The sequence below is a fragment of the Pan paniscus genome, chromosome 12 (genome assembly GCF_029289425.2).
Source record: "Pan paniscus chromosome 12, NHGRI_mPanPan1-v2.0_pri, whole genome shotgun sequence".
NCBI lineage: Eukaryota > Metazoa > Chordata > Mammalia > Primates > Hominidae > Pan > Pan paniscus.
This window is the reverse complement of record NC_073261.2, coordinates 108,592,702-109,169,417: the sequence shown is the minus strand read 5'-3', so window position 1 is coordinate 109,169,417 and position 576,716 is coordinate 108,592,702. Positions and strand designations below refer to the sequence as shown.

The 576,716-nt window shown below is 39.0% G+C and overlaps 6 protein-coding genes and 1 pseudogene across 22 annotated transcripts; 5 read left to right on the top strand and 2 right to left on the bottom strand.

Annotated features, from left to right (window-relative positions):
• Window positions 1–28,270: 28,270 nt before the first annotated feature.
• LOC100977081 (26S proteasome regulatory subunit 4-like) lies at window positions 28,271–29,612 on the top strand (annotated as a pseudogene).
• Window positions 29,613–153,368: 123,756 nt separating this feature from the next.
• RAD51AP2 (RAD51 associated protein 2) lies at window positions 153,369–181,154 on the bottom strand. Of its 3 annotated transcripts, XM_034952649.3 has the most exons (7): window positions 180,825–181,154; window positions 163,698–163,779; window positions 162,044–162,124; window positions 161,851–161,944; window positions 158,372–161,603; window positions 157,222–157,302; window positions 153,553–154,161 (listed from the first exon to the last, which is right to left on the bottom strand). In XM_034952649.3, the coding sequence occupies exons 5-7, from the start codon at window positions 161,589–161,591 to the stop codon at window positions 154,010–154,012; spliced, it is 3,453 nt and encodes a 1,150-aa protein (XP_034808540.2). In that variant the 5' UTR covers window positions 161,592–161,603; window positions 161,851–161,944; window positions 162,044–162,124; window positions 163,698–163,779; window positions 180,825–181,154; the 3' UTR covers window positions 153,553–154,009. The 3 variants fall into 3 exon arrangements, 2 of the variants coding, with proteins under 2 accessions (XP_003827035.3, XP_034808540.2); XR_010109221.1 differs by lacking the exons at window positions 158,372–161,603; window positions 180,825–181,154 and having other exon boundaries at window positions 154,105–154,161; window positions 163,698–163,804; XM_003826987.6 differs by lacking the exons at window positions 161,851–161,944; window positions 162,044–162,124; window positions 163,698–163,779; window positions 180,825–181,154 and having other exon boundaries at window positions 153,369–154,161; window positions 158,372–161,804.
• A 2,680-nt stretch (window positions 181,155–183,834) lies between these two features.
• On the top strand, window positions 183,835–299,373 carry VSNL1 (visinin like 1). Of its 2 annotated transcripts, XM_008952336.4 has the most exons (5): window positions 183,835–184,127; window positions 189,208–189,228; window positions 235,408–235,574; window positions 292,625–292,840; window positions 298,402–299,373. In XM_008952336.4, exons 3-5 carry the CDS (start codon window positions 235,413–235,415, stop codon window positions 298,597–298,599), a joined length of 576 nt encoding a protein of 191 aa, XP_008950584.1. In that variant the 5' UTR covers window positions 183,835–184,127; window positions 189,208–189,228; window positions 235,408–235,412; the 3' UTR covers window positions 298,600–299,373. The 2 variants fall into 2 exon arrangements, with proteins under 2 accessions (XP_008950584.1, XP_003827036.1); XM_003826988.5 differs by lacking the exon at window positions 189,208–189,228 and having other exon boundaries at window positions 183,838–184,127.
• Window positions 299,374–308,261: 8,888 nt separating this feature from the next.
• SMC6 (structural maintenance of chromosomes 6) lies at window positions 308,262–440,471 on the bottom strand. 7 transcript variants are annotated; one of them, XM_055108225.2, is made up of 31 exons: window positions 440,331–440,469; window positions 439,866–439,951; window positions 439,378–439,452; window positions 428,051–428,157; window positions 395,796–395,863; window positions 386,259–386,383; window positions 382,038–382,155; window positions 378,701–378,806; window positions 372,216–372,352; window positions 371,553–371,614; window positions 366,888–366,968; window positions 365,761–365,862; window positions 361,642–361,761; window positions 361,440–361,538; window positions 358,576–358,722; window positions 357,587–357,675; window positions 357,240–357,404; window positions 356,585–356,763; window positions 355,355–355,559; window positions 349,076–349,190; window positions 347,666–347,826; window positions 343,610–343,745; window positions 342,285–342,365; window positions 340,656–340,826; window positions 336,730–336,867; window positions 335,589–335,734; window positions 324,077–324,202; window positions 319,312–319,417; window positions 313,561–313,713; window positions 309,558–309,655; window positions 308,262–308,750 (listed from the first exon to the last, which is right to left on the bottom strand). In XM_055108225.2, the coding sequence occupies exons 6-31, from the start codon at window positions 386,376–386,378 to the stop codon at window positions 308,636–308,638; spliced, it is 3,276 nt and encodes a 1,091-aa protein (XP_054964200.1). In that variant the 5' UTR covers window positions 386,379–386,383; window positions 395,796–395,863; window positions 428,051–428,157; window positions 439,378–439,452; window positions 439,866–439,951; window positions 440,331–440,469; the 3' UTR covers window positions 308,262–308,635. The 7 variants fall into 7 exon arrangements, 6 of the variants coding, with proteins under 6 accessions (XP_054964200.1, XP_054964202.1, XP_054964201.1 ...); XM_055108227.2 differs by lacking the exon at window positions 428,051–428,157 and having other exon boundaries at window positions 440,331–440,471; XM_055108226.2 differs by lacking the exons at window positions 395,796–395,863; window positions 428,051–428,157.
• Window positions 394,290–425,047, top strand: GEN1 (GEN1 Holliday junction 5' flap endonuclease). 5 transcript variants are annotated; one of them, XM_003826990.5, is made up of 14 exons: window positions 394,290–394,399; window positions 400,373–400,548; window positions 401,834–402,020; window positions 405,315–405,491; window positions 407,023–407,133; window positions 409,182–409,255; window positions 411,643–411,734; window positions 413,088–413,238; window positions 413,550–413,586; window positions 413,673–413,753; window positions 414,725–414,855; window positions 418,445–418,506; window positions 420,219–420,362; window positions 420,862–425,047. In XM_003826990.5, the coding sequence occupies exons 2-14, from the start codon at window positions 400,388–400,390 to the stop codon at window positions 422,178–422,180; spliced, it is 2,727 nt and encodes a 908-aa protein (XP_003827038.2). In that variant the 5' UTR covers window positions 394,290–394,399; window positions 400,373–400,387; the 3' UTR covers window positions 422,181–425,047. The 5 variants fall into 5 exon arrangements, with proteins under 5 accessions (XP_003827038.2, XP_008950588.2, XP_063450728.1 ...); XM_008952340.5 differs by having other exon boundaries at window positions 394,312–394,399; window positions 400,376–400,548; XM_063594658.1 differs by having other exon boundaries at window positions 394,329–394,777; window positions 400,356–400,548.
• A 16,236-nt stretch (window positions 440,472–456,707) lies between the features above and the next one.
• On the top strand, window positions 456,708–459,011 carry MSGN1 (mesogenin 1). Its single transcript, XM_057301336.1, has one exon. It carries the CDS (start codon window positions 456,767–456,769, stop codon window positions 457,346–457,348), a length of 582 nt encoding a protein of 193 aa, XP_057157319.1. The 5' UTR covers window positions 456,708–456,766; the 3' UTR covers window positions 457,349–459,011.
• Window positions 459,012–517,095: 58,084 nt separating this feature from the next.
• On the top strand, window positions 517,096–576,445 carry KCNS3 (potassium voltage-gated channel modifier subfamily S member 3). Of its 4 annotated transcripts, none has more exons than XM_034952654.3 (4): window positions 517,919–518,056; window positions 540,160–540,301; window positions 556,793–556,984; window positions 570,152–576,445. In XM_034952654.3, exon 4 carries the CDS (start codon window positions 570,211–570,213, stop codon window positions 571,684–571,686), a length of 1,476 nt encoding a protein of 491 aa, XP_034808545.1. In that variant the 5' UTR covers window positions 517,919–518,056; window positions 540,160–540,301; window positions 556,793–556,984; window positions 570,152–570,210; the 3' UTR covers window positions 571,687–576,445. The 4 variants fall into 4 exon arrangements, with proteins under 4 accessions (XP_003827043.1, XP_003827042.1, XP_034808545.1 ...); XM_055108219.1 differs by lacking the exon at window positions 517,919–518,056 and adding an exon at window positions 532,656–532,819; XM_003826995.5 differs by lacking the exons at window positions 517,919–518,056; window positions 540,160–540,301 and adding an exon at window positions 517,096–517,296.
• Window positions 576,446–576,716: the final 271 nt, after the last annotated feature.

Genomic DNA, 576,716 nt, shown 5'->3' with positions numbered 1-576,716 from the left:
TGTGGCTCCTAATGCTCCTTGAGGGAGTGATCATGTTTATTTTATCTCCAAATCTACACCTTACATCATAACTGGTACTCAACAAATATGGCATTGAACTGAACTCTCCTTAACTTTTTCACCTTCATATAATCTTCTGAGAAAGGTAAGTGCGGACAGCAGACCTACTACATGTAAGGTGCTTTGTTAGATGCCTGGGGGATGCCTTCATGGAGACTTACAATCAAAATTACCACTAAATGAAGTCCAATTTAAGTGATGAAAAGCTTTATAAATGCTCTAATGGAATTATGTACAAGAATGCAGAAGAGAGAAAAGCCTTTCTAAGTAATGAGCAGAATAGGATGGGGAAGGAAGTCTCCAAGCAGAAAGTGGTACTCCACAAATGGCATTCTGACCTTCAATCTTATTATCAAGGTATGAATTGCTTGGAATTATTTTGTATTTCTCACTTAATCCCTTATGGCCAATTGAAAACTCCCAAACATTCCACTTTTGGTAATGGCCCCAAAAATCCATCATCTCTTTTGCAATTCCACTCCTACTGCCTCATTCATTACTTCTAACATGAAATGAAAAACTGTAATAACATTTTAACTAATCTCTTCCGTCTTTCTTTGCCCCATCAATATATACTATGCATTCTTTCAGAATTAATCCCAATGTGGAATGTTAATCCTATCACTTCTCTGTACAAAAGCCTTTAATGACTCTCATTAACTACTGAATTAATTTCTAGATCTTCAGATCCAAGGCACAGCACAATGTGGCCAAAACCAATAATTGTAGCCTTATCTCCAGCCATTCCCTTACTTTGGCTCTGTGCTTTGGCTGATCTTGTCCATTCAGCATTCCCGAACATTCTTCCATCTTTCTGTTGCCTATTTCATTTCTCTTCTACTTGCTGTGACTTCCCTGCTCATTTCCATTAGTCAAAATTCCAACCAGTTTCTAGAAATGGCTCAAGTGACTCAAGTGTCACTTGGTTGATAAAGCTTCTATTGTTGGCTATTCTCCCTGAAAAGCAGTGTGATCTCTGCCATACTAAACACCCGGTGTCATCCTTTATAGCGTGTATTGTTTTCATAGCCCCTGTGGGCGCAAATTCAGAGAGCTAGATAAAGTCTCTCACACTCTACAAATTAGACCTCCTTCCCCAATCCTACCTCCCCATTATGTCTGGAATTGCTATAACAGAGAATAAAATTTTTACTTGAGAATGAAGCACTTCATTTTTCTTGGAACCCCTGAAGCCCCTGGTACAGGGACTGGCCCTGAGAGGCATCAATTAGGTATCTGAAATGGATGTTAAACCAGAAACACATGCACATGCTCAGATGAAAACATGCAAAGCTAGGCCGAGCATGGTGGCTCACACCTGTAAGTCCAGCACTTTGGGAGGCCAAGACAGTAGAATCGCTTGAGCCCAGAAGTTCAAGACCAGCCTGGGCAACATGGTGAAACACCATCTCTACAAAAAGTACAAAAGTTGGCTGGGTGTGGTGGCGCATGACTGTAGTCCCACTGAGGTGGGACGATCACTTGAGCCTGGGAGGCAGAGGCTGCAGTGAGATGAGATTGTGCCACTGTACTCCAGCCTGGATGACAGAGCAAGATCCTGTGTCAAAAAAAAATTAAGCTAAGATAAACCTTTTACATTGTCATTTTAAGGTCATAATGACAACATCAGTAGGGAGATAGGATTTGGCTATATACATCTTTGATCCCCACAGCGCCCTATGCCAAATTGGCCACAAAAACCTCCTGTCGAGGGAAAGGACACGGACCAACACTTCGCCATTAAAGACAAATTAGGTTGGCAGGCAAGAATTCTCTTGACTTTTGGCAAGCTCTAAGAAATATCAAAGATACCAAAGTCTAGCCTCCTGAGAGGTAGCAGCTAGGACCAGAGTGCAGAGTGGAGGACAGAGAAACTAAGGATTCTGGGCCTCCGCATTTCCTCTGGTGAGGCTGTGAGTCAGGGTGGCTGTCACTGTCAATCACACCTTACCAGACACACGACGTCAGAAACAAACTGAAAAATATAGAAGTCTTGGACCCCTTTCAAACCAATATTTCTTTCCTATGTGTTTAATATTTTTCTAGTGGGAACAAAGCAACAACGCATTTTGTACTACTAAGAACTATATGTAGAAACAGATTTAATTATTCATCCACTTCTAATGTCTGAAGAATATTTAATTTCTGAAAAATATTATCAAAACAGTTCCTTCACTTTCTTGCAGTTCATGTCCTTGTAATTTTTTAAACCAGAAACATCTTCAGAATCTTATTAAAGGTGTGGAATTTAGATAACACAGTAAGTCATTAATTCCCAATAAACAGAAGCATAGCCTGCATTATTGGCTTTCAAAACTCCAGCTGACTCGGAATGCCAAAGATGAATGCATGTGCATGTTGCACAACAATCAATGTGCTATTACCCCTTCTCCTACTTAAAGAGCGCAAGAAAATTTCCACTGGATAGCATTTTTAATGTAAATGGGAGTGAGAAGAATTTACATTCAGCCCTTTTATTCTAGTGATGTTGAGCATTCTGTGTCTTATACACTAGTGCTCCAGAAAACTGCCCAGCTGATCTTCCCCATTAATGGGAGCACCTAAGCAGATATGAGTTGCTCTGTGTGTAGGCATTGAAGCCTCTCTCCTCTCCTCAGCTCTTTTCTAATCTCTCTATAAAGTAAAAAATTTGTTCCTTGTTACAACAATTTCACACCAATAGACTGTTAGGTATTGGGGAGGCCCTACATAACCTGTGCTCATCACTGCACTAATGCACGAGGCCAAGATAAGCCTAATGTTATGGAAACTCCTTTTTTAATATTTCTACATCTGTTCACATATATACATCATTGATTTAAAAAACCACATATGTTGGAGAAAGGATAGAAATTATTTTGAAATGCCAGGACTTCCTGTCCAAGATATTAGATGTGCTATAAAGCCATCATTGTGTATTACAGAATGTCACAAAGTTATAATCCCAATCTAGTAAAGCTTTCTCATTTTATAGATTTAAAAAATCAAGTTTCATCTCTTACTTCCTTGAGCAGTGGTTTGTAGTTCTTCTTGAAGAGGTCCTTCACATCCCTTGTAAGTTGTATTCCTAGGTATTTTATTCTCTTTGTAGCAAATGTGAATGGGAGTTCACTCAAGATTTGGCTCTCTGTCTGTTATTGGTGTATAGGAATGCTTGTGATTTTTGTACATTGATTTTGTATCCTGAGACTTTGCTTAAATTGCCTATCAGCTTAAGAAGATTTTGGGCTGAGAAGATGGGGTTTTCTAAATATACAATCATGTAATCTGAAAACAGAGACGATTTGACTTCCTTTCTTCCTATTTGAATACCATTTATTTCTTTCTCTTGCCTGATTGCCCTGGCCAGAACTTCCAATACTATGTTGAATAGGAGTGGTGAGAGAGGGCATCCTTGTCTTGTGCCAGTTTTCAGAGGGAATGCTTCCAGCTTTTGCCCATTCAGTATGATATTGGCTGTGGGTTTGTCATAAATAGCTCTTAGTATTTTGAGATAAATTCCATCAATACCTAGTTTATTGAGAGTTTTTAGCATGAAGGGGTGTTGAATTTTATCAAAGGCCTTTTCTGCGTCTATTGAGATGATCATGTGGTTTTTGTCATTGGTTCTGTTTATGTGATGGATTATGTTTATTGATTTGTGTATGTTGAACCAACCTTGCATCCCAGGGATGAAGCCAGCTTGATCGTGGTGGATAAGCTCTTCGAAGTGCTGCTGGATTCGGTTTGCCAGTATTTTATTGAGGATTTTTGCATCAATATTCATCAGGGATATTGGCCTGAAATTTCCGTTTTTTGTTGTGTCTCTGCCAGGTTTTGGTATCAGGATGATGCTGGCCTCATAAAATGAGTTAAGGAGGAGTCCCTCTTTTTCTATTGTTTGGAATGGTTTCAGGAGGAATGGTACCAGCTCTTCTCAGTACCTCTGGTAGAATTCGGCTGTGAATCTGGTCCTTGGCTTTTTTTGGTTAGTAGGCTATTAATTATTGCCTCAATTTCAGAACTTGTTATTGGTCTATTCAGGGATTTGACTTCTTCCTGGTTTAGTCATGGGAGGGTGTATGTGTTCAGGAATTTATCCATATCTTCTAGATTTTCTAGTTTGTTTGCGTATAGGTGTTTATAGTATTCTCTGATGGTAGTTTGTATTTCTGTGGGATCAGTGGTGATATCCCCTTTATCACTTTTATTGTGTCTATTTGATTCTTCTCTCTTTTCTTCTTTATTAGTCCGGCTAGCGGTCTATCTATTTTGTTAATCTTTTCAAAAAACCAGCTCCTGGATTCCTTGATTTTTTGAAGGGTTTTTCGTGCCTCTATCTCCTTCAGTTCTGCTATGATTTTAGTTATTTCTTGTCTTCTGCTAGCTTTTGAATTTGTTTGCTCTTGCTTCTCTAGTTCTTTTAATTGTGATGTTAGGGTGTTGATTTTAGATCATTCCCACTTTCTCCTGTGGGCATTTAGTGCTATAAATTTCCCTGTAAACACTGCTTTATCTGTGTCCCAGAGATTCTGGTACATTGTGTCTTTGTTCTCATTGGTTTCAAATAACTTATTTATTTCTGCCTTAATTTCGTTATTTACCCAGTAGCCATTCAGGAGTAGGTTGTTCAGTTTCCATGTAGTTGTGCGGTTTTGAGTGAGTTTCTTAATCTTGAGTTCTACTTTGATTGCAATGTGGTCTGAGAGACTGTTGGTTATGATTTCCGTTTTTTGCATTTGCTGAGGAGAGTTTTACTTCCAATCATGTGGTCAATTTTAGAATAAGTGCTATGAGGTGCTGAGAACAATGTATATTCTGTTGATTTGGGATGGAGAGTTCTGTAGATGTCTATTAGGTCTGCTTGGACATAAACAAATGTAAAAATCATTCCATGCTCATGGATAGGAAGAATCAATATCATAAAAATAACCATACTGCCCAAAGTAATTTACAGTTTCAATGCTGTTTCCATCAAGCTACCATTGACTTTCTTCACAGAATTAGAAAAAACTACTTTAAACCAAAAAAGTGGAACCAAAAAAGAGCCATATAGCCAAGAAAATCCTAAGCAAAAAGAACAAAGCTGGAGACATCATGCTACTTGACTTCAAACTACACTACAAGGCTACAGTAACAAAAACAGCATGGTACTAGTGCCAAAACAGATATATTGACCAATGGAACAAAACAGAGGCCTCAGAAATAACACCACACATCTACAACCATCTGATCTTTGACAAACCTGACAAAAGCAAGAAATGGGGAAAGGATTCCCTATTTAATAAATGGTGTTGGGAAAACTGGCTAGCCATATGCAGAAAACTGAAACCGGACCCCTTCCTTACACCTTATACAAAAATTAACTCAAAATGGATTAAAGATTTAAACATAAGACCTAAGACCATAAAAACCTTAGAAGAAAATCTAGGCGATACCATTCAGGACATAGGCATGAGCAAAGACTTCATGACTAAAACACCAAAAGCAATGGCAACAAAAGCCAAAATTGACAAATGGGATCTAATTAAACTAAAGAGCTTCTGCACAGCAAAAGAAACTATCATCAGAGTGAAGAGGCAACCTATAGAATGGGAGAAAATTTTTGCAATCTATTCATCTGACAAAGGGCTTATATCCAGAATCTACAAGGAACTTAAACAAATTTACAAGAGAAAAACAAACAACTCCATCAAAAAGTGGGTGAAGGATATGAACAGACACTTCTCAAAAGAAGACATTTATGCAGCCAACAAACATATGAAAAGAAGCTCATCATCACTGGCCATCAGAGAAATGCAAAGAAAAACCACAATGAGATAGCATCTCATGCCAGTTAGAATGGTGATCATTAAAAAGTTGGGAAACAACAGATGCTGGAGAGGATGTGGAGAAATAGGAATGCTTTTATACTGTTGGTAGGAGTATAAATTAGTTCAACCATTGTGGAAGACAGTGTGGCAATTCCTCAAGGATCTAGAACTACAAATACAATTTTACCCAGCAATCCCATTACTGGGTATATATCCAAAGGATTATAAATCACTCTACTATAAAGACACATGCATATGTATGTTTAGTGTGGCACTATTCATAATAGCAAAGACTTGGAACCAACTCAAATGCCCATCAATGATAGACTGGATAAAGAAAATGTGGCACATATACACCATGGAATACTATGCAGCCATAAAAAAGGATGAGCTCATGTCCTTTGCAGGGACATGGATGAAGCTGGAAACCATCATTCTGAGCAAACTAACACAGGAACAGAAAACCAAACACCCCATATTCTCACTCATAGGTGGGAGTTGAACAATAAGAACACACATGGACACTGGGAGGGGAACATCACACACCAGGGCCTGTCAGATGGTAGGGGGCTGTGGAGGGATAGCATTAGAAGAAATACCTAATGTAGATGACGGGTTGATGGGTGCAGCAAACCACCATGGCACATGTATACCTATGTAACAAACCTGTACATTCTGCACATGTATCCCAGAACTTAAAGTATAATAATAATAATAAAAAAATCAAGTTTCAGATGGAGAAAGACACAGTCAGCAGTTAACACAATGAGTTAACAATTAAGCTGATCTCAGGGTTTCAGAGTTTCATTTTCTCCTGGGCAGCATGTACATGATCAAGAAATCTATTGGTAGACCAGGAGACTGTCTTTCTGGCATAAATTAAGAAATTTATTCTTCTCCCATCACAGACTATTGCCTAAAACGTCCCCATAAATTTCTGAGTGATAACAGAAAAGAAAAGGTGATGGTCCTATATATTTCTGATTGCATACGTTTTAGATTCTTAGATTTTTTTTTAGATATTAAACTTTTGAAACAGGCAGAGAAGCATAAACACCTTTGGAAGCTGAGGAGCTGGGGTAAGTAGGATCGGAGACATAAGAAGCTCAGTGCTATGATCTGAATGTGTTCCCCAAAAGTCATACATTAGAACTTAAGCCCCAATATGATAGTATTAAGAGGTAGAGGCTTAGAAGGTGATTAAGTCGTGAGGGCAGAGCATTCACGAAAGAGATTAGAGACCTTATAAAAGGACTGGAGGGAACTAGCCAGGCCCTCTGCCCTCTGCCTTCTACCACATGAGGATGTAGAAACAAGGCATCATCTTGGATGCAGAGATGTGGCCCTCAGCAGACACGGAATGCGTGGATACCTTGATCTTGGGCTTCCAGACTTAAGAATTTTGAGAAACAAATTTTCTGTTTTTTTATAAAGTATTTAATCTTAAGTATTTTGTTGTACCAGCAGGAACAGAGAAAGACACTTAGAAAAAGAAAAAGATTGGCAAACACTAGAAACAGGTTTACCTACTTCACAATTGACAATGGGGAAGGTAGCTTTCTATGTGCATGTAAATCCCAGCTGGCTTCACAGTGACCCTCTGTGAAGATGGAAAACAGAGCTATTTGTCTGTACTTAGTCCAGATGGATGGAAGTCTGTGGATAAACATCCAACCATTCCTAAAGAGAGGCAGAAAAATGTGTTGGCAAGAACTTAGTGTCTGGAGACAAGGACCCACAATTTGGCTTTACTACTTAACAGTTTCTCAATTTTGGCATGTGAGTGTGTATCATTTTAGTTTAATTTTCTAATAATAAATCTTCTGCAATCTTTGATCAGTAGAAAGCCAGTGACTACTTTCTAGGTAATTGCTTTCTTTAGTAATAAACATAATAAATGCCATTGATTTTTCTGTTTACAACTGTAGCTTTATTCTATAAGATTTTATATGTAGCACTGTCATTATTAATTTCTAAACGGAATGTAATTGTGGTTTTGATGTATTCTCTTGCCAAGTGTTATTTGGAAGAGTTGGTTTTGTTTGGGTATGGTTTATCAATCTTGGACACGGGAATTTTGGGTTAAATTCTGTTACTGTTTCTCGTTTTATTTCATTGTGACCAGAGGGTTTGACTTATACAAATTATATTTTTTCCCACTTAGGAGCTCTTGATTGTTAAAATTGTTCCTTATTCAATGAAGAGGAGGAGGAGCTATATTCTTCTTCTGGATCTCTTGGAAACTGGTCCAGAATTAGTGAGTGAAAAGTAATGCTCAGAATTTACCATTACAAATGGGAATGTGCCACAAACATCTTAACCCTACCAACATTTCCTTGAGCCATTTGCTTTGGGTTGTAGACTAGAAGGCTGTTAAAATGGAAGAAGGATTTCTACAGAATAAAATAACTGGACTTATTTTTTAAAAACTTGCCTGACAGCAAAATTCCTTTAGCAATGAAAATGCTAGATGTTTTATAAATTCCGATTATTTAAAACTTTAAACATCTGTGTAGAACCATGCCAATAATGTCACATGTTGATGTGACTGCACTATATTCACATTCTTTTGTTTAAGAAACACTAAAATAATTTATGATTTTTTTCAGCATTGCTCCCTCTTTGTCGTTTCTGTTTATTTTTTTAACCTCCCATAGATTTTGGGGTTTTTTTCTATAGATTTTGGGGGAACAGGTGGTGTTTGGCTACATGGGTAATTTCTTTAGGGGCAATTTCTGGGATTTTTGTGCACCCATCTCCCAAGCAGTGTACACTGTACCCAATGTGTAGTCTTTTATCCTTCACCCCCCTTCCACACTTCCCCCCATGGTCCCAAAGTCTGTTGTCTCATTCTTATGCCTTTGCATCGTCATATCTTAGCTCTCACTTATAAGTGAGATCATATGATGTTTGATTTTCCATTCCTGGGTTGCTTCACATAGAATAATGGTCTCCAAGTCCATCCAGGTTGCTGTAAATGCTATTATTTCGTTCCTTGTTATGGCTGAGTAGTATTCCATTTTCTTTTTCCATTCATTGACTGATGGGCATTTGGGCTGGTTCCATATTTTTGCAATTGCAAATTGTGGTGCATAAACATGTGTGTACAAGTGTCTTTTTCATATAATGACTTCTTTTTCTCTGAGTAGATACCCAGGAGTGGGATTGCTGGATCAAATGGTAGATCCACTTTTAGTTTTTTAAGGAATCTCCATACTGTTTTCCATAGTAGTTGTACCAGTTTACCTTCCCACCAGCAGTGTAAAAGTGTTCCCTTTTCACTACATCCACACCAACATCTATTATTTTTTGATTTTTTGATTATGGCCATTGTTGCAGGAGTAAGATGGTATCACATTGTGGTTTTAATTTGCATTTCCCTGATCATTAGTGATGTTGAGCATTTTCTCGTATGTTTGTTGGACATTTGTATACCTCCTTTTGCAAATTGTCTACTCATGTCCTGAGCCCACTTTTTGATGGGATTATTCATTTTTTTCTTGCTCATTTGTTTGAGTTCCTTGTAGACCCTGGGTATTAGTCCTTTGTTGGATACATAGTCTGTGAAGATTTTCTCCCTCTCTGAGGTTTGTCTATTTACTCTGCTGATGATTACTTTTGCTGTGCAGAGCTTTTTAGTTTAATTAAGTCCCATCTATTTATCTTTCTTTTTGTTATATTTGTTTTTGGGTTCTTGGTCATGAAGTCTTTGCCCAAGCCAATGTCTAGAAGGGTTTTTCTGATGTTATCTTCTAGAATTTTTATGGTTTCAGGTCTAGGATTTAAGTCATTGATCCATCTTGAGTTTTTGTTTGTTTGTATAAGGTGAGAGATGAGGTTCTAGTTTCCTTCTTCTACATGCAGCTAGCCAATTATCCCAGCACCATTTGTTGAATAGGGTGTCCTTTTCCCCACTTTATGTTTTTGTTTGCTTTGTTAAAGATCAGTTGGCTGTAAGTATTTGGCTTTATTTCTGAATTCTCTGTTCTGTTCCATTGATCTATATGCCTATTTTTATACCAATACCATGCTATTTTCGTGATTATAGCCTTATAGTATATTTTGAAAATGGGTAATGTAATGCCTCCAGATTTATTCTTTTTGCTTAGACTTGCTTTGGCTATGCAGGCTCTTTTTGGGTTCCATCTCAATTTTATGATTTTTTTTTCTAGTTCTGTGAAGAATGATGATGGTAGTTTTATAACTCATTGATTGCTTTTGGCAGTATGGTCATTTTCACAATATTGATTCTACCCATCCATGAGCATGGGATGTGTTTCCATTTGTTTGTGTCTATGATTCCTTTCAGAAGTGTTTTATCATTGTCCTTGTAAAGATCTTTCACCACTTTGGTCAGTTATATTCCTAAGTTTCTTTTTTTGCAGCTATTGTAAAAGGGGTTGAGTTCTTGATTTGATTCTCAACTTGGATGTTGTTGGTGTATAGCCAACTACTGATTTGTGTACATTGATTTTGTATCCTGAAACTTTACTGAATTTGTTTGTCATATCTAGGAGCTTTTTGGATAGGTCTTTAGGGTTTTCTAGGTATACAATCATATCATTGGTAAACAGCAACAGTTTTACTTCCTCTTTACTGATTGGGATGCCCTTTATTTCCTTCTCTTGTAGGATTGCTCTGGCTAGGACTTCCAGTACTATGTTGAATAGAAGTGGTGAAAGTGGGCATCCTTTTCTTGTTCCAATTCTCAGGGGGAATGCTTTCAACTTTTCCCTGTTCAGTATAATGTTGGCTGTGGGTCTGTCATAGATGGTTTTAATTACCTTAAGGTATGTCCCTTCTATGCCAATTTTGCTTAGGGTTTTAATCATAAAGGGATGCTGCATTTTGTCAACTGCTTTTTCTGCTTCTATTGAGATGATCATGTGATTTTTTGTTTTTAATCCTGTTTATTTGATATATCACATTTGACTTGCATATGTTAAGCCATGCCTGCATCCTTGGTATGAAACCCATATGATTATGGTGGATTATCTTTTTGATATGCTGTTGGATTCAGTTAGCTAGCATTTTGTTGAGGATTTTTTACATCAGGGATATTGGTCTATAGTTTTCTTTTTTGTTGTTATGTTCTTTCCTGGTTTTGATATTAAGGTGATATGGCATCACAGAATGAGTTAGGGAGGATTCCCTCTTTCTCTGTCTCTTGGAATAGTTTCAATAGGATTGGTACCAGCTCTTCTTTGAATGTCTGATAGAATTCAGCTGTGAATCTGTCTTGTCCTGGACTTTTTTTGTTAGCAGGTTTTTATTACCATTTCAATCTTGCTGCTTGTTACTGGTCTGTTCAGAGTTTCTATTTCTTCCTGGTTTAGTAGGAAGGTTGTATATTTCCAGGAATGTATCCATCTCCTCTAGGTTTTCTAGTTTATGCATGTAAAGGTGTTCATAGTAGCCTTCAATGATCTTTTGTATTTCTGTAGTATCTGTTGTAATATCTCTTGTTTCATTTCAAATTGAGCTTATTTGGATCTTCTCTCTTCTTTTCTTGGTTAATCTTGCTAATGGTCTATCAATTATATTCATCTTTTCAAAGAACCAGCTTTTTGTTTCATTTATCTTCTGTATTCTTTTTTGGTTCAATTTCACTTAGTTCTGCTCTGATCTTTGTTACTTCTTTTCTTCTGCTGGGTTTGGGTTTGGTTTGTTCTTGTTTGGTTTGTTCTTGTTTCTCTTGTTCCTTGAAGTGTAACCTTAGATTGTCTATCTGTGCTCTTTCAGCCTTTTTGACATAGGCATTTAATGCTATAAACTTTCCTTTTAGCACTGCTTTTGCTGTATCCCAGAGATTTTGATAGGCTCTGTCACTATTATCGTCCAGTTTGAAGAACTTTTTAATTTCCATCTTGATTTCATTTTTGACCCAAAGATCATTCAGAAACAGGTTACTTATTATAATTTCCATGTATTTGTATAGTTTTAAGGTTCCTTTTGGAGTTGGTTTCAATTTTATTCCACTGTGGTCTCAGAGGGTACTTGATGTTTTTCTTAAATGTATTGAGACTTGTTTTGTGGCCCGTTATATGGTCTGTCTTGTAGAATGTTCCATGTGCTGATGAAAAAAATGTATATTCTGCAGTTGTTAGGTAGAATGTTCTGTAAATATCTGTTAAGTCTATTTGTTCTAGGTACAATTTAAGTTCATTGTTCCTGGGTTGACTTTCTGTCTTGATAACCTGTCTAGTGCTGTCAGTGGAGTATTGAAGTCCACCACTATTATTGTGTTGCTGTCTCTATCATTTCTTAGGTCTATTAGTAATTGTTTTATAAATTTGGGTGTTCCAGTGTTGGGTGCATATATATATATATATATATTTAGGATTGTGATATTTTCCTGTTGGACTAGACTTTATCATTACATAATGTCCCTTTTTGTCTTTTGAGCTGTTGTTGCTTTAAAATCTGTTTTGTCTGATAATAGCTACTCCTGCTCACTTTTGGCGTCCTTTTGCATGGAATATCTTTTTTCACTCCTTTACCTGAAGTTTATGTGAGTCCTTAAGTGTTACATGAGCTTCTTAAAGACAGAAGATACTTGGTTGGTGAAATCTTATCCATTCTGCCATTCTGTATCTTTTAAATGAAATATTTAGGCCATTTCATTGTGTTATTGTTTTGTAGGCCCTGTGAGATTTATGCTCAAAGAAGGTTCTATTTTGGTGTATTTTGAGGTTTTCTTTTAAGATTTAGAACCCCTTTTAGCAGTTCTTGTAGTGCTGGCTTGGTAGTGGCAAACTCTCTCAGCATTTATTTGTCTGGAAGAGACTGTATCTTTCCTTCATTTATGAAGCTTAGTTTCTCTGGATACAAAATTTTTGGCTGATAATTGTTTTGTTTAAAAATACTAAAGATAGGACCCTGATCCCTTCTAACTTCTAGGGTTTCCACTGAGAAGTCCACTATTTATCTAATAGGTTGTCCTTTATAGGTTACCCAACACTTTTACTTCACAGCTCTTAAGATTCTTTCCTTCACCTTGACTTTAGATAATCTGATGACTATGTGCCCAGGTGATCATCTTTTTGCAATGAATTTCCTGGGTGTTCTTTGAATTTCTTGTATTTAGATGTCTAGGTCTCTAGAAAGACCAGGGAAATTTTCCTCAATTATTCCCTCAAGTAAGTTTTCCAAACTTTTAGATTTCTCTTCTTTCTCACAAACACCAGTAGTTCTTAGATTTGATCATTTACCATAATCCCAAACTTCTTGGAGGGTTTGTTCATTTTTTTATTCTTTTTTCTTTGTCTTTGTCAGATTGGATTAATTTGAAAGCCTTGTCTTTGAGCTCTGAAGTTCTCCCTTCTACTTGTTCGATTCTATTGTTTAGACTTTTCAGTGTATTTTGCATTTCTCTAAGTGTGTCTTTCATTTCCAGAAGTTTTGGTTGTTTTTTGTTTATGCTATCTACTTCTCTGGAGATTTTTTCATCCATACCCTGTATCATTTTTTAAACTTCTTTTTTTTTTTCACATACATGTCATTATTTTTATTTTATTTTATTATTATACTTTAAGTTTTAGGGTACATGTGCATAATGTGCAGGTTAGTTACATATGTATACATGTGCCATGCTGGTGCGCTGCACCCACTAACTCGTCATCTAGCATTAGGTATATCTCCCAATGCTATCCCTCCCCCTCCCCCCACCCCAAAACAGGCCCCAGAGTGTGATGTTCCCTTTCCTGTGTCCATGTGTTGTCACTGTTCAATTCCCACCTATGAGTGAGACTATGCGGTGTTTGGTTTTTTGTTCTTGCGATAGTTTACTGAGAATGATGATTTCCAATCTCATCCATGTCCCTACAAAGGACATGAACTCATCATTTTTTATGGCTGCATAGTATTCCATGGTGTATATGTGCCACATTTTCTTAATCCAGTCTATCCTTGTTAGACATTTGGGTTGGTTCCAAGTCTTTGCTATTGTGAATAATGCCACAATAAACATACGTGTGCATGTGTCTTTATAGCAGCATGATTTATAGTCCTTTGGGTATATACCCAGTAACAGGATGGCTGGGTCAAACGGTATTTCTAGTTCTAGATCCCTGAGGAATCGCCACACTGACTTCCACAATGGTTGAACTAGTTTACAGTCCCACCAACAGTGTAAAAGTGTTCCTATTTCTCCACATCCTCTCCAGCACCTGTTGTTTCCTGACTTTTTAATGATTGCCATTCTAACTGGTGTGAGATGGTATCTCATTGTGGTTTTGATTTGCTTTTCTCTGATGGCCAGTGATGGTGAGCATTTTTTCATGTGTTTTATCATTCTTATACACCAACAACAGACAAACAGAGAGCCAAATCATGAGTGAACTCCCATTCACAATTGCTTCAAAGAGAATAAAATACCTAGGAATCCAACTTACAAGGGATGTGAAGGACCTCTTCAAGGAGAACTACAAACCACTGCTCAAGGAAATAAAAGAGGATACAAACAAATGGAAGAACATTCCATGCTTATGGGTAGGAAGAATCAATATCGTGAAAATGGCCATATTGCCCAAGGTAATTTACAGATTCAATGCCATCCCCATCAAGCTACCAATGACTTTCTTCACAGAATTGGAAAAAACTACTTTAAAGTTCATATGGAACCAAAAGAGAGCCCGCATCGCCAAGTCAATCCTAAGTCAAAAGAACAAAGTTGGAGGCATCACACTACCTGACTTCAAACTATACTATAAGGCTACAGTAACCAAAACAGCATGGTACTGGTACCAAAACAGAGATATAGATCAATGGAACAGAACAGAGCCCTCAGGAATAACGCCACATATCTACAACTATCTGATCTTTGACAAACCTGAGAAAAACAAGCAATGGGGAAAGGATTCCCTATTTAATAAATGGTGCTGGGAAAACTGGCTAGCCATATGTAGAAAGCTGAAACTGGATCCCTTCCTTACACTTCATACAAAAATCAATTCAAGATGAATTAAAGACTTAAACGTTAGACCTAAAACCATAAAAACCCTAGAAGAAAACCTAGGCTTTACCATTCAGAACATAGGCATGGGCAAGGACTTCATGTCTAAAACACCAAAAGCAATGGCAACAAAAGCCAAAATTGACAAATGGGATCTAATTAAACTAAAGAGCTTCTGCACAGCAAAAGAAACTACCATCAGAGTGAACAGGCAACCTACAAAATGGGAGAAAATTTTTGCAAACTACTCATCTGACAAAGGGCTAATATCCAGAATCTACAATGAACTCAAACAAATTTACAAGAAGAAAACAAACAACTGCATCAAAAAGTGGGTGAAGGACATGAACAGACACTTCTTAAAAGTTCTTTAAGTTGGTTTTAACCTTGCTCTGTTGCCTCCATGAGTAGCTTAATAATCAACCTTCTGGATTCTTTTTCTGGCAGTTCAGAGATTTATTCTTTGTTTGGATTCATTGCTGGTGAGCTAGTGTGATCTTCTGGGGGATGTTAAAGAACCATGCTTTGTCATATTACTAGAATTATTTTTCTGGTTCCTTCTCGTTTTTGTAGACTATGTTAGAGGAAATATCTGGGGCTCAGGGGCGGTTTTTCAGATTCTTTTGTGCCATTGGGTTATCCCTTGATGTGGTGTTCTCCCCATTTCCCTATGGGTGGGGCTTCCTGAGAACTAGACTTCAGTGATTGTTATTTCTCTTCTAGGTCTAGCCACCCAGCAAAACTACTGGACTTCAGACTGGTACTGGGGAATGTCTGCAAAGAGTCCTGTGATATGATTTGTGTTCATGTCTCTCAGCTTTGGATACCAGCACCTGCTCTGGTGGAGGCTGTAGGAGAGTGAAGTGGACTCTGTGAGGGTCCTTGGTTGTAATTGTGTTTAGTGTGCTGGTTTTCTCAAATGCTGGTTGTGCTAGCAGTTGGTTTCCCTACAGCCAGGTGGTGGCACTTTCAAGAGAGCATCAGCTGATACAAGCTTGCCCTAAGGTCACCTGGATAAACATTCAGGTTTCTCACACAATAGGCAGGGCCATAGAGCTCCCAAGAGATTATGTATTTTGTTTTCGGCTACCACAGTGGGTAGAGTAACACCATCATGTAGGGGTAGGAGTAGGTGTAGCTGAGCTCAGACTCTCCTTGGGTGGGGCTTGCTGCAGCTGAGTGTTTTTGGCTGTCTCATGGAGTTTGCAGTGGCAAGCCACTTCTTTCAAAAGGTCTGTGAATTCTTTTGGTTTTCCTGGTATGTCCCTGCAGTAGTTCTTAGAGCAAAAGTTCATGAAGTGAGCCTCCACACACTGTTCTGTCCATCCAACTAGGAGCTGCAAGTTAGTCCTACCTCCTATCTGCCATTTTTCTCTCTTTTTTATTAGATTTTCTTTTTCTCTTTCATAGTTTATTTGATGCTGAATACCCTGTCCTCCATCCTGCCTTTTTCAAATAACTTCTGAAGCAGCATCTCTTGAAACCGAGCAACTTCCTCACAGGCTTCTCTAGCTACATATTTATGTGGGCCACCTTTCATCTGAGCAGCTCAGGCTGTCTCAAAGACATAAACTCATGGCTGTTCTGGGACACATTCAGTAAGTCATAATTACACCCACTCTGAACGGAGAACTGCTCAGAATGCCAATGACTAATGGAAACTTACCCAAGAAACTGGACAAACTTGGATTGAAATTCAGAGTCTCTAACCTCAATGGCCCAGACTTCTGCATTAGACATTACAATGTTCTTTACTATGGCTTTCAGTCATCTTTTCCTTTCAGTTTACAATCATCAATTTTCAAGATGGCAGAAGTCATAATCCTTAATCTTTGTTATTTAAAAAAAGAAGGAAAGGAAGAAAGAAAGACAGAGCTCCAGAAAAGGTAAGTGGTGTAGCCAAGTAACAAGAGCTTGAAGCAGAGTAGGACTAAAATCCTAGTGTCTGACCCTGGTCCAGGGTTTCTCTGCTATTGCTGTTGGGTGTGTAATTTGCTTCATGTGCCCATGCTCTTTTTTGTGTATTTTTTTAACCATCCTCCTCTTTTTTTCTCTCATTCTTTTCTCTCGTACTCTGTCAAACTGTTCTACATAGGAATATGTTTCTTTTATTTTGCATCTACAGCATATAATGCAATGTAAATTCAAACTAATTATATGCAAAGGCCATCCTAAATTACCAAAAAGATGTGGTAGAATCGCTTTAAAGAAATTCAGTTTTGCTCTGCTTAGACCCATAGGTAATTCAAAGTAGACTTTCAAAATGCTCCCTGAGAGAGAGAGCTTTGATATAAGGTCTTAGAGATGACCACATTTTAACCACAAACCATAAGTATGGCTAAAATGCTAGGTCTGCATTTCTAATAATATTGTGACTCACATGCATAGTAATGACAACATTACTGTTTCATTTTACAGTTAACAAAATGCCTTCCATACTTTATGCCATTTGAATCTCAAGCTCCCATATCAAGAGAGGAAAAGGCATCATTAATCCTATTTTATATACATACAAACTAAATGTCCATGAGGATAAATGATTTGTTAAAAACTAGACAACCAACAGCACAAAGAAATGATAAATATTTGAGGTGATGGACATCCCAATTATCCTGATTTGACCATTACACATTGTATACATTTATCAAATTATTACATGCATCCCATAAAAATGTGCAACTATTTTGAATCAGTTTAGAAAAACAGACTACCAAGGAACGGGGCAGGACCAGGACCTGAGCCAGATCTGTTGCCTCTAAACCCTCATTTTTTTAGCAAACCACTCGTGTTCCAACTCCAGCCCCTCTCACAGTCCACTGGCATACATTTCTCTGCAAACTGGATGCTCTTTGGGTACAAAGTAAGTCTTATTTACTCCTGTGTTCTACACAGCTCCACACAGAGACTGTGCTCAATGAATGTCCCTTGTACTGAATAAAATGGCACTGAATAATTGTATTAAATGGTACTAAAATATCCCTCTGGCCATCTTTTGGGTTAACATTGCCTCATTTTTACAAAATTTCTGAATTCACGGAGCTGAGGAATTAAGTTCTTCATATAAGGCCAAGGTCCTCAAGGAAGAAGCCTCCTTGGCTCTGGGTCTGCAGGGGGCTTCTGGAGCCTGGCATGGCTACAACTTTCTTTCTACCCAAGTCTTCTTATCCTCTAAGGCTTAACCAAGATCCACCTCCTTCAGGGAGACCTCTCTAATGTACTCTTCCTCTCTTTCTCCTTCTGAATTCTTTCTCATTCGCATATCTCACTCTGAGTAGTGAACACTCACAACTTTAATTAAAACTTACTTTATTTTTCTCCTCAAATTCCATGGAAACCAATTTTTATCCTTCTGCCTCTTTTCAGCATAATCCAGAGCAACATTTCATGCTTAGTAGGTGCCCGATAAACACTGATTAATTCACATTAACTTGCCCAGGATTAGGGTTCTGAGTTCAATCTAGCCAGATGCTGAAGCGACTCTACTTCGAGCCTTACCCCAGAATCTCACACCTGCTTGGCACAACCCGGAGTATACCCTCTACTTTGCTAAATAGAGAACCAAACACAAAGGACCAACATTCCATCTCTGGGCTGCTGCTCCTTTTGATCCTTGGGCTATATGTAATAGAAGTTCCTATTTTCTGCCACCCTGTGCAGTTTCTAAACCTCAGCCAACTATAACTTAGTTCTGCTCCCAGCGTAGCAAGAGTCCCTATTTCCACTGCACCTGTGCACTGAGTTCCCTGAAACCCAGACAGCCCCCGTGCGGCACACTCATGCAAATGGTTAGGGAAATGACAGGAACTCACAGTACTCCCAGGTTCTTTAAATGGTTCTGCTGCAATGCAGCACTCAGCTTGCTCACTCTAGGAAATGATGGCTCAGCAATTGGTGGTGTGGAAGGAATGGCTGAGAGGCTGCAGAGAGCAGACAGAATACCTGTAACAGAGTCATGCGGCTCACTGCCTTGGGCTCTGAATGATGAGGCACTGACAATGCTTATCACAGAAAGAGTAGGGGGCAGTGCTTAACAAAAACAACAGGATACAGCTTGCTAAAAATTTTCTGAGCCATTTCTACAGCGGCTTTTGTCTGGTGGAACCTTATTTTGTTTACTCCCTAGGCCCTGTTCTCCCTAGAAATGAAACCACACATCCCTTCTGATATAGCTGAGCTATATCTGAAGCTCCCAAGAGAAATGGACCCCAGGAAAACAGAGCTGGCACTTAGCTACAAGAGGCCACTTAATAAACTACCTCTAAAAGCCCTCCCCTCCCCTTCCCCAATGCGCATCCCAAGTCTTTTCCTATTTCAAGGTACCTTAGGCCTTCCTCCTCCTCCAAAATATAACTTGTTTCCATGAGAGGATGTCCATAATTGTCGGTTACGGTCCCAAATGGCCCACATTTTCCTGGCCCTGCCCCACACCCTGAAGAAGATGATTATGTCAAGCCTCATCTCTCAGCACAGGATGGAGACCTGTCACCCATGGGAAAGAGATCTCAGGCCTGTGTAGGCAAGCTAGAGTGCGAGTGCATCCAGGTCACGGGTCCTCCCTGCCCACTCTTTAGGTACTGTGACTGTGATCCCATTTACTTGTGATAGGGCAATGAAGGCTCATTCCCTGAGGACAACATAACTCCTGGCTATTTAACAGGTTTTTCTAGAATGTAATTTTTTTCTCCTATAATCATTTCTTGGCCATAAAATAAATTTCTGGTTCTGCAGACATTTATTGGGCACATATAATTACAGACCCGATTTCAATACAGGGAGGTCAGAATGAGTGTTCATCATAATGCAGAACTAAAATGACAATTTGAGGTGTGCCGAGGCTTACAAGCAAGGGAGTGCCCCCAAGACCACTTGATGAAGTCACAGAGCAGAACCTGAGTGCCAAGGAGCAAAATTCTGAGACCTCTAATTTCAGGCTTAAGTGGCTTATGGCAACCACATCCCTCATTTTTAATTTATACTTAAATAACCTGATACTGCTTTTAGATGAACTGGATACAAGCCTAAGAAGATGCCTGTCTGAAAAAGAGCCAAGTGAGGTCAGAACAGAGCCAGGTTGTAGGCCTAAACTAAGGTGACATGGTTATTAGAACAATGTAAATTAACTGGGGCAAGGGACATCTTCACTGTGGGCTCAATGCGGCCACCTCATGCTAGCTAACAAGAAACTAACATTTGAGCTAGATCTGCAGGGATGATAGGAGTTCACCAAGCAGAAGAGAGAAATGTATCATGGAATGTTCTAGAAAAAGGACCAAGGATTGACAGTGCACATTGAAAGCTAGGCACAGTGAGGTTGCAACACAGAGGGCACAGGTATCTGCCTTGCCGCACCTTGGAAATGTATTGTTGGTTTGATTAGAAATTACTAAAACAGCCTGTACTTTTCTATTATAGCAAGTCTCATAGTGTGTAATTACATATTTGTAAGATTTGCTCCATTTGTCTCCCTTCACCTCCACACCATTCTAAACCTCCAGAAAGAAAGAAATCCCAACTGTTTTGCTCACCATTATACTCTCAGCACCTAACACAGGACTTAGTGCTCAGTAAAGCTCGCTAAATATTTGACAAGGAATAAATGAATGAATTAATTATAAATGAAGTGAGACCAGCTCTGTCAGATCACTCATTGCTACATATTAAGAAGGAATGGTTATTTGTTTGTGATTGAGCTAAATTGGGTATCAATTCATATTAAAAGTCCATCAATTGTACACACAGCATCAAGTACATCATATTTGAAAATAACTATTTTATGGATTGGTTTCTCCCCACTTAGCCCCATTTTCCCCTTCTTTAGGGTGAGAATCATATGGAATATATACGCATTTTTAAATTTAGATGAAAGACACCTTCTTTAAAGTGAGTAATAAATCTCACTAATGTGCACTAAAGGTAATAAAAAGTTGATTATTCAAGGGAATACAGTAAGGATATTGAAGGTCAGTCACTACACTGAATATGTTTTTTCCCAAAATTTTACTAGATGTATGAATTTAGAAATGCCAAGAGATTTAAATGGATGTTCTCAGTGCATAACCTTAGCGTGCAAGAGAAAAATCTTTTCCCAGAGATGAATCTGTATTAAAGTGGGTTGGCCTGGGGAAATATGAGTAAGTAAAACAAGGCGGACTTCCACTGGCCTCCCTGGCTCTCTACTGTGCCCTTTGAGGTATGGGTCAGGCTCTACCCTGGGTACTTCTTAACTAGACCTAGGCACTGAAAGCCGAGAAGCTTTTTAACTCAGCTTCCTCACCCTCCACACTCAGTCTGTGTAATGTGCAGTAGAGGCTAGTTCTCACCAGAGATGTCAGCAGCATTCAGGGATATAACACAGCCTCCTTCTCAGAGACCTCCTCTGACTCCTGAAAGCCTTCTATATCTCTGTATCTCCCAGGGGTATAGAGAAGAATGCCACATGTCTGTTCTGGTCTTTGCCTCTCTGGTTCTACTTGACAATCTTTTTTTAAATTTTTATAGTAGGTGTATATATTTATGGGGTACATGAGATATTTGGACAGACACACAATGTTTAATAAACACGTCAGGGTAAATAGGGTAACCATCATATCAAGCATTTATACTTTGTGTTACAAACAATTCAATTATACTGTTTTAGTTATTTTTAAATGTGCAATTAAATTATTATTGACTGTAGTCACCCTGTTATGCTATAAAATACTAGATATTATTCATTCTTTCTATGCTTTGTACCCATTAACCATCCCTACCTTTTCCCTCCCACCTGCCTGGCCCTCCCCACCACTACCCTTCCCAGCCTCTGGTAATCCTCTTTCTACTCTCCATCTCCATGGGTTCAAGTGTTTTAATTTTTAGCTTCCACAAATAAGTGAGAACATGTGAAGTCTGCCTTTCCATGACTGGTTTATTTCATTTAACATAATGACCTCCAGTTCCATCCACGTTGTTGCAGATAACAGGATCTTGTTGTTTTTGATGGCTGAATAGTACTCCATAGTGTTATATGTGACACATTTTCTTTATCTATTCATCTGTTGATGGGCACATGTTGCTTCCAAATCTTGGCTATTGTAAATAGTGCTGCAATAAAAATGGGAGTGCAGCTATCTCTTCGATATACTGATTTCCTTTCATTTGGGTATATATCTAGCAGTGGTATTGCTGGATCATATGGTAGCTCTATTTTTAGTTTTATGAGGAACCTCCAAACATTCTCCATAGTGGTTGTAGTAATTTACATTCCCACCAACAGTGTACAAGGGTTCTCTTTTCTCCACATCCTCGCTAGCATTTGTTATTGCCTGTCCTTTGGATAAAAGCCATTTTAATTGGGGTGAGATGGTATCTTTTTGTAGTTTTGATTTGAATTTCTCTGATGATGAATGATGTTGAAAACATTTTCATATGCCTGTTTGCCATTTGTGTGTCTCATTTTTGAGAAATGTCTACTCAGATCTTTTGCCCAATTTTTAAAATCAGATTATTAGATATTTTCCTATAGAATTGTTTGAGTTCCTTTTACAGTCTGGTTGTTAGTCCCTTGTCAGATGAGTAGTTTGTAAATATTTTTCCCATTCTGTGGGTTATCTCTTCACTTTGTTGATTATATCCTTTGCTGTGCAGAAGCTTTTTAACTTGATATAATCCCATTTGTCCATTTTTGCTTTGGTTGCCTGTGCTTGTGGGATATTACTCAAGAAATATTTGCCCTGTCCAATGTCCTGGAGAGCTTTCCCACGATTTTCTTGCCATACTTTCATAATTTGAGGTCTTAAATTTCAATCTTTAATCCATTTTGGTTTGATTTTTGTAGACAGTGAGAGATAGGGGTCTAGTTTTATTCTTCTGCATATGGATATCCAGTTTTCCCATCACCATTTATTAAAGAGACTGTCCTTTCCACACTGTATATTCTTGGCAACTTTGTTGAAAATGAACTCACTGTAGATGCATGGATTTGTTTCTGGGCTCTCCATTATGTTCCATTGGTCTATGTGTCTGTTTTTAGGCCAGTACCATGTTGTTTTGGTTACCATAGCTCAGTAGTGTAATTTGAAGTTAGGTAATGTGATTCCTCCAGTTTTGTACATTTTGCTCAGGATAGCTTTGACTATTCTGGGTCTTTTGTGATTCCATATAAATTTGGAATTTTTTTTCTATTTCTGGGAAGAATGCCATTGGTTCTACCTGACAAGCTTAATAGCTCCTCTTAACAGTGGCAGCCATGCTAACCAATGTCTAGAGAAATCAGCTATCCAAATTCTCCCATTTTGCAGATGAGGAAATTGAGACAGTCCTGGAGAGGTTAACTGACACACTATGGTACCAAAGGGAAAGGAGAACTGAGATCCCTCCCCTTGAATTCATACTCCTTTTTTCTCCTCCTACATATTATCTCCCCCCAGTAGTATCCCCTTCTCAACATTTGCTACTTTGACCCTTTCTTGCAGTTTCCACTGTCATCACCTGCTTTGGGGTTTACATTCTTTCTTGTGTTCTCAGTATTTTGCCCATATCATCCCTCCTACTCCCACCAGCAGGCTCTTCTTCTTGCCTATCTAAATGTTATCATCACAAAAAGCCAGCTCAAATCTTTCCCCTGGGAAAATCCTTTCAACACGCTGTGGCCCAGCTTGTCCTTCCTATCTCTAGCCCCTAAAATCTGGATCCTTCTTTGTCACTTTGCATGTTCTTTCTTCACTGCTGATACTGTTATCTTTTGTCAAGGGAAATGCCTCTTTCCCACTCTTGATAAATCCTTCTGTAACAAGGAGCTTAATTATTGATATTCCTTTATGCCTTGTTTGCTTCATCTCAGGGCCAAGTAGGAAAGAATAAACTTATGATTTTAGACTCAGCTCCTCTCTTTTCTTCTTGGAAACAAGCTCTTCCACAAACAGTGGTTCTTCTCTGTTCCATGGGGACAGAGGCACCACATGGCTAAGAATATAAGTCTAATTCTGGACTTCAGTGTCAAGCGGCTCACTGAGAACTGTGCTAAGCTGTGTGTACTTCAATTTAGCTTTTATCTACTAAAAATAAAGGTAATCTATTGCCCTATATGCATTCTATTTGGCATATTTCTCAACTGGTCCAGAACTCCGGAGGACGGGGAGTCCCTCTTGATGCCACGGCATTCTGTATGGATATTTAAGTCTTGTTCTATCATTTAATTCACTGCTTTGTGTGCTTTGTCTCTTCAGCTTTTGTGTGAACTCCTCAGGTGTGGGAATGATAGAATATAATTGTTCATATCCCCCAGAGCACTCAGTTCAAAGCTTTGCACATAGCAGGTGCTCATTCCATTTCTATTCAATGAAATATTTGTTGAAAAACTCTGACACCTCCCAGCAATCAAGTAATTTTCCTTAAAGTGTTTTCACCGTAATTCTGCCACCTATAAAGATCTGTAACCAAGGAAACATCTTTCCCATTCTAACTAAAACAGATCCTTTCAGTTTTTAAAATCTTCTTCCCTAAGTACTTATCCTCCTCCTTCATCACTTTTCAGATTCTCTTCTTGCCTACTGGAAATAAAAAATGAAATAAAATAAAAAATAAAAACATTAGTAAGGTTTTACAGAAGGAGCAGAGGAGGCATGATGGTTCTGGTCATTTCTCATCCCCCTTGTCATTCATAATCCCTAGGAAGACATACTGCCATTTAGACACAGTGTTACCTAAGGCTGGGAGGGCTGAGAATTGATATTTTTCTACCAGCAGACCCAATATCTATATTATAGGGCTGAGTGAGCTTCAGACAACCCTGTGGCTTCCCAGTTACAGCATTTCCTATGCTTTTGTCTTGTGCTTCTCTGACCAATCTCCCTGTGATCAAACCCTCTGTGCCCCATCATCCAGAGCCATGCTTCTGCAGTGCCTGGCCCTGAGTGTTATTTATTACCAGCTGAATGCAATTCTTCTTTGCACTGCTTCTTCTGAGGATATACCCCCACTTCCCTACCACAACAATTATCTTAGTGACATATTATCAAACTTCACTTAATTTTGCCAAGCCTTGAGGGTCCATGTGTAGGACCTCTACTCAGGCTCTACTAGGATCTTCCTTTATAAACAGTTTAATTTCCCTAGCTCCCAATTGATCTGAGGTGCTCCCTCCTATTCATCCTCTTTTCTAACCTTAACCAACCTTATGACTTGAGTCTGCCAAAGCTAGTGCAGAATCTACCTTGGTAAATTCAAAGAGAAATTCAGAAACAGAACGTTTAAGATGCTCCAGTCTGACCTAATTCCTCCCTCTTTATTTTAAAGATGAAGATGCCAAGGCACACGGAAGTTAAGTAAGTTACTAAAGTGAGCTAAAAGCAAACCTGGAACTAAACCTCAAGCCGCCTGACAACCAATTTTATACTCCAATATTTTTAAGCAAACAGAAAACGCAACAACTGATATTGACTTACTGTTATGGTACAAAAAAAGAACTCCCAAAAATGATACAGATTACTCACAAACCAATGCCTCAAATCCAAGTTATTTGCAAATTGGAGATTGATTCTCAGTGGTTCTTATGAGATGGATATTAAACTATAACAAGTAACAAGTCTCAATGTGCTTCTATCGTAAGAGACCAATAATTCAACCTTTTAATCATAGACAGTTCCAGTAAGAGAAACCCTAGAAGCCTCCAAGGTCTTATATTCCACTAGGAATATAAATAGCAGTTACACAACTTAAAGCAAAAGGATTTCACCATAATACTAAAAGAAAAAATATGCAACAAAATATCATCAAGTCAATTTAATAAAAGCTATTAACTCTGAAAAAAATTCAAATCTCTAAACTTCAATGAAAATGTAACAGATTCATGAAAATAGATAAATTCTGTCTCCACTATAATTAAATAATTTGAATTGATGCAAAGAAAAGTCTGTCACTCTTCAAATGCAAATTTTTTGAAGTATAAGGTTTAAACATTTACCAACATGATGTAAACAAAAATACCCCAAGTTCAAAAATGTACTTATATTAAAAATGCTCCATTTTTTTGCTGTCAGTTTCTCACCATAAACCACAAATTGTGCAAATTAGTTTTAATCAATTCAGCTGTTTTTGTCAGTAAAAGACACTTGAAAAGTCCATGTATTTATTAAAATTTATCTCATAAATTTCACACTGATAGGCAATGTTTCAATTACCAATTGTAACTACCTTCTCTATATTCAAGAGAGATAGACATAGAAAGATATATATTACCCACGAATTTTTGCTCTCAGATTCAAATACAGCCATCTAATTTGTGAAAATAATTGTAATATTCTCCATCTAAGCTCCTTGTCTTCCTGAAATGGTAGATAATGGCGGCCCTGTTGTGCAGTACCTGGGATTGGTGCTTTGTCAGCACTGGGGAAATGGCTTGGCTGAATCACTTGGAGAATACAGCAATTTGTCAGGTCAATGCTAATCATGCAAAGGGTTCTCTGCACGCCAACAGAGGCACTTAGCACACAAGTCACCTCAACTTTAAACCAATGAGATATAGTTTCCTACTTGATCCATTCATTGAAGAAGGTGAAGGTAGCCCAGGACCTGATAGAAAATACATTTTTAATGTAGAATATTTTAAATCTTCTACATTTGACTTTGGGTTGTAAGATTTTAACCTTGCCAGTTATTGCTTCTTCAGTAACTATAGATAGAATGCTAATAGTGTCCGACTCTGTTTTGAGTACTTTACTTTGCATTCATATATTTAATCTTCATTTAATCCTCAGATGAGAAAACTGAGTCACAGAGAAGCTGAGCAATTTGCCCAAGACAAGTGGCAGAATTTAAGTTCCAACTAAGGCAGTCTGACTTCAGGCCCCTTGCCCTCAGCCTGCAATGCAACATAGGCTAATCTATAAGGAAAAACACAAAAAACTGCTCAAGGAAAATGGCACTTCAGAACAAGCTCCTCAGAGTCTCAGTACCCTCATAAATGTTTTCCCAACAAAATGTACTCTCTGTTACTCAGTCTTCATATCTGTAAAATGGGGAGAAAAACTATTCTACTTTCATTTCTAGGAAGCTGTAAGATTCAAAGAACATAATGCATTTCTCTTTGGCAAGTACAAAACACTAAGAAGAATAGTGTTATTGCCTATTACAGCTGCCTGCCAGATTGATTTTCTTACAGGGGTTATGCCACCTAGTTTGCAGTTATTGATAGATAACATGCATTTTTATCCATTCCCAGAAACAAAGAACACTAAGAATCGTGTGTTTTCACTTGGTGGAGACAAAAGTATGCCTTTACTGTGGTAAGAATGCCAACTGTCGGTTGTCAACTCCCCAGTTCTGTGTCACAATTTAATTCCCAAGAACAACTCACAATCCTGTAAGACATCATGCTGATTTATTCCATTAAACACATTATATTGATAAGATATAGAGCAGCAAGATGCTTCAGAAGAAAAAAAAAAACAAAACCACAACCCTGTAATATTTGCTGGACTCTGCAAGAGAAAGGCAAGGTATTCTACTTCGGCCAATTTACCAAGTGATTCCAAAAGTCAATAGCTCTCAAAGAGGCCCAGGCCAACAGAAGATATAAAACCTAATCTTGCATTCAGTGCAGAAAGCGCTAACATGTGCCCTTATGACCCACTATATCCACTGGAGCAAAAGTCCCTTCAGTTTGAGAGCATAACCACACACCCTTTAACAAATCAGAAATATTCTTTTGAGAACTAATTCCCAATGTGCTACTAAGATTGGAGGAAGACTGAACTCATGACCATGAGAACATTAGCCCTCTTCACCCGTGAATTTTCAAACATTTCAAGAGGACATTGGATTGTCACAGAGTGTGAAATTGACACCAAGATTGAGGGGACCACCCTTGCTCACACCGGAGTTACACAGAAAATAATACCTCTATTAAGTGATTTGTTCACTAGATTCCTGTTCATTTTCTAGGCTTGTGTTTTATATTTTTGCCAATTTGTTGCTTAGATAAAACAGCATGAAACTCACTGTTCAGCATTCTGTTGGAACTACAGGGTAACCTCCACTACGTGATACTATAGCTCTCTTTCTCTAAAACTTGAGCTTCCTGTCCTGCAATTGTTCTGTTTTTCTATTTTTTTGCAGCTGCATTGTCTCTTTAAAATCAGCAATGCATGCTCACTGGAGATGAAAACAATGTTACTAAATACTCTGGTAAATTTTAAAAAGCATATGCTTTCTTCTTGGAATTAAACTATAAACCAAAACCCCGTTTCATATTATTATTATTATTCCTATGAAGCCTTGTTAAATATAATGCTTTCAAAGCAGGAGCTAATATTAATTACTACTTAATGGCTTCAAGTTCGGTTTCACTGCAAAGAACACTTTCTAGAAATTATGTCCCCAGCAAGGGAAAATGTTTGAACCCACTGCTATTTGTAGCTAAATAATAGAGTGAAACTAAAATTGTTAAATAACCAACAGGCATCTTAATAATCAGAGTTTTTTACCTCAAGTGGCCAAGGCAAGATGGGTCAAAGTCAGAGTGGTGGTCATGGTCCTGGAAGTGGCAAGAAGGATGACAAGGACAAGAAAAAGAAATATGAACCTTCTATACCAACTAGAGTGAGGAAAAAGAAGAAGAAAACAAAGGGACCAGATGCAGTCAGCAAACTGCCACTGGTGACACCTCACACTCAGTGCCGGTTAAAATTACTGACATTAGAGAGAATTAAAGACTATCTTCTCATGGAGGAAGAATTCATTAGAAATCAAGAACAAATGAAACCATTAGAAGAAAAGCAAGAGGAGGAAAGATCAAAAGTGGATGATCTGAGGGGGACCCCGATGTCAGTAGGAACCTCGGAAGAGATCATTGATGACAATCATGCCATCATGTCTACATCTGTGGGCTCAGAACACTATGTCAACATTCTTTCATTTGTAGACAAGGATCTTCTGGAAACTGGCTGCTTGGTCCTGCTCAACCACAAGGTGCATGCCGTGATGGGGTGCTGATGGATGACACGGATCCCCTGGTCACAGTGATGAAGATGGAAAAGGCCCCCCAGGAGACCTATGCCAATATTGGGGGGCTGGACAACCAAATTCAGGAAATAAAGGAAGCTGTGGAGTTTCCTCTCACCCATCCTGAATATTATGAAGAGATGGGTAAAAAGCCTCCTAAGGGGGTCATTCTCTATGGTCCACCTGGCACAGGCAAAACCTTGTTATCCAAAGCAGTAGCAAACCAAACTTCAGCCACTTTCTTGAGAGTGGTTGGCTCTGAACTTATTCAGAAGTACCTAGGTGATGGGCCCAAACTCGTATTCATATGGTAATTGTTTTGAGTTGCTAAAGAGCATGAACTATCCTTCATGTTTACTGATGAAATTGGAGCCATTGGGACAAAAAGATATGACTCAAATTCTGGTGGTGAGAGAGAAATTCAGTGAACAATGTTGGAACTGTTGAACCAGTTGAAGGGATTTGATTCTAGGGGAGACATGAAAGTTATTATGGCAACAAACAGAATAGAAACTGTGGATCTAGCACATATCAGACCAGGCCGCATTGACAGGAAGATCAAGTTCTCCCTGCCTGATGAAAGGACTAAGCAGCGTATCTTTCAGAATCACACAAGCAGGATGACACTGGCCGATGATGTAACCCTGGACGACTTGATCATGGTTAAAGATGACCTCTCTGGCGCTGACACCAAGGCAATCTGTACAGAAGCTGGTCTGATGGCCTCAAGAGAACGTAGAATGAAAGTAACGAATGAATACTTCAAAAAATATAAAGAAAATGTTCTTTATAAGAAACAGGAAGGCACCCCTGAGGGGCTCTATCTCTAGTGAACCACAGCTGCCATCAGGAAAATGGTTGGGCGATTCCTCGACCCCTAAAAAGGATGAGGTTGGGGGAGTTGCCCAGAGGAATCCCTGTTCCCATTGATTTTTATTAGCAAAATATCCCATGTCTTTTGGAGTACGATGTGTAAGTGCCCATTGGGTGGCCTTTGTCAGTCACTGTGCAGCAGTCTTTTCCCAATGGAGTGTGCTCTTTAACAAAAATAATAATAATCATCTGGGTTTCTGTCCATTTGTTTGTTTATTTGATTTTTAATATTAGGATGCTTTACTTATTCACTGCCTAACATCAAAGGGAAAATATGACCAACTTAATTCCTGGTGGTGTTATTATTGACATTGCCAATAGCATATAGAATAACTATAAAAAATTCAAGATGTGTAAGTCTAGGTGTGAATCCTGATAACATCCCCCCTGTATGATGCTGAGAAAGTTACTTAACCTCTCTGAGTTTCAGGGATGACTTACGTTTTCAGTGAGATAATGCATTTTAAATACTCGCCACAAAACCAGATACCAGCTGAGCTTTCAACAAACAACACCTGCTGTTATTGTCATCCTCTGTGGTCACTCTGATGGCAAAGCTGTCTTGAGAGATAGCCTAAAATAGTTCGTCTTAAACAAGAAAAAGAGCTTAATGTAACGGGAAAAACTAAAACATTATGATGGTGACTAGTATGCATTTGCCCCCTGCTTATTTCCCTAGGGAAATCTAAAAAGTTCTTTTGTAGTTGGTGGTCAATCCTACACAATAAAAATATGGAACTTTACTAGGGAGGCTGAGAGCCTTCCATGAGGGAGAAGGTCTGAGCCACCAAAGCCCAGCAGCCCAAATTACAAGCAAGCCAACTGGTAGGAGAAGAAGCAGGGGAAATTGTGGAATAACACACGCTGTGAAAATCTAACATTCATATAAGGCTGTAGTCTAGAGGAGAGTTACCAGCCTTTTCTATGCTCTTTCTAATCACCTGGCTTGATAGAGAAAACCTTTGCCCCAGTGGATTCTATGAAAAGGTTCAGAGAATGAATGTTCTACCATGGCTGTGTAATGACTTTTTGACTTTTTGTCTGGAGACAATGGTTGAAGAACCCAGTCTAAACTAAAATCAAGTCCATTTTCAGGGATGAAACATGGTGAGCTCCAAAAACCTCCAGGTATTTTTCTGGGGAACAAAAGACAGAGTTGGAGATATTCTTTACTGGCTTATGTATAGACAGATATGCACACTTTCTGCTATTTGTGAAAGCAATGCTATGTGCATCATCCTATGTCTGTGGTGACCCGTGGGTGCAGTATTTTTCTTCTTCTAAGCAAAATAATAAGAGTAACATTTACTAAGCACTTATGATATGCCAGGCACAAAACCCTTTAATGAAACTGGATAGAATTTGATTCTTAGTGAGCTTAGTCATAATACAATGAGCTCTCCAACAGCCTCTGCAGTAATTCTGTTTTTTCCTGTCAGATGTCAATACATGTGAATGCTATCCAAGTTCTCATAGGGCTGGAAGCAGACAGAAAGGATTCTGCAGCTTTACCATCAAACAGTCTTCAGTTTTTAAAACAAATTTCAGTTTATTCTTTTTTTAACTAAGAGTTCTCTGATACCACACCAGCAGACATCCTTCTATTCCACTGCAATCATTACCTTGATTTTCTCCCCTTTGGTGTGCTGCAGTATTTGTGTCAGCAAGTTCTATGCATTTGAAAGCTCATGAAGGGATTGTCATTTTACACAGTGGAGTTGCTCCTCCTTGCAATACTGACAGCTGACTTGAGTCCTGGCTATGACTAATAACAACTTGGTGGTGGCTTTACATTGTGCATTTCATCTCCAGATTATAAAACACTCTGCAAAAATTTTATTACAGTCTCTCCCCATAGGATGAAAATACTTTAGAAGTATGAGAGGTTAAGTTACATGCCCAATAAACAGTAATGAAAGAAACAAAATTGAAATTAGGTCCTTCTGGGCTTAAGCCATTGCTTCTATTCATGGAGTCACAATGCCTTCCCAAGAAGGAAGATGCATGAAAGCAATATGTGTGGAAGCTCATAGCACAGAACACAGGTGGGAAGAACTGTAGTATTCTACTTTTCTTTGGTCTCTCAAGGTCTGTTTGTGGCTTTGAACCAGATATGTTATTCAAGTGGGACTACTATTATTCTAATTATTGATGAAGGATCTCAACAAAGGATTAGAGAGTTGTTACTACTTCCAAGTTTTGTGGTTTACTTACAAAACAAGCAGTTTGGTCATTCTTGTTTCAAAATCAACAGTAATTAGGGAAATAAATTTATTTTGTGTGTTTGAACTGGACAGAAATTTTAAGACCTGTGTTACTATAGGCCCACTGAAACTGCAATGACTCCAAACTCTCCTTCTTTTTCAATCTCCAGCAACTTGTTCCCAAAGCTGGAGAAGACACTCCTGAGGGCTATTTAGGACAACTTATGACTCAGCTCTTTGAGCAGAAAGAGGCCAAAAAGTTCAGTAGAAAAAGCCCTGAACTCTTGGAAGAGCTGGCTTCAAGCCTGGCTTAGACCTGGCCTTCTGTGGGGCAGGTTTCTTAATCTTCCAATGGGCTGTCTCCTGGAGGTGGGATGAAAGTTCTCTTCTGACTCAGCTCCTAAGGGCTGTTATGCATATTAGATCACCAGAATTAGAATGTATCAAGCTGTTCTAATGAAAGTGATAGTTACCAGAGATAATTTAAAATATTTGGTGAAGATCAACAGACAAATTTTACTGAGCATGCAGTAGGTTCAATCCACTGGGTACCAAAAAAAAAAAAAAAAAATCAAAGTGTGAAGCATAGTTCCTGCCATTCTGTATCTCAGAGGCTTGCTTTATATAATAGACAAGCACACCCAGAAAGGTAACTGAAAACCAACTTATGTTGTGTAGCATTTGAATGCAGACCTAAATGCTGTAGGAGAAATATGTGGAAGAGAGGACTTAGAAGGTGTAAAAGAGTTTACAAAATTACAGATGAAAAAAAGTTGGGGAGGGAATCAAGAAGGATACTTAAGGCAGGCTGAAGAATTCAAAAAACAAGGCTCTTTATGGGCATTTATAGAAAATATTTCTTGAAGAACATATGGTTAGCACAAGAAAAATGTAATAAATGAAACAGAAAAGAGAGAGATGTAAGGCCCAGAATGCCATGTTATGATTCAGGCTCCATTCCATATAAACAAACAAAACTTGCTGAGAAAACACAATGAAAAGGAAAACCTCCCATTTGTGATGTAAATAAATAAATAACCTAGGCAAAGCACTTATCAATAAATATCCAAAATCTCCTGAACAAACCACATGAAACATTTCTGAAGGGCACAAAACTAGACTGTATAAATAGAAAGATAATCCATGTTTTGGAGTCGGAAAGCTCAATGCAAGAAAGTTGCCCCTTCCCACTAAGTTAAATTATAAATGCAGTGTGATTTCAGTAAAAAGTATATATATACACACATAAATACACACATATATACACATATATATACATATATACACATATACACACATATATACATATATGTATATATACACACATATATACATGTATGTATATATACACACATATATAATGTATGTATATACACACATATATACATGTATGTATATACACACACATATATACACATACATACATATATACACACATATACATACATATATACACACATATACATACATATATACACACATGTATACATACATATATGTATGCATACATATATACACATATACACATATACATACACATATATACATATATGTATACATAAATACATACATATATACATACATATATACATGTAGGTATATAGACATATATACACATCTATACATATAGGTATATATACACATATACATATACATATATACAAACATATATACATAGACATATATACATGCATATATACATACATATGTACATATGTGTGTATATACATATATACGTGTATATATACATATACCATATACCATTTTTTCTGAAGCTCAACAAGTTAATTACAAAGTTTTATATTAAAAATAATAATATAACTCTTTAGTTAGGTATATTCCTTATTTATTTATTTATTTTGCAGCTGTTGTAAAAGAGGTTGAGTTCTTGCTCTGAGTTTCAGCTTGGTCGCTAATGTGGTTTGGCTGTGTCCCCATCCAAATCTCATCTTGAATTGTAGTTCCCATAATCACATGTCCTGGGAGGGAGAGGTGGAAGGTAATTGAATCATGGGGCAGTTACCCCATGCCGTTCTCAGGATAGTGAGTGAGTTCTCATGAGATCTGATGGTTTTATAAAAGCCTTTTCCCCCTTTGCTAGGCACTTCTTCCTGTTGCCTTGTGAAGGTGTCTTTCTTCCCCTTACCCTTCCACCATGATTGTAAGTTTCCTGAGGCTTCTCCAGCCATGCTGAACTGTGAGTCGATTAAACTTCTTTCCCTTATAAATTACCCAGTCTCAGATATTTCTTCCTAGTAGTGTGAGAACAGACTAATACAGTAATCTGTTACTTCAGAGAGTGGGGTACTGCTATAAAGATACCCAAAAATGTGGATGCGACTTTGGAACTGGGTAATAGGCAGAGGTTGGAACAGTTTGAAGGGCTCAGAAGATGGCAGGAAAATGTAGGAAAGTTTGGAACTTCCTAGAGACTTGGAGAGCTCAGAAGACAGGAAGATGTGGGAAAATCTGAACTTCCTAGAGACTCGTTGAATGGCTTTAAACAAAATGCTGCTGATAGTGATATGAACAATTAAGTCCAGGCTAAAGTGGCCTCAGATGCAGATTAGAAATTTACTGGGAACTGGAATAAAGGTGACTTTTGCTATGCTTTAGCAAAGAGACTGGTGGCATTTTCCCCCTGCCCTAGAGATCTGTGGAACTTTGAACATGAGAGAGATAATTTAGGGTACCTGGAGAGAGGAATTTCTAAACAGCAAAGTGTTCCAGAGATGACAGAGCATAAAGGTTTGGAAAACTTGCAGCCCAACAATGTGGTAGAAAAGAAAAACCCATTTTCTGGGGAGAAATTCAAGTCAGCTGCAGAAACTTGCATAAGAAACAAGGAGCCACATGTTAATGACAGAGACCATGGGGAAAATGTCTCCAGGGCATGTCAATGTCTCCAGGGCATGTCAGAGACCTTCCCAGCAGCCCCTCCCATCATAAGTCCAGAGGCCTAGGAGAAATAAAAAATGGTTTCCTGGGCCAGGTCCAGGGCCCTACTACTGTGTGCATGCTTGGGGACTTGGTGCCCTGTATCCCAGCCACTCCAGCTGTGGCTAAAAGGCGCCAAGGTACAGCTTGGGCCATGGCTTCAGAAATGTGCTGCAGGGGCAGGGCTGTCATGGAGAACCTCTGCTAAGGCAGTGAGGAAGGGAAATGTCGAGTTGGAGCACCCACAACAGAGTCCCCACTGTGGCACTACCTAGAGGAGCTGTGAAAAGAAGGCCACTGTCCTCCAGACCCCAGAATCATAGTTCCACTAACAGCTGGCACCACGTGGTTGGAAAAGCCACAGATAATGCCAGCCATGAAAGCAGCCCAGAGGGGGGTTATACTCTGCCAAGCCACAGGTGCAGAGCTGTCCAAGGCCATGGGAGCCTACCTCTTGCATCAGCATGACCTGAATGTAAGACATGGAGTCAAAAGAGATTATTTTGAAACTTTAAGGTTTAGTGACTGCCATATTGGATTTTGGGCTTGCATTAGGCCTGTACCCCCTTTGATTTGGCCAATTTCTTCCATTTGGAACAGATGTATTTACCCAATGCCTATACTCCCATCATATCTAGGAAGTAACTAACTTGCTTTTGGTTTTACAGGCTCATAGGTAGAAGGGACTTGCCTTGTCTCAGATGAGACTTTGGACTTGGTCTTTGGATTAACGCTGGAATGAGTTTGAGTTAAGATTTTGAGGGACTGTTAGAAGGGCACGATTGTGTTTTTAAATGTGAGGACATGAGATTTGGGAGGGGCCAGGGAAGAGTTATATGGTTTGGTTGAATCCCCACCCAAATCTAATCTTGAATTGTAGTTCCCATAATCCCCATGTGTTATGGGAGGGACCCAGGGGAAGGTAATTGAATCATGGGGGGTGGTCACCTCCATGCTGTTCTCATGATAGTGAGTTCTCACGAGATCTGATTGTTTTATAAGGGGCTTTTTCCCCTTTGCTTGGCACTTCTGTTTCCCACCACCTTGTGAAGAAGATGCCTTGCTTCCTCTTCACCCTCCACCATGATTGTAAGTTTCCTCAGGCCTCCCCAGCCATGTGTACTGTGAGTCAATTAAAGCTCTTTCCTTTATAAATTACCCAGTCTTAGGTATTTCTTCATAGCAGCATAAGAGCAAATTAATACAGTCGTTATCGGTGTATAGCAGTGCTACTGACTTGTGCACATTGATTTTGTATCCTGAAACTTTACTGAATTCATTTATGAGATCTAGGAGCCTTTTGGATGAGTCTTTAGGGTTTTCTAGGTATATGATCATATCATCAGTGAACAGTGAGAGTTTGAGTTCCTCTTTACCTATTTGTCTGCCCTTTATTTCTTTCTCTTGTCTGATTGATCTGGGCAGGACCTCCAGTACTATGTTGAATAGAAGTGGTGAAAGATCTTTACAAGGAAAACTACAAAACACTGCTGAAAGAAATTATAAATGGCACAAACAAATAAAAATATCCCATGCTCCTGGATGGGTAGAAACAATATTGTGAAAATGATTACACTGCCAAAAGCAATCTATGAATTCAATGCATTTCCCATCAACATACCATTATCACTCTTCACAGAACTAGAAAAACAATCCTAAAATTCATATGGAACTAAAAAGAGCCTGCATAGCCAAAGCAAGACTAAGCAAAAAGAATGGTTCTGGAGGCATCACATTACCCAACTTCAAACTATACTACAAGGCTATAATTACCAAAACAGCATGATACTGGTATAAAAACAGGTACATAGACCAATGGAACAGAATATAGAACCCAGAAATAAGGCCAAATACTTACAGCCGACTGATCTTTGACAAAGCAAACAAAAACATAAAGTGGGAAAAAGTCACCCTATTCAACAAATAGTGGTGAGATAATTTTCAAGCCACATGTAGAAAAATGAAACTGGATCGTCATCTCTCACCTTAAACAAAAGTCAACTCAAAATGGATAAAAAACTTAAATCTAAGACCTGAAACCATAAAAATTCAGATGATATCATCAGGAAAACTCTTCTAGACATTGTCCTAGACAAAGAATTCACGTCCAAGAACCCAAAAGCCAATGCAACAAAAATAAAGACAAATAGATGGGACTTCATTAAACTAAAAAGCTTCTGCACAGCAAAAGTAATAATCAGCAGAGTAAACAGGCAACCCTTAGAGTGGGAGAAAATCTTCACAAACTATGCATCTGACAAAGGACTAATATCTAAAATCTACAAGGAACTCAAACAAATCAGCAAGAAAAAAAAAATCCCATCAAAAAGTGGGCTCAGGACATGAATAGACAATTCTCAAAAGGAGATATACAAATGGTCAACACACATATGAAAAAATGCTCAGCATCACTAATGATCAGGGAAATGCAAATTAAAACCACAATGCAATTCCACCTTAACCCTGCAGAATGGCCATAATCAAAAAATAAAAAAAATAGATATTGGTGTGGATGTGGTGAAAAGGGAACACTTTTGCAATGCTAACAGGAGTATAAACTAGTATAACCACTATGCAAAAGAGTATGGAAATTCCTTAAATAAATAAAATTAGAACTATCATTTGATTCAGTAATTCTACTACTGGTGCCTATCAAGTGGAAAAGAAGTCATCATATGAAAAAAACACTTGCACACGCACGTTTATAGAAGCACAATTCACAATTGCAAAAATATGGAACCAGCCTAAATGCCCATCAACTGATGAGTGGATAAAGAAAATGTGATGCATATATACCATAGAATACTACTCAGCCATAAAAAGGAATGAGATAATGCATTCTTAGCAAGCTGAATGGAGTTGGAGACCATTAATCTAAGTGAGCTAACTCAGAAATGGGCAACCAAACATTATGTGTGCTCACTTATAAGTGGGAGCTAAGATATGAGGGTGCAAAGGCATAAGGACAAGACAATGGACTTTGAGACCTCAGGAGGAAGTGTAAGAGAGGGGTAAGGGATAAAAGACTACACATTGGGTACAGTGTACACCGCTCAAGTGATGGATGTACCAAAAGCTCATAAATCACACCAAAAGAACTTATTCATGTAACCAAACACCACCTGTTCCCCAAAAACTACTGAAATAATAAGAAGAATTTTAAAAATTTTTAAATAAATAAAAGAATAATAATATAATGTGGGAACAGAAAACCAAATACCACATTTTCTCACTTATAAGAGGAAGCTAAATGATAAGAACCTATGAACATAAAGAAGAAAACAACAGACACTGAGGTTTACTTGATGGGGCAGGGTGGAAGGAGGGAAAGGAGCAGAAAAGATAACTGTTGAGTACTGGCCTTAATACCTGGGTGATGAAAAAATATGTACACATGTTTACCTACATAACAAACCTTCACTTTTACCCCCAAACCTAACATAGAGGTAAAAAATAAAATAAATAAAATAAAATAAAATAATAATAAGCACTAATAGTCAGAATATCTCAGAAAACACAAGAGCAATAGGATAGGGTAAGAGGTGGCTATCCCTACCAGGTAGTAAAACATAAATCCTCTAAAAGTAAAACCATATGGTATGGGTAAATGGGTTTACAAAGAAATCAATGAAATATAGTTGAATGTCTAGAAATAGAATCAATTGCATATGGAATTCAGTATATTAATAAGCAGCACTGCAAATCAGTGGGGGAAAGAAAAACAGTAAATGATGTTGGAATAATTTGATATTCATATTATAACAAAAGATAAAACTAGGTTATTTCTCACATCATACACCAGAAAAAAAAGTGTATTATGAGATATTTAAATGTAAAAATGGAAAACATACAAATACTAGAAGAAAGCATGAGTAAATCCTCTATAATCTGAAAGAGGAAAAACTTAAGAAGCAATAAAGGAACAGATTAATAAACACGAGATATAACAATTTAAAAAATATGGCAAAAATAAATCTTAAGTATAATGAAAAAAAAGACAAACTGGAAAAAATTTTTGCAACTTATATGACAGAAAAGAGTTGGTATCCCTAAAATAGCAAGATTGTCTAATAGAAGAAAAACTCCAATAACTCTATTGAAAAATGAACAAGAGATATAAATATAGACTTAACAGAAAAAGAAAGGCAGATGGCCCTTTAACATGAAAATATGCTCAACGTCATTCGTAATAATAGAGTTGCAGATTAAAACTACAGTTATCATTCTCACCTATCGTACTGTCAAAAATGTAAAAGTTTAATGGTATATTCTGTTGGTAAATCTTTGGGGAAATAAGTCTTTTTTTTTTTTTTTTTTTTTTTGATGGAGTCTTGCTCTGTCACCCAGGCTGGAGTGCAGTGGCATGATCTCAGCTCACTGCAGCCTCCACCTCCCAGGTTCAAGCAATTCTCCTGCCTCTGCCTCCCGAGTAGCTGGGATTACAGGCCTGCACCACCACACCTGGCTAATTTTTTTTTGTATTTTTAGTAGTGATGGGGTTTCACCGTGTTGGCCAGGCTGGTCTCAAACTCCTGACCTCCAGTGATCAACCCACCTCAGCCTCCCAAAGTGCTGGGATTACAGGTGTGAGCCACCGTGCCGAGCTGGGAAATAAGTCTTATATATTGCTGGTAGAATGTCAAGTGGTACAACCACTAGAGAACAGATTTATGCAACATCTAATAAAATTACATATGCTTTTACCATTTTAATCAGCAATCTCATGTGGAGGATTTTAACTTAATTATTCAATGATCTGCCTCCCCCAAAGAAGATATATTCATAAGGCTATTCATTGTGTTACTATTTCTAATAGCAAAAGAGTGGAAACAACTTAAATGTCTATTCAATAGAAGATTGGTTGAATAAACTATAGTATTAATACATTTATTTACACATTGGAGTACTACCAGCTGTAAGAAGGAGCAAAGATTATCCCCAATACTGTTATGCTATCTGGAATCATGTAAATGTTTTACAAAACTGTAAATAAAAGTTATTCAAAAAATAAAGTAATTTTAAGAATTGGAAACAAAACAAACTTAATTTTGTATTGAGTGATTGGCTTAATCTCACATAGAAATTATTTCAAGTGACTTGAAAATACAGCCATGTGGCTGTACATCCCTAGGGGGATGTATTCTAACAGGAAAAATAATTCCAAAGAAATTTTGATCAGTGTTTGCTATTCATAATTTTGGTGGTAATATCTGTGTTGTTATTCTGAACTGATGTATGTGTATGCAGGATAAGACAAGGGCACAATTATGTTGGTGGTGTTGGGAATAAAATGTTTCCATGGGAGAAGAGAGGTGTGTTGTGTACAATCAGAGAAATTAAGTCAAAATGCTTTAATATGAATTTTAGTTATATAGATGTCTGCATACATTTATGATGTATTTTCTTTTTTAAAATATGCATTTTTTCTACTTCTGCCCACTAAAAAGACCTAGAAATGATGACCAGCTAAATACCAGTGGCACCCTTATTCCCTATACTTTTCTCCATATGACACTTCTCACTGGAGCAAACTACGGTACCTACAAGAAATTCTAGGCCTGGGACAATAAATGTACCATACTTTTCAGTTCTGAAAATCAAAGAAGTTGTTGAAGTCTGCTGAAGTTTTATGAAAAAAACTCAAAAGCTAACTTGAAGTGGCTTTTAACTACCAAAGAGAGGACAATTTGAGCATCAAAATCAATGAATACCTTCATGAGAGTTAAAGCTGTCCCATATATGTCTAAATTATTCTAAAAATGAAAATTAAAAACCAGCTCAATGGTCACCTCTGAGGATGCCAGGAGAACCAAAGCATAATTGAGAAAACTGTGAACTAAATGCAGATAACCAAACATTTGTCCTGCCTTTCTTTATAAACTATCCTTTAGTTTGTAACCAAATAGTTGATTATAGAAAGTTAATCTTTTTAAAAGAATTACATTAATTAATAAACAATACCATTTTGTAGCCTCTAATAAAAGATGGATCAGAGTAATGATTACCAATCCTCCCGAAGCCAATAGGTGTAAAGCTTTTGGAGAATTTTATAATGGCCAGATTAATCTTAACATCACACACACACAAAAAGAGAGAAACTATCATTGGATTCTGCCTGGAGGAACAAAATATGAGACAACTGTGAAGTACTCTTGTCAAAAATTTGAAGCTAAATCTGATCTCACCTCTAGATCTAAGTATCAGGTTAAGCCATATAAAATTGCCATTTTGACCTACAAATATGAAATTTTATTTGATTCAGCCTAATACCTAAATAGAGGGACAGAAAACCATGTTAAGTTAAATTTCATGTGAAGCAATTGGCAAAATTCAGACTGAACAAATCACCCAATTTCTGCAACAAAAAATATATAAGAAAATTTAAAAGGAGTGAGAAGAGTACTCATAGGTGAAAAAAGACTCAGTGATGAAATACAGGGGGCCAGTGAAGCAGGTACCTTATTAGGATCCTTGTTCGGACAATCCAGCTGTCAAAAACAAGAGAGAGGGAATTAAGAAAAATTTAAAACTATTTAGCTATTTGATGATAATACAAATTTAGTGTTAATTTTTAGGTGTTTTAATGGCATTGTGGTTATTTTTTAAAGGAGTACTTGTCTTTTTTATGTATGTATTAGAGTATACTACTGATGAATTCAGATAGTTTGGAATTTGCTCTAACAATTTAAGGAATAGGAAATAAAGGAGATAAGAGTATAGATTAACAAGGTTGACAATTAAACTGCTCTCTATGACTTTGTATATTTGTATGACATTTTCCATCATTTAAAAAACTTGGAGGAAAGAAGATGTAGACTCTAATTATTGGTGAGTCATTGAAAGACTTTTATCAGGGAAGCACAGATTCATCAAATTATTTAAAAACAACACACATGTTCTTGTCTTGCGTTTTTCTATGAGACACATAGGAGCCCAATATAACTACAATTTCTTTGAACTTGACTGTTTGAAGCCCAAAGTAAAGGTATCTCAGAACGAATGGGTGGCAGCCACATTTGCCTTACAGCTTTTAAAAGACAGAGAGAGAGAAGTGAAAGAAAAAAGTCGACATGCAAGGTCAGATGTTTATCATTTTCTAATGCTCTAACAGATCAGCTAGAACGTTTCACCAGATGAACTGATGTTGTATAACTCAAAGACAGGAAATGTGCAAAGTCTGTGCATCTTGTTTTTGAACAAGACTTAAGTTATTAGAAGTGAACCAATTTAAACTCTGTAAGCAGAAAGTTAAAATGGTATAGTAATTTTTCTCTAAAGGAAATAGTTTCATATTTTCAAATACTCTTAGTAATCCAAGAAACATTAACATATGTTCTCTGCAAACTTATTTACGCCATTAATTTTCTTAAGAAAGCTTTTCCAAAAAGGATATAGGGATAAACTTAAAGCTTACTATGTCTTTAAATCTATTTTCTTTACATTTCATATAGGTATCCAAGTATTTTTAAGATCCAATTCCTGCCACCCTTGAAAACACCAGCTTCATGTGCTATTGTTCCCCTGCCACATGTATCTTCATTGTGGTGGATACACCTTAAGGTAGGCCTTAAAAATTTCTGCCCCGGGTGTTCAAGCTATTGTGTAATCCCCTCCTCTTAAGTGTAGGCAGGACCTGTGACTTGCTTCTAACCAATATAATGTAGCAAAGGTGATTGGATGTCACTGCTGTGAGTAGATAATACTACATGACAAAGGTCGTGCAATATCATTGCCATGGTTAGGTTATGAAATACATATGACTTTGCCTTTCTAGTGTGCTTTTGTGAACAAATGTGAACCTGAAGGAGCTAATGCTTCACGATAGATCCCAAGTGGCTAACTGGGTCTAAATTCAAGCAGAGCCAAGTGGCCATTTGCTGAGTAGAGGTCACAGATGTACTCTGAGTTCTCAGGAAACCCATACCTCTGTTTAACTTTGAGTTTTCATAACTCACGTGACTCAATCAATCAGAGCTCCCTCAAACCAACCAATCAGAACTCATCTGCTTTGACTAATTAGGGCTCAACTGTGTTAACCAATCAGAACTCAGCTGCATCAACCAATCAGAACCAAACAAGTTTGAATCCTTCATTTGCATAAATCGACCTGATTGGAAAACTGAATGGGAACTTTCACTCTAAAACGAGCCCTCTCTGTGTTTTCTGGAACAGCATCTTGATTTTACACCAAAGTCAATGTCTGCTTGGTTTACAAACTGTTCACTGAAATAAAGCCTATTTCATCCAAATTCCTTTTCAGATAACTTTTATTCACACAGAGAGACCTTCCTTCAGGACTTGAAGAAGCAAGTCAAGTTGTTACGATGTGAATGGAGAAGTCCACATGGTAAAGAACCAGAGGCAGCTCCTAGGGTTTTGAGGGCCTTCATCCTATGACCATAAGGAGTTAAATTTTTCTAACAGCCACTTGAACTTAGAAGAGGATCCCTAGCTTCAGAAAGGCACACAGTGCAGCTGACACATTACAGCCTTGTGAAATCCTAGGAGAACCCAGATAAGCCATGCCCTGAACTATGAAAACCGTGTAAGAATAAAAGTGTGCTGTTTTTGTGGTTATGTGTTAGGCAGCCGTAGAATATGCTGAGCACATTTTCATGGCCCCCATGGCATGTACGACGTAGTCTTTCATTTGGAACGTCTCTCTCTTATTTACCTGCTATATGTTTTGCAAAACACAATGTAGCAAAACATACAGCATCCTTTAAGATTTAGTGTAAACGTATTCTCTGATAAGTTTCTCCAGTTTTTCCTTCTACCCTACATTCATGCTTCAATCATCAGTCTTTATGTACATGCAATTGCCTTAACATATATCTATCATTGCAAATACCATCTTAAATTAAAGTTATTCATGGACTACATCCCTCACCAGACATTGAGGTTTGCGTGTATTTATTCATTTATTCAACAAACTTTTATTTCTTACTCACAACATACCAGATTGTGTGCAAAGTACTAGAAACATAGGCTTAAGGGGTCTTTTCTCAAAAGGCAGAGACCATATCTTACCCATCTTTATATATTTCCTGATGAATGCTGCATTTGGAACATAAAAAAATGGAGGGGGATTATGTTAATTTACTAAAACATCAATTTTTCAAAAGGCAATTTGCCAAATGATCAATTCATCAAAAACTACCAAGCACCTTAAACTGATTTTTCACAGCCATTTCGTTCTGAGAGGAAGAAACAGGGTGTGAACCTAAAAAAAAGAAAGAAAGAAAGAAAGAAAAGAAAGAAAAAGAAAAAAATGAGAAGTGTATTCAAGGAAAAGCCCACCCCTTGAATATGGAAACATATTTGTGTTCTAAAATATGAATTTCATAAAAAATTGAAACTCAGCCAAGTAGAACTAGGGAAATTTTCAACTCTAGCAAACTAAGCAAATTGGTCACTTGGTAAATTAGTTGCAGTAAATTGGTCTGATTGTAGGTTATACTCTTATTTATCAATTTGGTAGAAATAATAAGAGCAACTGTGATTTTAAGGAAGACAAAGTCCACCTGAGCTAGAGTAGTTGAAGTGGACATTCTGGAGGAGATGGAACATAAACTGAGATTTCAAAGAAAGAAAGAATCTAAGCAAATGGAGATTTAAAAATTGGGAAAAAACTAATTATGTACAAAGGGCAGTGAGACTACTTTTCTCACCAAAGCAATTCAGCTCAAATTTAATTAATTAATTATTATAAACATACAAATTCACTATATTATTAATTTATTAGTAAGATTCACAACAAAAAGGCAGGCATTCACAAAGAAACTTAAGATTCAGTCTCTTAAGAAACTTATGATTCAAAATTAAAGGTCAAAAATGCTGACCTTTAGAAGAATTGCATTCCTCTGACAGTTAATGTCAGAGGATTTAGCATAAGACATGGGGAGACTTTTTATTCTTTGGAAGCAGCATGTTTACTTTACAAACAAAACAAATGTGAAGACATTCCCCTTAGCAACAACAATAATGAAACACACACATCCCCTTACTTTCCTTTTTTGTCTTATCCATGTCTTGGATGTCTGCTGTGGAGTATTATCAGTTTCCTTTATTGCATATTGATCTCCTATCTATCATCAGATTTCCGTCACTTCATAAAACAAATTCAAACTGGGATTTTGTTTTGTCTTATGTTTCTTTTTTTTTTTTTGGAATTGTGAAATTTTGGAATTACTTTTTTCTTCAGTGATTGGTAGAATTTATTGATACAACCATTTTGGTCTTGTGATTCTCTACAGTTATATAAATATTCAGGTTTTCTATTTCTTTTAAGTTAGATTAAATTTTTCTATGAATTTTTTCATTCCATCCAAGTTTTAAATGTATTAGCATAAAATCTTTATATTATTTGTTTAATTTCTATAACATGTACAATTACATCCACTTTTTATTCCCAATGATATTTATTTATATCCTCATTCTGTTTTTATTAATGGATCTTGCCATTTTTATTGTTTATTGGTCAATTTTATTTTTGTCCAGAATAATGACTTTTGTCTTTTTTGATTCTGCATGTTGTATATTCATTATTGCTTATATTAAATTTATCTTACCATTATCAGTAACTTTATTCTATTCTTCCTGTATTTATTCTGTTTTATCAACTTTTGAAGTTGACTGCTTAATTCCATAATGTCTACTTCTTTAGTGTATGAGCTACTTTAAAATCTTTTTTTAAATTTCTGGATGCATTTTTTTCCAGTAGTCTTTGTTGTTTATTTCCAATATATTATGATTTATTTCAAATTGGAGCAGTTTGAGAATTTGTATTAATTCTACTTTAAAGTTTTGCTAGAATTCAGCAATGAAGTCATTTGGTCCTGAACTTTCTTTGTTGGGGGATGTTTTATTACTGATTCAATCTCCTTATTTGGTATTGGTCTGTTTAGATTTTCTATTTCCTCTTTCTTCAATCTTGGTAGGTTTCATGTGTGCAGGAATTTATTCACATCCTCTAGGTTTTCTTAATTTATTGGCATATACTTGTTCATACTAGTTTCAAATGATTTTTTGTATTTCTGTGGTATCTGTTGTGATGTCTCCTTTTTCATCACTGATTGTATTTATTTGGATCTTTTCTCATTTTTCTTAGTCTAGCTAATGGTTTATTGGTTTTGTTTATCTTTTCAGAAAACCATCTTTTTGCTTTATTGATCTTTTGTATTTTTTAATCTCAATTTTCTTCCCTTCTACTAATTTTGTGTTTCAGTTGTTGTTGCTTTTCTAGCTTCTTAAGATGCTTTGTTAAGTTGTTTATTTAAAATATTTCTAGTTTTTTTATGTAGACATTTATTGCTGTAAACTTGCCTCTTAGTGCTGCTTTTGCTGCCTTCCATAGGTTTTAGTATGTTGTGTTTCTATTTTTATTTGTTTCAGGATATTTTTAAAATTTTATTCATAATTTCTTTATTCACCTATTGGTCATTTAGGAACATGTTTGATTTTAATGCATTTGTATAATTTCTTTTTTATTTTTTATTTTTTTGAGACAGACTCTCTCTCTTGTTGCCCAGGCTGGAGTGCAGTGGCATGATCTCAGCTCACTGAAACCTCTGCCTGCTGGATTCAAGTGATTCTCCTGCCTTAGCCTTCTGAGTAGTTGGGATTACATGTGCCTGCTACCACACCTAGCTAATTTTTTTGTATTTTTAGTTGAGACGGGGTTTCACCATGTTTGCCAGACTAGTCTTGAACCCCTGACTTCAGGTGACCTGCCTGCCTCAGCCTCCCAAAGTGCTGGAATTATAGGCATGAGCCACCACACCTGACCTTGTATAATTTCTAATGTTCCTCTTGCTCTTGATTTCTAGTTTTATTCCATGTGTTCAGATAAGATGCTTGATATTACTTCAATATTTTTAAACTTTTTCAGGCTTGTTTTGTGTCCTAACATATAGTCAATGCTGAAGAATGTTCCACAAGCTGATGAAAAGAATGTGTATTCTGCAGCTGTTGGACAAAATGTTCTGTTAATGTCTGTTAAGTTCATTTGGGCTATGGTGCAGTTAAAATGAAATATTTCTTTGTTGATTTTCTGTACAGATGATCTGTCCAATGCTGAGACTCAGACGTTGAAGTCCCCAACTATTATTGTATTGTGGTCTACCTCTCCCTTTAGATTAAATAATATTTGCTTTATATATCTCGGTGCTCCAGTGTTGGGTTAAGCTGTGTTTACAATTGTTATGCTCTCTTGCTGAATTGATTGTTTTATTACAATTAGAATGTGCTTCTAAAAAACTGAGGTGAGGGTAACTCTCTCTAACTTATTCTATGAGGACAGCATAACCCTGATAACAAAACCAGACAAGGACACAACAGCAATAACAAAAAACACAGTTCAATATCCCTTATGAACACAGATGCAAAAATCCTTAACAAAATACTAGTAAACCAAATCCAACAATGCATTGAAAAGATAATATAGCATGATCAAGTAGAATTTATCCAAGGAATTCAAGGATGGTTTAACATATATGCAAATCAATAAAAATGATGCATCATATCAATAGAATGAGGAACAAAAAATATATTATCTTAATAGATGCATAAAAAGCATTCAATTAAATTTAACATCTCTTCATGATAAAAGCTCTCAATAAATTGATTATAGAAGGAAAGTTCCTCAACACAACGTAAGCCATATATGACAAACCAACAGCTAACATCATACTGAATGAGGAAAACCTGAAACAATATTCTCTAAGAACTGGAACAAGATTAGTATGCCTACTCTCATCACTCTTATTCAATATAGTACTAGAAATCCTAATTAAATCTTAATCCTATTAAGAAAGAGAAAGAAAGAAAGAAAAGGCTTATAAATTAGGAAGTAGGAAGTCAAATTGACCCTGTTTGCAGATGATGTGATCTCATATACAGAAAAATCGAAAGACTATACCAAAAAAAAAAAACCCTCTTAAAGCTGATAAGCAAATTCAGTAAAGTCGCAGTATACAAAATCAATCTACAAAAATCAGTAGCATTTTTATATATAAACAACAAACTACCTGAGGGAAGAAATCAACACAGAAATCCCATTTACGATAGTGACACAAAATAAAATAAAATACCTAGGAATAAATTTAACCAAAGCAGTGAAATACCACTACAAGGAAACTTCAAAATGCAAATAAAAGAATTAAAGAGGATACAAACAAATGGAAAGACATCTCACACCCATGAATCAGAAGAATTTATATTGTTAAAATAACAATACTACCCAAAGAAATCTATTGATTCAATTCAATCCTTATCAAAATATCAATGACATTCTTCATAGAAATAGAAAAAAAAAGTGTTTAATTTGTATGGAACTATGAAAGACCCTGAATAGCCAAAGCAGTCCTGATCAAAAAGAATAAAGCTAGAGGCATCACACTATTTTTCAAAATATAGATTTCAAAATATACTACAAAGCTATAGTCACCAAAACAGCATGATACTGGCATAAAAACATTCATAGATGAATGGAACAGAATGGAGAACCCATAAATTAACCCATGTATGTACAGCTAACTGATTTTTGACAAAAGCACCAAGAACACTCATTGGGGAAAGGACAGCCTCTTTAAGAAATGATGCTGGGGAAACTGAATATCCATATACAGAAGAATGAAACTGGGCCCCCACTCCTCACTTTATACAAAAATTACCTCTAAATGGATCAAAGATATATGTGTAAGAACCAAAACTATAAAACCACTAGAAGAAACATAGGGAAAATGCTTGTGACATTTGTCTGGGAAAGGACTTTATGAATAAGACCTCAAAAGCATAGGCAACAAAAGCAAAAATAAACAAAAAGGATTATATCAAACTAAAGAGCTTTTGTCTACCAAAGGAAACAATCAACAGACTGAAAAGACATCCTACATGATGGGAGTAACCTACACTATTCACTTGACAGAGGTTTATATTCAGAATATACACAGGACTCAAACATCTCAGCAACAAACAAACACTCTACTTTAAAAATAAGCAACAGATCAGAACAGACGTTTTTCAAAATAAGACATATAAATGGCTAAAAAGTGTATGAAAATACGTTCAACATCACTAATCATAAGGGAAATGCAAATCAAAATGACAGTGAGGTATCATCTCACCCCAGTGAGGATGGCTGTTATCAAAAAGACAAAAAAAAGCTGGTTAATATTAGAAGAAAAGGGAACTCTATTTTACTATTGGTGGAAATGTAAACTATTACAACCACTATGGAGAACAGTATGGAAGTTTCTCAAAAAACTACAAATAGAACCATCATATGATCTAGGAATCCCACTACTGGACATTTATCCAAAGGAAAGGAAATCAGTAAATTGAAGAGACATCTGTGTCCCCATGTTTATTTCAGAACTATTTACAATAGCCAAGCATGGGATCAACCTAGGTTTCTAACAATAAATAAATGGATAAAGAAAATGTGTTATATATACACAATGGAAAATTATTTACTTATTAAGAAGAATAAAATCCTGTCATTCACAGTAGTATGGATAGAACTGGTGGACATTATGTTGAGTGAAATAAGCTGGAAACAGAAAGTTAAACACCACATATTCTCAGTCAGATGTGGAAGCTAAAAAACAGTTGATCTCATAGAAGTGAAAACTAGAACAGAGGATATTGGAGTCTGGGAAGGGTAAGGTGAAAGGAGAGCTAGGAAGAGATTTGTTAAAGGACACAAAATTGCAGCTAATCAGGAAGAATAAGGTCTAGAGTTCTATACCACTACAGGATGACAATGGTTGACAATAAGATATTATATAAGTTTCAAGTGTTCCCTACACAAAAAATGATAAACGTTTGAGATGATTGATATGCTAGTTACCCTGATCTGATCACTACATATTGTATGTATGAAAACATCACTACATACTTCATAAATGTGTATAATTATTATGTCAGCTTACAAAATAATTCTACTTTTAAAAAGAACTTTAATGAAGCATGCTTTATGGCTTAGTTCAAGTCAATTTTCCTAAATGTTCCATATGTACATAAAAAGCTTTCAATTATTCCAACATTCCATATATGTTCATTAGGTCAAGATTCTGATTCATGCTAAAATACTGTCTATCGTTACTTATATATTTTTGCCTGAACTCATATATTGAGAGAGCATGTCATAACCTTCCTCTAACATAATGAATAAATTAATTTCTCCCTTGAAGACTATAAAGTTTTGTTTTGTTTATTTTGAATATGTGTTCTTATGTACAAAGAAGTTAAGAATTATACCTTCCTAAGAAGTTGAACCATTTATTGCTAAGGATACATTTTGCCTTGAACTCTTCTAGTTTTAATACAATTAAGTCATATCTTTTTGTTTATGTTTGTCTTATATATAGTTCCATTTGATATGATTTGACAATGTGTCCCCACCAAAACCTCATCTTGAATTGTACTCCCATAATTCTCATGTGTTGTGAGAGGGACCAGGTGGGAGATGGTTGGATCCTGGAGGCAGTTTTCCCCCATGCTGTTCTTGTGGTAAATAAGTCTCACAAGATCTGATGGTTTAATAAGGGAAACCTGTTTTGCTTGGCTTTCATTCTGTCCCTGTGCCTGCTACCATCCACATAAGATGTGACTTGCTCCTCCTTGCCTTCCACCATGATTGTGAGGCTTCCCCAGCCATATGGAACTGTAATTCCAATTAAACCTCTTTCTTTTGTAAATTGCCCAGTCTCAGGTATGTCTCTATCAGAAGCATGAAAACAAATTAACACAGTAAATTGGTACCAGTAGAGTGGGGCACTGCTGAAAAGATACCCCAAAATGTGGAAGTGACTTTGGAACTGGGTAACAGGCAGAGGTTGGAACAGTTTGAAGGGATCAGAAGAAGACAGGAAAATGTGGAAAAGTTTGGAACTCCTAGAGATTTGTGGAATGGCTTTTACCAAAGTGCAGATAATGATATGGACAATGAAATCCAGGCTGAGGTGGTCTCAGACGGAGAGGAGGAACTTCTTGGGAACTGGAGAAAAGGTGACTCTTGTTATGTTTTAGCAAAGAGACTGGTGGCATTTTGCCCCTGCCCTAGAGATTTTTGGAACTTTGAACTTAAAGAAGATGATTTAGCATATCTGCAAAAGAAATTTCTAAGCAGCAAAGCATTCAAGAAGTGACTTAGGTGCTGTTAAACGCATTCAGTTTTATAAGGAAAGCAGAGCATAAAAGTTTGGAAAATTTGCGGCCTGACAATGAGATAGAAAAGAAAAACCCATTTTCTGAGGAGAAATTCAAGCCAGCTTCAGAAATTTGCATAGGTAATGAGGAGCTGAATGTTAATCCCCAAGACAATGGAGAAAATGTTTCCAGGCCATGTCTGAGGTCTTCACATCAGACCCTCCCCTCACAGGCCTGGAGGTCTAGCAGAGAAAAATGGTTTTGTGGGCCTGGCCCAGGCTCCCCATGCTGCGTGCACCCTAGGGACTTGGTGCTCTGCATCCCAGCCTCTCTAGCCATGGATGAAAGGGGCCAATGTAGTGTTTGGGCCATGGCTTCAGAGAATACAAGCCCCAAGCCTTGGCAGCTTTTATGTGGTGTTGGGCCTACAAGTGCACAGAAGTCAAGAATTGGGGTTTGGGAACCTCTGCCTAGATTTCAGAAGATGCATGGAAATGCCTGAATGCCCAGGCAGAAATTTGCTGCAGGGGTGGGGTGTTCATGGGGAATCTCTGCTAGGGCAGTGCAGAAGGAAAATGTGGGGTCAAAACCCCCACACAGTCCCTACTGGAGTACCACCTAGTGGAGCTGTGAGAAAAGGGCCACCATCCTCCAGACCCCAGAATGTTAGATCCACCAACAGTTTGCACCATGTGCCTGAAAAAGCCACAGCCACTCAATGCCAGCCCATGAAAGCAGCCAGGATGGAGGCTATGCCCTACAAAGCCACAGGAAAGAGCTGCCCAAGACAGTGAGAACCCACCACTTGCATCAGTGTGACCTGGATATGAGACTTGGAGTCAGAGAAGATCATTTTGGAGCTTCAAGATTTTACTGCCCTGCTGGATTTTGGACTTGCACAGGGCCTGTAGCCCCTTTGTTTTGACCACTTCCTCCCATTTGGAATGGCTGTATTCACCCAATTTCTGTACCCCCCATTGTTTCTAGGAAGTAACTAACTTGCTTTTGATTTTACACGCTTATAGGTGGAAGGGACTTGCTTTGTCCCAGATGAGACTTGCAACTGTTGACTTTTGAAATGATTTAAGATTTTGGGGGACTGTTGGGAAGGCATGATTGGTTATGAAATGTGAGGACATGAGATTTGGGAGGGGTTGGGGGAGAATTATATGGGTTGGCTCTGTGTCCCCCTCCAAACCTCATCTTGATTTGTACCCCCATAATTCCATGTGTTGTGGGAGGGACCCAGAAGGAGATGGTTGGATCATGGAGGCAGTTTACCCCATGCTGTTCTTGTGGTAGTAAATAAGACTCATGAGATCTGATAGTTTGATAAGGGGAAATCCATTTCACTTGGCTTTCATTCTGTCTCTTTGCCTGCCACCATCCATGTAAGATGTGACTTGCTCCTCCTTGCCTTCCACCATAATTGTGAGGCTTCCCCAACCACGTGAAACTGTAAGTCCAATTACACCTCTTTCTTTTGTAAATTTCCCAGTCTCAGGTATGTCTTTATCAGCAGAATGAAAACAAACTAACACACCATTCTTTTCCTTTTTTTATATCTTTATGTTTTAGGTGTGATGCTCATGAAAGCATATAGTCTCAATTTGTGTTTGTTTTCCTCTCTGGCAAATTTTGCCTTTCAGTTGGAGAAATTATTCCATTTCAATTTATTTGGATTACTAATTTTTTATTTGTGTGTCCGATCTTTTATGTGCTTATTATTTGTCGTATTTACTGAGGTTTTTGTTTGTTTCTTGTTTCTTTCCTTCTTACATTCTTTTGCATTTTTAAAATTTGTCGCCTTCCTGTTTTACTAGTTATTTTAAAACATTTAAATAGGTACACTTAAAGATATATGTTACTATTTCCTCTACTTCTAAACAAGACAAGAACAATAGGAACACCTAGCTTTTTTGTTTTGTTTCCATTGGTTTTTGTTTGTTTCTTTCTTGTTCTTTTTTGGTGTTTTTTCGTTTTGGGAGAGAAGGTTTAGCTATTCCCCTAGATTCCCCCAGGCTGGAGTACAGTGGCACTATCACGGCTATCTGCAGCCTCCACCTCCCAGGCTTAAGCAATCTTCCTTGCTCAGCCTCCTGAGTAGCTGGGACCACAGGTGTGCATCATCACAGGTGGCTATTTTTTTAAATTTTTTTTGTAGAGATAGGGTCTCACTATGTTGCCTAAGCTGGTCTCAAACTCATGGGCTCAAGTAATTCTCCTTCCTCAGCCTCCCAAACTGCTAGGATCACAGGTGTGAGCTGCTGCACCTAGCCAGAAGATCAATTTTGATACCCACTATGGTATCAATTGAATTCTTTATACGTTTGACTGTGGAGAAAATAATGGACTGAAAACCCTAGCGTTCCTACTTTGAAATCCATCACTGCATGTGCAATGAGGTCATAATCAAGGGTGGTGAGGATACCGAGTCAGGTCTATTCTGGAAAATGCAGTCCTCCTCTGAAGGAGAAGGTTTGTCTCAAGAAGTCAGCATCAACCTTTTAATCTTTCTATAATTGCATGCTGTCTAAGTTTTTTCCATCCAACCTTCCCTCTCTTCTTTGCAAGTGTAAGACTGTCATCCAACTCCGATGGCTCTCCTGGCCTCCTCTAACTTCCCATTTTTCCTCACAGGTATTTCCCCTCATACATAACTTGCATGTCTAATCCTGTCTCAGAGTCTGATTCTCATAGACCTCAGCCTAACAAAAATGGCACCAGAAGTGGTCCAAGAAAACAAACAATATAATAGAGATATAGGAACGGCTCACCTACCACCAAGTGGGCAAAAAGAACAGTATCCTGACTGGTGAATGTGACACATTGTCCCGGAATCAAGATGGTAAAGAACTCTAGCTCAATATTTAGTAGATTCAGCAGTGAATTATCTAACAAGTGGTCCTATACTGGCCTTACAACCAAATTCTAACAGCTTCATGTTTGCTTTCTCAATACTATTCCACTCTTTCTTTGTAATCCATTATTTTTTCTCTGTGACTTGGCTTGATAGTCTGCCATAATTCTCATTTTTTTTTTCTAACACTGAGTACCCTATTTAGCTCTAGAAAATCTGTTCACAGACCCTGATGATATGGTTTCCATTTACTGAGAAGCCTACCTACCATATGCCTGGTGTTATGTTATCTCGCTAATTCTCACAACTCTGCCAGTAGTTATTATTATCTCATCTAGAGCTGAGGCTCAGAAATATTCAGTGAATGGAGTGAGGCTATAGTTTTACCTATGTTCCCATTTGGCTATAGTTGTTTACGTAAAAGATGAAGAGACTTCAGAGAGAAAGCTTGAATCCTGAATAATACAAACTTGTCCAAGATGTGTCCAACAGACTGAGATGCTGGTATTGACAGAAGCCAGTTGGAAGGGAAGATTATAAAGCCCCTGAAAGACAATTCATCAGAAGGAAAGACTGAATGTGTCACAGTGAACCTGACTTATAAACAATGCATAAAGGTCAGAAGGAAGAGGCAGACCAAGGCTGAGCATGGCTGCTGTTCTTATCCAACCCAATCCTTTTGAAGACACTATGGAGGTGTGTGTGCTCTCTGGAGAGTAATAGAACCATAGATATTCATTGAAAGAGCTGTCACAACAATTGCTAAAAAAAATTTAGAAACCAAGTAATCTTGCTGTGAGAATTCAACCCATTCTACTGCCCCCAGCCAAGCAGAGAATAAATAATATAGAAGAGAGAAGTAGTCATCTCATTTTTTGAAAAACATGGGGAAGGAGGATGAAGATCCACAAGGAAGATGTAGGAGCAGCAGTGCATTTCCATTAGCCCGCACCAACACATTGGCAGAGAAATGCATCTGGTGGCAGCAGCAGAACTGCATCTCTCTTGGCAACAAGGATGCACTAGAGGCAGAATTCCCACTCAACTTGCACCAGGCAGTAAAGGCTGAAGAAACATTCGTCCATGTATTCGTTTATTTATTCAACAAATATTTATTAAAGAGGTTGATATGGTTTTGCTGTGTTCCCACCCAAATCTCATCTTGAATTTCCACATGTTGTGGGAGGGACCTGGTGGAAGGTAATTGAATCATGAGGGCAGGTCTTTCCTGAGCTGTTCTTATGATAGTGAATAAGTCTCATGACATCTGATGGTTTTATAAGGCAGAGTTTCCATGAACAAGCTCTCTTTTTGCCTGCTGCCATCCATGTAAGATGTGACTTGCTCCTCTTTGCCTTCTGCCATGATTGTGAGGCTTCCCCAGCCACATGGAATTGTAAGTCCAATAAACCCTTTTTCCTGTATAAATTACCCAGTCTCGGGTATGTCTTTATTAACTGCATGAAAACAGACTAATACAGAGGTACTACATTAGATCCTTCTATTGGCTGGCAATGAGACAGCAGAGGTGTTGGGGCTACAGAAAATAGAGTGGAAAAAAAGGAGCTGTCTCACTAAACTCAGTAATACTTTGACCCTGCAAGTCCTATTATAAAATTGTACTTTACCAGGCTTTCTTCTTTCCAAAGGTTCCAGTCAAAGTCTTGATCCATTTATCTAACAAGTTGTCCTTTTCTTATTGATTTATTGAAGGATTTTTAAGGGATACTAATTTTTATTGATTATATGGATTAAAAATATCCTCTCCTCATCTGTTATTTGTCTTTTACATTTATTTATGGAACTGTGAGACATTCATTCTTCTGTGATCTGACACCACTTTATACATGCTTTTGTTATAAAGCCAACCTTGTTGCCCATAATGTCTTCCCTAAAAGTCTATGGAAGAAATGCTGGACTTGGAATAAGGATTTCTGGGTTACAGCAAAAGTTCTCTGACATCACTAGGACTGTGATTTTGGGTAAATTTCTTGAGATTAACATTAAACCCTACAACATCAGACCCTCTCCTAAGTTTCTTATATATTCTTTATAACTATCTGCCTGTTGTTTGGATAAAAAATAATGAAAAATAATAATAATAAATAGTCTCAGAAAAATAAAGTTATTAACCAATGATATGCAACTAGTTAATGACAGATTGAGAATCAAACTCAGGTATGATTCCAAAATTTATGCTGCTTTCTTCTCTTAATGTGTGCTTCAGGATTCTCATGCGAAAAATTGCAAAAAAAAAAAAATGCTGAAGAGGAGGGAGGTTAAATGGAACTACAAGCCTTACATTACTGACTGCTCTGAAATTCCATGATTCAAAGCACCTATCAAAAACCAACAACCATGAGACACTTTGGAGAGGGACTACTGCTCTTTAAAGTCAGTGGGTTTACCCACTGGCTCCCCAGAGAAAAGCAATCACCAGCAATGATAGAGCTACTAATGTCTTGATTTTTAAAACCATTCAACACTAATTTTGAACATGATTACCTCAAGAGCCAAAAATAAACTCTTTATTACAAGTTTGTAATTGCACTATGAAAAGTACTTAATATATGGCAGCTATATTTTGTTGAAAGTCTATTATGCACTAAGAATGTTACAAAGATAATCCCCTTCAATCTTGAAGAGAACATTATGAGATAGCTATTTTTACTCTCTATTTTACACATAAGTAAATCAAGGCAGAGAGAGATTACATGGTCCCACAACGAACAACACCCATGCCTATCTCCAAAACCCCAGCCAACTCAATGCAGTTGTGAACTTCCCATTGTTAGAAACCCACATCCACTGTAAAATCATTGCCAAGTGAGGTTTCCTTCTGGCAGCAATGTAGTCTTTCATGGAATTCTCATCGTTGAAGAACCTCATTGGAATTTCAGTACTTGAGGGCTCCTCTGAGCTAGCAAGTTAAAATAAAGCATATCAGAGAGAGTTATAGGTCTTTCCCCAAAATGGAAAATTATAAATAGACTGGCTAAATACTTGGGAAAAAATAGAAAATATTTGCTTATTGCCAACTTTTAAATAGAACTTATGTTGAAATTTTAGGCTGAAACTTACCTGTTAACTAACTAAAAATCTCTTTTTTTTAAAAGATGGGCTAGAAAATTTATGTCTATTTCTCTGAATCTCACGTAATATGATTTTCTATGAAAAATAAAGTGTTGCGAGTTTCATCACATGGTGTAATTTCAGACTCCCTTGTAAGGGACTTTTCTCTTCTATGGATTTGTAAGCTATTGAAATGAAGCGTGATTACAGAAAGTCTCATGGAAAACATATGTTTCAGGAAATACAAGGTGAAGGGGATAACAATGCATCAAGTTTGTTTGTAAACTTCAGAAAAGATTGTAATTAAGACTTTTAATAATGCTTTTTAAAATCAGTGTGCTTTTCAAGGCAGAAAGACCACAACTGTGATGTGACTGCAAGCATGTATTTTTTGTGCTGCCTCAAACGTATCCCTGTACTGGAAGGCTCACCTAGAGCAAGTGATCAGATAATACCATACGTAAGTAAGACTGGCTTTCAACACCCTAAAGAATGAGATTTAGAGCAAAAAGTGTCACAACTGATTGCCTGTGTTTTAGGGCTTACTACTCAGGTATACTGTATTTGGAACTGTATTTCTCTTTCGTTCTTCTATTTGGGAACTGTCAGAAAATCGTCCTGATTTTATCCCATGAGCCAGAGTCACAGAGCTTCTAAGCTTTTGATCTCCTTTGACATTTGGTTTTGTGTGACTTTTTCTGATTCTGCTTTTTTAAAGAAAGGTCTGCTGTGGTTCTCCCAAATGCCAAAAGGGAAAACACTTATAATGCTGTTGTATAACATTTACCTTCTAAATATCAAGTTTAGAGTATACACAAGGGCATAAAGTATCTTCCTACTGCATGCGCATGTGTGTGTTTCATACTCTTTTAGAAAATGTCATAAGGCAGTTTTCATTGCATATTCAAGTATATTTCCTAAGAAAAAATTCTAAACATAGAAAAGTTGAGCTCTGAGCAGAATTCATCTTCCTGAAATCAAATACCTTTCAAAATACAAAAGGACTAATCCTCAGAGTCATCATTGACTCCTCTCCCTCATGCTCAATATTCACTCAATCACAAAATCAAATCATGTCCATTTTACCTCAGAAATCGTTTCTCTCTCTCTCTTGCTTGCTATGTGCATGTGCGTGTGTGTGTATGTCTCATCTTTCACTGAGACAGCCTCCTAACTAGTCTTCTAACCACCTGTTTCTCCAACTTTACATTACTAACAGAGTAATCTTAAAACTGATGACTTTATATTACTGACTGATAACAATTGTTATTTCTCTGTTGCCTATACAATAAAAAATACAAACTTCTAGCACAGTGTCTTGCAAGGTGTGATTCCCAGAATAACTATATCAGAACTTCTTTACTGAAAAAAAAATTTATATTCTTGGCACCAGTCCAGGCCAGCAAAATCAAACTCCTTGAGTCTGAGTCCTGTAATCTACATTTTAACCTTTTATCCAGAAATAATAAGTTTCTTGAGAAGACAAAGCATAAACATTATGTGAATTTTGGAGCATTTCAGTATTTGGCAATATTATCAATGAAAAATCCTGAAAACTGTGATGAAAAAATTCGTAAAAGTACTAGTAAATGAATTGACTAATGTGTAAAAAATTAAATGAAATCCTTTAAGTCCAGAAAAAAAAGAGAGAACACGAATCCAAAGAGGCAAAATATAGTGAGAAATTTGATCACAAAAATTTCATAAAGATTTACCCAAGTCTCAGAGAAGAGGCGATCAAAAAGACAAAAGCAAACTTCAGAAATAGCAAAAAATACTTTTATATCTTAGCCTTGGTTCTGAGAAGAGGAAAATAAAATCATTTTCCATGAGTCTCCATAAGCACTATTTGGTTCCTCCTGTGAGTTTATGGCTTAAATTTATACTATTTGCGTGAGGCAAAAAAATATATATATATTTTATGGTTAACCCAATCTGCAGCATCCCAAAAGCACATCTCTTTCAGAGAAACACACTTTCAACCCAGGCAACAAAAGATTCCCACAGATATATTTGCAAGTATGATCTAACAATGAAAAGCTATAAAACACACAAGGAGACAAAGTACTACAGTAAGTCATCATTTAAAAAAAAAGTTCAGAAAGATTTTAAGTGTAGGTGTTAATAGATATATAATGCAAAGTAACTGTTTACAATTAGCAAACAGATTATGGTCTCTAGATATTATCTTCCACTAAGAGAGAAATGAGGGCTACTTGGAGAATTGGCTGAACCAGGTCTGGGAAAGAAAGCATAGATGTTGAATTTGGAACACCTTGTCATATTAGAAAACAATACGGCTATTAAAGAAAACTGTAGTCATGTCCAAAAGACTCGGGAAAGAACTGAAGAGACCCCTCATTAGCCAAAGATAACACAATTTGAGTATAAGAATAATAACTTCAATGAATTGAAATATCAAATAGTTAAAATGTGTCAGTTCAAAATGATACTGAAAGAAAAACCCATAGGTTGCCCTTGGAGGATTCTAGGAAACCAACATATTATACTGAAAATTAATAAGCAAAGGGGGAAAAGTCAACCATTTATTCTAGAAAGCAAATTGTTTCTCAAGGTAACCAAAGAGTTACAGGAAGTGTATCTTAAAGAAAATATTTCATTCAATGAGTGAAGAAGGACTAAAAAACTTTAAATATCACCATTTGGCAACCCTCTAATAAAATAATGAATCCATGCAATGATTATCAATGATCGTTAAAATCACTACACAAAAAGACCATGGAAAACTTTAAAATGGAATGATCAGGCCAAAACCACTTGAATAGACTAATCAGTCTCATGACAAAAAGAGACAGATAGGCATAATGAGCCTCTTGATGAAAGTACACAAGACTCACTATCTGTAGAGTATTCTTGCCAGATATTGAATATGAATCTGATCAAGCTTCTATATCCAACTATTAGTTTACAGGCAAAGAAACATGTAAAATGATACATTAGTGATAAAATCAGCAAATCCTAGACAGTGGAAGACTGTACAGAATAAATGACCTGATTTCCACTTTAAATTATAAGGAAAAAAACATGGGAAAATAGCATATATAATTAAAGAGAGTTAAGAGACTATATCAGACTGCTAGGGCTACAATAACAAAATACTGCAGACTGCTTGGCTTAAACAACAAAAATTTATTTTGTCAGGTTGGGTTCCTTCTCAGCTTTCTCTCCTTGGCTTGCAAATGTCTGCCTTCTCGCTGTGTCCTCACATGGTCTCTCCTTTGTGGGCATGCACCCCCTGGTGTTTCTCCATGTCCAAATTTCCTTTTCTTATAAGGACAACAGACTGGATTAGACCCCAATCCTGAAGAGGCTCATTTTAATATAATCACCTCCTTAAAGTTCCTATTTCCAAATATAGTCACATTCTGAGCTACTACTGGAGGTTAGAGCTTCAATATGTAAATTCTGGGAAGACATGACTCAACCTATAACATTTTGTTCTCTTGACCACGAAAATTCATGTTCTTCTCACATGCAAAACGCATTCACTGCCATCCCACCAGTCCCAAAGCCTTAACTCATTCCGGTATCCACTCTAAGTCCAAAATCTCATCTAAATATTATATAAATCAAGTGTGGGTGAGACTCGATGTATGATTCATCTTGAGGAAAAATTTCTCTCCATCCGTGAACCTGTGAAACCAGACAAGTTATCTGCTTCCAAAATACAATGGTGTAACAGTCATAAGATAGACATTCCCACTTCAAAAGAGAAATAAAAAAGAAGACAGTGATCACAGGTCCAAGCAAGTCCAAAACCTGGAAGGGGAACTCCATCAGATTTTAAGGCTCATGAATAATCCTCTTTGGCTCCATGCCCTGTCCTCCAGGCCTAGCAGAGTGGTGGCCCAACCCCATCCACTGTGGGTGGCAGTGTCACCTTTGAGGGCCTAACTTCCAATACAGTCATATGTGGGAGACTAGGGGTGAAGGCTTCAACCTACAAATTTGGGGAAAACATAATTCAGCCTACAATTCAGAGATATGTCAAACAAATGTAACATGTCCGTGTTTGGATCATGATTCAAAAAAACAGTTAAAAATTTATAAAACAATTTGGGATTTGAACTTTGGTTGGATATCAGATGATATTAAGGGTATTTTAAATACTTATGCTTTAAAATAAAAAGTCGACAAAGGACAGTAATAGATGTTTCTCAAAAGAAGACATACAAATGGCCAAGAAATACATGAAAAAATTCTTAACATCACTATCAGAGAAATGAAAATTAAAACCACAGTAAGATATCATCTTACTCCAGTTAAAATGGCAATTATTAAAATCACAAAAAAAAACATATGCTGGCAAGAATGTGGAGAAAATGGAAGTCTTATGCAGTGTTAGTAGGAACATAAATTAGTGTAGCCATTATGGGAAACATTATGGAGTTTCCTCAAGAAATTAAAAATAGAAATACTACATGATTTAGCAATCCAACTACTGGGGCATATATCCAAAGGAAATGAAATCAGTATGTTGAAGAGATATCTGCACTTGAATGTTTATTGCAGCACTACTCTCAAAGGCCAAGACATAGAATCAACCTAACTGTCCATCAACAGATAAATGAATAAAGAAAATGTGGTATGTATACATATATACGATGAAATAATATTCAGCCACAAAAAAGAATGAAATCCTGTAATGTGTAGGAACATGGATGAGCCTGAAGGACATTATGTTAAGTGAAATAGCCAGGCACAGTAAAACAAACACCACCTGTTCTCCTTTATATGTGGAAGCTAAAATAGTTGATCTTATAGAAGTAGAGAGTAGAACAGCCTGGGAAGGATGGGGGAGGGAGAGATAGGAAGAGGTTGGTTAATAGGTACAAAATCACAGATAGGAGGAATAAGTTCTACTGTTCTATAGCACAGCAGAGTGTCTATGATTAACAATAATTTATTATATATTCCAAAATGGCTACAAGAAAGAATTTTGAAATGTTGTAAAACAAAGAAATGATAAATGTTTAAGGTGATGGATATCCCAGTTACCTTGATTTAATCATTACACATTGTATACATGTATAAATACATCACATATACCCCATAAATTGTACAATTATTATATATCAATTAAAAATTAGAAAAATAGAATTTTAAAAATAGTTATACTTTAAAGTTCTTATCTTATGGAAATAATAATGAAGTGCTTACAAATGAAATTATAAGATATCTGGAGTTTGCCTCCAAATAACAGAGTAAGGGTGGATGATTAATAAGGCAAAATTGACTTTGATTTGAGTAATGTTTAAGCAGGATGATGGATTTAAGAGAGTTTCACATACTGTCTCTCCTTTGGTGTATATTTAAAATGTCCTATAGTTAAAAATTCAAGTGCAAATAAATGTGTTTAATGTATTTAATAAAGGAGAAAATCAAAACATGAACAAGAGGAAAGAATATCAAAAATCTTTAAAAAATAATCCAAAAGTACTTATAGAGTGAAAAATATTACTATTAGCATTTTAAATGCTCCATGATAAATAGCTCATTTTTGTAAAAATGTCAATCCTTTTAAAGTGGTCTATAGATTTAATGAATTATACACAAATTCCCAAGAGGCTATTTTATGAAACTTGACAGTTTGTTTCAATAATTTAATACTTTATATTGAAGATTTAAGGGATAAAAACTATAAAGAGACTCCTCAATTTAAAATAAAAGAAGAAGAAAAAGGAGAAGGAGATGAAGAAGGAGAAGAAGAAAAGGAGTGGGTTGGGGGAGAAGGGGACTGGCATTATCAGATATGAAGACTTATTACAAAGCAAAGGTAGTTAAGACAGTATGATATTGGTGCAAGGAAAGACAAATAGATCAATAGGCTGAAGCAGTAAGCACAAGAAGACAGCCCACACACATCAAAAACACTAAAATCATTTGTTAAACATAGATAATTCATGAAATTATATTGGGTCAATTACTTATTAATATGAAATGTAAAAGAAAATAGATAACTACCTCTTAGCATAGAAAAATAAAAAAGATGGAGCTTCTTAATGATAGAAGAAAATATTGAGGGATATGTTTTAGTGTTTATTTAGGGGTCCTTCACAAGACACAAAATGCTCCAATCACAAAAAAGGCTAAAAAATTTCACCTCATCAAAATAATTCTATTATATTCTTTATCTGCATTTATATCATTCACTGCAAGAATAATCAGATTCAGATCACCCATCTCCCTCACTCTAATCCCCATAAGTCTACGTGTGTCCCCTATTCTGACCTATTTTTCACTTTCTTTAAGTTGTAAAAGTACCTCTGTGTTCTCTGGCATTTTAGTCCATCCTCAAAAATTCCCCTGTATCTTCAAATTCATTTCTAAAACTCCTTTTACCTTCTTCTCTTGAGGAAAACTTAGCTCTCCCTCCAGGCCACTGCTACTCCTGCCATCCTTTCTTATGGTGGTTATTTTTTTACCCACATCCTTTGTATCTTGGGGACTGGAGGTAGGGTAGCTATTTCCATTGCACATTATTAATACTTTCATACTATTTGCTCTGCTTTTTTCTGAAATCCTCAACTTTGAATCCTATGCCATCAGACTGCATCATTCTTCACCATGGCCCCAACGTCACTTTCATTTCTTGATGATATAGTTCCCGACTTACTGACACTTTCTCTAACACTATCCTTGCCTTAATTCTTGATGAATGGTATATATGATTAATTAATTTATCTAATATAGGCTGTCAGTTTCTTGAACTGTTCTCCTCCAATTAGCTAGTCCTCCATCATATTGCAGCCACTCCAATCCCATCATCATGCCTTAGAAATTATCATTACTAAAAATTACAGCCCCTCCCTTATCTCAATGCTATGTGGCTCTCTAACCATCTCTTCCTGTCTTTCCTTCTTATTCCCTATCCTGGTTCTATCTATTATTCAGCCCTGCTAGGACCTTCAGCTCAGTGATTCCACCAATTTTGCACGCACCATCACCACTTAGGTCTTCTCTTCCTTTCTTATCCAGCTAAAATTCCATAGAGAATCATTATACGATCTCCTTTGCATACAAACTCAACTCCTTTTTCTCTCTCTCAAGTTAAAATACTCTTTTGGCTAACCTAGCTATTCTGCTTAAATGCATTTTTTCACTTTTGCCACACCTGCACTCATAAGTCAGAATGTGGCTGATGAAAAACAGAACCATCCTGATGGATCTCACTTTAAATTCATGATTATGAACCTCTCAAGATATTATTAATAATATGCCAGGCATTCATGCTCTATTTCCCTGGTATCAACTCTCCAAGTTTGCTAGATATCTACTTTCCAACTTTTCTCTCCTCAAACCTATAATATCTCCTCTCCCACCTTCACTTTCAGCTTATGGCTTTGGTTTCAACCTTAATAAGACTTGAAGCAGTAAAATGGCAACCAGGTTCACCAGGTTCACACCACCATAACTATGTCATCAACATCTACAGCCATGTACTATGCTTTCTTTCTTATTCCTGCAGATAACTACCTGTGCATCTATCTAAAGCCAATTTTTCCACTTATGAGCCATATCTTCCTATTTCTACTCATCTATTCAATATTATTCTAACAATTTTATTTTCTCTACTGAATCTCTTTTGTTAGTTTGTTTGTTTGGGATTATTACCACAATCATGAAAGCATGCTATTATTTTTTTCCATCTATTAAAACCTGCTTATGTTACCACTTTCCCAACCTCCTCTCCCATTTATTTGCTCCTCTTCCCAACAAAACTACGGAAGAGATTTCTGTACTCATTTCTCTGATTCCCTCCATTCTCTCTTTAGCCCTCTTGAATCAGACCTCCACATGCCACTCTCCTGATATTGCTCTTGTCAAGGTCACTGATGACTTTCACATTGATTAATATAATGCTCAATCCTCATTATTCATTTTGACTTACCAGCAGCATTTGCCACAACTGATCACTGGCCCTTTCATTGGCTCTTTTTTATGATATTCTATTGAATTGAACTTCCTTATACTTCACGGGCTGCTCTTTGACAAATCTCATGTCTACCTTGCCCCTTAACCTTGTGCCCCAGGATTCAGTCTTTTGCTTGTCTTCTTTTATTTATCTATACTCACTCCTTTAATTATCTTATCATTTTTCTATAGCTTTAAATACTACTTTTTGCCTACAACTCCCAAATTCATATCACCAGCTCTCCTAAACTCCAGATTCATATATGGAACCGCCTATCCAACATATGCATTTGACAGTCTGATACATATATCAAACTTAACATTTCCAAAATAAAATCCTAAGTCTTTTCCCAAAACCTTCCCAACCCATCTTCATCCTCATGTAAATTAATGCATCAATCCTTCAAACTGCTTAAGCCAAAGACCTTGGTCACTCTTAGAGTTACAATTGACTTTCCTCCTCTCATTCCTTACACAAACTCTTCACAAAAAGAAATTCAGAACCCAATGACCTCTCATAACTTATACTTACTGTTACAGTCAAAAGAGTTCTTATTGTCCATTACACAGATAAAACCAATACACTGAGATAGAAGTGTTATAGCAGAGAAGGAGTTAAATTATCCCAAGTCAGCCAAGCGGTAGGAAGGAAGATATTTCTCAAATTTCCCTTTTTGAGAGACAAGAGACTTAGGTTTTTTAAGGATAATTTGGCCAGCAAAGGCCTAGGGAATGGATGCTGCTGATTGGTTGGGGATGAAATCATAAAAGTATTGGAACTCTCTTTGTGCACTGAGTCAGTTCCTGGTTGAGGGTCACTGCTCTGAGTGGTGCCAATTGTTCCAGCAGAATGCAAATCCTGGAAAATATCTCAAACAGCAGCCTTAGGTTTTACAATAGCAATGTTATCTATCAGGGCAATTAGGGTAGTTACAAATCTTGTCATCACTGCTTATATGATTTCTGAGCAGTAAGCAAGTTAGGAAACATGACTAGTTATTATTTAACTAAGCATGGGTCTCAGCAGAATTCAGACCCCTCTCACAGTTCTAACCTTGTGAACTTTCATTATTTTTACAGCAATGAAGGTCCCCAAACAAAAAGGAAGGTAGTTTTGGGAAGAGGCCAATGTCGTCCTTGTTTTAAAGTTAAACTATAAACTACATTCCTCCAATAATTAGCTTGGCCTACACCTAGGAATCAGTAAGGGGCATCAGTCTGTGAGGTTAGAAGTAAGATGGAGTCAGTTATGTTAGATTTCTCTCACTCTCATAATTTTTGCAAAGGTGGTTTTACTATCACTGATTCAAGTCATCATTATTTCTTACCAAGATCATAATAAACCTGGGCCATTACAATCAATTAGCCCTATATCAATAAAAATAAAAGTCAAAGTCCTTACAGTAGCCTAAAAGCTCACATCCATTCTGGCTGCTGTTACTTTTCTGACCTGTCCTACTTTTCTTTCCCTTATTTAGTCTACTCCAGCTACACTGGCCTCCTTGCTTTTCTTGGAACACACACACCATATAACCTTTGAACTGACTGTTACCTTAGCCAGAAATGCTATTCCCCTAGTAATCTCCTAATTAACACACTCTACCTCTTTGAAGTTTTGCTCAAAAGTCACTTTCTCAATGAGGCCTATGTGCACACCATCCAGCTTCCAATATCTTTGTTCTATTTTTTTTCTCATAACACTATATCTTCAAACATACTCTTGATTGTCTATATTCCCCTGAGAAAATTAATAAGGGCAGGTATTTGTTTTATTTTCCAAAATACTCCAATATTCAATAAACATTTGTTGAATGTATCTATGAATCAGTGAATCAATGAAAATATAAATAATAACTTCTATTTATCAAAAAATACCATAAAAAATGAAAATTCTAAAGACAAAATATGAGAATATATTTATAATATATATAATTAATAAAGGCTTACTATTATGAGGGTACTTTTTAAATAAATACTATAAACAGATAAGAAAAAAGTAAATAACCTGATAGAAAAAATGGCTTGCATATACACCATTAATATACATTCACATGCATATGTATATATATTTGAATAGGTATTTCATAAGTGGAAACACGAATGGTCAATAAATAATTAAAAGTTATTTAGCTTCATTAAACTAAATAAATTTAATTTAAAAAGTTTAAGTAAAGAAATAAAAATTAAAGACATAATAAGATATTACACATCTACCAACTGGCAAAAAGAAAAGAGTTTGACAATAGCAAGTGTTGGTAGGGATGTGAAGCAATAGGAACACTATTGGTAGGGAATATAAATTTGTTCTTGCAATTACTTCGAAAAACAATTTGGCACTATCTGATAGAGCCACAGATACACATACTGTACAACCCAGTAATTCTATTTTTAGATATATCCTAGAGACAATGCTGTATTTGTGCTTCAAGAGACATACTAGAATTTTCATGGTTTCATTGTGTATAATAGCAGAAAATTTAACGGAATTTAAATTTCCACTGGATAAAGAACAGATAATAATCTGTATTCATGCCTGGGAATACTTTACAGCAGTGAAAATGAATTAACTATGGCTGTACACATCAACATATTGGATACAAAGAAGTGATATGAAAAATAAGCTAATATTTTTATGAAATTTGAAAATAAAACTAAATAATTACTTATGGATAGTTACATGATAGATTATTTTAAAACATAAGAATGATAAACAAAAATTTAGGGTAGTGACTGACTATTCAGGCAAAGAGAAAGGTGATGTGATTGGGAACAAATACACAAATAGCCTCACACTGTATCAGTAATGGCTCCTTCACCCACTGGGAGAATGGCTCTAGGTAATTGTGCTATTGTTATGCTTTATAATTTACATTGTGTATGCTTTATAATTTACATATAATATGTCTCACCATCCGCAGTCATGATTAAAAGTAAAAAATAGTCCAGAAGTTTGCTCAGAGAAGAAATATTCTCCTTGGAGCTAATAATTATTTGTTAATTCAAGTACTATGCTGAAAATTGATAAGCTGTCTGATACAGAATAAATAAAATCCAATGATGTAAACAAAAAGAAACTTTAATTGTGGCAAATGTTTGAAGTGAGATTAAATTCAAACATGTCTATCCTAAGTTATAGATATTTTCTGTTGTGTTTTACTAATGATCAGAATAAAATCTGACTCCCTTGATATCAAATTGTTTTTACACAAAACAACCTGTCTTTACCCCATCTTGCATGTAAACCTTTAACACCAAAGCTTGTGCTATAATTCAAAATTTATAAATATGTTTTAGAGCATTGTATGAGTCATAAGTCATGTTTATTGTAAGAAGTACTGCTAGTTTATGAAATATGCTGGTTATTTACTTTGTCAATTATCTCACTATTTTTTCCTCTCCTTTTCTGGGTAGAAAAAAACAATTCAGCAGACTAATAATCAAATGAAGTTGACTCTGGCTATTTCTAATTCAATCAAAATGCAAAATTTTGTTTATTCCACATTCAAGGTGACCTTTAAGTACATGTAGTATGATGAGAATTGTTTTACTATAAGAAACCAGATCCTTCTATTTCAGAGCAGGACCCTACCACTGTTCCAACCTCATCCCCACCGTATGCCCTCAACACCCTTCATTCTAGCTTATAGTTTCTATCACGAACTCTCCTGTTCCTAGGAATGGTGTTACCCATCATCCCCCAGTCATGTAACTTGGCATATGAAGCCCTTCAGCACCCACCCATCTGTCTTCATCTACCCCTCCCTGACTCACTCCACATTCCTGCCACATTTAACTTTTACTATTTCTCAAATCTAAGTCCATTCACACAACCAGAATTTGCACATGTAGCCCTTCTGACTGGAAAGCTCCAAAAGCCCTACTCATGTCTGAAAACCCTACTCAAATTGTACACCTTCCATGAAGCCTTTCTACTCCTTTGCCAGACAAAGCAAGTTGTTCCCTCCTTTGATTTGCTTAAATGGATAACTCTCCAAGTGCCCTGGTAGCAATAGTATTCTCAGATTCAGGCAAGCAGAGCCCTTTCCTTGACCCCAGACCTGTACATGTCACCCCTTCGTTGGATGGTCTTCTTATAAATTTCCTAATTCCTTGTCTTGTGTCTGGGACTGGCAGTGCTCTGGCAGCCCAATGTCCTGAGCCCTGATCTGAACATTCATAAGCTAGGTCCCATTTCGCCTGTTAGGGAGGCTTTCTGACTTCTACCCCTAGTGTGGGGTTGATCAGATGTGCCAGAAGCTGCACTTTCCAATCTTGCCTCATCATTAATTTGCTCTGTGATGACTTTAGACAAATTAACATTCAATTCAATGTCTTAGTCCTAAAATAAGAGGGTTGAACCTTAGGTAATATTTGAGATGTTTTTCAGATATAAGAATTAATGATATTTTCTAGTCATTTAGTAGTCTTATCACTCTCATGGATAAAAAATGTAGTGATTTATAAGAAATGAACACTCAATTATACTGTTTCATCAGTAAATAAAAACTGGAAAATAAAATATTTACTATAATGACAAAACAATAATAAAGAGACATGATTTATCATGTCTTTAGGAATATACTTTTAATTGTAAATCTAGGATTCTTCACCTTAATTTTTTAAATATGTTTTAATGATTTATTAACAATTTGAAGAGTTTAATTTTACTTTAAGATTAATAAATAAGAGCACAAATTTTTATAATATATGTTATTATTTTGTGAGAACTCGTATGTATAGTAGTATTCAAAATTAACGTACACAGATATTACATACTAATAAATAGAAAAATAGGACTTAATTCTAACACTCATTCTGATAGAAAGACAGTAATATTGCCAATACATAGATCAATAACTGTGCTGACAGAATTGGCAGTTAAAATGTAACATAAAAGTTCAGATTTTAAATACCAAGCATGCTATATTTTAATTTCCATAGCTATGTGATTAGTGCTTATCAAGTAATTTCTGTATATGTTTGCAATAATTTAAAATAAAAATGAATGCCAGAATGAAAACCAAGGAAAAAACAAAAATAAACTAAAAGAACACAAGGAAGAAAGTAATAAAAACAGTAAACATGAGGGGGAAAAAGTGGTATTAATAACCACCATGTAATTCCTATGTGTATTATTTTTAATGTACAAAGATGTTCATTTCTTATAACATTCAAATCAAGCTAATGAAATCAAGGCATTATAAATGTTTTCTTGTAAGGTGCTTGATAAAGTAATTGTGTTAAAAATTAAAAAGTATCATTTAAAAATAGTTTCATCTTACTATATTGTATATGTGTGTATAATTCAAATTACATTAAAGTTAATTTAAAATGTTTTGTGTAAGAAAGAAAATCAGTACCTCTCAAGGGGAAAAAAATTGTTCTCTGGCTATGAGTTAGTAAATGTTAATGAATGAGTTAATAAAAGTTCCTCTTTGCTGTCTGTGCATGTTGCCAGGTGGCAGAACCTGTTATTCTTTCCAGAGCTTGTCTCTAAACTCTCAAAGCTCTGTTAACATTCACATTGGCCCTTAGTGTGCATTGATGATACTTCATGACAATGACCAATTGTAAAAACAATGAGGACTGCTTGCTTCTAGCAGAGCTAAAATAGCATAGTTTTATGTTGCTTTCCTCTCAGGGATAAGGTCGAGAGCCTAATGCTTCAGCTTTACTAGCTTCAGAAAGGAATCCTTGCTTCTGCTTGGCTGTGAGAAAACATGGCTCCTCTGAATAGCTCCAACTATTTTTCATTCTCAGGAACTTTTACACTTATCTTTAGCAACTAACAATTCTACTTTGTCAACCCATTTAGATGTTGCCTTTCAAAATCAGGACCTATTTGGAATAGCACAGCACTATTTTGAATATACATATGGATACACATATATTCATTTATATATACACATATATTCATTTTATATATATTTATGCATATATAAAGGGAGAGAAAAAGAGGGAAATCAACATTATATATAGATGATAGATTGATTGATTTAGAGATAAAGACAATCTTTAGGATATTGATTTTTAGAAGCAATGCTTGGAATATTTTACATATAGATTATCTTTGACACTTCTCAGATAGCCACTTAGAAACACAAGAACTTTCTCCCTCATCTTTTTCCTGTAATTCATGGCACAGGCATAAAAACACAAAGGAATGCTAAGAATATTTAGCATGATTAGTATGCTCCAAATGCTTTTGGCATTGCTCAACAAAATTATAAAACCTGCTCTATTTTCAGTCTTCGATATAAAAAAGCTCTAAAAACAAAGAGGGCAGCTTATCCTTCTTGGGGCCACCAATTTTCTTTGTATTTTTAAATGCTCATATGAATGTAATTTAGCAGTTGTTGCTCATTTTCAGGATGTGAAAAATAATGACTAGCAATATACTTTTAAATGACTGTATTGCCATGATTGAAATACTTGTTATAAGGAGTTATTGGGGCATACAACTTAAAACAGATTGCAAAGCAAGTGTGTAAAGTCCTACACATTCATCAGTGACTTCATTGGCTATATCAGTGGATAGCAGAACATTAACATGAGTTCCAAAACTATAAACTGATAAAAGTCTGTGAAGAAACAGAACTGAAGTGATCAAAGCTCTTAAGAACTAGAGAACTATATAGTTAACAGAACACTGGGAACTTTCCACATACTACATTAATGGATGATCTACGATACTTCTGATTACTTTCCCAGGGACCACTCACTAGAACACTTAAACGCTAAATAATGTTGTGCTTTATTATTACAAAATACTAATAAATTGTGTGAACATATTCCACTCGCAAGTACTAGAAGCTCTACCAGTAGCGCTGAAAAAAACAGTACTGTGACATTAAGACATGATTGAGTTCACTTGGAGTTGAGTAAAGCAAGACATCACTTGAACCTCACTGGAAGGGCCTTATCACATCCTGCTGAATTTTAGTATAGTTAAGTATCAAAACCTACTGTCTTAAATTTAAGCCTTCTACAATAACATTTCTTCCTATTAATTTGCTGTTTTCTCCCTAGACACCAGGACCAATGATTTGTTTTATTCACCTGAGTCTTAGACCCAACATGACAACCAAAAAGAAGCTTCTTATAGAGACATGAGACTCTTTAGAAATCTGAAAATCCTAACTCAGTCCTAAAAATAGAAATTCAACCCTTATATCAGTTATTATAGTCCACATGCCAGACTGACAGTATCCAAGGAGATAGTATTCAACCTATGTAATTGCCAATAGGAAAGCCATGCTTCTGACTTCACTTGTTTGTTCCTGACAAGATTTTTTAACTGATCTCCCATACATACAATTCTACTTTGCCCTCATATATAGTCCTGGCATTCTCAGTATTGTCTAGAAGCTTGAAAAGAAAAAAAAATCTGTGTTTGAATCCCAACGACGTTCTGCTAACCCCTTTCTTCCATTAACTGATATGACTACTTTCTTATTGAAAAATTCATTCTCACTTGAGAGCTGTCACACGATAAGGAGACTGAACAGAACTGTTAATCCACTCTCTTCCATCAAGATAAAACATTGAGTTTACAAATGCCTTTAAACTGAGAGGACCAGTGTATTTCAGTGAGCATTGTTATAATTTCTAACTACTGCACTGTCCCATCTGAACTTAGAAGTTCAGTCATTAAGTGTCAATTGAAGTGAAAAATTACTGGGACCATGTAGACCTAAATCATACAAAAATAATAAACTTATATCTAGTTGCTCCTATTGTACTATGCTCTATGGCAAAGACAGAATAACAGCACATTCCTTAAATGTTTCTATGTTGGGTGTGCTCCCTGTGACACACAGCAAAGTTTCTGGAGGGGAAATTCTAAATGTTTTGGGCATGCTTCTGGCCAGAATCAACATGTATAAAATGAGTAGTTTCCCACTTCACCCCAGAGAAAGAGAGAAACGCCTGATCTATATTTGGCAACTGTGGTCTGTGGCTTATTTTGCCATAGGAATGATGAAATTGTTTTTGAAAACCAACATTAGTAACTATACCCAAAAGTGTACTAAAAATGAAACAACTGTAGAGTATATTACAACTTGGTTTCTCTATAAAACTTGAAGCTTTAAGAACTTTGCAAGGCTTACCCTCCAAGGCTTCACAAAGGAATGTTTCACCCTCCTTCCAAAAGGGCTCATGCAAAATGACTTTGGAGCACAACATATCCATCCTATGGAGTTACCTGCTCTACTGGAGAGATCAAGAACCCAACCAACCTTTTTAAACAAAGGAGTAATGTCAGGACTGTTTCTCTAAGCCTGGTATCCTTTGAGAGAGTGGCTTGGAGTTTCACCTTAGCCATCAAAAAAGGGCTGTGTTCACATCTTGTAAGGACCCCTCCAACTGTATCCCCATCTATTCAAAGTTTATCCATGGCTTATCAACCCCAAACTGAAGAAAGTTGGCAAATTATGCTGCACTGAATATAATAACTTATTTATATCAGCTGGTAGGCATCCTTGCAGGGAATTAAGAAATAAAAAATAAACAGGATAGTTTTCATTTAGATGTAGAAGCAATGCTTATGAAATGCTATAAGCAATGTAGCCTTAAAAGGATGCATCACAAATGTTCTCACTGGGATGCTAAGAAAGTATTGCACTGCAGTGAGATATTTAAGGGAGCCTACACAGATCCAAATTTAAAATGGAGTGTTGATTATAGTCAACAGGCAGAAGAATTGTAAATGCAAAACATTAGATGTCCCATAGTTGCCTTTTAAAAGCTCTCTGTGCTCTTTCCTTTGCCATATTTTAAGTTGTTATTTTCTTAGGTCACCTATTCCTTTCCCCTCTGGTGCTAAGTAATGATATTACAGTGCCAACATTGAAAGTGCATGTGTTCCTAAATGCTGACGATAGAAATCTCAGAAATATAAAAAGGATAAAGTATTTATCTCCCCCTGTAGCTCCAGAAAAATAATATTATTCTGCCTCATAGACCTAGTTTTGATAAAATGGTGAATGGAAAACATCTATAAAAGTATCAATCTTATACTCACAAAACGTGGAAAAGTGTAATCTGTTATGGATGTTATGGAAACTGTTCTTGGAAGTGTTATTTGTACAAAGGAGTCTTTTAGGACACCACAGAGTCTTTCAAGATTACTGAGTAACAGCTGCAATATAATCTGTTAGGCTAAGTTTGTGATTCATATCATTTGTCAATATTTGGATTATTATTTGCTCTGGTAAAAATATTCAAATTAGCATCCTTGTTTCCTAAAATATATAAATACTAGTGTGGTTTTTGTTGTTGTTTTTGTTGTTGTTGTTGTTGTTTGAGACAGAGTCTCCCTCTCTTGCCAGGCTGAAGTGCAGTGGTGGGATCTCGGCTCACTGCAACCTCTGTCTCCCAGGTTCAAGTGATTCTCCTGCCTCAGCCTCCCGAGTAGCTGAGACTATAAGTGCTCTGGCGCCTAGCTAATTTTTTTTTTTTTTTTTAGATGGAGTCTTGCTCTGTCGCGCAGGCTGAAGTGCAGTGGCGCAATCTCCGCTCACTGCAAGCTCTGCCTCCCAGGTTCACGCCATTCTCCTGCCTCAGCCTCCCGAGTATCTGGGACTACAGGCGCCTGCCAAAACGCCCCGCTATTGTTAGGAGAGACGGGGTTTCACTGTGTTAGCCATGATGGTCTCGATCTCCTGACCTCGTGATCCGTCCGCCTCGGCCTCCCAAAGTGCTGCGATTACCGGCGTGAGTCATCACGCCCAGCCGTGATATTTTTAAGTCAGAAGAGCACCTTGAGCATTCCATTTTTCCTCCCTTCATACACAAATGCAACATTAATACCATGAAGATGTTGAATTCTTTATTCAAACAAAAAGTTACAGATTTGCGTCATTTTAAATCAATCCTAGGACATTCTGAAATACAGTCAAAAAAAAGACAAAAATCCTAAGACTATGTACTTTTTAATACACAGAGGGAAGATAATCACTGTTAGGTAATAATATATTTAGGGAAGACATACTTAGCACCTTTCTTGAAGCCTGAAATTTGAAGCCTGGAAGTTCAGAAACTCAAAAAAGAACACAACTTGAATCCCTCCCTCATATTTAACTTGAATTCTCAACACTTATTTGCAAAAACCATGTGCAAATACAGCATGGCAGCCCCTCACGGGACCTCCTGATTTACAGAAAAGCAAATTAGAAAGCAATGGGGTTAAGTAAGAATCCCAAAGTCACACATCAAGGGAGGAAAGGTAAAATTTTAAGCTGCTAAGTATTAGTTTCTGGGTGTGTGATCCAGCAGCTGCTTCTGAAGGAACACAATTAATTCCATATATGATTTATCTAGTTATTAATGTCTCAGTTGTAACATTAGGAGAAAAAGTTCTAAAACATTACAGAAATAGACACAGTTAAATGAAGAGGAATTCTTTGCTGTGTTACTCAGAATGAGCCTTTTCTAGATCACTTATAATGGCTGTTATTTTATTTTGTGCTATGTATTTCCAATAGTATAAGGCACAAATATTTGAGTAGCTATGTGTGGGTTCATGCTCAAGAGAAGAGAAATCAATAGGTTTTCTTTCCTATGCATTGTTTCTTTCTATCATCTCATTTTACTTTTTATTATATACCCCAAATCAATATGAGCTCTCCTCCCATATAGAGTATCTCAATTTTAACTAAGCATAACATTTCTACAAGCACAGTGCCATAAAGTAGATTCTATCATTTATGTAGTATTCTTGATCCTTTCACAAAATGACATTTTGAAAGAGAAAATATAGGTGTTTAATAAGGCAGAGTAAGAAAAGCACTTCAGCCCTCAACCAGAATAAACTTTTAAACGACGATAAAGAAACAATTACTTGTTACTGTAATTTCTTCTTTCTAGTTAACTACAATGAGAAAAGATATGATTAGCTAAACCAAATCCACATTTCAAGTAATCATGGACAGGAATGAGAGGAATCAGCATTCTGGCCAACAAGACAAGAAATGAAATTGGGTCTTCTGATGTTAATACAACTTTATTGAACCAAACCATCCATTCAGCAGGATGGGAACACACAAAACAGAAAAGGCCCTTTTGGACTGTGCCTTAGAGTAGGCACCACAGATGCATACAGAAATAATACTGATGTTACATGCTGCAATTGCATGTGGCTAGTGCTATAATGGAAGAAAGTACCAAGGGAACAGAAAGGAGAGTGGCATTAATTCTGGATGGGAGAAATTAGATAAGGTAAGAAAAACTTTAAGCTGATCTTTTTCCCACTACCCTGTCCAAATTATCCTTTCCTGTTAACAGAAAAATTACTTTAAAAACTACATATTGCTGCAAAAGTAGTAAGCTATTCACTCATCAAGATATAACAACTTGGGATGGCTAAATTGTACATTCTTTCATAGTAACTGCCTGCTGATTCAAGTCAAAACTCATTAGCATAAAGTTTAACTCTTCCATTATCTGGCTTTAATCCATCTTACTGTTTTTATTTTTTACCAAGTCACTTTCCACTTACTACGCTTCGGGAAACTGGAATACCCTAGACACATAGCCATGTCTCACAACACAGGATGAAGTAGGCATGCTGGTTTGGGTTTCTTTTTTTTTAATTGATGTCTTATGAATCAAAAGAATTTGAGAAATAGTTATTTTCTACTTTGTCCTATTAATAGCTTAATAAGAAAGAGTACCAAGAGAAAAATTAATAAAACAAATTAAATAATAAGCATAAGAAAACAGTAAAAGCTCATTTGCAATAAAATTAATGCAAATCATAAAAGAAGATCCCACTTTTACCAAATTTGTGAAGATTTTAAAATAACAATATGAATTATAATGAAAGAAAATATTAGTGAGGTTAAAGTTCAGGAAAATGAACCCTCTCCTACAATGCTGCTTATTGTACAAATTAGCAGCATCTTTCTGGAAGACAACTTGGCAATTTTTGTAATTAAAATCCATGAAATGCAAACTCTACTTCTAGTAATGTAGCCAAAGAGAAGTGTTATGGATATATGCAAAGACTGAAGCATTGCCTATAATATAAAGCAACTGAAAACAATGCAAATGCCCAACAACAAAAAATAAATTATGTCATATTTGTATATGGAAATGTTACCCATACATTTAAAAAGACAAATATTTATTGACATGCATAAAAATGTTCATTTATATTGTTAAAATTTTAAAAAAGAACTTATTACAAAACAGCATTATCACATTTTTGTAAAAAAAACTATATACGGTATTTAAAATGGGTACGTTAAATTGAAAGTTTTATTTTTGCATATTTATACTTACTAAATTCTATACGTTTCACTCATCTATTCATTACTCAAAGTATTAAGGATATACAATGAAATGAAAATATGCTGACAGTATTTCTCCCATCATGGAGCTTACATTCTAGTGAATGGAGGTAAGCAACGAACATACAAATAAATGGGAACATATATTATTTTTGTAAAGCAGTTTCTAAAGATTTGTTTGTAAAAGTTGATAAGGAACAAAGCAAATATTATAGCATTTAAGATTTGGAAACATTTCAATAGAAGTCATGTGTAAGAGGATATGCTCATTGTCTTCATTTTTTTCTGTTCCAATATGGTAGAAGATGTTTTTGAGACCTAAAATACATGTGTAAAAAAATCAATTTGGTAGACATTTTCTTCCATAGGCATACATGGAAGTACATATGGGACAGTGTACACCTATTGGCCAAGAAAGAGAAGACTTAGCATTATCCTAATTCTTACCTGCCAAGTACCCTTGGGCAAGCCAGTTGACCTCTTTGTGCCTCAGATTCTTCATCTGATAAAGAAATAACTATGTTTCAAATATACTCTGAAGAGTTCAAATAAATTATACCCAAAGACAAAGTACTCTTAAAAGATATTCTAATGTATGCAAATGCATGTGTTCTTGACAAAAAATCCTTGCTAAAAGCAACTTAACAAAAATAACAATACTAATAGTAGCTACCATTACTTGAAAACCTATAAGCTACACACCATGCTAGACGTTTTAATTATATGATGGCTTTTAAACATCCTGACAATTGTTTGAGTCAGGTATTACTATTCTAATTTTACAGGTGAGAGAAACAAGAGTCAAAGAAGTTAAATCATGTCTTCACAATGAAACAGCTAATAAATGACAGAACCCAGATCTATAGACCTTTAAAACTCATTACGTTCCTTTTATGTGTCCTCATGCTTCAGAATTTCCTAAATTTTACAAAAATTGTGTTAAAATAAGGAAATCCTAAATGTTAATGTGAAAGTATCATTTTAGTCTTCTAACTTACCCAATCTTGGTGATGTGAGATGAAAATTAAATGATTAGCAGGTTAAAATAGAAAAAAGTAAAAGAAAAAAATTACATAAGTTAAAAAGTATAAACACTTTGTACCTTGCTGTATATTTATGATAGAAATTGTACTTTTTATTACTTCACAAAATTGGAATGCTTCAGAGAAATGGCCTTTTCCCAAATAAATTCTCCAATCCCAAACCTACACACGATGAAAGCATTCAACTAGAAGAGGCTGTCTAACACTGAGGGCTTGGTACAGTTTTGGAAAAAGTGAGGATACCTGGCTTCTAATCCCAGTAATTCTACTTTATTGGGTAATATGGCGTTGGTCAAACCATGTACTCTTCAGGTCTCAGACACCTACCTCAAATCTGAAATTGACTTCAAAAGGCTGGAAGCAGGTGCTCATAAATCCATAAATATACATGGCTTTTAAACATCTGGAGTTTTATACCAATGTCAAGGATAATTGTTACTAGTGTCCTGAGGTCATTAGGAGAAGACAGAGCTCTGCCTCCAAGAAGTGATAAAAAGTGTACTCACTCACATCAGAAAGTATAACAAGAGGAACCACACATACACACACCAGCACACACATACACACACACACACACACTCACGAAAGTCATGGTCAGTTTTGGTAACGTGAATCCAGCTATCCAGACCCTAATGAAGGTAAGCAGTATATCTGGGCTCCTGACTCAGTCCCCATCCTCTTACCCCAGCACTATTCAGAAAGATTTTACAGTACTGTACTTTGATATCATTGTGTTAACCACAGGGGACTATCCAATGGCTTTGTAAAAAGCTTTTAGACTGATGATTAAAAGTTAGGCAGAACGTAAAAGAAAGTCCCTTCTGCATCACCACTTGTTTAATGCCCACTAGATAGATTTCTCCATTGGGCCTGCTTTATCCAGAAGAAGGCACCAGAAAACTAATTTATTAAAAAGGGGCCTTCTTGTTCAAGGCTGAGGCAACGTTTCTTATGATTAATATATCATCCTCACAAAAGCATGGCCCAGGGTGTTTTTATGTCACTGATTACCAAAGAAAGTTAATGTTCTTTATTTTAGTTCTTTAAATGGACTTTAATTTAAAAAATATTTTATTGTCTTCTGCTTCATTATTTTTATGTTTTTTAAAACAATAATGGTATATATTTTAGTAATATGAGTTTTGATTCTTTTCATATTATTGGTAATATAATTAGTAAAATTTTAAATAGGAACTTCAGTCAGAAATGTGATTTCTACAAGAGCAGAATTGTGTAGTAAGTAAGTACTTTAAAACAAAATATTATTATATATAATAGAATCTTATTGTTTGTTTCAATTATAGAAATGAATAATTATAAATAAGACCAAACTTAGATGAATAAAACCAGAAAATAAAAGTATTTCAAACAGCTTAAACTCTTTTAGGGTCATATAAACATATGATCCTATTAAATGCTTTCATTAAACAATTTTATTTTATTAACAATTTTATTAAATTGAGTTCATGTTAACTTGCTTTTTAAAAATGTTCCTAGGTATGTCTCTTTTGATCAAGTTATAGTTAAAAGTCTCTTATGAATAAAATGGAAATGATAGTATTTACTTCATAGGGAAGAAAGAGTGCCTAATTGCCTGGTAGACAGCAAGGTCAATATTAGTGAGGGCTCTTTAATTAAGCTGTACTTTTTAAAATTAATTTACATTTTGCTTTCCATTCCAAATTTGCCATTGTTACAAATGCAAAACCATTTTAGCACTTCCCAAAGGAAGATTTTCAAAGTTTAAATAAATACATGAAAAAAGGTTTAAAATCATCAGTCATCAGAAAATGCAAATTAAAAATTCCAATTAAATGGAAATGTAAAATTCTCCAATTAAAAATTCACTTCAGCTGCTTTTGAGAGTGTAACTTCTACTACACTCTCAAGAATAGCTAAAGTGAAAACAAATGTTGGAGAGGATGTAGAGCAACTGGAACTCACAAATATTGCTGGAATGTAAAAATAGTACAACCTCTTTGTAAACTGTCTTGCAGTTTATTAGAAACGTTAAACATAAATCTACCCTGTGACTCTGCAAGAAATGAAAACATATGTCCACCAAAGGCCCTGTACAAAAAGGTTGATAGCAGCTTGTTAATTAGAGCCATCATCTGGTGCATAGATAAACTGTGGTATAGTCACACAATGGAAAACTACTCAACAATAGAAAGGAATTGGTGATTGATACATACAATATGGATACATTTTTAAAATAAGTATATACTGTATAATTCCATTTAGATACAATTCTAGAGTATACAAAAGTAACCTATGCTGATAGAAATCAGATCAGTGGTTTCCCCACTGTTGTGCATTATATGTGAGTCCAAGGAGGGAGAGGAGAGTGGTGGGTTCTTTCTTTTCATTTTCGGAATTGCCAGAAGTTTGTAATTTTGGGGAGTGGGAGGTGGGGTGGAGGCAAATTGATGAATCTTTTCATAGTAATGGTTTTGTTTGTTTGTTTTTGTGCATGAAGACTTTCTTACCTTTATTAGTTTTTTTCCTTTCTAGTATTTGTGGCTTATCATATTGGTCATTTTTGTTAGTTTCATTCTTTATCATTTTAACATATTATTCTAATGTACATTTTCCTTTTAGTACCATCTTTGGCAGCATTTCCTATAGTCTGTTCTTTATTATGACTTATTGCCAAACAGTTTATAATTTCAATGTGGTTTCTTCTTTTAACCAGGAGCTATTTGAAAACATTGTTGTTGCTGTATTCTTATATCAATTTAACTTTCTAATCTTCTTTGGTTGCCCTTTTAAGTTTTACTACATTGTGATCAATCAATTTGACCTAAATAATTTCCAGTTTTTGAAATATATTGAGATTTCCTTTGAGGCTTAACATATGTTCAACTTCTATACATGTTCCATAGGTGTTTGAAAGAATGTATATCATCTACACATATACTTATTTAAACAAGTTAAGTAATTATTGATCAGATGCTCTAAAACCTTATGTATATTTTACTTGTCTGGGTCTCCTTTTTATTGTATATGTAAGAGTGTTTTATATTTTAATTGTATGTTACTTGATGAATAAAAATTTGAGTCTGCTACATCTTATTAGTAGTTAGTATATTTTATTGATATAAAATATGTCTCTTTGCCTCATTTAAATCCATGTGAGAATAGAAACCACCCAAAGTCACACAGATTAATAGGATTAAAATTAAGATTGTTTTCATAATATTATTATTTGACTGCATGCATTAACATTACTCTTCCAGTGTGTCCAAAAAAAGTTGCCCAAATGTTTTAAAGTAACTTATTTCCAGTGCAACTATGCCTTTGAAAAATATATAAAATGATAATCTTACACAATTGCCTACATTCAATGTCAAGAAATAAAACTAATGGGCTGACTTTATTCCTAAAGTTATGAAGTTGAAAACTGAATTTCAAGGATAATTCTGATTTCATATTTTATAAAACAGGAAAACACCACTGTGGAGAACAAGACTTATTATTAAACTCCACTCTATTTTATTCTCTGGCCTTAATACATTATGTGCCTCCTGTCTTGATCATCATTAAAAGAAAATTACTCAGGGTTTTGACTTGGAACAAACCCCATCCACTGGTAGCTTTAAGTAAAGATGGAGCTCCTCTACAAAGAATTATTGCTCAATTACCCTGGTAATTGCCCCAAGGACCTTCTTGATTTATACCTGACCCTATACTGAGTTTGTTTGGAGTTCCTGTGGTAAAAACAGTTCTCACCGTTGCAACTGGCTTCTGCCTTTGTCTGTGTCCATTTCAAATTATAATTTCCTTTGTCAATCTGGTCCTACCTGCGTCTATAATTTAAAAATTATGCAAAATATCTGGTATACTTACAGAATCCTTTCTTGCTTTTCAGCACTGTTATAGAATACACACACGCACACACACACAATTTCAAAAGGACCATAGGAACTTAGGAAGGAGCTAGATCTTGGGAGGAACCTGAGTAGGATCAACATACTGGCTAAGTCAAGGATACACCATTCACATTATGTTGGCCTTGCTTTTCAGTGGATTGTACAAAACAGGCCTCACAGGAAGAAAACATGCATGCTCAGTCTGCCATCTTGAACCTGAAGTATCAATCGCCCACTGAGATTTTAAATAGGCCTTTCTTGCTCCTTTGTACTGGTTATAATTGCTTTAGAAATCACAAAAAAAAATTGGGATTGGTTATTTAAAATGTGTGTCCCTCTGGCATCTGTGTTCTATGTGAGATCAGCCAAAAACTTTTGTAAATTAATAATCCAAAATATCCTCCAGACACAGTGAAATTAAAAGAAGGATATTACCAGTTTCCCCAGATGGGGAAAAAAGAGATTGTGGGGTTAAAGCCAAACAATTAAAATCCTCAAAATGTTCCCAGTGTATTTGCATTTGCTTGTTGATTGCTTTTATCACACAATAAAACTAAAGACTTTCTGCAACCAAATGCAGTAGAAAACAATCTTTACTGAGGAAAAAAATTAAAATATGAATTGCTTTTTGTAGGAAAGACTTGTTGAAACATTTTGTAATTTCTAACTTGAATTGACTGAGGCCCACAGAGACATGAAGGCAACCTTTGCAAAACGTATTAAAAGTAACAACAGGACTTACTCTGTACTTTGCTAAAATATTAGTTAATTCAAAGTGCATAATAATCACTTACAAATGGATGCATATACATCTACAAAATCAAAGCAAAACATCTCTTCCAGAGATTTTTTTCTAGTGTTTTAACAGGACAGCATAGCAAAATAATATTTCCAGTACATCTTAAAATTAAAATAAACATCTACATTACCTAGAACCTCAGAGAAAAGTATTCATTATAATAAAATAAATATACCATAATTTCATAAATGTGAACCCGTATGTGTTCATAGAACCAGCAGCAAAATTTTGTCTTCATGACACCCACTAATTGTAAGATAAGTACCAAATTATTTCCATTAGTATTCAAGGTTCTTTGAATTCCAGCCTCCACCTCTTCTGCCTCTATTGTCTCTCATTACTTTCCATATAAATAAATTCTTAAATCTAGGAAACTATTTTCCATGCTCATTCATGGGTTTATTCATTTAGTAAATATTCATTAAGCCCCTACCAAGTATCAAGCACAGTTTTAGGCACTGGAGACACACCAGTGAAATGACAGACAAAAATTACCGTTCTTGTGAAACTTATGTTCTTTAGAGGACAGGAGGAGACAGATATGAAAGCATAAATTATGCATATATAGGTGTATAAGTATATATAGTGTAAATTATAGGTAAAAGTGAAGGATAATGGAAAAATTTGACCAGAGTAAGCATCCAGGGGTGATGGGGGAGTTGCAACTAATCCAGCTCAAGCCGTTGGCTCCCATTGAAACTCTTCCCGGTTTCTCCGACCTATGGTGACCTTCCCATCCTGTGAACAAGTGTAGTACTACCTGACAATCTGTAGCCTTCGACTGACTTTTCTGGCACATTATCTTATACTGTAATAGGCAGTAAATTTGAAACAGCGGAATTGGAGAGAGAAGTCCAGCAATGTAGTTTTGACTCTGTCACTTGGTAAATTATGTAACCTGTAATTTTTTAAAGGAGGGGTTTGACTATATGGTTATCTTAATATCTTTTGAACTGGAAATATCATAATTTTTATGTGTATGTTTTTCTGCCCCCATCAATTTTGCAATAAGCATATGTCTTTTATATATATTCTTTTTAGAACCATCCATATGTTTAATATGTAATAAACGTGTATTTATCTTAGTTGGTTTGCTGGTAAAATCATTTTCAGTCTCATTATCAAAACATCATTCAAGGCCAGGTGTGGTGGCTCATGCTTGTAACCCCACACTTTGGGAGGCCGAGGCAGGCAGATCACCTGAGGTCAGGAGTTCAAGACCAGCCTGGCCAACATAGTGAAACCCCATATCTAATAAAAATACAAAAATTAGCCAGGTGTGGTGGTGCATGTCTGTAATCCCAGCTACTCAGAAGGCTGAGGCAGGAGAATCGCTTGAACCTGGGAGGCAGAGGTTGCAGTGAGACAGGATTGCACCATTGCACTCCAGCCTGGGTGACAAGAATGAAACTCCGTCTCAAAAAAAATATTCAATTATGACTAAATGTTTTCAGTCATACACCAGTCTTTCCATTGGCTGCAAATATTTTGTGAAGGAATGTTCTCTCTCTAGTCTCTGAGTAAGGTATAAGTTTTAAAAGAACTTAAGTTCAAGAAATCATGGTTCTCAAGCCCTGTCACTAATGTGCCATGAATACAGATGTTTTGTTTAAAAAGCATTTGATTCTCTCTAGGAAAATCTGCCCCTGCAAAGTTTCCATGTCATTTTTAGTTTGTATTGCCACAAAATCACTCCCAGTAACTATTCAATCAAAAAAAAATTTGCAAAAGCAATTATTCCAAACTAGACAGTTTAGAGCTCCCAAGATTCTGTGCCCCTTGTCTTCAGCTACCAGGGTGGATACGGAAGACCCAGAAGGTGGAGGCAGGGTTAGGCGTGTCTGAGCTCAGACTGTCCTTGTGTGGGTCTTGCTGTGAATGCTGTGGGGGTTGGGGTGAGCTTCCCTGGTCAATGGAGTTGTGTACCTAGGAGGATTATGGCTGCCTCTGCTGAGTCATGCAGATTGTCAAGGAAATGGGGGATAATCAGCAGCCACAGATCTCCCCCCAGCTCCCATGCAAATCAAATAACTGGTCTCACTCCCATCATGACCCCCTCAACAGCCCTGAGTCTGTTTCCAGGCAGTGGGCAGGCTGGTCTTGAGAACTTGCCCCAGGCTACCTGCCTCCCAGCTGCGAAAGACAAGGGCTTGATTCCTCCCCCACCTGTGGAGGTTGCACACCGGATTCAGCTTCTTGCCCAGTTCAAATTGTTATAAAGTTCAGCTGGAGACCTTCTTCCCTGTGGTGATTTCCCCCTACTCCTCTGGCTGCCCTCCCAGAGGATCCCTGTGGTGCCAGGCAGGAATGACTTGCTTGGGAACCCAGCGAGATCCCACCTGCTGCTTCCTCCCTGTATTTTGCCTGGCCCTCTAAATTGACTCAGCTCCAGGTAAGGTCAGAAACCTCTCCCACAAACAGACCTTCAGTTTCTCCAGTGGGGGTGTGTGTTCAGGAGAGGAGGATCTCCCTTTCCCGCTTCTGCAGTTGGGTCACTCACAGTATTTGGGGTGTCTCCTGGGTATTGCAGGAACAGTCCGCTTTTTTCAGAGGGTCTGTGGGTCCTCTCAGGATTGCTGGTTTGTTCTTGAAATTTATCTGGAGCTAAAATTCACAATGCGAGCCTCTGCACACTGCTCTGAGTCAGAGCTGCAATCTAATCCTGCCTCCTGTCTGCCACGATGATCGATTCCACAAAGAAAATTCTAAGTCCATGCAGCTTAAGTTCTGTCAAACATTTAAAAAAAAAAATACTGAATAAAGGAAGAGGGAATACTTATACCTCGTGTTATGTGGTCGCCATTACTCTGATACTAAAACCAAGGATATTATTAAAAAATAAAACTACAGACCAATATGTCTCCTAATCATACATTCAAAAATCCTTAACACGGTATAAGCAAATTAAGTCCAGCAATTTATAAGAAGGGTAATGCACCATGACCAAGTGGGGTTTATATGATGAATGCAAAGTGAATTTAAAACGTAAAAAATAACCAGTATCATTCACCATATTAATAAAAATATATGATCTCATTAAAGTACAAAAAAGCATTTGAGGCTGGATGTGGTGACTCATGCCTGCAATCTCATCACTTTGGGAAGCCGAGGAGGGTGGATTGCTTGAGCCCAAGACTTTGAGGCCAGGCTTGGCAACATAAAGAGAAACCCATCTCTACAAAAAATTTTAAAAATTAGCCAGGCATGGTGGTGCATGACGGTGTCCCAGCTACTTGGGAACAGGTGAAGGCAAGAGGATTGCGTGAGGCCCAGATTTCAAGGCTGCAGTAAGCTATGATCAAATTATTGCATCACTGCACTCCAGCCTGGATGACAGAGTGAGACCTTGTCAAAAAAACAACAACAACAACAAAAAAAAAACATGTGATACAATTCAATACACATTCACCCATTCATGATAAAAATTCTTATGTAAATAGAAATATAATGGAACTTCCTGAACCTCATAAAAAAAAATTCACAAAATCCTATAAAAAACCTCATGCTAAATGGTGAAAGATAATTTCTCACTCAAGTTCAGAAAGAAGGCAAGGATGCTCATTCTCAATGTTCTTACTCAACAGTGTTCTGAATGCAATGTAATATGCAAAACAATGCAGTAAGGCAATAAATAAATATATATGATCACAGTGGAAAAATTAAAACTACATCTATTCAAACATAACATGATCATGTACACAGAAAATTCTAAGGAATTCATCCAAAAAAGTTACTAGAAATAACAAATTAATTTAACATGTTTGCAGAATATAAAATCAATATACAAGAATCAATTGTATTTTCTTACACTATTAACAAACAATTAGATCACTGTTACCTCTGATCAAAATAAATTTAAAAGACCAGAATTACCCTCTCAGATGAAATAATTAAAAAGTCAGAAAAAATATATAAAGTAACTGATAAAAACAAGCAGACAAGATACAGAAGCCTTTAAGAATACTATTAAAAATTTTGACATAAATAATAACTGAATCTGGCAACTGCATAATTCATATCTCTGTAAGTACAAACAATATTTATCTAAACTGACGGTATGCTGGGCAATAGAGTAAATTTTAACTCATTTGAAAGTACTGGAATTATAAAGCATATTATCTAAGTAGAATGGAATAAAGCTAAAATATAATTCTAAAAAAACAACTAGAGAATCTTCATGTGTTTAAAATATTAAGCAATAGACTTCTAAATAAATCATTTTTTAAACAAGACTCAAAATGAAAATTAGAAAGTGTTTTTTACTAAATAATGAAAATATTGCATATTAATGTTTGTGGGATGTGATTAAAGCCATGATCAGAAGACATTTTTTATAGAAATAGAATAATTGTATAAACAGTTATCTGAAGAAATTATAAAATTAGCAGTAAATTAAAAGGTAAGGAAAGGAGAAAATGAAGTCAAAAATTCCATGCAAAGGATTAGCAAAGCCCAAATTGGTCCTTTGGCAAAGCCTTGACAAATAAAATTTATAAACACCTATTGAGGACAATCAGAAGAAGAAAAGAGAAAGCAAATTTACCAAGAAGTCTTTAATAAAATTTAACGTCTACTCACCACTCAAAAAAAAAAATAATAATAGAACAACAAAAAAGAACCTGTTACAAAAATAAGAAAGAAAACCTTCCTTATCTGGGTAAGGATACCTAGGAAAATAAAGAAAGATCAAATAAATAAAAACCTACAGAAAACATCACATTTAATAATAAAATAATGAAAGCTTTTCCTCTGTGGTTGAAATAAGACAAGAATGTCTACTGTCAGCATTTCAATAGAACATTATATTGGAGGTTTTAGCCAGTGAATGCAATAAAATGAAAAAGAAGGAGGAAGAGGAAAAGGAGAATGAGGAAGGAGAGAGGAGGGGAAGGAGGGAAAAGAAGTGGGGAAGGAAAAGGGAAAGAAAGGAATGGGGGAAGGAAAAATGGCATAAGGATTGGAAAGGGAAAAAAACAAATTACTTTTACTCACAAAAGGTGTAACAATACCTAAAGAAGCTAAAAGTATCTATAGACAAATTAGAAAAATTTATGAGTTTAGCAGGATTGCTGGTTACATCAATGTACAATATATATAAAATTGCCTTTCTGTACAGCAGCAACAAGGTATAAAAACAAATTTTTAAATATTACTTATATTGGATAAAAATCAAATACCTATAAAACAATTATTAAGATAAAGAAGATTTCACAATGAATGACAGACCACCTTCAGAAGTTGGGAAGACACAAAATCATAAAGTTATTAGTTCTCCCCTAAATTGCTCTGTAGATTAAATGCAATCCTAATCAAAGCTTGGCAGTGTTTGTTGTGGAAATTGACAAGCTGCTTTGAAATTTATTTTATTTCAAAATGCTAAGGGCCGAGAATACCTAAGACAATTGTGAAGGGCAAAGTTGGAAGACTTATGATACTAGATATAAAGACTTATCACAAAGCTACATTAATGATGACCATGCGTTACTGGAGCAAACGAAGACAAATAGACTAATTCAATTGTGCAGAACAGAGTCTGAAACAGAACTGTATATACAGAAATTCTTGATTTGTGACAAAAGTGGAGTGCAGAGCAGTGGAGAAACAGAGGTCTTCTGTAACCAATTGCTAGGTCAACATGTTTTTCCCATAGGAAAAAGAAAAGAATCATGATCTTATCTCACAACATGCTCAAAAATCAGTTCTGGTAGGAGTGTGGATCTCAGTGTGAAAAGTAAAGCAATAAATCTTCTGGAAAATAATATGAACATATTTTTATGAGATGACAAATCTTATAACTTAGATGACTTAATTATACACAAACTTCTATCTCTCAAAAAATACCAGAAAGACCGCTAAAGTCAAGACTCAGAGCAAGAGAAGATTTTTGCAATATTTAGAACCAAAAATACAAAAAAAGTCCTTCAAAATAATAAGAAGAAAACACACACACACACACACACACACACAAACGAACAAGAGACTTAAACAAGCTCTTAACAAAAAGAGTGTACTCAATTATCCAGCAGACATAAGAAAAACTACTCAACTGCTTTCGTAATAAGTAAATGCGAAATAATACCACAAGCAAGGGTAGGCGAGGCCAAGATGGCCGACTAGAAGCAGTGGCAATAGGAGGCTCCCATTGAAAAGATTCAAAACAGCGTGCAAATCCTGCACAAGCAACCAAGGTATCCAGATTCTGTCATTAGGACTGACTAGGCAGCTGGTGTGACCCACAGAGAGGAAGCAAGAGCAGTGTGGTGCGATGGCCCACCTGAGAGCCACAAGGGGCAGGGGAGCCTCCACCCTCATCCCAGGGAGTAGGCGAGTGAGTATGCTACCCAGCCTGGGAAACCATGCTTTTTCCACAGAACTGTGCAACCCATGGATTGGAAGATCCCACTCAGAAGCCCATGAACCAGGGCCTTGGGCCTGGACCATGGAGCCACCCAGATTCTCAACACCCACTTGGCTAGAATCAGCCTAAGCCTGCAGAGTTCCCAGGGAGAGGGGTGGCCATCACCACTGCTGCGGCTGCCTGTGGCGTAAGCTGTCTGAGCTCCTTGGTGGAGGGGTGGCAGCAAACACTGCAGCTGCAGGGCTTCCCTTCAGTGACTCCAACTTCAGCCAGGGACTTAGGGACAGAACTCTGATCTCTCTGGGCCTGAGCCCCTAGTGGAAGGGGTGGCCATAGTCTCCATGGATCAGCAGAATTAATCTTTCCTCCTACTAGCTCTGAGGAATCCAGGCAGCCCAGAAGTGTGAGTTTCCCCCCAGTGCAGCACACCCCTTCCACCAAGGGACAGCCAAAGTGCCTCGTTAAATGGGTCCTGCTTCCTGTGCTACCCAACTGGGTAAGAACTCCCAACAGGAGTTATCAGACATCCTATATAGGAGCATCAGGTCAGTGCCCCTCAAGGTCAGAGATCCCAGAGGAAGGAGCAGGCACCCATCTTTGCTATTCTCCAGCCTCCTTGAGTGACATCTCCAGGTGCAGGAGTGAACCAGGTGAATAGAGTCTGAAGTGACCCCCAGCAAACCGCAGCAGGAGCCCTACAGAAGAGGAAGCTGACTACTGAAAGAAAAACAAACAGAAGACAACAACAACAGCATCAACAAAAATGTCCCCACAAAAACCTCATCCAAGGGTCAGCAGCTTCAAAGATTGAAACTAGACAAACTCATGAAAATGAGAAAGAATCAATGAAAAAATGCTGAAAACTCAAAAGGCCAGAGTGCCTCCTCTCCTCCAAATGATCACAACACCTCTCCAGCAAGGGCGCAGAACTGAACGGAGAATGAGATAGACGCATTGACAGAAGTAGGCTTCAGAAGGTGGATAATAACAAACTTCACTGAGGTAAAGGAGCATGTTCTAACCCAATGCAAAGAAGCTAAGAACCTTGATGAAAGGTTAGAGGAGCTGCTAACTAGAATAACCAGTTTAGAGAGGAACATCAATGACCTGATGGAGCTGAAAAACGCAGCACGAGAACTTTGTGAAGCATGCACAAGTATCAATATTCGAATCAATCAAGCAGAAAAAATAATATCAGAGATGGAAAACTATCTTGCTGAAACAAGGCAGGCAGAGAAGATTAGAGAAAAAAGAATGAAAAGTAACAAACAAAACCTCCTAGAAATATGGGACTATGTAAAGAGACCGAACCTATGACTAATAGGAGTACCTGAAAGAGACAGGGAGAATGGAACCAAGTTGGAAAACACACTTCAAGATATTATCCAGGAAAACTTCCCCAACCTAGCAAGACAGGCCAACACTCAAATTCAGGAAATACAGAGAACCCCACTAAGATACTCCATGAGGAGATCAATCCCAAGACACATAATCATCAGATTCTACAAGATCAAAACGAAGGAAAATATGTTAAGGGAAGCCAGACAGAAAGGCCTGGTCACAAACGGGAGCCCATCAGACTAACAGTGTCTGTGTCTCAGCAGAAACCCTACAGGCCAGAAGAGAGTGGAGGCCAATATTCAACATTCTTAAAGAAAAGGATTTTCAAACCAGAATTTCATATCTGGCCAAACTAAGCTTCATAAGCAAAGGAGAAATAAAATCCTTTTCCGACAAGCAAATGCTGATGAAATTCGTTACCACCAGGCCTGCCTTGCAAGAGCTCCTGAAGGAAGCACTAAATATGGAAAGGAAAAACTGGTACCAGCTGTTGCAAAACACAAAAGAATAAAAAGACCAATGACACTATGAAGAAACACCATCAACTAGTGTGCAAAATAACCAGCTAGCATCATCATGACAGGATCAAATTCACACATAACAATATTAACCTTAAATGTAAAAGGGCTAAATGCCCCCCAGTTAAAAGACACAGACTGGCAAATTGAATAAAGAGTCAAGATCCATCAATGTGCTATATTCAAAAGACCCATCTCACGTGCAAAGGCACACATAGGCTCAAAATAAAGGGATGGAGGAAATTTTACCAAGCACATAGCAGAAAAAAGCAGGGGTTGCCATCCTACTCTCTGACAAAACAGACTTAAAACCAACAAAGATCAAAAAAGGCAAAGAAGAGCAATACATAATGCTAAAGGGACCAAATCAACAACAAGAGCTAACTATACTAAATATATATGCACCCTACACAGGAGACCCAGATTAATAAAACAAGTTCTTAGAGACCTACAAAGAGACTTAGACTCCCACACAATAATAGTGGAGACTTTAACTCGTACTGTCAATATTAGACAGATCAATGAGACAGAAAATTAGCCCATATTACCTGAATACCTTAACAAGGATATTCAGGACTTGAACTCAGCTCTGGATAAAGTGGACCTAATAGATATGTACAGAACTCTCCAACCCAAAACAACAGAATACACATTTTTCTCAGTATCACATGGAACTTACTCTAAAATTAACCACATAATCAGAAGTAAAACACTCCTCAGCAAATGCAAAAAAACTGAAATCGTAACAAACAGTCTCTCAGATCACAGTGCAATCAATGTAGAACTCAGGATTAAGAAATTCACTCAAAACCACACAGCTGCATGGAAGTTGAACAACCTGCTCCTGAATGACTCCTGGGCAAATAATGAAATTAAGGCAGAAATCAACAAGTTCATTAAAACCAATGAGAGCAAACAGACAATGTACCAGAATCTCTGGGACGCAGCTAAAGCAGTATTAAGAGGGAAATTTATAGCACTAAATGCCCACATCAGAAAGCTAGAAATATCTCAAATTGACACTCTAAAATCACAATTAAAAGAACTAGAGAAGCAAGAGCAAACAAATCCAAAGCTAGTGTAATACAAGAAGTAAGTAAGATCAGAGCAGAACTGAAGCAAATAGGGGCACAAAAAACCCTTCAAAAGTATCAATGAATCCAGAAACTGGTTTTTTTCTTCTTAAAAAACTTAATAAAATAGACTGCTAGCTAGAATAATGAAAAAGAAAAGAGAAAAGAATAAAATAGACACAATAAAAAAATGATGAAGGGGATATCACCACTGACCCCACAGAAATAGAAACTACCATCAGAGAATATTGTAAACACTCCTATGGAAATAAACTAGAAAATCTAGAAGAAATGGATAAATACCTGTACATATACACCCTCCCAAGACTAAACCAGGAAGAAGTCGAATCCCTGAATAGACCAATAACAAGTTCTGAAACTGAGACAGTAGCCTACCAACCGAAATAGCCTACCAACCAAAAAAAGCCCAGGACCAGACGGATTCACAGCCGAATTCTACCGGAAGTACAAAGAGGAGCTGGTGCCATTCCTTCAGAAACTATACTAAACAACTGAAAATAGAGACTCATCCCTACCTCATTTTATGAGGCCAGCATCATCCTGATACCAAAACCTGGCAGAGGCACAATAACAAAAAAAAAAACTTTGGGCCAATATCCCTGATGAACATCAATACGAAAATCAATAAAATACTGGCAAACTGAATCCAATAGCATATCAAAAAGCTTATCCACCACAATCAAGTCGTCTTCATCCCTGGGAGGCAAGGCTGGTTCAACATATAAAAATCAATAAACATTATCACACAAACAGAACCAATGACAAAAACCACCTGATTATCTAAATAGATTCAGAAAAGGCCTTCTATAAAATTCAATATCCCTTCATGCTAAAAAGTCTCAATAAACTAGGCATCCATGGAAGATACCTCAAAATAGCAAGAGCTATTTATGACAGACCCACAGCCAATATCATACTGAATGGGCAAAAGCAGGAAGCATTCCCTTTGAAAACTGGCACAAGACAAGGATTCCCTCTCTTACCACTCCTATTCAACAAAGTATTGGACGTTCTGGCCAGGGCAATCAGGCAAGAGAAAGAAATAAAGGGTATTCAAATAGGAAGAGAGGAAGTCAAATTGTCTCTGTTTACAGACGACAGGATCCTATATTTAGAAAACCCCATCATCTCAGCCCAAAATCTCCATAAGCTGATAAGCAACTTCAGCGAAGTCTCAGGGTACAAAATCAATGTGCAAAAATCACAAGCATTCCTATTTACCAACAGTAGATAAGCAGAGAGCTAAATCACGAAAGAACTCCATCCACAATTGCTACAAAGAGAATAAAATACCTAGGAATACAGCTAACAAGGGACGTGAAGGACCTCTTCAAGGAGACCTACAAACCACTGCTCAAGGAAATCAGAGAGGACACAGACAAATGGAACAACATTCCATCCTCAGGGTTAGGAAAAATCAGTATGGTGAAAATGGCTATACTGGCCAAAGTAATTATAGATACAATGCTATTCCCATCAAACTACCATTGACATTCTTCACAGAATTAGAAAAAAACTACTTTAAAATTCATATGGAACCAAAAAGAGCCTGCGTAGCCAAGACAATCCTAAGCAAAAAGAACAAAACTGGAGGCATCACGCTACCTGACTTCACACTATACTACAAGGCTACACTAACCAAAACAGCATAGTGCTGGTACCAAAGAAGACATATAGACCAATGGAACAGAATAGAGACCTCAGAAATAAGACCACACATCTACAACCATCTGATCTTCAACAAACCAGACAAAAGCAAGCAATGGGGAAAGAATTCCCTGTTTAATAAACGGTGCTGGGAAAACTGACTGGCCATATGCAGACAACTGAAACTGGATCCCTTTCTTACACCTTATACAAAAATTAACTCAAGGTAGATTAAAGACTTGAATGTAAGACCCAAAACCATAAAAACCCTAGAAGAAAACCTAAGCAATACCATTCAGGACATAGGCATGGGCAAAGATTTTACGATGAAATCACCAAAAACAATTGCTAAAATTAACAAATGGGATCTAATCAAACTAAAGAGCTTCTGCACAACAAAAGAAACTATCATCAGAGTGAACACACAACCTACAGAATGGGAGAAAATTTTTGCAATCTATCCATCTGACAAAAGTCTAATATCGACAAGAAACTTAAACAAATTTACAAGAAAAAAACAGACAACCCCATCAAAAAGTGGGCAAAGGATATAAGCAGACACTTCTCAAAAGGAGACATTTATGCGGCCAACAAACATATGAAAAGAAGCTCATCATCACTGGTCATTACAGAAATGCAAATCAAAACCACAATGAGATATCATCTCACAGCAGTCAGAATGGCAATTATTAAAAAGTCAGAAAACAACAGATGCTGGAGAGGATGTGGAGAAATAGGAATGTTTTTACATTGTTAGTGGCAATGTAAATTAGTTCAACCATTGTGAGAAACTGTATGGTGATTCCTCAAGGATCTAGAACCAGAAATATCATTTGACCCAGTAATCCCAGTACTTGGTATATACCCAAAGGAACATAAATCATTCTATTATAAAGATACATGCACGCTTATATTTATTGCAGCACTATTCACAATCGCAAAGACATGGAACCAACCCAAATGCCCATCAGTGATAGACTGGATTAAGAAAATGTGGCACATATACACCATGGAATACTATGCAGCCACAAAAAGGAATGAGTTCATGTCCTTTGCAGGGACATGGATGAAGCTGGAAGCCATCATCCTCAGCAAACTAACAGAGGAACAGAAAACCAAACACTGCCTGTTCTCACTCATAAGTGGGAGTGGAACAATGAGAACACATGAACACAGGGGAGGGAACAACACACACCAAGGCCTGTCAGGGGTGGGAGGTGGCCACGAGGGGAGGGAAAGCATCAGGACAAATAGACAATGCATGCAGGGCTTAAAACCTAGTTAACAGGTTGATAGGTGCATCAAACCACCATGGCACATGTATACCTATGTAACAAACCTGCAGGTTCTGCACATGTATCCCAGAACTGAAAGTTAAAATAATAATAATAATAATACCACAAGCAAGTCTCAATGTAACATCAATAAAAAACTCACAATATCAATGTTGTAAGACAGTGGAACAAAACAGGAATTCATATGTTGTTCTTAGAGACATAAATTGTTACATCCACTTTGGGAAACTATTTGGTGTTATCCACTAAAGTTGAATATATGCATACCCTGTATATCATTCCTACACATATAGCTAACAAATTTTGCATTGGAAAATATAAGAATGTCCACAGTGGCTTTTTCTTTCAGAGCTAAAATTAGCAAGGTAATGTAGAAAATGGTAAATGGATGAATAGCACATTCATACAATGGAATATACTTTATGCAATGGAAATGAACAAATATCAACTAGGTGCTACAATATAGACGAATCTCACAAACATAATATTGAGCAGAAGACTCCAGAAGCATTCCGACAGAGGTGCAGCCGATGGTGGTGCTGCTAGCAAGAAACAGGGAGGGTGGCCACTATGCCCTGCCCCAAGATGTTGCAAGGCTTGCACCCAGGACAGGAACCCTCCCTTGTCAGGGGCAGAGAGCAAGATGGATCTCAGGCAGGCACACTCCAAGAGGCTCTGCTGCCAGGACAACAGAGGGCTGGAGAGTAGACAGTTGAGTTCTGATTCCAGAGTGGCAGCAGGGAGTGAGCCTCAGCATGAGTCCAGACTCCAAACCCCAGTGCATGCTCAATTGTCCCATCAGACTTCACTTACAAAACACAAATTCTAGGAGAGAATTATTAGGAATTTTGAGATTGCAAACACACAAGCACAGGGCCCTTTTGAACATGTGTCCCTATGTGACTGCACTAGCCACATACCCATGAGGCCTGTCCTACTTCAAATACAAAAGAATACATACTGGGTAACATATAAAAACATATATAGTTTTTTAAATTGGGTGGGGACCAGTTCTCCTTGGAGAAATGGCTGATTCTATGTCTCAGACATGGAAAGTACAAAGTGAAAACATGGGCCAGTGGGTGTCAGAAAGCAAGGAAGTACTCAAAAACTACTAGGAATCTATCAAATGGATAGAAGAGCCAGTTTAAAGGTGCTCCCACTGGCCACATTTGGGATGACTTGGGCACCAGAATTAGTAACTGTAATTTGTTGCATTGCATTGAATAAATAAAAATTCCTGAAAATATCATCATGCATATAAAGAAAATGCAAGAGGGCAAATAGGGAAGGAAAGAAAGGAGGGTGAGAGGGAAGGCGGAAAGAAGGAAAAGACACTCACTTGCTATCATTGCAGGCAATAATTATTCAACTCCTTAACTTGAAAACTGATGATTGAAGGGAAAAGAAGTAAACATTTACCTCGCTTGTTAAAATTAAACTATAACTCACTGCCAGTTGATGGTTTAAAATGTTATTACAGAAAAAAGGGATGTATTAAAAGTAGAAGAAATGATCCTTTTAAAATGAAATGTAATTTTAAAAAATTATTCAGTAAAAGATTATCAGTGGGTGCTAAAACCATCAGAAGGAAAGTTGATGGAATGGGATATTCACATTTTATGGACGTCTCACTCTTAGGATTGTCTGCTGTGAAAGGGAAAATTTACCTTTGCAATAGAGAAATCTTGTAGTTACCACCTTAACTAAGTAATCAAACCTAGTATCACTAATACTGTCACTTTACATCTCCTGATGCGATACAGGATCTTGTGAAAATCTCTTTGCCAAAAATGATTGATTGAATCTATTTGAGCCTTTAGACCTATTCTACAGTTTATAGGAAATACAGGGGCAAAGAAACCAATTAAAGGACACCACGAGAAGCAAACAAACAAACTCAAAATGCAGACATTCCACTAAATAACTGGTCTTGTCTTCTAAATAATTAAATGTGAAAAATAAAATTGTGGGACGGCTATTTTAGAGTAATGGGACATAACCCAAAATTTTTACTCACAACATTTACTGTTAGTTAATACATGAAAATTGTTGTGAAATTTCTAGGTGCAACAATTGTATTATACCTATGTGACAGAATGTCCTTATTTTTAGGAGATGTATCTGCACTGTTTTGGAGGGCAATTTTCTCAGAAATGTTTCTGCAGACAGACTAAAATGTTAATGACTGTGGAGTCTCAATGGAAGGCATGCAAATGTTAACTCTATTAATATTTCAACTTTTCTGTATGTTGGAAAAATTTTTAATGGTGTCAAAGTCTTATTGTAACTTACAAACTTTCTCTTTAACAGCTAAAACTTTCCTTTGAACAAAATCTTCCAAAGTCTTGTGGAAAATAAAGCAGACACCACCAGAACTGTTCTGATTGAAGCAGGTTAATGGTGCATCGCTATCAGCAACCCCCTCACCCCTCAAAGGCATGCCTGAAGCCTTCAGAGAAACTCAGTTTTAAACCACTGGCTTAGTAAATTATTCCCCATAGTGACAAGAAGGGCTGGAGGGCAGCAGAGCACCAAGTACCTAAAGAAAAAAGTGTGCACAGAGAAAAGGGCATAAAAAAGAAAGATGACAGAGAAATTAAGATACATTTCACATTCCCATTAAGGCCAATTTTCTCCTATGGCATTTTGGGATACTTAGGTAAATTTTCTCTGACAGCATATACAGTCAGAGACACAAAACCTAGGGAGAAAGAAGCATTGTCCTTAATAGAGTGTTCATCATGAAACATAGAGCCAAAGTGCCCATCTATTCTAAACCGCTCATAAACAGATAAAGAAATCAAAGTTTCATGTGGTCTTTTTTTTAAAATAAAAGATATGGAGTTTAAAATCCAATTTAATTGCACTTTAATTACTAAAAAGTTTTAGCCTTGGTGAAGTTTCCTGGGTAAAACAGGCCAGATAAGGCAGGTTTTTATTTACTTCCTGTTTGAAATGCATTTCACTTTTAGAAAATAGCCTACTAAATGTATGCATGTTTTAATTATGTGCTGTTTAAAGCACAATTAGGTAGTATAAATTTTAATTAGGTACTGAGCATTTATTTTTATTCTTTGTATGTTGTTTTATATGTGCAGGTGCTTATGATTTTAAAGACCTGACTCTTCCTTAATTAGTTCCCACCCATTCTGGTCTTTTTCTAAAATAATAAACCACATAATTTATTGTGTACATCTAAATATGTACAATTTCCTAAGAGACAAAGATTTTCTAGGGAAATAAATTTGTGAACTTAAGAAAATAACATTTTTTTCTAGGTTTCTTACATGTGAGTAGATGCTTGGATTAAAGTTTCATAGATCTTTGCCATTGTTATGAATGTCTAAGAATTATTTAAATTTAGAAAATAAAGAATGGATTTCTTTGAGAGCATGTTGTAAAAATAATGTCTACAGTCTTTTGATATTTAGTAAGATACGTTTTTAAAGAACTAATTTTTCTTAGTATCAGCATGCTTTCTAAATTGAATCATAGATCTTAAGGCAAATAATCAAGGTCTTCTTCTCTAGAAAGCAAAAAGTATTGTCTCTATTGGCAATCCAAATCTAGCCATTGTTACCAATCAGCCTTGGGAGATGTCAATAAAGGGAGGGAAGATAACTAACACATACTGAGTGACAACCATGTACAAGGTTGTCTCACTTAATTCTCATGACAATTCTACAAGGTAGATAGCATTTTCCCCTTTAGAAAGTGTTTGGACTAGGATTAAAATATACGTAAGACCTGCCTGACTGACTCAAAAACCCATGATTTTGACAAAATATCAATTATTATTAGAAGTTAAAATTTAAAAGGGAAAATGAAAATAAACCACATCTACAGGAAACTGCGTATTTGGGTGCATATAATGTGAAGCAAACAGTTTTTATTGCTGGTAAGAAATCATAATGAGACAACTTACAGCATCAAAACAGATGTTTTTCAGCCTGCCTTAAGAATTGAAGAGACCAGACACTGTGAAACTACAGAAACATTCATTCTCTCAAGCTATAGGAGAAACATTAAATGGTGATCTTCTTTTCATTCACTTTTTCAGAAATAGAAAGTCATTAAGTCAAAAATAAACATATTTCTATACCTAGGAGTATCTAGAATTATGTCAATAACTAAAGGAAAATTAATTATGTCACCATCTCCAACACTGCCATTGACCTTCCCCACTCACCAAAAAAAAAAAAAATGCATCAAGACTTTCCACTTTGTGCGGTAGTACCAGCACTAACCCAGAAATTCATTTTTTAGGTTGATCTTTGCCCAGTATGTCACATCACACTTCCATGAATAGCACTATTGATTTTAATAGTAGATATAATTTTGAAGACCAAAAATTGGGCCCAAGAACAATACCAACATAGTTGTCTTCTATCAAAAAGCCAGAGTTACATAGTATGTATTTTGAAATCTGTAAAATTTGGATATTGTTACCTCATAGATCTAGCATTAGGATTTGTCATAAATTTGTTCGTATGGTTGCTACCTCAGCATCCATTTTTGGACCAACGTAGTTATTTTAAAACCAATAGTACCCTGTCACCTTTGGCCTTGTTAAAATTCCCCCTTCCTGAACATCACACACCAGGGCCTGTTGTGGGGTAGGGGGAGGGGGGAGGGATAGCATTAGGAGATATACCTAATGTAAATGACCAGTTAATGGGTGCAGCAAACCAACATGGCACATGTATACATATGTAACAAACCTGCACGTTGTGCACATGTACCCTAAAACTTAAAGTATTATTTTAAAAAGTTAAAAAATTAAAAAAAAAAAACTTCCCCTTCCTGCGTGGCTGTTTGTGACACAGCCCCCTATTGGGGAACCTGCCCCAATATTCACGTAGGTTCTTTTCTATTTTGCTTAAGCATCGGCCGGCTTGAGAAATAAAGGGACAGAGTATAAAAGAGAGAAATTTTAAAGCTGGGCGTCCAGGGAAGACATCACATGTCGGTAGGTTCCATGGTGCCCCATAAACCGCAAAAAACCAGCAAGTTTTTATTAGGGATTTTCAAAAGGGGACGGAGTGTGCAAATAGGTGTGGGTCAGAGACATCAGGTACTTTACAAGGTAATAAAATATCACAAGGCAAATGGAGGCAGGGTGAGATCACAGGACCACAGGACCGGGGCAAAATTAAAATTGCTAATGAAGTTTTGGGCACCATTGTCATTGATAACATCTTATCAGGAGACAGGGTTTTGAGAGTAACTGGTCTGACCAAAAATTTATTAGACAGGAATTTCCTCCTCCTAATAAGCCTGGGAGCGCTATGGGAGACTGGGGTCTATTTCACCCCTACAGCCTCATCCGTAAGAGATGGGGACACCAAGGGGGGGGCCATTTATAGGCCTATACCCCCAGGCACGTATTCTCTTTCCCAGGGATGTTCCTTGCTGAGAAAAAGAATTCAGTGATACTTCTCCCATTTGCTTCCGAAAGAAGAGAAATACGGCTCTGTTCCACCCGGCTCACTGGCAGTCAGAGTTTAAGGTTATCTCTCTTATTCCCTGAACGATTGCTGTTATCCTGTTCTTTTTTTCAAGGTGCCCAGATTTCATATTGTTCAAACACACATGCTCTACAATTTGTGCAGTTAATGCAATTATCACATGGTCCTGAGGCCACATACATCTTCCTCAGCTGACAGGATTAAGAGATTAAAGTAAAGACAGGCATAGGAAATCACAAGGGTATTGACTGGGGAAGTGGTAAGTGTCCATGAAATCTTCACAATTTATGTTTGGAGATTGCAGTAAAGACAGGCATAAGAAATTATAAAAGTATTAATTTGGGGAACTAATAAATGTCCATGAAATCTTTACAATCCACATTCTTCTGCCATGGCTTCAGCTGGTCCCTCCGTTTGGGGTCCCTGACTTCCCACAACAGCCCCCTTGTTCCTCATCCCAGTGACCCAAAACCCAGCATGCCCACAGCTACTGACCATTAAAAAGCCTGATGGTCAACACCAGAGTCACATAAATCAGTTTCTCGCTTTGCATATGTTTTCTTTAAACTAGCCAACCCGCAACTCCAGAAGGAGAACCTAGGGGATAATGCCCACAGATCTTAATAAAAGCAGAGTCTCACAGGTTTTTTTTCTCTCTTTCCCCTCTTTCACCACCCCCCGCCCCTCCCTGCGGGCTGACCATCCTGCTGTCTCTGGACTTCGCTCATGGGCAATCCTATTCTCTCACAGATCTGTCAGTAACGTGCTGCTTCTGCCATTTCATGTGTTTTGTTGTACTGTCTCCCCTGTGACCTGACCTATACACCCCAACCTCACTCCCCTGGTCAGAGCTCTTCCTACAGAGTGGCTACTTGGACGGGAACAAACTGGACCTAGGTCAAACATGAACTACAAGGCATCTTTAAATATAAACAGGCTTCCTGGGAGACAGACACCTGATCTTGCATCTGACAGACATTAGGCCATCTTCTAGGATAAAGACAGACCCCCATGAAAAGCACACTGTAAACATCTATGACCACCTCCTCTGAACTTCCACCGGGGCAGAGCTAGAATTTATAGCCACTCTCCAGAGACAGACCTCAAGACCAAATTAGAGGAAAATCACAACAAAAGTCACAACAGAATTAAATAAGAATAAACATATGAAAGCTATTTTAGTGCCCAATATACAAGAGGTTATTCTAATGGGTAGAATAGTGGTCCCCTAAATGATAGGACCACACCCTAATTCCTGGAATCTTTTAATGTTACCTTATTTGGAAAAAAAAAAGTTATTTGCCGATTTAAGTTGAGGATCTTGAGATAAAGAGATCACCCAGGATTACCTGGTTGGGACCTAAATTCAATGAGAAGTGTCCTTATAAGGGATAGGAAAGATTAATATAAGAGGAAGAAGCATTATGAAGATGGAGACAAATATTGGTGGAGTAATGTAGCCACAAGCCAAGGACACCAAGGAACACCTGGAGCCATCAGAAGCTGGAAGAAGCAAGGAAGAAATCTACCCTGGAGTTTCCAAAAGGACTACGGTCATGCCAATGACACTTTCATTTCAGATATCTGGCCTCCAGAACTGTAAGAGAATAGATTTATATTATTTTAAGCCACCTAGTTTGTGGTAATTTGTGGTGTCAGCCCCAGGACTCTAACACAGTTCTCACATGGTAGTTATTAGTGTTCTCTGGCTACCATTAGTAATTAGATTAAAGTCACTGCTGTGCCTTCTTGTTGGTTTAATTCAATGGTTCTCAAACTTCAATGCACATTAAAATCAACTGGGAAGCTCTTAGAACATAGATGCCCAGATCACATCTCCTGAGTTTCTAGTTAAATTGTTAGGGGCTAGGGGAATGGATGTGGGTCTTAGTAGTCTTCTGAAACTCCCAGGTAAAGATGACATGGAGCAAATACTGAGACCCACTGTTAACAATGATTATTCAGAATCTGTCTCCCTCATGGGATTTTGAGCTCTATCAGGAGAGGGACCATGTCTGAATTGTTTCTACCTAACACAGTGCCTGACATTTAGTAATGTATTGGTTGAATAAATAAATAAGTGTCTAATCCTCTAATATATATTTATTCCCATGTAAAAAATGAATGAAACACAACTCTTCCCCTCAAGCAGTTCACAGCAGTGGGAAGAGGAAGAGGAAGGAACATTGGGTTAGAAAAGAGAGACTATCTAAGAATAAAAACAATTATATCAGGTAGAATTACATTCAGCTGCAAATAATAGAAACCCTAAAATAACAATGCCTTAAACAAATAGAAGTTTATCTCACATGTAAAAGAAATCCAAAGCAATCTATTAGTAGATTAAAATTGGTGAGATATTTTTAAACCTATCAGAGACCTAAGCTTCTCTCTTATTCCTCTTCCCTTCTAGCACACAGCTTCTAATTCATAGCCCAATACAGTTGCCTGAGCTCCAGAGATGACAAGCACATTGCAGCCAGCCAGCAACAAGGGATAAAGACAGACAATCACTATCTCATTAAGTACTTACTTCCCAGTGCACATGACACTTCCACGTATATCCCAGTGACCAGAACTTAGTCCTATTGCTATCTATCAGAAAGGCTGAGAATATTGTTTGTGCATAGCTAAAAGTTGGAAGTTCTATATACTATCAAAGAAAAGAGAACTTGGATATTTAGGGGGATAAATTATTATCTCTGCCATAATATTAACTCTAGTAGAACAAACTTAGATACTAGGCTATAATAAAGGTCTAAAGAGCTTTGGAAGTATAGGGAAGAGAACTAAAATACAACTGGAAGCATCAAGGAAGGCTTCATTGAAAACGTATCATGTGAGCCAGGACACGAAAGATAAATAGAACAATAACTAATACAAAAGATGCTTCAGGTAGAAGGCAAGAAGGAGAGCATTCCAGTGTGGAAAAAGAACAAGAGTTTTAAATCACAGAGACCAAGTTTGAATTACTAGCCTCACTACTTAATAAATGAGTTGTGGGAAGTCGTGAGGTTTGAATAAGAATATAAAATGCAATTTGCAAATAATAAATTTGAAAAAATATCTATAATAAAGATGAAACAGAAGCCTCAGATGAATGATGGAGAGATCTAATTGTCATACTAAGAACTTTGGATTTATTTTGTAATAGTGAGGTAATGGAGCACATTAATTGAGCTCATAATATTCCATCTTTATGGAAAGTACAGTTGATAATTTTGATAATAAACTTTGGTGCTTTTAATAATAAAAAAACTGTTTGCTACAGTCAGAAAATCTACATACCACCTTGGAATTCTTTCACAGCATTTTATTCCTCCTTACAGCTTTCAAACCATCTAGTAGACACATGCAGAAAAATCTGTTTGAAAATGACAAGTAAAAGATGTTTTATAAACTCCAGATGGAATTTGGTCTTTACTCAGATCAAATAGAAAAAGGCATCCAGACACCAGGGTAGATACAGAGCAAGCCAATTCTAACTTAGTGAAATAAAGTTTACTGTGTTTTTCTAACTGAACTTTAGTCCAGAAGCATAGCAGTTATGCTACTGTGGGGAGGGGGAAGGAAAAGTGGAGGGAACAGTGGAAAGTTACCATTATTTATTGAGAACCACAAGGAACCAGAGATAGTACTAAATATTTAAATTCCATGTCTCATTTAAACCCAGCAACCTTATGATTTGAATGTAACTGAGGTTCAGTAAGGCCCAAGTTACTGGATAACCAATGTCATCTAGTCATTGGATAACCAAGATTTAGTCATTGGTGACCAAGATTCAAAACCCAAAGCCTGTCTTATTCAAAAGTACTTGCTTCTTCCACACAGGTGATATGTACTTTCCTGCTCAGCCATTCAATGACTCATTCACTCTTAATTCTTTACTTCCAACTTATTTCCTCCAACTTTTAATCAAAACCTACCTCTATTCTTCTATTTACCCAGATGTTTCTAATTTCAATATTCACTAATTTTCTTCTCCATTTCTGAATTATCCTACTTCCTGATTTATAATATAACATATAAACATTTCAAATTTTAAGAAAAAAAATCACCAATAAAGTTAACATGTACCACCTATCCTGCCTTTGAAAGCTTCCTGGTCTTTGCTGCCTTTGCATAAACAGCTGCTAATGGATTTTAAATTTCCTTTTTTCTCTTTGCTGCAGGTGCTTATTTATGCATCAGTGGTGGACTAAAATATATGACAACTCTATTTGCTCAAGAGGGAAATTCAGATCAACTGTAGGCACTAGGCCAATTGTATACCACCTAATACAAATTTCATGTATTCAAAAAAATACTTACAAGATGACTACTGTGAGTTGGAAACATACAGTACTTATCACAAGTTGTCACTTCTGTTCCCCATGATCCCAGTCCATCTTCCCAGCATTTGCTTTCCCCACTCCTCCATCAAAGGCAATTGCAATTAACACTATTAAACACACTCCAGGTTTTTCCACTTCTGGGATTTTACTTATTCCTTTCTTCCTACCCCAAAAGCCCTCTCATACCTCACCTTATAGGAATCTTATAAAGTCGTTTCAGCTCAAGGGTCATCACCTCCAGGATACCTTTCTGATGACCATAGCTGGACATGTTTCCTCTTTCTTTCCAATTGCCATATCATTGTATTTCTTTTTCCAATAACTTTTAATAATATTCTATTGTGTAATTATAAACAGGTACAGAAAATCACATAAACCAAATGTTTGGCGTAATGAATTATTTTAAGATGGATATCATCCAAGCCATGAATTAGAAACTCCTATCATGTTCTCATTCAAATCCCAACCAACTCTCTTCTGCCATAAATTAACATTATTCTAATCGAGTCACTTTTCATATTCTATTTCATATTACTGGTTTGAATTTACATGTGTCTTCCCTGTTCAAATGTAAGAATTTTCAGAGTCTTCTTACCAATTAATCTTTGCTGTTCTTCAACTGTATAGCAGTTGCAGATTCTGCTAAATGCTATGAAAGAAATAAATATGGTGATGTATTAGACAGTAACTGTGATAGCATGGGGAGAGGGGAAGATGGGGAAAAACTTGACTACTTTAGGAAAGTGTCCAAGGAAGAATGTTCTGAAGAAGTGACATTTCAACTGAATCCTGAAAGAGGATTTGCCATTTAATAATGTGTATCTCCCTCAAGTGTTCAAAATCTTCTACGTGGCCCTTAAGACTCATCTTAGCCTTAAATCTTATCTTTTACTGCTCCTCTAACTAAATCCTCTCTTCTAGCCAGTCTGGTCTACTTACACTTTTCCTCTGCCAAAAATATACTCTTCCCATCTTTTCACTCATCAGAATTCTACATCAAAGCCCATATCAAATGCCAGTCCCTCTGTGAGGGCATAATTGATTATTCCAATCTGGGATTAGTTCCCTTCCTCTGAACTCTCTCCTGAAAGTTTTTTTAATCTGTATAAATCAATTGGCACTTAACAATTTCTACCTTGTATTATCACTATATTTCCACATTTATGTGTTTTATCTTCCCAAATAAGGGAAAAGAGAGGAATAAATCTTGACCGTATCTGCCACTGAGCATAGCAGAGTGCTAAATATGCATACATAGAGATATTCACCATATGTTTGACTTACCCTCTTGATCATTCATAGGAAACCAGAGAGAAGAAACTATTGTCTCTGGTTTCTTATAAAATGAATTATTTTTAAAAATAAGGTAAATGCATGAATCCTGCACTCTTCCAAAAATTCAGACACATACTCATTTTACTGCATTTTAAGCAATAATTTATAATTTTTTTGAGTATTAAAGAAGCTAGCTATAATGAGCTAGATGATCTTCTTCAGCCCTTTTGCACTGTCATCAAAGCTGTAATGGAGCTTGAACTGTATCAGGCTCAATGTGCCTTTGGATATGATTCAAAATCAAGCTTAAAGATCTCTGCCTATCTAAACAATCTTGTGTCCTCACTAATCCCAACTTCTGCCTTCACTGCCCATCCAAATTCACAAACCAAAAGAGTTGAATCATCTGTCCTGTGGCCATCTCAAATACCTCTATCTAACTGACTTTGCTGCACAGTTCAACAAAAGGCACTTTTCTGAAAAGATATTTTCTATGAATCCAGAACAAAGTAAATATTAAGAATCAGGTAATGACGTGCCTTTTTAGCTGGAATTAAAAGCACTCCAAAAGATGATCTACAGGCACTGAATATTTAGGAAATGAATGCTCATGTGTTATAACATCTAGATAATCCCCCTTGAATATAGTAATGCAATGTTTTCAATTTGACTCTGTAGATTATATAAAATTAAGCACTAGTCAGTCTTTTCATAAATAAACTTTGAATAACTATATCTACTTTCATTGAGCCTGCTTTAGCAAATAATGTAAGTTTAAAAGATTACATGTGTGGTTAAGATGATTCAAGAAAAAGAAAAAATTCTCAAACCATAAAGCATATTATTTAATTTTTAAGCTAAAGATATTTACAAGATAAGAAAGAATAAAGAAATATAAACCAAGATTGACAGAAAAGGGTAAAAAGATACTCCAACTTTGCCACTTGAGATGAAAGGAAGGGATCTAAAAGTCCAATTAATCCTTGATCCTGCTAAAATAAAAATACTACTAACAATTTACTACTACTATTTTTTTTACTACTACCAACAATTAATAATTATACTATCATTTATAGTTCTGTCCCTGGTATTTTACACAAATTATCTTGTTTAATTTTATCTTCACTGTTGCTGGTTGATTCATAATTGTCTAGAAAAGACATGCAGCTAGTGTTTGAACTTAAGTAGATTCTAAAAGCTATATACTTTCTCTACATTGCTGCCTCTGTTGAATAAGGAAAGAGAATGAAGGGAGGGAAGGAATAGGTAGCTTAGAGGGGCTTTGAGCAAGAATGACTCCAACCACTGGAGGTAGAAACCAGTATTGCTCTATGAAGTTTGTCGAGAGCCCTTATGTCAAGTGTCAAAGTCTGAGAAAGGAAGTGCATATTTGGTTGGGCACCCTGACTTCCCACCTCCTGGCTGGAAAAGGTCACGTGGATCAGATTATTCTATGAAGTATCATAGGGCAGGCCCAAAATGAACACCTAGGAGAAAAGGTGAGGGAAGCTCAAAGAGGTCAGTTTAGAGCCTAGACTCTAGGTTGAATCCTCAAAGACAATTTGGGTGACTTGTATAAGATTTCAAAGTGAATAAATGGAAGGCAGAAAAACTGATCCAGCACAGCAGAATGGAGGCAAGGGTAGCAGAACCCTTGAGAAGATCTTTCTATAGTTATTTAGAACCTTGTGCAAATCATATTAAAATTTTGCTCTAATTTAAATATTTTCAAAGCACATAATTCTAGAGTTTTCTCCTCTAATTTTTTCAATATCTCACAATTTTTATTATCATCTTCTTCAGCCAGGGCCTGATCCTGAACGGATCAATTTTTATTTTATTAGGAATATTTTTATTGATTTTATTTTTGTAAAAGTAATGAATGTTTGAGCAGTGGTTCATAGTTCTCCTTGAAGAGGTCCTTCACATCCCTTGTAGGTTGGATTCCTAGGTATTTTATTCTCTTTGTAGCAATTGTGAATGGGAGTTCACTTATGATTTGGTTCTCTGTTTGTCTGTTATTGGTGTATAGGAATGGTTGTGTTTTTTGCATATTGATTTTTTATCATGAGACTTTGCTGAAGTTGCTTATCAGCTTAAGGAGATTTTGGGCTGAGATGATGGGGTTTTCTAAATATACAATCATGTCATCTGAAAACAGAGGCAATTTGACTTCCTCTTTTCTTATTTGAATACCCTTTATTTCTTTCTCTTGCCTGATTGCCCTGGCCAGAACTTCCAATACTATATTGAATAGGAGTGGTGAGAGAGGGCATCCTTGTCTTGTGCCGGTTTTCAAAGGGAATGCTTCCAGCTTTTGCCCATTCAGGATGATATTGGCTGTGGGTTTGTCATAAATAGCTCTTATTATTTTGAGATACATTCCATCAATACCTAGTTTATTCCTAGTTTATTGAGAGTTTCTAGCATGAAGGGGTATTGAATTTTATCAAAGGCCTTTTCTGCATCTATTGAGATAATTACATGGTTTTTGTCATTGGTTCTGTTTATGTGATGGTTCATGTTTATTCATTTGAGTATGTTGAACCAGCCTTGCATCCCAGGGATGAAGCCAACCTGAGTGTGGTGGATAAGCCACGAACCACTGCTCAAGGAAATAAGAGAGGAAACAAACAAATGGAAAAATATTCCATGCTCATGGATAGGAAGAATCAATATCATGAAAATGGACACTGTGCCCAAAGTAATTTATAGATTCAATGCTATCCCCATCAAGCTACCATTGACTTTCTTCACAGAATTAGAAAAAACTACTTTAAATTTCATATGGAACCAAAAAAGAGCCAGTATAGCCAAGACAATCCTAAGCAAAAAGAACAAATCTGGAGGCATCACGCTACCTGACTTCAAATTATACTACAAGGCTACAGTAACAATAACAGCATGGTACTGGTACCAAAACAGATATATAGACCAATGGAACAGATCAGAGGCCTCAGAAATAACACCACACATCTACAACCATCTGATCTTTGACAGCCCGGACAAAAGCAATGGGGAAAGGATTCCCTATTTAATAAATGGTGTTGGGAAAACTGGCTAGCCATATGCAGAAAACTGAAACTGGACCCCTTCTTTACACCTTATACAAAAATTAACTCAAGATGGATTAAAGACTTAAACATAAGACCTAAAACCATTAAAACCCTAGAAGAAAACCTAGGCAACACCATTCAGGATATAGGCATGGGCAAAGACTTCATGGCTAAAACACCAAAAGCAATGGCAACAAAAACCAAAATTGACAAATGAAATCTAATTAAACTAAAGAGCTTCTGCACAGCAAAAAAGATTATCATCAGAGCGAACAGGCAACCTATGGAATGGGATAAAATTTTTGCAATCTATCCATGTGACAAAGGGCTAATATCCAGAATCTACAAGGAACTTAAACAAATTTACAAGAAACAAACAAACAACCCCAACAAAAAGTGGGCAAAGGATATGAACAGACACTTCTCAAAAGAAGACATTTATGCGGCCAACAAATATATGAAAAGAAGCTCATCATCACTGGTCATTAGAGAAATGCAAATCAAAACCACAGTGAGACACCATCTCACACCAGTTAGAATGGAAATCATTAAAAAGTCAGAAAACAACAGATGCTGGAGAAGACAGGGAGAAGTAGGAACAGTTTACACTGTTGGTGGGAGTGTAAATTAGTTCAACGATTGTCAAAGACGGTGTGGCAATTCCTCAAGGATCTAGAACCAGAAATACCATTTGTCCCAGCAATCCCATTTCTGGGTATATACCCAAAGGATTATACATCATCCTACTATAAAGACACCTGTACACGTATGCTTATGGCAGCACTGTTCACAATAGCAAAGACTTGGAACCAACCCAAATGCCCATCAATGGTAGATTGGATTAAGAAAATGTGGAACATATACACAGTGGGATACTGTGCCGCCATGAAAAAGGATGAGTTCCTGTCCTTTGCAGGGACATGGATGAAGCTGGAACCCATCATTCTTAGCAAACTAACAAAAGAACAGGAAACCAAACACTGCATGTTCTCACTCATAAGTGGGAGCTGAACAATGAGAACATATGGACACAGGGAGGAGAACATCACACACCAGGGCCTGTTGGGAGACGGGGGGCTAGGGGAGGGATAGCATTAGGAGAAATACCTAATGTAGATGACGGGTTGATGGGTCCAGCAAACCACCATGGCATGTGTATACTTATGTAACAAACCTCCACATTCTGCACATGTATCCCAGAACTTAAAGTATAATAAAATTTTTTTTTAAAAGTAATGAATGTACATAATTTTGAAAGCAGAAAATGAATAAATAATCTTCCTGCAAAAAAGCAGTTTCTGCCACTCAATGCTCCCTAGTTTCAAATGCAAACACTTCTAATTGCATCATCTGTTTCTTCTAACATTTAGCATCCATATTTCTGAATACAATGATTATACTGCTATTTCTTGATTTATCAATTTTAGAAATTACTTACTTTCAATTGCAGTAGATCATATTTTCACACTTAGAACTGCTTCCTCTACATCTGCTTCCTACCCACCATCCTTAAAATACAATCATATCGAAATTTTGGTTAATTTAGTAGCCAGTCTTTAAATTACTAGTTTTCCTTATTCACTATTGAGCCAAATACTATACTAAGATTTTATTCCCTTGTTTGTATATTACTCTTTCTATACATAGATTTAATAACTGTCAGTTATTTCTCTTGCTTAATATTCTGATTGTTACTCTTGATTATTTTCAAATGTCACATCGGATATGCCATAAACCTACTGTATTATTTTCAAATGCTCATAGTTTCAAAAGCATATAAACTTTTTTTGGATGGGCACGGTGGCTCATGCTTGTAATCACAGCGCCTTGGAAGGCCAAGGCAGGTGGATCACTTGAGGTCAGGAGTTTGAGACCATCCTGACCAACATGGTGAAACCCCATTTCTACTAAAAATACAAAAATTAGCTGGGTGTGGTGGCACGTGCCTGTAATCCCAGCTACCCAAGAGGCTGAGGCAGGAGAATCGCTTGAGCCCAGGAGGCAAAGGTTGCAGTGAGCCGAGATCACACCACTGCACTCCAGCCTGGGCCACAGAGTGAGACTCCGTCTCAAAAAAAAAAAAAAAAAAAAAAATAGCATGTCAACTCTTCTTTTTTTTTCTCTTAACCTCTCTCCAGAGACCTCCTGCTACTCCATGTGATGATTTGTTCTTTAAACCTATGGCAGAGTTGTCCTCTTGGGTCTTCCTTTCCTCTTCATCTTGTATCTTCTTGAAAATCTCATGATGGATTCACTATTTTCTCTATTTCATGATTCCTCTTTTTAAATTTAGCGTCTAACTTCCAGTAGCTTTCTAATAAAAGATGCACGGAGGGAAAATTTTCTGAGTATTTGAAACTTAAATTACTTTTATTTTTACTCTCAGCATTTTTTTAGAATACATTTTTGTTAACTACAGTCACTCTGTCAAACAATAGACCTCTTAAATTTACTCTTTCTATCTAACTGAAATTTTGTATCCTTTTACCTTTGTCTCCCCAGCTACCCACAACTCTGCCCCCAGTAACCACCATTCCTGCTTCCTTAAGTTTAACTTTTTAGATTTCACATATATGTGACATTATGCAATATTTGTCTTTCTATGTGTGGCATATCATTACAAATGACAAGATGTCCTTCTAAGACTGAATAGTAGTCCATTGCATATACATATCAAATTTTCTTTATCCATTATCCATTGATGGACACTAAGATATTGAGTCCATACCTTGGCTATTATGAATAATGCTGCAATAAACATGGGAGTACAGATACCTTGTTTTCCGTAATTGCTGTACTAATTTACATTCTTGCCAACTGTATACAAGGGTTTCCTTTTCTTCACATCCTTGCCAACACTTATCTTTTGCCTTTTGATATTAGCCATTCTAACAGGTGTAAGGTGATACCTTACTGTTGTTTCAATTTGCATTTCCCTAATTATTATTGATGTTGAGCATTTTTTCATATATCTGTTAGGCATTAGTATGTGTTCTTTTGAGACAGGTCTATTCAAATTCAGTTTTTAATCAGGCTATTTTCTGGCTACTGAGATGTTTGAGTTTCTTTTACATTTTAGATACTAACCTCTTTGGTTTACAAATATTTTCCCTCATTCTCTAGGTTGTCACTTCACTCTATTGATTATTTTCCTGGCTGTATGAGCTCTTTTGGGTTGATGTAATCCTGTTTGTGTATTTTCATTTTCATTGTTTGTGCTTTTGGGGTCATATCCAAAAAATTATTGCCAACACCAGTGTTGTGGAGCTTTTTCCCTATGTTTTCTTACAGTATTTTCACAGTTTCTGGTCTTACATTTAAGTTTTTAATCCATTTTGTGTTGATTTTTTTTATATGGCATGATATAAGGGTCCAATTTTATTCTTCTGCATGTGGATATCCAATTTGCCTACTATCATTTATTGGAGAGACAGTTCTTTCCGCCATTGTATGTTCTTGGTACCTTTTTCGAAAATCAATTGACTTTAAATTTATGAGTTTATTTATGGTCTCTTTATTCCATTCCATTGGTCTATGTGTCTGTTTTTATAGAAGTACCATGCTGTTTTGACAACTTTGTGGCTTTGTAGCGTATTTTGAAATCAGGTAGTCTGATGCCTTCAGTTTTGTTCTTTCTGCTAAAGATTGCTTTATCTAGTCAGGATCTGCCATAGTTCCATACATATTTTCTATTTCTGTAAAATAATGTCATTGGAATTTTTATATGGATTACATTGAATCTGTAGATTGCTTTGGGTAGTATGAACATTTTAACAACATCAGTTCTTCCAATCTATGGGCATGGGCTATCTTCCCATTTATTTGAGTCTTCTTCAATTTTTTTTCAATGTTTTATAGTTTTCAGTGTACAAATCTTTTACCTCCTTGGTTAAATTTATTCCTTTGTTGTTTCTGTTGTTAATGTTGTTGCTTAGCTATTATGAATGAGATTATTTTCTTGATTTCTTTTTTGGATAATTCACTGTCAGTACATAGAAATGTTACTGATTTTTGTATGTTGATTTTGTATCCTGCAACTTTTTTGAATTAGTTTTAAGCCCTAATAGTTTTTTGGTGGAGTTGTTAGGATTTTCTATATATAAGATCAAGTGGTCTGAAAACAGTAGCAATATTTCTTCCTTTACAATTTGCACATTAGTAGGGTTTTTTCAAATTAAAGACTTCTCCTTAGCATTTCTTGTAAGATGGATCTGGTGGGGGTAAATTCTCTTAGCTTTTGTTTGTCTGGGATAGATTTTATCTCTCTTTCATATTTGAAGAATAGCTTTGCTGGATACGGTATTCTTGGATGGAAGTTATTTTCTTTCAGTACTTTAAAAATGTCATCCAACTTTCTCCTAGCCTATATGGTTTCCATGGAGAAGTCTGTTTCCAAATAATTTGGAGTTCCTTTATATGTTATTTGCTTCTTTTCTCTTGCTGCTTTTAGGATCCCCTCTCTGTCCTTGATCTTTGAGAGCTTGATTATTACATGCCTTTGGGTCATCTCATTTGGGTCAAGTTTATTTGAGGTTCTTGGACCTTACTATCTGGATATTTATCTTTCTCAAGTTGAGGAAAGTTTTCTGATATTATTTATTTGAATAAGCTTTCTACTCCTTGCTCTTGCCCTTGCTCAGCTCCTTCTTGAATACCAGTAATTCTCAGATTTGGTCTTTTGAGGTAATCTTCTAAATCTTGTAGGAAATCTTTGTGTTTTTTATCCTTTTTCTCTCCTGACTGTATAATTTCAAGTAGCCTGTCTTCAAGCTCTCTGATTCCTTCCTCTGCTTGATCCATTCTGCTGTTAAGAGCCTCTAATAAATTTTTCAATCCAGCAAATGTATTTCTCAGAGCCAAGATTTCCATTTGATTTTTTAAATTATTTCAATCTCTTTGTTAGATTTCTTTGATACATTTCTGAATTCCTTTTCTGTGTTATATTGGAGATCACTGAGTTTCCTTAAAACTGGATTTTGAACTTTTGATCAGAGAGCTCACATATTGTCTTCTCATTGGTTCCCCATTTGCCTTTGTTTCTTGTGGATGTATATCTATTTCTTTGCATTGAATGATTATGTATTTATTCCCGTCTTCTCTGTCGGCTTGCTTTGGTTTTAATTGGGTATATTTGCTTAGAGATTCTTTGTAATGTAACTGTTGAATGTCTTTCTTTTTTTTTTTTTTTTCTTTCGCTAGATCATGCCCTCATTTTTGGCACTAGATGGCACTATAAGCCCAGGTTCTTCCCAGCTCTAACAATCAGAATACTGCCCATCCTGAATAGGGGAGGTCTCAAGGGGGATATCATGGCAGTGTGGGAAAGCTGGCTTGGGCTCATGCCCAGGGGACCTGTGGAACGTACCTCCTACAGCATTGTGCTGCTGAACAGACACTTTAATTTGGCTTCTCCATTGGCTGAGTTACACAGCAGAATTTTCAGGGCTGGGTATGATAGTCCTGCCTCCCTACTTTCTCACTAGCTGCCTGCAGGAGTAATTTCTCTCATTTGGCAGTCACAGTGCTTCCTGTAAGTTGAGGAAGAGATGAATCTCCTGTCAGTGAACCAATGATGGTGGAGAAGCTGGTTGTCCACCTTGACTCACTTTTTCCAGTGTTTTAAAAACTGAGAGTTACGGTAAATTTCCCCCATGCTTGCTGTTAAGCAGAGTGGGAAGAGGAGCATTGTGGATTTGGAAATCTGATTCTCCGATCATCTGCTCACAGATTTTAAGTTTTCTGTGGCCCCAGGAAATGACTCATCCTCATATTTGAGTTCTGGGATATTGCTGGTAATAACCTAAGCACTGTATATTTATTTTTTTTTTTTATGGCGGTAGTGAAGCCAGTTTGCTTCTACACAATCATAATGGAAACAAAAGTCTGAACAGGTCAGCTTCTTTAGCAATTGTTATGCATTTTCTTTCTTTTGCTTGCCTAATTGCTCTGGTTAGGACTTTTAGTACTTTGCTGAATATAAGTGACAGTGGGCACCCTTGTCTTGCTCCTGACCAACTTTTCACTATTGAGTATGTTGTTATCTGTGGATTTGTTATATATGACCTTCATTGTATTGTGGTACATTCCCTCTATACCTACTTTGTTGAAAATTTTTATTATGAAAGGATGTTAAATTTTGTCAAATTCTTTTTCTGCATCGATTGAGATGATCATATGGTTTTTGGGCTTCATTTGGTTAATGTCATATACAGCATTTATAAATTTGTATATGTTGAACCATTCTTGTATCCATGTGATAAATTCTTCTTGATCATATTGAATGATCCTTTTAATGTGCTGTTAAATTTAGTTTGCTAGTATGTTGTTGATAATTTTTGCATCTATGTTCATCAGGGATATTGGCATGTAATTTTCTTGGAGTGTCCTTGGTCTGGCTTTGGTATCAGGGTAATGCTGACCTGGCTGAAAATGAACTCTGAATTTAAAAAAGAAAAAAAATAATTAAAAAGAAAATGAAATTGTTTTTACTATAATCTCAAATTTGATTAAAAGTTTGGCTTGTTAAAAGTTTCTGAACAGTAAATGTTTTTCTCTCAAATTTTTAAGACATTGTTCCCCTAGCTTTCTCTCCCCAGATTGTAATAGGGTACTACCAGTAAGCCTAGTTTTATCTGGTATGGTGTTTTCTTTTCATTCTTTAAGTATATACTGAAGCTACTATGTACCACATATAGAATCTTATCTACCCAGAAAGGCTCTATATAGTAATTAAGCACATAGACTGAAGATAGGCTTTCTGGGTTTAAGTCTCAATTTTGCTCCTTTCTAGTATGGGAACTTGTACAAGTTGTTTTACCTCTCTGCGTCAGTTTTCTCACTTGTAAAATTGAGAAGATTAAATGAGTTATTCCTTGATGTGCTAGCATGTAGTTTGCATGAAGTAAGTGTTTTCTATTATCATTAAGGTTCTATTTTGCATGTGTTATCAAGTAAGAAATCTTTAGATAGTCAGACTTTGCTCAAGTATGCTCTAATAAACCACTTCTGCTTGTAGGATGGGTTTGTTTCAGTTAGAGTTCACTTTGTTATTGGTTTCAGTATGATACTAAACTTGCCTGAGACAAACTAATGCAAAATATTTTCAGTGAGTCCAAAAAAATCAACTCTTTAGTGGCCCTAGAATTCTAGGATACAGTGAATTACTAAGTGGGACTTCATGGTAATTTCACCTAAGTGAATACGTAACGATAAAGATTCATTATTTATGGTAATGTACAGTAAAATCAAAGGGCTAATGCCTACTTAAGGATTATTTAATATCGACAAAATACTAGGTGGCTTTCAGGCTATAATAACCTGTCCAGTGGAATTATAATCCAAACCAGATAGCAATAATGCTAAGATAAGTAGGGAGGATTGCTAGGGCCAGTGTGTATAGACAACCTGTTGTGCTAATGGGAAAAATTTCACTCTTAGCTCTTCATGATTCTATTTTGGCTTCCATTCTCCTTCTTTAACCAGGATAAATTATAATTGGTTTTGAAGAAGAAAAACTAAATGTTGACTGTCCCAACTTAATAAATACTTTGGTATTTTGTGTCACTAAGAGCAGCAAGCAAGAAGCTCAATGGGGAAGAAAATTGTTTTTTTAAAATTATTATAGGAAATGCATTCAAGAAGTGACTTTGCAGCTTTGCGATTTCACTTGAGTCATATATCTATAAATATTTGAGAAGGAAAAGCCAATTAATTTCCTGAGATTCAATTTATTTTCATAATTTTTGATGAAAGTTTACATTTTCCAAGGATTTTCATAGCCGGACACAACTGCCACAAAGAAGAAATCAAGAAACCAAAAAAGTAAAGAACATTTACAGGAGAACAGATAAAATGAAAAAGAAAATGAAAAAAGGAATTAAACATACTTAGAAAAGAAGGGTTAACATGTCAGTCTTTTGTGAATGAAGAGAAATTAGTAAAAACATTTAAAAGAAGAAATAAGCGAATAAAAATGAAAATATCTCTCTGAAATTATTAATTTATTAATTAGTTTACAGAGAATAACAATTAAAGACAACCTGCACAATTCCTGAGTTGGCAGGCACTAACTCATTATGTTTGCATTTCTTTCCTTAGCTAATCAATCAGCCAGCTATAGCACAATGGAGTGAAGCTCAGACTCAAAGTAGAGACATCCCCATAGAGTACACCTAGCCAACTTCTATGTGCCACACCCCCTTTATTCTTCTAGGAAAGTGAGAGGAACACAGTGCCTCTTTGGCAAATGCTTGATGAATATGAAATATTAAAGTCTCAGGCAAAACAAATTAAATTACATTGTGAAAGCACTGAAGGAAAAGTATTAAACTTCAAGTAATGGTTCTGTGCAAGAATGTGGAAATCACATTCAGAAAATGTGCTGACTCTGGCCATACCTTGTCTTTTTTCTGCGTGTCTCTAAAGGCAGGTCATCATCTATTGCTTATAGCATATTTCAAACAGCTTTATTGATGTACATTTTACAAATCACACAATTCACCCATTTTCATGAGTTTATAACTTAGTTATTCTTAATAATCAACCATAATCATAAATCAGTTGTAGAACATATTCATCTCCTCAGTAAGATTTCTTATGTCCATTTAGAGTTAAACTCTTATCCTACCAGTAGCCCCAGGAAACTCCTAATCTACTTTCTGTCTCTGTAAATAAAAATCATATAATACGTAGCCTCATATCTGGATGCTTTCACTTTACACATTTCTAAAGTTCATCTATAAAGTAATATTCAGTAGTTTGTTCCTTTTTATTACTGGATAATATTCCATTGTATAGATCTACCACATTTTGTCTACCCATTCACAAACTGATGGACATTTGGGGTTTTCCAGTTTCTGACTCTAGGAATAGTGATGCTGCTATAAAAATTCACTCAAAAGTCTTTGTGTGGACTTCTGTTGTCATTACCTTGAATAAATATGTAGAGTTGGGTGGCTAGATCATGATAGTTTGGTTATTAACTTTTTGAGAAACTGCCAAACTATTTTCCAAAGTGGCTTTGCCAGTTTACATTCCTATCAGCAATGTATGAGAGTTCACATTTTCCACATCTTCAATAAAATTTTTTATTGTCTTCCTTATTTATTACAGCCATTCTAGTGGAAGTGAAATGATATCTTATTATGCAGATTATCTAAGATATCTGAGGTTTGCATTTCCCTAATAACTAACGATGTTGAGCAGCTCATAGCATTTTGAAGTTGCAAACTCCTTACTTTACAAATTCGGAGATGGACAGCGAAGTGATTTATGTAAAAAAAATTCAGAAATTTAGTCGCAAAAACATAATATACATGTTTTGGCTCTTTAGTGCTTTTTTTTCTAGAAATCAAAAAATATAACCATATTACTTTATATGTTTATGGTTTAATATTTTAAAAATCATATTATTTAAAAACATAACCATATTATTTAAAAAGTCTTTCAGCAGATTATAACTTCCTCTAAGCAGGAATGAAGATCTGTGTCTGTCACTACACTCGGTACAATTTTATGTCATCTTTATCTTTCCTTCCCTTGCTGTTATAGAATCTAGCAGATGTTTGTTGCAAGATAAATATGTAAATAAGTGAATGAATGAATGAATGTCAATAAATATTAAAAGCAGAATGTGTATCTGAGGAAAAGCCAACAATGTGGGAAAGATCTTACACAACACATGTATGTGAAATTATTCAACATCTCTTTAAACAACAGGTGAAGTAAGTCACTTCCTCTTACACCTACATTGACTGTGTGCTCACCACTCCCACTTATACTTTCTAAGGAAATTTCCTGTCATCTTTAATTGTATTACATCAGTAGCATCTAAACTGACTTTTCTGTGTTCAGTTTTCTCCAACTTCTGCTCATGAATAAAATAAATACCTGAAGTTGTTCCTTTGCTTTAAAACTGCCTCTATCTAGCCAGTATTCTTAAGACAAAGCCCAAGTTACTTAGCATGATACACAAGACTCTGTCACATATTAAATGGACCCTGAAGACAAGGTAAGTAAGCTGAGAAATTGGGTGGTCCAGTATCACCAAGAAAATCTCCACTGCGAGGCAAGTTTTCAACCTAGCCAATAGCATCACTTTAACTTTCCATTGATATAATCCTGATCTTGCAAGGCCTTTTTTGTAGGCGGGGTGGGGAGTGGAGGGACAGGAAGAACATACCATTAATGGCTCTTTGTTTGAGCAGTTTGAGTGGGAAATGTTAACACTTTCTAACATTCCACAGTTCAGTTCCCATTCCCTAGAATTGATTATCCTATTATCTGCCTCCCAAACAACTCCTACTTCTCGTCTATGCTTAGAACAGAACCACCACTTTGCTGGAAAATGAATCCTGATCCAGCAGTACTGGGATAAATTCAGCACATTCTGAGGTAGGTAAGCTGAGGCTTAATGCTTTTCTGAGCTCACAAATGCAGAAACCCTGCTGATACTTTTATTCTTGAGCAAGGTAATCCAGACTTTAGGATGACTCACTGACTGTGTTCACATGCATTTTCACAAATATTAATATGGATTAATGCATCACCTCCCTCTTGGCATGAGTTTACAATTCATTAAGAGCAATTGCGAATTAGATTGTGACAGAAGATCTGTCTGTGCGAAGAACGCCATGCTGTCTCCAACTTCTGGGAAATGTAATGCTAGAGACAGACTAACGTAAATAGCACATAATGTAGCAATATCTTTCTGCCTACTCTTAATTCATCAGATTTATTATAGATGCTTTAAAATGACCTCCAAAGCCTTTTCTCAACACATTTGATCGACAATTTTGAGCACTATTATGTGTAATTTTATTTACACTAGAGTCAGTGGCTTTTTCATGTTAAGATGCCATACCCATTTTGTGAAATATCAAATAACACAGAAATTTGGTGAATTGTTAACAATACTTATTGTTTTACAAATCTTAGAGAAATACAATTATATGTATGAGCATATTTAAGTATCATGTAAACTTGGGATATAGTTTTATATTTTTGTAGACATTCCAGATGGTAAAACACCTAAAATTCTTTAAATAATTTTTTAAACCATGGCATAAACAGTTTTTGCTGGCATTCCAAAAACCCACACATTTTATTAGCATATGCCTCCCTGTCATATTTTAACAGTCCCTAATAATAACCAAAACACTTAGTACATAAATAGCATTGATAAGCTGAGCCAAACCATAATGTGGAGAGAAATTGTGGTGCAGTGGCAAGAGCGCTGAAAACGTGTCAGGATGTGTTGTTTCTAGTCTTGGCATCTGCACTGACTGCATAACCTTTGACAAATTGCCTCATCTTTCTGAGCCTCTATACCCTATTTCTCAGATAAGAAGTATCAGCACTAAGGTTTCCTGAAAGCAGAACCTAGGAAAAAGGCCTACATGCATGCAGTTTATTTCAGAAATGATCCCAGTGAGCAGAACTGAAGAACAAGAGGAATAAAACAGGGCAAAAGGAGAAGCCAATAGAAGTATATGGATGGCATTAAGCTGACGACAGCTCTGGGCTCCTGGTACTCAGAGTCTTTGGGGAGTCCCATGAAGTGTGTCTCAGAGTAGTCTGTCCAGAAGAAGAAAGGGGCAAGCATCGATTTAGTGCTTCATCAGTCAATGGCGGCCCTTAAGGGTGCTGAAGCCCCCATACTTAATGGTTTGCACTTGCGTGAGTGTGGAGCAGGATCTCACAGGGTCCACTCAGAAATGTCAGAGAAGCCCTGGATCAGGAAGTGACAGGTACGGAAAGAAGACTAAAACAAAGTGCTCTTAGGTTGCCCTGCAGAGAAGCAGGGAAAAGCCTGCACAGAAGTGATCTCCTTGGCAGTGACTAGAATGAAAGGAAAGCCCTGTAAATGTGAAATGGAGCAAAGCAGTTGCATGATTCAGAACAACATGCTCTCAAAAACCTTCCAGCTCTAATGACATACAGCGTGGCATAATGGACATTGGAGACACAGAAGTGAGGAGGATGGAAGGGGGATAAGGACTGAAAATTATCAATTTGGTACAATGTACACTATTTGGGTGACAGGTATACTAAAAGCCCAGACTTCACCACTATACAATTCATCCATGTATCTAGAAACCACTTGTGCCCCTAAAGCTATTGAAATGAAAAAGAAAGAAGAAAAAGAAAGAAGGAAAGAAAGAAAGAAAGAAAAAAGAAAAGAAAAGAAAAGAAAAGAAAGGAGGGAGGGAGGAAGGGAGGGAGGGAAGGAAAGAAAAGAAAGAGAAAGAAAGAAAGAAAGAAGAAAGAAAGAAAGAGAAAAGAAAGAAAGGAAAAGAAAAGAAAAGAAAGGAAGGGAGGAAGGGAGGGAGGGAGGGAAAGAAAGAAAGAAAGGAAAAGAAAGATTTTTAAAGTCAAAGAAAACCTCTAACTCTAATAGTATTTCGTACTATTTATATCATTAGGCAATTACGTTATCTAATTTATGTTGTGCCACAGTCCTTTGAGTATATTTTGTTATATGCATTTTGTAATGAGGAAACTAAATCTAGAAAGGTTAAGTAATTTACCTAAGGTGGGGTTTCTCAACCTTCACACATTTAATATTTGGGTCAGAGAATTATTTGCTGGGAATGAGGGGGACTGTCCTGTGCATTATGGGATGCTTAGCAGCATCCTTGTCCTCCACCCACAAGATACCAGTAGTGCTCCTCCAGTCATGAGAATCAAAGATATCTGCCGAATATCTCCTAGCAGGCAAAATCACTCCCAATTAGGAATTCCTGGCCTAAAGTCACAATTGTAATAAATGGCATAAATGCAATTTGAAACCAGAAATGATTGACTCTAAAATTCACTTGAAGCACAAAGGAAGAAGAATCCTTCTTACTGCCTCAGATTAATCCAACCATCTGTTTTAAGAGAATCAAAAATCTATAACAATCAAATAGTTTTTTAAAAATCAATTCTTAATTATTATGTTTAAATAAATGCAAAGGTATGGACAGAGAGTTGGTAATAAGAATCCTAAAACAAGATATAGGATTCCAGCACACTCCTGACAATACAGAAAATGATTGTACATTTTTCAATTTAATCTAATTTAATTATTTAATTCAAAAAGTGTAATCATTCATTCAACAAATACAAAAGAGCACCTTCTGCATGCCAGGCATCACGTTAGAAGCTGGGGTTCATTCTTGAGCACAAACGGACATAATCAGTGTCCTCATGAATATCAGACTGCCAGATGGATTGGTGGACAGCCATAAAAAGTCACACAAATATGAAGTTACAGCCTCATAAAGTAAAGACACGGGGTAATATAAGAATTAAAATAGGAAGGATTTACTTATTCTAGGAACATGTGCCCCAAGAAGTGATGAGAACTGAAGAGATGAGTAGAAATTAAATAAGAAAGAAGGGGAGAGGGGAAGACTTCCAAGCAAAAGGAAGAACATGCATAATTTCTGTTGAGAAAGAAGAAAAATGAGGTAGTGCAAAATAAAGGCCAGAGAAGTAAGTAAAAATGAGAATACACATGTTTAAGACCATGTTAAGACTTCAGTCTTTAAGAAAAAGGAGAAGCCACTGGAGTGGCTTAATTTGAAGCTGAGAAGAGAAATGGAGGTGGGAAGTGATATGACCAAATTGGCACCTCAGAAACTGTAGCATAAGATATAAAGGTCAGTGGTGTGGTCTTAGGGTTAAAGAGAAGAGCCAGTAAGTGGGAAGAAGGAGCATTTTCAGGGCCAAATGAAATTGAGCAAAGTACGATAACTATTATGGGTTTATTATGTAGCCTAAGAAATTTTGTGTAGCACTGAAGGACAGGAGATACTCGAAATAGAGAAGGCACATGAGAAAAATAACCCAACCAATTTTACCAGGAATGTTAAAAATCTTCAAAAAAGGTCTTCTTGTAATATTTTAGGATGTGAACATATGATTTCCTTTTGTTGTTGTTGTTTGTTTTTAGAATTCCTATAAAAGTAATATATGTTCATTTGTAAAGTACTGGTGTAAAGAGGTACATAAATAATAATAATAATCTTGCATAATCTCACTAGACTTTATAAAGACATTATTGCTGTCTGACTCACCACTCTGTAAGAGAAACAGCCCAGCTCAGTGGCCCAGGGTACATATTTGCTCTTGTGAAGTACAAAGTATCTACATTTGGTAATTGATGACCCTGACTAAGATTACTAGTTAACTCAAGCATAGTCATTAGAGAAGAGGCAAAAATCTAACTCCTGGAAAAAGCTTATATGAACACCAAAGGCTCATATGAATAACATCAAAAAAAAGCGCCTATGAACACCAGGTGTCAGCGATTAAGAATTAAGGTTAGTGGTCCAATGTCAAGAGATGAAAGCTGACAGTGTCAGAATTGCCTTGAACACCAGCTAGTGTTTGAAGCTTATTATTATAAGCAGACAAGTTTATGTTTGTGATATATAGGAAAATCCACATGGTGCTAACAACCTAAGTTTCAAACTATGGTCTTTCTAAGACAAGCGTCAGAACTACCTCAGATATTTCTCAAACACACACACACATACACAAATGCACAAATTCCTGGTGTTTTCCCCAAACCTAATGAATAAAAAAACCTCTGAAGTTAAGTTCAGGATTATGCATTTTCAAGAAGTACACATCATTCTTACATGCACCCAAATTCAAAAATCACTGGTCTGGGCTATGATTACCAAGACACCTGGCACTGAAGAAAGCTCATGCCTGCGAATAGTAACTATTCAAGGAACACTGACCCACTCACCTTATTCAAAGAGGTTGTTTTTCTCAATGATTAGTAAGAGGTAACTAAGGTCCAAATTTCCTGGTCCCTTTCTTCACTATAGTCTTCCCAAAGCCCCAAGTTTAATGGAATAACTTCCCCAATAGCATAAAATACTTAGTATCAGCAATATTTTACAAATGAATTCAATTATTAGCTACCAAGAGCTGAATGGAATGATACTGAGTTTCATTTAAAAAGCCATCTTTCCTTATTACTATAGTATTCCTTAAACAAAAACAAAAGAGGACTCATTGTACTTCCTTTACTTAAATTTTCACCAAAGTATATTAGGAGGTAGGTTGAAACCTCCTATATCAACGATTTACAACTTTTCGGGCTTCTAAAGTTCTTAGCTAATACTAGAGAAGCAAAAAACATCAAGTGTCACTTTTTGTTGTAGGCTAACACACAGTAGAGAAGGACAGGCTCTGTGTAGGAATAAGAGGATATGAACGATAAATCACGAAGGATAAAAGATGAATAAGAATTAACAAAATATTAGTTGCTTTTTAAAGTAGGCACAACTGAAATTCATAAACAAGGTACCAGACTTAAAAATTATAAAATAATCTCCCTAATATATTCAGTACCAGATACACAAATATTGGATCCAATTCTGTAGTTCTAAAATTCATAGAAATATGTGACAAATTTATTTTTAAAAATTCAGAGGGCTAAAACCTGAGTATAGGCTTAGAAAATACTTATTTTAAGTCACCTTAACTAGCAAAAAGAAAAAAAAGTGAACCTATCTCATGTATAACCAGGAATATATGTCTTGTAAAAGCAAAAATCTGTAAGGTATAATTTTATTTTGTTTGCCCTCTAAGCATTAGAATATTGTTTAACTAAAAATTCTATATAACAATTTAAGGGATCTTTTTTAACCTAGATCTTTACAAAAACACTAACAGAATTCAGAACAAATTCACATAAAGGAATAAGAGTTACATGTAATTTTTTCCTGCTAACTTGGACATATTTATATATACCAACCCATGATACATGATATAGAACTAGAATCTGAAATACATTTCTGATGCCTTCATTCAACAAACATTTCTTGAGCAGTTATGTATCAGGTATTATTTTAGATGCTGAGACGATAGCAGTTAATAAAACAGGCAAAAACCCCTGGCTTCACAGAACTCATATTCTAGTGAGGAAAGTCAGACATCAAACATAATAAATAAGTAAATGAAATATTTTAGATAGCAGTAAGTCCTTGAAAAAGAATAAAACCAGAAAGAAGATAAAGCAATTGGGGCATGATGTCAGTTCTAAATGGGGTGAAGAGGACAGATATCAATAGGACGGTGATAATTGAGCGGAGGCCTGAAGGAAGGGAGGGAGCAAGTCATGAGGATATCTGGGAAAATTCTTCCATCCAGCAGGATCAACAGAAGAAATGCCTATGATGGGAAAATGCTTGATTGTTTGAGGACTAGCAAGGAGGCTAGTGTGGCTGAACCAGATTGAGCAAAGCAGAACAATACTAACAGATGAGGTCAAAAAGTCTTCCAGGAGCCGGATAATATAGGATCATGATGGTCAGTAAGGCAGGTCGGAGCCATTGAAGAGGTTTTAGCAAATGAGTGGCATATTCTCATGTGCCTTACCAGGATCATTATTGCTGTTCTGTTGATAATAGGTAGGAGGAGTAACAAAAGGTTAAAAAGAGAGGTCAATAAGGAGGCTATTGCATTGATCCAGGGAGACAATGGTGGCAACGGAGGTGACAAGGCCTAGTGAGGATTGATTTTGAAGGTAGAGCCAATATGATTTGCCAAAAGATTTGGAGGTGAGAAGAAAGAACAGAAGGGGAGGTAAAAATGATTACAAGAACTTTGGCCTGAGTAGCTGAAAATATGAAGTAGAGATAAGGAAAATGCGTTAGGCAGATTCTGCTTCCTGTTTTCAGGGCATATTTTCATGTGTGGAGGGCATGGAAGTATCAATTTGCCAGCCTTGTTAAAGTGTCGTGGGCAGAACAGTGTGCATTTCTTCCTGGCTCAAAATTAATTTCTTTTTATTTTAAGTTATGCTTCTTTGGGCTAGTTTTATAAGTTGGAATTGATTTTTCTATATGCAGTACTGATTTAGCATATGTTACTCAAGAGTGCCTAACTCACTACATTTCCATTACAAGGCTGAGCGGGGTCAAACCACAAAGGGCTGATCTGATTCAAATGATGAAGAGAATGATAACTCAGAATTGTTTAAAGTTGATTTCACTATGGCTAACTGCCAAACCAGCAAACAAGTGGGCAAAAGTCAGAAAGTAAGTATACATGTAAGTAGACATAGCTCCCTTGTGCTTCTCTAATTTTTAGCAGTCCAGAGTTTGGTGGTTGATGTAACACACAAAGCTTAAAATTTGAGGGACCAGAGAAGAAACCAGAATCCATTAACTTTTTTGCTATTAGACTGGGGGAGGAGCAAAATCACAACTCAAGGGCCTACATAGTACTAAATTAGTCATTTCCTACAGAGTCACAGTTCCATAATTTTACATTGTGTTTCCCACTGTCATGAGGCAAATAGAGGCCTGAGTGAGTGGCTTCCTCCTAAATAGTGGCCATTCAGGGAAATTAAGCCCATATCGTTAATCACCTAAATTAGTATGAGACTAGGATAAAAGAGGCTATTATATGTCATAATTCATTTTAAGCTCTCCAAATTCGTGAATTTGCATGAATAACTCCCTAACATGCCATATTTTGGTATCACTAGATATCCAGGGCCTGAAAGGGTCAGCTGATTTATCTAGTATCTGTAATATCATTTTAGGAACATAACTATTTCTGAGAAATATCTGGCAAATCTAAATGCAAGGCTAAAACAAATTTTACTTTTTTAAAAGTAAGAACCTTCTATTATTAGGATTGCATTACTCCCATGTGTATCTCACATAGCAGAACTCTAGCCATGATGGAACTCTGTGTATATATTTAGGGCTAAAAATAGTTTTTATTCAAGCTTTACATTTCATCTCTAAAATCTACTGGCACCATGTTGTTTACATCATGATATCCATCTTTGTCCTGTCAGCACTATTAATGAAACTCACTGGTATCTAAGGTAGAGGGAAAAGAGAGCATGGGGAGAGCCTTCCAGGCTCCACCAGGGTGATAATCTTTCACCACTATGCATATCAACTATTTATTAAAACACTCTTACAATGTGCTAGGAACTTTGTAAGTACAATTAGTGTAATCCCTACAACAAGCTTGTCCAACCGTTGGCCCACAGGCTGCATATGGCCCAGGACAGTTTTGAGTGCAGCTCAACACAAATTCATAAACTTTCTTAAAACATTACATTATGAGGATTTTTTTTTCTAGCTCATCAGCTGTTGTCAGTGTTAGTGTATTGTATGTATGGCCCAAGACAATTTTTCTTCCAGTGTGGCCCACAGAAGTCAAAAGATTGGACACCCCTGCTATACAAAAAATTCTCTAATTATTTCTATTTTGCAGATGGAGAAACCAAGCTAAAGAAAGTTTCAGTAATATGAATAAGATCACATATATAGCAGTGGAGCCAGGATTCAAATCCAGGCCACTTAGCTCCGGAGACTGTGCTTTCAATCACTACACTGTGTGAGTCTACTCTTAGTCCCTATTAATCTCAATTTCTCGTGGAAAGTGACATGAAAAAAAATGATTAAGCAAAGGAGAAATATACTATCTTAAAGGGGACCAAGACTTTGTTATCAAGGCAAAGTCATTCATTTATTATTGCTTTATAAATGAAGTTCTTTATTTTATACCATAGAATCAGAGAATCAACTAGCTCTCACATTCACATATCAAACTATTTCTAAAAGAGTTGTATATGGTTCTTAGAGAAATTTAAAATGTTGAAGAGCCAAACATAGTCTAACACTGCCTCAATATATTAATTTATGATCATTTTCTCTATGAAGTTATTTCATATTCAAGAGTTTCCCATAGAAGATAGTGTTAACCTTGTCACAACCAAGTTATACTACATTATTTCTTTCAAAATTCCACCACTTTTCATCTTATTTTTTTCTTCCATGGGTTGCTTCTGGTATTTCAAACATATATTTTAAACAACAAAGAAAAATAGAAGAAAGGCCAAGTGCTATCTATGGCTCATGCCTATAGTCCCAACAGTTTGGGAGGCTTAGGCAGGTGGATTGCTTAAGCCTAGGAGTTTGAGACCAGCCTGGGCAACATGACAAAAACCCATCTCTACAAAAAATACAAAAATTAGCCAGGCATGGTGGCACACACCTGTAGTCCCAGCTACTAGGGAGGCAGAGGGAGGAGGATCGCTTGAGCCTAGGAGATTGAGGCTGCAGTGAACCACGAGCATGTCCACTGCACTCCAACCTAGACAGCAGAGCAAGACCCTGTCTCAAAAACAAAAAAAAAAGAAGAAAAAAAGAAGAAGAAGAAGAAAAAGATTTGCCCAGCTAAATATACTTAAAGCAAGTAAAACAAATAGAACTCTTTTTTCTTTTGTTTTTATAATTACTAAACACCTAACATCATGGAGATTCTATGTTAAATGCTATGTTACCCTGATGTAGATTCAATTCACTGATACAGTTTAAGTACTGTAGAACTAGTATATACTTACTTATAGGTGATTCTATACAGCCCAACATTTTCTGGGCTCAATTTTCTTCATAATTCAGACTGTTTGCTTTGTTTTACATAAGATATCTTATTTTGTTAATAGTCAGAAGAATATATGGATAATATCTGAGTACTATTTGAGAAAATAAAGCTAATAGCAAGCTATAATGTATTAACTTTACCTTATACTTCATATTGCTTAATGTGTCCATTCTGAGATTTGTTGCCTTAAAAGGATAAAATTTATTCAGAAAGATGTTGCACTATGTTTTTTATAGGTTTTCACTTTTTAAATAAACAAAGTCTAAGTTTTTGTCTGGCAAGCACTGTGGTTTGAATGTATGCCTATATTATCTAAATTAATACTCACACCAACCCTGTTAAATAAGTATTGTCTCAAATTTTCAGATGAGAAAAATTCTAATTCAAATATTTGAAGTCATTGCTCAGAACAACAAATCTCAATAACTAATTCCTGATTTAGACCCATATTCAAACTCCGAATCAGGAGTCCTTTCCACCAGCCATATTTGACCATTGGCTTGAACTTATAAAATGTTGTATTTCATATACAAACAATTCCAGTCAATAAATGACACATAAACTATAAAAGTTTAGGTAAATATGTTAAGAGTGTCTAGTCCACAAACATTAAGCTAGGCATATTAAATATTTGCGATTGATGAATTCTAACATACAGTTTAGAATCAAAGTGAAACAATTACTCACATAGATTATAAGTATTACAAATAGAATTAAATTTTTTTTTCCAGTCTCTACTAGATATCTAGATAATGGCCATTTTCATCACTTAAAGCTGTTCATTTTAAATGTAATTGAATGTCACAGATACAGCAACATTAGGAAGCACCATCCTTGACATAAATAATAGATTTGAATAATATATACTAATGATAATTATCACCCAATGTGGCACAGCACCTCAATAATGTATTTCTAAGCTTCCATCCTTTGTGTGTTGCTTTATTGTCCCATGGTCCCAGGTGGCTGTTGTAGTTCCAGGCTATGCCCACAGAAGGAACAACAGGGAAATTTCAAGGAATGCTAGAGATATTGTTTCTTTTATCAGGAAATCAAAAGCTTTCTTAGAAGACATCAGCAGAATTCTTACTTTATCTGGCCAGAACAATCACGTGCTCTCCTACTCCCAACTGCAAGAAAGCTAGGGGCAGGGGATGGGGAAATGAGCATTTAACTTTTTCAACTTCTGTTGTTAAGACAACAAAGGAAGATGGAATTGGAAAATACACTTGGGCTAGCCCATCAAGGGTGTCTAGTGCAATATTATTTGTCCCATTTAACAGATGAAGACAAAAATAATGATTTATCTCAAAGAATTAAAATAAAGCAGGCAAGGTAATAACGTTTTTAGAAATTCTGAATTCATCATTGAGCAAAGAAGCATATCCTCCTAATCCAAAGAAAAAACAGTGGGGTCAGGAAAGTTGAAGATAAGGACAGGGTCTAAGGGTCAGAGGTAATAGAGCAGGACTATCTGGAGCCTATGAAAACTTAAAGAGCAGGTCCATGAAGTTATATTCCTAATAGCAGCCAGTGGGCTTCTAGCTTTTGACAGGACATTTGAATTTGAAGGCAAGGTTTCACTCTATCTGACAAGGCGTGTTAGTTCATTTTTACATTTCTATAAATAACTACCTGAGACTTGGTAATTTATAAAGAAAAGAAGTTTAATTGACTCACAATTCCTTATGGCTGGGGAAGCCTCAGGAAACTTACCAATCATGAGACAGTGAAGGGAAAGCAAGGCACGTCTTACATGATGGCAGGAAAAAGAAGCCAGGGGAGGTGGAGGGGACTTCCACGCACTTTTAAACCATCAGATCTCATAAGAACTCATTCACTGTCCTGAGAAAAGCATGGGGGAAACCGCCCCCCATGATCCAATCACCTCCCACCAGGTACCTCCCTCAACACATGGGGATTACAGTTCGAGACGAAATTTGGGTGGGAACACAGACCCAAACCATATCACAAGACTATTTAAATTTAAAAGACCCCTTTTAGTTTTTGCCCGACCATCACCAACATTACTAGTAGTATCGTTTAGTGAAGATAAAAAATAACTTGAACACAATGACAGATACAAATATTCAGCATTTTGAAAAAGAAGTAGAACCTTCTGCCTGGGAAAGCTGAATTACAAATTCAATTAGTTTATTTTCAGTGTTTTATGCAGTGGAAACAAACAATAAGAAGAAAAACAACTATATACAACTTCCAATTCCATATGGTACACTGAGCCCATACTCTTTCCTTCTCCTTTCTCTGAAAATCCTATGAAGATGATAGAAAGATAAAATAGGCACATTTCCCGAAGTTTGTACATTGAACAACCTTTGGAATTACTTTCAAAGTAAATTGGAGAACTGCTGGGCTGGAAAAAAGAGTGCTCTTAAGTTGAAAATTGGGCCAAGCAGAGAAGTGGGGCAGTGTTCTCAAGAACACTTGGTGTCCTCAACAGATATTAAAGAAAATAAACAAAAGTCAGTAGGCTTGGCTCAGCATAGTAATGAAATTTCCTAAAGCACTTTACCTTCAAGTTATGGAATTGTCTATATGCTCCATCTCGGGAATTCACCAGTGTGTCAATTTGTTTCCTTCCCACACAACCTTAATGGAAGCCTGAATATTGGCAAGACTTCATTTGTAGCCACAGAGCTCTGCATTCATCAGTCAGGATTAGGATTTTCCTGCTAAGGAAAATCCAAACCAACTATCATAATGGCTAAGAAATCCCACAGTGGCTGTCAGTACTCACCAAACCAGTCTTTTACTTACAAATAGGATTATACCACCATGAATTATCAGACATTTGGGGAAAGACAACTGTCTGAAAAGGCAGAACTGTACTAACTACTCATTTAGAGAAGCAAGACAAATAACCATCATGGAAATAGAGAAAACAGAATTAAACCTTGAAAAAATAAATATTATCTGAAGAATTCTAGAGAATATTACAACCATTAAATAAAAACAGGGACCTATTAAAAATGGCATGAGAAAAGGATTTTAGGAAGATAAAACATGGTAAAACAAGAAAAAGTTTACAGCAGAACTGAATGGTAAAATGCCCCCATTATTTAAAACCTAATTAGGAATTTGGAAAGCCACAGAATGCTTCCAGAACATATTGCAAAACATCAAAGCAAAAGGAAATTTTCTGAGAAAGGTTAATATATAATGCAATTAGGAAATTCAACATCTATTTAATAGAAATTGGAAAATAGAAAAAATAAATGTATAATAGAAGAAAATTTCAGCTGAAGATAAACTCAAGTTGGTTATTTGTACCTCAAAAAATGTATTAAGTTTCTATTTTTTTAATTATACTTTCAGTTCTGGGATACATGTGCAGAACATGCAGGTTTGTTACACAGGTATACACATGCCATGGTGGTTTGCTGCACCCAAAACCTGTCATCTGTGAGTGAGAACTTGCGGCGTTTGATTTTCTGTTCTTGTGTTAGTTTGCTAAGAATGATGGTTTCCAGCTTCATCCATGAACTCATCCTTTTTTATGGCTGCATAGTATTCCATGGTGTTTATGTGCCACATTTTCTTTATCCAGTCTATCTTGATGGGCATTTGGGTTGGTTCCAAGTCTTTGCTATTGTGAATAGTGCTTCAATAAATATATGTGTGCATGTGTATTTATAGTAGAATGATTTACAATCCTTTGGGTATATACCCAGTAATGGAATTGCTGGGTCAAATGGTATTTCTGGTTCTAGATCCTTGAGGAATTGCCACACTGTCTTCCACAATGGTTGAACTAGTTTACACTCCCACCAACAGTGTAAAAGCATTCCTATTTCTCCACATCCTTTCCAGCATCTGTTGTTTCCTGACTTTTTAATGACTGCCATTCTAACTGGCATGAGATGGTGTCTCACTGTGGTTGTTATTTGCATTTCTGTAATGACCAGTGATGATGAGCTTCTTTTCATATGTTTGTTGGCCGCATAAATGTCTCATTTTGAGAAGTGTCTATTTATATCCTTCACCCACTTTTTGATAGAGTTGTTTTTTTTTCTTGTAAATTTGTTTAAGTTCCTTGTAGAATCTGGATATTAGCCCTTTCTCACATGGATAGACTGCAAACATTTTCTCCCATTCTGTAGGTGTCCTGTTCCCTCTGAGGATAGTTTCTTTTGCTCATTTGTCAATTTTGGCTTTTGTTGCCATTACTTTTGGTGTTTTAATCATGAAGTCTTTGCCCATGCCTATGTCCTGAATGGTGTTGCCTAGGTTTTCTTCTAGGGTTTTTATTGTTTTATGTCTTATGTATAAGTCTTTAATCCATCTTGAGTTAATTTTTGTAGAAGGTGTAAGGAAGGGGTCCAGTTTCAGTTTTCTGCATATGGCTAGTTTTCCCAACACCATTTATTAAATAGGGAATCCTTTCTCCATTGCTTGTTTTTGTCAGGTTTGTCAAAGATCAGATGGTTGTAGATGTGTGGTGTTATTTCTGAGGCCTCTGTTCTGTTCCAGTGGTCTGTTTTAGTACCAGTACCATGCTGTTGTTGTTACTGAAACCTTTTGGTATAGTTTGAAGTCAGGTAGTGTAATGCCTCCAGCTTTGTTCTTTTTGCTTAGGATTGTCTTGGCTATACTGGCTCTTTTTTTGGTTCCATATGAAATTTAAAGTAGTTTTTTCTAATTCTGTGAAGAAAGTCAATGGTACCTTGATGGGGTTAGCATTGAATCTATAAATTACTTTGGGCACTATGTCAATTTTCACGATATCGATTCTTCCTATCCATGAGCATGGAATGTTTTCCCATTTGTTTTTTTCCTCTCTTGTTTCCTGGAGCAGTGGTTTGTAATTCTCCCTGAAGATGTCCAAGTTGTATTCCTAAGTATTTTATTCTCTTTGTAGCAGTTTTGAATGGGAGTTCACTCATGATTTGGCTCTGTCTAATATTGGAGTACAGGAATGCTTGTGATTTTTGCAAATTGATTTTATATTGTGAGACTTTACTGAAGGTGCTTATCAGTTTAAGGAGATTTTTGGCCTGAGACAATAGGGTTTTCTAAATATACAATCATGTCATCTGCAAACAGAGAAAATGTGACTTCCTCTTTTCCTATTTGAATACCCTTTATTTCTTTCTCTTGCCTGATTGCCCTGGCCAGAACTATGGCCAATACTATGTTGAATAGGAGTGTTGAGAGAGGGCATACTTGTCTTGTGCAGGTTTTCAAAGGGAGTGCTTTCAGCTTTTGCCCATTCAGTATGATATTGGCTGTGGGTTTGTCATAAATAGCTCTTATTATTTTGAGATATGTTCCATCGATACCTAGTTTATTGAGAGCTTTTAGCATGAAGGGGTGTTCAATTTTATTGAAGGCCTTTTCTGCATCTATTGAGATATCATGTGTTTTTTGTCATTGGCTCTGTTTATGTGATGGATTATGTTTACTGATTTGCATATGTTGAACCAGCCTTACATCCCAGGGATGAAGCCGACTTGATCATGGTGGATAAGCGTCTTGACGTGCTGCTGGATTCGGTTTGCAAGTATTTTATTGAGGATTTTCATATCGATGTTCATCAGGGATATTGGCCTGAATTTTTTTTGTTATGTTTCTGCCAGGTTTTGGTATCAGGATGATGCTGGCCTCATAAAATGAGTTGGGGAGGAATCCCTCTTTTTCTGTTGTTTGGAATAGTTTCAGAAGGAATGGTATCAGCTCCTCTTTATACCTCTGGTAGAATTCGGCTGTGAATCTGTCCGGTCCTGGCCTTTTTTTGGTTGGTAGGGCATTAATTACTGCCTCAATTTCAGAACATGTTATTGGTCTATTCAGGGATTCAATTTCTTCCTAAGTTCCTATTAATAGTTGAACATGGTACTGGCATTGATCACTATTTTGATTTTGAAGAACTGTGCAAGTGCTAGAAGCTAGTATTAAAAAAAAAAAAACACACCTGGATACATCTTAGGGAAACTTTCGAACTCTAAAAAAAAAAAAACAAAAAATTATGCTTGCTTTGGAGAAGAAAAGGCAATAGAGTGGAACAAATATCAATATTTGGTGGGGAGAGAGGAATGGACAAATATCTATAGGGGACTAAAGGAAAAGGATTCTAAACATAAAATTCTTTGCCCAGAGAAATTATCTTTCAAGTATGAAGAGAAAATTAAGATGATTTCCAACATGCAAAGACAAAATATTCTACCTGCCTTGCTTTGGATTATTTTAGGTGCAAGTGAAATAAATCTAATTCAAACAAGTTTAAACAAAAGAGAGACTCTATTGGCTCATAAAACAGGGAAGGAAAAGATGGGTGGGCCTCAGGCATGATCGCACCAGGGTCTCAACGATTATCATCAACTCTCTCTCTCTTTCAGAATTTTTCTCTTTCCCAATGAGTATCTTTCATCCTCATCACAGGAGATAGGGAAAACTTGGTTCAAACTACTCTGATTTAACACATTCCACTAATAAAAACAGAAGAATTCTATCAGTACATTTAAGTCCCCTGAAAAGATTCTGATATAACTTGAATCATACATCTAATTATTGAAAAAAAAAGAAAAAAGAAAGAAATCCTTGTGATCAGAGTGATATTGTGCTATGATTGGCCAGACATAGATCAGCTACCCATATCTGTGGTCACAGGCATAGGATACTGTGACTACCAGCTCTACTGGGGTCATTTCCAAGGAATAGTGTTGAAGAAGAAATTTTCTAAAGGAAAGTGTGTTACTGAGAGAAGGTAGAAGAAATACTAGGAGCTAAGATAGTAGTAATGCATTATCACTTTTTTATTTTTTTCTGGAAAAAATTTTAGAGAATATATTTCTTCATAATGAAAAAGCAGAAGCAGAATAAATATTGAGAGAAAAAAACACAATAGTGAGAAAAGGAACAAGCAAAATGTACAGTTCCATTCAAAAAAAGTATCAACAATGCACATGAAGTATAATGAAATGTGTATATTTACTTAGTTGTTAAGAAATGAGTTCTAAATACAAAAGAGGCATTTTTTTAAACTCTGAAGAATTTCAGATGATTCACGACTGTAGTGGAGGGGGAAGAAGAATATCAAGAGCAAAAAAAAAAGATGTCCTAACAGTCTCATCTTATTTGAGTGGATAAGAGAGAGGAAGTTTTATATATACTGTTTAATTATCTATGTTAATAAAACATATGTTGAAATTTTAAATGCATCCAATTATTTAAAACCTAATTAGGGTTTTGGGTTAGCACTAAAATAGTGATTCTCAACACTGGCTGTACATCTTAATCATCTATGATGTTTTATTAAAATGCAAATGCTTGGGCCCCAACCAGAAAGATTTTAATTCAGTAAATTTGGTCTTTGAGCTCAGAAGAAGCATTTTTTTAAAAGTCTACATGTGATTCTGATGGGTTACTACAATTGAGAACCACTGTACTAATAGAAGTAACATTTAGAATTTCTAAAATACTAGAAGGGAAAGAAAATTGGAAAAATTATCATCCAGGACGAGTCAGAAAATGGGTTAAATATAGGCAAATCAAAAATCATAATATAAGGAAGAGATAAGATCACAAAAAAGAGAAAGCGTATAAGTGAATACAGTAAATACAACTGAATTTCCCCTATTCTAAAAAGATCCTCACATATGATTTTTAAAAATAAATATAGAAGTTCACTTTTTTATTTTTCTTTTTATCCTAAAAACATTTTTTAAGAAATGATAGAATGGGATTGAAAATAATAGAAATATCAAGATATTTCTGTCAAATAATATCACATTTATATCAAGAGTGGCAATGTTAATATCAAAACAGAATGAAGGGCAAAATCATCAATGTAACAAAAAAGAAAATTTTATATTGAAAAAAGATAAACACACAAAGAAATTTTAACAGCCATAAACCTTTATTCACCAAACAACACATGAGGAAAATATATAATGGAAAAAAAAAGTTTGATCCAAGGAGGTTTAACAAAGATTGGATCATGTGGAAATTTTATTATACCTCTTTTAGAAACTAAAATAAAGAGAAATGTAATTCTATAATGACCATGCTAGATTTATTATTAGACACAACTTTACACCCAATGTCTAAAATAATACATTATTTCCAAATGTCTATGACATATTTACAAAGATTAATTATGTAATAGCCCACAAAGTATATCTCAATGTATTATAAAATGTAGTCATAGTATAGGCCACATTGTCTATCCATGAAGCAATACATCTGTAAATTAACATAACAGGAATGCCATTAACCTCTTTCCAAGCTTGCAAGCTCAGCAACAACACCTAAGATTAGTGAGAAGATATGCTCCTTCAGCACCCCACCAGGCCCTGACACCCTATACTTTTTATTTATTTATTTATTATTATACTTTAAGTTTTAGGGTACATGTGCACAATGTGCCAGTTGGTTACATAGGTATACATGTGCCGTGCTGGTGTGCTGCACCCATTAACTCGTCATTTAGCATTAGGTATATCTCCTAATGCTATCCCTCCCCACTCCCCCACCCCACAACAGTCCCCAGAGTGTGATGTTCCCCTTCCTGTGTCAATGTGTTCTCACTGTTCAATTCCCATCTATGAGTGAGAACATGCGGCATTTGGTTTTTTGTCCTTGCGATAGTTTACTGAGAATGATGGTTTCCAGCTTCATCCATGTCCCTACAAAGGACATGAACTCATCATTTTTTATGGCTGCATAGCATTCCATGGTGTATATGTGCCACATTTTCTTAATCCAGTCTATCATTGTTGGACATTTGGGTTGGTTCCAAGTCTTTGCTATTGTGAATAGTGCCACAATAAACATACGTGTGCATGTGTCTTTATAGCAGCATGATTTATAGTCCTTTGGGTATATACCCAGTAATGGGATGGCTGGGTCAAATGGTATTTCTAGTTCTAGATCCCTGAGGAATTGCCACACTGACTTCCACAATGGTTGAACTAGTTTACAGTTCCACCAACAGTGTAAAAGTGTTCCTGTTTCTCCACATCCTCTCCAGCACCTGTTGTTTCCTGACTTTTTAATGATCGCCATTCTAACTGGTGTGAGACGGTATCTCATTGTGGTTTTGATTTGCATTTCTCTGATGGCCAGTGATGATGAGCATTTTTTCATGCCTGACACCCTATTCTTGATATTTATGGGGTCTTCAGAAAGAAGAAAGTGTGAATATGGGATATGAGATGGAGCAAAGAATTCTTGAACATGGAGAGTCTCACTCCTGTGAGGTGCAGATGCACTGCCCCAAAAGCTAGTGGGAAGAGTAGTCAGGGTAATTCCTAACATAAATTTCTCAAGGAAACTGGGCATTATGCAGGTCATTCTAAGAATGTCTACCATTCTACGTATGACATTATTGATGAGAAAATGACATATAACTTATTTATTAATTTACTAGGTGACTTCAAGTACAGGACGAAGTGGGAACAGGCATGAGGTAGAAGGTACAGACTGAGACAGATTCTGTGAAGCTGCTGATAGCACCAAGCCTAAATAAGCTGGTCTCAGCTTCTCCTAGGTCTGCTCTTCTCCATCTGTATACTCAGTTATGACCTGTTGTCCTCAGTCTTTGTATTTCTGCCCCATGAATCTCTTAAGTTGTCAGCCTTCTGCTGAACATTACCCTTTCCCTTACTAGACCAAAGGAAACTTAGCTGTCTCCTAAGAACACTGCTCCTCTTGCAACTTTCTCAAAAAGAGGATGGGTTTTCTCCCACAGCACCTCTGTAACTGAGCCTGCAGTGGGGTAAATGCTCTTCGTGTTTCTCTTTGCAGCATTCAAGCCTTCTCCCTCTCTCCTTCCTAAAAATGCATAGCTTTGAATCTCAGGTTATCAAGTTATATCACCCTCTACCCCATCATTGTTGCTGTCTGTACATCCCCAAGTCACCCACCTCACTTCTCAACAATTTTGCCTGGCTCTCTGTCACCCTTTAGTACTATACCTTTCTTAATGCTTGGTGATTTCAATGTATATACAAATAATTCTTATAGCATTCTAGCCTCTTAGTTACTTGATTTCTTATAATAATAATCTTCCTGCACTACCTCAGTCACTCTTCCACGTTGACATATCCTATACAGAAACTTCTCCATAATTTCAATTTCATGCATCTCACTTTCTGACCACAATCTCCTATCTTATCAGCTCATTTCCTATAGTCTTCCAAACCCAATAATCCTGGGGTCCCTCTGGAACTTCCAAGTCATTAATCCTACCGCTCTTTTATCATCCCTAATTCTCCCTTGATGTCCTTACTCTGTTCCTCACCCAATTTAGATTATATAATAAAGCTGAAAATCATGCTTTGCATATATTCTCTATTTCCTTTACTCTCTTTTTCTGTTTTAAATTTGCCTGGCAAAGTCATACTACTGGTTATAGCCAATCCTCTACCCACTCTGACCCTGAATACATGAAGTTGAACATGACTGGAGAAAAATGCAAGCCCATACATTACTACTCTCACTTTAAATTCAAGACAATCAACCTTAAATGGGAACTTAACAATGCCAGGCAAACATACCACAGAGCCTGAGTCAATTTCATCTCCTACTCTCCTTGACAACTATTTCATATTTTCTGCTCCGTTTGGAAATCCTATCAACAGTTCCTTCCTCAACATAAATCTCAGCAGAAAAAAAACAACTTCCTACATTATGAAGGATTTAAAATAATCAAAAGAGAACATGCAGAGACTTTCACAATCACATCTACACCCACTTACCTTCTCGCCTGTTACCAAAGATAATAAATTTTCAGGCTCCTACCTAAAGCCAATTATTCCTCAAGTTCTCTAGATACCATCCCTTCTGCCTACTCATTGACCAGTTTCTAAAAGGTCTTTTCTTTGTCTCCCACGTCAAGTTCCCATGACCATACAAATTTCCCATCATCATACAAACAAGCTATTATTTATTCCATGTTTAAAAAAAAATCCTCTTCCCCCCTTTCCCCATAGTTACCTCAACTCCATTTCTCTATTGTCTTTCTCATTTCTCTATTCTCTTTGCAGGGAATAGAGAAAGTTGTTGGCACTTTCCATGGCCTATTTCTCTACCATTCTTTCTTAATCTAATGCTAGTCAGGCTTTGCCTCATCACTGCACTGAAACCATTCTGCTCAAGGGCATCAATAAACCTCCACATTGCTAAATTCTGTCATTAATCAGGATTAAGAAGAGAGTGATACACTTTCTTCAGTTGGCCGTCAAACTATTACACTCCCTTGGTTTTTCTATAATCTTATTTTTCTCCTTTGATTTATCTTCTTTTCACTATCCATTTAGTATTGGAGCATCCCAATCCTTAGTCCTCTTCTCTGTGAACATTCACTCCCTTGGTGATCACAGCATTCTTGCAAATTTAAACACCTTCTATGAGCAGATGACTCCCAGCTTTGTATCTCTAACATGTATGTCTTTCTAAAGCTCCAGACTTATATATCATATTGCATCTTCAACAACCTCTCCACTTGGATATCTAATAAACATCTCAAACTTAATGTCTAAAGCCAAACTTCCTGATATCAACCCCCTAAACCTTCTCCACTGTCAGCCTACTGCTTCTAATTTAAGAGCAACAGTATCCATTAAGTTGCTGGGGCCAAACATCTTAGTTATCCCTGACTTTGTTTTTTTCTTATACCACACACCCAATGTCAGAAGATTATTTTGCTTCTATCTTCAAAATATATCCAGAATACAATCAATTCTCACCAACTCTATGGCCATCTTCTCCCAGTCTTCTGCTCTATTTCACCTTCTAACTAGTGGTGTTTCCCACCTGTTTCACAACAAACACTCAAATTGATCCTTTCAAATCATGTCAGATCTTACTGTCTCACTTCCTTCAAGTCTTTGCTTCAATCTTATTTTTTCAGTGAACTCTACCCAGACGACTCTATTTAATATTATATCTCATCCCCAACATACCACCCTAATCCTTACCCCATTCTGCATCGGCTTACCACCTGCTAACATATTGTATAATTTACTTTATTTTTTACATTTCTTGTTTATTGTGCCTGCCTCCACTAGCATGTAGGGTCCACAAGAGCAGAAAATTTTGTCTGTTTTGTTCACTGACATATCCCAAGTACCTACGACCAGTCTTATACATAGTAGTTATTCAACAAAGATTTTTGAATAATTATTAAACAGTGATTAGTTAAGTATCTAAGCACTAGATATCACAATTATTAATTATTACAATAAACATTACATTATTTAATATTATTTAAAATGATAATAATATTATGTAAAAATAATAAACATTTGAGCAACTGTTTTATGACAAGCTCAGTTAAATATTAATTGCTACCATTTATTAAATGTTTATCATGTACCAGTCACCCTATTGGACAACTTGTAAGAATTATCTGTAATTCTGATAGAAACACTGAAAGATATATTTTACTATCAGCAATTTGCAGATGAAGACACAGAAAATCTAACAGGTTGCTATGGGTGAGAGTCAGATCTCTCTATCTCCAAAAACCCATGTCCTTTCTCCTACAACACTCTGCTTCTGCTTTCAGTTTATTTCACATGCTATTTGGAAATGCTGGGTACAATGCAACCAAAAGTCATGATGATGCATTTATTTCATTTCTTGCCTGGTTCCTTTTCTACTATAAAAACCACAACTCAATCTGCTGACTATGTCTCCATATGTCAGAGAAAGAGGTACTGGTCTACGTTTTTCCATAGTGCTCAGGTCAGAAGGAAATATTGAAATAACTAAATTATTAGGTCACAAAAATGAATATCCAACATAAACTCCCATTAGTGAGGCTGAAAAGTAGCACAAGCTTTTTGGGAGAAAGATTTTTATTTCTCCATCTTGCTTCAGAATAGAAAAAGGGGACAGGCATATTTTGTCAAGTTCTATAATTTTCAAAACTGGGAAGTCTCATGGCTGAAGGCCCAGCAATGTTACAAAACTTAAAGTTTTAAATCATATTGAATCCATGTATCAAATATTTCTTTAAAAATGTTTAATCCCCATTATTAAATAAATTTTACCTCTTACAGTCTGCAGTTAGGAATGCAGTAAGATAATCATTCATTTTGAACTCAATTTTAGGGATGAACGTTGGATAAAATCCTTTTTCACATAGTGGTGAACCTTGTCATATCTTACCTCATTATTCTAATCTTGTCCAGTGACAACTTGAAAAATAACTTGAGAAGGTTGTGTTTTAATTTTTAAAATATTTTCTATGTAATTAACTTAGCAATTTTTCTACTAATTTAGCAATCTGGGCTTCAGGATAAATAAAACTAGCATTAAAATATAGGTGTGTACATATATATATATATGAACATAGGCATAAATAGATTGCTTTGTGAAACATTTTAACTATCACATAATTATATGCCTGAATTGAATATTCATATATTTAAAAATTTATTAATATCTGGTTTCTTTACAGTCTACTTTTTTTTAACTTTTAGATTAGGGGTACATGTGGAAGTTTTGCTATGTAGGTAAACTTGTGTCATGGGAGTTTGTTGTAAAGATTATTTCATCACCCAGGTACTAAGCCTTGTACCCAATCATTATTTTATCTGATCCTCTCCTTCCTCCCACTCTTCACCTTCAAGTAGGTCCCAGTGTCTGTTGTTCCCCTCTTTGTGTCCATGAGTTCTTATCATTTAGCTCCACTTATAAGTGATAAGATGTGGTATTTGGTTTTCCGTTTCTGTGTTAGTTTGCTAAGGATAATGACCTCCAGCTCCATTCATTTTCCTGCAAAAGACAATGATCTTGTTCTTCTTCATGGCTGCACAGTATTCCAGGGTATGTGTGTGTGTGTGTGTGTGTGTGTATGTGTGTGTGTGTGTACACACACACACATAGGTTGATTCCCTGTCTTTGCTATTATGAATAGTGCTGCAATAAACATTCACATGCATGCATCTTATGGTAGAATAATTTGTATGCCTTTGGGTATATACCTGGTAATGGGATTGCTGGGTTGAATACTAGTAAAAAGAAAGAAAACTTGAGTAGCATGCCTTACTTTTGGATTATACTTCAGCACAGAAGGCTAAGAGAAAGAATTTCTCTAAAGGCATATGAATCACTAGAAAATGAGGCATTCATTATTCTTTATTGAGACTGTAATGTGTGAAGTACTAAAAATTAATTTGTTCTAAATTCTAGGATTTCAGTCTACTGCTTCCTATCCTAGAAAGCCTCTTTTAATTTGATTTATTGAACACAAATCAAATTCTCAAAATTAAGGAGGATTTCAAAATATAAAATAAGGAAAAATAATTTTTCACCATAAAAAGAGAATTCAGTCTTTTAACATGTTTTATTTTTAATCTATAATCTCTCATGATTTTGTGTAAAGAGTAATAAAATAAAAAATACACCACTAACATTTATAAGTCTGTAGCTAAATTGCTTACCTTATGCTATTCTGAATAGAATCTTCTTACTCTACCTAATCTAAAATTTAAAAAAAATTTTTAAGATTTAGTTTAAATACCAGATTTCATATAAATCCCTCTTTCCAATAAGAATCATTCCCTAGAATTTCTGCACCTCCATAGCACTCTGTTGGTTCACTCTGTTCTGTATTACCTGTGAATGCGTTTTTCTCTCCAATAAGATTTAAACTCCTTATCTTGTATATCCTTCCAACTCCCACAGTACTTAGCAAAATGCCTTGTATATAACAAATCCTCAAGGATGTTTATTCAACTGAATGTGTTTCATCTATCTTAATCTAACAAGATCTCATGCTTTCTTTCAAATTTACTAATATGCAGTATTTTTCTATGTGTAAATATTACTATTTTGTCAATTTAATTTGCATTTCAAGTACAGTCTCAATAACTTTGATAATTTGATCCCAATTTAAAACTTTTCTCCCTGGTGTAATGTCTTTGCAAGAAAAAGCCATTAAGCAAAGGAACTTTGCATCCAAGTTCTAACAAATTCCCAAGCAGTTTTCAAAGACACATAGGAATGTGTTAACTATAGCTAAGAATTATACCACAAAATCAGTTTGAGTCAAAAACCAGAGATGCAAAAATGAGTTTTCCCCCTCTGTCATTATAAAGTTATGATGTCACTCTTATGGTAAAAATAGGAAAACTGAACAAAATATATTTTTTAAGTAAGGCAAAGTTCAAAATTGCCACTCCATTATATACCACACCTAAAAATGATTAAAATAATAAATTGTATGTTATGTATTTATATTTTATTATGATAAAAAACTGCTGTATTCTTTTAAATGGTTAATTTATTTATAGTAAAGGGTCTTCCATGGAACCTGGCACAATACACTATACTTGTTAAAATAAATTGACCCAACATGTATAGTGTTTGAATTGTGTCTTGAACAAGTATTCTGAAAAGTAAAAATTCAAAATACATAATAAACACTTCTCAGCATAAAGGTAAATATTCCTCAACCCATGCTTTATATGTGGAATCCATTAAGACTAGAGAACTTTTGGTAATCTTGTTATTTATAACCTATAAAGGATGAGAAAACTCTTTTCTAAAATGTTAATAATCTTAGCTACTAGTAGCCACATGCTTGCTATGTGCCAGAAGCTATGCTAGACATCTCATGTGTATTATCTCTAATGTTGGTTCCATGGAAGTCATTCAGGTAATTCCTACTCCATCCCCCAAATCTCCATAATAACGAACATTAAAGCAATTAAAACTTCATTTTATGCAGATAGGGAAAATAGGTCACATCTGCGGGACTGTCTTCACAACAGCCTTCAGAAAATCCAGCAATCATTATTGAGGTTCATTTTCTATTATTTGTATAGAACAGGAATTGATTTAAAAACAAGTTCCTTAATAGTTAGGACCAAACCATTCCTTGAATAGACTCCTGTCAAAAGCTATACATAAAAAATGATAAGTAAAGTGACCTGAGCTTCATAAATGAGAGAATTTATAGAAATTAAGTCATTTGTTCAGTTCCAGACTCCTGTTATGTCCTCAGTAAATGTTTGTTGAGGACATAAATATTAAATGAATAAATGAATGAGTTGGGAAAGAAATCAGATACTTCCTATTTGAAATAAATGAAAGATAAATAATAGCAACTACCCTAATTTTTATTTTTTTAATCTTCATTTAATAGAAAATAAAAGTTGCTAAAATACCTAAAAGTATTACACATTCTTTTTTTTTTTTACATTTACTGTATTTCCATCTTGGTATTTCTCCTTCCATTTACAATTAGTTTCTCCTTCCATTTACAATTAGTAACCCACAATGTATTTTATTTGCAGAGCAGAATATCAGAAGTTAATTCAGTGATTACAGTATGCCAAATGAGGAAACATCTGAAAGCCAAAGGAGGCTACATGACATATTCAAAGTCATGAAAGAGAGTCCAATTGAAGGCTCAAATCTCCTAACAATTCTTCTAGGTGTTTCATGGATATTGCCTCTTAGATTCTGTCAACTAAAATGTCATACTATTTAAAAGTAGGGGCCATGATATACACATGAATATCCCACATATGGCCAACTGCTAGATAGTTACTGGGTCTAAAAAAAATACTTAATGATTATTATTATTCCTGTAGTCATAGAATTGGAATTAGTAATAATATTCTGATGCTCGTGTAGCACATGTAAGGCATTCATTATGCAAGACATCACAAAAGTAACACATTAAAACATCCCTTTATATTGGTTAGCACATTGGATTTCCATTTACTAGAATTTTTCAAGCCTAGCCTAGACTTTTACAGCAACATCTTACCATGGACCATTTTACTCTATTGTACATTTGGCTCTTAAGTACTGTTTCTGCAAACAGAAAGAAGATAAAACCTCCTTTAGAGCCATTTTATCAAGGCTTAAAATTCTTTGAAATGCCAGTGAATGTTAACAGCATAGTTTCCTTGAAGCTCAGAATCCCTATGAGGAAAATCTATGAAAAAACATTTTCAGAAGTTTATGAATGGATATAGCCACAATTTGAACTATATTTGCTTTATTCCTGAAAAAAAAATGTAATAATGAAAGGCTAAGGCCTACAGCATTTAAGATGTAAGTCTTCTACTAAGAGAAGATCCACCACAAGAAAAGTTAGCATTATGGGAGCCTTATATGCATATTGCTAAGTGGAAGAAGGTGGTCTAAAAGGCTACATACTGTATGCTTCCAACTATATGACATTCTGGAAAAGACAAAACTATAGAGATATTAAAAAGGTCAGGGGTTGCAGAGGTTTAGGATAAGAATGGGAAGGAATGTGGAGCAGAGGAAATTTTTAGAGCACTGAAACTATTTGGTGTGGTGCTATAATGGTTATTGCATTAAATTATTCATTTGGCAAAATCCATAGAACTTTACAACACAAAGAGCAAATCTTAATGTAAACCATAAACTTCAGTTAATAATGATGTATCAATATTGATTTATCAGTGGTAACACCAATGCAAAATGTTAATAATAGGAGAAACTGGAGGGTAGGGAGAGTTGGGGGAAAGTATATGGGAACTCTGTATTTTCTGTTTAATAGTTTTGTAAACCTAAAAGTACTCTAATAAACAAAGCCTATTAATTTTTTAAAGATAGCATTATAAAAATGTTAATGGTTTATAAAACTGTGCTCTGCCATTTTTTAACAAGAGTTTTAATCTAAATGAGAATGTTATATCTCAAAAATATTCCTAGACCCAACTTACTTTATGGTATTCTGATCAATATACCTATATCTCAATAAACTTATTTCCTGTTAAAAATAGTTTATTGTTAAATAAAAGTTTTTAAACTATATGTAAGTTAAATCAGTTTTTAGAGAAATAAGTCCATATATATCTCAAAATTATACATTGAGCTAATTTTATACTACTCTGCCACATACAAATTAAATTTCTCTGTCAATAAGCATGTAGTTTGTCATTTGCAAGAAAAAAGGAATTTGAGATGTGTAGAGAAATTTTGTGAAAGTATACTAAGATATTTGAGCAACATGCCACTAAATTAGAAGTAAATAAAAAATTTAAAAGCAAATAAATTAATTTTAAAATGAAGTACCAGCTGGAAGACTGATCCACCCAGCGGGCTATAAAAGAATCCCTTGGTCCTGCTTTTGGTTCTTGCAAGCTGAACCCCTTTGTTCCTACAAATAAGTGGCCTCCAAATGTTGATTATTGGCACTATATCTATATATCTTGCAGCAAGTTGCCCTTTTTCATGAAGGCACTTAATAACTGATAATGGTGGCAGTAATAACGAGGATAATTATTCAAAGGGTAGCAGTTAGAGTAGCAGATTTGCAAGATATTATTTTTGTACACCAAATTTTAAAAGACAGGAAAATTGTTTTGTGAAATATTCTTTTTTGCCTATTGATGAAAATACACAAATAATTTCATAATGTTTTGTCTAAAATCAGTACTATTGATGGATAAAAAATGTGTGCAACTCAATTTGAGTAGGTGTTAGGCATATTAAAATGCATTTATACAAACTATGTGAGGAAAAAGTGGGGTTGTGCTTTGAAGCTGACCTAAGAAGTAGAGGGAGACAGGGTCAACAAGAAAAGGCCAAAGACAAAAATATGCCAAAAATGCCCTTTGTATTTAGTTACATTTTCTTCTGCAAACCAAAAAAAAAAAAGCTATAAGCTTACTAGATTTATCAATAAGAATATAAAGCCAAATATAAGATGTCCTGAAATAAATGCAATATTAATATTCAAATATAATTAACAAACATTTTTAGTATAAAGCTCTGATACACTGCTTTAGAGACTGCAAAGTTTCTAAAATGATCTCTATGCCCAAGCTTAGATAGGCAAAGATAAAATACAAAGCAGGTGTAATAAATGCTTGATGATGCATTTAAAAAGAAAGCACTATCATTATTCAGGGGACTTAGCAATCATAAAATGTTCAAGTAGTTGGGAAAAGCAGTATAAAGGTGATAGTTTAAGGACAGTTGTGATTTAAACAGGTAAAAGAAAGTGCATCTCAGTAGAGGAAAAAATTAGCAAAATGGGAAAATATTAGTTGGGAGAAAGTGGTGCATTAATAGACTAGCCAAATTGTAGGGAAGTTGAGGGGCGGCCAGTTGGAAAGTTCTATTAGGTAAGGCCATTTTATAGAGGCTCTAAAGAATGAAGAAGGATGCATTGGTTAAGGGTTCCTTAGAAGGAAGAAGTAACAGAACTTGACAGTATAAAATAAATGTCAGGTGGTAGAGTGAATGATGACTGATGAGATTTTAGACAACTGAGTTGAAGTTGTTGACCTATAGCAATGTGGAAATCAGAACAATATAACAGCAGTTAAGAGCTTTGGCCATAGGGCAGACTGCACGGGTTTGAATTCTGAAAACATAATACTTTGTGACCTTAGACAAGTTATTTAACTCACAATGTAAAATGGAGATAGTAATGGTATCTGACTGTGAGGTTATTTAAAGATTAAATTAGTATTTTATATATACAGATTTTAGAGTAGCTCCTGAACCGTGGCATGTATTTCATAAACATTAGTTTTTTTAATTATTGTTATGCTGCCAAAATTAGAATTTGAAAGGTATAATTTGTTTCCAAAGCATAGAGTTTGTTGATATAGTTGTAATTGATATATAGAGAGATATAATAGACATAATTTGTTTCCAAAACTGTAGAGTTGGTAAATGTGGAGGCAGTAAGTGATCCCATGAAAAATGAATGAGATTTCTAAGTGTAAAATACAGAAATAAAGAGCAAAAGTCCATGGACTATACTTTGAAGTTTCCTTATATCTGAGGATTAGAAATCAAAAGAGATACAATTGTTAGGAAAATAAAAGGTAGTGTATCATCATAAAGTGAAAGTTTCAAGAATCGAAAGCAGCTAACGATGCAAAGAAATAAAAGAAAATGCAAACTGAAAAAAGGCCAAAGTCCTCTGCATTTTAAGAGTATTCTTTCTGATGAGAGAAGGCAGGGCAGGCAAAGAGATAAAAACTCTGAGGAGAGAGGAGAAAGAATGTGTGCACATACAGATGAAAGCTTAATAAAGAATTGAGTAGGAATTTGAGCTAGTGGATGTATAGTAGTGAAATAAAGGAGAGAAATTGCAATCATAATTAGGCAGCAAAATCAATTACAAAGGTTTTTTTTAAAAAAAAAGAAGACATGGACTGTGTAATTAAGCGTACAGATAAAATTGAATTTGTTGGAATATGAATACTTTGTTAAGATAGTGTTAAAGATATTTGAAATAGTTAAAAATCAGAATTTCTAAAATTGCTTCAGAAATTAAGGTAATTTTAATGGAAATGTCAGATTCACTAAGCCCAGTTTACTTTTCAAGTTTCTGTTTCTTAACATTGAAAAAAAGTTTTATAACCTTAAAATTGTAACACGTTAAAAGGCATAAATTATTAAATTTGTTAAGTATACCATAAGGACCAAATTTCTTTATAGAAATATATATTTAAGGAAAAAGTAAGATACAAAGACAATCAGGCATATTTTAAAGTATAGGTATAAAACAGATAATAACTAAAAATACCCTCTATGCTTATTAATAATAAAATATTATTTTTTCATAGGAGCAAGTAGCTGTTGACAATTGTTTCCTCCATCAACAGAAACTGAAAAGTTGAGTGTGGAAAAAAAGAAAAGGACTTATATTCACTCTTTCTTTTTTTGTTCTTTATCCTCTGTATTTTGTACCATGTCTAGGTATTAACTTTTCAAAAATGAATCAGTAAATAAAATTTAAAAGACTGTTTAAAGGGGAATTATAAAAGTAAAAAGGCAAAAATTAAAATTTGGAAAACTCTAATAGATGTTTTTTACTAACACAAAAGGAAAAGGCCGTTAGAAAATTTAAATACGGATGTTGTTTACAAAGATTTTAAGTGGCATAAGAGATACGACATTGAATTTTAAATATGTACCAAATTTTACTATGGTTTGCCTTATTTTTTTCTTCATTAAAAAAGACTAATTTTAAATTCAGACAAGTTAGGCAGCTAAATGCCTGAAGAAGATCACACAGTAAATGATCTAGATCCAAGCTTTGTTTTCACTTCTCTGGTTCAAGGAGAAAATACAAAAGAGAATAGCAAAGAAGAGGGAAGAGACCTTTAAATTCCAGGAGGGCACAAAGCTATATGATTCAAGAAGTTTATTCAGCATGATACATTTAAGACATACTCGCTGTTGGTCTCATTATTCAATTTTTTGTCAGTAACATTTATTGAATACTTATGTCAAGCACTGTCCTAGGCACTGGGGATAGAGTAATAAATATAACACAAAAGACTTTTGCCCTCACAGAGTTTAAAACCTAGTGGCAAAGACAGGCAATAAACAAAATAAAAAGTAAAATATGTAGTATGTCCATAGTAAATTATTAAGGAGGAAAAACTGAAAGCAGGGAAAGGGAATATGAATGTTAGCAGGAAGGAAAGGCCACACTTTGAAGGTGACATTTGAATAAAGCTATTAGGAAGGTGGTACAAGGCAAGCTATACAGATATCCTAGGAATAAGCATTGCAGGAAAAGAAAGTAAGTGCAAAAGCCATGAGTCAGGGACACACCTAATGTGTCTAAGAAACAGGAAGGCCATTGTGGTTTCAGAGGAATAAACAAGGGGAAAATACAGAGAAGAGTTTAAGGAGGCAAGAGAAGGTCAGATCGTTATAGCCCTCATACATCCAAGTAAGAATTTTGGCTTGTATTCCGAGTGAGAAGGAAAGGCTTTGGAAGGTTTTGAGCTGAACTGGGATATGCTACAACTTATATTTTAAAGAATCATTCTGGCTACTGTGTTCAGAATAGACTGAAGGGGAGCAAGAACTGAAGCAGAGAGATCAGTTAGGACTCAACTGCAATAATCCAGACAAGAGAAGCTAAAGGCAATAGGATTGGTTGATAGGCCAGCCATGGGTTATGAGAAAAAAAATAAGTGTCAAGGATGACTCCAGCATTTCGTCTCTAAAAGAATAGAATTGCCATTCACTGAAATAAGAAACACTGTGGAAGGAAGAGTTTGGGAACAAATATCAGAAGCTCAGTTTGGGCCATGGTAGCTTTGCAATGCCTATTAGTCATCACAGTAGAGAGACTGAGTAAAAGTCATGAGTCTTGAATTCAAGGAAGAGATCCACAGACTTCTTTTTTTTTTTTAATTATGAGTTTCTCCAAATTATGAAATTATAGAAGAAATTACAGAGACCTTTAGATCTTGAGTTTATTTTTTGCCCATTGCCTGGATAGGTGGTATGGTTTAGTAACTGTTCCTTTCTGAATATGCTGTGTTTTTAAAAGAATATGTTAAATAGGCTTATCTAGCAAGGATAGTTTCAAACAATGATATGTGTTACAACAAAATAGGAAAAATATAATTTCAGATCCTCTTGATATCCTATTCTCTTTAATCTAAAAGATTATTTTTAGCAGGATAAACTCTGCCACAATCTATTATGTGTCAATGTAAATGTGTAATGCCTGCATTATTAAAAAGATTTCCCAAAATGATGACTGACTCTATAAACATTCTTTTATGTGGCAATTTAGATGGAACTAAAGATCAATTTCATTGCATATTTTGTTTTCCATTTTGCTTAACTAAATAAACTTAAACAGGTAACTCAGAGATTTGCATACTTAAGGTACAGACTATCCACATCACTTTTTCAAGATGATTTAATATAAGGCTCTGCTTCTCTTCTCATGCTCACAGTTATGCATCCAGAAGCTTGTAACTTTAAACTGAAGTAACGCAGAGATTCACTCTGAAGTTGAATAAAAGCAAGTACTTTTTAAAGTGGCTTTTTATCCTTTAAATATTTCCTCTGATCTGAAAGCATTCAACTTTTACATTTTAAGAGCAAAGATAAAAAAAGAAAAATGTGGAGAGAGGATGGGTATCAGTTTAAAATGTCTTCCACCACGGATCCCATGCAGCCTTTCCAAACCTGGCTATGAAGACGCAAAAACACAAGCAGAGCTAAAATGTTGCCTTCCTCCTATCCTCCAACTTTCTATTTCCGGAGAAAATAACTCACAGAACTAGGCAGGAAGGGGAAGGTCCTGTGTGCTTATGTTGTGTATTTGGTTGGAGGTAGTTGGGGAAGGAGTGCTTAAGGAATTACACTAGCAGGAGCAAGTTTTGCATTTGGGGAGGTGTCATCCCTAGAAGAAAAGTTCTAGCGATCAAAGCTAGTAATAGGGCAGTGGCATGGAAAACCGTTGTAAGCAGCACAATATGTGCTAGGAGTTTAAACTTATCACATGTTCAATCAGTTCAGAATATGAAAGAACCAGCATTGAGTGGTTCTAAGTGAATATACTATTTATTAGAGAAAAGACAAAAGTATCCATAAAAGCCTTCATGGTACTAGGAATAAGAATAGAAGCATATAAACCAGTCCTAGAGATACAGACCTGAGAACAAAATTAAATATTCACACAGAGTGACAGAGAACAGGGCAAAGGACTAATGTTGTGAAGACAGATCTTGATTGTGAGGAGATTTACCTTGTATGATTACAGAAAAATCCAACATGGGGCTAATAATAATAAAAAGATGGAAGAGGGAAGGGAGGACGTTTGTAGGAAAAAAAGAAACATTTTTATAAAACTCATAAGAATAGCATACTTCTGAAAATAATCTAAAGCAAAATCCAGAACAAAATTTCAAGAAAAGTCAAACATTCTAAGTAGTTATTAATTATTGAGTAGTTGCTATGTATCAGTAAGTACTCCCTATTGAGTAGTTACTATGTATCAGAGCTGTTACAATATGTGGTATGTATTAGTTTATTTAATCCTCACAATAATCCCAGAAGATAATATTATCCTCTTTTTAGAAATGAGGAGCTTGCCCAGGGCCATAAAACTATTAAGAATTCAAAAAAACATAGCTAGTATGAGATTGGAGTAGAAATTTATTTCTTCAGTCAGATAAATAATAGGAGTATTGACTAGGGGGCAGGTACTGTTCTAGACACTTGGGATATATCAGTGGGGAAAAGAAAAGAATTCTGCCTTCAAGGAGCTTATGTTCTAGCAAGGTATAAATTACCGTGTAAGAAGGTAATGAGTTCTATGACGGCAGAAGAAAAATTAGTCTAAGATATTGAAGCTGGAAAGTGTATGGTGGGGGATGGAAATTAATGAACAGAGCCAAATTTGAGGTGGTTTCAGTAAGTCTGAGAATGTTTGCTTGTAATAAGACAATTTCATCCAGTCACATCTATTTTGTGAATCAATACATTTAGTCCTCCTTATGCCATCAGATGCTGTTTTTTATGCTTTCTTGATGCTTCTTTCTTTCCTTACGTTTTGCTAACTAGCCCATTTTTTGTTATTTCTCTGGCTAAAGTATATTCTACTCTACTGATAGTTACCTTTAAATTATGTATATCCAGCTGGGCGCGGTGGCTCACACCTGTAATCCCAGCACTTTGGGAGGCCGAAGCGGGTGGATCACGAGGTCAGCAGTTCGAGACCAGCCTGACCAACACAGTGAAACCCTGTCTCTACTAAAAATACAAAAAAATTAGCTGGGAGTGGTGGTGGGCACCTGTAATCCCAGCGACTTGGGAGGCTGAGGCAGGAGAATCTCTTGAACCCGGAAGGTGGAGGTTGCAGTGAGCTGAGATTGCCCCACTGCACTCTAGCCTGGGCAAATAAGAGCAAAACTCCGTCTTAAAATAAATAAATAAATAAATAATGTATATCCTACATTTTTCTACCAGTGTCAAGCATAGAAAGTAAGCTCCATAAGGCAAAGTCTTACACATGTCTTCTTTATTCTATCACTAAGCCTAAGACAATAGTAGGAGTATTACAGTAGATTTGTTCCATGAATGAACAAATTAATAGTAAGTATTAACTACATAATCATAACTCTGCTCTGGGGTCAAAGATAGACTCTGGAAGAAAAAATTAAGATTAGAAAGTGAACGCAGAAAAAAGTAGGAAAGAATGTTACAGAGGAGAGAGCCTTTATTCCAATCTTAATACAAATGCTGTGACCTTGAAAAGCTTATTCATCCTCTCTGTGTCTCCATTTTTTCACCTGAAAAACGGGGGAAGTGAATTAGAACTGTAGTTCATTATGAGCCACAGATCCTTTTAAGAAAATAAAGGCTATCAATTTTCTCCACAAAAGGATTGTATGCATATATCATGAAAAATAATAAGTCAACATGTTTTATCCAATAATGAAACGGCTTTAATGTGTACATTTTTATATGATATAAAAATCCATAAAATATTTTATAACTTTGAAAGGTAATACAATAATTTATACACTCAAAAAAAAAACTTCTCCACTTTATAATAAAGCAAGCCCCAAACCCCCAAGCTGGAAGAACATATATCCAGAGAAAACAAAACATTTCTAGATGTTATAAAATGTTTTGAAATATGAAAGTCAAAAATTTTCTTTTAAGTTTCCGTAACACATTTGTTTCAGATAAGGATGAAGTTGTTTAATCCTTGCTTTTCTTGACAAACCAATCCTGATTGGCCTACTGCATGTCTTAAGCGGTCGTACTCTTGAAATGCCATGTGGAAAGTGACTACCTAAAAATATAAGACAATAAAAGAGTAAAAATTATCAATAGTTTCTATGCCTAAAAATCTTTACTTCTAATCATGATATTAGCAACATTTACTGAATACTTACTGAGCACTTATTATTTATGTGCCAGGCACTATACTTTAAATGCATTATTTTACTTATTTCTAGCTCCAGTTTTAAAATATGAAAAACATAAGCACAAAAAGTTAAGTAACTTGCCCCATAAAATATAGCAACTAAATAAAGTCAGCATTCCAATCAGGCAGTCTAACTTAACAACAATCACAACAAAACCATATAGGTTTTAAAGCCAACTTGATGTTGTGGCTTTAAACACCAGGTCATTTTTTCTATTGGTAGCTAAACAACTATGCTGTACGGTTAATGGCTATGTTTGGTTTCTAATGGAGGTTATTGTCAATAATAGAACACAAATGCACTCCATCTATTATGCATCAATAGAGGGCTCTGAGTTGGAAGTTGTTCTTTAACATTATACTATATCATTTTCGAAGATGTCCAAAACAGTTCATGGAGATACATACATCTGTTACTAAATCAGTTATGTAAAATCAACTACCTCTGATAATAAAATACAATATCTCTAACTTTCAGGGTTTTTTAAATAAACTGTGGGGTACATATGTAAAACCAAACCGTGGGGTACATATGTAAAACCAAAAATGTAAATCAAACTTTAGTGAATCAGTATGACCTCAATATAATAGCCTGTTATACTAAAAACAGTGTAATCAAATGTTAAATCTGACAAAAGGTTAGCAGTATGATTTTTACTAACCTGAACCAAAAAGAATCTGTATGTATCTATGTAAACTTTAATGAAGTAGAATACAGAATTAAGCTACATGTATAATAAACAGGGAGAAAAACAACACAAAATAGATAAAATCAGTTTATTATACTTGATTCAATATTAAAATTAGAAAATTAATTATTAAAGGTTAAAGAAAAATACATTATTGCTAGATCTTTTAAAAATTTTGAAACACAAAGGGATTGTTTAAATAAGACAACATTGTTGGATCACAAGATCCTCCTCCATTGGTCTAAATGATATATAAAGCGCCAGTGAACTGGCTGGTTGGCATACAACATGTGCTCAAAATAATTTCAATACTGTACTTGCCTTCACACCACAGAGAGAAGGGAGAGATGGAAAGAGAGAAGGGATCCATTGAAGACATTTAGTAGTCAATGGAAACGTTAAGAGAAGAGGCATCATGATGGCAGGTGGGTGGCTATCAAAACTTTTCAGGATAACTGGGATCTTTCTGATGCCTTTAAAATGACAGTGTATAAGCAGGCAACCACTCTAACTAGGCAGATCAGTAAAATCCATTCATATTAACCCCATTCCCCAGTATCTTCCAACTTTTCTCTTACACTGTGGATTTTAACAAGCCTCAGGAAGATCATTCAACTTTTGTACCCTTTGAAAGTGAATCTACTTCCTAACATAGTATTAAATAATTCTGGCTGAATTCATACATTATTTTTGACATTTCACAACATGTCATTTTAACTTGTGAAGGCAGAATCACATTGTTATATGGGTTTAGATATTTCAAACAAATGTAATGATTGCTTTTCCAATGTGCACACATACTTTATCTTCCTCCTACATCCATTTTATTATCACAATTATAATCACAATGACAGCATGAGGATATACTCCTAATCTTCCTTTATTCTATATCAAAATATATTGCTAAGCCAATTTCTTCCTTTCTTTCTGCCCTAGAAGAAGCAAACCCTATCCTTTTCAGGCTAATTCTTGCCATACTACTTTTTGACTCATGGAGTATTGTTCCATCAGTTATTTCCTTCATCCCGGGGAGAAGAGACTACCTGTGGGCTTTTGATCTTCCAATGTTTTGATTAATTTTTAAAACTATTTCATTGTAAGCTAAGAAAAGAGGAAAAGATACAATTCTGAGGTGACAATAAAAGTATCAGAGGTAACATTCTACTGATTATGAGAATGCAGAAAAAATGTTTTGAGACATGATGCATGACTTAAGATGTTTTAGTAAATATATTTAACCTACAATGTTACTCTTTTTAGATCTAACCTTGTTGTATAATACCAGAAATTTCTGACCGGATTATAACTTTGCCTAGTTCCATAATTTCAATCCTACCCCTACCCTACACCCTTGGTACCACAAGGTGGAATGAATGTTAGACATACTGTGTTTTATTCTGATATTGTAGATCTATTGGGCAAAAGATAAGGTTAGTTGTTTAATTTTTCTTTAGTGTGTGCTTTTTTTTTTTTTTTTTTTTTGACAGAATCTCACTCTGTCGCCCAGGCTGGAGTGCAGTGGCTCAATCTAGGCTCACTGCAAGCCCCGCCTCCCGGGTTCACTCCATTCTTCTGCCTCAGCCTCCCATGTAGCTGGGACTACAGGTGCCCACCACCATGCCTGGCTAATTTTTTTTATTTTTAGTAGAGATGGGTTTTCACCATGTTAGCCAGGATGGTCTTGATCTCCTGACCTCGTGATCCGCCCACCTCAGCCTCCCAAAGTGCTGGGGTTACAGGCGTGAGCCACCGTGCCTGGCCTAGTTGTATTTTTAATGTAATCGAAAGTATAAACATCAGTCAAAAATCATGTTGACATGACTAAATGGCAAATATTTTTTATTCACATAATAAAATGTCCATATAAAAGCTTCATAACAATGAGAAGCATAGAGTATGTTCTCTATCAGAGAGCATGGTCCCTATTACACATCTCTATTAGATGTGTAAACTAGGCATATGCAACACTTAACATATAGTCACTTTAATACATCAATACAAATATCTGAACGTAGTTTTGCAGAGTGCATTTCCCAATAATATTCTAAATAGCATTTTAACTGTCACCAAATTTTTAATTATTAGAATTTATCAGTATAATATTAATGCTCTTAAAAGGTGCTAAAACTTTGTATTTATTTTGAACAACATGAATATCTATACTTTCCTCATACTAAAAATACCATAATGCAATAATCATCTTAGAAGTTATCCTAAAAAGTAACCACAATGTTACCTCCTCTCAATAAATAATTAAATTCTTCTTTACATTCATCAGGGAGAAAAGCAGGTCTTTTAGGTAAAGGTGTTTCACAATCTGAAAATAAAGAGTGATATGTTACAGCAAAAAGTAACTTTTATATAAAATATTAACGGTATAAACAAATTATATTTTCAGAAATATTTCCTTCAGTTGGCTCCTAATATTTAGAAAAATGAAGTACGACTCTTCAAAGCTCCTTTTTAAAATTAACTTGTTTCCTTCAACTTCAGTATATTATTGAACATTTGAATACATCTTTATGAGAAAATAGTGTGCACCCAGCTAGCAGCTGCTGAGAAATTCAAAGTTCAAGGTGAAGCTGTGTCAAAGTTCAAGGTGAATGTCTCAAACATTCAAGAAAACACACAGACTCCAACTGTACAAGAGGAGAGTGAAGAGGAAGAGGTTGATGAAACAGGTGTAGAAGTTAAGGACATAAGACCTGGCGCGGTGGCTCACGCTTGTAATCCTAGCATTTTGGGAGGCCGAGGGGGGTGGATCACAAGGTCAGGAGTTCGAGACCAGCCAGGCCAACACAGTGAAGCCCCCATCTCTACTAAAAACACAAAAATTAGCTGGGTGTCGTGGCAGGCGCCTGTAATCCCAGCTACTCTGGAGGCTAAGGCAGGAGAATCACTTGAACCCAGGAGGCAGAGGTTACAGTGAGCCGAGATTGCGCCACTGCACTCCAGCCTGGGCCACAGAGCTCGACTCTGTCTCAAAAAAAAGAAGTTAAGGACATAGAATTGGTCATGCCAGAAGCAAATGTGTCGAGAGCAAAGGCAGTCTGAGCCCTGAAGTACAAGTAATGATATGGTAAATGCTATTGTGGAATTAACAATGTAACGGTATGAAAACAACTTTTTTTTTTTTTTTTTTTTGGTGTTTCCAAGGAGTAACTGCAGCTTGCTTTGAAATTTGTATTGTTTCTATCATAAATAAAGCTATGGCTTCTTGCTGGAAAAAAAAAAAAAAGAAAGAAAATAGTGTGCATCAATAAACATTGTCTTGCATTTTATCTCTACCTTCCTTCTTTGTTGTCAAAATTATACATTTGGCCTACACAGAAAAAAGCAGTAATTTTTCTAGCATGAGAAATAATGTTCTAAAATGAATTTCATACCTTTCTCAGAAGTAGAGTAAAGTAACTCTTCCTCTGATCTACTTGGATAACAACTCTCATTAGGAACTTCCTGTTCTCCAATATTGGGTACAGTTTTCCATTTAAATAAACTTTGGTGACTTTTGCGCATATTAGGACCTGCTATAGTATCATGGAACGAGGAAGATGCATGTATTTTGTTGACCACAACCATTTTCAAATCTTTTTCTATCTCCATTTTTACCTTCTCAGCATCATTTTCTCCAAAGCAATTTTCTTGCCCATTGTTTGTTTCCACAGTGCTTAGAAGTTCATTTTCCCTACTAATTTCATGAAACATACGAAGTTCTTCAAGTACTAAGTCAAATTTTCTCTTCATCTCAAAATCTTTTACTATTGTCAGAGCTTCTGTTGATAAATATTTAGCAGCTAAGTCCTGAAAACATTCATCATTCCCTTCACTCAGACCAGTTTCAAATTGATGATTAATATATAATGCAGAGTCATTCTTTCTTTGAAAATCCTTTGAATTAGCTATCTCCCTTTCTGGCAAAATACTCTCATATTCATTTGTATTTGTTACATAATTTTGATTAACATATTTATTTTCTTCCACATTTACTTCCTTACTTATTAATGAAACTGACTGTACAGAAAACATGTCATCCATTGGAAAAAAACAATCTTTCTCTTCCTTTTCTATCTTAGTATCTTTGTGAACTTGGAAACTATTTGTTAAACTTTCAGCTGTGACTTTTACTTCCTCTTTCAAAATTAAGTCATATTTTTTTTCTTCTATTTCACTTAGCAAGTTCCAAAAATTTAGTACTTGAGTTATAGAAGTGGTATGGGTCTCTTCATTATGTATTATGTTGTGGCTTGCTGGTATGGCCTGTTGCCTAACATTGCAGAAATCTTCAAATATGTGCTCACAATCAAAGCTACTGATCTTATTATGTCCCTGTTTTCTTTCCATATTTAAATCTTGGCTGTGCATATTTACTTCATAAAAATTTTCATTAATGTATCCTTGGTTGTTCTGTATAAATTGAGGACAAGAATTACCATGTGTTTTAACAGTACTAGAATTATAGTGAGCCCAATTTTCCACATTCACAACTTGTTGAGGACAACTCATATTCTGACAAGTAATTTCTCTTATTAAAGAAATTTCGTCCATGTCATCAAAGACCATTAAAAGAGGAATTTTTTCATATGTTTCAAAAATTGGAAAATCTGTATTTTGAGTTGTCATACTGAAGGAATTAATGGGTTTTTTCTTAGACTTTTCAAAAACTTGTTCAGTTCTAAATAACTTCCTTTTCTTTAACATAGGTTTCATATTATCTTCTAATAGTCTTGAAGAAGTTAAAATCTTTACTAGATATGCAGTATGATTTTCCCCTATATTTTTTGGATACTTCAAATAAAGCATGCACTTGAAAATGCATTCCTCTTCTAATTCAAAATCATTTTCAATTCTTGTTAAAGAGTCAAAGTTATTGAGCAAAAAAGCTATGTTAGTTTTCAATAGAATATCTAAAGGTTCTGAAACACTATCTTGTAAATATATGCTTAAAATTCCATTCTTTATATTTGTATTCATGTTTCTTGTTATTAGATTTTGAATACCAATTATACCAATTTGCTTTTTACACTTCAAAATGTTATAGCAGGTTAAAATACTATTATCTTTTTTATTTCCTGAAATACTTTTATGGAAATTAAAAATTTCTATAATGAAACTTTCAAAAGGGTTGTTCACATGAAAGACTTTTTGTGTAGTATTGTATCTCAACTGTAGAGTATTATCATTTTCTCCTTTACCATTTAGCCAAACAGTCATTATTAAAGCTGTCTGACTACCTAATATTTCTCTTACAAGAAGCTTTGATTGTTCTTCATATGCATTGATGACTTTTGCACAGTGGTAATCTTCCTTGCTTAAAAGGTCTATTTCTAATAATAATAGCCAATTCCATTTTTCTTCAGTTTTTTTCATATTTTCACATTTAGTCTTGCAATTATTTATAATCCAACAATTTCCTCTATTTCTTCTCAAAATATGTCTAACGTTACAGTCCCAGTTTTGAGATTTTTCCAACCTGGTAAGTATGTAACTGTCCAGACATTCTGCTTCCTCCCAATTTGCATTTTCTAGTATAGCGAAATTCTTTCTAGAGTCTCTTACATTACACTGGATACTACTGCAGTTACAGTAGTTTGAACTGATCAAGTCTTTTCTCTTACAAGTATTTTGGCTGCTGAGTGATGGGTAGTCATTTTCATAACATTTGGAAAAAATGTTTTCCGCTTCTACAGTTTTTTTATCATTCTGTAACTTTTGCTTCTTAACATCAGGTCTATTTTGGGACCAGTAAATGTTTGTGAAATCCCTAACATATGCCTCTTTTTTGTCATTCTTTTTCTTCGCTATTTCCTTTAAATAGACAGAGGACATTTTGCTATTTAAGTCCATTGGAAACTGAGGGACACTTATTGTGCCGCTATCTCTAAAATAGCTAGATTTGGCAATTTCCAACCTGGGCTGGTTTTGAGATTTTGATATTTTTAGTACAGATGATGAAATGTTATTTTCTCTTTTATTTGATGGCACAACACTGTTAGCTTTACATCTGTTTTTAATTTCATGAAATGGTGATTTAGTTTCCTTGAAAAAGGTAACATCTAAAAATGGATTTTCTTTGTGAACATTGTCTCTTCCTTGGACAAACTGTTGTTTTCGATTCTCATTTCTAATTCCATGTATATCGTGTATAGAGGTGCTGGGCAGAAGTTGACTAACCCCTGCTTTGGAGCTATTACTGCGGTGCACACTGAAAGCCTCTCTGTCATGCAGTCCTGCCTCAGACCTTCCTGAAGCCCTCAAATCAGAATCAGGACTTTGTGAGGGGGGAGACTGCAAACAGCTACTCATTTGGAATTTGAGATTTGAGCATTCCAGATTACATATCTGCTTCCCACTGACTGATTTCTCCACACACGAGTCTGCGGAGTTATCGAAAATAGCATTCGTTGAAACAAGGAGTCCCTTGAAGGGTCTAGGGGACAACTCCCAGACTTTTTCCGCCTCAGACAAGCGAGGCACCAGAGGCAGTCGCCAGCCCGCCTTAAAGACACCTCCAGGCTCCTCAAGACAGAGCCGCTTGCTACTAGGTGGTTGGGAATCCGAGTCCTCAGGAGGCGTTAAAGAGGAGGTAGGCTTTCTGAGCTCGGCCATCCGCGGCGTGGGCTGAGGGAGAGACATGACAGCGAATGGAAAGGATCTGTCCGAGTCCCGGCGGGGCTCCAATCCCTTAATAGGCGGTTCCGGGCCGCTCTGGTCACGCCCCTGACCCGCCCCTCAAGACCTGGCCTTAGCCTAATCTCAGGGTTTGCCCCACCCCGAATCCGCCCCTCCACAGCCCCAGACTCAGCCCCGCCCCCCTCCCTCAGTCCCTCCTCTCCCTGCCCCCACCCACGCGCCCCGGTTGTCTCACCACTGAAGGTCGGAGCACCCTGGGCCGTTACAGTGTCTATTTTTAGCGCCTTTTTCTAATGCCACGACTGTAGAGAGTCTAAATGCTTTTTTCCCTGTGGTAGAACGAAGGGGAAAAGTTAGAATCTCTCACTTAAAAAAAAAATTTGTGAATGGTAACAACTTTATTTTCTAAATTCTAAAATTTTGTTTACCTCAGAAACGGCATCTCCACAACGGCTCGAGTGACTCTCCAGTAAAATCGTGTAGTTCTGTCAGCACCAGACCAAATCTCTCTGTGTATGGAAAAACTTTTTAATCCTTCCAGCGTCACTTAAGATCATATTAATATTTCCACTTCACTAATAAAGTGTGTTTGGGGAAAAAAAGCCACCAGTACTTACCAGTCTATCTGAGGAAAAAATGTGTGGAAATTATTATCCGGATAATTATTATTCTTCACTTAAGACTAAAAAAAAAATAGTTTACTATGTGCTGTGGGGATTTCTTCTCAAATATTGTGGATAAAATTATTTAGAGATAAAATATTATATGTTTGAACTACCCCATTTAGTGTAAACATAATAATACAGGTCTGACTCATACCTACTAACAAATTTTTAGACGCTATTTCTTGTTTTTTTTTTTCCTGCTTTGAGAATCATTTATGATTTCCAGTCAATTCTGGTTTTTGTGAATTCTATAATCATTAAGAAGAAAATGTTTTTCAAAATGTTTATTATTATTATATACATGTTTCTTAAGAAACATGTAACTAGTGCTCAGTAATAAACACCTCGATTCCCTTGGTGGTTGTTTCAAGCTTGGTATGTTTTATATTACATTTTATGCTAAAATTTATAATAACTACAATAACATGCAACCAGAATCCTAACTTCAGAACCCTCCCATGGCATAGATGGCAATATATAACTAGCCTTCTACTTTAGGTAATAAGATGTTCACCAGTTTCATGTTTTTTAAATACTCTTAGATACATTGTGATTACTTCAGTGTAAATTCCTCTAGAGAAATGTTTACTTAAGTTTGTAGAAAGCCTTGCAGCAGAAGCACTTCATTAACACTATAAATAAGAATGTGGCAGTGGTTCAGATTCCACATCAGTGAATTCTCCAAGTTCTACTTCTGTGTATCTTATGTTCTATTGCTTTTCTATCCCAGATTTTCCACAAATCTATATTCTTTTCTAATCCATTCTGTTTTAGCCCATAAGGGGTGACTTGTATAGCTAAGGTGTATATAATTGGTGCGCTAGTGTGATATTAGGACCAAGACTTTTTAAATCTGTAAAGTAAATGCCATTGATTGTGATTTCTAGTCTAGATTGATCTGTAACTTGATATTTGATTATTTCTTCATCTTGCTAATTTGCCCAAGAGCACATTATTTTTTATATCTCCATCACATCATTATTTAACAACTCTACATTGTTTAAGGATTAAAATTCAAATAAAACCCAGAAGTATTACATGTAACTCAACAATTGTTTGACTCCAAGATACAGAAATGTATAGTTATTTTCTCCATCCTGAAGAAACTTACAGCCATAAAGACCAAAAAAAGAGTCTTTTCTTGCATTTACTTATTTAAACATTATACTAATGGCCACTGCCATTTCAAACAATTCCTATTGAAACCACTATTTATGTGGGTTTTTTCCTTTGTTTTTTTAAATGCCACCTAGAAAATGAACCAGTTATAAGTGAGAAATGCAAAAAATTATGTCTCAACTCATCATAATCAAAATATAAATAAGACTTGTCCGAATCTTACTGATGCCTCAAAGCCCATTTCAAATGTCACATTTTTCTATATCACTTTACCCAACCCTTCCTTTGAAGTTCTTACCTTCCTTAATAACAGTAAACTGAGCTTTAAAGACAGCATCTATCTGATTTCTTTTAGCATGGTGTCTTCTTATAGTTCAACTCTGAATGAATAAAAGGATTAATGAGTTAATGAGATAAACCCCATACTGAAGATATGACACAATCTCCTATTAGAGTTAAATCAGAAATTTACTCAATATCAATATCAAGTCTAATGTCCTTAAGCATAGTATGTCACATCCTCACTACTAGGTCCTACTTAACTCTTTCAGCTTCTTTTTTTTTTTTTTTTTAAACAATTTGCCCCCATGCTGCCTACACCAGAATGTTTATTTTCTTGCTCTTTTATGTATGTTCTCAAAGCCCTTCATTTCTCCTCCTGGCAAATTCTTATTAAGCCTTAAATGGCCCTACTCAAAAGTTACCTCTATGGTGAAAGCTTCTCTTCCTCCTCCCTGCTGTAGCCAATCCCTGGGCAGAATTACTTGCATCGTCATCTGTTTCCTATAGCAATTTATTTCTAACTGTAGAACACTTAAAATGTCTTTATTGTATTGAGTTGTTTATATGTCCCCTCCACTAGGCTCCATTAATCAGGACAAGGATTTATTAATTTTTGTATCCCCAGTGCCTCTAAGTACCTCAGTTAATTAGAAGAAATGAAATGACTCCATGGTTAATACTCATTTACCAACTCTAATGGATTCATGGTGTCTTGAAAGTGCCTTAAGTTTCTTGTTTTTGTGTTATTTTGCTTTAGTTTTATACATTAGAGACTTGCTTTTATAATCATGTTGAAATACATTTAACATGAAAACTATGCTGAGCTATAATACCATAGGAGTTCAAAATGGACTTCAAATATTAGTGGTTTTAGCATCATTTGTGTTTCATGGTAGAACCAGAAATATGACAAGACAGTTTTTCCCTTTTACTTCTTTTAATAAATCATGTAAGAAGTGAATAAATATGCTAAATCTAAAAGTTTGTTTCAAACTGAAAGATAATAAAATATATTTCAAACAGTTAAAAGAACCACTAACAAAAATATTTAAATACAGCAGTTAGAAAGGAAAACATCATCACTTACTAAAAATATTTAAAATAAATATGGCTATAAATAACACAAATAGCACTTTTCATCAAGTCAACGATAAGCACTAGGGGAAAATAAGAAAATCAGGATACTGTGTACATTTATTTGCATATAAGATTAAGTTTTTATCAGCTCAATAATGGTAATTTGTAACATAAATATCATCTTAAATGTGATAACATATGTGCAAATGCTTTAAACTATAAACCACCTTTTTGTCCTCAATGTTCATTAATGACATCATAATCTATCCAGTCTCCTAAACTAAAACTCTTAGTATTATCCTTAACTTTTTCTCTTTTTTTGTTTTACTACTTCCCCAAAATGCATCCCCTACATAGACATTCATCAAATCTTGTTGATTTTACATCAAATATGACCCTGAAATTAATCCCCCTTTTATCCATAATGTATCATCTTTATTTCAATCTCTCATTATCTCTTTCTGAGAATATTGTAATAAACCAGTCTTCATTTTACTAGTCTCTTCTCAACTTCTGCCCAATACCATTACAAAAGTTTTTTTCTTAATAGAATATTAATCATTTTGTTACTTTCTTAAGAACTTCTTTTAACCTTTGATGCCCTTCAGAATAAAATACAAACTTTAATTTGACATAGAAAGTTCCTCATAGTTCAGTTCTAAACTGTTTTTTTCAGCTTCCACATCTACTCCCACAACACAACTTACTTTCCTGCAGCACTTAACTTCTTGCCATCCCTTAAATGTATAAAGCCCTTCGCAGTTTCAGTCTAGGCCATATGCTGCTTCGTTTGCTTAAAGCATAGTGGCAGGTCTTACTTAGGAAAGTTTTCTGCAGTGATCCAAAGTTTACAGTCATCTTTAGACCCCTACAGTTTTATTTGCTAACCTTTTTTTTAACTTCTAAATTTCTCCGCATTATTATGTTATTATATTTTCTGCTTACTTAGCTAATTAGAAATAACCTTTTTCCTGAGCTCTAAGTATTGGAAAAACAGGTGGAATGTTCCACTATTTACAACATCCATTTGATACTCTAATAAATTTCAGTAACAATTTAAGAACCCTGTCGCTGAAATAAAGCAAGAGTTTGTTTTTTATTAGAATCTGTGCAATTGCAAATAACACCTTTTTTAAAAACAATTATGAGTTCTTTCCAATTAGACTTTTGTAAAAATCTTTTCAAGGTTTTGAGAGGACAAAATGTCTTTTTTTAATCATATAAACTTAAAATTACTTAGATTACTTCCTCCTTTTGTAGTTTTTTCCTGAATTTAGTCTCATAAATATTTAGTTGGACATGGCAAATTTATATAGCTATCTTTTACTTAAAATTTTCAAGGAATTACATATATTTACATTAAATAAAAAATACATTTAACATGAAAGCTATGCTGAACATAATTTAATTTTATATCCTGAAAGAAATATTGAATAGTAGTTGAAGGAGTAGAGTCGAATCAAACTAAGTTTTTGAATCTATAGTCCACTCATTCCTTGATGTGTAATATGAGCAAATTATTTAGTTTTTCTGAGACACAGCTTCCCATAAATGGGAATTAAAAAATAGAACCTACCTCATAGATTGCTGGGTAAAGTAAATGAAATACAGTATATAAAGCATTTAGAAGAGTCCTGGGCACCCAGTCAATGTCCATTTAAAAACATTTTTAATTACAATAGTTATTATCAAACTCATAGTGTGCTGAGCTGGCTCTTACAGATTCAGAAGAGTTGATTGTTAGCATCTCTTCCCAACTGTGTATTTCAGTAACTTCACGTGGGTAGTTTGGAAGTATTTACATCACTGTAAATGGCTCATAATGGAAGTATTTATATCACTGAAATCAGCATATGCTACAGATCAGAGCTTTTTTTTCTAGAAAACCAGTTGTTAACAGTTACCAGCATAGTACAGCATCAAACTCTGTCTTATGTTTCAATAGTAATTTATATTATTCATACTATCTAAGTCAATTCTTACTACAAGCTTATAGCTGTAGTGAGCCAGGCAGTTTGTCTAGCTAATATCAAAGTCAAGCAATTCAATAGACTCTATATTTGATGCCAGGACATATGCAAAAACCTCATTTAAAAATAAAAGAAGCTCATGGTAGTTAGTTTTCATCTCATTTGATACTTCTTTATGAGTGGAGAGTCCAAAACTTAACATATACAAAAAAGTAGCTATTTAATATTTTAAGTTTGTTTATAGTTTCATGATTTCAGAATGCACATAGGTTCTGTTCACAGGAAAACAATGGATCAAAAGAATACTCCCTCTATCATTATCTAGGACAGAGTATAGCCACTGCCTACTATCAATGAATAATCATTGAATCATAATATAATCTTCAAAGTACTTTTAAGTGGATGCTGTCATGTGATGATTTAACTCTCCTTTGATTTGCTGAACATCTATTATGTGCAAGGATCTGTGCCTGATGCTGAATGAAATATTTTGACATGTAAGATTTAATCCTTGTCTCTAAAGAATGCATTCTAACAAGAAATATGCATATAAAAGGATAACCAACAATACATTGCCGAATCAGGCTGTTCACAACTTTGTCCTAGCTATTTTTCAGCCTTATCTTCAGCCACTTCACTCTCCTCTCCTGTGCCTCACAATTTGCCACACAAAACTACTTGCAATTTCCAAACATTCATGTGTTTTGTTGTTTTGTTGTTCAGTTCAAAAGACATTTATTGAGCATCTATTATTCAGCAAGCATTGCGTTAAGTATCAGGAATCCAAAATAATACACAGTCTTTTTCCCAGAAATTTAGAGTACAGTAGGGAGACAGACTTATAGAATTTATTTCAGTATAATAGGATAAGCGCTACAGTAAAGTTATATCTAGCCACTGAAGAAAGGGGAACAAATGTAGTCTGGAGACTTAGGGGAGACTTTCAGGAAGAAATGGTGTCCAAAAGCTGAGTCTTAAAGGTTATATTCATTCATTTAATTCCTATAAGCCTATAGTTTTCTGTAAAACTTCCTTTTATTTCCATACTAATCAATTATTCATCCATGTTCCCATAACATTTCAGACATCTATTGCATACTTATAAAATTATATAGAGATTAGTTGTAACATACTATCTCTTACACTAAATTATTAGCTCTTTAAGACTTGGGATAGTTAACTTGGTTATCTTCATATTTCCAATATTTAGCATGGGACCTACCACATGATAGACATTTTTTAAACTGTCAGCTTGAAGATATTCCAAGTGAATGATATAGAAAATAAGTACTGTAAAAAATAAATGCTGTGAAAATTCAGGGAGGGATTACATAAATTCTATACAAAATAGGCAAGGAAGGCTTCACAGAGGAAAGGATTGAAAAATTCCTGTAAAACAGGATCTAGGAAGCCTCAGGAGAGTAGTTTCAACCAGAAACAAAATTTAACCTAAGGTTCAAAAAATAGAGCTCTGTTTTGTCAGAGACAAAGAAAGTGGGGAAATAGCTCTAACATTAAACTGAGAGCTAGGAATAAAGATGAATTAATCTGAAAGCCACTGACTCAAGGAATCTGGTTACAAGAAGGCTTGGCCAATCAGGGTGAAAAGCAACAAGGGCCTGGAAGACACTGAGCAATATTTTAAAAAACTAAATCTAAATAGACATTATGATATAGTAACTTGCCTATCCTGAATGTAGTATGTATCCCAGGATTTCTCTAATTATAATGAATGGGTTTGGTATATTCCACATAACTGAATTTAGCATCAGTGGACCTTTTAAGACGAGAATTAATGAAAGAAAATGTGACCAAGGCCATGATACCCTTGAGCAGATATTTGAAGGGGTTTAGCAGAAAAAGAGCCAAGAATCACAGAAAGTAGACAAGGAAATGTAACACTGGGAATTGGGGAGAGGCATTAGTGCGTACTGCAATGTGCTGTCACACAATTCTGTTAAAGGATAACCTTTTCCCTAATTTTTAATAGTTTCTCAAAGATAATTATGCCCTATGTGGGGAAAAAATAGGATCAACATGTTTAGTTTTGAAATGCAATCTGATACATACTCATTATATACGTAATATTTGTTTTACATAGTACTTATGAATAGAGAAGAAAGTTGCTTTGCAATTTTTGCCTGAGGTCATTCATGCTCATCACCCACTTAACTGTAGTTTCATATCAACTTCCAAAAGCTAATCCCACAATTTCTGGAGACCACTCAGAGGGACTCTAGAAATGACTTTCTTAAAAGTTATCTGGCCTGCACCTTGGACAATAACCTAGAAAACCATAGATATAGAATACGGGCTGCTTGGTTAAAGTTACAATGCCTTCTTCAAGAAACATTCAAACAAGGCAGCAGCTGGGCTTGGAATATAATGTGTAGCTAAGCAGGAACAGAACCACAGTAATCATGATTGGAGTAAAGAGATAACATACATATATGACCCTTCTTCTTGTATGTGGAAAACAAAAAGGTAAGAAAGAGAAGAAGCAGCAAAATGAGCATATATTTCCAAGCCATGCTAATTATGATATTATATATTATATATGTAATGTATAAGTAATATAATGAATCAAGGGATTATAAATAGAATTTTAAGTTAATATGCTCTACAAAAATCCAGGTGTTGTATTTTTTTAAAAAAGTAAAGCATAAAAAGACAGAGGATTTTCTTTTTTTTATTTTTGCATATAAAATCTCTGTCGGGTGCAAACACATATAAAAAAATTAATTCAAATGATACTTAGCACAGAATATGTGCTCATCACTATTCTGGATACAAGGCTCGTCTTTCAATAGGTATAGGCTTGTAGTCATGAACACTTAAATTTATATGTGGTTCCTTGTTGGATATCCTTCTGCTTGTTTAGCAATGTAATAGCAGCATCATATTTTCTACTTTTACACTCCAAACTGGTAGAATAATTACCAAAAAATAAAAAGATGACTATTTCAATTGCTGCATGTCATTGCAGGGAATACTCCTTCTACCGAGTTTGATTTATAGACGAAGTGCCTCAGACCATAATTATCCACTGTTGAAGTACTAATACGAGGTCAAACTTTGTCAGGAACTTCAATGTGGAACCAAAATATGCCAGTTTAAACTCCAAAAGAAGTATCCCAGATGTCTGCAGGAGACTTTGGTATTGGGGATTGAGAAATAGAAGACAAGAAACAGAAATGTAGCATCATTCACCACTAACCCTTTCTGTAACCCTAAACCCTCTACAAGAAAGGCATACAAGAAAAGGATAAGAGTTTGCATATACAACAGTCAAAACTACACTCACTGCACTGCTCAAAAAATGTGCCTCAACTGAATTTGCCGAGGTTCCGTAGAATTACAAAACTATTTTGCACTTTTTTTAATGAAAAAGGTTTTCAAACTCTGGCAAGAAAACAAGCTCAAAATTCAGGCTTTTTGTTTTATTTTGATTTTTTTCTGTTGCTTTGAGGAATGAACACTATAAACTTGTATCAATTTACACTGAAATCATAGTAAGAATTTTAAGAAGGCCAGAAATCTATTGACAGCCAATATAGAGTAGTAAAGAACATAAGAAATATGGGCTCTGCACCCCGAAAATTATCATGCTTCAGCCTTCTATTTCTTTACCTGAGTGGTGTGTTCATTTTGTGATAATTCATTATGTTGTACATTTATGAATGATATCCTTTTCTGTCTGTGTTTCCTATTTTTAGAATGAAAGAAAAAGAGAGGAAAGGAAGAAGGGAGGAACAAGGGAAGGGAGGGAATGGAGAGAAAAAAAGGATGAGAGGAGGGAAAGAGGCTGAGGCCAGGGTGTTCAGAACCTTGCATGCCAAAGCTAAGAAAAGGTGGACTTTATGCCACAGACAAGACGATATTTGTGTGTCTCAGGAAAATGATATATGTAAATAGCATTTTAGAAAAATTTCTACAGTAGCCAATTTAGCATGAACCAGAAGCAAGAGAATACTGTCTCTAGGAGAAATTGGTCTAGTTTAGAAGACATTGAAATAATATAACCAGAAATGTTAAGAACCTGTATTGTAGTATCGACCACAGGAATAATATATTTTAGAAATAATCATTAGAACTTTGTTACAGCTGCTTTGAGGGTAAGAAATCAGTGATTATTTCAAGGTTTCAAGCCCAGTTGACTAGAAAAATAAACATATTATTAATGGCAGAGGGGAGTAGAGAGGTTGAACTTGTCTGAAAGTATATCATAAGGATGAGGGTGAGGCATCTGAATTTAAACATATTGTATTGAAGAAAGTGCTATTGCTCTAGACTGCTAGTTGGAAAAGCATAAATGGAGTTCAACAGCAGATAAGGATTATAAATGCAGATGATTTCATGTTCATATGCATATTAAAATGATTTGGCATGGTTATGAAGGGCAGAAACATCAGAACTGCATTCTCCCAGCTTCTTTTTGCCACTATTAAGATTGTTCTAACTATATATCATCATGGGAAAAATGATATAATTTATACTCTGTTCTACTTATATATACTATCAGATGATACCTATAAATTCTTTGTGAGCATAGAAACCTCTTAACGCATGATGAAAAATAAACCTCTTACCTCTTTCTACTAGTGTGGTTGGCTTGGTTTTAAAAAATGATTTCAAATTTTGATCCCTGCTTTAATGTAGTCTCATTTTGACTATATTGCAAGGTGGCAAAATTTTTACTCAGGTTTGTTGTCATCTAAATACTTTTAATCAGAAACTCTTTGAAGATATTTTATTGATTGATTAATATGGTAAGTGTTTATTTTGTGAATTTTGGAACTAATTTCACAAAAATTAGTTTAAGTATGGGTAGGCGACAAATAATCATTAAATCAGTAGCATGTAGATTTTAATATTATCTGCATATAGACAATCACTCTTAAAACATAAAAATATATATGGCATTTTCCTTAAAAAGAATGAGAGGGAAAAACTATTTAAATTTTTACCAAGACCTTGGAAAGCTATGATCAGTTTCAGGGAAGCTACCTAATGAACAGTTAGAGAAAAAATACAGTCAGATAGGCACGGTGGTTCATGCCTCTAATACCAGTACTTTGGAAAGTCAAGGAAGGAGGATCACTTGAGGCCAGGAGTTCAAGACCAGCCTGAGCAACATAGGAACACCCATCTCTACAAAAAATTTTAAAAATTAGCCTGGCATGGTGGCACGCAGCTGTGGTCCTAGCTACTCAGGAGGCTGAAGGGGAGGATTGCTTGGGCCGGGAGAGGTCGGAGGATGTAGTGAGCCGTGATTGTACCACTGCTCCCCAGCCTGGGCAACAGAACAATTCCCTGTCTCAAAGAATAAAATAAAATAAAGTCTAGCACAACCTTCATTTGTCAGTAGCAAAAAAGGAGGACCAGTACCTAAGAAAGAATATAAACATATTTCTTGGCTTTCAAATGATTATACTAGTTGCCAAAAGATGGTTCCAGTGTCTGTTGCCAATTGTAAAAACTGTTCCCAGTCATACAAATCTAGAAATTCCCTGTCAAGTCTTATGTGTTTTCTTTCATCAATCTAATCATGTTATATTCATGAAAATTAACTTAAACACACAGTCACTTTTTCTTAAATACTTTCATAGTATATTCTAACATATTATAAAATATCTTATATATTAAGAAATATAATCACTTGTTGGGACGTGTCAACTTTCCTCTGTATACATTTACTATAACATCACATTCATAATTTGTCAACTAATAATAAAAAATAAATAAATAAATTACTTAAAATTTTTTTTCTCTTTAGAATTACTAAAAAAAAACTGTTTTCTACTGTTTTTGGTTCTGTAAGTGCAGAATTATGTATCATAGTATGAATTATAAATAAAATTATCAAGTTATAAAAATAATCTTCCCAATTATCAAAATTTCCAATGGAATGTTAATTCTTCTAGATAGTAAAATCATAGAAAAATAACCCACTGAGAATGAAAGCTAAAAAGAAAGAGTAATTAATCAACCAAATAATGTTGAGCTCTATTATGAATCAGGAACTTAGCATTCTGAATGATACAAAGTAAATATATAAGATGCAGCTTCTGCAATAAGTAGCTTTATGATATCATTAGATACTAAAATCTAAAAGAAGAACTATGTGTCCTGGTGATATTTCATTGAATATTCCATTCATATTAAGACTACCAAAAATTGAAATGAAGAAAATATCACCCTGGGATAGATTAGCAGGGAAGTATTCATGGGATTTAAACAAGACCTTAAAGAATAAGTAGAAAATTCACAGTTATACAAATTAAGCATCACATTGTAATCTGAATCTTCCTGTGGAATTCCATTGTACAATTCGTCCTTTGGGGGTACAAATTTGAGTGGAGCTCTAGGAACACTATAAACTACAGGTTGGGGGATCACTTTTGTCTGGACATGCTCTTAGTGAGTCAGATCTTTCAGAGGATCTTGCCCTGCTCAGATTCATCTAACTTCAGGCATAGGATCTGATCAGAAATCACTGACTGATACTGCCTGTTTCTTGCCCCATTCCCAGTTCTTCTCACAGAACAAGAGTGTCACCATAACTACCAAAGAGTAAAATTCTCTTCTCTCTGGAGAAGATTCCATCATAAATCTCAGGAGATTCATCTTTGGCACCTTTCCGCTTATTCATACTATTTGAATAAAATGTGTCACCAAGTAACAGCATAAGCCTTGCTATAGCAGGGACCAAAAAGAAATATTCAGAGAAGGAAATAAAAAGCACACTCATCTGACAGCATCAGGAACATTTTATCTTAACTCCCTTAATGTTCCTGGGTAAAGCTTTCTGTAATTAGTTTTTAAATGATCCTACAAGTTATTTTGGCAGCTTTCGAGAGGCACTGACTCCTCAGATGAATACTGGTGTCCCTAAAGACATAAACAGATTAGCCAGGTGTGGTCGCGCACGCCTGTGGTCCCAGCTATTCGGGAGGTTGAGGTGGGAAGATTACTTGAGCCCAAGAGGTTGAGGCTGCTTTGAGCCAAGATTGCGCCACTGCACTGGATCCAGCCTGGGAAATAGAGTCAGGCCCTGTCTCAAAAAAAAAAAAAAAAAAAAAAAGACATATATTGAGTTACTGTATTCTTTCCTCTAGACCAAAGTGGGAAATTATCCACATATCTTTTAAGATAAAAATAATACAAGCATAAATAATAATATTAATGGTCCATTCTCTTAGATTGATAGATCTGTTATCTTCAATAACGGGAGAAAGAACTTCAATCTATTTAGAAGTCTTAATAAAGGCCTATTTTTAAAAGTGAGTGTTGAAGGCATAAAAACCAAAGAGTAAATTTTAGTTCATTTAAAATGGTCCTTAATCCATCAGATTCAAACTGCTTTCAAAATGGTCATGCTCTCAAGTTTCAACTACTTATTTTTCAAGTTGTACAATGATGTATGAAAATTTTCATAAAGTTTTCAGGTAGCAGGATTTTCATAGAATGTAACCATTACAGATTTAATCTTTGGGCTGTATCTATTTGTAAATGACCCTGAAGGTTATCATGACAGGTAGTAATATGTCATTTTGCTAAAGGACAAATGTGAATTTTATGGAACTATAAAGCTGTTGCTTGCAGTTAATTAAATTAGTAAGTTTAGTCAGCTGATCATGTGGTATGTGCAGCTGAATGTAGCTTTGCTGTTGTTATTTATCATCTCATTTTATACTCATAGGCAATAATATGGCCATTTACCAACAAAGTAATTTTTTCCTAGAGTACTATTCACATACTGGGGAGTCGGGAAAGCCTTAGGACATGTCCCTTATGAATATTAAGATATATAACATATTAAATAATGTTATTTAGTCTTATTTTTCAACCAATCCACAATCAACATGTTTGAACTTCTAATACTGTACTACAATCTACACAACCAGAATTCAGTCAATGAATGTTTCTAAAAACATCATATGTGCTGTGAACCTAAACCTGCTCTAAAAAATAGTCTATTAAAAATGACATTATATGGATCATTGGCAAGGTGTTATATAAGTCTAATTTCAGAATATTGTTTAACATTTCAGTGCTATTAATACTGAATTTTATTCAAACATCCATAAACTAGCCTAGCAAATCTTAAGCAGAATTTGAATTACTTCCAGCAGTGGTACTGTGATCAGTATACCTAATCCGATTTCCATGAGCAACAATAATGAAAGGTCTCTAAGGAAATTATTTTAAATAAAACTAAAACTGTGAATTTAATTTAGTTTTGCATTGGAAGAAACTGGCTCAATATCATCTTAGACGCAAATTAGCACTATTAACTTATTATCCAGAATTTCTTAGATGCCCAATATCTTGAATTTGTGAACCATAGATCTCTACTTTTTATTCTTTCCCAATTTATAAATAAGGAAATCAGGGCATGAAGGGAACTTAAGTAATTTGCCCAAGACCACATCTAATAAGAAGCAGAGTTGGTTTTTGAATCCACATCTCTTAATTCAAACCTCGGCAATTTTCACAGTAAAAAATGCCGGGGTGGCGGGGGAAGCATATTTGCAGAAAAGAAAACTCTTTCTATTATCGCACTGCCAGAATATTCTTTATCATAAACCTAACACCCACATGCTGTATTTAAATGCAATTGTCCTCTACACCAGTTTCCTAGGGCTGCTGTAACAAATACCACAGTCTTGGAAACTTAAAACAACAAAAATGTATTCTCCCACAGTTCTGGGGGCCGGAAATCTAAAATCAAAGTATCATCAGGAGATTTCTTTAGGGGGTTCTGAGAGAGAATCTGTTCCATGCCACTTCTAGCTTCTTGTTGTTGCTGGAAATCTCTGGTGTTCTCTGGCTTGTGCATAATTCCAATCTTTGCCCCTGTAGTCACGCAGCATTCTCCCTGCCTGTGTCTTTCTGTGTCTCTGTGTTTTTTCTCTTATAAGGATATCAGGAATTTTGTATGAGTTTGAGACTAGCCTGGGCAACATAACGAGACCCCCACCTCAAAAAAGAAAAAAAAATCATAAGAAAAAAATCCAATTGGTCTAGCGAGGTTTTAGTGTCCAGAACAAACAGCAGTCAGGAACCTGTTTCTTTAGACCCTTTTGGAGGCAAGGGAACCATTGACTTGTGGGCTAGGCATACTCCTCCAACAATATCTACTACAGAGTCCAAATATGAAAACAAAAAACTAGATAGATAGATGGATAGATAGATAGATGATAAACACATATATGTTCATATGCATGCATGTGCATATGAAAAGTTATTAATCAAGTTAATTAAATATTAACATTTTCTAAAACAATTTAGCCAGCATGCATATATTTGAAACAAATTATTATTTTTGTTATTAACAGACCATGTTCTACTTTAGCTGGGTTAAATACACATTGTCATTTTAATCCTGCAAATACTTTCTTACAGACAATATTCTAAGTGCTGTTTGACAATACTAAAATCAGTAAAACTGTTACTACTTTCTAGGAATTTGCAAACAAATATGTAGGGAGAATAACAAGTGCAAAAGCAACTCTTCCAAATTCCTTTTTTCTAAACTTTGGTGGTTAAGTTTTACTCTTCTTGTCTCTTCTCTTTATACTCCTCCTTTGTCAATCAAACCTATTCTCTGGCTACAGCCATTACCTGTACATGAATAACCACCAATTCTATATTTCTAGCACAGACTTCCCACCCAAGGTCCATCCCTGCAATTTCTTGATGTCTGCTGGACCTCTCCACCTATATGTGCCAATAGCCTTTCAAATGCAAGAAACATGTCCAGCAGTTAAGTCAATCCTCTTGCTCTCCTCTTCTCCAAACTTGCATTTCTGTTTTTACTAAAATCAATACCATTGTCCCAATGATCCAGTTCCAAATCTTATGATTGCGTTTGACTTTACCTTCTCCAATATACATAATCAAGTATCAAATTTTGTTGATTCTACTCTAACAATATCAAATTCATACACTTTACATTTCCACTGCCACTTTTCTGGTTCAAGTGTTTATTTCTTCTAATGTGATTGTAAAAACTTTTCTTCCAATTCTCTTTACCTGTAGTTATGACTCTTCTAGTCCCTCCGTGATTTAAACATTAAAAATTAGCAGTGAAATTTTGTTTTCAAATAAAATCATATATGTGTAATCCAAGCACATTGGGAGGTGAAAGCAGGAGGATTGCTTGAGGCCAGGAGTTCAAGAATAACCTGGTCAACCTGGCCAGATTCCATCTCTACAAAAAATTTAAAAAATTAGTTAGGCATAGGGGTGTATGCCTGTAGTGCTAGCTACTTGGGAGGCTGAAGCAGGAGGATCACTTGAGGCCAGAAGTTTGAGGCTGCAGTGAGATATGATTGTACCATTGCACTCCAGCCATCTGGATGATGTTTTACTGATTTCGTTTTAATTTTCTTTCATTAAAATCAAAAATACAACAAACCAGTCTGAAATGACACAGTAAACTACATCTCTATCACCAAATATGAGTAGATAGCCTCAGAACTATTACTCCATAGGATTTTCCAATATAATTTCTTCCTTGTTATATTTCAAGCAACTTGAATAAAAATGAATTCCTTGATGCCTCTGAGTTTTGAGGCAAAATGTATAAATTTTAAAAATGCTTTAGTAAGTATATAATTTTTAATTTTAGTGCAAAATTTTCCATGGTATTTTAGACTATGAACTATTAGTGGAATACCCAATACTCTTTGACTTTTTGTTTTTATATACTCTGGTTTCCTAATCAAGAAAAACAAAGTGAGCCAAATATTTTTGGTTTTCTCTTCTAGTAGTGTATGTAATGGTAATTCATCTTCTTCCTAAATTATAATCTATTACTGCATATTCTTGTCATCCCAAGCAAGAACCTGAAACTCGGAAAGATAGAAACTAGTAGCTCATTTTTTTTCAGCATCGGAGAGTAGCAGTTGCTGAATAACTGGTATTACATTACTGGGTTGCCCCTACCTAGTTTTGTCACATTATACCACTTTACTTTTAGAAAGCATTACAATATGGCCTTTCTCGTCTTCTTTTTTTTTTTTTAATCAAGTTCATGATGTTCAGTAATATGGCCTTCCTAAGGAGTTGATCTCACCTATGAAATGGGGGTAATGCTCTCTGTTTGTGAATCAAATAACAGAAGAATAGTAAAATCATTTACAAGCTATAAAACAGAAGATGCTTTAATATAGTTCTACACTTGGAATGTATGCCTAATGTCCAGAAAAATAAACAAACAAGAATAATTGAGTAAAAGTCCTTGAAAAATCAGTTAGTTAATAAATGCTTTTAAATACTTTGTGGATTATTTGCATGATAATAATTTAATCAAGGTGGAAGACACTCATGCTTAAAAGTTATAAAGTTTCTTCATATCAAAGTTAAGAACCTTAAATTCAATCAAAATGATTCGAGAGTTTTTTCTCATATCAACGTAGCATTCATTTTGCCTTTTGAAATGAAAAGCAGACAGTAGCTTTTATTTAATAATTAATAGAGGTATTGTCATTATATAGTATCTTATGTTTAAATAGAGCTTCCTAGTTAAGTATTTTCATATATACTATCTCAGTTAATCTTCAAAACAATTCTGTAAACTGTCTGCTATGTGGTAGGAAAAGATTCTTCTGCTGGGAAATAATTTTTTGGCTGAATTTGAAGGATTAATAAGACCCTTAAAGGCAAGACAAGGGAAGGATGAGTTTCCAGGAAAAGGGAAAGAGTATATGGATAAGTGCGGAGAAGTGAAACATTATTACATATTTGGTATACTGCAGGTAACACAGAACGGTTGAGCATAGAGCACTAAAAAGACATGGCAAGAGATGGGGCTCTCAAGAGCCAGAAAATGATCTTGCATGCTGTGCTAAGGAATTTTAATTTATGTTGTTTAAAGTGAGAAACCAGTTAATGATTTTATTCAAGGAAGTGACGCGATTTTACTTGCAACAGTTAGGAGAATGAGAAAGAACACATGTTCCAAGAGTGAGATGATGAGAGGCTGAACTAATACAGTGGCAGTGAGGAATGAATTTGCAAGACATTCAGAAAATGGAATTCACGGGATTCAGTTAATGACGTGATGAGGAATTAGAGAAATGGAGAAGCTGAAGATAACATCCAAGCTTCTAATTTAGAGGACTGGGTTGATAGTGCGCATCGTCAAAGTGCTAGGCAGCACAGGGGGAAGAACAGATCCAAGGAGGCAGAGGGGCAGGGGAGAAAATCATTTGGAGATGTTGAGTTTGAGCCATCTGTAACAAATTAACATGAAGATGCTCTATAGGTAGTTTTAAAAGGAGGAAGTCGAGAGTAAGGTGAATGTTTGGATTTAAGAACACCAGGGATCATTCTTTCTCTTCTTGAACACCCCCTTAGGAATGATAAGATGAACTCTAAAGGATATATGTGGTAAGAACAACAAAAAAAAAAAAAAAAAAAAAAAAAAAAGAGGGATCCCACTGTTTCTTTCCTCCTTCAGGCAGGATAAAATTTTTAAACTGTTTGGTTAAAAAAAAAAAAGTGGGTTTTGTTTTAGTTGGTTGTCTCTGAGGGGGCATAGAAATCACTGTTCGTATTTTCTCTTCTATGCTAAGAATCTCTGTTGAGGTTGAGAGTTTAATTAAAAACTCTAGATTAAAGAAAACACAGATTAAAGGGAGAAACAAGTCAGTAAGATCTGCTTTAGGCAAGAAGGGTTTTTGAAGACCCTTCTGGACTCAATGATTTCCAACTACCGAGGTCCCCCAAAATGGATCCGTGATATTATCTGCAACGGCTATTCACACAACTGAAAAAGAGTACAGCCTAGCAATAAAGACACATACAAAGTCATGAATGAAAAGAAACAGGGCTCATGCACAGTGCAATTCTGTTATCATCATTTATGGAGTGTTGCCACTAACGATAATGGTAAAAATTTCCAGCTTCAGAGCACTGCTATGAATCTATATGTCAGGCCAAATAGTAGAAGAGAAAATGGAATAAAGTATTTTCTATTCTTGAGGCTGCACACTACCTGTATTTGCTATGACTATTTCTGAGGCTCCAAGAAACTTCCAGGAAACTCAAATCTTTCACGATGATTCATCTGGCAGGGCCTTATGAAATTTTTATTGTGGATTGTTCAAATTTTGAGGAAATTAGTGTCTACAGACAGAGTGATCTTTCAGACTGAATTTAGATCCAGTCATGGATTACAGAGTGAAATCAGAGGAGGACTGGGAGACATGATCAATCAAGTTCATTAAAACTAGAATTTTTATTCCCTTCTCTGCAGAAGGAGGCCTAAAACTCACCCATTAACTCATGGGAATCACTGCTTCACGGTCTTGCATTTTTTTCAGTATTTTAGAAAATCATGTAGAAGGGGCACAGACATATACAATGAGACATTCTATGAGTCAGAAAAACTGTTGTAGGGCTGTATTCTAAGAGATACTTCCTATTTGACTATAGGGAAGTTATTTTATTTTGTTGGTCTATCTGCATCTTTTAAAAAAAGATTTAAAAAGTCAGAATAGGACTGGAAAAGATGGCTCATGCCTATAATCTCCGCACTTTGGGAGGCCAAAGCAGGAGGATTGCTTAAGACCAGGAGTTTCAGACCAGCCTGGGTAACATGGCAAGACACCTGTTTCTACAAAAATATAATAAAATTAGCCAAGCGTGGTGGTGTGTGTCGGTAGTACCAGCCACTTGGGAAGCTGAGGCGGGAGGATCACTTGAGCCCAGGAGTTTGAGGCCACAATAAGCTATGATCCTGCCACTGCACTCCAGCCTGGGCAACAGAGCGAGACCCCTGTCTCTCTCAGAAAAACAAAAAAAAATCTTACGTAATATAATTATCTTACGTAACACATCTTTTCTGTAATGATTAATACCCTTTGCTTTTGGAATAAAGGTATGCTATGCATAGAAGTAAATTACTATCATTATTCTTTAAGAATAAACGAGTATAAATCCATTCTTCAATTCCGGTCTCTTTTCATTTTCTAATAATGACTTTCAAGTTTTCTTCCAATTTTTAAAAAATATCCCCTTGCCTTAAGTTCTACCCTTCTTGGCTCATATATTTTACACACAAATTTTCTAATAAATAATATTACCAGGAGTTCCCAGGACTACGAGCTTAGACCTGTTACACTACTGGAATTTCACACTTTTACTGTCATTCTCCGTTTTCAATTCGTCCACGTCACAAAGCGAGTGAGAATATTACATGGAGTGTTTTACACCTGAAAAGCTACTGTTGGTATTGTTTGTTTGTTTGAATCTGGGAAGAAATAAGGTGGAAGTAAGGCTAGAAATTTCTATAAAGAACATAATTTGCAACTGAAGGAAGAAAAATAGCTCTTCAGTTGTTTCTGGTTAATTGAGGATTCTACCAGATACACAGGAAGGAAGAAACAAGCCCCTACCTACAGCACCTTCCTCCTCCTCCTCTATACCCCCCCACCCCCCCCCCCCCAAAAAATCCAGGGTGTGAAAGTTGTAGAGTTGGGGACGTGGCTTTAGGTAACGGGACAACTGGTAAAGCTGATGGCATTCTTCACTCAACATGGGACAGTGTTCCAGTCCCTCTACCACAGGAGCGCCCGGCAGCGTAATCTCCGCTTTTTTGTGATCACCAGTGCCATCCGCAAATGCCTGAAGGAGGAACAGCGGGCTCCCTCACTTCTGAGGGACCCTGCCACATTCCTCCCTTCAAGTACATTCTCCCATCCTAAAGAGGGGATTTGCCTTCTGTAATTTAAACGATAATATTCCTTAGGAGTCTTAGAATTGGCTTTCTTACTGTGACTTCGTATATACAACTCGACTAAAAGGCATGCCAAAAAAATTAAACAGCAACAAAATATTAAAAGCTGAAAAAGATAAAGCTACATAATAGCTGGATATTAAACATTACAATATCGCATTTAGGACGCAAACAGCGCTGCAGTGCAAATGGAACTTTAAAAAATCTGCCCGCCCACGTAGACAAAGCTACTTTACAAAAGCGCACGCGTCGATATCAATCGTACCCTACAACAGAGCATGGTTTAAAGTATCAGTGTACATTTTTTCCTAAACACAAGTTGCAAATAAGTTATCTAAAATCGAACACCGCCACGAAAGAGACCTCCAGGGTGCAATAAATAGGTATATCTCGTTGAAGTGGAGAAATGGCATCATGACCCTTTGGGTTGATGCAGATTACAGTGCGGAGGCTGTTCTCGAGAGAGAAACTAGAACCCAGCGTAAAACGCTGTAGTAGGGGAAATCGACCAAAGACGAGATTTTGAAAGCCTTTTGAAGGTCGTTTTTCTAGCTAAAAAGAAAAAGTGACTTATTCAGGACTGACTCCTCCTGCCAGTTCCAGGAAACAGGAGCAGCCCGGCGCGCCCGGAAGCCCCGCAGCGCAGTGCGCACTGCGGCTCCAGAGCGAAGGGCTGGCGCCCGCCAGATTCTAAACGTGCTCGGCTGCCGCAGCCCGCCGGGGCCGCGCGCCCTGGTCCGCGCGACTCCGCGCTCCGGGTTTCCGCGGTCACCAGCTCTGGCGGAAGAGCCCTGCCGAGAGGGGACAGCCTCGGGCGGTGTCCCGGGAGTCCCGAGAGCGCGCTCCCCCTTTGCGCAACCTTCCCGAGGCGTCCCGCCCGGGAAGCCAGTTCCTGGGTTCTGGGCTGGCTAGGTTGGCAGCGAATGAGGCTTAGGCATCACTGCCTGAGGCCCTCACTTAGCATGTCGACAGCCACAGACTTGTCTGGCGGAGTTTCTCCTGGTGCCCACTTAAGTAGTCTCAAGTTTGTTCAAAGCTGGACTCCTCGACTTGGAACCAGGAGCAGCTGGAGATTTGTCAATTGAGAGCTCATTTGCCACGGGAGACGCTCTTGGTGTCCCCAGCACCGACGGGTAGGTCAACTCTACAGTTTTCCTGAACATGATAAGGTGTGTGAAGACACAGCTGTGCAAATTGTACAGCGCTCTGCTTAAGGAGAACCTCGATCTTCATCTCGCCCCCAGAACTTCCCTCCCTTGAAAATAAAACTCCCACCTGAATGTAAAGCCCAGGAGGGGGTTTTGTTAACCGCACTTATTCCCAAAGCATAAAGGAATGTCTAATAGTTTTGCAAATGCTTCCATGAATAATTGTTGAATTAGTTCATGTACAACATACACACTTGAGGAAAACTGGTCTGGTTGGGAACATCTGGGAATTCTCCTTGCTTTTCTGGTAGGGAAGCGACCGACCAAACATTTATTGGGCACTACTCCTTGCCAAGCCTTCTAGGCTTTGGCAGGCCAATGGGGAGCCGGGGGAGGGCTGGCAAACCTGTTAGTTGTTCAAGGACACAAAGGGGGCTTTATAAGATGTCCTAATCAGAGCCCTTAAACGTGGGTTCGCAAAATGGTTCATTCCCGCCCTTTCACCCACCCCCTCCCACCCCAGACGCAAAGCATATGTTAAAAACACTTAAGTGCATACAGAAGGCGCTTGGCTCAGGGTACACAGGGCAAGAAGCCTCGGATCCCAGCTCCCTTTAACACACATTTTTTCAACGCCGTTCTGGACCGAGACTGTCCGGGGCACTGGGTGCTGGAGGACCCGGCTCCCAGTACTCCTAGCAGGAGACCCTCGGATGAAATGGCCCATGACAAAGTGACCACCATAACCGTTCCTTCAGTAAGCCAGGTAGACGTGCTCACAGCTTGCTGGGAAGTCTTCTTTCGGAGATTTCTGCAGTTTTCTCCTTCACCTTACAGCCTAACAAAGGGTGGGCCGGGGGTCGGCTAGGACAGAAAGCAGCGGGAAAAGCAGCTCCACGTGTTCCATCTCTGGCCTCGGCCTTCAGCCCCCAGGTTCGGTAACCACTGGGCGTGGCGAGCCCGGGTAACCCGCAGTCCCTCGCGCCCGTCCAGGTGCGGGTTGCTCCGGTAGCCGGACTCCCTTTTCCTATATACTTTCCTTTTGAGCTTTTGCTAAAATCTGGAGACGTGGAATCCACCCGCGGAAACTCCGAGCCCCTCCGACTGAGCATGCGCCATCGCCAGGCGGCTTTTGGTCACAGGCTCCCGAGTTCTCCTAGCTGGGGCTGCGGAGCTGGGGGGAGGGAAGAGAGGAAAGGGGAGGGGGTGCCTGGAGAGGCGGAGGCTCGCGCGCCTGCGCATCCAGCTCCAGGGAACCTAGGTTTTCTATGGGATTCCCAATCTGCAGCAGAGATTTACCCGAGCGTGTTGCGGCAGCGGCTGGGCTTGCAAGGCGCGATCCAAGAGGGATTTAAGCAGCCCAGAGCTCCAGAGAAAAAGAGAGCGAGAGAGAACCACACACAGAGACGGCTTAAGCGTTTACCCGAATTAAATATATATTTTTAAAAAGAACTGTTGAGTTTTATCATTTTCGTTAAGTGACCGTGCGCAGCGCTGTAACTGTAAGTGGAAAATACAATCTTCGTTGCATTTCTGCATGTGTAGTGCAACCAACTGTCAGAGAGATGCTTTGGCTATTGTCACATACTTTGCTTTGCATAGATGCGTCTAAATGCATGGGGACAATTTCCTTGCTTAATGCTGGCGATCTGAATGTGCTCTTAGTCCATGGGGGATCTTTTGGAATATTGGGGGTGGGGGAAGGGGGAGTGTTTATATGCGGCGTGTTTGGGGGATTGTCTTAGACTAGATTTAAGACAGGTGAAACTGAGATGCTTTCTTAGTTTGTCTTAGACAGATTTAAGTAGCTAATTGACCGATTGTGAAGTTTTCCGGTTGCTGATAAAACTATTGAGCGGGTGCAGTCGAGTAGCAACCTGTCATCCGTGGGATTGGTGCACCATTTTTCTCACCGTGGAAGGGCAGCAAAGGTGTTTGCTAAGTAAAACTGAGTGGATGAGATTGGTATGGAAATCATGGTTGATCTCTGAGCGGGATGTTAGTGTTTAAGGTCCACGGAGTCAGGCGCAAAATGAGCACATTTCTCTCAGTATTCAGAAATGAGTAGATAATTTTTTCGTCTTTGATTTTTGTCACAATGGTGAATGGGCAGAAAAGGGAAAGATGCTCTACTGCACTGTCGATTTTGAACGGAGTCACAGGCTCGGTCGCTGAATGGGGACTGTCAGACCCAAACTAGTTACCTGCCTTTGCATTCCGTGTTCGCCATCCGGAATCTGGGGTTAAAAAATGTAAATCAAGGTGTGTTACATTTGGTAGTATTTCTTTAAAGGATAAAAGGTCGTTTTGTGTTTTGAGTTAAAATGGGTTGTTCCTTGCCCAGAAACTGGAAGAAGGGTCTTTGCAAGGTCAAACCCCGGGTGGAAATCAGAATGATGAATACCCTCAGGAGTACAAGAATGTGTACGTGGAAGGAGCGAGGAGAGGCTGATGCTCCCTGCATGGTGGAAATGATGAGTGCTCAGCATTGCCTGATCAGTGCCCTGTGAGATGCCAGAGTGGGAATCCATTTTTCTAGAGTTGCCCTCCTGTCCGTATTTTGGAAACTAAAATAAAATAGAATTGTTGGTGGTTGTGGAGAACACTAAGTACATACTATTTGTGTATCACTTTCCAGTTGAAGGCAAGAGAAGCTGGGGAGTTTTATTTCTACATATTAATATTTATTTTAATTTCTAAAGGAATTTCAGGTTGAGACAAATTTAAAATGAAACTCTTGTGAAAACACATTTTACCCCCACTACCATTTAAACTGCCTACGTGTGTTTGTGTGTGTGTGGTGGGGGGGAGTAGGGGGTGATCCTACATCATTGAACAACTTACTTTTGAATGCACTCTCATTAAGCCTTGGGTGTTTAATAACCCCAGAAAATGCTGCACTGAAGCAGGTTGGCAGAATGGGCATGAGGCAGAAAGATGAGAAAAAAGCATGGCTAGTGCGTGCTGGATTTCCACAAAATAAGCAAATCCAATTTTGGGGATGAAATGAAATAAATTTTCCCTCAAATCGGGTGTGGGGGCCATCAAATAGGGCTCTTTGGCCCTTTGATCAGTCCAACCATTTGGAACCCCTCAAAGGAATTTATAATTTATTTAAATGGATGAAATTTGTAATTGAAAATTCGAGAAGAACCTCTCATTGGAAATCCACAGTATAAATCATACTGCCTTGTCTATTCCTTCTTTCCTTACTCCAGGGCAGAAGGACTAATCATTTGTCATAATTGAGCCATACTCCCTGTCATCATTGAGCATTGGCATCAGTTCGATGAATGGTGCAGGTGTTGGCACTGCATTGATAAAGAGGGGTGGTAGAGGAAAAAGGGGGGAATTAGGTATCAAAACTGATAAATGCTTGGTCTTGGAGTCCCTGGCTCATAGGTTGACAGAGAGGATCAAGTTAGGCAGAGACCCTGTAAGGTATCTAGTCCAAACCCCTTGCTTTGTAGATGAGGAAACTGAGGCCCAGAACCATGGATGTAGAGAAAAGTCAATTAACTTCTAGTCTATGGAATAAACAATTAAAAAGTAATGTTGAGTGGAAATGTTTCCTTCTCTCTTTCATTTTCAGCAGTCTCAGTGACATTGCTGCAGACTTCAAATAAATAACTGTCTGCTCTCCAGCACATCTTTTGAAATTGTCTCTAGGGGTCCCTTTTATACCACCTCATTTCTCTTCCTTGCCTCTCTTTGTCTTGTAAGGTCTCTTTCTCTCTCTTTTTTATTGCCCCTCACCTCTAATATCCCCACCTCTTTGGATGTTTAGTCTGGTTTTTCTGGCCTCCTCTGCATCTCAGACAATTTCTTTGGAATCCTTGGCGTTTGCCGGGAGCACTAGCGTATCAGAATCTGCAGTTCCTGTTTGAGAACTGCCCAGGGCCCATTTCCATCTTTCCCTGCTGTGTTCCCCAAAATCCTTCAGGGAATCCAGCCTTCAAAGACACTGCAGTTACATTCTCACTTTTCTCCCCATCTGTCCTCCTCCAAAACCACTGCAGCTGCAGAGATTAGGACTTCGTGGAGTGAGGAAGCTGCAGGGTTTCCAGAGTGGACTTTGCCAGCTCACCTCTGGCTCCTAGGAGGCAGAACCCAAATTAGAGATGCCTGTCTCCAGCCTTCCTGGAAATCCTCCAGATAAAGCCACCTGCAGAGAAGGGAAAGGGAAGGGACAGAAAGACCGAAGAAGGCTTGACTGGTTTAACCTGAAGTTGTGCTATAGAGGAGAGTAGTGCAGCTTTTTCATCCTTTAAAGCTTTTAAAGCATTTGCATAGCTTTTCCTCAGGCACATCTTTTGTTTTATTCTTTCGCAGTTTCTGCTCTCATCTTGCTGGATGAGGGCTGCAAAGCAGACAAGGTGACCCGCCTAACTGGCCTTCCCACCTTCCTCCTGTTTTTTCTCCTTTTTTTCCTCTTTTGCTTTCTCCATTTCTTCCTCATTTTCTCCCTTTCTTCCATAAAAATTCTCTGAGTGCCTATACAATAACATTCTACGCCTCCTAAATATAGTCTGGGCCTTCCTGTTTCTTCTCCAAAAATGTAATCTCCCAGGCACTCAGAAAGATACTCACAACTACCACAAATGGGGAAATGCTAAGGATTCTTACGTGAAAAAAGCTGAGGCATTAGGAAAGGAGGAGCTTGATGATTGGAATGCAAGGCCAGAGGAAGTCCCACTTGGGATCTCTTTCTCATTTCACAGAGTAGGTAACTACTCTTGGAAGTTGTTGAAGCTTTTAAGAAGCAAAGTGGTGAGTTTCTCAACACCTTTACCAATTAACAATTTAATTTAACCCCTCCTCTGTTGGTAAATCTTTACTGAATTGGGATGAGCTCTGTCTTGGATAGAGTCCTGTTTCTAACAAATGCTCTCGGGTTAGTTAGATGTTACCTGATCTTGCTGATATACCCATTCATATACCCTTGCAGAATACCCATTCCGGGGTATTCTGAACACCAGATAGCCTTTGCAGAGATGCGGAGATTTGTAGTTGCTAAGTGCCCCGCTTTGGTTTACTACACTGTGAATCACCTCCCGATTACATGTGAGTCACATGTGATAGGATTACAGCATCAGGAATATTGTCTTGGGCAAGCTATAGATTTTCTATTTGGGTTGCATGTAGTTATGAATTCCAAACATTGTGGAGAAGCTCCCTAGGGAGTTTCACAGAATAACAATTCAGCATCAGTATCAAACATATGGTTTCCTAATTGATAACAGCAATATATTTTCACTGTTCTCAAGGTCTTTTTCTTTGTTTTGAGTGATTTCTATGCTCCTAAAATTAGTGATTATTTAGGAAAATAGGAAGGCTCTCTTCACAGAAATGATCACATTTAATTAATCTAAACTGACAATGTCCATCTTCATTATGCATAGTGAATATAAACATTAATTTTCCTAAAGTATCAAATGGTACAGAGATATATTAAAGAATGATTGATAGTTTTACTATCCCAATGGTTAATTCATATGACTAATAGAACATATGAGCTGGACAAGATCCATATAAGTCACCTAATCCATCCCTCCAATCCATTTTTAAAATAGTATCTTCAGGAAATTTTTTTATCTTAAAGACACCCCTACAATATGAATTCATTGTCTGGAAAAGCAATGATTTTAATGACCTTTTAAAATATTTCCACAATATCTGTACAATGTCTTTTATAGTGGAAACTCAATATTTGTCAATTAAATATTTGTTCTAATAAGAATCAGTTGCATGTACCTTGTTAATTATATCAAAAATTAAATTTCTACTGAAACCATGTGCACAATTAACATTTCTTTAAGTATCTTTGTTAGTAACGAAAAAAACTAGATTAAAAATTATTTTATACTTGAATGACAGAGAGAGTCCCTATCTCAAAAAAATTATTTTATGATTTATTTTTTGTAAAGATATTAAAGCATTATATTAATACCTCTAAGAGTGCTTTAAAATCTATTTACATGTTTATCCTTTTTGTCTCTTAATAAGTAAAAAGATAAAGTATTTTTACCTATTTACAAGAATAAGAATATTGATAAGTAAAAGAGGGAATATAAATCTAGACTGTGGTAGCTATGTGCTCCACTTAGATCATGCTCTCTTGAGCTATGGAATTATTTTAACATGTTCACCCTGTGAGGGGACCACAGCATTGCATTTCTCATTTACAGTTTGTTTCTAAAGGTAACTTATGCACTCTTAAGTGAATCAAAATAGTTTGCGTTGCTCCCAGCTTAAATCATTGAGAACTTTTACTAATGGAAGGGTCTTGGGGATGCTTTAGAAACTATTTAATGAATGAAACAGAAATGGAATAGTAAATTACTGAGGAATCTTCAAAGAGGTTTGACACTTTAATCATAAGGTGCCTGTGAATATGTTCAAGAGCTGTTCTATACCCCTATCAGCTAACTTAAAGTATGCAGATTGGGTAATTTTCACAATTCTTACACTTTCTCTGGATTTCTCCACCTCTTTACTTTATTTACTGCAGTCCTAACACAGACGACCTGCTGTGTAACCATCAATTGTTTATTCTTTTTTTTAATGCATGGTAATTCCAAGGACTTACTGGATTATTTCCAGGTGAGCATTCTATTTCCTTTTGTTCTAAATTACAATTAAGACTTGGAGTACTCTCATTGACCAAGTGGTCTTCAAGCTCAATGTACCTAATACAATAATTACTGAACTTTTTGTAGAAAGTAGATCTCTTTTACTTAAAAAAGATTTTATTTTTATGAGGCATTGCTTATAAAAGGCAAAGTGTTAACAAATCAGTTAAATTTATCTGCAATTATTATCGATGCATAGAATGAATCCTATTCATTGTTGCCCATATAATACTTTTCTGAAAATAGAAATCTCTCACTTTTTAAGTATACTTTTTCCTCCTTTTTTTGGATTTTGTTTATTATTTCTTAGGCTCTGAAAGACTATGAACTTTTGAGGAGCTTTATGTAAATAGTTTTTTGTTTTTTTTGGCAAATCATTAACATGTTAAATGTACTTTGAAACCTGGGTGAATTTTTTCTAATGTAAATCAACAGATCCTAATATTTCTGTTATCTTATATTTTAGAATCTTTTTGCAGTTCAAGAGTTCTTGAAATAGTAAACGCTGGTGTTACAGGAGACTAGTGTTTTATATTTTGCATTGGTTTTAGTAATTTGTGATTGGCGTGTTTATTTCTGATTTCTTGAAGTCCAATTTTAAATTTTGAGTAAAATGTCCCGTTGGAGACCCATCAAGCATTATTAATAAAGTTGAAATGCTTATTAATATAATATTTTGCTTTTAATGTATCAGGTAGTGCTGCACAAGGCTCACTTTCAATTAGCAAGTTCTGTTTGCTGAAATTCTTGGCATTTGATGTTACGAGTTAATGGAAGACTATCAATTTTGTTAATTCCAGAAGTTCAAGAGTTTCTGTAACTTTATATAAAGTGCTTGATGTTTTTTGCTTTCTTGTTCTTATGAAAAATTTTATGAAAAATGAAAGGAAATTGTGAAGTAAACTTAAATCCTATGTATAAAATTGTTATTCTTTTAAATGATTATAAAGGTATTCATTCTTCAGAGTGAGATGAAAACCACTAAACTGTTAGTCTTTCCTCATTTTTAGTTTGTGAATGGGAAACTTCTAACCATGATTTCAGTTGGCTCAGAGAAAATTATGAGAGGAAGTATAAAGTTCTTCAGCTAGGTATATTAATACTTAGACAAAAATTCCCAGGGCCATAGTTTATTAGTTCTGTGACCTTGAATAAATTGTTTAAACTCTCAGCCTCAGTTTCTAATAGTAATTCACAGGATTCTTGAACAGAAAATAGAAGATTATATATGTAAAGAATATAATGGCTTATTATTGAAAATGTACAATAAATAATAGTTATCCTTATCATTAGCATCACTTTAATCAGAAATCAATAGCTCATAAACCACTTTGGTCACTGAGTTGAAGCAATCTCCATTCATTGCAGAACTTCTAAATAAGGAATCAAATAGTGAACAGTTTACGGTGCTTACCCTACCTTATAAAACTTAGATTTATTGAGAAAGTGTGCCAAGCTCTGTGTAGTCACTGCAGAACAAAATTAAGTAAGATACAATCCCAGCCTTCAAGAATTTATGCCTAATGGAGAAGACAGATAAATGCAATTTTAAGTCAAGTGAAATGAAAAGGTGGTATGGATGCACAGAATTATTTCAGAATGAAATAAATCCCTGCACTAAGACTTCAGATTTTCTCTTATTCCTTCTTTAAATGCATCCCCTTTCCATTATGCCTTTACTTTATCATCATCACCCTACTATATAATGCCAGCATATAATTGAGTCCAGAATATGGAAGTGAAAGGAAATTTTTGAGTTTATTTCCTTATTGGATATATTTTATTATCTATGAATTACTGTTCAGTGTAGCTAAATAACACGTTTCCCTTCTCCCCCAACCTGCACTCACAGTTGATTACTGAACTTCAATAAAAAACGTTTCAGGAACTCCGCTTTTTTGGTTAAATATTACACTGTGATACTTCTATCTTTTAATACTTTCCCAAAACAGGATTTCTATCTGATACTCTCCCCACACCTCCTCTATTTTTCCAACCCATTTCGTGACTAATCATTCAATGTGTGTCTGTGGGAAGAGTCTCCTATGAGCTACTCTTTCATTCTTTTCTCCCAGGCTTTTACAATAAAGAAAAGATACCTTCCAACTGCTCTTTCCTACTGAACCAAAAACAATGTTTCTAGCCCCTCTCCACATTTCCCCCACCCCCACACACATCAAATCCAAAGTGACCTTATTGTTTTTAACTCCTCAAAGAGCATTTTCAATTTCCTTCAGGTTTTCCCCCCTTCTTCCTCTATTTCCTGCCCAATTTCCTAGGAAATTTCAGGCATATTTCTAATCTGTAGATAAAAAAGGACATCTTTTTCTCTTTTTGAAGTCTACAAAACTTGCACCTAAATTCTGAGGTTTCTTTGTATAATAGGACAACTCCTGGATGATTCATAGAATTGAGTAGGGTTATTGTTCTAATTAATCTTTCGAGTTTATTTTCTCACTGGTGAAAATAGGGATAATGTAGTTATCTTATATGAATGTTGAAGTCCTAATATAGTGATGTGTATATAGCACCTGAAAGAACTTGGAATATAAATAATTCCTTCTCCCCCTGAACACCCCAATCTTCTCTCCTGCCCACATCTTATCTTTTCTGACCACCTTCTCAGTCTACATTTCACCATTTCTCCTTGGCTAGTGTTCTAGGTGTCCTGCTGCATTTTTTCCAAGTATATCTTCCTAATTGGCTCATAGTTAAATAATAGGTAACATAACACATATCCCAGGTAGCATGGTGAGCGCAGTCCTAGAAAGCGTGTGCTAACTGAATCAATGCCCTAGCTTAGGCCTGTGTTCCTGCATCTGTTTAGAAAACCTCTTTCATTTGTTTAAGACATGTCTTCTGCTAAACTTTTCAGAGCCTCTAGTGACTAATGTTCAGTTGATGAACAGTCCTCCCCCACTCCAGTGATTCTGTGGTGCTCTTCATAAATAATGTCAGAGGACATCTGACAGTGCTTAATTATCTTCTGATTTTTATCCTCTTTTTTCCATTACCTTTTCCCCCAAGGTGCCCTGAGCACCTGTTAAACACTCCAGGAGACGCCTATGCCTCAACTCTTATGCAGGATCTGGTGATATCACTTGCATATCTTTTGTTTATCAAATAAATGGTTCTCAAATAACACCAAATAAATGGCAGAAGAGGGAGGCCATACACACAACACATGTTGCAGAACATGTTCAGATCAGGTTTAGCCTATCAGAACCTTCATTTGCTGAGTGTTTGTAGAAGTGTGCACTAATGCAGATTGACCAAGTACAGAGAATGGTACTCAAGGTAGGGCTGAGGTAGAGATGCACATACATCCAGATAGATAGATACATACACACACACATACATGATATATACACAGTATGTTCAATGTACTGTAATAGATTGTTTTGTATAGTTTTAAGCAAAATATTTAAGAGTAATAGCTTTATAACAAATCATTACTTACAAGACAGCACTAAAAAGGAAGGCCTATTGAAATTTCTTCATTCTAGATCAAGTGCATAATTGAAAGGGAGGATGGTTTAAATTTGGTGGTAAGAATACCTATCAGCGTTTTGGAAATATATCTTTACAGAAACAAAGAGTTTTTTGAAACACTTCTTTGGGGAAAAATGCTTACTAAATCCCGTTCTTCGATATTCCCAGTGCTCATTTTCATGTTAATAATAAGTCTGAGTGGTCCTGTGGTAAAGACCACTGAATCTGTTTAGCTTTGATTAATTGTATATTTCCAAACCTGTTTGTACAGGAAACTTATGTGAAAATATACTTATCAACATTTCATTGTTGTTCTGAAGAACTCAGTTAGAAAAACTGCTTTAGAAAGACAAAAGCTGAACTATGTAATAGAAAGTACACAAACTTAGTAGTCATTAAATGTGTGTTTTAGGCATCACACCTGTGCTTTAGGCATCATAGTGTGTAGCTGTGGAAGACTTACTTAACTTCTCTGAGTTTTAGTTTCCTCATGTGAGAATAACTATGATATTACCTACCCTTTGTAGTTACGAGATATTGTGAGCATACTTCACAGACTGCATAATAGCATGTGACAATAAAAAATTTATTGTTCATATCATTCAACTTTAGAATTTTAGATTTTAAAAAGGTGATTATAATCAAATTATTGATCTTCTGCAAATTATTATATTATGGTTATATCTGCTAAAATATGTCCCCTGTCTTCTCCCCACCCCTACTCTAGGTCCTGGGAAAGAATGATAGATCTATGATAACTAGGTCTTCACAGTTAAATTGAAAAAATGATTTTGAAGTAAAATAATCTGGAAGGAAAAGCCTAAATTATGGAAGGTTTGAGACACATCTGTGTCGTTTAAATTTGCCTCTGGATTTCTCATGCTCTGGTTGTAGAACTTGAGCCCACAGCCATTTCTCAGTGGTGTGAGCATGTCTTGGCTTCCAAAGAGACCCTTGTGGAAACAAAAGCAACCACAGTCAAGCTCACGTGTTTGCTCTAGCAAAGAAGCTTTGGAAATAAGATTTTCATCCTACTGGGGTTAAGAGAAGCCCATGAGAGTAACTGGGACTTCCCTTCCAGGAATCAGCATGCATATACAGACCCAAATAATGTGAGTAAGGACAGTAAGACCAACAGGAGAAACTAAAGAGACCCACATATGCATGCAAACACAGGTACTCTGTCTTGGATAAGCTCTTGAACTCATGAACAGAGATGAGTTCTCTTCAAGGACTATGGAAATCACTTTGCAAGAGCTGTTCTGATTATGAAAATCTGAACCTTACTTAGATATCCTAACCCAGTCATCCTAAGGGAATGCAACAAAAAGTTACTTCTCAGTCCTCTTAGCACATCTGAACACATAATCACTGTATACATGCCAACTCTCGCATAAAACTGGAAATTTCTTGAGGGAAGAAATCATGTCTGATACATGTCTAAGTCCCCTTTGGAGAGCTGTACCACTGAGGCCAGCAGAATAGGTGGAGCAGTAAGTCCACTGTGCATTGACCCATCAATAAATTGTGGAGTTTGGAACTTCCCAGTCAGGAGTTGTTAAAGAGTCCTCACACACCCCAGGATAATGGCAAAGCATTCGGGCATCTGACTCACAGAGTGCCAGATTACACAGGCACCAGTCAAATAAGACCTTGTCCATTTCCTATATAGTCCCCTTCTCTGCCCCCTCCCTAGAAGCAGCAGAGCAAGTAATACAAGAGGGAAGCCAGCAGGACAAAAGAACGTATTACCCCCTCTCCCCACTGCTAGATTGAAATCCTAGTTAAGGAAAGACTGAATTGGTATAGTGGAAATTTATATTTAAATTAGACTAAACTTTTTAATATCTAGAAACAACCACTTTTCTGGTACCTACAAGTGACAGAAAAAATATAAATCAGCCCAAGATATCATCTTGGGATGGGGAAGGGAGGCATGATAGAGCATGTTTGCAGCAGTGATGAGAGAATAATGTAGCCAATACTTTGATAAAGTGGCTATACAAGGAATAATAAAAAATGGCATATGATTCATTCTTAAAACAAGAGGCCTTGGCCAGAATTGCTGGTATGGGTATTAGAAGAAATCCATGAGAACTGGAAGAGGACAGGGGAAAGTGATCTAGATCCAAGTCACCAATGGCATAGGAGAAACTGGGAAAGCTGACATTCTTCCAAAGAGGTGCTCAGTAGAAGACCATGTACTTAGAAGGCTTACCTATATCATTCATCTTTGGCTGTTAGCCAAAATTGAATTAATCTGAATATTGAAAGTTATCTCTAGGCTAGGTCTCAAGAGCAAGTAAATGAAAGCAGAAATCATTTATGCCTTCTAATAATAATAGCTAGCAATTTTGTTAAAAAAAAAAAAAAAAAAAAGGCCAGGCCCGGTGGCTCACCCCTGTAATCCCAGCACTTTGGGAGGCCGAGGCGGGTGGATCACGAGGTCAGGAGATCGAGACCATCCTGGCTAACACGGTGAAACCCCGTCTCTCCTAAAAAATACAAAAAAAATTAGCAGGGCGTGGTGGCGGGTGCCTGTAGTCCCAGCTACTCGGGAGGCTGAGGCAGGAGAATGGCGTGAACCCGGGAGGCGGAGCTTGCAGTGAGTCGAGATTGTGCCACTGCACTCCAGCCTGGGCGACAGAGCGAGATTCCATCTCAAAAAAAAAAAAAAAAAAAAAAAAACTTAGCACGTACAATGCTCTGTGTTGAATACTTACACGCGTTACTTCATTACTTACAGCTTTTTGACGTAAGTGTCTGCAAGGTAAGCTTCATTTTATGACTGAGAAATTGTGTCTCTGAGATGAAAGTAATTTGCCCAAGGTCACATAGATATTAAGTGATAAATGTGTTGTTCAAACCCAAAACCCTCTTGTTCTACCAAACTACAACCAATCTACACACGTCTTTTTATTTTTTAATTTTTTTATTAGGGAAAGCGTACATATTTGGAGAGAATAATATAATAAGCCCCCATGTACCCATCACCCAATGTTAATCAGTATTAAGTCCACTTTGTTTCACTGCCGTCCCCATCCTTCCTCTCTCTAATGGGTTAATTTGAACGAATTAAGACATATCATTTTGTGTGTAATAGTTTACATATATCCACAATAGTATTAGCACAGCAAAAAAAATCACTTAATATCATCAAATATAAAGCCAGTGTTCAAATCTCCTAAGTATTTTTTTTAATCTCCTAAGTATTTTTATAGTTTATTTGAATCAGGGTGCCAATTAAGTCTATACATCCCAGTTGTTGAAAAGATAGCACCCTGTTTATATGAGACATGACTGCATCTCACTGGAGAGAAGTATATTGTGGATTAAAGAGATGTGGCTTTAAACTAAAGATAGGCCTTATCACTCTGAACAAGTTGTCTAAATTTTGGAAAATGAAAATTGTACTCCTGAGATTAATTGTAAGGATAAACATAATGTCTTTGAAAGTGCTTAGAACAGTCTCTCGCATATACAAGATCTTCAGTGAATGTTAAGTTTCCTATAAAAAGAGGGGGAGGGGGAAAGAGAGAAAGAGAGAACAAGAGGGAGGGAGGAAAGAAAAAGGAAAAATGGAATAGTAGGCCAAAAAGCGTGGCCTTCTTATTAAGAGGAAACTTCTTGAAGTGCTTTGGCAACTGATCTTTTGAGAGCACTCCCATTTTGTTCCTGGATGGATATTTGACCACAGTTGTGCCAAAGTAGCTAATGACTAATGGCTCTGAATCTTCCCCACTGACATGTTTATAGTTCTGCTGTTTCCCATATGAAAAGGCAGAAAATCTGTAACTTCGAAATTATCTCAAATTCAGAAAAATGACAGTATTATAAAATATCTTTAACTTCATACCGATTAAAACTAATAGAAAAAATTAAAATATGGCATACATTGTATTAGCAGTGATTGCCGTTATGTTACAGAGGTAACATAGTTTTAAAAAACAAATAAGGGCAATTAATTTGATTCAGATTTGAGTTTGCTTTGTTTTCATATGAACTTGAGCAAGTTACTTCACTCCTCAAAGTCTGGTTCTTAGGGTGTAAAAGGGAAGTTTTGAAAAAAAAATCTAAATATCAGACATCAGCAACATGGGAAAATGGAAAAATAATATGTCAGAACCAAATTTGAATTCTAATTCCACTACTTAATGTCTTCTTGGCCTTAGCCAAATAATTTAATCTCTTTGAGCCCCAGTCTTATTTGTTAAATGCAAATTATAACGTATCTCACGAAATTGTTGTGAGGACTAGAAATAATATCCATTAAATGCTTAGCGGAACCCTCTCTTTTATTTGAAACTCATTGGTAGTTATTATTAGTTTGTTTTTAATAAAGAAGTAGTAGTATTTGCTGTCCTCAATTCAAGAGCTCTTAATTTAAATTGAGAAGTTAAATAAATTCATAATAAAGAAGTAGGGAACTGAGCATAGTCAACAGACCATCTTTTGCACTGGGTAGATCTAAAACCATGTATGAAGTTAATGGACACTTTATGTAGAACAATGGGTAGATGAATTCAACACACAGTATTTATAAGGGCTCATAATGCAATGACAGTATACTGCTTATGACTACTTATTTAGAGAATGTAAAGTGAGCAGCTTCTACGTTATCTGAGAATCACCTCCTCAAATGCCAACTGGAGGTTGCTGGTAAGGAGTACCCAAATCTTCATAATAGGTCTATAAGTTTATACATCTGTAAATGGAAACTCACTGAGAGGTGAATAATAGAGGGAAGGCTAAAAATCTACACAGTATTCCAGCTATCTTCTCTGGATTGTGATTATTGGTTCCTATGGTAGATAATTAGGAATAAAGTCATTTCTTTGAATTTGTTTCTAGCTTGGATACCACCGATTGTTATCATGGTGACTGAGATCACCTCATTGTAACAGTGAGAATATTCATTTTGTCATTGTCTAGGATTAGATAGAAGTACAGAATTCTTTTTTTTATAATTAAATGAAGAAGACATTACTTTTTCTTTCAGAACACTTTTTTTTCTAGTTTTATAAACTCATTTAACAAAACTCTAACAACCAGAACTAAAGAGGGCTGCGATTGACATTCCAGGTAATTCATTAATCAGATACCTGGTCCTTCAAGTCACTACTCTATATAACAGCTCTTAAGTGAGCCTCAGTGAGGGTTGGGAATTTGCCTTTTTCAAGTAAAAAGAGTAATATTCGTTCATTGTGAAAATTTGGAAAACAAAACAGAAAAAAGAATAAAAATCACCTGCAATCTATTACTAAGTTATATTTTCCTCCATTTTCAATATTGTTTTCTAATAGAGACTGCTCATTTCTTTAAAATTTATATTCTACATTTTTAATAACATTATAGCAGAAACATGATCTTTTCAATTAAAATTCTTTGCAAATGTATATTTTAAATACTTGGATTACACTCCATCGTATATATGAACAAGGTTTAGCTCACTGTTCTCTTATTGTTTTACATTTTAACTTTTAAAATACCACTTAAAGGAAAATCTTTGTGCACATAACTCTGACTACAGGCTGCATAGTGTCCTCAGCATAGATTTCTGCCCATCTCTGGCAGAGTGTGAAATTTGAATGTAAGTTTGCTGCTTTTTATGGCAGAGGCTTGGGCCCTAGAAAGTAGTAGGCCTGAGAGGTCATAACACTTAGAAGATTGAGGAAAATTCACCTAAACTAGTTACTAATTCTCAGGGCCAGCATTATGAGCAGATGGCTGCATTCCTTTCCGAACTGAAAAGCCTATTCTAATCAAAACCTACCTTCAATTGCCCAAAAGTCCATTATTTTTGTCACTTTGTTTTGGAGCAGGAAACAGAAAAGAGAGCCAAGTCTAGGCTGAGATCCTGGAGCACTGATTAATACAGTTTTTATGCCATGCTTTGCCTGTATGATCATTGCTACTACTGCTACCACCATCATCATTATCACCTTCATAAATATCATCTTCATCATATCCAGTGGTAGTCTTCCTGAACAGTCTGTGAATTCCTACAACGTAGACTCAGGGCCTCATTAATCTTTGAATTTCTCAAAATTCTCTATACCTAAATAGTCCTCAGGGAACATCGTTAGGTGCTTTAAAACAGAATTCACTCATTTATGTTTTAGTTTAAATAAATTTCTAATCATTTTTTCTCCAAAGAGAGTATTGTTAAAATAAAGTAAGTAGAAGGCTCTTGGGTTCCCAGGAGGTAGTGAATGACAAATTTCATTTGCTTAGTTTGTCCTGTCTCTTACCAGCCCCAACCCTACTGTGACACTTGGAGGAAACTCTTAACCATAGGATTTTTTCTCACTCATATGAAAAACATTTCTTTTGCTTCTGCTATATGCCAGAAATTGAATTTAGCCCCAGAGACATAAAGATCCTTAAGACAAATATCTTTTTTCAAGAAGCTAATGGTCTAAAGCAGGAGCTAAATGAAATGGGCCAGGTGTTACATGAGTGTTAAAATGATGGTATTTTGACCAAGCAGAATACCTGCCTCATTTCTTTGCCTTTTAAAACATGGCATCAAACAAAATAACCAATACGAACACATCTATGGTTTTATGTGGTTCAGGATCCATGAGTTTTACACCCCAGAACTAAAAGAAGAACTCTTGGACCCTGACTTTTACTTCCATTTTAAGGGCAGTTTTTAAAAGATCTTTGTAACAAATGCAGGCAGAGTCCATATGCCAGTGAAAATGTAACGTTTATGAACCCCTGCTTTTACATCAGTTATTATAAGAACCATGTTTATTCAACTGAGCAACCATATATTGGTAGAATCTAATAAAAGGAAGTAAATTATTAAATATGCCAGTTCATCACTTCTTAAATCAATTGGATCATTAAAAGTCATTGGTAGGCAGACATCATGATAGAAGGAAAATTGTGGCTGTAGTGTCACACAGACCTTAATTCAAACCCCTACATCAGAAGCTGCATGGCTTCTGATTCCTTGCCTGTGAAACAGAAACTGTTAAGTCTATTTCACATAGTCCTTGTACAGATTAGATGGGATTGTGCATGTAACACACTTAGGACAGAGTGGGGGATAGGGTAGATGTGTAAAACCAGATAGTTATCATTGTTCACACTGGCATATGTATAACTAAGTCCCACAGTTCTTTCCAGGACTTATTCACATTTAAATAAAGCTCTTAGGCTGAACATTTCTTGTCTAGTTCACCAGTGTATTATTTTCAGAGCCCAGTTCTGTGCTTAACATTCTATAGATTTTCAATATATATGCATTGCATGAATCAAAGGACACCAAATGGTCTCTAAGAGATGGAATAGGAAGGTGAGAATTTCTGGCCAAAGGAGAAAGATATTTCAGGGGCAAAAGGAGCTTACATCTGCCTGAGTTTAGTCATTCAAGGTCTTTTCACTTTTCACAGATTATTACACCTTAGAACATTCAGGTGTTCCAAAAGTCTCCTCAGTTAATCCAGCAAAGGAGAAAGAGGAAGAGATGGCTTTTTTTATAAGGATGCCATGTTTGTAAACAATCATTAGCACATATCATCTCTTTGCCAAGGACTCTGCCAAGCACTTTACATGCATACTACCTCACTCATTTTCACAACAATCCAATGAAATAGATATTATCCCTATTTGAGGTGAAGAAATTGATACAGAAATGTAGGAACTTGCCTAAAATCAGAAAATTTGTGGTCTCTAAAATCCAAATTGGATCGATGCTCTTTTTACTCACTTCACCTTGTTTTTATATTCACTATGTAGCTTTTGTATGAGGTACTATCTCTGTTTCACCAATTCATTTGTTCTTTCAACAAATATTTATTGGACATCATTTGCCTAGCACTAAGTGAACTAAAACAACCATAATCCATGCCTTCATGGAGATTAGAGTCTAGCTGGAGGAATGGATATTAAACAAATAATCACAAAATGGCACCACTTACAATTAATTAAGTGCTATAGACGAAAATAGTAATGCTGTAAGAAAGTGTAACAGGGAGACCTATATTTGGGGCTGCTTGAAATAATAGACTCCAGGAAAATCTACTGAGGTCTGGATTTCCAGTTTTGCCTCCTGAGATTGCTACTAACACTCGTTTACCATTGCTGGGCCTGACAAAGGAGGCTTATTACTGCATTTCTTTTTGAAAAGAGGATTATGGGTCTTCCTCCCAGGATTTACCATCTCCCATTTTATTCCTCACTCACAAGGCTCCAGTAACAGAGGACAATAGAGCTTTTGATGTTGGTAAATCTCCAAGGGAAGCTTACCCTCTGATGCAAAGTTCCCTGGGACGGTTTCCAGATAAAGAAATTTACAAGCACCTGTGTGTTACATGCTCTTCCCAAACCCGTGGTTGCTTTCCTGTGGTGTAGATGTATAGGTCATTAGATACGCCCAAGTGCTCCTACAACTCTATGTGCTTCTACAAGTCCATGAAAGAAGCAGAGAGTGCTGCAGGAGCATTTCTGGGGCACACAGAACCAAACTTTCCTAGGATGAGGATTGGAGGTGAGATGAATTTTGGAGATGTCAAGACTAGGAATTAGATAGACAAAGGGCAGAGGGAGTAGGAATGCTCTTATTAAGAGGAAGCAGCAACCAAAGTATATAATGAGAGCAGGAGAATACTTTGAAATGCTTATGTCCTGACATAAGGTTTTAAAGGGTTATAAAATCTTAATCAAATGAGCATAGTATCATGGAAAGAAATATGGTTTTATAATCAAGCCAACATTCCATTCCAGCTCAGTCACAAAATATTTTGAGCCTTATAAATCATTTTATCTGTGAAATGTAGATAATGATACTTATGTGACAGTATTATTGTGGTAATTAAATTATAAATGTTGCCACATAGGTGTCATTTGATGCCTGGCCTTTAAAGTAGTAGAAATCCGGTGGGTTTTAATGATAAGATCAATAATATTGCATGGAGCTAATTTTTACTGACTTCATTACATGTGTTTATCTAATGATTACAACTTCATGCTAAGAATTTTCATTATCCCCATTATAAAGATAATTGAGACTTAGAAACAGTAAGCGACATGCCCACAGTCACATAGCCAAAAAGTGGCACATCTGGTAGTCTGACTTAAGCCCCATTTCTTAACTGCTCTCCACTGTCTCCCTGTAATAGTCAATACACAGCTATTATTATTGTTATCATTGTCATTATTATGATCATTATTTAAAATTCAAAGGTCTTGAGGTCATAACCAGAATTCTGATATCAAACATCTATGATATGCTTTTTTTTCTGGAGCAAGAGTTTGCAGATTATCTTTAAGGTATTTCCACTTTTGTTGTTATACCTCATAATTTACATGGCAGATCAGAGTTAAATTCAGCTTAAAATGATAGATGATCCCAGATAACAATGGCTTAAATAAGAGAGAAATTTATTTCTCACTCATATAAAGAAACTCAGAGGTAGGCAATCCCTGACAGGGTGGTTTCAGGGACCCAGAACCTAGACTTCTCAGGGACCCAGACTCCTTCAGCCTTTTTGCTTGGCTAGCCATCCTTAGCAGGTGGCTTGCACCTCATGATCTAGTGTGGCTGCAGCCACATATCTGCTTTCTAACCAGTAGGAAGGAGAAAAGGGAGATGAAGGTCAGGTCATACCCTTCCCTGTTAAGGACACTTCCCTAAGTCACACCTGAAAATTGGCATACATGCCATTGGCCAGAATTTAGTCACATTTAATATAATCCTTGCTAAAAATTAGGGGTTTTATTACTAAAGAAGAAGAGGAAAATAGTCTTGGAGAAAACTAGAAGCTTCTGCCATACTAGTAATAAAATTTTAAGATACAATAAATATTTAATTTAGATGTTCAATTTGTTCTTTAAAATGTGATATTTAAAAACCAGCAAAAAAAAAACCACAACAGCTTTTTAAATTCATGCCTAAGGTTCTAATCAACTATGTCTTTTACAAAAAACATTGTCAAAGAGATCATACAACCTTGGTATTCTTGGCTGGGCTTCGCTTCTAGCTTTTCATCTTATTCAAATCACTTTCTTTTGTTGGGCTTTAGTTTCATCATATGTAAAATGAGTAGGGGTAAACTAGAATTTATCTAATATCCTTCCAGTTCTACCTATTATTACTGAATGACATAGGTAAATCACATTCATTTACTTACAAGAATTTTAAAGTAATTTAAGTGTTATAGGGCAAAAATCTAGCAATGAGCCAGTTTTCTCAGGAGTAGATACAGATTTATCTTTGTATATGTATATCCTTCCTAGTCATAGAAAAGAAAAAGACTTCTATCTGTCTCTGAAAAACAGTATAATAAAAAATGAAATAAGCAGAATAAACATCAGAAAAAATAAACATCAGAAAAGAGATTAAACTGACATCTTTTGCTGATTATATATATTGAAAATCCAAAGATTCAAGTAACAACAAAAATTAGTAAAAACTGGATAAGGAGACTAGCTATCAGATAAATTACAAAAAAGTAGCCTTTTCTTTTAGCTTATCAAAAAATATTCAGAAATTAAAATTAGAAAAAAAGTTCTATGTTCAGTAGCAACCAAGGTAATATTTAGGATTCAAAAATGAAAGAAAGACAAAGTGCTTATATGTAACTGTAAATCTTATTGAAGAACAGAAAATACAGTTAAAAATTAAAAGACAATAGGAAAACATCATATATATATACATATATATATATATATAACAATTATAATGCCACGAGGGTTTTTATTTTAGGCATGCATTTTTAAGTTGTTTTACATGGTCTTCAAGTTTGTCTGGAAGGCTGCATTCTCAAGATTAGAGGTATTTAAAAAAAGAGTGAGGGTAAGCTTGCATTACCAGGTGCCAGAACACACAAGCATTATAATCAAATAATATGGAATAGGCATATGAATAGACAAGTAGACCAATGGAACAAAATAGAGTATTCACAAAGTTATTTCATTGTTATAAGATTTTATGAATTATCAACAAAGGTGGCATTTCAATTCAGCGGGAAGAATGTAGCTTATTTAACAGATGGTACTACTGGCACAACTGATTAACCATTTAGAAACAAGCGAATCTGAACCCCTATCTCACATTACATAAAATGAATTTCGGGCATATTAAAGACTTCAATTTTTTAAAGCCTCAGAAGAAAATCTAAGCGACATTTGTATAATCTAGATATAGTGAGAAATAAGCAATCAAGAAGCTATAAAATAATAGGGATATTTGATTCCATAGAATTGTAAACTTTCATTATGTCAAAAGATGTCATTAACATAGAAATTTGCCATATATTTTAGTATGCTTTAGAAGATAGATCTCTGTATCCTCTGTACCATAATGCCTGGTCCATAACTGAGATTCAGATTGCAACATATGAGGTAGAACAGGGTAAGAGCTACTACAAACAGGATAGACTATGTACTAAGACATTTTAGACATGGGAGAACAAATCTGTTTTCAATAGATTTCTTAAGTTGCTTCTTTGGTCCTCAAAACTTTTTTCAGTAAGAGTATGACAGTTAATCCAACTCAACAGTTCAAACATTAATTGAGTGCCTATTATGTGTCAAGCCCTCTACTGGAAAAAAGATAGAAACAAAAAGAGATAGACTTCTTGATAGAGCATATGGTAGGGAAGGGACAATAAACAGATGATTAAAAATTGATCAGTCTGAAAAATGGGGTGAAGAATATGCTCCTGTGGACATATATAACAAAGAGAATAACAGCCTATGGAATCTAGGACAGAGACAAAGTGGCATTTGTGTTGACATCCTAAGTAGGAATAGGAGTCAGCCAGGTGAAGAGAGGCACAGAAAGAGTGCTCCCCACAGAAGCCCTAGCATGTACAAGGGCTGGATTTGATAGTGAACCTGTTGAAAAACTGGAGCTTCTTAAAAAGGGACTTGGGTGAATGGCACTAGATACTAGGATGAGGCTGAAGAGTTAGGTAGCAAGCTGCCAGATTCCAGATTGTGATGAATCCTCCAAGCAGTATTAAGCAATTTTCCTCCATCTTAAGAGCAGTAAGAATCTATTGGAAGCTTTAGAAAGGAAGTGATTTGATCGGACTTGCATTTTCAAAAGATACTTTTGGAGAATGGATTAAGAAGATGCTAGATGGAAGCAGACCAGTTTGGAGGCTATTGCAGTTGCCCAGATGACAGATGATGTTCCTTTTGATATGGCACAAATTCAGAGACTTGTATAAATCTGAGAGAATTTAGGAGGTAGATCATCGGGGAGCGTGGCTGCGTTTGTAAGGAAAGAAAAAGAGGAGAGAGGGACTGTTTATGAATGATTGGGTAAATGGTGGTATAATTCTTCAGACAGAGAATCCACACCAAGTATCTATTCTTTTTTTTGGTGACTCTTAACAATAGCCAAGAAGTTAATCCAAAAAATGACACTGTCTTTACATTGTTCTAAAAAGTACTTATCGGAATAAAAATGTGACTCACATCAAACTCTCACCAGCCAACAGGGTCTGCAATGCCCCCAGACTACTGAATTACCATTCAATTCCACTGAGGTTTCCTCAGGGCTACAGTTTGTGTCAAGTGTTCCCAATCTTTTTCAGCAGCACTGCTTTATACTTCTAAGACTTAGTAATGCCAACAACTTTTTCAAGCTCCCAAGGTTAGTAGTTGATCGAAAGAACACATAGTGACAAATAGCTACTATAAATTTAGAAATGTTAAAATTAATTCATATTTTATTAATAGTGATAGAATTGACATGAATTTGAAAAATAATGCAATATGTGAAAGAAACCCTATTCAGTTTCCAAAGCTTAGTGTTCATTTGCATTCATAGACTCTTGGCAATAATTTGTTGGATTCCCCCACCTTCAGACTTCACCCCAGCAATCGACAGACCAAATTTTATTTTTCAAGATGAACATTTTGTTTGAAATAAGAAACAAAGCTAATATTAACATGATCTTTTTAAGAATTTCACATTCTTTAGAAACCAAAGCAAAAAGCATTTGGTCCCTAATGATGGCATTAAGACAGGGCAATGAGATTATATAAGCATGTGTTCTTTCTGCTTCCCTATAAGTATGCCCTTAGGTTTAAAAACTAGAGTCTATCCATAATGAGGGCATACATTGCACTAAGGCAGATGTACCTGCCTCTAAACGTGGTGATTAAAAGAGGAGTTATTTTAAGGATAAACATCAGAACTAGACCTCCAGAGCCATCAGGAACCAGCAGATCTCTAGGGATTTATTGTCTTGTGAGATTCAAGATGTTCCTCTAACTATAGATAGCATTTCAGCTTTTCTCTCTGCAGTTTAGCTTTGCGTTCACTATTGATGAATGATCTGGTGCCATCTGTCTTCCATTCCAAATCCATGAAGGGGCAAGGCTGATTATTTTTACCTCTATTTGCAGAGTTCTTCCAACTATCCAACCCTACTAGTCTTATCACCTGGCCTGTACTGTGCCACTCTTGGGTCGGTGACTCAACCTTGATTGCCATCTCTGCCTAAAAACAGCTTAATACTACCTCCTTGAACTTGAAGTATGAATAGAGCCATTTCTGCTAACAACAACAACAAAAAAAGGGATGGGACATATTAATAACCAATATGCTCAATATATTTGACAAGAAACCACCAGAAAGGTGAGATAAAGGGAGAAGGGAAATTACTTCATCCCAAAAATAAATCAAGCACCACTTACATGTGTTACGTAATGCATTATCCTCAGAGCAAAACCCAGCAGGGTTATAAAATTATCTCCATTTAACAGAAGAGGATAGTGAGGCTTTGAGAGCTCATTAATGTGCTTCATTATCCAGCAGATTCAGGCCTGTTGGACTCCACAGCATGGCTTGTTTGCAAATTCATTGTAGCTGGGGGTGTTTAGCTATGTGTGGCATCAGTCAGTACTGTATGGAGAGAATACAGAATATGGAAAATATTGGTCAGTCACCTTGTTCAGTTTATGTCAGTCAAGACAGCTCTTCAGATATTAAGTAAATAGGTAATTGCTGAATATTTGAGAATTGCCTGTCTGCTATCTGAATGTGTAAGTCCTTTTGAAAAAAAAAATACAGTTTTAGCTGGGCGTGGTGGCATGCACCTGTAGTCCCAGCTATTTGGGAGGCTGAGGCAGGATAATCACTTGAACCCAGGAGGCGGAGGTTGCAGTGAGCCCAGATCGCACCACTGCACTCCAGCCTGGCGACAGAGTGAGACTCTGTCTCAAAAAAAAGAAAAATACAGTTTTATTATAAAGTTAATATTTGATAATGATCATGAATCTAGAAAAAAATTAAAGTAGAAAAATAAAAATTATCATCCTAATATTCAAAGGTAGGTATTGTGATTATTTGGTATTTTTCTTTCTGGTTTCTTATCTATGTTCTTTTTTTGTTTTGTTTTACATAGTGGTGACATAGATAAAATTTACCTTCTTACTTCTAAATAGTCTTCTTAAAAATCAATTCCTTTAATTACATGAAGGTTTTTTCAGAGTCACACCCTTCTTTGTCTCTTTCCTTGTTTCAGAAAGGATTTCAGTTAGGTTTAGGAAATGTGTCGAGCATCGTAAAATAAAATAAAACAGAAAAAATGAATTAGAAAGGAGAGGTTTCAAAAAGGAAAACAAGGCTTTCTTCTATTTGTTCTGGCCTAGATTTCTTTTTTTCACCCCCATTTTTTTTCACAGGTGTTGATTGGCCCACACTTCTGATCATTAAGTAGAAGTTTTTCTATGTGGTCTGGCAACCCCTTTGTGCCTTCTTGAGTCTTTCCAATCTAAAATGCATTTTCAGAGCCTATAAGCTGAAAGGAACTATGTCTGGATAGATGGCCAAAGATTGTGTTTCATTTTTGTAATGAGATGCATATTTATCATTAAATGAACCTTTATTACATCATCTCATTAGGCTGTTCAGAGTGGTTTTTAAGAAATTATTCCAATACTTATGCTTAGGATTCTGTAAAAACAACAACAGCAGCAACTACAAATGATTATATCCTCATTGTGTGTTCTTAGTACAATGGCAGAAAACCAGATGACTCAAAGTGTTACTCCCCTTCCAACTTTGTTTTTTTTTCTATTTTAGAACCTCTAAAGATAAGAATTTCTCAAGTTGCTTTACAAATTTGTGTTAAACGGCTGTGCCTAGTATCCGAATTCACAGATGAAAATAGAAACTTTATAAAATTATTTTTTAAAACACTTGCTGAATGCCCCACATGGTATAATTATTGATGAGCAAGACAGACTCCCACCTTCAAAGCAGTCAGGGTCTAATGGAGTCGGACAAGTAAACAAATAGTTGCAATGAACAAAAAACTAGCTTGAAAGTATCGCAGATGCAATTGTAGTATCAACAAAGTAGTTGTAAGATTACGGAAATTAACCTGAATTTCAATTTAGTTGAATTTCTATACCAAATTTGTATGTCGTGAAAATGAAATCACTTGAGAATTAGCAATGGAGTATCAGAGAAATGTATTTTTTCCTAAACTTAAAATGGACATGCTTTAAATTAGCAAAATTCTTAGAGTTATGGGACAATTTTCTCTTTAGTATTCTACCATGTTTCCTTTGAGATGAACATGATTACTGTCTATGGTAAGAGCTAGAAGAAAAAAGATTATCTAAAATCATAGATGGCCGTTTGATTAATCTTCAACATTGTAAAGTACCTAGGACAATGTTAGTCTGGATTAGGGAGAAGTCTGAATTACAAAATACTTTAAAAGAAAATACTTTTTTATTGGGAGAAATTTCAAACATACAGAAAAATTCGGAGAATTACATAATAAATATCCATTGATCTACCCAGAAGTTATGAATATTAATGCCTTCTCATATTTTGAAATTATTTTCATTTCTATTCTCAATCTCACTCACCTACCTTCTTCCTCAAAAGCAATCATTCTATTTAATTTGGTATGTATTTTCTTCATGAACACTTTTATTTTTACTTAATATGTAGATCTATACAGTATCATTTTTGATATTTAAGTAGCTGACATCATACTTAATGTATCATTCACCAAATTGCTTCTCTCAAAAGTACTTTTAGATCATGTTTATTATGATAATATTATATGGTATTATCAATTTACATGTGATAGTTGGTGCCTAATACAACAGAGAAAGAAAAATATATTCAATAAAACTGTGTTAGGATAACTGAATGTCTACAGGGCAAAAATAAAATTAGAGTTCATGTAATATTATTCATTTATTATAACTACTATACAGCTGAGATGGTTTGGCTGTGTCCCCACCCAAATCTCATCTTGAATTGTAGTTCCCATAATTCCCACGTCATGGGAGGGACCAGGTGGACTTAACTGAATCAGCAGTTCCTGCATGCTGTTCTAGTGATAGTGAGTCAGTTCTCATGAGATCTGCTGGTTTTATAAGGGTCTTCCTTGCTTCAATGGGCACTGATTCTTCTCTCTCCCGCCACCATGTGTAGAAGGATGTGTTTCCTTCCCCTTCTGCTGTGATTGTAAGTTTCCTGAGGCCTCCCCAGCCATGCTGAACTGTGAGTCAAATAAACCTCTTTTTTTTTATAAATTATCCAGTCCCTAGTATGTTTTTATTAGCAGCGTGAGAACAGACATATACAGCAGTATTTCATCATGCAACTATATCTTGTTATTTATTCACTATTTGATGAACATTTAGTTATCTTTTTTTGCTATTACAAAGTTAGAGTGTACATCTTTTTCACATGGCTTCTTGTATATATATGTGAGATATATAGTGAAATGGAATTGCCAGATCATGCTCTATATGCATCTTCTGCTGTATTAAATACTGCCAAATTGTTCTCTACAGAAAATATACCAATTTGTATTCCCACCAGCAGTATATTAGAAGAATTCATATTGCTCTACATCTTTGCAGTCATTTGGTATCATAATATTAAATTTTTAAATCAAACTGATTATATAAAATGGTCCTTCATAATTTTTCATTTTCTTAATCTTTAGTGGCCATTTAGGTTTTCTTCTCTGTAAATTACTTATTCACAGGCCTTGCCTATTTTTTAATAGGATTGTTTGTCTTTTTCTTATCCATCATTTGGAATTCCTTATATATTCTGAATGCAAACTATTTGTTATATACATTGCAGATATTATCTCTTTGTCTGTCACTTATTTAACTTTGTTTATGGTTGCTTTTGTCTTAAAAAACAAAAATTTAAATTTTGAGATAGTTGGATTTATCAACCTCTTACCATGATTTAAAATACTGTGTTAAGTTTGGGTTTTAATCTAACTGAAATGTATTTTTGAGATTGGTGTGAGGTTGAAATCTAATTTTATTTTTGCCCTGTAGACATTCAGTTATCCTAACACAGTTTTATTGAATATATTTTTCTTTCTCTGTTGTTGTATTAGGCACCCACTATCACATGTAGAGTCCCAAATGTTTAGCTCTCTGTTCTATTGCCATTTTTTATTTTTCCATTATTTTATCAGTACCAAACTGTATTAAATAGTGTGGCTTTATAATAAGCTTAGATATTTAATGGGGTAGAACACTATCCGTGGTCTTCCTCAAAGTTGTCTTAAATATTACTGACCTTTTGCTTTTTCATTTGGTTAAACTTCATAAAAAATATACTTGGGATTTTTATTAGAATTGAATTGAGTGTTTATACTAATGATAACAGAACTGATGCATTATAAGATGATTTGGTTTCCAGGTATATTTAAAATTTATTCAAATTTTAAAAAATAAAGTTCTGTAGTTTTCTCCATAAAATTTTGGCACAGTTTTATGAGGTGTATTCCTAGGCATCTTACATGATTTTGGTCTTAATGTAAAGAGAGTCTCATAGAGTCTCACTTTTTTTTTTTTTTTTTTTTTTTTTTTTTTTTTTAGAAGGAGTCTGCCTCTGTCGCCCAGGCTGGAGTGCAGTGGCGCAATCTCGGCTCCCTGCAAGCTCCGCCTCCCGAGTTCACGCCATTCTGCTGCCTCAGCCTCCCGAGTAGCTGGGACTACAGGCGGCCGCCACTACGCCCGGCTAATTTTTTTGTATTTTTAGTAGAGATGGGGTTTCACTGTGTTAGCCAGGATGGTCTCGCTCTCCTGACCTCGTGATCCGCCTGCCTCGGCCTCCCAAAGTGCTGGGATTACAGGCGTGAGCCACCATGACCGGCCCAAGTCTCTTTTTTAACGTCACTTTGCTATAGGTTTTTTGGTATGAACCTTTATCAGGTTAAGGATATTCGTTCTAGTCTTAATTTATTGAGAGTTTTCTTTTTCTTTTTTAAATAATCATTAATGTGTGCTGATTTTATTGAATGCTTTTCTAATAAAAGGCTTTTTTACTTCTTTACTAATAAGGTCTACCTGTAATAGATTTTCTAATATGTATCATTTTGCATTCCAGGAATAACCCCTGCTTGATAGTGATATTTTAAATACATTGCTGGATTCTATTTGATAATTTGTAGGTATTTTACCTCTCTTTTCAAAAGTTAAATTAGTCTATTCTTTTTTTAGATGATTCCTTACAAATGGCATATAGCTGGATTTTACTGAGATGACGAATGTATTTAGAATTCCATTTATCTTCTTATATTATATTTTTAATATATGCTAGGCTTATTTTTTGGCCTCTCCCCTCCTTTTCTGTTTTCTATTGAATTAAGGTTTATTTATTTTCCTTCCTTTCTTCTGTTTACCTAGAAGTTATAATTACCACTGTTCTGATACCTATTTTGTTACCTTTTTAATATGTATACTTAACAATTCGGCTTTGATTGTTTGTTTGTTTGTTTTGATAGGGTCTTACTTTGTTGCCCAGGCTGGAGTGCAGTGGTGCAATCTTGGCTCACTGCAACCTCAACCTTCCAGCCTCTGGTGATTTTCCCACCTCAGCCTCCCCAGTAGCTAGGACTATAGGTACATGCCACTATGCCAGACAAGTATATACATATATTTTTAGTAGAGGCGGGGTTTTGCTATGTTGCCTAGGCTACTTAACAAATTTTAAGGTCAGTCAGTATCTTTAGTTGTCTTTAAACAAGTGAAGGACCTTGCATGTTTTAACTCCAAAACACAACCCCCATCATTCATGTCATTGCATCCTAGTATGTTTGTTGCACCTTAGTTTTTAATCCCAAAACATCCCTTGTTGTTGTTTACCAACTTTTTTCATCTATTTCTTTACTCATCGTTGCTTCTTACAACTACTTCATTCTGGTTTCAGTGTCCTTCGTCCTGAAGTACATCCTTTAATAATAGGGTCCATAATTAGTATTTTCTCTAATTTTTATCCAGTTGAAAATGTCTTTATCTCATTCTCATTTTGAATAAACTTTAACTGGGTATATAATTATTAGTTGATTTTTTTTTTCCTTTAGCATTTTGAAACTATTCTGTTGATTTCTGGCATTAAATGTGGCTGATGAGAAGGCTGACTTTAGACTAATGGCTCTTCCTGTAAGTTAACCAAAATTTTCTTTCTGATAGATTTTAAGATAATTTTCTTCAACTTTTATGTTCTTAAATTTCATTGTCGCCAGGTATGGTGGCTCACTCCTGTAATCACAGCACTTTGGGAGGCCGAAATGGGCAGATCACTGAGGTCAGGAGTTTGAGAACTGTCTGGCCAACATGGCAAAACCCCGTCTCTACTAAAAATACAAAAATTAGCTGGGCATGGTGGCAGGCACCTGTAATCCCAGCTACTCGGGTGGCTGAGGCAGGAGGATTGCTTGAACTCAGGAGGCGGAGGTTGCAGGGAGTGGAGATCATACAACTGTACTCCAGCCTGGGCAACAGAGTGAGACCCTGTCTCAAAATAAATAAATAAATAAATAAAAATAAATAAATTAAATAAAATAAATTAAAAATTAAAAAATATATTGTCATATGCCCACATGTGGACTTGTTTTATTTCTCCTACTCTGAAATTTGTAAAATGTTTTATTCTGAATTTTTCAAATCTGAAAAACTCCATGGTTTAATTTCTCTCCTACTCTCTGTCTTATCTTACTTTGGAGCTATTAATAGCTCTATATTGGAGCTTCTCATTCTAGCTTCATTATCTCTTAATGTCTCTTCCATATTTTTCATCCGTTACCTCACTGTGCTCCATTCCAGATAATTTCATTAGAACTAACTTCCAATTTACTCTTTCCTCTTCATCTGTGTCTCAACTATTATTTAAACTCTCTCTATTTAAAAATGTATTAACTTTATATTTTTAGAATTTCTATTCCATTATCCCTCATAATTAATTATTCTGATCTTCAAGTCTCTATTTTTAATTCTTTAACAAGAAATTACTGAAAGCAGGTAATGAAAACATCCCTTTAAGACCATTTTAGAATTTGTAATTGCCAGAGCTCCATAATAGTTCCGTGATATTTCTTGGCTTAGGGTTCTTACTTTGGGGAAATAGTACAAACTCAGACTATAACTAGGTAAGCATTCCAATTCAGGATTCCAATTTCTTGTTTTAAAGTTTTTATTTTGGAATATTCGATGAAGGATCTTTTCCGCTCAGTCTCATATACCTGGCATAATGTAAAGGAGACATTTTGAAATCTTGCAAATCTCCAAATTGAGTGTCTGACAGGTAGTTTTCTTCATGAAATACAGTGAAGAGATTGACCTCTTCTCTTTTCACTTCCATTATCAGCAGGAGGAGATGTGTTTTTTAAGGGGGACATTGTTCACAAAATAAACAAAGCTTTTTAGTTTTTGCTGTGTTTTTAAATCATTTATGAGACTCCCTACATGCGTAGGGTAGAATAAAGATTAACAAAACTGTACTTAAATGCAGATGCTTGGGAGAATCACTTATTAGGGCTACACACCAGCCCTATACCAATCATGTTTTGAACGTGTGCTCCAAGAAACTTATAAACCACTTGACTTAATGAGCTATTTAGGCCCATTATGAAATACCTGAAAATTTAAATATTAAATCTATTAACATCAAAGCTTTATAGTATTTGGCATCAGGATTTTTCTGAGTGTGAGTATCTATGGATTGGTATTATTTGAAAACTTATTTCCAAATGCAAATGGAATACACAGATTAATACAATCTGAGAAAATAAACCATAAAAGTAGATACTATTTATTAAGCATCTCCTGTATCAGCCACTGCGTTAGGTTTATTACCTACATTATTTCTAATTTTACAAATGCCCTTTCAGTCAGGTGGTAGTATCATAATTTTATAGATGAGGAAACTGAGCCTTAGAAAGGCTAATTGATTGTCAAAAATGGCAAGATTAGGCTAGGTGCAGTGGCTCACACCTGTAATCCCAGCACTTTGGGAGGCCGAGGTGGGTGGATCATGAGGTCAGGAGTTCGAGGCCAACCTGGCCATGATGGTGAAACCCCAATTCTACTAAAAATACCAGGTGCGGTGGTGGCGCCTGTAATCCTGGCTATGTGGGAGGCTGGAGTCGCTTGAACCCAGGAGGCGAAGATTGCAGTAAGCCGAGATTGCGCGACTGCACTGTAGCCTGGGGAACAGAGCAAGACTCAAAAAAAAAATAGGCAAAACTAATTTACCCAAAATAAACTGGTAATATTTCCCTTTTTCAAACTTGGTTGATTAAAAACCTCCAAAGCACTTTAAAATAGGAGGGAAAGAAATAGACTTATGATCTAAAAATATGCAAAATACCAAGAGCTTATGTTTTAGCTATGGTTTGGGTCAGGCAACCTCCCTAGGTGTTTTGTAACCCTCAACCACACTTTCCTTTAGGTGACTAGGATGCTATCTAGCCGGAACCTAACACAACTAATAATAATTTTTTAAACAACATTGTAGCCTTTAATCTGATTTAAGGTTGTTTTTTCAGTTTTCCTTGAGGTTGCTAATAATTAAGAACCCTACCTAGTGATGCATAACCCTACTGAGCTCATGAGCAGGCAAGGTAGCTATAGGAATTTAAAGTTGACCTTTCTTTCAACCAAGTTGACAGAGACAACCTCTTTGCATTAATATATGAAATGAACACATGTATATATTAATACCAAAAGTCATCACTATCAAGATAGATAGCCTATTTTTAAAAATGATCAAAAATTAAGATATTCATAGAACAAATATTTATTAAGCACCTACTCAGCACCAGGGACAATTCTAGGTACAAAGAGTGCTAACAAGACAGACCAGGTTCCTGTCCTCTTGGAGCTTACATTCTAGTGAAAGTAGACAGTCAATAAATACTCATGTAAATTAACAAATACACTAGATAAGTTCAGATCATTTTAAGAGCTACAAAGAATATAAAGCAAGGTAATTATATAGTCACTAGGAGTGTGTCATGGGAGAGACTAGTTGAAATAGGCCAGAAAGACCTGACAGGTCACATTTGAGCAGTGATCTGAATGGCAAGAAGCCAGCCATAAAGAATCTTAGGAAAAGAGAATTCTAAGGAGAGAGAGAAAAGTTCACATAAAGGCTGTAATATGAGAAGGAACTCAATATGTTAGAGAAGACCACAAAGTGAGTATGACCGAAGCACAGTAAATAACAGAGAGGGTAATAGGAGATAAAGTTGGAGAGGTAGAAAGAACGTGCACCCTGATTTTCTTAAGGTAGTCCTGAACAATGCCTGTTGTCCTGGTGTAAATAATAACACCTCCTTTCACTCTCAAAGTATGCTTTTTGGACAATAAATTATACAATCTTTCTGTGGAGAGATATGGAGGAGCCAAATTATTTGGATATAGATAGCAGATGAATAAAAACTTTAGAAACTAGGTAGCAAGCGGATTTCTTCTTCTTCCATTGGTCCTTCCTATTTTCATCTGAGTTGGAGGCACTTGTTTTTATTTTACATTTGTCTGGCGCATGCAGTAGGATAAATGAGATACAGATATGTAAATAAGACCCGGTTTTCCACAGAGAACATCCAGGGCAGAGGTTTTGGGGTTTAGATCTGTGTAAGACTAGGGGTCTCTAGTCGTACACTGTGACTGGAGCAGCCCAGGATACTTACGCCAAAACAAGTAATTAACACTAAAAAAGAAGAGGAGGAAGAAAAAGAAGAAGGAGGCAAAGGGAGACAGCCTCTTGTTTTATGCCATACAATAACCATTATTCATTTCTATTACTCCATGTTTAATCTTCATGTAAGAGAGGTTCTATAGCTTGATTGGAGTCATACAGGTAGTGAGAATTAAGGCTGGGATTTAAATCTAACTCTGTCTCACCCTTTCCCTCAGGTTATCCTGCCCACCTCAGGCTTTCCAGTGGTATTCCCTTACTACTCATACAGGTAGTGAGAATTAAGGCTGGGATTTAAATCTAACTCTGTCTCACCCTTTCCCTCAGGTTATCCTGCCCACCTCAGGCTTTCCAGTGGTATTCCCTTACTACTTAATCTCTGAACATAACATGCTCTTTCACATCTCTTTGTATCTATCATTCCTGCCTGGCAGTCCCTATTCATCCACTGCAAAGGTTGCTTCTCATGTGAAGCTTCTCTCAATTCTCACAAATGTGTTTGATTGTCTTCTCTGTCCTTCCATAATAGCCACATGAATCTCTGCTGCAATGTTTTATTCATTCATCATCCATTCATTCATCTATTCAACTGTTAAATACTGGACATATAAAAGCCTACAGGACAGACATAGTACTCATCCTCAGAGGAGCTTATGACTAGGGAGGATTAATTAGCAAAGTAACCAATATCTTTAAGAAATTTCTTTATTAAATCTCTTTTGACTCATTTGTTCATTCATTTGGCCATTCGACACGTGCGTACTATGCTGACAGAGGCCTGATAAACTATTGACACGTTTTGGAAAATGCAAATTTACTCATGTTTTAAGTCTGGGAGCATGAAGTGGGAGAAGTAAGAGATGAAACTGAAGAGAAAGGCATAAACAAGATCATGGTGACCCCTATGGGTCTTACAAAAGAACTGGGACTTTCTCTTCAGGCATCAGTAAGGCATTGAATGCCTGAAATGGTCAGATATTTATTCTAGTAAAATTACTATGGAGGCAATGTCAAGACTAAATTTGAAGGGTACAGGCTACAAACAGGAAGACTACTTAGTTTTTGCAAAAAAAAAAAAAGTTTCTGAAGTGAGGTGGAATAAATGAAATGGAGAGCAGAAGAGGAATTCATGGTTAGAAATTAGAATTTCTGATTAATTAGAACTAGGGGAAGAAATGGAGCAACATAGGCTGACTCATAAATTTCAGACTTTGGATTTCAAACTCATGACGCTTTGCTGAATTACTGAGACAGAGATGAGGTCCTGCCCATTGTATCCTCTATTGCCTTATGCTTCTCTGCAAGATGAGTAAGCTCATTTCTTCTGACACCTACTTGGTGTTTTTGTTGATTGACTTTGGGTAAAAGTGGCAACTGAAGAGAATATTGGATTTGGAATCAGGAGATGAGGCTTTGGAACAAGATCTGCCACAGATATTTTCTACACACTTAAGAGAAAGCTTGTGTCTTCCCTAGACCTGTTTCTCATCTGGAAAAGGAAAGAGTTTATCTAAGCTAGGATATTTTGGTTCCCTCTCAGTTCAGTGATTCTAGGATTCTGCTTGGCAGCAGTTGCTTAGTGGTTGAATGCAGTTCTCAAAAGCCAAACATGCGTTTTGTACAAGCAACCTAACTTTAGCAGCAGGGAAGCCATTTACTGGGATTTTACTTCACATTTTCTTTGTACTTCTCATGCATCTGGTAATTTCCATTGACTTCAAGTTTCGAAGCTTGTCCTGACACCCATTCTATTCTCCTGCAAGTCATAACTGACCCGTAGGTTCTTGGTAAATCCTATCCTATGTCTTTCTTTGATCCCCCCCACCCTGATCTTTATATTTCTATCAAAAAGTCAGCAGAGTTCAGTTAACAGATAACTTTTTCTCTACCCCTGAGAATGATTATATATGGGCCAAAATACAGCACTTTTAGCCCTATCATCACGTGAAACACTCCTTCCTGACCCACTGTGTTCTTTCACAAAAGCTAAGCTCCTTTCTGCACCATGGTTCCAGAAGTGTCTGCCCCCTAATATTTTAAACTGTGCTTTCTCAGATGAGTCACCAATTTAACTCTTGCCTTCATCTTTCTTATTCAGATTTTAGCTAATATTCCAGCTGAAAATTCTTTGAGCGTATTCAAGTTAGTCCTTTCAAAAAAGCAATCAAATACAGTCCATAGAATTTTACAAGTAGTTTAATAAAGGTGTCCATACACCCTGGGATCCTTGCCAGTCACTGGCTCCAGCTGACTACTCAGGGATTTTCCTTTGTTTGTTTCTCTTCTGCCCATTCATTTTCCATGCTGTAATCTTTGGGTTGGATGTGGAAAAGAGCCTTGCCACTTATGGAAGACTTCGCTATTTCATGAAAACTAAGCTAGCAAACTTTGTTTTTTGAGATAGGGTCTCACTCTGTCCCCCAGCCTGGAGTGTAGTGCTGTGATCACGTCTCACTGCAGCCTCCACCTCCTGGGCTCAAGCAATCCTCCTTCCTCAGCCTCCCAAGTAGCTGGAACTACAGGCACACACCACCATGCCCAGCTAATCTTTCCTTCTTGCTTTCTTACCCTTCTTTCCTTCCTTCCTCTCTTTTCTTTTCTCTTCTTTTCTTTGTATTTTTTGTAGAGACAGGGTTTCACCATGTTACCCAGGCTGGTCTCAAGCTTCTGGACTCAAGCAATCCACCTGCCCTGCCTCCCAAAGTGCTGGGATTACAGGCATGAGCCACCATGCCCAGCCTATTAAACTTTTTGTAGGAGATGGCCAAGAGCTGAACCTCTTCCTTCTGGATTGCAGGTACTGGGAAGGTAGAAATGCAGGCTGGTTGCTGGTCACCTCCCAACCCGGGAGGGAAGCAGAGGAGGAATTCAGATTCCTAAAGTCAGGAGAAAATAAGAATAAAAGGGCATCCATCATTAGCATAAAATACAAGGGACTACCTACCTCTGAATAATTTGAAGGTTAAATCATTGAAGACAGTCCATAAAATAATTGAAATAACACAATAGTGGGAGTTAGGAAACCTGGTTGTTTTTCTAAGTGTAGTTCGACCTTTGTCACTCTAGACTACTTACTCTCTTTGGACCTCAACCTTCTCAACCTTATATAGGGAAAATTAAGTAGATTTCACAAATATCTTTTTTTTTTTTTTTTTTTGAGATGGCCCAGGCTGTCGCCCAGGCTTCACAAATATCTTTTTTTTTTTTTTTTTTTTTTGAGATGGCCCAGGCTGTCGCCCAGGCTGGAGTGCAGTGGCACGATTTCTGCTCACTGCAACCTCCGCCTCCTGGGTTCAAGCGATTCTCCTGCCTCAGACTCCCGAGTAGCTGGAATTAGAGGCATGCGCCACCATGCCCGGCTAATTTTTTGTATTTTTAGTAGAGACGGGGTTTCACCATGTTGGCCAGGCTGGTCTCGAACTCCTGACCTTGTGATCTGCCTGCCTCGGCCTCCCAAAGTGCTGGGATTATAGGCATGAGCCACCGCACCCGGCCCGATTTCACAAATATCTTTACAAGTTCTCATATGTTAATATATAAGTTAATATGATAACCTATAAGAGATCTCTAACATTCACTTGTTACCATAGAAACTTGTAAATTATAGGAATATGCTTATCATTCCATATTATAACTTAAAAATAAATTTTTTTGCATATTATTTGTCCCTCTCATTGGGTCATTGGTTTGTATAGGAAATAAGCCATTTCATTTTCATCTCCATATCCTGATACTTAACATGGTTTCTGCATATAGTCCACACTATTTATTCATTTGTAAGGAGCAAGAGAGGAAAACAATTGTCTTCATTTTTTGCAGTAACTAGTTGTAATTATAGAGTGTGTTTAATTTTGCATCTCTGCTTTCTCCACTTAGCGTATCATAAGTAATTTGCCATGTTTCAACATTGCATTCACAATTTTATGTTCCACTCAGTTAATGTGCCATGATTTACTATCCATTTCCCTAGTGGGAAATGGTTATAGTGCTAGAGTTTCTACTATTATTAAAATGAAAATGCAATAAATATGTGTCTGTATGTAACTTTTTCCTCTTGGGTTATTTCTTTAAGATACCTTCCCCTGGAATCAAAAGTTTATATTTAATTATTTATTTCTAGTGTTTTCTGGTGGGTTATATTAACATGCAGTTTTGCTGTATTTGATTATTTGTAGGTGTAAACTTGGCCATTGATATTTAATATTTTGTTCATATTCTATTGATGTTCATTGCTCAGCCTGCCAGCATAATCCTCTTCCCATTTATTTTTAAGCAATGTTAATACTTAAAAGACACGTATGTTGAATATATAGTCCCATGTTGTTATTTTTACTTTTTCTGTTTTTTTAGATTCCCTAAACTGTGAATCTTTATGTAGTTATATCTATCAGTCTTATCTTTTATAGTTTCTGTCTTTGCTTTTATTTAGAGAGTCCATCTTGACCTTAATAATCAGGTTAAACATACTTCTATCAGTTTACTATTTGTGTTTACTCTGGTATGAATTTTCTATTCATACTCTTTAATCATTTCTGTCTTCTGTCTCTGATGGTTTCCTTAATAACTGGTATTTGCTTTAGATACAAATACAGTCATGCATCACTTAATGACAGAAACATGTTCTGAGAAATGTATCATTGTGCAAACATCATAGAGTGTCCTTACACATACCTAGATGGCATAGCCTACTACACACCTGCCTATAGGCTACAAGCCTGTACAGCAGGTTACTGTACTGAGTACTGTAGGCAATTGTAACACAATAGTATTTGTATATTTAAATATATCTAAACATGGAAAATGTACAGTAAAAATATACTATACTTTTATGGGACCACCATCATATATATAGTCCATTGTTGAGTGAACCGTCACTCTGAGGCACATGACATTATATACACATACATAGCTATTAACCTTTTGTCTATATTTTCAGTTTCTGATAGTTTTCTTTGATAGTTTTTGTATTGAACTTTTGATTCCAAATGTTAATGATTTTTTGAAAGATGGCATATGGTATGGTTCTTACTTTTTTTATTGAACTGCTATCAAGAGGTGATTATGTCACTTATAAATTATATTTCCTCTATTTCCCCCTTGTTCTGAAAAGCTTCCTTGATCATATATTAAGTGAGTCTGTATAGCTGGATCTATTTCTAGACTCTCCATTCTGTTATGCTGATCTATATGTCTATTTTTGTGCCCATAAATTCTGCATGTATTTGAGGAGACCTCAAATGTCCTCTCTTGAGTCTTTGTTTCTCCAGGCTGAACATTCCCTGTTCTTTCAATGGCTACCCTTCTATTTAGCATCCAAGTCCTCTCCCATCCGCCCTGGGGAGCAGGGGCAGGCAACTGTGAGATAACTGACCAAGCCTCAGGGGACCCCAGAGTTCCCTCACTTGGGGAAAAAAATGTTACATAAAGGCAGCACCCAGGTGAAAAAGGGAGACTGACGAGCTCTTATGTGGAAATAACGGTTTTTGTCACAGAAAAGTACTTTTTTGTTTCTCATCTCTAATCTGACAGAATAGTTTACAATGGCTAAGGGTCTGTCAGGGTTCAAATCCCAACTCTACCATTTTCTTGTTGTGTAACCTTCTCTGTAAGCCTCATTCACCTCAACTGTAATATGACTATATAATGGTATCTACTTCATAAAACGGTTGTAAAGAAGAAGTGAGGTAATCCATGAACACATAGTGAGCACTTGATCATATAAGCTGTTATTACTGCTAAAATATTGGTCATATAGATTTATTATTTTGTTTAACATTTTGAGGTAGTTATTAATATACACAATTTAATGTTGAATGAACAGGATAAGAAAAACTCAGTAAATTTCCCTTCCCAGCTAGTAGATGTGCTTCAGCAAGTATCTCACCTTGTTTGTCTAATGAGAAGGCCCGGGTCTTTGCTGTAGACAACACAACTCCACTGTATGATGGAAGGCACTGATAACTGGCTCTTTGGATTCTGCCATGGTTACTAGGTGAAGCTCTACATTCTTAGACAAAGGTAAATGTGAGATTCAAACATAGGATTGTTTTGAGGTTTTCTTTTGGTTTCAACATGGAGGGACATTAGGTTAAAGGGGAGACACAATATGGTTTCATTCTTATTTGCAGATTAGCTGATGTGGAAACATGTCCCTTCAAACTGAGTATCACTTCACATAACTACTCCAAGTGAAAGTGACACAGGCCCAGAAGCATTTGTCATCCCCACAGGGTGCCAGAGGAAGCGGCACTTCCTCTCCTTCAGCACATGCTACCTGTGCTCTCAGAAGGCCCATGGCTGGGAGGGAGGCAGGTGGAGGAGGCCATACAACTTGCCAAGTCAAACACACCGGAAGGTCTAATTTTAGTCCCCCTAGCCTTGGCATTGTCTCTTTCAGCAAAGATATTTTTCATGCACTACAATAAAGTGCTTTGTTCCAGCCTTGCTGGATACTTCACAAAGGCCCAGCAAGGACAGCATAAGCCTAAATCAGAGCTGGAAACACATCAAACACAGGGACCTCACAGAAGAGGGTCAGCATTCCTCTCGTAACCTTTGGTAAATACGTTCTTTCCATCCAGCTCCCAAAACCCTAAGAAGGAACACTTGGTTGTGCTTCTCCTTCTACGCAACTCCTCTTCCTCCAGCTTCTTTTTTGTGAATCTTCTGTTGGCTCCTCATCAACAAGTGTGTTTTCTCCTTCATGCCAGGGATTTGAAAACCTACTCCCTCCTTTTGTCCCTGCCTAACAAAGCCCCCTTCTTTCTTTCTTTCTTTTTTTTTATTTTTATTTTTGAGACGGAGTCTCGCTCTGTCGCCCAAGCTGGAGTGCAGTGGTGCAATCTTGGCTCACTGCAAGCTCCGCCTCCCGGGTTCATGCCATTCTCCTGCCTCAGCCTCCTGAGTAGCTGGGACTACAGGTGCCCGCCACCACGCCCGGCTAATTTTTTGTGTTTTTAGTAGGGACGGGGTTTCACTGTGTTATCCAGGATGGTGTCGATCTCCTGACCTCGTGATCCGCCCGCCTTGGCCTCCCAAAGTGCTGGGATTACAGGCGTGAGCCACCGCGCCTGGCCACAAAGCCCACTTCTTTCTATATAGTCTAGGTCTTGTTTTCTTTTCTGACATTGCCTGGAAAGTGCACTAGATTAAGAGTGAGAAACAATTTTACAATTTGCAAACTGGCTCCAGGGTTTGTTCTTACAATGACCTGGCAAATTCGTTGAGGCAGAAACTTTCACAGAACTTGTATAGATGAGAAAACTGAAGTGCAAAGAGGACACAGACTTTTGCAAAGGTCACACAGGAAAACACTGGCAAAGCTGAAACTGAAACCTAGCTCTGGTGCTTTAGGAAAGGTGTGGTCCAATGAACTTATCAAAGCACCGAAAACCCACACAGGCATTTGGGAAGGCCTTGGGATGAAAGAATCCTGGAAAAGGACCTCCTGTGGTGCTTTCAGTTAGAGCCACTCCCTTTACAAACAATGAATTAACAGCAGTCTTTTAGGATTCACAGGTAGATCAAAGACCTTTAGTTCTTAGGCTCATTCTATTTAGCTCTGGGTGATGAATATGGAGGAGAAGCTCAGGAGAACCCTGAGGTGACATCTCAGCACCTTGGAGAAGTTGTGATCGGGAGACACAGTGCTGGGAGTCAGAGTCCCTGACCATCAGAATCTGCTATGTCACCAAACCTCTCTGTTTTGTCTTCTGTAAGATTGATGCTAACAATGCCAAGGTTTATGTAAGATGTGAGATAGGAGAGAGCTTTGTAAATGCTAAAGCACTATCCACTGTTCATTACAATGACTCATATTCAAATTCAAAAAATAGAAAATTCAGAGCTTCCATAGATCACCACTTCTGGGTGCATATGGTTGGGTCTAGAGTTGTCCAGTGAAGTCCGGAAAGGAATCTACCCAAATTACAAAGTAAAGATCCGAGAAGCCTTGGGGAACATTAACATCTCTGGTCAACCTTATCTGCTGCCTTTCCAGGAAATAAGGAAATGATTTCTCTGAAGGTAAAACCCACCATTCTGGGACCTCAACCTGAAACTGTTGACCACAAAACCAGCTAATATCCTCAGGAAGTTTTCCAAGCCTCCCAAAGGCCTGTGTGAGTTTTCTGTGCTTTGACAGGTTCATGGGACCACACCTTTCCCTAAAGCATCAGAGCTAGGTTTCAGTCCAAACTCTGCCAGTGTTTTCCCGTGTGACTTTTGCAAAAGTCTGTGTCCTCTTTGAACTTCAGTTTTCTCATCTATACAAGTTCTATGAAAGTTTCTGCCTCACCTAATTCACCAGTTCATTGTAAGAACAAACCCTGGAGGCAGTTTGCAAATTGTAAAAGTGTTTCTCACTATTAATCTAGTGCATTTTCCAGGCCGTGTCAGGAAAGAAAACGAAACTCAGACTTTATAGAAAGAAGTGAGCTTTGTTAGGATTTTATTAGTTTGGTGAATGAAATACATTTTGTGCATTTATTTGTTTGCTGAAATAAAAACATTTGCACATTGTTCTGCTTATAAATGTTATATGCTCATTATAAAGAGTTCAGAAAGATATTAAGGAGAGAGTGAAATGCCACCATTATACCACCAGCAGTTATAACCACTGTTAAGATTTTGATATAAATTATGAACTGACCAAACTTCCTGTGCACACAAGCTCAAGCAAGTGTGTGTATAAAGCAAAAGTAAGTGGTGCTACACTTACTGTTTTGTGACCTGCATTTTTGACTTAACAATTTATTACAATATTATTTCTCCTTTTTTCTTTCATTTTTATTCCTAAAGTGCTGCTTATGTTAATCGTATTCCTCAGATCATGGTTCAATATCAACATTTTTTATATAAATCCCTTCTTGTGTTTTCTCATATAGTTTTAATTTCCCTTTATTTGCTATGCTCCCATTCCCTTCCTCCATTATATTGTATTTAATATATGTCCTCAGGTAAGGGTTTATCCTTGAAAATATACAGAGTTTATTTGTACATTTGTGTGTTTTCACTTAAATAAATGACATTGAGTCAAAACCCACCCATATCCATCAATGTAGATATACATTATCACTTTTAATGGCTTCATAATTTCCATTCATTGCTCTAAAGAAATTTATTTAGCCAGTTTCCTGTGATGGACCTTTAGGTAGTTTTTAAAAGAGGTTTTTAAAAATGATTTTAAACAATGCTGAAGTAAACACCCTTTGTATATATGTCTTAGCAGGCTTGTGTCATTATTTCCTTGAGATAATTTCGAGAGACCACTTTATAAAATATTCCTTACCCAATCTCTCAAAGAAGCTTTGTTGCTGGTTTCCTAGAAAGAAGCATGTTCTCTCTCTCTTCTTCATGACACTGCTTTTCTCTCCCTAACAGCACTTAGTGCAGTCATCTTTAAGCTTCGTTTCATACGTTCTCTCTTATCGCTCAACTGATAAGCTCTTGCTGTTAATGGGAGGGATTACATAGTAATTAATTAATTCAACAACATTTCCTGGATATCTGTTCAGCAGTGGGCTCTGAACTAGTGCTGAGGTGAAGTGGACAATCACCCACCCTTGAGGAACCCCCATCTGTGAGATGGGAGACATGGATTACAGATACTACTGTGGCAGGTGATGCAGCAACAGCAGTTGTGTAATGTGCAAAAGAAGTAGCCAGACAGTGAAGTCACTGAAAATGAGGTACCTCCTCTACATCTTGAAATATCAGTGGGAGTTCACTAGAGAACCAACGTGTAGCTAATGAGAACTGCCCTCAGAGCAAAAGGAGCAGCAAAAGGAAACACAGAGAGGTTTGGCATGATATTAGGAAGTTGTAGCATAGGTGAGAACATGGGGAGAGAGGAAACTAAAGAGGTGCCAGGAGGGGTGAGGGGAGGGAGGAAGGTGGGAGGCTGGAGGGAAAGTGTAGGCCCAAGTGAGCAGGTCTGGGAAGCCATGCTGACAGTTGGAATTCAGAGTGAGGATAATGAGAGACCACTGAAGGGTTTAAGCAGGGCAGTGACATGATTGGGTTTTGTGTTTTAGAAAGGTCATTCCAGCTATGATAGTATGGAAGATGGAATTCAGGAGGGCAAGACTTTAGATGGAGAAGCAAGTTAGGAAGCTATTGTACTACTCAAAGTGATAGGATAATGGCTTGAACCAAAGTAGTGGCAACAGAGAAAAGTAGATGGAATCAAGAGTTAGAAAGTAGAATCTACCAACTTCTTAACTTGTTGATAGGTTTACATACAGAAACACGAAATAGAGAAGTTCAGAATGATGCCCAGACTCTGCATGGAACCTTGTGAAGATGGCGGGCCACTTACTCAGAGAGGAACAAAGAATAAAAGGATGTTTTAGGGGAAAAAGGAGGACAAATTCATGTTTGCATAGTATGTTGAGTTTGATGTGGTGGTAGAATACAATGGTGGAAATGTCTAGCAGGCAGATGAATACATTATCTAGTATTCCCAAATTTTTCTTTAGGACCTCCCCTAAAGACCTGGAAAGACCTGTCCTAAAGAAAAATTTGGGAATCATATGATAATACTGAGTAAAAGTTTGCTGAATAAATGAATGAATTGACTCATTTTCAGCATCATGTTTCCTTCAACTAGAACATTTTACTTCTATAAAGCCACCTTCATACGAGAATTTCAAAGTTGTTTTTAAGACTAACCAACATGAATTAAAGTATCTTTTTAGAATTACTGTAGAGATAACAACTTAGGAACATGGTGAGTGCAAATGGCTCTCAGAGAGGAAAGAGCACCAGCCTAAGAGTCAGAAGATGAGTGAGTTGGAACTTGTCTACTATTGGTGGACACTGGTACATGCCACTCACCCCCTCCACCAAATATTCAAGTTCTCTGAATGCAAAGACAGGGGTTGCATTCCTGATGATCAATGCCTAACCCTGTGACAGGGAATGTGCAGGTGAAGCGGGACACTCCAGGTCTGCCCTTCTCTCTCGGCAGCTCCCTGCTGTTCTCAGATAAGGGCCACAGTCCCTCCCCACTGGGACTTGGCAGCACAACCTAGAACACAATCTGTTGGACAGAAGGCTGTGATTATTAATGAAAGCATTTCCTCTGTTACCTCACAGAACTAAGTGAGGTTCTAACACTGCCAAAGATGGCCCATTTCCTTTCATAGAAACCAATTCTCAGAAACACATAGGATGGTCAGAGACAGTACACATAGGGAAGTAAAAATAAGGCGCAGAAAAGTGGGTGGCTGCTTGAAACACTCCCAGATGAAAGGTTACCAGCTATTAATCAGCTCACACTTCTGTTCAGTGGGTGAGCAAGAAATTAGATGGAAACTTCACTCAATGGTTGATGCTTAGTTGGGGCTGTGAGGTCCTCAGATGACTTTCCTCAGTCAGGTCGGATATGATGCACTTTTATGTAAAGGAAGGAGAGTCAACAAGGCCACAGTAAAATTCCCTATGTTTCACAATTTGTGTACTTCTGTTTACATGTGCCAGGCTCGGTGCCATGTATTGAGGTTAGGATGACTCCTGCTGTCTAGGCCTGAATCTTGAACAGTCCCCCTCTCCATCATTTGGAGCAGCCCAGTTGGCTGGGTCCTGTGATGAGGATAATAATAGTTACTGTTTTTGGACACCTGCCTCATGGAAGGCACTGTTGGAAAAAAGTCAGCATTATCTCATTTATCCTCACAACAACCCTTTGAGCAAATAACATTATTTTATTTGAAAAATGGGGAGATTGGGGTTCCAGTGGGCTAAGTAACTTATCAAAATTTACACACCTTGTATTAAGCAGGAGCATCATTTGACCCTAAGACTGACTCCAGCACACACTTTTTTTCCCTACTACGCTAAGTCCAGTTGAAAATAAGAGACATCAGAACCTGACAAAAAGAAGGAAACCCACAAAAAGGGATACAAGGGAAACTGAGTCTGAGTAGAAACTTTTCCAAAGTCATAGAATAGCACCTGGGTATCAAGTATGGCTTGGGTCTAAGTCATGTTTCCCGGGCACTCAGGAAATGTTCTTTGTGCCTTGGAAAGGAGGCAGATGGCAGTTGCATCTGACCCCCAAGGGCTGATTATGCCATTTTGACCCTTTGCAGATCAGAGCCCCTGGACATCTGGCCCCCAAGTTTCTAAGTGGGTTTTAGCTTGAGACCACCTAGTGAAAGCCAAAGACCAATGTCCGCTGCCAGCACCCAGCCCAGAGTCAGGGATATACCATTTGGCCAAGGCTCCAGAGCCACTTCAGGCTCTCAGCACCTGCCCTGTAAAAAGACAGCTCAGGTGGAAACTTCACTGGGAGCAGCTGGGGCAGGCCTAAGGAGGGAGTCCACTCGTCACACCCTACTCACATGAGAAGACAATGATTCTGAAGGGCTTAGGACCTTCAGCCTGTCTCAGTACCCAAGGATCACAGGCCTGGGCACTGCAGCAGGCATGAGTCTTATCATTGAGACTTGGTAGCTAGGGCACGACTAGGCTCTGTTACTAACTCGCTATGTTTTCTGGCATAAGTCCCCTAGCCTCCTTGGGCCTCCTCTAGAAAACAAAGGGGTTGGATCAGATGATTGATCCCTGGGGCCCACTTCTGCTTTCACCTTCAGGTGTTTACTATACTTTGGCAAACAGAACTCTTGTTACTCGCCCTAACATTGCCACTGCCACTGCTGTCAAAATATTTTCCCTCACTTATTATAGATTAAAAAAATACGTTTGCTTTATCTTGAGTCCCCAGGGATGCAGTCTGTGGCCCCCTCCTGTTTCATGCTTATGGGGTGAAACCTCAACTATAATTCCAGGAGATTCAGGTTTTGAGGTAATGTCATCAGAGGATGCTGTAAGAAGGGATTTCTCTTCTTTCCAGAGGCTGCTTTTGTCCCTAGACACATCATGAAATGCCAGCTTGTGGTCCACACCCTGCCTGCCCGCTGGGAAATGCTGCTGGGGGCTTGTGAGTACTTGGCTTCTGGAGGACGAAGAAGAGGGGAACAGAAAGAGGCATAGTGTCAGATATTTGCCTTCATTATAAAAAAAAAAAACCATACAATATGCTGGGCAATTTTAAGGCATGGTTTTCAAGGCTGTTTTTAACAGTCTCTGGAAACCAGCAATCCGGTGTCAGTTGTTTATAGGATCCAAGGGGGTGGTGCTGGGGGTTGTTTCAACATCCTTGCACAGAGAGAAACATGGGTAGTTGCTTACAAGCTTTGAGTGTTAGACACAGGGACAGCATGCTGTGGGGATGGGGAGTGGGGAACACCCATCCAGGTGGGGGCATGGGCTTCTCATCCCAGCTCTGCCATCAGCTGCCCATGTGATCTGGGAAAATTCATCACCTTCCTGAGCCTCAAACTCTCCAACCTAAAACCAAAGGGCTTAAAGCAGAGGAGCCCACAGGCAAATCTTTTCAAGCTTTGGTCTTCCCTTGTGTGATCTTGGAATTCTTTTTTTTTTTTTGAGGCAGAGTTTCACTCTTGTCACCCAGGCTGGAGTACAATGGTGCGATCTTGGCTCACTGCAACCTTCTCCACCTCCCTGGTTCAAGCAATTCTCCTGTCTCAGCCTCCCGAGTAGCTGGGATTACAGGTGCCCACCACCACACCTGGCTAATTTTTATATTTTCAGTAGAGACAGGGTTTCACCATATTGGCCAGGCTGGTCTCAAACTCCTGACCTCAGGTGATCTGCCCACCTCAGCCTCCCAAAGCGCTGGGATTACAGGCATAAGCCACTGCACCTGGCCAATTTTGGAATTCTTAATGCTAGTCCCCAGTACAAGGATCTTGAAAGCACATCAGGAATGCCAGATGGGGTTAGTGAGGAATCAGGGAGACCTTGGGTTATGTCTGTGCTGTTTTGGGGTGTGCTTCTTAGATCATGTACTTCGATTTTTATTTATGCTTTCCAGCAGCGTTTCCCAAGTTGACTCATGATCATATTCCCCTGAGTTGCTTTTTAAATGTACAGATTTCCCTACAAGGGATCAACCCACTAAGCTGTATTTTTAAGGAAGAACCAAGGGTGATTCTTGTATTCAGACAAGTTTAGGAAAGACTGCTTAAGAGGTTTCACCTGGGGACCGGTGACAGGTGAAGGTGCCTGATTTGGTCAGTATTTGTCTGTTTGTCTATCCTCTGTGTTATGTAGCTCTCTGCTATGAGTATTCATTTCATCATGCTTCATATTCCAAGACTTGTAAATGTCTCCTGCATCCAGGTCTGAGCCCTTTAAGATTGGTACCATGTTTTCTGTTTATATCCCACCTTACCTAGCACAGAGCTTTTCTCCTGGAAGATTCTTACAAACATCTGCCAAACTTAGTTGTGCAGAGAGTTTTCTGCCTGATTCCATCAAGTTAATTATGCCATGGGTCATTAATGACCCCAAACCACAATATCAAATACAAGGAAAAGAGAGGAGTAGTAACAGTTGGCAGAGAAGTATCATGGAGAAAACAGGATTGGAATGGAGTCTTGCAGCAGGAGTAAGGTTTAGATAGATGGAGGAAAAAAGCACAAGGGGCATTCCAGGCAGAAGTCTAAGCATGAGAAGGCCAGTCTCTACAAAGGCAATTGTTTCAGGATATGAGTGAAGAGCCTAGGGCTCAAAGAAAAGATTTATTCAAGACTGACCTAAGTAATCTGTCACTGACCAGCCCATTGCAGCCTCTTTCCATACTTGTATTACATGCAGGTCTCCAACCTGAGCCCCTAAAGCCCTTTCTTCCTTTGCTCTCGGCCCTATTTCCAAGGTTGTTTTCCCACTGCTGTGTTTATCCTGCTATGTATTTGCACATGTGGTGGGACTGCTCCATTTCAGCCACTCAGTTTTTATTTAAATGAATCTTGCTAAGATTCAGCTAGGCTGATGGCTAGATTACCTGGGAGGAGCTGGATATGCAGTTCTGTGTGCCTCTTCATACTCAGCAGACCCTGGTACGTCCTGGAAGACTGGATTTAGATACAGTAGGTAAGAGACAGGCTGAGGGCAACACACACACACACACACACACACACACACACACACACACACACATATATTTTGTTTCAATCCTCTTTAATACCCAAAGGGCTTATGGAAAAAAGATGCTCATGTGTGCTTCTTGGCTCCCTTGTAGGCCCTTTCCACATCCACGAAGTTCTCCTGGTCCTCTTCTAGGAGCATTCTTAAATCCTCTGCCTCTTCTGCTCTGGAACCTGCTATCAAGACAGGGTAGGAAATGGATGAGAGATGAGCAAAACTCAAGACAGGAAGACCAGTTGGGAGGTAGTTGCAGTATCTTTGAGATGATCCTGCAGGTGAGAGAAGACGATGGCCTCTATTAGGAAAGCAGTGGGGTGCGAGAGAACTGCATGCATTCTTTACTAAGCCCTTACTAGCTGGTTTAGCTAGGGTAAATTACTTAATCTCTCTGGCCTTCAAAGTTCTCATCAGTAAAAAGGAAACAATCGTAATCTCTTTTTTACAGTTTTTAAAAATACTGTTTTTAATGCTGTAAAAAAGGGGTCAATAGTTTATATGGGTCAATGTTGTTGCACAAAAGCCTTTTGTAAATTAGTGTACAAAAGTGCCATCTTCTCTGGACATCATTTGCCATTAAGTGAAGCTGTGCTTTCCTCCACAAGGGCTCTATCATTTGAAGTTCTCTTGTCCATCAAAGCCCTTCCACCAGTCCTGTTTTGTGCCTAGCACTGAACTTCTCTGTATGACAACACAAGCAGTGAGAAATTCTTTTGGTTTGGGGATGGGCTGGCTTTAATATTATAGCTTGAAACCCCAGCTTAAAAGTAATACTCTCCGGTTTCTGTCCCCTCCCTTCTTCGGTAATAAACACTTAAATGCTGATGGGTTCTCAGGTCAAGAATCCACAGAGCCTGCATGTGTTGAGACAAGCCAATAGGAAGTCTGACTCATATTTTCATATTTACAAAACCTATGTGGGAAATCAGTGAATGGTAGAGTTGGAAAGGCCTTAAAGATCATCTGGTCCAACTCCTCATTTTTTAAATGGGGAAATGGAGTAACTAGGAAGGAAAGGATCTTGGCCGAGATCACAGAGTAAGTTAGAGACAGAGCCAGCCTGCTTCCCCCTCATATGGTTTAGCGGAATCTCTTTATTGGGAATGTGATAAAATGTACTGTTTGTACTCTTTCTGTTATGCTGGTCCCGTAATGAAAGATACTGCTTGGCCCATATCACTGCAGCCCAGAGCAAAAGGACTATAGGTGGAGAGTATTAATCTAACTACACTTTCATTCATTTATCACACATTACTAAACACCACCTTTATGTCAGTTACTGAAGATACTGAGATAAAAGACATGGGTCCCACCTGCAAGGTATTCAATTTTAATGATGAAGACAATCTCCAGGAGGGCTGAATATTTTCCATGCAGTTAAATGAAATATTTCTCCCATCTGCCCAGTGCATTTTATATTTATACGTGTGAATGCATTGACTCTCCTCATATATAGATTATGAGACATTTTCTCAGAAAAAAAAACATACCAAATATCTCAGACCCCTTATTTATTCATGTCCTCAAGAAATATTATTTGAGCACCTAATAGGAGTTACCAAGAGGCAAAAATAAATAAATAATAGTCCTCTCTCTCAAGAAACCATAATAACAATCCAGTAGAGAAATACATAATGATCATGGAAGCTTTTACAAGGAAAGGGAGATACCTAAGAGAATGGGTGCCTAAGTTTGCCATGGAGAGTCCACGAAGGTTTCATGGAGGAGGTGGTGTGTAAATTGAGACTATTTAAAGAAGGGGAAGAAGTCTGTTGAGCAGAAAATGGGGGGAAGTCATTCTAGGAGAAGAGAACAGCATATGCAGAGCCATGGAAGTGTGGAAGCATGCAATCCTGGAATCTATAATAGTTTATAATCACTGACACATGAGAAAAGACAGATTGGCAGAAAATGAGGATATAAGTAGGCAGGACCTAAGCCACGCTAAGGAGATGAGGTTGCATCATGGAGACTAAGGAGAAGTACAGAGGCTTTTAGAGAGTAGATCAATGAGGTTTGTATTCTGGAAATTCACTCAGGCAGCTGTGCAGAAGGAGAGTGGTTGGAGTCAGGTAGCCCAGTGGGGAGGCCAATCTTTAATCAAGGCAAGATCTGATGAGGCCTATGAGGGCAGTGGCAATGCCATTCTGAGCCAGGCCAGAACCTGACTTTCTGTGTGATTCAACCATTGCCCAACACACCTGAGTGATGGTGCAGACCCATACAAGAAGCATGAAGTTATGCACTTGAGTCTCCAAACTGTGATTCACAGTCCTGACAATATTTCCTGTGTGTGTAAGAGATCACCCTCTCCAAAGTCAACTGGAACAGTTTAAGACATCACAAGTGACCCATGGAGAAGCCAAGCTTCCTTGCCTAACAAAGAAGCTGATACGTTGTTGAACTTCTAAAGGCACTTGGGGGAGGTGGTTTTTAATACAAAGTCACTTCTGAGCTTGTGGTTTGGTAAATTTAAGTCTTTTCCAAACAAGGCAGCCAGGCTGGCAAAGTGATCCTTTTTCATCCCCTCTAGGCACTGATTCAGTTCTCTGAAGCCTCCCTGCTTTCGCTCTTCCTGTTCCTTCTCCTGAAATGTCTTTCATCCACCAGTCTATGATTGGACATTGGAGTCCTATAGATCCAGGTTCAAATTCTAGCTCTGCCATGCATTAATTGTATGCTCTTATACAAGTTACCATAAGCGTTCTGAGCCCCAGGGAGCTCCCCTAATCCTGATTGCTTGGTGATTGCTGAGCAGGAGATGAAATTTGTGAGGTGTTCCATTAAGTGCCTTCTCCATCGCCAGCACTCAATATTAAATAGCTATTTTTCTTAGGTGAGATTCTAGTTTAAGAATGAAGGTTTGTAATTCTCTACCAAAAAACCAAAGTAAAGTACTGAAAGATTTCACAATAATACATCTTTTGATTTTCAGGATAACCATGAATTAGAGTTTTCTTACTCACATTAATTAAACCTGACACCTGAGTACCCACTTGATTTCCACACCCAGCTGTGGAATTCCACAGTAACTTATAATTAATAGACAGTTGCTTATAAGAGATTTGGAACTTGAATTCAGAGCAAAAATAAGTAGAGAAGCCCCATGACAAAGGGAAGAGTTGCTGATACTGGGCCCTTTTCTCATGCTGAAGAGTTTGGAGGCTAAATGGCCATCTTAATGGTATCATCTGACTGCATTTTGTGCTGCCAAGATTGTGCTGAGTGGAAATTTCCCTGGAAGTAGCAAGAGTGGCTTAGTTTCATTACAGTGAAAGAATTGGCCAATGTTGGGGCAGGTTACTAACAATGGGTGTGGAATCTGTTTTAGGAGAAGTTAAAAAAATCATGACAATAAAGTATGTGATGAGATTACCCCTTCCAGGCTATTGCAAGTGTAGACATGCCTGCAGCCTGAAAGAGAGTTTGTCTCAAGCACAGTGAAGGACTAGGTTCACTTGGTTAATTCTTCAACCCTAACTCAGTATCTTTTAACTGAATTTGAAAGATCTTCTGGCACTTTCCAGATTCTGGAAATTTTCCAATTTTCAAGTTTAACTTGACTTTTTAAATCAATCTGGGGTTAATTTATGTGTTAATTCTTTTATTATTATTATTAGCAATAGTCTTATTATTATTTATTATAAAGCAACTTTAAAGGGAAAATTTTAAAATTATCTTTAATTTTCCTGCACAGTTATTTTAATTTTGGAATTTTTTTTGGCCTTTGTTTACCTACTTACTTGTTAATCAGCCATCACAATGAATCTGAAAGAGCTTCATTATTATGTCTGCTTTATTAATGAATAAGTTGAAGATAATGCAGTTAATTAACGTTGCCCTAAGTAACACATGTAGTAATTGGCCAAATCAGGAAGAAAAATCAGGAATTATCTCAAGCCTGCTCTGTCTCCCTACTCCCTGCTGTGATGTTGGCCACACAACCTGGTGCTTAATGGATATAGGTAACATTATCTTATGCACTATTACTTTAACTCAAAATCAGAAATAATAGCAGTCTGGAATAATATCAACAAAAACTCCCCAACCAATCCCTAGAAGAAAACCATTAAGATTTTGTCAACTCTGAAGACAATGTTGTACGAACTTTCCAATTATGAGAGGAGAAATAGAGAATTAGTGTGACTAATAGAAATAGCTGTTTTTATTGGGGAAAAAAGCTCCAACTTGAACCAGACCAACTGAGACTCCTTAATATTGCTGATTGGATATTCCAAGCCACTTACTGTTAATTTAGTTATAAAGTCTTCTCATTGTTCTTGTCAGTAATCCCACTGAGTATCCCATTAAACTAAATGTAGAGTTAAACACCTGGGAGGCAAGTGTTAATAAAGTGTAATTTGTAGAAGGAAAAGAAAAACAACTTCTATATGCTTACTATGAATAGCATAAAAAGGGATGGTTGTCTTCCATTTGGGAGTCAACACCATATGAAAGATGACACAATGAGGTAAAGAGTGAATGCTACAGCCCTTGGAACTGTCAGAAGAGTCTATTTCACTCATATATTTTTCTAGAATACCAAGTAGAAGGAGGCAGACTTGGGAAGATATGCATCAGCCACACTGGAGGGAGTTCCGACCATGGGACTGCTCAGAACTCTAGCTTGGCTCCTAACCAAGTTTGAAATGATCACAGCCACAGCGCTAATTGAATTAATTTGCTTTTCTTCAGGCAGGATGGGGAAGCAGAATAGCAAACTGGCCCCTGAAGTGATGGAGGACCTGGTGAAGAGCACAGAGTTTAATGAGCATGAACTCAAGCAGTGGTACAAAGGATTTCTCAAGGACTGTCCAAGTGGGAGGCTAAATCTGGAGGAATTTCAGCAGCTCTATGTGAAGGTAAGTTGTTTTTCAACCTTATTTTTATTCCTTAGGCCAGAAACTATGGCCTTCATGAAATGTACCCTCACATGGAATTATAACTCTAAGTAGCTAGTTTGTTTCAACTCTGGCTGTTTTCCATCCAGAAAGAAAAATTAACATTTAAAAATGCAAATGTATATATGTTGTTCCCAAAATAAGCAATTTCTGAACAAAAAGAGTAATTGTTAAAGCACTGAATAGAGCTCAAGGAATGGCAGCATCTGGTGAAAGAACCATAAAAAGCTCAGAGAAGAGTGTTTGCTGATAATTATTGACAGTTTGCTAATTACAGCATTATTTGGCCTTTTAAAGGTATATGTACTTCTCCCAGTTAAAGAAAAAGTACACAAGAGGGCTTTCTCTCTCTCTCTTTTTTTTTTTTTTTTTTTTTTTACCAGAAAAGATACTCCTGTATCCAGATAAGAACCCAGATTCCCACAACAGCACATTTAGAAAAGGGGTGGGGGAGTGTAGCGTATCTCTGGTCAGCAATGTCTACAACATGGACAATAACTCAACACTGTACACTACTCAGAAGCTAAACTTTCCCTGAACATTACACAGAACAGTCCCATAAAAGGTACAATTTCTACTGCAGTAGTATTGTTTTGGCTTGTCTGAGTCTACAAGTTGTATTGGTTCTAGATTGGGCTGATCTAAGACATTCCACTTCGTGTATACTTATGTAATGTTACACAAGTGAAAGAAATACATTTTTAAAACTTTTTCTGATTAAAATGCCAAATAGAAAAATATTGCTTTATATCATTTCATTAGCAAATGTTGATTTGAGCAATATTGAATCACCCAGATGTATATATGTGTATGTGAAATGATTGAATAAAATATTAAGCATTATCATTATGTGCTGAAGCTGAACATTTTCCATAACCTGTGATCCAGCAATTCCATTCTTGTACTGTACAAGAAGGGGCATGTGTAAGAATACTCATAGCTGCACTATTCACAATGGTAAAACTGGGAGACAACCCAAGTGCCCATCAAAGGGAAAGTGGAAAATAAACAGCGGTATATTTGAACAATATAACATTATATAGCAGTCAAAATACTTGAACTGTAGCAACACTAAGACACTAAAAAAGCAAGTCTCAAAAGATTCTAAAGGAAATACAAATTTTTAAAAATGCGTTTTATAGGATTACCAATAAATGCAATAAAATCATATAAAAAGGAAAGCAGGGAAGTGATGAACCCAAGATTCAAACGAAAAGTTACTTCAAGTGGGGAAGACCAAGGGATGAAATTGGGGGTATGGCCATGTGGTTAGATATATATTGTGTTCAAAGTCATAACTGTTGCAAGTGTTTATTGCATCATTAAAAGCTCCTAATCAACAGAATAAGTAGTGTGCATTTTATACGATCACTGTGACATTTCTAAGAAGATCTGGGTAATCAATTATTAGCATGCCAAGATCTTTTCTATAGAAGTACTGAGAATGTGCATCTATTACTCAATTGATGTCTATTGCTTTTGCAGAGAAGTGGGATAGTATGTATTTCCTAGATAACCATACTACTCTCCCTAGTTTTCAATGTCATGTCTTCTATTTTATCACCTAGGGGCTAGTCCATGCCTTGGAACTATCTCTATTCTCAACCACAAGGAAAGTACAGACAAACAAGGTTTTTCAAAGTCACTTTCATATCACTAAAGGCCATGCAAGCTGTCACCCTATGATTAAGAGAGCACCGTGTGCCACGTTCCTCACTATTTGTTTAAAATGAGAGGGGTATTGCCTTTGAAGAAATAGTTGAAATGCAGGAAATGAGGTATTTTATTTACACACTGGAAGTATGTAGCACTGAAAAAGCACCAGCCTCAAGGTGAGGGGTCATGTAAACATTAAGCATGCCTTGGCGTTTTATGGTACAACTGATATATATGCACCAAAATCATCTCCCACCTCCCCATCTCACTCCTAGAGTGGGTTTTTTATTCCAGGAGGGGAATATATGACTTTCTGAACTTAGGTCTATATTTTTGGCAACCTCTTATTCCAACTCTGCCTGTACTCTTATATCAAATAGAAAGCAGGCAGTCTTTTTCTCCTTCTAGAGTTGTCCAAGGACAGAAAAAAACCGCAGCAGAAATATGCCACGTACACAGAAAAAAGAAAGGCGGATCTGATAAGCTGGAAAAGAGAAGCCTGGAAAAAGATGTGGATTATGTAATAGGCCCAGAAGATGGGCTGATGAGAAAAAGCTTCTTTCAATGCTTCTGGGAAAAAATGCAAATATTCAGCAAGACACAGTCATTATCCTGGTGAATGGGCACATTCAGTGATTCCTTCTATCTTTGGTGCAGAGATTGAGGCATCTTGGGATGCAACTGAGGGAGCAAAGCTGACTGCAGCCTCTGCCCTCCTGTGTGTGCAGTCAACCTGGCACATCCCCTCTTGCTACCAGACCCATTTCCCTTTCCAGGGGGAAGTCAACTCGGTTGCTAAAAAACAAGTTCTGATGAGTGTTTAAGGAGGAGCAGGATAATGGGAGTGGCTCCGCTGCAAGGCCAGGGGCCACAGTCTCCCATCTTTAAAAGCCCTTGCATTCCAAATGTGAAGGAACTCCTTCAGCAGATATATTTTTAAAAGCATTTAAAACTGAGGTTTAGAGAAATGAGGCAATTTGCCCAGCAACACAAACTGAATGTGGAACAGACTTCAAAGACAGGAATGCTGACTCCCACTGCAGCACATAGCTCTGCCTCTCAGCCAAACTCCCAGGGCAGCTCCTCATTAACACCCTCCAGCCCATCCACCATACAGCTGCTGGAGTGAGATTTGTAAAACACAGATCTGAACATGGTCCCTCCCAGCTAGATGCAGGCTTCACTCTTTAGTCACGAAGACACAGTCACCTCATTTCAATCAATGTTAAGACCCAGCGGCTAGCACAGGGCCTGCCACAGAGCAAGTGTGGGTAAGCATTTCTTGCCTGAATGTAATAAGTGCTGGCTGTACATCTCCTTCTTAGGCAGCCTTGTGATGGAGGCATATAAAAGTGACTATGGGACAGTCCTGCCTGCCCTCCCGAATTTCACAGGCAAGTTGGGAAGATGTGATTCACCACAATGTAATGTGTAATGACAGAAATGTTTGGTGGTAGGGCAAGAGTAGAAAGCAGAGAGGTTGATTTCAAAATGGAATATTAAAACAAGAAGTTAATTAATGCAGTGATGAGAGGAAGACTTTTCTATTAACCTTTTAGAAAACAAAATTGTCCCCTAGCAGATAGCTCTTTCCCTTTTCAAGCTTGCTGCCTGTTATCAGCTGAATAATATTCCCCCAAATTCATATGTTGAAGTCCTAACACCCAGTACCTCAGAATGGGACTGTATTTGCAGACAGATCCTTTACAGAGGTAATAAAGTTAAATGAGGTCATGAGAGTGGGCCCTAATCCAGTGTGACGTGTCTTTAGAAGAGGAAATTTGGACACAGAGACATACATAGGGAAGGCCACGGGAAGGCACAGGGAGAAGATGGCTGTCATCTACCAGCCAGGGAGAGAAGCTACATTTATTGGTAATCCTATAAAGTGCATTCTTTAAAATTTGTATTTACTTTAGAATCTTTTGAGACTTGCTTTTTTAATGTCTTATTGTTGCTACAGTTCAAGTATTTTGACTGCTGTATAACGTTATATTGTTCAAATATACCACTGTTTATTTTCCACTTTCCCTTTGATGGGCACTACTTGGGTTGTCAACACATTCCCTTGGACTTCCAGCTTCCAGAACTGTGAGAAAATAAATATCTTGATATAAGCCCCCCAGTCTATGGTGCTTTGTTATGGCAGCCTGAGCAAATGAATATAATTCTTATTCCTTCTCTGTTGTCACATGCGTTCTCTGTGCCCTCTACATCTGATAGAAAGACGCCTTCTGTCCCAGATGTCTGGAACTCCCTGGACACGTAGGGATTTCTGTGTCTCTGGCCACAGAAGTCATAGCAGATGTTTCATCATCCCCACCACAGCACTGCTGCTGATAGGTTGGGAAGAAAGAGTTTGAATTTTGTCACCAAGAACCAAGTACCTGATCACCCCCCAAGGGAATTTCCTATTTTCAACAATCATTTTGATTGCCAATCCATCACAAATTAAGATGGGCAGTTTGCAATTTTAACTGTATTTTCACAGAATTGGCCACAGTTTAATGAGAAAATCAACCCAGGGGAAGAGCAAGCAAGTGTGTAGGGAAGAAGTGTCTCCATCCCAGGGTCCTCTACCTTGGAGAGTTGGTGCCATTGCTATTTTGCTTAGCCACTGTGACATCAAAGCCAAAGAAATCAAGAAACAAACCTAGAGGAATCCTGCAAAGAGCCCTAAGTGGATTTTAATTTATGTTTAGAGTTTGACTTTCAAGATTATTTTCATCAGGAAACATTTGGGTTGGTTTAGGTTCAGTTGAAAAGGCAGTCACAGAGTTGTTTAAAAAAAATGGGATTTGGAATCTGACAGATGTGAGAGTCATTCCTAGCTGTGTTACATTTACCAAATCTCTGCCGGTTTGAATTTGCTTCCCTGTCTATAAGGTGGAAATAATAAGACCTGTTTTATCACCTCACATAGCGGAGTCTTAAAGGAAAGAAGGGAAATGAAAACTATGTATGACATATCAAAAGTTGTGTTTGCTGTCCTGATTGACGATCCTCTCATTTACACCTACACAGCCAGGATGAAAATAAGTTTCATTTCACAGGCCACGTACGATGGCAGCACCAAATGGTGCACAGAGGAGGGTGAGAGACTGTATGAAATTTCAACAGGAAAATGTGCCGTAGTCAAATAGTGATGTCTACCGTGTATTCTTGTGGGTTTGGGGGCAGTGGTCATGGCAGGACATACTATGAGGCAGTGTCATCCCTGTTCCCATCCTGGATTCTTAGACACCGAACTCTGTGTCCCCTAAGCACAAACCCTTCCCCAGCTCCCGCTGCCAGATAGGATGAAGATGGCACTTAAGGCCTTCTTTACCATTTCCTACCAATCTCTCAATGTCCTGACCCTCATGCCCCTCCTCCAGAAAGGAGACTTCCTTCCTCAATTCTACTGCTTATTATTTTGCAGATGAGGGGAGAGGTCCTCAGAGGCCACTGAGTACCCAAGGGTTGTTCTATTGGGCTCTGGCCCACCTCTCCTGAGCCTCAGCTTGTGCCGTTGCTCCAAATTTTCTTCTTAGAAAACTCTTAGGCCACTGACAGGTGCACCTGAGACAGGTGAGAGAGCCCTAGAGTCCAATTTGATCATCATTGATTTAACAGTTTGAATTTTAATAAAATATATTTGCATATAACAAGAGTTCCTACCAAGTCATTCTCTGTCCCTCTAGGTGGTCATTTCCTGAGGAGTTTCTGTATTTTGCTCGTTAGAAAACATGCTTCCAGCTTTTCTAGCTAAGAGCAGGCTTATCCATTAGTTCATTCATTCACTTGAGACCCATTTTCTCTGTGCTTTCTGTGGGACAGACAGTTTATTGGGCATTGCCTTCAATTGCCCTGAGCAAGCTCAGAGTCTGGAGGAATTGGTGTATCATCTTATTTTTGAGTAATGCTTTTCACTTCACCAAACCATCTTTATTTTTACAACAAAATATACTGGTGGAATTCCCTTCAATGAGAAATTTTCCAGGCCTAAGGCATTGAAAATACAAATTTACTCACCAAAATTTTGTTGATACAACTACCCAGGAATATGTACTAAAACAAAATAAGAATAAATGCTATTATAGGACAAGCACCTAAATATTTGATGGTAAAAATCTTTTAATAGAATAAGAGATATTTTTCTAGTTAATAGATATTATGAAAACGTTCTGTAATTCTCTGTGTGGTTTTAGAATTCTACTTCTAAATTGTGCCCCTGGGCTTAAAAACCTACTACGTGGAATAAAAGGCATTCTTCCTAAAGTTGTACACAAACATATAATAATTATAGGATTTTAGGTGCATAACCTCTGTCTTATAGAATATGAAATAAAATATATAATCAAGGTCTGCACTGTTTGCTGTGGGATTTGAACAAGTGCCTTTGTTTTTCTGGTTCTAAGTTCAGCATCTGTGCAAATGAAAACATTGGTCTATGTAGGTGGCTTTCAAACTGTAACGCATCTCAGAATCACTTGGGTTGACTGCTCAGTTGGCAGATTGCTAGGCCCCTTCCTCAGATTGCTAGTTCACTGGAATTAGAGACCCAATATCTGTATTCTTAGTAAGACCTGCCAGGTGGTTCTAAAGGACAAAATCTATAAGTGACATTTTGAAAAACACTAATCTAGGTCTTAACCTGGAAGTATGTTTAAATAGGCTTCAGGAGTTCTGCCCACATTGAAGTTGCAAGTAAAATTTTATATATAAACTCTCTTGGGGTAGCTTTAATCAGATTCATTGAGGATTCTGTAGTCCCAAGAAAGGATAAGAGTCACTAAAAGTGTTTCTAACCATTGGCAGATGTAACATTCTAGGTTCCATAACAGTGGTTATTGAGTCTTAATTGGCACTAAGACAAATGCAGCAAAATCCCCTTCTAAGTTATACTTTCAAACAAACTTCACTGGCATAAGAATACAAATAAAAGCTTCCAGGCTTTGTTTTGTTAAATTGGTTCTTACTATGTAGATGATATTTGACTGATTCATTTATGGCCCACCAATCAAGCTTTATTTTGTCTATAGCTCCACGCTAATGCAGAGGGAGTCTCCAGTGGGATAAAACGCAGCCCCTGCTTTGCAGTCCTCCTGAGCACTCCTATGTGCCAGGGGCTGTGTAGGCCCTGGGTCTGCAGAGGAAAACACCACAAATCCCTGCCTAAGTGACTATGGTCTGGTGCCATCCAGAAACCTATAGTCAAGATAGGGTAAAAAAATACATATATGAACAGCTATCACACTGGGTTGATTGTGATCAGGAACAGGAAAGACAAGGAAGGGCCTGGAGGGTCAGAGAGGGCTGGTTAGGAAGGTGACATTCAAGCTAATCCACAAAAGAAGTAGAATTTGAACATGAGGACCCATCAGTCTGTCTAGAAACTAAAAAATCTCATTGACTAAGACAATGAAAATTTGAATTTAAAAATGATTATTGTGTTTTTGAGCCCCTGTTCCTATTGTGTTGGCAGGAGGCCCACTGGGTCAAGTATGTTAGGTTGAAACAAAAATACAAAAATCAAAAATAATCAAAAACGTCTTGGCAGCCTTGCTGAGATCAACAACCTGAAAACAATCTGTGGAAGAAAAAGCTTGTATACTTCTGGGGCTTCTGCCATAGGTCTCTCCCTTGTTTCTCACTCCCTCTTTTCTCTCTTGTCTTCTTTATTCCCTTCCTTTCCAATTATTCTAACCCCTGTCAGTCTGACCAGTGGCTTACTTGATTTCACCAAGGCCTATGAAATCGATCTTAGAGATAGCATTTCCTTCACTTTAAGCCATAGAGGTTGGGAAGTCAGGAGACTTGGCTGAGGTTACAAAGTGGTGAGTAGAGACAAACACCTGAGTCACTCAGCCCAGCCTTCTTGCCACCTTTTCATGCTTCCTGTGTCCTGGGAGTCACATTCAGGAGCAGGCATCTGGGAGGTTCTCCAGTTTACCTTGTGGTAGAGCAGAATGCACATCATGTTGCTCCATCCTAGCCATCTTTCCAGGATCAGTTCAAAAGCTTCTCCCCGGGAAATCATTTCTTGACCTCTCCAATTCCCAAAGCCAAAAGAGTCTCTTCCCTCTGTGTTCCCAAGACTTTGGTGTGCATCTGTCCCAACTTTTAGCAAGGACATTCTGTTCTGCAACCTGAATACAGGTAAATGCAGTGTGATTTTAATTAGAAGGCTGGATGTGCACCTGGTTCTGCCATACACTAGCAGTGTGAATATGGGAAAGTCCTTTATGCTCAAGGTTTGTTAAATAAATCCACAGACCACTCTGCCCCTTAGTTTTCTCACCTGTCAAATGAGAATAACACTCTGGGCCTTGCTTATTTCGTGGGCTCTTGTTGAGATAGGAGGGTGGTGAGAGCAAAAGTGCTTCATAAGCATTGAATCATCTTGCACAGGTGAGGCTTATCAGTGACTTGGTGTTAGGTACCTCAGCATGGGAGGATATCCAGATGCCAAATAGTCCAGTTTATTGGGCTGTGGCATCAAGAATTTTCTCTCTCATCAGATATTTTATCAAAAGAAAATGTGACAGAGATGACTACTGCCTCTTCTCAACATCTGATTCAAATAATTTTGAATATAAAACATTTCAAAAAAGATTTGGGGATGACCAGTTTTTAGGGATTCAGATTCTGTTTGTTACTAAGATGTAGTTAGGAGGAGACTTTATTAAAAATTCGTTGGGCAGAGCTGTATATAGAAGGGTTTTAATTCCTTAAGGAATAGACATTACATGAAATACATAATGTCATCCAGACAGGGCTGGTGAGGATGTTGCAATTTTTAGCATGTATTTCCACTTGGAATGTTTGCCAATATGATTGAGGCTGCATTCAACTTGAATTAATGGGGAAGACAAGAGCTGCGGTCTGAAATCTCAAGGAAAAGACAATAATAATCTAGAGTTCTGAGAAAACAAAGTCCCATGTGAGGCTCCAACGGTATTTTATTATGGTGATATTGTCTCAGGGAATAGCTAGCTACCAGCATTAGAGACAGCAATTACCCCACAGGGGTCAAAATGATAACCTTCCCCTGTCTCCAAGGGTGTGAAGTTATTTTGGATGGCTTCCATACCTTGGGATTTTGCTTTCCCATGGTAGGGCAGGTGTCATTTAGAGAGCTATCAGTGGTTATTGTGACTGTGGCATCCTGAAGGAATTGCTCTTAGATGGCACCTCAACCTCTCTGCCCTCAGGATAAGGTTGGAAAGAGCCCTTTAGAAGTCTCTCAGTCCACTCCCTCCCCCATTTTACAAATAAGGACATTGAAGCCCTTGAATGAGGGTTTAAAGCTAGAAGGATCTGCTGTCCCGTTAGTTATTCTCTGCAGCAGATTGCTCAAGGACACTCCATTTCTAATTGCAATAGAAGAAATGTCAAAGCAGCCAGGCATGGTGGCTCACACCTGTAATCCCAGCACTTTGGGAGGCCGAGGTGGGTGGATCACCTGAAGTCAGGAGTTTGAGACCAGCCTGGCCAACATGGCGAAACTCTGTCTCTATTAAAAACACAAAAATTAGCCAGGTATCATGGTGCATGTCTGTAATCCCAACTACTGGGGAGGCTGAGGCAGAAGAATTGCTTAAACCTAGGAGGCAGCAGTTGCAGTGAGCCAAGATCACGCCATTGTACTCCAGCCTGTACGACAGAGTGAGACTCCATCTCAAAAAAATAAATAAATAGGCCAGGCATGGTGGCTCATGCCTGTAATCCCAGCACTTTGGGAGGCCGAGATGGGCGAATCACATGAGGTCTGGAGTTCGAGACCAGCCTGGCCAACATGGAGAAACCCCGTCTCTACTAGAAATACAAAAATTAGCTGGGTGTGGTGGTATGCACCTGTAGTCCCAGCTACTTGGGAGGCTGAGGGCACAAGAATTGCTTGAACCGGGGAGGCAGAGGTTGCAGTGAGCCGAGATTGTGCCACCGCCCTCCAGCCTGAATGACAGAGCGAGACTCCACCTAAAAAAAGTAAAAGAAAAAAAAAGAGTAAGAATTAGCACATTTCTATTACAGAATTGGACTTGAACATGCAAAATCACGTCTGGATTTCTCAGTGAAAAGCTGTTTTACGTTACTGGACTCTTCTAACATTTTGAAATGATGATCTGGATTTGGATCTGGCTATCACTGACCCACCTTGGGTCTGTGAATGACCAACTCACCTAGGTGGGAGTCAGTTACCCCTGCCCTCCAGTGGCCCACGGAGCAACTGCGGGAAGAAGGCTTTCTGTCTTACTGATTCTTCCATCTTTGGTGTCCAATTGGAAGGATTCCTGGGCCATTGACTGTTTCTCTCTGAGGGTTGTTATGAAGCTTGTGGCTCCATTCTCATGACTACTGTGATATTGCTGTGAATCTGACCCTGCCCTGAACTCCAGGTCAGCTTCTCCTCTCACAGGTGAAATCCAGTCCTATTATAACTGGGGGAGTGATAGACAGATTTTGGGCTGTTTTACGACCAACTTTCCCTGTCTAAAATGTCAAAGCAGCCAGGTGTGGTGGCTCACGCCTGTAATCCCAGCACTTTGGGATGCCGAGGCGGGTGGATCACCTGAGGCCAGGAGTTTGAGACCAGCCTGGCCAACACAGCGAAACTCTGTCTCTACTAAAGATATAAAAATTAGCCAGGTATGGTGCATGCCTGTAATCCCAGCTACTGGGGAGGCTGAGGCAGGAGAATTGCTTAAACCTAGGACGCGGCAGTTGCATTGAGCCAAGATCACGCCATTGCACCCCAAGCTGGAAGACAGAGTAAGACTCCATCTCAAAAACATAAATATAAAATAAAATAAAATAAAATAAAAAAATAAAATAAAATAAAATAAAATAAAATGTCAAAGGGAGGAATCCCTTTGTAGTAATAGAGAAGCTATTAGTTGTCATCCACCTTCAACAAACAACTATAGAATGGCGTCTAAAATGAGTCCGTAGCCAAGAGCTATGGAGTGTGTGGAATTTGAATCAGACTCTTACCCTACTCTAAGGGCCTCACAGCCTAGGAGAAACTCTTAACAATCTGTGTAAATAGCTAGAAGAGATACAAAGTAACGTTTGCCCCAACATAGGTGCAGATTTTCTAGCCTAAGAAATTTCTGTATAAATAACTTCACTGAAGATTTCAAGACACCTTGAAATTTAGGTAGATTTGTAGCTGCAAGGATGTCATTCCTAACAGAGAGACAACCTAAGAAAGGGCACAAGGGCAGAGTCTCAGTTCATTTGAGCTGCTGTAACAAAACACCATAAACCAAGTAGTGATAAACAATAGAAATACACTTCTCACAGTTCTTGATGCTAGCAAGTCCAAGACCAGGGCAGATTCAGTGTCTGCTGAGGGCCCCCTCTCTGGTTCATAAATGATTCTTTCTTGCTGTGTCCTCACATGGTGAAAGAGGCCAGTGAGCTCTCCGAGGCCTCTTTTATAAGGGCACTAATCCCATTCATGAGGGTTGCACCTAGTCCCCTCCCAAAGAACCTATCTCCTAAGAACATCACCTTGGGGATTAGGTTTCAACATGTGAATGTTGCAGGGGACACAAACATTCAGACTGTATCAGGCAGGAAGATAGGGGGATGATGTCGGAAATAGCAAGGAGTTCTGTTGGCTGAAATGTCAGGTAACCAAAGAAGTATCAGGGGGAAAGTGAGATGAAGATATGGGTAGAGCCAGGTCACAGAGGGCATCAAATGCCACAAAAGTCCTAAGGTCCTGAATGTGGTATACAAGGCGATCAGATGGTTTTCTGCATAGACAACTAATCCACAAACTGCCAAACGTGTTAGAGGACAATGGAAACTCTGGTGGCCTGGGGTTGTATTCTTAAAACAACATGATGGACAATACCAAGAAGGAAAAGCTAATTTTCATTTTTCCTCATAAATGTCCCAGTGACTCAAGGGATGAAGATACAGGAGCTTGCATTGTGCCTTCAGGAGAATGACTTAGAGCCCAAGATGACTCAAGTTACTCATGAAGAATTTATTGTCTGTACCTTGTGTGTACAGTACTAGACTCAACACCAGGGGGGTCAGCAGGTAGGACATCCATGGATATCCCAGGCCATCTGGGAAGATAAAGCCTTCAAAACTGGCAACTGCAGCAACAGCCCAAGAGCTAAGTGTGGGTGTAGGTGAGCTGCGGCCTTGGGAGCTCAAAGAACAGGAAGGGAGAGAGCAGGTTGGGGGCGTCCAGCAGGGCAGAGGGTGTGGTGCAGGAGCTGAAGCTGACATCCAGAAAGGACTTAGACAAACAGGGAGGGTAAAAACACTCCTTGCACTGAGCAGGTGATGAGCAGGGGAGCAGAGGAGCAGGCGGTGGGCAGGGCCTTGATCCTGGAATGCCAGGCCCCTCCCTGCTCAGGGACATGTTGGGATTTCCCCTCATGTGGTCTGTCTGCTTAGTCAGCCTCTATGGGCAGAGGCTGACCCTAGCCCACCAGCCTAGTCTTGTGGTGTCATCCCAGCCAGAGCTGGCAGTACAGATCCCAGCCAGAGCCGCCTGCCCTGAGCCCTCCACTTGCTTAAGGAGGAGGCCCTTCCTTGGCATTTGTTTCTGCCGCTTTCCACAGAGAGAAGCTAGTGATGACTTGCTGAGTAAAAAGTGGATTGACCAACTTTCCGGGTAAAAACAGTAGCATGGTGTTCCCGTGAGAACCAGCTGGGCCTGGCTGCTACAGGTGGCCCCTGGGGTCAGATCCCCAATATTGTAGGTGAAATACCTTCAATCTGAAATAAAGAAGCATACTCAAAACATTTTGGTCTGAAAGCAAAGACAAATGGGTTGTTTTATCAGTGTGGGTCACAATGTTTTTAGGGACCAGTGCAAGATGGTTGTTGTCCTGTGTTTGTTCATTTGGGTGGTTTCTTTTTTTCTCCTGTGTATATTTTTTATTACTAAATGGCACAAAGATGTGTGGTGAAGCTATACATACTATCATTTTGGGCTTGGTTCTCTCTATCCGAGGCAGAGACAACAGCTTAGAATACGTGTTAAGTAATAGCTGAAAAGGCAGCTGCTCTGTGGAGAGAGCAGCCCTGGAGTAAGACACAGGGTTCTTACAGGGTTCGAATCCAGGTTCTGCCCCTTGGGAGCTGTGAGTTTTAGGGCAATGGCCTTCACTTCCCTCATTTTAGATTCTGCAGCTGCCCAATGGCTCTTCATATCTACTTTACAAGTGTCTGCTATTCAACTGCTCAATAAATGGTAAAGGTCACTCTAATTATGACTGGGGATAGAGTATGGGGTTGAGGAAGCTGGCACTGCTGTCTGATTATGCAGCAAAGATCCTTCTCTGCACAGCATCAAGTTAGGATCTGCTCCAGGGGACTATACCCCCTTGGTGGTATGGAAACTGTCTTGGCCTCCAATCCATGTGAACCAGCCTTCCCAGCCTTCCCCAGAACCCCTACAAGGCTGACCCAGTCACCACTGCTTCTATGTGAAAAAAAGTTTAAGGAGGAAGAGAAAAGGCTGTCCCTGGTGCAGGCACCAGTGAATCCTCCCAGCGACTCGAGGGGTAAGCCAGCAGAGAAGGAAACCTTCTGCTCCTTGAGCCCCTCCGCAGCAGCTGGTAACAGCCTTGAAGGTATCACACTGATGCAAGAGAAAGGCTCTCGGAGAATACAATTTTCCCTCAACAAAACAACCCAGGCAGAGTGTTAGGGGCATGTGCAGAGCCCCCTCTCAGGGCTGACCCAGAAGGACAGGATCACATTTGACACCAAGCATCCTGAAACTTGGAAATATTGGAGTGTAGGTGGCAGGAAAGGTGTCTGTTATCCCCGTGCAGCCATCAAATTTACTGTTGGCTCCAGGCAGGCTGCCACACCCTGGGAATGCAGGCAGGGAGTCTGGTTGGCTTTACCACATAAAACACCATAGAAAACCAGATACTTTACGTCCTTTCTAAAGTAAATCAAAGGATGACTAGATGCATAGATGAATAATAGATAGAGAATATAGCCAACATTCGTTGAATGCTCAGTGTGCGTCAGGCATTGTTCCAAGCACTCTGCATATATTAACTCATTTCATCCTCATAAGGGTATTTGAGGTTGGTGCTATTATTATTTGCCCCATTTTACAAATGAGGAAACTAAGGCACAAAGTAGTTAAGTAACTATCCCAAGGTCACACAGCATTGAAACCCAGCAGTTGGACTCCATTGCCAATGCTCTTTACCTGGTAGAGAGAGCCTTGATGGAAATCTCAGGTGATTCTCATCCCCACTAATAAGAGTGGTTTGTGTGCTTTCCTTTCCTATAGTCTTCAGATTTAAAACATTGACATAAATGTCTGATATGGTTCCAAGTGGCTCCTAGGATGAAGTGCAGAGAAGTGAAGAGTCAGGGGCTGGAGTCAGACAGAAATGAGTCCAAGTCCTGGCTCTGCACTGTCCAGCTGTTTGGCTGTAGGCAAGTCCTTCATCCTCCAAGTCCGAGTTTTCTTATCAGACAAATGGGATGATGACCTGCTTCACCTGCTTCCCAGAGCAGTGGTGAGGGCCAGGAGGCTGAGGGTCTGACAGTGCCTACACTTCTAGCTTAGGCTCCTTGTTGACAGCACTGGAGTTGGGTCAGAAGAAAACCAAGGTGGACTATGACTGTGAGGTTGGAGAAGCCCACCATGAGGAATTACAACTTCCCTCTCTAGCAGACTTCATGACCATAAGCTGGGATCATAGGTCCTCATGCCTGGCACTGAGGAGCCAGAGAGAGGGGGCTTTATTAAATGAGACACCAGACACTGTTGGTTACCTACCAGATGGTCACTATCCCTTTCTCTCTAGCAGTGGCCTACCTCTCAAAATAGAGGCTAAAAATCCAGTTACATGCTTTACTGGTCTACTTTGCATGAAAGACATATGTAAGTTACCCAATCCTGGTCAAAAGGGATCTGAGAAAAGGTCTTCTGGGGTGGGAAGGATTCTGGAAAAGGTTTTTCTTTCATCCAGACAAGCCTGCTGGATTTTATCTTGTCTGTGTGTGATGCCTGGAGTTGCCACAGCTAACTTTCAATGGTGAGGGGAGATAAGGCTTCCAAGCTGAACGTGGCAGAGTAGAAAGGGACTGGGAACATCCCTGAGCTGCAGAATTAGTCCTGAAACAGGACCTGGGCCACATGCTGTGTGGGATAATTAACCCTTTGTGTCAAGGCCTGTCTTAGTGGGGTCTTATGTTCCTTGCAAGAGAAAGCATCCTACTTAATATGAAGGAGAATGGGACTGAGCCAGGAGGCCCTGAGCTTGGTGAGGACTGTTGCTAGCGAGTTGATCTGGGCCAGTTACAAACCTGTCTGGGTTATAGAGTCTCAATTTATTAAAGAGGGCTAGTAATCCCTGCTCTACCACCTTCAAAGAGTATTTGTGAGGCGAAATGAAAATTTTTTTTGTCTCCACCTCCTGCTTTGATCTGGAGATACAAAAATGAATAAAATGTGGTACAAAGGCAGAGATGGGAGTGAACACCCTGTTCAAGGGACAGAATGAAGTTCAATATGAGTGAGAAGAGTGGTCGGTGAGTGGGAGAGGCAGGTGTGACCTCAATGTCTTCCTTTGTAAAGAGAGGGAGTTGAACCATGTCACTTCTTAAGTTCCCTTCCAACAGCAAGATTCTAGAAATCAGGTGCAGCTGTCACTCAATCTCTGCTAGACATGCCTGTCCCTATAGCACAGGTCCCTTGACATTGTGGCTATTTTTTTGTCCAGCTACCCACAAGGTCAGGGACTGTGTCTTAGTCATCTCTGTATCCCCAGCAATCAATAACAAAAATTAGTTGGATGAAATAATAAATTAACAAATGAATAAAGGACTCTGTTTCATAGCTTAACTGAAACTCAGTTGAAAGAATAAGTGAAAGAAATGAAACATTTAAAGTGTGTTATCCAGAATAATGAGCTACAGAGATTCTCAATGAACCTTTTCAATACAGAATGTTTAAATAAGTAATATGCAACATAACATAACAGAATAACATAACATCCCCCATTCTGAGAGTCAAGTAGCTAGCTAATTTTCTTATGACTACGGGAGGTACTTACCAGCAAAAGAGAGTTGTCAATGAACTTCCTTAAATACTATTTTCCCAAAGAGGAAATGAAAAGATAAACTGTAAAACTTGACATGCCCAGTATGAAAAGGCTATCTGATGACTTGAAATTAGGCTGCCTATGTTAGAATTTGTAACGAGATATTCAGAGAAAAATGTGAACACTGAAATGATTTTCTTTTAGAAGAAATGCAAAGAAGACCATAAAAGACAAAGTTGGTCTCTGAAAATAGATAGCTGTGTCTGCTTTCTAAGTAAATCTCACTGCATAGTCAAGGTAGTACTTATTTTTATCCATGTTCTTTTAAAAAATGTGACATGTCTACCAGGAGCACGATAAATGATGACATCGTGTTAAAGCTAATATGTCGTGGCTTCACAGCTCAGCCCCAGTCAAATCTCTTGCAGACTTCAAAGCTGGTGCCCGGAGACATCTTTCAAGATGACACAGCTGGGTTGCCAGGGTAACCCGCTGGATGAAGCTCTAGCTGGCTTTGGGAAAGATTACATAAGACCAGACCAACCAGGAAGAGTCAAGGGATATCCTGGGGGTGAACAGAGTTGTGGCTGTTGTCTGTTCAGCTTTCAGGATAAGGGAATGGTGGTGACATTTGGAAGTGGGTAGCATTAGACACCTGGAGCACCTATCTCAATACAAAAGTCTTTATGGCGAGACTGATGATGAAAACGCTGGGAAAATGGGGATTCTGGTTGACAGAGAATAATAATAATACATATCAGGCAGGAATGACCATTTCCCCAAGAATCAATCTCACCATTTAGTTTTACGATTTCCAAGCTGTCATAGATGTCCCATTATTTTGTGTTAGGGATGTATGTTAATATGTGTTTATCATTCGAAGGGATGAATGACTCCCTTAAAGGACTAAAATTCTATTAAATTCATAACTTGCAATGGAGGAGATATAAAGAACCTGCTGACTGTGTGTGTGTGTGCGTGTGTGTCTGATTTTCTACATACATACATACACACATGCACATATATATATTCAGTTCATTGATGTGAGTGCCTTAGTTAGGATCTAAGTTCAACTGTGACAGAGACTCACATGGTGTTGACATGACCGAAGATTAATTTTCTCATGGGGAAAGTCCAAGCTGGTTTGGTAGCTGTGCTCTGTGAGTCCTCAAGGCCTCGGTCTCTTTCTCTTTTCGTGCTCCTTCCTAGGGTGTTGCTGTGATTCATGACCTTACCTGGCTCACCACAGTGTCACATAAGCTGGTAGGAAGGAGAAGATAGACGAGTAGGGGAGCATATCCTTCCCCTCAGGGTCAAGACCCAGAAACAGTGTACATCACTTCAGCCTATGTCCAAGACCTAATCTCAGGGCAATAGCTAGCCGCAGAGGACACTGGAAAAGTAGCCTTCATTTTGGTTGGCCACATGTTCAGTTAAAAGTCAGTTACTATGGAAGAACAGAAGACTAGATAATGGGGATAGCTAGCAGTCTCTGCTCAGTGGGTACATTTTTGGAGGGCTTCTTTCTGTCATCAGCCTCTCTTCTGAAGGTCAAGCGCAAGATGTGCAGCTATGTCAGCTTTCTTCCTTGCGGATGGGATTTGAGGCCCTAACAAGCAGGAACGGACTCACTCTGTATGCTTCTGCATTATCAAGAGTGGTTGGTGCTAAAATACCCTGTTCTGCTGCCTGGGCTGGACCTGACAGCTTCCCCAGGGCTTTGCTCTGTCTGAGGCACTGAGGACTGAGAGAAACTTCATCCAAATAGAGAGAATTATACTGTGACCATAAAGGTCCCACTAATTGATCACTTCATATGCTGTAGGTGATGGGGTTCATTTTGATAACAAGAGAAACTGTTATCCATAAGTTGATAGCTTACACAACCCCCCACTGCCATCATCTCTACCCTTTTCCTGCACCCACTCCCCAGCCTTTATCCCCACATGGAGCCCGGCAGGCTGTGCCACTGGACAGGTTGACTGTAACTAGTACTTTTGTTTCTTGCTGTGTGTCAGTCTGGCAACAGAGGTCTTTATTTAATTGCATTACTTGAATATCACATAATGAGCAGGCCAGCAGGGGCATCAGGCAGTGCCACATGGGGTAAGGGACAAACACTTAGCGTGAGAGATGCTGAAACACAGGGGCTTGGGCCTGCAGTCACACTCATAGTCAGATTTACTGATACAGAATGACTGTTTGGTCTTTGTACTTCATCCATCCATGTATTTGTTGAACATTATTGAGCATCTACTCTATAAAAGCCTCAAATTAGGATTCTGGAATGAACCAACGGCCATGACTCCTGCCCTCAAAGAGCTCAATCAATGAGGGAGTCCATCAAGTGGACTGGCAATAATAATACAGTGAGACAAATGTGGCCCAAGAGGCTGTGAAAAATGGGTGGTGCTGGAAGAGGCTCCAGGAAGGCCTCTCAGAAGAAATAACACTCAAGCCATATCTGAATATAGTGAACCAGGTGGTGATGAAAAGAAGGAACTCCCAGCAGCAGGAAGCATTTGCAATCTTTTTTTTTTCTTGCTAAGATTTATTTCTTCCCAGTCCTAGTCCGCAAAATCATCTTGCAAGGCAAGATCCTAGATATTTCTCAGCCACTCTAAAAATACATCCATAATCTAATGGAAACAAGCACACTGGCAAGACATTCCCCTTCCTGCCCATTAGTCAGCCTTTTATCAGAACAGCCCTGTTGAGGACAGAGAACATGATGCGGATTGCAATGTGTCAGTGACATGGGACTGGAAGCATCCAGATGACAGGGGCTTGGCTCTCCATCTCCAGGGAACCTTCCTCTGAACTCTAGCCAGGCAAGGGCCACAGTTCAAGGCCCTGAACTCTGCATGCTTTGATCCAGTAGTGCCAGGGTTGGCTCCTTTTCCCAAGGAAGAAGAAAATCTTTGCTTGATAGATCAAGCAGTTGTGGCATTTTCTGATCCTGGTGGTAGTTTTCAGAAAAATAAAGGAAAGGGAAAAAGAAGGGAACTAATGTTTATTGAGACCCTACTATGTGTTAAATAGATGCTATGAGAGAAACAGAGAAGGAGATAGGATCCCTTGGAAACAGTATTGAACAAAAACAAGAACAATAATTACAGCAAATGCTTATGTAGCATTCACTGTGTACCTGGGTACTATGCTATACATGTTCTCTGTGTTATCTATTTAATTAATACAACAGCCTTCTGCCCTAGATACCATTATTATCCCCATTTTACAGATGAGGCAATCGAGGCACAAGGAGAGGAAGTAACATGTCTAAGGACACACAACTAGTGAATGGCTAAGCTGTGCGTAGGTTCTAACTTCACATTTCCCAGCTCTGACTCTTGCTGTGTAACAAATGACATAAACCATTTGAGCCTCAGTTACTTCATCTGAATGATGGAGATAGCAATGCCTTACATCCAGCTCTGTGGTGAGGGTGTCAGTGATTATGCTGAAAGACAAAGCTTGAATAGAGATAAGATGAAGGATGATCATGCCACATCACTAAATGTGGGATAGTGCACTTACATATGACTGCTGTGGGGATAGGCTCCATCCAGGAAGGGGGCCTTGAACTTGGTCGAAGAGTAGACTAAGAGGAGGTTTGGAGGATTTTCCCAAACTCCCCAGACTGGGCCAACTCCAGAACTCTCTGAAGAGGACAGTGGTGGCTCAAGGTGCGAAAGGAGCCAGCTCCGTCTCCAGCACCCCCACTTCCACTGCTCCGTGCCTTGCTCTCTGCTCTGTAATCCCCACCCCATGCCCCACTGCTATACTCTTGTCCTGCCCTCACCCAAACCTGCTCCCCCAAATGTCTCTCATCAATTCATTGATATTAATATATCAGTGACTGATTATATTTAATGTGTACATCCTGCTAAGGGATTTATAGTTTATCAGGAAAACCAAAGTAATAGTGATGAGATTTTAGGGCCTGTTCAGGGGACTTTCTTTATATTCTCAAATTAATATCAGAATATATGATACACACAGAGGTGGGCAATGCAAGACAAGACTTTGTCATTTGTCAGGGAGAGAACTTTGACAAACCATGTTCTTCATGCACTCTGTGTGTGTGTGTGCTCTCACTCACACACATGCACGTGCCTATGCATACCGTGAGAATGAGGAGAGGGATAGATGTGTTTTGAAGTTCTGGCTTTCCTTGATTTTGACCCCCTTCAGGAAAATAATCTCTTTGCAGCATGGTCCTTTTTGGAGGCTGAAGCCTCTCAACCCCAAGAAGGGAAGCAGAGGTGGCCCCAGAGGCTGCCTGATAGCCATGTGATTTCTGTGGCTTGTCTCGGGGACTGGCCAGCAAAGCTGCTGAGCAGGGAGCCCCCCTCCCTAAGTGCTCCACAGTATAAAGGCCCCTTCCGCCTCCATGTACATCCATCAGTTCTCCATCAGAGGCTGAGGTTGGGGCTGACTGTGGGACGCTGGGTAATGGTTCTTATGGTTAGGAAAATCCACATAGACATTCAGTTCCATCAAACCTTACTAAATGGATGATCCCAGGTATGACAAAGAGATGAACCTGCAGTCAATGCAAGGTCATCTACAGAAGAGGCCAGGGAAGGAGGAAGACTGTGACAGAATGGTCCCCAACCACAGGAGTATGCATTTTTGATTCACCTGATGGGGCCCATCCCTCCCTCTTCTGATTCAGTGTAAAGGAGGTGAGACCAACATCTATACTTTGAAAAAGCTCCAAGATGACTCTGAAATGCATCCCAGCTTGCCTCTGGGCTTTAACATGTTGCTGGAAGGGGACGGGCAGCTCTGAGTGACAGCAATTCCTTCATTTCCCAGATGGTGGATGTGCCCATTCTACAGTACATTTACTCACTCAAGGAAGAGTTTCCAAAGCCCTTCTCTGAGTCAGGCCCAGAGCTCAGTCCCCAGTTCTAGGGACACAGAGATGAATAAGATACCCAACCTTGGGTCAAGGTGCTTCCAGTGCAGTGCAGTGCAGTGCAGTGCAGTGAGGCAACTTTCCTCTCCTCAGCTCCTCCTCACCCCATCTCCTCTTCATTCCCTTAACTCCCTAGGCCATCCTCATCCTTCTTTGTCCTCACTCCCAAATCCACCCCATCACTGTTCCCATCTTCCCCTCTCTTTTTTTTGGAGCTCAGACTTCATACTGCAGCATCTTGCCCCACAATTTGTCACCATCACCCAATAGCCAGGAAGGCCAATTTCAGTGGAACAAGAAGGGCTATGGCTGTGTGAAGGTACCATCGGCAGGAGTGATTTCTCAAATCTTCAGCAAGGGATTATTTAGCAAGTGCATGGAAAATACTAATTGAGATAGGAAACAGGAATTGTTGAAAGCAATTTTTTAAGTTACTTGGAAAAAGTACAGTGAAATTCCTGGAAAACATTTGATGAATTATACATGTACCTACACCCCTGAGACCGTCATGGCCAAATTCAAATTATGGCCACAGGACAGCAAACAGAAGTTAGCCCTGGGCTGGACCTCAGTTCTAGCCCCACCACTGGCCCCTGTGATGCATCCTCATAACAGATGTTTCCCTTCTCTGGGCCTGTTTCCTCATCACAAAAGATGTCAGAGCTAAATAATCTCTAAGGACTCTTGTTGGGACAGTCAGTCCAGTGTCTTCTTTGTGCTGAGCACTCTTCGCTCATCATTATGCCCAGATTTCTTCTTGGAGTCGGGGGTGGGGCCATACACAGGGGAATGCTCAGCTGTTCCCTGTGCTGCACAGACCCACTGGTCCAGACCTCATTCACCCATCTTTCCACGTTTCATCCTGTTGTCCATAAGCAAATGACACAGTTGTTCATCTATTCATCCCATAGAAATGTAAATAGCTTCTGCCATTTAAATGGTTGCATGTAGGGAGATCAATAATTAGAAAGCAATCAGACAGATCTTGCTCCAGAAGAGCCCCCAAGTCAAGAGGAGAGAGATAGACAGTTCGCTGTATTAGGCAAATTGTGCTCAGCTCCCTTTGAAAGGGAAGTCCAGGAAGGTTGGGGAAATGAGCTGAGGGCTGGAAACACGCATGGGGAGGTGGCTGGTCGGAAAAGGCTTTCTGGAAGAGATCAGATTTGAGTGGGGCTCTGAACTGGGATAGAATTACAGGAGAAGGGCCCTAGTGGGGAGGGCATCACACCAGGAAGTCCTTCAGTGTGGGCAAGGCCCTCTGAGATATAGCTGAGGGCACTGTAAGACTCGGGGGCCCCTCTTACCACTGTTGCTTGCGTGGCAACGTAGACCTGGCAGCTCTTAAGAGGGGGCACTGAAGGCACACTTGCCTGTCATCCCCAGTTGGGGGAAACATTGGCTTAACAATGTTCAGCAAATTACACATTCATAATGAATCCTGTTGGCAGAACTTCCAAGCCCTTAGCACCAGGCAGTGCATCTGACAGCATCATTACCCCTCAGTATGAGTTTTGCCAGTTGTCATTTTCCCAAGCACTTTGGAGCCGACTCCGCCTTTGCTTAGCAGTCACAGGGAAGCCAGCCCATTGGGCTCCACATGGCACTTCCTTTGGTTTTCTTGTCCTGTCCCCATTTTCCTCCAAACCCATTCCAGTTTGTCCCTGCCTCACTCACTCAGCGTGGCCAACCCCAAGGAGGGCATTTATCCCCTCAGGGTCAGATCCAGGGCATTTTGTCTTCTTAGCAGGGCCCACCAGGAAGAGACTCTCTAAGCAATCACTCTGCATTATGCCTTTCCTAAGGCAATTCAAATATTTGCATTTAGCAGTAGGAAAACATGGGCAGTTATGGTGACTGCCCCGTGGAAAAATGCAAAACCACTCATTGATGAAATAGAGAGACCAGAAGCTTTGGGTCAGATAGAGCTGGGTTCCAATTTTCAGTGAGCCTCTGTTTCCTCATTTGTAAGATGAGAATAATCTCACAGAGGAGTTTGAATTAAATTAAAATGCCTAGCATATGCCTGCATTTAGGAAGTTACCAATACTTCTGTTTCCCTCCGCTTCTTTCCAGAGAGAGCGGAAGTTTTATGTAATACCGTTTTGGGCCAGTTTCTAGACTACTGAATAAATGTCTTCACCTTTCTTAACTACAGCTCCCATGATATCCTACCTTTCCTCAAAAACCTCCTGTATCCATGACATGTCATTAAATAAGAAAAGCCAATTGCAAAACCCTATATATTAATAGAAAGATGTGCAGAATAATCTGATTTTTGTAAAATATACACACATAGCTCCCCGCCCCCTCTCTCTTCATAGCGTTTACTTCCAGGAAGTGGGATTGGTGAGAGTGAGGGGGCCCCTCATGCCTTATTTTTTTATTTTTTTGTCACTTAAAGTTTTCACAACATGTATGGAGTATCATTTTTAAAAAATATTTTGCTGACACATGGTAATTGTATTCATGAGGTGTAATTTGATGTTTTGAGCTGTATATGCATATGTTGTAGAGTCATCAAATCAGGGCAGCTCCCATCACTATTCATGTAAAACTAAATTCTAAAGAATAACAAAAGAAACCTCCTCTAACTCCCTTTGCCTCTGGAAAAGGTAAAAATTCCATTTCCTTGCAACTGGCCTGTCTCAGATATTTGGCTACAATTAACTGAATCCAGCAAACAGTGGTTTAAACAGACAGGAGTTTATTTTTGTCACATACAAAGAAGTTTGGAGCTGGACATTTGTTTAGCATTGGATCATGACTTCTGAACATCTCTGAGATTCTCTTGGTCTCTCCCTCATGAATAGAAGATGATTGCTGCACTTCCAGGCTTCACATTACCATTCAAGTCTGCCAGAGATAGGGAAAAGGTTCCAGCTGCATCAGTCCTTTTTAATCAGGAAATCAAAAGATTTCCAAAAAGTGCCTTCTACCCACCCACCTTCAGAAGACTGACTCATCTGTCTCTTTGGCCTAAACTATACCACTTGGACAGGAAATAATAATGAAAAGCAAGAAACAAGATCATCATGATTCATTTTAGTCCAATTATCATCTATTTCCTGGAAAAGGCAAGGGAATAGATCCTCCCCTGCAGGGCTTGGGACTTGAACAAAAGCACAGTTGTTACAGAAAGGAAAAACTGGGAAGGTGGAGTAGAAAGGTGACTAAGACTGTCTGCCAAAGGGCCCACTAACTTTCCTTCCTCACTGCTGTAGTCTGTGCACTAGCTCACATGGGTGGCTCACAGTCCCCAGAAATTCTGCAACATTGCACCTCCAGCCTTGTACTCAAGCTGTTCCCTTGGCCTGTGACATTCTCCCTTGGGAGGCTGTGGTGACAGGAACAAGGCACTCACATACTGTGAACATCATCACAAGAGTGAAGCCCAGCAGGTTCCATGTGGCTTCTTGACTCTGGGTGGCCCCACAGCCAGCTCTGTGGCTCCTGTCGGGCTCTCATATCTAATTGATGAGCTCCAATCGGTGACTTTCTTTATCATGAAGGGTTATGAAATGGCATAGTGTAGCCTTGATCCAGCAACACTTCTCTGCAGCACTGTGACGAGTCCTACAAAGAAGAGGCAGAATAGAGTGTACTTCTCCAAACACTGATGGATGGCACAGTGGTAGGTGGTGTGAGCTGATGGAGGGAAATGAATTTGCTTCCTAAACAGCCAAGCTTGGCCACCCACAGTGAGCTCAGTGTCACCCTGGATTGCAGTTACTTGTGTGTATGTCTCCACTTCTTGTAGGTCAGGGGCTAGCTGAGTATTCTTGAAAAGTTAACTGGTGAATAAGGTTGGTTTGAGGATTTCCCTCGGCTTTATGCCATCTGGACCCCAGAGTCCCTCCTGCCCAGTGGCAGAATTTCAGAGCTATACAGCCCCAGAAGAATGGTAAAGGAAGAAAGGCCCTCAAAGCTCAACAGCAGTGAGTCCTGATGAACAGGCCTCAGGGGGTGAGCTGGTCATCCATTCTCCCTTTACTCATTTCAGAATGGACACTATTCTGAGAAAGATGGGGAGTGTAACACAGAGAATGGCCTCCTTTGACACCCACTCGTCCCTTGGGGGGTTGGCCGTACAGTGAAAAATCTGGTTGTCACTGAGAAACAGCCATCAACCTGACCATTTTTGAGCTCCCCCCTGTTCCTTAGTCTAAATTTATGATCTCCCCATGAACTTAATCTCACAGCTGTGGGAGAGGCTCTTACAGGTAATTCTGGTCAACTTCCTGTCCATCAGACAGAAGAGGAACCTGGAGCTTAGGGGAGGGAAAGACCTTCAGCAGGAGAGCTTGAGAGGTCCCAGGCGAGGTGGCTCCTACCTGTAATCGAGCACTTTGAGAGCCCAAGGTGGGCAGATCCCCTGAGGTCAGGAGTTCAAGATCAGCCTGGCCAACTTGGAAAAACCCTATCTTTACTAAAAAATACAAAAATTAGCCAGGCATGGTGGCACATGTCTGTAGTCCCAGCTACTTTGGAGGCTATGGCAGGAGAATCCCTTGAACCTGGGAAGCAGGGGTTGCAGTGAGCCATGATCATGCCACTGCACTTTAGCCTTGGCAACAGAGCAAGACTCTGTCTTAAAAAAAAAAAAAAGAGGTCTTGAGACCAGTACTCTGTCCACTGTACCTTAAGCCTCTCATCCTTGTTCCCAAACCTATTTCCTGGCTTCTAGAGTTCATTCAGTTAAGTTAGAAAGAGTTGAAACAGCAGAAGTGCCCCAGCCAGGGTGGGACCCTGCCAGGGTGTGGTGCTGCCGAGAGCTGGGTGGTGACCACATCACACAGTGAAGAGCAACACTAAGGAGGCAGCAAGTGGAAGTAAGGGATGCTGTCTCCATGGCAACTGCCGTTCATCCTCAGCTTGTCAGGCTGGGCATGCTGGAATTGAACAGGGCTGAATTGTTGCCCCCATCATGTGGCACTTTTCCAATTTTGAGATGCCTTCACCTGCATACATGCACATGCACATGCACACACACACACACACACACACCCCACCTTACACTTTTTCCTCTACCTTTCTCCAGGGAAGAATAGGTGTGGTTTCCAGTGGCACAGTTCAAGCATGGCAGCATGTTTCCTACCCCAGAAAGCAGCAGTACCTGGGGAAAGAATATCGGGAGGGGGATAAGGGAAGTGTGAGAGGACCAGCTCTTGTCCTGGTACCTGGTAAACAGAGGAGGAGTTTGGTGGTCAATGTTGCTGTCTGTGCTCAAGGATGTAGTCACCTGGTGTATCAGTTTCCTACTGCTGCTGTAACAAGTTACTACAAACTGATGGCTTAAAACAACACAAATGTATTATCTTACAGTTTTGAGGGCCAGAAGTCTGAAACAGATTTCATTAGGCTTGGGTTTCTTTTGGAGGTTCTAGGAGAGAATCCATTCCCTTACCTTTCTCACCTCCTCAAAGCTGTTCTCATTCGGAGGCTCGAGGCCCCTCCTCCATCTTTAAATTCTGCTGCGTAGCATCTTCAAATCTCTGCCTGCTTTGCTTACACTGTCACGTCCCCTTCTCTGACTCTTTTAAGGACTCTGTGATTACATTGACTTCATCTGGATAATCCAGAAATAATTCCCACATTTGCAGGTCATTAACTTAATCACATCTGCAAAGTCCCTTTTGCCATGTAAGGTAACATATTCACAGACTTCAGGGGTTCGAATGTAGACATCTCTGAGGGGAGAGCATCATTCTGCCTCCTCTGCCCAGGTTCTGTGAATGTGGGCCCTCAATAACCATCATTGTAAGAGTAATAATAATATTTCCCACAGACTGAGCGCCTAACATGTGATAAGCACTCGGCTAGATTTTTACACATATTAACTGATTTAATCCTCACTAAAGCTCTACAAGGATGCCTTAATTATCCACATTTACACATGAAGAAATTAGACATGAGGAGTTCAGTGAATTGGGCCAGTGGGCTTAGGTAAGGAAGGCAGAGGAGGGAATGGCTCCAGGCATATGTTTTTTCCATATGTCACCAGAAAATTCCCCCAGCACTTTGGACCTACTGCTGCTTGTAAGCATTCTCTCATGATCCAGTGAATTGGTGGTGGGGTCGGGGTTGGGAAGAGAAGCTTCCAAAGAGAATCTGACAGGCAGGGGCGAAGGAAGAGAGCCAATACTGAATAACCACTGTGTGCCGCACGGCAGGGGCTCTCCCAGGATGCTTCACAAGCTCCTCACAAGGTCCAAGAGGCTGCCATCTCCCCAGTTTTACAGAGGATACCACCAGTGCCCAAAGAGGTTATGCAGCTTGTTTGAAGTAATACAGCTAATAAGTAACACAACTGAAATTGGATCTGGTCTTCTCTGAATCCAGAATCAGTATTCTTCCTTCTTTTATCTGTCTTTAACCAAGTTACCCACATGGTGGAGGCCTGGGCATAGGTAGAGAGCGGGCAATCTTGGTCCATCTTCTCAGCAGGCTAATTTTTCTTGGAGATTGAGGGGTGGTTTTTTAAGTTAACTAACTGATGTGTTTTGCAAACACATTTCAGTTTTTAAAAGGAGACATTTTAGGGCACATAACACATATTTTACATGAATATTAACTCAAATGTGAAACTTCAGACTCAGCAGCCCCCGAGCCTTCTGAGGTCTCAGGTATTTTCTACTCTTAAGGGTGCTTTGGTGGAAAGTTTGGGCACTGGACCTCAACTTGTTCAATTTTCCCTTATTTGCCTTTTTAGAAAAGGCAGCTTCTAGGCAGGAAAGTAGAGAAACCAGGTCACAAACAGTATTAGAACTCATGGTCCTGACTCCCCATCCAGGGCTCCCTCCTTGTGCTCCATCATTTGCCTCCCTTCTTATGCATTTCCTCACCTGAGGAATGAGGGTAACGTATTCATTCACTGAATAAAGATTTATTGGGCATATACTATGATCAGGAATGGTACTAGACACTGGGGATTCAAATAATTTGTTTGTTACAGTCTTAAAAAAAAAAATGCAGTCCCCCCTCAAAAGGCCCCCAGCAATGTTACAGGGCCATTCTAAGTGATTACAATAATGTGTGGTGGAGTCATGCCCAGGGTCTTCAGAGGGCATAGGGGAAGGGAACTTGCCCTAGCTTGGAGTTTAATCTTTCTATATGAACTGAGTGCTAGAGCATCTGTAAGAAAATGCCAGGAGATAGAAAGCGTTTGAGAGGGAGGCCTTCCTGCAATGGGGAAAGCATGGAGGTAAGAAATTACAGGTCAGATCCTGGAAGGCACATTGGGAAACACAGAAGTTCATTTTGCTCATGCCTAATGTGTCCATCAGGCAGAGAGGGTACCACTGTATGAACGGGCGAAACCCTGGAGACGTGAGCCAGGCCCCTCTCATGGGGATCCAACTCCAGAAAGTGATGAAAAACCAGTGAAGGGTTTTAAGTAGCATGGGTAGGATGGCTTCATGGAGTTTTCTAAGTGGTTCATTCTGGAAGCAGTCTGGACAAGGGATTGGCAAAGCGAGAAGGGCAGGCTAGAGGCAGAAATACCAGCAGGAACCTGGAGGGTATCCAGATGGGAGGTGGAGGGGCCCCGCCTCCTCATTCTCAGGGAAGATCTGCTGTGCTTTCAGTGCGCCTCCCACGTGGAAGGCTTCTGGATGGGGGACTCGAGCTGCCTCCAGCCCAGGATTCCTCACCCACAGACGAAGCCTCTAATTAAAACTAAGGGGCCACAGTAGAATGCAGTCATCTCTCTTCCCCTGAGAAAGTGGGTGGGTAGGTGAGCATTATGCTATTCATGATATTATCTTTTGAGAAAAAGAATTCCACACCCACTATTGTCTTTTATCGAGTGACGCTACAAATTGATTCTAAGACTCAGAAATAAAAGAGGGTATAATATAGTACAAAAAAATTGCAAAGATCATACAACCTTCATCTGCTAGTGTAAAACAGTACAGACTAACCCCGATAAATTCAGAAAAAAAGTAGAATGAAACCTCTCCATTTAAACTCACTGGGGAGGGCTAATTTGAATTTTACATTGTTTCAAAGGAATGCTACTTCTTCCTCTCACATTCAAGCATAATAAAACCTTAAGAGAATATTTGTGTAATCAAATGCTGATGAGTAGAATAAAGCAAGTTAATAGGAAAACTATAATAGACTTATGGTTACATAATGGTGAGTCATGAGCAGTATGGTCATTTTTATATACAAGAATGAACTTGATGAAGGAAAGCTACTTTAAAAACAATACCTAGCATATCACTTAACAGGGAATCTCACCAGGCAGCCCTATAAAAATCAGCAGTTTCTTTCTCTAAAAATCAACAGTTTCTTCCTTCCTTCCTTTCTCTCTCTCTTTCTTTCCTTCTTTTTCTTTCTTTCTTTTCTTTCTTTCTTCCTCTTTCTTTTTCTCTCTCTCTCTTTTTCTTTCTTTCTCCTTTTCTCTTTTCTTTTCTTTCTGAGACACAGTCTCACTCTGTCACCCAGGCTAGAGTGCAATGACACAATCTCATCTCACTGCAACCTCTACCTCCCGGGTTCAAGCAATTCTCCCACCTCAGCCTCCCGAGTAGCTGGGTCTACAGGCGCACAACACCACACCCAGATAATTTTTGTATTTATTGGTATAAACAGTATTTCACCATGTTGGCCAGGCTGGTCTCGAACTCCTGACCTCAAGTTATCTGCCTGCCTCAGCTTCCTAAAGTGCTGGGATTATAGGCATGAGCCACCGTGCCTCTACTCTTTTATTTTATTTTTTAATAGAGAGGAGATGTCATTTTGTCACCCAGGCTGGAGTGCAATGGCACAATCATAGCTCAGTACAGCCTCGAACCCCTGGGCTCAAACAACCCTCTTGTCTCTGCCTTCTGGGTAGCTGGGATTATAGGCACTTGCCACCACACTTGGCTAATTTTTTTGTTGTTGTTTCAAATATTTGTAGAGACAGGGTCTCGCTATGTTGACCAAGCTGGTATGGTACTCTGATCCTCCAGCCTCAGCCTCCCAAAGCAATGAGATTATAGGAATGAGCCACCGCACCCAGCCAAAACTAACAGTTCCAGGGGAGGGTCCTGATTTTTAGACTGGATTCTTCTGGGCTGCTGGGAAGATCCTGGTGAGTCATAATGAGAGAGGCTGGGCTGATAGTGAAGTTTGCCTCATGTCCTCATTGTCCTCAATTTTTCTGAGTCCCTCTCCTTGCCTTCCTTTTCCACTCATCTATCACAGACATCAAATCCAGAGGTATTCCAAAGCAGGCAGCCTTCTACTAGCTCATCCTACAAATTTTACCTCTGAACGTAAACATAAAAATCTTCAGACTCTATCTCAAAAAAAAAAAAAAAAAAAAAAAATCAGGCTGGGCATGGTGCCTCACACGTGTAATCCCAGCACTTTGGGAGCCCTTGAGGTCAGGAGCTCGAGACCAGCCTGGCCAACACGGTGAAACCCTGTCTGTACTAAAAATACAAAAATTAGCCAGGCATGGTGGCGGGTGCCTGTAATCCCAGCTACTTGGGAGGCTGAGGCAGGAGAATCACTTAAACCCAGGAGGCGGAGGTTGCAGTGAGCCAAGATCGCGCCACTATACTCCAGCCTGGGCAACAGAGCCAGGCTACATCTCAAAAAAAAAAAAAAAAAAAAAAAGAAAGAAAGAAAGAAAAGAAAGAAAGAAAGAAAGAAAGAAAGAAAATCTTCAATGAATCCTAGTAATGTTGCAGCACTTTCTCCTTAGCTCAGCTAAAACCAGGCTCTTGTCATATGACCAGGAAAGATTAGGCTCATGGACACATAGAAGTGTGAGGAAAATGGAATTCATTGGGTGAAAAGGAAAAAGACATAAAAACTCAGCAAAGCAACAGGGGGCCTTGCCAACAACTTCCTGCCTCACAGATCAAATCCCAGGTCCCCACACAGGAACAGGAGAGGCCAGGCTCTTCCCTGCTGCAAACGGCGTGAACTTCCAGCTGGTCCTCCCAGTGCACAGGAGGGCTCCAATCCACTGTGGCCATGTCCAAACCACCCTGGGCAGGTTCCCTCATCTACACAAAAGCATCTGGTATAAACACTTGTGGGGTGGGTTAGAGATTCTCCAGGGATCCTTTTTTATCTGTCTCAGTAATCCATAGCTAGTGCATATTAAAGCAATCATCCACCACAATCAGGTAAGCTTGTTAGTTGGCCAGGAGTTTAAGGACAGTATAACATTACAAATGCTATAAATACTTCATAATTATATCAATATCTTAAAAAAAATTGAATAGATGTAATTAAATATGAATTTAAAATCATTCTAAAGTCCACTTCGAAGAGTAAATAGCTGAGAGAGACCAGCTGACTTGTAAGTAAGTGGGATACTTGTTCTGTCATAAATGAAAACATGCTTTACAACTTCAGTAATTAAAACAGTACGGTATTGATGCCACAACAGAAAAATGGCAAGAACAGTTAAATCAGAGCAACTCTGGCTGGGCGCGGTGGCTCACGTCTGTAATCCCAGCACTTTGGGAGACCAATGTGGGCGGATCACAAGGTCAGGAGATCGAGACCATCCTGGCTAACACGGCGAAACCCCGTCTCTACTAAAAATACAAAAAAATTAGCAGGGAGTGGTGGCAGGTGCCTGTAGTCCCAGCTACTCGGGAGGCTGAGGCAGGAGAATGGCGTGAACCTGGGAGGCGGAGCTTGCAGTGAGCCGAGATCATGCCACTGCACTCCAGCCTGGGCGACAGAGTGAGACTCCATCTCAAAAAAAAAAAAAAAAAAAAATCAGAGCAACCCCTAGCATATATAAGAATGGAAAATATGATCAAATGCTATCATAGACTAAAGGCTGCTGGGATATCCAGTTGAATTTTTGTGGAGAGTGGAACATAAATTCAGATCCTCTCCTTCCACCAGACACCAAATAAATTTCAGATAAATTAAAGAATTAATAGCTTACATTAAATAATAAGGAAACAGAAGTGACTGTTAATTGATTCCCTGGTGAGGATGGCTTCTAAGAGTAAACGTGATGGGAAATATCTGTTAGATTCATAGTGTCGCTAGCTACAACTTAAGGTAGTGTAGGTCCAAACGTGCCACAGGCCAAATTCAAGTCCAAGAACCAACTGGAATTCTGTGATAGAAACACATTGTGGTGAATTATCATGAGGACTAAAGGAGCAGATCAGGAACTCTAATTTCTGCAAGGAAACTTCAAGGAAGACACAGAGCACAGTCTCCTACACTTGTTTCTGTGTTAAAAGCCAGGGTTGATTTTGGCTGATCAATTTCAGCAGTGCTTTTAGGGAACAATGCCTGTGTGGACAGCTGGGGCCAGTGTGTGATTATCTCCAGGTCTGAGGCTCACTCGCTGGGAAACCGTGGATTCGTCACCTCATCTCTCTGTGCCTTTTGTCTCATGCATAAAATGTGAAAAGGAACAAATGTAATAGGCAGAAAAATGTGTCCCCCCTTCACCCCAAGGTATACATGTCCTAACCCCTAGAATTTGTGAAAATATTATGTTACATGGCAAAGGTCATTTATGGTAGTAGATAGAACTAAGGTTACTAATCAGCTAACCTGAATATAGGGAGAGCATTCTGTATTATCCAGGTGGGCTCAATGTAATCACAAGCGTCCTTAAAGTGAAAGGGAGGCAGAAGGGAAGGTTGGAGTGACTCAATGTGAGGATTCCGTCTGCCACCACTGCTTTTGAAGAAGGAGGAAGGGGCCACAAGTGAAGGAATGCAGGCAGCCTCTTGGAGCCAGAGAAGGACAGGGAGTGGAATCCACTCCCCTGGAGCCTCCAGAAGGGAATGTAGCTCTGCCAACACTTTGATGGTAACCCAGAGAAGACCCATGTCAGACTTCCAACTCCCAGAACTATAAGATAATGAATGTATTGCTTTAAACCAAAATGGTCGAGGTAATGTGTTACAGCAGCAACAGGTAATATTCAAATAATTAAGATAATTAAATGAGAAAACGCCTGTGTGAAATGTCTACTATGGGGCTCGATATGGTTTGGCTCTGTGTCCCCACCCAAATCTCATCTTGAATTATACTCCCATAATTCCCACGTGTTTTGGGGGACCCGGTGGGAGATAACTGAATCATGGGGGCAGTCTCCCCCATACTGTTCTTGTGGTGGTGAATAAGTCTCACAAGCTCTGATGGTTTTATCAGGGGTTTCCGCTTTTGCATCTTCCTCATTCTCTCTTTGCCTGCTGCCATCCATGTAAGACAGGACTTGTTCCTCCTTGCCTTCCACCATAATTGTGAGGCTTCCCCAGCCATGTGGAACTCTAACTCCAATTAAATCTCTTTTGTAAATTGCCCAGTCTCGAGTATGTCTTTATCAGCAGTGTGAAAACAGACTAATACAGGGCTCAGTTAAAAGTACCCTGGTTACCATGCCAGTAGCAGCTGGCGTGGGCTTGATATTGGAAACCAGGTTTCCTGAAATCTCTACTCCTCAACATACAAATGTGAAATTATTTTTTCCTTATAATTCCATATAGCAATTGTGCTATGATGAACTATTATCTCCTTTGTAATAGTTGCTTTGACAGCATCTTGGCAAGATTCCCTAAATTAGCGACACTCTCTGTTATTGGTTATCAGAACAGACTCATTTCAGGTATTTAAGACAGTCTTACTCATTTTAAAAAATTCCACCTCCAGCTCAGTTCAGTGCTCTCCTTCCCTCCCCAGCACAGGCTGCCTTGTCTGTGGCTGCAGTTAGGAGGCAGGGGCTGGGGGTGGGACAATGTGTCAAGGATCAGCACTTGGCACCCACCCCTTCCTCTACTACTAAGCAGCTCCTCCACTCCTTCATGTATTGAGGCAGGGAAGATATAGAGAAAAGGGAATTTCAGTAAGTTCCTTACGGAACTAGGCCAGGTTACAGCATCTCCTTAGCTGATTTTTTTTTTTTTTTTTTGAGATCTCAGCGCACTACAACCTCCGCCTTCCCGGTTCAAGTGATTCTCCTGCCTCCGCCTCCTAAGCAAGTCGTTGGGATTAGGATTACAGGCAGGCATGCACCACCATGCCTGGCTAATTTTTTTGTATTTTTAGTAGAGATGGGGTTTCGCCTTGTTGGCCAGGCTGGTCTCGAACTCCTGATCTCAAGTGATCCGCCCGCCTCAGCTTCGCAAAAGACTGGGATTACAGGCATGAGCCACCAGGCCCAGCCCCTTGGCTGATCTTCTAATCTTCTCACTATCTCTGGGCTCCTTGAGGGCTAGCCATGACCCCAATATGCCCCACCTGCAAAAATTGGTGCCCTTGCAGCACTACCATGTCTCTGCAGCACCCCTAAGTATTGGCAGACTGTTGGGAGTTCTGGCCGTAGCTAGCGAATCACAGGCCACGTTCCCCTGAGGACTCGTGTAGTACCCCTTGGGGCCTGAGCCAACTACAGGCCAGTGAGCACATGTGGAAGTCTTAGGAACTGGGAACTGGAAAAGGTGACAGGAGTAGGGAGCATCTGGCCTCAGTGCCCAGAGCCTCGGTGCACAGGGGCCACTAAGCGAAGTCCTAAGCGACAGCCAGTCAGGGAGCAAAATGCCCATTTCCTGCCATTCTCATAGATGAACTCTTTTGGAACCACCAGGGGAAGCACTCCCCAACCCTTCCCACCCACCCTGCCCCTGTGTCTGCAGAGGAGCAAAGAGAACATTGTCTCTAAGCTGGCCTGGGAGATGATGGTTGGATGCAAGAGTGATTCTTAAAGGCACACCTTTATTAGACCCTATCAGCTTATGGCTGACCCCAACTGCCAGCAGCTCTCTGAAGTTAGAATGAAGTGCTTACTACCTTTTATTTTCAGTTTGGAGCATTGTCCACAATTCTAGGACAAAGGAAAAATCTGTCACTGGGTAGAAGCCTCACTAAGATACTCAGAAGAGGCTCTGGGAATATTCAATGATGAAGAACTGTGGCTCTCAGATGCCAGCCCCACTCCAGCCTGGCCTGACCATGGCCATAGCCTGCTGGGTGCAGCTTGTCTGCTGCACAGACTCTGGGTGGGGTTGCCCCAAGAAGGCTTTTTGACAGCAATCAAAGCAATAAAGGACTATTTTGTCTAAAATCTGTTCCTGGACTATCCCAGCAGTTTCACCCTCATTTCAACACCACATCCAAACAGCTTCAGGACCTAAATGCAAATCCAGGCCAAGGAGACACCACATACCCCCATCTCACCACATCACAGCCCGTGGCTGCCTCAGGGCCCTGGAGGAGGTAAGATAAGCAACCCTCAAACAATCCTAGCCCATTTGCATGCATAGCAATCTGTCATTGCTTCTAGGGCTTACTCATTTATTCATCCTTTCAATGAAGCACCTATCTTGTGCCCCCTCTGTGTTTTCAGGTACACAAAGATAGATAAAAGATGACCTTTTCACCTTGGTAGTTTGCCCAATCTGTAACCGCCCAAGGGGTTCACCTTGCCCACTGCCTAGACAGAGGCCATTTATCAAGACACGGGAATTGCAATAGCAAAAGTGTAATACACACAGAGGTGGCTATGCAGGAGATGAGTTTTATTATTACTCAAATCAGTCTCTCTGAAAACCTGGGGATCAGAGTTTTTAAGGATAATTTGGTGGGTAGGGGTCCAGTGAATCGGGAATGTTGATTGGTTAGCTCAGGGATGAAGTCACAGGGAGTTGAAGCCGTTGTCTTGTGCTGAGTCAGTTCCTGTGTTGGGGCCACAGAACTGGTTGGCAGGTCCAGGTGGGGCCATCTGTTGTTAGAAATGCAAAAATCTGAAAAGACATCTCAAAAAGCAGATCTTAGGTTCACAATAGTGATGTTACCTTCAAGAGTGATTGAGGAAGTTGCAAATTTTATGACCTCCGAAATAATGGTTGGTAATATTTCAAATTCCAGCCCCTCTCATCTTGATTTGGTGGCTGGTGACCTTTCATTTGCTTTACAAGAATAGCTTTTTGGGAAGGGCTATTATATAACTATACACTAAATTCCTTTCCAAAGCTAGTTCGGCCTATGCCCAGGAATGAACAAGGACAGTATAGAGGTTAGAAGCAAGATGGGGTCAGTTAGGTCTGATATCTTTCACTGTTATAATTTTCTCAGTTACGATTTTTGCAAAGGCAGCTTCACATCTAGCAAGGTAGACACAGACACATGGCCAGAAAAAATAACACAGTAGTGTAAGTATCTCAATAGAAGTACAAATAAAAGGTTAAGAAGCTCAAATCCAGGCTGGAGATTGTAGCCAGCAGGAGCAAAGGCATAATAGAGTGTGAGTTATTGAGGACAGCAGTCCATCTTGGCTCTTTCTGGATTCACCTGGGTCTGGCACATATTGGATAGCTAACAGTTGTTAAATTGACCTAGCATTGGAGGCAGAGGAGTGTGAAGAATTTGAATAAAAACAAATAATTTTTTCTGTCTGATATATAGTGTAGGGAGGAGGGAGTGCATGATAAAAGCTCAGGACCTAATTTTGAAGGTCCTTGAATGCCCAGCTGAGGAGTCTACACTGTTTCCACTAGGTACAGAGGGGCAGGAAACAGAGAAGAGTGACATTGTGGTTTTTTTAAGGCCTTATTAGGCCACTGGATTGTGGTTTAAGTCCAGAGTTGTGGGTGAGTTATTTTGTACCAGGGAGAAAGATTTGTGAGGACTGCAGTAATCTGAGCATTCAGATGTGGTTTCCAAGTTGTTAGAATACCTCCCTCTAAATGGTGTTAGAGAAATTCAAAGTCCCACAGCACCTTAGGCAGGCTGCCCACATCTGAGGTATAAGGGAGGTCTTACTCTGTACATGTAAGTCCTTGAGTTTAAAAGGGCCACAGGGAGGCTGGGTCCTGGCCTGAGCTCAGCCACCTGCCTGTTCTATAGCCCCTGCTGGGATCTTCAGGGAGCCAGGGCTCCAAGGAGGCTCTGCTCTCTGCATTTAGTTGCTGAAGAGCACAGCTCTTCTCTGAGGTGATCTCATTCTCTCCTCTGCCCCACCTGCTTTGATTCCTGCCTCCCACATAGTTACCAAGCCTTAGGTCTCTCTGTGCTTCAAAACTCCTCACTCTAGTAGCACAAAGAGAATGCCTGCCTTCAACACAGGGCTCAGAGCCAAGGCAAAGCTTCAGAAGCCCAGCCACAGCTAAATCACCTGTCTCTGCATCTTCCTTGGGTGTCTGTCCCACCTGGCCCTTCTGGGCACCCAGCCTGGGGCTCTGGAGCTGTCTCCACCCACACCCAGACTGAGTTTTCAGGGCTGTTATAAGGTCCCTTAAGGCTCAGGGTTGTTTAGTTGAAGGGCTCAAAGGCAGACACATCTGAGATCCAATCCCAGAGCATTAGCTCCAAGACCTTGAGGCAGGTGACCAAACCATATGCCCCTTCCATGTTACATAGGGCAACACTAGCCACTTCGCAGGGTTGGTGAGAAAATGCAATGAGAAGCTTCTATGAAGCAACTATTCTAGGAGGTGCCCCCATATCAGCAGTCCTTCACTTAACTCATGAAAGGTCTTTCCTGCCACCCCTACTGAGACCTAAGCTATAGCAATTTCTCCAGAGAAAGACAGTTTTGTTCCTGGGGCAGGATTGTTCTAAATCCCCTCTCTGTGTAAGCCCTTCTAAGTTCAGTGGACTTGACTTACTTGGCAATGGTTTCCAACTGCCACTGGTGATGCAGAATTTTTCTCAGCCACTTTGCCAACCAGGGAACTCCATGGCCAGCAATACCCCCTGCCATGCCTGGGCCTTGCTTGGCCCCAGGCCTGCTGGAGGCACCTCGTCCACTCGCCCTGCCATGTTATAGATTGTACCCGCGTTCAACAATTCCTGAGCTCTTGTCCCTCATCCAAGAAGAATAAGGTTACACTGACAATTAGAAGGGTAAGGATGGGCAGAGAAGAATTTTATTGAGCAATGAAACAGCTCTCAGCTGAGAGGGGACACAGTGGGGTGGTCCCCCACCCCCACAGTCAGGTGATTTCTCTCTCAGTGTGGCTGGGTCCCAGGCTTTTTATGGACTCGGAATGGCGAGTGCATGCAGATTGGTTTGTGAGTATGCAAAAACAGGTTAAAGTGAAGACAACACCCAAAGGTGGGCACGATAGTGTAGAAAAACAATTAGGAAAGGATAGGTAAATGTAAAATAGGTGAAGGGTGGGGCTTAATCACAAGAAAGCAAGCCAAATGAGAAAATAGCTTCTCAATCTCGTCCGTGTATTTTACTTGTAGCTTGGATTTCAGGCTTTCAACTGTCTTTGCCTTGTCTTCTAGTAATTAAGTATGTACCTTGGAGGTAGGGTTTCACCATGGACCCACCTCATCTGCCTAGGCATTTGGCTGCCTCCTGCCACTGTCACTGGGATTTTAGCCCAGAGTGCCCTCTTGAGTCATTCCCTCAGGCTCAATGCCCTTACTCCAAAGCTGCAGGGCTTGCAGCTCTGTGAGAAAGGGAGGTGGCAGTTCACACTGTAGAAGCCTCATCAGTTGAGAGACATAAATAAGCAAGTGGATGTTCCTTGTTCTTGAATAGGAAGACTCAGTGCTGCAAAGATGTCAGCTCTCCCTAATGAATGTAGCAGCTCAAAGCTATCTCAATCAAAATCTCATCACAGTTTGCTTTGTTTCATTGCTTTGCCACTTGATCTAATTATTTTAAAGTTCCTCTGGAAGAGTATATTTTCAATAATAAAAGAAGAAGAGAGAAGAGGATAACTTCCACATATTAAAATATTTTATAAGCTTGCAATAATTAAGATACTATGCTGTTAACAGACGAATAAATTGACAACCAAATAAAGAAATAATAACTAGTTCAAACATATCAAACATACACCCGCATATATGGGGCAAAATGGCATTTTATTTTTTTTTAATTTATTTTTTTCAAGACAGAGCCTTGCTCTGTTGCCCAGGCTGGAGTGCAGTGGCACGATCTTGGCTCACTGCAACCTCCGCCTCCTGGGTTCAAGCAATTCTCCTGCCTCAGCCTCCTGAGTAGCTGGGATTATAGGCACACAACACCACGCCTGGCTAATTTTTGTATTCTTAGTAGAAACGGAGTTTCACCATGTTGGCCAGGCTGATCTCGAACTCTTGACCTCGTGATCTGCCCGACTTGGCCTCCCAAAGTGCTGGGATTACAGGCGTGAGCCACTGTGCTCAGCCCAAAATGGCATTTTAAATCAGAAAGGAAAAAATGGACTTTTCATTAAATCTTATAACAATTGTCTAGCCATTATATTCACAAATTAAATGTGAATATTCAAAGGTAAATGAGAGAGAGAGGAAAGTATTAGAAGAAAACATAGGGAAATATTCTGAATCTCGGTGTGGGGATGGACTTTCAAAATGACACCAAAACCAAACACCATTTAGGAAAATTGATGCCTTGATCATATAAAAATCTAAACTTTTGCACAGGAAAAAAAAAAAGCAACTTGTATATGATTTTTCCAAAGGATATAAAAAAGATAGTGAACCTCACTAGAAATCAGAGAAATGCAAAAATGGTTGGATAACATTGTATCATTGTTCTGGTATCAGAGGCAATGTCAAGGGTGCATCACACATTAGCACTCTGGTTAACTATTGGATGGTGGTTTGACAATATGGGTCACAAGTAAGATTTGTGTATTCCTTCACCCATAGTCCATGTTTAGGAGATAACCAGATCAATTTTATAAATAAAACACTTTAAGGTATTAATAACAGTGAAGACGTTTTAAACCATTGTCAGAGTCTCTAGATTTGATTAAATAAATTATAGAACATTCATATAATGGAATATTAATCAGCCACTAAAAAGGGGGTCATATATTTAAAGCCAGTGACCTAAAAGGTTTTCATGACATAGCACCAAATGAATAAATCTAGAGTTATAAATATACATGCGTGTATGTGTAAACATGCAGAATGCAGAACCATACACAGGTACATACTTAATGACTAGAATGAAGGTAAGGTTTGTTGTTGTTGTTGTTGTTTTCCGAGATGTAGTCTCGCTCTGTCACTGAGGCTGGAGTGCAGTGGCATGATCTCAGCTCTCTACAGCCTCCGCCTCCCGGGTTCAAGCAATTCTCCTTCCTCAGCCTCCCGCGTAGCTGGGACTACAGGCCCATGCCACCATGCCTGGCTAATTTTTGTATTTTTAGTAGAGACGGTTTTTCACCATGTTGGCCAGGCTGGTCTCGAACTCCTCACCTTAACTGTTCCACCCACAGGGATTACAGGCGTGAGCCACCACACCTGGCCTGGTAAGGTTTTTTGTATGATTCACTGCTGTATCCCCAGTGTGAGAAACTTTGTCAGTGTTCAATAAATACACATTGAATCAATGAACTCCTAGAACAATGGTCACTGTTTTTTTTTGTTTTTGTTTTTGTTTTTGATTTTGTTTGTTTGCTTTGAGATGGAGTCTTGCTGTCGCCCAGGCTGGAGTGCAGTGGCGCAATCTCAGCTCAGTGCAACCTTTGCCTCCCGGGTTCAAGTGATTCTCCAGACTCAGCCTCCCAAGTAGCTGGGATTACAGGCATGCATCACCACACCCAGCTAATTTTTGTATTTTTAGTAGAGATGGAGTTTCACCATGTTGGTTAGGCTGGTTTTGAACTTCTGACCTCGTGATCTGCCCACCTTGGCCTCCAAAAGTGCTGGGATTACAGGCATGAGCCACTGTGCCCGGCCAAACAATGATCACTCTTAATAATAACTCTGAGTGGTAGGTTTTTGGCTAATTATTCCTTTATTTGTGTTTTAAACTTTTTCTTCATAAATGTGTACTATCTATAGAGTAAGAAAAAAGCATTGCTATTTTCATTAAAGTGCCTTAAAAAATAGACACAGCATATCTCCTTCAGTTATACATTGAATAAATCACCCTTTGGAGAAGAACTATGAAATGCAAAAATAAGCATTAAAAATACTTCTTGGATGATTTGGTATTAAAAGTAAGAAAAGCGCCGGGTGCAGTGACTCATGCCTATAATTCTAGCCCTTTGGGAAGCCAAGGCAGGCAGATCACTTGAAGCTGGGAGTTCAAGACCACTCTGACCAATATGGTGAAACCCTGTTTCTTAGTCTGTTCTCATGATGTTAATAAAGACATACCTGAGGCTGGGTAATTTACAAAGGAAAGAGGTTTAATTGACTCACAGTGCCACATGGCTAAGGAGGTCTCACAATCGTGGCTGAAGGCGAATGAGGAGCAAAGTCATGTCTTACATGGCATCAGGTAAGAGAGCTTGTACAGGGGAACTCCTCTTTATAAAACCATCAGATCTCGTGAGGCTTATTCACTATCATGAGAACAGTGTGGGAATGACCCTCCCACTGGGTCCCTCCCAGGACACATAGGAATTATGGGAGCTACAATTCAAGATGAGATCTGGGTGGAGACACAGCCAAACCATATCACCCCATCTCTACTAAAAATACAAAAAAAAAAAAAAAAAAAAGCTGGGCATGGTGGTGAGCGCCTGTAATCCTAGCTACTCTGGAGGCTGAGGCACGAGAACTGCTTGAACCTGAGAGGCAGAGGTTGCAGGGAGCCGAGATTACACCACTGCACTCCAGCCTGGGTGACAGAGTGAGACTCTGTCTCAAAAAGAAAAAAAAAAATTAAAAGTAAGAGCCGAATGTGATGGATCTAGCAGAGGCCACCTTCACCTATTGAGTTAGTCAGGAAATACTTATTGAATATCCATTGTGTTCCAGGCACTAAGAATACAGACATGAGTCAGGAGTGACCCTTCCCTGGAGGATGTCAGAGCAGAGTTGGGGGCAGGCATAAAACAGCTCGTGACAAGACAAGGCCCAAGTGACCCTGTGCATCGATACAGGGTATTGTCATTGCTCAGAGGGGAAGCCCTTAACTCAGCTTAGGCAGGGGAGAGAGTTGGAATATGGGGTGGAAAGGAAAGAGCAGGCTGAGAAGACAAGGGGCTCAGAGAAGTGCCCCTTGAGCTGAGTGATGAAGGACTAACAGGAACTAGCAAGGAGTGAGGGGGCAAGAGAAAAGCATGGGCAAAGCATGCAAAAGCACTCTGGAAAGATTTCCCATGGATCGGCACCAGCTTGGAGTGTCTGAGGAGGCGAGGGTGGTGGAGAAATGAAGCTGGAGGACCCAAGTCGAAAAGGGCCTTGTGGGACTGGACTAAGCAGAGTGGCTTTCATCCTGGAGTGTGGGGGAGAAGGTGGAGGAGGGCATCAAAGAGCGTGCAGTAGAAAGGTTAAGGCCTAGACTTGCAGATGCGCTCACTCATTCTAACAGCAGTGTGCAGGCGAGAATCAGGGCTGGCAGGTGCCCAGGGCCCTGTGCTCAGAAGGACCCCACACTTGGCTTACTGCTCTGCTGCTGCCATCTTGATTCTTAATAATTTTTAAAGAGGAAGCCCTACATTTTCCTTTTGCACTGAGCCCTGCAAATTATGTAAGAGGTCCTGGCAAGACTTGAGGCAAAGTTTGTTATGCAGTTGACCAGGAGAGAAGGCAGTAGGAACTTCTGTCCCTTTCCATCTCAGCCTTTGCATTTAGGGGTCTTCTCAATACGTGTCCAGGGAAGAAGTAAGAAATAAAAAGCAATGTGTGACATTTCCCAAGGTGCAGACAATGCCCTGCGATGTGTTTGTTGTACAAATGAGGCTGAGGCAAAGCTTAGCTGTGCCCCTTCCCGTCCCCTGACACCCTCATCTCTCCTCTGAGATCAGCAAAGTAAGAATGAGCCTCTCAGGTCGTAGTAGGGTGAGGAGGAAAACAGGTGTTTTTGTATGTTTGTTTTTTGTTTTGCTGAGATCACAACTGCCAAAGAAGAGAAAATGGTTAGCTCATTCCCATAGTCACACAGTTCCATCCCACCCACTTCGTGCTCTGGTGCTGTTTCCACTTTCTCCTGGAACCCCTCAAACCCCAGCCAGAGCCTCCTCGTCCCATGGGTCTCGCTGCAGGGAGTTACTGCTCCTGCTTGGTTCTGACTCACGGTCAGGCTCTAACTGGCAGCTCGACCCCTAGCTCGTTTGAACACACATACACATGTACACACACGTACATGTGCACATACATACATACACACTTGGCTCAGGGCACATGAGGGTTTGTTTTTGTCACCATGAGGTTTTCCTTCCACACATCTCGGGGTGCACCAGCTGCTTAGCAACAAGCTGTTGGGCAGAAGTGGGAATTAAATATCTCCCTGGTTGCTGCAAACACAGGTGCCAAAAAGGAGGAGAAGGGTCCACCAGAGGGACTGGGCTGAAGGACAGGGGCGTGTGTCTCCTAGACAAATGCTCGGAGATGGAACACTCAGGGCTCTGGTCCTGTGCCAGCAATCTCAGAGGCCTGCTGGGAATGGTGCTCCAGAAAATAGAATCCTGACAGCAAGCCGTGGGCGGTGGGGAATCTGCAGGGATGGCTGATGACAGGTGGAAGGCAAAATGTAAGAATTCCTAAATCTCTGCTGAGGGGATTTGCCTTAGCAAGATCTGGGTTCAGGTCATCATCGTGGCCACCCTAAAATCTTCCATCCTGGCTTGTGGTTCTCGCTTTTGGAGTTTAAGCTCAAAAGCTCCTTCTCCTAGGAGTTCTACCTCTCATGTAGCGCCGAGGCAAAGAATATTAGCACCAGGATTCTGCAGTTGGATTTTCTAGGTTCACAATTTAGCTTCTGCCGTTGACTTTGTGATCTTGAGAAAGTTATTTTGCCGGTCTGTGCCACAGTTTTCTCATCTATGAGCCCCACCTCAGAGGACTGTTGTGAGAATTACATTAAAACAGGTAAAAGGACTTTTTGTAATGTCATCTCCAAAACAGACATCCACAATGCTGAGGACAGAAGGAAGCAAAGTAAGCTACCTTTTTAAAAGTGTCTTCCATGTGCCTGACACTGTACAAAATGCCATTTACTCATGGGATTTATCTTTTCACACCCATGGAAACTGAGGCTTACAAGCAAAGTGCCCTACTCAAGGCCATGCTTCAGCAATGGGGCCAGAGTTTGACATGGTCACTGTGGCTCTGTAGCCCTCACTCATTCCTCAAGCCAAACTGCCTCCACTATTGCTTTTCAGAGAAAGGGGAAAAATTACTAATTTATCTGGCATGGGGTGGGGGTGGGTGTCAGGATTTGGTGGAAAGAGCTCTTCCCCAGAGTAACATTTTAGAATTATGATATGAAGCCAGTATAATTACCATAGCACTCCCTGGCATATGGTACCTGAGATGGGGAAATAGTAAGCCAGGGTCTTGGGAAAATGAAAGATGTCATCAAGGTACAAAGGCAATAGACACCTAGATTTGGAGTGAAAACATGGATTCCACCAAGCTCCAAGCAAGCAGAAGGCCTCATCTCTCTGGCCACACTCACTGGCCTAGAAGACTGGGGAGTCCAAGGGCAGGAAAAGGCTGCAGCCTGTGCTCAGAGGCTTATGGTTTTCCAGGTTAACACACAAACCCCTGCTTCCTTGACCAGTGGATGCTCACACCATGACATGCACATATTCCCGAAGATCTTTTATGGCAACAGCTCATACACGCCCTTTTACACTGTCTGCACTGCTGAGAGCTGCAGGGTTCAGTATGGTAGCCACGGGCTGCATGTGGTTTTGAGCACTTAGAATATGGCTAGCAGGAATTGAGATGTGCTGTGAGTAATGACACATGTACCTGCTTCAAAGACTTAGTCCAAAAAGTCAAATATCTCACTGATAACTTTAATAGTGATTACATGTTGAATGATGTAATTTCGATGTGTTTTGAATATAATGGGTTCAATAGAATCTATTATTAAAAACTATTTTTTTTTACCTTTGTAATATGGCTATTAGAAAAATTCTAATTCCTTATGTGATTGGCATTTGTGGCTCATGATATCTTTTTATTGGACAGGGCTGCTCTCAAAGGTACACACAGTAGGCTTTGTGTTTGGAGAGTGCTTCAGCAGTCACAAAACATTGGCCTCTCTTTATGACAGAATCACAGAAAGCCAGACCTGGAACAAGTACCCTTAAGCTGTTTTGTTCAATCTCCTGATTTACAGGCAGAGAAACTGAGGCATTGAGAGGAGAAATGATTCCAGTGTTCCAGGTGCCATCCATAGGCCATCGCCCACCCGGATCTAGTCCTTGCTGCCTCCACCCTCTAGAGCTGGCTGTCCGGTTCCTTCCGGCCCCTCTTGCCCAGCTCTTCCCCTCCCTTCCCCTTCCCACAGGGAAGGCTGGGAGAACTCTCCCAGTGGAGGCATCTTTATTCATGAACCTGGCCCAGGGGAGCCCGGAGAGCCTGTCTGAAGGCTGCTCTGTGCTTTCCCTGCAGACTCAGAGAGATAAATATGGAAATGTGAGAGAAGAGCTTCCCCATCAAGACTAAGGGCTGCTATGACATCTAATACATAAACCAGGAGGGGTGGAGGAGGCAGCTCCAGGGCTGCAGCCGGCAGAGTCTCCTCAGCCCCAGCTGGGCCCTTGCTCCCCCTTAGGCAGGCTTGGCTGACCCCTGGACATCTGCCCAGGCTGGGCTTTGTTTCTGTTTCCCACAGCACCTCCTGTACGCTGCCCTCACAACACCACAAAACTGCACAGGTGCTGGCCCATCTCCAGCTACCATCCAGCCCCCAACCCCACCCCAGGATGCCTCCCCTGACTTCTCCAACCTGCCTGGGCTTCCTCCTTCAAATCCCAAGTGCCTGGAGGCTACACTCTTGCTTTCTGAGGACCCATTAGCAGCTTCTGCATCAGAGAGTGTGCGCTATGCAAACCCCAGCCGCAACCCAAACCTGCTGAAGCAGAATTTGCATTTTCATGAGATCCCCAGGAGATCTGCTCTGACCCACACCAGTGAGAGCAGGGCACTGTGTCTGGTTTATACTGTGCCCACTGCAGTGCCTTGCACAGCACTGGGCTCCTGGTAAATATTCCAACCACAGACAGAATGACCTTTGTTGAGTCCTTGAGGTTGACGCAGCACTTTCCTGGACGTGGTCTCACATAACTCCCCCACGGCCCTGGATAATGCTGAGCGGTCAAGTCAAGACTCTCTAAGCAACTTGGACTATGGGGGTTTTGGAAGAGGTGCTGGCCCCACGTGCTCAGTTTCTTTGCTGCCTCTGTCTCACTAGAATGCATGCAGATGTGATACTAGTAGTAGAATTGAGATGTTGCCCTCTTGGGGGGTCTGTGTTCCTGTATTAGGTAGATGAGAGGTATGTAGAGTCTATACAGTCCCAAGGCCAAATTGCCTGAGTTCAAATTCTGCCACTAACTAAGTATGTGACCCTGGGCAGGTTACATAATATCCATATGCCTCTGTGTACTCATCCATGTAATAGGGACAGCAGTGGAACCTACTTCATAGGATTGTTGGCGGATTACACAATTCAGTATGGCTAATGTGCTTACATAGTGCCTGACACATAGTAAGTGTTACAAAGTTTAATTAAACCAGTGTCTTTTTTCAAGTGTAATGTTGAAGACTTTGCAGATTTAGAACCACAGGAGTTGGTAGAACTCCTAGGGCTCAGAGGGAGCCAACTCCCTCGTTGCACACAAGAGGAAACAGGCCCAGATGGTTGAATCCCTCTCCCAGCATCTCACAGCCAGTAAGTGGCATGATTGGAACCTGGACTCATGCACACTCAGCCTGCTCCTCCTTCCCACGCCCTACAGGACACGATTAGAAAGTAGAGCGAGTTCCAGACCTGGCGCTGGAGTCCAAGCTGCCCACACAGGTGTGAGCACCTGCTCTTCATTCTCAGTAGGATGGGAGGAACCTACTAGCAAACTCTCCAGAGATTTCCCCTCTGCCCTGAGATCTAGTCTCTAAGTTGGTCCTTCTTGACCGCTGAGGCAAGAATCAGGTCACATTAGCTGCAGTTACTCCTTAGGGAAAGGAATAATCAAGGAGTTGGGGTTTGGGAGGAGAGAGCAGCATAGGAGGGCCCCTTCCCAGGGGAGTATTTTGCCAGCTCCCCCTGTTATCCCTCAAATGCTCTGCAGTGAGGATAAGGAAGTGAGAGGTCTCTGATGCCCTGGTGTGGCCATCCTTTTGTGTGGGTTTTATGTTCTTGCTCTTTGTGCCCATGAGTTCTGACTCTTGTTGCATCTTTTGGCAATTCCAAATAAGCCCTCCCAGATTCCCGCAGGGATCTAGTCTTTCTATTCTTTTGCTAAGGGGCTGATGGGGTGAAGGGATCTATTGCCCCAGTTGCCCTTCAGGGGAGAGGGAGGCCTTTAACTCCTCATGACATCTCATGTTGCAAAATGCATTGCTTCGATGGAAATATTGGTTTTGAGCAAATTTGGACTCCGGATGACCAAGGTTCTGTTTGGGTTTGACGGTAATAAAAGGAAGATACAGGTATACCAGGATGCATCCTACACATCCTGCAAGGTGAAATCCACCTTCCTCTCACTGGTTGTCTCAGCCGCCTTGGCTGGGTTTGCACTTCTCATTAACTTTGGGTGTGCCTCTCTCTGCCTCCCTAACCACATGCAGATCCTGGCCTCAGTGTCTGCCTTTCTGCATCTCTCTGAGCACCTTGCCTAGTATCTGCCACATATGGTGCACATAGTGGATGATGATTGACTGATCACTCAATATATTGTTTTCTATAAAAGAATGAAAGAAGATCATTTCCTCTTCTGGTCATTTCCTTTAAAGAATATATGTACTCTTTAAATGTTCCTTAGTTTTCGTATTATTGGCTCATACACAGAACACAGCCTTGCTGAAACTAAAATAATAATAACAATAACAATAGCGTCTTTCATCGGCTGAATACCTATTATGAGCCCAACACTGTGTGCACATCATGTGTGTGCTTTACACACATCATCCTAATCCTCACAGCTTTGCTACCAGGGTCATCCAAAGAAGGGAAGCCCAATGCCCCTAGGCACACTACTGTTCAATAGTGGAAGAACTGGAACCGAATACCGGGCATTCTGACTCTGTTCCAATGTCCTCCCCATTAAATCCCAAAGGTCCCAGCCCAGCAGCCAATTCTCCTCTATCCTGTCCCATTTTTTGTATGAAGAAACTAAGGCTGGGTGTGGTGGCTTGCACCTGTAATCCCAGCACTTTTGGGAGGCCAAGGCGGGAAGATCACTTGAGGTCAGGAGTTTGAGACCAGCATGGCAAACACGGTGAAACCCGGTCTCTACTAAAAATACAAAAATTAGCTGGGCGCAGTGGCACATGACTGTAATCCCAGCTACTCAGGAGGCTGAGGGAGGAGAATCACTTGAACCTGGGAGGCAGAGGAAGTTGCAGTGAGCCAAGATCGTGCCATTGCACTCCGGCCTGGGCAACAGAGCGAGACTCTGTTTCAAAAAAAAAAAAAGAAAGAAAGAAAAGAAAAGAAACTAAAGCTTTGAAAAGATTAAAAATCCTTTGCCGGAGACCAGGTCCGACATGTAGTGAACTGCAGAACTGATATTCAATCCCAGACCCATCCAACCCCAAAGCTCACACTCTCCACCACAGCATAGCATCCTTACTTCTCTACATGATGCATTTCCTTTGTTTGTTTCTTAGTCTGCAACCAGATCTTATCCTATAACTGTGGTGGCAGAGATGGGATCATGTGGGGCTCATATAATTTGGGGAGAAGTTAAAGATATTGCAGTAACGCAGGACAGGAATACATTTAGGAGAACATGTTAGAGTTGGTAGGAAGCTTCCTCTCCTCCAGAAAACAGAAGCCCCACCTTCTTAGGCAATGGTCCTGAACTTGTTCATTTCTGACAAATGTGTTCCACTTTTTTTTTCTTTTATTTTTATTGACACATAACAATTGTATGTATTTGTGGGATACAGATGATATTTTGATACCTGTAAATAATGTGTAATGATCAAATCAGGGTAATTAGCATATTCATTACCTCATTTATCCCTGTGTTGGGAACATTCAAAATCCTCTCTTTTAGCTATTTGAAATATACAATAAATTATGGTTAACAATACTCACCCTCCAGTGCCATAGAACACTAGAACTTATTCCCCCTATCTAGCTGTAATTTTGTATCAAATGTGTTCAACTTCTGCAGATAGAACATGCCTGGCTCTGGCTGCCATTGCTGTCACCAGCTGTGCTGTAATAGCTCTCTCCCCACGATTCCAGACTTGGTGGCCAATGGCATTCTAGTAGGGTTCTAATTGAGATGCAGCCAGGCTCAGTGTTCTCATCATTGTCACCACGACGCTGTGAAATGAGTTGGGTGCAGGGTGAAATGACAATCGATCTTGGATAGACCACTTTATTCTGGAGGAGGCAGGGAGATCAAATAAGTTTTAGAACCAGTTGTGAAATCTGCTGTTCTACCCACTTCAGTTGGAGCGAGTGAAGACAGTACGAAGGGAGTGGTCTCATTCTAGCTTTCCCCACAGCAACCAAGCTACTACCAAGCACCTTCGAAGATCCTCACCACTTGCCTAGTTTCAAATTCAGTGCCGTTTAAAATTAATAAAAACAATCTTTCCAGTCTAGCAGACTGGCTCTAAATGGAAACTCACCACAATTTCCAAAGTGTAATTTGTTATTGACATCCTAGTTTCATAACAAAGAGTAATAGGTTGGTGGCTCAATATTTACCAGGAAGAGAAGTACTAGAATAATCCCCTACCCAAAATCAAAATGCCATTGACCCGATTTATAGTGCAAATGGTGTATTAGACAGAAATAAAAAGAGACTTCATTTGATTTTAAAGTCTGAGTAATCAGTAAGTACCCTTCAGGGTCTGTGACATTTCCAATGGAGATAGAAATAGGGATAGAGAGACCAGAGATAGATACTTAAACTTACTTATAGGTACAGAGATGGAAATAGAGACAGAGATGGAAATAGAGAAACAGATATGATCTGGATGTAGCTGTATAGACATAGACTTATACATAGACATAGGGATAGAGATAGAAATATGAGAAAGGGAGAAAGAGAAGAGAGAGATTCACCCTTCGAAGTTTGATCCTGTAATTAGGACATTAGATGCAACGGGAATGGTAGGTGCTTTGGTCAATGACAAATCCAAAGTCATGAAAGTAACATCCCTTCTTTTTTAAACATTTTACTTCCAGAATCAGAAAAACTAAATAAAATATTATAGCTAAATGAAATGTTGAAGCTTATCTGATTTATCCGTCATTTTATAGCCAGGGAAACGAAAGTCCCAAGAGACAAGATGACGTGACCTTAGTCACACCCAGATACTCTGTCACTCAACCAGCATCTTTTCCTCTGCAATAAATTGCTTCCTTTACCCATCCGAATATAGTAGCACTTATAAAGCATCTACAGCATACCAGAGCCTTATTCGAGAGCAGTAAGGATACAATGAAGAACAAAATATAATTTCATCCTTAACATAGAGATGATTCTGGCTTTTCCCATGGTGAGCACTCCTTTTTTTTTAAGACAGAGTCTAGCTCTGTCGCTCAGGCTGGAGTGCAGTGGCGCTATCTTGGCTCACTGCAAGCTCCGCCTCCCAGCTTCACACCATCCTCCTGCCTCAGCCTCCCGAGTAGCTGGGACTACAGGTACCCGCCACCATGCCCGGCTAATTTTTTGTATATTTAGTAGAAACAGGGTTTCACCGTGTTAGCCAGGATGGTCTTGATCTCTTGACCTTGTGATCTGCCCGCCTCAGCCTCCCAAAGTGCTGGGATTACAGGCATGAGCCACCGCGCCCAGCCGGTGAGCATTCTAATGTGAAGGAGATCTGGAAGGTAAGGAGGTTGGATTTCTACTGCCTGATTCTCATTTTTTATAAAAAAGCAGAACTTCTCTGGGAGTTCATGACCTTTCTGGAGCAGTCTGTGTAAACAGAGAGATCTGGTCTAAGACATAAGTGAAAATTGCTTATCTTGTCCCGGGAGGTGAAAGCCCCTTCTCTAGAAATTTAGTTCAAGAGTAATTTTATTCTCAAATAGATGTAATTATACAAGAATCACAGGCTAATAATGGCTGCCTTGTAATAAAGACTGTAATGTTGAAGAAGCAGTGATGATAGAAAATGGAAGTTGTCACCCAGAGGACAAGGGATGGGGTAGCTCTGAGAAGCAACCTTAGGATCTGTGAGAACCCTTTGAGGGTGGGGGTGGGCGAGGGTGTCCTTAACCTCCTTCTGGAGAGCCTACATGTGGAAGGAGCTCATGTGTCAGGCTGCACCTACCTTTGGCTTATCACATCTGCTTGAGGGCAGAGACCAGACCTTCTATCTTCTTATTCGTGGTTGCCTCTCCTCAGTCTCCCTCCTGCCCTCACAAAGCTCAGCATGGAGCCCAGCACCAATTGGGCTTCTGTGAGTATCTGTTGAATGAAAGCTTTGGCAGGAAACAGTTTTTGGACTCACCATTTCTAATTAAGGGAAAATGTCTCTCGTCTTCCCATCCACGTGACTAAAGTGCAAGTGCTGCTCTGGGCTGATTCATCTCCTCATGAGTCATCTGCTTAAGTAGTAATGCGAATGGGCTTGCAGGCCAAGTGGTGAGCCTTCTGCAGCACAGCCGGCTTCAGGCAGCTTCCAGAGCACATTTCAACCCTTCTACCGGTCAGTGGGTAGATTTGCCCTGTCTCTCAAGGCCTTGAAACAATCTGTTTGCTGAGTCACTTGTTCATTTAGCAGACATTTACTGAGCACCTACTGTGTGCCTGGCCCTGTACCAGGCACCAGAGATTACAGCAATGGCAAAACCAGGTCATTCTCAGCCCTGTTTAGCTTACAGTCTACTAGGGAAAAAGGGCACAAATCCACAATCCTGTGAACATTTCTTCACAATTGTAACAAATGTTCCCTACAGTGACATGCATGTGTGTAACAGGGGTCTGACCAAGACCAAATCAAGGTTTAAAGAAGGAACAGGGGTTCACTGGGCCAAGGGCAGCAAAGGAACTTTCAGACCACAGCGGCAGCACGGCAATGGTCCCATGACTGTGGCAGGGGAGGGAGAGCCAGCAAGGCCCCAGGGAGTGAAAGCGGCCCCGGGACAAGGGAGCCGGGGGACCAGAAGCTGGACACAGAGGTGGGGACCAGACACAGAACGGTCTCTGAGGCCTGGAAACAGTCTCGTTCCTTCTTCTGAGAACAATTAGATGCTATTGTCGGGTGTGGGAAGGAAACTTGACCAAACATGGGTGTGCAAAGTTTCCCCTGGAGCTGTGGTAACGATGGATGGAAGGGCCTCAGTGTAGGGAAAGTTAGGAAGCAATGAATGTACCACTACAATGGGGTCCTATTCCTGGGGGAGGCCTCATGGATGTGAAGAGCTGAAAGCCAAAACCAAATGTCAAATGACCTCTCAAAGGCATATGGTCAGCATCTCAGGGCACATGAGACCCCAACACTAACCTTCTGCCCATCGGCAGGAGGTCTGCTGGAAAGGCCCGACCACCCCACGTGAAGGCCTCAGCCCCCAGGACAAGGAGTTAGGGGTGAGCTCATCTGAACAGCTCCTGTCCTTGGTGGCTCCCACAGAAGGTAGACAAGCCCAGCAGGCCTAAAGCAAAGAGCAGCCTGACAGTGCACGAGGGGCCCCTTAGGGAGCCTCTGAGATACAGTGTAGCCAAGGAAGGTCAAGACCCCGGAAGAGACAGGCCGAGGGTCTGTCTGCAGGGCTGGTGTGGGAGGAGAAGGAGACTGCAGTTGGTGCTGGGAAGAGCCAAGGCTTTGGCTCAGATGGCACTGAGTTTGATCCCCCTGCACCCCTTAGTGATGTGACCTCATGCCAGTTACCCCAGAAAAATGACCCTCCTCCAAGTCCTACCCTTGCTGAGAGAATCAGCTGGGGTGGCCTGTGAGAAGGACCTGCTTAGAGCCTTGTTCCACGAGACACACTCATGAAACAATAACTACTGTCTCAGTAGCAGGGCCTGAAGAGGTAGGTACAAGACCAGGTCATCCAGAACAGGCTAGAAGCCACTGGCTAATTCCAGCAGGGTAAGGGGAGATAACCTTGGAGGTTGAGCAACTGTATTTCAGGGTGATTGTATTTGTATATTCATAGGCCAGGCAAAATAGGCCTTTGAAATTTGAGAACAAAAGAAACAAAACTGACCCAAGTGAGGGTGTTTTAAAAGCAACTATGTCTTCTGCGGGATTGGATGGCAGACCTCTCCAAGACTGTGAGCAGCGGAGCAGTCCAAGAATACTCTTCTGGTTTTTTGAAGCCCTATTTCCTATCAAGCGCTCTATTTCCAGCAGACTGATGGGCAGAAATCTATTCTGAGGTCTGAGGGCTGCCCAGTGTTAGCCAGGAGCTGGGCCTTGGGCAGAGCCCTGGAGAGAGGCATCCTCCGAAGTAGCCTTGCTGCCACCCCTCCTGACACAGCACATCAGCTGTTGCATGGGCAGGGGTGAGTCCTGGCCAAGGCCTTGCTTGTGCCCACCCCACCCCCACCCAAAGGTTGGGCTGGAGAACTTCTTGGGGAGCTGCCTCCTCCATCACATTGAGGCAGTGAACCAGGGATCTTTGGAGGGGAGAGATTCATGTGGGAAATGCTGCAATATTTTCTCTGGAAGGATAAGCTATCCAGGCAGCAATGGTGCTGGGGAGGGCTGGGATAGGGGTGCAGAGGAAATGTGTCACTGGAGAGAGGCACAGTGTTTGTAGATCATCACTCAGCCTTTCTGTGCCCACGCTGGGTGGGGCCCTGGAGGCCCAGAGGCTAATGTGTTTGGTTCTCATGCACCACCTCTTAGAGGAAACAAACATTTTGATATTCACAACTAGATAGATTACTGAAAAGAAAGAAATGCAGAGTGGGGCCCACTGTCTGTAGAAAAAGCTCCTGCCCTGGCCAGGAGGAAGCTGGTTAAACCATGCAAAGACTCCTGTTGTCTGCCTGGGGAAAGAAAAGACTTCAAGTGTTTCCTGGGGTTTTCTTCTGCAGGTTGGTCGGTTCAGGGACAGGGTGTGGAGTACAACCGGGAGCAGTCAAGGTCTGTGTAATCCCAAGAAGTCTCAGACTCTGAAACTCTAGGCTATGATGAAGAACAATGAATTGTCAGCAGCCTGTATATTAGGATGGGGGAAAGGACCACATGCGAATATTTTAAAGCTTCAAACTGACAATATCATGTCCGTTACTTTTGTTTGCAGCTCCATACACTTGTAATTTATCACAGTAAAATTTTATACTTCTTTATATGGTGGTTTGATTAATGCCTATTTTCCCCCACTCCTTAATGCTCTATGTCTTTCTTCTATTTTATTGCCAGCACCTAACACTGTCCTTGACACATAGCAGCTGCTCAATCAATGTTGAGTTAAAGAATGAGTCAGAAAATAACTCAGAATCTCAGTAATTTCCTTGCAGTACATATGTGCTGCCAGAAGGTGGCGAAAATACTCAGAGCAGAGAATTTCAAGCTTCAGGGGCAATGGATGCTAAGAATTACATAATGCAACAAATTTGGTTGCTTCATCAAATGTGGAGTTAAGTTTATTTCCTCGGCTAACACTTGATTAAGATAAATCTCAAGGTGTGGCAAAAACGGTCAGACAGATTTGCATTCAAATCCAGCCTCTGCTGCAGACAGCCAGGAATCTTAGGCAAATGCCTTTGACTTTTCTAGGCTTCCACTTCCTCATCCACAAAATGGAAAGTACAATGTCAGATTTTGTTATGAAAATTAAGTGAGAGAACACTAATACACACACACACACACATATACATATACATATGAGTGTGTATATATATTTTTAATTTTTCAATCTCAAAGTTCTTTGTATCTGTCATATTATTTATAGATTATTACTGCCATCGAATATTACTTCCATGTCAAAATTTAATACGAGTTGAAACAAAATACATTGAGTTAAAAAGAAATTGAACAAGAGTACGCAAAAAAAGAAAAATACTGTGCTTTTCAGGCCCTGTTGTCCTCCAGGAGAAGTAAATCTGAGTTCAAGACCCTGAATTCTTCCTAAAGAAATTGAAGGGAATGCAGCTTCATTTCTCTGTGATGATCCATCTAGAGTTGAATTATTTTGTCAAAATAAGGAGCATGTCCCTAGTTAGAAAAACTCAAAGCACTCAGAACATGATAGGATAAATTTCCTAAAGGAAACAACCCCTCCAGAAATTTGAGGGCTCTTGAGCACACACTCAGTTCTAAAGTAAACATGTTGGCTGTAAAAGTCAGTATATAGACCTTCTGCAAGGCACATGTAACTTTTATAGCTCAAAATTTAGAATTGATTTTTCTCTCAAGGTTTTTTAGACCTAAATTAATTTTTAATATACTGACCCAAGGTGCCCAGTTATTTTTAGGTAAAACTGTGAACTATCCCTTAACCTAAAAGTAGGCTGTGAGACATAAGATAGTTAAAGCATTACAGTGCCAGAAACCTACATGAATGGAGGTTTTGTGCCAACTGCACATAGAAATGCTGGTGGGTAAACAGCACTAAGGGGACTTGGGAACCTGTCCAGGGGCTCGCTCTGCTCCACTCCAAGTCAGTTCACAGGTGCCAGCTCCACCCAGGCCCCTAATCACAAGGCAGATGAACACATCAGCCAAAGTACCCTCTAGAAAGGGACCAGGACCACTCATGCATAAGGCACAGGAGGAGCAAACTTGCCTATTTAGAAGTTTTCAGATCCAACATTGTTTAGTTCAAAACTCAGTGCCTGGCAGCCTGTCCTCAGGTACCAAGCACCTAAGTAGCATTGGGGGGTGAGGGGCTGGGGTCATGCTGAGCTGTTCAAAGAAGAAGGAAAGTCCTTCCCTCTACAACTCCCTCCTTGAAACTAACAGCTCATTTACTGAGCTTTAGTAATACTTTGCCCTCTCCTCTGTTCTAGTTCTTATCAAGTAACATGACCAAGTCAATTTTGAGTAAAGTCCCCCCATTAACTGTGCAGTCTCGGAACACAGAGACCTCGAGGTATTGCTCTCTGAGTCCATAGCACCCAAGACGAGGCCCGACATGAAAAAGAACGCAGTGAATTCTGATGAATAATGAAAAATGAAGGATAAGAGAAGTGAAAGCTATGTTTAGGGAATGAGGGAACATAAGAGAACATTGTCCTTTGTAACCAGGAAAAGATATGTTTGATGAAAAAAAGAAATGGGTCTCAAATGTTTATTTCGTGAGATAATAAAATGATTGTTGTCATTTTAAGCCACTAGCTTTTGGGGTGATTTGTTATATAGGAATAGTCTCTGGAACAGATCATTGTGCCTAGCAATGGGTACTACCAAAATATAAGTAATGGGTACTTTCCTTCTCCTGGAATGCTTGGCTGTTCCCTGGGCCCCATGTATAGAATCCTTCTGTGTTAAAAGCATATCTTATGTCTGGAGGGAAATTTTCTACCTTCCAATGTGCTTCTAGGTGCAGGAGGAGTGGGCAGCAGAGCTCTGCAGGACCCAGGTCAGGATGCACAGTGAGAAAGATGGACCGAGGGCTCCTCGAGGTAGATAGCCCAGAGTGGGCAAAGAGGCCATCTGTATGAAGGCTGCTCACCTGGTCCACTTAGCAGGTGCAAAACTTACGAAGGAAAAGGGATATCAATGAGCAACCTCAGTAATCTTCTATAGACCTTGTAGTGCTTGCCTATAGAGCCCAGAACCCAGATTTATTCATCCAGAAACACATACATAACTTCTCTGCTTTAAAATAGCACACGGTTTGTTTTTGGTTGTATTTGGGGCTTTGCAGTTCTTCCTTGTTAATTATCAGAACTACCTGCTGTTTGTGACTGGCCTAGGCTTATGTCCAAGGGGACTGAGGCCACCGCCTACTGATTCCCCATGGCCTTCCCTCCTTGTGGTCTCTGCTTCCCTTTCCTCCTTGTGTCCATTCTCTGCCTCCCACACACCCCTGGTGACAGTTGGCTCTGTGAAGAAACCTCTTTATGTCTCTCAAAAATAAGCCCAGTCATGTTCTATTTTTAATGAGTTTTAAATGTCTGTTCTGCAAAAGAAAAGTCCCTGCAAAAAGAAGTTAGAAACTGGAACCTCACCCAGGGAGGGGATAAGTGTGGGCCCAGGACGAGGGCTGGTGGCAGGAGAAACCAGGTCTGGGCACCCTCCCTCTGGCCCTACTGGGCAGCGATGAAGCCAGATTCTCATATCTAGAGGAACATTGAAGTTCGTGTAGCACCACCTGTGTGGGGAGAGAAACTGCTGTCTGCCTCAGTCCTGTTCCTGGGGGGAGTGAGCTGAGATGCTGAACACTAGCATCAGGTGGTGCTTGTTGACCGATTCCAAGCCCCATCAACTGAAAGCCACATGTCACCAGCCTCACCCACAGGAAACAATGAGATGCCTGTACCTGAGCACCTGCTGTGAGAAAGCCTCCCCTAATGCCTGCCCTTGCCCTTGACAGTCAGGCCAAACCGCTCTCCAATGGGTGAGGCTCCGACAACGCCCAGGAGCACCTGTGATGCCGTCATTAGGAACCTACCTCGTCGCCCCGATTCCATCCCCTCCCGACACCTGACTGCGCGTGTTCTCCTTTGCAGTTCTTTCCTTATGGAGACGCCTCCAAGTTTGCCCAGCATGCCTTCCGAACCTTCGACAAGAATGGGGACGGCACCATTGACTTCCGAGAGTTCATCTGCGCTCTGTCCATCACCTCCAGGGGCAGCTTTGAGCAGAAGCTGAACTGGGCCTTCAATATGTATGACCTGGATGGTGATGGCAAGATCACCCGAGTGGAGATGCTGGAGATCATCGAGGTGAGGCCCGGGGCGTGGTTGGCGGGTGGTGGGCACAGAAGGAGACCCCACGGCAGCCTCCTAGGTGCAGGCCTTGGTGGCTTCTTCTCTCTCTGCTCGAGCCCTGCCAGCTGCACACCACGCCTGGACTTCTCCTGCTTCTGTCCCCACTGCAGCACAGTGCTGGGGAGGTCCCAGAACCAAGCCATGGGGCCCGTACTGTCGTGACGGTGGCATTGTCATCTGCCATTCACTCACTACTGGATCTCCCACGAACCTGTCTTACTGGGCACACAGGATGTCATGGGCTCAGTTTCTCTGGCACTTGGTGTATCTCTGCTCTGCCTCACTCCAGCTGCGCCTAGTGGGGACCCGAGGCTGTCAGGGGCTCCCGGGACATCCTTCCAGGTTCTGATCATTCCACAGCAAGCAGGCTTTGCCCATTGTGTTTGTGAGTAACCCAGGATTCCTCTGCCACGCCACCCACTGCGTACTGCATTCCCAATGTGAAGGTCTTCTTGGTTTTCTTCTAATGCCCGGTTCCACTTCAGGGCCTTCCACTTCCTCTCTCTCTGCCCAGCATGCCCTCCCCTGGCCTCTGGGGGCTCCTCCCTCACTTCGCTCCCATCTCTGGTCTTATCCCATCTCCCAGAGAGGACTTCCTTCCCGCATACCTTCCCAAATATGCCCACTCCACCCTCACACCAAAGCAATCTAACCCTTACCAGGAGGGGTTTTGTCCCAACATTCGTCCCTGCCCCAGATTACCTTGTTGAGTGGAATATATGGCAGAATGCAAGCTCTCTGAGGAGGCTCTGCCCTCACGGCTGCATGCCCAGAACCCAGACCCAGCCTGAAGCCTGGCAGGCATGCAATAGCAGATGCACGGTTCGGTAGCTTTCCTTTGATTGACTGTCTTAGCATGGGTTCCCACCCCTGCACCAGCCACTCTGACCAAGGAGAGAAAGGTATCACTTGCTGAAGGTAGAGCCAGGTGCTCCATCCTGGAGCTGGGGGGATGCCCCATCCAGACACCAAGAGCTGAGATCAGGCAGGGTGGATCCCCACAAGAAAATGGGATGATTGCAAGAAACAGAAGCCAAAGCCCCAAGGTCCCCTCAGGACTCTCACTCTCCTCCCAGCCTCAGAGAGAAGTCACCCATCAACTCCCTGCCTGGGAAGCTGGCCTTGTTCACTTGCACACCCTCTCATTCCACATCTTTAGTCTCTTCTTCTCCGTTGGCTTCTCCCCTTCTATCTTCAATGCCCACTCCCTTTCAAATATACCCAGCAAACTAACATCTTAGTTCTTTACTTGTGTTCCCTTCATTCAATTGAATATATATTTTTTCCAACAGGTTATCAGAAAAGATACAGCACAATAATTCTGAACATGTGGCTTGATTTTCTCATCTTTCTCACTCTTTAATCTTTTGTCCATCTTCCACACTTAACTTGCTCCCTCCAAGGTCTCTCTATAAGCTCCCTACAGAGTTTTTCCAAGTTTTTTCTCCTCTTTGACTTCTTGTCATTTCCCCTCATTGGCCACCAAATCCCTTCCTCTCCAAAACTTTTCTCTCTAATCCTTGTCAATGCCCTTCAGCCAAAGTCCCCAAGGACATACCCACACTTACACAAGTTGACTTTATTACTGCTTGCAGTGAGGGAATCTTGGGGCAATTCAGCAGGAGGGTGTTAGAAAAGACTTCTAGGATCTGGACTTTGGGAGGGTGATTTGGGGAGGGTTCGGAGAAGCAGAGGTTTACTGTGGATTGGTTACTGTCAGGGAGTGGGGACACTTCTATGATTAGATACCTAGGAGGAGGGCACACAGACCAATGCAATGCTCTAACAGGTGAAGAAGCAGTGGTCACTCACCATAGCAGGAAGCAGGGATGCTTGGTGTTTTGTGTCTGTGTTCAGACTTAATGACAGAGTGGTCTTGTTTTTGCCTTGCTCCATCATGGTCACTGGCATTTTGTGACATTGGTTATGTTTGGTGTGAGACCTGACTGTGAGGGCTGGGCCATCTCCCGGCAGCACCAAGGCCCGGTGGGCAGTCCGGGCCATTTCCTGGCTGTCAGCGGCTGCTTTTCTTTCTCTTAGTTCTTCCACGTTTCCCCCCATCAGTTCTAGCTCTTCCTTTCTTCTATTCAGAGCTTTTATGGATTGATTTCTCACCTGATTATGGGTCACATTTTCCTGCTTCGTGACACGTGTAATAATTTTTATTGGTTCCTGGACATTATGAATGTTGCATTAGAGTATATTTTGTTGTCTTCATTTATAGAGTGCTGAGATTAGTTTTGACAGGCAGGTAAGTTATATGTAAATTAGTGTGATCTTTTCGAGGCAGTTTTATAATTTTAAGCTTTTAGAGCAGATGGAGAGTAGGTTTTCTGTAGTAAGTTAGCCCAGTGACCAATTTGTGACCATTTTGGGGTTCTTACTGATTTTCTCATACATTTAGTGAGGTTTCTCTACTCTGGCTGGTGGGAACCAGCCCCGTGTGTGGTGATACTTATTCAGGTATTTAAGTGAAAGAAGACATATCAGAGTATAACTAGACAGAGAATATAAATAGAAAAGAGGTTTCCAGAGGACTGAGGTCCTGGGGCAACCTGATGTTTAGAGGTGAGGAACATGAGGCACAATCAGTAAAGGAGATGGAGAAAGAATTGTCAGAAAGGTCAAAGTAAAAAAGGAAAAGTGAGAAGTCCTGGAAGGGAAACACACTGTTTTGTGGGGAAGGAATGGAACGTGCAATCATGTCAAATGCTATTGATAGAAGAAGTAAAAGGAGAAAACTAATCATTGACAATTGGAATTGGTGACAATTGCCATAGGTGAACCAGCTGAGAATAGTTTCAGAGGAGTTGGTGGCAAAATCCTAAATAGAGCAGCCCAGGATAATGGGAGTGGAAGAAATAAAGACAGTGACTATAGAAAACTCTTGCCAGAAGCTTTGCTTTAAAAAGAAGAAGAATGGACAATAGGCTTCCTGAATGCCAAGGTATTTAGCAAGCTCTTTGCATTAAGAACTAGAATGCTCTGCAAGCCTGTGTGAGCACCAAGAGTTGTTCAGCTTATTGTTCAGACCCTTCTTTGTGAACTTTTATCCTCTGTGTGCAGCCTAGTTTCCAGATAAACATTGAGGAGTCCTCCTAGGCAGATTTCTGAGGCTTTCTTTCTGCCTGGCTCCCTCTCTGGTCCTCTGCCCCGAAATTTCTGGCTGTCTTCACCTTCCTCCTCCAATTGTGGTCTCCTCCAGGTGGTGATTCAGCCCTGCTTGGGACCCTTCTCCTTGTGCTGCGGTCCAGGAAGGACTCTGGACTGAGATCATAGGGTTCATCTACTTTGTTTCCCACCTCTTAGGAATTACAGTCTTGCACTGTCAGTTGTAAAGTCTGAAAATAGCTATTTCTTTTATTTTTATCCAGTTTTCTAGTTTACAGTGAAAGGCAAGTCAGTACAGGTCCATCAGGGCTGGGGACCACAGGGGCAGTTTCACACCGAGTTCCGAGTCTGGCATGCCCGGCCTTTGTGATATGTAAGAGTCTGCATCTGAAATGGCCCTTCTTGGTTGTCGTGTTCACAGTCCCAATTGCAGGGCTGTGTCATGGATACGATTAATGAGATCCTGCCATTTTCAGAGTTGCTTCCTGAGGTCCAGGAGGGACTTCTTGTGTTTACATTTCTTATTACCCTGACTTTATTAATAGTGCACTTGTTTTGCTGCCTTCATACCCACTGCCTCATGTAAGGGCTTTTGATTTCACCTTTTAAAGGCCAGGGTGAGAGTGGCAGCTTACAAGTGTACGGGCCATTTGTCTCTTTTTAAATTCCAGACAGTACACATTCCCTGCTTTTCCCTTGTGCACCACTCTGGCTACTAGACTAATCAGGACCTTGTCTACCAATTATCCACAAAATGAAATTTCGGAAAGTCTGCCTCTTTTAAAGACAACTTTCTTAAAGTATTCCATGATACATCAATACCATCTAGCTACAAAAGTAAATACGCACAAAATATTTTATCTCAGTGGACATTTTAACTTGTTAAATAAAGCACTTTCTAGTTAGTGGTTTGCTCTGATGGGCATTTCTAAAAACAACTTTATGAGTTATAATTTACAGACCATAAATTCACCCATGTTAAGTGTACAACTTAAATGATTTTTAGTAAGTGTACAGAGATATGCAACCATCACCATAATGTAAATTTAAAACATTTTTATTCCCCCAGTTAGATCCCTCATGCCCAAAGGCCCGCTCCCACCCCAGGCTCAGGCAACCAACACATCACTGTGTCTCCATGGATTTGGGTGCCTTTCTGGGCATTTGACACAAATGGAATCACATAACATGTGGCCTTACGTGTCTGGCTTCTTTATATTTTTGAGATTTATCCATGTTGTAGCATATTCATTCTCTTTTGTTGCTAAAATAGTATATATTTTTTTACCATATAGCTATATCCTATTTGTTTACAGTTGATGAGCACTTGTGTCATTTCCACATTTTGGCTATTAATAATACTGCTATGAATGTTCTCATGCAAGTCTTTGTATAGATGGGCATTTATTTTTAAAGCACTTTGCTAAGAAAGGAAATAATTTATACTTTGGAAATTTCATATCAAGAATTAATTGTATACAATTAGTTGGCCTGGATAATTGAAATCTTCTCACTCTATTCTTTAACTTATAAACAGAGTCCCTGCTCCACAACTCTCCCTAAACTAACTTCTTGCAGAGTTCAATTTTAATGGTACAACTGGCTTGGTTGTCTTACTAGATTCTAAGTTTCTAATCGGTTGGCCCCACAATTCTTCTTTTCCTAAATCCCCGAGGCTAGTGCTTTTTGACTGTTTCCTGCACCTAGATGCAGCATGTTTAAAACTGAGCCCATCATGTTCCTCCCTGAACCTATTCCTAATCCATTATTTCTAATCTCACCATTGAGCCACCCTTTCTAACCACTTCCTCCAGCCAAAAACCTGGAAGCCACCCCAAATTCTTCTATATCCAGTTGGTCACAAGACTCACCCATATTTGATTATGTCATCTCTTATTCAATAGCATTTAAGGACTTATTTGAAATAAAGTTAAATTCTTTATCTTATCCTAGGAAAACTCGGTGATCTGCTTCTCATTTCCCTCTCTCCAGCTTCATCTTTCAACACTTCACCTGGCCCTCCCTCCTACTGCCCCTTGCCCCACATCCCAAGCTCCAGCAGCTAAAGCTTTTTCATTTGATCAGTATTTATTGAGACCTGTGATGTGCCAGGCATCATACCAAGCCCTGGACTTACAGGAGCACGTGCTTCCTAGCTCCATAGAACATACTCTTTAGTGGGGAAGACAAAGTAGTTATTTTAATAAAGGTGAGATGTATTCTGTTGGGGGAAATGGTATGGGTTGTCACAGAAACTTGCAGCACAAGGAGTGAAACTCCTCTGGGGAAAGGGAAGCTGAGGCTTGGAGGATGGGTGGGATCCCGTCAGGTGAAAGGGAGGCAAGAAGAGCTCTCTGTCCTCCTGGGTTTCTGGTAATATCATCTACAATGCTCTTTTCCCCAAGGCTATCTACAAAATGGTAGGCACTGTGATCATGATGAAAATGAATGAGGATGGCCTGACGCCTGAGCAGCGAGTAGACAAGATTTTCAGTAAGATGGATAAGAACAAAGATGACCAGATTACACTGGATGAATTCAAAGAAGCTGCAAAGAGTGACCCTTCCATTGTATTACTTCTGCAGTGCGACATCCAGAAATGAGCTGATGTCAATGCTATGGACTGCACAAAAGTCTCAATGTTCCATTCAGTCTGCAGCTATTCACACACACACACACAAACACACACACACAAATATTGCTTGGACTACCTATAAATGGACTTGCTTCTTGTGTTTGAAACACTCGTGTGCATGAGAATGTCATTTGCTAATGAATTTTAAAAGCATATATAAAACAAAAAAAACCAACCTGCCACAATGTGATATGTGTAATATCATTTCATAAAAATCCCTCTTCCTCCAAAGCCTGGGCAGAAATGTGCTGCAAAGAGTTATATGATTTCTTGTTCATGTTTTGCTAATGCTCGTATCTCCTTGATTACATAATGTTAGTAGCACTGAGACCCCCATGGTAATGTAACTTAATTATAAGCTATGTCACTACCCTCCTGTAAAATACTATTGGACAGACACAGAGGGACCCTTGGCTCCTGTGTCTGGTCCACACACCACAGGAGCTTGTATTATCAGTGAATATAAATGTACTACATTTGCATGCCTTTTGGGTTTGCCTTAATTCTTACCTCATTTGCATCCTATCGATCTGGAAAGAGCTGTTTTGGATGAATGCAGTATAAAATGTAAAAACCCTGCTAAATGACTTATTGATTAAGTATATCTATCTATATATACATATACACAAAGATATTATTTATCGAAAGTAAAAAAGATGGAAGTGTATTGGTTTCTGTTTGAATTTTCAAAGGCTTCCAATGTGGTGGCAATAAATGTCCCAAATAAATTTATAACAATTGATTTTCCCCCTAATTCTTATTTTATAATTTTAAAATTGCGGCAGATGCTAGCAACAACTTACTAAATCTACTCTTAAATATACAACTTTGGAATTTGAAGAATTAATGACAACAAAAGGGAAAAAAGCAACTTTCCAACTTTTCATCCAGGCTCCCAAAGAGGGACAATGAACATGGCATGTGAAAAGTAAAACAGATTTGTTCATTCCGAAAAAAAAAAGTTCATTCTATGACAATAAATTTTATCTCAGTGTGACTTTGGTGCTAACAACGTATGTTCAGTGCAACTGAGTGGAGCTGTGCACACACAGTAGGTAGGCTGCAGGTGTCCCCCAACATAAGTCAGTAGGAAAGAAGACATCTGTCTTCCCAAATCTAAAGTAGGCAAAAAATAACAGAAGTAGTTATTTTTAATAACAGAACAGAACTCTGACTCTTTTGATCTTGAAGGAGGCAGAAGAGATTCCATCAAAACCTCTAAAAGCAGGTTTGCATTTTCAGAACATGCCCCCCTAGAGAGTTGTTTTTTACACAGCACTGCCCAATAGTACTTTCTCTGATGATGGGAAGGTCTACATCTGCACAGCACGCTAGCTATAACTGCACATATGGCTACTGAGCACTTCAAGTATGGCTAGCGTGACTAAGGAACTGAATTTTATACTGTAATTAAGTGTAATTTGTCACATATAGCTGGTGGCTTTAGTAACAGACAGTTTAGTGCTATATTATTTATTCAAGTACTTTTTATTGAATTCGTTTTTTACCATTCTTTATTTGTCTTAGGATCATTACATAACACTAAACTAGGGTCTAATGATTCTATTCATTCATTTAACAAGAAATGGTCACCTCATTACAAACACTTAGGACACCAGTGGTCCTGAAACACTGATAGAACCAAAATTCTGCCCTGACAAGATAGTCCTACAAGTGAATAGAATGTCCTAATATCCTTCACCCTTGTGCATGTTGAGCCCAAACTGTAGGCAGGGAGAGATCAGGGAGGCTCAGTACATCTCAAGACTCCTTCCTCACTAAGTGAGGACGGGTAGGTGAGGAGTTGTGGACTGCTTTAGAATGGCACCCGGTTAAACCAGGCCCTGAGTAATTCATTCATAACAATTCTTCATTGGTCACCTACTGTGCACCTAACATCATTCTTGTGTGGAGAGGGATACACACTAAATACACACACAGACAAATGGCGAATTATAATACCTACGAAGAAGAGCAAGGCAGGATAACAGGGAGGAGAGGGATGGGATACTTTGGTGGCCCTTCCCTATAGGCTGGTGAGGTGACATCTGAAGTAAGAACTTCATGAAACGAAGTGAACTGTATCTGGGGCGCTTATGGAAAACAAACCCTCTAGCAGACTCACTGGTTGTTTTTATAAATAAAATGTAGAAGCTGGGCCAGCAAGCAAGCATCTTGTTATTTGCCTAAGTCCCTGCTGTTGTGAGAGTGGGGACTGGTGCAGTGATCCTGGAGAGATGGCTAGCAGCGGGTAGCTAGAAGTATACTATTCCCTCTGTCCCAGCATTCCCACTCCAGGTGTATTATCCCAAGAAACTCCCACTGAGGGCTATAAGAGGACATGTCCAAGGATGGTTGCGAGGTGGGTATCGGAGGCAATCTAGCGGTTTGTTGCTAGAGAAACAGGTAAGGAAAATATGGTGGATACACCCTATGGCATGCTACACAGCAGCTGGAAACAACAGACCGATGGACACAGCGACATGGACATTTAAAAAATGCTGAATGGGGGGAAAAAGAGCAAAATATATTTCCCAGTGTTATATTCATACATAAATGAAAGAGACATTGTCACAAAAGAACTCTAAGGTCACATAAAATAAAAGGAAATACCACATTATAATGGTTTCTATAGGATTGGGTGGTGATGGGAGTGGGTTCAGTTATTATTGCTCCATAACAACCTACCCCCAAACCTAGTGGCTTAAAATGAAAACAATCATTTTATTATTCTTCCTGGCTTCTGTGGGCCAGAAAATTGAAAAGGAAGGGCTCAAATGGATGATTCTGCCTCATGGTCTCTCATGCAGTTGCAGTCAGGTGGCAGCTGGAGCTGAAATGGGCCTGGAGCAGCTGGGGGCTGATTGGGGATTTCTGCGCTTGCAGTCTCAGGAGGAGTCATACTACTTACACAGGGACTCTGGTCTCCAGCACAAGTATACATGCAAAGTTGGAAGTTTCATCACCTTTTCTGACCTAGCCTCTGAAGTCACGAAGTATCACTTCCACAGTATTCTACTGGTAACAAGAAAGCCGCTAGCCCATCCACATTCAAGAAGGGAATCAGACTCCATCTCTTGATGGGGTGAGGCAAGGTTCTAGACGAATTATGTGGCATAAAAGATACTGTTGCCATCATCTTTGGAAAACAATCTGCTACAGTCTACCTTGTGGCCACAGTTCACATCCTTTCCCATGCAAGATTGTTCATCCCCTCCCAAGAAACCACAAAAGTCTCATACCATTATGACTCCAGGGTCAGGCTTGAGGCCCAAGATCTCATCATATAAAGCTCCTCAGATGTGGTTCTTCAATTATAGCACACTGAGTCACATTCTTCATGATCCAAAGGCTTGTGAAATAGAGAATTATCTCCTCTCTTCCCTTCCACATGCAATATGCAATGGTGGTACAGGCTTAGAATAACTGCAATAGACACACTATCCAAAAACGGGGAAAGGGAAAGCACATGGCAATCTCTGGTCTATGGCAGTTCTGAAATCCAGCCAGGTACTTGACTAGGGTTTGGTCCTACTCTCTGGGGGTTTTTCTCCGTGATTCTTCGCTCTGCTTTCTGTGTTTGTTTCTACCCTCTGGGCCATCCTTTCTTTTTCATTAAAAAAAAAAAAAAATTGTGTTTACAGCTGAGTAGTTTTCTCAGTCTACTGCCTGCCTATACAATTCCAGGAGTAGAAAGACTCTTCATTTTGCACTGTCTCTTTGTCTTTCAGTCTAAGCTGACATTCTTTTAAAAACCTTATGGGTTTCTCAAGTGTCAGTTTATGAAATCCACTCCATTAGCAGAGGCTCATTGTGAGAACACCCCTAATAATCAGAGAAGCCCTACTGTTTAATGGAGGGAACCTGAAAGGCACATCTTTAGAAGGCAGACTGCTGCCTGTCTGAAAAGGTCTAAAAATACTGCCTTACATCTTTCTGAGGTCCTCCCAGAGGATCTTACAGTCCCATCCTGGATTGGACTTTTGCACTGAAGCCATTTTGTATTTGAAAATCAGTTTTCCCCTTGAAGAGAGTCTGGGAATGAGAAATAGTCTCACCTCCTTTATATGCAATTGCTTTTCTTCATTCATCTCTCTTCTCACATTGTGTCACAGGCAGCAAAGAGCAGCCAAGGGGTCCTTTTCATACTGTGTCTAGACATCTGCTTGGCTAGATCACCTTACTTATTGGGTACATCTCCTATTTTCCATGTTACCATGGCATCAGTGTTGCCAAACACCTTTTCTCCCACTCTCAATTCCTTCAGCTCTCCCCAAAAACATCCTTGAGACTTCAGGCTTCTGCTAACAGCTTCTGCAAGGCCCTTTAGATTCATGCACAGTCTCGAGGCCCTTCCACCCAGTGACACATAGCTTATTTTTATTTTGGTACTTATACTTCCAGATACCAGTTACTATCACTGTATAACAAATCACTACAAAGTTTAGTGACCTAAAATGATGACTGAATTATCTCTGAGTTTTTGTGGGCCATGAATTCTCAAATGATTCACTTGGGCAGCCTGGCTTGGGACCTCTCAGGTAGTTATAGGGAGATGGTGAAACAGAGGGTCTGGAGCAACCGAGGGCTGGCAGGGCATCTCTCGCTGTCCATGCAGCCTCAGGCTTTCTTCAAATGGGCTAGTTTAGGCTTTCTCATTGTGGCCGCCTCAGGGAAGTCAGACTGCCTCCACGCCAGCACAGGGCTCCAGCATGGGTATTCCACAGCTCAAGGCGGGACTTTCATTCCTTTTCATTGCCTTTCTGGCCCAGCCTTGGGAATTACAAAGTATCATTTTCACTGCATTCTGTTGGATAAGAGAGTTACAAATCTAACCAGATTAAGAAGAGAATTAGACTCTATAAGGCAAGGTTCTGGGAGAACATGGGAGGGATTTATCCTTGTGGCCATCTTTGGAAAATACAACCTGTTACAGTGGATAAAGAATGAAGATAAAAGGAAATAAGTAATTGCTGCATGCCCCAATGCTGAAGGTAGCCATTAGCTGATGTGCACATTTAACTAAACCCTCTGCAATTGAGTTCCATTTAAACACACATTGTATCTCAGCAACCTGAATCCTCGCTGACCTTGATATCCTAACCAGCTACTGCGGTTCCTTCAGAAAGGACTAACTGCGGGCTTCCTTTAATCAACTGGGCCTGGGTTCTACTGGTTCTAGCTTACACTCAACTGCCATTTTAATTACCATGTTAATTAGCTGTTTAAGCCCTGCTGCTGTTCTGAAAGGAAAAGGCTCCCAGGTGTCTTTTTTATTTTTTTCAGAGTCTTGCTCTGTCACCCAGGCTGGAGTGCAGTGGCACAATCTCTGCTCGCTGCAACCTCCACCTGCTGGTTCAAGAGATTCTCCCACCTCAGCTTCCCGAGTAGCTGGGATTACCAGGCATATGCCACCACGCCTGGCTAATTTTTGTATTTTTAGTAGAAACAGGGTTTCACATGTTGGCCAGGCTGGTCTCAAACTCCTGACCTCAGGTGATCTGCCCACCTCAGCCTCCGCAAGTGCTGGGATTACAGGCGTGAGCCACCATGCCTGGCCAACTCCCCAAGTGTCTGATTTTCTATACTTTGTCTAGCCTCAACTCTTTCTGCATTTAGAAGTCCTAAGTTTCCATATTTCCTCTCATTCTGTAAATAACTCTAAACTATTTTAAAAGGGAAATCATACTGCTTTAAGGCCTCATTTTTCCTGTAATTCATTCATTCAGGGTTACAGTCTCTGGATGAATATAAACTAGTTTCTTAGAGTCCAGATGCTTATTTCTTCCACACAGTTGGAAATCACATCAAGAAGTAAAGCACAGGCTTAAAAAGACATCTTCAGAGAGCCTCACGGCAAAGGATGTACAGGGGTCTAGCAAGAAATGGTCAATCAGAGCTTCTAAGTAAAATGAGAAACTGTTTCCTGAGCTTCTTTTTCGAAAACATAGTTTGGGCATGCAATTTGAATTTTTTCCCAGCATTTTGCAGGTCTTCAGTATCCTAACTTATATTATTATTTTCCAAGTTCTTACATTTACCAATGTAAAGTTACCCATCAAGTATGTGATTAACTAGCTGGTTAGTATTCACACAGTTACCTCAAGGTTGCATACTCAGCCCAGAGCTTTCATCTCTCCACAGGGCAGTCTGTTACTCCCTCCACTTCTGCATTGTTCCTGCCTCTGTGAATGAATCATTATTCATCCAGCTATTTAGGCCTCAGGCCCCAAGAAAATTATCCTTGATTCCTCTCTCACAACTCCAGTATTCTCATCGGGAAGTCTTGCTGCCTCTCTATTTCAAATCTGAATGTTTCTGTCTCCACTACCTTAGTCCAAGTCACCATGACCCCTTACCTGGACCACTGCAAGTCTCCAAATTGCTCATACTCTTTCCATGTTTGCTCCACTTTAATCTATTCACATAGCAGTCAAAGGATTCTTTTAAAATGCATACACCAGGTCTGTTACTTACCATAATTTTAGGGCCTCAAATGATCTCGGTCTGCCTACCTCTGAAGTTCACCCCCTACCAATCCTCCTTCCTCACTAAGCTCTATCAACACTGGCCTTACAATTCCTAGACATGAAGTTCATTCTTATCTCAAGCCCCACGCACTCATTTCTTCTGCCTGGAACCTTTGCCTTGCACATTTTCCTCCTCATGGCTTGTTCTATCACTTGTTTCAGGCCTCTGCTCAAATATTGCCTTCTGTAGCCTTGACACTCCATTCAAAATACGGGCTGGGTGCGGTGGTTCATGCCTGTAATCCCAGCACTTTGGGAGGCCAGGGCAGGCAGATCACCTGAGGTCAGGAGTTCGAGACCAGCCTGGCCAACATGGTGAAACCCTGTATCTACTAAAAATACAAAAATTAGCTGAGTGTGGTGGCGTGCGCCTGTAATCCCAGCTGCTCAGGAGGCTGAGGCAGGAGAATCGCTGGAACCTGGGAGGCAGAGGCTGCAGTGAGCCAAGATCGTACCACTGCACTCCAGCCTGGGCGACAAAGCAAGACTCTGTCTCAAAAACAAACAAACAAACAAACAAACCTCAGTCCTCTCTGCCCTTTCAAATCCTTACACTGCTTTATTATTATTCATAAGAATTACCAGTCACTGAGATTATGTACGGTATTGCTTAACTAGATTTCAAACTCCATGAGGACAGATTTAGTATTTTTAAGTATGTGTGTAGCATTTTAAGTACTACAGTCTTCCCAGTAATTAAAAAAGTCCCTAGCTCATGGCAGGAACTTAATCATTTTTTAATGAATTAATCTCTACATTTTCAAACTGGAGAAAAATTAGGCAGAAAAAGCCCTGTTAAGCTTGCTATAATTAGTGAGTACACTTGGGCCACTCCTGTTTGCATGGATTCTATCCAGACGCCAATGTCAAAATTAGCATGCTAACTATCAATATTATATATGCTTTAGAAAACTTTATTTGCTGACTCAAAGAAACAGCTTATTTATATCCACATTATTACTTTGCCAACCCTTAAATAACAAAACCTGTTCCTATAAATATTTTGATATATCTTCAAGTCCATGGGCATTCAGTTCAAGCCATGAAACACTGGTAACTACACTTTTAGGACTGCAAATTTCAAACCAAGTTCTCCTGAAAATCTGAACTGGTCAAAGTAGAAGGCATACATGTAGATGCACAGCTAAGTCATAAATGTAACCACGAAAGTATTGCCCCAGCACAAAGTTTATAAACATTTTCTCCCCGACACCCTGCATCTAGTTTGCACTCAGGAGAACTTTTAATCAGATATTCTAGACCACTTGGTTTTCATCAGAGTCGGCAACATTTCTAATCCAATTCATGACTACCAGCCAACAGCTTTCTACACAGAATTTAATCATTTTGGTCTCATAAACAGCCCAGACATGAGGAAGACATGCCCCCCTGCCCCCGCAAAAAAAAAAAAAAAAAAAAAAAAAAAGCACTAGGAAATGGAAGAAATGAGACACGAAAACTTGGAAAATATTTAAGAAGGCAATTACTGAATCTTTAGTGTTGATCACTAATTTGAATAACTATATTATTTACACTTTGGTTTATGAAAACTCATCACATTGGTCACTTTAAGAATGATTTTAATCATTTCTACTCCCAAAGATTTCAGAAGGTTAAGATTTAAGATCCAAGTAAGCCTTTATTATTTTCTGGAACTTCATTCAGTGATAGCTGCACTGATGACAAACTAGGGGTTGAAGAGTCACCTGTATGATGTATTTAGGTCACGATTCATAGAGGATCAATTTAGTCAATTACTTTCCGCAATTCACAAAAGCATGACCTTAATACATATAAATTTTAAGTTTTATTTTTAGAAGTTACACATATTTTAAAAGAACAATTTCTTTTTATTCTTTCATTCTAGTAATATTATCACTACTTAGAACATTAAAGGAAGATATTTTCACTTATGATAGTTGAAACCAAAACTTTGTGAGGCCAAAGCAATGAATAATCTTCAATTCAACAAGAGACGCTGGGATACCTGAGGATTATGTTTCCCGTTCTGTATGAAAGAGCACAACATTCAAAACTACAACAGAATTCAGACATGAGCTCCTTAGCTAATGAAAGTTTATGCATTTGGTATACTCTACTTCATTTTTAATTTGGAAAAGCACACGTTAAAAATAGTTTTAATACAAAGGCATTATAAGTGTAAATTTAAAAATCGGACTTTGTATGATCAGTGAGAAATGTTTAAAATATTCAGCACACACTTTCCTCCTCCTGGAAATTCTGATTAGAAAGCCCAAGTTTTTGAACTTCTCATTTGGCAAACCTCAATTTAAGACTAAAGTATCTTAAACTTCTTCCTCCACCAAAAACACAAACAAAGTCCAGTTTTCCTCAATAACTAGAGAACAGTCCCTGCTCTTAATATACTGCCCTTTTTCTGAAAATAGTTCAATTTCATATTTATTCTAATATTTATTGCTACTAATGTAAGGAATGCTTCTTGATATCCAATACATTCTTAAAAAGTTTAGCATGAATCCTAGTATCAAACAAATAATACAAGGAGCAATAAAATTCATGTTTTCTAAAATAAAAAGTTCATAAATATAATTTTTTACAATAACTATATTTGGTCATTCTAAGCAGCACACTTTTTAACACCCCTCAATTAGGATGAGTCTTAGAATTGATGTCAGCTCACCATCAACTGCATGGCCTCAGGCTCCTGGAGCCACGAGCTACTCTCCTGCTCCATGAGGATCCACCCTCCACTCCCAGTTTTCCCAGCCCTTCTCCCAGCCTGGTCTGCACAGTCCATCTAGCCTGTGTCCTCTCAGCTGAGGACAAGCCTGAACAGTCCCTGGACTGCAAACTGAGGGCTTTTAAATCAGGCAAGCATGCTGGAGGTCAGAGTGAAAAACTGCGTCATTATCCAGTTCTGATACTGGTTATAAACTCTTGGTAGGGTGGACAGTTAAAGGACTGCAAAAAAGGCATGTGTAGAAGTTGGCAAAGCTTCAGTGTTCCGTACAAGTGTCTTATTCCCTTGCACCCCACCCTCTGCAATGAGAAATCCCTCCCTTCATCCATTTTTGGTAACTATAGAATGTAATATCTGGAAAAGCAAAACTAAATATAATCAGGTGCTCAAACTTTTATTTTCTTACAAAATGTTATAGAAATGAACCCAAACTAAACAGATATGTACATGTATATATGTACAAAATTTTACTTCTGAAAAGGAATCTATAAAAATAGATGGTATAAAAAAAACTTAAAAAGATTTAAAACCAATACTATGAAATTGATTTTCTTAAAGTAATAGTAATCTTAAATTGCCGGTTGTAGTTGGTTTTCCAGGCTTATTTATATGTTTGATTGTGGTTGGATATATAAAGGAGTTTCTTTCATTTCAGAATGCCTCCAGTCTCATTTTATTATATCAAAGAGTCCAGAATTTTTTTTCCCTTCACAAATCCTTCAACATCAGGACAAGGCATGTTAAGTTACAAATCACCTTTGGTCATCATCTTCTTCTTGAGTCACAGGTCTGAAAGGCAATGTAGTTTGTCCTCTTTCAGGATCAGACATTCGGAGAATTCTTATCAGTTTACTGGATGGAAGTGAACTAGAAGAAGCAAAATCAATTACTCAAATTTCCAAGAAACCTTTTACCAATTAAAAAAAATTCTAATATTACCTCATGAAAATATAAAGCTAAATATTTGGCTATTATCTGGGCTATATCTAATATCTAGAGTTCTAGGAGAAACATCATTTGCAATAAGGAAATAATTTGTTTTCCATTTTAAAAATTAACTTCCTGCTAGATCCCATGGGTTTTCAGTTTGGAGGAAAAGAAAATGAAAGAGATTTATATATCAACTATTTTAAATTTCTGTTATTGTCTAGCAAGGAAGGAGTTACCTGGATATTCCCAATCACAAATTTAGATCCCCATATAATCACATGGCCACTTTAGAGACAGAATATTAACTCTAAGTGACATAGTGCTTGACAATTGTAGGCACCCAATAAATACTGACTGACAGCAGAGTAGAGCTCTTTGTTTAGAAAGATTGACATTTGTAAGTCACCAAGAGAAAAGAGGCAAGATTAGGGAAATCAGAAATCATTTTAGTCCAAACAGAATTACTAAAATTATATTACTTTAGTTTGTCATGATAACTACAAAGAAGCAGACTCAAAACAGAATAGTAACAACTTGCTTCAGTTATGAAAGGGAAGTAATACAAGTAAAATTTTAAATATCTCAAAAAGAGAAAAACATCCCAAATCTCCTGAACCAGTAGGGGAGCTAATTTTTATTTTCATTGGTCTTGTATGTATTTGTATTTTAAAAATTAAAATTGTAAAAGATTTCTTTCCCCCTTTTATATACTTGATATGTATCTAGAAAGTTTTAAAAAGTTACCTCATGCTTTGAGGTGTGAGCAAGATAAACTGTCTAAAACGCTGGGAATCTGCCATCTTCAGTATCAAGTCCATGGCAATTCTCCTATTAACCATATCCTGAAAAACAAAGGCAAAAGTTAGGATTGCTATTGTGTAAGTCACATTTCTGTAAAAGCAGCATTCTGTGGGCTGATACAAGCTCCTGGATTTTCATCCAGGGATCAGTCATTACATTATCTATGATGTCCAAGAAATCTATTATACTGGAAAAGAAATACCAGAAACTATTAGGAGAAAATTGGCTGGGTGCAGTGGCTCATGTTTGTAATCCCAATGCTTTGAGAGGTGGAGGTCACAGGATCAATTGAGGTCAGGAGTTCGAGACCAGCCTGTGTATAATAGCGAGACCCTGTCTCTACCAAAAAAAAAAAAAAAGTTGGGCATGGTGGTGCATGCCTGTCATCCTAGCTACTCGGGAGGCCGAGGCAGGAGGATCACTTGAGCCCAGGAACTCAAGGGTATAGTAAGCTATGATCGCACCATTGCACTCTAGCCTGAATGACAGAGTGAAAGCCCATCTCTAAGGGAAAAAAGAGAAACTCTTCGGGGACAATAACTGAATAAATATGTCTTTCAGGTAATTTCCATAGTCAAAATATTTGTATACACAGCCCCCTCCCTCAAATACGTGTAGCAATTGAAATAATCAGAAAATATTCTCCTGACACAACTAAATGTTAGAGAATAAATCTAATTTGTACAGTAATGGTTAATGAGTCAGGGTAATGGTAACAAAAGTGGCTAGTCTCAAACTCATTAAGTCTCTCAAATTTTCCCTCAATGATAAAGGTTAAGTTTTAAAAAGTCTGCCTCTCCCCATTACCTCTACCATTTGTACAATATAAACCAATTTGAACTTACAGACCAATTTCTCAATTATATCTTTAAATAAGTTAAATAGCACATCAGGGTATAGACAAAGAATAATGCTTAGTTATAATAGGTTTTGGGATTAAATGGTCTAGACCTGTGGCTACATTTTCTGAGTTAAGTAACAGTAAAAGAAAATCAAAGTGTTCCTCAATTCCCTTGAAAATTCCTAAAAGTTGAAATCATTGACATATGAACATGTATATTTTAAAGGTCTTAATTTAATACTATATATGGTGCCGGGCGCAGCAGCTCATGCTTTTAATCCCAGCACTTTGGGAGATTGAGGCAGGTGGATCACTTGAGGCCAGGAGCTCGAGATCAGCCTGGCCAATATGGCAAAACCCAGTCTCTACAAAAAATACAAAAATTAGCCGGGCATGGTGGTGCACACCTGTAATCCCAGATACTCAGGTGGCTGAGTCACAAGGATCAATTGAATCCAGGAGGCGGAGGTCACAGTGAGCTGAGATCACGCCACTGCACTCCAGCCTGGGCAACAGAACGAGACTGTGTCCTGAAAAAAATAAGTAAATAAATAAAAAATAAAACTGTATGTGGCAATACAGCATGGTGATTTAGAACAAGGGCTGTGGAGTCAAAATGGGATACACATCCTGGCTATATTGCTCAATGGCTCTGATTATAACAATTCCATCAGGCATATCTGCTGTGAGAGGCCTATTATTTTATAACAAAACTACCAAAGTACCAAAAAAAAATTTGTTTTCCTTGGATTAGCTCACAGAACTTGGATACATTCTTCTGAATAATTTCATTGGGGCAAAGTGCCACTCTGATTAAGAAGCTCTAAGTTTCTGAAAGAGAAAGGAGCTGCTTAGAATTAAATCTGACATACAAGATGAGTGATAAGACTGCACAGCACCATTCTGGACAAAAACACTGCATGGAAAGAATAATCATCTTCTATGACTCGTGATTAGCTCTGAAGACAATTCTTGGAGGAATATCTAACCCATTTTCAGCAATAGTATCATAGAAAAAAATTGACACTGAAGTATTATACAGCACTCACAGGTATAAATTCTGATTCATGAATACACACTTACTAAACGGTCATTATAGACTAGGCATTAGGAGACATAAACATCTCAGACATAGCTGATAACCTCAAAATGGTTACAATCTGGTAGGGGATTCAGATATAAAAATGGGCAACTGCAACAGAATAAAAAACAGTATAAAATATTATATAATAATATAAAGCATTTTTATATTTTTATCTTAAATAAAAGTATAAAAGTAATATATATTATGAGTTGATGTAAGGTGGTGCAAAGGAAGTTCTGAGAAGTTCCTCATCCTGCCTGATAGGGTATGGCGGTCACAGAAGTCTCATAAAAGTGGCATTTGAACAATGTCCTGAAAGATGAGTAGAGTGACATGTGATTAAGGAGGGCATACCAGGCAGAGGCACCATGTTTGGAGAATTACAAATAGCTTAGAACAGCTGAAAAAAGTAGGCAGGTATGATATCATGAAAGGTCTCAAAGCTACCCTACAGAATTAAACATTTATTCCATATATAATAACCTCCAAAGGGTTTTACATAGATGAATGACCACCATCAGATCAACTGTAGAAATGTAAACCTGCCAAAATGGTGGAGGACAGACTGAAGAAGGAGCCACATGCAAGCCTGGGAGTCCAGAGAAGAGGCTATCACCACAGGTATGAGGCGAAGATAAGGGGATGAGAGGAAGAATATCAGTGAGAAAGGAGAAGAGGGCAGAGACCAAAGAGCGGTCTTAAAGGAGAAGCGGACAGAGGTCAGAATTGAACAAGGAAGAATCAAAGGTAAATCACAGATGTCAAAGGTAGGTGACTGCGCTGGAAATGACAGTTTGCATTAATCAAGGTAGGGAATTCAGGAAAAGAAAGAGGCTTTGAGATGAAGGCACTTTCAACCTCGGGGCTGCTGAATTTCAGATATTGGTGGTTTACCAGGTGATGTCTAATAGGTAGTAGGGCATCTGGGTCTAGAGTACAGGAGAGATGTCAGGATGTGGTGCTATGAGTTGATAGGTATCTGTCCATACGCAGGTAGTAGTTTTGGGGACTGTGATATGTGTATATTTGTAGGGGGAAGTAGGATATGGAATTCAGGAAAATCAACAACACTATAACAAGCAAACAAAGATCTCAAACGTTTAAGGGCAACAGAATTAGGGGAGGCAGCTTGGCAGATTAAGAACAAATAACAGAAAAACAGGAAAACCAGGAAAGAGAGGGTGGCAGCTGGTAAGAAGACATTTTAAGGGATGGAGGATAGGTCTGTGGTGTCAAATATTTCAAAAAATAAGGTAAGATTAAAGCTCATTTATAACCTTTGCTAAACAAGTTTTGCTAGAGTAGTGTCATCTACATCCAGACTACAGTAGATTGAGCAAACAATGAGATATGAAGAAGAAAATAATTGCTAATTTATGAGAACTTACTATATGCCTGAACCACAGTAAGTATAATGTATGAAAGACACCACTTGAGCCTCACTCTAACCCTGAGAGGTAGGAATTGGTAATAATATTGTTTTGTAGATGAAGAAATTGAGACCCAATAAGTAGAGATAATTTGCCTGTCAGAGGTAGGTCTCAAATCCTATGCTTTTTAACTGGAAATTCAAAAGTTCTTGCTCGCTTATGTTCTGTACATTGTTCTGAAATGTGTGGGTATGAAGGAACAGTAAACAGTGGCTAGGGTGAGTCAAAGCCAGGGTGGTGAACAGGTTATAATTTTGTATTAAAACAAAAAGTCTGAACACATTTATGGGTTGATGAAAATAAGCTGGGAGAGAGGGTGAGGGAGAAAACGCAGATATGATGGAAGGCACGGATATCCATGCTGGGCGAGAAGAGGAGGACCCCTCCAGGGTCTCTAGGGTTACTGTGTGCCTAGAAGCAAGGGAGAGAACTCTAGTTCTTTAGTTCTTCCCCACTACTGGTCACAGACTAAAGAGTCAGGGCAGGATCTTTCCTGTTAGGGGTAAAACTAAAGAAAGATTTCCTTCCTTTAGAAATACATGTTTCAAACAAACAAAAAAATGAAAAAGAGAATTTAAAATTTAACAATACCATGTAGACATCAAATTCATCCAGGCATCTGAAAGGAGATTCTGCGATGGACCACAGGGAAAGAATAAAACACACTGTGGAGAAAGAACGTTCACCTCCAGACAAGGCTCTCATGTCACTGAAAGCAGCTTTATTTCCTTCTCCAGGCTGAACCTTGAAGAGAATGAGTTGACAGGGAACAAAAAACTAAGTAAATGAAAGGCCAGATTAAATTCTTTACAAGACAGATAAATAATAGATTTACAGTAAAAAGGAGATGGGAATAAAATGACTTAGTGATTTGGAAATACCCATTCCTTTCAAAAAATTTTACAGTAAAACAGTTATACGTATAATGGTACTTCTTGCTCTACTGCAAGAGAATAAAACTGAAAACTTTTTTTTTCCACCATAACTGAATCTAACAGACCAAAATTCCAAAGGCTAATTTAAAAAATGTTAATAAAACAATTTTTTTTCTGAAACAGGGTCTCGCTCTGTCGACCAGGCTGGAGTGCAATGGCATGATCTTGGCTCACTGCAACCTCTGTCTCCCAGGCTCAAGCAATCCTCCCACCTCAGCCTCCCAAGTAGTTGGGACCACAGGAGTATGCCACCACGGCCAGCTAATTTTTGTGTCTTTTTTTTTTTTTTTTGGGTGGCGATGATATTTCCCCATGTTGCCCAGGCTGGTCTTGAACTCCTCAGTTCAAGCAATCCTCCCGTCTCAGCTTCCCAAAGTGCTGGGATTACAGGTGTAAGCCACCACACCCGACCCTGAAATTTAAGCTTCAAACATTTAAAAGTGCTGAGATTTTTTGTTACTTGAATTATAGTGACACCTAGTGGTTAAGCTGCATTAAAAGTAACTACTGAACGTCAAAAGGACAGAAATCAACTTTAAAAAGCTTACACTGGCCAAAGAAATGCATTGAAATATATCTTTTAAAAGATTTAAAGGATTGCTTTAGGAATCCTTTAAAGGAACCTAGAAGTTCGAGACCAGCCTGGGCAACATGGGGAAACCTCATCTCCACACACACACACACACACACACACACACACACACACACACACACACAAAAATACAAAAACTAGCTGGCCATGGTGGCATACTCCTGTGGTCCCAACTACTTGGGAGGCTGAGGTGGGAGGATTGCTTGAGCCTGGGAGACAGAGGTTGCAGTGAGCCAAGATCATGCCATTGCACTCCAGCCTGGTCGACAGAGCGAGACCCCGTCTCAAAAAAAAAAAAAAAAAAAATTCTTTTGTATTGTATTTATTTTGAATTCTAAATAAAATCTTTTAAAATTTAAATAATTTTAAATTTCTTTTAAAAGCTAAATAAAATCTTTAAAAAATTCTTTACTAAATAAAGGTCCATGGAAACAATAAGAAAGCAACTAATAAAATTAACAGCAAATCATTCACACAATTTCCTGAGAATATACAACAACATTAGGAAGGGTTCTATTTTTTTGACAAAATTCCAGATATACATATATGCATACAAGGTGAAAAAAGAGCAACAACTAGTTTCATATCAATAGCAGACATATAGCTTCCAATACTTTTCAATTCACTGTTTGAAAAGTGATACTGCTCTCAAGTGAGCATTCATTTATTTTTTAATATTAACATTATTAATATTCTAAGGTAAATATTCCAATTCTAAACATACTCTGAAATTTTACACCTATCATAAGTCTAAACAAACCAAACTAACAATCAAGCAAATAAAAATTCCCACATAAAAAAGCAAGAACTAAATACCAAGATGCAATCTTGCCCCCACACTGTATTTTGCACCAATTTAATAAATGAAGCCCCAAGTAAATCTGGGGGATCTAGCTTTTACCCTCTCATCTATTACTAACATATCATGGAACTTCAGTGTCACTTTCCTTATTAGTAAAATGAAGGCCACATAAATTAAAGGTTCTTCTGGTATTCTTTTGAAAAACAGAGATGACAACATCAGAAAGTCTAGCTTGAGTTGTTTTGTATAGTTAGCTCTGGAGATAAATTATTCAAGCACTTCTAATACTTTCCTTTTTCTCCTTTTTTTAATTACAGTAATAGTTTTTATAAAGAACACAAAAGTGTACAACTCAATTTTTACATGAATACATACACACACCTGGGTAACCACTACTGAGATCAAGACACAAGAATATCCCCAGCATCTAAGCAAACTATTTGTATATTACCATCCCTGAAAAGGTAACTATTATTCTGATTTTAATCACCCAAAATCACTCTTAACAGTTTCTGAACTTCATATGTAGAGGTTACACATACTCTTTTGTACATATACTTCAGATTTATATACACTATGTACATCCTTGTAACTGGCTTCTCTCACTCGCCATTGTCAGATCATCTATGCTGTGTGCAACAGCAGCTTGTTATTTTCATTACGGAACAGTATGTTACTGTTTGAATATACCCGAATTTATCCATTTGACTCTAGGTAGACACTGGGTTTCTCAGTTTTGGGCTATGATAAATAAAACTTCTTTGAACATTTTCAAATATATCTGTTTGAGAAAATAAGCACTAATTTTTTCTTGGGTTTATGCCCAAGAATGGAGCTGCTTTAACAGACATCGACAGAGAGGTTTCCAAATTAGTTTGACCAAGTTACACTCCCACAAGCAATATATGAGAGTTGCAATTCCACATCCTCACCAGCACAAAATATTGCCAGTCTTATTCATTTTCATCATCATCATAACGGTGTGACAGTAACTTACTGTGGTATAAATAATATTTCTCTGATGACTAACAGCGCTTTTTCATGTGTTTACTCACCATTTAGATACTTTAAAGTGGTTTCTATTTAAGCCTTTTGACTATTTTAAATGTGATGTCAGTCTCTTTCTTACTATTTTTTAATTCTAGGTAAGTCCTTTGTTGCATGTATGCATCACAAATATCTTTTCCTAGTCTGTAGCTTCTTTTATCACTTGTTTAATGTTACTTTTTGATGAAGAGAAGTTCTTAATTTTAATAAAGTCCAAATTATCAATCTTTTCTTTTGAGTAGGTTGCTTTTTGTGTCCCATTCAAAAAAACATGAAGACATTCTCTTCCTCTAGAAGCTTGTTTTAAATTTAGGTCTATGATCAACTTCTAAATTACTTTTTGTATATAAAGTTAGGGGGTCAAACTTTGCTTACTGTTTATTATTTTAAAAAAAATTTTTTTTTTAATTTTTTTTTTGAGACAGAGTTTCGCTCTTATTGCCCAGGCTGGAGTGTAATGGTGTGATCTCGGTTCACTGCAACCTCCGCCTCCCGGGTTTAAGCGATTCTCCTGCCTCAGCCTCCCGAGTAGCTGGGATTACAGGCATGCGCCACCATGCCCAGCTAATTTTGTATTTTTAGTAGAGATGGGGTTTCTCCATGTTGGTCAGGCTGGTCTCAAACTCCCCACCTCAGATGATCCACCCACCTCAGCCTCCCAAAGTGCCAGGATTATAGGCATGAGCCACCACGCCCGGCTGCTTACTGTTTCTTTTACCAAAAGGATATCCAACAATTTGAACCTAACACCATTCATGAGAAGACCACCCTCTTCCACAGGCTTGCAGTGGAGTCCCGTCATTACATATATGTATGATTTATGCACACAGGTAAGGTCCTCCTCAGGTGTCTATTGTTTCATTGCTATTGTACATTTGCTTTCTACTCTCCAATTTCTGCTCTTATATCACTGTATCCTTCTCTCTACTTGAATTTATAATAGGCTTTTTTCCTTTTAGCATCCTGAGATAGAATTAGATCATTAATGTTCAGCCCTCCATTTTTACTAATGTATATATTTAGAGCTATAAATTCCCTTCTGAGAAATCCTATGGCTGTATCATACAAGTTTTGATGTTTTCTTTTTATTGTTGTTTGATTCAAAATTATCTTCTAATTTCTATTTGATTTCTTTTTTGACCTACAGATTACATAGAAATGTGCTGCCTAATTTTCTAACATTCATTAAGTTTTAAGGTTATCTGTTATTTCTAATTTCATTCCACTTTACAATATATTCTGTATGACATCAATCCTTTGAAATTTGTTGACATTTGCATTATAGCCAGGAAATGGTCTATTTTGGTAAATGTTCCACATGTACTTCAAAACAATATACACTCTGTGGTAGTTTGGCACAATGTTCTATAGTTCTGCCAATTAATTTGGTTGTGTAATTTAAATCTTATATTGCCTTACTGACTTTTAATCTGATTGTTCTATCCATTATTGAGAAAAGTTTGTTAAAATTTCCAACTGTAATTGTCAATTCTTTTACTTTGCCTTTTAGTTCTCCCAATTTTTATGTATTTTGAAGCTATGTTATTAGGTATATACAAATTTAAAAATTTTAAAAATAACTTTTATAACCACAAAATGGCCCTTTTGGCCTCTAGTAATATTTCTTGCATAAAGTCTATTTTGTTATTATTACAGCTTAACCAGCTTCCCTTTGGCTAATGTTTTCATGGTGTATCTTTTACCATATTTTACTTAGGATCTTCTCTGTCCTTATGTTAGTATTTAAGGTGTATTTTGATAAACAGCATACAGTTAGTTTTTGTATTTTTCTTTTCAGCCTGTTTTTAATTTAATAATTTAGTGCACTTACACTTAATGTAATTGCTGATATATCTAGATCTGAGCCATGCATCTCCTTTCAATTTGTTCCATATGTTCTTTATTTCTCTTCCCTTTTTGCCTTCATATAATTGAGTATTTTTGTTTTCCATTCCTTTTATTTGGTCTCTGTTAGCTTTAAAATTATACATCCTTTTAAAATTCAGTGGTTACTCTAGAGATTGCAATATGTATTGCTGATGTATTAGTTTATCTTAAATTAGTATCGGTATTACTTCCTGAAAAGTACAAGAACCTTACAACAGTTTAGAACTCCATGTACTTCTATTCCCTTTTTGTGCTATTGTCATATATTTGACTTTTACAGCTTCTAAGCCCCTCAAGACTTGGGTGTCTATTCAGCAATATTATTATTGTTGATTTAGACGGCTGAAACTGTTTTGTATTTACCCATAGATTTACCTTTTGCATTCCTCTCTGTTCCTTCTGCATTTCCATGTTTCCATCTGTGACCATTTTTCTTTCATCTGAAGATGTTCTTTAGTATTTCTTGTAGGCCAAGCATACTGAAGAAATACAGTGTGGGGGCAAGATTGCATCTTGGTATTTAGTTCTTGCTTTTTTATGTGGGAATTTTTATTTGCTTGATTGTTGGTTTGGTTTGTTTAGACTTATGATAGGTGTAAAATTTCAGAGTATGTTTAGAATTGGAATATTTACCTTAGAATATTAATAATGTTAATATTAAAAAATAAATGAATGCTCACTTGAGAGCAGTATCACTTTTCAAACAGTGAATTGAAAAGTATTGGAAGCTATATGTCTGCTATTGATATGAAACTAGTTGTTGCTTGAGGCCAGGAGTTTAAGACCAGCTTGGGCAACATAGTGAGACCTTGTCTATACGGGAAAAAAAAAAAAAAAAAAAAAAAAATTAGCTGGGCATGGTGGCATGCACCTATACTCCTAGCTACTTGGGAGGCTGAGGCAGGAGGCTCGCTTGAGCCTATGAGTTCAAGGTTACAGTGAGCTATGATTGTACCACTGCACTCCAGCCTGGGAAACAGAGTAAGACTCTGCCTCTAAAAAAACCCCAACAAAAATAGAAAAGAAAAGAAACAACTAGTTTTTCTAATGATTAGGATGAAAAGAATTAGGATACTTACTGATATACTTAGAGTTTCATTCTTGTGGTCAAAATTCATTTTTCCACAATAGGCCCGCTGAGATAGTAAGTTGTCAAAGTATAATTTGCATCGTAAAGTCAAACACCTTGAAATTTAAAAATTAGGCACATTAAAAAGACGGCAAAGGTTTTTTAAAAACTATATTCAGCATGATCTAAGCATGTGAGAAAACCAGATGGAAATATGCCAAAATGTAAACATTGGTTACTCATTTAATAGTTGAGTTTTAGGTAGTATTTTTTGCCTTGTGTCTTTATATTCATTTATGTCCCTACACTTTCACCAGTTCATTTACTTTTATAACAAAAATTAATGAAATGAATTAAAGAGTCATCTCACATTTAATATAACCCATTATACCACAGTCAGTGCTTAGGAATGTATCAGTCATTCAACTAATTAATAATCTAAGGCATTACCCTAATACATTATAAAGGTATCTTGTCCTTGAGAGGATTAACTGTAATGGTGACAAGATAAATGGACAAAGTATCTATTTATTTGCCTCCTTCTAACTTCACAGTAGCAAAAAAGCTAAGGGCACTCTCTTAAGCACTGGGTACCTCTAATGCCTTACACTTTGCTTGGCACAATGCAAACTCTATCTTTCCTTCTCTATATATTAGATGGCATTTTACTGTAAGGAACTTTCCCTTCTTTCTCAGTTCTTTATTTCCTTATCTAACTTTCTATTTATCAGAATAGATTAGGGAGTCTGATATTCATTGGCTTTATTTTTACAGTATTCACACCATCTATTACTATCCTTACTGAGATCCTCAGACTGTCCTAGATTTTTCCAATGGGCACCCCTTCAAGCTGGATGTGTCCCCCCTTTTTTTTCTCAGCCCTTCCTTCCTCTCTGCCATAGTATAAGGCTCATCTGTACCTTCCCTGCCCAGCTCTGGAATCGCCATTTCTCCATGGAGCCCTGGTTCCTTTTAGTGGGGAATGGTATTTAGAAAATAAAATCTGCATGGTAAGTCACTGGCTGTGGTTTCATAACATCTTTGCTCCCTAGTAAACCTAAGGCTCATTTCTCTGGTACTCTTTTCCTTCCTATTTCCCTCCCTGAACTGCATTAAATTCCCACACTAGAAATCACTGATAGCCTGAGTTTCCTTCTGCTGCCATAGCAACCACTGCTAGCTGGTTTTCAGAGTTTTCTGTTAACTTTTCTTTCAACACAGATATGTATTCATTCATTGCTTCCATTCATGGGATGTCTAAAAGAGACTGTTGTCATAAAATGGCAAAGTTCTCCAGAGTAAAGACATAAACAATTTAAAAAATTAGGTCATTTTTACTCCCCTTCTAAGACTGAGTAAACAATATGAAATATGTCAGTGGTGAAGAATCATATGAAGGTAATACAGCATACTTCAGAAATACTGCAGGTTCAGTTCCAGACTACCACAAAAAAGGCGAATATTGCAATAAAGTGAGTCACACACATTTTTTGGTTTCCCACTGCATACAAAAGTTTTGTTTACACTGTTGTTGATATTTTGACTTCCTCCCATGAATCATAAATGTTCTTAATGCTATCTAGAATGATGAGTCCTTTCCAGAAGGTTTTCAATTTACTTTGCTCAGATCGATTAGAGGTATCACTATGTACAGCAGATATGGTCTTACAAAATGTATTTCTCAAATAAAAGACTTGAAAGTTAAAATTACTCCTTGATCTATGGGTTATGAATAGATGTTAGTAGGCAAGAAAACAACATTAATCTCCTTGTATATCATATCAGCTCTTGGGTGACCAGGTGTACTGTCAATGAGCAGTAACATTTTCAAAGAAATATTTTCTTCTGAGCTGTAGGACTCAATAGTGGGCTTAAAATATTCAGTAATCCATGATGCTATAAACAGATGTGCTCTCATCAGGCTTTGTTTTTCCATTTGTAGAGCACATACAAAGTAGATTTAGCACAATTCTTAAGGGTCCTAGGATTTTCAGAATGGTAAATAAACATTGGCTTAAACTTAAAGTCACTAGCTTCATTTGCCTCTAATAAGAGATTTGGCCTGTCCTACAAAGCCAGGCATTGACTTCTCCTTTCCAGCTATGAAAGCCGTAGATCGTATCTTCTAATACAAGGCTGTTTTGTCTGTGTTGAAAATCCATTGTTTAGTGTAGCCACTTTCATCAGTTATCTTAGTCAGTTCTTCTGGATAATGTGCAGCTTCTACATCAGCGCTTGCTGTTTCACCTTGCACTTTTATATTACAAAGACGGCCTCTTTCCTTCAACCTCATGAACAAACCTCTGCTAGCGTCATACTTTTCTTCTGCAGCTTCCTCACTTTTCTCAGCCTTCATCGAATTGGAGAGTTAAGGCATTGCTCTGGATTAGGTTTTGACTTAAGGGAATGTTGTAGCTGCTTTGATCTTCTATCCAGACCATTGGAACTTTCTTCATATCAACAATAAGGCTGTTTAATTTTCTTATCATTAGTGTATTCACTGGAATAGCACTTTTAATTTCCTTCAAGAACTTTTCCTTTGCATTTACAACTTGGCTAACTGGCACAAGAGGTCTAGCTTTTGGCTTATCTTGGCTTTTGACATACCTTCCTCACTAAGCTTAATCATTTCTAGCTTTTGATTTAAAGTGATAGAAATCCTACTCTTCCTTTCACTTGGACACTCAGAGGTCACTGTAAGGCTATTAACTAGCCTAATTTCAATATTGCTGTGTCTCAGGGAATAGGGAGACCCAAGGGGACAGAGAGATGAGGGAATCAATAGCCAGTCAGTGGAGCAGGAAGAACACACACACAACATTTGTTGATGAAGTTTGCTGTCTTATATGGGCAGTTTGTGGCACCCGAAAACAATTTGAACAGTAACAAAGATCACTGATGACAGATCACTACAACAGATTAATAATAATGAAAAAGTCTGAAATATTGCAAAAATTAAACAAAATATGACACAGAGACATAAAGGGATCATATGCTGTTGGATAAATAGTGCTGACAGACTTGGTTGAAGCAGGCTTGCCATAAACCTTCAATTTGTAAAGTGCAGTAAAGTGAACTGCAGTAAAATGAGGTATGCCCGTAAACTATAAGATCAGTACTTTAAAAAAACCTTTTAAATACAAATTTCTGAGTAATGATATAAAAATAAATCTTACTGCATCTGGAACAGATTTATGTAGTAATAGAGATTGGGTTTATTCTTCTGCCTGAAACTAAAAAACGAGACAAAATATATAAAACAAGCGTTTTCAGACTCTGGCTATCTTCAGGCTCCACATCTAATTCTAGTTCTCTTGCCACTTCCACCATATCTGCAGTCACTTCCTCCACTGAATCCCTCAAGGACATCCAAGGGGGTTGGAATTAACTTCTTCCAAACTCTGAGGGTTTTCACACTCTGGCTATCAGATAGTGACTATCAGGTCATTTGACTAGAACTGCCTGCTAGTTCTAGGAAACAAACAAATTGAACCCCACCAATGCCCCACACTGCTCTTCACCGACAGAGGACAAAGGAGTAGAAATCAAAGTGGAGCTGTTGCTCTTGTTTCAGGAGCTGGAGCTGGGAATCTGGGGAGGCAAAATAAACTCCAGAGGATCTATAAAGGGTTCTGCTCCAGTCTTGAGCTGAGTACTGGTCAGTGCATAGGTGTGAGGACACCATTTGAGGCTGGGAAAAGAAATATCCAAAGGAAATAGAAGTAATTCCGACAGCTCACACACGACCAGGAATAGTTCATGTTCTTATTGGCCAGAGTGAAAACCTCGTGATTTACAAGGTATCGGTAGAGTACTCAAAATAGCACTGCCTCAGAGGTAGGAAAAAATTAGCCCACAACCAACGGCTGCTCTAATCTCATCTAACAAGGCTAAAAGTAGCCTCAAAAGGGTAAAAATGGGTCCAATTTAATTCAAGCCCTACTAATATGCCTGTAAAACTGAAACAGGAATTTCAAAAACTAACCTATAGTTTCACTAAGGAATATAAGAGCTAGGTACCTTTTTTTTTTTTAATTTGTACAAGCTTAAGATGGTAGAATTTTTGGTGTAAAGACAGTTTTAAAAAGCATATTACTGAGGGAATTTGCCTGGAGAAAAACAGAGGCAAATGGAAGGACTAGGGCTGTCTTGGATTCATGTGTATTAAAGGGCCGTCCCTCCCTATCAATTATCCTCTGTTTATTTCTGTCACTTGTGATCAGTTGCAGTCAATCTATCTCTGTGAGTCTGTACATCTCTGGATATGTTAATATCCAGTTTCCCTAATTCTGTATTCATTTATCCAACCAATGTATATTGGTATGTATCAGGTACGATTATAGAAACTAGAGATACAGCAGTAAACAAAACAGAGTTTCTACATTCATGGAGCTACATCATTCTAGTAGATTATGGTAAATCAACTGAGGTATTACCTTTATAGTTCCTACCAAATGCTTGTATCCATTAAAAACATGCAATAGTCAAGGGTAAAATAAGCTATTTTAGAACCAATGAGTTCCCTTTCAAAGGACCTATTTAAGCATAAAGGACCTATTAAGCATAAAGAATATCTAACAGAGTGGAAAAGTTGGATAAGCTCACCACAAAGAGCCCTTCAGATTCGGAATTGTCTGATTAAATTAGAGAATCCTAAGAACTGAATAACAAAGCAAGCATTAATAGTCTCTGCTATAACAGAATTATATAAATAATGTGAAAACAGAGAAACACAAAAATGTATAATATATAGTAACATTTTTCAATGTACTTACCTTCTAAATTGTTGATATGTCTTGAATCTGTGCTCCATGATTTCTCCCAGTAATTTAATAAACTTTTTTAAAGTCCTCACTTTACTATCCAGATCAAGATAGGTCTCTCTTGCTTCTTGGTACTGCCTATTATATAAACAAAATATTATGTAAAAAATACGCCACACGTAAAAAACATAACAGTAGAATCTCAAACAGATTTAACTGGGAAGAACAGGGAGGGGCAGAGAGTACTAAGGGGGCCTAGTAGCAGTCAATTTCATAAATTTCCAGGCAAATTACACTCCCAGAATGAAAGGGTGATACAGAATAAGAAAGTGCTATCCTGACAGGGAAGGAACAAGGTCCAAGCCCTAGAGGAGGCAGAGACAGTGTGTGAACAAATGCCCTGGTACGGCCTAGAGGTGGCAGATCTTAGAGAATGCTAGCAAATACACACCTTCAAAAAGGGAAGGGGTCACACTGGAAGAAAGGTTTCCTTCAGTGACAGATGCCAATAAAAGAAAAAAAGAACTCAAGCCAGCATTAGAATCCACCCTCCCCTGTCCTAAACAAGATAAGATCAAAGAGGCAGAGATGGCATGGCTACTCAGAGTGCTATTACAAAAGGCAACAGCCTGTTACTGTGGCAAGCCTATAACTGAATTAGCATGAAAGGCAACCCTGGTCGAGGCTCCCACAGCTACCCTTCCCATTCTCCTTCAAATAACTGGTCCAGGAAAATTCAACTAATTAAAAAAATAAGTAACAAAAAACACGCTGGCACAGCATCCAGATATTTATGGGGAATATATGAAAAAGAACAGCAAAACTCTCCTACAGACAAAGAAAACTTATTAGAACAGTGTTGCCACAAAGCAGATGAAAATTATAATTGAACACCATAAATTAAAACAAAACAAGAGGCCAGGTGTATTGGCTCACACCTATAATCCCAGCACTTTGGGAGACCAAGATGAGAGGATCGTTTGAGTCCAGGAATTAGAGACCAGCTTGGACAATATAGCAAGACTCTGTTTCTACAAATAATAAAATAAAAATTAGCCAGGTATGGTGGCATGTGCCTGTGGTCCCAGCTACTCAGGAGGGTGAGGCACAGGATCACTTGAACCCAGAAGTTCAAGGCTGCAGTGAGCCATGATTGTACCACTGCACTCCAGCCTGGGTGACAGAGCAAGAGCCTGTCTTAAAGAATAAAAACAAACAAACAAACAAACAAACACGAACATTAGACAAGTGCTACCAGGAAGGAATACCTCAAAGCAGACATAAAAGAACTGAAAGAATAGATACACAAAAGAAGGTAATAACAAACAAGAGGAGTAGGTAAAGCAAGAGAACCCACAGACGGGAAGGTAGGAGGGCTAGAACCTCCTCCTAAAAAGAACACACACAGATATGAAGACAAAATGAGAAGATGCATAGGAGAAAAGAGAAACGTGGAAAACACATAGATGGAAATAAAGAACATAAATGAGAAAATCAAGCAAAATGAAAAAAAAAAGACAAAATGGTTAGATAAGATAACTAGAGAAGACATAGATATTCAATATAACTAAAGACCTCAAAAAAAAAACCCAAAACAATGAAACAAAATATTTTAAAGTAAAATTCAACAAATTTTTTAAGAACTAAAAGACTTAAATCGAAATATTGAAAAAGCAATGTTTAGCAATGAAAAAAATCACTGAATTCTAACATTCTGGATAAGTTACAGGACATAATAGACAAACACCAACATAAACAAGATGCTCAGGAGAAAAAGTATGAGCTAAGGATTTTATATTAGGTCAAACTATCCTTCAAACATAAAAGCTAAAGACAAATTCTTATCAACTTGTAAAACATAGAAAATATTCATACACACCATTCTCAAGCAAAAAAGAACAACTTTTCAAATGGCTGCATAGTCATGTGGAAAAAGACAAAATCTATTCCTCACACCATACATGAAAATAAACTCCAAATAAATCACAGATATACAAAAATGGACATATAGAAGTACTAAAAAATCATAGGTAATTAGAACATGTGGAAAAAGGAATAAGAAAAAAAAATCATAGGTGAATACCTCCATAACCTAGATGTAGAGAAAAGCATTTTAACTATGACCCAAAATCCAGATGTAATCAAAGAATGAAAAATTGAACTAAATAAAAATAATCTTTTCATGGCAAAAAATATATATGCAAATTCAACAAAGAAATCAAGAGAAAAATCTGCAATATTTGGCTAATACTCCATATATATATATATATATATATATATATATATATGTTAAAAACTTAAACTTTGAGGGGAAAAACACCATAGAAAAATAATTTAAAAAAAGAATAGATAATTCACAAGGTATAAAAATGATTCTTAAATATATGAAAAAATGTTGAGTTTTATTCATAATGATGGAATGTAATTAAAGTTACATTAATATACAATTTCTCAGCCATCAGACAGGCACAAATTACAAAGCGTAACTATACACTATACACTTTGTTGGCAAAGTTGGGGAAAAAGTATCCTTTCTCATACAGGTTGAGCATTCCTAATCCAAAAATTTGAAATTTGGCCAGGTACGGTATCTCACGCCTATAATCCCAGCACTTTGGGAGGCAAAGGCGGGAGGATCACTTGAGGTCAAGAGTTCGAGACCACCCTGGCCAACATGGTAAAACCCTGTCTCTACTAAAAATACAAAAATTAGCTGGGCATGGTGGCAGGTGCTGGTAATCCCAGCTTCTTGGGAGGGTGAGGCAGGAGAATTGCTTGAATCCAGGAGGCAGAGGTTGCAGTGAGCCAAGATTGTGCCGCAGCTCTCCAGCATGGGCAACAGAGTGAGACTGTCCCAAAAAGCAAGCCAAAAATCTGAAATTCAAAATACTTCAAAATCTGAAACATTTCGAGCACTGATATGACGCCAAAAGTGAAAAATTCCACACCTGACCTCATGGGACAGGTTGCAGTAAAAACGCAGGCACACAATGCAGTTTATTTATTCAGTGCCTCCAAGGGAAAAGAGACCTTCCTAGCCCCCTTCAGCTGTGATGTATCTTTTCTGTACATGTATGACATACATACATGGATATGTATGTCACATTTTTTACTAAGTACTTATGTGTGAATTAGTGTAAGAAAACGATTGCTTATATAAATTCAGAATCAGGAATGACAGCGATGTCAAACAACCATAGATTGTTTACATGGATGGCTAAGATAGTAACGTCTTCACTTTCTGATGATTCAATGTATACAAACTTTGTTCCGTGAACAAAATTATTTAAAAATTGCATAAAATTACCTTCAGGCTATGTGTATAAGGTGTATATAAAACATAAATGAATTTTTGTGTTTAGATTTGGGTCCTATCTCCAAGATATCTCATCTATATGCCAATATTCCAAAATCCAAAATACTTCTGGTTCTAGGCATTTTGGATAAGGAATACTCAACCTGTACAATGTTGGCACAAATGCAAAAATGATACACACCCTATAGAGAAGGTTTGAAAATATCTAACAAAACCACTTACACATTTATGCTTCAAACTAGTAAAGTCACTTCTGGAAAATTACTATGAAGATACAGATTCGAGCACTTATATGATGCCACAAGTGTATCCAATAGCACACATATACATGTGTGCGTACATGTGCAAGATAATTCACTGCAGCATTATCTGTAACTGCAAAATACTGGAAATAACCAAAATGCACACACACAGAATGACTGAATAAACTATGGTACAGATCAATGTGTGTGTGCAGACTCACAAAACAGAGTACAATGAAGCTGTAAAAAGAATGAGGAAGATCTCAATGAACTGATATGGAGTGATCTTCAGGTACATTGGTGAATGATAAAAGCAAGACGGTTGACTACCTTTTGTGAAAAAAAGTAGAGGAACCATGGAAAAAAGAAAACACATATGAACCTGCTTACTTTCACAAACAAATAAAAAACATGAAAGATAGAAAATAAAAAAGAACTGTTGCCTATAGGGAGTGGGCCAGGGGAGATGGGGTGGAAGGGATGAAAGAGGGAGAACATTTCCCTGAATATACTTTTGTTTATGGCTTTGACTTGTGAAACCATGTTAATTTCTACATATTCCCCTCAAAGAGAAATGAAATAAACAAGGATCAGAGAAAAATTGAATGTAAACAAAAACAAATAAAAGCATTTCTAAATCAAGTCAATTAATAACTACAACAGTAAAGAAAAACCTAATCCAAATAACTTTAGAACAGAGTAAATTTACTAAATAGTAGAGAAAAAATAATTGCAAACACATCTTGAATGTTTTTCAATAATTTTCTTTTTGTAGATATATATTGTGGAACTGAGTAAATATTAACGTTGTTGAGAGCCAGAATTCCTCCTGTGGAAGAAAAAAAGACAGAAACAAGGAATAGGTTAAGGTTAAAAAGCCCTTTGTGGGACTGGACTGCCACCGGAGACACCAATACAAACTCACGTTTTTAATTCTGTTAACTGAAAGGTACTGGAAGAAATGCTACCCCAGCAACAATTAGCATCCCTAAAATCCAAATTTTGTTTTTAGGTATCATTCCTTAAAAAAAGGAACCAGGGCTCTTTGGAGAAGTTACTGACTCCAAGGCTGGGTCAGGTATAGAATGAGCTTGAAATATTTTGTTATGTCACAAAGTTTAAAAATGCTATTAAAAAAAAAAAAAAAAAACAAGAAGGAAAGCATGTTAAGAAAATGCAGGAACCAGCTTGAAGAGCCTCCATTTGACCAAAGATGGAACAATTTAAATCTTAAAATAGGCCATGCAGTGGCTCATGCCTGTAATCCCAGCACTTTGGGAGGCTGAGGTGGGAGGATCACTTGAGCCCGGGAGGGAGAGGTTGCAGTGAGCCGAGATCCTGCCACTGAACTCCAGCCTGGACAACAGAGCGAGACCCTGTCTCAGAAAAAGAAAATCTTAAGATAAACATGGACCGTAAATGACTACAGTCCATTGAGTAAAACAGAAATCTGTGGAAACTGAATGCAAATAGAAACATTTCCAAATCAAGTCAATTAATAACTGTAACAGTAGAGAGAAAAACCTAATCCAAGTAACTTTACAACACAGTAAATTTACTAAATACCAGAAAAAAAATAATTGTAAACACATCTTGCAGAGGGGATTTGGCAATAATTGCAAAGTCCATATTGCAAAGGCAAGTAAATAAATTAACAAATAGATAAATTGGAGATAACACAGGCTCTTCCTTACAAGTGACTGATAAATATGAAGGATGCAACAGAATTGAAAACTCCTCATTTTGCAAGCAGTATAGTAAAGATTCGTTCAGGTAAGAATCATTAGCAGAGGATAAATCTAGGGATGAAAATATGATGAAAAGCAGGATACTGGCAGGGTTGCAAAGTGTCTGTCTGCAGAATGTTTATTAGTTGCAAGGGAAAAAATAGTAAAGCATATAATGGAAAAATCAATTAACACCTTTACTGGGTGATCAAAATTAACATCATCAGTAAGAGAGAGAGAGAGAAATAGATAGATAGATTATGTGCCTCTGGATGTGATACCCAGAAAACGATACATCATCATTTCTGTAGCATCCTGGCCAAGAACACATATGAACCTAATTATAAGAAAAAATATCGTATAAAATCAAAACAAAGAGCATTCTGTAAAAGAGCATGACAAATGAAATACACGACCCTAGACTGGATCTGATATCGTAGGAAAGACGTGGAGAACCGTCAACATTGGAACTGGACTACAGGTATCAATGTTAAGTTTCCTGTACTTTATAACAGTATTGTGGTTATGTAAGATAATACTCTTATTCTTAGGGAATATATTGAAGTACTAAGAGGTAAAGGGTCATGATTTATGAAACCTACTTTTGAATGGTACAGAAAAAAAAGTAAAGTAATGTGAGTGTATGTATATGTGTGCATGTATACATGCTAAATATATATGGCCTTTCAATAATATTTGAAGTTTTATGATTTTTGATAGAGCTGTCCCTCAGTATCTGCAAAGGAACTAGATCCAGGGCCCCCTGGGCAGATACCAAAATCCATGAATCCCTTTTATAAATGTCATAGTATTTGCATATAACCTATATACATCTTCCTGTATACTTTAAATCATCTCTAGAGATTACTTATAATACCTAAGACAATGTAAATGCTATGTAAATAGTTGTTACACTGTATTCTGTATTTTTTAAAAAATTTGTATTAGTTTTTACTATTGTATTCTTTTTTTGTTGTTTTTGAGTTTTTTCCCCCAGTCTTTTCAATCTGTGGTTGGTTGAACCTGTGGATATGGAACCAGTGGATACAGAGAGCCAGCTGTGTTTACAATAATGGATGCATGTCTATGGCAATTGGATCTAGGCAATTTCTCTATTCAATACATTATTAATTCCAAATGGGAAAATCCACTAGGATTAAAATTTTGTTTGAGCTCCAGTTGCTTCTTAAATCATTACTGCAATTATTTTACTTTATAACTAATAGAAAGAGAAATGTAATATGTGAGTGACTAGCAGACCATGGAATTAAAATTGATTTTGCACAGATAAATAAATAGCTTTTGCTCAGGTTACTAAATTCACTGAATAACAATGAAAATCAGAAAGAACATCATAAAGCCACAATAACTAAAACAGTATGGTTTTTTAACAACTGCCTGTGGCCAGGTGTGGTGGCTCATGCCTGTAATCCCAGCACTTTGGGAGGCTGAGGCAGGTGGATCACTTGAGGTGAGGAGTTCGAGACCTGCCTGGTCAACATGGCGAAACTCCAGCTCTACTAAAAATACAAAAAATTAGCTGCACGTGGTGGTGCACGCCTGTAATCCCAGCTACTCAGGAGACTGAGGCAGGATAATTGCTTGAACCCAGGAGGCAGAGGTTGCAGTGAGCCAAGATTGCACCACTGCACTCCAGCCTGCAGAGGAAGACTCCATTTCAAAAAATCAAACAAACAAAAAAACCAAAAAAACAAAAAAAAAATCCCTGTGAATATATTATCACAAAATTAATTTAATTTTTAAAATCTGCATAATGTACCGAATAGACAAAAAAGTACATGAAAAGGTCATAGAAAAATAAATATAAATAAATGAAAAGATGTTCAACTTCACTCAATGTAAGAGAAACGTACATTAAAATTACGGTTAATTCTTTTTCTTGGGAAATCTATCAGCAAAAAGAATCTAAGAAGGCCACACGCTGTTTAGGCTGTAGGAAAACAGGCACTCTAACACATTGCTAATGGGAATGCAAAATTGGTACAATCCCTATAAAGGGAAATCGGACCATATGGAGTTTATACTACTAAAAAAAAAAACGCTGAGTACATATAAAATAATGCGCATTCACTTATTGTGTTCCACCATTTGCAACAACAAAAGATTAGATTAAAACTCAGCTATCCGTGAAAAGGAGATTATTAAATACAGTGAAATTATAAAAGACAATGAGGAAATATCTATGTGCCGACATAAGAAGATCTTCAAGATATATCACTAAACCAAAATAGCAACTATTCACAACAGCCAAGATATGTAATCAACCCACATGTCCATTAATGAATGAAGAAAGAAAAATGTGTATACACACACACACACACACACACACCAGAATACTATTCAGCTACAAAAAAGCTATAAAAAAGCTGAATAGTATTCTGGTGTGCGTGTGTGTGTGTCTCTGTGTGTGTATGTCTGTGTGTGTGTGTATACACATTCTTCTTTCTTCATTCATTAATGGACATGTGGGTTGATTACATATCTTGGCTATTGTGAATAGTTGCCGTTTTGAACCAACGACAAAAAACACATGACTCTCAATAGATGCAGAAAAGGCCTTTGACAAAATTCAACAACATTTCATGCTAAAAACTCTCAATAAATTAGGCATTGATGGGACGTATCTCAAAATAATAAGAGCTATCTATGACAAACCCACAGCCAATATCATACTGAATGGGCAAAAACTCGAAGCATTCCCTTTGAAAACTGGCACAAGACAGGGATGCCCTCTCTCACCACTCCTATTCCACATAGTGTTGGAAGTTCTGGCCAGGGCAATCAGGCAGGAGAAGGAAATAAAGGGTATTCAATTAGGAAAAGAGGAAGTCAAATTGTCCGTTTGCAGATGACATGATTATATATCTAGAAAACCCCATCCTCTCAGCCCAAAATCTCCTTAAGCTGACAGGCAACTTCAGCAAAGTCTCAGGATACAAAATCAATATGCAAAAATCACAAGCATTCTTACACACCAGTAACAGAGAGACAAATCATGAGTGAACTCCCACTCACAATTGCTTCAAAGAGAATAAAATACCTAGGAATCCAACTTACAAGGGACGTGAAGGACCTCTTCAAGAACCACAAACCACTGCTCAGTGAAATAAAAGAGGATACAAACAAATGGAAGAACATTCCATGCTCATGGGTAGGAAGAATCAATATCATGAAAATGGCCACACTGCCCAAGGTAATTTATAGATTCAATGCCATCCCCATCAAGCTACCAATGACTTTCTTCACAGAATTGGAAAAAACTACTTTAAAGTTCATGTGGAACCAAAAAAGAGCCCGCATTGCCAAGTCAATCCTAAGCCAAAAGAACAAAGCTGGAGGCATCATGCTACCTGACTTCAAACTATACTACAAGGCTACAGTAACCAAAACAGGATGGTACTGGTACCAAAACAGAGATATAGACCAATGGAACAGAATATAGCCCTCAGAAATAATGCCGCATATCTACAACTATCTAATTTTTGACAAACCTCACGAAAATAAGAAATGGGCAAAGGATTCCCTATTTAATAAATGGTGCTGGGAAAACTGGCTAGCCATACGTAGAAAGCTGAAACTGGATCCCTTCCTTACACCTTACACAAAAATTAATTCAAGATGGATTAAAGACTTACATGTTAGACCTAAAACCATAAAAACCCTAGAGGAAAACCTAGGCAATACCATTCAGGACATAGGCATGGGCAAGGACTTCATGTCTAAAACACCAAAAGCAATGGCAACAAAAGCCAAAATTCACAAATGGGATCTAATTAAACTAAAGAGCTTCTGCACAGCAAAAGAAACTACCATCAGAGTGAACAGGCAACCTACAGAATGGGAGAACATTTTTGCAATATACTCATCTGACAAAGGGCTAATATCCAGAATCTACAATGAACTCAAACAAATTTACAAGAAAAAAACAAACAACCCCACCAACAAGTGGGCGAAGGATATGAACAGACAGTTCTCAAAAGAAGACATTTATGCAGCCAAAAGACGCATGAAAAAATGCTCATCATCACTGGCCATCAGAGAAATGCAAATCAAAACCACAATGAGACACCATCTCACACCAGTTAGAATGGCGATCATTAACAAGTCAGGAAACATCAGGTGCTGGAGAGGATGTAGAGAAATAGGAACACTTTTACACTGTTGTTGGGGACTGTAAACTAGTTCAACCACTGTGGAAGTCAGTGTGGCGATTGCTAAGGGATCTAGAAATACCATTTGACCCAGCCATCCTATTATTGGGTATATACTCAAAGGATTATAAAACATGCTGCTATAAAGACACATGCACACATATGTTTATTGCGGCACTATTCACAATAGCAAAGACCTGGAACCAACCCAAATGTCCATCAATGATAGACTGGATTAAGAAAATGTGGCACACATACACCATGGAATACTATGCAGCCATAAAAAATGACGAGTTCATGTCCTTTGTAGGGACATGGATGAAGCTGGAAACCATCATTCTCAGCAAACTATCGCAAGGACAAAAAACCAAACACTGCATGTTCTCACTCATAGGTGGGAATTGAACAACGAGAACACATGGACACAGGAAGGGGAACATCACACACCGGGGCCGGCTGTGTGGTGGGGGGAGGGACAGCATTAGGAGATATACCTAATATTAAATGACGAGGTAATGGGTGCAGCACACCAACATGGCACATGTATACATATGTAACAAACCTGCATGTTGTGCACATGTACCCTAAAAGTATAATAATAAAAATAAAAAATAAAAAAAAAGAATGAGGCCAGGCGTGGTGGCTCATGCCTGTAATCTCAGCACTTTGGGAGTCAGAGGCAGACAGATCATCTGAGATCAGCAGTTCAAGATCAGCCTGACCAATATGATGAAACCCGGTCTCCACTAAAAATACAAAAATTAGATGGGCATGGTGGCATGTGCCTGTCTGTAATCCCAGCTACTCAGGAGGCTGAGACAGGAGAATCGCTTGAACCCGGGAGACAGAGGCTGCAGTGAGCCAAGATCACGCCATTGCACTCCAGCCTGGGCAAGAGGAGCAAAACTCCATTTCAAAAAAAAAAAAAAAAAAAAAAAAAGAATGAAATCCTGTCATTTACAGCAACACAGATGGAACTGGAGGTCATTGTATTAAGTGAAATAAGCCAGGCACAGAACAATAAATCTTGCATATTCTCATTCATATGTGGGAGCTAAAAGAGTTGACTTCATGGAGGTAGAGTTGAATGAGGTACCAGAGGCTGCAAAGGGTGTGTGTCAGGGGGATGGGAGGGGTAATTAAAAGAGATTGGTTAATGGGTACAACCACACAGTTAGATAGAATAAGTTCTGCTGTTTGATAGCACAGTAGGGTGACTTTAGTTAACAACAATGTAAGGAGATTTGAAATGTTCCCAACATAAAGACATAATAAATGTTCGAGGTGATGAAGATCCTAAATACTCTGATTTGATCATTACACATCGTATGTATGTATCAAAATGCCATATGTACCCCACTGGAGTATGTAATAACAACAAATTACCTGGTCAATTAAAATTTTGACAAAATATGTTGACATACCACTAAATGCTTTTCAGAAAGACATTAATGGTAACAACTAATATACTATATTTCCCACATATTGTTTATGGATCATTTCATTTAATCTTCAGAACAATCCCCATTTTGTGAATGAGAAAATTAAAGTTCAGAGAGATAGCTAATTTGCCAAAGTCACATAAATAGGTGGTGGAAATGCAATTTAAATCAAGATACTCTTTCTTCAGAACCTGTGCTCTAATTATCAAGAGCATCTGTTTTTATCAGTAATATGAAAATATCCATTTCATTGAACCTTACTGACCTAGAATATTAGTGTTATTTTCATCTTATTCAATTTGATGTATTTGAAAAATGGCTTCTGTTTTGATTTCCATTTCTTTCATTGCTTATGAAGTTGAACATTTTCATGTCTATATGAACCTTATAGATACACGAAAGCATTTATGTTAAAATGAAATTCCATAATGAGTTTTGTAATAGTTCAGAAGAAAAAAGGTTACTATTTATTGAGAATAATACACATATAAAGGACTACTTCAGCTATAACTATTTGCTATAGTAACACTTCATTCAAATTTAAGACATGTATATGTTTTTCATTTTTTGTCTTGATGATATGCATGAATAATGTGGTAAAGCAGAAAAGCTACCAGCTACCTACCTCATTATTTCCTCTCGATCTCCATGACTAGCATGTTCTGCCTGTATCTTCTGCCTTAATCGATTAATTTCTTTGTCCAGAATTGATGCAGATTTTTCTACTTCTATACGCTCTGGGCAGATTTGTCTTGCTTGTGACATTTTCTCCTAAGAAAGTAGATGTTTATATCTTTAAAACTCTTCTTTGATATAACAATTCATTATACTACTTGTGTCAAAATCTGCAAAGTAAAATTCTGAACTCATGTTTAAGAAATGTATTTTAATTACATTTAATATCAATGTTATTTATATTTATCTAAGTTTTATATTGAAGATAAAGTCCAGAGTAATGACCTCAAGAGAAAACTGCATTGCTGTGTGTAACTAATAAGGTGCAAGATCTCCACAACTTCCTAGTGAAACAAATTTAATGCAGCAGTTACAAAAAGCTTGCTACCCAGGGCATCGAGGTGAGATGTAGGTTTCCACATCCTTTAGGGTTGACTCTGAGCACCAATGGTATTAAAAACACAAACAAACAAAGACCCTCATGGGGTAAAGAATACAAGGCACTTTTACACATAGTACTTTTTTATATTCACAACTTTCTGTATTATTCTTAAACAAATGAGGAAAACAAGTAAGAAAATGAATTACAGAGTTTAGATCATTTTCCTTAAGATATAAATGCAAAATTGGAATCCACCTGTTCTGGTTAGGACAAGGTTGCCTTCAATTTATTCTCCTCTAAACACCGGGTCACTGCTTAGAATTGCCAATAGACATGTCTCGTAGGAGCTAAAATCTAGCCCGGCCCACAGCCCAACTACTCACTGGAAGGGGTGCCTTTTCCGGACACTCAAGGGCTATCCGCTTGCCAAGGTGGGCATCTAAGGAGCTATGTTAGCTGAAAGACAGCGCTACTTTCTAAAGCACTCAGAGGCATAATACAGGACTGTCAGAGTCTTGCCTATTTAAGTCCTCACACTTTGAGGGTCCCTAAGCCTCTTCTGTTGATTCACCCAAACACCTATTACTCTATATGAAACAGAAATTCAGACAACTTGTCTGTTTTTAGAAACATGACATTAGGGAAAACACACTTTAATAATCATGGCTAAGGCTGAAAACAAAATAACTTGAAAAAAATGGTGAAAAACCTCTAGTTCTTTCTCTTTCATATCCAGTTCTCGTTTCTTTTTATTTAAGGTATCTAAGTGTTCTTTTTGTTTTTCTTCATAATGTCGTTTCCCTCGTTTTTGGTTATCCACTTCAGAATCAGCAAGGTTTAATTCATCCTGTTTGAACAAAGCCAGAATAAAAGATTGTTTTAAAAAAATTTCCAGCATAGGTATAAAGATAATAAACAACTCAGTAAAGTGGCTAGGATTATGCTGTTTGAAGAGGCAAGTGTTATTATATCCATATGTGTCTGAATAGAAGTGAGGAGTTTCCCAAATTAGGAAGTCACATTAAATTCAAATTCTTATCTGAATTCCCCATATATTATGGTACTTTCAGTTTTATTTTAATAAACTAGGTGTTTTTGGGGGAATCTACATTAGCCTTTAAAAACTTAAAACAATGCAAGTGTTAGGTATTTACAGAGGACACCTGAAAAAGGATACCTGGTTTTAAAAAGGGTGGGTTGGGGAAAAAGCAAGGATGTGAAAAAATTTAACGCTGATTTATTTAGTCACATCTGGTATAACTTCACAATTTTGAGCATAAAATACAACTGGAAAGAAGCTATCCCAAGATCACTTTAAAAACAAACAGTAGTAGATATAAGGTAAAGATGCATACTATAATGCACAGCCACCACTGGAAAAATAAAACAAGAGGTATAGCTAAAAAACTGGGAGAAGAGATAAAGGAACACTCATAATTACTTGGTAATCTCAAAGGAAGGACATAAAGAGGGAAAGTATGAAGAATAACAAAAACAGGACAATTAAAACACAAATAGTAGCTATTACTTCATGATGAAATACAGAATGCTTTCTTTCTAAGAACAAGAGCAAGGTAAGGACTTCCAGTCTCATGGCTTCTATTCAACAATGTACTAAAGGTCAACAGTTGTTGGAGGTCCTGGATAGTTCAATTAAAATAAAAGGAAATAGAAAGCATAACAATTAGAAAAAAAAAAAGCGTAATACTGTATTTATACAAAAACAGATGATGGCACATAAATTCCAAAAGAAGAACTTCAAAACTGTAAGTGAGTTTAGAAAGGTCACTGGATACAGGTCAATACAAAATTCGGTCATGTATCTATATACTAGGAATAATTGAAAAATGAATTAAAACATTTACTATACCATGAAAAACAGCCAACACATATCCAGAATATATAAAGAACTCTTACAACTCAAAAATAAAAGACCCATAACCCAACTGTAAAACGGGCAAAGATTTAAAAAGACATTTCCCCAAAGATAAACAAATGGCCGATAAGAACATGAAAACTACCAAGAGTATTAGCCATAAGGAAAATGCAAATCAAAATCACAATGAGATACCACTTCTCACTCACTAGCATGGTTAAAATTAAAAAGGCAGAAAATAACCAGTGTTGATAAGGATGTGGAGAAATTGGGACATTCAAACACTGTTGGTGAGAACATTAAATGGTACAGTCACTTTGGAAAAGTTTCAAAGTTCTTCAAAATGAAGTGTAAGCACATAGCTTAGTAATTCCATTCCTAGGTATCTGAGACAAATGATAATACATATCTATACAAAAACTTGTACATGAATGTTCGCAGCAGCAGCACCCAAATGTCCATCAATTGATGAATGCATAAATAAAATGTGAACATGACTAGGCAATAAAAAGTAATAAAGTTCTGACACATGCTACAACCTGGATGAAACTTGAAAACATTATGCTAAGTTGAAGGAGCCAGTAACAAAAGACCACATACTATATGACTCTACTCATATGAAATATCTGGAATAGGCAATCTATAGAGATAGAAAGTAGATTTGTTTTTGCCAGGGGATGGGGACAGGAGAGAATTGGGAGTGACTGTTAATCAGTACGGGTTTCTTTATTAGGCGATGAAAATGTTCTAAAATGGTGGAAATGGTTACGCAACTCTGAATACATGAAAAATCATTGAATTATACACTTTAAATGGATAAATTTTACTGAACAATATATAAATAATGATTAGATCCTGTTGAGTTTTTCTATATCCTTGTTCATTTTTGGTATAGTTGCTCTATCAATTATTGAGGAAGTTCTATAAGATTTTGCTTCCCTTATGTTACAGCTCTAATATTTGTTGCACACATATTTAGAATTGCTATGTATTTTTGGTGGACTGAACCTTTTGTCATTACGTAATGTCCTTTTTTGTCTCTGGTAATTTTATTTTGAAGTCCACTTCATCTGATTTTAATATAGCTACTCTTGTTTTCCATTGATTATTATTTGCAAGATATACCATTTTCCATCCTTTTACTTTCAACCTGCCTATATGGCTGTATTTGAAGTGAGCTATTTATAGAGAGCATATAGTCATGTTTTAATCTACTCTGTCCATATCTGTCTTTTGTTTATTTAGACAAATAAGTCTAAATTTAAGTCTGTCATTTTATTTTTTGTATTCTGTTGTTCATCTGTCTTCTCTTTCCTGCCCCATGTGGTTACTCCAACATACATTAAGGATTCCATCTCGATTTATCTGTAGTACGTTTTAGTGCATCTCCTTGTATAGCTTTTTTAGTAGCTGCTGTAGGTATTACATTATATACACCAAACATCACAGTCTCCTGGCATAATTATTTTACCAGTTTGAGAAGGATAGAAATCTTACCTCCCTTTTGTATCCCTTTTCTTTTCCCCATTTTAAATATAATGGTCCTAAATACCTCCTCTACATACATTTAGAATTATCTCAGATATTATAATTTTTGCTAGCCTTCTAAACATAATTTTTAAAACTCAAGAAGTAAAGTCTATTGCATTTTTTCCTATTTTTATCTCATTTTTTTTCCTTCCTGAAGTTCCAAGATTCCCCCTTTTATTTTTCCTAACAAATTCTCTAAGTTTGCCTTTATCTGAGAATATCTTGAATTTTTCCTTTATTGCTTGGAAATATTTTTGGTGGACACAGGGTTGACAGGTCATTTCGCACTTGAAAAATGTGCCACTTCCATCTGGTCTCCATGGTTTCTGATGAGAAATATGCTGTCACATAAAAATCCTTTTCTATATAAGGTTTTCTCTTGCTATCTGTAAGACCTTTTCTTTAATTTCCAGAAGTTTCACTGTAATGTGTCTTATTGCAGATTACTTTGGGTTTATCTTGTTTTCGGTTTACGTACATTCTTTAATCTGTAAGTTTATGCTTTTTGCCAAATTTGGGAAGTGTTTAGCCATTACTTTTTTAAGTACTTTTTCAGTCATGCCCTCTTTTCCTTCACTTTCTAAGACTCCAACAATACAAATGTCAGCTATTCTGTTATAGTTTCACAGGTCCCTAAGATGCTGTTTGTTTGTTTCAGTCTATTTGTTTTTCTTTAGTTTATTTTTTCTCTGTTGATCAGATTTATGAGGAATAACAAGGGAATATTATGAAAAACTTCATGGTCAATTTTGTCTCAAAAAGTATGTGCTAAAAATAAAGTCAATTGAATTCAGCCTGAAACATAACTGAGATAGCTGACAAACAAGAGATGAGTAGTACTTTATTTCAAGTTGGCTTTTACAGCAACTAATCTTTGAGTTATTGAAGCAAAGCTGGGACAACAAGCAAGCACAGAGACATTCTACACTTAACGAGCCGTCTCTGCTCCTGGTTCTGATTTTTAAAAATCATAAAAAGGTGAAAAAAAAAAGCTATAATCCTCTAGGAGAAATGGAAATTTGGTGATTTATTCTCCTAAAGCCATGAACAGAAGTGTTTAATACTAATTGATCTAATGATGAAAGTTTGGTTCCCACCATTCTTTATATTCAATTTTTATGCTATTTACATTTAACCAAAAATTCTTTTAGGCCAATATCCATAGAGTACATGTGGATATAAAACTAAAACATAAAATACATACGTAACACAGTGCCAAAAATATATACCTTAAGTGGGTCTGCTAGCTCCGATAGTTGATTAATTTTGAATTTAATTGCATCATACTTATTTTCTGCTTCTATTTTCAGACTTTTAAGATGCTCCATATTTTCTTTTTGTTGCTCCATATGTTCCTCAACCATTTTCATTTTGCTTTTATTTTCCTGAGCTTCATCTTCCTGATAAAATTTAAACAGCATATAGGGTTAATTAAAATACTTTAAGTTTTCAAATAGAAGAAACATAAAAATAATTCTGAGAGAGGAGAAACTATAGGCTATATGCAAATCAGATCAAATACAAATAGAAAGAACACTAGAATATTTTTATACTCTTAATGGTAAATTAGGAAGTAGAGGAAAACAAGCTGAAAAATCAGAAGGGATGATATTTAGGAGACAATATTCTGCCTAAGATCATAATCAAAAAGAATAACTTTCATTCTATCTATTCATTTTTTCCAAACTATACAATATATATCTTGTGCCAGAGAATATGTTAGATGCTAAGTAAACAAACATAAATAAGATATTATCCATATGTTTAAGAAATTTAGTTGGCCAGGTGCAGTGGCTCATGCGTGTAATCCCAGCACTTTGGGAGGCCGACACGGGTGGATCACCTAAGAACAGGAGTTTGAGACCAGCCTGACCAACAGGGTGAAAGCCTGTCTTTACTAAATAAAAAATTAGCCGGGTGTGGTGGTACATGCCTGTGTGATCCCAGCTACTTGGGAGGCTGAGGCAGGAGAATTGCTTGAACCCGGGAGGCAGAGGTTGCAGTGAGCCAAGATTGCACCACTGCACTTCAGCCTGGGCAACAAGAGTGATACTCCGTCTCAAAATAATAATAATAATAATAATAATAATAATAATAATACAAAAATTTAGTCTATCAAAAAAAGGAATTAAAGCAGAAAAATAAAAAGCAGAAAGTGAAAAGACTGCTAGTAAAAAATGGAGACAAATTCTAATCAGGGTAAAGCTTCACTAGCACTGAGACTTATTCCATTTTGCGCACTGTTGTATTCCTTAGCAGTTAATATGCTTCCTGATACAGAGCAGACACTCGATAAATATTTATTCACTTTAACACAACTGTGCCATTTATCTAATTCACTGTTTACTGCAACTCAGAAAAAGCTAAGTGTCATAAACAGATTCCCGAAAAAAAGATTACAGTAAAAAATGTGTTGAATTAAAATGAAAAATACTGATTTGAAAAAAAGAAAAAAAACAAGACACCAACTAGAACTGACTAAAAGATGATCCTGACATCTGTGCCCATTCATATTGATACTGCTGAACTCTGAGAGTGCCTATGTGAAAAACACTATGCTCAACAGCAGGGTTTGATGGGCCCTTGCTTAGAAATACAATTAAGTTTTGGTAAAGTTTTTTTCCATGTGATAGGAGACAAAATCAATTATTATGCATGAAAGTTATAGATACACAAAACATTAAAAAATATGAAGGCTGTATACCAGGTAGTTTTTACCTTCTTGGTGAATGGAGACAGCAATCATAAAGAGTAGCTTCAATTAAAAGAACTTTCTAAAAAAGCTGAGTTGATGCCATTAACCTAAATGGTGGCTTTACCCTTTAATATTACATTTAAATTGAAAAAAAGTATTTTACCAAAGTTGCAATATCTACAGACTGGTGTTCTTCTATGTTCTCAAGTTCCCGAATTTCAGAAATATTTTTTCTTATTTTCATCTAAAAGAAAAGTATTTGGATTTTAGTAACATAAAAAAAAATTTAAACCAAAAACCTTGGAAAGGATTCATTAATCTACAAAGCTCTATAATGATGATACAGAAGGATTCCATAATTAATGAAAGGGGTACATCAGTATTAAATCAACCAAAGGAAATGACGTACAAATTCTGCCATATCATTCTTATATACTAATCCATTCCCATGCAAAAGAGATGTAAGTAATCCATCTTAGCATTTTAAATGATGGCACTGTTGAGTCCAACGAGAAAAATTTTTCTGAAACATCCAAAGTCTCAAGTTATGGAATGATTATTCTAATCCAGTGGTTTTCAAAATATGATCCAAGTAACCTGTGGGGGTTTCTGATATCCTTTCAGATGGTCTGTGAAGCCAAAACTATTTTCATAAAAACAATTAGACATTATTTGCCACTTTTATTAGCATTTTCTCATGAGCATATATAAAGTTTATAAATATATGATTTGTAATACCACAACAGACTGAATGCAAAAACTGATATAACTATTTAATTGAATTTTATTAAACTTGGACATCAGATACTTAAAAAATATTCCAATCTTCTCACAAAATCTTTTTGGTTTCAAAGCTTTGTTTTTTTAAATAAAAACTATTTCTGTTAACTAAGTTTATTACTATTTTTAAATGAATTGATATGGTTTGGCTGTGTCCCTACCCAGATCTCACCTTGAATTTAAGTTCCCATAATCCCATGTGTTGTGGGAGGGACCTGATGGGAGATAATTGAACCATGGAGGAAGCTTCCCCCCTACTGTTCTTGTGGTAGTAAGTCTCATGAGATTTGATGGTTTTATAAGGCGTTTCCCCTTTTGCTTGGCTCTCTTTCTCTCATGGCTGCCGCCACGTAAGATGTGCCTTTTGCCTTCCGCCATGATTGTGAGGCCTCCCCAACCATGTGAAACTGTCAGTCCATTAAACCTCTTTTTCTTTATTAATTACCCAGTCTTGGGTATGTCTTTATTAGCAGTGTGAAAACAGACTAATACATGAATTAATAAATATTCTTAAATTTTGTTTTAATTTTTAAAAATGTAAACGTTGACAGATATACCCACATAAATGAAAGCTCTTTGATGAGTGTAAAGGGGCTTGAGGCCAAAAGGTTTGAGAATTGCTTGGAGTCAATAATGGGATCTTAAAATCAACTTGGTAGTAGTAAGTTGAAAAAAACAAAAGAAGGTTTATTATTATTATTTTTTTACCTTTAGTTCTTTATAATGTAGTTGGCACCTTTTAAGAAGTTCCTCATTGTGTTTAATATCTATTTCAAGGGCAGATAAATGTTGCTGAAGATTTAATATCTGGGCCGTCTTATTTTCAACCTCATTCTCCAAGTCACTTGATAGGAAAGGAGAAGATAAAAAATACTTTAAATCTTTTTCTCAATATTACAAATACTTTAGACCTTTACAAAGAAAGCCTTATTTATAGTAAGTTATGTGCAAAATCCTTTTCAGTTAAACCAGTTCTATAATCCTACCAAGCTATTAATCATGAAAATCTATTGCAGACATTTCAAAAAACATTCTAAACAGGAATCAAGTTTTACTTATTTCCTTAACAAGTAGAGTTGACTCTTGAACAATGCAGGGTTTGAAATATGTGGGTCCACTTATACACAGATTTTCTTCTGCCTCTGCCGCCCCTGAGACAGTAAGACCAACCACTCCTTTTCCTCAGCTTATTCAATGTGAAGACAATAAGGATAAAGACCTTAATGATGATCTACTTTTATTTAATTAATAGTAAATATATTTTCTCTTCGTTATGATTTTAACATACTCTTTTCTGTAGCTAACTGTATTGTAAGAATATATGATATACTGTATGGTATCATATACTGTATTTGTAGTATATTGTATAATATACTGTACTGTATATACTGTATTATAAGAATACAGTACATAATACATATAACATCTAAAATATATATTAATCGGCTATTTATATTATCAGTAAGGCTTCCAGTCAACAGTAGGCTATTAAGTTTTTGGGGAGTTAAAAGTTATATAGACTTTGACTGCATTGGGGGTCAGTGCCCCTAACCTCTGCACTGTTCAAGGGTCAAATATACTTATGACTTATGTGTGCCAGTATTATGCATAGTGGTAAACAGAAGTAGAAACAGAATTAAGATGTAACTCCAAAAAAAAAAAAAAAACCAGGAAATAAACTATAACATTAAAATGTGAACAGGACACTAGATTATATATCCATAGTACTACAGGAGCATAAGAGTTAATCTGGGAGAAGAGATAACTGAATTGTATTCTCTAAATTTTTCATCAGCTGGACCAACTAGGGGAGAAGATAAAAAGAAATACAAAAAGGCACAGAGAGTGATTAAAACAGATAAAACTAATAGCTTAATACTTCTGTTGGTGAATAAACACAACAAATGTGTGAGGAGTGAAGGGGAAGAAGAGGATGACAATAAGAAGATATGGAGAATAAATAAAGTACCAGATTCCAAATTCATAAAAATTAGTCTCCATACAGCAGAGTCAACTGGCTTCAGAAGTGATCTTTTCCTCACTAATCCAAGTATCTGTCTTCCAAAGCTTTGTGCTTGGTGGAAGAGAACTACCTTTGCAGTTAAGAACAACTTTTCCCTGGTCTGGGGGATATTCCCTGGAGCTGGCCATATTCCACTAAGATGAATATTTCTCCACATTTTAACATCTCTGAAATCTGAAACCATTTTGCAGTTCGTGGTTCAATTAGCATTTATTTCCTTTTTACTGGTACATAAAATAATAGTATATACAACATTTACTGGTATGTAAAACAACTGTGCTACCTTGCTAGAATTTTTAAATTACAAAAAAAGGCTCAATAAATGTTAGCTGAATAAATGATAAAAATGTGGAAAGGAAGAGAATAGCGCAATTTCTGATAAAAATGGGGCCAGGTGCAAAAATTTAATATGGGTCCTCAGGATTTAATATGAAATATTTATCATATATAAACCTAAACTTTTATTAACAAATAGTAATTTTGCTAAAAAAAAAATTGCAGCTGGGCACGGTGGCTCACGCCTGTAATCTCAGCACTTTGGGAGGCTGAGGCGGGCAGATCACTTGAGGTCAGGAGTTCAAGACCAGCCTGATCAATATGGCGAAACCTTGTCTCTACCAAAAAGTGCAGAAATTAGCTGGGTGTGGTGGCACGTGCCTGTAGTCCCAGCTTCTCGGGAGGCTGAGGCAGGAAATAACTTGAACCCAGGAGGCGGAGGTTGCAGTGAGCCAAGATTGCACCACTGCACTCCAGCCTGATCGACAGAGTGAGACCCTGTCTCAAAAAAATAAAATTAAAATTAAAAAAATAAATTGCCAGGCTGGGTGCGGTGGCTTACCCCTGTAATCTCAGCACTTTAGGAGGTGGAGGTGGGTAGATCACTTGAAGCCAGGAGTTTGAGACCAGCCTGGTCAATATGGTGAAACCCTGTCTCCACAAACATTAGTTGGGCATGGTGGCGCTTGCCTGTACTCCCAGGTACTCAGGTGGCTGAGGCACAGGAATCACTTGAACACCGGAGGCAGAGGCTGCAGTGAGCCAAGATCCTGCCACTGCACTCTAGCCTAGGTGACAGAGTGAGACCCTGTCTCAAAAAAACAAAAAAAATTGCCAAGTAAACAAACTTCGGAAACTACAGCCTAAGCCAAAAATGAAAACCAACAAAATAAGCAAGGCAATATTGTCATTATACAATTTTTCTGAACATATAGAATAAATTTAAGCAATCAATGTAACTTTAATAAAACTAATAAATTTTACAACTTTGTTTTTACTGGGTAAAACTAATTCCTATACATTTTCATATAGTGTTCCTCCTTAGTTTTTTTTACTGAGTTTTTACATAGAGAACATGTTACCTAATGAAAAATATATTAAGCCTGAGCTGAGTATGTGAGTTGTTTGTGTGGGATGAATACATCTTTCCTGACAGCCTATCTAAAATAGTATACTCGTCACTCTCTTGCCCCACACTATGCTTTATTTGTCTCCACAGCACTGATCACCACCTAACCTAGTATTCATTTATAGTCTATCTTCCCCTAAATTTAAGATCCAGTAGAGAAATTTTGTATATTAATACTTTGTTTCCTGATGTGTCTTGTGCCTTGATTAGTGCCTGGAATATTAGATACCCATTAAGTATTTGTTGTTTGAAAGAACAAATAAAAGAAGAAAATTTTAAAGAGCATACTTCAGAAGATTACATTAAAATGTTATAGCATTTTAACAATTCAAAAATTCACAGGTAATTTTTTTTATGAACCACGCTGGTAATCATTCTAAGGGTTTGTTACACATTATGTATACTTTTGTAACTGAAAACTGCATTGAGATAATAAACAAAAGCAAGTGCCAGAACACCAAGGTGCTAGTCATTCAACTTTTTCTATTGCTAATTGTTTTACTAAACTTTCCAATATCCATTATGGTTATTTTCCTTTATTCTGCTCTCATAATCACATAAAAATGACTAGAAGAAATCTATTTCAACAAAACTCTCATTTCCCCTACACATACAAGTCATTTATAATTCTTTTTTTTTTTTCCTGCTCAGTTGTCTTAGATATTTCTTTTACTTAAGTCCTAAGTTCTTCTACTGAAGATCTTCTAAGTCATTAATTCAGGCCCAAACCATCAATTCATCAACTGAATGAATTCAGTTAAGAAATCATGGGGTTGTTTTTTGATACCAAAATTTCTTTTTGCATGCTCATGAATCTCTTAATAGTTTTTCATTTAACTTCTCAATTTGTCTATTCTAGTAGCTGTATTTTCCTAGGCATGTGTTCTAATCATGTCAGTTGATCTTCTTTCTAGAACTGTGTACCTCAAAGTACCAATCAGGGACATTATAAGGAGCTTGAGCCAGAATGTAAACCAGCCTGCTGTATCCTCTCTGAGACAAATAGGCAAAACTAAACAGTGAGCACAGTGATGTAGCTGATTTACATTGAGTCAAGCTCCTATCTCCTTGAGGACAAGTAACAAATAGTGTACAAATGATCCAGTTGAGGGAATACGTTCTGGATTATCAGTCCTGAATGCCGTTGTTAAAGTGATGATGCAAGATAACTGTCAACCTCGAATTCTATGACTAGCTAAGTGATGTTTTAAGACCAAGCACTGAGATAGATTACTCACGTCCTCACTGAAACAACCACTAAAAGAGTAATATGAAAGAAAATGAACCCCAAAGGAAGCAGTGGGAATAATACAGTAAAGCTAAACTTGACTCTAACCTTATTTCAGAATCCACATCTCTGCTTAGGAACTTAGGTCTTGTATTTTCAGATGAATAATAACGTCCTGCAAAAACTTGATCACCATCAGCAGTAAAAGCTTCTCTACAATTTTTGGGTGGCTTTTGGGACTGCATTACTGCACGAGCTACAGAATTATTCTAAAAGAATAGAAGAAAATAAATTTTTTAAGACGATGTGAAAATTTTTCTGATGTACAGAATTTCAAAATGTTACTCGTCCTTATTATTTTAATATGATTCAAGTATTCTTTTTAAAACATTCAAATAATTTCATAAAGTTAAATATAAGAATTTAAAAAACTTTCAAGGTTAGAAGAATTAAAACTATTTAAAAAGCCTTAAAACAGTTTAGTAAACAATGCTTCATGACAAATTGGTGTATATTTATTTTTAAATTCACATATTGCTATCTATTTAAAAGTTAAAACTATTCTAAGTGCTTTTTAATGTGAAAATATAGACTTTAGACCAGTTCATAGTAATTATTTTTTCTAAATGACTTTTACACCCTAGAAAAGATATGAATGAATAGCAAATTCCAATAAAAGATTAACATACTGAAATATGTAGGGAAAGTCTGGAAATATTTAAGCCCTGGAGGAAGTAAAAGAAGATTAGATTAATTAAGGCCTAATCAACCTCTCTGGGGACAGACCTTTACAACAACGCTTCATTATTTTTTTTCAAGTACCATTCTAAAATATGAGTAGAACCCACAAATAATTACAATATGAACATATGTATATGTATATATACACACACACACACACACACATTTGAGTTATCTAGACCCTTCTTAGCATCTATCAATGAGAAAAAAGACTTTTGTCTTGATTACAGATTTGTTTTAAATAATGAGACAATATAAATCACCTTGTCCCTTCTCAGCAAATTTATGCCAACAGAGGAAACAAAATATGGTGATCTAATCTAACAAGCACATAAAAACGCCTACACAGATAAACAGTAAATATTGATTTATCTAACAGAGTACAAAGTTATATGAAAAAGAAGTCATAAGATATCAAGCAAAATATTTCATTTAAGTAGAATAATACAGATATCTGTAAGGGCAAATAAAAAATAAATTTGGCAGCCAAACAAAAATGAACAAAAAAAGTTATAGCACCATGCACCAAAAGAATAATATGCACTTGTGAAATGATTTTATAAAGAACAGCTGAAAGTTATAAAGTTCCATGGGGCAGAAAACGTACAAATCAACCAGTTTCTATATTATCCTATAGATTTTCCTATCAGGTAAAAGTACCATAGCGAAACACATCAACAACTCTATGATAAAAGGGGAATAGGAATTTATATAATTATCTTCAGTTTTAAAAATTTAACAATAACATCAAATACAGCAAAGATCTGGAGGTCTTACTTTGATTAGTAGCACTGTCTCTATGCCTCTCATGTCAATTAGGCTATTTGCCACAACCGCATTATCTATTTCTAAAGCTGTCAGAACTGTTGGAAAGTCTGGATGATAAGCAGCTCTAGGAGACAAAAATACAGAAGGATTAACTTAGCAAATTTTAATTATAAATATATACATATGAAAATTGTATATATATATAATAGAGTATATATATTTCCATATATATTTGTAATGGGGGAAATTATAAATAACAAGACAATATCAAATATCTGGTAACATTTGAAAACATAGCTGTATAGGTTTATTTATTTAGCATTTATATAATACTATGTGCTAGGCACTGTTATAAGCATGTTACAAATATTAGCTCATTCAATCCTCATAACAACCACATAAGATAAATAGTATTATTCTCTCCACATTTTTTTCAGATGAGGATGCTTCAGAGAGTTGAGTATGTTCCCCAACGTCACGAAGCTACTTATGTAACTGGGCTAGGATTTAACCCAGGCAGCTCAGCTCTAGAGTCCAGATTCTTAATCAGTATGCCCTGCTGCCTACTATAATTAATAATTACAATTTCCTTAAATCTCATACAGTTATCATACATAAGTCAATTATTTAAAATTCATTATAAATAGCTAAACAATCTTTTCCCTGATATGAGAAAAGAAAAACTGAAGCAAAGTTTATTACCAACATAGAGGAAATATGAAAGAAAAGATATTCTTATGAATTGTAATTTGGGCTCATGAAAGAGACAATCTTTCAACTAAAATGTAAACATGTGAGCTATCAATAGCACTGAAAAATGAACATACTAAGAATAGGAGGTACAGGAGCAATGAATGGCTGAGGAGGAGGAGATGGTGGTAGCATTCTTAGTGCTTTCCTAGTCCTAGAATTCCAAAACAAAGTATCTTTGCATGCATGTTTTATACCTATTCATCCATTAATTCAACATATATTTAGTGAGCACCTACTCTGTGCCAGGTGCTGTTCCAGAGGATAAGGGGAGCAGTATACAAAACAGACTACACCCTGTTCATGGAGCTTACATTTTTTTGAAGGAAGACAGAGAATAAAGAAAAAGAAAGGAAAGGCAGCTTATGGTGCTTTTTTACACACACAAAAAAAGACGAGAAAAAGCGTCACTAAGGTAACACTGGGCAGATACCTGAGGAAATGATATAGTCACATAAGTAACCTTAGAAGACCATTTCAGACAGAGGGAAGAGCAATCGCGAAGACCCTAAAAGGTGTGTCAGAGAAGCAAAGAGACAGATTGCCACAGTAGGCAGATCAGGGAGGGAAGTGTTTCTAGAGACAGGATAAGAAAGATGGTGAGAGGACAGATCATCCAGGCCTAGAGGTCACAGTCAGCCCTGTGATAAGGCAAACAGCAAAGTTTAGAGTCCTTTGAGCAGAGGCACAACATGACCTGACTTTACGTTGGCTGCTGTACTGAGACTGTGGTGCCAAGTAACCAGAAGCAGGGAGATCAGCCTGTGCAATTCTCAAGGGAAACATGATGATGGCGTGAGCCAGTAGAGTCACCACACAAGTGGTCAGATCTTGGATATATTTCTAAAGTACAGCCAGTAGGATGTGGGGTAGCAGAAAGGAGTCAAGAATGACTCTGCAATAGAGAAATGAAGATGGAGAAGATTACTGAAAGTGCAGGTTTTGGGGTGGAAATCGGGAGTATGGCTTTCAGACATGGTAAGTTTGAAATGCTTATTGGGCATCTAAGTGAAAAATATATATTAAGTATATTATATTATAGAGTTCAGAAGAAAAAGGCAACCTACAAACATAGTTTCACAGTCATCAATGTATGATCTATAAAGCCATGAAATCAGATGAGTTCACCTAGGGAGAAGTGCATACCAAGAAGAGTTCTGGAGCACTGGTACAGTCAGCAGTGAGGAGGAAGAAGCAAAAGATACCAAAAACGAACACCTAGAGAATTAGGAAAATGAGAAGAGTGAGGTCCTTGGTGCCAAGTGAAAAAGTGTTTCAGGAAGAATGAAAGGATCAAGGGCAAATACTGCCAGTAAGTAAAATTAGTGAAGAGTAATGACTTTGAGTCAATTGAGTTAAGCAAAGTGAGGCTTGCTGATGCCTTGATAAGAGCTGTTTTGGTATGTGGTGAAATTATAAAGTCTGACTGGAGAAGGTTCAAGAAAGAAGGTAGAAAGAAATTAGAGAAACAGACAACTCCTTTGAGTTTTTCCTGAAAAGGGAAGCAGAGAAAAGTGACAGTAGCAGGTAAATGGCTTTTTAGGACAGAGTTCAGGTGGAAAAAAAACAAGGATAAAGAATGGGGTGTGGGTGCTCTAGAAATGTCAGGCAGTCAATGAAACAAAGTAGGGAACAAGGAGATAAAGAAAGGGAGTAGGAGTCTAAGAGTGGAGGATGTGGTAGGCAGTTCTGGTGAAATGTAGACTCTCGCTAGCCTGTTGAGAGCACAGGTTTTGACACTAGGAAGGAGTCACCATTTTGGGGCGGCCAAAGGCCATCATTACATGAAGCTGTTACTACCAGTTTCCTCTAAAGCGCCAAGTCACAACTACCTCTTCCTTTTGCTATTCGTCCCTGGGATTTACCTCATACTGGCTTATATTACAATTAATAGTATGTTGAGGGAGGATACAAAATTAGTCTAGCAGAGCCAAAAGTAGAAAGGAATATAAGTAATGAGATGTTGGTGACAGGGGACAAGGAGAAGATAATAGGACATAGGTTCACAAACAATGTTAAGCAGAAAGTCTAAACAAAACATACTGACAAAGGAAAAAGTGCACAGAAAATCTAGTCAAGTATAATAGGCCTCATTGGTAAGCAGAGTTACAGGACAAAATGATTTTTTTCATCCTAATTATACTTAAATCATTTGATAAAAAGATGTGATTTCTAAAGTCAAGTAAAAGGAAAAACACCACTAAGTTAAAATATAGGAAAAAAACATGATTAAAATTTGGTGTATTTTTATTTTATTTTTTTGAGACAGGACCTCCCTCTGTCACCTGGAGTGCAGTGGCACGATCACAGCCCACTGCAGCCTTGACTTCCAGGGCTCCAGTGATCCTCCCACCTCAGGCTCCTGAGTAGCTGGGACCACAGGCACATAGCACCATGCTCAGTTTATTTTTGTATTTTGGGTAGAGATGGCGTTTCACCACATTACCCAGGCTGGTCTTAAATGCCTGGGCTCAAATGATCCACGCGATTCAGCCTCCCAAAGTGCTGGGATTACAGGTGTGAGTCACCGTGACTGGTCTAAATTTGGTGTATTTTTAATTTCTCCAAATATAAGAAGATATAAAGTGAGAAGTTATAACAGACTATGAAGAGAGCTGTGGGGAGCACCAGAAGGAGATGAAGAAAAGCCCACAAAATAGGCTGAGAAACACCTAAAGAGTATGAGAACCAAGAAAATGGTGTCATAGTAACAAAAGGAATATGAAGTTTGAAGGAAGGTGTATTTAATAGTATCTAATGCTTAAGAGAAGGTAAATATCAACTGGATTCGGCAACAAGGAAATAACTTGAGAATGTAATTAACATTTAGGAACCAAGAGTGGTAAGTCTATAAGTGAATGCAGTCTCCCCTAGGAGAGGTGTATTTTTAAAAGAAGAAACGCAAATCAGAGACCTACCATGTTTAAAATGGAGAGAAAATTTAACAGGAAAGTTTAAGGCTCAGGAGAGGGCTGAAACAATTTTTTTAAATGGTTAATAGAGTCAGGCAAGAAAGTATGTGATTCAAGGCACAAGTAGACTAGCCTCAGACAGAAAGAATCTCTCTTGAGATGGGTGCACGATGTACAAATGCAGGCATAATAGCAGGAGTAGTAGTTTAGTAGCTTCTATGTCCTCTGAAAAGAAGAAACAAGACCATCTTTACAGGAAAGGAAAGCACATTTTCTGAATACTCCTTATGAGCTAGGCACCTTCCTAGGTACCTCTGTTAAGGTTATCTAGCGTAAGCCTAAATGACTGAAATGAGTCCTATGTATCTGATGCATTATAATACCCTAATAATATTTTACTATTATTTTCCACATTAAAATAATATAGCCAGTTTTTAAATTTAGCACTTGAACCATAATTCATACCGAAAAATTTCTTCAAACACAGAAAAAAATCACCCCTTCAAAACGTTTACAAGGCAGGTAAAGTTAACAGAATGTTAGACATACTCAATACTCTTGTCAATATCCTGTCAACACCCAAAAGGATTAGAATCTAGTTTCTTCCACAACTCCAACAACTTGTGTTTCAGCTACCTGCTCCTGAAGCCAAAACATGGACTTTGTCATCCCCTAGACCTGTTCCATTCAACTTGAATTTCAGCTACCTGCTCCTGAAGCCAAAACATGGACTTTGTCATCCCCTAGACCTGTTCCATTCAACTTGAATTTCTCACTCTTACCACAACCTCCTATCCTTCCAGACTTACCATGCATTTAAGCACATTCTCTAACTTCACTGAGGTGGGTCTAAACACTTTCTCGTAGGCCTCTCTTTCTTTAAACTAGTTTGTCCACAAAACACTCAACTGCTTCCCTTTTCCCTTTCTGCAGTACCTACCCACTCTAAAAAACTCTAATATTTATCTAACAGTACAGACTCTCCCTCCACTCACATCTCTAAAGAAACATTATTAGTGAAAAATCCTGCAGCCACTAGGCTTTTGTATCTTAAGGAGACTTTGAGTCAGCTTCCTCTCTCATTCTCCTTGGTAGCCAATCTAAACCCTTAAAGAAGGTACCTCCTAGCAACTCCTGAGGCCCTTGTTCTCAGCACATAAACTCACCTACTTCCAAGAAAACTGGCATTATGACACATACATTGGGTCCTTTGTCACATGTGTTTCGTGGCTAAGTGATTAGAAGCACAGGCTGGGACATACAACGTGCCAGCAAGGCAGTGCCAGGCACTCTTCTTCAGAGTCTTTGTGTCAGTTCACAGAGCAGGCCCCACCAGAACGGCCAGGACTATTCTCTTTGGTCCTAAAATGACAGTTCAGATTCAAGGAGGACATTCCTCACAATTGATGGCATCCTTCAGCTAGTCACTCCAACCAGAAACCTAGGAGTCATCCTGATTTTTCCTTCTCTTGCATTCAATTAACAAATTTTATTGATTTTGCCCAAATCTCTATGCTATGTTTCTTCCTATCAAAAATGCAAATGCTATTTTTTGCAGAATAACTCCCAATGTCATGCTTCCACGCATTTTGCACACAGAATTCTATTTGCCTACAAGGCAATTAACTTTTTCTATCACTTAACAAACTCATCAGTTAAAAGACTGATGATTTCTCAACTCCTCTCTGAATTCTTCCTTGATCTACCTATTAACATGAGTTAATTACACACACGAATTTACCAAATATGAGAGACATAGCATTAGACTTAATTAAAAAGAAGGTTTATTTTAAAAAGTGGAGATGGGAGAGAAAAGAAATTTTAAAATGTCATCTGGGAATAGATATATACATTCATTTTTATTTTTATTTTTGAGACACGGTCTCATTCTTCACCCAAGCTGGAGTGCAGTGGCATGACCTTGGCTCGCTGTATCACTACAACCTCCACCTCCTAGGCTCAAGCGATTCTCCCACCTCAGCCTTCCAAGTAGCTGGGACCACAGGCATACACCACCAAGCCTGGCTATTTTTTTGTATTTTTGGTAGACAGGTCTCTCCAAGTTGCCCAGGCTCGTCTTGAACTCCTGAGCTCAAGCAATCTGCCTACCTTGGCCTACCAAAGTGCTGGGATTACAGGCATGAGCCCCTGTGCCTGGCCTACATTCATTTTTAAAGTATTAGCCAGTAGTTAGCAAAGAAGCCAGTTTGGGTACTGAGCTCCCTTGAAAAGACTTGTTAAGGTCATCAAAGAACACAATTACTGCTCTTCACGGATTCTGTGAAACACCTTCAGAATTTAACTGTGTGTAATGGGTGCCAATGTTCTTTCTCAGGCCCTCCCTCTTAAATTGGTCATATCATTTTCCTCACTGGTGTAATTTCTAAGCCATACTACAACTGTTTCCCTGTAATGTCTCCCACATATAAGAACTTCAATGGTAGGGAGTATTTATCTATGTTTCTCTAATGCCTAGAACTAATACCTAGACAGAAATTAAAGTGGCTTGATGAAATTTTACAAATCAGTGGTAAAGATATGATTAACATTAAAAGTGTTTTAACTCTTTCCAATCTTGCATATGATTAAGCAAAGCCAGACACATATTCAATTACTAATGTCTTACCTGTGTCTTACATCATATATCTCATTACGAAACTCAGAAACTATTATCGGTGGCCGTGAGGTCCCTGGTAAATAAAACCTTTTCATGAGTGCCTGAAGGACCCTTTCATCAGCATGATTATGGCAACAATAGGCCTGCAGAAGCCCTTTTAAGCAAGATTCAATAGCCAAAGCAAGTTCTGGGTCCCGAAGATGAATGCAAGCTCCTAAAAGTGAGAGAAAATTATAGAAGGGCTCATAAATACTTATTTTGAAATATTAACATCCTCCTCTTTAATTATAGCATATAAATGACTTATATTTTTATATAAAGCAGTTTTAATGACATTACAGATCATTTAATCATAGTTTATAAATGATTTAACATACTTTTATATAAAGCAGTTTAAATGATATTTTAACTGAATGGGAAATCCCCTATACCCATAGGATACAATGGAGAGAAAATCCACCAAATCCTGTGAAAAAAATTGTCCCACTCTAATGTAAATCAACGGTGGCTTTTCTATGTTCAGTTTATACTATTCTAGCCTTCCAATGGGGTTCTGAAAATCAAACGATTTTCAAAGTCCTTAATGGGATGTGAAAAAAAAAAGCCTCATCCTTTAAAATGGATCCTGGTATAAAGGTACGTATCATTTAAAAGAGATATTACTACAATACTTAAATGCAATACTTTACTAACAAAATATATTTATAAGCATTTTCACCTAATGATTTTCAGAATTAAAGATAACCCCCCAAGAAAACTTGAGTAAAAAAAATTTTTTAAGTACCATGTATATTAAGAGTGAAGTAACCACAGATTTTACAGTTGGAAGAGAACTTAGAAATCATGCTGCCCAACCAAAATAGAAACTAAGAAAGAAAAGTCATTTTAAAAAGATTACCAAAACTCAGGTAACTGCTCCTTCAACTATATCTTGATGTTACTGGTTTTTTTTTTTTCTGAATAATCAATTATATTACATTAGTTCATTTACTTATTCACTCATTTATTCAGAAAAACAAGAATCAAATTATTCAACTCTATAATTACTTTTCCTTTTCCAAAGTTCTCTTTCTTTCGGATATTTTATGCTTTAAAAATATAAAACCAAAGCTACAAAGCTTTATATAATTTCATTATTTTAAATGAAATCATTTTATTTCGAAAACTTCATTCAATCGTTCTGAAAATAAAAATTTATTTCTAAAGTTTATTATAACCTCGCTAAATTAAGACAAATACCTAAAGGGCCTACAGGTTTATAGGTAAAATGTCCTTGTCTATAAGCATCATCTATGGCTTCAAGAAGAGCTGGAACATTAGGGCCAAATCTTTTGAGTCGATCAGTTTTACTATCTTTCAATTCTTTCAGTTGCCTCTGATTGTAGCTCAGTGCATGCTTCACATCTAATTCTTCTCTCCTAAAAAACAAAAGCAGAAAAACAGAACATATATGTGATAGTTTTACAGAAACATTTAACCTTTGCCCATAACACCTACATCCCAGTGAATGACCCAGCTAGCTACCCTAAAAACCAAAAGCACAATTATTTATTTGAAAATAATTGTGTTACCAGAGAAAAACAGTCTGGAGTCCTCAAAACTTGGCATAAAAAAAGTAATGCAACAATGATGGGCTAGGAATCCCAGAAATTGTTCAACTCTACAACTATAAGAGAAGTCTTGAGAAGTGATTTTAAAAGATCCAGCTGGCTGTAGGTGCACTGCCAATGAGTTGGCCCTGCTCTGCAAAGTATTTAACATAGAAATAAAATCTTTTTAAAAAGATCCCTTCTTATGTAGAAGAAACAACCATATTTGCTCTCTTCATATAAGAACAAAACTGTATGATGTAAAAGTAATTGAAAAAAATCATTCTAAGGATGTTGCAACTTACTTAATTTTGCCATGTTCTTCTTTGTCCTTTTCTATGGCTTGCTGAAACTGTTCGATCTCTTGATTGACTGAATTTTCTTGATTTTGAAAGGCCTTTACTCTCTCTTTTAACCAAGATATTTTTTTTTGTCTTTCCAACCGTTCAGGTTCCAAAGATTGGTCAGTACTAACAATAAATAACCCAAAGTGAAAAATGTTAGTTCAATGAACAGCCTAACATTTAAAGAACACAAACCGATGTAATAAAATTCCATTAACAACAATACATAAAATATAATACTCCAATGCATCTACCTTACTTTATTACAAAATGAGATAGTCATGAAAATTTCAAAGTAACTATCCTACCTTTTTTTCAGCTCTTCAATTCGTTTACAAAGCTGCTCATCATCTTTCTTTAATGCTTTATATTCGTTTAAGGATCGGTTATATAAAACCTAACAAAAAAAAGTTAGACACACTTTACAAAAATGAAAACACAAATATCCCATTCATGTCCACTTTTGTCAAATCTTCAGAGGCTGAATATGTACAGGAATATATTTTTTAAATGAAGCACAAAATGGCCATTTGAAACCATTACATTTTTAAAAATCTCAAAGCATCACTAATTCAACTCAGGTACAAAATCTCTACTTTAAAAAGTAGAAGGCCGGGTGCTGTGGCTCACACCTGTAATCCCAGCACTTTGGGAGGCCAAGGCGGGCGGATCACGAGGTCAGGAGATCTAGACCATCCTGGCTAACACAGTGAAACCCCGTCTCTACTAAAAATACGAAAAATTAGCTGGGCGTGGTGGCACGCCCCTATAGTCCCAGGTACTCAGGAGACTGAGGCAGGAAAATCGCTTAAACCCAGGAGGCAGAGGTTGCAGTGAGCCGAGATTGCGCCACTGCACTCCAGCCTGAGCGACAGGGCGAGACTCCGTCTCAGAAAAATAATAATTAAAAAAATAGAAGAGGCTGGGTGCAGAGGCTCACACCTGTAATCCCAGCACTTTGGGAGGCTGAGGCAGGTAAATCACTTGAGGCCAGGAGTTCAAGACCAGCCTGGACACTGTGGCGAAATCCTGTCTCTACAAGAAATATAAAAAAATTTAGCCAGCCGTGGTGACAGATGTCTGTAGTCCCAGCTACTCAGGTGGCCGAGGTGGGAGGATAGCGTGTGCCCAGGAGATAAGAGGCTGCAGTGAGCCGTGATGGCGCCATAGCACTCCAGCCTGGGTGACAGAGCAAGACTATTTCAAAAAAAATAAAATATAATAAAATAGGAAAGAAGAACAGCCTTTATATTTGCTGTGTGGCTTTTAATATTCCAGTTTAGAAAATTTATCTCACCTCAGCTTCATTATAGGCCCTTTTCTTAGCAACAACATCTGCTTTCAATGCCATACATTCTGGTGCTCGTGCATTTGTCTCTTCACTAATCTTTTCTAGTTTGTCTTGAATATCCTTGTACTTTTGTTCTGCTTCATTAAGTCTGACCTTTAAGAAAATAACATTATTGAAGTATATTTTTTCTTCAATAGAGAGAATTTTAAAAAATAATTATCTATAGTTCATATACCAATAATAAATTTAACTTCACTCAAGACATCAGGCAAATAAACATAACATAACATTATATAAAATACTATAATATAATTTGATCTTAACCCACAGTTAGTTAACCAACAAATGTGTTATCCTCTTGGGATACAAAGACATGATAACAAATGTCCTCAGATAACACAAAAGAGAGAGAGATAATTTAGCAGAAAAACAGAACACAAACTGATGATACATTCTGTATACAATAATACTAAAGTAGGGTACATTTATTTTTAATTGTGGTAGCACAGAGAAACAAACCAGAGGTTGGCCAGAAAAAGTCAGGAATGCCTTCAAAGAGCAAGTAGTATTTTGAGCTGAGATTTTAAAAATTAATCTAAGTGTACCAGGAAATAAGTTGAGGAAGGTGTTAGAGGCAGATGAAAGAGCATGTACAAAGGTATTAATACTTTAGAAATTAAATATTGCTAGAGCTTATATTGAAAGGATAATGGCAGGAGACGAGATGAAGGGGTAGAAGGGCCTCGCATTCTACAATGAACAGCTTACAACTTAATCTTCTTGACAACAGGAAGACGACCTAAGTTTGTCTCTTATCTCCTAAGTCTGCATGTTAGATTACTCTGGAAGCACTTGGAACACAGGGTAGACAGAAATATCAAAGGAAAAGATTTCAGTAAGAAGTTAATATATTATGGAACAAAGACAATTAGGGACCAAAATGGGATGCTGACAATAGGGACTGATTAGAAGGAACAAATATGAGAACTATTTCGATCGGGGTCAGCAAACCTTTCTACAAGGAGCTAGATAGTGCACACTTCAGGCTTTGTGGGCCACATGGTCTCTCCTAAAACAATTCAACTCTGCCATTAAAACATGAAAGCACCCAAGGACAATGAGTAGAGGAATTGTTTTTTTAATAAAAATGAAAGCTGGATCCAGGTTTTATACAAACTAAACATAATTCATATTATTTTTCAGTTTTAAATTAACAAAAGTTTAAAGTCTGCTTTAGACACTGTTTCTTCAGAAACCTTCCATTTAACAGTCATTCTACAAGCAATAATCAAGCACACACAATGTGAAAGGCTTTATGTAAGACAAGGTGGTAAGGATATAAAGATAAAATAAGATAGTCTTTACCCTGCAGAAATTTGCCAATTACAACATAGAGTATGCAAATGCTTAAACGGAGAAAAAGGCCTACAAAAATAAACATAACCTAGCCTTATGATCCTCCTTTCCCATTTAAAAAAGAGGTGAGCATCTATTACGCAGACTGGATTCCATTTTAGACTGGGAAATGCTTGAGGAGGAAAGTATTTAAGGCCTTACCTGATGATAAGCTGAGAATTGAGGGTGAGAAGAGAAAAATACTTGGTGAAAATTTCAGAATATTCCTTCAGAAATGAAAATTTAAGGTGAGAGGTGGAAAGGGTTGAAATTCCACTTACTGCCTGAAGAGGGAGTAAGAAACTTAGCCCAGAAATCGCTAAGTGTCCTATCTTTACCTATTTTTACATACTCATATATTACCTCTGATGAATTAATGTCATAACCCTTAAAAGAAAAAAAAGATCAATTTGCTTATCTTGGAGGCAGACAGGAAAAAGCAAGCTAGGAAAGATTACATTCTATACCACAGCCAAGCTTGGAGGCCAGAAAGAAATTTCCTAAGCAAAGTAGAGAAAATGCTAAGAGGTAAGTAAGCTACACTGACACATTGAGTACATTTGCGGGGGAAGGGGAGTAAAGAAGGAAAAAACTAGGAGTTCTACTTCTGGCATTACAGCATGAGGAGCCCCACAGTTCTGGCTGCTCAACCTTGTGAGTATACTAAAACCCAGTGAATTATACACTTTAAACGGGTGAATTATGTGGTTTATGAATGATATCTCAATAAAGCTGTTCAAAACAGAAAGAGTGAGTATAAAGAGTGGATCTGCTGAATGTTAAAGGGTCCACATGGAAAGCCCCAACAGAGAATGACTGCCTTTACTCAACACTCAACTTCTGTAAACTCTAGGCCCGTGTGGAAGACTTTTATGACTTTCTTGAATTTTAGATAGGGTAGTTTCTACCTGCACTCTTAGATGTCAGGCTGAAATGAACCTTAACAGACCTAACAATGAATCCTACTTGCCTTCCACCTATATGAAATCCTCTGACATGCCATCTTGGTTCTGGACCATAAATCTCAGTTCCCTTAGCAATCTCTGGGCATTGTTTTCAGTTCTGAGTTCTCATACTTTCTGATACTTACCTTTAATGTGGTTCTAATTTATATTATTCTAGCACCCCTTTATTTCTCAGGTCTTTTTGTGTTTCAACTCCTTAATGAACCAAAGAGTAAAAGCTTCATGCTCTTCTTATATGTCTTGTCAGTAACAAAGTTCCACTGACAATATGCATGAGTTCTAGAGCCCTAGCCTCAGACAGGTTTATCATGGATAGAGTACTCTTTTCAAAAGAGAGTCACCACAACAGGCCTTGAAAACAAGCTTAGGTCTATTTCACCTAAGCAATAAATTCAAATATAGACAAATATACTGTCTGAAACTGATGGTTTGGTGGGTCATAAATAGTCTAATATCTGTAATTTCATATGATTCAACCTATTAAATCTGCATTTAAAAAACTGTAATTACCTGCTGTTCTTCCATTTTCCTGTCAAGTCTAGCAGCACGATCTTCTCCAATTTTGATATTATCTCTGATAGCATTCAATTGTTTTTCAATTTCATTGACCTAAAAAAGAAATTATGTAGCAAATTGATCAGATTAACAATAATAACCAAATACATTCTGCATATCACATAGATACGTGAACAAGTAATTAAGTGATAATTACCACTGCCCAAGCCATTTCATGTTTCAAGGACTCTAAATTAGTCTTCATTGTACTTAAACCAGCAATACTTTGAAAACGTTCCTCTTTCTCTACGCACTGGCGCTTTAGTTCAGTAAGCCGCTTAAAAAAAGAAAACAGAACGGACGTATTTTTTATTAATGTTGAGAAAACACATTTTTGCAAATCTATTTCTTTTAAAAACAATGCCTAAACAAGTACTACATAAATATTTGTTTAAAAATAACTTCTATTTTTTAAAATTATTCTTGATTCTTTGGTATACTTACTTAGTAAGTCCAATAATTTTGTGAATTTCTGCACTATAAAAATGGCCAAATACTCTTCAGATGAAGAGCAAAGGAATTAAAGGTTCAAGACTACACAAATATAGAGAAATCCCAAAACTCATTTTCCCATTTTCCCTCTTTATTCCCTATCTGATAGACATGATGGTCTGTTCTTCAAAGCAGAGTCAATAGGTATTCCAAAGAGAATGTAAGGATGAGAAGAAATTTATTTCTGAAAATCAAACAAGTTATAATTTTCTTAACTAAGTTCACTTTTTTTTCTTTTTTTTTGAGACAGAGTCTCACTCTGTCACCAGGCTGGAGTGCAGCGGCACAATCTCGGCTCACTGCAACCTCCACCTCCCAGGTTCAAGCGATTCTCCTGCCTCAGCCTCCCAAGTAGCTGGGACTACAGGCATGCACCACCACGCCCAGCTAATTTTTGTATTTTTAGTAGAGATGGGGTTTCATCATGTTAGCCAGGAACTGAGTTCACTTTTAATAATTAACTAAAAATATCAAATACTGTGATATTCAAACAATTTCTGTAGCTTATGGACCTCATATTCTGTCCACCTGGGTAGACAGCCTCTACCCTTCATTCATGCTTACCATATTCAACTTGGGCCTGAACACTGTAGACCTTACTTTGTTTCCCTATCTAATGCACTTTCCCATTCTCCAAAATTCTTTCAATCTATTATCATTCTCTTCAAACCTCATACACCTCATACACCCTGCCACCATATTCCCTCATTCATTCCCTCTCTCCAGCTTAGACAATTAGAAGCCATCAGACAGAAATTCCCTCAAAAATCTACAAATCTAAAGCAGCCATCCCTTCCTTTTGCAACAAGAGAGGTGGCCTCATATTTAAGACCCATACCATCCTCTACCTATATCTTGGATTCTACCCCTTTTCTATCTTCTCAAAGGTCTAAATCCACTGATTTTCCATCACATCTTTTCATCTTTGTTTCCACTTTACCCTCTTCATGACTCATGTTCATCCCTACTTGCTCATCTTTCCAACTTAACAAACAAAACCACCAATACCCATCCCTTGGCACCACCTCCTCCTCTAAAATTCTTCTTCCCTTTCTATCCAGGTTTCATGAAAATTGTCTCTATCTCCTCCATCTCCTCACATTTTCCAGTTCCACAAATCTGGCTACTGTTTTCACTGCTACTGAAACCCACCTTGCCATAGTCATCTATGAAGATTATGTCATTAAATACAGTGAGTTTTGTCAATTCATGTAGTGTCAGACCACACGGTATATCTCACAGTCATGACTGGTTCCTTCTCAAAATCTCTCTGCCCTTGGCTTCTCATGGCTTCTATGAGAATTTCTCACGGTTCAGGCCTGGGCCCACTTTTCCCCTATCTCAGCAATCTAAATTATTATTTTGGCTTATATACTAATAGCACACTGACAACTCCCAAATTTTTATTGAGACCAGACTTACTTCTGTATTCTTAATTTACATATCCAACTTCCCACTTCACATTTCCACTTGGATGCTTTTATTATAAGCACCTCAAAATTAATGTGTTCAAAATATAATTCAGCTTTCTTAAAAAAAAAAAAAAGAAAAGAAAAAAAAGAAAAACTGGTTTTTCTTCCCAAACTTCCTATCTCAATAAACTTACTGTACTACTAAAGTAATTAATCTGGAGGTCATTCAGTCACCTTTGATGCCTCTGTCTTAACTTTACTTCTCCATGTCCACTACAACATCTGCCTAGATCATTTCAAAGTTCTCTCTCTTACTACTACCAATATCCTTAACTTAAGCCATCATCATCTCTTTGGACAATGATAATGCCTTCTTAATCAATCTTTCCACATCTCTTCTCTCCTTATAGCAGTTCATTCTCTTGTACAGCAGAGTAATCTACCGAAAATACACAATTAATGAAGTCATCCATTTTCATGTCTTCTACTGCCCCCTAAATTTTATAAGGTCCTCCACAACCTGGCCTCTCATCTCTCACACCTGTGTTTTACACTCTAGCCAATCTGGAATTCTTCCAGTTTTTTAAAAGCACACATGCTTTCTTGCCCCTGAGGCTTTAACCATGCTATCTCTTAGAACATCCTTCCTTGCTTTCACCATCCTTTGTCTGGTATCCTTCAGTTTTCTTCTTAGGCATCACTTCCTTAATTAACTCCCCCATCATGACTGTCCCTGACACTGCCAGTACCCTATTAAGTGCTGTTGTCTAGTCTACATCTCTTTTAGTAGTCCTCACGATACTCAAATTATTTACCATCTATGTTTTCTGCTGAATAACTAGGTCTATGATCCCAAGAATCCTATTTATCTGTCACTATATGACCATGGCCAAAGCATGATGCTACAAGGCACATGATAAGAACTTAATATTGACTAAATGATTATTCTAGTTTCTAGCCTTTACATGCTATTTCTTAAAGATTTAATTATTCAAACCCAGAGTTTATTTTGAGAATACAGGGTATTTCACCAATTAAGAGAAAAGTTCTTATCGAGTGCATATTATGCATCAGGAATTCTCCTACATAATTTAGGGAAGTGCTCCTTATACTTCATAATTACAATATCTTTAATTGTTACTGGTATACTTTGTATACCATGGAGAAAATAAGTGTTTAATCCCAAGTGTCTGAAACAAACAAATTTATTTCAAGTCCTGATTAATTATATTAAAAATAATAAATGTAATATATAGTAGGTACAGTTTGTTTGAATATACAAATATTTCCCTTCCCCAATAACAACACTGACATTCCAAGAAAGTGTGCTTTAGTATTTCTGTGGTTTATAGTAACTCCTTAAACACCACCACATAACCCAGGTTTGAAAGGATAATGTGGGAAATAAAAATAAATATACTCATCCTTGATTTTTGAGTTTTCATTTAATGAACCACCTAACTGTAGACCTAACTTAAAATATGTATTCCTCAAAAATGTGAAGTAAAAAGGTCAGTATAACATAATGAATTTGACTTTAATCATTAGTATAATCCTGCCTCAAAAGGACAAGCTACAAAGTTGACGAAAACTCAACTGGTTATATAAAACTAACAAATGAACAAGATATGGAATTACATAAAATTGGTGGGACTTAATATGCTGGATAAACAGCTATAATGTAAGCCTTAAAATTTTGAGGTCTCTGATTATCACACAGAAAGTTGGATCTTTAGGAATCTGAAGAAAGTATAAGAACAAAATATAACAGATTTAAAAACAAATTGAAGTAAGTCATGGCTGGCATGAGTGATTTAAAGTGCAAGCAAATTTGCAAGCTGCCAAGCCTGGTGAGTAAGGATGTCATAGCTGCCACTAACCTACCAGTTGCTTAAGGAATGTTAACATTTTACTAGAGTTATAATTACTATGATTTGTAGATTACGGTATATAATTATAAATGCATACTATATTTAATAACAGCTTGAAGCTTGTGCTTATTATCCCAGCAGAAGAAATATTGCAGTTTTTAAACTACTTACAGGTTTTAAACTACTTAAACTACCATACCTTATTGTGGAACCCATTAGTCATACTATCAGAGGATAAGTATGTAAGATACTGCCCTGTTCTCTAGCTTATAATCTAATAGAGAAAGTAAGACATGTACACACTCATTATTACAAAATAAAAAAGTAATAGCTAATTAATACCCGGAATATAAACACTACATTGCATATACTTCAGAGTGCTATAAAAATATTACTAGTTTTATATAAATATACAGACACATAGTTTTACAATATCATTTACTGTAAGTACTATAAGAATTTGGCTGATCTCAAAAAGATTTACATTAACTGTTTACAAACCTCTTCTCCTTGATGTATCTGCTCCTTTGTTCTTTCTTTCGTTTCCATAATGTATGAATAATCTTCCTTCATCTGTTCAAGTTGCGTTGCTTTCATGAAGAACTATTATCAATAACAAAAAAAAACACAATTAGGAGTTTGTAAACTTCCATAGAACTGTTAAAAAGAAAAAGAAAAATTTAGTTTCTGAAAACTTTTAGATCAATGATGTAAAAAGACATTAAAAACATAAGCAATCACACAAACACAAAAGAATACATCATATTTCAGATTCAAATTGACTGAACCTACTATGCTCACATCCACATGTTCATTTGCAAAAGCTCTTAAAACCCCATGAAAGAAAACACTGAGGGGTGTGGTAATAAGCTCATTTTCACTAATTCCATTCTTTAAGCAAAAACAGCTGAAAAGACTGGCATTGTTGGTCTTAGTACATCTTAAATTTTTAGAGTAAGAAATACCAAAACTCACTCAAAAGGCTACACAGAATATTTAGCAGTATAGTCAAGTATTTTGTTAGTTTTTAAAAATTTTTAATAGTTTAAGATTTACAGGCACAGTGGCTCACACCGGTAATCCCAGCACTTTGGTAGGCCAAAGCAGGTGGATCACTTGAGGCCAGGATTTTGAGACCAGCCTGGTCAAACTGGTGAAACCCCATCTCTACTAAAAATACAAAAATTAGCTAGACATGGTGTCACATGCCTGTAACCCCAGCTCCTTGGGAGGCTGAGGCACGAAAATCACTTAAACCTGAGGGGTGGAAGCTGCAGTGAGCCAAGATTGCACCACTGCACTCTATCCTGGAAGACAGAGCAAGGCTCTGTCTTAAAAAAAAAAAAAAAAAAATTTACAAGTTATTAGGTATGTAGGAGCAACTGTTACCCTGTATTTCCTTAAAGATTAAGAATTAAAAGCCAAAAAGTAAAAACAAAGATTTAAAAAAATTATACTCCCATCTTACTTAACAATTTCCTAATCTAGGAAATTGAATTACTTTAAATAGATGGCTTTAAGGAAAAAAAAAAAAACTCAGCCTCCATTATGTGAGCAATAATATTGTTTACAATATGCCTAAAGGTATTCTTTTTAAATGGGTTTATATTTACTTTGGTGCCACTTACTTTGTATTTGTCTCCTTCATTTTTAGACTGTAAGAACTGCTTGCTCATTTCTTGTGTTAAAACAGAAACTGGATTATCCACCTCAAACAAACAAAAAGTCATTTTTGAATATTTTACTTTAATGCTTTAAAGATAGGTAAAAACTGAAACATACATTACAAGTGACCTATGGTGCCATCAGGAAGGCCAAGCAATAGCCAAAGGTTATAACGTTAGGATAAAAATACTAAAAAAAAGTTAGAAATGTATAATGCAGGAAAAATAATTTAAAATTTCATTATACCAACATATATGGTATAGTTAACATTCAATATTCTACCAGTACATGAGGGCACAAGCATAAGAACCCTGTGAAAAAGTGTTTTTATTATAAAGTTTTTCACTTCTTACCTGCTGTATAGAATATTACCCTCATGCCACTGGTTAATCATGGGACAGCAGAATGGGAAGAGTCCTAGTATGGTAAGGAGTCAGCCACCTCGGGTTCTTGTTTGAGCTCTGTTGCTAACTTCCTATGTAGCCTTGGATAAGTCAGTTACTCCAACTAAACACAGTCCAACTCAGTTATTTCTAATGAGAATCATGACAACAAGTATTGTCTATTTTTCTTACAGAAGTTCTTCATATTATTCCTTCATGAGGATATTGTAAAACAAATGAAAATAATGAAGTCATTTCTATCTTTTGGAAACTAGTCATTGCTTGAATGAAACTACCTTTGCCTAACGTGACGGTTATTACTGAGTGTAAACCTGATTGGATTGAAGGATGCAAAGTATTGATTCTGGGTGTGTTCCCGAGGGTATTGCCAAAGGAGACTAACATTTCAGTCAGTGGGCTGGGAAAGGCAGATCCATCCTTAATCTGGATGGGCACCATCTAATTGGCTGCCAGTGTGGTTGGAATATAAAGCAGGTGGAAAAAACGTGAAAAGACTAGACTGGCCTAGCCTCCCAACCTACATCTTTCTCCAAAACTGTATGCTTCCTGCTCTCAAACATTAGACTCCAAGTTCTTCAAGTTTTGGGACTTGGACTGGCTCTCCTTGCTCCTCAGCTTGCAGACAGCCTATTGTGGGACCTTGTGATCATGTGAGTTAATATTTAAAACTCACACACACACACACATATATGTAAAATCTCCTATTAATTCTGTTCCTCTAGAGAACCCTGACTAATACACCTAACAAGTTAAGATATCAAAGTACAATTGGAAAAGTATAGAAAAAATACAACTTTTTTCAAAAAGATTCAGGGTCATTACTCAATTACTAACAAATCAGTTTACATGTTAAAAATAATCTTCATAAGGTTATTGTATAAATGAAAAACACTTTAAACCCTTCATGTTCACCGTCTACAAAATATTGTGTAATTTGTTGGTATACCAATGGTTAAAACATTTAAGTACAATGTTGGGCCTCTCTTCAAGATAATAAAAAACATTTATGTAGTTATAAACAAAACTTTACATGTGACATGTTTCTTATTATATAGACCAGACTCCATCTGCCATATATTTTTTCACAAAGCCCCCCCAGCTCTTCATTTCATACTACATCTGACTTCTTAATAGACCTAATGCAGTAGTAGCTCTAATAACAAACATCTTAACATCAACTTTCAATTAAAAGCTTCACCGAAGTTTATATTCATTTCTCTATACCTTTCTCATTGTTTTTGAAATGGAGTTCCTACTTGTTATACTCCTCTTGGGATTATTTAAGAATCTTGGCCAGGCACAGTGGTTCAATACCTATAATCTCAGCACTTTGGGAGGCTGAGGCAGGTGGACTGCTTGAGTCCAGGAGTTCAAGACCAGCCTAGGCAACATGGTGAAACCCCGTCTCTACAAAAAGTACAAAAATTAGCCGGGTGTAATGGTACCCGCCTGTAGTACCAGCTCTCAGGAGGCTGAGGTGGAGGATCACTTGAGCCTGAGAGATGGAGGTTGCAGGGAGTCGTGATCATGCTGCTGTATTCCAGCCTGGGCGACAGAGTGAGACCCTGTCCCAAGGCTCATGCCAGCACTTTGGGAGGCCAAGGCCGAGGTGTGAGGATCACTTGAGGCCAGGAGTTCAAGACTAGCCTGGGCAACATGGCAAAACCCAGTCTCTAAAATCAAACCAAAAAAAAAAAGAATGTTGTAGCTTTATCTGTCAGAATCCTGAAAAAAGCAAAAAGCAAAAACTGGTAAACTTCAGCAAGAGGATAAGAAACGGAGGCACAGAAGACAAATATGATCAGACACTTAAAGATATTAAATATCCCCTTCCCTCCTGGTTATGCTAGACCAACAATGTCCAAGAAAAATATACGCCAAGTCACACACAATTTTTTTTTTTTTTGAGACAGGGTCTCGCTGTGTCACCCAGGCTGGAGTGCAGTGGCGTGATCTCAGCTCACTGCAACCTCTGCCTCCTGGGTTCAAACAATTCTCTCACATCAGCCTCCTGAGTAGCTGGGACTAAAGGCATGTGCCACCATGCCTGCCTAATTTTTGTGTTTTTTTGTAGAGACAGGGTTTCACCATGTTGGCCAGCCTGGTCTTGAACTCCTGACCTTAGGTGATCCACCCGTCTCAGCCTCCCAAAGTGTGGGGATAACAGATGTGAGCCACTGCACCCAGCCCACACAAACAATTTTAAATGTACTAGTAGCCACATTAAAAATATAGAGAAATAGGTGAAATTTAATAACATATTTTTAATCAAATATAACCAAAATATTATCATTGTAACATGTAATCAATATAAAAAACTAAGTTATTCCTTTATATTAAGTTTTCAAAATCTGCTGGGTATTTCACATTACTGCATATCTCAATTTGAGCTACCCACTCTTCAAGTGCTCCACACAGCTCTAGACTTTCTGCATTTTAATCAATGAACCTGAATCTTTTGTTATGCATTAAGTAAACCATGCAAGAAAAGGACTAGGAATCTTTAAATATTTCAACAGAGAATAACATGTTTTACATTCCCCAAGGAAGTGAGAGCTTACAGAAATAGGCTTTTTTCAATTTTCCTCATAATGAAAACTTTCCAATAAATACAGCTGTCCACAGAAGAAGGAAGAAGCCTTGGACAGAGGTGATTACCCCACCATTATCCTTTCAAGCACTTGCACAGGAAAACCTGGTGGAGATTCTACACAGGGTAAATACAGAGTACTTATACAGTATACTGAATGCCCCTCAAGATTCTCCCAACACCCATGATTCCTCAACTCTAACTTTTGGTTTTCCTGATTCTAATAAATTGTCCTGCATTCTAGTCTGAAATTTATTTGCTGTACCTGCTTTTCTCTAGATTTTAAGAATTATTTTTCCTAAACTTGTACTGTCTGATATGCAGCAGGCACATTTGCTACGTGTGGCTTTTTCTACTTACAAAAAAACCATTAAATTCAATTTCTTAGTCACAATTTCAAGTTAGTCAAGAACCACATGTGGCTAGTGGTTACCCCACTGAATAGCATAGATACAGGACATTTCCACCATCACAGAAAGTTCTGTACCCTCTGTTCTAAACCAAACTGGAAAAGAGACCCAGACTCCTAATTGTTCTTTTTATTTGATGGCAAGTCTTGGTGTTCTTAATTCTGTAACGAGGCAGTATTGCACAATGGATAGAACAGTAGAATGAAACAGGATGCCTGGATCCCAAATCCAGGTTCTACCAGTAACCACGTCTAGACAGCCTTAAGTATAAATTTATTTTTTGTGGCTCCCAGTTTCTCATCTACAAAACAAACAGCCTGGATTAGATGTCTTCTAAAGGTAATTCTTGTGTAAATGTTTATAGAACTACATGTACCCTATTATCAATTAATTCAGCCAAAGTATCTCAGCAGAAAGGACTAAGCCTTGGCCCCTACAAGTGTGATCAATAGCTCCAAAATAGAGAAATGCTTTATCTTTCTAGAATAAATTTTCTTTAAGAATTTAGCAACTTTAGAAGCTAAACACTCATCCAGAAAAAAAAAAAAAAAAAAAAAAGGAGTTTAGCAACTGAGTTTAGGGAACAATGATGCTATTTTGACTAGGACAGCAAAAAGCAAAGAAACTTGACATCCTTATTAAGATAAATTTTAGCCTAGAGCAGTATAGACTAAATGCTCTTGACTGGTCTATCAAATTAAAGGTATTATATTATGTATTGACAATCCTGTGTTGAATTAATAAATTCCTTTTTTTTTTTTTTTTGAGATGGAGTTTCACTCTTGTTGCCCAGGCTGTAGTGCAGTGGCACAATCTTGGCTCACCGCAACCTCTGCCTCCTGGGTTCAAGTGATTCTCCTGTCTCAGCCTCCCAAGTAGCTAGGATTACAGGCGCCCGCCACCACACCCAGCTAATTTTTTTTTTTTTTTTTGTATTTTTAGTAGAGATGGGGTTTCACCATGTTGGCCAGGCTGGTCTTGAACTCCTGACATCAGATGATCCACCCGCCTTGGTCTCCCAAAGTGGTGGGATTACAGGTGTGAGCCACCATACCCGGCCGAATTAGTAAATTTTAAACAACTTCATTGATAATAGTTACACATATGCTTCCTGTGGTCAGTTTACTCATATGAGGCCATTTAAATTTTTTCTACACAAGTGAAATCGCACTAAAAAAATGACAAGGTGTATGAATTAATCTGAAACACAAATTCACCAATTACCTGGATGTTAAAATGATCAAGAATTGCAATCAGCTCTTCTTTCCTCGTGGAAACCACGGAGCCTAGTTATAAGAAACATATGAAATAACCAAACTGTTTCTAGGGCATAACACAGAAAAAATGTATAGTTACTTACAAAATATAAATATTAGTTAGCTTTCATTGCATCATCAAGAAAGGTACCATTGAATACGTACAAATATGAATGAACATGGCACAAGTACAGAGGAAGAAAAAGTACCCACATGCAATAATGGTGCTTATCTTGTTCCCACAGCTAAACATATTTTGCTCCTTATCTATCTCTTTTTAAAAACTAAATGCTCACCTCTTCTTTTATGTCATTTTGCACCTTTTGCTAACCATTTATTTCCACATGCTATAAAAACCCTGGTGTGATAGGAAGTCTGTAGGTGAGAACAAAATAGCACAACTTGTTTCAAATAATCCCCAATTCTGCTAATCATGCTTTTGGTGCTATAATATCCTGGGGTAAAACAACCATGTGTAACATATGCACGTGTGTGTGTGTGTGTATATATATATATGCACACAACCAATCATGTTACAAGGAAGATAGTTCAATCAATACCAGCAGTCATCTAATTCTTTTTGAGTATTTCCTAATATTTTATAAGAAATGAAAAGAGAATCAAAACAAACCTGTTGCACTTTTAAGTTTATAAGATCGACTTCCATCTATGCTGATGTGTTGCTGTATAAGTATAGAGTTACCATACACACTGGCTTTAAAGGCATCATCTCCTCTGTTCCTCAATGTTATTGAGATATCTGCAGAGCTGAAAGAATGAGGTTGAGCTAAGTTACATGAAGATACAGTGTAATTACAATACTAGGTTGCCACAGTTTTCAAATTTTTCAAAACCACCAAATAATTTGGCCAATTCATTTGCAAATTAGCTTTACATCAACAGCTGACACTGATTGTTCACTACAGCATAACGTTAACGATACTGTGCCTAACAAAAAAATAAAGTTGAGAATAAGTGAAGCTTCAAAAAAATAATTGACTGACTATTCTATCCATAATAGAAATAGCACATCTGCACAAAAACCATTAAGTTTCGGTTGTTTCAAGACATGTAGATAAGTTATACATTTTCCTATAAAAATCATGTAATCAAAATTATACTGCCTGACTACTGTAAGTTATATAAAGCATCATGCTTGACAGTAGGCCTTTAAAGAATGATGAAGTAAGAATTATGGTAAAGTAGTTAACATTTTCAAAGGGGATTAGAATTAAGAAAGGTAATTTTAATTTTTCAATTACTTGGCAATAAAAAATAAAACCATTTGATATCAAGAAGTGTAACTAGGCAGGGCACAGTGGCTCACACCTGTAATCCCAGCACTCTGTGAGGCCAAGGTGGATGGATCACTTGAGGTCAGGAGTTCGACACCAGCCTGGCCAACACGGCGAAACCCCATCTCTACAAAAAATACAAAAATTAGCCGGGCATGGTAGTGCATGCCTGTAATCCCAGCTACTCGGGAAGCTGAGCCAGAAGAATCGCTTGAACCCAGGAGGCAGAGGTTGCAGTGAGCTGAGATCGTGCCATTGCACTCCAGCCTGGGCGAGAGAGAGAGACTCGGTCTCAAAAAAAAAAAGAAAAAAGAAACTAAAGCCCAAAATTTCTTAAAGCTTTACTGGCATTAAAAAGACGTATTTTAAAATAGTACAATGCAGCTAAACACACATATAAAATGATGAGTATAAATCTGCCTAACCAATAGGCTCTGTTATAGTTTTTAAAGTTTTAAAGATGTTTTAGGGACTTACAGCCACGCATATTTTAAGATCTATAGGAGTAAAAAAAAAAATCTTTATTTGTGTACTCCAACTTGTGTTAAAATAAGACTTGGTAGAAAAACAAAGATGCTGATGAAGGACATTAATAAAGATATAATTTTCTTACACATAAAAGCAGATATTTTACCTGGTTCATATGAGCATCTGTCAAAATGCTAAAGTCCCTTAATATAAAAGTGTTTTAATTGGTAATTAAACGAAACCTTTAACAGAACAAACTTGCTTTTGTGAATTTGTAATCATACTCTAAAACTGTTCCCATTTGTGGGAAATGCAGGAAGAAATACTCCAGATGAGCTTCATTGTGAATTACTGCTAAGACAGTAGACACAGTGAAGTGTTTGCTCTGTTGCTCCACCATCCTTTTCTGTACAAGTGCCCTAGCAGAAAGGGCTTAGCAACGATATAATTTTCCATCCCATCCTCTTGGGATTGAGCTAAATATAGAAATTTTTTACCAACTAAGCAATCAGATTTTCTTCTTTAAAAAATCAAACTAAGAAAATGTGGTTAAAAAAATTTCAGAATTCTGTAGTTTAGTTGATATTGTACCAATGGTAATTGTATAGCTTTGATAAATGCATCTTAGTTACGTAAGATATCTACATTAAGGAAAACTGGGTGAAGGATATACAGAAAATTGTACTATCTTTGCAACATTTCTGTAAATCTACAATTATTTCAAAATAAAAAGGTTTTAAAAAATCAAATTAAGACATGATCAAGTCGAGAGATGGTGAATCCTGGGAGCTACAAAGTTATGGAGCCTCTAGACCTAGAGAAACCAATCTGGGGCATTATAGTCTGATAAGAAAATAGAAAAGTCTGAATAGAACAGATAAGCTCTTTGGAAACCACTTAGGCAGGCTAATAAAAAGACATAACATACTCACAGATACTGGCAGTGAACCAGAGGGACAGAAAACATAAGATCACTTCCTTATACACATACACCTACAGACTAGGACAGTAAGACTTATAAATGCCTGCACATGCAAAGACACACAGCAACAAAGATTAGCAAAAAATAAGAAAGTACACATACTTGAGACAGTGATGGAGAGAAACACACTCACTTACCTGTACACTTTTCACAAGGAGAGACAGGAGAGCATAGTGCACACACACAGAACTACAGCCAATTAAGTTAGGATTGTGAGGGAAGTGCACAGAGGAGAGTTGCAGAACAAACCAAAGGGAGGGAGAGGAAGACAGAGGTCCAGAGACAAGACACACAGAGACAGCCAGAGATGCAATTAAAAGAAAGCCCCAGAGAGAGAAGTGACTCGGTTCTTACAGGGTCTCAGTCTGGTCCCTCAAGAGACCCCGCAGTATTTCCTCTCTGCAGTTTCATGAATATATATCCCTGCATCTTTATGGTAAATATCCTTTCCTAGAGCTACCTTGAATAAATTGGTGTGGTTTTTCTATAAAAACAATATTACCTAATTAAGACAGATATGCCTCAGAAAAATCAATTAATGGGATTTTTTAAAAGCTCCCCAAGTTGATTCTAATGAACGGTTAAGGTTGAGAACCACTGAAGTATGAGGGGAAGGGCGGCTGGCCTCTGATAGTGTAGCTAATGAATATTTTATTTCATTAGCTAGTATGATTACTTGGCGTTAAGTTACAGTACCTCATGAAAACATTTCTTAAATGACTACATATATTTGCTCTCTGAATTATCAAACACCTCTCTTGATTACCAAACACCTACTTTATTATCTTCATTCCTAGCTACTCCTTGTATTTAAACTATCTTTAGTACAGTGAGAACTTCAGAGGCACTGACATCCTACTGCTATATAAATTTTCTTTTCTTTTTTTCTTTTTGATACAGAGTCTCACTCTGTTGCCCAGGCTGGAGTGCAGTGGCATGATCTCGGCTCACTGCAATCTCCGCCTCCCAGGTTCAAATGATTCTCCTGCCTCAGCCTCCCCAATAGCTGAGATTACAGGCACCCACCACCACATCCAGCTAATTTTTGTATTTTTAGTAGAGACAGGGTTTCGCCATGTTGGCCAGGCTAGTCTTGAACTCCTGACCTCAAGTGATCCGCCCAACTCGGGCTCGAAAGTGCTAGGATTACAAGTGTGAGCCACAGTGCCTGGCCTGCTATGTGAATCTAATAAATACAAGAAAGCAAAATACTTCTAAAAAATAACATTTATAAAAACGCCTCATAATTACTGCTAAACAAACAAAAAAAAAACCACTTCTGCAGGAAGACAGAGACAACTGAGCTGGGTACTAGCTCTGCAGTCTTCCCCTTTACACTGATATGGTCTGCGCTGATGCTCAATTTGGGTCAACAGCCATAGAGCCCAATGAGTGAAAAGAGAGACTATCTATGAGATTTTTTTCAGAATGACAACACAAACAAGCAGTGCCACAGTAAGAATTTGGCTTCTTTCTCAACTCAGGAACAATCTATCTACACGGAAGTAACTGGCAGCAGTGCACATCAATGAGAACAAGGAATAAGAAAAGTCATATAAAAAGATGATACAACTGCTCCTTCTCTGGGTCACCAGCTCATCTGTAATAAGTTCTGTATCCCTGACTAAATAAATCAGGAACATAAAACAAGAGAATGAGTTTTTGTCCCTCTATAACCCTTGTGCCACAGCTGATGTCAAAAATTAGACTACTGCAAAGACCCCAAGGCTACCAGCTTTGGTATTAGGAAGGCCAAGGGAGGGAACAGTAAACTGTATATGTTTAAAGAGAATCTAAATAGCAAAGGGCATGAGGCCTTGGGTCACTGAGAAAGGTTTTCATGTGAAGAGATACATTAGGAGGATTCATTCAGTCCCTGTGTCACTGCAAAGGCTTGGTGGATAATTAGAAGGATGAGTCCCAGGCAATGTCTCAAGGTTCAGTTCTCTGGCTTCTTCTAACAGTATTAGGCAAGCATCTCCAAGGAGAGTTGAAATATCCCAAGAAAGGAGGCCCACAGCCCAAGTGTCACAAATGGCGAGTGTAATGTTAGAGATGGGGGAAGGGAGGGATAGAGTCCTTAGAACTACCTCAAACTTGTGCTGGACCACACTGACAACCATTCTTCAGGCAAAGTGAGACTCCTTCATAGACTTTAGATGTGCAATAGAGTAAGAGCAGAACTAAAAACCTCAACAAGCTGATTCTGCAAAAAAGTGATGACAGAATCAGAGACTATAAAAACAAGGGAAATTTTATAAATGCCAAATGTTTTCAATGAGGAAGGGGATAGATAAGAACAATAAAGATGTGGAAAAGCTCTGCTTTTAGTTAGTTTTTTAGACAGAAGACTGAGCTAAGGTTAGAGTTTCTAGCTGTCACTAACTGTGTTTTAAAATATATTTCCCCCAATTTTGTATTGGAAAAGAAAAAATAAAATATAACTATTTCACTCTACAGGCAGCCATGTCCTTAGAAGTCGGTGATTTGTTTAAGCTAGTCTTTTTTTATTAAATAGTATTCAGAGGACAGGTCTCAGAGAGAAGCTTCTACCCCGGTCTAAGTACTTCTCAAATGGGGGGAAAAAAGTATTTAACTGAGAAAACATTTAACAGTGTATAAAAAATAATTTCTTCTTAAAGACTGTATCTGAAAATTCAATGTGCTATCTGGCCAAGTAGACTGGGTGATTGTTTGGACAGCTAAGAAATGGATAGTTAAGTATAATGAACTGTGGCTGAGTGTGGTGGCTCACACCTGTAATTCCAGCACTTTGGGAGGCCAAAGCAGGTAGATCACTTGAGCCCAGGAGTTGAGCCCAGGAGTTCGAGGCCAGGCCCCTTCTCTACTAAAAATACGAAAAAAAAAAAAAATTAGCCAGGCGTGGTGGCATGGCTGTAGTCCCAGCTACTTGGGAGGGTGAGGCATGAGAATCACTTGAACCCGGGAGGTAGAGGTTGTAGTGAGCCAAGATTGCACTACTGCACTTCAGCCTGGGTGACAGAGTGAGACTCTGTCTCAAAAAAAAGAATTTCTCATGGATTCTAATGACTAGTAAATAATAATAATTTAAAAAAAATTTTAAATATAATGAACTGAAATAGAGTTGATACTATTAACTTAAAGGTGTTAAAATAACTAATTTTTTGCTACAGACATCATTTTGGTTGGTGGTGAGAGGAAGACTTTGCTGGACTGGGGCCCCATGAAGTGGAGACAGAAACTATGCTGGAAATTGTTATCAAATAGTTTTTTCCCAAGGCCATAGGGCATGGGAAATAATCTTGTGTGTATCTTTTCTTCTTTTTTTTTGAGTCAATTTGGAAATCTTGGCTTAAGGTTAAGATTCCTAAGGCTTCTGAGGAATACATAAGAAATCTGCAGGCCTGATTCACATCCTGTCTTTGTTCTATTCTTTAGTAATAAAATAGAAGGTAAATGGATATAACACTGAGCAGAATGAAAAGTCTACTGAATGAGAAAAAAGATATTAGTGTTAATTATGAAAGTTTCAAAAGTTCTCCGCACTGGGCATGAGAAGAAGGAATGGGAGTAGCCTCATGCTAGAAGATGTATGACAGCATTTGGGGCATTTTGCTGTTATGAAAAACAAAGATCCCTTCAGAGGTATCTGGGGCAGTATGGAAAAGAATGAAGAGACAAGCCTGAAGACAGAACAGCTAGTGGACAAAAAGCAGTGAGTCCATGATGATGCAAACTGGACAATTCACATATAGCTATGTGATGGCAACCTATGACAAAAAGAAATATAAATGTAAAGCCAAAGAGAGTAGTGATATGACTATTCACCAAGGGTCTGGGATAGACTAAAAACAGATCTGTCATTGTGGTCCTCAAATTAAACTCACTGGCAACCTACTTGGTTAAAGGGTATAAAATCAGAGTCAAAAAGTAGAATTCTTATTTTGGGACTTCTTAGAGAGCTAAAGACAGAAGTTTTGTGCAGGGACACTTTGGCTGGTCACTGATTTTGCTCTCCCTACTATCGTATCAATGTGGACTCACTGATGCTGGGTTTGGGTCAATAGTCAGGAATTAGCAAGGTTTATAAACACTTGTTAAACAGGGTACATAGATTTATCACAGCCATTTCTTTCAGCAAGTAACAGAAGCAAGATGGCCAGGCACATGGCAATAGGTTACACAAGCTATCTGTCTTGAGAGGGTAACAGGCAACAGTGAGCCATGCCAGCAACAAGGGGTAAAAGAAAGGAATGAAAAAATAGGACACCTCTGCTCCTGTTCTGGGAAGGCACTTCATTTCCAGTCATGTCTATGTGAACTGGGAATCTAAAGTAACTGTTTTCTTACTAAAGAATTGAAAATAGATGGTAGAAAGCAAACACTTACTTCTGTCCATCTTTCACAAAACCTTTTAAAGAGGATCCTCTATTAGTAGCAACTGCTCTTCCACCAAGACCAACTATGAGAGCTGTGAGTACTGCACTCTTCCCACCTAAAGAAACAGATGTTGAAGAAATCACATTCATTAAAAGAAAAAGGAAAAAGCTGACTCCTACCATGTAATGCAAAAAGATTTATGAATGAGACTCACTTTAAAACAAAATGTTAAAATTCAACTCTAATTTTCTTCCCGTGCAAAGCAACAACTTAAAAAAAAAAGTTATATATGTAAGGAAAAATTGAACTGCCATTATTAGCAAAAAAATAGTACATTTCAGGAATCAAATTTTTGCCACTAAAAAGAAAATGGTAAAAATTGTTGTGACACCTTTCCAACCTAAAACTTTCATTGTACCACCTTGGCCTATCAACCTAATAAATGAATCATCCCTCTATTTACACGTATATTATTAATTCATCTAATTTTTATGACATTCTATTGGCACAATCATTGCTCACTGTAACCTCGGACTCCTGGGCTCAAGCTATCCTCCTGCCTCAGCCTCCTCAATAGCCGGGATTACAGGCACACATCACTATGCCCGGCTAATTTTTTTTTGTAGAGACACAGTGTTGGTATGTTGCCCAGGGTGGTCTCAAACTCCTAGTTCTCAAGCGATCCTCCTGCCTTAGCCTCTCAAAGCACTGTGATTACAGATGTGAGCCACTGGGCCCAGCCAGAAACCACGGTTAATATCCCTCAAAAGTAAGCTCCATGTGGACAGGAATATTGTCTCTTTCATTCAATACTGTATCCCTAATATTAGCACATAATAAGTACTTGCATTATTTGTTGAATGAATGAACTTAAGTAGAAAAAAATCAGCAAAGTCATATACATGTTTTTATATAATATTTTGACAATTATTATTTGTAACTTGAATATTATTCATTTTCTAGCTCTTTGAGAATTTGAGAAGTGTACTTCTTTATACCCTAACAGATCTAAAATATTACAAGCTGAGGGCTAGGTATGGTGGCTCATACCTGTAATCCCAGCGTTTTGGGAGGCTGAGGTGGGAGGCTCATCTGAGACCAGAGAGACCAGCCTGAGCAACAGAGAAACACCTGGTCACTACAAAAAATAAAATGAAGCAGGCAGGCTGGGCACAGTGGTTCACGCCTGTAATCACAGCACTTCGGGAGGCCAAGGCAGGTGGATCACTTGAGGCCAGGGGTTCGAGACCAGTCTGGCCAACATAGTGAAACCCCATTTCTACTAAAAATACAAAAAGTAGCTGGGAGTGGTGGTGCACACTTGTAATCCCAGCTATTTGGGAGGCTAAGGTGGGAGGATTACTTGAACCTGGGAGGTAGAGGTTACAGTGAGCCAAGATAGCACCACTGCACTCCAGCCTGGGCAATAAAGCAAGACTCTGTCTCAAAAAAATAAATAAATAAATTAGGAAGGCATAGTGGCATGTGCCTGTGGTCCTAGCTACCTTCAAAGCTGAGGCAAGAGGATAGCTTGAGCCCAGGAGTTCAAGGCTGCAATGAGCTATGATCACACCAGTGTAGTCCAGCCTGGGTGACCCGGAGAGAGAGATCCTTTCTCTTTAAACACACACACACACACACACACACACACACACAGAATATGGTAACCATTTTCTGAACTCCATTCAACCAATCCAATCAACTACTATTAGCCCATTATCTTCTGCAAAGTAACACAAAGTAACTAACACACACCACTGATTAACCCAATTTATTTCCTGGAATGCCTTTAAAGTTCCTATTCTAACTCTCTTTTCTTCATTACCAAATGCACTGCCTCCACTATTTGCATTATTTCCTCTTCTATTAGGTTTTATTAATAAAAATCATTGTTTCAAAAGTTAAAAGACCTAACTTCAGAACCCATCAGTATTTATTTCTTGTCCCATGTGACCCCTCTAAAACAGTGATCCCCTTGTCCATCTGTTTCTCCTAGAGATACTTTCTTCCTGACTGAATGATAAAGTAAGAAAAACAACAAAAGGGACTGCAGAGCTACACATAACCTAGCTTCCTATTCTAGCATTGTCACCAGTTGGTAGACTCTGGCAAGCCTCCTCTCCCTGTGTACCTTCTCAGCCCAGCAGCCAACACCTCATTCTTGGCGGGCCTACCACAGAACTGCCCAGAAACTTTCTGCCTTCTGTATTTTTCCCCTTCTAATCCATTGTCCACAATGTGGTCAGTTTGTTTCAAGAATTGTGGCCATGCCATTCCTTTACTCAAAAACTTTAATTGTGGCCGGGCGCAGTGGCTCACACCTGTTAATCCCAGCACTCTGCGAAGCCGAGGTGGGCAGATCACTTGAGCTCAGGAGTTTGAGATCAGCCTGGCCAACATGGTGAAACCCCGTCTCTACTAAAAATACAAAAATTAGCCAGGCGTGAAGGCACGCTAATCCCAGTTACTCACAAGGCTGAAACAGGAGAATCGCTTGAACCTGGGAGGCAGAGGTTGCATTGAGCCGAGATCGCACCACTGCACTCCAACCTGGGCGATAGAGGGAGACTCTGTCTCAAAAAAACAAAAAAAAAAAACAAAAAAAAACAAAAAAACCCCAAACCACCAAACAACAAACAAAACTCTAATTGGTTCCCCACTGTCTTCAAAATAAAACTTCAAACTCTTTAACATGACATTCAAGATCCTCAACAATATTGCCTAGAGCATGACTCTCCACAGTCAGCTTCTGCTTCTCTCCACTGTCCACCATACAATAAACCATATAAGGTTATTCACCAGTTCCTATACACATCTACCTCTACTCCTCCAAACCTTAGCTAATGAGCAATCTTTGCCTGGAACATCTCAGCTTCTTCTTGCCAATAAGACCTAAATAATCGATAATTTTCATTCAAGAACTGGCACAAATACCACCTCCTCTTAAAGCATTTATTGGCCACCTGGTGAGAACTACTTTTATGTTTGGATTGCCAAGTCACTTCATTTGTGCTCTTACAATGTTTAGTAAGGCAAGACACAAGGCTGCCTCAACTGCAATGAGGATCGCTTGTCTACCCTTCTATGGTACAGATTCCAAGATAAATAGATTAAAAACATAAGCAGGAAATGTTTATCCCTATTGCTTAAGTAATGTACCTAGAGTTAACTCAGTATTTTCTTTAAGTGTACACTGGCAGCAAATACCAAGAATATTCATAACCACAAGTTATACATATATAGAAAAAATACTTATTAGCACTAATAGTCACCTATTTCAAAAAGTTAATGTACTCTAATCTCAAAGTACTGCTCAAAGTCAAACGAGAAGGGAAAAAACACTTACTTCCATTGTTGCCAACAACAAAGTTGACATTAGAACCAAACTTAAAAGGTCCAAGCATTGAATGACACATGAAGTTTTTTAGGTGAATACTCTCAATTATTCCAACTTCTGCTGCAGTCTATTAATAAAAAACAATGGGAGAAAATGGTCAATCTAATTCACTCATTATAACCATTCAAGCATTGTTGGCATCAGAAAGACTAGCACCATCACCAATGAAAAAATTTACAGAAAGTGAATAATGGTAACTTCAATGAATAAGATGAAATTAAATGGGAACCTTCTATGAGTCAGTACTCATTCTAAAATCTTTAAAGGATTTAAAAGTGTATCACCAGGTTTCTTAATATTGGCAATGACACTTTGGGTCTGATAATTTTTTGTTAGTGGAGGGGGTTTGTCTTGTGCATTGCAGAATGTTTAGTGGCATCCCCAGCCTCTACCCACTAGATGCCGGCAACACATACCTGCCCCTAAGTTGTGACAACCAAAAATATGTCCAGACATTGCTAAATGTCCCTGGGGGGCGCAAAAGGGAGAGAGAAGAATCCCCTTTGTTGAGAACTGCTATCCCAATTGGCATAGTAAAACTTCCTATATACTTTATTTAGAATACCTCTGAAAGATGACGATCCAGCCATGCATTCAACACTGAATTCACTATCTGACATTCACTATTTCAATTCAGAGAGCAGAGTACATGTTCTTAAAAAGTAAAGCCTGCTCTTCTTGTGACTTTGTCACTTATTATGGCAACTGTGTGACTTTTGGCAATGTATAAAGAATATACAGTTTCCAAGTCCGTAAAACAGGAATAATATTTCCTATACTATAAATATTATATCAGCATTAAGTTAGATAAGGTTTACAAATGGTTTAACCAAGAGTTTGGCAAATGGTAGTCACTTGCACTTTGTAGTTATCTAAGTACCAGAACAAATCAGCCTTATTTTATCAGGTCTTCTAATTTTTTTGAAGACCATTTTCAAGTCTCCAGGTATTTTAAAGATTTCTTTAAAAACTCCCTGGCTCTCTTCTTCTGGACATACGTCTTATTAAACAGTAGAAAACATTTACATCCTTGTATGAGTAGAACACTGGAAATCATGGTTGACGAATTTTTAAAATATTTTTATTTTTAAATAATAACAGATTCACGTGCAATCCTTAATGAGATCCTGTGTACCCTTTACTCAGTTTCCGCCCATTGTAACATCTTGCAGAGCTAAAGTACAATATCACAACCAAGATACTGACATTGACATAGTCAAAATACAGAATATTTCCATCATCACCAGGATCCCACATGTTGCCCTTTTATAGTCACATCCACATCCCACCTTAACCCTGACCCACAATCTGTTCATTTCTATTAACTTTGCCCTTTCTAAAATGTTAAATAAATGGAAACAGACAAAATGTAGCCTCTTGGGACTGGCTTTTTCCACTCAGCCTAATTCTCTGTTGTTGCCTATATCGGTAGTTCGCTCCTTTTTATTGTTAAGCTATATTTTATGGTATGGATGTACCAAGGTATATTTACTAGTTCCTTTGCCTTTTCACCTAAATTTTAGAATAAAATATATACCTACAAAATATCTTGCTGAGGTTTTAATAGAACTGCATTTAAATTTACATATCATTTTGGGGGAGAATTGACATAATTTCTATATTGAGCTGTCTAATCCATGAGTAAGTATGTGTCTCCATTTATTCAGGTATTCTTTGATTCCCTTCATCAGCACAATATAATTTTCACCATATTAGTCCTGTACATATTTTGCTAGCTTTAGACCTAACTAAGTATTTCATTTTTTAATACTTAATTTTTTAAGAGTAGTTTTAGGTTCACAGCAAAATTGAGAGGAAGATACAAAAATATCCTATATACCCCCTACCCCCACACATGCATAGTCTCCCTCATTATCAACATCCACTATCAGCGTGGTACATGTGTTACAGATGATGAACCCACACTAACACATCATTATCAACCCAAGTCCACAGTCTGTACTAGGGTTCACTCGATATTATTGTACATTCTATAGATTTGAACAAATTTATAATGACATGTTTCCACCATTTTAGTATAGTACAGTTATTTTTACTGCTCTAAAAATCCGGTGCTCAACCTATTCATCCCTCCCTTTCCTCAACCCCTAGCAACCAACCACTGATTTTTAACTCTCCATAGTTATGCCTTTTTCAGAATGTCATATAGTTGGAATCATACAGCATGTAGCCTTTTCTGACTGGCTTCTGTCACTTAGTAATATACGTTTAAGGTTCCTCTATGTCTTTTCATGGCTTAATAGCTTAATACTAATAGTGCATCATCTGGATATACCAGAGTTTATTTATCCATTTATCTACTGAAGGACATTTTGGTTGCCTCCAAGTTTTGGTAATTATGAATAAAGCTGTTATAAACATGAATGCACAGGTTTTCATGTGGACGTAAGTTTTCAACTCCTTTGAGTAAATACTAAGGAATCCAACTGCTGGACTGTATGGTAAGAGGATGTTTGGTTTTGTAAGAAACTGCCAAAGTGTGTTCCAAAGTGGCTGGACATTCTCACCAGCAATGAATGAGAGTTCCTGTTGCTCCACATCCTTGTCAGCATTTGGTGCTCTCAGTGGTTTGAACTATTGCCATTTTATCAGGTGTGTTGGTATCTCAATGTTGTTTTAATTTGCATCGCCCCAAAGTGGTTCGTTTTTTTTTGAGTGATTGAAAATGGTATTTTGAATTTTAACGTCCATGTGTTCAACGCCAGTATATAAAAGTAAAGCATTTTAAAAATACCTTATCCTATAACTTTGCTGAATGTATTTATTCATGTTAAGAGTTTTTTGTAGATTCCTTGAGATTTTTTATGTAGATAATGAACAAATGGATTATCTACATAATCTGCAAACAGAGACAGTTTTTGTGTGTGTTTTTCCTTTCCAAACTCTATACCTTCTGTTTCCTTGATTTATTTGCACTGCTAGATTTTCTAGCACTATGTTGAATAAGTGACAGAAGCAAACACCTTTGTCTTCTTCCTGATCTTTGGGGAAAAGTATCCAATGTTTTACCATTAAGTATAATGTTAGCTGTCAGTTTTTTTGTGAGTGCTCTTTAACATGTTGAGGAAGTTCCAGTCTATTCTTATTTTTCTGAGAGTTTTAGTCATGAACAGGTGTTGAATTTTATCAAACACTTTTGCTGCACTGAGTGATATAATCATGTGATTTTTCTTCTTTAGCCTGTAACATGGTGAATCACAATGATTGATTTTTGGATAGCAAATCAGGCTTGTATACCTAAAATAAACCCATTAATTATGACGTATAATTCTTTTTACATATAGTTGGCTTTTCCTATCTGCGGGTTCTGCAGATGTGAATGCACAGGGCAGATTATAAGGGACTTCAGCATCAGTGGATTTTGGTCTGAAGCGGAGTCCTGTGAACCAATCCTGCTTGAATACCAAGTAACAACTACATTGCTGAATTCTCCTTGCAAATATTTTGTTCAGCATTTCTGCAACCATATCTATTAGGTATACTGGTTTTACAGTTTGCTTTTTTGGGGGTCCCTCATTGTCTGGTTTTGGCATCAAGATAATACATTGAAAAGTGTTCTCTTATGATTTTTGGAAAAGACTGTGTAGATTCATGTTAATTCTTCTTTAAATGTTTGGTATAATTCTCCAGTGAAACCAACTGGGCCTGTAGATTTCTTTCATAGGAATTTAAAAATATGAATTAAATCTCCTTAGTAGTTATAGGGCTATTCAAATGATCTATTTCATACTGGGTGACTTGTGGTAATTTTTCCTTTTTGAGGATTGGTCCACTTCACCTAAGTTGTCAAATTTATGTGTGTAGAGTTGCTAACTGTATTTCCTTACCCTTTGGATGTCTGCAGGGTCTGTGGACAGCCCTTATTTTATTCCCAATATTGGTAATTTGTGTCTTTTCTCTTTTTGCATTTCTTGGTCTTACTAAAAGTTTGTCAATTTTATTCACGTTTCTATACATTCAGTTCTTTATTTTCTCTATTAATTTTTCTAATAATTAACATAAGCTTCAAAATTAGCCAGAACAGATTTTACCTCAACTTTTAAAAAATCATATTACTTTTTCTTGATTTTAAGTTATCACAGAATGTGATATGATGAATGTGACAAGAAAAACATATCAAAAAGCATAATTTTGTAATTTTTCGCTTACCAAAGTAGTACCTTTACATTCGTCTTCGTCACCATCTTTATCAAAATCCTCCAATTCTTCTTGTCTTGGCCTTTTGGCATTTTTAGGAGAGGAAAAATTTTCTTCCTTTCTTTTGGCCATCAGGTCTGAACAAATATTTATAGTAACAATGAAGTAAATCAAGTTCCATATACATTAAACTTAACAAAATAAATCTAACAAGGCTAATTAAACTTTAGGTACTATGTCCATCCATTTTTACCTTAAAAATTAAAGTAAATTAGTCTTGCATCTTGCACTAAGGAAGAGGGACATCAGTCAAAAAATGCTGGAAAAGGCAAGGAAATAGATTTTCCCCTAGAGGCCCTAAAACAGAACATAGCCCTACTGACATCTGGATTTTAGCCCGGTGAGATCTGTGTTGGACTTCTAATCCACAGAAGCGTAAGATAGTAAGTTTGTATTGCTTTAACATCTGCATATTCTATACTAGTTGATTTTACTTCAGAGGTATTCATAGCCAAGATTTTATCAGTATAAGCCTACCTAAATGTTGTGACTACTAAACTCACAAAAGGTAAAAGATTTTGTGAAATTGTGGTTTCTAGTTTTCTAAATCTATTCATAGAGATGGCATGGTGACTTCTGAAATTATTCCAAAGCAATGCACAATTTTCACAAGTTATAAAGTAATCAGATAAAACTTTTAATTTTTAAGTTGTTTTCCCAAAGAATCATATTTTGAAGCACATTGCTTAGCACCAGTGGTTTCCTTTAACTCTTCCCTAAAAAAAAAGTCCAGGTTGATTGTCTATTTTTTGCCAATATACTACAAAATTTAAACCTAGAAAATTAACATCTTTTAAATTACACATGATTTTGCTAAACATATGAATACTGGATCTCCAGTCAAAGCTGATAGTTTATGATTAAAATTAAACTTTATGACCTCTTTGACTGCTGCTTTCATTTTTTTCCTTTAGAGTACATTTAAGACCTAAAATGATAGGTATCTAATTTAATTGTTTGCTAAAAGGAGACAAAAATCTCTAACATAATCAAAAATTTCTAAGATATAAGAATATGAGGAACAGTTCTAGGCTCAATGTACTGAAATCCCCCAAATATTAGACCATAGCAACCCTCTCCATACCATGTATATACCTGGCTCCCCTACCCATGCAAGCAAAATCCAAGTGGGTAGTCTGGACTTCCACCCTAGTGAGGCTACAAGGTGGCATCTCAACACCCTAACTGGGGTAGAGTCAAAGAAGGCTAAGTAGACAAGTAGGGAGCCATGATAATGGTGTCAGCGGAGACCACCTAGAGAGCCTAGATTTCCACCCACACAGGAAGTAATACAGTGTTACCTACTCCTTCTCCTAGTTGGCTAGTATCAAAGGAGGCCTAGTGGAAAGTCGGGACTTTTCCCATTGCCCAGAGGTGAGAAGACCACTCCCACTGCAGTGTCACTGGAGACCATATGGGAAACTGAAACTGCTATCCTAGCCTAGCAGTTGCTGTGGCTAAGGAAATAGCTCCAAGTTCCAGATCTGAGTCTCTTTGTCCGCAGTCCAATATGGAGGGAAGCAGTTCTCAAAGGTTGTAATCTCTTTTACAAAGGACTTCAAAGAGCTTTTGCTTATGTCTATCAATATTTATTATATTAGAAATTAAAACTAAACAACTTTTTTTCTTTTTCTTTCTTTTTTTTTTTTTTGAGATGCAGTCTTGCTCTGTCTCCCAGGCTAGAGTACAGTGGCACAATCTCAGCTCACTGCAACCTCCACCTCCTGGGTTCAAGCGATTCTCTTGCCTCAGCCTCCCATGTAGCTGGGATTAAGGTGTGTGCCACCATGCCCAGCTAATTTTTTATTTTTAGTAGACATGGGGTTTTGCCATGTTGGCCAGGCTGATCTCAAACTTCTGACCTCAAGTGATCTGCCCACCTCGGCCTCCCAAAGTGCTGGGATTATAGGTGTGAGTCACCACGGCTGGCCAAAACTGAGCAACTTTTAAAACAAGGGACACACAGTATATATTCCATCAGTCACAGCAATGACATCTCACAAGCCATGTAACCTCTGGAAAACTCCACTGTACACTCATAAGTGAATGAGAGTGAAAAGGGCAAATAACATCTTACTATTATCATTAAAACAGTTTTGGCCTTGTAGATCCCTTGCAAGAGTCTCATGGATTCCTGCACCACATTTTGCAAAGTGCAGCTACAGGGGGATACTAAAAGCAAGTCCATGATACAGTGTCATAAATTATAAGGCACAGCTAGCAGCAATAATGTTAGAGCATTAGGGAAGAAACAGACCACAAAAGGACTTGTAGACTCCTCATATTTAAAGTGTGGTCCAAGGACTGGCAAGCAAGATCTACATCTCCTGGGAAGATATCGACATATCGGATATCCAGAATCTCAGGCCCCACCCTAGAGCAAGTGAATCAGAATCTTCACTTTAACAAGACTTAAGGTGATTCACAAGCACATTAGAGTTGAACTGTTATGTAAACCATGGAAAATAACTGGGACTTTATCCTATCCTGAAGTCAATGAAGAACCTTATATATTATGAAGTCGAATACCATTTAAAGGGTACATTACTTACCATCCAAAGAAGGATATTTAACCTAAACAAATGCCTTTTAAGACAATATTACCATTACAGTTACATCTACATAATATTCAGCTTCATTTTTACAAATTATCTAATGTTTTGAAACTGTTATTAAAATCAAAAATATTTTTCAAAATATTTAATAAGAATCAACATAGATCAGTTTCAGTTTATTATTAATTTAAATTCCCTGAGATACTACCAGGCCATTATTTTTCCAACACTTTCTTCTCTGCTAACCACCCTCTATTCCCTTCTCAGTTACTGAGCAGTAATTTATTTATTATAGAAGAGCAAACAGAAAGCATTACTTTTTGGTGTCCCCAACATTTAATGCCCTTTTAGAAACTGTTTTTATTAATGCCTAACACATGATCATGCAGTTAGCAAGCACTCAGACATAAGCTAATGGATAACGCACTAGGGAAAATGTGATGCGCTTCTCACAAGGAATGTGAGATTCTATACAGAAGACAGTACACCCAAACACTACATGATGACGATGTTTTCTATTTGCTGAGCATGTTTTTTATTTGCTGAGCATGACCTGGGATTTGCAGTTTGCTATTAGGTTGCCACGGTAACTTGCATCTAACAGACACTGAAGGATCCTACCTTTTAAAATAGGAATCACTTTGTAATTTAATGATGATGGATTTTCAAACACAGATTCGAATGTCTAGAGCATCAGATACAGATTAAAACAGTAAAATTGTTTCCAAAAGGCTAAAGAAACATATTTACAGATGCAAAGAAAAATATTTTAATTATGCTGGAATAAAAAAAGGAGAAAAAAGCCTCCTCTGGGATTTTCAATTTATCCATAAAGCTCGTCATAGTTTTTAATATTTCTTTACTTATTTATAATTTAAAAAAAACAGAATTAAAGAACACCTCATTTCTCCCTTACAGGATACAAGCAGGAACAATGAAGATTATCAATAAAATAATAAGTTCAAGAAGAAAAATTAATGGCCGGGCGCGGTGGTTCACGCCTGTAATCCCAGCACTTTGGGAGGCCAAGGCAGGCGGATCACGAGGTCAGGAGTTTGAGACCAGACTGGCCAATATGGTGAACCCCGTCTCTACTAAAAATACAAAAATTAGTCAGGCGTGGTAGCGCGCACCTATAGTCCCAGCTACTCGGGAGGCTGAGGCAGAAGAATGGCTTGAACCCAGGAGGTGGAGGTTGCAGTGAGCCGAGACTGTGCCACTGCACTCCAGCCTGGATGACAGAGCGATACTCCGTCTCAAAAAGAAAAAAAAAATTAATAACCAAGAGTTCATTATTGCATGTAGATGCATAGGAAATTTGATAGAGATCATGCATTGTAACAGAATTCTAAATTTTATTAAGTATCTAATAATTCATATTTCCTATTAATACCAAATTAGGAACTAAGAGTAGTGACACACATAACAGAATTAGAATTTAATAAAAAAGTGTTATCATTTTTTAAAAAAGGCAAATTACTACTACTTCTGAATCTGCCCTGGCCTGTGTTTACCACATCCTCAATTCTACTCTGCCTATCACAACAGACATTTATTCTATGGTAAACAACTTCATTTTGAATGTGCTTAATTAAGTACACTGCTTGGAATATATCATGAAATTATATGAGACTTATTCATTAAGTCCACCCATCTAAAATTTCAGGATCAGCAAAACTGGGAAGTATAAAGCACAGCATTTCAGTTAATAAAATCTGAACACTTAGATTTCTGTACTGAAAACATCCTGTGGCTCAATATAGAAGATAGATGAAACAGAAAGTAAGAATAGTAGCAGAAGAGATGAGTTGCTAAACAAAAGCAGTGGTAATATCAGGGACAAAGGGAAGAGATAAAACAAGAGATTTAAAAGACTGAATTAGTAGAATTGGTGAGTACAAATGGGTGAGTACAATTAACATCTGCTGAATAACTACATACTTAGCTTTTGAGATGAACACTTTCTATTTCCTTTGATCCCCAACATCTTTATGAGATAAATATTGCCCTTATTTTTACAAAAGGAGAGACTGAGGCACAAGTAAATGACTTGAATTTACGTAGCTACAACTTAGTTCTAACATACAACGGCTTCTATAGCTCTAACATAGCAGAGCTCAGATCCAAATCCAGGTTTGTCAAAACCCAGTTAAACCTCTTTAACGCCCAGGTTCCTACTGGCATAAACTGAAGTTTGACAGTTAATTATTCATAGAGAGTGAAATTGGCTATTAATCTGTCCTTCATCTTGTCTATCCTTCATTAAACTTAAAAAAAAGATTCTATTATTGGCTGGGCCGGGTGGCTCATGCCTGCAATCTCGGTACTTTGGAAGGCCAAGGCAGGCGGATCACCTGAGGTCAGGAGTTCAAGACCAGCCTGGCCAACACGGTGAAACCCCATCTCTACTAAAAATAACAAAAAAAATTAGCTGGGCTTGGTGGCGCATGCCAGTAATCCCAGCTACTCAGGAGGGTGAGGCAGGAGAATCACTTGAACCTGAGAGGCAGAGGTTGCAGTGAGCCGAAATCGTGTCACTGCCCTCCAGCCTGGACAACAAGAGTGAACAGCTGTCTCAAAAAAAAAAAAAAGATTCTCTAATGTTACTATTAAAGTCAATCAAAACTTTGGGTGTGCTTTATAAAACTTCATTTTGTGTTTCATCTTCACACTTAATACTAAATGCCATTATAAGTTCATGGAACAGGTTTGGCAAGTAGGGAGAACGAAATTTATTTTATTTGAAAACACTGAGTTTGGGCTGGGCTCAGTAGCTCACGCCTTGTCATCCCAGCACTTTGGGAGGCCGAGATGGATGGATCACTTGAGGTAAGGCGCTCAAGACCAGCCAGCCCAACGTGGTGAAACCCCATCTCTACTAAAAATACAAAATTAGCCAGGTGTGGTGGTGCATGCCTGTAATCCCAGCTACTCCGGAGGCTGAGGCAGGAGAATCGCTTGAACCCGGGAGGCAGGATTGCACCACTGCACTCCAACCTCGGCGACAAGAGTAAAACTCTGTCTCAAACAAAAAAAAAAAAAAAAAAAAAAGAGGAAAAAAAAGAAAGAAAGAAAACACTGAGTTTCAAGTGCTCCTAAGGTATTTTGAGATAGAGGCCAGTCAGTAGTAAAGTATACTCTGCAATGGAGAAAGATTTGTGGGTGGAGCTAAGAAAGCTACTGGAAGTAGTTGGATTTGGTGACCAAGAAAAGCATGCTCAGAGAGAAAAGATGTTAACTTTTTTAAATAGTGAATCAAAAATGCTAACATTAACCTAAGCAACTACGCTTGACCCTCAGTCAGCTGGACTTATCGTTGTGTATAAAGAACTATGGCATTTAATTGTGTCTTAAATATAATGCAAGCTATCATGGTAAAATTTTGAGTTACTTACTAATTCCTAAAAGTAAGCCAAGTACAGCTTTAATTATTTTTCCTAACTTTGGTCTAAAAATGACAGTCAAGATTTAGGTAGGTTTTACATAAAATTCTACAGATTCAGCAAAATACACTCAGTAAAATAAACCTTTGGGGAATAAAACTTGTTTTTCACTGTAATACCTTTAACATGACCTGTGTACTTTTTGCCAGGCTCAATACTAACTGGTTTATACGGATTGCAGACAGATGTCGATATATAACTACATAACTTTCTCTTCTTCTCTGTCTCCACATATTTAAGAATCCTGTCAGCTAGGTACAGTCAATCCCTAAGAATTGGTTCCAAAATGACAGCCCCTCTCTCTCACTCAGATACCAAAATCCACAGATGCTCAAGTCCCTTATATGAAATGGTGTCATATTTGCATATAACCTCCCCACATACTTAAAAGTTATCTCTAGATTACTTATATAACCTAACACAATGCAAATGCTATGTGAATAGTTGTTATACTGTACTGTTTAGGGAATAATGACAAGAACAAAAAAATGTCTGTGCAACCATCCACTTTTTTTCCTCTGAAATATTTTCAGTCCCTTGATTGAGTCCACGGATACAGAGGATGCACTGATAACTGTATTATTTCTTCCAACTTGCATAAGAAGAACTGAAACTTAAAGAGGTGGTACCAACCTGCTCAGAGTCACACAATTCTGGCTTTTTGTGATATAAATACACGCTTTTAGGCAATATACTAGTGGCCTCCAAACGTTTTGTACTTGCACCCATTAAGCAAAAGAAATTTGAAATACATGTTCCAACATAAAATTAATACCCTATGTTTCACGTGAAATCAAATGAAATAAAGTAAATCTAAATAGAAGTTCTAATATGTTCCCTCTCTACCCACACACCCATGGAACAAACTGCATGCCACTGTATATACTATTGTACATGTTAAAAGATCACACAGCAACCATATAAAAGTCAGGAGATTTGGGTTTTTCTTTTTTCCTTTGAATATATATTACTGAGAAGTTTGCCTTTAAAACACTGGCTTTTAATCTACTACTCGTGACATATGCAGAGTAATAAGCGCTCACAAAACTTCTGTCTTGAGGGCTCAAACACCAAATGATTGCTCTAAGAATTTTCACAGTATTACCTCAAACCCTATTGGTTCTACAACCTTTCTCTACCCTAGAGTCCTGTTTTCCGCAATTCCCAATTGGGATTCTTCTCCGGTTCATTTCCGTAAGAAATGAGGGCAGAGAAATGCCATCAGTAAACCTTTGAACACATGTTAATTTTTCTAGATAATACAATTTGCATTTTCGTAAAACTGGGCTTTAATGACAAATCCGATTTCAGTGATCTTTGCATACACCCTTTAAACACACCAGTTGCCGCCTGCGAGATATCATCAGACTCATGCTAAGAGCCACTCCCTACCCCAGCTTTCCCCAGACCTCTCCCCGCTTTACAGTTATTCGCCACAGCCTGGGAGAGTCTGGGGACGGCCGCCTGGGAGGGGACGGCCGCCTAGGAGGGGACGGCCCGGAGCAGACGCCAGGTTTCCCGCGGCTCAGGAGACCGGTGCCGCCTCGGAGAGCGCGCGAAGGTGCCGCCGGCCGCCTGACCCGCCCGAGGAACGGACATCTCCCGCCCGGGCCCGCAAGGACGACCATGAACACCGCCGCAGCTCAGCTGACCCTGCCTCTCCCGGGTGGCTGGGGGTCGCCAGCCAAGGGGGCAGCGGGCGGAGGATGAACCCTGGAGCAAGGGAAAGCGACAACGCGCGCCTTCACCCTACCGCCAACAAGTCGAAGTCTCCCAAAGGAACCTGATCGGCGGGGCTGCCGTGGTACGACCGGCCGCTAAGGCCACCCTGCGGGCGTCTCGACCTCGGCTGACCGCCGCTGGCCCGCTGGGAACCGCGTGCCGGCCGCAGGAGAAGGTAGAATCCCGGGAGCCCCGGCGCCCACCGCGGTACTAACCGCGCCTGCGCCCCGCCCTCCCTCCCTTCGGGCTCCGCCCGCGCCTGCGCAGTTGCGGGGTTTCGCGCCGCCGGAATCTGAGAGGCCGGAAGTGCCCCTTAGCGGGTGGGGGAAGCTGGTAGGCACGGGCGGCTCCGCAGTGACCGGACTCGGGGGAGGTGAGTGATTTGCCTAAGTAAAAGGGAACGATAACTGAGCGCCCCCGGCAGCGGGTCTACGCATGCGTCCGCTAGGCCGGCTGGGAGCCGGCGAGGGAAAGCCGAGCGGGCCCCACTGGGGGAAAGGGGTCAGTCACTTCCCGGAAGAGGCGGGGCCGCGCGGGCCCGGCGCTGGATTCGAAACGCTTCCTGGTGCTCCTGGGCCTGGCGGTTGAGCCCGGGGTGCTAGTCTTTGCTTGGGTAAAGAAAGAGGACTTTCCTTTTTTTTTTTCCTTTTGAGAAAATTCAGAAATTTGGAGGCACAGTAGTTAGGATTCAGGCCAAACTGGTAAATGACGAAGGGGCTTCTTCCAGAGCCAAGGAGGAAGGGTTGTCCGGGTAAGTCCCGCGGGACGTGGAGAGACGGCGCCGCCCGGGTCCTCCCACTGGTTCCTTTGACCATCTGGCTTACGGACGAGCTCTTTGTTCGCTGCTCCTCCGAAAACGCCTTCAATGACTCCCTTTGAATAAAGTAGGAAGTCCGAACCGAGCCGCCAGGCCGCGACCTGGCCCCTGTTTTCCACTCGCGAGGGCCCTGCGTCACCCCGCCTCGGGAAAGCTGCGCGTTCTCCGGCCGCTTGCGCTTGGCCGAAGCTGCTGGGTCCCGCTGTGCTTCCCCCGGGCATGCGATGGGGATAATTCCCACGCCTCGCTCAAAGCCGTCCCGGGAGAGCCCTCCCTGGTCCCCATAGGCACAGTTGGGTGTTCCCTTTTCCGTGTTAACCTTGTATTTCGGATATAGTTCTGTTATAGTAATTACTTTAAGGTATTGTAGTTGTTTATTTACAATCAGTCTTTCCCCCACGGTAACCTAGAGTGTAAACGCCCTAAATAAACGTCAGAAGTAATGAAGTCTTAACTTCCTTGGCTTAGGTTTCAGCGCCCTTCTCAACCCCACACTCTCGCTTCAGTCTTTACACAACCCTTCCCATGAATATGCTGACCTAACAAGTAACCTACTTTTCATACTCCAAAATCTTCTCTTCTGTGTGGGGAAAATAATGCATTGACTGCCACCTCACTCCACCTCCAAATAAATTGATGTTGAAATTCTGGCCTCCGGTAATGGAATTCTTTACATCAAAGTCACTTTTTATTTCTAAAAGTAATCACATATATATTATATTCCTACTGTGGCCCTTGCCATGGATCAATGAAAAATATGACATAGTCAAAATAGACCAAAACATCTGGCCTTGTTGTAACCAATGGGAAACACAGTTGGGAGGTCCCTACTTACATGTCACTTGCTTCAGGAACCGTTCCTTGATTCCTAAGTGGGGGACCTTTTTTCCTAAATACAACTATAGCTTGCTTTCTTACCTCTTAAGCCCTTTTTATCTGCAGTCTCACTTACCCTACTAAGGTCTTTAAATGCAGGGCTTGATCTTCCATTATTGTATCTCCAGCACCTATAAAGCTTTCCTGTTAAATAGTAGACATTTAATAAGTATTTATTGATAAACGTGAATTATGCCTCAACGTTTAGGCTAAATTCATATGAAAATAAAATTGAAAAAATAATTTTAAAGAACAGCATTAGTTACTGAGATTATGTGGTAAATCCCTTAAAATATAATCTTGCATTGAAATAGTTTTCACCATTTACCAGTCTTTATATGAATATATACTCATCTAAATGGAAATTGGGAAATTTAAGCATTTTCTGCTTTTCCAAAGTAAATTTTCTAACGTTTTTCTTAAAGCTGAACTAAATTGCAAAACTTGCTTTAATAAAGTGTGTATTTTTGCATCAGTTAAGCCCCTGACCTCTTTATGTTCTTTAAATTTGATTCATTAGTGAAATTAACAAGGTTCTGTGTTTTTCTCACCTCATTCAGTTTTATAATTAACCAATAAAAGCTTATTAGCTTTTAAGGAAGTTTTAGGAACTTAAATTGATTTATGGGCACCATATGGTTACATCAAAGGACTTGTTTTTGTTTTAACTGGAAGTGGATTCTTAAGTCCTTTAAGATGGAAATTTATGTTCTTTCTATTATACCAAGCAATACTTTCTGAAATAGAGTGATTTTTTTTTTATTCCATGCTACCAGTTGGTCATGCAATTCAAATATTAAATACTAGATTACAGATATTAGAATCTTGTAACGCATCTGGTTTAATACCTGTCATTTTGTAGAACGGTTAAATGTCTTCCCAAGGTCATACACCTAATCAGTGGTATATTCAAAACCCAAATCCTAGGCTTCCTATCTGAAGTCCATTGCTTATGAAGTGGTTTGCTATGTGTTCTGACTTTGTTGATTCAAATAAGTAAGCTAAATAAATTTAAGCCATTAATACGTTTATAAAGTTATTTGCTATGTGTTGTTCTTACATCATTGATTCATGTAAGTAGACTTGTGTGACAGCTAATTCTTAAAAAATTATGAAGATGTTAGACTTCTTTTGATATATATATGTTGATTGTATGAACAGATTGACATCAATATACTTATTCATTATAAAAGATTTGAGTGGGAACTCACCAAATCCCACACCAAAAAAATTTAAAATTTTACCATAGTAAAAAAACTAAAAAGCAAGATGAAATTATACATAGTTCTTGGTGTAGTATTTTTAATTTTTATTATTTATTTTTATAGAAATGGGGTCTCACCATTTTGCCAGGCTGTTCTCAAACTCCTGGCCTCAGGTGATCCGCCTGCCTCGACCTCCCAAAGTGCCAGGATTATAGGCATGAGCTACCATGCCCGGCTAGTGTAGTATTTTTAAATTTTACTTAATGCTGAGCCATTTTCAAATAACCTCATCACGTTGATTATGACCTCATGCAAGAACCATCTGTTCTATCTTTCAGTGTAGTTGTACTTTAATATCTTAGAAGCTGTTGCATTCTGTCCATTTTTGGAATGTTTTATGCTTTTACAGTCTTAACCATTGCTGCTTAATATCACTTCCGTGGAACAGCTGGTGCAAAGAACATGTGATAAGGAATGGAAAACAATTGATGATGGAAACAGAGATTTGGGGTTAATTGCGTTCTTAAAATATTATGATGTTCTTTCTAATAAAATGTACATTTCACATAATTTTCCTCTTTCAGAACTAACCATGGTTAATCATTCTTTAAACCAGGTTTGTTTCCGACAAAAGAAATGAAATAATAAAAACTAAATTCTAACTGTAGTAATCATGTGATATTAAAGATATTATTTATGGGGTTAGTTAAAAGCCCTCTTTATCTTGCTTAGGGGTTTCCAATCATCGAATCAGTGCTGGACTTTGTTTTTTTTTTTAGGCATGGCTGCCCCCCGTTAATAATATATTTAATTAACAGCTTTACACAATGATCTTAGTATACTTGAAATACTTAGAGGACTGCAGTTTATAAAATCAAGAGTCTACCTTATTGCTGTTTTATTTATTTATTTTTTTTACCATAACCCTCAGAAGGAATACAGTTAACATCGCAGTCCTATATATAAATGTGTGTTTATGTGTGCCATCATAAACATCACTGCACTAGGTGGCAATCTTCACTACTATTCATTTGTGTATGTGTAGTCAACCTACAAAAGGAATCATTAGAAACAGGGTAGGAATGTTGAACCTTAGAACTGGAAGTTGCCAGAGAAAATATGTGCCCTGGCCAGCTCCACAGGACTAGTTCTAGGCAATCTGAAGGAAACCAGAAAATGTGAATTTCTCTTCCCTCAAAAAGCTATACTGAAGTAGTATTTAATATTCAAGTACTTGTAAATTTGCAGAACAGTACTTTTTAATTTGACCCATGAATTCTATTTAAATTTGTCACTTAATATTTAGCCAAGAAGCAAACCATCTAAAAAGATTTCTGGTTTATTTCTCCAACTCCTAATAAATAGGGTCACATATTTTTTAACTTTTTTCTAATTTGAAAAGTAATACAGGCATATGGTATTTTAAAAATGAAACAACACAAAGGGATATGTTTTGAAAAGTGGTTCTTGCCATCCCTGAACTGTAATCATCCCTAACATATTCATACCTGTTTTCATTTTAAAAGTTGGGTCAGTTTTTTTATTAGTACATGTATTTCTATCCTACTGATTTATTTGCTATATCATCTAATTTAGTTTGAATATTCCATAATTTACTTAATTAGTCCTCTATGGAGACCTAGCTCTTCTCAGTGTCTACTATTATAAACAATGCTACAGTGAATATTGTTGTATAAATCCATACACACCACGTAACATATCTTAAGTTCCTGGAAGAGATATTGCTAAACCAGAAGATAACCTGCATTTAAAATTTTGACTGCTAGGGTCAGGGTCACATTTAAATTAAATTAGAACAAAGGAATTGCATAATTGTCTTCAATAGCAATCTATTCCAGTGTGCACCGTGAGTCACAAAGGAAAGCAAAACTGTCAATAACTTTCTTCTCAGACTTTTGGTTTAATGTGTTCTGATGGGTTAATAATTTGTCTCATTTCTCTTCATAATAATGACTTTGAGAATATGTGTACCGCACTCTTTTTCCAGAATTAACCACAACTTTTCACAGTAACTGAATTAATGCCACAATGGTACATTCAACCAGTGGGGCTTCAGGATGTGAAATAGACAATATTCTGGGCCACTGTTACTACCAAATACTTTCTTTACCTTTAAGTCTGTATATTTTTATCTGTAAAGTGACATCCATAGATGTCACTGTACACTTCATAGAAATGAGTACACAGAATAATACTCATGGCAGGACTGGGTGTGGTGGCTCATGCCTGTAATCCCAGCACTTTGGGAGGCTGAGGCAGGCAGATCACTTGAACCTGGGAGGCAGAGGTTGCACTGAGCTGAGATCTCACCACTGCACTCCAGCCAGCGTGACAGAGCGAGACCCTGTCTCAAAAAAAAAAAAAAGGAATAATACTTATGGCAGCACTGGCCACACTATAAAATTCAGGTTCAGAAAAACAGGGTAAGTCACAGACAGCAACCCTTCCAGCATTTATTTTCTTTGCACCCTTGTGCAATTTGAGAAAATTTACCTTTAGAACGAATTCTGTTAAAGGTACGGACAATACAGTACTTTTTATTCAGAAGGTTTCTGCATAAAGGTGATAGTCTTTTGACTTAATATATTATTGTCTCCTGCCTTGTGTTTCTGGAATGAATGGAGGTCATTATTTGGAGGATAATCTGGGTTGTATTTGTGTCGTCAGATTGAATTTTCATTGCACATGCTACTTAATGTCTTTACCAAATAATAACAAAGGGAAAGAAAACCAAATATAGATGTATAATAAGGAAAAGCTGGCCTATAGAAAATACCAAACCAGATAATAGTAGCAAAGTTTAAGCCAATTTTGTTTTTAAAATGTCATGTACGTGGAAAAAGGTTTAACTTTAGTTTTCTTTGGGTGGTGGTTAAAAGTTATAAGTGATTAAAAGTTTTTTTCTTTTTCTACAATGAACATTATGTGACCTTGCAATTTAAAAAGCCAACGCCCTTTTAAGAAAGTTATGTCCATCAGTATTCCTCTAACTTCATTTTCTCTCTTGTTTCTTCTTCCCTCACTTTTCTAAGTTTTCCTTTATTAACCCCATTTTTCTTTAGTTTGTTTGCATGCTTCCTTGCTTTTCTTTTTTGTTTTTCCTGGGTATGATAGAGAATTAGTCCCATTCTCTAAGTATGTAAATCAAGGAGTGAATTTTCAAGTAGACAAAAATGATTTACAGCATCCTTGCATTTGCTACCGATCTCTGCATTTGTTAGCTCTTGTTTTTAGCTGGGAAAAAGCCAATTACCGCCATTTTAACGTTTCAGGTGTTCTTAATTCATTTTGAAACGCTGACTGATGAAAACAATAAGGAATATCCTCTATGAATTATCCTGAACTGGCTTATAATATATTGTTTGAATTTCTGTTATGAGCTTCTGTTTCTTTAACAATATTTTGTAAAGTGTGTTTCACATAACAGCAGATAATCACCAGAATGGGAGTGAATGACTTGTGGCAAATTTTGGAGCCTGTTAAGCAACACATCCCCTTGCGTAATCTTGGTGGGAAAACCATTGCAGTTGATCTGAGTCTCTGGGTGTGTGAGGCACAGACAGTCAAAAAAATGATGGGCAGCGTCATGAAGCCCCACCTCAGGTATAGTAAAAGCTCTTAGAGTATAAATGTATGATGTATAAACAGTCTTGGTATCTTGATTTTGTTTCACCTTTTTTTTCTTTTGTTGTTGTTATTCTTTTACATTTTGAGGTTTCAAGATCTATTTAACATGTCTAGATTCACCATCTTTATATTAAGCACTCAGATTCGTACCTCTTACCCTTTGAGCTCCAGACTCACATAGCTATCTCCTACTTAACATATCCACTAGGATGCTTCAGATACTAAAAGCCGGAGATTTGGGAGACATTTTCTCCCTATTTTACTTCTCTCCACATCTAATCCGTCAGTAAGTCTTGCCAGTTCTACCTCCAAAATATACTTTGTGTTCACAAACTTATCTCAGTGTCCAGAGGCACCACCTCAGTCTATGCCAACCTCATCTCTCATCTATACTCCTGAAGTGCCATCTTCACTAGTTTCTTGCTCTTGGCCTCCCCTACCCCAAACTATTTTCCACATAGCAATTAGAATAATCATAAATCTTTCTTGCTTAAAAATATTCAGTGGTTTGGCCGCGTGCGGTGGCTCACGCCTGTAATCCCAGCACTTTTGGAGGCCGAGGCAGGTGGATCACGAAGTCAGGAGTTTGAGACCAGCCTGGCCAAGATGGAGAAACCCCATCTCTACTAAAAATAAAAAAAAATTAGCTGGGTGTGGTGGCAGATGCCTGTAATCCTAGCTACTTGGGATGCTGAGGCAGGAAAATCACTTGAACCTGGGAGGCGGAGGTTGCAGTGAGCCGAGATCACACCACTGCACTCCAGCCTGGGCAACAGAGTGATACTCCGCCTCAAAAAAAAAAATCAGTGGTTTTGGCCGGGCACAGTGGCTCACACTTGTATTCCTAGCACTTTGCGAGGCTGAGATGGGCGGATTATTTGAGCTCAGGAGTTCAAGACCAGCCTGGGCAACATGGTGAAACCCCATCTCTACAAAAAATACAGAAAATTAGCCGGGCATGGTGGCACACACCTGTAGTCCCAGCTGCTTGGGGACTGAGGCAGGAAGATCACTTGAGCCGGGAGATTGAGGCTGCACTGAGACAACATCATGCCACTGCACTCCAGCCTGGGTGACAGAGTGAGACTCTGTCAAAGAAAAAGAAAATTCAGTGGTTTTCCACTCTAATTAAACCTTAAGTAAAATGTTATTACATTAACGTTTTTGATACTAGTCTAATGTTCTTGCCTTTGTGTTATACTATTTTGACTTTTATTATCAGTGTATGATGATTAATATATTACTAATTTATATATTTCAGGAACTTATTTTTTCGTATCTCATATTTAACACAAATGGATGTAAAACTGGTATTTGTTATGGAAGGGGAACCACCAAAGCTGAAAGCTGATGTCATAAGCAAGAGGAATCAGACTCGGTATGGGTCTTCTGGAAAATCGTGGTCTCAGAAAACAGGGAGATCACATTTTAAATCAGTCTTAAGAGAGGTGAGCATTCAGATTTGATTCAGTAATTCCGATTTGAATTGCTCTTAATAGTTTGTCATCTTTAATACTTATTAATTTTATTGTGACTAGCAGGGATGTGCATAGAGAAAAGAGTTTATTTTTTAGAGTGAAATTGACCTGAGTTTCATTCCTGGCACTGGTATGTAGAAACTCTGAGACACTGAGCAAAATTTGTAACCTATCTCTACCTTGTATGTTACCTTGTGAAATGACAACAGTAATACTCAGCAGGGATGTGATAAAAATAAGAGAAAGTATATCTAAAGCAACTAGTACATGGTAGGAACTTGATCATATTACCTTTTATAACACCTTCAGGACTTAAAGAAGTCCCAGAATACATGAGATCTCATTAATTCATACTTCACTCTTTCAGAATTCATGATAGTTCATATACAGAATACGTATTTGGCTTCCCTTAGGGCTTGTAATTTTAAAAACTGTCGTTACATTATAACATATTATTTATATGTTACTTTAATATTGCTATATTTTATATTTGTATAAAACTTAAGAAAGAAATCATCTATAGTATATAATTAAAACAATAGGAAGCTTTTTTTTTTCTGTTTTCTTTTTTTGGTTGGTTTTTTTTTTTTTTTTTGAGATGGAGTCTCGCTCTGTCACCCAGGCTGGAGTGCAGTGGCGCGATCTCTGCTCACTGCAAGCTCCGCCTCCCGGGTTCTCACCATTTTCCTGCCTCAGCCTCCCGAGTAGCTGGGACTACAGGCGCCCGCCACCACACCCGGCTAAGGTTTTTTTGTTTTTTTTTTAGTAGAGACAGGGTTTCACCGTGTTAGCCAGAATGGTCTCGATCTCCTGACTTCGTGATCCGCCTGCCTTGGCCTCCCGAAGTGCTGGGATTACAGGTGTGAGCCACTGTGCCTGGCCTTTTTTGTCTGTTTTCAACTGTGTGTATTTTTAAAGAGTTGTAGTAGTACACATGATTTTTAACCTAGCCTTTTCACTTAATGCTTCATGTTGTCATATTTCCCTTTTGTCACATTCTAATCAAAATCATAACTTGTAGTGGTTGTGCAACATGTATGAAGCTATGAATCATACCCCTGATTGTATATGTTATTTACTTTTTTAGTTTTTCTCTACATGGAAGTGTGATTAACATTTTTTGTGTATATAATGTTTTCTTGTGATTTGAAATTTTAGATAAAATTACCCAATGTTGGATTGATGGGTCAAAGTTTTGGAATGATTTTATTGCTCTTGCTGATTAATTTCTGCTAATGCAGATGTCAGAGAAGCAGTGTCGGTGTACTCACAAGAACATTGGATGTTAGGAGGCTTGTCTTTGTAATATTTAGTGTGCAACAACAAAGATATTTAATATGCATTTGTCTTTTAATAGTAATGTTAAACATTTCATCTATTTTTAGTCTCCCTTTGGGTAATGGCTATCATGTCCTTTACCTACTTACCTCTTGAGGTTTTAATTTTTCTTTTGTGCAAGTTCTTTATGTATTAAGGATATAAGCTTTTATCATATTTGCTTTGAATTTGTTTTTCTTTTTAATTTTAGTTAAAAGATTATGCCATTTTTCTCCTCTTCTGAAATTTTATTTTCTACTCACTTTTAAAAATAGTTTTCAATTAGTGAATATTCCACCCTAATGACTATCAGCAGTTGAAGAAAATATCTGTGCTAAGTTCTAATTACTTCTTGTATAATCAATTCCTGGAAATATTCATGGTCCTCAATCTTAGAGTGTTAAAGAACCAGCATAAAACAAAAAAAGAGATGTCCATCTCTTCTTAAGAAAATTGCTCCATTCCTGTTTCTTTATTGCTGCAGTAATTATGGTGTTCTTAGGCATTTTGTGTCAGTTCAGTATTGCCTGTTAGTCATTTTTATATTTCTGTACTCTTCAGTTACTAGGCCCTGCTTCCTCCTAATCCACTGCTATCTTTTAGGTATTCGCATGAAAAGCACAAATTAGTCGTCCTCCAATACCACTTCCACCCCACATGGTAGAGACATAGAGTGGGAAAAATTGCAACAGCCTTATAGGAAATTCTGTGCTGGTTCTTTGAAAAAATTTGAAGTGGCAAATAGTACAAGAAGTTGAAATAACTGTATTTTGAAAGGCTATTTTTTACCTAGGGGTAAGGTCGAAGCAACACTGTCACAAAACTGTCTCTCTAAAATCACAGGGCCAGCGTCCTGAAAAGTGATATTTTTCAACATAGTACTTTGACTTTTTGAACCTTGTCTGCCTTGGGCAACATCTGACAGTGGTAGTTATTATGTAATGTGGCGTGGAAGTGATTAATCAAAGCAAGAAATGATATTTATTCTGTCAGTCTCTAGAAACTACAAGTAAGTAGCCTTTTCTCCCCACCATACTCAGTAGTCCCTGATAGAGAATGATACATGACAAAAAAGAATGGCGTATTACAAGAAAGAATGAACTAGGCTATAAGGCCAGACTACAAGCTACCCAGCGGGGTTAAATTCATAAACCAAAGGAAACTCACAGCAAATTATTTGTGCATCAGCAAAATGATGTAATCATTCTGCACAAACATTTGATTTCCTAGGAGGACACTGACAGCTGACTTCTCCACAGTTTCCCACAATACGAGAGTTTCATTGTACAGGGAAGGCAAGATGAGAAAAAAATGCAAACATTAAAATTCAAGCCAAAACTGTATGATAGATTCTTCTTTGGAAGTACGCATATTGGGTTGACCATCATGTGAGAAAAATTATTGAAGTCTTCTAGATGTAAATCTTAATATGATTAATTATTATTTAAAGATATTTTCAGAATCTGACTATAATAGCAATGAAATGTGAATATGGATTACTTTGTAATTAACATTAAAATCTTAATTTTTTATTACAGAAAATTTAAATCAACACAAAAGTAACCCATCACTAATCTTAAACCATTATCTTGGCTCATCTTGTTTCATCTATTCCCCTATCCACACATCATTTTGAAGCAAATCGTAGACATAATATTGTATCATTCCCTGTATTTCATCTTTTCTAAAAGATGATTCCTAAAAAATAAAAAGAAACATAACCACAATATAATTTTTATTAGCACACGTAAAAGTTTGGCAGTTCATTCCTTAAAGCCCTCAAATATTCAGTCATTGTTCAAATTTCCAAGTGTTTCTTAAATATCGTAATTTTTAAAACACCAAAATAGCTACTATTAATATTTGTAATACAGAAATAGGTGTAATAGTAAATAAATGAGCAGCGAAAACATTCTTTAACATCTTGCACCTGCTTTTTGTTTTCAGTGCCTCCATATGCTCGAATGCTTAGGAATCCCCTGGGTTCAGGCTGCTGGGGAAGCTGAAGCCATGTGTGCTTATCTCAATGCTGGTGGTCATGTCGATGGCTGCCTCACCAATGATGGAGATACTTTCCTTTATGGGGCCCGGACTGTTTACAGGAATTTCACTATGAATACAAAGGTGTTTATTTTCTTTCTCTTTTTCAGCATTTGTTTACGAACTACCTTTTTTAAAGGGCTGATTAAATGAAATAGTAGATATAAAATGCTTACTGTAATGCCTTGCACGTAGCAATTGCTAATTAAAATGCTTACTGTTATTAAAAATCATTGCCACATAGTTCATTCTCTTCAAAATGTGGATTTATCTCATAAGAACTTGACTTGTTTGTTTCACATGGTTTGATTCTAAATCATTTTCAAAAATACATCACGAATTGCATATGAAAATGTGTTGCTTTGATCGTGAATTTCCAGTTTAGTGTTTCATCCTCAGAAATACCTCCAAATATGCAAAGAGAGAGATATAAAGATGTTCAATGTAGCATTGTTAATAATTACAAAAATTTGGCAAGCAGCCCGAGTGCCCATTGATAGGGACATGGTTAAATCCTTCACACTTACTGGTTCCCAGTTGGAGAGATACTGCCGGGAGACATTTTGGTTGCAACAGTTCAGGCTTGGGCATAGGAGACTATAGATATGTGATGGCTTGGTGCCAACCAAACTAAACCTTCTGCCAGACATATCTGCTATCCCTCCCGAAATGCTAATATTAGCACCCCCATTGAGAAACACTGTTTCAGAGTCCATATGATGTAATACAGTGCGGTCATTGAAAAGGCTATTATTGACATAAAAGATACCCAGACATATTAATGGTGGAAAATTTCTCAAAATAGTATTTTTATATAATCCTACTTTTACTTAAAAAACGTAATTAACAATAAATATTCATATATATGTATCAAAGGAGATGGTTTTTTGGAAGAATATGCACCAAGCTATTAATGATAGCTCAGGCAGTGCAGTTACGGGGAATGTTTACTTTCTATTTTATATATATATATATATATATATATATATATATATATATATATGTTACAGTGTTTTATTTTGTAAGATGGAAATCTACATTTTTTAGACACCAGAAAGCAATAAAATGGAAAAAATTGGCTAGCATAGTTATTTTTAAGCCATTTTTGAAACTACAACTTTATTTTCATATATTGAAATGTCAGATTCTATAAAGATTCTGCTGATCAGGATAATTTTCTTATATAAAGTTTTTGGAATAATTAAACTTTTTTTCTTTTTTTGAGACGTAGTCTCACTGTGTCGCCCAGTCTGAAATGCAGTGGTGTGATCTCGGCTCACTGCAACCTCCTCCTCCTGGCTTCAAGTAATTCTTGTGCCTCAGCCTCCCAAGTAACTGGGACTACAGGCACATGCCACCACGCCTGGCTAATTTTTTTGTATTTTTAGTAGAGATGGGGTTTCACCATGTTGGCCAGGCTGGTCTCAAACTCCTGACCTCAAGTGATACACCCACCTTGGCCTCTCAGAGTGCTGGGATTACAGGCATGAGCCACCATGCCCAGCCTGGAATAATTAAACATTTAAAGATAACATTGACAAATTATTTTTGTAATGTGGTTTAATGTATAAATATGTACTTTTTGAGGATTAAACTAAATCTGTTCTTTCTTTAGGACCCACATGTTGACTGTTACACAATGTCATCTATCAAGAGTAAACTAGGTTTGGATAGAGATGCTCTGGTTGGATTAGCAATACTTCTTGGTTGTGATTATCTCCCAAAGGTAAGCTGAAATTGTCATATTTATTTGCTATTCATAAAGTCTTTTTCATACTTTATGTGCTGTATAAATATGAATATAATATGGCTATATGATTAAAAATCGAATTTAAAATATAATTTCAGGCATAATAAGCTATTCAGTGACTAAAATAATCGGCATTTCAGATGGCACTAAAAAGCTGACTTGTGACACTTAATATTATAAGCAAGAATAGAATAATGTAGTACCACAGCTTGAATCTCAGTAAACTGTTACTCTAGATTAAGAGATTCACATTTATGTTTGACTATCTTTTTAAATAAATATAGGAGTTATTATTTTCTTGTATTATGCCATTGTTTCTTTCACTCTTTTTTCTGTTTTTTAGTTTTCAGTATTCTTTGTGCACATGCTCAATGCTATTACTGTTGCTAAGTCACGTGATCATTGGGATAAGCCATTCATATTTCCATGCCTCTCAGCGTTGTGCTGGGTTTTGTTCATGGAAATATTTGTATCTTAAGATGCACAATCTAGTGCTCTGTAACAAATAGGTATAACAGGTGAGTGATGAGTTAAGTGTTATGAGAATAATCCCATTTTTTTAAATGTAGTGTTTAAAAATATAAAATAACTGGTATTGTAGGTCTTACTATGTAGTTCCCTTATTATGTTCCTACTGATTATTTCTGTATCCTTACAATCCGTCATTTTACCTCTATTCCCAAGAGAAGTATAAAGAAGAATGACATGTAATTTTTTTTCCATCTGAGCTCAGGAGAAAGGAAAATATAGCAGGATAATAAAATTATTAAGCCTAATTTGTAATTTATATCATCAAAGAACTTTTTTTAAACTGTTAGGAAAAGAAAGCAGGAGGAAAGAAACTTTTAAATACCACAAACCATTATTTTGTAATTCTCCTTCTAAAGTAAAAGACGATTTCCTAAATAAAATTATATCATAATTAAAATCTATAAACAGCCCAATGTTTAATTTAAGAAAAAATTTGCTGACTTGAACTCACAGAAACCAACTTTAGCTACAGTGGTATTTAAATTATGCATTAGCCATAGCTATATTGACCTTTTGTGTTTTTTAAAACCAAAACTGCTATGTATTTACATTGTTCTACTTAAAGACTTTTAAGACTATGTACTAACTTGATTTGCCTTCAAAAACTTAAAGCTAATGCTAATACAAGAAGAATGATATTCAAGATATCTAATAACGTGTATGCCAAAGACACAGGCAATAGAGATGGAAGAGACTTCTGGGTATCCCTGCTGTGCCATAGACTCTCTTTTTAGTAGCTGGATTCTGGGTATAGGTGGATTGGGAAGTATTCAGGTTAGATGGGACATTCCTGTGCAGGCAGATACTCAGAATGCTTGGGCAGTAGCTATTTACTAACCAGTTAACACGAGTGTGTAAATCCTAGTGTGTACTGGTTAAATAACAGCTCTGCTTATAAGGACATATTCATACACTTACAGGGGCTGGAAGACTCAGTTTAAATCAGAAATTGTGACAGGAATATACATTAAGGCATATCATTTTTGTATATTGGAAATTCACACTTCAAATTTTCTTAAGTTTTTAATTTCAAGAGTTAACTTAAAACGTTCCTTCGTTCTCTGTTTATGTCTGGGTTTTGGAATATTAAATGTTCATGTAATTAAATGAACTTGCTTTTTCCTGATTACAAACATAAAGTTAGGTTAAATTAAAATATTATCCAAATAATTAACATAGTAAATGAAAGCCCTCTAAAATTATGACCCTCCCTTCCCTAAAATAAACACCATCAGTGGTTTGGTATATAACTCGCTGAAATTTTTGTTTACATAGATAACAGTGTAATTGTCATTTACTTTACAAATCCTGATCATATACACTATTGTGAAGTTTTTGTTTTATGCATAGCAGTGTATCTTGCATATCTTTTCCTTTCTTTATTGAAGAGTTACCTCATTCTTTCAGCTGCTGACTCTTCCGTTCAATTAATATACTTTTAACCATTCCTAGTGATTAACATTGGAATTATGTTTTTTCCCACTTTCTGAAAGGGAGTCCCTGGAGTTGGAAAAGAGCAAGCATTAAAACTTATACAGATTTTGAAAGGGCAAAGTTTACTTCAGAGGTAACTAATAATTACTTTCTCTTGTGACATTGAACCTTTATTCTTGCTGAACTTAATAACGAATAGTACAGGAAACAATTGTTTTCCAAAAAAGGGTTTTGTATTTTTAAACGGACCTATATTTTGTTTGATTTAAGGTAATTTATTTTTATTTATTTTGAAATTTTCCAAAGGAAGGATGAGAATACATGTTCTAAGCCGTATTGCATTTTTTTTTCTTTTTTTGGAGACAAGGTCTCACTGTGTCGCCTAGGCTGCAGTGCAGTGGCGCAGTCACTGCTCACTGCAATCTCAACCTGCCGGAGTCAAGTGATCCTCCTACTTCAGCCTCCTGAGTAACTGGGACAACAGATATGCACCACTGTGCCCAGCCACCATACTGCATTTAAAATATACATATTATTTATATTAAACATGTTAATATATTAATTTTTAATTTTTTTTTTTTGTAGAGATAGGGTCTCCCTATGTTGCCCAGGTTGGTCTTGAACTCCTGGGCTCAAGTGATCCCCCTGCCTTGGTTTCCCAAAGTGTTAGGATTACAGGCATGAGCCACGGTGCCCAGCCACCATACTGCATTTTAAAAAATCTATTATTAGCTCACTAAACACATTTAGTACAATGTCAAGTGCATTTATGTATGACCATGGGCATTTTGCCACTAGCTATTTTAAACCCTTTTACCAAAAGGTAAAGATAAACATGACATTAAAATAATTTTGTATTTAATACTTTGATATTGTATTTTCTTTCTATAAATGAAATGTCTGTGGCGTGTTGTAAATATTTAATAATAAGCAACATTAATTGAAATCTTACTCGACTGGCCTTTGCTTTATAGCTACATATTTAATAATAACATTAATTCGTTTAGTCTCTATAGTTGGAGGATTCAGAACAAGATGCAGATTATATAGAAGTTAACAAACTATGCTATTTACTCTCTCAAAAACACATGAATTATATTTGCTGATGAAAGCAATGTTTTATAAAAATTAATATTAATGATGATAGGTATAGAATCAATAAGAAAGGAACTAGGACACTGGGAAACTTAAAGCAGTCTTAGCCTCCAGCAGGTTCAAGATGGCAAGTGCCTGAAAAAAATGTTAAGAGGTAAAAATGAAAAAGGAATGACCATAAAAAATACATCAAATCACTGTATTCTTTCCTATGATACTTCTCTTTTAGCTGTAAAACTGTTGATAAATGTAAGACTTCAGTAAATCCATTATTGACATCAGTTATTACTGTGCCCAAGCAAGAAAGAAAAGGTATAATTTGGCCTGGGGGTGAGTTAAGGAATCATTTGGGAATTGTAAAAAATAATATAAAGAAGGAAAAGCAAGTGAATATAACACCTGGCTAACTCCAAACCATTCTTATTGAAACAGTTTCAGCAAATAAGCACTGTTGACACTTGAAAATAATAAAATTACATTTATTTTATAATTATCTATTATTCTGTTTTATATACTGACTTTTCCTTTCAGTTATTTTTAATTTTTGCAGTGCTATTCTTTATCTGGAAGCAATTAATGCTAATTTTTAACAGGCTTGTACTTGGTCTTTGTAGTAAATGAATTAGAAATTCCAGAAGCTAAATAATAACTATTAAGTACCAGATACTGCACAATGACCTGAAGAGATAATTTAGCTTTTATAAAAACTTCAACTTGTTTAAGTAGAGGAACATAATTCAGAACACATACGTTTTATGATTAATACCTAACCATACCCTTTGTGGCTTTATGTTAACCTGGAACTTTAGCCAAAAACGAAATTAACTTTTAATTAGTAGAAATCTTTATAGTACTATACATTTTTCTTAAAATCTTTTATGAAGCAGGTAATGTTTTGCTCTTTGCACAAGAGATTAAGAAATGATTATTTTAGATGATTTAGCTTTTTGATACAGTTTTCACCTAGAAGATTAATGTTTTATTTAATTTTATATATTACTCTTTACTCTTCTTTCTGATATAGAGAAATGTTCATGATTCTGTTTTGTACTCTGGCACACAGAGTCAGTCTGCTCACATACTGCTGCCTAACTTAAGATTCTTCAAAAAAAAAAAGACTGATTGGATATATATATACATACATATATATATATACAATTTTTTTTTAATAGAGATACCGATATATAGATACACACACACATATACTCTCTCTCCTGTCTTGCAGTTCTGCTGTCCTTGGGCCTTGGGGCCACACTTAAAGCTTGTGACTGAGGGTTTTCCCACACTAGGCCAGCAACTTTATCAACCACCAAAGGGAAAATAATTAGGTAGGTGAAAGGGAATAGATCAGCCTGATATTTGAGAACATATCGTTTTTGTGACCTCATTTTTTTTCCTTTTTTTAAAAACCACTTTCTATTAAAGGTTTAATCGGTGGAATGAAACATCTTGTAACTCTAGTCCACAACTGCTAGTCACTAAAAAACTGGCTCATTGTTCTGTGTGTTCCCATCCAGGTAAGGAGACATAGGGAATGGTTATTAGTATCTCATACGCATGTTTTAATTCTTGTTCACATAGTACTTTTTACATGCCAATATTAATAATACTTTGAAGGGTTTTACATTGTCCTCTCCGCTAGATTAGGAATTCCTTGCAGTCAGGAGTTTTGTTATATACAGATAGTAGTCACTCAGTAAATGTTTATTGAAACCAATAATGTGATGTAGATGATAAATATAGGATAAGTACAGTTTCAAACTATGATACCAAATTACTTAGATCTTAAAACTATCTTTTCAATATAGAAATCCATTTTAAGAAAAAAAATATACTAATAAGTCTTAGGGAAAATGGAACTGAAACCATTTGTTAATATATTGGTGATTTATATTTATCTACTTAAATGATTCTTCATTGTCCTGTAATGCATTTTGTGTGTGAAGACAGTGACTTAAAACTAATTTCTAATACATGTTCACTATTCTTGAAAATAGCTTGGATCTTCTTCATTAGTCTTGGTTTAAAAAAAAAAAAGACACTACGGAACACGTACTGGATCAGAAAGGCCTTTCATTCCCAAAAGAGATTAGGATATCATGTTAACTCATCTTTTAAAAGAAATTCTGCTATATCTAGTTGTCTTAATATATTTTTATTAACATTATTAAATTATAGATAAAATCATGGAAGAAAATCAATGTTTTTATAAATAAGATGCTATTGTATAGTTTTTTGATAACTTATAAATGACAATTTTAGGTCATATCAAGTATATGTGCTCTTACATATTCTCAAGACAATGTTGAAAGTAATCACACTTTGCTTTTAAAGGGAATTAAATTTCCACACCCGTGCCGCAGTCATCATTTGTTCATGTTCCAAGGATAGTTTAAAAATAACTGTAACTGAGAGCTAGACACTAGCAGAGGTAATTAACTGCTATATTCTTTTAATACACTCATTAAAGAAACTATTCTATTAGAGCTATTCTATTAAGTAAATAATCTTTTTTGCTAGTAATTACATTCTACTTTTTATGCATGTAGCTTCCACCTAAACCAGAAAGTTTTCTGTTGTTGATTATTGTAAATGTATAATTTCAAGTGTCTAATTAACACTTTCAGATAGAAGAATAATTTTTTCTAAAGTGTCATGTGATAGTAATAGCTCAAGATCTACTTGAGCCCAAGAATTACTACGGTGTCTATTACTCTATTCATCCTAAATGTATTGAAACCTTTCTATATGCTAGGTAGTGTGCTAGGCAATATTAATTTTGGAAAATTTAGATACTGGCAAAAAGAATGTATGTAGAAAGTAATTATAAAAGGCAAAAAATATTATACTTTTTTTGGGTTTCCATAAAGGTTCACCTAAGGATCATGAACGTAATGGATGCAGATTATGTAAAAGTGATAAATATTGTGAGCCACATGACTATGAATACTGCTGTCCTTGTGAGTGGCACCGTACAGAACATGATAGGCAACTCAGTGAAGTAGAGAACAATATTAAGAAGTAAGTTTTTTTAAAAACTCATGATTTTTCCTGGCATGACCTATACACATACCTTTGGTTGAATTATTTCCATATAATCTTTCCCCATGTCTAGATTAGTCACATGTTTAACAAAAATTTTTTTTCATTTCTGTTCAAAAATTTAGCTAACCTAGGAGATAGTAATGTAATAGTTATTCAAAGGGAAGCTTGACTGTTTGGGATACTGTAAATTCACATTTCTTATTAAATGGGAGGAGATTGGCTGAGATGATTTCAGAGTCTAAAATTGTCTGATTATAGTAATAACATGTATATAATTTTTTTTTCAGGAAAGCTTGCTGTTGTGAGGGATTCCCATTCCATGAGGTAATATCCAGTAATTCAACTGTATTAATTTTAGAAACTTTCTTAGAAGTTTAAATCTCAGTTTCTATTTTCTTTTTTCTTGCTAGGTTATTCAAGAATTCCTTTTAAACAAGGATAAATTGGTGAAGGTTATCAGGTACCAAAGACCTGATTTGTTATTGTTTCAGGTATCTGAAAATAAATTCTTCTTTACTGTATGAAGTTATATGCTGGAAAGATAGGAACAGATATTCACTCTGATTGGTCTGAGAGGAGGTTTAAAATTAAAACAGGCAGCTCTTATATTTTTTCAGCATTTATTTCTACTCTCTCATTTGCCATACAGTGGCCATCTTTGCACACTATAAGACAAAGTATAGTTATGCTGTTTTAGAAGATGCCTTAATTAGCATATGTGGATATATTGCATCCATGGATATTTTGGGGGAAGAGGGTTTAATAACAAGAGAATGTTAAGATCAAGTATATAATTGTGGAAGGTAGTATCATTTACAAAAACATTGATATCTGAAATTAATGACCTAAATTTAAATTTGGACCATATTCCACCTACTGTGTGACCCTGGATGCGTGTTATTCTCAAAACAGAAATAATATTACTTATCTCATAAAGTCACCATGAGGATTAAATGAGATTATTTATATTAACTCCTAATATAGTGGCTAGGGACACGGAGTGGCTCAATAAATTGCAACAGCTGGGTACTTACAAGTACCAGCTGTAAGTAATGACAGCCACATTAATAACGACAGCCACATTAATAATGACAGCCAACATTTGTTAGACATTTAAATTTGCTGTTATGTTTAATGCATTACATGTAATCTCAATCTTTATAATCTGTGAAGTGGGTTATAATATTTTCACATTACAGATGGTAAAACTGAGGCTAAGAGAGTTTAAGTAAGTTACCCAACATCTAAGAAATATCATCCTGGCGTTCAAACCGAGAGCCTTCACTCTTAATCATTATGCAATAATGATTCTTCCTTAGGAGGCTCATTCTTTCTAGAATATTCTCATTGATACTACTTTAACTTACGTTAATTCTAAAGGAAAAAATATTAATATCACCTAGGAGTGCTATTTGTCTCCAAGAGATAACAAAATCTTGTTTTATTTTTATTATATTTATAGAGATTTACTCTTGAAAAAATGGAGTGGCCCAATCACTATGCATGTGAGAAATTGCTGGTACTTTTGACCCGTTATGACATGATAGAAAGAAAGCTTGGTAGCAGAAACTCTAATCAACTACAGCCAATTCGGTAATGTAAAGAACTGTATGGTGAAGATGGTGTTTTTACTTGAGTATTTTATAATTAAAATATTCCTAATATCTTTAAGCTCGTTTTTGTAAAGGTGGAGGAAAGGCCTCCTGGAATATTAAAAGCTTATTCAGGGCTTATAATCAGAACAACATAGTAAGTCATGCTTTATCATACTTTTCTACTTCAAACACATAGTAATAATAGATTATAAAAAGAAACAAGCATAAAAGGATATAGCCAGGCTTTATAAGACAACTATTTCAGTGGACCAGGAAAGGAACAAACGTGTAAAGGGAATGTGGGAACTAAAACTGGTTTTGCAGAGCCTTAAATCTAGAAGCAGCAGTATCATCCAGGAGGTAAATCGCTTCAGAGAAAAAAAAAAAAATGGGGACCAAAAGTGCAAGATGTTGATGGAGTCAGGCTTATTTCTTGAAACCCAGTAGCTAGGGTGGAATTTCTCTGTTCCTATCAGGAGATTAGAGGCTGGGGTAGACAATAAAAAACTAACCAAATGCTGCCTGAAGCCCAGAAAGCCCACTGGAAATTACTCAAAGAGACTAGAGAGATAGAAGTGAAGACAGATAAAATATAAAAGAATTGAAGAAGAAAGCTTAACATATAAAGAAATATAATATTTTTAAAATCAACAATTGCGTCATGAATTCACTTCGGATTAAATTAAGTTTTAAAACAGTCTGACAGGTTTTATGCAAGGGGTGGGTGTGGTTGGCCTTTCAGAATGCTAGAATCCTCAAAAAGATGAAGACATGTCTGTAAGCAACAGAAGGCAAAATTATAAAAATGTGTGTAAATGGATGGATATAAAAAGTGAATTATTAGCTTAAAAATAGTTGTTGAAATAAAAAGCAATGAAGGGGTCTCTAGGCTAAATTGGTCCAAAAAAATTAGTGATTTGGAAGACAAATCAAGTCACACAGAAATCATCTCAAAGACTCTCATATAAAAAATGCTTAAGAGTAGTTTTGGATTAATTCCTAGAAGCTAATAAAAGAAAAGATTGAAAAGTAATTTTTGAAGAGATGATGTCTGAGAGTTTTCCAAAATTTAAGACAGATAGTTATACTACAAATTATAGCCGCAATACATGAAATACCCAAGGCATATTGTAGACATCAACGATAAAAGGAATATTTTAAAAAGTACCAAACCAATCAGGCAACAATCATCAATGGATGTTAAAACCATTAGATGAAAGATTGCTGCAGAGAAAGGATAGTCACAGTCTCAAGTACCGCTCTACAGATTAATTACAAAGGAAAAATGGTATCTTCAAAAGTGGAGAAATCCAGTGGACATCAGTTTAACTCAGTGATTAATTACCAATAAAAGAACAATAGACTGATTTCATATGCTTTCTAATACGTTAAACTGAGAAAGATACTACATTATCATATAATATTTTTGCCAAAAAAGCTTGAGCTAGGTGGGGCGTGGTGGCTCGCACCTGTAATCCCAGCAGCATTTTGGGAGACTGAGGCCGGTGGATCGACTGAGCTCAGGAGTTCAAGACCCATCTCTTCCAAAAATACAAAAAATTAGCCAGGCGTGGTGGAGAGCACCTGTGATCCCAGCTACTTGGAAGGCTGAGTTGGGAGGATTGCTTGAGCCTGGGAGGTGGAGGTTGCAGTGAGCTGAGTTCATACCACTGCACTCCAAACTTGGTGACAGAGTGAGACCCTGTCTCAAAAAAAAAAAAAAAAAAAAGAAAGTTTAATCTGTATTTAATCATGAGGAAACAATCTAATGAATCCAAGTGAAAAACGTTCTGTGGAGCTATTATCCTGGACTCTTCAAAAATAAAAAATATCTAGGTAGTTTTCTGGATTAAAATAAAGAGACAACACAATTCAAGAAAAATGATCCTGATTGAATTCTGAATTGTTTTTAAGTCATAAAGGACCTTTTTTTTTAGGACAATTGGGGAAATTTGAATATGGTTTGTATATTGTATCATTGTTAAACTTCCAGAGTGTGAAAGTTTTTTGTGGCAATGTAGGAAAATACTCTACATAGACAGGCTGCAGATGTGCCATGAGACATGTTTGCAACTAACTTGCAAATGGAGAAAGCAAATGTGATAAAATGTTAACAATTGATGAATCTCAGTAAAAGTATGTGAGTATTCATTGTACTATTTTTGCAACTTTTATAAAGGTTTGAAATTTTTCAGAATAAACAGTTTGCTGGGAAGTATAAAAGAAAAAAGATCAACTATCTGATAGCACACATCTTTCATAACAGTAATAGATGCCAGAAGATGCTGGAGTGATGTTTCAAAGTACCGAGTAAAAACAATTTACAACCTTGAAATCATTAAAACATTATTCATAGGAAAAGCGTTTTTAAACATATGAAGAGTAAGAGAGTTTACCACTCAAACCTTCCTTAAAAGTGCAGTTAAAGAGCTGGGCGTGGTGGCTTATGCCTGGATTAGCACTTTGGGAGACCAAAGCAGGCGGATCACTTGAGGCCAGGGATTCTAGACCATTCTGGCCAACATAGCGAAAACACCTGTCTACTGCAAATACAAAACATTAGCTGGGCGTGGTGGCACATGCCTGTAATCCCATTTACTTGGGATGCTGAGGCACGAGAATCTCTTGAACCCAGGAGGCAGAGGTTACAGTGAGCTGAGATGGTGCCACTGCACTCCAGCCTGAGCAAACAGAGCAAGACTCAAAAAAAAAGGATAATTTATTTTTTAAAGTGTTGTTAAAGGATATACTTCAGCAAGAAAAAAAATGAACACAGAGGGAAGATGTGAATTACAAGAAACAGTGGTCAGCCCAGGAATTGATTAAAACGTATTTGGATAATTTAATAAACTGACTAGAAAAAATTATGTATATAAATATTTGTATAATATTTAATGATTAATACATGATGATGATGATGATGATAAGCCAAAACTCCCAAAGTATGCATTCAAACACTTAAGAGTACCTGCTAGAAATATAATCTCTGTCTTCCAAACCAGTACAATTAAAATAAGAAAGTGAAACTATCAAACCAAAACAATACAGGCAGAAGGAAGATGGAAGTAACAAAGAAAAAGCTGGTGACAGCAAACAAAATAAGGTGCATGAATGAATCCAGCAGCTATATCAGTAATCACCAAAAATGTAAGCAGATTAAACTCACCTATTAAAAGACAGATTATATTGGATAAGTAAATAAAATTCAGCAATATTCAGCTTACAAGGTACATGTAGAATAATACTACACAGAGTTTGAAAATAAAGAGATTTAAGAAGACTTAGTAGACAAATACGGTACTTACCAAAGTAATATAACAAATTTTAAAACAAAAATCATTATTGTGAAGATGAGGAACACTGCATAATAAGGTAAGAAACAACTTACTTAGAAGAACTAACAGTAATAAACTCTATGTACCTAACAATATTATCTTTTGAATAAACTAGTCAAAGGAATAGGCAGTAATTCCTTAAAATGTTTTTACCTGGGAAAAAAAAAATCTATGGAAATTATTCAGGTTAGAAATGGAAAATTTCCAAATATCTTATGCAATTAGACTTCATTAAATGAATTTGTTTTTCAGAATTGTTAAGACTCGAATCAGAAATGGAGTTCATTGTTTTGAAATAGAATGGGAAAAGCCTGGTATGTATTCACTTTAAGCAAAATATTCCATTTATAATATTTGACCATGTATGTCTAGTAAATATTGTATATGTGTATATATATATACACACACACATATATATATACACACACATATATATGTGTATATATGTATACACACACATATATGTGTGTATATATATGTATACACATACATATGTGTGTGTATCTATATATATACACACACAGCATGTGTGTGAAAAATAAAGAGGAAACCCATCACATGCACCACAGGTTGATTTCATAGTTTGCCTGTGTTATTTTAGATAGGTTTTGACTAATAGTAAATATGATAAACTTTGATTTTATTTTAATGTCTCAATTTGACATTTCTTTTGTAATGTTTAAGGAAGTAATACCGAAATAATTTTTATTTATATTTCTCAAATACATGCTTTTACAAATGCTGTGGTCATTCAATGTCATGTATAGCTGCATCTGAAAAAATTGAGATTGTTAAAATACTCCTGGGGTACACTTCCTTTCCTTTTTTTTTTAACCCTGCTTAGTTTTCAGTGGGAATTTTTTATTGTCAAATTATTCTTATTTTTGCTCCAGACAGAAATACAGTGAACTCTGAATTAGCTCCCAAACTGGAGATAGTGAAAAACAGATAATTTAAAATGAAAGTAATAATACTTTTTTTTTTGAGACGGAGTCTTGCTCTGTTGCCCCGGCTGGAGAGTGCAGTGGCACCATCTTGGCTTACAGCAACCTCTGCCTCCTGGTTCAAGTGATTCTCCTGCCTCAGCCTCCCAAGTAGCTGGGGTTGCAGGCACCTGCCATCATGCCTGGCTAATTTTCATATTTTTAGTAGAGATGGAGTTTCGTTATTTTGACCAGGCTGGTCTCGAACCCCTGACCTCAGGTGTTCCACCCACTTCGGCCTCCCAAAGTGCTGGGATTACAGGCGTGAGCCACTGCGCCCAGCCTGGAAAGTAGTAATACTTTTGATGGCCCTTTCAATTGTGTTCTTTTCAGAAGCCATCCCTAAAGAAAGCTGATGTTGAGTTTTAGGAAACTGTTTCATTTCTTACCTGGAATTTTAACACTTAACTGAATTAAACCAACCAACCTTACCTAAACAAAGTTTTCTGTCCTTTCAGCTACTGCTACCATCTCTGAAATAAGAGGATTTAAAGTTCTAATTTAGAAAGAATCTCCATCTGGCTATTGCTAGGCAAAAAGCAAATAAATTATGTACTGCTGTCAACAGATTGTTAGAATATAGTGTTATAAAAGCAAGATTTGCAATGAAAAGTTCATTTGTGAATGACTTATTTTACCTGATAAAGCTAGTTACCTGGAAAGATTGATTTTTTTTTTTTTTTTGAGATGGAGTTTTGCTCTTGTTGCCCAGGCTGGAGTGTAGTGGTGCGATCTCGGCTCACTGCAACCTCTACCTCCCAGGTTCAAGTGATTCTTCTGCCTCAGCCTCCTGAGTAGCTGGGATTACAGGCACGCACCAGCATGCCCGGCTAATTTTTGTATTTTTTGTAGAGACATGGTTTCACCATGTTGATCAGGCTGGTCTGGTGTTGGTCAGGCTGGTCTCGAACTCCTGACCTCATGATCCGCCCGCCTTGGCCTCCCAAAATGCTGGGATTACAGGTGTGAGCCATCAAGCCTGACCGATTGAATTTTTTTAAATGCCTAATTAAGGACACTTTGCTGTATTTTTAATCTTTTAGAACATTATGCTATGGAAGATAAACAACATGGAGAATTTGCTTTATTAACAATTGAGGAAGAATCATTGTTTGAAGCAGCATATCCTGAGATCGTTGCTGTTTACCAAAAACAAAAGTTAGAAATTAAAGGGAAGAAACAAAAACGTAAGTTTTGGGTTTGATAGCTATTTATGCCACATGCAAATGTTATAGAAGAGCCACCTCTTCTGTTTGAATCTGCTCTGTCTAAATTTTACTGAGAAATCTATAAACTCAAGAGTCAAGAATTGTATTCTTCCTTCTTTGTCTTCACATACTTTCTTTTAAAGCTGAAAAGCCAGGAATAAATCATTCTGTTCTGTCTACTAACTTAGACACGTGTTAATAATAATAGTTATACTGACCAGTTGTTCAGCAGCTACTGTTTATAGCATATTCGGATTTTAAATGTTTTCTTTATTTCCCAGAACTCAGTGAGGAAAACAACTCAATTATAACATTGTTTTCAGAGGGAAATATTTTACAATCTAGCAATGCACTGAGATCAAAAAAAGGCAGAAACTATTCATAGAGATTTCTCTCTGAACTGTTTATTTTTTTATTTTTTACCCAAGTTAAAGCAAAGAAAATAAATGTTGATTATATGTATTTTTTTTCTTTTCAGGTATTAAGCCTAAAGAAAACAATTTGCCAGAACCAGATGAAGTAATGAGCTTTCAGTCACACATGACTTTAAAACCCACATGTGAAATCTTTCATAAGCAGAATTCCAAGTTAAATTCGGGGATTTCCCCTGATCCTACATTACCACAGGAATCTATTTCTGCCTCATTGAATAGCTTGCTTTTACCTAAAAATACTCCATGTTTGAATGCACAAGAACAGTTCATGTCTTCTCTAAGACCTTTGGCTATACAGCAAATTAAAGCTGTCAGTAAGTCTCTAATTTCAGAATCTAGTCAACCCAATACCTCATCTCATAATATATCCATGATTGCTGATCTACACTTGAGCACTATTGACTGGGAAGGTACTTCTTTTAGTAATTCTCCAGCTATTCAAAGGAATACTTTTTCTCATGGTTTAAAATCAGAAGTTGAATCAGAGCTATCAGCCATCCCTGATGGCTTTGAAAATATCCCAGAACAACTGTCCTGTGAATCAGAAAGGTACACTGCAAACATAAAGAAAGTGTTGGATGAGGATTCTGATGGGATTAGTCCTGAAGAGCATCTACTTTCTGGCATTACTGATTTATGTCTTCAGGATTTGCCTTTAAAGGAACGAATATTTATAAAATTATCATATCCTCAGGATAATCTACAACCAGATGTCAACCTGAAAACTTTGTCCATACTTAGTGTAAAAGAATCTTGTATTGCTAACAGTGGTTCTGATTGTACATCACATCTTTCAAAGGATCTTCCAGGAATTCCCTTGCAAAATGAATCCAGAGACTCTAAAATTCTAAAAGGAGACCAGCTGCTTCAAGAAGACTATAAAGTCAATACTTCTGTCCCTTATTCTGTCAGTAACACAGTGGTAAAGACCTGCAATGTTAGACCACCAAATACTGCTTTAGATCATAGTAGAAAAGTTGATATGCAAACCACTCGGAAAATTTTAATGAAGAAGAGTGTTTGCCTTGACAGACATTCCTCTGATGAACAAAGTGCCCCAGTGTTTGGGAAAGCTAAGTACACAACTCAAAGAATGAAGCACAGTTCTCAAAAGCATAATTCATCCCATTTCAAAGAAAGTGGCCATAACAAGTTGAGTAGCCCTAAGATACATATTAAAGAAACTGAACAGTGTGTCAGATCTTATGAAACAGCTGAAAATGAAGAAAGCTGTTTCCCAGATTCAACAAAAAGTTCTCTGAGTTCTCTACAATGTCATAAGAAAGAAAACAACTCTGGTACTTGTTTGGATAGTCCTCTTCCTTTACGCCAGAGATTAAAACTAAGATTCCAAAGCACTTGAAATTTAAAACACTTAGGTATAACTTACTATTTTAGTACTATCAGCAATAGCAGAGACAGAGGGAAGGTATCTAGTTCATGTGTGGTAAAAATTTTAATGTTCTCTGTGTCATGAAACACTTGCCATTTTAATCAAAATTGTAATTTTTTAAGTCACCTAAAACTCTGGTTTTAAAAGATCCTCTGTATTGAAAACTTCTGATAATGTATGTCATTATTATGTCCTTACTATTCCTTAATTGTAGTTTTAAAATATTGGTATAGTACTTGACAGAGTAAATGCTTCATCTGATTGTTCATCTTTACTTTTTCTTCCACAAGCCTCTAAAGTATTTATATTCCAGCTTGTTCCCAAGAGGATAATTCTTTATACTTCTCTTCATTCTTTTAAGGCCTTGCAAGGTCTTCCGTTATAACTCGCTTTCCTAAAAGCTATTTTCTCCCTCAGTGTGAAGATACCTTTAGTGTGCTCTTCCACTTTGGAAGGCCGTGCAAGGTCTTCCATTATAACTCTTTTTCCTAAGAGTTATATTCTCCCTCAGTTTGAAGATACCTTTAGTGTGCTCTTCCACTTTTGGTGTCTTAGTCTCTTTTGAGGGGCAAAAATAGAAAAGGAGAGAAGATGTCAGTATATTTAGTAAAAATCATGCTCGTAATGGCTGAATAAACTGAGCAAAGTAAATCCTTATGTATCCCCAGAAGTTCACAGGTATATCGGGTGGAAAAAGATTTGGAAAATCAAATGTATAACCAAAAGGATTAGAAACTAGCCCAGGATCATGTAGCTAACTAATAATCCTGTGGGAATCAGTTTTCTTGCCTGCTAATTTTTTTATTTTTCTATTTTTTCCTTCTATAGCACTTTTCCCCCTTTTGTTTTGAATCTATGCAGTATTGACTTTAATACCACCAAATATTAAGTCATGCATTAATTTAGGTCGCACTCAAAAATTCTAGAGAGGCATCCAGATTGAAAAGGAAAATGGTGTCTGCAGATGACAAGATTGTATGCATCAAAAATTCTAAGAAATCCACTAGAAAACTATTAAAACTGATAAAGCGAGTTCATCCAGGTCGTAGAATACAAGACCAATGTGCAATGATCATTGCATTTTGTTTTTGTTTGTTTGTTTTTTTTTTGAGACAGAGTCTCACTCTTGTCGAGACTGGGGTGTAGTGGCGCCATCTTGGCTCACTGCAACCTCTGCCTCCCGGGTTCACGCAATTCACATGCCTCAGCCACCTGAGTAGCAGGGATTACAGGTGTGTGCCACCATGCCTGGCTAATTTTTAGTATTTTTAGTAGAGATGGGATTTTCCCTTGTTGGTCAGGCTAGTCATGAACTCCTGGCCTCAAGCGATCCACCCATCTTGGCCTCCCAGAGTGCTGGGATTACAGGTGTGAATCACCATACTCAGCCTCAATTGTATTTCTGTACACCTCTAAATAAATGGAAATACATTCCATGTTCATGAATCAGAAGACATGACCATACTCCCCAAACTGATCTACAGGTTAAATGTAATTCCCATTAATTCCAGCTGGTTTCTTTGCTGATTCTAAAATTCATATGGAAATTTCAGGAACACAGAATATTAAGAAGAATCTTGAAAGAGTTTGACCCACCCTTCCTGATTTTAAGTATACAGAACTACAGTAATGAATGTGTTGTACTGGTATAAAGATAGACATATAGGTCAATATAGATCAATGGCATAGAATTGAGAATTCAGAAAAAAAGTCTTCACGTTTATGGTCAGTTGATTTTAAACCAGAGTGCCAAGACAATTCAATGGGAAAAGGAAACAGTCTTTGAACCAACTGTCTTCTGGATCTATTGGATATCTATGTAAAAAAGAATGACATTTGATTCCTACTTCACATGATATTTAAGAAGTAACTTAAGATGGATCAAATACCTAAATGTAAGCTAAAGCTATAAAACTCTTAGAAGAAAACATAGACATAAATCTTTGTGACTTTGGATTAGGCAAGGATTTCTTAAATATACCCAAAGCATAGGCAACAAAAGAAAATACACAAACTGGACTTCATCAAAACTAAAAACTGTTGTTTGAAATGACACCATCAAGAAAGTGAAAAGACAGCTTACAGAATGGGAGAAAATATTTGCAAATCATAAATGTGATAAGGGACTTGTATCTTGGAGGTATATAAAGAATTCGTAACTCAATTATAAAAAGACAACTTTAAAATGGGCAAAATAGCTCAACAGGCTTTTCTGCAAAGAAGAAATACAAATGACCAAGAAGCACATTAAAAAATTTTCAGTACTATTACTCATCAGGAAAATGCAAATCAAAACCACAAGACACCCAATAGAGTGTCTACAATCAAAAAGATAATAACTAGTATTGATGAGGATGTGGAGGAATTGAAATTCTCATAACATGCTGGTAGGAATGTAAAATGGGGCAGCCACTTTGGAAAAAGTCTGGTAGTTCTTCAAATGGTTAAATGTAGAGTTACGATATGATCCAGCAATTCCTCTCCCAGGTATATACCCAAGATAAATGAAAACTTATATTCACATAAAAACCTGTGCACAAATGTCCATAGCAGCGTTATTCATAATAGCCTAAAAGTGGAAACAATCCCAGTTCCAGAATGAGGAAGGGGAGAAACTAATGTGTATTAGCTATTGTGTGCTAAGCATTCAACTAGATTCTTTACAAACCTTGTATCATCTCAACTCTTTAAGGACTGTATTGCAATGTTTTGAATATTCAGAGAGAAAAAAGTCGTTGCTAAAACATTTTCCAAGGTTCTGCTTATTCTGATTTGTTCAGTCGTGGCTGTGATAGTTCAGGACCATCTAGACCAGGTAAATAAAATATCTAGAGGCATTCTTGAGATTGTATGAGATGAAAATAACAAAATTAGTTGGGAGTGGCCAGTCTGAGTTCATTTTGCTATATAGCTCAGGGTTCCCCAACCCCTGGGCTATGGACAGGTGCCAGTCCATCACCTGTCAGGAACCGGCCTGCACAGCAGGTGTTGAGCGGCATGCAAGCGAGAATTACCGCCTGAGCTCTGCCTCCTGTCAGATCAGCGGTGGCATTAGAGTCTCATAGGAGCACGAACCCTATTGTGAACTACGCATGCGAGGATCTAGTTTGTGCACTCCTACTGAGAATCTAATGCCTGATGATATAAGGTGGAACAGCTTCATCCCACAGCCATCTCCCCCGCATCATCCGTGGAAAAACTGTTTTCCACGAAAGTGGTCCTCGGTGCCAGAAAGGTTGGGGACTGCTGATATACCTAATATAGGCATAAGTGTAAAATTATACTTCCTCCTCCTCAAGGATTTCTCTGTTTTCATTGTCCAGGTTATACCAATTCTTTTTAAAGCATTCCATGTTCTTGTTCCTTGATGTGGTCATGTTATCACTTGTAAATCAAATCTTATAAGTTGCTGCTTACGTATTTGCTCATCACTTCATTGTCTTGTTGAGGATGCCTTGCTTCCCTTTGAAATACTCTGCCAAAGATCTGCCTCCAGCTACTAGGATCCTGTAATTGGTTTCTTTCTGATGGCTCCATGCTAAGGCCCTGCTCTGGCCTAACTGCTTTGGGCTTTGTGTAATCAATCTTAAGTCGTTGGCGGTTTTTCTTTTAGATTTTTTTTCCATATAAAATCTCTATCTGGCCACACATGGTGGCCGTGCCTGTAATCCCAGCACGCTGGGAGGCTGAGGCGGGTGGATTGCTTGAGGCCAGGAGTTCAAGACCAGCCTGGCCAACATGGTGAAACCCCATCTCTACTAAAAATACAAAAATCAGTGGGGCCTGGTGGCGTGCACCTGTAATCCCAGCTACTCGGGAGGCTGAGGCAGGAGAATCGCTTGAACCTGGGAGGCAGAGGTGGCAGTGAGCTGAGATAGTGCCACTGCAGTTCACTCCAGGATGGGCGAAAAAGTGTCTCAAAAAAATTAAAATTTAAATTAAAAAAATATACAATCTCCGTCTTCTAGATTTTATAATGAGGACTCTACTTTTTCCTTTTGGGTAGTATGGCTTGAGCCATCTTGTCAGGCATACCTAGCTTCAGATTCTTTTCTGCTAACAGATTTTCTCTGTGACCCTGGAGACATTTTCTAACTTTTCTGAGACTCATTTATTCAAATGTTTATGTGACAGGCATTGTGCTGGGCCGTGGAGATACAGTGATCAATGGCATCCTATAAGGTTTTGATATCTGTGAAGTCACTGCCACCATTGACACATTCTAGGGACTCAGTAAATTGTAGCTGTGTCCAATACCATCATTTGGAAAGAGGACTATCAGATTTTGGATTCAAACTGAATGCAGCCAAGCACTGCCTTTTGGTAAAAATGTGGACACAGTAACGCTAGTAGGGGGCAGTGTGAGGGTGGGAGATGTGTTTTCAGAAGAAGGAAACTCTAGATTAGCATCACACAAGGGATCCTAACGTGGCATTTGAGCTACTGGAAAAAAATGTGCTTGCTTAAATATAATGTGGTAACTAATATTCATCTAATCACCTACCACATTTTTGGAGCACCCACTTTGAGCAAGGTTCTTAGGCTTTTCTATGTACAACAGCCAGCTGGAGGCCCAGTGAGTTTAAAATTTTTCCAGGTCACCCAACTAGAAAACGTTAAAGCTGGGACTAGAACTCAGATCTCCTAATTCATGAGTGAAAACAATTCTCTGTATTTATGTTTCCATACATCATTCAGTTCTTGACTCAAATATCACCTCAGAGAGTCCTAATCTTTTTATCTCCTGACATTATAAATGTTGAGTTTAGGGTTTTTTTTTTCATTGTTTCCCAAACTAGAATGCAGACTTGATGAGGGCAGGGACTAAGTCCTTTCTGTTCACAGAATTCTAGAACAGTGTTTGACACAGTAACTACTAGATGCATGAATGACAATTCTCCACAACGCCCCACCCATGGAGCCTGTACCAGCAGTGGCTGCACTTAACCTTGCGGAATCTGGCCTTAGTACTTCAGCATGGCTCACAAGGCTGAGGCAGCCTGGCCCCAACTTGTCTCTTCAGCTTCATGCATTCATAGTCATGAACCTTGGCTCTAGCCACCTAAGACCATTTGTTATTCCCTACACGGATGTCTCTGCCTGAAATGCTTGCTGCTTCCTTATTGGCTAGATAAACCTCATCTATTAAGGACCAGCTCACATGTCATAACTTTATAATCCCAAGCAGAATTATTTGCTCTATACGTGTCCCCAAAGAAATTACCCATACATTCATCAGAGTATTTATCACATTCATTCATTCGTTCCACAAATACTAGCTGATGCCTGCCGTGTAGGAGGCACAATATTCCTTACTTAAAAATGCCTCTATCTCTCCCTCAGATAAGACTAAGATCTCTGAGCACAGGAATCAAGTCTTATTTCTGTTCACTTCCCCCAGATGCCTACCCAGGGTTTGACTCTTCTGCCTCACCAACTCTTACCCATCGAGATTCAGTGTAAACGTGGTCTTCTCTAAGAAAGTCTTCTGTTGCTTCTCTGGATTGTTGCTAGTCCCCATAGACTTCTAAAATATTATCTGTCTATAGTTTTGTGTTGGGTTACATTTTTTGTTTCCCACACCAGACTATGAACATCCTCAGGGCAGAGAAACCATATTGTACTTCTGAATTTATAGCACCCGGCAGAGGGATTGGCACAGAAAGTGTCCAGTGAGGCCGGGCGTGGGGGCTCACATCAGCAGTTTGGGAGGCCGAGACGGGCAGATTGCCTGAGGTCAGGAGTTCGAGACCAACCTGGCCAACATGGTGAAATCCCATCTCTACAAAAAATACAAAAATTAGCCGGGCGTGGTGATGGGTACCTGTAATCCCACCTACTTGGGAGGCTGAGACAAGAGAATCACTTGAACCCGGGAGGCGGAGGTTGCAGTGAGCTGAGACCGTGCCATTGCACTCTAGCCTGGGCAAGAAGAGCGAAACTCCATCTAAACAAAAGAAAAAAGAAAGTGTTCAGTGAATGGGTGCTGATTGACTGGTGGTGATTTCAGTCAGGGTCTTAGTTCTAAATTTCTCTGTGGAGAGAGACCAAATCTAACCCGGTGGATTAGCTTGATACCTAGTCGCCTTTAGCCACTTCAAGATGCCCTGTCAAGATGCTTGCTTTCTGAAGGTGAAGAGTCTAAATCAACTGCTGTTCCTGTTCTGCTGGTAGCACTTAGGGTAAAACAGCTTAAATAGTATTACTGAAGGCAGCCTCCTTTCATCTATATATTAACGTGGCAATGTTTATCACCTTCTTAGCCAAGCAAAGCTTTTATCAGGCTCAGCTAACAGCTTGCATTAGCCTCTTTCAGGAACTTGCCACATTGCCTATAAACTGACATGCTGCAGAGTCAGCCCCAGCAATAGTCCAAAACAGTGGGACTCTTTTTGATGATTTCAAAATGGATAGTTTAGTTAGCCCCAGGTCAGATAAATTCACTAAGTTGCCTGTTTGGCAATGGAGGGCAGAGTTATCAGCAAAGTAGGCTGACCCTTCTGTGGGCAGAATGAATATTTTGCTAATGTTTAGAAGAATTCCTTTTGTAAGCATCAAAGAAGAACTTTAATAAGGATTAAGTGTCTGAGCTTCCTTAGCATTATTCTATTCCAAGACCCAAAAAGGAAAATAACCTCCCCAAATGGTAAAAACTGCTTGTATATTTAGAATTCTCTGATCAAAGACCTAATGAAAAGATTCTATAGTGTTTGCGTCATCATAAGTTAAATCTTCATCTACCACCCAACTGATACCTGCCTTTCTGTGAGTGAAATCAGAAACGGCTGTTCTTTAATAAATGCTAAGTCAGAAAGTGATTTATGAAACACCCAGGTGAGGGGAGACTACAAGTCCCTTTGCCTTTTAGTTTTCAAGCAATACTGGTTGCAGTAACTGCTCTGATGTAATTATTGCTAACATTTACATTTTTATTAAACTGAAAATGCTAACTGTGAATGCCAGATGCCAGATGCCAGAAGCCTTATTTTACGTTATTGTCCAAACACAGACGTCTCTAGGCCAGGCGCTGTGAAGGCCCCACAACTTCACAGCTGGGATAGTTCTATGGGAGGTGTCAAAGGACTGGGTACAATCAGGTCTACATCTTCTGAAACAAACCGAAGGACATTTTCTTAAACCTGAGAGGCACTGGTCTGAGGAAGTGTCTTGGTTCTGATAGAGACTAGCTACACTGGGCAAACCTCCCCTGGCTTCACTTCCTTCTGTCTTCACTCTCCATCACATTTGAGGACACATATCAATATATATGAAACACGTATCAATATATAAATTCAGCATTTCTGATGTCTTTAAAATGTGTTCCATTATACTCTATAATTTTTTGAGAAGGGAATTGTCTACATATGAAGAAAAAAGAGACAAAGTTCATTAGGCACTAATGAATATAAGTGAGCTTATACAGTTTCAAAAGTCTGTTATGCAAAGCATTAGTGAATCTTGGGAAAAGACAAATGACATATGTTAAATGTTTATGTGCCACACATCTAATTCTTAAAATTCCTCATCTACGCCCCACAAAAACTGAGAGGGCCGAGTGTGGTGGCTCATGCCTGTAATCTCAGGACTTTGGGAGGCTGAGGCGGGCGGATCACTTGAGGTCAGGAGTTCAAGACCAGCCTGGCCAAAATGGTGAAACCCCGTCTCTACTGAAAATACAAAAATTTGCTGGGCGTGGTGGCAGGTGACTGTAATCCCAGCTACTCGGGAGGCTGAGGCAGGAGAATCACTTGAACCTGGGAGGTGAAGGTTGCAGTGAGCCAAGATCATGCCACAGCACTCCAGCCTGGGTGATAGAACGAGACTCAGTCTCAAAAAAAAAAAAAAAAAAAAAATACTGAGAGGCAGGCACTGTTATCCCCTATTTGCATCTGAGGCTAAGAGAAGTTAAGGAACTTATCCAAGGTCAACATCTAGTAAACAGCAGGACCAAGATTTTAACTCAGAGCTACTCTAACTCCAAAGCTCCATCCATCATTTTCTCCCCACTCTTTGTTTCTTTGGAAACAGTTAAGGCTTTTTCTGTGAACCCCACATCTCTCTGAGTCTGTGGCACTTTTAAAGAACCCATTCATCAGAGAGATGCAATAAACTCTACTGATATGATTTCTAGAAAACTGACTACTAAATAAGAGTAGTTCAGAGTCCCAGAAAAACTGTCTTGTGAACACTCAGGAAATTGTCACAGAATTTATTTTAATTTTCAGAATTAAAAAAATAACTATTAGGCCAGGCGCGGTGGCTCCCACCTGTAATCCCACCACTTTGGGAGGCTGAGGCAGGCGGATCACCTGAGGTTGGGAGTTCCAAACCAGCCTGACCAACATGGAGAAACCCAGTCTCTACTAAAAATACAAAAAATTAGCCGGGCATGGTGGCACATGCCTGTAATCCCAGCTACTTGGGAGGCTGAGGCAGGAGAAGCCCTTGAACCCGGGAGGCAGAGGTTGCGGTGAGCCAAGATCGTGCCATTGCACTCCAGCCTGGGCAACAAGAGCGAAACTCCGTCTCAAAAATAAATAAATATATAAATAAATAAGTTAATTAAATAACTATTAAAGTCAACATTGTAGGAGGCTGGGGGGTTTTCATACGAAAACCCCCAGAATGAAGATGAGGGGGACAGGCAGAATTGCAGTCATTTCCTTACCCTCCAAAGCTCTAACCACAGGGATGAGTCCTCTGCAAGTTCTTAGTGGTGCATGAGTTAAGAGTGTCTCCTTTTTAGTGTTCATGTCTTAGTTGAATCACCTTTGCACAGTATCTGCAATGAGCCAGGCCCCGTGCTGATCATGTTAAGTACATTTTTTATTCTCTTGAAAGCAGTCCAGGGAAGGAAAGCAACATGCCTGAGGTCACACTTAGTACACAAATCTCCCAGTTACCTTTGGAGGTAGCATTGCTACTCCAAAGTGCCATCTTTCTTGCAGGAACTGCTAAACAGCCTTCCAGTTGATCTTCCTGCTTCAAAACGCTCGTGCCTTTCTGTTGTGCACATATCAGCAAGATTAATCTATTGAAAACGCAAATCACATACTAACCACGCCCTGTGTAAAAGCGTCCCATGGCTTCTTATCACCCTCTGTAAATCCCAGCCTCCTCAGCAGCTGTGGTTACCTGTCTCCCTCACCTCACCCTCCGTCGCTTCCCCTTGCTCGCCTGGCCCTTGGCACATGGCTTGCTTTCTTTCCTTAAACATACCAAGTTCACTCTACACTCTGGCTCTTGCCATTACTGCCCACTCTGTGTGGACTTCCTACAGACCTCTGGATGGTAAGCTGTTTATCACCACCGAGGTCTCAGCCTCTTGGCTAGTGCTTTTGTGAGCACGTTAGCTAAGTAGCCACCTCCCACTCCTACCACCACTCCTTCACACTTGCCTCTCACCCTGTATTATTTTCTTTACAACTTATTAGATTTTTTTCTTTGTCTCCTATCACTAGAGTAACATAACAAGAGAATAAACTTTGCTTTACTCTTTGTTATATTCCCAGAGCTTTGAACAGTGCCTAACATGTAGTATGCATTTAATACATACTTGTTCAATGAATAAATAAAGTTAGCTTTTCAACCCAAATCTATCTAAAGACAAAGCCCAGGCTTTGACCACGAACATGCTGCAATTTTTTATTGAATTCTTAAGATGGATTCAGTCCTGGGACAGGCATACTGCCGAGTACACGGGAAAACATCTGCTCCCTCCCTTCAAGATGTTTATAACTTAGTTGTGATGCCAGACTCATTTATTCTTGAGATAACAAATACAGTAAGTGCTGAGTGAAGGGAAATGTATCAGAGGGCACCAGAATGTAGAAGAGAGTGGTCAGTGAAGATCCAGGTGGTCCTTATAGGGCCTCCTAGAGCTGAGAAACTTGATAGGAGCCTTTTATGGTGGATGCCAGTTAGGGGGAGGGTAAGACTGTCAGGTCTTGGATGAGACTTAGAGAATCAGTGAGTTTATCCAGGAAAGAGTTATCAATGACATGTGTTTTAGGGCATTCCAGAGAGGGACATTTGCTAGATACTTTTTTCTGGAAAAAAGCCTCACTCTTTACTTACAAGTATAGTTTTATGAGAAAACGTGGGCAAGAGAAGAGGAAAGGAGGAAAGAGAAAGCAAGGCAGTGAGGTTTCTTCTTTCTTACTCTGGCCATGGTTGTGGTAGGGGCAAGATGGATCGAGACTGGCACACAGTGAGTGCCAGATAATTATTGGCCCACTTACTCTTGAAGGTCTCCTCTGTGGGACTTTCCTGGAATTCCACGCTCTCTCCAGAAATAAATGGCCAACTGTGGGACCTAGGAGGCTACCTCTTTAGGGCCAGCAGTAAGGCAAAGCTGCTATGCAGCATAATCTGCCCAAGTGATTGGACTGCACAGACCCTTGGCCACTGGAAGAGATTGCACCATCCCAGAGTTTCCCAGAGGGCCACCGTCATGAGGATTGCTCCTATCATGGCTCCCAGTGAAGGATAGAGCAAGGAGACCCCTGAGAACTAAATTGCCAGCCAGTGAAGATGACTTACTATGCTCAGAATTAACATTCATCCATCCACCACCCCATCCATCCATTCAGGAAGCAAATACTCTATGCCAAGAATCTTACAAACTGTAGGAGCTATCACAAGGGTTAGATAGTTTCCTTTCCTTGAGGAACTCATGGTCTACTCATAAAGAAAACCATATGCTGTTAGTTTCTTAACTCTACCCATGTTTCCAGGGCAGAGTTGAATAAAAGATTTATCACATACCCAGGCTTGGCCACAAAACCACACCACACCAAACCAAAACACTCCATGAAGGGAAAGACTAATTAACCTTCCCACCCCCCCACCCCTCAAGCCCTTCCCAGAAAGGTGATAATGAAAGATTTGGTCTCTACTGAGCCACAACAGGATTTGCATTTTAAAGTTTGACAGATCTTTATAGGCCTTTTGATCTCTTTTCTGCTCTCTACCTACCCACCCCAGACTTGCTGCCTCCTCCCAAACCCCCCTCAGTTCTCTACCCTGAACAAGCTATAAGCTTCGGAAATGATGGTCCCAGGTCCAGAGGCCTCTAGGATATGTGCCCTGGTGTAATGTGCTCCTAGCCATATAGCTCCTATTTATTGAATATCAGCTGTATATCAAGTACTTTTCTTCCTAACCCGCACAATCACCCTGCAAGGTTCATATTATTTACCTTTTTTTAAGTGAGGAGGAAAATGAGGCATGGAGGTTAAATAACCTGCTCCAAATCACTAATAAAAGGTAGGAGCGACAGAACTAAAACCTAGGTCTGTGCACTGCCAAACCTATAACCTTTTCATTAAGCCACGCTGACTCCATTAGACAATACTGGTTATTGTAGGCTATCGTAACTAAATCCTTCTTGGAAAGGTAATCCTGCATTCCAGTTTTCTTGCAGGTGTTATTCTGGAAATAGCCCAATAAACGTCACAATTTGATTTACTTGAGGACAAACATGCAGCTGTCTTTTCTTTTAGAGCCCTTCTTGAGCTCTGACTTTCTCCTCTCTTTCTACTCATCTTTCACACAGACTACTGCAGCCAGACAGCTGCATGTCTTGGTTTGGTACTGTCATCTGCAGCCTCCTGGGCTTTGTGGAACAGTCTCTCCAACCCAGAGAAAGCCTATTGGAAACAAACTCAGAGTCTCAGATACTTATATTTTTGCAGCTGGGGGGAACCCAGAAAGCCATCTAAAACTGAGTTTCAGAGAATGACTAGTGCAAAATAACTGGTATCAGATTTACTAAAATACTACAGCTTTGCTATGTTAAAGTAAAAGAAGGAAACAAGTCACATTAACAAATATTTCAATGTGCCGGGTGCTTTATCTCATTTAATCTTCACTACAACCCAGTGAGGTAAAATTAGTTACTATCCTTGTGCTCCAGATGAGCCCTGACTCAGAGACATAACTGACTCTACAGTGATAGCTGGCAAGACCAGGACCTCAAGTAACCGCAGAGAGCACAGACCCTCTTCCACACCATGCGGTGGGCGTGAAAAGGCACACAACGAATATGCTGGCTGGTGACTGACTGGCCTGTGAAATTTGCTCCTGCACAGAAGAGCAAATCATTTTGCACTCTTAGTGAGGCCATGCCTGTAACCTAAATTCATCTGGCATTCACAGCCTGAGTCATACATACTTTGACCAAGAGGGCCCCTGAAAAATGGGGGCTACAGCCTCTGACTACAGCCTCTCCTAAAACGTTCTGAGTGTGTGTTACCAGTGAGAAGATTCTGCAAGTTTCTTTCCTCCTTGGAAAGTCCATCCCCCACCCTCAAAGAGGGGGCATTAGAAGTGCCAAATTGGGAGCCATAAGAAAGCCGCTGCTGGCTGCTGAGTTGTCCTGTCGAGGTTGAGAGATCAGGTTCAAAGCTCCAGCCGCAGTCTCCCCGCCCCCACTCCCCACCCCACCTCCTGTCCAGAGAAGGAATGGTCCTTCCCATCCCCCACTATCATTTCTTGTAAAAACTTCTGGATTGTGCTCAGCTGGGGGTCATACAGGGAGCTCAAGGCATCCTTTCTGCTCTCTCCAGATCGACCCCAACCTCAGAGAGGAAGCTCTTGGGAAAGTTTCTCTCTAGGAAGAATGGCTACGGATGCAGAAATCTTCCCTCCTTAGCAGGCAGCATAGATTTTGGTGTGGATTGGGCTGCTCCTAAGAAAGCTGTTTTCTCAGTGATTCTCTGTCAACCATGCAGCTGGGGTTCCAGCATTCAGAACAACAGGGGTGGGAGGTAATGCTGGGCCTGTGGCTTCAAATCTTACCCAGCAAGCCCTGGCCAATTGTTCTTTATGGTACAACTCACAGTCCATTTCTATTATAGCATTTTTCTTGACTGTCTGTCCATACTAACCTCATTCTTCTCCGAAAGGATATATACCCACATATAACTATTGTGAGACCAGACTGTTCCCAAATGGCATTTGAGTTGTGCCTTGGGGGACACCTTGACCTCCTACCTAAGGAAACTTTTCTGCATCCTGATATTCCCCATTCTGGAGCATATAGTTTACTTGCTAATGACAGTTACTAAAGATGCTTACCTGGCATAATTTTGCTAGCATGCCAATTGGGGAGCAAGCACTCCTATTAGGAAGCACTCATCTTCATTATTAATCCCTTCTGTAGCTCAGCATTTTTAGATCTAGATCTCTAAATCTTCCCATATCTATAGACCCTATATCTATAGAACTATATATCCTAGACCTATAGATCTAGACCTGTATCTCCATATCTTCTCACCAGTAAAATTTATGTGGGCACATACACCACTTTTGTTGCATGCCTGAAGCTCATTCCTGGTCTCTCTCACGCTGACTTCTCTTCTAGACAGTGAGCTCCCTGGCACAGGGACCTTGTCTGGTTCCCTGTGTGCCTCCAGCACATAATGGGGTTTCTGCTCCTGCGAAGAAGCTAGGTACTCTCTGCCGCAGTAAGAATGGCACTGAGTGATTGCACAACTCAAATTGAGCTCCAAGGCTGCACTCAGGGCAGAAATGAGAGAGGGTAGGACGATGAGTTTGACCAGCATTGAAAAGGGAAACACCTTGGGAAGGAACAGCCTGTACTGGATCAGGTGCCAGGTAAGTAATCCCGGGGATCATAAACCTCCAAAGCAACTGCTCTCAAATGTAGCCTTCCTAGAACTCATCTAAAGACTCTGTTATAAAAACAAATTACTGGGTTCCACCCCACTGGATTCGGATTCAATGGTCTTTGGACCACACTTACAGAAACTCTGCTGTAGATGGGAGAGAGATGTAGAGAGCCGCAGAAGAAAAGGAGAAGAAAATAATGGTGTTTTTTGAGTATAGACTCACTCACCACACGCAGTCAGGATAACAAACTCTCTCCCCGTCTGTCCCCCTCTCTGTCATTCTTTCTTCCTCCTTTTAATACTGTAGTTATAAAAAGCTTTTGAAAGTATAAAAAGCTTTTGATCACTGTCCAGAGTGATCAAATATTCGCCCATGGCGAATTTTTTCTTTTACTTTTTTTTTCCTTTTTTTTGGAGGTGGGCAATCAGTACTCCTGGCAGAGGCCTGTCACTTTGTATGCAGGAAGGGCCATTTAACAAGTAACTTAGGTGGTAACTGAGGAAACTACAAGCCTACAAAGTCCTCCTTGTTCTGCCTCCACAGGGGAAATGGCTGACCCACGTAGGAGCCCACGGCATGAGCTGTTTTTTCCCAAGCTCTGCATTTCAGGTGCTTCCTGCTCAGTGCTTCTCCTCAAAGAACATACAAGGGCAGGAGGTACCATGGCTACCTGCAGCTGTGGATTATGGAAAGCCCACTGAGGCTGGCCTCTCAAGGCCCAAAGATGACCATTTGCACCCAGCATTTCCAAACACAGTTTCCCAGACTGGGATCAAATGAGCTATAAGACAATTGCTTGAAGAACTCCGGACGAGGATGTCTGGGCCTCACCCCAGTGACTCTTGGCTCATGAGATCTGAGACAAACTCAGGAATCTATACCAGGTAATGATGGGCAATTGGATTTTGAAACCAAATCCAATTGGAGGACAATAGCATCACAGAATCTGTTTGGGTCCTCCAGCCGGCTGAGGTCAAAATCCCCATCCTACATCTGGGTAAAAGGCCTCCAGGCCTTTTTCCTACAATCCTATATGTCAAGACCCAGTTCTGATGCCATTTTTTCCAGGAAATTTTTCAGGGTCTCCCAAGTGAAATTATTTCTCCTTTCTTTCTCCTCCCACAGCATATTTTCAGTGTCTTTATAATACTTTATAGCATCACCCCTCTCTTCATATAACATTTATCCGCCACCATTGTGGAATAGAAATATAATGCCAACTGATTCCTCAAGGATCTAGAACTAGAAATACCATTTGACCCAGCCATCCCGTTACTGGGTATATACCCAAAGGATTATAAATCATGCTGCTATAAAGACACATGCACACGTATGTTTATTGTGGCACTATTCACAATAGCAAAGACTTGGAACCAACCCAAATGTCCATCAATGATAGACTGGATTAAGAAAATGTGGCACATGTACACCATGGAATACTATGTAGCCATTTAACAAAAAAGGATGAGTTCATGTCCTTTGTAGGGACATGGATGAAGCTGGAAACCATCATTCTCAGCAAACTATCGCAAGGACAAAAAACCAAACACTGCATGTTCTCACTCATAGGTGGGAATTGAACAATGAGAACACTTGGACACAGGAAGGGGAACATCACACACCGGGGCCTGTTGTGGGGTGGGGGAAAGGGGGAGGGATAGCATTAGGAGATATACCTAATGTAAATAATGAGTTAATAGGTGCAGCACACCAACATGGCACATGTATACATATGTAACAAACCTGCACGTTGTGCACATGTACCCTAGAACTTAAAGTATAATAAAAAAAAGAAATATAATGCTAACCATATATCTTTACTTTTCTGTTAGCCACACTTTAAAAAAAATAATAAACAGGTGAAATTAATTTCATAGTATATTCGATTTAACACGATATTTCAAAATGTTATTTCAACATGTAATCAATACAAAAATCATGAGTGAGATATTTTATGTTTTTGTTTTGTTGTCTTTATTTCTTTTGAATTTTTTTTCTTTTTATGTAGTTTTAAAATCTTTTTATGATATTTTACATTTTTTATTTCTACTAAGTTTTTGAGATCTGGTGTGTATTATACACTCGCATCACATCTCAGCCTTGAGACTTCATTTCACATGTTAAATCACCACACGTGGCCAGTGGATGCCATGTGGAAGAGCACAGTACTGGCTTTTGAGGTCATGTCTGTGACTTGGCTCTGGGTCCTCAGACTGAGCACAGTCCCTTCCAAAGAGTCTCCATTGGTGTTTTCGTTTGGCTAGCTATTTTAAAGCTCAGGATCTTAGGATATAAAAGTAGGGGAGAGACACATCAGTTTTAAGGAGGGTGAAGCTGTCTGGGCATGGTGGCTCATGCCTGTAATCCCAGCACTTTGGGAGGCTGAGGAGGATGGATCACCTGAGGTCAGGAGTTCGAGACCAGCCTGGCCAACGTGGTGAAAGCCTGTCTCTATTAAAAATACAAAAATTAGCCGGGCGGTGGTGGCACATGCCTGTAGTCCCAACTACTCAAGAGGCTGAGACACAAGAACTGCTTGAACCTGGGAGACGGAGGTTGCAGTGAGCCGAGACCATGCCACTGCACTACAGCCTGGGTGATAGAGCGAGACTCTGTCTCAAAATAATAATAAAAAAATGGAGGGCGAAGCCATCCAGAGCAGGCTTCCTATGAGAGGAGTTGAGTGGGAAGATGTTCAGCACAGGACACTGCGGGGAGCAGAAAATGCCAATCAGGCCAAAGAGGCAGGTGCCTGCTACCTCCTTCATCCTGCATGGCAGGACTGGATGCTGTAGGCACAGGTAATGGTGGCTCTGAGCCACATATTCTGCCTGCTTTATGCAGGTTGCCTTGAGCCACCTGGAGAATACTGGCTGCCAAAGGATTTGATTACGATGTAATGTGATCATTTAAATCTCTAAAAAACAGCTGCAGCCAGAATGTATTTTCAGCAAAGATGTCTTCTGAAAACAAGTTGTGCCATTTCACACTCTGGCCGAGGGTTCCCAGGAGAGTTCATTGATTAGCTTACCTCATCATTCAACCATAATTGGTTCAATTAGGAAAAAGGACGATCACTTTCGCCAACACAGAATTGCCTCCAAGATAGTGCCCACAGATGTAAGTTTCTCTGAGGTAGCTTTTCGGGAAACAGACATCTCCTGAGAAAACCTGAGTTTCAGCCCTGTTTCCTAGATCCTCTGAGGTCAAATAATCAGCATACAGAGCTGCAAGGACTAGAGTTTGGAACTCCCCAAGCTGGTTGTCACCAGCAGTGTAATGCTTTCCACCTCAACACCTAAGGAGGACCAAACCCTGGGTTGGACCATATCCATTCCCAGATGAGGCCCCAGGATATGGTGGCAGGAGCCCAGCCTTTGCAGAGGAACACTCTGTTTCCCAAATGCCAGCCCACCAATTCATTTGAAACGTTCATTATGCTACAACTCTTAACTTGGTTTATGCATGGCATTGTAGCAACCAGTTAAGGCATTTGGACCACCAGCGTGTGACCTGCAGCAAGTTATCTTACCTCTTTAAGCCTCAGGTTCTTCCACTGTAAAACATGGGTAGTGTCAGTCCCTACCTCCTCGTGCTGTCCGTTAAGCTGTGAGATAAAGTACTAATCAAAATGCATGGAAAGTACTCCACGTAAGTTCGTAACTATTTCATAACTACAAGTTCATATCATAAAACAGGATAATTTAAATCAGAAAAGTGAGTTTAAAAAAGTAGAGAAAGAAAGATTCTCAAGCAAGTGGGTGCTGAATACACACACACACAGAGCCAGTGCTGGGCAGCTGAGGGTGATCAGCAGAAGGGCAGGTCCTCCTTCCTGTCCCTGCTTCTAGTCTAATTGAGGGGACTTTCCCATAGGAGGAAATCCTGTGTTGGACTGTGCAGCACCAACTCTAAGCACAACAGAGGCCATCAAGACCACGAAGTGGTGACTGCTGGGAGTCAGAGTAGATCAGAAAAAACAATTAGGATTTGGAAAGGCAGTAGGTTGGCACCACTCACCCTAGGCAGAAAACATACACCAGCCGAGGCACCACAATGGGATGAGCAGCCTGTCTTCCAAGGAAGTGGAGAAGGCAAAGTCCAGACTGGAGGAAAGGGAAAGGTGGAAAAGGACCAGGAAGCTTTAGTGACAAGATGAATAACAAACATATCAATGAGAAAACAGACCAAGGAGTCATCAGCAGGCACAGTCCCTGCAGCATGAGAACAAAATGCTAAGCTCCATGAGGTACGTATTGTAGGGAAGGGAGGAGAGGAGAAGGGGGGGGAGGGGAGTGAGGACATTTTCTCTGATCCCTTCGTCTGTCCTTAGCACAGACACTGCTAGTGTTGCCCAGCTCTGCCAGGAATACGCTTCTGGAGAGCCTATCACAAACGCTCTCACAAATTATTGAAAGGGCCGTGCAGCCCCCAAAAAGTCTTCATTTTTGAGAATGCCCTGGAAAGGCGAGTTAAGACACTTACCTTCTCTCTGCTTGGCTTTCTTACTTGTACCCACCAAGCCTAGCCTTCCTATAAGAAATCATTAGATTTTATCTTTAGAACATTTTGAGCTATGAGAAGAAAGAACATCGTGTCCATACATACATGCACAGTCATTATCACAGGATTCCGTTTTCTCTGTTCTGTTTGAATCCATCTCCTGGCAACAGCTGTCCAGCTCCCTAAAGCCAGCAGCAGCTGCAATAATGAGCCAACCATTTATCTGAGTGTGTAGATGACAGTCACAGCTCCACGTGCAGCTGTTCTTTAAAGTCCACTGTCTTGTCCCTCCCTCGGGTCTAGACAACAAAGACAGCCATTCATTAAACTCCTCTGTTTCGAGTTTTAGGGAACCCCCTATGCATTTTACCAGTGGTATGGTCTTTTAATGCTGCCACTTGCTGGTAGTTTTACCATAAGCAAGCACAAAAAACCTCCCTCTTTGAACTTTGGTTTTCTGAACTCTCCAGAGATAACAACCATTACCCACCTCATGAGACTGTTGTGATGCTCCAAAGATGTAATCGATATGATAATCTTTTACAAACTATATGACAGCATTCTTGTACTATTAATTATTAAGGTCCTTGTTTCTATGTTTAAAGTGAAAAAATTGTTAGAAAATATAGGACACTACAGTAAGCTTCTGTGGGCATCCAGATAATTGGTCACTGAGAACTGGAGGAGGCAGAGTGTTTCTGGAGAAGACAGTTGGCCCTGGCTTAGAGGGAGTGGTAGAATCTGAGAGGTCAAGGGAGAGGAAGGGACAGTTGAGTGAGGGACACAAGCCAGGCAAAGGCCAAGAAAAGAAAATGTGGTGTATGGACAGTGTAGCATTATCCTGGAATCAGGCAGAGAATGGGCCTGGGGACCAGGAAGACATAAAGTTGGAAGGGTTGGGATAGGCCAGACCAGAAATAGTCTTAAATGGCAGGCAGAGAATTTATCAGGAGAGATTTTAGTAGTATGAAAAGTCAAGGAGTTATAAAAGTGTAACAATCACCTGGTCCTGCTCCCTGTATCTGTGGTTTTATCTCTGTTTAACAATCTAGACAAAGTGGCCAGCCCTGGGGGTGCTGTTGGCATCCTGCCACCCAGCTCAGTGCTCTTGTATCCTGGGAGGCCTTTGTTCTGTCCAAGTCATCAGTTCTTCACTAGACACTATTAAAACTGCTGTTGCAAAATTATTACAGTGAAAGAGATCTGACCTAACCAACTCAACTCCATCTTGCTTCTAATCTCCAAGCTGTCCTTGTTCATTCCTGGACATAGGCCAAACTAACTTTGGGAGGAACTTAGTTTATAGTTTAACTTTGAAACAAAGACAATACTAGCCCTTTCCTGAAACAAATCCCTTTCTTGACTGGGGACTAGACTGCCTTTGTAGGACCAAAAAGTTAGCCAAAAGATTCGAAATTATGGTTTAGGAGTCATGCAGCTGGAGGCTACAAGATTCCGACCCTCCCCAAATTGGTCCCGAGAATAATATCGCTATTGTAAGACCTAAAATTAGTACTTGAGATATTTTGTAGACCCTGCACTTGATGGATCAGCTGGCAGAACCCAGATTGATAAACTGGCTCATCTGATCTGTGGCCCCTACCCAGGAACTGACTCAGCGCAAGTGGACAGCTTCGACTCTATCTGACTTCATCTCCCACCCAACCAATCAGCACTCCTGACTCACTGGCCCCTACCCACCAAATTATCCTTAACAACTCTGATCCCTGAATTCTGAGGAGACTGATTTGAGTGATAATAAAACTCTGGTCTCCCGCACTGCTGGTTCTGCGTGCATTACTCTTTCTCTATTGCAATTCCCCTGTCTTGATAAATGGGCTCTGTCTAGGCAGTGGGCAAGGTGAACCCTTGGGTGGTTACACTACCAGGCTCCAGCTCTGACTTTACCAAGTCAGAATCTCCAGGAGAGGAGCCTAGGAATCCTCTTTTTTTTTTTTTTTTTTTTTTTTGAGATGGAGTCTCGCTCTGTCGCCCAGGCTGGAGTGCAGTGGCAATATCTCGGCTCACTGCAACCTCCGCCTCTTGGGTTCAAGCAATTCTCTGCCTCAGCCTCCCGAGTAGCTGGGATTATAGGCACCCGCCACCCCACCTGGCTAATTTTTGTATTTTTAGTAGAAACGGGATTTCACCATCTTGGCTAGGGTGGTCTTGAACTCCTGACCTCGTGATCCACACGCCTCGGCCTCCCAAAGTGCTGGAATTACAGCCATGAGCCACTGCACCCGGCGGAACCCTCTTTTTAAAAATATGCTTTCCCTCTCCCCAGGTGATTCTTGATAGCAGGGAAGTGTGGGAATGCTGTGAATGTGAACTCTGTGATTCCCTACAGCGAGAGGCTTATCCGTGGGCTTCATACCTGCTGGAGATGGAGGGTAACCACTCAGTCCACAAGGGGCTGAGCATAGTTCTTCAACTGCTCAGTAGCTACACTTCTGGGATGGAAAAGACTGGAACTTTTTTCATGAAACAACATTTCCTCTCTTTCATCTTTCTTGTTGTCCTCCTCTGAGTCTCTTCTCCACTTCTTTCTACTCTTTGCAAATGAAACACGGAACTCCAACAAGGTCTCAGCAAACCTTATATCCTACCTGTCAATGTCCCAGTCATCTTTACAGCAGCACTTCCACCTGAAGCTCCTCCCTCCCTCCCTTCCTTCCTGCCTGCTTTTTTTTTTTTTTAAATATTTAAATAAGTGTACTACCCATATGCGTTGATTCAACTTGAGAGCGCCTGTGATTCCTGAATCTTTTTCATTTGCACATGGACCTAATCAGGCCAGCCTTGACCATTCACTGGTTTTGAAATTCTAATTTTTAAATCAGTAATCTTTTTTAATTTAGAAAACACTGACAACTGTCAAGACGATAGCAACAATTGAGTACTGACAATGTCTGAGGGCAGTAGTATGACGTTTCTTTATGTATGTTGATCTTTACAACAATCTTGTAAAGTAGCTGTTGTTATTATCCCTTTATTTCAAGTAGAGGAACTGAGACATTAAGAAATGAAGTTACCTGCTTATAATCACTTAGTTAAGTAAGCAGAGAAGTCAAGGTTGGAGCCTAGGAACTCTGGCTCCTAACCACTAGAAGAAAGTAAGATGAATGAAGAAAAAAATACTCTCAATTCCTGTTACCAGAAGTAACCACTCTTAACACTTAGTCATATTTCTATGAGAAAGAATTTTCAATTGGATCAAAGTATTAATTTTATATGTCCTACTTAAAAGCCTTAATATTAAATTAAGCTTTGTATATTAAATGTTATTCATAATGATTTCTTTATCAACTATATAATATTTCATCATATGAATAGGAAATAATGTATGCAATTACCTCTTTGCTATTAGATATTTGTTTCTAATTTTTTACTGTAAGACTATGACGAATATTTTTTATCCTAAATATTTGACTGTAACTTTGTTTAGTTGTATAAAGTCCTTGTGTCAAAAGTACTTTTGAATCTAAGATGAATTTTGGACTTTAAGTTACTTTAAAAATTGAACCAACTGACTCTCCCACAAGCAATGTGTGGGAAGGACCACTTCCTCATCCTCTTGCCAACTTTGCCAATTTGGGAGGTGAAAAACGGCCTTGCCTTGTCATTTCCATTTACATGTCTTTGATTACTACCGAGGTGAACATTTTCTTCTATGTTTATGAGCCACTTGTATTTCTTTTTCTGTGAGCTGTTTATTTATGTCCTTGTTCGTTTTCCCAGTGGCAAGCTTGTGTGTTTCTTATCTGTGTGAGTTCTTCATAGCAATAATGTTTTGCCTGTCATGTTTGACTATCCCATATCAAAAAACTGAAAAATATTTCCCCCAATTTCTTCTTTGCCTTATATCTGCTTTTTAGGTGTCAGTTAACTGGCAAGTATGGAAATCTGAATTGAAAACACTCAAAAGCAAAGGCTAAAGTTTGTGAAAATAAGCAGGTTCATTATGCAGACAACCATTTTTAGTATTCACTTTAATAACAGGACTTTTGTCATCACTGAAGAAAAATGAAGAAATAATGTTGCACTTTTCTCCTTCTCAGGCTGGTAAGAACAGGGGAGAATCCTTGGAGAACAAACTCCGTGCAAATTGCTTTCAACTTTTTGACATGGGTATTAAAATGCCACCCCAAATACCAGTGGTAATAAAGAATCCAACTTAAAAGGGGGAGTAGGTGTAAATGTAACACATGAGATTTCATTTAAATCTTGCTGGCCAGTTGCTGAAGAATCCATGGAGAAGCACTCAAGGCTGCTATCCCTCCCGAGTTGGTGACAGAAAACTTGGCTATTTGGGGATAAATGTTGACATTCTGAGATTGCCAAATCAAGACAAGCTGCTCATATTTCCTTGCAATAAGAATAATCACAGCATCCTGCCCTGATGCTCTCCAGGGAGAATGAGCTTCTGTTCCTCTTTTTATTACCCTCTTCCTCTTCTCTAATGTTTCTTCACCCACACTTTGCAGTCCCCTCTCTGCCACCCTCCTATCTTCTGCATAACTGCCCATTGTCGGTGGACATGGTGACTGCATTTTGTTCCCAAATTAACATATTTAGTAATATTTTCAAAAGAGAAAGAGGTTTATATTCAGGTGCCAGGGACCCTGCAGGGACATGGCTGCCCCAAAATGGATTCTTTTTAGAGTAAACCACGCTGCCTTGGCTTCTGTGCACATTCATTTGGCAAAGAAAATTCACACGGCATTTGATTGTGGAACGAGCTGATGAGACAGGGTCCTGAGCCCAGACAGCGGAAGTGCTTGAGAAAGGGAGCATCCCAGGTGTTTGGGAGGGAGAATGCTGCTTTTCCTCATGACCACCTAGTGAAGGGGATGAAGAAAAACAAAACTTCTGGTCAGGCTGGAGAAGTCCACAAGACTCTGTTCTAAAGGATTTCTACAGTTTAGAACTCTTCTGTTTCTCACTTCTCCTGTGAATTAAGTTTAATTATTTTGTTGCTGTTTATTTGTCTGTTGCTTTGTCCTGCCCAAGGGTTAAATACCCAGCCTGTGAAAATCATCTGTTCACACATTGCATGATGCGCTACAATTTATTATTAAATGGATCAAAACCAAAATGTTACTCTTTGGCTTTACAATGAGCCATAAAGTCAAATCACGAGGCCCAACTACTTTTATTATTTCCTTAGCATAATGGCAGTCACATGAAAGTCACAGTCCCAAGAGCCTCACACAGGCTTTGCTGAAACTGTCACAGGCTTGACAGCACAGCAGCTCCAGGCCGCTACCCATGCAGGAGAGCACCACTTTCAGTTCTCTTTGCTAACTCAAGGACACAGGAAAATGTCACATTTCACTTAGTTGTTTTCTTCACACATACACACACACCTATATTCCCTTTGCCCCACAAGAATTATCTATTTTCTGGTGAATGTTAGCTGAGTGCCAAGACTGTGTGGCAGTGTGAAAGGGCCCAGGTTTTTAACTTTTTTTTTTTTTTTTTCAGACAGAGTCTCACTCTGTTGCCCAGGCAGAGTGCAGTGGCATGATCTCGGCTCACTGCATCCTCCGCCTCCCATGTTAAAGAGATTCTCCTGCCTCGGCCTCCCAAGTAGCTGAGATTACAGGCACTGGCCACTACACCCTGGCTAATTTTTGCATTTTTAGTAGAGACAGAGTTTCGCCATCTTGGCCAGGCTGGTCTTGAGCTCCTGACCTTCAGTGGTCCACGCATCTCGGCCTCCCAAAGTGCTGGGATCACAGGCATGAGCCACCACTCCTGGCCCAACTTATGTCTAACTGTACACACACAGGCTCTGTCCCATGACTGGAAGGCCAGGGCTGGGCTGGCCAGTGGAGTTCTGTATGGCTGTGGCTATAAGAAGGTACTATGGAGTGTACAAAAGTCAGGGGAGTGTGTAGAGCTCAGGGTGGGCAGGAGCCCCCACAGCAAAATACAGCTACTGAAATCAGGGTGCACAGAGCCAGCAGGGTCTGAGTGTCTCAGAGACAAGCAGTGAGGGCAGGGATGGGCGAGAGTACTGCAGCTGGCTCTCGGTGTGGCAGCTGCAGAGCTGATGGGTGTGGCTATGGTTTGGAAAGAAGCTGTGTCCCATGACCTTGGGCAAGGTCCTTAGCATCTGAGCTTTGCTTCTTCCCTTGTAAGATGATGATAATGCCTACCTAACTGGACTGTGTGGAGGATGACATGAGTGAATGTATGCAAGGCCCTTATTTTTAGCTCCTAGCATAGAGTACGTGCTGTAAGTACTCAAAAAATGGAAAGTGTATTACTGTTATCAATATTAATATACAAAAGGATTTTATTTTTAAAAGAATGTTCTATATAAAGTGTTTAATTCTAGGAAAATATAATTAAATATCACCTTTACCTCCTGCTTGATAATAATAACAATGTGGCCTAAGGCCAGGGAAAGCACTAGAAGTGGTAGGGGATGACAGCTGCCTTCTATTCTGGAACTGCAAACCCAAAGATGTAAAGCAACTACAAACCTCACAATGAGGGGTCCTTCCAAAATCCTCGTTCACCTATCTCCTCTCTCGGAACATAACATGACTCGCTGAAGTCTTGTGATCCTGGGGTCAGACTGCCTAGGTCTAAATTGTGCTCTTCCACTTACAAATCTGGTCACTTAGGGTAACTTTTTTTTTTAACTTCTATAAGCCTCAGTTTTTTCTTATTTAAGGTGGGAACAGAAGGCTGGGTATGGTGGTTCACATCTTAATCCCGACACTTTGGGAGGCTGAGGTGGGTGGATCACTTGAGCTCATCAGTTTGAGACCAGCCTGGGCAACATGGTGAAACCTCATCTCTACAAAAAAAAAAAAAGAAAAAGAAAAAGAAAAAAAATTAGCTGGGCATGGGGTCACATGCCTGTAGTTTCAGCTACTTGGGAGGTTGAGGTGGGAGGATGGCTTGACCCCAGGAGGTGGAGGTTGCAGTGAGCCGAGATCGTGCCACTGCACTCCAACCTGGGCAATAGAACCAGACCTTGTCTCAAAAAGAAAAAAAAATGAATAAAGAAAAGGAAAAAAAAAGTAAGATAGGAAAAGAAATAATATTTTTATAAGATTTAAATGGAGCACTTAGTAGCACTTAGTAGTAGAGACATTTATTATTATTATTGCTATCATAGCTGAGATAACTGTGGGTATGGCCAAGGAAGGGGGTGCCTCTAAAGATTACACTATTTCTCAGAAACAGCTTCATACATACAGCTTCACTGGAGAACCAATAGAACACTCAAACACCTTCCCCCAACACACACGCACACACACAAACACAAGTACACACACGGCACTCCTTCAAAACTATAAGAGTCAGGCCTGTTCGCTAACCAGGGCAATAAGTAGTTATGTGGACGCCTGTCATGTCCAACCAACCATCTAATTTAGGAATGATGATAGAAGTCTAAACCTACTTAATCTTTTTAGTACCTATAGGACCCAGGACTCTGGCTAATCTCAGGTGGTCTGTACACACTGGATACATGACTGAATGGGGCCAAGGAATCAATCAATCAATCTTTTAGGATTTACCAAGTCTCAGGTCAAGCCTGAGTTCCAGCTTCAACAGCTTTGCAGGGCCCATCGTGCAGATGCCTCCAACTGGTGGGTAAAAGCCTAGGCTCCAGTCAGCCCGCCTAGGCTCTCATCCTGGGGCCTTGGGCAAGTTACTTAACTCCTCTGTGCCTCAATTTCTTATCAGTAAAACAGGATTGGTGATGATAATAGCACCTACCCCTTAGGGTTGTTGTGAGGATGAATGTGGGTTCATCTGTGCTAAGCACCTGGAATATTACTGGTGCACTCTGCCTCTAGTCGTGCTCCACGGGTGATGATTAATTTTATGTGCCAACTTGCCTGGGCCACAGGATGCCCAAGTAGCTGGTTCTACATTATTTCCAGGTGTGTTTGCAAGGGTATTTTCAGGAGAGATTAGCATGTGAACTGGTAGACTGTGTAAAGTAGATAATGTGGGTGGGCATCATCCCCTTAGGGCTTGAAAAGAACAAGAAGACTGAGGAAAGTTGAGTGGTCTCTCTGCCTGACTCCTTAAGCTGGGACATCAATCTCCTGTCCTCAGTGGTTTTCAGTGCTCCTAGTTCTCCGGCCTTCAGATCTTGACTGGAATCTGCACCATCTGTTGCCTCTCTGGCTCTCAGGCCTTTGAACAATACCACAGACTTTCCTGGGTATACAGCTTGCAGACAGCAGACTGTGAGACTTCACCTCTATTCCTCCATCCATCCATCCATCTATCCATCCATCCATCCATCCATCCATCCATCCTATTGGTTCTGTTTCCCTGTGAACCCTGGAGAACCAATAGAACACTCAAACACCTTCCCCACAAACAAGCAGAGTGAGGCTCCAGTGCACTGCTGACCAAATCTCACCCTTGCGAACTCCCACCAGAAGCTCCTTGTCATCTCCAAGATAAAGTCCAAGTGTCTTATCATTGCAGACGAGGCTCTGCTTTTCAGCTTTACCTCCAGTGTCTGCTCTTTGCCTTCACTTGACCTTGTGGAACATGGAACAGCTCTCAATTTCTTGCACAAATCGTGCATGCTCTATCAAGCCTTCAAGTAATGCCTAGAATATTCTCTCCACCTTTCACCTAGAAAAGAAAAAAAGCCCTGCTTTTTAAGGAGCATCTTTAAGAACAAATAGGAGTGTTACTTTAAAAACAGGTCTATAACAACCTGTAATACCAGCACTTTGGGAGGCTGAGGCAAGAGAATTGCTTGAGCCAAGGAGTTCAAGATCAGCCTGGGCAACATGGCAAAACTCCATCCCTACAAAAAATACAAAAGTTAGCCAGGCATGGTGGCGTGCACCTGTAGTCCCAGCTATAAGGAGGCTGAGGTGGGAAAATCACTTGAGCCCAGGAGGTTGAGGCTGCAGTGTCCCGTGATCACGCCACTGCATGCCACTGCACTGCACTCTAGCCTGGGTGACAGAACGAGGCTCTGTCTCAAAACAAACAAACAAACAAGCCTGTAGGAGTCATGTCTTTCAGAAAGCCTTCCAGATTTACTTTTGTGGCCTTCCACTGAGTGCCTGGTTTGTATGTTAAATATTTGTGAGATTTGACCCAGGTTTTGTCTGCCCCCAAGGTTGTCCTCTTGTCACCAATATCACTTTTTATCCATCCACCAATGTCTGGACAACGAGTGAAGTACTGAATTGCTAACATTGTAAAAGAGACAAGTTACTTACAGAGGGCTCCCAAGGCTGTCACATACAGTTGTGCAGATTGTGCCCTATGGTTAAATTTATCAAAGCATTTTTAACATTGTTTCATAAGTAGTTTATTTCTCTATTACCACCTTCAATACCCTGAGCAACTTGAAGACAAACGCTTTTTAATTTGACTTTCCGTCCTCAGCACCCAGTACAGTATTTGGCACCCAGCATGCGCCAAGTAAAAGCCCAAAGACCAAAGGACTAGTCATCTTCTGAGCTCCCGGCACCATGCTAAGAGATAGAAAAGCCATCATCTATATCTTTAAAGACGTTTCAATGTAGCTGCTGGGAATAAGTCATATCCATGTGAACAGAGAACCAGAATATCAGGTGGTAAATATTAATGGCAAATGAATGGTGCCAAATCTAAGTGCTACTGATCAGAAAAGTGGGAAATTCCAAGGGCTGAGGCAGGCAGGGAAAGCTTCATGGAAGAGGCAAGATTGGAACCAAGCCTTGCATCTTGTACCTATTCCCAGTGATTACATTACATGTATGAAGCTGTTTTTGGGAAATAGTGTAGTAGAGTAGAATTTGAAATTATAATTACGTAGTACGGGGGGATTTGGAATTCACACAGACTTAGATCGCATTCTACTTTTCCCATCCTCTTGCTGTGTCTGCTGGGTCTCTTTCTGAACACAAATTTCTTCATCTTTAGGTTGTGGATTAGAACCTCTTATCTTTCAAAATTGCTGCGAAAATTAAGATTAACTAATGAACCTGAAAGAGAAAAGTCTGGTTCTCAGCACATGGCAGAATGCAATAAAGGTTCACCCTCATTTTAATTAGACTCCAGGGTTAGATTTCTTAGTTTATTGACCAAATTCTTATCTATGGAAGGCTTTTCTGAAGCATTATTAGGGGTTGGAATTCACTGGAGTCCTCCCTCTGACTTGAACAAATGGCCCATACAAACTACCTCATGTAGAACAGGGATCCAGGAGATCACAAGAGAAATAGACCCTCAACCTTGATGCTTCTCAAAGGTCTGAGACGGTCCTATTTCTCATGAGACAGGCTTTTAAAGGAGCATGAACCACCTTCCATGCTGATTTACCTGGTGTCATGTATCATGGCAAATGGCTGGGTTTGGAGCAGATAATTGCATTGGTGAAAGTATTTTTGTTAATCTTGGTAATATCAAAACATATCCCTATACTCTTTCATACTTTCCAAAGTCAAGTCTCAATTTTTTAATTTTTAAAAATGTCATAGCAACACAATATATAAGATTCCTAATTTTCACACAAGGAAACTGAGGTCCGCAAAGGTTGAATGACTCACTCAAATTTCCATAGTAAAGTAGAGGATTTGGGTGCCTTGAGTGACAGTTCCACACTTCTAGACTGAATTCCAAGTTCTCTTTGGCAGTGGTGTACCAAGGATGGGGGTGTTGGTGGGAGTGGGCTTCCCTAAAGAGGAGTCATTTTATTATTGTCATTGTTTAGAATTGCCACTACATGGTTATAATAAGATAAAGACCAACTTTTAGCCAAGCATTATCACTGTTTTAAAATTATATATAGACAATACCTCCCTTTATTGCCTACACCAGAGGCTGAAGGTTCCCACCACCCATCCTGGGTACGCCACTACTCTGGTTCCATTAAAAAAGAAAGATTACATTTGAATGGAGGAATTTTGGTTTCTAAGCAGGGGAGACTTGAGGCCAAGAGAAAGTGGGAGTGATATATTTGTGGCTACTTGTATTGTGGCTCTAACTTCTCTTGACTTAAGGAACCAAGAATGTACCCAGCACAAGATTTTTGTTTGTTTGTTTTTTTGAGATGGAGTCTTGCTCTGTCACCAGGTTGGAGTACAGTGGCACGATCTCGGCTCACTGCAATCTCCACCTCCCAGGTTCAAGCGATTCTCCTGCCTCAGCCTCCCAAGTAGCTGGGATTACAGGCACATGCCACCACACCGAGCTAATTTTGTATTTTTAGTAGAGACGGGGTTTCACCATGTTGGCCAGGATGCTCTCGATCTCCTGACCTTGTGATCCACCCACCTTGGCCTCCCAAAGTGCTGGGATTACAAGCATGAGCTACAGCACCCTGCCCCAGCACAAGATTAATAATTACAGCAACATTAGTTACCACACTTACAGTTTACAATGTGTAAACCTGCTAAAAGCGTGTACTCTATAAGGCAAGTATTAGTATTTCAATTGCACAGATGAAGATGAAGCTGAAGCTGAGAAAGATTGATTCATGTGTCCCAGGTCACAATAACAGAGGAGGAAATGTAAGATGTGACAGGTTTGATCTGGCTCCTATTGCTGCACTCTTGCCACTACCCCCATGTTGTATCTGTTCACCGATGTTCGAACAGCCACCAAAGTACTAAAAATGCTAACATTGCAGAGGAGGCAAATCACAGGGGCTCCCAGGGCCACTGCCTGAGGAGGGTGCACCCTGCACAAAGGTGCTGGGCTGAAGAGGCAAGCAGGGCTGAAATAAGCCTTAGCTTGGTTGTTTTGTAATTTGCACAGAGGAGCCGTATGGGCTGGTAATGGCATGGAACCACCGGTGGCCACAGCTTAAGGAATTCCATCAGCCTCTTGATTTCTGTTTTCTGTCTATCCTTTCAGCACGATTTGCCAATTTCCTGGAAGTGGCTCTGCCTCAAGAAAGCTTCCTGGCTCTTAAATGTAGAGTTTACAATCCTCTGAGGCCAGTGTGAAATGCCCAGTTGTCCTGACTGTTGTCAGGAACATGACCAGCATTCCCTCAGAAGCTCATCATTCTGAAAATTAGACACAGACCACTTATTAATATGTATGGCAAATCTGGGATCCTCCTTAGTGGGTGTAGCTACAATAAAAAGGTCAATATGAAGGCCTGGGATTTGAGAGATGAAACAACCTGTACCTTTGTCTTATACTTTGGAAAATAGGACCTGAACATTTTTCAAGGTCTCTTGAGAGTGGGCCTCAAGGTTGGGGGCTTCTTTTCAATCTGTCACAGTCATAGTCACAATAGCTTATAAATATCTGTTGCTTGAATGACATTTGAAGTCAAATATTTATCCCAATAAATCAGTAATGTGGGAAATACGTAGTCTGCCTGATGTGAACACTTTGCAATTAGTCCTATTAGTTTCAAAGGAAGAAAAAGGACAGATATGGGAGGCAGGCAACTTTGGCTTTTCTCTTTCCATCTCTGCCACAGCCTTTGGGTATGACATTGAGCAAGTCATTCACCATGTGTAGAATGCAGATTTAAAGAAATGATGGACTCAATGATATCCCCAAATGCCTTCATGCTGGTACAGTGCCCTTTTAACCAAGCATATTCACATGGTAGTAACATGTTTCATGGCATTTTGTAGCTAGACGGGAGTTTAATGATCCCTTGGTACACCCTCCTCATGTAATGAATGCTCTTGATAAAGAAGACAGAGCAGGCTGGGCACGATGGCTTACTATAATCCCAGCACTTTGGGAGGTGGAGGCGGGTGGATTACTTGAGGCCATGAGTTTAGGACCAGCCTGGCCAACATGGTGAAACCTTGTCTCTACTAAAAATACAAAAGTTAGCTGAGCATGGTGGCACACACCTGTAGTTCCAGCTACTTGGGAGACTGAGGCATGAGAACCACTTGAATCTAGGAGGCAGAGGTTGCAGTGAGCCTAGATGGTACCACTTCACTACAGCCTGGGCCCTGTGTCAAAAAAAAAAAAAAAAAAGAAAGAAAGAAAGAAGAAGAAGAAGAAGAAGAACACAGGAAAAGTGTTATTACCTCCTTTTACACACTAAAATACTTAGGCCGTGAGGGGTGAGTCACTTGCTCTAAAAGAGGCAAGTTCTGTCTCATCCTTCCACAACACCATGCTCTCAGCCAGATTTTACTGGGTCCAGTGTAAATTTTGCCTGTCTGGTCTAGCCTTCTCCAGTGTTCTGTTGCTTTGTTCAAACTGGAGACAGAAAAGCATCAGCTAGTGTCTGCCTAACTATAGCCTTCAAATGTCTGTACTGCAGTGTTACATTGTCCTTGACTTTTATTTCCCTCAGATTGAGCACAGAATGCTTCTCAGATAGATGCAAGTCTGGTTCTGCTTTATTTCTTACCAAAGAGAGAGAGCACATCAAGAAACATGAAAACCAGGCAGCTTCCTTTCTCCAAGAATAGTTTCAGGGGCCAAGAAGGCTGGGAAACTGGGGTCAGGAGCAGAAGAGTCACAGCTCGGTAAGTCATTCTGTTGCTGGTGGGTTTGACAACACTCAGTCAATAACAATAATGACAAGAACTACATTTATTAAGTGTCTACAGTGCACTAAGGATTTGACAGATATTGTCTCATTTAGGAAATGAAATTTCTAAAAATGGAAGTTCAAGAAATTAGCAGTTTTAGAAAGAAGCTGTAGGAAAGGGAAAAAAGAGTTATGGAGTCTGAGAGCAGAAGCAGTGTTACGTGGAAAACTGTGAAGTTAGAACACAAGGATCGAGAGTCTGCCATGGCAGCGGCCCCCACAGCTGCCTTGTGTCCCCTGGGAGTCCCCTCTCTGAGTCACACTCAGGCCACCTGCCTCTACCACAACCCATGAAAGAGTGAAAATAGATTTTAAAAAAAGAAAGTGAGCTTTGGGGTCTGACAAGGAATCTTTGCTCTACCACTCCCTAGTGACTCTACCACTTCCTACCAGGGAAATCTTAACTGAGTTTCTTCACATCTGAGAGTCTCAGTATTTTCATCCATAACATGTTGTTCTTTTTGCTTTTTGTCTTTTTTAAAAAGAAGCTTAATCGTATAAGTTCCTTGAACTCACACAAATCAGCAAGAAAACAAACAAATAATTTCATCAAAAAGTGGGCACATGACATGAATAGACATTTCTCAAAAGAAGATATTCAAATGTCCAACAAACATGAAAAAATGCTCAACCTCACTAGTTATCAGGGAAATGCAAATTGAAACCACAACAAGATACTGCCTCACCCCAGCCAGAATAGGTTTGTAATAAACAAAGTAAAAAAAAAACAAATGTTGGCATGGATGTGGTGAAAAGGGAACACTTATATACTGCTGGTGGGAATGAAAAGTAGCACAACCTCCATGGAAAACAGGATGGAGATTTCTTAAAGAACTAAAAGTAGACCTACTATTTGATCCAGCAATCCCACTACTGGGTATCTACCCAAAGGAAAAGAAGTCATTCTATCAAAAAGACACCTACACGCATATGTTTACTTCAACACAATTCACAATTGCAAAGATACGGAACCAACTAAGTGCCCATCAACCAACGAGTGGATAAAGAAAATGTGATATATATACACCATGGAATACTACTCAGCCATAAAAAAAAACAATGAAATAATGTCTTTTACAGCAACTTGGATGAAGCTGGAGGCCATTATTCTAAGTGAAGTTACTCTGGAATGGAAAAATCAAATACCATATGTTCTTACTTATAAATGAGAGCTAAGCTATGGGCATGCAAAGGCATGCAGAGTGGTATAATGGATTTTGGAGACTCAGAAGGGGGAGGGTGGGAGGAGAGTGAGGGATAAAAAAACCTACATATTGGGTACAATGTACACTACTCAGTTGACATGAGCACTAAAATCTCAGATTTCACCACTATACAACTCACCCATGTAACAAAAAAAATTTTACCCCAAAAGCTATTGAAATAAGAAAAATTTAAAAATATACAAAATTTCTTGCATAGTATCAGCAGATTCTGGGCTTCTCAACAAGAATTGGAAGAGAGAAGAGAGAGGAAAAAGGAGCAAGAGTCATTTGTTACATTTATTACAGTCATTAATATTATTATTTTTCAAAATCCGGCTTGGGGTTCTTCAGTAAATGGTAAAATTAAGAGCATTCTTCTACAGATTACCTACTTGAGATTTTTCTTCCTTGAGCCTTGCTAATTAAAAAATATCATAAATGTTCTAACTAGGCCATTGACATTTATTTTCAATAATTGCAAGGGGACTTAAATAACCTGTTAAAGGACATGTTAATATTACTCTACACTTTAACTCACTGCGACTTGATGTTAATACTAATTTGTAGAATTAGTTACATGGAAAAGAAATTAAGTTCATGGGACAAATGGGGAATCTGAGATCCCTTTTCCAAAACCCAGGGTCTAGCAGAGCATATAGGAAGTGAAGCAAACTAGCACAACCATCCAACTTAACACATTCAGTGGCATTTGGAGCTGTGGTGGGGAAAAGAGGCACCCTAGTTAATTTCACACTTCCTCCATACATTTCAAAAAGCAAGGTGTGACTCATTTCAAAAAACAAGGTGCAGCTGGGTTTGTTAAAAAAGACTTTCCTTAGGCTAAATGCCAGGTATTCTGCAAACTCCCTGGCTTAAGGGAGTTTTCTGTTTCCTAGTATCTGTTTGCTGTGCGGAATCTAAATCTGCTCGGTAACAGCAAGGGTTTTATGCCTCTGGTAGGATGTTTCCTGCTCTTTAAGGCTCTAGGCTTACTGGAGTTGCTGGCCTTTGTCGTTCTGAGTGTAGGCATGTTCCGGGCATGTCTGCACTCTATACGACCCAGGGAAATTTACTAAGGTGGCATCCACTGGTTACCTCATGTGTGTGGCACCCCCAGCAACCCCAGGAAATAAGAGCTGTTGTTGTCTGTGTTGGACACGTTAGGGAATCAAAGCTCAGAGGGGTTACCTTGTCCCCAGACCATGCTGCTTCTCCAACAATACAGCCCAACTGTGCTGAAGTATCTAGCAGGTCCTGGTGGAGGGGATGGAGGCCCTCTCGGGTCACTTCGCTACTCCCCACCAGGGCCCTCGGCCACCCCCTCCTTGCTGCGGATGCCCCAGGTTTGTTTTCTTTGGCTCCCTCATTAATGAGTTCCACAGCACAATGCTAAGTCTAGTTATGCAGCCTTAATTGGTTTAGTTACAACAAGATAATTCCTTTTTTCTTCTCTTGGAGGCCTTTCTGTTTAAAGACATTTTAGCTGGAAGATGCTAATTATCAATGAGGAGAAAATGACACCTGAAGAGTTCATTTTCCATCTTGGTCTTTGGTTTTTCCTTTGAACTCTCTTTACACGGCCCTCTTTCCCACTTCATCACTTCTCCCCCACCATCATAAAAGAGAGCTCTTCCCTGGCCAGGCGGCAGAACTTTCTTTCTCACTTGCCAGGGAGCCATTCCTTCTGCAGCTGTCTCGCAGGCATGGACAACCTGCGCGAGACTTTCCTCAGCCTCGAGGATGGCTTGGGCTCCTCTGACAGCCCTGGCCTGCTGTCTTCCTGGGACTGGAAGGACAGGGCAGGGCCCTTTGAGCTGAATCAGGCCTCCCCCTCTCAGAGCCTTTCCCCGGCTCCATCGCTGGAATCCTATTCTTCCTCTCCCTGTCCAGCTGTGGCTGGGCTGCCCTGTGAGCATGGCGGGGCCAGCAGTGGGGGCAGCGATGGCTGCAGTGTCGGTGGGGCCAGTGGCCTGGTAGAGGTGGACTACAATATGTTAGCTTTCCAGCCCACCTACCTTCAGGGCGGTGGTGGCCCCAAGGCCCAGAAGGGCACCAAAGTCAGGATGTCTGTCCAGCGGAGGCGGAAAGCCAGCGAGAGGGAGAAGCTCAGGATGAGGACCTTGGCAGATGCCCTGCACACCCTCCGGAATTACCTGCCACCTGTCTACAGCCAGAGAGGCCAGCCTCTCACCAAGATCCAGACACTCAAGTACACCATCAAGTACATCGGGGAACTCACAGACCTCCTCAACCGCGGCAGAGAGCCCAGAGCACAGAGCGCGTGAGCTCCATCCGGGGAAACTGACCGGTTCCAGCCTCCTGAGCAGGAGTAGAGGAGTTTTGAAGACCTGGATATCTTATTGAACAATGATCAGCGTAGAGTGATTTTTATGTAGTAAGCCTGATAATCTTGTGATCTGAAAAACCCTAAGGGAATTCACATCTGACCTGTTGGACCCACCAGAACACTTACCTGCCAGATGAGCAGAGACTTTCACCTCCAGTTTTTTTCACCATCTCTGGGAGGCTCATCCTTTGCAAAGAGACAGATTATTTTGCCCTTCTCTGTCTGTTCAAGGTATTTTAAAGGGTCAGTGATTTTAAATGCATTTTTTTCAATAATGTAAAAGTGTTAATCTCTTGCCATTTTGGCGTTGAGAACTTTTCTTCTGTTGCTAACAAAACCTGTATTTTGTATAGGATCCAGTGTGATATCTGGATTCTTATTTAGAAAGATTTGTGCCAAGTAAAGGGCTTTAGTGCTCCTGTTTTCATTTCGTGTGTATATGTGTGTGTGTTTGTGTTTGACTGAAATCATGCTGTTGCAGGGACCAAAATCACTTAAATGCGGAAGGCACTGGTGTCATGATAAATGGAAAGTCACAGGCAGACAGGCTAAGTTAAGACAGTGAAGATTCCAAAAGCCAGAGCCTCCTCTTCATAGGCAGACAGCTTGTGTGACAGGGAAGGAGGGTACGGGGAGGAGGAGGAGGAGACAGCACCTCAAGGTGGACCTGAAGCAAGGCTGGGTGGGCAGGGGCTCCCTGTCCTTTGTTCTGGGCCTGGTATGAACAGGACCTTATTTAGTCCTTTCACTTACTCGTTTGTCAAATAGACAGTCTCAGAAAAAAAAAAAAAAGTGATTCGAATCCCATAAAGAATAACTAAAAGGGTCAGTGTTAGAACTCAACAATCTCTGACCCCTCCAAAGGCATTTACTTCATCTTCCCCTCCTATTCATCTGCCTCCCCCCAACCCCAGATCCCCCACATGCACCCATCACACACACACCCACTCTTCATGGTGCCTTGTCTTAGGGTGGGTATCTGTAGCACCCACAGTTTAGCTCATTTGAATGGCACAGGACATTGAAAAGGGGGCTTTGAATTAAGGAGGTTCTGAAAACTTGTGAGATTTTTTAAGGCTGAATTTTTCTCCCTATGGTTATTAACCATTAGTATTTGTTGTATATGTCTCCTATCATCTTTTTTCTATTGGTGATTTTTTTTCTTTGTAGTGACATAAATTACAAAAGCAGTAGATGTGTTCACTACTTCTCCATTTTTTTTTGCTGATACAAACATATACAAATATATATAACTTGTCCATTTTTTTTGCTGATACAAACATATACAAATAAATGTAAGCATACATAAATGTTAAAGAAAAAAACCTGAAAATTCCTTTTTTAACTTAACAATATATAGTACAAGTTCTTCCAAGTTAGCACAAATAAATCTGTGGTGTAAATACCATTATTACCTTCATTTTATAGATGGGGAAACAGATGCATGACTTGCTGAGTCACACATGCAAAAAGTATAACAGAAAACAGAAGTTCTAGCAAGGTTCCGTAGAACACATTCTGCAAAATTTCTTAAGCGAGTCACCTTTTCAATGATTTTTAAGTTATTTTCAGGTTTTTTATGACAAAAACGCTATAACAAAGGTTATAGACAACTAGCTTTATCTACTGATGTGTTCATTAGCTTGAAAAATTCCCAGAAATGGGATTCTTGGATCAGAGTATGCATATTTTAAATTTTAATAAATAATGTTATGTCACTTTTATAAAAGTTTGTAGTTATGTATACTCCTCCTAGTATTATGTGACAGAACCAGTTGCCCCACATTTTCATTGGATACTATCAATTTTATGAATTTTTAATGGATAAAAATTGTTCATTGTTGTGTTAATTTTAACTTCCCTGTCTGTCATTTGAGGTGGAGCGTCTTTATTTTATGTGACCATTGTTCATTTTGGTTCCTCTTCTAAAACTTGCTAGTTTATAAATTTGCCATTTTTCTATTGCTTTATCTTCTTGTTAATTTGAGAGAGTTCTTTGTATATTATGTACTGGAATATTTCCTTCCAATCTTTTTATATTGTATTCTTTTTTCTTTTTTATTGATGCATAATATTTATTCATATTTATAGGGTACATTTGATATTTTGTTACATGCATAGAATGTGTAATGGTGTAATGATCTAGTCAGGGTATTTAGGTATTCATCACCTTGAATATTTATCATTTCAGGACTATTTCAAGTCCTTGCTTCTAGCTATTTTGAAATATACAATTCATTGTTGTTAATTATAGTCACGCTACTCTGCTATCTAACACTAGAATTTATTTATCTATCTAACTCTATGCTTATATCCATTAACCAACCTCTCTTTATCCCCTACCCACCCCTCCCGCCACCCACACTCCCTTCCCAGCCTCTGTTTCCTATCATTCTACTCTCTTTTTCCTTTCTTTTTTTCACTCTGTTGCCCAGGCTGAAGTGCAGTGGTGCGATGATAGCTCACTGCAGCCTCAAATTCCTGGGCCGAAGCGATCCTCTTGCCTCAGCCTCCTGAGTAGCTGGGACTATAGGTTGTGCCCCCATGCCTGGCTGATTTTTGTATTTTTTGTAGAGCATGTTGCCCAGGCTATCATTCTTCTCTACCTCCATAAGATCAAGTTTTTTTAGCTCTCACATATGAGTGAGAACGTGCAATATTTATCCTTCTGTGCCTGGCTTATTTTACTTAACATATTGACCTCCAGCATATTTGTTTTGATGATGTCTTTTTTTTTTCTTTTATTCTGAGACGGAGTTTCACTCTTGGTGCCCAGTCTGGAGTGCAATGGCGCGATCTTGGCTCACTGCAACCTCCGCTTCCCAGGTTCAAGCAATTCTTCTGCCTCAGCCTCCCAAGTAGCTGGGATTACAGGGATGTGCCATCACGCCCAACTAACTTTGTATTTTTAGTAGAGATGGTTTCATCCCGTTGGTCAGGCTGGTCTCCAACTCCTGACCTCAGGCGATCTGCCCACCTTGGCTTCCCAAAGTGCTGGGATTACAGGCGTGAGCCACTGCACCCGGTGATGATGTCTTATGATCTTGATTATGGCATCATTTTTTTTTGAAGCTTTTCATTTTTATATGATCAAATTTGGTTTTTGTTTCATGGCTTATGTGTTTTTCTCCCTTGCTTAATTTTCCCCAGTTCCAAGGTTGTCCAAGTGTTCTCTTGATGTTTTGTAAATACTCTTACAGTTTTATTATTTATTTATGGGTCTTCAAAATACCTGCAATTCATTTTTGTCTATAGTGTGTGGAAGGAATCTAATTTTATTTCTGTGTAGCTTGTCATCAAGGATTGGTGGGTGGTGGTGAGGCACAGTTGCTAAGATGTCATTCTATGTATATAAACTTTCATCAGCTTCTCATATATTTGGTGTTTTAGAGAAAAAGCTAGAAAACATTGAACTATATGAAGACTTTCTCCAAGGAACTTTATCACATGCATGTACAGGTGTTCATGTGAGAGCATATGTGTGTGCACATATATATGTATTTGTTCACCTATGTATGTGTTCATGCATGTGTATGTGTGGGTTGTGTTTTTGTGTTGGAGAAGGAGGAGGGTATTGGGGTAAGGGAGAACCAGCTGTTCTAAAAATCAACTTTCGGTTCAAATGCTATTTTCCTCACCGTTTTTAAATGAGTGGGACTCAAATGCTCTTGGCTTTGATTTTTCAAGCTCAAGTATCAACAATGGTTTATAAATAGCTTGGGCAATTTTGGTTGTCCTGGGCACCAAATACTGTGAATGAATTAGGAGGTATTTCCTGTCCTCAGTTTCAAAATATCCCTTAATGTCACAGACTCACCTATTAGCTGGGTATGCCCTCAGGACTTCTAAGGGACCCACTGGAGGGTAGGTGTCTGCAAAACCGGGAGAAGATGGCAGCTTCCTGGGAGGGGTCCTGTGGCCCAGAGCCTTGTCTCACCCACAGCCCCTTCCTAGCCTCTGTTATCTATCATTCTACTCTCTTTTCCCACTGAGTCCTTCCCAGATTGCCAGGCTGCAGCCACAACTGCTGTACACGATAGGCAGCTGTATATGAGTGTTTGACTCCTGCCAGTCCCCAGTGGAGTCGCCTCCCTTATCGGGAGGATAGCTGGAATAGGTCCCTCAATCCTCCAGGGAGTGTTTCAAAGCATCTGGCCTGAGCAAAGCTCAAGATTAGGAATAAGTTATTTCTGGTGCTTGGACAGGGAAAGGGTTGCAGAACCACAGTTCACATATGCCTACTCTGGTCAGTACTTCTACATTTATTATTTCATGTAACTCTCCTAACAACCCTAGGAGATGGGCATTATTTGTATTTTGAGGACCAGGAAATAAGTTTAGGCCAGTTAAGCTATGCAAAGCCACTTGGTCAGGTAGGGGCACATGTCTAATTAGTTAGCTAGTGAGTTCAGCTCTAACTCCAAACTTCAGGTTACTTCCCTCAGTCATGTCGCCTTCTTTTCTAGCTCACTCTGATGATGCCCTAGGCAAAGGGCTTGGCGGTGGGAGAGCATTCTAAACAAATGCTCACTCTTGGAGCCTCTCCACTTTTTCTCTGCTTCCCTACCTCTGGGCCCTCATCTTTCGCCATCTGAAGCATTTCAGAAGGGACTATTTGTCTTGACCTTTAAATTATTTCCCTTTGAACTCCTGCCTCCACCCTAAACATTTTCTTAGAAATTCTCTTCACTTCCTCTGCTGGCGCCTAGAGTCTTTCTTAATCTGCAGAGGAAATCTGTCTTCTGTTCATTTGTGTTCAGTAAAGTGTTTCACAATTCACACCGGGCTGAGGTTTTTTTGTTCTGCTTGTAGTTTCTGCCACATTAGCTAATTGGGAGAGAGGCAAGGGAGAGAGGCCAAACCAGGGGTGGAGGGATTCTCTGCAAATTGTCAAGTCCACAGAATTACCCTTACATTAAAACCGTTGCTTTTTTTAAGCAACAGCAAAAGAAGATGCGTATGCAAATGCACTTGGGCTTCTAAGGTTATTACAATGGCTCAGTATGCTAGGTGCCTACACCAGGGTGTCATTAGATTCCTCTGACAATTCCTACACACTCCAGGCTGCAGGAGGAGCTTTGACTCTGTGGGCTCAGCCCACGCTGGCCAGACAGGAACCAGAGCCTGGTTCACTCCTTTCGCCCTCCTGCTAGGAACCTGAGACAGTCTCTCTCTTGCCAGTAAAACAGTGAAGCTGAAGCAGTGTCCTTCTTAGAGCAGCCTGGAAGGTCTTGATATTTTGGTCCCAGAGAGACCCTTGAATTCCGAGGAAGAAGAAAGCAGAAAAACTTCTGAGAAGGCTGGAGAAAAAAGACAATTATTTGTTTGTCTCTTGAGTTTGCCAACTATTGACCTTCTCTCCATTAGTTACGTTCTTCTCCACATGAATGCTACTGACTCGTGTTTTTTCATTAAATTAAGTGGGGAAGCCTGGCAGGGCTGGAGGTCAGGTCGCTGATGAGATAGAAGTATATTTAGAAAGCACAGCCATGGGCTGTTTCCAGTCCAGTAAACAGCAGTGTGGAACTGTCATCTGAGGTGTCAAGGCTCAGTGCCAAGGCCTCTATATGTGTTTTCTGCTTTAATCTTGATAGCTAATGCTACACAATAGCTAATATTAGCCCATTTTATAAATAAATAAATAGGCTGAAAGAAAAAAAGTAATTATGTGCCCAGGGTCACATAATTGGGTGCAGAGCCCAGAGCCCAGAGCCCAGGTCTGCCTTTTTTTTTTTTTTTTGAGATGGGGTTTCACTCTGTTGCTCAGGCTGGAGTGCAGTGGTACAATCAAAGCTCACTGCAGCCTCGAAATCTTGGGCTCAAGCAATCCTCCTGCTTCAGTCCCCTGAATAACTGGGACTACAGGCACATGCCAACATGCTCGAATAATGCCTGACCCATTTCTTTAACAATACTAAGTCTATGGAACAGAAATGCAGCGGTGAACAAACAACAGAAAAGTTTCTACGTTTGTCTTTCCCCCGTCTATGCTCTCATCTGAAGAAGCTTTGTATTTGGTGTCCAAACATCTTATTAGGATTTCTATAAATGAGAGCATATTTTACATTGTGATACCCTTTATACTTTCTTCCCACATGGTATGGAACATGAATATTCTTTCATTCTCTCTGGCTCTGTCTATACTGGGTGTGTCTTTATGTTGGTTTAGAGATTACAAAGTATTTCCCATATGTTATCCTATTTAATTCTTACCTATACTTCACTATATATGAGGTTAAATGGAGATTGCTATGACCATTTTACAAATGAGATTAAGGTTTAGCATGACCTAATATCATAACTATTAGAGCTGGCACCAGAATCCAAGTTTTTAAACTTCTAATCAGGTTCCCAAGATTTTCCTGGGAAAACGTAAAAATGCTCTAAACTCTGCCCCCAAAGGGATCTTCAAAATGTGCTCCATGGTACATTTCTTTTTCTTTCTTTCAAGACAGGGTGATATGGCTTGGCTGTGTCCCCACCTAAATCTCATCTTGAATTGTAGCTCCCATAATTCCCACATGTCCTGGGAGGGACCTGGTGGGAGGTAATTGAATCATAAGGGCGGGTTTTTCCTGTGCTGTTCTTATGATAGTGAATAAGTCTCACAAATTCTGATGGTTTCATAAAGAGGAATTCCCCTGCACGTGCCCTCTTGCCTGCTGCCATGTAAGACATATCTTGCTTTCTTTCCCTTCACCTTCTGCCATGATTGTGAGGCCTCCCCAGCCATGTGGAACTGTGAGTCAATTAAACCTCTTTCTTTTATAAACTACCCAGTCTCCAGTGTTTTTTTTTGTTGTTGTTGTTGTTGTTGTTGTTTTTCTGAGACAGAGTCTTGCTCTGTCACCCAGGCTGGAGTGCAGTGGCGCGATCTCGGCTCACTGCAAGCTCTGCCTCCTGGGTTCACGCCATTCTCCTGCCTCAGCCTCCTGAGCAGCTGGGACTAAAGGCGCCTGCCACCATGCCTGGCTAATTTTTTGTATTTTTTAGTAGAAATGGGGTTTCACCTTGTTAGCCAGGATGGTCTCGATCTCCTGACCTCGTGATCCACCCACCTCGGCCTCCCAAAGTGCTGGGATTACAGGCGTGAGCCACTGCGCCTGTCCTCGAGTGTGTTTTTATTAGCAACGTGAGAACAGACTAATACACAAGGTCTCGCTCTGTCTCCAACTGGAACGCAGTGATGTGATCAAGGCTCACTGCAGCCTTGGCCTCCTGGGTTCAAGAGGTCCTCCCCCCTCAGCCTCCTGAGTAGCTGGGACTACAGGTGCACCAGCACGCCTGGTTAATTTTTTTATTTAAAAAATATATTTTTTTAACTTTTTTTTTGAGACTGAAGGAAATAATGTATACAGTGGTCCATCTCCAAGACAAAGTGCCTTGAATCGGCTTAGGTCAGCAAACTACAGAAGAAACAGGATATACAAGGCCCCTGCTTGGATAGTCGATGCCTACTTGTTGGCTTTCCCTTTCTTCCCCTCTCTGTTCCCCATTAGTTGCCCTTACCCAAACCAAAAAAAGTTTAGTTTAAAAGTTTACTAGCCTGCAAAATAGCTCATTTTGTCTGTTCCTATCAGCCTGCCCAGCTACTTAGGTCATAAGTCAAATACTTGAAAAGCCCCTAAGCTAACTAGAATTGCAATGCATTGTGGGCTGCAACAAAATGCAGCAAGACAACCCTAAAAACAAACAAACAAACAAACAAAAACGCCTAAAGCCACTATGCAACAATCAATAGGTGACATCTGGGAAGATCGTGACCCCATAGTACTCAGCCTATGAGGAACCAGGGGAGGGACATGCGCAGTAGGGGATAAATTGCTCGTTGAAATTGTGCTGGGTATGCCTGCTCATCAGACACCTGATCTTGCAAGACCATCATTAAAAGTCTCACTTTCGCTGTTCTCCAGGTCTCTAAGTCCATTCTTTGGGTTTGGACAGGTGACTTTGTTTCTCACAAGACAAGTTCTCACTCTGTTGCCCATGCTGGAGTGCGGTGGCGTGATCAGAGCTCACTGCAGCCTTGACTTCCCAGGCTCAAGTGATCTTCCTACCTCAGCCTCCCAAGTCGCTGGGACTACAGGTGAGTGCCACCATGCCTGGCTAATTTTGTATTTTTTGTAGAGATGAGGTTGCACCATGTTGCCTAGGCTGGTCTCGAACTCCTGGGCTCAAGCAGTCCTCCCACTTCAGCCTCACAAACTGTTGTGATTACAAGCGTGGGCCTGTTCTTCAGGGAGGACTTTGCATTGAACCTTCCTGAATTTTGAATCTAATTAGTATGCACAGGTTAAATAATCAACATCTTCATGTAGTGTAGTGTAGTGGAAATAGAAACCCCTTGAACAGAATTTTATTCCCCTTCACAATTCAAGAATTTGCATCCCCCCAAGAGACCCCTATCTCTACTTTTACTGCATGTTTAATTTACTTCCTAAAAGAGAAAGTGAATACTATTTAAATAATTTAAGTTCCAAGGATATTAGCCAACATCAAAAGACCTGATATGTTCTGTGGAGTGCTGAGAGACAGGCAGTGGGCTGAGGACCCAACCACTGCAACAAAGAATAAAGAAACATGATGATGGTAGGAGCTGCAAGACCAGAAAAGGGGGACAGGGAAGAAAATGGAGTCACATCTCAGCCTTGACTCTTCCAGTGGGCCTGGCATGGTGCTGTGCTGGATAAAGAGTTGCAGAGATGAGATGCTCACAGCCAAATGAGGGAGACACAGGTAAAGACATGACAGGAACCAATGCTCCCTGCAGGACTCAGGGAAAGCCTCACACAGAAGGAGGCTCTCGAAGTTGTCCTCTGGGCACCTGAGGGAGCCAAGGGCATCCTCAGCTGAGGAAACTGCACTTGCAAGCGTGTGCAGGTCCAAAAAGGTTCCAGGGCTTGGGGCATCACATGGGCTGGTTTGGCTGGCACAGAGCGAGTTTGCAGGAGCAGGGAAAGGAGGGTTATGAGCAAGAGGAGTGTGAAGCTGGGGGCTTGAATAGCCTTCAAGCTGGGGAGAAGCTGACTCTCAACCTGAGAGAAGCCCCTCGCTCACTGGCTAACTCAGGTGCTTCTCAATCTGGGTCCCCATCAACACACCTGCTGTAGGAAATAACATGCATGCAATGAGCAATTAAGATTGTGATCCACATGGCTCAATTAATACTCAAGTTTTTCCTTTCTAATTTTTTTGAGAGAGTCTTGCTCTATTGCCCAGGCTGGAGTGCAATCACTCAATCTTGGTTCACTACAACCTCTGCCTCCTGGATTCAAGTGATTCTCCTACCTCAGCCTCCCAAGCAGCTGAGATTATAGGCGCTCACCACCATGCCCAGCTAATTTTTGTATTTTTTGCAGAGACAGGCTTTCACCATGTTGGCCAGGCTGGTCTCGAACTCCTGACCCCAAGTAATCTGCCTTGGCCTTCCAAAGTGCTGGGATTACAGGCGTGAGCCACTGTGCCTGTCTCAAGTTTTTGTTTTACTTTTTACACTGTGCTTCTTTATATGTTCATAAAAGGAAACCCTGTCTTTAGCAGTAGCCTTTTCTTCATGTCTTTTTTTCTGAGCTCTGCAAACAATTTCTCCCCATTCTATCTGCATGACTCTCATTATTCACCCCTGTCACCTCTCCTTAGGTACCTGCACCCCACTGGCACTGTTCTGCACCACACCTGGTGTCTCAGGCCCTTCCTGCTGCTGCAACAAAATACCCATGACTGGGTAATTTTATAAATAATAGACATTTATTTCTCACAGTTCTGGAGGCTGGGAAGTCCAAGATCAAGACACTAACATCCAGTGTCTGATGAGGGTGTTTTTGCTGTGTCCTTACATGATGGAAGGCAGAAAGTAAAAAAGGGATGAATGCTGTGTGAACCTCTTTTATAAGACATTAATCCCATTCACTAGGGCAGAGTCCTCTGGCTTAATCATCTCCTAAATGTCCCATCTATCATATTGGTGATTGTGTTTCAACATATAAATTTTTGAGGACACATTCAGGCCATAGCACCTGCCCAGGACTACAGCTCTCCTTGAGGGAGGGAAGGTGGAGGAACTAAGCAGACAAAGCCAGAATTCTCTTTTGTCGGCTAGGTTTACTCAAACAATGTCCATTCTATCACGCTTGCTGGGAGCATGGCAGCTCTGTGCTGCCTCGGCATGCGTTTAAGAGCCCTTTTGTTCTTTTAATTATCTAGACATTGCAGATTATTAACCACATGAGTAGCTAGCTCAGTGCTAGGCCTTGGAGTAACAAAGGGGCAGAGGGTGACTAAGATGCTGCAGATTTCTTTATTTAGAGACAAAGTCTTTCTCTATCACCCAGACTTCAGTCCAGTGGTGCAATCTTAGCATACTGCAGCCTCAGACACCTGGGCTCTAGTGATTCTCCTGCCTCAGCCTCCTGAGTAGCTGGGACCACAGACACATGCCACCATGTCTGGTTAATTTTTAAATTTTTATTTTGTAGAGACAGGAGTTTCACTTTGTTGCCCAGGCTATCCTCAAACTCCTGCTCTCAAGCGATCCTCCCATCTCAGCCTTCCAAAGTGCTGAGATTACAGGCATGAGCCACTGTGCCCAGCAATGCTGCCCATTTATTTTTTTTATGTTTTTGTTTCTTTTTCAATGCTGCAGATTTAAACACAAGCAGCTTTGTTTTCTTTTTTAACCCATGTGATGGTGTTTAATCCTCATAATAACCTTGTGATGGCAAAGTGCAGTTTCTGTTCTCAAAAAGCTTAAAATGTAGTTGAGGGAGCTAGGCCTATACATAATGATCAAAATACAAGCACAAAGAGAAGGAATAATAATTTTTAAAAGGTATCTAAAATGCAGTAGGAATCAGGGATGGTGCTATGATTTGTATGGATATGTCCTTCCAAAATTCATATGTTAAACCTTAATCTCCAATGTGATAGTATTAAAAGGTGGGGACCTTTAGCAGGTGATTAAATCATAACAATGGGGCACTCATGAATAGGATTTGTGACCTTAGCAAAGAGGTTCAAGGGAGCTGTTTGCCTTTTTTGTCCTTCCCACCATGTGAAGGGGATAACATTTAAGGTATCATCTTGGAAGCAGAGGTGAGGTCCTCCCCAGGCACTGAACCTGCTGGTGCCTTGATCTTAGACTTCCCAGCCTCTGTAACTATGAGCAATACATTTATGCTATTTATAAATTACCCAGTCTAAGGTATTTTCTATTGCAGTAGGAATGAACTAAGACAGATGGAGAGAGGCTTTCTGTTTAGTGGGGCACCTGGCTTTAGGGAGGAACTGGTATTGAACCTGAACCTAGATAGATAAGTCAGATCCTGACACAGGAACAGGGGCATTTCAAGTTACAGAGCAGCAAGAGTAAAGGAACAAGCCAGGAATCTGCTTGTATTAGTCTGTTCTCATGCCAAAGAGTGGGCAATTTATAAAGGAGAGAGGTTTAATTAACTCACAGTTCAGCATGGCTGGGGAGGCCTCAGGAAACTTACAATCACGGCAGAAGGGGAAGCAAACATGTCCCTCTTCACATGGCAGCAGGAGAGAGAAGAATGAGAGCCCGGCAAAGGGGGAAGCCCCTTATAAAACCATTAGATCTCATGAGAACTATCTATTATGAGAACAAGATGGGGGAAACCACCCCCATGATTCAATTATCTCCACCTGGTGCCTCCCACCACACATGGGGATTATAGGAACTACAATTCAAAATGAGATTTGGGTGGGGACACAGCCAAACCATATCAATGCTGTAGGGATGAGCAATGAGACATAGAGGGGAAGAATGAGTTTGGGTACAGATTCTCAAGGGCTGGAACATGAAGCTAAGGGGATGAATTTAGCAAACATCTTTGCGTTTGGCTCCTTCTGTGAGAAGGACAAATTTATTTACTGAATGGGAATTCACAAACTGATAGCATGTTTCTTAGCCTGTGCTTGGTTCCTGAGAGAGATATAGGGTCCCTACCCTCTGGAGGTTTATACTATAGGCATGGAAGGATTCAGTTCTATAATTGATTAGAGAGGAGTATGGTTTCAACAGTGAGTTCACTCCAAAGTTTGGGGATGGAGGAATGTTCTCTGGGGATTGGAAGTGCAGAAGGAAGGGATTTAGGGGTTACAAAATAAACTGAGGCTAGAAGGGTGGGAAGAGAGAAGGTAGGGAATTCCTAATGGAACTACAGAGTAGGGTGAAAGGGCAGGAGAAGCCGCGAGAAAGCAAGCTGGGTCCTGCTTCAAAAGCTCTTGAAGAGCCAGTGCAAAAGACAGCATTTCCAGATTCTGATCAGCCCCCGAGCATTCTGTTCTGGAAGGTTCACTTCAGTGCATAACCGGCACAGCCTAACACCTCCAGCAAGGCTGCGAGGTAGACATCACCATCTCCATTTTACAGATGGAACAACGAGGCACAGAGAAGTGAGGTGAATTTCCCAGGGCTCCTGCCTAGTAAAGGGCTATTTGGTTTCAGAGCTTCTCCGAAACCCCTCAGGGGCACTGCCCTCATTCAGGTAAAGACCCCGAACATAGAACACAGAAGGAGGATGTACATACGAGGAATGATTCCTTGGGAGGCTTTTGAGCACAGGTACTATCTGTGATTAACACTTAAAGATTATATACTCCACCAGTGGGAGGGAAGAGACAGACTCATTTCCCCATTCACGGCTAATGGACATATGGCAGTGCAGATGCCTCTGCATTTTGATTGGTTTTCTCATATAGGGGAATAACTTTTCAAAGATCCCAGAGGTTCAAATATGGATATAAAAGCAATTTTATATCCAATAATATGCTCTAGTTACCTCTGTGGAGTTTAGCCACTGCAAAAGAGGCCCTCTGAGTCCTTCCTACTCCGGTGCTCCCCTGCCAAGCCCTCTCCTCGCAGGTGAGTGTCTGAGGCCTCCTGGAGCCCACTTTTCACCCTTTAACGAGGCTGGGGGCGCCAAAGTGCGCCCCTGGGGGCCAGAGGGCCAGAGGCTGGGTCATAAAGGGCTCTAGTTAAAAGAGGCAAAAGGTGCCAGAGAAACGCTAGGGCCTTGTTTTTGTTTGTTGGTTGTGCATTTTAATTACTGGGAAGGAATAACTGAGCTTCCACTTCTGAGGCGGGGGCTGGTCTAACAAACCCGAGGACCCTTAGCAATTGGGCAGCGCGAGGTCTCTGCTCCCACCTGCAGAGGACACAGGTACCCGAGGCAGACGCTAGTTCCCCAACTTTTTGAAGCCTCTGCTCATCCTATTTGAGAACAGAGGCTATATATTCTGTGAGGAGTTGCCTGTAAGTTTCCCCAGCCACCAGGCATTCAGTCACTGGCTGCAGATCCCGCAACCCTCGGGTGTTCAAGTGCGCGGGGTGGTGCGGGTGCTCCCGCAGTCCGCGCTTGGCTCGCGGGAGGCCTCGGGCGCCCCCTCCAGGATTCCGTGCTAACTGCAAACGATCGCGCTCGCAGGGAGGCCCCCAGTGCTTGGAAAACTCCAGGAATCCCTTCAGAGCACTTTATTTCCAGGCCAGCACGCGGCGCTCTGCAGACCTAGTACTGGGCTGTGGATAAGGAAGAGCAGAGCGGATGGGTTACGCCGAGGATGCCCAGGCTGAGCCTCGGAGTCTGGTGCTCCTGGACTCTGCTGAGGGCTGGGAGGGAAGGACAGGTGCCTTCCTCTGAGCCCGGCTTTGAACAGATCTGGTACCAAGGCGAGAGGAACAGCTTGATGACTCTAATTTCATAAAGGGACAGTGAGAAACTCGGGTGCTTTGGTGAAAAGGGCTCATCTGTGTAGTTACTTAGCAAAATCACATGGTTCGTAAACGCCAGATAAGTGTCCTTATCTGCAAAATCGGGGCACAAAAGCTTGTGTCACAGGCCAGATGTGATGATTAGATGATAATTAAACTCCCCACAGTGACTGATGGAGTCAATACTGTTTCCTTCCCCTCAAGTTAAGGATTTCTGGTACATTTCCCCCCCCCCCCCCCAAAAAGGTCGGAAGCTTAGCTGAGGAGAGTTTGCAGTACATGAACTTCTTCCTGCCACTGCGGCAGGTAGGAGTGTGTCAAGATGTCAGAGACTGCGGTCCTATAAAGAGTCCATCCTGGAGACAAAGACTCAAGCTCACTTAAAGAAGCTGTTGCCTTTAGTCCAATCTAGAGATCACAGAATTATTATAAACATGTTTCAATTACCTGCACAGCAAAAAATAAAGTTCAAAGAATATGAAAGAACTGAAAATGCAAAGTGAAGTTAGCTTTCCTCCTTGCCTAGACAACTACTGTGGTTCCTTTTAGAGATTACCTTGTGATTTAAAGTGATATATATGAAAGAAAGAATGTTTGAAAAGGATAAATGTCAATTTCTTTCTCCTAATTATTCCTAATTTTTACATTGGAAAAAATTATAAATCTAATTACAATTCACTTTTTTTCTGTACATTTATCAGTCAAGTCTAAAAACTGAAAACTGATAAACAGCATTTACAATATTATTCAGTAATTTTTGCACTGTGAATTCTTAGTTATAGCAGAACTAAATAGTGTGTTTGGAACCTTATGGAAGCAGTGTATCAATGAGTCTGCACCATGTATAGGTTTAGAGTATGAATGTATACTACCTGCATGGCCTGGGGAAACCCAAGCATAGAAATGGCCATTAAAATTAATATCCCTTAGGTGCTTAGCAGAAGCAGATATAAACCTGACAAAGAGACGAGCTTCGATCCGGGTCTTCCAAGTGTCTTAAGAGGAGAGAATAATACAAATTAACACACACACTATGAACAAGAAAGAGCAAACACAACCAACAGAATTAGAAGATAGGATTACAACTCTTCAGATTTCAATAACTGAACAACCTATTCCATAACATAAAGTTAGTTTAAAAAAATGAAGACTAAGAAGAAATACATGATAGAACAAATCTGAAAAACCTATTAGAACTATTAATTGTGAAAAATATAGTCATGGACACTTTTAAAAAGGCAACAAATGGGTTAAACCTCAGGTTGGTTACAACTGAAGAGAGAGAAACTGGATGACAGATATGAGAAATTTACCCAGAATTCAACACAAAGGGATTTAGGATAAGAAATAGGAAAGACAGGTTAAGAGGCAGGGAGAATAAAAATGTTTAACATATCTAATGGATTTCCATAAAGAGAGACTTGAGAAAATAAAGAAGGTGCAATATTCAAATATAATGGGGGAGAACATTCAGAACAGATGAAAATGAATTTTCAGAGCTGTTAAACAGTGAAGACACATTCTAGAGAAGGTATAAAATCAAGGGAAAAGGATGATCTTAATAACCAGGAAGAATAACACTCTACAAAGGAATGACAGATGTCAACAGCCGCAGAAGACAGAGGACTGTGGATACTATCTCCGAAGTAGGACAGAAAATAATTATGACTCTTGCTTTAAAACCATAACAACTAAAATTAAAATGAGTATTTAAATTTTTTTTCAGATTACTAAATTAACAGTACTGTCACTGTCTTCTGGGTAAAACGTTGCTCAGCTTGTATTTGAAGAGGCCAAGATATGGCTGTGGAAGAAATTTGTTCTCTTAAGTGGTGTAAGCCAGTACTTTTTTCTGCAGATAAACAGAGGAAGAAATATGCCTATCATTCCAGGGCAATTCTTCTCAAACTACCCTAGTCTTTGGCTAAAGTTCTGGTGCCTGTTTAACAAAAAGAGTCTACCTTTGGAAACACTGCTTCAGTTTTATGGACCTTAGCTTCAGGATTTGCTATTTTAAAATTTTCTATAAAAACAGTTTAATATTCATTTTCAGATCCCTAAATTTCTTGCTCCTTCTAAAGTCAGATCCTTCCTTGAAACTAGCTTTTAAACCAAAAGAAAGTAGGAGATCTGATTTCCTGTCTTGAGCAATAACATTTTTTTTTAGAGTCAGGGTCTCCCTCTGAGCTCAAGCTGAAGTGCTGTGGTACAATCATAGCTCATGCAGTCATGAGCTCCTGGGCTCAAAGATCCTCCTGCCTCAGCCTCCCAAGTAGTTAGGATTACAGGTACATGCCACTACGTGTGGCTAATTTTTTAACTTTTTGTGGAGATGCATTTTCACTCTTGCTCAGGCTGGTCTCAAACTTCAAGTCTCAAGCAATTCTCCTACCTCAGCCTCCCAAAGCACTATGATTACAGGTGTACGCCACTGCACCTGGCCAACTTATTTTATACTTATCATCTGTTGTAATTTCTCAGGAAAGAGAGTTATCTGTATTAGATCTTTTGGTCAGATAGGCCAACTACTTTTGACTGTCGTACTAAATCTGGTTATAGAGAAATATCATGAAGCAACACACCAAGTTTCTGCTTGCCAGAAATGTACTTGTTTTGCATAGCAGGTCTGACATGGGTTTCTTTGCATCACATATTGCCATACTGCAGTGGACGTACAGCTGCAGGAATTAAGAGGCATTTGTTAGTGAAGTTGGCCAGGGTTATAAGCACTATCCTGGTAGGCCAACATTTCCAATTAAATTTGCTTGGTCTAACCATATTCAACTAGAGGCTGCCATTTTAACCTGCTCTATAGTATGGGCTCATTAACTTTGATCTATTCCTAGGTAATATTAGCTAAATAGATCAAGGTCAAGAGTCTGAATTCTTCAATCTCTTGTGATTTCATTTGATTTATAGGTCTGGTGATTCTAAAGTTTTAGAATATGGTAACAGTTTTATATAATGGTTATATAGCTTAATATGCAAATGTTTATATTGTACTTCTAAAATATAGGGAGTTATAGGCCAGGCACAATGTCTCATGCCTGTAGTCCCAGCACTTTGGGATCCTGAGGTGGGTGAATCACGTGAGGCGAGGAGTTTGAGACCAGCCTGGCCAACATGGTGAAACCTGTCTCTACTGAAAATATAAAAATTAGCTGGACATGGTGATGTACACTTGTAGTTCCAGGTACTCAGGAGGCTGAGGCATGAGAATTGCTTGAACCTGGGAGACGGAGGATGCAGTGAGCTGAGATGGTGCCACTGCACTCCAGCGTGGGTGATAGAGTGAGACCCTGTCTCACACACACACACACACACACACACACACACACTATACAAAAATATATATATATATATATATATGGCGTTGTAAATAACAGACTTTATGTGCTATATGTATGATAGACCTATCATGAAAAATTTGAAGTAAAAAGATTATAAGTTAAAATAGAATGACTGTTATCTATCTCATCGCTGGAATGAATGACAATGGCTTTTTAGACTAGGCCATTTTATGAAAGAGTGTTACAGCCATTTTCAATTAAGATTTGCTCATTCATTCTAGTTTTTCTCTTGTCTAAATATCCACAACTAGACAAATCTGACTTTTTAAAATTAAATTGCTTTCACTTGGTCTTTAACCTGTCCATTGGCATATTTGAGCAAGTGTCAACACAGTCATAGATGAAGAACCTACTCACATCTTCCAATAATGCATTTTCTTTCTCCATGAAGGTAAACATTTTAAGTTCAAATCTCTTCACATGGGAAGGAAACTCACATCCATGAAGAAATTATATCCACGGGGTAGAAGACAGTTTCATGGAATCTCATCATTTGCATAGCTTTAAAAAAAAACACCAGAAAAGAACTAAGTCTCACTGTCACAGAAGACTCTAAATAGAGCTTTTATTCAAAGAATATATTAAGAGGTAGGATGGTTGAGTAGAGGCTGCAGGGTGCAATGAGATTGGAATTTTAAAACTGGCCAGGCGTGGTGGCTCACGCCTGTAATCCCATCACTTTGGGAGGCCGAGGCGGGTGAGTCACGAGGTCAGGAGATCGAGACCGTCCTGGCTAACATGGCGAGACCCCGTCTCTACTAAAAATACAAAAAATTAGCCGGGCATGTTGGCAGGCGCCTGTACTCCCAGCTACTCGGGAGGCTGAGGCAGGAGAATGGCGTGAACCCAGGAGGCGGAGCTTGGTGAGCCGAGATCACGCCACCGCACTCCATCCAGCCTGGGTGACAAGAGTGAGACTCTGTCTCAAAAAACAAAAACAAAAACAAAAACAAACAAACAAAAACTATTGCTTTCTCGTGTACTGGGTCTGGACAAGCCAGGCAGTGCTTTAGTGCCTCTGTGCCCTTGCCTATGAGATGTTATTGACAACACCTTCACTATGACAGTGGACAAGAATATATAATGGAGGACTATTGTAAACTCACATTGTAGATTATTATTGGAGCGCTGACAAAGCCTACGAGTTAGTGGTAGGGTAAAAGAGAAGAATACTAGAAAAGAGTTCCTGGAGTACAAAGTAAAACTACAGATTCTCTGAGGAGCAGGACAGCAGTGTGGTAAGAACAAGGAACCAGGGGGCAGTACAGGATCTGATCTCATCTTCCCACCTCATTCTATTCCAGACCCATTGGCCCCCTTGCTGTTTCTAGAACATACTGATCATGCTTGGAATAATGTTCCATATACCAGCATGCCTTCCTGCCTTCAGATGTCTGCTCAAATGTGACTTCATTGCAGAGGCTTGCCCCTGTGATCCTGCATAAAATATCTCTCACTCACTCACATTGACTTTCATCTCTTTAACGGTTTTATTTTATTTTACTACCACATGACATTTGCTTCCCATTAAAACAGAAGCCTCATGAGAGCAGGAACTTTGTTTATTACTGTATTGTATTGCCAGAATCTATAGTATATGGATGGAAATGAGTGAATACATTGGAATAGGGATAGAATACCTGGGTTCCAGGCCTTCCTCACTGTGTTAACATGGACAAGACAGGACAAGAGTCTTGTCCATGTTAACACAGTGAGGAAGGCCTGGAACCCAGGTATTTCACTTGTCTGACTTGGAAGAGATAATATATATTTTTTGCTTAGTAGTTGTAAAGATTAAGAAGGAAGAAACACTTATGAACACCTACTACTAAGCAATTTTCATTAAGCTCCGTATCAATCTGATAAATATTAGTACTCCCATTTTACAGATTAACTGCATCTAAGAGAGTTTGTTAAAATCTAGTGCCATTAAAGTGTGCAAAATAAAGATTAAAGATGTAACATGTAAATGCAAGCTATTTTTTAAATCAAACTAGTTACCCTTTATCTTTTCTTTCCTTTTTCATGGAGAACAGGGTCTTGCTATATTGCCCAGGCAGGCCTTGAGCTCCTGAGCTCAAGCTATCCTCCCGCCTCTGTCTCCCTAAGTGCTGGGATTATGGGCATGAGCCACCACATCTGACTGATTAAATTAGTAATGAAATTAATAACTACTTGTAACAAACCATCTATAATTTACTAGATAAAACTTGTATATAGTTTGGCCAGTTTCTTCATTTTTATAAATTTAGGCATGAAATAAGACAAGGAATAAGTAAAACAAAAATAATTCATTTGGATGTATTACCATTGCTATTATCTGATTGTTGAAAAGTTCATGTTTTCCACTTTTTATAGAGATCCATTACAACTTGAGAGTAATAATTTTCTAAACATTTCAGTCATTTAATAATTTTTTTCAGATAGGGTCTTGCTTTGTCACCCAGGCTGGAGTGCAGTGGTGCAATTCTGGCTAACTGCAGCCTCAACCTCCCAGGCTCAGTAGATCCTCCCAACTCAGTCTCCCAAGTAGCTGGGACCACAGGTGCATGCCACCACACCCTGCTAATTTTTGCATTTTTTGTAGAGATGGGGTCTGTGTTGCTCCTCCAGGTCTAGAACTCCTGGCTTCAAGAAATCTGCCCGCCTCAGCCTTCCAAATGTTGGGATTACAGACATGAGCCACTGTGCCCAGCCTAGAAGTTTTGGGATCTACTTATTTTTTTTTTCCCTTAGCAAAAGGGAAGTTAGGACAATTTACTATGATTATTGACAGCATCTTGAATTTCTACTTCATATATTTGATAAGTATATTGATTTGTAGGCCTTTTGTAATAACTTAAAGGTCTTCTAATGTTTGTATCACAAGGCTTGGCAAATGTTTAAGAAATTACATGGGAAGAAAAAGAAACTACATGGAGAATGCGTCTCATAGTGAAGCCTTTTAGGTCAATTAAGGTACACTAAAAAAAAAAATGAAGCAAAAAGGGTGAAAAAAAGGTGTAGATTTTTATGAATTCAGTGCTAGAGGGCATCTGTTAACATTTCTAGCAAGACTAGATTTTAATCTGAAGAGCACAGCCTTAATGTTTCTTCTTGCTTGAAGTTTTCCAAAAATATACCTCACTATCCAGATGTTAGGTCATTTGCATGCTATAGGAACAGAATAATATAAACCTCTTAATTCTTCTGTGAAAGTTGACTTTTATGTACTGTCTTTATGCAGAATTTAAAAATTTGCATTTCAATGATTGATGAGAAAAGATAGATAAAAAGACTGTTGACATAGAAAAGCGAAAGCTACTGAGAGAAAAGTTTAATCCCAGGTAGATAAAATGTTCATTTCTGAGCCTCCTATCAGCCAAGGCAGGAAAGGAGACAGTGTCATGGGATTCATTTCCTGAAGACAAAGTACAGAAGAAAATGTTCCTGGCATTAAGCATCAAAAAGAACTGATACAATAAGGGCCAGTCCATTTTATTCCTCCATCTTCAACAGTAGTTTCCTTGAAGATTCAGAGATGTGATGGTTTCACAATGATTCTCATTACGAGCCAAGGACACAAAGTAATTTACTCTCAGAGTAAATTAGCCATAGGCATTGAGTTAAGGTAGCCGCATTTCTGAATTTGAGGCAGAAAAGTTAACACTTAGAATATTTTTACCAATTTCCTAGGAATTTGAGATAGCATAGATGATTTGTGATAATGCCTCACTCTTCACTAAATGTCACCTCCTCAGAGAGTGTAACTATTCCAACCACGGGACTCACCAGTCACTGCAACCTTTTAAAAAGCTTCATGTTCTTCAGAGCATAATATGTCTGTGCTTATCTTCCCCAGTGAATATAGGCTTAGAGCAGAAACTCTCTTGTTCACCGCTGTCTTCCTGATATGTAGACTGGTACTTGGTATGCTGTGCTCAATGATTTTGAGTGAATACATTCTTACCTCTAAGATACCTTCCATAGAAAATAAATCTATTCAGACTGGACTCAAAAAAATCTCAACTTATATTATTCACCACCATCTATGAGAAAGAAATGAAACATTTCAGATTCAGTTTCTATAAGCTTTGAGGGAAGAAAAAGGCTAAATACAAAGAGAATATGTAGAAGCAGTTTAAGAAAATAAATTAGGACTTATACCCTAAGCATTCTAATGAGTTGAGGGCTCAATTTCCTCAGTTGTAAACATCACACAAACACACCTGTTATCAGTTTGAAGTGCCTGTTAATAATGTTTCACTGTGGGATGCTCTTGGGATCTAGGCCTAGGGTAGATCAGCAATCCTCTAGAGATAACTCTAGTTGTGGATCTTCAGAATACAGAAGCTCAATTTTGAAGAAAACTGCTTCTTTTAAATATTTTATGACAGGGTATTTTACATTCTTGTAGAATTCTGAATACAATGAGTCAAATAATGTTCTTATTTGGAATTCTTTTGTTCACAGATTTAATAGAAAGTTTTAGCTTTAAAAATAGTAACTGTGATATAAAAATTAAGTTAGAAATATATTTAGGGCTGGGCACAGTGACTCATGCCTGTAATCCTAGCACTTTGAGAGGCCGAGGCAGGAGGATCACTTGAGGTCAGGAGTTTGAGACCAGTGTGGCCAACATGGTGAAACCCCATCTCCACTAAAAGTAAAAAAATTAGCCAGGCATGGTGTGGTGGGCCTATAGTCCCAGCTACTTGGGAGGCTGAGGCACGAGAATCGCTTGAACCTGGGTGCGGAGGTTGCAGTGAGCCGAGATTGTGCTGCTGCAATCCAGACCGGGGGACAGAGCAAGACTTTGTCTAAAAAAAAAAAAAAAAAGAGAGGGAGAGAGATAAACTTAGGTTTGAGGATTCTTTCTAAATGTGTATGCACAGATGAGAAATCCTAACACCAACCAGAGAACATTGTTTTTCTAAACTTTTCTATTATTGCCTACAATTTTATTTTATACTATTATCTCCTCACTGCTTCCCCACTTTGATGACTGACGAGTCATTAAGATATTATTTGAATTAATAGCTAAAACTTTCTATGACCTGATGTGCCATAAATCTGAAAAGCCTAAACCTCTAAGAGTTATCTATACAGGGAACATACTGTGTATTTATGTTAAATATATATTTGCTCTTACAGATACTAGGTGACAGCATTTGTCTATAAGTCTGAATACATTTTATTTCCTCATATTTCTAGAAGAAGGAATATAAACTCATGCATAGTTTATGGCATAGTATCAAGTTGCATTCTGTAAAGATGCTACCAAATTTTTTCACCATCAGCAGTGCGACAGCTGTTTACCACACACTTGCTGACATAAAATAGACGTTGCCAAGTATTTTAATTTGATAAGAAATTATAACTCATTTTTAATTTGTATTTCCAGTTTCTAGTGATAGACTTTTTAATATATAGAAAGTCTGTGTTTTTTGGTGAGTTTTATATATCAATTACTAATATCTATTTGATATTAGTAAGTTTTCACTCATAAGATCTGTTCATGTAGGATATTGGCCTTTTGTACTTTGTTGTAATATTCATTGAACTGAGCTTCAGTTTTCTAATTGATGAAACTACAGCGGTTCTTGCCTGTCTCTTAAGGTAGCTGAGGAATAAATGAGACAACAGACACAAGACTGATAGGAAGTGTTATATGAGGCCAAATTATTTTGTTATTGTTGCCTTGAACTGAATTGCCTTCCCATACTGCCAAGAAGAATCTATTTTTGGACACCTTCATGGTCAGGGCGATAAGACCAAGTCCTGGCTCAACACTGGCTACCAGATTCTTCTTTGGTTGGTAATGAAATGTGACTGCATCATGGAGAAGATACCGGCAGGCACATCTTAATCTAAGGAAAACACAACAGCATCCCCTTAGAAAAGACACAATAGTTCTTGAATCATCAGGCATCACCAGCTGCAAAGCTTATAATGGAGTTTCCCCACTTCCACCCACTTCTGCTGCCTTCTACAAACTCCGGGTGGCAAAGAAAAGGAGGGAAGTATTTAAGTCTCCTGCCTAACAAACAGGACCAAAAATTAAAGCTTTCTGGAGAAAGCCCTTTTCTGCTTTGATCCTCCCTTCCCTTCACACCATCTTACTGGTACATAGGATCAGTTGCTCCAGGTTGGAAGTAAAGGATGTCATTTTCATTAGTTAAAATGTCATTTTCAAACTAGTTCAGTGAAGACAATTATGAACATAGCATCGTTCTCACTGGAAGTGGAGAGGACACATAGGTGTGGTAAAAAAATAATCTTACTTTTCTACGAGTATTCACACTGAACAAAAATGTTGCACTTGTTTTAGTAACAACTGCAGATTTGTCCCTGAAAGTGAATTCCTGTGGATCCAGGCCTGATGCTCCTTTCAGCTTCATTGCAGTAACTACCACAGAGCCCTTGGACTTGCAGTCTGGCAGACATTTAGATAGGTGAAGAGACTCAGGTCCAGAAATAGTGTGAACAGAGAAACATGAAAATGACCACTGCATGACAACTAGACATGTTAAGATATAATACACTTAAGATCAAGGTTGAGATTCCAAAGACCATAAAGGAAATCTTAGACCATGAAAGAAATAACCAAACCTGGAACAATAAATGATGATCTGACACTGCAACTGCTAGAATGGTAATGGGGGTTAGAGATGGTGTCAATCCCAGTAGCCAAGGACTTGTATTTTAGTACCTGTAGAGTGACAGAAGCATCTCAAGCCTGTAAGAGGCTTGAATTAAAAATAGGACCCTTGCAGGAAGTCTAGATGCTCTAGGTATTATATTCCCACTGAAAGGGTAACCTAGAAACCTTTTGCTTCCACATAGCCGTAAGAAAAGATAAGTTTCCCCATCTACAGTCGAGGTCTTATGGCTGGAAAGTAAGAGGATAGTTTCCCTAGAATTTATAACACTAAGCCTGCCCTTACAATTTAATTCAGGGTTTTAGGTTTCTCAATCAGTGTAATGTAGAAAACCAAACCCATTTTCAAGAATGTCTTCCAGTTATGAATAACTTGGGGTACCTTGCAGAAAAACAAAGCTTCTATGGAAACACATTTTTCAAACCAGGCCACACAGACTATGTGCAAAGCTCTACTCAAGATAGGTCCAAAATACAAAGTAACAAAACACACAAAGAAATCTTTGAGTGTAAATCAGTAAATAGGATTGAAATTTCAAATAGAACGGTAAGAATTTACGAAGTCAGTAATCTCAGAAATTTATATAAATAGTATCAAACATAAGTCTAAAGTATTATCAAATGAGAAGAGGCATATATGAAAAAGCCAAATCGTTCTAGAGATTAAAACTCATTATTGAACTTAATAGAAGGAAATCAGAGAAATAGAAGCTAAATCTAGGGAAGCTGGTCACGGTGTGCTTTGTTATGCCCCAGCTGTCGTCCTCCCACTGATGTTCCAGAAGCAAGTTAATACTATCGGTGGCCCCACAGTGCCTGTCTCCCACATGAGTCTAAAAGGAAACAGTGGAGACAAGATAACTGCAATGCTAAGGCACAGTTCTTTATGAGAATCTCAATTTCTACCTCACTAGGCAGTGATTTTTGAAACTGGTGATAAACTCGTCAGTAGTGTTAATTGCCACCAAATTATCAACTTTGTACAAATTCCAAGTATCCTTCATGTCCTTAACTTCTATAATAATGCAAGGAAATACCCAAGTTTTTCTTCTGAGGTGCTACAAACACCTAATTCCTTTTAGAAAGCTGCTAAACAGTCATATTTTGGTGATTAGAATCTCAAATCCTACACTTGGGGTCCATGTTGTAATGAAGTCTCATGCTACCATTAACTATACTTTCTTAGATAAGCAGTCCATGAAAGGTAGGTATTCCACTGATCTTTGTGCTATGGCAGGCCATGTTAGATGGTGTACCAGCATATGGGAGTCCATCTATATCTCACCTACATGTTTCTATATATAGGTTGATATCTATCTTTAAGTTTCAATTAAGTTACCAACCTTGTAATAACCACCTTCTGCACCAAGAGGAATCTTGATAGAAATTGTATTGCCATCACTCTTCAATTCATAGTGCCTAGAAACAATGTCAGCTGTGGACAGTTTGTGAAGACTCACTCCCATCTCTTTAGAGAGGTCCTTGAAGTGGCCAGCCCCATTGAGAAGGGGGCTGATGTTCTTGGGGATGGTCCAAGTAATGGTGTCCGTGGAGTAATACATGGTATCTTAAAGATACATTGTACCCTACTTTTTGTACACGAACATTAGACTTAAGTTAACAGAATTTGGTTGTTGTAGAAAGAAGAAAGGGGCTGAGCGTGGTGGCTCAAGCCTGTAATCCCAGTACATAGGGAGGCTGAAGTGGGAGGATTACTTGAGCCCAGGAGTTTGAGATCAGCCTGGACAACAAAGTGAGACCTCGTCTCTACAAAAAATAAAAAATAAAAAAAATTTAGCTGGGTGTGGTGGCACAGGCCTGTGGTTCCAGCTACAAGGGAGACTGAGGTAGGAGGATCACTTGAGCCCAGGAGGTTGAGGCTATAGTGAACAATAATTGCATCACTGCACTCCGGCCTGGGTGACAGAGTGAGACCTGGTCTCAAAGAAAAAAAAAAAAGAATGTGTCAAGCAGTGGGGTGTGGACATTGGGAAGGAGGATTATTTGAGAGACAGACTAAAACAACTAGAAAAATGAGGTCCTAACTCATTTATGTGGTTATGACACAATGAGAAAGCTACAATCTGAACTGTTTCCTAGAATAAGTAGGGACATTGACCAGGCCTTGAAGGAAAAACTTAGGAAACTAATGGACTACCAAAAATAGAGTTGGTAAAGTACTTTGTATTTTATTGTGTTAAGGATAGAAAGGGATGGAAACTCTGACAGATAGGAGTAAGTGCAGCAGAGGTAAGGTGACAGATCAGCCAGCATGGAAGATACATGGAGGGGAACCATGAGAAGAAGACGGGAGAGGGGAGCCCTAGATTGTGAAAGGCCTCCCATTTAGATTTTTCACCCTATTCACTTGGGTATCTGGGTAGGCATCTGTTTCCTACTTCTGTTGTCTCTGAATTGCCCCTTCCCTGCTGTGCTTGCCAGGGATATAACATGACTGTAGACCCTGCCATGGGAGTTTGAAGGGTAGACTTGGCCATAATGGTTGTTTCAAGGATGGTTAGGTGATAGAGGCTGGGCTAGAAAGGGATCCATAGGGTACTTTTGTTTCAACCGTTGGGACTGAAGCATTTGCCCCAAAATCTTTCGCAATAAAGATGGACTCAAACTGTTCTAGGTTTATCTTTGCTACAACAGAGAGGGTCTTTCTGAGAATAAAGATGAAGGAAAAACCAATGTAGCCATGCCTTGTGTCAATTCTAACCCTGGAATTTTCAGTTTTCTAGATGAAGAACTTTTGTTTACCTGATTAGAACTGGGGATCTGTTGATTCCAACTAAGAGCCCTAATGCAGGAATAGTTCTTACCTTGTACAACAAGTTAAAAAGCCAGATATTCTCAAGTAAGTGCTACCAAAATTCAACTCCATGTCTTTTACCCACAGGGCAAGCCATAGCTGTGTCCACCATCAGAATCATCCAGTACTACTTGTAGAAAGTACTTGATCTTACAGCAGTAAAAGTAATACCTTGAATATGACAGGAATCACAAGTGATTGGAATCCTGGCAATTTGTTTTAAAGCTATATTGGTAAGTATAGCTTAACTACAATAGAGATAGACTTTAAAGCCAGCTTGCAGCAGGATCCTCGTGTCAGTCACATTGATTCCGTAGCCAGCCCTGTGGGCATCCTGCACCAGCATCAAACACCACATGACTGGTGCATAAAAGACCGTCTGCCAGATGGAAGCCACCCCTGAAGTCACCTGAGCTAAAAATCACAGGTGTGAGGACACTTGAAACTTCATAGTGAGAACTCCCAAACTCCATCTGACCATGCTTTTTAATGGGACCTCAAGTTCCCATCCTAGTTAAAGGTGAGATTCAGCGGCTCAATGGAAGAATCTCCTGGGCTTTCCTACCACACACTTGCCTCAGAGAAGGCCGCCGCCACCCAGTCCTCTGGCTTGTCCTAGAGCAGGTCCATGGGGATTAATGGAACTTCCTTCTTAACAGAGATCTTTGGGAAGAAGATTTGCTTAACCCTATAAATTTAAAAACACTTTAGGCTCCCTAGTCTTGGTAGATTTGATCTTCTTTTAACTTCAAATCAATGTGGTTATGATCTCATTCCTATACACAGTCAGTTACCTAGAAGCTATCATCTAATAGGTGACTGAGCTTCTGCATCTTCAATGTCATAACTCCTACAAAGAAGGCCAAGGGTAATTCTAGAGTACCTTAAATTCATTTAAGAGGATAGACTGCATAAGATAACTAGCAGAGAGCTGGCATGCAGCTGATACCCAGTAAGAGGTAACTAGTCTTTCTTGATCCAGTGGAAGCATTGGTGAAGCCAATGAGAGTAGAAAAAAGTGACTCAGAGACAGCTACTCTACATAACTTTTGAGTGCTTACATTAACCCAGGTATTGCCTCTGGTAACTGATTTAAAAGATTTTTAGCTAGTTTTGTGCAGAATTAAGAGAAAACATGAAACTACAATGCATTTACTTCAACTTTATAAATTGTGAGCTGACTTCTGGCTTCTAGAATTTTTTTTACTGGCCAAAATATATAATAACAGTAATTCTCTCTTGTAAGAATGGAGGGTAGTAAAGCCACATGTCCATGCTTTTCTCTGGAACCTGCAGAATATTAGGTTTAAAGATAAGGGCCGGTCCTCTCTGAAAGATATTGCCTTTAATCCTACTTCTACTGCTTTCTGTGTAAGATTTTATTTACTTAGCTCCTAAGCTCAGTTCCCTCATTTGCAAAAAGGGCAAGACACCTCACAGGGCTATTGGGAGATTGGGTTCATGCCTGTGATGTTCTTACAGTGCAGGGCACGTATTAAAGGCTCAGTAGATGGTAGCTCTTATTGATTTCCTCCATTTGCTGGGACTGAGTATCATACTGGCCACATGAGGATAACAGTGTAGAACTCCAGTGCGAAATGAAGAGCTCCAGGAGACAGACAGCCCCATTGCTGAATTTTACACTTAGAAAAACTGTGAAACACTAGAAAAATCTGCTGGTAAATGCATACCTGAATTTCTCCCACTAGCCCAAGTACCCTGAAGACAAGTCTTACTGACTTTCACAACCTCCCTGAGCACCTCATGCTTGGTCTAACAAGTCATCTACTTGTTGGAAAATTTTAAAGTTCTCTATTACTGACATGGACTAATGTGGTAATAGCTAAAAGGTTGACATGGACATTGATATGGCAACATAACTAGTTTATGGGTCTATGAAGTTAATTGACTCTTTTGGATGGCAAAAGGAAATGGGTGGAAATAGCAAGAGCCACAGTAAGCTTGGATCACTTTCCGACACAGAGCACTGTGGTGCCTTCTTTACCGGGCCAGGAGCGAGTCTTTCTCTTACTTCCATGTAGTTTGTCTCACATGATCTCTCTGGAAAACTATGAGGTATAGGGGCAGCCCACGCTTTTCTGATAAGAAGCAATGTCAGCTCTGGCAGGATCCGTGGCAACATCAAGTTGCACAGTTATGATAAAGTCGACATCTCTCTGCGGGGAAGAGAATCCTGACCTTATCAGAATGGGATACTTGTTTTCCACATGAGGACCTACAGCTCATGTGGAAGTTTCAACTGAACCAAATGTGATGAGCTCTGTGTCACATGGTCTCTTTGTATGCAATGCTTTTCCCTCTCCACATGAGAGGCAGCCTGTGAACATAAGCTGCTCACTGCCAGCACCCAAGACAGCACCTGATGCAAAACAAGCACAATTTGAACACATGAAACAAAACAAACCTTACCATATGGCCTTAACCTGCTTATATAAGCTCCAAATTCCACTCTTTCTAGGGACCTCCTTGCGAAGCCACATTTGGGTGTTTTGAAAGTAACTTACTTTGTAGGCCTTAAAACTGATGGGGCCTTTGGGACTTCTGGAAGGGGCCAGCACATCTCAGAAAAATAAATGCAACAAATTAGCTTAGAAATCCTTGGATAGATGCCAAATGTTAGCATTCATACAATAAAACTAACTTCATTTATTCAAACCAAACCACATAGCTCACTTCTCCATGAATACTATTGTGAAGAGAACCACTCCCCCAACAAGTTGGTTGTCCATGCTGTGGTGCACTTATAATAAGTGATACTCATTACTAAGATGCAGTGCAAGAGAATACAACCTCACTCCTCATGAGCCATGGGATTGGACTTGCTGCAGAGAATCCCTTGGATAGGGGTTTTACTCCAGCCTTAAGAGAGATGTGTTTGTGTTCAGCTCAGCCTTTTTTTCTTTTCCTAAGCGCTTAAGGAAGCCAAGAGTAAGATTCTTAATATAATTAGTAACCCAGAGAAGATCCAAAACTCCAAGCTTATCACTTCTTTTAAGGCAGACTGTGTACCAACTGTTAAAGCAAACTAAATATGGCCTGTGAAAGACTGTGTACTTCTTTTTTTTTTTGAGCTGGACTCTCGCTCTGTCACAAAGGCTGGAGTGCAGTGGTGCAATCTTGGCTCACTGCAACCTCCGGCTCCTGGGTTCAAGTGATTCTCCTGCCTCAGCCTCCTGAATAGCTGGGATTACAGGTGCACGCCACCACGCCTGGCTAATTTTTGTATTTTTAGTAGAGATGGGGTTTCACCATGTTGGTCAGGCTGGTCTTGAACTCCTGACCTCGTGATCTGCCTGACTTGGCCTCCCAAAGTGTTGGGATTACAGGCCTGAGCCACCGAGCCCAGCCAGGACTGCGCACTTCTATATTTGTGTCCTTGTGGAAGAACTGCAACCTAACTTAATAGGTAGACAAGATTGAAAACCTAACTGGGAGCATGTGTCTGTAACACTGACTGTGTCTTGGCCAGTCCCAGCAGCCATACTTCAACCACTCATACATACACTCTTGTGTTCAAACTGTGTTCAAATAAAGCAAACACTGGGCTGTAACCCATCCAAGTTGTTTCTGTGCCTCATTTCTGATTTCTGTATGTCACTTCCCTTTTTGTCTACAAATCTTCTTCCACTAAATGGCTGCACTGGAGTTCCTCTGAATCTGCTGTGATTCTGGGTGCTGCCCAATTCGCCTGGAGGCTTAGGGGCATGGGTCAATAAGATGGGCACCAAAATTTCTGCTTTTATTAAAAATAACCTGAAACCCCAAAAAAGGGGTTGAGCATGCAGGCTCTGGGTCAGTTGCCTGGCACCCTGGCTGCAGCTCTTCTCAGCTGTGTGAACTTAAAGTTTTTTTTCTCCTCTATAAAGTAGGGGCTGGTGGATTAGCACCTGGAGGCTAAACAGGAAGAAGGGCATTTGGTAAGAAGCTGTCTGGGGCTCTTTCAGATCAGTTTGGCTCAGGAAGAAAGACAGATGAGGCCCTGGCTGCCCAGAGTGGCTACACCATCCTCTCTGACCACTGGGGAAACGTAGGCTCCAGGCATCTCTCCTCAGTTGCTACACCTATATACAGGTGAGTGTCCCATGCCCTCTGAATAGGACTTGTTTGGTTGTGTTAAAAGAAAAACTTCAGCCAAATCAAATTTGAAAAAGTTTAATTGAACAATGAAAAAGAATTAGCCACCCAAACAGCTGTTTCTTCATGGTAGTCAATTCTTTAGATACATACATCCACCAAAATGTGAAATTCACCAATTATGCCATCGCCAGAGTTCTAGGTCCCAGCAAAATACTCTTCAGATGGCACATGGGGCTGTGTTAATGCTATGAAAGCCAGAAGCTACCAAAGATTTATGGGAAACATGAGGCCCTTTGGAGCTCTCCCTACACAAGATGGAATCCTTGGAAGTGACCCAGACTAAGAAGAGATCATGTGACCACAACACCCCACGAGAACTGAGAGCAGTTTAAGACTGTACCTGCAAAATCTGTGGTACTCACCAACTACATAAAAGTCAAGATACTTGTCTCTGACATGGGCAAAGACATACTTGTCTCTCCAGGCTCATTTGCATGAGGCTCCCCACACTTTCAGGGATAATGAAGTCTGCATCTGTGTGTGCAGAAGCAAAGAGAAGGAGGCAGTGAGCCTCTGGGTGCCACTTTTCCTAGCTCCTCCTTGCCAGGTGGACAAGAAAAACCTGATCACCAACCTGCAGCAGGGGCCCATGTCTGAAAGCCAAAAGCTCCTACAATAATTAATCTGATAAAAGAGCAAACTGTACTGTCAAGACTCTACAGGGATACCGTTTTCCTTCCTGCTTTGAGAGGTATAAGAAGTTCACCAAACATTCAGAAAGAGAGAGAGACAGGAGAAAGAGAGAGAGGTGGCTGCACAGAGATACAGAGACAGGGAGAAAGACAGGGAGGCAGGTGAACAGAGATACGGACAGAGACGCTGACTAATTCCCTGACCTCTATTGCCTAAAATGCCAGAATCCTTGAGGCCCTGTGGTCTGCTCAGCTCCAGGCCTACAGTAAGAGCCACACAGCATTACTTACCTCACAGCACGATGCAGAGCCATGGCACAGCAAGACACTTCTCTGCCTTTTATCTCTGCAGAGAAGCTCTGCTTTCTGCTTGGCCTAGAGGCATGGAAGAGGCCTCAATAGGATTTGTGATCATCAGGAGAATCTATTACAGCTGCTTCTCCTTTACCCAGAAGCAAAGCAGGATCCAGGACAGCTGCCCTGCAAGGAGGTCCTGGCCATCTGCTGATTACTTCTGAATGCTTCCCTTTCCAGCCCACTCAGAATGTTCCATAACATTCGAGTAGAGTCCCAAAGAGAGTTGCCTGGTGCAAATACAGGCTGCCCACTTCAATTTGAATTTCAGATAATACTTGGAGTATTGCAATCTTTGGAATATATGCAATATTTGGAACATACACACTAAAAAATACCCATTGTTTATCTGGAATTCAAATTGAATTGACATCTTGTATTTTTATTTGTTCAATTTGGCAACTCTACTGGTTTTGCTAAGCAGAAAAGAAAAACTTACGATGAGTAAGAATATATGTATACATACATATATGTATATATTTCCAATTAAAATATGTTTTTTAACCAGTTTTTATCAGCTGTGCAAATTAAATGGTAACAGGAAAAGGCCTGTAAAATGTTTAGCCAAGACTAAAAATCAGCTAGGGAGTGAGTAAACCTGAATATATTTGTGTACATTAAATCATCTCTTTCTTACTAGAATGGGAATTTTTCCATTGCAGGAATATGTTATTTATTTAAAAACTTTTACAGAGGACCTGCTATTTACAAAGGACTGTAAATACAACTAGTGTTGTATGAGTGAATAAAACAGCGAATGCCTTGCCTGTTTGGGGTCCGCAAATTGGTATCTTACACACCCAGTAACTCCAGCCCCCAGTCCCAGCATGAGAGGCATTCAGGAAATTCATGCTGATTGGAACTCTGTTTGTTTGTTTGTTTGTTTGTTTGTTTGTTTGTTTATTCTCAGCCGCCAATCCTGGTTGGGTAACCTGTGCTCAGAGAAGGCTCATGAAGCAGCTTGTGGCTGATGGGCACTTACCACAGCCCTGACAATGATGAGGAAGGAGCAGCTGGCTCCATGATTAATGTGTCACAGAGCCTGGTTTTTCATTTGCTGCCAGTGATAGGCCAAACGCTGGAAGGTCTGCTCTTCCTCCATTTCACGTACCAGAGGCTCTCTTAAGGAGCCACCACGAACATTGCAGAGCGGCCTGTGTCTGTAGCCTGCTGAGTGCTCTCCTCTTTGGGCTGGGCTTCTGTGTTGGCCTGGACGATCTCCGAGGGCCATGCTAGCCTGGGTGCTCCATGCTTTTTTTGTTAAAGAAATCTTCCTCCTACAAGGGCTGTGGTCGCTGAGCTGCAGCTTTTGCAGAGGCCTGGGAGGGTCTGGCTGGAGCCAGGGTTGGTGACTACTGGAGGCACAGAGGGGTATCTTCTCTCAGCTTGGGACTTCCTGGCAGCACAGCATCATATCTCTTGTTACAGGTGCTAAAGTACAACTGCGGGGAGAATTTCCAGGATCTAGAACATCCTTCACCAACTGGGGCCCCAGGAGTGATTTCTCAGAGGGCAATGTGAGTGCCTATCTGGAGACAACTGAGGGTGAGCTGGAGCCATTCTGGCTGAATGTGTAAAATTGATCAAAAATAACTTTGGAAACTGTCCCAACTGATGTCAGTTGATGACACCATTTCCAGGGGTGGGAGGGAGCTTTATCTTGCAGATCTAGTATTTCAGAGATAACGGCTTTGGGGTCATCAAAGACTGTGCTTAATTCTTGGTCTTAACACCATTATCTGTGTGACCTTGGAAAGTCATTTCATTCTTCTGAACTGAGGTTATTTATCTGTAAAGTAGCAAGTTTCTTTCTTTTTTTTTTTTGAAACAGGGTCTCACTCTGTCACCCAGGCTGGAGTGCAGTGGCGCTATCGTGGCTCACTGCAGCCTCAAACTCCCAGGCTCAGGTGATCTTCCCTCCTCAGCCTTCTGGGTAGCTGGGACTACAGGCATATGCCACCACACCTGGCTAATTTTTTGGATTTTGTGTAGAGACAGGGGTCTCACTGTGTTACCCAGGCTGGTCTTGAACTCCTGGGCTCAAGCAATCCGCTTACCTCAGCCTCCCAAAGTGCTCGGATTACAGGTGTGAGCCACTGTGCCTGGCCTAGCAGGTTTCTACATCACAAGTTTCTCATGTAAAAAGCATCTGGCAAATTTGGGGCACACACTGAAGAGGGCATGTAGGAAACTCCCTGCTCTCCTCCCACCTCCAACTCCTACCTGGAAGAATAAAGATTCCCTAAAAATTGTGTGTGCATGTGAGAGGGAGAGGAGAAAGAGAAATATTGAGTGTAAAATAAGTGACCGTTCCTCAGTATTCCAGCAATGATTTCACTGTTTTGTGCAACATTTACTTTATATTTTAAAAATGGCTGAGTGGCAAAATTGAGTTGTCTTGGGCAGTTAAGTGAACAAAGAGGGATGTAGACTCACATACTTACCGTGCTCATGAAAAGCCTCCTGGAAGTAAATACAACAGCATGGTAACAGGATTATTTCTGCATGTGGGATTATGAGTCATTTTAATTTTCAGACACTGCGATTTTGTGCAGCTGCAATAGCAGAAGATGCCCACACAGGGGAGCCTGTTGCCCTCTAATGGCTTTTGGGAGGCGCTCAGGAATCCACTGGTGCCCAGCTTCGGCGCTCAGGGGATCCTGTTTTAGTCCCAGTCCCTGAAAAGGCCCCCTACTGAAATAAAACCTGCCCTAAGCCCTCCTTGATAACATTAGCTGGTCCTACTTGCAGAAGGCAAATGATATTCTCAGGCCTGAAGGAGGTCACATTTTCCTCCACTTAGCAGTGTGGCTCAGTGGCAGGGACAAGGCCCATCTCACCTGCTTTATTGGGTTAGCTATTGGGTTGAGTGGGGCTTTTGCTTTGCCCAGTAGGGATCACTAGGGACACGCATAAGTGAAAGGGCAGAATGGCTCAGCAGAGGAAAGGTGCCCACCACAAGCCCAGCAGTAGGAGGCTCCAGGAGATGAACACAGGACATTGCAGGAAGGTGAGTGTGTGGTTCCCTGCATGGACACCTGCCCATCAGTCACAGACCACACCTGTCTCCAACTCCAGGTCCCCTCAGCCACAGACCACACCTGTCCCCCACTCCAGGTCCCATCAGTCACAGACCACACCTGTCCCCCACTCCAGGTCCCCTCAGCCACAGACCACACCTGTCCCCCACTCCACATCCCCTCAGCCACAGACCACACCTGTCCCCCACTCCAGGTCCCCTCAGTCACAGACCACACCTGTCCCCCACTCCAGGTCCCCTCAGTCACAGACCACACCTGTCCCCCACTCCAGGTCCCCTCAGTCACAGACCACACCTGTCCCCCACTCCAGGTCCCATCAGTCACAGACCACACCTGTCCCCCACTCCAGGTCCCCTCAGCCACAGACCACACCTGTCCCCCACTCCAGGTCCCCTCAGTCACAGACCACACCTGTCCCCCACTCCAGGTCCCCTCAGCCACAGACCACACCTGTCCCCCACTCCAGGTCCCCTCAGCTACAGACCACACCTGTCCCCCACTCCACATCCCCTCAGCCACAGACCACACCTGTCCCCCACTCCAGGTCCCCTCAGCCACAGACCACACCTGTCCCCCACTCCAGGTCCCCTCGGCTACAGACCACACCTGTCCCCCAATCCAGGTCCCATCAGTCGCAGACCACACCTGTCCCCCACTCCAGGTTTCCTCAGGCACAGACCACACCCATGCCCTACTCTAGGTTTCCTCAGACACAGACCATACCTGTGTTTCACTCCAGGTTTTCTCGGCCACAGACCATACCTGTCCTCCTCTCCAGGTCCCCTTGGCCACACACCACCCCTGTCCCCCATGCTAGGTTTCTTCAGCCACAGACCAGCAAGTGACAGGGCAAGTGACAGTTGTGGACCGCTGGGAGATCACTGTCAACATAAAATTTTATTTTAAACCAAACTGGACTTTTAACAACCAAAACGACCTGAAAGGTTGTTTAATCTGCCCAGTGTATCACTAAGGAACAAAAAAAGCCATTTCACAGTCAGTGAAGTCAGTGATTGGAAAAACAATCCTGTTCCTAGTTTATTCTTAGATTAAGACTGATTAACAAGCCCCTCTGGATCTCAGTTTTCTCCTCTTCAGTAAGCAAGCAGTGCTGGTCGGCGCTCCTCCAACAGGGGCAGACTGCTGAGGGGAGGGGAGGCGGAGGGTTGCAAGGACCTGGCTCAGAGCAGTCAGAGGTGAGGGCTCCCAGGCTGAGCCAGCCCCTATCCCCGTTTCTGTTTTTTTTTTCTTTTTTTAAGGTAATTTCAACTTTTATTATGTTTTTGGTTTTTTTTCCAGCTTTATTTTAGTTTCAAGGGTGCATATGTAGGTTTGTTACATGGGTAAATTGCGCATTGCTGAGGATTGGAGCACAAATGATCCCATCATTGAGGTAGTGAGAAGACCACCCGATAGGTGGTTTTTCAAGCCTTGCTCCCTTCCCGCCATTCCTCCTCTAGTAGTCCCCAGTGTCCACGGTTGCCATCTTTATGTCCATGTGTGCTCAGTGTTTAGCTCCCACTTATAAGTGAGATCATGCAGTGTTTGATTTTCTCTGTGTTAATTCACTTAAGGATAATGACCTCTAGCTCCATCTGTGTTGCTGCAAAGGACATGATTTTGTTCTTTTTTTATGGATATGTAGTATTCCATGGTATATATATACCACATTTTCCTTATCCAATCCACCACTGATGGGCACTTAGGTTGATTCCACGTCTCTGCTATTGTGAATAGTGCTGCCATGAATATATGCATGCATGTGTCTTTTTGGAAATTGATTCATTTTCCTTTGGGTATATATCCAGTAATGAGATTGCTGGGTTGAATGGTAGTTCTGTTTTAAGTTCCTTAAAAAATCTCCAAACTGCTTTCCACAGTGGCTGAACTATCTCACATTCCCACCAACAGTGTATAAGCATTCCCCTTTTCTCTGCAACCTTGTCAACATCTTGTTTTTTGACTTTTTGATGATAATCATTCTGACTGGTGTGAGATGGTATCTCATTGCAGTTTTGATTTGTATTTCTCTGATTATTAGTGATATTGGGCACTTTTTCATATATTTCTTGGTCGCATGTATGTGTTCTTTTTAGAAGTGTCTGTTCATGTCTTTTGACCACTTTTCAAAATGGGGTTGTTGTTTGCTTGCTGAATTAAGTTCCTGATAGATTTTGGGTACTAGACCTTTGTCAGATGCATAGTTTGTATTTTCTCCCATTCTTAGGTTGTCTGTTTACTTTGTTGATAGATTCTTTTGCTGTGCAGAAGCTCCTTAGTCTAACTAGGTCCCATTTGTCAATTTTTGTTTTTGTTGCAATTGCTTTTGAGGACCTAGTCATAAATTATTTCCTAAGGTTGCTATCTAGAATGGTGTTTCCTAAGTTTTCTTCTGGGATTCTTAAAGTTTGGGGTTTTACTAAACAATTATTTTAGATTCAGAGGTACGTGTGCAGGTCTGTTATATGGGTATATTGTGTGATGCTGAGGTTTGGGATGCAAATGATTTCATCACCCAGGTAGTGAGCATAGTACCCAATAGTTAGTTTGTCAACTATTGTCTCCCTCTTTTCTTCTCCCCTCTAGTTGTCGCCAGTGTCTATTGTTCTCATTTATATGTCCCCAAGTACCAATGTTTAGCTTCCATTTATAAGTGAAAACTTATGATATTTGTTTTTCGTTCTTGGGGTAACTCGCTAGGATAATGGCTGCCAGTTGCATCCTTGTGGCTCTAAAGGACATGATTTCATTCTTCTTTATGGCATGAGGCCCTGCTATCTTAGTGTCCTGCTCTTCCTTACTCCTCCAGCATTGAGGAGCACTTGAAGCCATAATGCTTCAGTGTTGTTGATCTGGGCTTTGAGGGATCAGAAGAGGTAGTTCCTCAGTTAACCAGAGAAGAAACAGGATGCAGGTCATGGAAGAATAAGGTTTCCGTGGTCTTAGAGTGAGAGTTGGTCAAACTTCCATAAAAGACAGAAAGTAAAAATTTCAGGCTTTGTGGGCCATGCAGTCTTTGTTGCAAATACCATACTCTGCCAGTGTGGCTGATAAGGCAGACATAGATAATATGCACATGGAAGGGTGTGGCCATGTTTCAAGTAAAGCTTTATTTAATGACAGTAATATTGGAATTCAATATAATTTTTATATGTTATGAAGTAATACATAATTTTTATTTCAATAGTTTTTGGGGAACAGGTAGCTTTTGGTTTCATGGTGATATGGTTTGGCTGTATCCCCACCCAAATCTCATCTTGAATTATATTACTTTTGCACCAACTTAATAGTTCCCATAATCCCTACGTGTGGTGGGAGGGACACAGTGGGGGGTAATTCAATCATGGGGCTGGTTACCCTCATGCTGTTCTCATGATAGTAAGTTCTCACGAGATCTCATGGTTTTATAAGGGGCTTTTCTCTCTTTTGCTCAGCACTTCTTGCTGCTGCCATGTGAAGAAGGACATGTTTGCTTCCCTTTCTGCCATGATTGTAAGTTTCCTGGGGCCTCTCCAGCCCTGCAAAATTGTGAGTCAATTAAACCTCTTTCCTTTATAAATTATCCAGTCTTGGGTATGTCCTTATAACACCATGAGAATGGACTAACATACATGGATAAGTTCTTTAGTGGTAATTTCAGAGATTTTGGTGCACCTGTCAACCAAACAGTGTACACTGTACCCCGTGTGTAGTCTTTTATCCCTCACCTCCCTCCTGCCCTTCCCCTCAAGCCCCAAAGTCTGTTATATCATTCTTACGCCTTTGCATCTCCATAGTTTAGCTCCCACTTATAAGTGAGAACATACAATATTTGGTTTTCCATTCCTGAGTTGCTTCACTTAGAATAATGGTCTCTAACTCCATCTAGGTTGCTGTGAGTGACATTATTTCATTCCTTTTTATGGCTGAGTAGTATTCCATGGTGTATATATACCACATTTGCTTTATGCATTCGTTGGTTGATTGACATTTAGGCTGGTTCCATATTTCTGCAGTTGTGAATTGTGCTACTATAAATGTGTGTGCAAGTGTTTTTTCATATAATGACTGTTATAAAGCAATATTCTTTAGATTTTTTCAACCTTTCTTAGCTTGTGGCTGTGGCTTATAAACTCCTGCTCTTGATTGTTTCCTAGATTATGTTCTAGATTATGTTGATCAATAAATACAGCCTTGGGTGCTCCCTGCAAACAGTTTATCTTAAAGAGCATGCATGTGGGAAAGCAGACTGCAGAGGATGTTCTAGCTCACTGCAGACTCAAACGCCAAAATCCATGGGCTTTCCTGCTGCACATCCCCCACCTAGGCAGGCCAGCTCAGCTTTGTTCCTCCTCTTCTCTCTTGGTTATGAAATTCGCAGAGGAAAGTGACTGTCAGTCTCAGTGATGACTAACGTGGTGTCCTGCAGAGTATGTGTGTGTAGAAATCACGGAGGAGGTTTTTCATGTTGGAGAAGAGAGCTCATCTCCTCCAAATGTCTCTTTCCCCAGGAGAAGGAGGGAGCTCCAAGAGGAAAGCAATTAACCCAAGACCATGCAGCAGCTCAGTGGCCAGGCAAGGGGTAAGGTGTAATTATGTGTGTATTCAGAATGTGTGTGTTTAAGAGCCATTTGTGGTTCAGCACCTTAGGTGCTGCAGGGAGACAGATGGAAGGGCTTTCTGAGGACACATCACTCGGTGTAAACACAGACTCTTTTCCTTCCGTCCTCCCTTTTTCCCCTCCCCCCTCCCTCCCTCCCTCTCTTCCTTCCCTCCCTCCTTTCTTTCTCTTTCTCTTTCTTTCTTTTCTTTTCCTTCTTTCCTTCTTTCTTCCTTTCCTTTCCTTTTCCTTCCTTCCTTCTTTTCTTTCTTTCTCTTTCTCTTTCTTTCTTTTCCTCCTTCCTTCCTTCCTTCCATCCTTTCTTCTTTCCTTCTTTTCTTTTCTTTAGGTTCTCACTCTGTTGTCTAGACTGGAGTGCAGTGGCAGAATCATGGCTCACTACAGCCTAGACCTCCTGTGCTCAAGAGATCCTCCCACCTCAGCCTCTCAGGTAGCTGGGACCACAGGCACTCACCACCACATCCAGCTAATTTTTTATTTTTTGTAAAGATAGGATTTCCCTACGTTGCCCAGACTGGTCTTGAACTCCTGGGCTCAAGCAATCCTTCTGACTTAGCCTCCCAAAGTGTTAGGATTACAGGTGTGAGCCACTGTGCCTGGCACAGACTATTTCTTATAATCACTATCCTCAATTGGCATACAACCAACTCCTCCCTCCCACTTCTTGGGAAGATTTCATAGGTTTTGGTTTGTTTATTTATTAAAATCATTCGAGTCTAGTTTAAAATGCCAACCTCATATGTCATTCAAAACTGTTCTTGCTTATCCTAAGCCATTTCCATGCTCCAAGGGCTTGGAGAGACCATTGGAGCATGGTCTGCTTTTCTTCCTTCTTTTTTCTCCTCCCCTGCCTCCTCCCTTAGTCAGCTGTCACTCCAGTAATGGGTGGGAGCACAGGTGGGGGCAGAGAGGCAGTTGTGTTCTGGTAAATGGTTGACAACAGGTTCTCTGGAAAAATGCCCTAATTTGTAGTGTTTACAGGTTTCTGTGGGGGTAAATGTCCCATCACAGCTGATTTCAAGCTCCCAACGTGGTGTTACTGAACATGGAATTGGGAACAGATATGCATAACACACTCTTACAGGTTGGTATGAGTTGGTGTGTGCTGGTGTGAACTCAGTGCTGGATGAGGGACAAAAGGCCAGTCTCCAGCTAAGTCAGCACAGGTAATCTTCTCTCTGCTGATTGTCACTGCTACTCTGGCTGATGGGGATGCATTTTTTTTCTTTCATGTCTTTTTCTTTAAAAACAATTTCAACTTTTATTTTAGATTCAGGGGAGTATGTGCAGATTTGTTACTTTGGTATATTGTGTGATGCTTAGGTTTGGGGTACAATTGATCCTATCACCCAGGTACTGAGCATAGTACTCAATACTTAGTTTGCAACCCTTCCACCCACTACCTCCTCTAGTAGCCCCTATAGTTTATTGCCTTCTTTATGTCCATGAATACACAATATTTAGCTACCACTTATAAGTGAGAATATGTGGAATTTTATTTTCTGTTCTTTTGTTAATTCACTTAGGATAATGGCCTCTAGCTGCATCCATATTGCTGCAAAGGACGTGATTTTGTTCTTTCTTATGGGTGTATAGTAATTCTATGGTATATATGTACCACATTTTCTTTAAATAATGGGCTCTTGATGTCCTCTGTGGGCTAGCTCCTTAGTGGGCTTCCAGGGCCTCCCTTTTTGTGAAGGATAAAGCAACTCCATCTTGGATGCTAACCTGCCATGTTGACTTCCGATTAATCCTAGTTCTGGGGATGCCTCTAAGATTTCTGTTTTATCTACTGTTACTGTAAATCCTGCCTTTAGACAGATTCCATAGCATTCTTGCCTTTCCCTGAGGGGTCCACTACAATTGTCCTACACATTCCTTCCCTATGGTACGGAAGCCCTGGGTCTAAAAGATAATGGTGCAGGGATCCACCATCCCATCTTGCCATCCCAGCTCGTGGCACCTGGTACATGGCTTCTGTTCATAAATCCTTAATAAAGATTTCTTTCTGAGAAACTGGATTTGTCAGCCTCTTTCTTTGGCCTTTGGTGGAGTGTTTGCACAGACCTGCTCACCATAGAACACCCCTGCTTAGTCTCTGCATTTGGGAGACCCAACTCTTCCACTTCCCCTCAGTTCCTGCCACCAGTGCCCAGGCAGGGCCTCTTGTTGATAGGGTCCTTGTGCCAGATGGGCAGTCCTCCCATGTGAGGTGCCTGCAAGGTGGCCCAACCTGAGCTATGTCCCATAGCGTCTACTTGACCTATGGGGAGTCACACACCCCTGACAACAAATCATAGGATCACAGGCAGCTCAGCCCCACTATGGTCTGAATGTTTGTGTGTCCCTCCAAAATTCATTTGTTGAAATCCTAACCCCCTGTATGATACCAGACACTTGGCGGGGTGGTTGGCCAGGCACGGTGGCTCACGCCTGTAATTCCAGCACTTTTCAAGGCCGAGGCAGGCAGATCACTTGAAGTCAGGAGTTTGAGACCAGCCTGGCCAACATGGTGAAACTCTGTTTCTACTAAAAATAAAAAAATTAGCCAGGGGTGGTGGTGGGCACCTGTAATCGCAGCTACTCAGAAGGCTGAGGCGGGAGAATTGCTTGGACCTGGGAGGCGGAGTTTGCAGTGAGCCAAGATCATGCCACTGCACTCCAGCCTGGGCTACAGAGTGAGACTCCATTAAAAAAAAAAAAAAAGAAAAAAGTTAGTTATTATTACAAAGGCTTCTTTCAGTTATCCTAACTTAACATGTGCCTGACCTGACCCAAAGAGAAGGTATCCAAAAAAGGGAACTCAGGAAGAAGGAAGTCAATCATCTTGCTCGTTAAAAATATGTGTTTCCTTACTTCACCAAGAGCACACCAAGGATAGAAACTGTACTGAATCTAGCTTGTATTCCCGTTTCCTCTCTCTCTTCTCCTCTATCCTGCCGCTTGGATTCATTGAAAGCATTTTTTTTTCTATTGAATTGGACTGCCCCACCTTTCCAGAGCTAAGAGTATACATTACAGAAGCTTCTTAGTAATTGTTGAAATGCAGGCAGTATCCTGCCATCCCTGAATCAAAGCATTCCATAGAACTGAGCTAAGGAAGGTCTCATTGTAGCATCTTAGCTCTGAGCAGAATGGTGCCCAGGAGTCTGAGAAGTAAGGGGCTCACCTGGAGAGGGTTCTGTGTCTGAGCACTGGCACCTTGTTGAGAATGAACTTTTCAATCAGAAGCCTGAAACTTTTTGCTTTCCTGCATGAATTTATCAGGCCGTTACCTGCATGGAATCGCCTGTAGGGGAAAGTGACCTAGGCAGAGAATTTTGTAAATGTGTGTCTTCCAACATGGGCTTTTTAGAGAAAGTTGGATTTCTTCAGGGGAGAGGAGAGATCATTAGCAATGTGACAGAATTGGTGGGAGGACATGAGTAGCCAATAGAATCAGTGGTCATGTAGGGAGCCTAGACAGGTTCCAGGACAGCAGTATTGGATGCTACAGGTTACCTGAGGCTGTGGATTTGTGTACATATGAGGGGGTGGGGTGTGGCAGGGGGCATGCAGGAGAAGCACAGGTAAGAGACAGGTTGCCAGGTTTAGAAATATATATATATATCTGCTTGTGTGTATACATATGGTACACAGTCAGAATTTTTTTGTATAAATGTGTCCAATGCAACATTTGTAAGATCTTTTGAAAAAATAGTTCTGTCAAAGCAATGATTTAGGGAGCATATTAAGTAAATGACATGTGTGAGTTTTAAAATTCATATGTATTCCCACTTGTATTGAGATAAAAAAATCAGAGAGAATTAAAATATGTGTGAATTATGGGACACTAATTAAATGAATTAACAGTGGTCCCAGATTTGGAATACCTTAATCTGTTTAGTAGTTGGCCAGTGGTTTTCAGATTTGATTTTAGGTGTGAGTGTTACTACATAAATCCATGGCTGAGGAAGAAAATAAAGAAACAGGCTTAATTTTTTCAGGATGATGATGATGATGATGACTTTTATCATTTTGGTCCTCTCCAACATGCTAGCCTTTTCCCAGCTGCTGGTTGAGAGAATGCTTGGGAATATGAATGGTTTGGTGGTGCCTGTACATTTTATTTTCTATAGAAGGAGTTGGAGGGCTATTAGACATGATTCTCTGAGTGCTAGTCTGCCCCAAGAAGATAGGAATATCACTTCCCTGACAAGTGAGAATTCTCTGGCATCTCTGAGAAATAAGTGGCAGACACTTTTCCCACCAGGAGTAAGTCCTGATCTAGAAAGGTTTCCTCCCTTGAGTGAATGAGGATCACCAATCAAGAGAGGTGGATAAATTGGGAGAGGTGTTTAGAGGATAATTTGGACAGTTAGAAAACTAGGATTACAAGTTTCTCACCAGGTAACAGACTGTCAGGTGCATGCAGGGCTGAGATGGATGGATGAATGGGTGGACGGATGCATGGATGGATGAATGAATGGATGAAGAAATGAATCGATAGGTGGATGGAAGGATAGACGGATGGATGGATGGATGGGTGAAGGGAAGGATGGATAGATGGATGGATGGATGGATGGGAATATTAGTCTCTGAACTTGCTCTAGAGAGAGATAAACTGAGGCCTGTGAAAAGCAGTCTGAACTCTGATGAAATGGCTAGACGAGGGTTCCACATCAGTGTTTGCTGACCTTAATGAGCCTTTCATATGATGTACTAACACCTGTTTCAAAGGCTTGGCGGTGGTGTTCTCTCAGGAGAAAAGAGGAAAAACATTTGTAGTAATTGTGGAATTTGTAGGATCCATCTAAAGGCAAGGTCCAATATCCTATTAATAATGTGGAATTATAAGCAATAAAGGTGTAGGTGATGTGCCCCGGGTTCCAGCTCTAGTAAACATTAGTTTTAACATTACCATTAATCAGTGTAAAGGTACAGAGATGTGGGTCTTCTGTCCTAGTTCCACCCTCAGACCACTGGCATGAGCAAAAAAATGAGAGACCATGGGTCTGCAATGAGAGGCCATGGGTCATCCGGAATGACCAAGGATCTGGTCTCCTAAAGAAGCTGGTGTGGCTGGTGGCCTGGGGATATCATTGAGGCAGGAGGCTGACTCACAGAACTCACAAATAATGTCATTCAAATCTTCCCAAGATAGGGAATAAAGAATGCTTGGCAAAGAGCTCGTAAGATTCAGAACTGCAGACAGCAGTGGAGGGAAAGAAACAGGCCTTTCTGGTGGCAAATTTGATTACATTTCCGGTTGCAAGTAACTGAAAAATGACTGACAAATTTAAGCAAAGGGTAATTTCTTGGGAATTCACAGAGTTCATGAGAGTTGAGAAGATTCTAATTGGGAATTGTCAAGAATCAAATGCAGTCTGGATGGTTAAGAAGCAAAAAGCAGAAACATTGCCAATTGATCAAACCTGCTGCTACAGGCACTGCCACCACCACTCTGACAAACCATGCCCACCACGTGCCCCAGGTTTGCATCATCTGTTTTTATACAAAGCCATGGGAGGGAATGGCTAATTGGTCAAATGTGGATCTCAGGTTCTATGAGGTTACATTGCTCCCTTTTCCTGAGAAAAAGTAATGACTTGCCATTCCTCAAGACCCATCCATCTTTTGCTCTGATCAATCTTTTAAATTCAATGAATATGGACAGTAATTACTAGCCTTACATAAAGCCTGGACACAATACTGAGGGGAAAGGAGTTGACAAGAAACCTTGCCCATTCCAGTTTGGATTCTGGATGTAATAATTTTTTTCTACTCTCACGGTCAGGTTTGGGGTTTGTATTTATACTAGTTCTTATGGTCCACAGAACTACCAAGCCAAGATATTAGCTTAAACTTGATCTCTAGATGGTAACACATTTGAGAAAATGAAAACCTTCTAGTACAACATATTCTGAAACCATGCTTTATGGACATCTTGGCTGTGTGGGTTGAAGTGTCCTTCAGGATGAGTGTGGGGCTCCCTGTGGCTATTGGAAGGAACCAGATGGAAAAGCAAGAGTGTTGGTTCAAGGGCTGGGGACCTTTATCTGAGCTCTGGTTATGGCCCCACAAATGTTTGGAATAGAGCTGAATCTATGGGTTGCTTTACAAATCAGCTTTTGCTAATTACAGATCTGGTTAATTGGCCTAACTAACCACTTGGTGAAAATTTCTCACTGACTGTCAGCTTCTCAAGGCAGGGACTGTGTGTTGTTAATATGTAGTGAGACAATGTTTTAAAATATTAACCAGAGTGCTTCCCCTTCCACGATTTTTGTACATAATCTTCTATTTAGTCAGAGGCATACTGTTGCTTCAGGGAGGATTACCGTTGAATCCGCAAAAAGAAAGAAATGTTAGAGTTTCACTTTGGACTTGCAAAATAGGCTCTTGAAGCCCAAAACAATGACTTTGAGAGAAAAGGATTAATTATTGAAGTTCAAGAGTCAAATCCTGGCACAAACGACAGATGGAAAAGAGAATAGTTGAAGGACCAGTTTTCTACACAGAGCTCGCCATGAGATGGTGGGAAGTCTTTTGGGATTTAGCCTTGAGAGAGTTGGTGGAAGCCCTGTGAAGGGGAGAAAGCTGGAAATCCCAGGTACATTTGGAAAAATCCCATGGCAAAGGATACCAATGCCACTTTCACAAGCAATATCTGCTCCCAGCATGGCGATGGAACCAGAGTAGTGACAGCTGAGTGAGCTGTCTGGAATTGAGAGGCCAAGTGCCTTACAGGTGCCTTGAGTGAAAGGAAAGGGGCTGAGAGTTTCTGAACCCTGCAAAGGTACTTTGGAAATGCTGTAAGTGATGGACCAGAAGCACTGGGGTCAGGGCCATGAGGGAACAGAATGCATTCAACAAGCAACTGAGGGACCAGTGAGCAGGAGGACATCAGTGATGAGTCATGGTTATAGGATGAGCATCAAGCAGTGGGGAGCCCATCCCAGCAGAGGCCAGTGTGGGCAGAGGCCCACTGTGGATACTTTACTCCACTTACCTTGTTGCTGGGTGGTACACAGCCCTCCCTGATCACAGATACTTGAAGGGATAAGGGAAGGAAGGGGGCAGAGAAAGAGCCTGAATTAACAGAATTTAACTCTAGGAATTACCAGATTTACCTGGAATTGCTAAAATTGTTTTCTGCTGCCATAAATTCAGCAATAGAGAAATAAAGACAATTAAGAATTTGTACCTCTAAATCTGTGCCCTTGAAATTCACATTTAATAAAATATCAGTTCTTTGTACCCAGCCTGGTACAATGTGAATGTTAGGAAAACATTTGTTGACTGGTGGAAAGAGTGAATGGAAACATAGCTCTTCTGACTGCCAGGAAGACCATATTTGGAAGCCATGTTTCTAGCCCTTTACCCTAAGGGATTCTGCTTGTCATCATATGACAGTATTTGCTGACTCTGCCCTCGGATAGTTTACATATAACAAGAATTCAGTTCAACCAGATTACTTACAGCCCAGTACTTCATTGTGAGAATGGAAGGGTATGCCTTGAAGTTTATTCAGGATTTATATTGATGCTCTTCATTATCCAACTAGGAATTTATTTTGTTTATGAGAAATTTCTCTTTATATACAGAAAAGGAGTATAGGTACTAAGGGCCAGGAAGAACAGTGAAAGATAATTCACATTTATTATTCTCTATTGTGCGTGGTGGGGCACTGAAACCTCAAGACAAACTTGTAAGTAAATATTAGTATTATCCTCATTTTAGAATGATTAAATTGTATCTTTGGGTAGTGCACTTGGCACTCAATAGAACTTAAAATGTTGGTTGAATAAATTAACGAATAAAAGTTGAGCTACATGCTCAAGGCTATGCAGGCAGTAAGTGGTCCTGCAACAACTCTGAAGCCTGTAGCTTTCCATGAGGCTGTGAAGCTCAAGCTACAGTTGTAAATTAGCTTCTTGGTGATTGTTTCAGTCCATTTGTGCTGCTATGACAAAATACCTGAGACTGGGCAAACTATAAATAACATAAATTTATTTTTCATAGTTTTTCAGGCTGGGAAATCCAAGATCAAGGTACCAGTAGGTTTGGTCTTTGCTTCCAAGAAGGCCCTTGTACGTTATCTCCTCACATGGTGGAAGAGGAGGAGAGTAAAATCACTCCCCTAAGCCCTTTTATAAGGGCTCTAATCCCATCCCTGAGGGCTCTCCTCCTAAAGGCCCCATCTCTTAATACTATGACATTGGCCATTAAGTTTCAACACATGAATTTTGGGAAACACATTCAGACCAGCGATTGTTTGTTAAAACTTTATTTTTTTTTATTTTTATTTTTTTTTGAGACGGAGTCTCTGTCTGTCGCCCAGGCTGGAGTGCAGTGGCGCGATCTTGGCTCACTGGAAGCTCCGCCTCCCGGGTTCACGCCATTCTCCTGCCTCAGCCTCTGGAGTAGCTGGGACTACAGGCGCCGGCCACCAAGCCCGGTTAATTTTTTGTATTTTTAGCAGAGACGGGGTTTCACCGTGTTAGCCAGGATGGTCTCAATCTCCTGACCTGATGATCTGCCTGCCTCAGCCTCCCAAAGTGCTGGGATTACAGGCGTGAGCCACCGCGCCTGGCCTAAAACTCTATTTTTTTATGGTCTTGGATTTCTTGGTCATTATTGTTTTGACTCTCCAAAGTACTTGGATATAAGCATCTTTCTTCAAGGCAGGAGAAAAAGGGAGACTTCAAGATAGACAAGATGGAAACTGAGCGGCCATAACTCCTGTGGCCTCTATTTTCTTTCTTTCTTTCTTTCTTTTTTTTTTTTGAGATCGAGTCCCTCTCTGTCACCCAGGCTGGAGTGCAGTGGTGTCATCTTGGCTCACTGCAACCTCTGCCTCCTGGGTTCAAGTGATTCTTCTGCCTCAGCCTCCCGAGTAGCTGGGACTACAGGCATGTGCCACCATGCCTGGCTAATTTTTGTAGTTTTAGTAGAGATAGGGTTTCACCATATTGGCCAGGCTGGTCTCAAACTCCTGACCTCATGATCTGCCCACCTCAGCCTCCCAAAGTGCTGGGATTACAGGCGTGAGCCACTGCGCCTGGCCTTTTTTCTTAGTAAGTAGGTAGACAAATTCTCTGCTGTGAATGAGACCTGGGGATTGAATTGGTATGAAGATTTCCAGGGTTTAGAGTGGGGAAGACTTGGATGGGGTTTTCTGGGAAATGTTGAATAAACTAGAGTTGAGTAAAAGGTTTGCTGAGTAGCAGAGGGAATCCCTAAATAATTTATGAGGGTAGTTTCTCTAAGCTCACAAGTTTCTGATGGCAGAAGTTATTATTCTTAAGTTGCAGATGAGACAACTGAGAATTTGCCAAGGTTCTATGATTTGTATCAACTCCTGTAATTATCTATCTATTTTTATGGAGTTGGCTATCAATATTTATTTCTCAATTATTTGATAGAATGTCACTTCTTGAGAGCAGAGACTGTGTCTTCTTCATCTTTGTGTTTTCTTAAATCCTGAGCATAGTGTACAGCACTGAGGAGGTTCTCAAAGGACTGGGATCAGAGCTAGAGGCTGAGCTCAAAGAGATAGCAAAATATACAAGCAGTGATTGAGTCAATTGAGAATTGCTTGTCTAGAGGAGCAGGCCTGGAGAGGGGAGGACAGGAGCTCAGGGAGGAGCTTAACTCACACTCTCATGCAGTATCCTCCATGAAGGTGAGGCCTCTGGATGTTCAGACTGCCCCTGGCAGGTCTCCTTCTGACCCTGGAACTTATGTGTAGTAGGGAATCTGCCTTTCTCTGCTTTTCCATGAATCCACCTTCACCATCAAGGACTGACTACTAAGCTTTCTTGCTCTTGCTCTTTATGACTCATCACACCACTTCCAGCCTTGTATAACCAAGTTCTTGAAAATAATAACTCATAATAACGTAGTGTTCTGGTGAAGGGAAAATCCAGGGCCTTCAAAATTGCAGGAAATCCACTGGAGCCTGCTATTGAGTATGGATGTGAAAGTGTACCTGTGTGTGGCTATGCATGCGTGTGATGCATAGTGTGGCTTCCTGAAAGTACATGTCCATCCATGCAGGTGAGCGTGTGCATATGCTTGTGAATGAGGGTACATGAGGGCTCAAGTCATGTCTAGCTGATTTATTGTCCTACAAGTTCACCTGCTACTTCAAAAGAAAATACAATTTTCCAGACTTCTCAGTCATAAAGTGACCTGAGCCCAAGCATTGATTTGAATCTCCTAAAGATAGTTGTGAAAATACCTGCATTGCTCAGCACCACCATATCACTTGATATTCCAGAAGTTAAAAAAATTCTTGAAGCATGTTAGTTTTAAAATAAATCTCATGAGATCTTTAGGAGCTAAATAAAGTAGGGATTATGTGTAATACTTATTAATGTTAAATATTTTCGTTCATCAGTTGAGAGTGGAATCAGTTGCATTAATTCACACATACACACACATCTATACATAAGTTAGCTGTTTGTTTCTCAGGTGAGAGAAGTACAGTGATTTGCAGTATACAACATGGATAAAATAGCCCTGCAAAGAGGTGAGGGCCCCATATTCCAATTAGCTCACTCTTTGCCATCCCTAAGGTGTACCCATTGTTCTCATAGCCCCAAATGGCTGCAAGAACTCCAGTCACCTCATCCACATTCTAGGGAGGAGGTTGGAAGACAAAAGGGAAAAGGGCATGGCTCCCCTTTTTAAAAAGACTCCCTGGAAACATAAGAGAATGCATAGGCTTACATCTGGTTCTAAAAGTTGGTTTCTCTACACTAGTTGCAAGAGAGGCTGGGAAATATAATGTGTTTAGTTGGGGACATGTCTGCCCCGTAAAAACAGGAGTTCTGTGACTAAGATAGCAGGGCAGAATGGAAATTGAGTGACAAGTGGCAGTTCCTGTCACATTATATGGTGCTTTTATCTCTCAACTCTCTATCCTGCTATCCTGTTATTCTAACACTCTATCTGGTGGATAAGGCTGATGATGTCAGCCCACTGAATTGCGAGCTCTTACAGGGAGGAACCTATTATTCGTCTTTTTTATCCTGTCTCTTCAGCTCCTTTCTTTAGCTTTGTGTCTGGCATATTAGTAAGTTCAAAATCCCCATTTTACAGGTAAGAAAATGGAGCCAAAGGGACATAGTGTGACTTACAATGTGGATTAATGAGACTTGAGAGCAGAGTCAGTCTGCTGTCACCCAGATGCTGGAGACTTATCACCCATTGCTGCCGTGGATTCCAGAAACCTGGCATCATTTTCAGGTGCTGGGGGATTTGGAGAAGAAAGCAGTCTTATATTACAATCTTATCTTTCAGGTCCTGGAAATGCAAAAATGTAGCCTGTCCAAGCAGTCACCATTTTAATTCTGAATGACATTTCTCGTTGTCCTACAAGAAGAACATGTTCCTAGGAGTGTATTTTTTTTAATGTGTTTTTTCATTTTTGGCAATGAAACATGAAGTCAGTCAGCACAAGGTAGGGTCTTTCCAAAAGCACATAAGAGAGATTCTGCTTGATTCCCACCCAGGTTCCGGCAGTGCCTCAACCTCTGGCTGTTACCAACATTCTGTCCTGGCTATGTTCTTGTTTGCTTTTATTTTTGTTTGCATGAGCTTCTACCAGACCTAGGCAAGGTGCTAGGTGCTTTATGTATATCATTCCCTTCAGTTTCTCAACTCTTTAAGATAGGCATCTGTTCTGATCACCTCCTAGTCATTCCATTGGTAAAGGAGGCCTCCTTTGCCCTAAATAGCATGGGATGACTGCACACAGGACACGTGACACTTGACAGGTGGTTCTGACGGCAGTTTATTAGTCACATATACTTGCAGCCCTGGGGTGGAGGATGCTGCCTGCTATGCAGGGCCACATGGGGTGGCACTCAGTAGCAGAATGAACCAACAGGGACTGTGGGAGGCAGGCTTTGTAATGACAACAGCGTCAGGTGCCTCTTGGTTTCCTTGAGAGGATGTGATTGGCTTTATGAGTAGTTTCATGGGCTGGCAGGGAGGTAAAATCCACTAGGTTGAGTTAGGGTTAGGGGATGCAGCTGGTCCAGCTGATAGGGGATATAGCCAGGCAGGGAGCCTTTACCACTGTGTGGGGGCATATCTAGCGAGAGCATGGGAACTCATGGCTAAGCCTCTGGAGACCTGTGAGGCTCAAAGATGTCAGTGGCACGTGGAATTTCAGACTTTACAATACAGTATCATTATCCTCATTTTGCATGAGAGGAACTGAGGCACAGGTGGGCCAAGGTGACTTAGCTAGTATAATGCTGAGCCTGACACCATATAGCTTTTCCTTTCCTCTCTATTGCTCTGTATCAAATCATCTTGTAAATGAGGAGGCCGAGGATCAGAGAAAGAAATGATGTGCTCAAAGTCACTCAGCTAGAGAGGGACGGGGTTAAGTTAAAACTTGAGGTGTGGAGTCTAGTGCTCTTCACCTGCTGGGACAACTGTCTCTGGCTGCATTGGTCCTGACACCAGAAGACTAGTCACAGCCTGCTGGCTTCCACATCTCTGGGCAGGCAGAGTAGAACGTGACTTTGGTAATGCCGACTGAAATATCAGCAGGGTTCCTGCAGTTTACTATTTCTTAAAGGTTGAACTGGAGATTGGACTGGTAAGTTTTTGTTTTTAGCTGTTCTGTAGAGAAGTAAGGATTGAGACAATCTTACTGTATCCAGGGATGATACTGAAATATTTAGCAACTGCTAGAAAGACTGTCAGTTCTAGCTGCCCCAGACATTAACTCTGTAGTTTTTGAGAGCGTGGAAAATCTGAAGTGTCCCTGGGACAGGGCTGGGGCAACAGGAAGGATGTTCATGGGGCTTGGGGGCGTGGCTATTTACCAGCCAATGCAGAAGCATTTCAATATTCTCATATCAGCTCTGTTTGTATTCTAACCAGCAATCCTGCACTGTGTATATATCCCCCTCACATTCTCCCCATGTGCATAAAGTGGCACATGCAAGGATGTTCATCCCAGTGTTGTTTGTATTGGGGGGCATTTGGGGTAGTTTGGGCATCTGTCCCTGGGGAGTGTTGGGCAGCATGTGGATAACATGATAATAATGAGGAGCAGGCCAGATGCACCCAGAGCAAGAGTGATGGAGCTAAAAACACCCCACCGTGTGGAGTGGAACACAAGAAAAGATTGAGATAAAGGACAAATTACCATTTACATAAATTAAAACAGTATGCATTCAAAACAGTCATATACATTTTATAGGGACACATGGAAAAAGAGACTATCAATAAGCATGTTAGAATGGCTGCCTATATGGCTGGGCGTGGTGGCTCATGCCTGTAATCCCAGCACTTTGGGAGGCCAAGGCAGGTGGATCACTCATGGTCAGGAGTTTGAGAACAGCCTGGGCAACATGGCGAAACCCCATCTCTTCTAAAAATACAAAAAATTAGCCAGGCATGGTGGTGGGCGGCTGTAATCCCAGTTAATTGGGAGGCTGAGGTATGAGAATTGCCTGAACCTGGGAGGTGGACGTTGGAGTGAGCCGAAATTGTACCACTGCACTCCAGTCTGGGCGACAGAGCAAGACTCCGTCTATGGAAAAAAAAAAAAAATGAATGGCTGCCTATGGATAGTGGGTTGGCCATGCAAGTGTGGAAGAGGGAATAAGCAAAACGAACAAACAAACTAACAAACAAACCAGGAGAGAGGCCTTGTACGTGCTAATGATGACAATATGCCGTAACTGAAGAGTATGGTCAAGTTAACCCTCTGCATCCAAGGGAAATAAAAGAAGGAAAGAAAGATGAATAAGTCAGTGCAGCTGACCAACACTCCTCAATATTTCCAGCTGTTCATAAAGAGGAAGAGTGAGGTGCATTCAAGATGAAATGACCTGTGAGTTACTGCTTACAGAGAGTGGGGCGTTCACTGCCCACTGTGCTCATCCAGAAAGACTTTTTGAACTCTTCTCACCACCATATTTTGAAATGGAAGAATTTCCTTCTCATTATTGTGAAAAGAAATGGTGATTTTTTTTTCAAAAGAAATTTTAATGGAAAATGAAACAAGACAAAATATGTAGAACAGAAAGACATTCAGAAAAATAGTGTCTAAACACACATTTTCTTTTTTTAAACCCTAAGAATGAGTATTCTAGTCCCCAGGCTCCTGGCTGAGCCTGTGCCTGGATGCCTGGCCTTGGGCTCCCTTCCTTGCCCCAGGCGGGCCTCAGGCCCTGACCTCGTCTCCCACCTCCACTTGAGGAGCACGTTCAGGGTGGTTACAGCTGACTCCAGGCCCCTTTTCTTTCAGAGGATAGGGGGCAACTTCCTCACAGATGCAGCCTAGTGATGCCACGTGTGGCCCTCTTGTGTATGATATTTAGTTTAACACAGGCTTTCTGGGACACACGGGAGAACCTGGGTGCCTGTGTTGTGGTGTGATGGGTTTCCACTTGAGCACTTAGAGAACCCTTTGTCTCACGATGATGGACACTCCTATTTCCTTCCCTTCCCCAACCCTGGGTCACACTAGACCTGTCATTCCTCTTTATATCACTAAGAGCCGGGTAGTAAGTTTGCCAGTTATTTCCCACAGGGCTGAAGGAAGGCTCTGTCCTAGCAGCCTTGATTCTGGTAACATAGGGTCTTTCTTTCTTTCTTTCTTTCTTTCTTTCTTTCTTTCTTTCTTTCTTTCTTTCTTTCTTTCTTTCCTTCCTTCCTTCCTTCCTTCCTTCCTTCCTCCCTCCCCCCCTCTCTTCCTCTCTCTCCTTCTCTCCCTCTCTCCCTCTCTTGCCCACTCCTCTCTCTCTCTCTCCCTTCCTCCCTCCCTCCTTCCTTTCCTTCCTCCTTTCTTCCTTTCTTTCCATTCTTCGTGGGATTCCTTAAACATTTTATTTGAATCTCATTTATAAATATTTTAACTTTTAAGAACTAATAAAACCATCATGAAGACTCAAGAGTGCTATGCCAAAACTTTAACACACTGAAACTCATCAACAGGTTGAATACTTCTGACACAATCCCCCAGTTTGCTCATGCTTTAGAATAAAACTTCAGCTGTGCCTAGCACTTATCAGAACCTCCTCTGGCTTAGAGTTGGGAGCTCTCAGTGGCCTGCACACGGGAGGTGGGAGGGAGTGAACTGACTGCCATTGTCACCTCACCAGACACACAGACTAGGACCTGGTACCTGGGCCAGAAGGTGTGGGCTACTCTCGCCTTCAACATAGGGTATTTTCATAATACAAGGGACTGGGGAACATGAAGAAGAGGGATCTTCAGATGCCAGCACCCAGGTGTGAGGGCGACATCCGAATCCCCACTTTTCAGCAGGCAGAAACTCTACCCTTGAAGATGGATGTGAGTGACAGAAACCACAAATAACAACAGCTGAAATGAGATGCTAGTTTCTTTCTTTCATATAAATGAGGGCAGTCCAGTGCTGGTAAGAGGACCTAGGCCCCTTCTAGCTACTCATCTGACCATCCTTATTATGTGGCTTGTACCTGTGGGTTCAAATGTCTATCCAGATCCAGTTATCTTCTCTGTGCTCCAGAGAGCATGAAGGCAAAAGAGGGAAGGGGAAGGGCACTCCCCTCTTCCTGTGAGGACACTGCCCAGAAGCTGAATGTGCCACTTCCACTGACGTCCCATAGGAAATAAGTCAGGTACATGCTGTCCTCTCACTGCTAGGATGTGTAGATTTTATCCTAGGCAGCAATATCGCTAGGAGGATGGCCAACTGTCCTGGTTTGCCCTGGAATGAAGTGGTTCCTGAAATGCCGGACTTTGAATTTTAAAACTGGGGCAGTTTCAGACAAACTGGGAAGAGCTGGTCACTCTAGTACCCAGTAATACTTGGAGATATTATTACTGAGAAAGCAGAAATGATCATGAGGGTATGCCCAGGATTCTTTGTCATGGGGATACTCTTCATTTGTCTAGTTGGAAATGAAGGCTGTGCCTTAAGTTCCACCCCACAAATGAAGGGCTACTAAAGAGGTGCAAAATGCCCCCAGAGGAACAACCATGAGGATGACATATCTGGTCTTTGCTCCCTCTTGGTTTGCTTTCCTGTACCTTCCCCTGTTGTCTTTGTTCATCCATCCATCCAGTTATCTATGCAGGCATCCAATAATCTCCCTTTTCATTCATTTTTTTTTTTTTTTGAGATAGAGTGTTACTCTGTCACTCAGGCTGGAGTGCAGTGGTGCAATCTTGGCTCACTGCAACCTCCGCCTCCAAGGTTCAAGCGATTCTCAGGCCTCAGGCTCCCGAGTGGCTGGGACTATAGGCACCCGCCACCATGCCTGGCTAATTTTTGTATTTTTAGAAAGATGGGGTTTCACCATGTTGGCCAGGCTAGTCTCGAACTCCTGACCTCAAGTGATCCACCCACCTTGGCCTCCCAAAGTGCTGGGATTACAGGCATGAACCAGCACACCTGGCCACTTTTCATTCTTAAAGTATTTGTTGAGCATCTATAATGTGCTCTTAAGATATTGAGATGAACAACACCACTTAGTTCCTGCCCTCAAGGAACTCACAGTTTAATCCATCCATATAGACAATGAATGATAGTACAGGAGTCTAACTGTAATTGGAGCTTTGTACAAAGTATAATGGGACCCAGTAGAGCAAGCAACTGAATTTGCTTTGCGAGTCAGAGAAAGCCTCAGAGAATGGGTGACATATACTGGATCCTGGAGATTAAGCAGGCATTTTCCGGTGGAGAAGGAAACACTATAGGAACGAGGCATCAGAAAGGCAAGACTCAGATGGCATGCAGTGAGCATAGAGGAGAGATGGGCCACTTCTGTCGGGCTGGAATGTGAGGAAAGTGCAGAGGAGAGGGGAGGGGAGGTGGTGAGGAATGAGTAAGGCAGAGAGAAAGGTGTGAAGAGCTTGAAATGTGGTAAAAAATCAAGTTGTGACCAGAGTATGAGCAATCTGGAAGGCCATCCCTGGAAATATTTTCGTGGGCTAACTTCTCAGACAGAGCCTTTCCTATACTAGAGTGTTATGAGGACCTGCCAGTGTGATGGAGTAAACACCTTCCTTTCCGTGCCTAGGGTCAGGCACAGGTGTTCTGTGGCACTCACCTTGGGCAATACTCAAGGGCCTTCAGAGGGTGATTCTGAGTACCTGAGGACAGCATTCCTTTGTGCCTGGAGACATAGCCTGTCACAGGGTTTTTTCTTTCTTTAATAATTTATAAAGTGTCTCCTTTTATCCATAGAAACATAAAGCTTTTAGACCTGGCAAGGGCCTTAAAGATGATATAGTCCCAACCCAAATGGAGGGCCCAAGAGGAAATATCACTGAGGTAATCAGGGACAGAGCTGAATCAGAATTCAAGTCTTTGTACTTGAAGATCATAAAGATTTAAGGAATTTTTCTTTTTCTTTTCTTTTTCGTTTTTTTTAGACAGGGTCTCGCTCTGTCACCCAGGCTGGAGGGCAATGGCACCATCTCTGCTCACTGCAACCTCCACATCCTAGGTTCAAATAATCCTCCTGCCTCAGCCTCCCAAATAGCTGGGACTACAGGCATGCACCACCATGCCTGGATAATTTTTGTATTTGTTATAGAGGCAGGGTTTTGCCATATTGCCAAGGCCGGTCTTGAACTCCTGGACTCAAGCAATCTACCCGCCTTGGCCTTCCAAAGTGCTAGGATTACAGATGTGAGCCACTGCACCCGGCCTTAAGAAACTTTTGATATAAAAATAATACCATAGGGCACTTAGAGTAAGCATACAATAATTTTGTGAAAAGAGCATGATCATTGTAGCAATAATCTGAAATAAAAACATTCTAGCTGATTGAGAACTAAATTTAATTTAATGTAAATTTAGTTCTGAGCTTCCTGGCAGCCAAGCAAAGACAGCGATATGATGGTTTACATGTTTTATTTTTACTTGGCAAAAGGTAGCATAGAAATAAGGGATTTAGGTTTTAACTAGGAGCAGATGAAACTGGGCAGCCTTCAGTAATTCACTTCACAAACATGCAGATCCAACAGAAGGTCCTGGAAATTCAGTCTTCAAGGAGCTTATTGTCTAGTGGAAGACAAACAGTTAAAATCCCATATGGTAGATTCTATGAAAGTGGGAGGCAAAGGGTGCTGAGGGAGTGTGGAGAGGAGACACACAACACACAACCCAGGATGAGAGAGGCGGCTTCCCAGAGGGTCGTGATTATGATGTGATTATCCACTGAATCTCATCCTAAGGGAGAAGGGGTCTGTTGGGCAAAGCAAAGCTTGGTGATGGGGAACTGTGTTCTTAGCTGAGGAGGCACTGCTGTGCGTTCAGAGAGTCAAGAAAAAGCATGGTGGGTCTGGGGAGTTGCAGGTGTTTCATGTGCTCAGACTAACTGGAGTGATATTCAGGCAGCTGGGTAGAAAGTGGCAAGTGAGAGGCACACACCAAATAAACGCTGCTCATTATGACTAGACCCCTCACTCCCAACCTTCCTGCCAGAGATGCGCACATCTTCATTTTCACCTGCAGACCTGTTCCAATTTAAGAAGCTAATGAGCACTTCCCTTTCCTTCAGGACTAAGGCAAGTACTAATCTAGCTGATTTCTGTCATTTGAACTTTAGTGAGAATAAAAAGTCGGGGACAGGTTTGGCTGTGGGGAGGGAAGGGAAGACATGGATGTGTGATAGGTGGGTAAGAGAGGGAGACCTCCAAACGAGGCCTGGAAGACAGACTGAAATGCATCCCACATTGGTGGCATGTGTCTCCATCCACTCCAGGAGTCCTCTGAAACCACAGAGGAGTGAGCATTATTGTCAACGATGATTAAATGATTGACCCCTCACAGATTAAATGCATGGTTTATCTAGATGCTTCTCTATAGGCACAGTTAATTAAGAGGGAACGGGATGTCATATCAGGAGGCATAAAGACTGGGCAGGAAGTGGGTGTGTGGGGAAAAGGAGGCAGTTAGTTCACAGCATGCCCCCGGTAATGGAGACTGGGGTTGGGGAAGGGGCTACATACCGTGTGTGTGAATTTACCACTTTGCCTAGCTCAACCTTGGTCAACATTCAAGAGTAAACTTTTGGGGAGCAGACCTGCCTCAGGGGTCATCCGATGTGGTCCTTTTTATTATTTCATTGGCTTCACATGATTACCCTGGGAGAGAGGAACTTTCCTTACAGATGACAAAACCAGGGCTGAAAGACGAAGTGGCTCCCTGCAGGGCTCAGCAGGGTAAGAAGTCCTGTCTGTCTCTCTGACTCTCAGATCTGTGGCCCTTCTCTGTGCCCACTCCTACATGCCCACCGTGGAGGCCCACCCCTTCTGTCCTCAGCTCCTGCAGATGCACAGGGGCCCTTACTGGCTCCCACTGTGTGTGCCTTCCCGACCGCTCACATGTGCCGCCCAGACCCCAGGAGAAAGACCTCACTGCCAACTCTTCTGCACTGCAGGTGCCTTCTGCTGTGCTTAGAGATTCTGAACATATTTCCTTCTCAAGTAAACCATGCTGGACTTTTTGGATAAACTTAGTGATTTTAAAATGATTAAATAGGTAACTGCTGGGAGAGATCTGGAAGCATTCTTCTAAGGTGTTGATAAAATGTAAATATATTTTTAGAACAATCTTAGAGCTTATGCTAAAGAAGATGAACTATGTAAGAAAGTTACCTTCTTCAGCCACTTGTAAATAGCAGTGTAGACCAATGCTTTGGATCCTCTTCCACAGGAGAGGAGACAAGATTGGAGGAACCAAAGAACCATGGAATTAGGGACAAATGGCTCAGAACAGTGCTCTGCAGACACATGCATCTGTACTTTGCTTCCCAGGAGCCAAATGAAACTGTTGGAGCTTGGTGGGCTCCAGGCCTCAAGGGGAAGACCACCTTAGGCTTTAGCTTTTCCTCTGCCCTTCCTGCCTGCTGTTAGCCTCTCCTCTGGACCAAAACTCCCTTTAAGGGGAAAACCTCCTCTTTGAAGCCCACAAGATACTGTGAGGATTACTGCCTTTTTCGGATTTCCAACGTGGGTTTTTCATTAAGCAAAGAACAATTAGAAAACCCACAGATAACATAGGGTATTCAGTAAGTTCAGGAAAGTGTTTTTCACCATCTCTTTGCCCCCATTCCCTCCCCAGCGCTTGGCTCAAGGTCTGGAGCTTGAATCTGTGTCGTCTTCCTAGGTGCTTGCCTGAGGTGAGTGGTCAGCGAGTGCTGGCTTGGGGGCAGCTGGCAGGGCGTATGCTGCGGGTAGGAACCCAGGGAACACTGGGCGCCTTAGCTTGGAGCAGCTGGCTCCGAGGAATTGTTCCACGTCTGCACAACTTAAAAATCTGCAGTTTGGGGGCGGGAGGGGGAGCGCGGGGGTGGGTTCCGAAGCGTCCCATTTCTCCTCCTGGCTGTTAACTGAGCGCTCTCGCTCAGTGCAGCGAGGCCAGCGATGCCTTCTGGACCACACGCTGTCCTCGCCGAGGTCCTGGTTTGTTTCTCAACGTCGGCTGAAGGCATCGTCCCCTGACTTCCTCTTCCATTCGTCCTTCCGAAAGGGGACCCGACTGGTTCCTCTTCTACATATGAGGCGCATCTGCTTGGTGCAAATGCCCAAGCACCTCTTCTGACTCGGTGAGTGGAGGAATGAGACAAAGCATCTTGTTCTGCACTGTGCCTGAGTCTTCAGGCAGCGGGACCGGTGGCAAACATTGGCAGGAACTGGAGCTATATGTACTCTCCTTCGCACTTTGTTTTAAAACAAGTTTGGGCCTCGCGATTTCCTGAGGAAATCCAGGCAAATTAGCAAAGTGTCGCTTGGGCCGCGACTTTAGAAAGGCGGTTGCCCCAGCCGCCCGGGCCGCGGGGGAGGTCATCTTTTTCCCGCAGGGCCACGGCGCTTCCGGCCCAGGAGGGCGCGCAGGTGGGAGGCGCGGGGCGCGCTCCTGGTCCCACCCGGACAGCGCTGGCCGCTCCGGGGTGACTCTGCACTTGGGCCTGGGCGGGGGCGCGCGGCCGGCAGGGCAGCGTCTAGGTCTATCGGTCTGTCCGCCTGTCTCGCGGTCGGAGCCCCGCAGTCCTCAGCCGCCCGTGCCCTCGGCCCGGGGCGCCCGGCTGCGGGCCCGAAGCGAGGGGCTGGCGGAGCTGCGACCAATGGGGCGGCGGCCGAGCGGCGGGCCCCGCCCCGTCCCGTCCGGCCCCGCCCCGCCCGCAGCTCCCGGGAGCCTCGCTCCAGCGGGGCGGGACCGACGGACAGACCGGCCGACGCGGGCCACCCCGCTCTCCTCGCCGCCGCGGCGGCAGGCGCGGGGCCGCGCCGCGAGGCCTGATCCCTGCAGCGCGGGCGGGCGGCGTCGCAGAGCGGAGCTAGCTGGATGCGTCCGGACTCCTGCAGGTACCTGGCTGGCGTCCCCACCTCCCTGCGCGCTCCGGAGACTTCTCCGGGCGACCCTGCAACTTTACCGCGCCTTCCCCCACCTTTTGCTGCCCCAGTCCCCTGTGGTCCAGGTCGCGGGTGCACGACCCCGAGGGTCTACGGCCGCAGAGCACTTTCCGTCCTTCTGGGCGCCTGGCCCGCGGCGCCCGCATCCTCTGGTCCCCAGAGCCCGCCGTCGCTGGAGCCCTAAGGCTCCGCCTGTTGCGTGAACTGCGGGCTGCTGAAGCGGTGGCTGGGTTGCTTTGAAAGCCTCGGGGAAGGTATTTGGGATCAGCTTTCGGGGAGTGGGGTGGGCTATGGTCAGGGGGAGGACCACCTGGAGGCGGGAGAATCGATGAGCCGGAGAAAGGCGGCACCACGCGTAGGGGCATCCCCGGGGCGTTTCCTTGGCCGGGAAGCCGTTCCTTCCCTTCCTCGAGAGGAGGCGCTTTCCTGGCGCTTGTAAATGCTTCCCGGGCCGTCTGCTCCGCCTTCTTTGTCATTCCTCCCCTCCCCTTTGCCCTGCAGCTGTGCTAGGCGCCCCGCGACAGTTGCAGGGAAGAGCGAACCCAGGGCCCTTGCTCTTGTGCAGCGCTGCGCCCTGGGTGGGGACGGCGTGGGGCTTGCAGCGCAGGTGTGGAGTCACTTGCGGACTCTGCGTTTGGATCAGTGGCAGTGGTGGGGAAGGGTCACCCCGGGGTCAGGAACTCCTCTTTTTTTTTTCGCGCCCTTCTGGGTGGCTGCCCGACCTCCTGAGGCACCTTGGCTAGCAAGCGAGCCAGTCTTGCCGGCAGGGGCCGCGGCGAGCCTGGCTGGGCGCCTTTCGCATTGCAGGGCTTGTCCTGCACCCCCAACCCCGCTCTGTCCCTTCTCGTTCATTTGGAGAAAGGAGCACCTTTTGCATTCTTGATGTCTCCCCCCGGTTTTGTCTGGGGAGACCAAGCCGAAAGCTTCACTCGGGTGGCCCGCAGCAGGGGCAGAGGACAGCAAAGAGCTACCTCCACCTGCCAAAATGACCCAGGGGCCCTGGTTTGGTGCCAAGGCGCGAAGTGGGGGGAGGGGCGGTAGGTGTTCCTTACGTTCCTGCCGGAGAGTAGCTTTGTGGTTGGCCCGGAGCCTTCGGGTTTTTTGTCTTTCACCCTACCCTCTGAAAATACTGGAGCAGATGAGGACAAACAGTTCAGAAGCCTTTCCTGTTTCTTTCCCTGTATTTGCTCAAGCGATTTGCGTAACCATTCACTTAGAACTGTGTAAGTCACTCCTAGTTGCCCCCCTTCTTAGACTATTTGCAAATACCTGCCCAGGTAAACGGGAAGCACGCACCTATCTCTTTGCTGAAGGCATATGCCCTCGTGCTTTGTCTTCCCTGCATATCTGGAGCCGAAGAGGTGGCTTTGATTCTCTAGCTGAACTTGGTGTAATGTGCAGGCTCCACTTCTTACCTGGGTGGTGACCTTCTTGAGGAGATTGACTCGTTCAGTATGCATTTCCCACCAGCCCGCCATGGGCCAGGCCCCAGGATGCACTCGGGGACAGACAGCAAATGGATGATATAATTTCTGCACCCAGTCTAGTCTGTTCTTTCTTTCTCACCAGCTTCCCTTCTTCTCTTGTTCTAATATTATGTTTGTCGTTTCTGAACTAGGAATTGTCAATATTGGGATCCAGAGAAGGTCATATGAAGGTGCCATAGAACTCTGAATCCAAAGCATGTTGTGAATATACTAAGGAGACTTGCGGGATCAGTATTAATTGAATCTTTTGTCTGAGCCATAATTACCTGAATAGAGCCATTGATGAATGCAGCTACGCTAAGGTTTTGCTGGTCAAGTGTATGAGGGCAAATTGGGAGGTCAGAAGCAGTCTTTGTTCTGTTCTGAAATATTATAATATTAAAAATCCAAAGCTCTGGAGCTTGAGTTTGCCAGCAAAGCACCAACTGAGTATCATCATCTTCTTTTAAGAAGGAAGGGGGAGAGCGGGAACTGCAGCTCCCTCCTGTCTTCAGTAGGTTTTGCCCTTCACTGTAATTCTTCACAGACGTGCATCCCTCTGTTCTACCACCCATCTCAATCTGCCCTGTGTCTGGCATTTGCCGTTGGAATGTGTGTCAGCTTTGAGAGAGTAGGCACCACAGGATTTTCCTCCTCCTTTTCCTTCTATTTTTTAATAGATAACATTTATTAGCTGCATACTATATATCAGATACTCTGCTAGGCACTTTTCCAGGCATTATCTCATTTAATTCTCATAACAACTACATGAGGATGTGATGCTTGCTTTCTTCACTGCAGTATTGCTGTGGGAGCCAGCAGTAGATGGAACCCCCCAGGTGCATGTTTAGTCAGATGGGAGGCCAGTGGGAAATGGTGGGCCTGAGGTCTCACTAGGAGGAAGGACGGCTCTGCAGGGTATGTTGAAACAGAGAAGGTGGGTGTGTTTATCTGCTTATCAGGTGTCAGGAAAGTGAATCTTCCAGAGTGCCACCTGTGTGAAATACCCACAAAGAAACATCATAGAGAAGAGAATAGGATGTGGGGACCCAGTTTCCAGCTGTGATATCTATTTCTTTATGGCTCCTTGATTTGACATGTCATTTTGCTAATCTGGGTCTTGGTCTGTTTAGCTGCACTGATCTAGATCTCTAGTATTTATTGTTACGCTGTACTAGGCACTAAAAGCTAAAAGCTTTTACATGTATGAACTCACTTCATCCTGATGACAATCTTAGGATGGTAGGTTCTATTATTACCGTATTTTACAGGAGGAAAGAGAGACAAACTGAGTAACTTGTACAAGGTCACCCAGCCTGGAAAAGGTGAAGCTAGGATTCTATCCCTTGCAGTCTGACTGCAGAGCCACTGTGAGATTCAGTCTTCCTCATTTATTCCTACAGTTCCAACACTGTTCCCTGTGCTTAGGGGGATCTCGGACTACGTTTGTTGAACAGTGACAGAGGGCGCTTACAGTTACCAAGTGACTTTTGGGTCCCATGTCTCAGCCTTAAAAGGAACCTCAAAGACTGCATTAGCAAAATATTATTTTTGCCTTTGACAAAATAGTCTGCTTTTCGGTGAAATTCTGCCCAGCTGGTTAGGAAAAAAGGAAGATAAACCATAAAGATCATGGGCCAGGGAAACATTATGGTGAGTTTCAGAAAATGTGTTTATCAATATAAGAAATTCAGAAAAACCACAGAACACTTTGTACTCTGACTCAAATTTGTCAAGTAAATCAACCAGTGACCAATTCACGAGTGCTTATTGTATGGGTGCTAAGTGCCCAGTACTACAGGCAATGAAGGTAGGCAGAATCTATGACATGGTCTCTGAGCTTGAACTTATAGTGGATCTGGAGACTCCAGATCAGTGAGACAAGATAGAACAATACAGGATGCTAAATGTTTAAGTCCTGATAAAAATCACAATGACTCGGTCACATTTGTATAACCTATTGTGGTTTGTAGGAACTTTCACATGGGATATCTCATTCCAGTCCTCAGAGCAACTGAGAGTTATAAGCTATAGGTGGGGCAGAAGTTAGGAAGCCCATATTGCTGATGAAGAAATTAAGGCAAAGTGAGCCTTGAACTTGGACACAGTCAGGGGTCTTCTGACTTCAAGTCCAGCATCTTTCTGCCTCACTTCTCTCTGGAGCTAGAGAGCAGAACAGGAGGGCAGTGAGCTATCGAGAGTCCTTGGGGAGTGGGGAACTGAGTTTGAATTTCATCCTGGACCTGACCTTTGCTTGCTGGTCTTGACTACTGTGGGTGCTTAGTGGAGGCAGGGGATGGGGAGTAAGTACAAGCTGGAGAGGAGGAGAAAGAGGAGAAGAGTGTTGTTGTTTTATTGTTTCAGGGGCCTGCTGTTTTGTGAAGCCTCGAGTGAATACTCAATTATCATGAACATAATAACAAGACTTAAAATGTACAACAAAATGTAGGAACTGATTTAGAATTTTCCTCCCTGTTTTTCTTTATCATTTCTCTAGATCATCTTTTGAAACTTTTTAGCATATCTGCACATTATACTTTTTTTTCACAGTTGTTAAGAGGATCAAAATCTACACATTATAAAAGTAAACTCTTTAATAAGCTAAAATAGTTACTAGACTAGGTTGTGGTATTTTTCTTGTGGGCAAGAGGTCTCATTCTCTTTGGAATCCTGCACAGCCTTGCACTACGATTTGCTTTGAGGAGATACTGTATAAATATTGTCTTCAGTTGCACAAGTATTGAACGATAAAGGCATAAGATCTGCTTTTAGCCAATAATGTTACAGTTAAGCAGTTAATGTTGGCAGCAGCCAGCCTCAGTGAGTTTGGTGAAGTGCCAAATGAATGAAGTATCTTGCGGAGTATTCTACTAATCAGCCATCCGAGGACTTACCAGATGCTCACCAAAGGTGACATAATGATTAACTTATATAGTCACATATATGTATTCTCATTATATATTCAAATCCGTGCATACATTCATTCAACAAGTATTTGAGTACTTACATGATGTTATGTACTATGCTAGGTGCTGGGTATACTGTGGTAAAGGAAACGGCGGGGGGGTTGGGGTGGGGTGGGGTGGGGTGAGAAGTGGGAGGGAGACAGGCATTAAACAAACCAATGCAAAATTTAAGTAGTGGTAAGTGCTCTAAAGGACTTCATGGGAGAGAGTAACAAGGGTAGGGAGGCACTAGTTTAGATGAGAGGGTCAGAGAAGACCTTTCTGAGGAAGAGACATTTCATTTTGAGTGATAAAAGGAGTCCATTAAGTGAAGAGTGGGAGAAAGAGAATTCCAGGTTGAGGATTCTAAGGCAGGAATGAGCATTGAGCCTCTTTTTGTTCTATGCAGGAACTTCAAGAGAACAAGGGTGGGAACAACTGGGAGGAGGTTGTAGAAGAGGGCTGGGGTCATCCCATTACTGGGTATATACCCAAAGGATTATAAATCATGCTGCTATAAAGACACATGCACACGTATGTTTATTGCGGCACTATTCACAATAGCAAAGACTTGGAAACAACCCAAATGTCCAACAATGATAGACTGGATTAAGAAAATGTGGCACGTGTACACCATGGAATACTATGCAGCCATAAAAAAGGATGAGTTTATGTCCTTTGTAGGGACATATATGAAGCTGGAAACCATCATTCTTAGCAAACTATCGCAAGGACAAAAAACCAAACACTGCATGTTCTCACTCATAGGTGGGAATTGAACAATGAGAACACTTGGACACAGGAAGGGGAACATCACACTCTGGGGACTGTTGTGGGGTGGGGGGAGGGGGGAGGGATAGCATTAGGAGATATACCTAATGTAAATGATGAGTTAATGGGTGCAGCACACCAACATGGCACATGTATACATATGTAACAAACCTGCACGTTGTGCACATGTACCCTAGAACTTAAAGTATAATTAAAAAAAAAATATATATATATATATAAAGAAGAGGGCTGGGGTCAGATCAAGCTGTGCCCTTTAGGTCAAGTTCAAGGTCTTATGGTTTATTCTGAGGGCTGTGAAAAATGGATTTGCAGAAGGTGAGTGTCACAAGCCAATTTAAATTTATACAAGATTGCCTGGGAAGGCTGTGAAGAACAGACAGAAGAATAGACTGAAGAGGTACAAGCATGGGAAGCAGAAGCCTCGTTTGGAGGTGTGTTGTGTGTTGCAGAAGTGGAACCTAAAGTGAGATTGGCCTGGGTTGAAAGATGAATGGAGGTGAGGAAGTGCAGACCATACACATGAAGCTTTGTTGTGAAAGGGAGCAGAGAGACAGGATGGGTGTAGGGGCAGGTTTGTGTCTATGTGGAAGGCAACCTTGGCTGAGGTTAGGGATGTGAGTCCAGCTCTTTGGTAAATTAACAGATATATACCTCTGTGTGTAGAGTTATAGCACTTCTAGAAGATTAGACATTTGAATCCTATCTCTGGCTTTATCTCAAAATCTAGGTAACTTTAAGCATATCACTTTGAGTACTTCTAGAAGATTAGACATTTGAATCCTAGCTTTGGTTCTGTCGCCAAATCTGGGTAACTGAGCATATTGCTTGTCCTTCCCTGTTTTTTTTTTTTTTTTTTCTCACTGCCTGGTGATTTTATAATTTTTTTAAAAATGCAGTCTTCCTGCAATGTTCTTTAATAGCATTATTTATATGTGTTAATGTGGGTTATTTTTTATAAATTGAATTAGCAGAACTATGAATGGGGATGTAGGAACATTTGTGGTAGGATTCTAAGCATTTGCTCATTGTTGATCATGGATAAGCTGCTTTCAAATTAGCTTAAATGGAGAGACACTAATAATAAAGTCTAGTGGTGAGGAGACAGTAACCCTTCCAATGTAGATGGGATAAGGACTGATGGAGAGTCCTGGGCATGGTTATGAGCCACTTTTTGTGTTTCAGTGGGACTCCTCCTTACCTGGTCTTCTTCATTGCATGAGACACTTCCTCTGTATGCATGGATATCTGTTAAAAAGATGATAAGAGAGGTACATCTGGTCTGTTTTCTGAGAACCCATTTGTGTTAGGGTTTTCTAGACAAACAGAACCAATAGGCTGTGCATATGTGTAGAAAGAGATTTATTATAAGAAATTGGTTCACGCAATTATGGAGACTGGCAAGTCCAAAATTTGCAGGATGGGCCAGCAGGCTGGAAACCCAGGAGAGCCAACACTCCACTTCAAGTTTGGAGGCAGTTGCTATACAGCCTGGAAGAGCTGATGTTATAATGAAGTCCAAAGGCAGGTTGCTAGAAAATTCTTTCCTGTTTGAGGGAGGCTAGGCTTTTTGTTCTGTTCAGGCTTTCAGCTGATTTAATGAAGCCCACCAGCATTATAGAGGGCAGTCTGCTTTACTCAAAGTCTACCAATTTATATGCCAGTCTCTTCCAAAATACCCTCACAGAAACACTGAGAATAATGTTTGACCAAATGTCTGGGCACCCTGTGACCCAGCCAAGTTAACACATAAAATTAGCCAGCACATCACATTTAACAGAATATACTGGCCTAAACATCAATAATGACCGTCACAGATAACCTGATGGGGCATTAAAGAAGGATAGAGTATCCAGTGATCAATTTGTAGTTGTAGGGAATGAGAGTATAAATAGGGCCATAGAGCCTGGGCGACAGAGTGAGACTCCGTGTCAAAAAAACAAACAAACACAAACAAACAAACAGGGCCATAGAACGGAAAGTTATTCCAAAAATCAGTCAAGTCATTTGCTGCCTCTGGACTTTAGGAATGCTGGCTTAAATCCTGACAAATAATTAGTGTATAGAGATAAAAGAATGCCAGCAGACTAAATTTGGGGCTTCAACATGCTTATATATTTTTTACTTTTATTCTGCTGTGCACTGGATTGGCTTTCCTAAGTCCTGATGGACATGCCATGGTGAACCGAAAAGCATTTCCTATGATTTACTTGAGATAAAAATGTAACTGGCCAAAGAGATGGGAGAACTTCATGGTTGAATACTATTGTTTGTAGATTTGGATTGAGTGGAGATGTTGTAGCAAAGGCATTTCATTATTCTTGTCTTTGAGTTCAGACAAAACACTTCTTGGCAGTATTTTTTTTGTGTGGGTTTTTAAGATCTGAGTTTTCTAAGTATGGTACCTTCGTGAGGCCACTGATGTAAGACCCCAGTCTTCCCTTGGTGCTCAGATGTTACGAAGATGAGATTCAGCCCTGAGGCTCAGGCTTGAGCTTCCATGACAGAGCTTGTCTCCTCTGGGATAAAAGGGTAAAAAGAAAGGAAAGTACCATGTATGGCAGTGTTCATCTGTGTGTCCCCATCCATCCATCCATCCATCCATCCATCCATCCATCCATCCCATTCTTCCACCACCCATTTAAATGTCCATCCATCCATCCATCCATCCATCCACCCACCCACCCACCCACCCACCCACCTTTGCCACAGTGTAAAAAGGTATCAGGGTCCCCATGCCCTCTCATCTTCCCCTTAAATCACAATTCCTACAAAGTAGGCTCTTTTGAGATGTGAGCATAGGAGTCTTGTGAAAGTTTATGCAAAACCTGAGAACTTTGTTTTTTAAGCAGGTTCCCCAGACTTGTTGATGTAATTAGAAATTGAATGTCAGCATGGTGCATCTTTTTGGTGATGAGAACCGAATTTTCTTCTTCCAGCCTCTCTAGACTTAAAGCAGCACACGTTGCTTTCTCATGTAATTTTTATTTTATTATTGTTTCTCTTCTATTATTATTATTGTTTTTATTTTTCCATAAGTTATTTGGGTACAGGTGGTATTTGGTTACATGAGTAAGTTCTTTAGTGGTGATTCGTGAGATTTTGGTGCACATATCACCTGAACAGTATACACTGCACAATATTTGTACTCTTTTAATCCCTCCCCCCGCTCCCACTCTTCCCCCTGAGTCCCCAAAGTCCATTGTATCATTCTTATGCCTTTGCATCCTCATAGCTTAGCTCCCACATATCAGTGAGAACATATGATGTTTGATTTTTCCATTCCTGAGTTACTTCACTTAGACTAATAGTCTCCAATCTCATTCAGGTCACTTTAAATACTGTTAATTCATTCCTTTTTATGGCTGCGTTGTATTCTATCATATGATCGATCTATCTGTCTATCTATCTATTTATCTATCTCTTTATCTATATATATATCACAGTTTCTTTATCCACTCATTGATTGATGGGCATTTGGGTTGGTTCCACGATTTCGCAATTGTGAATTGTGCTGCTATAAACATGTGTGCAAGTATCTTTTTCGAATAACGACTTCTTTTCCTCTGGGTGGATACCCAGTAGTGAGATTGCTGGATCAAATGGTAGTTCTACTTTTAGTTCTTTAAGGAATCTCCACACTGTTTACCATAGTGGTTGTACTAGTTTACATTCCCACCAGCAGTGTAGAAGTGTCCCCTGTTCACCGCATCCACTCCAACATCTACTGTTTTTTGATTTTTTGATTATGGCCATTCTTGCAGGAGTAAAGTGGTATCACATTGTGGTTTTGATTTGCATTTCCCTGATCATTAGCGATGTTGAGCATTTTTTCATATGTTTGTTGGCCATTTGTATATCTTCTTTTGAGAATTGTCTATTTATATCCTTAGCCCACTTTTTGATGAGATTTTTTGTTTTTTTCGTGCTGATTTGTTTGAGTTTGTTTTTGTCGTAGATTCTGGATATTAGTCCTTTGTCAGATATATAGATTGTGAAGATTTTCTCCCACTCTGTGGGTTGTCTGTTTACTCTGCTGACTGTTCCTTTTGCCATGTGAAAGCTCTTTAGTTTAATTAGGTCCCAGCTATTTATCTTTGTTTTTATTGCATTTGTTTTTGGGTTCTTGGTCATGAAATCCTTGCCTAAGCCAATATCTAGAAGGGTTTTTCCATTGTTATCTTCTAGAATTTTTGTTATTGTTCCAATGCTATCTTCTAGAATTTTTATAATTTCAGGTCTTAGGTTTAAGTCCTTAATCCATCTTGTTGATTTTCGTATAAGATGAGAGATGAGGATCCAATTTCATTCTCCTACAGGTGGCTAGCCAATTATCCCAGCACCATTTATTGAAAAGGGTGTGGAGTCGGGGGATGGGGGAGGGATAGCATTAGGAGATATACCTAATGTAAATGATGAGTTAATGGGTACAGCACACCAACATGGCACATGTATACATATGTAACAAACCTGCATGTTGTGCACATGTACCCTAGAACTTAAAGTATAATAAAAAAATATGTATATATATATATATATATATATATATAAAGAAAAGGGTGTTCTTTCCCCACTTTATGTTTTTGTTTGCTTTGTTAAAGATGAGTTGGCTGTAAGTATTTGGGTTTATTTCTGGGTTCTCTATTCTGTTCCATTGGTCTATGTGCCTGTTTTTATACCGGTACCATGCTGTTTGGTGACTATGGCCTTATAGTATAGTTTGAAATCAGGTAGTGTGATGCCTCCAGATTTGTTCTTTTTGCTTAGTCTTGCTTTGGTTATATGGGCTCTTTTTTGGTTCCATATGGATTTTAGAATTGTTTTTTCTAAGTCTGTGAAGAATGATGGTGGTATTTTGATGGGGATTACATTGAATTTGTAGATTGCCTTTGGCAGTATGGTCATTTTCACAATGTTGATTCTACCCATCCATGAGCATGGGATGTGTTTCCATTTGTTTGTCTTGTCTATGATTCCTTTTAGCAGTGTTTTGTAGTTTTCCTTGTAGAAGTCTTTTGACTCCTTTGTTAGGTATATTCCTAAGTATTTTATTTTTTTTGCAGCTATTGTAAAAGGGGTCAAGTTCTTGATTTGATTCTCCGCTTGGCCGCTGTTGGTGTATAGAAGAGCTACTGATTTGTGTACATTAATCTTGTATCCAGAAACTTTGCTGAATTCTTTTATCAGCTCTAGGAGCTTTCTGGAGGAGTCCTTAGAATTTTCAAGGTAAACGATCATATCACCAGCAAACAGTGACAGTTTGACTTCTTTCTTAGCAATTTGGATGCCCTTTATTTCCTTCTCTTGTCTGATTGCTCTGGCTAGGACTTCCACTACTATGTTGAAGAGGAGTGGTGTGAGTGGGCATCCTTGTCTTGTTCCCGTTCTCAGAGAGAATGCTTTCAACTTTTCCCCATTCAGTATTATGTTGGCTGTGGGTTTGTCATAGATGGCTTTTATTACCTTAAGGTATGTCCCTTGTATGCCGATTTTGTTGAGAGTTTTAATCATAAACGATGCTGGATTTTGTCTAATGCTTTTTCTGCATCTATTGAGATGATCATGTGATTTTTGTTTTTTAATTCTGTTTATGTGGTGTATCTCATGTATTGACTTGCATATGTTAAACCATCCTGGCATCCCTGGTATGAAACCCAGTTGATCATGGTGGATTATCTTTTTGATATGTTGTTGGATTCAGGTAGCTGTATTTTGTTAAGGATTTTAGCATCTGTGTTCTTCAAGGATATCGGTCTGTAGTTTTCTTTTTTGGTTATATCCTTTCCTGGTTTTGGTATTAGGGTGATCCTTGCTTCATAGAATGAATTAGGGAGGATTCCTTCTTTCTCTATCTTGTGGAATAGTGTCAAAAGGATTGGTGTCAATTCTTCTTTGAATGTCTGGTAGAATTCTGCTGTGAATCCATCTGGTCCTGGACTTTTTTTTTTGGCAATGTAAAAATTACCATTTCAATCTCACTGCTTGTTATTAGTCTGTTCAGGGTAGCTAATTCTTCCTGATTTAAGCTAGGAAGGTTGTATTTTTCCAGGAATTTATCCATCTCTTCTATGTCTTCTAGTTTATGTGAGTAAAGGTGTTCATAGTAGCCCTGAATGATCTTTTGTATTTCAGTGGTGTCAGTTGTAATATTTCCTGCTTCATTTCTTAGTGAGGTTATTTGGATTTTCTCTCTTCTTTTCTAGGTTAATCTTGCTAATGGTCTATCAATTTTATTTATCTTTTCAAAGAACCAGCTTTTTGTTTCATTTATCTTTTGTATTTTTTTTGTTTGTTTGTTTCAATTTCATTTAGTTCTACTCTGATCTTGGTTATTTCCTTTCTTCTGTGGGGGTTGGGTTTGGTTTGTTCTAGATTCTCTAGTTCTTTGAGGTGTGACTTAAATTGTCTGTGCTCTTTCAGACTTTTTGAGGTAGGCACTTAGGGCTATGAACTTTCCTCTTAACACTGCCTTTGCTGTATCCCAGAGGTTTTGATAGTTTGTGTCATCATTGTCATTCAGTTTGAAGAATTTTTAAATTTCCATCTTGATTTCATTTTTGACCCAATGCTCATTTAGGAGCAGGTTATTTAATTTCCATGTATTTGCATGGTTTTGAAGTTTCCTTTTGGAGTTGATTTCCAGTTTAATTCCACTGTGGTTTGAGAGAGTGCTTCACATAATTTTAATTTTCTTAAACTTATTGAGGCTCATTTTATGGCCCATGATATGGTCTATCTTGGAGAAAGTTCCATGCATTGAATAGAATGTGAATTCTGTGGTTGTTGGATGAAATGTTCTGTATATATCTGTTAAGTCCATTTGTTCCAAGGTATAGTTTAAGTCCGTTGTTTCTTTGTTGACTTTCTGTCTTGATGACCTGTCTAGTGTTGTCAGTAGAGTATCGAAGTCCCCTGATATTGTTGCTGTCTAGCTCACTTCTTAGATCTGTTAGTAATTGTTTTATAAATTTGGGCGCTTCAGTGTTAGGTGCATATATGTTTAGGATTGTGATATTTTCCTGTGGGGCAAGGCCTTTTATAATGTCCCTCTTTGTCTCTTTTAACTGCTGTTACTTTAAAGTTTGTTTTGTCTGATAGAAGAATAGCTACCCCTGCTCACTTTTGGTGTCCATTTGCATGAAATGTCTTTTTCCACCCCTTTACTTTAAGTTTCTGTGATTCCTTATGTGTTAGGTGAGTCTCCTGAAAGCAGCAGATAGTTGGTGAATTCTTATTCAGTCTGCAGTTCTGTATCTTTTAAGTGGAGCATTTAGGTCATTTACATTCAATGTTAGTATTGAAATGTGAGGTACCATTGCATTCATCGTGCTCTTTGTTGCCTGTGTAGTTTTTTTTGTTTGTTTGTTTGTTTTTGCTTTTTAACTTGTATTTTTGTTTTGCAGGTCCCGTGTGATTTTTGCTTTAAAGAGGTTCTGTTTTGATGTGTTTCCAGGATTTGTTTCAAGATTTAGAGCTCCTTTTAGCAGTTCTTATAGTGGTGGCTTGGTAATGGTGAATTCTCTCAGCATTTGTTTGTCTCAAAAAGACTATCTTTTCTTTATATATGATGCTTAGTTTTGCTGGATACAAAATTCTTGGCTGATAATTGTTTTGTTTGAGGAGACTGAGGATATGGCCCTAGTCCCTTTTAGCTTGCAGGGTTTCTGCTGAGAAATCTGCTGTTAATCTGATAGATTTTCTTGTATAGGTTACCTGGTGCTTCTGTCTCACAGCTCTTAAAATTATTTCCTTTGTCTCGGCTTTGGGTAACCTGTTGACAGTGTACCTAGGTGAAGATCTTTTTATGATGAATTTTCCAGGTGTTCTTTGTGCTTCTTGGATTTGGATGTCTAGGTCTCTAGCATGGCTGGGGAAGTTTTCCTCTATTGTTCCCCCAAATATGTTTTCCAAGCTTTTAGAATTCTCTTCGTCCTCAGGAACATTGATTATTCTTAGGTTTGGTCATGTAACATAATCCCATACTTCTTAGGGGCTTTGTTCACATTTTCTTATTCTTTTTTCTTTGTCTTTGTTGGATTGGGTTAATTCGAAGACCTTGTCTTCGAGCTCTGAATTTCTTTCTTCTGCTTGTTCAATTCTATTGCTGAGAATTTCCAGAGCATTTCACATTTCTAAAAGTGGGTCTGAAGTTTCCTGAAATTTTTATTGTTTTTTTTTTTAAGCTATCTATTTCCTTGAATATTTCTTCCTTCACTTCTTGTATAGTTTTTTTTGGATCTCCTTGCATTGGGCTTCACCTTTCTCTGGTCCCTCCCTGTTTAGCTTAATAACTAACTTCCCAAATTCTTTTTCAGGTAAATCAGGAATTTTGTCTTGGTTTGGATCCATTGCTGGTGAACTAGTGTGATTTTTTTGGGGGTGTTGAAGAGCCTTGTTTTGTTATAGTACCAGAGTTGATTTTCTGGTTCCTTCTCCTTTGGGTAGGCTCTGTCAGAGGGAAGGTCTAGGGCTGAAGGCTGTTGTTCAGATTCTTTTGTCCCACGGGGTGTTCCCTTGATGTAGTACTCTCCCCCTTTTCCTATGAATATGGCTTCCTGTGAGCTGAACTGCAGTGATTGTTGTCTCTTTTCTGGGTCTAGCCACCCAGCGAGTCTGCCCAGCTCTGGGCTGGTCCTGGGGGTTGCCTGCACAGAGTTCTGTGATATGAACTGTCTATGGGTCTCTCAGCCGTGGATACCAGTGCCTGTTGCAGTGGAGGTAGCGGAGGGTACAATGGACTCCATGAGGATCCTTAGCTTTGGTGGTTTAATGCTCTATTTTTTTAGTAGTTGGCCGCCTGCCAGGAGGTGGCACTTTCAGCTGCGCTAGTATGGGGAGGAACCAGCAGTGGGTGGGGCCCTAGAACTCTCAAGATTATATGCCCTTTGTCTTCCATTACCAAGGTGGATAGGAAAGGACCATCAGGTGGGGGTAGGGCCAGGCACATGTGTCTGAGCTCAGACTCTCCTTGGGTGGGTGTTGCTGTGGCTGCTGTGGGGGATGGAGGTGAGATTCCCAGGTCACTGGAGTTGTGTACCTAGGAGGGTTATGGCTGCCTCTGCTGAGTCATGCAGGTTTTCAGTTAAGTGGGGGAAAGCTGGCAGTCACTGGCCTCACCCAGTTCCCATGCAAACTGAAGGGCCGGTCCCACTCCCACCGTGTCCCCTCCTACAGCCAGGAGTCTGTTTCCAGGTTGAGAGTGAGAGGGTCTTGAAAACTTGCCCGAGGCCATCTGCCTCCCAGCTGAGAAAGAAAGGGCTTTAGTTCTTCCTGGCCTGTGAAGTCTGCATGCCAGATTAGGATTCGCAACCTCGCCCCGTTCAAATTGTTACAGAGTTTGCCTAGAGAATTCCTTCTCCTTGTTGAATTTTACCCCCTGCATCTCTGGCCACCCTCATGATGGATCCCCGTGGTGCCAGGCAGGAATGGGCTGCTTGGGGACCCAGTGAGCTCCCAGGGCTTTTCTGCTGCTTCCTCTGTATTTCGCTCGGCTCTCTAACTTGACTCAGCTCCAGGTAAAGTTGGAAACTTCTCCTGCAAACAGACCTTCAGCTTCTCCACTGGGGGTGTGTGTTTGGGGGAGGAGGGTCTGCCTTTCCCACTTCCGCAGTTGGGGCACTCACAGTATTTGCGGGTCTCCTGGGTCCTGCAGGAGCAGTCTGCTTCCTTCAGAGGGTCTGTGGTCCTCTCAGTATTTCTGATTTGTTCTTGCAGCCAATCTGAAGCTAAAATTCACAATGCGAGCCTCCACATGCCGGAGCTGCAATCTAGTCCTTCCTCCCCTCTGCCATGATCCCAGGAGCCAGTTGTTTTTTTTTTATATATATGTATGGGGGTTTGAAGTAAAGAGTACAGGATGGACAGTTTAATGTGGCCCTGAATTCCAGTAGATTTGCTTTTAGTTGCTTTTTACCAGTCATCCCTATAACCCACATCAATGGAGTTAAGAATACGTAAGCAAGCCCTGTTTTACAGTCCTTCATTTATGTTATGTGAGCAACTCAGAAACAATTTCCATGCAGACATCATTAGACACTAGGATCAGGTTTCAGACTGCCCCACCAAAGCAGATATAAGCCCTAATGAGTGCACAGTGACATGGTTTTGAGTACCAGGACCCGAGCACTATATGATGTAGAAGGGAGGAGATGAGTTTTCTCTCCTAGGAAGGGGGCCACACACTTGCACCACACACCCATCCATGCAAACACACACCCTAGATGGGACAGTGCTCACTAATGTGGACTGCTTAGCTAATTTGATGTAAGTAGACAAACCACAAAAGAGCATATTATATTTTTTTGTGTAACAGACAATAACAGTCCTCCACAAACCCTGTTCAGGCCATTCTACTGTGACCTTCTTCAGATACCACCAAATAGATTGAGTGTGGAACTATTTCAAATTTCCCTTGTTAAACTGACTTCAGTAGGAAACTCACAGAAACTTTGATTGTGAACATCAGGTAGAGAAAGCCACGTTTTACTCCAGATTGCCTGGGGTTTGTTTTTCCCAAGTGTGCATTTGTATTTGCTGTGGAGTGAGAACTTTCTGCATGGCAGAAGGAAAGCCTGCACCTGTTCAGAGATGGTGCCTACAGCCATCTCCTGAGGCTTGGCCCTGAGCTGGCTAACGTCACTGCTGGGCTTGTTGGAGGGTGTGGGTGTTCTTCCAAAGACCTCCTTTGCTTCCTCAGCTCAATTCTACCTTGTTCTTTCTTGTATGGAGAACTTGGAAACTCAGAGAGCTGGGTGAATTTAGAAAATGGGCTGGAGAAAGGATAGGTGTGAGAATTCATTTTAATAAGTCAAATTTAAAACTTTTTTGACTTGCATTACCTGGGGATCTCATTATTTTATAATTTTTTTATATTGATGAAGTGTAGGATTAGTTATAATTGATAGTTCTGGGCAAAGCGTTTAAAAAATCCTCCCAGGATAGTTTTCAGAGACTGGATACGGATGTTTGTGAAGCATAAACACATTTTTACTACCTTCCAAAGAATGGTCTAGATGCTATATAAACCATCATATTTATTATATCTTTTAAAAAGTTAAGTAAAACTTTTTTTTTAACCTCACGAAATAAATAGTCACTCTGGCAACATACTACAGCAATAGACACTTGGCCCTCTGAGAGTTTTGCTGTAAATATGCTGAAGATTTATATAGCTTGGCAAAAACCACTCTATTTTCTTCTAGCAGCAATAAACACTTTTCTAAAATCCTTTGGAAATTCTACAACATGTCAGGTGCTCAGATGGGGTATAGAAAAACAACAGCTTAGTCAGACATTGAATCACCATGTCCTGGAGTCCCTAGGAAAGCCAATATGGTGAGAAGGTACCTCCCAAGCAGCCCTCTCCACAACATTTTGAGCAGGAAAACCCTTGTTTTTTCCTTTAAGTGGAATGTTCATTTAGTAAACTTTCACTGGACATCTCCCACGTGTTTACTGTGTAGCAGGCACTGATGCCACCATATGTCAGTGATATTGCCAAGAAATACCATTCTGCAGGCACAAAGGTGAGGTGCTTGTGTAGCATTAGGTGCGTGTATGTGGGAAGGTAGGGAGTACACTGAGAGAAAGTTTCCTGGAAGAGGCGACATTTGGACTGATTTCTTGAAGACAGAACTGGAGTTAACTGGAAAAGAAGGGAAAAGGACACTTCAATCAGAGAGAACAGCTTCGACGAGGTTTGGAAGGGAGAGTGTGTGGTGCAGCTGGGGATGGTAAATAATTTGATGGAGTAAGGCAGAGGTATGAGGTATATTGGTGGATGCTGAGGCCAAACAGACAGGATAGAGTTTAGACTCCATCCTGAAGATGCTGAGAAGCTATTGAAGATTTACATAGAGTATTGGCATATTCTGACCTATGTTTTTATTTCTTTTATTTATTTCTTTTTATTTTTTAGAGATGGGCTCACTCTGTTGCCCAGTGGAGTGCAGTGGCACAATCATAGTTCACTACAGCCTTCAACTCCTGGGCTCAGGCGATCCTCCCACCTCAGCCTCTTGAATAGCTGGGACTATAGGCTGGTACCACCACATCTGACTCATTTTTTATTTTTATTTTTTTGTAGAGGTGGGACCTTGCTATGTTGCCCAGACTGGTCTTGAACTCCTGGACTCAAGCAATGATTCTTCTGCTTCAGCCCCCCTAAAGTGCTGGGGTTACAGTTGTGAGCCACTGTGCCTGGCCTGTGACTTATAGTTTAGAAACGTCCCTCTAGCCATCCACGGAGGGGCAAAGGGCATTACAAGTAGAAGCAAAATGATGTCACTGGCTTATGACTTTGGGGGCATTGGAGAGGGGCCTCTGTCACCCAGATAGTTAATTGGTTTTGTTCCTTGATGGCTGAAATTCCTTAGACTCTTTTTTTTTTTTTTTTTGGAATTGAGAATTCTGGGAAGATTGAGTGGAATTTTTGGCCACATGTCTGTTTCATCTTCCTGAGGTCCCCCTAATTCCCTTTGGGTAATTATACTGCACTGTTGAATACTGACTTTGTAAGTAACTGTTAAGATCTCCCAAGAGGTTCCTTCTGCCAGCTTCTTCTCCCTGCCCCAGTATAGCCACTGGGTGGACAGGTGGTATGGGCTCAGCCAGTCTGATACTGTCAGTTGAGTGACTTGAGAATGGAAGAGACCTCTAGAGTGAGTTCTTTCCTATGGTGGCTCTCTGAAGAGATCTCTTCCTCTATAAATTATTCCTATAGTTTCTTTTTTTCATTTTTTCCACTTTTATTTCAGATTCAGGGGGTATGTGTGCAGGTTTGTTTACCTGGGTATATTGCTTGATGCTGAGGTTTGGGGTATGATGGAACCAGTCACCCAGGTAGTGAGCATAATACCAAATAGGTAGTTTTTCAACCCTTGCCCCCCTTGCTACCTCCCCCATCAGTAGTCCACATTGTTTATTGTTCCCATCTTTATGTCCATCTTTACCCAATATTTAGCTCCCACTCACATAAGTGAGAACATGTGGTATTTGATTTTCTATTTCTGTGTTAATTCTCTTAGGATAATGGCCTTTAGCTGCATTCATGTTGCTGCAAAGAACATGATTTTGTTCTTTTTTACAGTTGTGTAATATTCCATGGTGTATATGTAGCACCTTTCCTTTATCCAATCCACTGTTGATGGGCAACTAGGTTGATTCCATGTCTTTGCTATTGTGATTAGACCATGAAGAACATACAAATGCATGCGTCTTTTTGGTAGAATGTTTATTTTCTTTGGATATACCAGTAATGAGACTGCTGAGTTGAATGGTAGTTCTGTTTTAAGTTCTTTGAGAAATCTCCAATCTGCTTTCCACAATGGCTGAACTAACTTAAATTCCCAGCAACAGTGTGTACTCAGCAACCTTGCCAGCATTTCTCTGATCATCAGTGATGATGAGCATTTTTTCATATGTTTGTTGGCCACTTGTATGTCCTCTTTTGATAAGTGTCTGTTAATGGGGTTATTTGTTCTTTGTTGTCGATTTAAATTTCTTATAGATTCTGGATGTTAGTCTTCTGTCAGATGCATAATTTGCAATTTTTTTCTCCCATTCTATAGGCTGTCTGTTTACTCTTTGATAGTTTCTTTTACTGTGCAGAATCTTCTTAGTTTAATTAGGTCCCACTAGTCAATTATTTTTGTTAAAATTACTTTTGAGGACTTAGCCACAAATTCTTTGCCAAGGCTGATGTTGAGAAAGGTATTTCCTTTAATAAATGACTTCTAGAAAGAAAACCCAGGTTTTCTTCCAGGATTTTTATGGTTTGAGATCTTACATTTAAGACTTTAATCCATCTTGAGTTAATTTTTTTACATGGTTATAAGTAGGGGTTCAAATTTGTTCTTCTGCATATGGTTAGCCAGTTATCTCAGCACCATTTATTGATTAGGGAGTCCTTTCCCTATGGCTTATTTTTGTTGACTTTGTTGAAGATCAGATGGTTGTGGGTATGTGGCTTCAATTCTGGGTTCTCTGTTCTCTTCCATTGGTCTGTGTGTCTGTTTTTATACCAGTACCATGCTGTTTTAGTTACTGTAGCCTTGTAGTATAGCTTAAAGTCAGTAATGTGATGCCTCTAGGTTTTTTTTTCTTTTTTGCTTAAGATTGCTTTGGCTATTCAGGCTCTTTTTTTGGTTCCATATGAATTTCAAAGTAGTTTTGTCTAATTCTTTAAAAATGACATTAATAGTTTGATAGGAATAGCATTGAATCTATCTGTAGATTGCTTTGAGTTGTATGACCATTTTAATGATATTGATTATTCCTGTAATTTCAACTTTCAGGTTCCTCAGAAGGGCCCTGACTCCTGCCTGTTTCCAGGTGTGGCTTTTCAGGCTTCTCTTTGGTTCTAGGAGCTTCACATAGCCATCTGAAAAAATTACATTTGTTTGAGTTAGCTGCAACCAGTTGCTGCTGCTTGTGTCCAAAGAACCCTAATAGATGTAGGAAACGTCCAGAGGTCTTACTTCACACCAGAGTTTAAAGACTAATCTCCTAGCCTTTCCTACTGGTTTGAAAGGGGCGCAAGGAGAGAACATGAGGACATTATTTTCAGAGAGGGAGCAAGGGATGTTCTCAAAGGGGCAGAGGAAACTAAATCCCTGCAGACCAACTTTGCTGGCATCCCAGTATTGCTGCAGGCTGGTCTTGCTCCAAGGTCTACCTAGAGTGGGTCAAATTAGCATCAAATAGGTGGCAGCATTTCCTGTGTACTTTCAATTCCAGTTCTTTCTCAGATGGCACTCAGGGCTCTGGCAATACTTAGTGAAAAAATAACAATAGACTGGGTGCGGTGGCTGAGGCCTGTAATCTCAGCACTTTGGGAGTCTGAGGCCGGTGGATCACAAGGTTAATAGATCGAGACCATCCTGGCCAACATGGTGAAACCCCGTCACCGCTAAAAATACAAGAATTAGCTGGGCGTGATGGAGCACACCTGTATTCCCAGCTACTCAGGAGGCTGAGGCAGGAGCATCGCTTGAACCCGGGAGGTGGAGGTTTCAGTGAGCCGAGATCGCACCACTGCACTCCAGCCTGGCGACAGAGTGAGACTCTGTCTCGAAAATACAAAAGACAAAACAAAACAAAACAAAAAAACCACAATAGTAAATATTGATATAGCACTTACATAATGTGTGAGACACTGTTATAAATGTGATCCACATATTAACCCATTTATTTCTTGTAATCAAATTTTGATGTAGGTACTATTATCTTATTATATTATTATTATATTACATCTATCTTTTGCTGTCAGTCATCTATCTATCTATCATCTATTTATCAACAGATGAAGAAACCTCAAGGAACAATTTTAATAATTTAGCTACATTATACAAACAGAAAATGGTAGTTACAGAATCTGTGCTTTTACTCCTGGATTCAAATCTTAGCTCCACTTCTTTTTGGCTGGGCAAGTTATTTAACCCCTGTGGCCTCAGTATCCTCATTTGCAGAATGGGAGTAATAATAGTATCTATTTATCTAGCATTAGGTAGCATAAAGTAAAATGCTTCAAATAGTGCCTGGCACAAAGTAAGCACTATATAAAGGTTTTCCAGAAAAGTTATTTTGTCATGGACACTACGAAGAAGACTGGACATACATACTTTATAGAGATAAGCACATAACAAACTGTGACTCTTCTATTTATCCTGGTGCTTTGTAGATGTTTTGTAGCTCTTCACAGAAAGGGCATGAGGTGATATAAGTAATTGGTATTGTTTAAACACTCATTTAGGGAGATAAAAAGCCAAAATACAGTTGAATTTAAGGACATGAGCCTGCTGTGTCAGGACAGACAACAACCACCCCCTACAGAAGCAAAGAGTACGATGTGCCTCCCCAATATGGGGCTCATTGGAGAGCGGGCATGGTCTCTGTGGCTGCCACCTCTGCTTTCCATTTAACTATTTGAAACCTCAATTTCCTCATTCATAAGTGGGGAATCATCTTAATGCCTGGTTCTCTGCATTGATCTTGGGATTAAAAAAGATTGTTTGCTTATTCATTACTTTTGGCTGGGCATTAAGGATACAAAAATTAAGAAAAAATAGGCCTACTTTTGCAGAGCTCACGGTGCAGTGTGGAGACAATGAGTAAACTGTTCTACTGCATTTCAGCAAGTTAAGTACTCTGATGGAGGCAGGTACTGGTAGGTGGGATGCAGTGGAAGGGAGCCTGGTTTTGAGGTAGGGAGAGGTCTGGGGTCTGGGGTTGGTTCTGGAGAATATGATAGAGCTGAGTCTTGAAGGACATTCTGAGCAGACCAAACAAGTGCAGAGACCTGGAGTTGTGAGAAGTTGGAGCACTTCTGGAGATTTTCATTAATTTTTTTTTTGGTGGGGGATGGAGTCTCGCTGTGTCGCCCAGGCTGGAGTGCAGTGGTGTGATTTTGGCTCACTGCAACCTCTGCCTCCCAGGTTCAAGCAATTTTCCTGCTTTAGCCTCCTGAATAGCTGGGACTACAGGCATGTGCCACCATACCCGGCTAATTTTTGTATTTTTAGTAGAGACAGGGTTTCACCATGTTGGCCAGGCTGGTTTTGAACTCCTGACTTCAGGTGATCTGCCTTTCTCGGCCTCCTAAAGTGCTGGGATTACAGGCATGAACCACCGCGTCCAGCTGTTTTTCACTAATTCTTTATTGTTCTAGAGTTTCAGTTGGTTTGTGACAGGCAAGGCTAGTGGATAAGGAATAATAATAATAACAATTATAATAGCTAACATTTAATTGAACATTTTTATATCCCAAGCACACAGTGTTTTATTTGTATTATCTCATTTTTAATCCTCATAACTTCTCTGTGGTATCTGATATTTAGTATCCATGCTTTATAAATAGGGAAACTGAAGCTCAAAGAACCTAAATGACTGACCCAAGGTCACACAGCTAGTGAGTGCCGAATCCAGGATACCAACTCAAGCATTCTGGATCCAGAGTTTACCCTGAAGGCCGAAAGAGCCATGTGGGGACTTTAAGTATGGTGAGTAGGGTATAATTTAATCCAATGTGCATGTTAAGGGTAACTTCAGCTTAGTGTGAAGGAAGAAATTGAGGGTAGGGAATGGAAATAGGCCTAAGGCATGGGGGACAGTTAGGTGTCTGTTGTGGTGAACCAGTGGAAAAATACCGAGTATCTGGATTAAGGCAGATGCAGGAGGGATAGAAAAAAAAATCGAGTTGAGAGGCAATGGGGATGTGTATTTGCTTACCCTCAGTGCTGGCTGGCTGCCAACAGGCCTCCGCGGCGAGGGAAAAGGAGGAGCCTAGGATGATCTCCAGGTGTCTGGCCTGAGTAAGCGGGTATGAAGGGAATAGAGGATGAAGGGAAAATGTGGATGGCTTATTGTAAGGCCCCAGTGGGACATTCAGAAGGACACATCTGGTAGGCAGCTCTGTGAGTCTGGAATGCAAGAGGGAGACTGGGCTGGAGATGCACATCTGGGCTCCACTGTCAGATAACATTGGCCAATGAGAAGAGCAGAGGCACAAGGAGGAGGCCATTGTGGTGGGTGAGGCCGGGTGGGGAGATGACACAAAGCTGGAGGCCTGCAGATTGTGTCCAGGCTGCAGATGTCTTCACCTTGGTTGATGATATTAAAACAGGAAGAACCATAGTTGCCAACATTTAAAAAATCGGGAAGTTTTTTATAAAAATAAAATTTGTTGGTGTTCTTGACAAACTAGGTGATCTGGCCACCTGATACCCACAGATAAGGGACAACAGTTGGCCAGTGCCCTCCTTCAGCAAGACCGGTGTTCCCTAGTAGTTACAGTGGCCAGGTGTCCTCCTCCTCTCATTTTGGGTCCCTGCCTTGCTCCTGCAGGCATTTTATTAATATTTTGTGACCCCAGATTTAAGATTTGGGAAGAGGACACAGAGTTTCACAGAAAACTAAACATGAGTAGTCAGACAAGTGGGAGAGAACACAGCAAATGGTGTTAGTGAATTGCAGAAGCAGGGGAGGTCAGTAGGACAAATGCTATGGACAGATGCAGATATGCAGATTGGGAAGTGTCCTTTCGGTTTGGTCACCTGGAGATGCCCTTAGCAAAAACGCTTAAAAATGGGGTATTAGGTCAAGAATTGTAGAATAAAAGGAAGGGTGAATGTAGAAAATAATTTCAAGAAGCTGTGTTACAGAGAGGAATTTGAGGTTGGGAGACTGTGTGTGTGTGTGTGTGTTTTAATGTGAGTGACTTGAGTATGTCTATATAAGGATGTATTTGACATAAAATAGTACTTTATTTGTCCTTGACTTATATTTGATAAGAATTACAAAAGGTCTAGTCTTAGCTTTGATTGATAGATTATTCTAAAACTGGTGGTTTTTATGAAAACAAAGCCCTCCAGCTTATAGGATGGGATAAAGTGCTTTTTATACATCTATGCGAAGACAGCCCTGCCCCTTTAGATCTTTACTAGTGTTAAATGCATTTTTTACTAGTTTAATATGTAAGCAGCCATGCCTTAAGATGGGTAATTTTACATTTTAACAACTGTAGGTTAAGTCAAGCAATGTTAATATGGTGATTTGCCATGTACTCTTACTCATGAGTGTGTACATTGTCCGTTTCCTTTTAGTACTAGCCAGGTGGAATCTGTATGATGATCTTATCAGCCAGCATCACTTCTATTACAATCTGGGTTAGTGTGCTTTTGTTGATTTTATGCCACATCCCCAATTTTTCCATGTACTTTTTGGTATTTGTTTTATGATATAATTTGATCCAGCCAATAACTTGTAGGTGTATGTATATTAGAACTTATCTATCTTGTCTTTAATAAAAACTGTCCTAATTAAGGAAAAACATGTACCTGCCATCTGCAGTGGTTGATAAATAAGCTACTTGTCTTCTGTGGTGACCACCATTTCAAAAGCACGTTTGTTGTGATTTTTCTTTTTTCCCAGTTAATGCAGTGGGCAAGAGAGACTTTAAAATTTCATACAGAATGGAAGCAGCCAGTAGCTAAGCTATTGGCAAATGTCAACCAACTCATTAATTCATTAATTCAGCAAATAAATTGTTAAGAATTTACCATGAAGTTCTAGGGACTGGAATGCAGTGATATGTAACACAGACACAAATCCCTGCACTCAGGGAGCTCATATTGGAGTGGAGAAGCAAACAGTAAATAAGACAATGAAATTAAAAAGTATATGTCTAAGTATATTTGTGAGAGTGATAAATGCTGTGGATTAAAAATAAAGCAAGGAAGGGGGTTGAAGTTTTAGGGGGTTATTGACATTTTATTTTATTTTTTATTATACTTTAAGTTCTAGGGTACATGTGCACAGTGTGCAGGTTTGTTACATATGTATACATGTGCCATGTTGGTGTGCTGCACCCATTAACTTGTCATTTAACATTAGGTATATCTCCTAATGCTATCCCTCCCCCTTCCCCCACCCAACAACAGGCCCCAGTGTGTGATGTTCCCCTTCCTATGTCCAAGTGTTCTCATTGTTCAGTTCCCACCTATGAGTGAGAACATGCGGTGTTTGGTTTTTTGTCTTTGCGACACTTTGCTGAGAATGATGCTTTCCAGCTTCATCCATGTCCCTACAAAGGACATGAACTCATCCTTTTTTATGGCTGCATAGTATTCCATGGTGTATATGTGCCACATTTTCTTAATCCAGTCTATCATTGATGGACATTTGCGTTGGTTCCAAGTCTTTGCTATTGTGAATAGTGCTGCAATAAACATACATGTGCATGTGCCTTTATAGCAGCATGATTTATAATCCTTTGGGTATATACACAGTAATAGGATGGCTGGGTCAAATGGTATTTCTAGATCTAGATCCTTGAGGAATCGCCACACTGACTTCCACAATGGTTGAACTAGTTTACAGTCCCACAAACAGTGTAAAAGTGTTCCTTTTTTTCCACATCATCTCCAGCACCTGTGGTTTCCTGAACTTTTTAATGATTGCCATTCTAACTGGTGTGAGATGGTATCTCATTGTGGTTCTGATTTGTATTTCTCTGATGGCCAGGGATGATGAGCATTTTTTCATGTGTCTTTTGGCTGCATAAATGTCTTCTTTTGAGAAGTGTCTGTTCATATCCTTCGCCCACTTGTTGATGGGGTTGTTTGTTTTTTTCTTGTAAATTTGTTGGAGTTCTTTGTAGATTCTGGATATTAGCCCTTTGTCAGATGAGTAGATTGCAAAAATGTTCTCCCATTCTGTAGGTTGCCTGTTTACGCTGATGGTAGTTTCTTTTGCTGTGCAGAAGCTCTTTAGTTTAATTAGATCCCATTTGTGAATTTTGGCTTTTGTTGCCATTGCTTTTGGTGTTTTAGACATGAAGTCCTTGCCCATGCCTATGTCCTGAATGGTATTGCCTAGGTTTTCTTCTAGGGTTTTTATGGTTTTAGATCTAACATTTAAGTCTTTAATCCATCTTGAATTAATTTTTGTATAAGGTGTAAGGAAGGGATCCAGTTTCAGCTTTCTGCATATGGCTAGCCAGTTTTCCCAGCACCATTTATTAAATAGGGAATCGTTTCCGCATTTCTTGTTTTTGTCAGGTTTGTCAAAGATCAGATGGTTGTAGATGTGTGGTATTATTTCTGAGGGCTCTGTTCTGTTCCATTGATCTATATCTCTGTTTTGGTACCAGTACCATGCTGTTTTGGTTACTGTAGCCTTGTAGTATAGTTTGAAGTCAGGTAGCATGATGCCTCCAGCTTTGTTCTTTTGGCTTAGGATTGTCTTGGTAATGAGGGCTCTTTTTTGTTTCCATATGAACTTTAAAGTAGTTTTTTCCAATTCTGTGAAGAAAGTCATTGGTAGCTTGATGGGGATGGCACTGAATCTATAAATTACCTTGGGCAGTGTGGCCATTTTCACAATAATGATTCTTCCTATCCATGAGCATGGAATGTTCTTCCATTTGTTTGTATCCTCTTTTATTTCATTGAGCAGTAGTTTGTAGTTCTCCTTGAAGAGGTTCTTCACATCCCTTGTAAGTTGGATTCCTAGGTATTTTATTCTCTTTGAAGCAAGTGTGAATGGGACTTCACTCATGATTTGGCTCTCTGTTTATCTGTTATTGGTGTATAAGAATGCTTGTGATTTTTGCACATTGATTTTGTATCCTGAGACTTTGCTGCAGTTGCTTATCAGCCTAAGGAGATTTTGGGCTGAGATGATGGGGTTTTCTAAATATACAATCATGTCATCTGCAAACAGGGACAATTTGACTTCCTCTTTTCCTAATTGAATACCCTTTATTTCTTTCTCCTGCCTGATTGCCCTGGCCAGAATTTCCAACACTATGTTGAATAGGAGTGGTGAGAGAGGGCATCCCTGTCTTGTGCCAGTTTTCAAAGGGAATGCTTCCAGTTTTTGCCCATTCAGTGTGATATTGGCTGTGGGTTTGTCATAAATAGCTCTTATTATTTTGAGATACATCTCATCAATGCCTAATTTATTGAGAGTTTTTAGCATGAAGGGCTGTTGAATTTTGTCAAAGGCCTTTTCTGCATCTATTGAGATAATCATGTGGTTTTTGTCTTTGGTTCTGTTTATATGCTGGATTACGTTTATTAATTTGCGTATGTTGAACCAGTCTTGCATCCCAGGGATGAAGCCCACTTGATCATGGTGGATAAGCTTTTTCATGTGCTGCTGGATTCGGTTTGCCAGTATTTTATAGAGGATTTTTGCATCGATGTTCATCAGGGATATTGGTCTAAAATTCTCTTTTTTTGTTGTGTCTCTGCCAGGCTTTGGTATCGTGATGATGCTGGCCTGATAAGATGAGTTAGGGAGGATTCCCTCTTTTTCTTTTGATTGGAATAGTTTCAGAAGGAATGGTACCAGCTCCTCCTTTTACCTCTGATGAATTCGGCTGTGAATCCATCTGGTCCTGGACTTTTTTTGGTTGGTAGGCTATTAATGATTGCCTCAATTTCAGGGCCTGTTATTGGTCTATTCAGGGATTCAACTTCTTCCTGGTTTAATCTTGGGAGGGTGTATGTGTCCAGGAATTTATCCATTTCTTCTAGATTTTCTAGTTTATTTGCATAGAGATGTTTATAATATTCTCTGATGCTAGTTTGTATTTCTGTGGGATCGGTGGTGATATCCCCTTTGTCATTTTTTATTGTGTCTATTTGATTCTTCTCTCTTTTCTTCTTTATTAGTCTTGCTAGCGGTCTATCAATTTTGTTGATCTTTTCAAAAAACCAGCTCCTGGATTCATTGATTTTTTGAAGTGTTTTTTGTGTCTCTATCTCCTTCAGTTCTTCTGTGATCTTAGTTATTTCTTGCCTTCTGCTAGCTTTTGAATGTGTTTGCTCTTGCTTCTCTAGTTCTTTTAATTGTGATGTTAGGTTGTCAGTTTTAGACGTTTCCTGCTTTCTCTTGTGGGCATTTAGTGCTGTAAATTTCCCTCTACACACTGCTTTAAATGTCCCAGAGATTCTGGTATGTTGTGTCTTTGTTCTCATTTGTTTCAAAGAACATCTTTATTTCTGCCTTCATTTCATTATGTACCCAGTAGTCATTCAGGAGCAGGTTGTTCAGTTTCCATGTAGTTGAGTGGTTTTGAGTGAGTTTCTTAATCCTGAGTTCTAGTTTGATTGCACTGTGGTCTGAGAGACAGTTTGTTATAATTTCTGTTCTCTTACATTTGCTGAGGAGTCCTTTACTTCCAACTATGTGGTCAATTTTGGAATAAGTGTGATGTGGTGCTGCGAAGAATGTATGTTCTGTTGATATGTGGTGGAGAGTTCTGTAGATGTCTATTGGGTCTGCTTGGTGCAGAGCTGAGTTCAATTCCTGGATATCCTTGTTAACTTTCTGTCTCGTTGATCTGTCTAATGTTGACAGTGTGGTGTTAAAGTCTCCCATTATTATTGTGTGGGAGTCTAAGTCTCTTTGTAGATCTCTAAGGACTTGCTTTATGAATCTGGGTGCTCCTATATTGGGTGCATATATATTTAAGAGAGTTAGCTCTTCTTGTTGAATTGATCCTTTTACCATTATGTAATGGCCTTCTTTGTCTCTTTTGATCTTTGTTGGCTTAAAGTCTGTTTTATCAGAGACTAGGATTGCAACCACTGGTTTCTTTTGCTTTCCATTTGCTTGGTAGATCTTCCTCCATCCCTTTATTTTGAGCCTATGTGTGTCTCTGCATGTGAGATGGGTCTCTTGAATACAGCACACTGATGGGTCTTGACTCTTTATCCAATTTGCCAGTCTGTGTCTTTTAGTTGGAGCATTTAGCCCATTTACATTTAAGGTTAATATTGTTATGTGTGAATTTGATCCTCTCATTATGATGTTAGCTGGTTATTTTGCTCGTTAGTTGATGCAGTTTCTTCCTAGCATCGATGATCTTTACAATTTGTCATGTTTTTGCAGTGGCTGGTACTGGTTGTTCCTTTCCATGTTTAGTGCTTCCTTCAGGAGCTCTTGTAAGGCAGGCCTGGTGGTGACAAAATCTCTCAGCATTTGCTTGTCTGTAAAGGATTTTATTTCTCCTTTGCTTATGAAGCTTAGTTTGGCTGGATATGAAATTCTGGGTTGAAAATTCTTTTCTTTAAGAATGTTGAATATTGGCCCCCACTCTCTTCTGGGTTGTAGAGTTTCTGCTGAGAAATCAGCTGTTAGTCTGATGGGTTTCCCTTTGTGGGCAACCCGACCTTTGTCTCTGGCTGCCCTTAACATTTTTTCCTTCATTTCAACTTTGGTGAATCTGACAATTGTGTGTCTTGGAGTTGCTCTTCTCGAGGAGTATCTTTGTGGGATTCTTTGTATTTCCTGAATTTGAATGTTGGCCTACCTTTCTGGTTTGGGGATGTTCTCCTGGATAATATCCTGCAGAGTGTTTTCCAACTTGGTTCCATTCTCCCCGTCACTTTTAGGTACACCAATCAGACGTAGATTTGGTCTTTTCACATAGTCCCATATTTCTTGGAGGCTTTGTTCATTTCTCTTTACTTTTTTCTCTAAACTTCTCTTCTCACTTCATTTCATTCATTTAATCTTCAATCACTGATACCCTTTCTTCCAGTTGATTGAATCGGCTACTGAAGCTTGTGCATTCGTCATGTAGTTCTCGTGCCATGGTTTTCAGCTCCATCAGGTCATTTAAGGACCTCTCTATGGTGATTATTCTTGTTAGCCATTCTTCTAATCTTTTTTCAAGGTTTTTAGCTTCTTTGCCATGGGTTCGAACTTCCTCCTTTAGCTCGGAGAAGTTTGATCGTCTGAAGCCTTCTTTTCTCAACTTGTCAAAGACATTCTCCATCCAGCTTTGTTCCGTTGCTGGCGTGGAGCTGCATCCCTATGGAGGGGGAGAGGTACTCTGATTTTTAGAATTTTCAGTTTTTCTGCTCTGTTTTTCCACCATCTTTGTGGTTTTATCTACGTTTGGTCTTTGACAATGGTGACGTACAGATGGGGTTTTGGTGTGGATGTCCTTTCTGTTTGTTAGTTTTCCGTCTAACAGTCAGGACCCTCAGCTGCAGGTCTGTTGGAGTTTGCTAGAGGTCTACTCCAGACCCTATTTGCCTGAGTATCAGCCATGGAGGCTGCAGAACAGCGAATATTGCTGAACAGCAAATGTTGCTGCCTGATCGTTCCTCTGGAAGCTTTGTCTCAGAGGGGTACCCGGCCGTGTGAGGTGTCAGTCTGCCCCTACTGGGGGGTGCCTCCGAGATAGGCTGCTCAGGGGTCAGGGACTCACTTGAGGAGGCAGTCTGTCCATTTTCAGATCTCAAACTCTGTACTGGGAGAACCACTACTCTCTTCAAAGCTGTCGGACAGGGACATTTAAGTCTGCAGAGGTTTGTGCTGCCTTTTGTTTGGCTATGCCCACCCTAGAGGTGGAGTCTACAGAGGCAGGCACGCCTCCTTGAGCTGCAGTGGGCTCCACCCAGTTCGAGCTTCCGGGCTGCTTTGTTTACCTACTCAAGCCTCAGCAATGGCAGGCGCCCCTCCCCCAGCCTCGCTGCCACCTTACAGTTCTATCTCAGACTGCTGTGCTAGCAATGAGTGAGGCTCCATGGGCGTGGGACCCTCCAAGCCAGGCATAGGATATAATCTCCTGGTGTGCTGTTTGCTAAGACCATTGGAAAAGTGCAGTATTAGGGTGGGAGTGACCTGATTTTCCAGGTGCCATCTGTCACCCCTTACCTTAGTTAGGAAAGGGAATTCCCTGACCCTTTGTTCTTCCCAGGTGAGGCAATGCCTTGCCCTGCTTCGGGTCACACTCGCTGGGCTGCACCCACTGTCCTGCCCCCACTGTCTGACGAGCCCCAGTGAGATGAACCCGGTACCTCAGTTGGAAATGCAGAAATCACTCATCTTCTGCGTTGCTCATGCTGGGAGCTGTAGACCGGAGCTGTTCCTATTCGGCCATCTTGGAACTGCCCCACCTCGGGTTATTGACATTTTAGATAGGCTAACTGAGGATGTTCTTGTTGAGAAGATATCATTTGAGTGAAGACTTAAGGGAAGTGAGAGGGCAAGCCATGCAGAAGAGAGAGCATTCCAGGCAGAGGGATCAGCCACTGCAGAGGCCCTGAATTAGGATATGGCTCACTTGGCATGATAAGCATTAGCAAGGAGACCAGGATGACAGATGGGAATGATAGAGGTTGAGAGGAGTAGGAGGTAAGATCAGACAAATGAAGTTAGGGGAGGGTGGATGGTGGGCACTTTGACTCTGAGTAGGATGGAAGCCACTGGAGGGTTGAACATAGGAGGGACATGATGTGATGCACATTTTAACAGGATCTCTAGCTAAAGGATTCTTAATCCTTCCTTTTGCCATGAACCCCTTTGGGAGTCTGAGAAAGCCTATGGACCCCTTTTCAGAATAGCGTGTTTAAACACAAAAGATGAAACCTACAGGATGTAAAGGAATCCAGTTATGCTGAAATGCAATTACCAAAATAGTAAAAGCAATTTATGAGTTAGCAATATATTTGCTTATTAATTCTTTAAATAAAATCTAGCAGTAGGTCTATAACTACTGTGATTCCAAAGTAATAATGAGTATAAATGATATTTTGAGATCTCTGCAATAACTCTGATAGGATATGAAGCTATTCATACTTCTATTGGTGTGAAGTCATTGGCACTGCTAATACACACTACCCTGGGCCAATGCCTGCATTTTTAATGGAAGGAATTGCTAAAATTTTAGTTAGAGATTGGTGAAAATAAATATTTTTTTTCTGTCTAAATTCAAGGACCTCCTGAATTTCAACACAGACCCCCTACTCTAACTCTTAGGTGAACAGATTAAATGGAATACAAAAGAGGAGAGGGATGAAGTAATGAAATGTTGCTGTTTCTGTTGTTGTCAGCATATCAGTTGGCACTACTGGAATTCACTGCTTGCCATTTCAGATCACTGGGATTCTTGGTGGATTGGCACACCCAGTGGAAGTGTCTACTTTTTTTTTTTTAAATGTTCTAGGAAGAGCAGTAACTCCAAGAGGTCTTTATAGTCTCTGATTGGTTCTTTGTGGCTAAATCTTTCAGGAGGCCAGAGGTGTGGTCCTTTTGTAGCCGCAGATTCTCTGTGTGGCCACAGGCAATCAATCCATTCTCCTCTCCCATAGACATCTCTTACTTTGGTATTCCTAATTCACAAAGATGTGGATAGTACAGGCAGAATTCTTCATATTTTAAAAGAAATAATCTGTATAAATAGCTCTAGGTCATAGGCTACTTCCTATAGCCCAAATCTACCATTTTCTGCTCTCTGTCCATACCATGAGCTTTCCTGCCACCATGCTTTTGTATGTGTTCTTTTCTCTCCTTGGAGAAGAGCCTTCTTACCCTTACCTGGCTCCTTTACTTGTTCATACCTGACTCGCTCTTCAAGGATTAGCTCCAAATACTACCTATTCATGTAGCTGTCCCTGCTTCCTTATCTCGAGGGACTCTACCTCTTCTGAACTTCCTCAATACCTTCTCTATACCTTTTCCCATGCCTGACATACTACTGGACCTTGTATTGCAGTTATTTATTTACCCATTTACCCTCCTTTTTATTCTTCTCAGCTCCTGTAAGCTTTGAGGGCAAGATCCATGTTATCTTTTGTCCTTGGTAGTTCCCAGGATACTGCCTGTCATAAAGCAGCCATGAATGAATAGCAGCAGCTCAGGATAGCGGAGGGCTTTGGCTGGGGGCTGGGGATCCTTTCTCATGTGAATCTATAAGTTCATTTGATATCTATCTCATTCCCCTTTTCCTCTGCCCAAATGCTGACTGGAGCTGCTTATGACCTTTTATTTTTCTATGTAGAAATAACTATTTTCATAAATATTTTATAATACCTATTTATTTAAAGTAAGAAATGTACACAGTGTTGAGAGGTAGAGAGTAGAGAGCAAAATCACTCCAAATTCCATTATCCAGAGACAATGAATTTAACATTTTGGTATATATTCTCATTTACTCTAAAAAGACATATTTTACAAAGATAGGATCATGCTATATATTGCATCATAATTATTTCTCTTTTGTACTTAGCATATTGTGACTTTTTAATGGTTTTACATGCAGTAGAGCTGTAGTAGCTAAGAGAATGGCTTTGAAGAATTATTGTTTGGGTTCGAATCATGGAGTTGTCACTTAATAGCTGTTGACTCCCTAAAATCAGTTAACTTCTCTATTTACCAGTTTCTCCATCTGCAAAATGAATGCAATAAAAACACCACTTGTCTGAGTGCTGCAAGGATTAAATGGATTTAGACATGTAAAAAGCACAGGGCCAGACTTAGTATAAGGAAGCTGTAACTTCTGTAACTTTTATTATTTCAGCATTTTTAATGGCTACAGGGTATTCATTGCATGGCTACCCCCAGTCTATTTAATCATTCCTCTATTGATGGACGTGCAGGCTGTCTTTGACATTTCACTCTTACAAATAATTAATGATGCAGTGAACAACCTTGTACATGCATCTTTCAACGCTTGTCTGATTTATTTCTTCAGGACACATGCCAAAATGTGAATCCCTGGGATTTTGTGATACACATTGCTATGATGTCCTCCAGAAAGGTTTCTTTAAGAAGTTTTCACTGCTATCATTGTATGATACTTTCCTGCTCACTCCAAAGCTGCTTGCTTTCAGTTCCTCTTTATCGGCCTGTGTTAGTGCAGTTGTTTGATGCATTCAAATGGGACAGCCCTAGCCTCTGTCTCCAGCTAGCCATGCGGTAGGGAGATGACTGCAAGGTGGATGGAGCCAGTGCAGTTCCTTTCTGTGGCCAGGAGCAGTTGCATGGACCACTCAGGGTGACCCTAGAGCCCTGTCAACACTCAGTGACTGTGTTGTACTTCCTTCTATGAGGTGCACACCCTTCCGCAGGGAAGCTCCTGGTCTGCCTGTCTCTCCTTTCCTTTCTCTAGATTTTCTTGCCAAGGCAACACAGCTGCGTCCCTGCTGCCTCCCCTCCATTCCCCAGGGGGAGGTTGTCTAGAAACATAGAGCAGGAGGAAAGGAAGGTGGTGTTTAGTTACCCATGCATCAAGTCTTGGGATTTCTGCAGTTGGTATGGCATTTACTCACTCTGAATGACCAAGAAAAATATAATTTATACTAACCTTTCAAAAATAATTTAGAGACTTTGCTTTAGAAAGCACTTACTGGTTTGTCCCTGAATATATTAGACCCTGAGAAGTTTTCATTTTCTTTTAGGGACAGATTTTTAAAAATCCTGTTAATTCAAGGATTTGCCATATTAACTTAAGGTACTTCTGGAAATTTGACAGTTAAATTTGGACAGAGTGAGTAGTGGAGGGATATTCTTAGTCATGCCCTGTCTGAATCAACTGGAAGATGTTTGATTCTGATTGCTTTAGATTATAGGATTTAAATATCAGTACAATTTTTTTCTAGCACACTAAATCCAATTATGGCAGTACGATTATGATATTTTAATTTTATTTAAGCAAAACACTGGGTGACAGTTTTCAATAGTTAAGCCAGATAGAGGTAGTGTTGGATTTCACCTTTTGTTATTATTCATATAATTTTATTGCTCTCAGATTTTATTAAAAGTAGGTCTGTCGTTGATGTATGGTAGCAAGACTACAAAACTGACATGAATTTGCATTTTTTCCAGGGACACCAATTAGTCTCCACAAGGTTGGAACTTCGGTCAGGAGTGGGCGTATTCAGCAGGCTGAATAGCCTACCTGCAGAAAGCTGCAGCAGGCTATAGATCTGAAACTAGATTAGTGCATATGCACAGTATGTCATTCTGGCACTAAAATGTTAGAAAACTTAAGACAGACTCACTAACCTTTAGACTCAAATTGCATGAAGCATGGTTTGAGTTTCCACAAAAGGTTAAACTTGCTTTTATCTTTCTTCATTTTTAAAGTTTTGGTTGTATGACACTGGAAATGCCATGACTGAATTCTAAAAGAACAAGTGTTGGGAGGGTACCCCCAGCCCCTGTCAGCAGATGAAGTATTAGTACAATTTGTCATTCCAAGTCTTCTGACCTTCCAGCTCCCAAACAGGTGCCTGAGGTTCTTTTCCTGTACTTATAGAGCATTGGTTCTTAAGTGGGGATGATTTTGATCTCCAAGGGATATTGGCAGTATCTGGAGACATTTTTGGTTGTCACAGCATTGTGATGGGTGGGTGGTGTACAAGTGGCATCTAGTAAATGAAGGCTAGGGTTGCTGCTAAACACTCTACAGTGGATGGGACAGCCTCCACAAGAAAGCATTACCTGGCCCCACAATGTCAATAGTGCTGAGGCTGAGACATCTTGCCATAGAAGTTTTCAAGGTTAGGATATCTCCAGATAAGCCAGCTGCTGCCAGGAGGGTACTCACAGGTCCCATTTCCCAGGTAAGATTATCACAGGTCGGGTCGGAGTCAGCTATCTCTTAGCCTTGCAACTTCAGAATTTCACCTCAGGTGTCCCAGAGCTGATCAAACTGTAGGAGGTTGACTTGCATTGAAACTCACAGGAAATTGCATAAATACACCTCTTCCTGTCTTACTAAGTTCCAGTACAGTCATAGACAGAACTAGTAGACAGAGTAGACACCTGTGTTGGCCGCATAGCTCGTTTGCTCCTGATAGCAAGGTGTGTGGGAACCCAGATCAGCAGGAGGCGCCTCAGGGAGCCTGGAGTCAGAACAAAGGGAAGTCTTTGGGGATTATACAGATACCTGAAACTCCGAGGTCTTGACATTCAAAACCCCACTCTTGAGATGTCCCACCATTTGGGTTGGACATGCTGAGTCTTCAGGATAAGACTCTTCTGTTTTCACCACTGCTGGGATTGGTCGTGGGAACCAGCCTCAGTCTTTCACACTTTCCTTCTCTGCTGCTACTACTTACCAGCTGCCTTTCATTATCCACATTTATTCTTTTCATTAATTTACTCTTTAGTCTTGTTGGCTCAGGGAAGAGGAATTGGTTCAAAAAATGTGTCATGCACTACCCTGTGACAGTGATAATTAATATGAAGATTGATATTAGGACACTGTCCCTAATTGGAGGCTTTCTCAGTCTAGAGGGTGGCACTGATGTGACAACATTTCAGAAGATTGTGGGCAGGACAGTGATGGGGCCACACAGGATTCTGTGCAAGCACAGAGGACACAGACCTACGGTGCATTGTCACTTGGCGTGTCTGCTTTGATCTATCAGGCACTGATTTTGTAGTTTTTGGAGGGCAACCTTACTCCTATGATTCTGAGACCTGGGAGAATGGTGCAGGGAGTCATTCTCACTCATGTGGACTGTCTGCTGTCCATTTGCTTTTCCTTGGGTTCTGTTCCAAGATTGGGTGTCAGGTGTCTGGAAGATGAAAGAGTCCAATATGCCACTTAGTCATTACCTTTTCCCTCTCAATAATGGAGGCAGTCGTTTGTTCACTTTTGAATGCTGTAGTCAACCCACCAGGAAATGCAGCCAGCCTGGAGGGAAGTAGAAGGATGATGCAGACAGTTTTGTGAAGAAAGGAGGGAATTCTGCAGAGGGTGGCAATATTTGAGTGAGCTTGATGTGTTTTCCAGGATCGGGCTGAATCACTCAGCAAAGTCAGAAACCTGTTAAGTGCTAAGTCACAAACAATGCTGTCTTCTTTTGAACAGGCCAACACTGATCGGGCTGATAGGAACATAGAGAAATGGAAACACTGGATGGGATTGTTAGGCAGGAATGGGAGAATGGGAGGATATGTTGAATGGACACATTTTTCTTCCCCAAAGCCTACTGGCCTGGGTCATGTTCTGCTCACTCCCCCCAATCCCTGCTTGACCTTCCCCAACAACTAAGAGGGATCTTGATTTTCCACACTAATTGAACTCAGGCAGATCTACCTGAGTTTAACTCCTGGCTGTGGTGCACCTTAGGTGTAGGACTTTGGACAAATCACTTCTCTGAGCCTCAGTGTCCCCCATATAAAATGGGGATAATACCACTTATAATGGCTGAGGGCAGAGGAGATGTGTATAAAAATCCTAAAAAGGTACTTGGCTTCTTGTGGGTCTCAGAAGATGCTAGTTATAATTTTATGTTGAGAAGTCACACTTAGAATGTGAATGCTCTTAAAGGGGTGCTAATTTACATAAATTCATAACAAGAGATATTGTCTGGTATTACATCTTGTCTGAAAATCCAGTTTTTTTGGATAGGAATCATGGTGATGGAAAATGGGGCAAGGCACAGGAATTCTGAGTTTTGTGGGGAGGGAGAGAGAAAGGGACAGTCTGGGATGTCATTTATTCATTAGACATAGACTAAAGGCCCATTACATACCAGTGCTATAAAAAGGATACACTTGGCTAACCTCTCAGTCTGTCTGTGGACCAGCCCTGACCTTCCTGTGGTAAGCCAGTGCAATGAACTTTAGGCAGTGCTTGGGGATACTTAGAAATGCTGCATAGCCTAAATATTTGGTTATTTTTTCTTTAGTAATTAATATAGTGATTTATTAATTACCTCTCAGCCAGATTAATCCTACCTTCCCTTAAAGTGTGCTACAGTTGGAAAGGCATCTGATAGGGAAAGGAAAACTATGTGTGTGCTATATCCTTTTACCAAGGTGCAGCAGCAGTTCTGTGTTTCATTGGAATGCAGAGAACTGAGGCTGACCCAAGGACATGCCACTGAGAGGCCATGAAGGAGGAGGAGGGAGAAAGAAGGAGGAGGAGGAAGGGGAGGAGGAGGAAAGCATGGAGGAGGAAGGAGGAGGAGTTTAGCACCTGAATTGATTTTACTTACCCTGTTGAGATTTCTCTACCTCCTCTGCTAAGTGTTCCATCTTACAAGTTCAGTTTGGGTGGAGCTGCATTTTGCTTCTGGATCTTTCTTCAGTATAATCTCTGTTGGAGGTGGGAATTTACCCCTCTGCAAAGTCCAGATGTGCTGAAGGATTGCTCTGCTGTTGTTGGGACAACTTGGAAACTGTGTTCCTGCTTCATTCCCCCTCCATTGCCCCTTGATGTTGTTAGGATGCTATTCACTTGTTTATTTGGTTTTGGGCCTGAGAGCTCTTGAGGGACGGGGGCAGGCACTGCATCTGGTTTATAATCCCAGTGCCTAAGATAATGCCCAGCAGATCATAAACCACAGCGAATGTTTGTTTAATCACTGGCCTAGCCAGAGGCACTTTTTTTTAATCAGAATCAATATTTTCTTCTTCTTCTTTTTTTTTTCCCTCCCCCTTTTGGACCTGGTGTTGATTGAAAAACATGAAAATCAATGGATGGATGCTTAGAAGCTAGTACCAATGTATGGGAATGCATCAGCATGAGGCAAGGCTTACCTGGGTGGAAACTGGATTTTTTTTGCCTTTTAAAATTTATTCAGAGAGAGAAACTGAAATTTGGCTTTTTATTTGTTGTGACAGAAACTTAAAACATCCCCCCAACACACACTTCATATACATAACCACACACATAAACTGTGATTGCACCTGTGTCATTTCTGATCTGTGAAATATAATAATGGGCAAATAAAGCAAAATTGAATTTGGCCAGCCTTTGAAATCTATTGATTTCAAATTAGAGCAGCAGTGTTAATTCTATTATAGCAGTAATACCCAGAAGTTAGATTTTGAAATGGATTAGAATGCGTTCATTTAGAAGCTTACAAGTATATCTCGATGAATTAGCTGGGAGAATAACACTTCTATAAGAAACCATGTGGGAGTAGGTAACTGCAGCCCTAATTCTAGTGCCTGGTTTTATCTTTAGATGTTTTAGTGGCCTCTGTCAGTAGAGGAATCCTAAGACTTTCACTACTGTTGAGTTCTGAGGATCCTTAAACCTAGCACATGTCCAATGGCAGTGATGGTTCCACAGGGGGAAGAGACCACCCCCCACTTGCTGAGAATTAGGTGGGGCTTTCAGATTTGAGTCTCATCAGCAAAGTGCCCAGAGTGTTGATCCTGAGGTAGAATGTCTTGGGTGTATTTCTTCCTTGCAGTTACAGCTTGGCTGATGGTTTTTTCTGCAGGTGAGAGTGATTTTCCAGTGATTGCTTTGGCCTGTACAACCAGAGAACAGGATTCTTCCCTTCTTTTTGGCCACCAAATGCCTATGTGCACCACACATTCCAGTGTGCTGAGAAGGGCAGAGCTTCTTGGATGATGATGGACGTCCCACCGGGCAGGATGAAGGCAGAGCGTGTGGCATCTCCACCTCAAGGGTAAGAGTTACCATTCTATCTTATTTTCTCAAGCACCCATTATTTATCAAAGGAGGATGAGAATGAGCGTTACAGTGTAGTTGAAAGATGAAAGTTAGACACTTCTGATGGTCAAATCCACTGGGCAGTTGGGACAGATGACTATGGGAAGAAAAGTGTTGGTCTCAAAGGATTAGATTGGAGTTATATTAAGGGACACCACTGGCCAACTTTAGAAAATGCTGTGGTTCACATTTTCTCCCTCTCCCTTTTTTGACATTTATAGTTCAGACTTGAGAGAATGACACTACTGTTATTGTAACTAGATTCCATTTGTGTTCATGTTAGCCAGTCTGGCTTAAAATGTGTGTTGTGGACTGGAATTGGTCAGAGTCTGGCTCAGGTCACAGACTGGGTAGCTCATCAGATGTACCTGGCCCAGAGGCACATCTTTGTTTGAGCCACATCATGCTTCAAACATGTTGGATCAATTCTAACTAAACTTGAGATATTCCACATAAGGATCAGGGTTTCCAGGTTCTCCTGGGAAGACGGAATGATATGTCTATACTGGGCCTCTGTTCCTAAAAAGGATTCTAGTGCTGAGTAGCCTCTGCCTCTTAGACAAGTGGGGACAGTTCACCACCATCCCTAACCATCTCATTTGTTTGACTTGTTTGGTCACCGGAGGTATTTAATTTTGCCATGCCTGTTCTAGATCATTCTAGATCATTCTCTTTGACAAAAGTAGTAATAGCCTTTGTTAATTCCTCCAGATAAAAGCAAGTATCTTTTACTAGATTATGGGCAGCACTTAGCATAAGGGGCTATAGCTGTAAGAGGATAATACATGGTCCCTTCCACAGCGAAGCTTGGAGTCTAGAGTGAGCAACAATCAGACTTGTGGGGAATAAGGAGAATTGTAGATAACATCATAATGCCTTGTGATATGTGCTAAAATCAAGGTGTACACAAATGGGCTATGGGAGAGGGTAGAGAAGAGAGAACCATTAATTTGGCCTGGGCCCAAATTCTCCAAAACTCCCTCCCCTGGGCAGCAGAGCTTTCCCATGACAGACCTCTGTATGTGCTTGATTCCAAGCAACCTGGCTCAGCTGGAGATGTGATGGAGTATTTACAGCAGGGCTAGGGGCCCCTCTTGTGGTAAAGTCCAGGTTTTTCCTGTTTCTGTTTGAAAAGCTATCATCTACGATTCTTTGCTTTTTACAAAGAGGACAGCTTTCTGGTTGTTTGGCTCACTAAATCACTCAGCCTTCTGAGCAGCTCTCTGCTTGGAGATGAGCTGTGTGAATTAGAGAGATCCCTGGAGTTTCCAGAGAGTAGCAGTCACACTAAATACAGATCCAGAGGGAGTGAGTACAACTTTAATGTGATTGTACTAGTTGGTGGGAGTAAGAGAAGGGAAGGGAATAGGGGAAGGAAGTGGGGGAAGGTAGAAATACCATTATATCAGTCTTTTATTTTTGGAACACAGTTTTACATGTGTCTTGTGCTTTATGTTTTCAAAAGACTTTTACATTTGTTATTTTATCCTCAAGGTGGGTTTATAAACTCCTTCTATAGATGAAGACTTCACCTGCCCAAGGTCATGCAGATAAGAAGAGGCAGCTCAGACACAAGTTTTCAGAATCCTAGTCTTTCCCTCTTTTTTGCTAGTTGATGCTGATAATTCAGCATGAATAAGAGGACATGCTGTTTTTGTTTTGTTAAGTTCAACATTTAAACGTTGCATTCAGTTTATGAATGCTCTGAAATAGAGCACCCTGGGACCCTACAAACTGTATGGACCTGTGTCATTCATGTGTTGTCCAACTGTGGCCCATGCTGTCAGAACATGTCCAGCGCAGAACAGACCTGGCAGGGAGTTTTCTTGCCTGACTGTTTGGCCGGTGGGATTCACGCTTTACAGCAAGCCTTCCTCAGTGGACTGGGCTGCACCACTTGGAAAGCTACTGGAGGTGTTGGCTCCATGTAGGATCCTCACCATGCTCAGACAATGCTGTAAGAGAAGACTCTTACCAGGGAGGCACCTGGTAGGAGGTTGGTAAGGAGGAGACAAGGGTATGGATTGAGTTTAGGTTTCTAATTCTGTTTACGTTTGCTTGGTTTTTCCATTTTGTATATCCCCACATGGCATGACCAGAAATTGAATTTAGCATGACCTACTCTTTAAAAAAATCAAAATGAGCTTTCTTTTTAAATTTAATAGAATAAAAGAAAACTCTTAGAAGAATGTTCCAAAAAGAAGGCAGTGTTAAATGCTGAAAATGGTGTATTTTTTTCTTTGATGAAAAAGGATTAATGTAGATTTTTGGACATCTACAAAACAAGAAGGAAAAACAAATCTGGGTTTTTATTTACTTTTATGAAATTGATACCAAAAAGCAGTTCTGTCCAGTAAGACAAATTGGCTTGTATTATAATACTTTCATTACTTTTCTGAGCAAAGCAGGTGCATTATCAGAGAGAGCCATGAGCTTGTATATATGTGTATGAGTCAGCCTTGAAAAGACACAATTTTGAGAATATTTTCTTAGGTGAGTTTGAGAGCATGAAGCAACAAGAGCAGGAAGTGGACCAAGAGGAGGCGAATAAAAGGTTAATGGCTTTGAAAAAGCTTTACAGGGTGCCAGTTGGAGACAACTGAATCAATGGTAGTTTTCATTTTACGCTGCCAGGGAGTTTCTTGGATTTTTGGCATATTTTTCTTCTTTTCAATCTTATAAACACCAAGAGGGACAAGGTGGTCAAATACTATATATATAGTGTTCTCACCATAAGTGATGTGGGTTGATAGTAGGGAGGAGAATCAATACAGTGAAGCTAAGTTTAGCTTTAAGAAGAGAATGAAAATAGCAGTTGGGTCTTCTACTTTGTGGCCAATGCCACTGTACCCTCAGATGTGCCTGATTTTAGACCCCATGTGTCTTCAGCATGTGAATGTCAATCTCCTTACAGTATGGCTGACATAATGTGCAAATGAGAACATCAGCCAGTCTCTACCTCCTCCCACTTAAAAAAAAAACTTTAAATACTCATATTTGAGGCATTGTGTAAAGAGTCTGCCGCATAAAAGCTGGACAACGTTGGGCAAATTCTGAGCCTCAGATGTCCCCATTTGCAACACGGGAGTCTAAGGTCTACGACTTAGGGCTGTTAGAGAATTAAAGAAAATGATTCATTCATTCAGTTACATGTACTCATTGCCTGCTAGTGCCTATGTACTGCACCAGTTGTTGAGAATAAAAGAGTGAATAATAGTGTATATGAAAGCACTTACCACAGTGCATAGCCTGAAAAAAGATGCTTAGCACATTTTTCTTAAAACATTTTTAATGGAGAATTTTAACATGTATAAAAATAAAATAATACATTAAACTCCTGTGTGCCTATCCATGACCCGCTGCAACAGTGATTAACTCATAGCCATCTTGTATGATCAGATCTCCTGCCTTTCCATGTATTATCATGAAATCAATCCCCAATGTTGTGTAATTTTATCAATAAATATTTTAGTATGTATTTCCAAAAGATAAGGGTTTTCTTTTAAGAACATAATTATATTACTATTGGGACACTGAAAAATTAACAATAATTTTTTTTATAATATCAAGTATCCAGTTGGTTTTTGTACTAGTTCATTCTCACATTGCTATAAAGAACTACGTGAGACTGAGTAATTTATAAGGGAAAGAGGTTTAATTGATTAAGAGTTCCACATGGCTGGGAAAGCCTCAGAAAACTTAAAATCATGGCAGAAGGCAAAGGGGAAGCAAGCACATCTTACCATAGTGAAGCAGGAGAGCGAGAGAGAGTGAAGTGGGAGATGCTACACATTTTCAAACAACCAGATCTTGTGAGAGCTCACTAACAATCATGAAAAAAGCAAGGGGAATTCTGCCCCCATGATTCAATCACCTCCCACCAGGCCCCTCCCCTGACACTTGGGGATTACAATTCGACATGAGATTTGGGTGGGGACACAGAGCCAGACCCTATCAGTTTTCAAATGTCCCTGATTTTCATATATATGTGTGTGTGTGTGTGTGTGTGTGTGTGTGTGTATATATTATATATATATATATATACACACACACACACACATACATATACATATATTAAGCATTTGACTGGTTAGAATCAGGATCTATACAAAGTCTGTACACTGGCTTTGTTTGATATGCCTCTTATTTGATCTGTGTCATTTGTCCTGTATGGTTTCCCAGTCTTGATTTTGCTGATTGCACCCCTGTGGTGTTATTGAACATATTCCTCTAAAATATTTATTTTGTTCAGTAAAATCTAGTTATTTTATTATATTAGGCTTGATTAGTTTGTTCAGATATTGTAACTCTGATCTCTGTTATGAAATTCCCCATCAGCTTTTTATCCGGATTTTATCAGCCATTGATTATCATTGCCTAGATCTATTATTTTATTATGAGATTTGAATTCTATTATTTCTTTTTTTACTTATTAGCTGGAATCCCTATTTATTCACTTATTTTTATTATAATTTTTAAAAATAATAAATAGAAATAGAGTCTCACTGTGTTGTCAAGGCTGGTCTCAAACTCCTGGGCTCAAGTGATCCTCCTGCCTTGGCCACCCAAAGTGCTGGGATGGAATCCCTTTTTAAATGACAGTATTATTGAGATATGCTTTGAATACAGGAAAATCTACCTTTTTAAAAATGGGTTTAATGCAGTGGTTCTTGGTATATTCATGACTGTACAACTTTCCAATTCCAAGACATATTTATCATCCTCAAAAGAAACCCAAATCCATTAATAGTACCCATCTCCCCTCCCCCCAGCCCCCAGCAACCACTAATCTACTTTCTGTTTCTATAGTTTTGACTATTCTGGATATTTCATATAAAAGGAATAATACAATATATGATCTTTTATTGTCTTTTTTTAAGTAGACTTTTTTCATTAGCATAATGTTTTCAAAGTTGTTCCAGGTTGTAGTCTGTCAGAACTTCATTCCTTGATGGACATTTAGATTATCTCCCCTTTTTCGCTGTTATGAATAATGCTGCTATGAACATTACATACAGTTTTTGTTTGAACATATGTTTTCAGTTCTCTTGGCACTATACCTAGGAATGGAATTGCTGGGTCATATGGTAACTCTGTTTAACTTTTTGAGGAAAGGGCTTAAACTGCTTTCTCAAGTGGCTGTACTATTTTTCATTACTTCCAATGACACACAAGGGTTCCACTTTCTCCACATCTCTGCCAACACCTGATGTATCATAATACAACATTTGCATTATTATTACTTTTTGACTATAGCCATCATACTGGTATGAAGTGGTGTCTCATTGTAATTTTGATTTGCATTTTCCTAATGTCTAATGATGTTGAGCATCTTTTCAAGTACCTTTTGGCCATTTATATGTTTTCATAGAAATGTCTATCAAAATTATTTGCCCATTTTGAAGGAGTTTATTTGTCTTTTTATTATTGAGTTGTAAGAGTTCTTTATTCTGGATACTATATCCTTATCAGATATATGATTTACAAATATTTTCTTCTATTTTGTGAGTTGTCTTCATTTTCTTGATACTTGTCCTTTGAATTGATAGTGTCCTTTGAAGTGCATTTTACATTTTGATAAAGTCAATTTAACTATTTTTTCTTTATTTTTCTGTAATTTTAGTGTTATAGCTAAGAAGCCATTCCCTAACTCAAGGTCATGAAAATTTATGTTAATTTTTTTTCTAAGAGTTTTATAATTTTAGCACCTACATTCAGGCCTTTGATGTATTTAAAGTTAATTTTTGTATATAGTGTGGGATACATATCCAATTTAGATTTTTTTGCATGTGGCTATCCAGCTGTTCCAATACTATTTATCGAAAAGACTCTTCTTACCCCTGTTGAATTGTCTTGACACACTTGTCAAAAATCAATCAAAAAGCCCATATAGGCTTATTTTTCAGTTTATTGATTGATTTTTGACAAGTGTGTCAAGAATCAATTTGTCAATTTCTGAAGTTTTAGAATTTTGGAATCAATTTGTCAGTTTCTGAAAAAAGGCAGCTAGGATTTTTATAGGAATTGTATTTAATCTATGAATTAATTTGCAGGGTATTGCCATTTAACAATAGTAAATCTTTCAATCCATGAACATTGGGTGTCTTTCTATTCATTTATTTCTTCCATGATTTTTTCAACAACATTTTGTAGTTTTCATTTTACAGGTTTATGCCACTTTTGGTAAATTTATTTCTAAATATTTTATTTTTCTGGACGCTATTGAAAATATAATTGTTTTCTTAATTTCATATTTGTATTTTCTTATTGCTAGTATATAGAGATACAGTTTTTTTGTATATCAATCTAGTATCCTGCAAAATTGCTGAACTTATTTATTAGTTCTAATTTTTTTGTATATATATTCCATAGGATTTTCTATATACAAGATCATGTCATCTGCAAATAGAAGTAGTTTAACTTTTCCTTTTCAGTCTGGATGCATTTTCTTTCTTTTCTTTGCCTAATTTCCCTGACTAGAACTTCCAGTACAATGTTGAATAAAAGTGGTGGGATTGGACATTCATGTTTTGTTCCTGATCTTAAGAGAAATGCTTTTAGTCTTTTGTTATTAAATATGTTTTTAGCTGTGGGTTTTTCATAGATGCTCTTTATCAAATTGGAGAAGTTCTGTTCTATTCTTAGTTTTTGAGTTTTTGTTTTTAATCATGAAAGAGTGCTAGATTTTTCAAATGCTTTTCCTGCATCTTTTGAGATGATAATGTCATTTTCATTATTTCTTTAGTATTTGTATTACCTTGATTGATTTACACGTTAAGTTAACCTTAAATTCCTGAGATAAATCCCACTACTCATGGTATATAATTCTTTTTATATGTTGCTGGATTTGGTTTGCTGATGTTTTGTTGAGGATTTATTCATCTGTATTCATAAGGGATGCTTCCTGTAGTTTTCTTGTGATGTCTTTTTCTAGTTTTGGTATTAGGATAATACTAGCTTCATAGAAAGAGCTGGGAAGTATGCCTTTCTCTTCTAATTTTTGGGAGGGTTTGTGAAAGATTGGTGGTGATTGTGGTAAAATTCACCAGCAAAGCTATCTGTACATGAGCTTTCCATATGAAAATTTTTAAAATTGCAAATTCTGTATCTTTACTTGTTAATAAATAGGTTTATTCACATTTCCTTTTTCTTCTTGAGTTAGTTTGTGTAGTTCATGTCTTTCTAGTGTAAACTAAAAATAAAATTCTAAGCCCTCTTGACTATCTGAATGGACCCCTTCTCTAGGCCAAGGTCATTCCAAAATTAACCTGAAAAATGAGTTCAGACCATGATGAGAAGGAGAGGTAAGACATGCTTCATTATACCCTCCTCTTTTTTGGAATTCAGGAAAAGCTTACCAGCGTTAACATCAACATGAACCTTAAGACTAACAGTGCAGTCTCTTTAATTCTGATAAGAAACGTTTACCATCTATTCTCTCTGAAGTTGCTATCTGGAGGCTTCATCTGCATGATAAAACCTTGGTCTTCACAACTGCTTATCTTAACCCAGACATTCCTATTGATTCTAAGTCTTTAGACAATGTATTAATCTGTTTTCACGCTGCTATAAAGACATACCCGACTGGGTAATTTAGAAAGAAAAGAGATTTAATTGACTCACAGTTCCGCAGGGCTAGGGGGTCTCAGGAAACTTACAATCATGGTGGAAGGGGAAGAGGCACATCTTACATGGTGGCAGGCAAGAGAGAGTGGTGAGAGAAGGGAAAAGAGCCTTTTATCAACCATCAGACCTTGTGAGAACTCACTCACTATCATGAGAACAGCGTGGGGGAAACTGCCCCCATGATCCAATTACCTCTTACCAGGTCTCTCCCTTGACATGTGGGGATTACAATTCAAGATGAGATTTGGGTGGGGACACAAAGCCAGACCATATCATTTTACCTCTGGCCCCTCCCAAATCTCATGTCCTCATGTTTTAAAACCAATCATGCCTTCCCAACAGTCACCCAAAGTCTTAACTCATTTCAACATTAATTCAAAAGTCCAAGTCCAAAGTTTCATCCGAGACAAGGCAAGTCCCTTCTACCTAGGAGCCTCTAAAATCAAAAGCAAATTAGTTACTACCAAGATACAATGGGGGTACAGGCATTGGATAAATGCTTCCATTCCAAATGGGAGAAATAGGCCAAAGCAAAGGATTGTTTTGGCCCCCAAACAAATTGGCCCCAAAGGGGCAAGTCCAAAACCCATCAGGGGAGCCATTAAGTCTTAAAGCTCCTAAATGATCTCCTTTTACTCCATGCCTCACATCTAGGTCACAGTGATGCAAGAAGTGGGCTCCCATGGTCTTGCGCAGCTCCACCCCTATGGCTTTGCAAGGTACAGCCCTCCTCCCAGCTGCTTTCATGGACTGGTGTTGAGTGTCTGTGGCTTTTCCAGGTGCTCAGTGCAAGCTGTCAGTGGATCTACCATTCTGGGGTCAGGAGGACAGTGGGTGTCTCTTCTCGCAGCTCCACTTGGCAGTGCCCCAATGGGGACTCTGCGTGGGACTCTAACCCCACATTTCCTTTCTGCACTGCCCTAGCAGAGGTTCTCCATGAGGGCTCTGCCCCTGCAGCAAACTTCTGCCTGGACTTCCAGGCATTTCCATACATCCTCTGAAATCTAGGTAGAGGTTCCCAAACCTCAGTTCTTACTTCTGTCCACTTGCAGGCCCAAGACCACATGGAAGTCATCAAGGATTGGGGCTTGCACCATCTGAAGCCATGGCCCAAGCTGTACCGTGGCCCCTTATAGCCATGACTGGAGCTGAAATGTCTGGGATGCTGGGTGCCATGTTGCAAGGCTGCACAGAGCAGCGGGGCCCTGGGCCTAGCCCATAAAAACATTTTTCCTCCAGGCTTCTAGGCCTGTGATGAAAGTGGCTGCTGCCAAGACCTCTGATATGCCCTGGAGAAATTTTCCCCATTGTCTTGGCAGTTAACATTCAGCTCCTGGTTACTTGTGCAAATTTCTGCAGCCAGCTTGAATTTCTCCTCAGAAAATGGGTTTTTCTTTTCTATCGGATCATCGGGCTCCAAATTTCCCAAACCTTTATGCTCTGCTTCCCTTTTAAACAAAAATTCCAATTTCAAACGATCTTTTGTGAATACATAAAACAGAATGCTTTTAAGAGCACCTAGGTCACACCTTGGACACTTTGTTGCTTAGAAATTTCTTCCACCAGATACCCTAAATCATCTCTCTCAAGTTCAAAGTTCTACAGATCTCTACAGCAGGGGGAAAATGCCACCAGTCTCTTTGCTAAAGCATAGCAAGAACGAGTGTTTGTTCCAGGTCCCAATCAGTTTTTCATCTCCATCTGAGACCACTTCAGCCTGGGCTCATTGTCCATATCACTACCAGCATTTTGGCCAAAACCACTCAACAAGTCTCTGGGCTCATTTTCCATATCACTACCAGCATTTTGGCCAAAACCACTCAACAAGTCTATGGGAAGTTTCAAACTTTTCCACATCTTCCTGTCTTCTTTGGAATCCTCCAAACTGTTCCAGCCTCTGCCTGTTACCCAGTTCCAAAGTTGCTTCCACATTTTGGGGTATATTTATAGCAGTACCCCACTCTCTGTGGTGCCAATTTATAGTATTAGTCAATTTCCATACTGCTATAAAGACATACACAAGACTGTGTAATTTATAAAGAAAATATGTTTAATTGACTCACGGTTCTGCAGAGCTGAGGAAGCCTCAGGAAACTTATAATCCTGATAGAAGGGGAACAGGCATGTCTTACATGGCGGCAGATGAGAGATGAGCGAAGGGGGAAGAGCCCCTAATAAAACCATCAAATCTTGTGAGAACTCATTCACTATTACAAGAACAGCATGGGGAAACCACCCCCATGATCCAATCACCTCCCACCAGTTCTCTTTCTTGACACTTGGGCATCACAATTGGAGATGAGATTTGGGTGGAGATACAAAGCCCAGCCATATCAGACAATAACTTAACTCTTTCAACCAATTGCCAATCAGAAAATCTTTGAATCTGCCTATGGCCTGGAAGCCCCCCACCTCAGCTGCCAGTTTTCTGGGCTTTCTGGACAGAACCAATGTACATTTTACATATATTGATTGATTTCTTGTGTCTCCCTAAAATGTATATAGCCAAGTTGTAGGCCAACAACCTTGAGTACATGTTCTCAGGATATCCTGAGGGCTATGTCACAGGCCATTGGTCACTCATATTTGGCTCAAAATAAATCTCTTTAAATATTTTAGAGTTTGACCCTTTTTGTTGACACTAGCAATTTGTACACTTCATCTAGGTTATCTAATTTGTGGACATATGATTGTTCATAGTATTCCTTTATAGTTCTTTTCATTATGTAAGGTCAATAGTGGTATTGTTCTTTCATTGCTGATTTTGCTAATTTGAATCTTCTCTCATTTTTTAATTTTCTTTTGTTTTGTTTAAGTTTTGAGACAGAGTCTGACTCTGTCACTGAGGATGGAGTGCAGTAGTGCGATCTCGGCTCACTGCAGCCTCCCCCTCCTGGGTTCAAGTGATTCTCATGCCTCAGCCTCTCGAGTAGCTGAGACTAGATGTGCATGACACCATGCCCAGCTAATTTTTGTATTTTTTGTAGAGATGGGGTTTTGCCATGTTCACCAGGCTGGTCTTGAACTCCTGGCCTCAAATGATCCATCTATCTTGGCCTCCCAAAGTACTTTCATTTTTTCTTGATTAGCCTAGTTAAAGATTTGTCAATTTTGTTGATTGTTTTAAATGACCAATGGCTTTGTTGAATTTTTTTTAAATTTTATTCTCCATTTATTTATTTGCATGTTAATCTTTATTATTTCCTTTTTTTTTCAGAGGAGGAATTTGTTCTCTTGCAGACAACCTTGCCTTTCCATAAACATAAGGGGAAAGAGATTCCTTTCTGACCTTTCTGCTCCCTTTAATGGTGTTACCGTCTGCCCACTTTTACAGACTAGAATACACATCCTCTTTTGGCCTTTCTGCTTCCTTGTCCCTTTTTTTTTCCCCAATCAGTTACCAAATCCTGTAGATTCTGTCTTATAAACTTCTTCTGAGTTTATCACTTCCTCTTTATATGCACTGCCACTGTGTGTGTCCATGTCCTTGCCACCCCTAACCTGTCCTGTTGCAGCCCTGTCTTCTTGGTCCCAGCTTTTGCCCCGTGCAGCTTTCACGCTGCTGTCATTGGCGGCTTTCTAAGTCACAGTCACAAACCTAGCTATGTCTACTTGTTGATTAAGACCCTTTAGTGGTCTTGCTGACAGAACAAAATCCAGATTCTTTGGACTGATATACAGGGTCCTTCACAATCTGGCTTCTCTCTACCCTTCGATGCCTCTGGTGGGAATGTCCTTTTCCTTTCAGTTTGGTGGTGTGTTAGTCTGTTCTCACACTGCTATAAAGAACTACCCGAGACTGGGTAATTTATAAAGATTTAATTGACTTACAGTTCTGCAGGCTGTACAGGACACATGGCTGGGGAGGCCTCAGGAAATTTACAATCCTGGCAGCAGGTGAAAGGGAAGCCAGCATGTCTTACATGGCAGAGCAGGAGAGAGAGAGAGTGAAGGGGGAGATGCTACACGCTTTGAAAGAGCCAGATCTCATGAGAACTCTGTCACGAGACAGTGCTTGGGGGATGATGCTAAGCCATTAGAAACCACCCCCATGATCCAATCACCTCCCACCAGGCTCCACCTCCAACACGCAGGATCACAATTCAACATGAGATTTAGGTGGGGACACAGAGCCAAACCATATTAGGTGGACTCCACTTGAACCTTTGAGCTGCATATAACCTCTGCTATGAAGCTTCTCCAGGTAAGGTCACTGCTTTTTTCTCAGTAATCCCAAAGATGCTTGACTGACCTCTCGCATAGCATGCCTCACATTGGATTATTAGATTATAAAAAGGAAGAAGGTGGGGGAAGTCTATGTAGTGGAGAGAACATGGACTTTGGAATTAATTCAACCTGGGTTTAAATCTTGGCTCCACCATTTACCTATTATGTACCTAGAGAGGCTGAGAGCAGTACCCATTTTTCTATCCAGCTACCATATAGTGTTGGAAGGACTGAATGACATAATGTTTAAAGGCCTCCAGTAGTATCAGGTGGGGACTCAGTATATGACAGTCTCCTTTTATTTGTATCATCTGTTCTGAGGAAACGTCATTGCATTGGGTGAGGATCAAAAGCTGTTATTTTCTCTCTGAGAAAGCGACCTGGTGTATCCTGATTAGTGTCAGAACTAAAAACAGGCCACGTGCTCAGCCAGTATAGACAATCTATGCAAAGATAATTATAGATTAGGGCCACGTGGGGACTGTCTGTGATGGGAAGGAGGAGGTGGGAGTGGAGCGGGTTTGTGTCAGGAAACTGATAGTGCAATTACCATAAAGAGGTTTTCCCAAGTCAGGTTCTTTTCATGTGGATGTTCCTGAAACACCATCCCATGAAGTGTAATGATATCTTTAAGATATAAGGTACTTAAGCGCAGGGAGATAATTATATCCTCTTGATTGTCCACATCCAGACATAGGGAGTAGGGCTTTCTCTTAAAGGAGTAAAACATTGGTACGCAAAGGGAAACTCACATCCTTTGTAAGAGCTGAGCTGAGCCCCCTGTGATGTGTGTGTTGGGGACACGACCAAGCCCTAGGGATGGGAAGGGATGAGCTTCAAGCCTGGCAGCAACTAGCCTGTCATGTCTGAATTGAGTTTTCCCAAACATGAAGAGCTTGTGCTTGAATCTCTGGAGATGCTTGTATTATGTAAGTGATCTAAATTGCATTGTATTTTTGGGGGCAAGGTTGGGAGGTACAGTTTGAATGCTTAATACACAGAGAAATTGCAATTAGGGTTCATACAAATTATATTGCCATCTTTCCTCTTTCCTAAAGAAAATGAGTTCCCAAAATCCTAAGTTTTTTTTGGGAAAAATCTGTTTTGTGTTGATTTTCTTCTGAACAAAATGCATAATAATGTATTCATTTTTATTGCATTTCCTGCTTTGCTTTTAATGTAGCCCATCATCCTGGAAAGGGCAGATTAAAAATAAGCTTGGCCGGGCACGGCAGGACAGAGTGCTAATATCATCTTGTGCTCTTTCCAGGTGCAGCCTGATCTTCCTCTTCTCCCTTGCCAGCCAGCACTCTGCCTTCTGTATCCACCATGGTGTTTGGTGAGTTTTTCCATCGCCCTGGACAAGACGAGGAACTTGTCAACCTGAATGTGGGGGGCTTTAAGCAGTCTGTTGACCAAAGCACCCTCCTGCGGTTTCCTCACACCAGACTGGGGAAGCTGCTTACTTGCCATTCTGAAGAGGCCATTCTGGAGCTGTGTGATGATTACAGTGTGGCCGATAAGGAATACTACTTTGATCGGAATCCCTCCTTGTTCAGATATGTTTTGAATTTTTATTACACGGGGAAGCTGCATGTCATGGAGGAGCTGTGCGTATTCTCATTCTGCCAGGAGATCGAGTACTGGGGCATCAACGAGCTCTTCATTGATTCTTGCTGCAGCAATCGCTACCAGGAACGCAAGGAGGAAAACCACGAGAAGGACTGGGACCAGAAAAGCCATGATGTCAGTACCGACTCCTCGTTTGAAGAGTCGTCTCTGTTTGAGAAGGAGCTGGAGAAGTTTGACACACTGCGATTTGGTCAGCTCCGGAAGAAAATCTGGATTAGAATGGAGAACCCAGCATACTGCCTGTCCGCTAAGCTTATCGCTATCTCCTCCTTGAGCGTGGTGCTGGCCTCCATCGTGGCCATGTGCGTTCACAGCATGTCGGAGTTCCAGAATGAGGATGGAGAAGTGGATGATCCGGTGCTGGAAGGAGTGGAGATCGCGTGCATTGCCTGGTTCACCGGGGAGCTTGCCGTCCGGCTGGCTGCCGCTCCTTGTCAAAAGAAATTCTGGAAAAACCCTCTGAACATCATAGACTTTGTCTCCATTATTCCCTTCTATGCCACGTTGGCTGTAGACACCAAGGAGGAAGAGAGTGAGGATATTGAGAACATGGGCAAGGTGGTCCAGATCCTACGGCTTATGAGGATTTTCCGAATTCTAAAGCTTGCCCGGCACTCGGTAGGACTTCGGTCTCTAGGTGCCACACTGAGACACAGCTACCATGAAGTTGGGCTTCTGCTTCTCTTCCTCTCTGTGGGCATTTCCATTTTCTCTGTGCTTATCTACTCCGTGGAGAAAGATGACCACACATCCAGCCTCACCAGCATCCCCATCTGCTGGTGGTGGGCCACCATCAGCATGACAACTGTGGGCTATGGAGACACCCACCCGGTCACCTTGGCAGGAAAGCTCATCGCCAGCACATGCATCATCTGTGGCATCTTGGTGGTGGCCCTTCCCATCACCATCATCTTCAACAAGTTTTCCAAGTACTACCAGAAGCAAAAGGACATTGATGTGGACCAGTGCAGTGAGGATGCACCAGAGAAGTGTCATGAGCTACCTTACTTTAACATTAGGGATATATATGCACAGCGGATGCACGCCTTCATTACCAGTCTCTCTTCTGTAGGCATTGTGGTGAGCGATCCTGACTCCACAGATGCTTCAAGCATTGAAGACAATGAGGACATTTGTAACACCACCTCCTTGGAGAATTGCACAGCAAAATGAGCGGGGGTGTTTGTGCCTGTTTCTCTTATCCTTTCCCGACATATAGGTTAACACAGCTTTATAAACCTCAATGGGTTCGTTAAAATCATTTAATTCTCAGGGTGTACCTTTCAGCCATAGTTGGACATTCATTGCTGAATTCTGAAATGATAGAATTGTCTTTATTTTTCTCTGTGAGGTCAATTAAATGCCTTGTTCTGAAATTTATTTTTTACAAGAGAGAGTTGTGATATGGTTTGGAATATAAGATAAATGGTATTGGGTGGGGTTTGTGGCTACAGCTTATGCATCATTCTGTGTTTGTCATTTACTCACATTGAGCTAACTTTAAATTACTGACAAGTAGAATCAAAGGTGCAGCTGACTGAGACGACATGCATGTAAGATCCACAAAATGAGACAATGCATGTAAATCCATGCTCATGTTCTAAACATGGAAACTAGGAGCCTAATAAACTTCCTAATTCAGTATGGAGAATGTCTTGGTTGTATGTTTTTATGTTGAGTAACTACATTTTAGCATGTTCAGGATTGGTTTGGAAGAAAAATGTTCTTTTTGGAGTACCAAGAGCCCTTCCTTTCTTTATGCTTTTGAATTTTGGGTATGTACAAAGCATGTGCTAGCTCTTTTTTCAGTAGACTTGATGGTAGTTGGCAGATAGAAGAACATGTCCATGACTAAATTGTGCTGTCCAGCATAAACTGATTAAACATGTAGGTGTTTGGGACACACTCAAAATTGGCATATATGAATGAAGCGTGTACTCTTACAGATATTTCTTCAGTATATCTTTTGAATTTTATACTAATTTATACTGCTAGGACAAAATCTCACTACCTAAAAAATATTGCAGAGCAGAGTAAACCTACACATTCACAGGCAGGGATACTTTCAGTGAATGGAAGAAGGGAGAAATGTTGTACAAATACACAGATGTGATTCATTATGACCGGAGGAGTGAAACTTAAATCTCTGGAAAAATCTATGCCAGCAGCTATAAAATGAGCCAACATTTTCCAATAGCCGTAGAGATGGTAATTTCTGCATCTCACGTAGAAACTTCTCACAAAGAAAGAAGACATACATGTGCATTTTCAGACAGTGGCAAAGCAATTCTATCCCATGTGGAGAGAATTTAGCTAAAGTGTTAATTTTGGAGATGTGTGGAGACTGTCACGCACGCCACCAGGGGCTGGTTATGGATTCTTTACCTGAAGTCTTTCCAGTGGAAGAGCCACATGGATTTGTTATGTTTGTAGATGCATTTCATTGAAAGAAGGGCATTATCAGATATAGGTAACTCTTTGACTCATCACTCCTCTTAATGTTTCTATGGCTTCGGAGATGGATATAACTAAACAGGGTTTATGGCCACTTTTAAATCTGGAGGTTTATTACATACATGTGTGTTACCCCCTGCTCATTAAAAAAAATCTTTTCTCCAAAATGCGTTTTTGATATTGGAATAAGTATAGTTTTGAGGCACAGCAATAGAATTTGGGATCTTGTTTTATCAAAGATTTTCTAATTAGTGGTGAAGTAACTGAAGACTGCTTATGTAATAATAGTAACAGTAGTAGTAGTAGTAACAAGAACAGCAATAATCATATGATAATACGCTAACTGTGTAATTGCATTTATTTATTACAACATCCCTTGAAGCAAAAGTTTGATACTATTCCCATTTTAAGATGAGGAAACTAAGGTTTGCAGGGAAGGTGGCTTGCGGAAGTTCAAGAGTCAGTAGTGGGGTTGGGCTCTGGACCCAGGAGGCTGACTCCAGGGCCTGTGCTTTTCACTGGCCCCTGCTCTGCCGTGTTAGGGAGTAGATTTAAGGAAACATCAGAACAGAGTGCATCTGAAGGGACAAAGAGCCACAAACACTGTCAGACTTTGACTTTTTAAGGATGTGAGCTGAAAGGGGGAAATGCTGGCTTATGTATCTTTCCTTTCCTAATCCAGACATCAGATACACTTATTTACAGAGACAGTTTTCTAGAATGCCCCTCAAAGCTGGAATAGGCTCTGAGGGTCTGTCCCTGAGGACACTGAATGGCAGACACAGCAGAAACTGTGGCTCTGTAAGAGCCTAGAAATGCCTTCACTGGTGAGACCAAGTAGAGTAAGGGGAGCTTTGACAGTTGGTCCTGTGTAGGAACTGAGTTTCTGCCTGTGTCTCATATTAATTGCTGGAGAGCGGCTTGCTGTGTGGCATGAGTGGTGGTGGTGGCTTCCCTCTGGGCTTGGCCGGCTGCAAACCCTTCCCCCAGCCCCTTCTCAGCCCGGTCCCTGCCATACTCTTCAGTTAGAATCCCTGCCACATCCCTAGGCCTCCGTGCCACAAGTTGCAGTGCCTTGTGTTTATTTTAGCCTCTCTGAGCTTCCCCACCATCCACACAGGGCTCCTCTTCCTCATTCCCACATGGTGACATGCTGGGTTCCTTCTTTCTCCAAGACTTGAGTCAGTGGCTGAACACGCACTCTCAGGGATGCTGGCCAGGGACTGAGGCACTGCCTGTTTCTGTGTTGATTGGTCCTGGGCATCAGGGTTCATTTGTGGGAGACCCGACCACTTCAGGGAGTTTTATCCTGTAATTCTTTCCAGTTCTTTGTTCTTGTCCTGTGACCACTTTTTCTCCTTCCAGTTCCTCAGATTTGTTTTCGTCCACAGCAGTACTTTATGGCGGTTTGGAAGGCCATTGACTCTCCAAGCACCTGTCCCACCTGAGTCGATTTTCTCTTTCCCATCCCCTCTGCCCTGGAGATTGTATTCAACTTCCGCTTGTTTTCATTCAGCATTTCCTGAGTGCTTGCTCTGATATATGTTCAGGGCAGCCTCCGGGAATAGCAGACTGAGACTCCATCCTTATCCTCTGGGGGCCTTCAGGCCAACAGGAAACAGGGGTCAATTGGCTCACCTCTTTATCTCTCTGTGTGGAGAGAGAGAGCAAAGAGAGAAGAGGCTTCCTGGAGGAGGCGACACCTGAGCTGTTCGGGGCGCCAGTCTCTGAGTCTGGTGAGTTCAGTTTGATGTTAGGGATAAAACCTTCACTGATACTGAGCAGGTGGAGTCTGTTGCCTCCCAGATCCCACTTTCCAGCCATATACACTGCTAATCTCTGCGTCTGTGGCTTCTCTTTTCTCCCATTTTGCTGACCACCCTACTTTAGTTAAAAGATCTTTCACCTTTAGATATGCTGATCTCTCATTTTATTTTTTCCTGTGGAGGTTTAAGTATGCTGATATAGGTAACTTGGTGACTTTACTTGCTCTTCCTGTTTTTTTTTCATTGTTTGCTTTTGGTCTCTCAATTGCTTGTGTACATGCCTGAAATCTTCCTCAAGTGTTTATTTTATGTTTAACTCGGAGTTTTAGGGGCACTTGCTATTGTTTCTGTCTAGATGGTTATGGTGGGCCATTGTCTTGTGGCTTCTATGCTGTGAGACCGCTGTTCTATTTTATAGAGGCTGATTAATGTTACTGGAGAAGCTGTAACTAATGTTCAGAAATGGGTATTTTGTACCATATGGAACTGCCAATATCTGTCACTTTTTCATTGAGAATAACAGCAGTTTCAATATGGTTCAATTTATTGTTAAAGGTTTGCCTCATGTTAGCACAAAGGTATTTCTCAAGTTCTTAGACAAGCTTGTGGCAGGTCCTATCTACAACATGTCTGGTTTAAGGAAGAAGTGGGCACCAGGATGCCTGGGGATTTAGGACTAGCACCAGGCTTGCTGGCTGGGTGAGTAGGAGATGGGGGAGAACCTCTCTGAGCTTGTTTTCTTAGATTTGAGATGAATATATTAATTGCTGGAATTCTTTATATCCCTGACACTTGTATAATTTGCTTTGTTACTGCAAAATGGCTAGTTCCCTTCTAACTTTGCTTACATTATAAATGTGCGTAGCAAAAACCGATTTTAAACTACTTTCTGATTTTTCTTATCTTCTCAGTAGAATCCTAACCAATGAGGTTTTATTTCCTGTTGTTGAGGGCCCAAGGGATTGACTACCTTAAAACTCAGGTTATTAAAAACATTTACAAAGGATCATTTATTTCTTCCCTATGTCTGGTGGCGAGGAGTGAAGGCCCCTAAAATGCTGGAATGATATTGGGTGAAAGACCTCTTGAACTTCAAAAAGTGCATGATTTTGGTTTGCTTTAAAATCACCTGGTGGCTTAAACTTTGTTCATTTTCAGCATCTGCTGCTTTGCCCTTCTGAGGAAGAATGCCAAAGCATTTAAGAACTCAGGAAAAAGAGGAGGGGTGAGCTGAGAGAGAGAAAACTCACAGGTCCTTGATGGCTAAGCACTGCTTAAAGCCATGGAATGTGACAGTCTGGCCCCATTCCCATTTTATAGATGAGGAAAAGGAATGACTTACCTGAGTAAGGCATGTGATATAGTTTGGATCTGTGTCTCCACTCAAATCTCATGTTTAATTGTAATCCCCAATGCTGGAGGCAGGGCCTGGAGGGAGGTATTTGGATCATGGGGTTGGATCTCACATGCCTTGGTGCTGCCTTTGTGATAGTTCTTGCAAGATCTGGTCATTTAAAAGTGTGTGGCACCACCCGCTGCACTGCCTTGCTTGCTCCTGCCTTTGCCATGTGACGTGTCTATTCCTGCTTTGCTTTCTGCCATGACTGTAAGCTTCCTGAGGCCTCCCTAGAAGCCAAGCAGATGCCAGGACAGTGCTTCCTGTAAGGCCTGCAGAACCGTGAGCTAATTAAACATCCTTTCTTTATAAATTACCCAGTCTCAGGCATTTCTTCATAGCAGTGCAAGAACGGCCTAATACAGTATGCCATGTAGCAACAGAGACCAAATCCAGACTAGAATAGACACAACACCCTCTCTTCCTCCCTCCCTGCCCCATTCTTATCCCCTCCCTTTTGCCTTCCCCACTCTCCCTCCCTTCCTTCCTCCTTCTCTCCTTGTCCTCCCCTCCCCTTCCTCCCCACCTCTCCTTGGCTCCCCTCCTTCTTGATACCCTCCTTTCCTTTCTCCCTCCCTCCCCTCCTT

Coding starts and splice junctions, on each gene's coding strand:
- RAD51AP2 (XM_003826987.6), bottom strand. CDS start 161,618: ATGTCTCTCCCTCAGCCCACGCCGCGGATGGCCGAGCTCAGAAAGCCT. Junction 157,303..158,371: donor TTACTCTACTTCTGAGAAAG/GTATGAAATTCA, acceptor CTTTATTTTCAG/ATTGTGAAACACCTTTACCT. Junction 154,162..157,221: donor TAATTATTTATTGAGAGGAG/GTAACATTGTGG, acceptor TTATATTTTTAG/GTAGTCACTTTCCACATGGC.
- VSNL1 (XM_008952336.4), top strand. CDS start 235,413: ATGGGGAAGCAGAATAGCAAACTGGCCCCTGAAGTGATGGAGGACCTG. Junction 235,575..292,624: donor TTCAGCAGCTCTATGTGAAG/GTAAGTTGTTTT, acceptor TCTCCTTTGCAG/TTCTTTCCTTATGGAGACGC. Junction 292,841..298,401: donor AGATGCTGGAGATCATCGAG/GTGAGGCCCGGG, acceptor CTTTTCCCCAAG/GCTATCTACAAAATGGTAGG.
- SMC6 (XM_055108221.2), bottom strand. CDS start 386,378: ATGGCCAAAAGAAAGGAAGAAAATTTTTCCTCTCCTAAAAATGCCAAA. Junction 366,969..371,552: donor TTGATCATTTTAACATCCAG/GTAATTGGTGAA, acceptor TGTTTGTTTGAG/GTGGATAATCCAGTTTCTGT. Junction 343,746..347,665: donor GATGTGGATTCTGAAATAAG/GTTAGAGTCAAG, acceptor TTTCCTATCAAG/TGACTTGGAGAATGAGGTTG.
- GEN1 (XM_003826990.5), top strand. CDS start 400,388: ATGGGAGTGAATGACTTGTGGCAAATTTTGGAGCCTGTTAAGCAACAC. Junction 413,587..413,672: donor AGGGATTCCCATTCCATGAG/GTAATATCCAGT, acceptor TTTTCTTGCTAG/GTTATTCAAGAATTCCTTTT. Junction 418,507..420,218: donor AATAGAATGGGAAAAGCCTG/GTATGTATTCAC, acceptor TTAATCTTTTAG/AACATTATGCTATGGAAGAT.
- MSGN1 (XM_057301336.1), top strand. CDS start 456,767: ATGGACAACCTGCGCGAGACTTTCCTCAGCCTCGAGGATGGCTTGGGC.
- KCNS3 (XM_003826995.5), top strand. CDS start 570,211: ATGGTGTTTGGTGAGTTTTTCCATCGCCCTGGACAAGACGAGGAACTT.